This window comes from Chiloscyllium plagiosum, unplaced genomic scaffold (genome assembly GCF_037043375.1).
Source record: "Chiloscyllium plagiosum isolate Xiang-an unplaced genomic scaffold, Cpla_swu_hap1 HiC_scaffold_5, whole genome shotgun sequence".
Lineage (NCBI taxonomy): Eukaryota > Metazoa > Chordata > Chondrichthyes > Orectolobiformes > Hemiscylliidae > Chiloscyllium > Chiloscyllium plagiosum.
In genome coordinates, this window is record NW_028270143.1 from 95,988,072 (window position 1) to 96,559,427 (window position 571,356).

At 41.9% G+C, this 571,356-nt stretch overlaps 2 protein-coding genes and 1 pseudogene across 7 annotated transcripts; 1 reads left to right on the plus strand and 2 right to left on the minus strand.

The window, feature by feature from the left end:
* Positions 1-5,348: 5,348 nt before the first annotated feature.
* On the minus strand, positions 5,349-257,116 carry LOC122550081 (enhancer of polycomb homolog 1-like). 4 transcript variants are annotated; one of them, XR_015757257.1, is made up of 15 exons: positions 139,710-140,225; positions 82,073-82,232; positions 46,711-46,856; positions 46,228-46,434; positions 42,500-42,648; positions 41,396-41,555; positions 39,041-39,217; positions 37,893-37,982; positions 35,320-35,468; positions 33,839-34,194; positions 18,923-19,041; positions 17,951-18,086; positions 13,957-14,317; positions 9,385-9,537; positions 5,349-6,993 (listed from the first exon to the last, which is right to left on the minus strand). XR_015757257.1 is itself a non-coding variant. In XM_043690607.2 (15 exons), exons 2-15 carry the CDS (start codon positions 165,728-165,730, stop codon positions 6,921-6,923), a joined length of 2,322 nt encoding a protein of 773 aa, XP_043546542.2. In that variant the 5' UTR covers positions 165,731-165,826; positions 256,956-257,116; the 3' UTR covers positions 5,349-6,920. The 4 variants fall into 4 exon arrangements, 3 of the variants coding, with proteins under 3 accessions (XP_043546542.2, XP_087843646.1, XP_043546540.2); XM_043690607.2 differs by lacking the exons at positions 9,385-9,537; positions 139,710-140,225 and adding exons at positions 165,692-165,826; positions 256,956-257,116; XM_087987520.1 differs by lacking the exons at positions 9,385-9,537; positions 139,710-140,225 and adding exons at positions 165,692-165,826; positions 255,448-255,599.
* A 183,693-nt stretch (positions 257,117-440,809) lies between these two features.
* LOC122550082 (integrin beta-1-like) lies at positions 440,810-523,048 on the minus strand. 3 transcript variants are annotated; one of them, XM_043690610.2, is made up of 17 exons: positions 522,836-523,048; positions 478,130-478,199; positions 476,684-476,769; positions 475,387-475,603; positions 471,087-471,257; positions 470,757-470,995; positions 470,184-470,342; positions 469,938-470,033; positions 464,960-465,049; positions 464,710-464,850; positions 460,222-460,424; positions 459,220-459,458; positions 457,851-458,073; positions 453,685-453,911; positions 450,383-450,549; positions 446,594-446,675; positions 440,810-441,967 (listed from the first exon to the last, which is right to left on the minus strand). In XM_043690610.2, exons 2-16 carry the CDS (start codon positions 478,197-478,199, stop codon positions 446,598-446,600), a joined length of 2,406 nt encoding a protein of 801 aa, XP_043546545.1. In that variant the 5' UTR covers positions 522,836-523,048; the 3' UTR covers positions 440,810-441,967; positions 446,594-446,597. The 3 variants fall into 3 exon arrangements, with proteins under 3 accessions (XP_043546545.1, XP_043546544.1, XP_087843648.1); XM_043690609.2 differs by lacking the exon at positions 522,836-523,048 and adding an exon at positions 486,304-486,380; XM_087987522.1 differs by lacking the exons at positions 446,594-446,675; positions 522,836-523,048 and adding an exon at positions 486,304-486,374.
* A 9,424-nt stretch (positions 523,049-532,472) lies between these two features.
* On the plus strand, positions 532,473-533,396 carry LOC148149991 (uncharacterized; annotated as a pseudogene).
* The last annotated feature ends 37,960 nt before the right edge of the window (positions 533,397-571,356 follow it).

A 571,356-nucleotide genomic window follows, 5' to 3' on the forward strand; every position in this document is an offset into this window, starting at 1 on the left:
GATCTTTAACTTTGTACACCCCAGTCCAAAACAAACACCTCCAAATCATGATGGAACGGGTCACCGACAGCACAATCAAGTTGCACTTGTTCAGCATAAACTGAGCATCAATGAGCAAGTTAAAGTTCCATCAGAGCCATTCAGCTCCATACATTACTAGTTTAGACCTCAACATACACAAATGAGACAAAATTGAAGAATCACTGCTCATAACATCAAGGCAACATTTTACAGAATGTTGAGATCACAACCAGATTAGCCATGACCTTACTGAACAGCAGAGCAGGTCTGAAGTGCTGTAATGTAATACTGCACTAATGGCTTCTTCAGGCCACATTAACGAAACCAAAGTCAATGAGAATTGAGTGGAAGCCTCCACTGCTTGGAGTCATAGTTATGAGTGTTGGAAGTTAATCACATCAGTCCAAGACATCATTGTAGGAGCTCCTCAGGTGGTGCCTTAGGCCCAAGCGTCTTTTGCTGATTCAATTACCTTTTCTCCATAAAGTCAGAAATGGTGATACTTTGAGGATTGCACAATGCAGTGTCATTTATGAATTCTCAGATACTGAAGCAGTTCATTTCCCTATGCAGTTAGGACAATTCAGGATTAGACGACACCAGACCAGTGATCATTATCTCTAATAAGGAGAATCTAACCACTGTCCCTTTATATTCAATTATCAGTGAAACTCCTACCTTTGAGCAGAAACTGAACCGGATCAACCGTATACTGTGACTACAAGGAATCAGAGGTTCGGAGCTCTGTGGAGCGTAACTCACGACCTAACTCCCCAAAGCCTGCATATCATCTACAAGGTAGAAGTCAGCAACGTAGAATACTCTCCACGTGCCTGGCACCCCATTTTCCATTATATATTCACTCCCTTCACCATAATGGTTCACCACCACCTTCAAGTGCACACATGCACAATAAATGTGCAAATTTCAAAGTATAGCAACAGCTGTGAGAATGGGTGACTTTAGGAAATGGGGAGTTTCTTAAAATGTGTGGTGAACTATTGATCAATATTTCTAGCCTAATAAGTAGCACTGGATTTAATTCTGGGAAATAAGTGGGGCAAGCAGAACCATGTTCCTTCGGAAGATATTTCAGAAACAATAGTTCAGTTTAATTTAGAGCAATTGTACAAATGTTTTTGATTTGACAAAATCAAAATTGAAAAAAATTAATTGGAAGGTAGCCAATTTCTTCCTGAGACAGATCTGGCCTCGCTGATTTGGAACCCAGATCTAGTTGGTAAAACACTTGGAGCTTTGCAAAAAGGGTGACAGCTCACTTACATGTTCCCAAGAATGAAAAAGGCATCAAAACTGCAACTCCCTGAATGACTAAAGGTAGAAGTCAGAGTGAAAGAGAAAGAGAGCAACTCATGATTAACTGTCCAATTCAGTGGAGAATCATGCTGAACACAAAGAGTACAAATAGCAAAATGGAAGGGAACACAAAAAGAATGAAGGTTAAAAAGGGCCAGCACTGTTTTTAGTATTAAAAGCACCCAGACAACTGGAAGTTTCCAATTACTATGTTTGTTCACAGAAATGGGATAAATCTGGCAATATTAGCTCATCACTTGCTGTGAGAAACTTTGCGACTAATTTGAAACAAAATATGCCACTTGAGGAACTATGGGTCAATAAATAGAAACCACACCTGATTCTGAAGACCCTGTTTTTTGATGGAGTACTGAAATTACAAAAGGGAGTGATAAAGTGGCAGGTAACACACTTGTTAGCAAAACTGAAATCCTTGGGATAAATGAGACAGTAGCTACATGGACATTTAATTAGTCAAAAAGTGTTGCACTGGAAAAGCACAGCAGATCAGGCAGCATCTAAGGAGGAGAGTCGAAATTTTAGGTATAAGCCCTTCAACAGGAATGCCCGAAATGTCAACACTGCTGCTCCTTAGATGCTGCCTGACCTACTGTGCTTTTCCAGTGCCATTCTTTGACTTTGTTCTCCAGCATCTGCAGACCTCACTTTCTCCTAGATATGTAATTAGTTGAGACACAAAGCGGACAGCAGTGAAGTCATATTTTGATGGAGTAATTCACGTCTTCTTGGCCAAACTTTTCTCATTTACGTGACCTGACCATGGTAAAGTAGGTATAATTTCAGATACTGCAAATGATATCGCACTCATGTAATAATGATCAGAATATAGAACAGTACATCATAGGAACATGCCCTTCCGCCCATGTCTGTACCAACCATAATATTCTAAACCAAGACCATCTGCCTGCATATAGTCCTCCATTCTTTGCCTGTTCATGTGCCTAACTAAATGCCTCGTATACTTTGCTACGGTAGCTACTTCTACTACATTCCCCGGAATGTTCCACATATTTACTTACACCTTAAACTAGTAGGTGACGTTTCCACCCTGTGAGAAAGACTCTCTACCCTACCCATGTCTCTCATAATATTAAATACTTCTATCAGGTTGCCCCTCAGCCTCGGACACTCTAGCAAAAACAATCCAAGTAACATCCTGGTAAACCTGCGTTGCACCCTTTCCAAAGCCTCCACGTCCTTCCTATAGTGTGGCAACCAGAACTGTTCTTAATTTTCCGGATGTGGTCTAACTGAAATTTCATACACAATAGTACAGAATAACAAATGTTACAGAACAGTAACATGCTTCAGGCAGACTGTTGAAATGAGCAGACACATGGCTGATGAAATTTAACTGAGAACTACTTTACTATGGTAAAAGATTACAACTAAATAAAATTTTGAAGAGGATTAAAAAAAAAAAAGAGGTCCTTGGATGTGTATTTATAATAAGTCTGAAGATTAGATTAGATTCCCTACAGTTTGGAAACAGGCCCTTCAGCCTAAACAGTCCACACCGAGCCTCCGGAGTAACCCACCCAGACCCATTTCCCTCTGACTAATGCACCCAACACTCCGGGCAATTTAGTGGTTAATTCTGATCAAGGCCTTTTGAAAAAGGTGCAGAGCAAAGTGTTTATTCTCCAAGCAGAGGTTAAGGGGCGATTTGATAAAGATTTTCAACTCATGAAGGATCCTGATAGACTACCATAAGTAACTAGAACAAAGAACACTACAGCACAGGAACAGGCCCTTCGGCCCACCAATCCTCGATCTAAATCTGCCGTCTATTTTTAAGAATCTGTATCCCTTTGCTCCCTGCCCATTCAGGTCTCTGTCCAGATACATCTTAAATGACGCTATTGTTCCCACCCCTACCACCTCTGCTGGCTACACATTTCAGGCACCCACCACCCTCTGCTTAAAGATCTTTCCATGTATATCTACCCTAAACTTTCCCCCTCTCACTTTGAACTTGTGACTCCGAGTAATTGAATCCTCCACTCTGGGAGGAAGTTCCTTGCTATCCACCTTGTCTACACCGCTTATGGTTTTGTAGGCCTCAATTAGGTCCCCCCTCAACTGCCTTCTTTGTAATGAAAATAATCCTAATCTATTCAACCTCTCCTCATAACCAGCACCTTCCATACCAGGCAACATCCTGGTGAACCTTCTCTGCACTCTCTCCAAAGCATCCACATCATTTTGGTAATGTGGCAACCAAAACTGTACGCAGTATTCCAAATGTGGCCAAACTAAAGTCTTATACAATTATAAGATGACCTACTAACTCCTACACTCAATCCCCTGTCCTATGAAGGAAAGCAAGCTGTATGCCTTCTTGACCACTCTACTGACCCACGCTGCCACCTTCAGGGAACAATGGACCTGAGCACCCAGATCTTTCTATACACCACTTTTCCCCAGGGCTTTTCTTATTTAGTGTATAGTTCGCTCTTGAATTGCAACTTCCAAAATTTGTCCAGATTGAACTCCATCTGCTATTTCTCCGCCCAACTCTCCAGTCTATCTATATTCTGCTGTATTCTGACAGTCCCCTTCACTATTTGCTACTCCACCAATCTTAGTGTCATCGGCAAACTTGCTAATGAGGCAATTTACACCTTCCTCCAAATCATTTATGTATATCGCAAACAATAGAGTCCCATCCCGGATCCCTATGGGACACCACTGGTCAAAGGTCTCCATTTTGAGAAGCTCCCTTCCATTTACTACTGTTTCCTGTTGCCCAACCAGTTCTCTATCCATCTAGCTAGAACACCCTGGACCCGATGCAACTTCACCTTCTTAATCAGCGTACCATGGGGAACCTTACCAAAAGCCTTACTGAAGCCCATGCATATGCCATCTACATCCCTTCCATCAATCAACATTGTCACCTCTTCAAAGAATTCTATTAGGTTTGTAAAGTATGACCTTCCCTGTACAAAACTATGCTGCCTATCACTGATAAGCTCATTTTCTTCCAAATGGGTACATATCCACTAAAGGAAAGATCTATCATAGAGCCAAAGGATAAGAGGGAAAAAAATTTTAAACAATGAGCACGTGTTTTGATTAATTGCTTTCGAAAGGAATTGGATACATATTTGGAAACAAAACACTAAAGATGATGCAACTAATTGGACAGCTCCTTCAAAAAACTGATACGTACACTGATTGCATAAAAGGAGAACATCTGACATACAACAATTTAAAAAACTATTTGGAAGTTTACTTGTGAATTTGGATGAGGCTTTCTTTACTTATCGGAATTTCAATGCAGATTTTAAATGTTAAAAGATACATTTCTTGCTATACATCAACTTTGATACTGATTTAACGAGAACAAAAGGTTTCAGATTTCCAAAGAAGAAGAAAACAGGTGGCCATGAGAAGCAAACTCTATATATGTGGAGTTCATTGGCAGGGTTGAGTAGGTCTGACATTTCTTGAACTCAACAATGAAGAAAACACGGAAATGGATCATAGGCACAATCGATAATCAAGAAAAAGCTGCAACAGGCTGATGGCGAGTAACCGAGTGGGGTGAAGTCAACTGGAGTAAAGCCAGTTGAGCCAGTAGTGAGATACAAATGATTGCTAAGGAATTTTGGAAGTGGAGCATATTAATAAGGTGGCAATTTTAAAACTTCTATCAAAGGCTATGTACAAAAGAAACATGCTTGAGGGCAGAACATGTCTTGATAATGTTAAGTATAAATATTTGTAAATGCAGATTACTGGGTCAAGATGGGTGTAAGGTGGCACAAAATTCTTACAAGGCTGCTGACCCAAAGTGTTTGATCCTCTCAAAAAGAAAGCAATATCCTCTTTAAATGGGGAAGATTCACAAATGAGAAAGAATGGTGTGATTGTCACAACGGTCATTACTTTTATGTTTGACCAAGAGGCAATTATTTTCCACTGATCTAATTGTGCAATCCAATAAAGTAGTAAAATGAAAATAATCAGAACAAAGTAATTACTGAAATTCAAACAAGGATCAATTTACTTTCTTCAATATAAGCATTAGGTCTTGAAAAAGATGTGTTATAAACTTAAGTTATTTATGAAGTGGTCCAATAAGTTACCTCCTCAAAGCATTACCAGCCACATAATTACCCCCCAAGATTTTTTTTTAATATCTAACTTACCAGCATGGTAAAATGGTGAGAGCTCACATTTCATAATGCTTCAATTACAAAATACTGTAAATACACAAATTACTTTTCTTTCTAATGTAGCAAGAAAAATAACTCCAACACACGATACAAAATTTAAAAAAAAACACAGCTGTTGGTCAACATATAATGCCCTGGGTTTATTTTGTGAGAGTTCTGTCACAATTCCAGGTGGGATTAAAAACCTTGAGGATATATATGCCATTGGACTGGGCATTCAGACTCAGGTACTGACAAAGCACTAGTAGTAGTCTGTTAAGTACCAATCTCTTCACAGAAGAGAGGTCTATTATTTCCAAAGGAAGGCACCCGATATCGTGGTTCTGGCCTTATAGCCTTCACAAGAATCTGAAAGTAAAAGCTGGCTGTTTCAGAAACTGGAATGATGATACACGTACAGCAACTACTGCATTCATCTCCCTTATCTCCTTGTTGTTTCTTCTCTTTTTCATGTGAACAAGTGAAGAATGAAGTCTGTGTGTACAGGAGCACAAAAATCAACAAGAAAATTACAACTTTAACAGATACAAAAATAACAATGATGAATGAACAATGAAAAAAAGCTTGGGAAACTCTGATACAGCTCAGATTTGTTTTGAAGGAGGTCCAATTTGTTTAAACTCAATTGAGCAAAAAACTAAGCAGCATAGAAAATAATTAGTGCTAAAATAATTTTGCAGAAGCATCCTTGCTTCTGAAAAAGTGTGACTTCATTTCCAGCTTGTTACTTGCGGTAGAACAAATAAGTGGAAGATCCCTATGTCTCCATGAAGTAGTTCCATCCCCATTTACAAACTGATGCCTTAATTTTCAAATCTGTATGTATGTCACCATTTTTACATGATACACAGAAACTCAGGGACCCAGAGGGGAACCAAGTATGTTCACCATATACAAAATACCGAGGAGTCCACAGCTACCTAACACATTTACTACAGCACAGGAACCAATGAAGGTACAGTGTACAAAACTGTAAACACAGCACAATAAATAGATAAAACAGCAGGTTCCGCACCATGCACATGATGTGATGACACTTCATCTCTATAGATCTCTCACATCTCACTCTTACTGGTTGCAATTTTGTTTTTTTTTTCAAGTGCAAAGCATCACAAATGAACAGTTCAGTATTCAAGTAACATATATACAAGTGTATTACAAATATGCAGTACTGTACAGATAATTGCTGTATCATAATTTACAGATGTCAATTCCTATTAACAGTAACAAAAAAGCATGAGATGTGCATTGCCATCAAGTCCCCAGAGCTGCCATGGAAACGCAATGTGCTGCATTCCGCCATCCCTTGCATTCACAAACGCTATTGATGCATAGCACCTAAATGAGTTCCCAAGGCTGCAGCTATCTTTGTGGACACTACGTTACTTCCATTGCCACTGTATTGTCTGCTATACTGTTTAGTGCTGGCTTTTCTGTGTCGTGGTTTTCCCTGGAGAAATAAAAAGAAATAGGTTGTTAGCCACTGATTATTTTTCATATCTTTAACATTTAAAAATACATAACGGCAGCAATGTATTATTATGAGCTTTGTAGTAACCCCCATTTAAACTGGATTTTATGAAATAAAATTTGAGAAATCTAGCAACCTTTCAAAAAGAACTATGTCTGACTCTATGGTCCCTGCTCTGTGACTCGCATATCTGGTAGAATATTTTGATACAAACATTCCATTTTCATTCAAGCCCATCCACTGACTTCAACCTGGTCCGAAAGTTTGCTTCCTCTATGTAGGTGAACGGTAAGATACACAATTTATTCCTTTTACCCCTATTGTCAGTTTATGCAATAAACACATTTCTCCTATTAACTGTCTAATATTTTGTTATCAGTTAAGTCAAACATTAGTAAGGACCTCAGTAAACTGCCACACTGCACACATGTAACCAAGTCAAAGTCTTCAGTCAAATTACATTGTCACTAAAAAAAAAGACAACTAGACTTGGTGACCTCCAAAATGGAGTGCAACTTGAAGCAAAACCTCTTGTTTTTAATCAAGGTAGACAAATTAATATTTAAAGGAATTCAGTTTACTTAAGAATACAAATTGAGCGCTGACTTACAAGAGGTTACGTACTTTGTTTAATGAACATGACCCAATGATTTCTACAACCCTTATTTACAATGTCTGGCAAACAAGCTTCTTTCAGTGAACAGTTTTACCCAGATAGATCATAATTTACTTTCTCACTCTACTTGCTTCAATGAGAGAAGGTGCAGAAGTGGAAAAGACAGCAATATTTATACGCATTAGGAAGAAATACCCACTTCAATAGTTGAAATGATTTTTAACTGTTAACAGCAAAGTGTTTTGGAGTATTTGCCATTGCAATTCAATATTTTCAAGAGGGTCATCATAATGAACACTTCGAGTGACAGCAACTGTTCTACCCAAAATGGAGAAGGTCATAAGCATACTACTGCACAGGTGAAAGACTAATTTTCATTAACTATAGTAGAGTAACAGGCAAAATTTGGGCCTTGGATTTTTGAATGTTAACAGAACCTGGCAGTCTTACTGGAAGGGAACCATCCAAGTCATCCTTCCTTTTGGATTACTGCCAAGCATTTTCAAAATGTGATGGCAGAAACTACTAAGTTATGCAGTATACAAACTACACAATGTGAAGAGAAACAATAAATACCAAACAAGGTATTATGTGCATTAAAAGTGGTGCACATTGATTTGGAAGATTTGAGGAAACAATTTATGCCAAAACTTGTAAAATTAAATTTACTGGTTAATTCTTGACCAGTCTATGTTGCAATGACTTCTCAATAACTGTGCGGTGAAAAATAATTTCATTGCAATAAGAGTGAAACCTTAAAATTTAGCATTAAAATGAAGCATGACAATAGTCTTTATTTGACAACCACAAAAGTGCAAAATGAGATGAGACAGGTGAGGACTATAGCTGGGTTGTTGGACATGTTCTATTTTTACTCAGTGCAACTTCTTGACATCACCCCATTCTATTCACTCAACCATACACCAGTTTATGTACTGCCAAAGAAAACAAATCTAGGGCGACTATGGGAAAGCTCTAGAAAATTCCTCCTACCCATCCTCAAAAGATGACCAGATGAGTTCCAGAACACTCCACTGAATACAACGTCCCCTAGAATTGTTAAGCAATGATCAACTGATGTCCCTGTAAAGATTAACAATTATTGCCAAGCAAGTTTTCTGTACATTCTTCCTACTATTCCACTTAGGACAATTTCTATTCATGTGTGCATATTTATTACATCACATAGCTATACTGCACATCCATTCCATTCTTTACGAATGAGAGGGATCAAGAGAGAGATCCAGGGTCAGCAAACATTTAGTACATTCTGGAGAAAGTTCCACTACTTTTTTTGTTTAGCACTGAACAGATACGGAGTCAAAAAGAATGACTGGTCCATTAATAAACTTGTTGCTAATATGATTCTTAAGAAGAGTGTGTTTTGGTTAATACTTACATTACATTAAAGAATATATAAGACTAAAACAGCTTTAATATCAATATTCTACGAAGAGCTATGAAGACATACAATGGGAGTTCAAACTACATGGATAAAGGCCATTTCTTCGCTGTGTTACATACAATTTAAAAATACTAAAGATCAGCTGTCTGGACTTACTGAATGATGGTCTTCAAAATTCCACATCAGCCACAATAACTTAAGCAGGTTTTCATATCAAAATATATTCGTATATTCGAGGCTATTTTAGCCATTGATTTAAAAATGAAAATAAAGGGGTTTTCCCCCAAAAAGGGACATGATCCGACTGCTCACTTAAAAAAATATAAAAAAACAAAAGCACTTTACTTGCCTCCCAACCTCCTGCTCCTACCCTTAAAGTTTCCCGATGTGCTGTAGTAAAGTCTCCTTTTATGACTCCTATTTCACCATCTGGGTGGCAACATCACGTCTCTATGGCGCAATGAATTGCAGGGCCAATGACGTGTTTATGGAGAGACACTTCCTGCAGGTGTGATGTTTAAAGAGTGAGTCATCATCAGTACCCTTTTACATATATAAAAAAAAATCAAACCATCAAATTATGATTAACTTAAATTTTCAGAATATGTGGCAGGGCAGAGATGTTTTCCACTTTAACAGCAAGTTTTGTGACATCACACCATTGGGCTTGATAACTCCTTCAAGCCAGCTCCTCAAATATTCACTCACCTTTGTGAAAAAGGGTACTGATCAAGAGATATCATTTATATTTTGAAGCCTTTTTCTTTAATTGTGCTTCAACCGCCACACAAATGATCGAAACAATCTTAGGGAAGGTAGAGTCGAGAAAGAATCATTGGAGATACAGCTCATTAAGATTCAGCCATCATAAAAAAAAACTACAAAAATGCATCATCTTTTTATGATGTCTGCTACCTATAATGCTTTTGAAGGCTAAAAGGAGAGTTGACATAAGGCAAAACACAGAAGTAACCACTCCACAGCACCGCATATAGGTGCTAAATGCAAAAGAATACATTCATGTCAAAACAACTAAACATTCTTTTCTCCACCAGTCAATCACTACATTCAATTGAACTCTCTCAAATAGTAGAAAACAAAGACAGGGAGATTTTAGTTGGTTCAAAGCCTACCTGAAGTACAAAAATGCTGAAGCACTGCCCTCTGAATTCAACTTTTCTGACTTTGCTGGTGGCTTGAAAACATTTCTACCAAATGAAACATTCCACTGCCTATTTATGCACAGTTTATCCAATGGTTTTGTTATGGACAAAACAAATGGACTAGATTGGTGTAATTTTGACATTATCAACTTTCTTCATACATAGGAGCAGAAGCAAGCCAATTAACCCATCGAGTCACTCCAAAGGTGATCTGATACTCAACTCCATTTTCCAGCCTTTTCCCCTTAATGCTTGATTTCCTTACTGATTAAAAATCTGTCTATATCAATCCTGAATATACTTAATAACCACCCCCGAGGCCTTATGGGGAAGAATTCCTCAAAGTCATTACTCAGAAGAAATTCCTTATTTTTTTCTTAAAAGGACAATACTTTCTTAAATTATAACCCAGTCCTGGATGCTCTGCAAGGGAAAATAATCTATCTGCATCTTACCAACTCCCAAAGACTATATTTTTCAATAAGATCACCTCTCACTCTATTAAACTCCAAGAAGCACAGGGAGAAAGTGAGGACTGGAGATCAGAGTCGAGTGTGTGTTGCTGGGAAAGCACAATAGGTCAGGCAGCATCAGAGGAGCAGGAGAATCAACATTTCGGGGATAAGTCCTTCATCAGGAATGAGGCTTGTGGGCCAGGGCTGAGATAGAAATGGGAGGGCGGTGGGGTGGGGTGTGTAGCTGAGAAAGCGATAGGTGGATGAAAGTGAGGGAGAGGGTGGTAAGTCAGAGGGGGGAGTGATGGACAGGTCAGGAGGGTGGTGCCAAGTTGGATGCTTCAGACTGGGAAAATGAGGGGGGGGATATGAATGAGGCAGCTGTGTAGTTGTTGTGGTTCTGTTCGCCGAGCTGGGAATTTGTGTTGCAGACGTTTCGTCCCCTGTCTAGGTGACATCCTCAGTGTTTGGGAGCCTCCTGTGAAGCGCTTCTGTGATGTTTCCTCCGGCATTTATAGTGGTTTGAATCTTCTGGTGGTCAACCGGAAGCAGCAGATTCAAACCACTATAAATGCTGGAGGAAACATCACAGAAGCGCTTCACAGGAGGCTCTCAAGCACTGAGGATGTCACCGAGACAGGAGACAAAACGTCTGCAACACAAATTCCCAGCTCGGCGAACAGAACCACAACGAGCACCCGAGCTACAAATCTTCTCACAAACTTTGAGCTGTAGTTGCTGGGTCCCACGGTAGAATATTAGGCGTTCTTCCTCCAGGTGTCAGGTGGTAATGATTTGGCGGAGGGGCCAGCCCAGAACCTGCATGTCCTTGACGGAGTGGGAGGGGGATTTGAAGTGTTCAGCCACAGGATGGTAGGGTTGATGGGTTGTGGGTGTCCCAGAGACAGTCCCAAGCCTCCAAGTCAGCACCCCCCTCTGGACCTGTACATCACTCCCCTCTCTGACCTATCACCTTCATCCACCTCTCACTTTCTCATCTACCCAGCCCACCCCACTTCCATTTCTCTCTCAGCCCCAGCCCACAAGCCTCACTCCTGATGAAGAGCTTAAGCCTGAAACATCGATTCTCCTGCTTCTTGGATGCTGCCTGACCTGCTGTGCGTTCCCAACACACAAGGAGTACAGGCCCAAAACAGCCACCTCTCCCCACAAGACAGTTTATCCATAAGGATCAGGCAAGTGAACATTCTTTGGACTGCCTCTAATGCTAGTTTATCCTTCCTTAGATGTAAGGTCCAAAACTGATCAGTGTTCCAGCAAGACATCCCTATTTTTATACTTTATGTTGGCTTTTATTTCAATGAAGGTCAACATTAAATCTGTATTCCCTAATACCTGCTGAATTTGCCAACTTTGTGATCTATGCATAATGACTCCCAAATCCCTCTGTGCTGTAGCTTTCTGCAATATGCCTCCACCATTTCAATAATATTCAGCTCTTCTTCTTCCTGCCATATTCCATCTACCAGGTTTTGCCCATTTGCTTAACCTATCTGTATCCCTCCGCAGACTTTGCCTTCTTCACCACTAGCCTTTCCACCTATTTTTGCATCATCTGAATGTACTGAAGCCACATTTGCAATTTCCTCATCCAAGTCATTACCATAAATCAGTACTGACCCCAGTACTGATCCCTGTGCCACCGTACTAATTACAGGCTGCCACCCTGAAAATACCTCCCTTCGCCCAACTCTCTCGCTTCTGTTAGTTAGCTAACCCTCTATCCAAGCTAATAAATGACCCCAACACCATTGGCTTTAGTGGTCTCATGTATGGAACCTCAATAAACACCTTCAAAATTCAAATACATTACAGCCCCTGCCTCCCCTTTATCTTGCTGTTTATTAGCACCTCAAAAACATTCTAATAAATTTATCAGACATGATTTCTCCTTTGTAAAACCAAGCTGACTCTGCTTTATCATAATATATATTTCAAATGCTTTGCTATTATATCATTATGATGAACACCATTTTCACAATAACACGTCAAGCTAACTAGTCTGCAGTTTTTTTTTGGGTCTCCTTACCATTTCAAATAAAGGTATTATATTGGTAAAGCTGTTGAAAATTGCACAGGTAGACTGCACAACATTTATTTACACCATCTATAATATCTTCTCCAAGTCATCATGATACATACGTGATTGACCATCAAGGGTCAAAGGCAACTGCAGTCAACCCTGAATCTAACTTCATGCTCTCACATACATACTTCTAACCTGGAGAAGCGTTGCGGTATCACTGGACTATTAATCCAGAGACCAAAGTAGTGTTCTGAGGAGCCAGTTCAATTCCTGCTATGGCATAATGTGGAATTTGAATTCAACAAAAATCTGGAATTAAGAATCTGAAAATGATCATGCAGCCATTATTGATTGTTGGGAAAAACCCTTCTTGTTAACTAACATCTTTTAGGAGACGCAACAGCCACCCTTCCTTCATATGGCCTACATGCAATTCCAGAACCACAGCAATGTGATTGACCCTTAACAGCCCTCTAAGCAATTCAGGATGGACAATACATACTGGCATGGCCAGTGATGTTCCTATCCCATGAATGAATAAAAAACTTGGGGAGAATAAGACAATTAATAGCAATGTGTAGGTGAAATCTTGGCTACTTCCCTCCTTGCCCTTTTCTGATCCAAGGTCAACGGCAATACCACTTTAGTTGCCCCAAGTGACACCAGCATGCACACCAGTATAAAATTGAACTAAAAGTGAAGACCACACAAAAACACAAATTCAAAACAACTAGCCCAAATTACATGGAGATTAAAATTGAAAAATATAAATTATAAAAGGATTTGACCTGTCATGAATTTAGATATTACAAGGTGCTTTTCAATTGAATTTCTTGCCACTAATAGGTGATACCTTTTAGATGGTTGCTGTAGAAAATCTCAAAATTGGTCATGAAACTAGAAGAGTAAAGACTATATAACTGAAGACTTCTGGAAGTTCACAACTTCATTAAATCTCATTTGTTCTACTCTCTCCTTTCAGGATTGGGTAATAATCCATTCATTGGTCATAGAGACTGCATGAATGAAAAATGTCACCATCCAGACAAAGTACAGATTGAAATTTATCTTTACTACAGCACTCAAGGGAATAGGTTGTTATAGGTAATACTTTTCTTACTTGACAGAGCCCACGTTCAATCAAATCATGACTAATGTGATCTATTAACTATGATTTACTGGTAAATATCAGGGCTCAAATAAAGTAAATAAATCTACTGTAAAGTATATATAAGCTTTCAGATAATGAAGCTTACCTTGGTACTCCATCCATGGAGGTGGAACCTGGAACCTTGGGCACCTGACAATTTGCTCCTGTAGCCAGTTTTAAGGCAGATGTTGGAACAGTATTTAAAGTTCTAGGTATATGACGTGCATTCAGACTGGTGACAGAATTAACAGCAGCTACTGAACTAGGTACACCTAGACGAAGGCTGTTGCCAAGCAGAACCTGAGGACTTGAGTTTGCAGGATTTCCATGGTGACTCAGTGCACTGAGAGAAGTTGCTGTCTGTGTGTTGCTGCAGGGCGGCAGTAAGGCTGAACCTGCTGATGATTGACTGGTTTGTACAAGTGCTGTAGGCGTGGTACTAGTGAGGTGTAAGCCCTTGTACGATCCTGAAGAAAAAGAAAAATGACAACATCACTAGAACAGTGACCTGATTTGGGCTAGGACAAGGAAGTCTAATCATAAAGCAAAGTAGTTTAATATGATCTTCATTCATAATTGATTCAACTATAAGGCATCTTTTTCATAAAACCTTCGTCTTAGTGTTAGCTCCCTTACTTCAACCAACCTGTTCCAAACAGACTATTCTTTCCCACCAATATTTAAATGGAAACTTCAACTGAAACTTGCACAAAATTTCAACTACTTTAGTCAAACGCTTGTTTTTAAAAATCAGCATGAACTGTTCAGTATGAATAGCTAAAATCAATAGGAAAATTATTTCAAATATTACAGGAGTGTAAAATGGAATGTAGCATGAACATGACTGATAAACGTAACAATATGCTGATTCACATGAATTCCAGTCTTTGGAAATGTTGTCTTACTAGGACAGTAACCCATTCAAAGGCCCGCAGGAATAGGATGCTCATGTTTTACTTGACAAAATTTATGTACAATACTTACATTCTGCATGCTATACTGACAAAAAACCTATTGCTCTGTTAAGAACTGTAATCTAACTTCAAAATCATTTAAAAATTCAATTGACCAGCATAAATCAGATTTTTCCTACTACAAAAGGACATTACCTGCAATGTATATCCATGCGTACTTAGGTTTTACATTTTTTGCAGTAACATTGTTCAAAATAATGATAATACTATAGGAGGTGAATAGTATCTGGAACTCACGAGTAAGACAAGCAATGGTTTATCTCCTTAGCCAATAGCTTGAAGTATAATGGAAATAAACAATCTTGGATCAAGAAGTTTACAGTAGGCCAATTCAATTGCAAAACAGGTGTAAATGAATAAGGAACAAAACAGGGCAATCACCTAGCAGGCACAACAGCAAAATCAGCCCTGTCGCTCCCTAAGGTCTCCTTAAGGGTTATATAGCACAGAATCAGACTCTACAGTCCCATTCGTCCACACCGACCAGACATTCCAATCTGACCTAGTCCCATTTGCCAGCATTTAGCCCATATCTAAACCCATCGTATTCATGTATCCAACCAGATGCCTTTTAAATGTTGCAATTAGATCCACCTCCCCCATGTCCTGTGGCAACTTGCTCCATGCATCTAGAATACACTGAAAGTCACCCCTCTGAGGGCTGGTGAGAAAATTGGGAGAGATGTCTCTCACCCAATCAACAGTCTGAATAGTCATACTCTGTAATCCTGTGCAGACCATATCCGAGATAACATCACCACTGACCCGGTGTATGACCTTTTCCACTGGCAAGACCAACCCACAGGACCGTTGTTATCCATCACCAAAAGTAGCTTGGCAGCAGTACTACTGACCAAGATGGTCAAGTCCCAAGAGGCACAGCTGCTAGTCTGGGTCTAGGTCAGTTGGGTGAACAAGAGGGGAAACATACTTGACCCTGCCCTCACCAATTTGCCTGTCACAGATGCACTGGTTTATGACAGTACTGGCTGGAGTGATCAGTGCATAATTCACTTGGAAACAAAGTTCCATCTTCACATTAAAAATATCTCTTACTCCCCAGTCTTCAATCAATTTCATTCACTTCATGTAATATTAAGGAGTGGCTGAAGGTACTACAGACTGCAAAAGGACACAACAACACTCTGGAAATAGTACAGAAATCTCGTATTCTACAACTTGCTGCTCTCCTGGCCAAGCTGTTCTAGCACAATTACAAAATTACCTACCTGACAATGTGAAAATTTGCTCAGATATGTCCTACACAAAAATCAGGACATATCCAACCTGGCCAATTGCCATTTCATCAACCTACTCAATCAGTAAAAATGATGGGAGGGATGATCAACAGTGCTATCAAGCAGCATTTGCTTAGCAATAACCTGCTCACTGATATTCATTACATCCTTAGTTCAAATATAGGCAAAAGAGGTGAATTCAAGAGATGAGGGGAAAGTGACTGCTCTTGACATCAAGGTGCATTTGACTGACTGCAGCATCAAGAAGCCCTAGCGCAAGGTTTATCGCAAACTGCGGTTGATGTAGACCAGTCATCTCAGCTTCAAGACATTACCAATTAGGCCCAACTCTTTTTAATTGTTTCAATGACCTTCCTTCCACGATGCACGATATTGGGCACTATTCTTAGCAACTCACATACTGAAGCTAGACAGTGTCCAAAATGCAGCAAACGTAGGACAACATTCAGGTTTGTGTTGACAAGTGACAAGTTTGCACCAGACAAGATTTAATGACCATCTCCAACCAAACAGAATCTAACTATCACCTCTTGACTCTCAATAGCATCCTGGGTGTGAGCAGCAACTTAACTGGACTAGCTTTTATAAATATTGTGACTGCAAGTGGATAATATGAAGCTTGGAATCCTGTAGCAAATAACTCACTTCCTGACCCCCTAAAGTCTTCCGATGATCTCTACAGCACAAGTTGAGAAAATGTGGTGGAATGCCTGGGTGAGCGCAGATCAAATCACTCAAGAGGCTTCACACCATCAAGGAAAAAGCAGCCTGCTTGATTGATATCACAGCCACAAATATTCACCACCAACATAGTGTAAATCTATAAGTGGCAGTGCAACACCTCACTAAGGCTCCTTATAACTTTCTAAAAATGACCAGCACCATCTAAAAAGGTGGCAGATTGATGACAACACCATGCAAGGTCCCCTCCAAGCCACTCATCCTTGACTCGGAAATATATCACTTCCCCTTCAGTGTAACTGTGTTAGAATCCTGTAGCTCTCTCGATCAGAAATGTACACCAGCTCGAGAAGGTAGGTAACCACCATCTTTTCAATGGCAACAAATACTGGCCGAGCCAGTCAAACACACGACATACACTAAAAGAACAATTTAATTCAGAGACACAGAAAAGTTAAACAAAACTTTTGATACTTTAAAAAACTCCCTTACAATTAAAGCCTATGTGAATGAGACTAATTTTATTTTAATATTTGAAGTATTTTTTTGGGCCAGGTATTGAATGATAGCAATTAATGCTTTTGTCAGAGGATGCATTCATCAAAATGGACAATGCACAACTTTATGCTGGGTTTAGTTTGTCTTTTTGTACTGTTCAATTAATCAGTCAGATGGCAAGATGTAACTTTTGTGAATCTGACACCAGAGTGGTAGAAGTTGGGACAGGATCTGTAGATACTGTTATCTAACTCTGCTTCTGTCCTTGCCTGAAACTATTGTACCATGTGCGCATAATGAGCAGTGCTATCAGCCTCACCATTATTTTGATGCAAATAATTGTTGGCCCAACATATTCACTCATATTACCTAAAACTGCAAATATGAACAGAAAAATCACTAACAACATTACCAAGATTTTTCAAGAACAGATGTATGTAGCACAACAGAAAGGCTAAGATAAAAGTGAATGAAACAGAAAGGCTAAGATAAAAGTGAATGATTATTCTTTACAGTTTACATTTTCAACATTTTACTTCACAGGAACAGGCATAGGCTGTTCAGGCCCTTGAGCCTGCCCTGCCATTCAATATGATCATGGCTGATCAATCACTTTCACTTCAGTAAACACCTGTAATCCACATTCTAAATTTATTCCCCTAACCACATGAGACAATAATCTACTCACCTGAGGCTTGTAGGACACCATTGATTCCAAGCACTACTTCCTCCTTTGCCTTGAAAGCCATCAACTGTTCTGATGTCATCAAAGCTGAAGCAGCAAATTGTGCACTAACTGAATCCAATGTTTTTGAAACAGAACCCTGTCACAAAAATATATACACATATCATATCATAACCTTGGAAATTTTTGCAAACAACCTAAAATCAATTACCTCTATTTCATTCACAATATTATGATAGACACTGTAATATTTTAAATACACACACACTGCAGAATCCAACAACAGCAAGACTGATTGAAGCCTGTGAACTGCATGGAAGCACTGAATTGGACAAAACATCTTCCATGAAAGCACCAATGCCATACTGCTCTATTGAATTGACCCGTAGGGTTTATAACAAGCCAAAAAGTACTGATCATTTAACAGGCTTTGGATATACGCACTGGAAAATATATAGAAATATTTTACAAAATTATGAATAATTTATACAACTTGGATCAGCTTCATTAGACAGGATTTCAACCAAACCCTAAAAGCTTTAATTACAAACTTCTAAATTCGAACAATTGTACCACAATCTTTAAATACAATTGCAGTTAGGTTCAGTTGAGAAAACATAAGTTGCTCAAGCAAAGGTCAAACAAATTATTCATTTCTGATAGAGATGATGCTTTCAACCCTCAATCCAAGTGAGTTGTTGAACAAGCAAAACTGAACTGAAACATTATTCCCTACAGTTTTTTTTGCATCAGCCGCCATTCGATTATGGCATTATTTAAGCAATATTAAAAACCAATGGAAGCAAAATGACTAATTATATGCAAACATATGAAACTTACAAACAATTCTGATAATGATGCTCTGCATTATAAGTACTCTGACCTTGTAAAGGCTCTGGATATTTGTCAAATTTGATGTGGATTACACTATTACTTTTAAAGTTTGCTTCTGAACAGAGCTCTGCTCACTCTTACCTGTGAAGCATTGGAGCCTGAATTACTATGTGCTAGCTGCTGCTGAATCTGTGCAAGTTGTTGTTTCTGCATCAGTACTAGCTGCTGTTGATGTTGCTGGTATTGTTCTGCTGTAAATGCTGAACACAAATTAATTTATTAAGGCAAATTTGATGCAAAGGAGAGAATAATGAAAACAGATATTCAATTACAGTCTTAGATTCTACATACAACTTAAATATCAAACAAAAACAATCACTATGTTCACACCAGAAATCTTGATTCAACAAGAAATAATTTTCATATCAGTAGTCTTGATTCAACAAACCTCCCTACTTCCACTTCCCACAACCTTTCCAAGTGCATTGGTAATACCAGTTCCAAGCAAGAAAGATGCAAGTGATTTGACAGGTCAATTTTCTTCCCAAAGCAAGGCTAGCCACCTCAACAATTATTGAGTAGGATTCAGTTTACACAACATTTACTGCTCTACAACTGAAGATAAAAACAAGAGGAGGAGATACTGCATTAAAACTTTTGACAACAGAGCAAACTCCCATCTGCACTCTTATCATATGATAATCTATAAACATTTCATACCCGTTCATGTCTGCAGTGCTAGACATATTAAGACACAACCACCAAGGAAATAGCTGCAACGTTGAATTTTGTCTCACCATTTGTTAGGATGCTTGGAGCGGGAGTGGGGAGCAAACGGACAGAAGGGAAGGTACAGAAAGGAGCAGAAAAATTCCCTGTTCCCCTTTTGGATTTCTATCAAGTAAATCACCAGTCAAGGTGATGAGAAGAACAAAAACTGGAAAAAAAAGTGCATTTCCCTCAAAAAAAAAAGTCAGATTTGATTGGAATTCTCCATGTCAAGTAACAGTCCTTAGATTTTACAATTGGAAGCCTTACATTCAATAGTAGCATGGATTATTGCACTGAGGGACATTAGAACCAACTTTTAATCATCCACAAAAGCCCCGAAGCCCCTGGTACAAGCACATATGGGATCATTATCCACAGAAATTCTAAAAATAATATCTGTAGGTCAAGTTATTGGTTAATGTATATAATTAGTAGAAGCGCTATCAGCCACATAATAGGTGCTAAATTTCCATTATTTATTGCAGGATTGTCCATTTGTTTTGAGTAATTTCACAATGCTAACAGAATGAAACTGGAATTACAGTCCTAAAGAGGATATGACAGTTTTAAAAAATTCTTCCATTTTAGCCAAGATCATCATGGAACACAAGTGTTTAAGCAAGCAGCATATCATTTAATTTGCACTAAAGCACAGGATATAAAAGTTTTTAAAAATACAATTCCTGTTTTATTGTAATCACATACAATTACTTCAAATCTTTTTCACCAGAAATTGAAGATAATCATTTATAGGAAGCAGAATAATTTGAACGTGCCTATATCACTTAAAAGACTAGCCAGCTTTGGCTCCATACCAAATAAATATTTAACATTTTAACCACAGCTGCTGTTTACATTAACTATATACTTGGCTGTCAAGAGAAAATTTTTGAAGTGGAATATTTTCTGCATCACAACTTTTTAAACTCTACCATTTTACATGCAGCTTGTGCATATACATAGCAGTTCCTTTTAAAAAGCTAAGAAGTGCAGCCTAGGCACTCAGCATCGCCCACTTTTTAAAAAAAAGAGTAGGTAACCGTGCCGGAAAAGACTACAAACATCGCAGCAGCAATCTTGGACAATGACCTGATGAAACTGCCAAAACATGAGGTGATAGCCACCGTAGAACTTTTCCCCCCAAAAACCATTTTTTTGAAAATAGGAGTTTCACAACACTGACTTAATTATCAAACAGTCACACAGGGTCAAGACAAATTTGTGTGACAATTTCATCAATGTAATTGAATAATACTACATATCAATAAAAGCAATGCCTTCCCCCCATATAAATGTTCATTTGCAGTTAAATTTCCGAAGTAGTTTTTGAAAATTTATGCCTGGAAGGGCTTACTTTAATACTATAAAACATGAGTAGGGGTAGGCCATTCAAGTCAGAGTCCACTCCAACAATGAGATCATGGCTGATTTGATAACCATCAACTCCAGTTTCCTACTTTTTCCCTCACAACTCCATCATTAAAGGTCTATGGGACTTGTGAATATATTTAATGACCCAGTCTCAACTGCCCTCTGTGGCAAAGAATTCTTAAATGTGTGACCCCTTATTCTGAGATTATGCCCAGTTGTCCTTTTGTCTCCAAGAGGAAACAAATGCTCCACATCTAACCTGTCAAGTTCTCCAAACTTGTACCTTTCAATGAGGTCACCTCTCATTCTTCTATATTCCAATGAGGTAGTATAGTCTACTCAACCTGTCCTCCTAAGAGGGTCCCTCCACATCTAGTCCACTGGACTGGTAGCTTCTCTGGACTTTTTCTAATACCTAGATCTTTCATTAGATAAAGGGTCCAAAATGGTTCACAGTATTCCAGCTGTGCTCAGAACAGTACCATGTATAACTTTAGCAAAACTGCCCTATTTCTCACCATCACAGTAGGAAACAGATCCAATGTCGTAACAAAGTACTTACGAAATGTGAAAAAGGGCCCCTTTAACTTTCTGAGCACTTAAAAATACAATATTGGTTAGGTGCTAAAATAGGTAGAGTTAAATTCTGATGTCATTAGTGCGATGGAAGCTGCCTTCAGTTACAGGAAAACAAGTTCTGGTCAGATTTTAGATTGGCAGCCTCAGTACAAATCTCTCTAATATTTAAGTACCAATAGCAGAATTTAGTGAATAATTTGTGCTCAAAAAGGTTTTTGCCATGCTGTAAATCTTAAAGAAAATCTAAACTACCAGATTGTAAAGGTTTCCAAAATATTTTGGAACTGATTAAGTATTCTGACATTAAGGTGAAACAAGTGCACGTAGAGAGTAATGACTTTTCCAAATATTGTCTTAAAAATACTTCAGCACGACCAAATTAAAACATATAATATTGGTGAATAAACTTTATAATTCTAACTGCTTTTCAAATCTGAAGAAAGCAACAGTCAAAATCTGCACTCTTTAACAAGATCTTAGTCAGTCTAGAGCTTTTCAGAGGTAAAAATTAAGTAGAATGTTGAAGATACACTCTATTGTAAAATAAATACAATCTATTAGATTAGATTAGATTATCTAGTGTGAAAACAGGCCCTTTGGCTCAACAAGTCCACACTGACCCTCCGAAGAGTAACTCCCCAAACCCATTTCCCTCTGACTAACGCACCTAACCTATGGGCAATTTAGCATGGCCAATTCACCTGACCTGCACATCTTTGGACCGCGGGAAGAAACCGGAGCACCCGGGAGGAAACCCACGCAGACATGGGGAGAATGTGCAAACTCCACACAGACAGTTGCCAGAGGCTGAAATTGAAGCTGGGACCCTGGCGGTGTGTGCAGGGTACATGTGCATGGGAGTGAGGGGGTCACGATCCACTTAATATTTTAAAAAGTAACAGTCACCCAACTCTCGCACCATTCCAACTTATCCAGAGAACTGCTCATATCAAGCAAATGGTGCGAAGTATTACTCTGGCATTAATTACAAATACGATACTTAAAGCAGGCTAGATAATTTAGTCATTTAAGGAGCAATTCTTTTTGTTAATGTCCATTTACTTATCATTCCAATACAAAGCCACAATAATTGTGTACAGAGAAATACACCCTGTCTTCTTGGTAAGCTCAGTCCCAAGAACCCAAAACAGAAGACAAAGCCAGAAAGTCCCAGGATTGGAGCTGAGGGGATTAGATGATCTTGAGGGAATCCAGTGTCATATTTTTGCCCACATGAATCCGAATAGGCAAGAGTCATTGGTAAATCCTTTAGTGCTTGGAACTTGTATCTCAGCATTGATTTGTAGACACCAGTGTTGGACTGGGATGTACAAAGTTACAAATCACACAACACCAGGTTATAGTCCGGCAGGTTTATTTGGAAGCACTAGGTTTTGGAGTGCTGCTCCTTCATCAGGTGGTTGTGGCACTGTTGGATTATAACCTGATGTAGTGGGGTTTTTAGCTTTGTATCTCAGAATTGTTATCATTGGCCTGGCAATATCAGGTCTTCTACCGATAGTAGTTTCTTTAGTCTGTGTCTTGTAATATTCATCATGGGCCTAATGTTTAGTGGATGGAATAAATGGGTAATACTTTAACTCATTATTTGAGAAAAGATAGCATTTTTAAAAATACATATTTATTTCGACTTGGAGGAACTTCTGAGTAGAAGGCAATAGTAAACCAAACGTGAAACGGAGTCAAAAGCTGGCATGCTGTACTGATGCTACAAAAATTAACCTTTCCACTATTTATAAAAAGTAAAAAAGCTTTTGCTTTTAAGTAATATAATGCAGTCATAATCAATGTTAACAAGGAATGAATTTGCAAAAACAGGTTTAGTTAAAACAGCTCTACTTTGATTATTTTCTGTTCATTGGGCAGCAATTATTATTCACAGTTAATTTCAAGTACAAACCTGTAACCACAAACTGGAATACACAATTTTTATAGCAAGATTATATTTCCTACTGGTTGAAAAAACCATATTGAGCGAATTGATCTTGGGTGCATCGAATGATTCAGCAAAATTTCCATGTTTTCAGATTGTTTAAAAATGTGTGGACTTTGAAAACAGAACCATGGGGAGCATAGAGAGATTTTTAGAACAAACTGTCTGGAATTAACCAGGGAGAGAGCTATTTTACATCTGAAAATGAACCATGAAACATGAGGTAGGCCATTCAGTCTACCAAATCTGCTCCAATGAGATCATGGCTGAGCTGACAATCCTCAACTTCACTTCCCTGCTGCTTCTCAATAACACATGATTCCCCATCTAATTTAAAATTTTAATTATATCTTAATGCTCTTATTTACTCATGCATTTCTTATTTACTCATACTCTGAGCATTGTATTCCTTCCTATCTCACAACACGTGAATACATTTCATGTATTCCTAACCTGCACTATTGCCATGCTGATCCTTTACCAGTTCTCCTCCTCGCAAGCACATGACCTCCCAAAACCCTCACCCTAATCAATTAAATTTACTATCCATTACAATGCACGCTACACAAGGTTACTTAGATGCATTTAAGAAATTTCAATATCTCAACTGGAGGCAGTAAAACTTTCACTATCCTTACTAGTTTTGCAAGATCTGAAAATATCCTGTTTCCAAATCAAATATCCAATTGCAAATTGGTAACAGTTATGGTCCCAAAGTTAAACCTGAGCCATACCATTCAGCTCTCTCCTTCAGCAATGGATTCTGGATTAGTGGTGCTGGAAGAGCACAGCAGTTCAGGCAGCATCCAAGGAGCTTCAAAATCGACGTTTCGGGCAAAAGCCCTTCATCAGGAATAAAGGCAGTGAGCCTGAAGCATGGAGAGATAAGCTAGAGGAGGGTGGGGGTGGGGAGAAAGTAGCATAGAATACAATGGGTGAGTGGGGGAGCGGATGAAGGTGATAGGTCAGGGAGGAGAGGGTGGAGTGGATAGGTGGAAAAGGAGATAGGCAGGTAGGACAAGTCCGGACAAGTCATGGGGACAGTGCTGAGCTGGAAGCTTGGAACTAGGGTGAGGTGGGGGAAGGGGAAATGAGGAAACTGTTGAAGTCCACATTGATGCCCTGGAGTTGAAGTGTTCCGAGGCGGAAGATGAGGCATTCTTCCTCCAGGCGTCTGGGTGGTGAGGGAGTGGTGGTGAAGGAGGCCCAGGACCTCCACGTCCTTGGCAGAGTGGGAGGGGGAGTTGCAATGTTGGGCCATGGGGTGGTGTGGTTGATTGGTGCGGGTGTCCCAGAGATGTTCCCTAAAGCGCTCTGCTAGGAGGCGCCCAGTCTCCCCAATGTAGAGGAGACCGCATCGGGAGCAACGGATACAATAAATGATATTAGTGGATGTGCAAGTAAAACTTTGATGGATGTGGAAGGCTCCTTTAGGGCCTTGGATAGAGGTGAGGGGGAAGGTGTGGGCACAGGTTTTACAGTTCCTGCGGTGGCAGGGGAAAGTGCCAGGATGGGAGGGTGGGTTGTAGGGGGGTGTGGACCTGACCAGGTAGTCACGGAGGGAACGGTCTTTGCGGAAGGCGGAAATATATTCCTGGTGGTGGGGTCCGTTTGGAGGTGGCGGAAATGTCAGCGGATGATTTGGTTTATGCGAAGGTTGGTAGGGTGGAAGGTGAGCACCATGGGCATTCTGTCCTTGTTACGGTTGGAGAGGTGGGGTCTGAGGGCGGAGGTGCAGGATGTGGACGAGATGCATTGGAGGGCATCTTTAGCCACGTGGAAGGGAAATTGTGGTCTCTAAAGAAGGAGGCCATCTGGTGTGTTCTGTGGTGGAACTGGTCCTCCTGGGAGCACTCACCCATTGTACTCTATGATACTTTCTCCCCACCCCCACCCTCCTCTAGCTTATCTCTCCACGCTTCATGCTCACTGCCTTTACTCCTGATGAAGGGCTTTTGCCCGAAACGTCGATTTCGAAGCTCCTTGGATGCTGCCTGAACTGCTGTGCTCTTCCAGCACCACTAATCCAGAATCTGATTTCCAGCATCTGCAGTCATTGTTTTTACCTCTCTCCTCAGCAAGCTTTGCATTTATGCAGATTTTTCATGACTGTATTATTAGTTCTTCCACAGTTCAGTTGGATCATTTAAAACAAAAGGCTTGAGCTTCTGATTGCTCTGTACTGAATAAGTGCAGTAAACATCACCCCTGGATACAAAAGAAGCTGATATTCCAACATGTACAGAGGAAGTATCACATGATCAGAAATGCAGTATTCCAGATGAACATAGGATTGTCCGCCCTCTCACTGGTGGATTCCGAAGATTCCACTATACAAATTTGAAGACAACTACAGAGATTATTGGAAAACTGATCGCTGATTGAGATAAACATCACAAAAAACCCAGACTAAAAAAAGTCATACTGCAATTTGTGACCGTTTGCTGTGTAACAGCTGGTTGCTAAGCTTATATTACCTATTATCAAAGTGATTATATTCCAAGTACATGATAACTGAGAAAAACACTATAAAAACATGCTTCTCCTTTGTTTCTCAAAGTACTAACAATCAATGTTATTATTTACACAAAATTGAAAATGGGTTAATGAATCGATAGTTGCTCATACATTTAGTATTTTTCTGATTTTGGGCTTGACATTAAACAATCAACTATGGTCAAATATGGTAAAGGCCCATCAAAACTGGCCTCAAGTCTCCCAGCACACATTGTAATGAATATAATCTGTGCGGTAAGTATCACCTAGTCTAGTCAGATTCCCACTGAAATGTGCACACACACACATTCCTGGCAATAATTTAGCGCCATTTCCTTCCGAAGTTGTCAGCCCAAATTCTTCAATTTGCTGTTCATCCTGGAAATCTTGTCTACCTTTTTAGCTCAAGAATTTGGTGGGTGAGGGTGGGGTGGTTAACATCTTACTCAATGCAGTTTATTGTATGAAACTCAAACATACTGAAGCGAAGTCTGGGCGCCCTGGTATTTGCATCACATTCCTCGACGTGATGGTACAGAGAACAGCGAACGGAGAATTCACTACAAGGGTATACAGGAACACCACACACACAGACCAAGTCCTAAACTATGAAAGTAACCACCCCAACACACACAAACGAAGCTGCATCAGGACACTATTCAAAAGGGCCACAACACACTGCAGTACACCAGAACTGCAAAAAGGGGAGGAGGAACACCTATACAAGGTATTCGCCAAAAACGGATACCCGCGCAACTTCATCAACAGATGCCTAAGAGAAAGACCACGGAACGAGGACATACCACAACCAAAAGGACTAGCCACACTACCATACATCAGGAGCATCTCGGAACTGACAGCCAGACTACTGCGACCCCTAGGACTCATAACGGCACACAAACCAACAGCCACACTCAGACAATAACTCACCAGAACGAAGGACCCGATACCCAACATGAGCAAAACTAATGTAGTGTACAAAATAGCATGCAAGGACTGCACAAACACTATATAGGACAAACAGGAAGACAGCTAACTATCCGCATACATGAACATCAACTAGCCACGAAACGACACGACCAGCTATCCTTAGTAGCCACACACGCAGACAACAAGCAACATGAATTCGACTGGGACAACACTACGACCATAGGGCAAGCCAGACAGAGAACAGCCTGTGAATTCCTAGAGGCATGGCATTCATCCACAAACTCCATCAACAAACACATCGACCTGGACCCAATATACCGGCCACTACAGCGGACAGCTGAAACTGACAACCGGAAGCGGCAGGGACAGGCCACTATAAACACCGGGGGAAACATCAAAGAAGCGCTTCACAGGAGGCTCCCAAGCACTGATGACGTCGCCTAGCCAGGGGACGAAACGTTTGCAACAAAAACTTCCAGCTCGGCGAACAGAACCACAACATTTGCATCACAAATTTTAATATGCAGGTTGAGCAAGCAATTAGGATTAATGGAAATGGGATTATTGCAAAAGCAATAGAATGTAAAATTAGGTAGGCTTTACAGTTGTATAAGGCACAGGTGTGACAACATCTATACGAGGGCATAGCTTTGTTCCCTGCATTTGAAACAAAAACAGAATTGTATTAGCAGTTCAGAGAAGACTCACTGGAATCATTCCTGAGATGAAAGACTTACTTTTTGAAGACAACTCAACATGAATCCAAGTTAGGACTTTAGACATTAGATTGAAGAATGAGATGTGATTTCAAGATCTAGGATCCTAAGGAACTTGGTATAGTGGATACTGTTAAGATATTTCCGCTTGCAGAAAATGATGATAACTAGGGACGCCGTTTCAGTTGGTCTAGGATGAGATTTCGGAGGGTCATGGAATAATTTTCTTCCCTCAAAAAGTAATGGAGGCTGGATCACTGAATTTACTAATGACTCATGCTAGATACCAGATTTTTTTGACAGGCAAGGGAGTCCAGTGTGAAAGGGTGTAGGCAGAAAATGGAATTAAGATCACAACCAGATCCAGTCATGATCTTAATGGAAAGAGCAGGTTGAAAGTGCTAAATGGCACTCTTCTTCCCAACCAATAACACACCACTGCTACTTCCAGTCCTAGGTATTCACTTTGGTAACTTGTGTTAAAACGACAGGTAATTGTAATTCATAATGCAATTGGTGATTTAGGTACCAGTACCAGAATACAGTAGGCAGAAGCAGAGCAAACCTCCATGCACCATGCCCAAAAGTAAACCTTAAAACTAACCTTCAAAACATTCTATTGCATAAAAATAAATTTTGTATAATAATTATCCAAATGACATTGCCTACCTGTTCTAAACCAGGTCAAGTTTGAACCAACCAAGAACTGGACAGACACCATGCAGACCATCTACACCTAGAAAGAAAACGTCTCACTGCTTTGGGCTGGATTTGAACTAAGTCTCAAAGAAAAACCCACATTCTCAAACTGTGAACCCTAGTTCTAAATTGTCTCAAGAGAAAACACAAGCAAGCATTCAGTTGTGGGAGGAAATGACAGTGGCTCTGTCTGACCCAAAGTTTTCAATCCCCTCTTGTTGCAGGGAAGGTGCTAGAGGACTGAAGGACAGCTAATGTGATGCCATTTTTCAAAAAAGGGTTGGAGAGATAAACCAGGGAATTACAGACAGGTGAGTCTCAAAATCAGTAGTAGGGAAACTACTGGAGACAATTCTGAAGGAGAAAACGAATCTCTACTTGATGATATGGGATAGTCAGCATGGCTTCTTCAGAGCACACTCGTGCCTAACAAATTTGTTAGTATTTTTCCAAGGCGATGATCAGGTGCATAGGTGATGGTAATGCAGCTGATGTAGATTATATGGATTTCAGCCAAGTTTCTGACGAAGTCCCACACGGGAGACTGATCATGATGATAAGAGCACTGGCATCCAGGGATTCAAAATTGACTTAGTGAGAGGAGACAGAGGTAGACAGAAGGTTGTTTGTGAGGCCAATGTCCAGTTGCGTACCACAAGAATCAGCAGTGTTCCTTGTTCTTCCTGACATAATAGTGAAGCTGGTCTGGAGTTACTGGAAGATACAGATGGGTTGGTCAGATGTAATTTAACTCTGATAAGTGTGCAGCAATGCATTTTGAAACCAACAAGACAAGGCAGTACTCAATGAATGACAGGAAAATTTAACAAGGTGGTTAAGGAGGCATACACAACACTTGCCTTTGTCAGTCTTGGCAAAAGTTATAACGGCAGTGAGGTCATTAGATTAGATTACTTAGTGTGGAAACAGGCCCTTCGGCCCAACAAGTCCACACCGACCCACTGAAGCGCAACCCACCCAGACTCATTCCCCTACATTTACCCCCGCACCTAACACTACGGGCAATTTAGCATGGCCAATTCACCTGACCTGCACATTTTTGGACTGTGGGAGGAAACCGGAGCACCCGGAGGAAACCCACACGGACACGGGGAGAATGTGCAAACTCCACACAGTCAGTCGCCTGAGGCGGGAATTGAACCTGGGTCTCTGGCGCTGTGAGGCAACAGTGCTAACCACTGTGCCACCGTGCCCCCCACATGTTAGAGCAGTACAGAATATTTGGTTAGGCCATAGTTGGAGTGGTGTGTGCTGCACTGGTTGCCACATTATAAGGAAGGATGTGACTGTACTGGAGGTGTGCAGAGGAGATTCATCAGAATGTTGCCTGGGTTGGAATGTTTTAGTCATGGAGGGAGGCTGGATAGGTTTAGGTTGTTTTCTTTAGAACAGAGAAAGCGGAAAAGGGGGGGGGGGGGGTTGATTGAGGTCTAAGATTACAAGGAGCACAGGGTGGATAGGAAGCAGTTCCCCTGATCTGAAGGGCTAATAACAAAGGGACATAATTTTAAGGTGAAGGGCAAGAGGTTTAGAGGGGGGCTTGAGGAAAAAGACTTTCACAGAGGTGGCGTGAATCTGGAATACACTGACTAAGAAAATCTCAACTCTAGTACTTGAAACGAGAATGTTCAAGACTAAGTGCTGGAAAGAGAGATTAGTGTAGATAGGTCAGTGCAGATCCAAAATGGGCTGAAGGGCTTCTTTAGTGCTATGGTTCTATGACTATGAAACATCACCCACAAAATTCAAACATTCAGAATCTGTTATTTTTCCAATGTGATCAATGGCATTTTTAGTATCTCAATAATGCGTTGGCCTAGTGGTATTATGGCTTGACTGTTCATCCAGAAACCCAGAATAACGTTTGGGGACCTAGCTTCGAAGCCTGCCACGACAGATGGTGGAATCTGAACTTAAAAAAATTCTGGAAATTAAGATTCGACCGATGACCATGAAACCATTGCCAAATTGTTGGAAAAACCCATGTGGTTCACTAGTGTCCTTCAGGCAAGGAACTCTGCCAGCCTTACCTGGTCTGGCCTACATGTGACTCCAGAGCTACATCAATTGTGCTCAAACAGCCTAGCAAGCCACCCGATTGTATCAATCACTAGAAAGTCACAACGAAGAAATGAAACACGACAGACCACCTGGCATCAACCAGAAAAAGACAACAGCAAAAACACAAACCACCCTGTTGATCATGCAAAGACCTCAACAACATCTGGGGGCTACTGCCAAAATTAGGTGAGCTGTCTCACAGACTAGTCAAGCAATAGCCTAACATACGATTCTGTAAGAATGACTACCTTGCAGATAACCATCACCATCCCTGGATACGGCCTGTCCCACCGGCAGAACATACCCAGTAGAGGTGGCAGCACAATTGTACACAGTCAAAAGGGAGTTGCCCTGGGAGTCCTTGACATCAACTGTGGACCCCATGAAGTCTCATGGCTTCAGGTTAAACATGGGCAAACAAACCTTTCCTGGTTACAGCAGCATTACTGATTGAGCTGGTTGGGTCCTAAAGGACGTAACTGCAAGACTGCATCTGCGGCAGGTGGTGAAGGAATCAAAAGGAGAAAACATACTTTACCTCATCCATGCTAATCTGTCGGCTGCAGAGGCATCTGTCCATGACAGTATAGGTAAAAGTGACCACCGCACTGTCCTTGTGGAGATGAAGTCCTGCCTTCACATTGAGAATAACCTCCAACGTGTTTTGTAGCACTGTGTTAAATGGGACAGACTTTGAACCAATCTAGCAACTCCATGACGCGCTGTGGGCCAACAGCAGAAATGTACTCCAGTACAATCTAAAACATCATGGCCTGGCATATCCCCCACTTAACCATTACCATCAAGCCAGAGAATCAACCCTGGTTCAATGGAGTGCAGGAGGGCACGTCATGATCAGCATACCTAAAAATGAGGTATCAACCTGGTGAAGCTATCAAACAGGATGACTTGCATGCCAAAGGGCAAAAGCAGCAAATGATAGAGCTAAGTGACCCTGCAACCAATGGATAAGATCTAAGCTCTGCAGTCCTTCCAATCCAATCATGAATGATAGTGGACAAATAAACAACGCACTTGCGGATAATGCTCCGAAATATCCCCATCCTCAATGATGGAGGGGCCAAGCACATTAATGCAAACGATAAAGCTGGTGCATTCACAACAATCTTCAGTCAGAAGTGCCGAGTTGATGGTCCATCTCCAGTCAATACCAGTTTCCAGCCAATTCGATTCACTCCACGTGATATCAAGAAATTGCTGGAGGCACTGGATACTGTAAAAGCAATGGACCCTGATAACACTTCAGCAATAGTACTTAAGACATGTGCTCCAGAACTTGCCGGTCCCTCGCCAAGCTCTTCCAGTAGTTACAACACTGGCATCTATCCGACAAGGTAGAACACTGCCAGGATATGTTCCGAATATAAGCAGGACAAATCCAATCCAGCCAATTATTGCCCAGTCTACTCTCCATCATCAGTAAAGTGCTGGAAGGGTTCCTCAACAGTGCTATCAAGCAGCATCTGCTCAGCAACAACCTGCTCAGTTATGTCCAGCTTGGGTTTCGCCAGGGTCACTCAGCTCCTGATCTCATCACAGCCTTGTTTCAAATATGGTCAAAAGAGCCAAATTCCAGAGGGGAGGTGAGAGTGACAACCCTTGACATCAAAGCAGCATTTGACCTAGTATGGCATCAAGGTGCCCTAGCAAAACTGGAATCAATGGGTATCAGGGGCAAACTCTCCACTGGTTAGAGTCATACCTAGCACAAAGGAAGATGGTTGTGGTTGTGGAGCTTCAGTCATCTCAGCTCCAGAACATCTCTGCAGGAGTCCCTCAGGGTAGTGTCCTAGGCCCAATCTTCAGCTGCTTCATCAATGACCTTCTCTCTGTCATAAGGTCAGAAGTGAGGATGTTCGCTGATGTTTGTGCTGTTCAGCACCATTCATGACTCCTCAGATACTGAAACAGTCCATGCTCAAATGTAACAAGATCTGGACAATTTCCAAGCTTGGGCCGACAAATGCAGTAATATTTGGGCCACACAAATGCCAGACAATGACCATTACCAATAACAGCCACTCTAACCACTACCCCTTGATATTCAACTGTAGTACCATCACTGAATCTTCCATTGTCACCATCTTTGGTGTTACCATTGACCAGAAGCTCAACTGGACTCACCACACAAACAGTGGCTACAAGAGCAGGTCAGAGACTAGGGATATTCCAATGAGTAACTCACCACCTGACACCCCACAGTCTATCCATCATCTATAAGACACAAGTCAGAACCGTGATGGCGTACTCCCCACTTGCTTGGATGGGTGCAACTTAAGAAGGTTGACACCATCCAGGACAAAGCAAAGCAAACCACATGATTTACACCAGATCTACATTCAATCCCTCCACCACAGTAGCAGCAGTGTGTACTGTCTACAAGATGCATTGCAGAAATTCTTAGACAACATCTTCCAAACCCATGACCACTTTCACCTAGAAGGACAAAGGCAGCAGGTACTTGGGAACACCAGCAAGTTCCCCTCCAAGCCACTCACCACCCTGACTCGGAAATATACCGCTGTTCCTTCATAGTCATTGGGTCAAGATCCTAGAATTCCTTCCCTATTGGCATTGTGGGTCAACGCACAGCAAGTGGACTGCAGCAATTCAAGAAGGCAGCTCACCACCACTTTCTCAAGGGCAAATAGGGAACAGCTATTAATTCTGGCCAGCCAGCGATGCCCAAGTCCCACATATGAATAAAAAAAACTGCTCAACAGTGATTATTTTTAAGATTATCAGAAAAACTTTCAGTAAGCGTTTATACTAATGTCTCCAAGCCAAAGTTACATTGTCAAGTAATATTTGTTATCACCTTACATTTATCTCTACAAATATAAGGATTCACAGCATTTTAATTAAGTGGACCCATTCTTAGTAATAAAAATGTATGGGGGGGGGCGCACCGGAGAGAAAAGAGAGAGAAAAATTTCTGCATTCTAATGTGTAGTGCTTACAACTCTCAGCATGTACAGAAATCATAGCAGCTTTTAACTAGAATAAAGTCCCATCCTCCCCAAAGTTTCAGGACAAACTTTAAAGCCTACCAAAAAAATATTAATCAAAATTTCATGGTTCCTAAAAGCTAGAGAGAAATGCCGCCCTTCAGTATTAACCATTTAATTCCATTTATAATTTTGCAAAAGATCCTGTAGCCAAAAATAAAAAAGAATTTCTGCTTCAGAAAAAGCAAATATTTTCACATATACCTCTTTTTAAATGTGCTTTCACAAAGGGTTATGTTCAAGTTGCCACACAATGATAGTCAACTTATAAAGTTTATTAACACCTTCTGAAATACTCTAAGACTTTGAACAGAGCTACATTTAGAACAGTCAGTGGTTTTCTCAAAATAATGAAATATTACATTCCTGAATTGCAATGCAATCATACTTTTATTGGATAAATTACTGTTTGAATAATTACAGCACATACCACTATTCTGTGTTGAACCAATGCCACTGCTTTTGCTGGAGACAGAGGTACTACATGGCTGGGTCCCAGGTTGTGCTGATACGATTCGATTTACACCCCGATACAGCTTTCGGGAGAAGAGTTCATCACCATCATTGTCCTGAAGGGATGGTGACCGGGGTCTGAAATGCCGCCACCGGCATGCTTTTATGTTTGCTAGAATCTGCGTGAGGTCTCTAGAGGGGTGATCCGAGGTATTTATTTGTGAGGTATTGGCAAATTCGTTAAATGGAGAATGGGGTGGGGAAGAGAGTATCTCAGGATCCAACTGATGAAGAACAGCATCATTTTCCGTGTGCGCTCGGTCCAACAAAATCCTACGACCAAAAAATGAAAGAATTTTATGAATTCAGATATTAGTGAATCTGAATGCACTATGACACATTGTAAGGATTACCGAAAGTCAAATGTAAACCAAATGATGACAGTGATTCATTTAGAATGAGCAAAGTTGTTAAACTATATCTCAAATATGAAACGATTCTTAAAAGTGAGAGATCAACACGTTACTAATTTAACCAATTTACTTTCACTTCATTTGCTTAAATCTAATTGCTTTGCAAATTACATGCTCTGTCAAGTAATCTGAAAGTAAGACTAATATAGTTACAAGTAATATTATGTTAATAGGGCAGCACGGTGGCACAGTGGTTAGCACTGCTGCCTCACAGCGCCAGAGACCCGGGTTCAATTCCTGCCTCAGGCGACTGACTGTGTGGAGTTTGCACATTCTCCCCGTGTCTGCGTGGGTTTCCTCCGGGTGCTCCGGTTTCCTCCCACAGTCCAAAGATGTGCAGGTCAGGTGAATGGCCATGCTAAATTACCCGTAGTATTAGGTAAGGGGTAAATGTAGAGGAATGGATGGGTTGCGCTTCGGTGGGGCGGTGTGGACTTGTTGGGCTGAAGGGCCTGTTTCCACATTGTAATTAATCTAATCTAATCTAATCATTGTACTGGTTCTCTGCATTAGAGAGCACTAATGACATGATGTTCTCCACTACTCAAAATAGTCAAATCACACCATTAACTGCTGAACTTGTCAGACAGGTTACATTGTGATACTGTCTGCAACAAAACGTTGAACCTCAAAAGCCTGCATTATTCCCCTACAACCAATGATCAGTTTATAATCTTACTGCATTCTAATTTGACAGTTACAACTTGGCGGTCTAAGATTACAGGAAATCCTGTTGTTACCTTAATCATTTATCTATTACATAGTTAAGATTTCAGTAGGATTTTGAATGGTTGCCAATTTCACCATATAACCTTCAGAAAAGGAGCAACTTCCTTCAAAACCATGATTTAGATATCTGTAAATGGAAGGCTATTTCTATACAAGGATGTCACTGTTTTATGATTAAGGAAGTGAATATTAACCAACAACTGCAACAAAATGCCCTCATATAAGCAGCTTAAAATAATCAACTATCTTTACTGACCTTCCGCCTCGTCCAACACGCCTTCGTGCAAAACCAATACACCTCCTGGGTACTGTCAGTGTAGTGAGGCAGTATCTGTAGCGAATATCTCCTAATCCTCCTTCTTCCGGACTACACCACGGCCAGTTCCCTGTTTGGTCCAACCGAGGCTGAAAAAAGAAAAACAGTAAATCACCTGAACGAATCAAAATATCTGCAGCTTAGAAATACTTCCCTTTCCCATTAATGCAACATCTAATACGCCCGGCATTGAACCTAACACTATTATACAGGTCAACACCATGTTTAGTTAATATAGGGGCCTCCTTTATTTTAGAGAAGCAATTCATACAGATTATGAAGCAATATTAAAATTTCATTTGTTAGTCATACCATGAGTTTTTCTTAGTAATTTCCAAATACAACAGACATACGCTGAAACTGTGTGCTCAACTTACTGCCTGCTGGTTTGTTTTCACTTCACTGCAGAGTTTTGCAGTACCTATTGATTATATCATAGTAGAAGGTCAAGTTACAATTTTTACAGAGCTACCTCAAAAAAAAGGCATCTAATATGATGTCCTGAACAAAGAAATCCATTACTTCTTAAAAAAGTTATTGAATATCTTCATTTACAGAAGTTCTCCAATTAAGATGAGATTACAAGAAACATTCTGGTCCATTCTCTCAACCTTTGCTGCTGCTTTAAAAAATTCTAAGAAAATTGTGCATATTTAATTTTGGCCTACAACTCAGTTTATCCACAAGAATTTTTACATCACCAAAAGGAGATTATTCACTTAAGCAGCCTGAGAAGTATGCCCACTCTACCCCACAGCACTATAAATTTTAAAGCGGGCTCCTGTATCCTTTAACACTGAACCTGTACTTACTCAATTTATTCTTTGAAAGAGCAGTGCAATGACCCTGGCAATCCTCTTAATAGCCTACCTTTGATTTGTAGCTATTTTGAAATTTGTAACTGGTTACTTTGCTTTTGCCTTGTTATTAGTATGCTCCCTACTTGGTGGTTATAATTTATAGCTAGTTGATGAATGGAGACATCAGGTAAGCACAAAAAGCATCTGCATCAAATGCAACATTTATTTTTTTAAAAAAGATTTTGCATAGAATACAACTATGTAGAAATTGAGCAGCTCACAAGTATCTAAATGTTTGGAATCTTCACAAAGAGAGAAGATGATCATTCAATAGTTTAACAAGAGTGGAGCTCATGGGGTTGCTGCAAAGGTGCAATCTTTACAGGAAGATGCAGGATGCATTTAAGATCAATTAGCTGCTTGGCTCAGTGACATTGATCCTTTTCAGTCAGGTTGTGGGTTGAAGCGTTCAAACGTAATCGAAGATAACAGAGCTATAATATTTATGGTCCTTTGCACTGTAAACTAAACCGAGCTTACGGCTGCTTAGGTATGTGTCAAATATATGTTGGGGGAGGAGGGTGGTGTGGAACACAGACAGCATGCAAGAAACAGAGAGAGAGCAACAGAGCGCGAGCTTGCTGGTGGTAAGGAGGTGGTTGTTTTTAGTGTCCAGGCCAATACTTATTCTTCAATTAACAAGAGTAAAATAGACTAACTCTTCATTTAGTGAACTAGTACATTTTAGTAAACTCTAAATTGACAGACACATGCACCTAATTGGTTCAGAAACACTAGGATTCGTCATGCACTATTTAAATGAAAGTGTACTTTTCCGCATCATTCTTTAACCCTTTAGGTTAGACATTTAAAAACTTCCAACATCAACAAATCATATTGCGATGTCACACATTTTAAGATTTCCCTTTATCAATCAAAATCTATTAGCGTTTGACAATGCAAAATTTGGTAGATTTGAGGAGGATTACTATAGTGTCTGAATAAACCAAGTAAACTTTTACTGAACTACTAAAAAATGTTTTGTTTGCATTTGAAAGATTTAACGTACAACTTGGATTACTTAAATCCAAATCGATCTGCGTTAACCATTTTGCTCAGTTTATCTGTTCCCAAAAGACATGAGATCAATTGAGATCAGGTAGCTTACACTAAGTACAGTAATTAAGGGGCATATTACAGTCTGAATGTTAATAGTAACATATTAAGATTGTGCATCATTCATTTTTAGGTTGCAGTCAGATACAAAAGAGAAGAGTATTTGTGAAATTTGCAATTTTATGAATATCTACATCAGGACAAAATCTATTGCTCGATTGTAAAAAGTTAGTATCAGAATTATCATTTAATGTCAATTCAATCAAGCATATTATTGAATTGTTTGTGTATTCGGTTTGATAGACACATTTTTGGAGATTTTCTTGATGCATGCCCAATTGATTTAGTTCAACAACCCAGCCTCGAATTAAAAATAACAATTAATTTATACTAAAATAAACAGACGATAATATACTGAGATATTGAAAACGACTTTAAGACTACACAAGTCATAACACGTTAATAGAAAAGGTCAAGTAAAGTTAAACTACATGCTGTGAAAAACATAACCACAAATATGATCATTAAAACATTGATGACATGGAACCACATTTAAACAAAATGTATCCTTGACAGCATTTGATTTTAGGCACTTACAGAATAGTACTGACAACCTGCTTTCCTCCGGAAAGCAAAAGGACCATCTGGATCATTCTCTTCTTCTGCTTCTGAGGATGCAGAATGGACCTTCACGAAAACAAAAACAGGACTCTTAGATTGTAATTCAGCTTCAAAAAGGCATACATGAATGTGGCGAACTGTTCTTCTGTAAACTTGATTTACTTCTCCCAACCATGCAACTGCATAAATTTCATATGCTTTCTACTGTTTCCCAAAGTATCAGTTGGAGTAATAAGCCCAGGCTATAAAATTCCAGTTTTGGAAATAGATCATACAGGGACCGAGTGAACATAATCTACCAATTGAGTACTATGCACTGCCACTGACCAGCACTCTTTCCGACTTCCCTGTTTACAACAAGGCTCAATATTTCAAATGAATGGTGATAGATTTATCAATATTTTCAGATATTTTTGTCTTTCCTCTTTATGCACAGTACCACTGAAGCCTCTTCACATTCTTTATCTTGTACACTCTCTCTTCCCTGGTCTCTTATTTCTATTCCTATTTCAATTGACACTACTCATTAGCTTTAGTATTGCCAGCTAAATCAACTCTATTCTTGCATCAAATTTTTTTACCCGCTTCACACCCCCAGGGACCTGACTCTGCTAACCTATGTTGCATCATTTCTCTTTATCTTGCCCATATTCTTCTCATTGGTCCATTTTACTCCACTTCATCTTCCTGCTCAACCTTCAATGTCACTTTACCATCCCCTCTGCAGTCTGACACAGCTCTACAACCTCTCCCAGCCTCTAACCGTAACTTCTATGCTACCTCTTGTTCTAAGTCTTTTACTCTCATCTACTTTTCTGCTTTCCACATCACTAGCATTCAACATCATCCAGCCCAAGGTTTATGACCTATTCATCTTTCTACTCTAAACAGAAACCTTCCACTATTCTATACATCAGCACCTCTACGCTGCAGTTCTCCAATTGGAGTTACATCTCATCTGCCCGAACTACAAAATGAATATGGTTCTTATTTAAGAAACTTTCCCTGTACAAAATTTAAAGTAATTTATAAAACAAGGACACTCCAACATCATGTTAGATCATAAGCAACAGCTGTTACTGAAATTACCCTCTTAATTTCATTTCATCAATCCCGAGACATACCTGTGAGAACGGCTCCTCATCAGAGCTGGGAAAGTCATACTGGTTTATGTCCTTTGCATTAAAGGCTGGCAGTGCAGCAGGGCTTGTTTGCTGAGGTGCAGCAGCAGTTGGTTGTAAGACTTTGTGTTTTTTCTTCTCATACTTTCTCTTGGGTCGTATAATCTCCACATTCTCTTGCTACAATGCAATTGGCATACAAGAAACATTGATGTAACAAAAAGCAATGGCCAGGCTAAAGATTATTAATAGTAATTACAGTCACAAATACTGTACCAAAGACCTTGTTTTGCAATTATAATTCAAAATGTATATATACAAAAACAGGATTTCTTGAAAACTAGCAAATAATCTAAGAAATAGGAATGGTAGTAGGCCATTTGAGACCGCAATAATTCAAATGTGTTTTGAAACCTTGCATTTCTGACAGACAAGAAACCAAGCCTTGTTAACTTAAATCAATTACTTTTCATGGCCAAATTAGTCACGTCACAACTGAAAATTCTCAATGATCTCAGCTAGACCACATTAACAGATGGGACTAGAAAGTGATTATTTTAAACATTAATATTTAGCATTGTAACAGCTTCTTTAAGTGTATAAATGGGAAGAGAGCAGCTAAGGTGAATGCTGGTCCTTTGGAGAATGATTTTAGTGACTAGTGTCAATATTATCTGTTACTATTGGGGTGGTTCTAGTGAAAGCTGAAGGATAATAAAGTCTATAGAAAGGGAAGAATTTAAAAACATCACTCGGGCAAGAGTACTTGACAAATTACTGGAACTAAAGACAGACAAGTCCTCAGGTCCTCATGGCCTACAGCCTAGGGTCGGAGCAGAAATGGCAACCATGATAGCGGATCCATAGATGAGAATATCCCAAAGATCACTGGATGTGGGATGGATTCCAGGGGATTGGAAGAATATTAACATAACACCCTTACCCACAAAGGGAGGGGTGCAGTAAAGTAGCAAATTACAGACCAGTTAGGTTTAACGTGTTGTTGGGTACTTCAATAAGGAAGTAATAACATATTTGGAAAGTCAAAGTACAATCTAGCAGAGTTAGCATATTACCAAGGGTAAAATCATGTTTGATTAATTTGATAAGACTTTTTTTTGAAGATGTAACAAGCAATGTGGATAATAGGGACCACACAGATGTAGTATAATCTGGATATCCTGAAGACATTTGATAATGGTGCTGCACTGAAGGTTAATATACAAGGTAAGATCACAGGGAATTATGGATGATTAACTTGGATAGAGGATTGGCTAACCAACAGAAGGCAGAGAGTTGGGATAAATGGGTCTTCCTCTTGATTAGCAAGATTTTTACTAGTGGGGTGCCACAGGATTTGTCCTCAAGCCTCAACTATTTATGATCTATATGAATAACTTGGGTGTGGGGGTGGCAGCAGAAAGCACTACAGCCAATTTTTCAGATGGCATTAAATAGGTGGGAAAGTAAATTGTGGTGAAGAAATGAGAAATTTGAGTGGATATGGATAGGTTAGGTGAACGCACCAAATTTGGCAGAAGTTTAGTTTGACTAAGTGAGAGGTTATCCATTTTGGTCAGAAGAATAGAAAGAGACAAATTACCTAAGTGGAGAGAAACACGAGTGCTTTGGTGCAGTGGGATTTCACTACCCTCGTGCATGAATTGCAGAAAACAATATGCAAATACAGCAGGAAATAAAGGAAGACAAATGAAATTTTGGCATTTATACTTTATTCCTTTAGTAATAAAAATAGGGAAGTGTTGATGCTTTAGTGAGACCATACTGGGGAGTATTGCATACATTCCCTTACTGGAGAAGGGATATAGTTGTATTTGTAATTCAGGAGGTTCACTAGACTGATTAGAGATGAAGAGTTTGCCTTTTGAACAGATTGAGCAGTTTAAAGTGATTGCCTCAACTTTACAGGATAAGAGATCTAATTGAGGTTTACTAGATGCTAAAGAGGGTCAAGCATGTAGATGTTTTTCTTATGTGGGGCAATGTAGAATGAGAGGCCACTATTTTAAATCTGCTTCCCTGATTCTCAAACGGCCATGAATCTGTGGAATTCACTATCCAAGAGTGTGATAGATGCTGGGATATGAGTAAATTTGAGGAGATAGATTTTTAATTAACATTGGTTCGAAGGGTTATGAAGAGCAGCCAGGAATGCAGAGTTAAGGCCTAGACAAGATCAACCATGATGACATCGTGGCAGAGCAAGTTAGAGAGGCTGAATTGACTAGTCCTGTTCCAAGTTCTTGTGTAACTTTTAACTAAGGAGTACTGTTTGCCCTTTATAAACCATTTCAAACTGTTCAACTGACCGTTACGACAAAGTGACTAAGTTCTCACCTTATTAACTTTAAATTCTTTGAACTCCATAAACTCTTGATGTTTATACTGATTGCTATTAGATATTGGAATGATGGGCACAGTATAGGTAGGTTTTACATGCTGCCGTTGTGCCATAACCTCAGATAAAATCTCGCCACTGAAGTCACCCAGGCTGTGCCTATGAACGTAAAGCACAATATCAATCAAATTACTCTTACAGATTACAATAAATGCTTATTTTATGTAGTACTGGCAAGTAGACTCAATAAGGATTATGAGGAAAAAAGATAAAAAACAGCAAAGACAAAATAAGCAGCTCTTTTTGTTATACTCAGGTTACCAGTCTTCCAAACACTGGCATTTGGATACTCAAAAGTATCATAATTAGTTTACGATAATACTGAATTTTTATAACAACCAGAATTGTAACATTTTCCGGTCAGAGACAGCACAAGGGTATTTGGTCAGCAAAACACACCATCTATAGTTAGGGGAGGTAAACACTCGGTTCCATCTCTGATGAGCATTTTGGTCTGTGGTAGTGACAGTTTGCAGCCATGCAGTTAGAATTCCCATTATCCTGCTTAGAAGCCAGAAAACCAACCCATATTCTAAAAATTTCTGGAATAGCAGATTCAATCTATTTGGAGGCAGGGGAAAAGATCTGAGACAGAAAGGCAAGAGGCAAGAAGAAAAATATGGAAATGGAGATTAGATGCAAAAAAAAATTGAGCTGAAAGGCACATTCAGTTTACAGAAAATTTTAAAATTAATATTGCTTTTGAGCATCACCAGAACAGAAACCTTGGTTAATAGTGAAAAGAGAAATGTACAAAGGGTCTGAATGATCCAACAGAAGCAGTGCAACATTTTCAGCAGACTACCAACACAATAAACCTTCCGCACTAGGATCCTTCTTTTCTATAAGATGTACATAGTAATATAAATGCAGTGTCCCTAAGATGTATATGTCTGTGGTTGACTAAGTGCCGTATATTTAAGAGCCATCTCATCAATTTAGCAGGCGACATGCAAACTCTACAATTAGTTTGAAAAATCCTCGCACTATGCCATTACTAAAGAAAAGTAAGCTTTACTCTAGAACACTGTTTATACACTAACCTTTTCTCTACAATTTCCAACGTTAGATGGAGCAGCTCTCTTTTGCTTTTCTCCCTTCGCTTTATCATCTCCAAAATAGTTACTGCTCGACTCAGGTCCCTTCTTAACTTCAGCATTTTTTCATATGAAGCTTCATCATTTTTACGATTCTGTGGAAAAGACAAGACCATTTCATTCATTGTTACATTAAAGAAAAGGCGAACAAGTGTAAATTCTGGCAATGTCAATTTGCCAATATGAAATTGAGCATACATATATAATTAAATTCAGAATCATCTCTATAAAGAAACAAAAATCATGGACTAATATGATCAATCCATTCTTAAAATCATTAGTTGGGTCTTTATTAACTGACTAATTTATCAGCATAAAAACAATCTAAGCCAGTTTTGCATGCAATTACATATTCAAGTTGAGTGATTATGATTTTTTGCATTCAACGAGAATTAAAAATAAAGATGCGACAATCTTCAAATGAAGGAAGAAAAAAAACACATCTTTAAGTGTCAACATTGAATGCCTTTGTATTTCTTGGAATCAGACAAAGGCATCACAGAATGGGGCATGAAAAAGTGGTTCAAACTTGTGTATTTTTTTAAAAAGCTTTAGATTACTTACTTACAGTGCGGAAACAAGCCCTTCGGCCCAACAAGTCCACACCAACCCACCGAAGCGCAACCCATCCAGGCCCATTCCCCTACATTTACCCCTTCACCTAACACTAAGGGCAATTTAGCATGGCAATTCACTTAACCTGCCCATTTTTGGATTGTGGGAGGAAACTGGAGCACCCGGAGGAAACCCACGCAAACACGGGGAGAATGTGCAAACTCCACACAGAGAGTCGTCTGAGACGGGAATTGAACCTGGGTCTCTGGCGCGCTTCCTCCCTGTTACAACGCAAAAATACTTTATAGCACCCATGACCATTCTTTCAGGAAGACCCAAAACAGATAGCTCTCAGATAATTCCTTCAATCCAAAATGTTTTTGTCCATTGCATGCTATATATAACAGATTCCAGTTCTACAAGCATCCTGTGCATTTTGTTGTGGAGTTTTTTTTCATGGCATATGGCACTTAACAGCAAGGCAATACAGAATATGCTTTGAAAAATTCCCCATGATGAGGCTGGTACAATTGCAACATTTAAGAGGCATTTGGATGGGTATATGAATAGGAAAGGTTTGGAGGGATATGGGCTGGGTGCTGACAGGTGGGATTGGTTGGGTTGGGATGCCTGGTTGGCATGGACGGGTTGGACCGAAGGGTCTGTTTCCATGCTGTACATCTCTATGACTATTTACTGGCAATGCTAGCCAATTATTTAATAGAAATAAACACATTTGCTTTATCATCCAAATCAATTGCCTTCCCTTTAGAATTCAGTAAACAGAAAATAGCATTTGGCCCTTTGAGCCTGCTTTCCTACTCACTATGAACCTTGCGAATCATCGAACTCAGAACTCTGTCCCCGCTTTCTCCTCATAATCTTTAATCACTTTAAGCTAAGAACGATACCTAACTTCTTCTTGAAAAGATTTTGGTATCAACTGCTTTATGTAATAAAGAATCCCACAGGTTCACTACTCTCGCTGAAGAAATTTCTCCTTGCCTCAACGGACTATCCCATATCCTTAGACTGTGAATCCTGGTTCTGGACTTCCTGGTCACAAAGAACATCCCTTCTGCAGTTACTCTGCCCAGTCCTATTAGAATTTTATAGGTTTCTGAGAGATTCCCCCTGTCCTTCAAAACTCCATTGAATAAAGCGATCCAGATTTTCTTCATAGGTCAGTCCTGCCACCTCATGAATCAGCGTGGCAAACCTTCACTGCACTCCCTCCATAGCCAGAACGCCCATCTTCAGATAAGGAGACGAGAATTACACATAATACCCCAGGTGTGGTCGCACCAAGGCCCTATACAAATGCAGCAAGACATCAAACCCTCTAGTTATGAAGAGCAACATACTATTTACCTTCTATACTGCCTGTTGCACCTGCACACCTTCAGCACATCATTCAGGCCTCATTACACCTCCTCCTTTCCTAATTTATTGTCATTCATTACTGTTTCCTTGTTAATTCCAGAGCTTCTCTTTTAAAAACTGGCAAAATGCTAGAGGCCTCAAAATATATTGGCCTTGCAGTCATTCTCCCACACGTTGCAGCCCACTCTGCATATGTATGTAAACAGAAAACTCACACTGTACAGCACCAAAATGCAGATTATACTCCTTAACTTCCTGCATGTCCATTCCTATATTCAATGTGATCTTCAAGGCCACTTTCAACCTCAACTCCACTTGACTTTACATTTCCCTTGATATTTTTGGGAGTCCGAAATCTATTGAATTTACCTATTTATTTTTTGAAACTAAAAAATACTAGTTAATATTGACTTAATGGCATTTAAAGTTATGATCAAGAAAGTATTTGACAAAAGTGAAGCAGACATGCCACTCCAATGATTGCACATGTCGATCAATGCAAAGGTAAATCATTTTGCATAAACTGCATGCTATGTATTTAGGTGCTTCTGCCTCAAGAAAACCGTAAATATAGCCCAGATGAATCACAACCAGATTATAGAAGGTATTTCTAAAAGGAATACTGCAACATAACGGATTAAATAATTGAATTTCTGACACTAGTATACATAAGTTAGAGTCATAGAGGTATACAGCATAGGAAAAGACCCTTCAGTTTAACTCATCCATGATATCCTAAATTAATCTAGCCCCATTTGCCAGCATTAGGCCCATATCCCTCCAAACCTTACCTATTCATATCCCCACCCAGATGCCTTTTCAATGTTGTAACTGTACCAGCCTCCACCACTTCCTCTGGCAGCTCATTCCATACACACACTATCCTGTGTAAAACAGTTTGCCCCTTAGGTCCTTTGTCAATGTTTCCCTTCTCACCCTAAACCTCTAGTTTTGGAATCCCCCCACCCTGGGGAAAAGTCTTGTCTATTTAGCCTATCCATGCCCCTCATGATTTTATAAAACTTCTAGAAGGTCACACCTCAACCTGACTCTCCAGGGAAAATAGTCCCAGCCTATTCAGCCTCTCCCTATAGCTCAAACCCTGAAAACATCCTTGTAAATCATTTCTGAACCCTTTCAAGTTTCTCTACTAGAGCAGGGAGACCAGAATTGCATGCAATATTCCAAAAGTGACTTAACCAATAGGTTGTTCTAGAGCTATTACAATAATTAAAACTGCCTGTAAATAAAGTTTAAATTTACTCTGATGGATTTGAATGAAAATAACTGTGTGCAGCATGTCAGGAGTTTACTAGTTTAAACAAAGGATAAATGTAAACAAGATAACTAAAAAAAAAATGAACTTTGATTTTCTATAGCTCATTTAGTGCATTTTAAGCCAATATTTTAGATAACTGATAACCGATGCTCAAAAGTTCAAACAAAATAGTGGTATAATAAATCTTTGTAAGATAATGGTGCATTTCATTAATATGTTCAAATTTATAACTAAAACAAAAAGTTAATTTATGCAGCCAAGGAGAATCTTGAAATCAAAAAATTTGTATCATTTAATAAAAGCAACTTTGTAAATGCCCAAGACAGCTGAAACATCAACTCATCAAGGTATTTCCAACATCAACATCTCATATTAAAGATGATCTTTAACGAGAGAAGTATAATCAGGTTCCAAATAGACGACATTTCAACTGTCAATCAGACAGTAGCAAACAAACCTTTCTGGTCTGCATCTTTTCAGTTCTTCTCCTGAAGGCAACATAAGGATCGTTGGTACTGGAACCATCCCGTTTTTCCTGTTTAACAGTTGGAATAAGTGAACATCCTCGGCAGGTTTTCCTTTTCCGAATCCAATATTCATATACCTCCCAGATGAGGTCATCATCCTCCTTCAATAGTAACTTTGCCTCCTGGAGAGTTACCAGCTAACAAAACAAATCAAAATTCCAGGTAAAAATGCTGACTAAAATTAAATATCACACTCTGTATAACTTCATTCAAAAACTAATTCAACAGCCCAATTCCTCCATCTATTTTCCGAAAAAGCACCTTATGAAAAGGTGCTGACTGTTGCTATCCCGTCTTGCCGGACAAGATTATTCAGATATGCATTTGTCAAGATCAAAAGCAATCATATTAGATCTACATAAAGGTGTACATCACTAACTTAAGACATGTAATAATTTAATTATTTTTCCTACCTGCTGGCCACTGCCTTTTTCTAGACGATCAATCATCTCCTCAAATTGTAGAGGGGTAATGTCCATCTTCTTTCTTAGTTTATTCACAAACACTTCATCATCCGAGTCCATATCATAGTCTGGTTGCTCGGCATCCAAGCTAAAAGCTGGATAAAAGATTGCATTCAGCGTTCAATCAAGAAAATAATTAAGTTTGGGAATTCAAAGAGCCTCAAAGCTTTTATTTGAGGAATCATTTATGGGCAAATTTAAATTTGATGAATTGAAATTACTCAAGTAAAAATGTTTTGGTAGTTACTACTGTTTTTGTATCTTGTCTCGAGCAGAAAGACTTGGCAATCAATTTTTTTTGCTGAATCCTAAAACAATAAAATTAATAAAATTTTAATGCAAGAGGCCAGTGTTAAAAATTATTTTCCTATATTAGTAATTTCACAGTAGAAGCTTCTATTAGCTATTAAAGGCCCAATTTTCAGCAGAACACTGCATGCAGGCCCATAACTCCAATGATTGACAACTTAAATCTCAAATCTTACATCTCAGTACTTATTCTTTAATTTTTAAATCACTAGATAACTGCTCAACCTTCCATATATCAATTATTTTTACAACAGTTCCTATACCACTTACTGTTCCAAACTAGGTACGCCCTTTTCTTCTTACAATGCACTTGAAATATTTCACACGTTACTAGTTTTTGTTTTGCTTACTGAACTATTGGTTTGCCACTTCATTTCCCAGTCCAAAAACATTATGGCCATCACATGTGCTACAGTACACTGCCCAAATGGTGCCAGCAGATTCAACAGTAATTGTCAAAAAGGAATTAAATATCAAGAACTTTGCAGGCCTACAGACAAAGAAAACACAGGCAGGCAAAACCTGGATAGTTCTACCAAAGTTTGCTTAACAGGATAGAGACAACTCTTACTGACAATGGGGCTACATTTAAATGCTATGTTACGCATTAAGAAAGTACTTGCATACTATTCAAAGCTTCTGGCAGAAGTTAAGCTACAAAGTCATATTATAGAAGAGAAAGTATCCCATTGCCTGCAGCAGTTCTGAAAGCGCAACACAAAACTAATCCCAGTGAACTACGCCTCAAAGTCACACTGCTCAGAAATAGACCCTTCAGTCCAACACACCTAGAAGGCATGAATTCTAAAGGAGAGGCTGAATAGTTTTGAGACTTTTTCCCCCTGGAGTGAATGGGGTTGAAGAGTGAGCTTATGATTTTATAAACCTCTATGAAACAAAAGATAAGGGGAATAGCCAGGATAGGGGAGTCTGAAACCAGAAGGCATAGATTTAAGCCAAGAGAGGAAAGATTTAAAGGGACTTGATGGGCAATGTTTCCACACAGTGGTGTATATATGGCTCCTTAGAATATTTAGGTTCACCTGCTTCAAACAGTTATCCACCACCTATAACTGTGCAAGTTTCTCCTAGCCTTTTTAGGAGAATTTTAAGTTGATGCTCAGGTCATAAATTTCCAAATCAGACAAGAGTTTTCATTTTCAAAACCTTTGATAAATTTAAAATTGCATCTTTTTTGTTTCAGTAGAAATTACCCTATCATGTTTTGCTCCAATTCCAGTCACAGCCCACTTAGTAAATCCACACACTTTAGGTTTAACATCTTTTGTATCACGTCAGGATGGTAGTATAGTAGATTAACTGGATGGATTGTGCCCTCCTCTCATTTACCACTTCCCAATTATTTTCTATACAAGATGCAATGTAAATTGTAAATTTTAAAAGTATATATCTAATATATACACATTCAATATTTATTTAGAGTTTAAATTTCTAGTTTGACTTAGTAATTGTTGAGTTGTGTATGTCTGAAATTAATTAACAACTTGCAACTATTTCTGCAGTCATGGCGATTTCCTTTGCAACATTATTTTTGAGGCTTTGCTGTACCCTTTTTGGTTAAATTGATAGAATTTCATGAACAAAAACAGCAACAAGTTCCACCTAAAGTAAGTTAGAAGAGGGTTGTTTTTAGAAAGCTTTAGGGTAACACCTATTGCGTAGAGGGAGAGCAAGAGCAAAAGGGGTTCAAAACAAAAAGCCTTTTCTGAGTTTGGAGCAATCCTGTGAAGTCCTCAGTATAGGATGACTGTATAGAGCAGAACTCCTGAGAAGGGAAGAATACAAAGAACAAGGTTACCTTACAGCGAAGTCTTAGGGTTAGTTCCAGATGAGAAGGGTTAGGACAAATCCTTGCAGTGGCAAGCACAGTACATTGAAGCTCAGCTGTACGACAGCTCCAGGACGAAGCTGCAGATCCAGTCTAAACATTAACATTTCGGAAATTTAAGTCACGCATTTTCAAGACAGACACACTAGTAACAGTACTGCAGGAGTCATATTTTCAGTACTGTACCAGGGATAGGATTTGGGTATTTACTAAAAGATGTTTCTTTTCATTTTATACTTTTACTGAGAGATTAAAAATCTTAGCTGTATTATAACTGGCTGGTGTGATCATGGCATATTACAAAATAAAGCCCATTTTTGTTAAATCAAAATCTACAGCATTGTCTCTGAAACTAAACTATCTTTTTTTGAAAAAAAAAATCAAGTTAGGTTTCTACCTCTTCTGGAAAGATAAAAATTACCCCCAATACCCCACACAATGGTAACCTATCCAATGTTCCATACTAATTGGTTACACAAATGAACTCTATGCACCTTTTAAGATCCAAAATTGAATATTTTCACAGCTATATCCACTTGCGATCTGCCAATACTAAGCTGTATAAAGTGCCATTCTTTACTCTTCCTTTCAAAAAGCATTACCACAAACGAGCCAAATCAAATTGCAAAGGCTACTCTCTGCCTTCTTCAAAGTCTTTTACCACAGTCCTTCTTGGATATTTGTTAAGCCTGCGTCGTTAGCAAATTCAAGACTTTACACATACCTGAAAATCATCATTTTCAACCCCTCTCAAATCCAAACATTTCCTTTAACAGAGTTAAGTGAAAGCATTCCAAAAAAAACAATATGCATAATACATACCATGTTTCTGTAACCAAATGAGAACTGCCTTTAAACTGTCAAATAAAAAACTGCTCTCCCTATCCATAATTAGCAGAATTTGGGAGTTTGCTTGTAATTAACTTTAGAGTAACAAAGAAATATCTTGTTTTAACAGTAGACATTTTTCTTCTTTGCAGATAGCATACTACACAACTGCAGTGTCAGGTACATACGTTAAACAAATCAAACTGATTTATTGCATTACCGAACATCAGATTTTAAATTTGGTGTGTTTGTACTGAGGCTATCTAGAAAAAGTTATCAACTTCATAGTTTTACTTAAGCTTATAGAAGTAGTACAGCAGTACTAAATGAAACAAAATTAAAACATAATTTGAATTCTGAGCTGCCCAGGAGACAATACTTTCTGTTGATATTAATTCTGTAAGTTAGCAGCAAACATTGCTGACCTCCCAAATTCTAGGAATCTAACAAGCTAGTGCAAAAATACAGTAGAAATACTGAAACTAAAAATATTGTTCGTTTTGAAGAACAAAAAGGTTTTGTATCGATACAGTGAGATTTGACGAGGGGTTGGGGAAAATGAACTGATGTAATGAAGGAGGCAGTTGCATCACAGCCCACTCATGTTGACAACATTTATACCAGTTGTTCTCTTATAATGCACAATGTGATTTGATTCTAATGCAACTGGTGAATTAAAAAACAATTTTTTCAAAATGCAAACTCCCATTGGCTGTTACACAATTCCATCCCTGGCACTAGGTGCCATGTGTGCCGAGACTCATGTTGACATCACATGGTTAGCCAGCTCGTGTGCTTTGTGGTGAAGTGCTTCTTGAAAGGTACAGTGCTGTACAAAGTAATTTTCAGTCTTTTTTTTGTAAATCTCATTGTACTTCCATATGCATGGAAAATAAAGTTGCAAGAATGTTGACAGGAAGCATTCAGAACCTAGATTCCTATGAATGAAGAACACTTACCAGGTTTTAAGGTAGCAAAGGATCGTAAAACTGTATTGTTGGGGGCCAATGCTAGCGGAGACTTAAAATTTAAGCCTGTGGTGGTGCACCGAGAATATGTATAGGGTACAAGCAGGTAGGGAAAGAGTTAAGTTCTAAGTTTTGTGAAACAAGGGTTTCAGCTAAGCATGACTCAGATCAGATAAGAACTTACAGTTAACATTGGGGTGCTGGAGGCAAGGGTAATGGGTTCACAAGGTGGAAAAGCATTCATTATGTAAAGCCATTTAACAATATTAGAAGCATTCAGTATGCAAGGTCAGCTAACAAGGCAAAAGTATTCATTATGTGAAGCCAGTTAAGGTTAAAAACGTTGTTTAACAGCAGATGGCTTAATCTCTACTGTTGACACTCGCTGATTGTAACGATCACCCAATCAATATGTATGTTGCCTTATCTTGATGCTCCTCCCTTTAAAAAGACTCTATATAATACATTGAGAAACTGCCATTCCAGATTAGAACAAGAACTTATATCTCTGTTCACACAGGTGATTGTTCTCTCTCCCTCCAGAACCTGGAATAAAGATAGAGGTAAAACTACAATGTGACTGAGTGTTTTGATTCGACGGGAGGGGTGGGGGTGAAAGAGGAGACAGGAGGAAGACGTACCACTCTGCCATCCCTAAAATCTTGAAAAGGTTACTTTAAGTCCACATTTACTTGAGATCAAGCAAAGAGGTTGGATGATGGGGAAATTTTTTTTCCTGACCTTGTTGGTGACATTTGAGGATATTTTTAGATATCATTGCAGGAGAAAAGAATTGGATTTCAAGATTCTCCTCATTATGGACAATACACCAAGCCATCCTCCCACCAGTTTTCTGAAAACATCAAAATGCTATTTCTACCACTGATTCAACCCATGGACTAAAGTGCAATAGCAGTTTGTAAAGCTTATTATTTAAGGCAAATAGTCAGGAAGCTGATTGCAGCTGAGGGGATAATGAGTACAGTGTTCAATTTTGGAAGGACTTTAACATTAAGAATGCTATTGACATCATTGTGGAGACCTGGGGTGATGTCAGTAAGGACTGCTTGCATGCAGAAGCTTCTCCCAAACTTTCTTCTTGTTCAACTGTCAGAGAAGCTTCCAGTAATCAAAGAACATTGTATTGTTCCTGCAAAACAAGTTGGATTTGATGAAGTGGAGACTGAAGATGTCAAGGAACTAGTTGAGCCCCATTGTAAAGACTTCTCCACAACTGATCTACAACAACTTGTTGCTGCAGGGGAAATTAAAGCTAGGGATGAAGACATGAAATCCAGCACAAGAGCTTTTTACTTCTCTTTTGAATTCTATCCTGAGGTAAGTTGAGAAGCAGTTGCAGCTCTTAGAAGACAATGTCTACAATGCAGAACACAGCAGGATAACAGCTTGTGACATAAAAGCTATATCTGGCACCCTATGAACAGTTCCTTCATAAAAGAAGATGGCAAAGCAACAAAAAAACGAGACAACTTTTCAAAGCCAACCTCCAAGAAATAGTCTGAGGACAACAAACCACAGCCATCCACTAATGGACTAAATTTTTAAAAAAATCATAATCTTGCACCCAGAGCTGCATCTGAAAGTGATGACGACCCTCAGCCTTTATCTTAATACAGTACTGTATCTCAGCAAACACTTCAAGTTATCTTCCATGTTTTCAGGGTAGTGTGTCAAATTTATTGTATAATTTTATTAAAAGATATGATTTTAACATTTACTTAGACTGTGCTGTGTTAGGCTAACTATCTTTGTTTAGATTTTTACTGTTATTTTTGGTGGTGTGCCCCAACCCTACTTTTCTGATACGCCCAGTTATTTTTATTACACAATTTTATATAATGTGAGATCACACAGGAGTGCAACTATCGTGATAAAGAAGTTGCATACAGTCTGTTCTTCTAAGTGTATGGGCTTTGGCTAAAGCCAGTTGGTTCCTCGGTTACTCAAAAGACAGACTGTAGTTCCAAGTAAATTAAAATGATGAATGCAAATTGCTACTTTGCAAGTTTAGCATCAAACTGAGATATCATGTAATACAGAAATGATCAACAGAATTTACGATTTTTCTCTCCAAGTATTTAATTGCCACTAGAGGTATAGATAAGCTATGACCAAATACAAATAAGGAATATCCTCAAACTCAAATTTGTGAATGCACAGATTAGATATCTATATCATCCCAAATTGCTATCAATGTAGGGTGCATGTGTTGTGATTTGGGGCCCACTAGTGAAAATGTCATGAAAAACAATATGAGGAACTCCTGGATTCCTGTAAATCAAAATACCAGGAGGTTATAAGGTTATTGGGGTGACAGGCCTGTTTGTGGAATAAGGTGCAAGCAATGAGGTACAAATGGAGAGGAAGATTCAAGTAACAGCATTTTGAGAGGTTGAAAAATAACATCTGTGCAAAGATTCAAAACAATAATGGAGAGGTAAAGAAAGATAGGAAGTCTAATGACAGTACTTCGTGGGCAGGGTGAACAGGGGAGAAAAAAGCATTAAGTCTAGACAGTACGGGTTTCTCAAAGTGATTTATACTGTGGGAAACTGCATACATTAAGTACGCAGTCACTTCAGTTTAGAAGGTTGACAGGAGATGGGAAATGTATGTTTAATATGAATAAGCAACTCAAGGTGTTTCAGAACTAAGCATAAAACTTTAAAATTAGAATAAAAAGAAAGAAATACTTTTGCACATAATGGATACTTGAAATCTGGAACTCTACTCCCAGAATGTTCTGGGTCAACTGAAAATTTCAATCACCACAGAGTAGCTGTTAAACAAAATTACCACACTTGCAATGTGCATGGCCACAGTGGATTCCAATATTTCTGAATCTCAGAAAAGCCCTGTTTAATAGTAAGACTCCCTTATTTTGCTGCCTCCACGATGTCACTTGTCTTCCTAATTACTTCCTAACCTTAGTGATAACTTTTTCTTCCCTGTAAAAGTACATTCAGATAGTTGTGATCACTTCCTGAGTTCACAATATTTAAACTTTTTAAAAAAGTTACCAAAGGGAATAACCTCGTACTTTCTTATATTTCACGTTCTACTCCACACATTTACTTAACCAGTCTGTCACTTTCTGAAGCCTTTGCACCACCCTCCCTTATAAAGTATTATATTGTCAGCAAATTCAGACACATCCCTCTCTTCACTTAAATCATTAATAATGACCACAAATAGCAGAGGCCCCAACACTGATTTTCTGTTGCACTCCACCAGTCACAACTTGCCAATTTGAATATTGCCCATTTATCCACATTCCTTTACTCCTGCTAGTTAACCAATATTGTCCATCATTCCCAAATCATGAGCTATGTATTAACCTTGCATATTTCATCTACCAAATGCCTTTTGGAAATCCAATCTTACACCTTTATCTATACAATTAACCTCTGAGGATGTAAGTAAATTAAACACTAATAACTATATTTTCATAAAACCATGTCATAATTCATAATATGTTTAGGAAAATAAGTGCATTAAAAACATACTCAATAATGGTTTCCAGTACTTTCCGTAGAACTAATGTCAGGTTAACCACGCTGCAGTTTTGCGCTTCCTACTCAATCCCTTTCTTGATTAGTGGCATTATATTTGCCAACTTCCAAATCTGAATTTTGAAAGATCGTAATACATTCATTAACTCTGCAGTTACTTCTTTAGAATCCAAGGTAGGTCCTCAGATCCTAGGACTGTCGGAATTAGTCCCTCAAATTTCTACAAGATTAATTCGCTCCTGACATTAATTACCTTAAGCTTCTCACTCTTAAGACTGTATCTTATCTTTTCATTATGGTATGTATCCAGGACTTCAACTAAAGAAAAAATACTTGTCCCATATGTCTCAGTTCCTAGTTTCCCATTCGAATGTCTCCTGTTACGAGCAAAAGACCAAACTTTAACTACTCTTTTATATACTTCAAAAAGATCAGCGATATACAGCACGGAATCCAACTCGTCCATGCTGACCAGATATCCCAACCCAATCTAGTCCCACCTGCCAGCACCTGGCTCATATCCCTCCAAACCCTTCCTATTCATATATCCATCCAAATGCCTTTTCAATGTTGCAATTGTACCAGCCTCCAAAACTTCCTCTGGCAGCTCACTCCATACACGTACCACCCTCTGCTGGGTAAAGTTGCCCCTTAGATCCCTTTTATATCTTTCCCCTCTCACCCTAAACCTATGCCCTCTACTTCTGGACGCCCGCACCCCAGGTAAAAAAAACTTTGTCTACTTATCCTATCCATGCCCCCTCATGACGTTATACACCTCTATAAGGTCACCCCCTCAGTTTCTGACGCTACAGGGAAAACAGACCTAGCACATTCAACCACTCCCTTTAGCTCAAACCCTCCAACCCTAGCAGCATCCTTTTATATCTTTTCTGAACCCTTTCAAGTTTCACAACATCTTTTCAATAGGAAGGAGACCAGAATTGCACACAATATTCCAACAGTGGCCTAACCAAAGTCCTCTACAGCCATAGCATGACCTCCCAACTCCTGTACTCAATACTCTGACCAAAGGAGAGCATACCAAACACCTCCTTCATTATCCTATCTACCTGGACTCTACTTTCAAGGAGCTATGAACCTGCACTCCAAGGTCGCTTTGTTCAGCACACTCCCGAGGACCTTAGCATTAAGTGTATAAGTCCTGCTAAGATTTGCTTTTCTTACAAATGTTTCGACATCCCTGGCTGGTTTATTCTCATTCCCCTTGTTTTTATTATCTTTCACAGCATTGCTCGAGTTTGGCAACCTGCTTTCAAATGATGGTGATGAGGTAAGGAATATGATGGAAGTGAACGAGAAAGCAGGGATGAGAACCAACCTGCATTTATAGAGCACCTTCAATGCAATAAAACTTCTCATTTTAAGGTGCTTTGCAGAATTGTTATAAAGCAAAATGTGACAATGAACAGTATGAAGCTCTCAGGGCAAAATATCAAATGCTTGGTCAAAGCAGGTTTTAATGGAAGCAAGAGGGAGACAGGCAGGGAGACTGTGGTGGAACAGTTCAGATAAAGATAATACAGCAAATTTTGTTTTGATCAGTACTTTATGAACTGGCACTTAATAAACCAGTAAAACTTATCTATTTGAAATACCAGAAGTTCACTACATTATTGCTATATCCAAGTAGTCAGTTGAGGGTGAGAGTGAGAAGGCGCTCTGCTGGTAAGAGTTAATTAACTTTGCCTTAAATAAAAATGATATATACTAAATAAAGTATAGCAGTGGTATGAATACGCCCTGTATTATGTTTGTATTACTTAGTAGGTGTTTTTATACTGATTATGTGGGCCTCTTGATAAACTGGTACACTGCTGGTCACACAGGTGCCAGTTAATAAACATTTGTTCTCGACCATTGGAAGCAGTTTAGAGAACAGTCACTAGAATGATCCTTTGTATGGAGGGATTGTCTTATGAGAAAAAGCTAAACAGGTGGGAACTCTACACAGTGGACTTTTGAAAAATGAAATAACTTCATTGAAACTTACAGGATTCTTAAGGCACTTGACAGGGTAAATGCTGACAGGAGGTCTCCCCTCATGTAAGGGTCTAAGACCAAAGCTTCAGAATAAGGGGATGGCAATTTAAGACTGAGATGAGAAGAAATTTCTTCCATCAGGGGGTTTAGAGTTTATGAAACTCCTTACCACAGAGCACCGGGGCAGATTCTTAAATATTCACCAAGGTGGAGATAGATTCTTGACCAGTAAAAGAATCAATGGCTAGAGGGAAAAGGCAAGAAAGTGGATGTGAGGAATGTCAGATTGACCATGATCCTAATGAATGGTGGAGCTCACTTGAACAACCTACTCCTACTCTTTTTTTCTTATGGCTCATATTGGAAGACCAGCTGTCATGCTTCTTTAGTTTGAATAGCCTTCCTGCACTTGCTATCTTTTTGTTTAAGAATAGCTACCTATAGTAGGCATGAGAAGGATCAGCAACACACTGCCTTGAGTTAGACAGAGAATATGTTTGGAAAGCAGAGAAAAGTAGCGAATTTAACACTTAAATTTGACAGATCTTGTATGGGACCTCTCCATGATCCAAATGGAGCATATGAAAGGTGAGTTGTCGAATCAGATTAAATAGATTGGGAAAAGTCAGGAAGACGGATGTGCAGAATGTCAAAGGGGCTCAATGCCATGTTCTGGTTTCCATTTCTTATAGTCTTATTGCAACTATTCATATTGAAATGATCAAGGATATCAGCACTCCTTTGGTTCTAAGGGATTAGGGGCTGAAGGAAATAAGAGGGATAGAGAGGTGAAGTAATAAATTTAAAAGCAAAGACAAGAATTTAAACTTTAGCCTTTGCTCAATTGAGCAATCATAGAAGATTAGGGACTTGACAAAATAAGGACAAGTGTAGAATTCATTACCTTATGTTTTATGAAGAGTAGAACATAGAAAGCTGGGCAAGAACACAATGGAATAATTGAATCTAGAGGTAACAGACATAAAAGAGAATTCAGGGTAAAAAAGCAGAAGATCACTAACATTTGCCTAACTGGTCACCAGAAACATGGCCTCCAGTCCTTGATTTATTTTCCCATGAGATGTTAAAGGGTTAATGTGTTCTGCTGACCTGCAAGAAATTGGATGTCCTGGGGTAGGATGGTATGTTTCCCTGTCTTGCAGGTAGAATGTAAAAAAATTTACATATTGTCATCTCCCACTATTCAGTAAGATGACATCATCATCTACTCAATCAATAAGAACACTGGAATTAAAATTCTGACTACACCCTGTAGTTAAAAAAAAATATTTACACCAAACTTTGCAATTGAGGAATGATCCAAATTAATTGGTTTCTGGAAATGGTCAAGTCATCGTGTCTTGAGTGGAATGTGACTGTGGGAGAGTGGCAGGGGGCTGTCTTGTGGGCATTACTGACTGATGTAAAAATTTTGTATAAAAAGAACTTGTCTCTTGTTCAGAGCTCCTTTTGACATGCTTCACAAGCATTGCAAAGTGTTCAGTGATCCTCCATATTTGTATGAGCATCATAAATTTTGACTGTTCACTGAAGATGGCATATTTTAGTTGCATTAAGTGTGTAAAAATCTCAAGAAAAAGAACCTAACATTTGGTGGCAGCAGTGGGATTCCAATATATACAGAACTTCTAGGTGGACTGAGTAAGTGATCGGAGTATTGGTTGCATGAGACAGATGGGCCCACGAGGTAAGATTTACCTTTATCTCTTTCCTTAATCTATCACTCAGTCAACATCCTGTCCTTCACGAGTCTTTAGTGACGGAACCTGAGGTAACTTATGCACTTGCAAGCTGATGAGTTCGCTTTCAGAACTATAAATTCTCGGGAAGGGAGGTTATAGTCCTCAGAATCATAAGTTACTGGAAAGGGAGGTTAGAGTCCCCTTGGAATTCAGAGATTAGAGTCCTCTAATAATGAGGTTTGAGGCTCTGGAGCATAGTACATATGATAAAGGATAACTATTATACTGTGTCTGTCTCAATCACCCTGCTTTCGACTGGTTGTGAAGAGGGGAAATCCCCCACGCCAAGGTCAGGACCCTGAAGTGAATGTGGAAACTAAGGACTCTGGACTGGTATATAGAGACAACTTAGAAAGTGGAGACTTTAAAATGGGACAAGCATTCCTATTACAGGTTTTAAATGCAAAAGTCTTTTATTTGCATAAGTCTAGTCAGAACTCTTGATGAATTTTGTTAGTGTAGCTTAAAACAATAAGCTATTGATATCTGAAGATAGGAAATTCACATGGAAAAGACTGACGATCGTTATGGACTAGGCCAGACCACTCAAAACAGTCTTAAGCAGGCAGCGCAGACCATAACTTTGCAATTTGTTTCATAAAAGTATCCAGAGAAAATTACCCAGCGTAAGATAGGCAAGGTTGACAACTAGATTTTAAAATAGACAAAAATGTATTCACAGAAGTTACACAATGAAACACAGATTTAATTATACACATCAGTCCCAATAATAAACTCCTTTAAAAACCAACATAAATGGAACATATACTTACAGGTTGAAGTTAAAGGGCAGAAAAGAGAGGGTTTCCACATAGCTCCTTGCTGAACCTGCCAGTTCAAGACGGAACTAAAACTGCTCAGCTCAGCTGGAGAGCTGACCACTTCCCCCTCTTTATACAGGTCACGTCTAAAGCATGACCACTTTGGCCTGAAGTCTTAGCTATTTACATATAAACAAAAGGCCTCAAAATCCTTTTCACCTCTGTACCAAACACACTGATCAGAGCCCAGCCCAGTTTATTGCCCCTCAAAAAAAAATAAAAGGACAGAGTCTCCTTGAGCCAAGGAACAGCTTTTAGAAAAAGGGGACTAGCTTTGTGACAATTCTGACAATATGCCAATCAAAGTGCAGATTTGTTACTGAAATATTAAAACCTCTTTGTTGGTTTAAGTTTTAGCTGCCTGTCTGTGTTCACTGTGTATGGTGAAAATATGAAGATGATGTTTTTCACACCAGTCAAAACAGCAAGGATTGAAACTGTATGGCAAAGCCATGTTACAGACTTCCAGCATTTTTTAAAACCAAAGAATGATGACCTGACACAACAGCATTGTCTTTATTCAGGATAAAAGGAGTGAATTGGCAGAATATTTGTAATTACAGGGAACTGGTTTTATTTCACAGAGTGTGGGGTAAACCCCAAAATCAAGTAACTATTTTGCCTTATTTGAATTAGGATCTCAATTCAATGTGTTTTGTGGGCTATGTAATAGGACAGATTTTGTTTTTACATTAATATTACACAACATTAGGTCATTTTAAAAATGATCAAACATGTAACCTTAAAACAAATTGATCAAGGACCTTGAGCCCCTGATTTGTTTAAAATTCTACAATGCCAGCTTCAAAAAACTCAGTGGTCATGCTTTAGCCAGATGAGAGTATTGTATTAAAATTGCTGCTTTTTTTAAATGCAGTGTTCACAAAAAAAAAGTTGTCTTTGTTACGTTGGAGCAGCAGAGGATGCTGCGTTCACCTACCCTGCTGTTACACTTCACGCTCTGATGCGCTGGTATCCTCCATGTGAAACATCCCCACGATGATGGATGTCTCGTCAGTTGTGTTAAGTATTAACTGCCCTTACCCATAAATTCATTTCTCCATGGAGAGGTGTGCAAGGACAGGCTGGATTTTTTTTTTCAGGTTAGAATTTCTGAAGGAGATTTTGGATAACTGACTCGTTTCCACTCAACTTGGGAGCGGGTGGAGTGGTCACTAAGGACTGAATTTAAGAACTTTACTGGTGAAAGTTTTTTTTCCACATGGGAGAATCTTGGGGGTCCTACCTAGTGCATGGATGAGCAATTTTTGTTGTTATAATCATTATTTGTTGGAGTCAATAACTTGTTTAAATACTGACTGGGTATTATTCTAATGAATAAGCTGATAGCACCTTTTTCAGCTTCCATTTTTGTTATCACGAGATAAGGAGGGAATGAGATGTTAAAGGGTTAATGTGTTCTGCTGACCTGCAGGAAACTGGATGCCCTGGGGTAGAGTAGTATGTTTCTCGGTCTTGCAGGTAGAATGTAAAAAAAATCTACATGGTCATCTCCCACTATTCAAAGTCTGTTTACATTGTCATCTCCTACTATTCAGAAATGATTGCTGGGCCCCTTGCTGAGATGTTTGTATCATTGATAGTCACAGGTGATGTGCACCAGAAGACTGAAGGTTCGCTAATGTGGCACCACTATTTAAGAAAATTGGTAAGGACAAGCCAGGGAATTATAGACTGGTGCGTCTGATGTCAGGGGTAGGCAAGTTGTTGGAAGGAATCCTGAGGGACAAGATTTACATGTATTTGGAAAGGCAAGGACTGATTAGGGATAGACAACATGGCTTTTTGCGTGGGAAATCATGTCTCTCAAACTTGATTGAGTTTTTTGAAGGAGTAACAAAGAGGACTGATGAGGGCAGAGCAGTGGATGTGAGCTATATGGACTTCAATAAGGCATTCAACAAGGTTCCTCACAGGAGACTGGTTTGCAAGGTTAGATCTCATGGAATACAAGGAGAAATGGCACCACAGTGGCTCAGTGGTTAGCACTGTTGCCTCACTGTACCAGGGATCCGGGCTTGACCCCAGCCTCTGGCAACTGTGTGGAGTTTGCAAATGCTGCCCATGTCTGTGTGGATTTCCTTCAGGCGTTCCAAAGATGTGCAGGTCAGGTGAATTAGCCATGTTAAATTGCCCATAGTGTTAGGTGTATTAGTCAGGGGTAAATACAGGGTAGGGGAACGGGTCTGGGTGGGTTACTCTCAGAGGGTTGGTGTGGACTTGTTCGGCTGAATGGCCTGTTTCCATACTGTAGGGATTCGAATCTAAATTAGCCATTTGGATACAGAACTCGCTCGAAGGTAGAAGGGGTGGTGGTGGAGGCCTGTGACCCAGTGCAGTGCCACAAGGATTGGTGCTGGGTCCACTACTTTCCATCATTTATATAAATGATTTGGATGTGAACATAGGAGGTATAGCTACTAAGTTTGCAGATGACACCAAAACTGGAGGTGTAGTGAACACCAAAGGTTAGCTCACATTACAATGGGATCTTGATTTGAGGGCCAATGGGCTAAGTGGCAGATGGAGTTTAATTTAGATAAATGAGAAGTGTTGCACTTTTGGAAAGACACATCAGAGCAGGACATATACACTTAATAGTAAGGTCCTGGGGAGTGTTGCTGAACAGAGACACCTTAGAGTACAGGTTCATAACTCCTTGAAAATAAGAGTTGCAGGTAGATAGGATAGCGAAGAAGCCTGGTTTGCTTTCCTTTATTGGCCAAAGCATTGAGTATATGAGATGAGAGACCATGTTGCAGCTGTACAGGGTGTCGGTAAGGCTGCTTAGAGTCATACAGATGTACCCTTCGGTCCAACGCGTCCATGCCAACCAGCTATCCCAACCCAATCTAGGCCCAACTGCCAGCACCTGGCCCATATCTTGCCACAAACCCTTCCTATTCATTTACCCATTCAGATGCCTTTTAAATGTTGCAATTCTACTAGCCTCCCACCACTTTCTCTGGTAGCTCATTCCATACACGCACCATCCTCTGCGGGAAAAAGTTGCCCCTTTCACCCTAAACCTATGCCCTCTAGTTCTGGACTCCCCGACCCCAGGGAAAAGACTTATCCCTTTGTCTATTTATCCTATCCCTGCCCCTCATCATTTTATAAGCCTCTATAAGGTCACCCCTCAGCCTCCAACGCTCCAGGAAAAACAGCCCCAGCCTATTCAACCTCTCCCTATAGCTCAAATCCTCCAACCCTGACAACATCCTTGTAAATCTTTTCTGAACCCTTTCAAGTTTCACAACATCTTTCTGATAGGAAGGAGACCAGAATTGTACGCAATATTTCAACAGGGGCCTAACCAATGTCCTGTACAGCTGCAACATGATCTCCCAACTCCTTTACTCAATACTCTGACCAACAAAGGAAAGCATACCAAAAAAGTTTTCTTCACAATCCTATCTACCTGTGACTCCACTTTCAAGGAGTGATGAACCTGCCCTCCAAAATCTTTGTTCAGCAACATTCCCTAGGACCTTACCATTTGTTCTGCTAAGATTTGCTTTCCCAAAATACAGCACTTCATATTTATCTAAATTAAATTCCTTCCGCCACTTGGCCCATCTGATCAAGATCCAGTTGTAATCGGAGGTAATCTTTATCGCTGTCCGCTACACCTCCAATTTTGGTGTCATTAGTAAACTTACTAACTGTACCTCTTATGCTCACACCCACTTTTGTAATATTGCATGAAATTCTGGCCTCCTTCCAAATAGAACAATTTTGTTAAACTTGAAAGGGTTCAGAAAAGATTTACAAGGATGTTGCCAGGGTTGGAGGATTTGAGCTATAGGAAGAAGTTGAACAGGCTGGGGCTGTTTTCCCTGGAGCATCGGAAGCTGAGAGGTCATCTCAGGTTTATAAAATCATAAGGGGCATGGATAGGATAAATAGACAAAGTTTTTTACCTGGGGTCAGGGAATCCAGAACCAGAGGGCAAAGGTATACAGTAAGAGCGGAAGATATACAAAAAAGGATATTAAAAAAAGGGAACTACGGGGCAACTTTTTCACTGAGGGTGGTACGTGTATGGAATGAGCTGCCAGAGGAAGTGGAGGAGGCTAGAACAATTGCAATATTTAGCAGGCAGTTGGATGGATATATGAATAGGAAGGGTTGAGGGATATGGGTCAAGAGCCGGCAAATGGGACTAGATTAGGTTGGCATATCTGGCTGGCATGGATGAGTTGGACCAAAAGGTCTGTTTCCATGCTGTACATCTCTAATGACTCTAAGATAAAACATCATGCCAAAAAAAGTAGCAGCTTTCTGATACAAAGACACTGCATGATGGAACCGGTTAGGGAATAAATACTAGGAGCTCGAACTAAGTGCATAGGTAATTGGAATCCAATTGTCAGTAGGTATGGGGTCATAGTCTCAGGGACGTACAGCACGGAAATCAGTCCAACTGATCCATACTGATCAAATATCGTAAGTAAATCTACTCCCACTTGCCAGCATTTGGCCCATATCCCTCAAACCTTCCTATTCATATGCCTGTCTTAATGCTTTTAAAATGTTGTATTTGTACCAACCTCCACCACCTCCTCTAGCAGCTTATTCCATACATACCACTCTTTGCATGAAAAAATTTCCCCTTGGGTCCCTTTTAAATTTTTACCCTCTGACCTTAAACCTGGGCCTTCCAATTTTGGAAGAGACCCTTGCCCTGGGGAAGAGACCTTGTCTATTTACCCTACCCATGATCTTCATGATTTTATAAACTTTTATAAACTTCTACAATATTATCCCTCAGGGTCTGGAGCTCCAGGGAAAATAGCCCCAGCCTCTCCCTACAGCTCACACCTCCTGACGCTGGCAATATCCTTGTACAGGTACACAATCCTTTATCCAAAACGTTCAGTACCAAGTGGTTTTTGGAATTTGGAATTTTTAGAATTTCTGAATAAGTGATAGTTCAACGGTGAAATTTTTAAAAATACCTAACTGAACAGCAGACTCAGAGTCATGGGCCCTGAGACAGAATGGAGGCCTGCCAGTGCTGGGCAGCAAGCAACCCTCCACCACTACTCTCTGTTTTATCTTAGAGCCAGTTGTGTATCCAAATAGCTAGTTCTCCCAGTATTCCATGTAATCTAACTTCGCTAACCAGTCTATGAGGAACCTTGTTAAAGACTTAATGAAGTCCAAATAGATCATGTCCACTGCTCCGCCCTCATCAATCCTCTTTGTTTCTTATTCAAAAAACTTGTTAGTCAGACACTATTTCACATGCACAATGCCATGTTGACTATCCCTAATCAGTCCTTGCCTTTCCAAATACATGTACATCCTGTCCCTCAGAAGTCCCTCCAATAATTTGCCCACCATCAATGTCAGACTCACCAGTCTAAAATCCCCTAGCTTTGAGATATTGAAGAGTTAACTTGCTCTGTTGACCTGCAGGAAACTGGATATCTTGAGGCTAAGGTGGGATGGCTCTCACTTACAGCAAGATTGTAAGAAATTTACATTATCACCTATTATTCAGAGCCATTTACATGGCTATTTCCTTGTCAGAGCAATTTACATTGTTACCTCCTATATATATATTTTCATCCCCTTCTCAGAAATCAATAAGAACGTTACAGTTGGAATTTGACTACCCCTATAGTTATAAAAAATACAATTCACACCAGATCTGGCCATTAAGGGATGATTTGCATTACATTGATTCTGGAGATGAAGTTGTCACTGCATTGTGTCTTGAGTGGCATGTTACTGAGGGAGTGACTGGGGGTTGTCTTGTGAACATTACTGACTGATGTAAAGATTTTGCATAAAGGAAGGACTGCTTCCTTTGTTCAGAGCGCTTCCCTGGACATGCTTCGCAAGCTTGGCGAAGAGCGTCCAGTGTTTCTCCAAAGTTTATATTGTACTTGCTTAATAAAATTTGGTTGTTGTTTACAGAAGTTGGCAGTTGCATCCAGCATGTAAGGATCTCAGGAAAAAGAACTAAACAGCTTTTCCTTACTACTTTGGTTAAATAGCAGCACGTTAGCCAACCTCCAAGTCTTCCAGCACCTCACCTTGTGGCTATCGATGATACAAATATCTTAGCAAACGGCACTGCAATCACTTCCCTATGTCCGACAGAGCTCTTGGGCACACATTATGAAATACCAAGGATTTATCCACTTTTATGCGCTTTAAGACGTCCCGCACCACCACCTCTAATATGGACGGTTTTCAAGACGGCACAACTTATGTCCCCACATTCTATCTTCCATATCCTTCTCCACAGTATCTCACCTAACCCTGCAATTCCACAGATCAGTGGCATTGGATTATCTTTAAAGGGGCCTTATTCCACCCATAGTTACCCTTTTGTCCTTAATGTCCAAGTAGAATACATTTAGATTCTCCTTAACTCTATCTGCCAAAACAATGTCTCCTTTTTGCCCTCCTGCTTTCCTTAAGATTAGATTACTTACAGTGTGGAAACAGGCCCTTTGGCCCAACAAGTCCACACCGACCCTCCGAAGAGCAACCCACCCAGACCTATTCCCCTACATTTACCCCTTCACCTAACACTATGGGCAATTTAGCATGGCCAATTCACCTAACCTGCACATCATTGGACTGTGGGAAGAAACCGTAGCACTCGGAGGAAACCCACGCAGACACTGGGAGAATGTGCAAACTCCACACAGTCTGTTGCCCAAGGTGGGAATTGAACCTGGTCTCTGGCGCTGACAGGCAGCAGTGCTAAACCACTGTGCCACCGTGCCATCCAAGTATACTCCTACTGCCTTTATACTCTCTTAGGGATTCACTCCATCTCTGCTGTCTATACCTGAGATTTGCTTCTTTTTCCTTGGCAAAAACCTCTTTCTCTCGTCATCCAGCATTTCCAACACCAACCTGAATGTTCCAGGATACAAATGCTACAGGAAGGATAGAAAGGGAGGCAAAAAGAGGAGGGGGAGTGGCATTTTTGATAAGGGATAGCATTACAGCTGTACTAAGGGAGGATATTCCTGGAAATACATCGAGGGAAGTTATTTGGGTGGAACTGAGAAATAAGAAAGGGATGATCACCTTATTGGGATTGTATTATAGACCCCCTAACAGTCAGAGGGAAATTGAGAAACAAACTTGTAAGGAGATCTCAGCTATCTGTAAAAATAATATGGTGGTTATGGTAGGGGATTTTAACTTTCCAAACATCGACTGGGACTGCCATAGTGTCAAAGGTTTAGATGGAGAGGAATTTGTTAAGTGTGTACAAAACAATTTTCTGATTCAGTATGTGGATGTACCTACTAGAGAAGGTGCAAAACTTGACCTACTCTTAGGAAAGTACAGACAAGATAGATCGAGTGAATCCTTAGAAGAGTATAAAGAAAGTAGGAGTATACTTAAGAGGGAAATCAGGAGGGCAAAACGGGGACATGAGATAGCTTTGGCAAATAGAATTAAGGAGAATCCAAAGAGTTTTTACAAATATATTAAGGACAAAAGGGTAACTACGGAGAGAATAGGGCCCCTCAGAGATCAGCAAGGCGGCCTTTGTGTGGAGCCACAGAAAATGGGGCTTTTACTAAATGAATATTTTGCATCAGTATTTACTGTGGAAAAGGATATGGAAGATATAGGCTGTAGGGAAAAAGATGGTGACATCTTGCAAAATGTCCAGATTACAGAAGAGGAAGTGCTGGATGTCTTGAAATGGTTAAAGGTGGATAAATCCCCAGGATCTGATCAGGTATACCTGAGAACTCTGTGGGAAGCTAGAGAAATGATTGCTGGGCCTCTTGCTGAGATATTTGTATCAGCGATAGTCACAAGTGAAGTGCCAGAAGACTGGAGGTTGGCAAACGTGGTGCCACTGTTTAAGAAGGGTGGTAAGGACAAGCCAGGGAACTATAGACCAGTGAGCCTGACCTCGGTGGTGGGCAAGTTGTTGGAGGGAACCCTGAGGGACAGATTTGGAAAGGCAAAGACTGATTCCGGATAGTCAACATGGCTTTGTGCGTGGGAAATCATGTCTCACAATCTTGATTGAGTTTTTCGAAGAAGTAACGAAGAAGATTGATGAGGGCAGAACAGTAGATGTGATCTATATGGACTTCAGTAAGGCATTCAACAAGGTTCCCCATGGGAGACTGATTAGCAAGGTTAGATCTCATGGAATACAGGGAGAACTAGCCATTTGGATACAGAACTGGCTCAAAGGTAGAAGACAGAGGATGGTGGTAGAGGGTTGTTTTTCAGACTGGAGGCCTGTGAACAGTGGAGTGCCACAAGGATCGCTGCTGGGCCCTCTACTTTTTGTCATTTACATAAATGATTTGGATGCGAGCATAAAAAGTACAGTTAGTAAGTTTGCAGATGACACCAAAATTGAAGGTGTAGTGGACCTCAGATTACAACAGGATCTTGACCAGATGGGCCAATGGGCTGAGAAGTGGCAGATGGAGTTTAATTCAGATAAATGCGAGAAGCTGCATTTTGGGAAAGCAAATCTTAGCAGGACTTTTACACTTAATGCTAAGGCCCTAAGGGGTGTTGCTGAACAAAGGGACCTTGGAGTGCTCATAGCTCCTTGAAAGTGGAGTCACAGGTAGATAGGATAGTAAAGGCGGCATTTGGTATGCTTTCCTTTATTGGTCAGAATATTGAGTACAGGAGTTGGGAGGTCATGTTGCGGCTGTACAGGACACTGGTCAGGCCACTGTTGGAATATTGTGTACAATTCTGGTGTCCTTGCTATCGGAAAGATGTCGTGAAACTTGAAAGGGTTCAGAAAAGATTTACAAGGATGTTGCCAGGGTTGGAGGATCTGAGCTACAGGGAGAGGCTTTTCAGACTGGGGCTGTTTTCCCTGGAGCAGAGGCTGAGGGGTGACCTTATAGAGGTTTATAAAATTATGAGGGACGTGGATAGGATAAATAGACAAAGTCTTTTCCCTGGGGTTGGGGAGTCCAGAACTAGAGGGCATAGGTTTAGGGTGAGAAGGGAAAGATATAAAAGAGACTTAAGGGGCAACTTTTTCACGCAGAGGGTGGTACGTGTATGGAATGAGCTGCCAAAGGATGTGGTGGAGGCTGGTACAATTGCAACATTTAAGAGGCATTGGATGGGTATAGGAATAGGAAGGGTTTGGAGGGATATGGGCCAGGTGCTGGCAGGTGGGACTAGATTGGGTTGGGATATCTGGTCGGCATGGACGGCATAGACAGGTTGTACCGAAGGGTCTGTTTCCATGCTGTACATCTCTATGACTATGACTATCAGCCTTACCATTCACCCTAAAAGGAACATACTGCCTCTTCACATTATCTCATTTTTGAAGACTTCCCATTTTCCAGCCATCCTTTTACCTGCAGACATCCACTCAATCAACTTATGAAAAAGTTCTTACCTAATCCCCTCTAAACTGGAGGAAGGCCAACTTTGATATTTTAGATCCAGTCTATCTTTTTCCACCGCTGCTTTAAAAGTGATGAAATTATGGTCAATGGCCGCAAAGTGGACTCCCACTGATACCTCAGCCCTGCCCGAGTAGGTCAAGGCTTGCATTTTCTCTAGTAGGTACATCCACATACTGATTTAGAAAATTTTCTTGTACATACTTAAATTCCTCTTCATCCAAACCCTTAACACCATAGCAGTCCCAGTCTATGTTTGGAAAGTTAAAATCCCCAACCATAACAACACTATTAGCCTCAGCACAACATCACCCTCTTTAGTCTGCAGCATTCAGAGGTTACAGAAATGGCAATTACTGGTTATGAAAATATCTCATCAGTGCACCAGAGGGAGCTTTATCATGCGGTTGCTTATGTAGCACCTGGCCTGGGAGAGCTCAACACCACCTATAGTTGTCCGAAAGCTGCTCTATATATCTTATGATGCTGGTGAATGATCACAAAACACAAAATGAATTTGATCTTAATTACTCTGATAATTGTCAGCTTCAATAAAATGAATGTAAAGTTGCACAAGTTACATTTTTGACAAACATTAATTGCAATGCAAACGTTTTAAGAAATATCGATGAATTATGAAGCAATCCCATATACTTGACATGAAACTTCCAAGGTTCCAAAACCATACAGGGAGTTCATTTTTAATATCAAAGAATCAGAAGTTCAGCTTTTCAGAGCCGACTCCTAAAACTAGTGTTATTAAATCAATTATGAAAAATGGAATTACCAGCATTAATAGTTGGACATTATACAAATGGAAATATTTCTGAAGTAGATAGCCAAGTTACAATATCAATAGAAAACATAGAAAGCACCCAAGTGTTTTCCAAAGTGCCTTCTGCATTATGAAATATGAAGACAGTCCTTGGATGTGAAAAGTGGCAACATGTTGTGCTTAGTTCCCAACTTTCACCAACTTCACAAGTAGTAAACTCAACATTTGTACACTGTTATATTTACAACTCAATTGTAAAACACAGACAAGGCATAAAACGGTTGACTTAGTCAAATCGACAGAACTATTAGGACATCATGCTCTAGCTGTCCTTAGATTAATTACTGGTGAAACTGAATGCTATGTGGAACAAAATTGCCAATGTTTTAGAAACTTGAACTGGGCACAAATTTGCCATCAGCAAGATTTCAGTATTCACAAGACAGCTGACAGACCTGGAAAAATCATCATAGGGATGTGACAGGAATGTTTAAGGAGGACATTAAACATTAATAGTTATAAATTAGGAGGATACACTAGAGGGTTCTGGAACTAAATCTATTGTGCTTAAGAAATATGAAGTCAGAATTTGACTAGAGCATGGCATTAAAGAGCCCTTGTAAAACTAGAGTCACTGCGAAGTGAGAATATTTTCTGAGGATAGCCAGTGTTGAACATAACATGCAACTAATCAGATATGGAAGCAGTTTAAATCTAAATAGAGCATGACCTAAATAATATTCAGGCTTGGACTGACAAATGGAAAGTAACATTCATGCCATCGAAGTCCCAGGCAGTGACCATCTCCAATTACAGATCAACCAAAACCGAAAGGAACTGCAGATGCTGTTAATCAGAAACAAAAACAAAGTTGCTGGAAAAGCTCAGCAGAGTCACCAGACCCGAAACATGAACTTTTGACTTCTCTTCACAGATGCTGCCAGACCTGCTGTCTGCAAGCAGCAACTTTTGTTTTTGTTATAGATTAACCAACCATTGTGCCATAATGGTTAATTGCAATATCAATATCCTGGGTGCTACCACTGATCAGAAACTGAACGAGCAACATAAATATCTGGCATATCAGAGGCTGGGAATCCAGTATTAAGTAACTTACCCCTGAACTCCTTTCCATCACATCCCAAAGCAGGTCAGGAATGTGAATGGATACTTGCCACTTGCCAGGATGAATACAGCTCAACATTACCCAGGACAAAGCAGCCTGGAGGACTGGTATGATATCTACAAACATTCCACTTCCTTCAAAACCTACATACAGTACCAGCAGTGTCAACAAAATTCAATGCAGAAATTCACTAAGGATTCTTAGATGCACCTATCAAAACCAAAGTTATCATCTAGCAGGACAATGGAACAAATAGAACAAGACCTACACCACCTGATTTGGAAATATTTTGCTGTTCCTTCAGCATCGTTGAGTCAACATTCTGGATCTCCTTCCCTAACAGTGCTATGCTGTACTTATACCAAAACAGACTGCGGTGATTCAAGTGGGCAGCCCACCACCACCTTCAAGGACAATTAGGGATGAGCAATATGTGCTGTCCCAGCCAGAGAATCCCACATCCCAAATAATTAAAACAGAAAAAGACGGGGTGAGGAGTCACTTTTCTAGGGTTTCATCTTTATTACACAGCTCCAAACAATAAGGAGATATATAAAATTTGTGGAACACAAAGATACGCAAAAGAAGAACAGCAACATTTAGGGACTTCAAATTGCCTAATACAGACTGAGCAAGAAGAGCCCACATTAGGGACGGAAAGGAATTTCTCACGTGTACAAGGGAGCTTCCTTGATCAATATTCCTGGAGTCCAAAGATAGCACAGTATTAGATATGGTTCTAGGAAACTAATTAAGTACAATATAATGCAATTCACATAATTATGAAGCGATCAAAACATGTAAGCAAATATCAAGAATAAAGTGATTAGTTTGAGAAGACATTACGCCCAGCAAAAGCCCCAAAGGGAATTTTTTTATTCACCACTTCAGTTTAGGTTCTTTAGGTATGATCTAACCTTTGCAAAGTTGTGTTCTTCTCTCTCTGATCAGGTGAAATTTAAGTGTTTAATCACTATCTCTAATTTTAGACTTAAGTAAACATCCTGGTAACAGATTAATCTAATTGGCTTATAATATTTAATTACATAGTTTCTTGGTTTGTCTCCCTCACCTTTCTTAAATACTGGCATGGGTTAACACCACGTGAAACAATTTTCCAATTTAAACAAACTGTTCCCAAATAAAGAGAGAACTCTGGAAGATTATACTGAGTGTAAGTCTCTCCTCTTTTCTTTAAAATCTGTTACACCCAATCCCAAGCAGATTTCACAGTATTGAGGGCATAAGGAAGAGGTACTGCTGAAGCAATTTTGTACCAAGATGATCAAGACAGGTCAGTGTATTTACTAAGTGTATTCACTTTCTTTTACAAGGAGTTATTCTATATAAATAGTATGGCAAAAACTCTAAGAATAAAACTCATATTCCTTTTCCCAGGCAGTGAAGTGTAAGTACAGAGGAACCTCGATTATCTGAATATCGGATTATCCGAAGATCGGAGGTCCCAATAGAAACATTGTAGCAAAGAGCCATTTCAACACTGATTGCATGCGTGTGCGAAGATGTCAGACAGGGCAGGGTTCGGACAGGGGGAGAGGGCTTGCACACTGTGTGCTGCCACCTACTCTCCTAAACGGGGAGCAGACTGCCCCGGACCTCCCACTCACTGAGGACGAACGATCAGTCCTCAGCAAAGGACTCACATTCATCCCCCTCCGTCTACGCATCAATGAATTTAATACACGCCGTGACATCGAACACTTCTTCCGTCGCCTCCGCCTCCAAGCTTACTTTCACAATCAGGACTCCCGCCCACCTTCCGAGGACCCCTTCGCCCAACTCCAACACACTGCATCCACCTGGACATCCCGCGCCGGCGTATTACCTGCCCTCGACCTCTTCATTTCCAACTGCCGCCGGGACATTAACCGCCTCAACCTGTCTACCCCCCCTCCCCCACTCCAACCTCTCACCCTCACAATGCGCAGCCATCCAATCCCTCTGCTCTAATCCCAACCTCACCATCAAGCCAGCGGATAAAGGGGGCGCAGTGGTAGTCTGGCGCACTGACCTCTACACCGCTGAAGCCAAATGCCAACTCGAGGACACATCTTCCTACTGCCCACTCAACCATGACCCCACCCCCCCCATCACCAAACCATCATCTCCCAGACCATACAGAACCTCATCACCTCAGGAGATCTCCCACCCACAGCTTCCAACCTCATAGTCCGGGAACCCCGCACTGCCTGGTTCTACCTCCTTCCCAAGATCCACCACCCTGGCCGACCCATTGTCTCAGCATGCTCCTGCCCCACTGAACTTATCTCTACCTACCTCGACACTGTCCTATCCCCCCTAGTTCAGGAACTCCCCACATACGTTCGAGACACCACCCACGCCCTCCACCTCCTCCAAGACGTCCGTTTCCCTGGCCCCCAACGTCTCATCTTCACCATGGATATCCAATCCCTCTACACCTCCATCTGCCATGACCAGGGCCTCCAAGCCCTCCGTTTTTTCCTCTCCAGACGTCCCCAACAGGACCCTTCCGCAGACACACACATTCGTTTGGCCGAACTGGTCCTCACCCTTAATTTCTCCTTTGAATCCTCCCACTTCCTCCAGACCAAAGGGGTAGCCATGGGCACACATATGGGCCCCAGCTATGCCTGTCTCTTTGTTGGCTATGTAGAATAGTTGATCTTCCGTAATTACACCGGCACCACTCCCCACCTCTTCCTCCGCTACATTGATGACTGCATTGGCGCCACCTCGTGCTCCCGCGAGGAGGTTGAGCAATTCATCAACTTCACCAACACATTCCACCCTGACCTTAAATTTACCTCGACCATCTCTGACACCTCCCTCCCCTTCCTGGACCTCTCCATCGCCATTAGTGATGACCGACTTGACACTGACATTTTTTACAAACCCACCGACTCCCACAGCTACCTGGATTACACCTCTTCCCACCCTATCTCTTGCAAAAATGCCATCCCGTATTCCCAATTCCAGCGCCTCCGCCGTATCTGCTCCCAGGAGGACCAGTTCCACCATAGAACACACCAGATGGCCTCCTTCTTTAGAGACCGCAATTTCCCTTCCCACGTGGTTAAAGATGCCCTTCAACGCATCTCATCCACATCCCGCACCTCCGCCCTCAGACCCCACCCCTCCAACCGTAACAAGGACAGAACGCCCTTGGTGCTCACCTTCCACCCTACAAACCTCCGCATAAACCAAATCATCCGCCGACATTTCCGCCACCTCCAAAACGACCCCACCACCAGGGATATATTTCCCTCCCCACCCCTTTCCGCCTTCCACAAAGACCGTTCCCTCCGTGACTACCTGGTCAGGTCCACGCCCCCCTACAACCCACCCTCCCATCCTGGCACTTTCCCCTGCCACCGCAGGAACTGTAAAACCTGTGCCCACACCTCCTCCCTCACCTCTATCCAAGGCCCTAAAGGAGCCTTCCATATCCATCAAAACTTTACTTGCACATCCACTAATATTTATTGTATCCGTTGCTCCCAATGCGGTCTCCTCTACATCGGGGAGACTGGGCGCCTCCTAGCAGAGCGCTTTAGGGAACATCTCCGAGACACCCGCACCAATCAACCAAATCGCCCTGTGGCCCAACATTTCAACTCCCCCTCCCACTTTGCCAAGGACATGGAGGTCCTGGGCCTCCTTCACCACCGCTCCCTCACTGCCAGACGCCTGGAGGAAGAACGCCTCATTTTCCGCCTCGGAACACTTCAACCCCAGGGCATCAATGTGGTCTTCAACAGCTTCCTCATTTTCCCTTCCCCCACCTCATCCTAGTTTCAAACTTCCAGTCCCCTTGACCTGTCCAGACTTGTCCGACCTGCCCAGCTCCTTTTCCACCTATCCACTCCACCCTCTCCTCCCTGACCTATCACCTTCATCTCCTCCCCCACTCACCCATTGTACTCTATGTTACTCTCTCCCTACCCCACCCTCCCCTAGCTTATCTCTCCACGCTTCAGGCTCTCTGCCTTTATGCCTGATGAAGGGCTTTTGCCCAAAACGTCGATTTTGCTGAAGCTCCTCGAATGCTGCCTGAACTGCTGTGCTCTTCCAGCACCACTGATCCAGAAAGTGCCTCCTGTGTCAATCCCATTGAACTGATGGGGTGGGGGTGCGGGAGGCTTCAGCAACGCTGCAGGTCCCTTACACAAGTGTGTCTAGAACATAGAACATTGAACAATACAGCACAGAACAGGCCCTTCAGCCCATGATGTTGTGCCGACCACTGATCCTCATGTATGCACCCTCAAATTTCTGTGACCATATGCATGTTCAATAGTCTCTTAAATGTCCCCAATGACCTTGCTTCCACAACTGCTGCTGGCAACGCATTCCATGCTCTCACAACTCTCTGTGTAAAGAACCCGCTTCTGACATCCCCTCTATACTTTCCTCCAACCAGCTTAAAACTATGACCCTTTGTGTTAGTCATTTCTGCCCTGGGAAATAGTCTCTGGCTATCGACACTATCTATGCTTCTCATTATCTTGTATACCTCAATTAGGTCCCCTCTCCTCCTCCTTTTCTCCAATGAAAGAAGTCTGAGCTCAGTCAACCTCTCTTCATAAGATAAGCCCTCCAGTCCAGGCAGCATCCTGGTTAACCTTCTCTGAACCCTCTCCAAAGCATCCACATCTTTCCTATAATAGGGCGACCAAAACTGGAAGCAGTATTCCAAGTGCGGTCTAACCAAAGTTTTATAGAGCTGCAACAAGATCTCACGACTCAAACTCAATCCCCCTGTTAATGAAAGCCAAAACACCATATGCTTTCTTAACAACCTCTGCTCAAAAACAAACCCTGAGACAGAGAGAGGGAGCAAGGCAGGCAGAGCGAGGAAAAAGGGAATGTCCAAACACTCAGGGCCCCAGAGGAGAGGCAATGAATCAATTAACTGAATAATAAATTATCTGAATGAAATAGTGCCCACCCATCTCGTTCAGACAAACTAGATTTCGCAATATTGCTTGCAGTTAAAAGCAACTAATTAGTGTGCATGAAAGTCACACATTTAAAACAAGTCTATGAAACATTTTACTTCAAATTAATTGGACAATAACTTTCAAAACACTAATGAACTGAATGCATACGATTCAGATAATAAATCAACTAGAATGCTGGCACGTTTAGTCTGCATTCAGATACTGAAAAAAAACCTATGCAGCATGCATCAGAAATGTATTTATTGCTACTTCTTTGACCTAATCTAAAATTTAAAACCATAAAGCCTTTACTTCAATCTGACCCTTAGTTCCCACACTCTCGTCCTCATTTAGGGCCTGTTAATCCAGAGAGTCAGGTAGTGTTCTGGGGCACCCAGATTCAAGTCACACCACAGGTAATGGAATTTGAGTTCGATGAAAATCTGGCATTAGGAGTCCACAAATCTGTTGTTCAATGTCAGAAAAAAATGCTAGCCTAGCAAGTGACACCCTCATCCAGTGAACGATTTTAAAAATTAAATCATGTTAGTGCTAAGCACAACTGTTTTCAATTAATACAAAAAATAAGCCCACCATGCTTGGAGATCAGACAAATTAGGCATTTTGAATCAACATGTTCGCTATGTGTTTTGGACAGATGGGGATTGAACCCTGATCCAATGGAAAGGAGTTAGCACTGCATCATCAACAACCCAAAAGGTCAATGTCAGTAGTGGGACTTTGAATCCATACTCCTGGAAAAGGATGATTCACCAGGCTTCAACAAGGCAAGAGTTACATTTGTCAAAACTGGCACTCAGACAACTTGACAAGACGGCAGTTAAGGTTCTGCAAGATGTGAATCTAGATGATTGGATTCAGTCTAGAGTACACCATTAAACAATGTGTCCCCAACTCAAACAAAAGGTGCATGCTCGGCTGAAGAGGAGGAAAGGTGTGGGATGTGTTGGGCAGAGAAGTTAGGTTTAAGCAGAATCTTAGAACAAAAGGAAAAGTAGTAAATAGTTTAGGAAAGGAATTCTAGAGAAGAGGCCCTGGACATAAAACTATATGGCTGCAGTGCATACTATCTATAGGAATATGTTTTTCAGCAAAGCTCTATAGTCACTTCATCAATACTGCCCACACTCACCACTGAACAAAAGCTGAATGAGAAGACCATTTTTCTCTTCATGCTGACTGGGCAGCTACAGTCATTCTTTAATTATCAGGAAGCCAAAGTTCTGGAACTCCTTATCCATCAGTGTAATGTTGAAAGATTAAATTGTACTCTCTCTGAACATTAATGTAATGTAATGTTAAAGGGTTAACCTGTGCTGTCCTGGGTGGGGGCAACATTCATGCAGGAATGAGGATGACTCACTTAAATGTGGCCAGCCATTTACTACTACTCTCCTGCTATTATCAAGTTAAACTCTCATTCAGTCCCTTCCATTCAGAAATGTTTTCATGGCCATCCCCCAAAGCCAGGACATATCACACCTACATTGTCTTAGGGAACCAAGTCAGGAAATCATTTATACAATGATTCCTCAGGATTAGGGCATTTACATTTATCGCAGAGGATGACTTCACCCGAACATTGTACCTGGGGTAACATGTGGTTATTTGGGGGCAGGGGAGTAGCCCTGTAAGCATTGCCAACTGAACTATATAAAGGGGATGCATTTTCTTTGTTCGGGGCCTCTTTGACTTAAGTTGCATGCCTGTGAAGAGTGTCTTGGGGTCACCCAGCTTGTACAGGTTTTAATAAACTAACTGCTTGCAGAAGCTGTGTGTGCAAATTGCATCTCGTGTGTAAAACCTTGGGAAAAGAACTTAACATCAGTACTGTTAAGAGTACCATCACCACATACATTGCAACAGTTCAAAAAAGCAGCCCAAGACCTTCAAAGAAAACTAGGCAAGCAAAATAAAATTACAACTGTGCCAGCAATATTTATACTCCATAAGCTAAAGCAAAATTATTGAAAACACAATCAGGAAACAGGAAGCAATTCAACCTTGCATTCAGCAGCTAAAGAATTAGCTAAAGAACAAGGGCAAATTAGCTTACCCTAAAAAGTTAGAGAAGACTTTCATGGCAATGGAGTATGCAATGTGTTAAAAGTTCAGTTGAAAGGGTGAATAGATAGCGAGTGCAAAATGTCAAACAACCCAACACAAAGACTTGACGGTCAACAGAATTGTTAGAGTGTACAGATCTTGATGCTGAGGCTAAAAATGCCAATTTCACTATTTACTCCACAGTACTACTGCATTCGATGTTTAATATCCAAATCATTGACAAACTCATCAGATAAAGCCCAGAACATGAACAGGACAGAGCTAACAACTCTTCATTTGCAGTGAGAGAGTGAAAATAACACTGAGGAAGAAATGAGTGAGTGAAATCAGAGGAAAAGACAAAAGGATAGAAGGGGAAAAAAAAAGCAGAAAGACAAACTAAAAGAAAACCAGTAAAAGAGGAGAAAAGGAAAACAGCATAGAACATTTTGGGGGAGTTGCATGCAATTTCTTCTCTCGCACTGAAAAGATGTTAACCTCTGGAAATTATAATGAACATTTGCTAGAATTATCAGAAATAAGGATGGTCAGTTTGGGGAATGGGATCTGTTTTTAGTGGAAAGAGAAAGCTGTAATGGAATAAGTTTTCAAAATTATGAAGGCTTTAAAAAGGATATTTATTACAGAACTAGTTGCTTGGTTGAAGTGCCAAAAATGACCACAGAAACAAGAGTATGGGCACACAGTAGCCACGGTGATACTGAGCAAATCTTGCTGTAATGTTAGGTAGTGTAAAACATTTAAAAAAGCTCATGAATAACTTGCTATGAATAACAAACCTTTACTGGAACCATCAACTCGTAGTCGGATGTTGCCTGGTGTGGGGGATTTTAGCTACGAAAAAAGGTTGGACAGACTAGTTTACTTTTCACTGGAGTGGAAGAAATTGATGGGCGACCTGATACAAGCTGAGAAGACTGGGAATGGCATGGATAGTGTGAAAAGTAGGAGACTTTTTCCCAGGGTGGAGAGGGGGCAATTTCTAAGGGAAAAAGTGAGGACTGCAGATACTGGAGATCAGAGCTTAAAAATGTGTTGCTGAAAAAAGCGCAGCAGGTCAGGCAGCATCAAAGGAATAGGAGAATCAATGTTTCGGGCATAAGCCCTTCTTCAGGAATGAGGAGGGTGTGCCAAGCAGGCTAAGATAAAAGGTAGGGAGGAGGGACTTGGGGGAGGGATGTTGGGAATACGATAGGTGGAAGGAGGTGAAGGTGAGGGCGATAGGCCGGAGAGGGGGTGGGGCCGGAGAGGTCGGGAAGAAGATTGCAGGTCAAGAAGGCGGTGCAGAGTCGGAGGGTTGGGACTGAGAAAAGGTGGGGGGAGGGGAAATGAGAAAGCTGGAGAAATCTGCACTCATCCCTTGTGATTGGAGGGTTCCTAGGCAGAAGAAGATGAGGCGCTCTTCCTCCAGGCGTTGTGTTGCCATGGTCTGGCGATGGAGGCGGCCAAGGACCTGCATGTCCTTGGCGGAGTGGAAGGGGGAGTTAAAGTGTTCAGCCACGGGTCGGTTGGTGCAAGTGTCCCAGAGGTGTTCTCTGAAACGTTCCGCAAGTAGGCGACCTGTCTACCCAATGTATAGGAGGCCACATCGGGTGCAGCGGATGCAGTAAATGGTGTGTGTGTGGAGGTGCAGGTGAATTTCTGACAGATATGGAAGGATCCCTTGGGGCCTTGGAGGGAAGTGTCCACCTGGACACTGCGTGCTGGCCTCTTACCCACCCTCGATCTCTTCATAGCCAACTGCCGCCGCGACATTGACTGCCTCAACCTGTCCACCCTTCTCAGCCACTCCAACCTCTCACCCTCGCAATGTGCAGCCCTCCACTCCAACCCCAACCTCACCATCAAACCGGCAGACAAGGGAGGCATGGTGGTAGCTTGGCACACCGATCTTTATATTGCTGAGGCTAAACGCCAGCTCGCGGACACCTCCTCCTACTGCCCCCTTTACCATGACTCCACCTCCCACTACCAAACCATCATCTCCCAGACCATCCATAACCTCATCACCTCAGGGGATCTCCCATCCACCGCCTCCAACCTCAGTCCCACAACCCCGCACCACCAGTTTCTACCTCCTACCCAAAATCCACAAACCTGACTGCCCCGGCCGACCCATTTTCTCAGCCTGCTCCTGCCCCACCAAACTCATCTCTGCATACCTTGACCCGGTCCTGTCCCCCTTAGTCCAAGAACTCCCCACCTACGTTCGGGACACCACCCACGCCCTCCACCTCCTCCATGATTTTCGCTTCCCTGGCCCCCAACGCCTTATCTTCACCATGGACATCCAGTCCCTATACACCTCCATCCCCACCACGAAGGCCTCAAAGCCCTCCACTTCTTCCTTTCCCGCCGAACCAACCAGTACCCTTCCACTGACACTCTTCTTCAACTGACTGAACTGGTCCTCACCCTGAGCAACTTCTCTTTCCAATCCTCCCACTTCCTCCAAACCAAAGGAGTAGCCATGGACACCAGCATGCCTGCCTCTTTTTTGGATATGTGAAACAGTCCATCTTCCGCAGCTACACTGTTTCCTCTGCTACATCGATGACTGTATCGACGCTACCTCGTGCTCCCACGAGGAGGTTGAACAGTTCATCCACTTTACTAACACCTTCCACCCCGACCTGAAATTTACCTGAACCGTCTCAGACTCCTCTTTCTCCTTCCCCTTCCTAGATCTCTCCATTTCTATCTCGGACGACCAACTCAACATGGACATTTACCATTAACCGACTGACTCCCACAGCTACCTAGATTACACCACCTCCCACCCTGCCCCCTGTAAAAAAGCCAACCCATATTCCCAATTCCTTTGCCTTCGCTGCATCTGCTCCCAGGAGGACCAATTCCAATATCGAATAATCCAGATGGCCTCCTTCTTCAACGACCGCAATTTCCCCTCAGACGTGGTTGACGATGCTCTCCACCACATCTCCTCCACTTCCTGGTCCTCGCCCTTAAACCCCACCCCTCCAATAGCCACCAGGACAGAACCCCACTGGTCCTCACCTACCACCCCCACCTCCAGATACATCGTATCATCCTTCGTCATTTCCACCACCTTCAAACAGACACCACCACCAACGATATATTTCCCTCCCTACCCCTATCAGCGTTCCAGAAAGACCACTCCCTCCGTGACTCCCTCGTCAGATCCACACCCCCCACCAACCCAATCTCCACTCCCGGCACCTTCCCCTGCAACCGCAAGAAATGCAAAACGTGCACCCACACCACCCCCCCTCACTTCCCTCCAAGGCCCCAAGGGATCCTTCCATATCCGTCAGAAATTCACCTGCACCTCCATACACACCATTTACTGCATCCACTGCGGCCTCCTATACATTGGGGAGACAGGCCGCCTACTTACGGAAAGTTTCAGAGAACACCTCTGGGACACCTGCACCAACCAACCCAACCACCCCGTGGCTGAACACTAACTCCCCCTCCCACTCCGCCAAGGACATGCAGGTCCTTGGCCTCCTCCATCGCCAGACCATGGCAACACGACACCTGGAGGAGGAGCGCCTCATCTTCCGCCTAGGAACCCTCCAACCACAAGGGACGAATGCAGATTTCTCCAGCTTTCTCATTTCCCCTCCCCCGACCTTTTCTCAGTCCCAACCCTCAGGCTCAGCACCCCCTTCTTGACCTGCAATCGTCTTCCCGACCTCTCCGGCCCCACCCTTTCTCCGGCCTATTGCCCTCACCTTAACCTCCTTCCACCTATCGTATTCCCAACATCCTTCCCCCAAGTCCCCCCTCCCTACCTTTTATCTTAGCCTGCTTGGTACACCCTCATTCTTGAAGAATGGCTTATGCCCAAAACGTCGATTCTCCTGTTCCTTTGATGCTGCTTGACCTGCTGCGCTTTTCCAGCAACACATTGTTAAGCTCAATTTCTAAGGGACGCAGGTTCAAGGTATCGGGAGGAAAGAAGTTTAAAAGAGATGTGCGAAGCTCATTTTTCACACAAAGGGTGTCGACTACCTGGAACATGCTGCCAGAGGTGATGGTAGAAGCGGACAATAGTAGCATTCAAGAAACATCTGGACAAATAATATGAGAATAGAGGGAATGGATCCTGTAAGTGAAGAAAGTTTTAGTATGGAAGGGCAAAACGTGTTAGTTCAGGCTTAGAGGGTCAAAGGGTCCTGTGCTGCATTCTTCTGTTTTCTTAAATTTATTCATACTGACTACTTCTCGATATCCTGCTTATTTACTGCTGCAAACACATATGGACTTCAGACAAGAGTAGATTCACACTCAACTGCAATGATCGCCTTGATCAATGCATGAAGGGCACACGAAGCAGATTAATATGGTTCTGTACAGCAGCTTGTGCCCCTATCATCAGGAGGCAGAAGTTGTTAGAGAAGAGCCAAGTTTCACTTGATGGTTCCATTTAACCATTATGTCTCCTTCCTATCGGAAAGATGCTGTGAAACATGAAAGGGTTCAGAAAATATTTACAAGGATGTTGCCAGGGTTGGAGGATTTGAGCTACAGGGAGAGGATGAATAGGCTGGCGCTGTTTTCCTTGGAGAATTGGAGGCGGAGGGGTGACCTTATAGAGGTTTATAAAATCATGAGGGGCATGGATAGGGTAAATAGACAAAGTCTTTGCCCTGGGCTGAGGGAGCCCAGAACAGAGGACATACGCTTCAGTGAGAAGGGAAAGATATAAAAGAGCTGCAAGAGGAAGGGTTTAAGCAGGATATGGACCAAGTGTTGGCAAATGGGACTAGATTAGGTTGGGATATCTAGTCAGCATGGATGAGTTGGACTGAAGGGTCTGTTTCCAATCTGTACATTTCTATGACTCATCTGAACTTGGAAATACTGCATACCTTTGCTTAAAAATTTCAGTTTTAATACTCACGCTGTATGTGAATAAGCTGCTTTGGCATCTTGAACTCCCCACTGTAGACAGATTCATAGTAGGCAATATTGCTTTCTGCCTCTGGGACAGGAATAACCATGTTATCCCGCTTCTCTCCATAAACCTGTTGTGCTGAAATTGCCCGCTGGAGATGGTGCTCCTGAAAAAGGGTGAAGAAAAATTTATTAATGCATAGCAATACTTGTTAATGAGATATCAATTCTGGGACAACAGCACCTTTCAAACCAAAACTTGTATTGGCTCATAAAGTCAGGCTTTTATTGGCAATTATGCAATATATCCTATAACACCTCACATCTGCGGAATCTGTTTAACTATAAATCAGATCCGATACAGTAAATCAATAAAACAAATCTCCAAGCCACTATGGGGGTGGAGTTTATTAAATGGGGATCAGGGGAAAAAAAACCTGTCAAATTCTGGAACATTTCCTTAATCTCTCACTACATAAGTGAACAGGACTGCAATTTGTCTAGTGACAAGGAAAGTGCATCCAATATCAGTTAAATTCGATCCCCCACCGGCACTGCAAAAGAGTAAAATGATTTTCCAAATCTTTTTCAATGCAAGGAATTGGGTCCTTCAGAGATACAATATCATGAAAAACTTTACACTCTATCCAAGTGACAATATTCAGTTGGAAGCACCAGAATCCCCCAGTGATTGCATATGCAAATGAAATATTCCACATGGAGGAGGTGACCAAACAATAATCTTGAATGGGAATGATCAATATTCTCTGCCATAATAGATACTGTTAAATTCAACTGTTGAATCCTTCCAATTTCTAGACACCCAGAAGTAATATTAGATCAGACATATTTGAACATTTTTCAGCTGAGCCACTACCTGGCAAGCAAAAGGCTGACAATCTTGAAATGTAATTAAGCCAAATACTTTTGATATTTAACGTTCTCAAAAATTCAAAATATTACAGAAAGTTACAGAAATTACTTCAGATAATTACATACTTAGACAATACACTTATAACATATACTAAATGTTTAGCAAGCATTGGTTCTTAGACATCCTACGCAGTGTTGTTTGTTTGTAATGCAATTATTTTTGGAAGGTTTACATTTTCATGCAAAGTGGGAACTGAGTATTAATTGGATATTTAAGTACGATTTTCTTCTACAGAGTTAAACTCAGATTACTAAATTGGTGCATCACTACATGGAAAAGTTAATATGGTTTTAACTTGCCTTCACTTTGCTCAAACAACAAACTCAAGCACCTGGCAACAACATCTACAAAGGTGCACAGAACAAATTTAAAAGATGTACTGAGGGTCTTAATTCAAGAGAAATAAATATGCATCACTACAGCTGCCAGTCATTTTGCTTATGTCAACTTTAAACACTTCAAATCAGGACAGAAATAGTATTTAAAAAGTCATTTTGCAGAATATATTGGCAAAGCAGTGCACGATTTCTGTAACATGTCAAACTGAAACAAAGTTGGTTAATAACATTACAAAGTGGAACTTGGCCATTCGATTTATATTTACTCTCTTCTAGGTAAACACAAGGTGATGCAGGACTTTTTTCAACTTGGGGTTTGGGGAAGTCAGTCACCCACTTGCAATGCACAAGGTGGTTTCACAGTGTCCGCCATAAGTAAAATTCTGGCTACTGTACATTCCTGAGCCGCTCAGTGAATGGCAGCAATGTCTTTGCACCCTTATAGAAGGCGACAAGAGCTGTAAAAAAAAAAAAATCTGCACAATCTAACTCCGAAGAACTAAAAGGAGTCAGGAATACCATAACCTTTTTCAATGATTGCCTGATAGCCATTTAGCAGACTTAGTTAAATGAGAGATAGTGGTACAGTGGTACTGTGCTAGCACTATTAATCCAGGAGCAGAGGCCATTGCTTTGGAGTAAAGGTTTAAAATGCAATGGGTAGATTTTAAATTCAATGAATGTACTCTGGCATACAAAACTCATTTCAGTAATGGAGTACACAATGGCCATCAACTGCTGTGAAAATCCACCTGGTTCACTCGTACCTTTTAGGGAGTGAAATCGATCATCCTTACTTGGTCTTATCTATATTTGATTCCAGACCCACAATAATGTGGTTGCCTCTTAACTGTCTCCTAAAATGATGTCACAAATCATTCAGTTCTCAGTTGAAGCGCAACTAGGGATGGGCAACAAAATACTGGACTGCAAGCAATGCTATGAAAGAATTTTGAAAAGACCAATTTTATTCGATCTTTTCTGTTTCCAGGCAGCATTAATTATTCTGTCCTCCTCCAGACATCTTGTATTTCTTTATTGCTTCCTTTGATTAAGCATCAATTCTCATAATTCAACCTTTTCTGATTTTCACCCAATCAGACCATTTTTGCTCTTCCTGCACCCATCACCACCCCCACCTCTCTTCACATGCAATAAGACCATTATACAGGAGCAGAATTAGGCCACTTGGCCCATCATGTCTGCCCCACCAATTGATCAGGGCTGATATGGATCTTGACACCATTCTCCTGGCTTCTCCTTGTAACTTTTGATCCCCTTAAATCAAGAACTTATCCATCTGTCTTAAATACATTCAACAACTTAGCCTCCACAGCCTTCTGTGGCAACGTGCTCCAAAAGATTCACCACCCTCTGGCTGAAGAAATTCCTCATCTCCATTCTGAAAGGGTTTCACCCTCGGGTCCTAGTTTCTTCTAGAAGCGGAAACAGCTTCTCCATGTTGTTTCTAGCCAGGCCTCTCGTTATTCTCCAAGTTTCATTTCTCCACTCCCACCACCCCCATTCTTGTAAACTAAGAGTAGAGACCCAGAATCCTCTGCTCAAAAGACAGAACCCAGATCCCTAGGATCAGTCTTGTAAATCACCTCTGGACACCCCTCCAATGCCAGCACACTAACTTAAATAGGAGTCCCAAAACTGCTTTCAATATTCCAAATGTGGTCTGACCAGACCCTTATATAGCCTCAGCAGTACATCAGTGCTTCTGTATTCTCGCCCTCACAAAATGAATGCTAAGATTGCATTTGCCTTCCTAACTGCCAAGTGTACCTGCATATAAGCCTTAAGAAAATCCTGAAAGTCCCATTGTGATTTAGATTTCCGAAGCCAATTTAGAAAACAGTCCTCTCCTCAATTCTTCCTTCAAGAGTGCACAACCACATGCTCTCACATTGTATGCCATCTGCTGCCACTTTGCTTCTCTCCTAGTTAATATTAACCTTGAAGGTGTTGACAATGGAGCTGTTTACTCTCACCAGTCACTTTTGGTTCCATTGAATAATTTAACATATCAAGTTGGACAGCTATTGCAAATTGTGTTAAGAAACAGTTATTTATTTCACCTGGAAGAGTGACCAGTGTCCATGATTATTGGACTGATTAACATTTTTGTCCTGCAGCTCCATTTATTTTCTGGAAACACGTCCAATTCCTTCTGCAGCCTATCCACTTCCTCAACAAGACACCTATCTTGCTGTTACCTACAAACTCAGAAACAAGGCCCTGAGTTCCTGCTTCCTGATCGTTAATGCACAACTTGGAAATATTATGCACTTTTGAGGAGAATAGTGCAGAACCTCAGAAGGGCATAAGTAGGTTGATGCAATGACCAGACAATTGGCAGATGAAATGTAATGCAGTGAAGATCTGATTCATTTTGACAGGAAGGACACTAGACAGAATAAGATAAAGGATACAATTCCAAATGGCACATAGGAGCTGAGAGATACAAGTCATTGAACGTGGCAGGACCAGGTCAGAGAGCATTTATGAAATAATACAGCGCCCTAGCTTCACAACAAGGCCTACACCATCACCCATCTTTAGTATCCTCTGCAAACTTAGCAACAATGTAGTCAGTTCCTTTGACCAGATTATTAATATGTCACTTGGAAGAGTTGTGGTCCCAATACTGAACCCCACTAATTACTGGCAGTCATCCTGAAAGAGATCCCTTTATCCCCACTCTCTACCTTCAGCCTATCAGCCAATCCTCTATCCATGACATCACTTTGCCCCTAACACCATGGGCTCTGATTGACAAGGTGCTGAATAGGTGTCTCCTCAAAGGGCTTTCAGAATTAAAATAAATCTCACTCACTGGCTCTCCATTTTCTAACTTGCTCATTACTTCATAAGAATTCCAACAGATTTGTCAGGTCTAACCTCCCCTTGATGAAGCTGTGCTTAATCAAACTTATTTTGCTATGCACTTCAAGATATTTTGCAATCCCATCCTTAATAACAGACTCTAAAATCTTAGTGTGGTCAGGCTAGCTGACCTATAGTTTCCAGTCTTCTGCCACCCTTCTTTCCTAAACAAGGGTGTTAAGTTAGCTATTTTCAAGCGTCCTCACTCCACTGATTCTTGAATGATTACTAATGCCTCCACAATCTGTTATCTTTAGAACCTCAGGGTAGTCCATCTAGTCCAGGTGATATATGCAACTTCAGACATCTCAGCTCCTCAGTATCTTTACTTCAGTGATAGCCACTACAATCTTGCAATCTTCTTTCGTATTACTAACTAGCTTACTCCCAGTAATATTACGTTCAGCTGTTGTCATCCTCTGCAGGTTTTGAAAGGCATCCCAATCCTCTCACTTCACACTAAATGTCACCATATTATGCTGTCCCCCGACGTCCCTAATCAGCCACTGTTGCCTCATTCTCCTCTTAATATGTTTCATCCTTGGGATGATCTTCTGTGCTTCCCAAATTATTCCCGAAACTCCCGTTATGAAGGGACTATTTCTGTGGGCTACACGGTGGCACAGTGGTTAGCACTGCTGCCTCACAGCGCCAGAGACCCGGGTTCAATTCCCACCTCAGGCGATTGACTGTGTGGAGTTTGCACATTCTCCCCGTGTCTGCGTGGGTTTCCCCCGGGTGCTCCGGTTTCCTCCCACAGTCCAAAAATGTGCAGATTAAGTGAATTGGCTATGCTAAATTGCCTGTAGTGTTAGGTGAAGGGGTAAATGTAGGGGAATGGGTCTGGGTGGGTTGTGCTTCAGGAGGTCGGTGTGGGCTTGTTGGGCCGAAGGGCCTGTTTCCACACTAAGTAATCTAATCTAATCAAATCAAATCATGCCTTTATGACTCTAAGCTCCCATCCAATCAATGCTAGCTCTCATATCTTTGTAGTTATAGTCAATTTTAATAGCCCCTTAATCAAACTTGCCTCAAGCTTGCTAGCTGTCAGAGTCTTATAAATAAGCTGGTAGTGCCATCTAGGTGGTTATCATGGAAGGATAAAAAAGGAGAGAATGACATATTAAAGGGTTAATTTGCTGTACTGACCTGCAGGAAAGGGGATATTCTGAGGCTCGATGGGAGCCCTTGACTTACAAGTAGATTGTAAGGAATTTACATTCCCATCCCTTGCCATTCAGAGCTACTTACATTGCCTAGTTATTTAGAGTGAAAGAACTGCATCATCCCCCTATTCAAAATCAGTAAGAACATTGCAGCTGGAATTTTGACTACTCCCTATAGTTTTAAAAAAACGATTCACAACAAATTTGACCATTAAGGGATGATTTACATTGTTTCTGTTTCTGGAAATGATGCGTCACTGTATGGTGTCTTGAGTGGCATGTGATTGTGGGGTAATGGCTGGGGGTTGTCTTGTGGGCATAACTGACTGTGATGTAAAGATTTTGTATACAAGGGAGAACTGTTCCTTTGTTCAGAAAGACCTCTCGACACGCTTCACAAGCGTGGTGAAGAGTGTTAAGAGTTTTTCCACAGCTTGTACCATATTTACTTAATAAAGTTTGGTTGTTGTTCACAGAAGTTGGCATATTGCAGTTGCATCAAATCACTAAGAATTTCAGGAAAAAAAAACTTACTAACTTTTTAAAAACTTGCATAAAAAGATTTTGTATAAAAGGACTTTCCTTTGTTTAGAGAGATCCCTTGACATGGCTTCGCAAGCATTATGAAGTGTGTTAAAGCATTTCACCAGAAAACTCGTTAATGTACTGTGCTTAATAAAATTTTGGTTGTTCACAGAAATTGGCATCTGCAGTTGTGTCAAGTATGTAAGAATCTCAGGAAAAAACCCTAACAATTGCAATATTACCAAATCTGCATTTGCCTGTTCCCTAGTGAGCTCGACCATGACCTGCTTCAAAAAGCCTTTCAGAGACATTCCAGAAATTCCTTTTCCTGGGATCCCCTAACCTGATTTTCCCAGTCTACCTGCATATTGAAGTCCACCGTGATTAATGTACTAGTACCTTACTTCCATGCCTTTTCTATTTTGAGCCCATATCCTCATTACTACTCAGAGGCCTATACGCAATTCCCACGAGTCCATTTTACCTTTGCAGTTCCTCAACTCTATCCACATAGATTCTGCAACTGCAGACCCTATATTGCTTCTTGCTATTTTAATTTCTTATTAAGGTGGCAACCCCACTATTTTGAGCCATGATCCCCTTGCAGTCAAGTCTGTGCGATGCCCAAAACATGCCAATTTCAAATCTGTGCTAAGGCTCATTAATCTTGTTTTGTATACGGTCTGCATTTAAATATAACACCCTCATATCTGTCCTCGCATCTGCACTAAGTTAAGATTTGTGCCCCTTTCCCATTGTTTGCCCTATTACTTCCTCCCTCTGGAATCTTTAGTAACCTTTCCCAAGCCCTCCTCCCCTTTAACATTTTCACAATTTTCCATGCAATTGAACTCACACCCCGACTCTGTAGTTTAAAGTCCCATCTATAGCCCAAGGTGCAAGAATCATCAGGATTCAGATGGAGCCCATCCCAGTGGAACAGCTCACTTTTCCCAGTACTAATGCCAAATGTCCCATGAATTCAAACCAATTCTTCCACACCAATCTTTACCTCTAATCTTGTTGACTCTATACCAATTAGCTCGTAGCTCAGGTAGTAATCCTGAGCTTACCAGAGCAGATAGGGACATAGTTTGGGGACTGGATGGATTAAGGGGATAATAAAACCAAATACAGAGAAACAGAAGATGGGGGAATGAATAGGAATAATTCAAATTTGAAGTGCTCCAAAAAACTACTCTCACAGCAGCAATGGCCTCTTAGCAACAATGACCAGGGAAGATGCTCGAGGTCTACATTGTGCAAGGATGGTTATTGTGGCTGAAACTGGGGAAAACTAAAAGTAGAACAGATAGTACTTTCATACACTTTCCACTTGCATCCTTTGTACAAACTTAATAACTTTTGAGCAAAATTAAGTAAAATTGGATAATTATATACTGCTTCAACTCATGCAGAAACAGCAAAATAAATACATACCGAAATTTATTTTTCCATCTGTTGCAAAATAGTTCAGCAAATGCATGACTTGTTCAACACTTGAGACTACCTTCATTGGTAGAAAGGATGGTTCTTTTATTTGCCATCTTTGCAATTTACTTGGTAGAACCTAAGTCAGTGTTTGACTAAGCAATATGCTCTCATTAAGAGGGAAGCAAAGCTGCTCAGTTAAATGCCAGAAATTCAACTTTAGAATCATGAATGTCCGTTTGTTATTTCGCTCACTGGTCAAAGTAAATATATTTGAATTAATTAGCTAGAATTCCAACATTTCCCATTTGAATTAGCAATTTTAATCATAATAAATGGAGAACAAACTAAAGAACATCAGCATGATACATCGACCAACATTTATATGGCTCACTTTGTTGCATCCTCACGTGCGTCTTAACATTCTGGATTCATTCAATTTTCTTACATGTCAGCAGAACAGGAGATCCCAGTACAGATCCCCGCAGAACACCACTGGTCACCAAGCTCCAGGCGGAATACTTTCCATCTACTATCTTTCTCTATGGGCCAGCTAATTTTGTATCCAGAAACTTCCCTGTATCCCATGCCTCCTTACTTTCTGAATGCGCCTACCGTGGGGAACCTTATCAAACGCCTTGCTAAAATCCATATGCACCACATCCACTGCTGTACCTTCCATGTGCTTTGGCATATCCTCAAAGGATCAAGGATAACCCAAAGGCATTTTATGCGTATGTGAGAAACATGAGAATGACGAGAACGAGGGTAGGTCCAATCAAGGACAGTAGTGGGAGACTGTGTATTGAGTCGGAAGAGATGGGAGAGGTCTTGAATGGGTACTTTTCTTCAGTATTTACGAATGAGAGGAACTGTATTGTTGAAGAGCAGAGTGTGAAACGGACTGGTAAGCTAGAGGAGATACATGTTGGGAAGGAAGATGTGTTGGACATTTTGAACAACTTGAGGATAGACAAGTCCCCCGGGCCTGATGGGATATATCCTAGGATTATGTGGGAAGCAAGAGAGGAAATTGCAGTACCGTTGGCAATGATCTTTTCATCTTCACGGTCAGCGGGGGTGGTACCAGGGGACTGGAGAGTGGCGAATGTTGTGCTCCTGTTCAAAAAAGGGAATAGGGATGACCCCGGGAATTACAGGCCAGTTAGTCTTACTTCGGTGGTAGGTAAAGTAATGGAAAGGGTACTGAGGGATACGATTTATGAGTATCTGGAAAGGCACTGCTTGATTAGGGACAGCCAGCACGGATTTGTGAAGGGTAGGTCTTGCCTTACAAGTTTGATTGAATTCTTTAAGGAGGTGACCAAGCATGTGGATGAGGGTAGAGCAGTGGATGTAGTATACATGGATTTTAGTAAGGCACTTGATAAGGTTCCCCATGGTAGGCTTATGCGGAAAGTCAGGAGGCATGGGATAGAGGGAAATTTGGCCAATTGGATAGAGAACTGGCTAATCGGTCGAAGTCAGAGAGTGGTGGTAGATGGTAAATATTCAGCCTGGAGCCCAGTTACAAGTGGAGTTCCGCAGGGATCAGTTCTGGGTCCTCTGCTGTTCGTAATTTTTATTAATGACTTGGATGAGGGAGTCGAAGGGTGGGTCAGTAAATTTGCAGATGATACGAAGATTGGTGGAGTTGTGAATAGTGAGGAGGGCTCTTGTCGGCTGCAAAGGGACTTGGATATGATGCAGAGCTGGGCTGAGGAGTGGCAGATGGAGTTCAACCCTGCCAAGTGTGAGGTTGTCCATTTTGGAAAGACAAATAAGAATGCGGAATACAGGGTTAACAGTAGGGTTCTTAGTGAGGTGAAGGAACAGAGGGATCTTGGGGTCTATGTTCATAGGTCTTTGAAAATTGCCACTCAGGTGGATAGAGCTTGTAAGAAGGCCTATGGTGTATCAGCGTTCATTAGCAGAGGGATTGAATTCAAGAGTCGTGAAGTGATGTTGCAACTGTACAGGACTTTGGTTAGGCCACATTTGGAGTACTGTGCGCGGTTCTGGTCGCCTCACTTTAGGAAAGATGTGGAAGCTTTGGTGAGGGTGCAGAGAAGATTTACCAGGATGTTGCCTGGAATGGAGAATAGGTTGAGAGTGCTAGGCCTTTTCCCATTGGAACGGCGAAGGATGAGGGGTGACTTGATAGAGGTTTATAAGATGATCAGAGGAATAGATAGAGTAGACAGTCAGAAACTTTTTGCCCGGGTACAACAGAATGTTACAAGGGGACATAAATTTAAGGTGAAGGGTGGAAGGTATAGGGGAGATGTCAGGGGTGGGTTCTTTACCCAGAGAGTGGTGGGGGCATGGAATGCACTGCCTGTGGGAGTGGTAGAGTCAGAATCTTTGGTGACCTTTAAGCGGCAATTGGATAGGTACATGGATGGGTGCTTAAGCTAGGACAAATGTTCGGCACAACATCGTGGGCCGAAGGGCCTGTTCTGTGCTGTATTGTTCTACGTTCTATGTTCTAACTCAATAAGGCCTGAGAGACATGACCTGCCCCTCACAAAGCTATGCTGATTATCATAAATCTTGTCTCAATCCTCTCCAATAATTTGCCCACCACCGACATAAGAATGATTGGTCTGTAATTCCCAGGATTATCCCTATTCCCTTTCTCGAACAAGGGAATAACATTTGCCAACCTCCAATCTGGTACTATTCCAGTGGACGAAGACGCAAAGACAATTGCCAAACGCGCATCAATCTCTTAGCTTGTTTCCCATAGTAACCATGGGCATATCTCATCTGACCCAGGGGACATATCTATCCTCATGTTTTTCAAAATTTCCAATACACCCTCTTTCTTAACATCAAACTGTTTGAGCATATCAGCTCATTTCATGCTGTCCTCGCAAAAGGCAAGGTCCTGCTCACTAGTGAAAACTGAAGCAAAGTATTCATTAAGGACCTCCCCTACCACCTCCAACTCCAGGCTCAAGTTCCCTCCACTATCCCTGATCGGCCTGACCCTCACTCTGGCCATCCTCTTGCTCCTCACCCAAGTGTAGGATGCCATGGGGTTTTCCTTAAGCCTACTAGACAATGCTTTTTCATGCCCCCTTGTAGCACTACTGAATCCATTCTTCAGTTCCTTCCTGACTACCTCGTAACTCGCTTGAGATATTAAAGAGTTAATTTGCTTGGCTGACCTGCAAGAAATTGAATGCCCTGGGGGTAAGGTGGTATGTCTTTGTCTTATAGGTGGAATGTGGGGCCATTTCCTTGCCATTCAGAGAAGATATTTCATCCAAAAATCAATAAGAACATTACAGTTGAAATTTGACTACTCCTCTATAGTTACAAAAACAATTTGCAACAGATTTGACCATTAAGGGATGATTTGCATTACATTGTTTCTGGAAATGGGGTGGTCACTGCATTGCATCGAGTGGCATATGACTGAGGGGATGGATGAGGGTTGTCTTGTGGGCAGTACTGTGATGATGAGTGTTTCGTATAAAGGACAGATTGTTTCCTTTGTTCAGAGGGAGCTTTTGCCACGACCGCACAAGCCGTGCGAGGTGTGTGTTAAAAATCTTTCCTGAGACACCCCTAGACACGACTCGCAAGCATGGCAGAGTGTTCAGGGTTTCTCCAAAGCTTGTACTGTACTGTGCTTGATCAAACTTGATTGCTTGTTCAGAGTTTGGTGTGTTGCAGTTGCTTCGAATGTGTACAATTCTCAAGAGTAAAAGAACCTAACACTCTAGAGCCCTATCTGATTCTTGCTTCCTCAATCTTAAGTGAGCTTCCTTCTTGTTCAGACAGACCTCTCGACATGCTTTGCAAGCATGGCAAAGAATGTTAAGATTTTCTCCACAGCTTGTAATGTATTATGCTTAATAAAATTTGATTTCTAGTTCACAGAAGTTGCATGTTGCAGTCGCATCAAGTGTGTAAAGATCTCAGGAAAAATTAGCTTAATCCACATCTCTTCACCCTACCAGCCCTTCCTTGCCTCAGTGGGACAAACCTATCCAGCACTCGTAGCAAGTGCTCCCTAAACAACTTCCACATTTCGGTCATGCATTTTCCTGAGAATATCTGCTCCCAATTTATGCGCCACAGTTCCTGCTTAATAGCATTGTAATTCCACCTCCCCCAGTTTAATAGTTTCCCATACCATCTGCTAATAAGGATAATAAATCATGCAGATCTAACAAATATCAAAATACGAATGCAATAAAACAGTTACCATGAAGTAATTTATGCGCGATGCTAGTGTCCTATGCAGGATGAATTCAAACAGAAAACCCAAATGCAGTATTATACTATAAGGAGACTGAATCTTGAATAAGAGCATGATTCAAGAGGTTGATTGACATCATCTACAGATATATTATGGTATTAGCTTCCAAGTGTACGCTGAAGACACACCTCCATCAACAGAACTCGGATGGTGGTGTCCGAGGCATTGCCCACAGTTTAAGGAAGTGTTGCCAGTAGAGTTTAACAGGGTCTGTTTACTCTACCTATCTTCATAAATGACCTGGAATCAGTAGTGATAAGCACATTTGCACTTTTACTAGATTTCCAGATAATAAAGATGATGAACTCCAATGTTGAACAGGGTAATCTACAGGAGGACATTAACATTTTTGGTATCTGCACAGAGGCAACACATAGCATTTAATGCACAAAATATAAAGTGTTTCATGAAGATAAAAGAAGAGGACAATTATATACTTGAAAGAAAAGAAAATACAATTTATGGAACATGAAGACTTGGAAGCCCAACTGAAAATTAACTGAAGCTTTACCACAAGTCTTGGTGAGAGTGAGTAAATCAAATCAAATTTCAGGATATGTTAAAACATCAATATCTATCTAAAAGAAGAATACATTCTTACTGTGATACAGATCAATGCAAGTGCGGATTGCTGGTTGATGATAGGTATTGAAAGAACTCAAGAGTACAACTAGGATAAATGAGAGTTTGAACTATGTTGAACAGCTACTTAAATTGGACATATTCTCATTGAAAAAAGAATGAGAAGTAATGCAATTGCTATATTGAGGATACTAAAAAAGGACCAAATATCCATCAGGACAAGAACACAACACAGACAGTAAAGATGATAGTTAGACAGAATAATGCTGTGTGTCCTAGAAACGGCCACCTACACAGAGTGCTCCAAAGTAAGGCAACTACTAACTATCCACTTGCAGAATATAGGCAAAATAACAGTGTACAACATTTCACCTAAAATAAATCAGGGTAAAAATATATTACTCCGTACTAACAGAATTTAAATTTAATAAAATATAAACTAAACCTACTGCTCATCACAAGTTTCAGAAATGTTATGTAATTTCACAGCTAAATTCTCCCACTTTACAGTATTTGCAATAGTATTTTCTTATTCAATGAACAGCTTTCCTTTGAATCAAGTAAGGTCGAAACAGATCCACGCATACATTTACATTGTGGCATTAACAGAAATTTCAGCCCTGTTAAGCAGTAGAGGCTGCCAGAGCATGGAAGAATTATGGATACTCACAAACAAGCTAAAATATTTTAAAAACACTTCAAGACCCTTATCTAGATTCCTGCCAGAAAATAGCTCAGAACGTAACTTGCAGGTGGTTTAGAAAATGTTAATCTACATAAGTTTAAAAACCACATCCCACACATGCACAAAGTCCAAGTTATGATGCAAAAGATAACATACTTGCAAGTAAATCAAATGTTAAACACTCATCCGCCAAGTTAGATTTCCAATCCCATTTTACAGCCTAAAGTTATTTCAAATTGCGGGTAGAAATAGACCGGGCTCGGAAATTGATTTCCAAGCCCAAGATAACCTTCAGCCATATATAGTCACAAAGGCAAGCAAAGTCTGGACCATCACATTTAATGACTTTCAGCCATTTCATGACATTGCATGTAGTGAATCGAACTGAAGACAGGCATGAGAGATGCGGAGACCTCAGACGGTGGCCAAGAACCACCTTTAACTGGAAGTGCCAAATGTTTCAGCTTTATACTGTGATGATGAGATGGACTCTGCCATAATTGAGCAGAAAGTAGTTTATGGAGCCACCTCATCCCATGATTGAACTGTCCACTAAAGTAGTCAACTGCACATGTGGCAGGTTTACAGAGCTTTGATCAGTTTCAGTGGCTGGAGTACTGCTTTGCCTACTGCTGTAAATCTGTCTACTGTAGGCCAATTTTGCTATCTAGTTCAGGTAGTGCTACGTTGCAGCTCCATATGTTGGCACCACATTTTTTAGGCATACATGACATTTTTTCCTGAAGTTTTATTCCCCACCTTAATTCATATCCATAGTAATCCTAGTCAGTTTTATGTGCCAAGGATTACACTGCATTATGAAATAATGGTAGGGTCTGAACTTGTGGTTGCAATCATTCTGCTGGTGATAAAGTGAGACTTAAAATGTGGGTAGCAGCAGCTCTTATAGACCATGCAATCACAGCTGCAGTCATGCCACATTTTGGTGAAGCAATAATGTATTTGGTAGATCACATTGTAACTAAAGTATCTTTGAAGCATCAAGGCTTGAAGTATGAAGACAAATGTTATCAGACCATACCATCACACAGACATTCACCTGAGTGGTGAGAGTCTACACTAACTACAAGGCTGCAAGTGGTGTAATTAAAGTTTTAACTACAAAATAGATGTACATTACTATACTTGGACCTCATTTAATTACTTCTCCAAGTGCTTGTGGTGCAATTCTTCTGCCAAACATTTATCTTCTAGCCACATACAGAATACTTATGTATAGTTCTGACCTCATTTAAAAAAGGATGTAACTAATGTTAGAAGCAGTTCAGAGAAAGTTCACTCACACAACTGACAGTTGAAAAATGTGGTGCTGGAAAACTCAGCAGGCCAGGCAGCATCAGAGGAGCAGGAGAATCGACGTTTCGGGCATAAGCCCTTCTTCAGGAATGAGGCTGGTGTGCCAAGCGGGCCGAGATAAAAAGGTAGGGGGGAGGGGCGCTGGAAATACGATAGGTGGAAGGAGGTGAGGGTGATAGGCCAGAGTGGTTGGGAAGAAGATTGCAGGTCAAGAGGGCAGTGCTGAATCCGGGGGTTGGGACTGAGATAAGGTGGGGGGAGGGGAAGAGGAAGCTGGAGAAATCTACATTCATCCCGTGTGGTTGGAGGGTTACTAGTTGGAAGATGAGGCGCTCTTCCTCCAGGCGTCGTGTGGTCAGGGTCTGGCGATGGAGGCGGCCAAGGACCTGCATGTCCTTGGAGTGGGAGGGGAGTTAAAGTGTTCAGCCACAGGGCGATTGGGTTGGTTGGTGCGGGTGTCCCAGAGGTGTTCCCTGAAACGTTCCGCAAGTAGGCGGCCTGTCTCCTCAAATAGGAGACCACATCGGGTGCAGCGGATACAGTAAATGATGTGTGTGGAGGTGCAGGTGAATTTGCGACAGATATGGAAGGATCCATTGGGGCCTTGGAGGGAGTTTTTGGGGGGGGGGGGGGGGGGGGGGGGAGAAAGAGGTGTGGGCGCAAGTTTTGTACTTCTTGAGGTTGCAGGGGAAGGTGCCAGCAGTGGAGGTTGGGTTGGTGGGGGGTGTGGACCTGACGAGGGAGTTACGTAGGGCGTGGTCTCTCCAGAACGCTAATAGGGATGGGGAGGGAAATATATCCCTGGTGGTGGGGTCTGTTTGGAAATGGTAGAAATGACGGATGATACGATGTATCCGGAGGGTGGTGGGTGGAAGGTGGGGACCAGTGGGGTTCTGTCCTGGTGGCGATTGGAGGGGCGGGGTTCAAGGACGGAAGTGCGGGAAGGGGAGGTAATGCGGTGGAGAGCACTGTCGACCACGTCAGAGGGGAAATTGCGGTCTTTGAAGGAGGAGGCCATTTGGGTTGTTCGGTAGTGGAATCAGTCCTCCTGGGAGTAGATGCAGCGGAGGCGAAGGAATTGGTAATATGGGATGGCATTTTTACAGGGGGCAGGGTGGAGGTGGTGTAATCTATGTAGCTATGGGAGTCGGTCGGTTTGTAGTAAATGTCTGTGTTGAGTCGTATTCAGCCACAGGGCGGTTGGGTTGGTTGGTGCGGGTATTAGCCACTTTAACTCCCCCTCCCACTCCGCCAAGGACATGCTGGTCCTTGGCCGCCTCCATCGCAGACCCTGACCACACGACGCCTGGAGGAAGAGGGTCTCATCTTCCGCCTAGGAACCCTCCAACCACACGGGATGAATATAGATTTCTCCAGCTTCATTTCCCCTCCCCCCATCTTATCTCAGTCCCACCCCCTGGATTCAGCACCGCCCTCTTGACCTGCAATCTTCTTCCCGACCTCTCCGCCCCCACCCCCTCTCCGGCCTATCACCCTCACCTCCTTCCACCTATTGTATTCCCAGCACCCCTCCCCCTTACCTTTTATCTCAGCTCGCTTGGCACACCAGCCTCATTCCTGAAGAAGGGCTTATGCCCGAAACGTCGATTCTCCTGCTCCTCGGATGCTGCCTGGCCTGCTGGGTTTTCCAGCACCACATTTTTCAACTCTGGTCTCCAGCATCTGCAGTCCTCACATTCTCCTTTTTTCACACTACTGACACCCAAAATAAGAATTATCTTGAGAAAGATTGGACAGGCTGGGTGCATATCCATTAGAATTTACGTGATCTGAATTAAGACAAAACTGGGGTTTTTTATTGGTGCATTCTGAAGGATGTTTCTGTTTGTAGGAGCATTGAACGAGAAGATACATTTTTAAATACAAGGACAGTTTACTTGAATTCCCCCCCCCCCAGTTAAAGGTTGCACATTTAGAATCTCCCCCAACAGAAAGGCAGAGAGAGTCATTTGTATTTTTTTTTTAGGCAGATTTTTGATTAAGGGAGTCAAACATTCTTAGAGGCAAGGAAGAGTGTAGAGTTCAGGCCATTATCAAATTATGTGATTTTACTGAACAGCATGACAGACGAGAGGAGCTGAATAGTCTAGTCCTGCTACTCATTCTTATGCATGCATTCCTGATTCCAGACTTTAAACACATTCATTCAGAAACCCTGTCAGAAGCAATTATAATCAACTGCTTTGAGACAGAATTCTGTATGGTTAAAAGAAATATTCCTGACAACAGTATTAAGCTATTAGAGTAGATACAAGCGGTTGAAAATATTGGTTGCCAAAAATATCTTGCATTATATTATAGAGAAGATTCAACAATAACTGAAATGACCAAGCAGAAAATGCTCCACACGTTACACTGCAATTCTAAAGTAATTAGACAAGCATGAACATGTCTTTACAGCAGAATGCATTAGGCCATTATATTTTGGAGTGCCTTTAAGGCAAGTTGTTGCCAAAAAATGCAAGAAACAAGTGCACTAACTACCTGTACATCCAGGAAACTGCTGTGAAAACAGTTTTAAATGGACAGTTATAAAATTAAATTTAAATGGACAGAATTATTTGTTAAAGATATAAAGACAGTGAAGCTGTAACTTGAAATCAATAGGCCACAGTGCTCAAAGCTAGCAATCTTGCTAAATTAGTTAAGACTTTTGCAGAAAATATTGCATGTGATAGGTTTGAAGCTTCAGCATTTATAATTTACAGACATAAATCATGATTTAAGAACACAACTGGTGGTATTCAAAACTTGAATTTCATGAAATTTAACAGTTTCAACATGGACAATTTTTTTGTGGCAAGGACTAAGGATTTGGAATGCAATGCCTGACAGAGACGGATTCAATTGGGACTTTCAAAAATTGGAAATTCCTTTAAAAAAATTAGAAAAGAACCCCAAAGAGAGAAAAACTTAAAGATGGAAGGACAGAAGAATGGAATTAGCAGAGATGCTCTTACAGAGAGCTACCACAAGATAATGTCTTATATGGTGAAACTAATTTTATATGGGCTAAACAATGAATTACAGTGAAGTATTCACTCAGACAACAAATCTGGGAGGTTAAATATTCATTTCTCTGAACTTTTAGTAATATTTTACAAGGGACGAACAACAATTGGGATATACAGGCAGGATTATGGTAATGAAATAAACTTTAGTAAAATTGTAAAAAAAAAATTAACATTCCATAACAAAATTAAAATTTTTCATAAGATTTAAGCCCCTTTATCTGACTCTTCCCAAGGCAATTATAACTTCAGTTACATTTAGAATGAAGCCTGCCTCCTTATCCTTTGTTGCCTCTTGATTCAACTATTTTAATTTTTTGCAGAGGATCTTCCATATTCACTTCCACAGACTTGATATCATAAAACTTGCATCAATTCCATTCAACCATCAACATCACACGCTGACCTTTAATTCCCGCTCCTCCTCTCCTGCCCCCAAGTTAAGCAGTGTCTTAATGTAAAGAGCATCCACTGTTCAAATCTTGCCACAGCTTCTCCCTTCCATTTGCTGTCTACGCCAACTCCAGAAACCTCCATGCATGGTGGCATCAATCTCACTGGTCCACGCTAATGATCTAGACATAAGTATTTATTGGGGTGTTTGGTCAGATTTTATCTTGACATCAAGTGATGGCATGGTGACTCAGTGGTTAGCACTGCTGCCTCAGCACCAGAGACATAGGTTCAATTCCAGCCTCAGACGACTATTTGTGTGAAGTTTGCACATTCTCCCAGTGTATGTCGGTTTCCTCCCACTGTCCAGACATGTGCAGGTCAGGTGAACTGGTTATGCTAAATTGCCCATAGCGTTAGGTGCATTAGTCAGAGGGAAATGGGTCTGGGAGGGTTACGTTTTGGAGGGTCGGTGTACCATAGGTTATCTAATCTAATCAAGGACAGTCAGCCATTCTCATAGCTTGTCCATGCTCAGAACTGGCTGCAATAAGGTCAAGAATAGAGTACTTGTAACAGAATCTAAACTAAGGGTCAGCAAACAGATTACTCCTTGGCAAGTGCTGCTCAATAGCATTCAACTAACCTTTTCATCACTGCTGAAGATTGAGAATAGACTTATATGACAAATCTAACTTGGCCAGTTACTGAATACAACAAAGGGTGAAGATCACAGCAGGTCAGACAGCAGCCATAGACAGAAAGCAAGCTAGTGTTGAGTCTAGATAACTCTTCATGAGAACTGAAGAGGTGTGGGAGTGACAACATTTATGCTACTTTTTTGGGGGGTGGTGTAGAGAACTGGTGGAGAAAAGATGTGATAGTTGTGGCAATGTTCACACTAACTGCTCTTTGAGATGTCAAAGTATAACTCCCCTTATCTCCCCTGCTCTTCTTCGAATACCATTGAATTGTAATTGATTGCACAAGCAATGAGGCCTCATCAGGAGGACAGTGCTTTATCAGTACAGCAGTCCTTTTTTTAAAAACTCAAACCCTGGTGTAATGTTAAAAGATTAAATGGGACACTCTGGATATTCATGTAACATTAAAGGGTTAAACTGCACTGTCTTTGCATGGGGATGAAAGAATGCGGATGACCATCCATTGTAATTTACATTTAGTTTAACTTGATGATAGCAGGGGAATAATGTCTAAACTATCAGGTCAATCTCTTCCATTTAGAAATGCTTTCTGGTCAGATGTATGGCGCACCTGTAATGCCTTCGGGAAGCACCGAGTTAGAAAATCGTCTGCATAACGATTCCCCAGGACTAGAACATTAGCATTATCTCCAAGGATGATGATCTCATGCTGGGGTAATGTGACTGAGTAACTGGGGGTTGTCTTGAGTGGCATGTACTTGAGAGTGGCCAGAATATCTGTAAGCATTGCAACTGACTTGTATAAAAGGGGATGTGTTTTCTTTGTTGAGTGCCTCACTTTGATCTAACTTCGCATACCTAAAAGGGTCAAAGGGGGCCACCTAGCTTATACTGTACTGTTGCTTGTTCACAGAAGTTGGTGCATTGCAGTTGCATCAAGCGTGTAAGAATCTCAGGAGTAAAATAACAACACTGGAATAGGACTTAACCCAGAATGTTGTAACTGAGGTGACTGCATTATTAACCGAGACAAAGGAAAGACAGGTCGGTGGATTGGAGCAAATATCAATATACAGTGAGGAGATACACTACAGGTAGAAGAAAATAAAGAACTGCGAAACCTTTCAAGAGCAGAGTTCATAAATATTGAAAAAATGATAAAGCTGCAAGAATAAAAACTACATTTTCTTGTACCCTTGTATAATATCCAATTCATTGCAACACTAAAACTAAACAAAATCACTTAGGAGTTAGAACACAGTGATTTTTTTAGCCATATTACTTTAGGAAGGTAAAGGAGGTCTTTAGTTTAAAATAAAATGATCCAATAGAGTTAGGAAACAGGATTAAACTGGGAGGTCAGGATTTTTTTTGGAACATGTGGTACATCAGAAACTAGCAATGAACCCAAATATCTTATAAAAGGAAGAAAAAAGTAGTATTTGAATTAAGTAGTCAAAAAGAAATGGAAATGCAACCAAATTGTTAGCTTGAGATAGAGCAGCTGCTATGAAATTCTATATAATTCAAATCAAAAATTATCCTCACTGGCAGCTATTGCCATTTATGGCTAAATATTTAAATATACAGGTTTGAAGCCTACTTGGTGATCCGCAACCAGCAACTTTATTTGTCTACTCAGTCACTCTCAAAGTGAGCAAAGAATCAGCATCTTACATAATTCTAGATATCATTATGATCCCTGCAGAAATAACTAAGCTTGCAAGAAAGGTATTTCCAGTGACTGACTGAAAGTCACACAAGATTTCAAATTATGACTAATACTGTAATAAACAAAGAGCATCTAAGCACTACTCCAGAGCTAACATGCAAAAAATTGACCTCCGCAGTTGCACATTTATCCCACACTTTACAGGGCTTTTCATTCTCCAAGAATTAGTCCAAAGATATGCTTGCTTCCAACAGTTTGCTTCAGTTTCCAAATAGATAACTTCTAATGGTCTCAACGACTTTCATATTGATGGTTATATGGAGATGCCTTTTGCTACTCTAAAGCTAGGCAAATTTTTCAGCATTGTATAAACCCTCAAAAACTTAGTCTCTTATGACATAAAAGTGAAGAAAGAGCAGAAAAGGTCAGGCAGCATCATCGGAGGAGCAGGAAAGTAGACATCAGAGCCTAGTCAGAGACCTGCTAACCACAGTGTTTCTTTGTTTATCATTGGAAGTTTAGCCTCGAAACATGACCAACAAACATGTGAGCCTGCACAAAGGCATAACAAAATATTAAGCAAAAGGGGGTGATATTAAGTAGGATGAACAAATGCTAGAATTCTCACAAATCAGAGCATTAATTTATAATGTTAGCTGTTTCTCTTTTCAAACATCAACTATTTACAACATCTTCTGATTTTACTTTGTTCAAAGTTACAGTTTGAAGGGACATTCAAAATGAGGGGGGAGATGATGGAAGAATTTCAGAATGAAGTACTTAATTAGTTGAAAACAAGGCTACCAGTGATTAGCTAGAATTAAAACAAGAGTCATGAACGGAAGTTTAGTTTTGTGGGAGAGGGGTGGGGTGGGGGTTTTTACCCAGAGAGGGGAAAGCCACCAAGAAACTGGAAGGCACACAAATACTTTAATGACACATTCAGGAACTGGGAGCTACTCTAAGAACGAACCCAGGGTGATGGACACGTGGAAGAGTAGAGGTAACACTTATGATAAAGCCACAGAAAGAAAACAAACATTTAAATTAAATATTTCACAACATTCCCTATAACACTTGATATTGCATACTTCAGATAAAACTCAAATACAAGAAAGTGGAGATTTAATGCAGAAAATTCAAGCAATTGAATACTGATCATTTGTGTGGCTTATTTACCTATGCACTACTATAGGATGGTAAGGTAAGAAAAACTTTCACACTCTCAACCAGGCCATCAGGATGAAGGACAAAGCATTCCATACTAGAATGAATTGACTAGTAGATTAAACACTGGCAAATCACTACAAAAGTCAACCATCCAGACTTGGCAGGATAATGGTATTGTGGAGTCTACAGAAGTAGTACAAATCTAATAATTATCACACTTTTTAAAGCGAATGTATTTACAGGTATCTCTAAGAATGAAGGAATTTTCTTGTAATGAAAATAGAATTAAAAAACTCTCATTCAAAAAACATTTACAAACAGGATCAGTAAGGCAAGCCATTTTTGATTTACTAATTAGGAATATTTTAGAATCACTGCTCGTAAAATGCATATCATACATATACAACACGGAAACAGACCCTTTGGTTCAACTTGTCCATGCCAACCAAATATCCCAACCTAATCTAGTCCCACTTGCCAGCACCTGGCCCATGTCCCTCCAAACCCTTCCTATTCATATACTCATCCAGATGCCTTTTCAATGTCGCAATTGTACCAGCCTCCACCACTTCCTGGCAGCACATTCCATATACGTACCACCCTCTGCGTGAAAAAGTTGTCCCTTAGGTCTATTTTATGTCTTTCTAATTTTAGAGGGAAAGAGTAAAGCAAGAAACTATAATCACACTCCTGCATAACCATTACTTTTAAAAAGCTTTTATTTATACAGAATGCTTAACTTAAGGTTAAAGGGAGTTCAGATTATGACTGTCAAGCTGAGCTTAGGACAAAATGCTTGCATGACAGTGGATAGAAATCGATTGAGTGCAGTCTGGTCCCCACACTATAGGAAGGATAGGAAGGCTTTGGGGAGGCTACAAAACAGGTTTACCAGGATATTGCCTGGATTGGAATGTACTAGCTGCAAGGAGAGGATGGACAAACATGGATTATTTCCACTAGTGCGTCAGAGGCAGAGAAGGGATCTAATACAAATATATTACAAGATGATTAGGGGTTTAGATAGGGTCGACAGTGAGAATCTTTTTCCACGTATGGAGTCAGCTATTACAAGGGGGCATAGCTTTAAATTAAGGGGGGGTAGGTATAGGACAGATGTTAGGGGTAGGTTCTTTACTCAGCGAGTCGTGAGTTCATGGAATGCCCTGCCAGTAGCAGTGGTGGACTCTCCCTCATTATAGGCATTTAAGCGGGCATTGGATAGGCATATGGAGGATAGTGGGCTAGTGTAGGTTAGGTGGGCTTGGATCGGCGCAACATCGAGGGCCGAAGGGCCTGTACTGCGCTGTATTCTTCTATGTTCTATATATTATGAGGAGCATGGATAGGGTGGATAGTTGGGAGTCTCATTCCCAGGGTAGAAAATGTCAAATAATAGGGAGCATGGTTAAAAGGTGAGAGGGGGGCAAGTTTAAGATGAGATGGGGTGAGCGAAGCAAGTTTTTTTTTTAAGAACACGGGAGGTGGTCGAGGCCTGGAACGTACGAGAAGCAGATACGTTAGCAAAAGCTTAAAGAGGCATGCATGCAAATGGGATTAGTTTAGAATGGCATCATGGTCTGTTTGGTTCTTTCTCTTGAGATTCTTACACACTTGATGCAACACACCAACTTCTGTGAACAGCCAAAATTTATTAAGTACAAGCTGCAGAGGAATGGTTAACTCTTTGCAATTTTTGTGAAGTCACATCAAGGGATCCCTCTGAACAAAAGGAAACAGTCCTTCCTTTATACAATACAAGAATTTCACATCATAGTTAGTAATGCCTCCAAGATGAGCCCCAGCCATTTCCCCAGTCACATGCCACTCAAGACACTGTAGTGATCACATCATTTTCAGAAACAATATCACGTAAATCATCACTTAATGGCCAGATCTGTTGTGAATATTTTTTAAACTGCAGGGAATAGTCAAAATTTTAATTGCAATGTTCTTATTGATTTCGGAATAGGAGCTCAGTACTTAACTTTTTTCTTGCGTGTTTATACCCTATATACACACACACATACTCAGGGGATGATAATGTAATTCTTTTACACTGAATAACTAGGAAATGACTATGCAAATGACTCTGAATGGCAAAGGATGGGAACATAAATTCCTTACATTCTACCTGTAAGGCAGAGACATATCACTAAGACAGCGGCATACCACCTTGGCGTCGGGACATCTAATTTCCTGCAGGTTAGCAGAGCAAATTAACCATTTAATATCTCAGATCGACATGGGCATGGCAGGTCAAGGGCCTGTTCTTATTCTGTACTGATACATATTTTTAATATTCAACTATATTCTTCAGATAGCCTTCAAAATTGACATTTTCCTTAACATGTACAAAAAAAGCTTCAGCTACCAAAAAGCAGTGCCAATGTGAAACAAATTTCTAGAACCACAGGTGGCAGCTGCAACAGCTATAAACTAAAAAAAAATTACACTGCAACCCCCAACATCCATACAGCTAGCGAAAGTTACAAGATTATGTTCTGTATAGTATCATAGCAAGCTGGGCATCTCACTTTCTACATAGTTGTTAAATAAAGGTTCACCCAGAGTCTCTTAACTTAAAACAACCTATCTTTTGTTGAGTACTTCACAACTGCAAAAATCAAACAAAACATTTGTACATGACAGAACAACCTCAATTCTTCTTGCTACTTTGCAAATTACTGGACTCCCAACTTGAAGAATGATCTGGTAGTACAATAAACAAGGGTAAAGTTTATACAATTAATGTTAAGGCCTTGGACAGAGTTGTAGAACAGATTGGCCTATTGTTCAGGTACATAATTCTTTGAACTGTGTCATAGGGTGGCTAAAAAGGTGTTTGGCATACTTCTCTTCATTGCTCAGTTCTTTAAATATTGGAGTTGGGAACATATTGAGGGTGTACAAGACATCGGTGATGCTTCATCAGGAATAGAGTTTCCAATTCTGGCCGATTAGTCATAGGAAGGATATTAAGTTGGAGAGGGTTCAGAAGAGATCGACCAAGACATTAGGAGAAAGTGAGGACTGCAGATGCTGGAGATCAGAGCTGAAAAATGTGTTGCTGGAAAAGCACAGCAGGTCAGGTAGCATCCAAGGAGCAGGAGAATCGACGTTTCAGGCATAAGCCCTACTTCAGGATTATTCCTGAAGAAGGGCTTATGCCCGAAACATCGATTCTTCTGCTCCTTGGATGCTGCCTGACCTCTTGCGCTTTTCCAGCAACACATTTTTCAGATCTACCAAGACATTGTCAGGTATGGAAGATTTGACTAATGAAGGAAGGCTGGAACTTCTTTCACTGGAGCATAGACAGGCAACTTTACAGAAGTTTATAAAATAATGAGGGGTATAGATAGAGTTAATGGTTGTCTTTTCCCGAGCATGGGGGAATTTCCAGACTAGGGAATACATTTTCAATGTGAGAGGAGAAAGATTTAACAGACATGAGGTGCAAACAGTTTTTTTTAAAAAAAAATGTGGTTTGTGTGTGGAATGAACTGCCAGAAGTGGTGAACGTGGGTACAGTTACAAAATTTAAAAGATATTTGGATAAATACATGAATATGAAAGATTTAGAGGGATATGAGCCAGGAGCAGGCGACTGGGACTAGCTCAGTTTGGGATTATGTCTGGCACAGACTTGTTGGACCTAAGTATTTGTTTCCATGCTGTATGACAAGATTGTGGTTGTATTATTGATACAATGTAGATTTTGCTACCATGTATAGGAAGTCCATTTATGGTTAGATAATCCGGGTACATTAATCAATATAAATGATAATGTGTGACTTCACTGTTAGTGGAGAAAATTAAGGCTGCCAGCCTCAAATTTCACTTCACTATTCCTTGGCTCAGGGCACACTCCCTACCAATCAGTACCTCCCCTGTAACTGTAAAACATACAAAATCTGTTGGCACACCACCTCCCTCACCTCCATCAGGACCCCAAACGGTCCTTCCAGGTAAGAGAGAGGTTCACCTGCCTCTCCAACCTAGTTTACTATAGCTGATGCTCCTGATGTGGTCTTCTCTACATTTGAGAAACCAAACATAAACAAAAGAGCACATTTCGTTAAACATCTCAGCCGGGCATGTAAAGGGCAAGCCTGACCGTCCAGTCACTGCCCATTTCAATTTCCCTTCCCACTGTTTCTCCAAAGAATCCATCCTCAGACTCCTCCACTGCCACAGTGAATCAGACCATAAAATGGAATAATAACATCTCATCTTCCGCCTGGGCAGCCCTGGTCTGGAGGGCTCAACACAAGAGCTTTCCAATTTCAAATAACCTTCCCACCCATTCCCAGACCCCCTGTTCACCTCTGCCTCCTTCCTCCCATCCGTCCGACTGACCCCTCCCTACAGCTGCCACCCGATTCATTCCTCCTATCAACTTACCAGGTTGTACCCATCACCTATCACTACCTCACCACTTTGCCCCCTCCCCACCCTAACCAATCTCCCCCTTCTCTATCTGCAGCTCTCCCTACTCCCATCTCCATTCCCAAAGGAGGACTGCACCAGAAACGTCGACTTCTCCCGCCTCCCGTTGCCGTCTGGCTTGCTATACTCTTCCAGCCTTCTGCTTGTCCACTTTGGATTCCAACATCTGTAGTTGGTTTTGGCTCTAGTCTCAAATTTCATGTCCAGTTGATGCACCATAAATTTAAGTTGGACCTATTTTTGCTAAACTGTATTTATGCAGCTAACATATTATCCAGTTTCTGCAGTAGAGCTTGATACAAGTGTCTTTTTTAAAACCTGTTTCACTATATATTAAGGAAGCATTCTTTTAGATGAGAATATTGGTAAGAAACATTTCTGACAAACTGGAACAAAACTAAATTAATGAAAAAAAAAGTTGCCTTTTTGGTTATCCCTTCATGTTGCAGATAGATCTTGCAATCAGTTCTTTGTTTGGATACAACCTCTCTTTCTTCCCTATAAACATTATAAGTCTTACTGGCTATAGCATCACACAATCGTATTTAGTCTTTGTTCTAACAAGACTCACAATCGCCTTGAAACATTGTTTTTCTCTCCACTAATGCTGATCGACCAGACTCAGATTTTCAGCACCTGCATTTGAGCATGAATCAATCTTCCCTAGCCTCCCCCATATCAACTTAGTTCTCCATGAACCTTTTCGCACACTCCTCCTTTGGCTAAAAATCTCGTACACATTTCTTTCTTCTCAGTCTAATGAAAAGTGACCTGTGTTTGCCTTCAATTATGGTGCTGGACCTAGCTTCAACTGGTATTTTGGATTTTCATTCTAATAAAAGCTTAACAAAAATATTTCATAAATGGGCTGCCCAACTCAAATTATTCAATTTAAAATCAAAACTACAACCCAGGTGTGACTGAAAAAGGAAGAGGAATCAGCTGCTTATTTACAAATCAACATGTTAAAGCATTTGTTTCTCCCTGTTCCTCAAATGCAACAAGAATGGCGACTAAGTTAATGAAAAACTTCATATCAACACCTTTTCCACATTGCGAGTCAGATAATTCTAAGAGAATTGCACAATTGTGTTCGGGTTCAGACAGCATCAAGCATTGTCCAACGAAATAGCAGCTGATAAGTGATAAAGTACCTCAGATTTTATCTTTTTGCCTTTTTTGAGGAAATCTTTACTAAAGATCAAATTGCCCTCAGCTGTAATGAAGGAGAATGTTAACTTTGAGAAATAGCAAATATGATTGAAGTGCACCAGTGCCACTTGCATAATAAATGTAAAACAACAATGTAACAAGAGAATGTGGAGCCAATTCATGCCAACCGCAAACTCGCTAAATGTTTTATACTGGCACCAATTAAAAGATGGAACTGACTTTCCCTTTTATCACAGAATTCAAATCTCAGAAGTGACGTCAGCACTAGGACTGATAATGGACTCATCATCTAGACTCCCTGGGTAAATTAAAAATCTGTCGAACCTGCCTTGAATACATTCAATGATCCTTCTCGTTTGTTTGCTAAGCAAGAAAATTCCAAACTTTAACTCCGGAGCAGAAATCTTTGTTTTAAGTAGGATATTCTTAAACTATGCCCTGTGGTTGTGTAGATTTTGCCATGAGGAAACAAACCTATAACATCCATACTGTCAAACTTCAAAATCTTGTTTAAAAAAAACTACTTCCCATCAAATTGGTACAACCTCTGCAATTATTCCTCACAAGAGAGCTCTCAATGCCACGGATCAGCTGAGTGAAGCTTCTGTGAATTGCTTCTAAAACAGATATATCCTTTTTTTAAAAAATTAGAGACCAAACAGTACACAGTATTAGATGTATGATTTCACTGATGCGCATATAGCTGCAAGGCTTCCATGTTTAAATTCTACATACTTGCAAAAAAAGTGTCAACAATGCACTGTTTTTTAAATTCCTTACCTGTATACTGACTTTGAGATTCATTTAAAGGAACTCTCAGATCACTACATGCTACTTGATTTATTAAACGATATACAGTTCTTCTTTTATTCCTGTCAAAGTGGATGACTTTGTTTCTTTTCACCTAGCTGCCAATTTTGTTTTATTCACGCAATCTATTATGTGCCAAGATTTCTATATCTCTTGTACTTACAATGCTGGCATTTCATGGGTGAGTATACCATCACGCGGTTTACCTCAATTATGGTCAAGACCTTCTCACACCAGACTGCTGAATTAAATGTTTTCAAAACAGATACAAACTGAACTTTTGAAAACTTTACACTTTCCCTACAGGAAATGTTAAATGTTAAGTACTTACACATGCAAAAAATGATATTATTGGAAGTGTTTTTTGCCTGTATAAAAGCTAAAAAACCTCATCAAAAATAACATTTCAGGGTGATTTCTCCAACTAGTCAGGTCGGTTTAAGGTCAGATACAAACAGTATTTATGAGTCACATACTAGAATATTACTTGCTACCAATATTTAAGACTGACAACACATCAACTGATAACTAGAAAACAAAATCGACCCTGAACGGACCTAAATCCTACGCCCACTTTCCCAAATCTCAATAGCCAGTCTCAAACTACATGTACAAAAGCAAGATAGATTTAAAATTGCTACCTAATTTAATTTTGCTGATCTATATGTGCAAAATACCAGATTCTACAACTAGGTCAGATGTCCTAGCTCTATCATGTTTGGGAGAAGTTCTGAAAGTAAAGGCAAAGTAATGAGGGAAGGGTGCTTAGAAAGCTCTGCAAAATAAGGCAGTTTGAGTAGAGCTAAGAAATAAAAAAGGGAGATCACTTTGCTAGGATTACATTACAGGCATTCCAACAGTCAGAGGGAAATAAAGGATACATGCAAGTAAATCAGAGGTGAGAGGGGAAAAGGTTTATGGTATAAGGGGATTTTAAACTTTGCCAATATTAACTGAGATCACTTTGTGAACAATTAGATGGGTGGAAGTTTTGAAGTACGTCCAGGAGAGCTTTTTTGTGCCAGTATGCAGTCACACCTACAGAGATGGGACAGTGCTAGATCTAATCCTAAGAAATGAAGCCAATTAAAAAAAAACATTTTGGGACCATACCACTGAAGCTTCAAAGACCTATAGAAAGGTCTAATGATAATTTAGAAGCATCTAAAATAGGAAAAAAGCCAATTTCAATAACATTAGAGAGGATTTGGCAAACAGACTGAGGGCAGCTACTTGCAGGTAGGTCTTGTATTTGCAAAGTCAGAGGGCGTTTTAAAAGTGTTCGGGGCAGCCTGTTCCTTTAAAGAGTGATGGGCAAGGGCAGCAAGTCCAGAGAACCCTGAAGTCAAGGCATATCCAGAGAGTCTGATAAAGAAATAAAACGAAGCATATTAGGCACAGACCATTAAATTAGGAGTGCAAAGAGGGTCCATGAAATATCTTTGGCAGACAGGATGAAGGAAAAACCAGGGCAAAAGCGTGATCTATTAAAGCAAGTGTGTGAAGTCTTGAATGAATATTTCTCATGTGCATTCAGAGAAGACAGACATTGTAGACACGGTAAGTTTCTAGAGCATGTTAAAATTCATAAAGGGGAAATATTCGATGTTTTAGCATGCATAAAGGTGCATAAATCCCAAGGGCCTGATGAGATACATCCCAGGCTTCTTCAGGAGGCAAGAGAGAAGATACTGGGGATCTGGCATTGATATTTAATACTTCATTTGTGGCCAAGTGCCAGGTGACTGGAGGCTAGCTAACTCGGCTCTTTTGTTCAACAAGGACAACAGGGATGGGCCAGGTAATTAGAGACCAGCTAATTAGCAAGTAAATAGCTAGAATAATTTCCAAATGTACTGTAGAGACACTAACATGCAAAATATTCACATGTGTACACATCATATCTAAATCTCCATTTTAGTGGATATAGGAATTTCAAATGCAAAATGTTGACAAGATCAAGACTTCTGATCTTAATGCATAACTGCATTAAATGCAAATAAGAGCTGCAAGATTACAGATCACTAACTCTCCCCAAAGTTGAATTATTTCCTTTTCTTTCAGTCCAATTCATTTGAAAATGATTACAAGTCAGGTCTCTGACAGATATGCTGTGGCTGATCAACAAGTTCTCTCAAGTTTATTCAGGTAAGCAGTGGTCAGGCAGCAATTAAAAAGGAATCAGACTAAGCCTAGTGATCAACCATTATCTACAAAACCATGCCGACAAGCAAACAACCATCTCCAGAACACAGACTGGGAAGATCAAAACCTAATGTGTAATTAAATTCTTCTGCAATTTACGTAATCAAATTTGTAGATAGATGTACATCTGGGTGCTCTTGAGCCATGTTTAGTTTGCCTCTCACAGCACTGCTAAGAACCGCAACTCCTTCCTGAGACCACCTATCTTTTGTTTATTGCTTCCCCCACAGCTTCCAATTGATTAATTTGCTGTCATCTCCTGTTCTTTACCTTTAAGAGTTTATTTTGTTTATTTCCCCTATTGTTTTATTTTATTGTGTCTGGATATTGGCAGGGAAAGGAGGAAAGTAAGGTGACTGACATTATGTTTATTTAAATTGAAGGAACAGAAATAGCCAAGAATCCCAGGTTAAGAAGAAACAAAGATACTTGCAAACTCTCAATTACCATGTTCAGTTTAACCCAAAGCTGAACCTCCTTTCTTTCCTACCAATAAACGCTTACAGGCAGTCCTCTGGTTACGAACTTGCTGGTTCTGGATTATGTTTGCAAATTGCGTTTTATTGTCGTGCATTATATTACAAGTACATAACACGTTTGTATGTCAGGTCTTTAAAATTATGATCCCATACAGGAGTGTGCTTATAAGTTGGGGATCCCCTTATATTTTGGTATTTGACATTACAGCCAAAACCTTCCTCTGGCCCTCTTACCTGGCTCTACAATTCCCAAAATCATTCAAAAATAGTTAACCAAAACCAGTTCTACACTAACCAATACCAGTTCAGCGGCAAGGCAGAGTAAACTTAAAATTCTCAACAATAATTCAGCTATCTCACTCCAGTGTTGATGTTAACCTGTCCATGTGCTACATGCTTGTGCACATTTCCAACATGTGCACTACTTATGCAAATGATATCTTTACTCACCCCCACCCTTTTCAGCATCCCTCTCCACCTTCTATCAAGCTTCTAGCCATGACTGAAGCTTCCTGCAAAAGGTTCAACATCTGTTGACTTCTTTCCGTGAAGTGACTTTTAACATTTTTGTTCTGTATGAAAGCTAGAGAAACAACTTGAAAATTCAAAATCAACCACCTGTTGGTCAGACAACTGAAATCCTCAAGCATTATAAATAAATATTGCAGGTTATTGCTTTAGAGCAACAGCTTCAATAAATTTAGGGGCATTCATCACCCCATTTCAATACATATACCAACTGCCAATAAGCTTTACTCAATGTACCCATTCACAGTAATTGGTTTGATAATCATCACAGTCATATGCACTTTAGCACATTCAAATTTCTATCAGTGCATATTTCTATGGCATTCCCTTTTCCGATTCACAAGTTTTAAAATCTTAATGAAAGGTTGTAAAATTACATGCAATATCTGTACTATTATGAAATCAAGCATATGTACATAATTAATAACAGAAACAAGGTGAAAACTTTATTTACAAAGATTTACTGAGACTTGAGAGTTGAGTTGTAAGGAGAAAGACAATAATATATTTGACGTGGTTTTAATAAAATAATTTGACATGCCTTTGGTCCATCAAATCACAGAAAATAGCACAAATGCCATGTTTGTGCAGAAATCCCCAAGTAACTCTTAAGGTGATTATTTTTTATGTCAAAGGAACAAGTACCTAGTTCTTCTGTTTATCCACAGGAACACTAGAAAACATTCCAAGTTATACATCAGAGCACGAATGGCAAAAGTAGCTGCCAGTCTTCTAGAAAAGCAAGAACTGCAGATCCTGGAAACTGGAAATAAAGAGGAAATGCTAGAAATGCAAGCAGATCAAGCTGCATTCAGCAGTATATTTGGAAAGGTCACTGACCTGAAAATTCAACTGCTTCTCTCTTCACATACAATAATGGTAACGGAGCTCAGAGTCACAGCCATACAGCATCTGAACAGGCTGTTGAACCCACATCTATGCCAACCAATGAACACCAAACAATTAATCCCATGGTATCTGCACTTTGTTCTGGATGTTGAGGCTTCGAATGTTGTTTAAGTGGATGAGTGCAGTTCCATCCAGTCCAGCAAGCTGTCCAAAATGCATTGGAAGTTGTGGTGACAATGCCAGTACAAGCCTTGGACATTTTAGGGTGTTTTAATTGCTTGATGACACTAACTACTAATATTTTGTCTGTCCACTGATCAAACTTCCATGGCTTGCATGAGTGTTTTTAAATCAACTTGTATCTCTGGCTTTGGAACCTGCACTGCTGATATTAACACATCCCCAACCTCACTCAACTGAATACATTCCAGATCATAATTCAGAAACAAAGGCAAAAATATAGTTTATTTTGTTTAAAAATTTTTCAGGCAGTATCAAAGCACACTTTGCAAGTCAACTTCACAGTGGCATTTAAAAGGTGGTTTAGGGACACACTGCCTGCTGTTTCAGATTTTAAGAGTGTTCACTTCTAAATGGGAAAGACAAAGTGGGACACAGCTAGTAGACCAGTCATGTCAAGCAACAATAAACTTTACACGAAAATGCCATTAATGCAGTAAAACATAACGAGTTCCAAATTATCTTGTCATGATCACACTACTGTCTGTGGAAATCTATTTGGAGATCAAAAGTGCAGCTGTTGCTCCAGCAGAGTGAGGAATGCTGCACTATGGAATGTGCCATCTTGCAGATATGACAGTAAACAGAGGCTTTTCTTTCCTTTTAAATGGGCATAGAAGTCACATGGCATGTTTTTGGAGGAAAGGAGAATTCTCAAACAACAAGATTCACCAACTATCATCTTTTTACTGATGGAGAGACCTTACTGTACCCAAGCATGCTACCACGCACTGGGATGCCCATATGAAGTCTTACATTCTGGCAGCTCTAAACGATTACCAACTGTCCATTCTCAGAGAAGCTAAAGGACAAAAGGAGAGCATTGTGAATTACAGAAATTACGGTTTGGAAGCCATTCGATCATGGCAAGTCTGTGAAGGCAAGGCTGCTTTAGGGATTTCAAACATAAGAATAATTGCATGGTGCTTAATATTTTTTGCAAACTATTTCTATGCATTTTTCTATCCATGTTCTTTTTAATGAAGGCAATCACAAAATGAAATGAATATCACTGCCGAACATAAATTAAAGATTGAAAAACAAGAAAAAACCCAGTAAATCAGAAATATCTGCAAATTCAAAGTTACAGTCCTGAAACACAGTTACAAAGATTGACTCATGTTTTTTTTTCCTCTCCATTGATGCTGCCTGACCATTTTCAGCAATTTGGTATTTTGCTGGCTGGGTAGCATCTATTGTTTGCTTCCTGATAACTAGTTAGTATTTGGGGGATTTACTTGTTGGTAATGATACTGCTCACTGATAATTTGTTTGTTGTTCTTCCTAACATAAACACAGCATTAATTGAAATTGATTTGTTTAAAAATAGGCTTCTTTCTTCTCAGGTACACAGGTGAAAGCTTATTATCTTGACAGCATGCATTACAATAAATGAAAAGTCTTCAGATTTCTCCAAAAAAAAGGACTTCTACAATTGCTGTATCACTCTACAACAGAAGAAAGTTGTAGTTAAATGACATGTTTAAAAGTAGAAATAAAAAATGTCCAAAGACAAGACTGTTAGGAACAACTACAAAAGTTCCTCTCAAATACTCCTGCAACTCAAGGTATGCGACAAGTTTGAAAATGTCATGTCAGCAAGCGATTTACTAAAAATAAATATTTTAAATTAGTTTAAATATTAGTTAGGCTAAGCCTCTAAATCTAATGTATAGAAGGCATTCAAGTCCTCTCAAAGTAACTTTACCAATTATTTTCGTCCTCTCAACCAACGTTCAAGTCTACAAGGTGCTGCAAAGGCATCACTTGTACATAATTGCTTGAAATCGGAAAAGATATCAACATCTTGCTTCTGCCTGTTCCTTCTTTCCACAGAAGTGTTTCTTTTTAAAAATAAATAATTCATGTAATTGATATTTCTGGCATTGGGAGGAGGAAGCAAGGCTATACAAAATCATAGCTACAGGTTAGGCTCCATCTGGAAAACTGTGGCCATCTTCCTTCCGGCACATAAATACAATCATGGAAAAGTTGCAGAGGAAATTTGAAAGTGTGGTGCAGGGAACGAAGAACTTTAGTTTCTCCGGACTCTCTATATAATAAATCTGGCCTTCAGCAGAGATGGTTAAGGGGAGATTTCATACTGGTGCTCAAAATTATACAGGGTTGACAATATAGATAAAGAAGAAATCGTTTTTTTCATGAATGTAATTGGCAAAATAACCAGAGGCTTGAGTGAAACATTATGCAATGAGCGAGGATTTGGAATTACAGCCATTTTAAAAGTGTTTAAAGCAGCTTCAATATCTAAAGAAATCAGGATTTAACACTGGAGAGAGAACATTTTAGGGCAATGGAGAAACAGCAGGGAGTTGGATTAACTGGATAGCTCTTCCGACATGCTGCCGAGGAAATGGTTGCAACAGATCCCTTAACACAAATAGAATCCCTGCAGTGTAGAAGCAGTCCATCGAATCCACATCAACCCTACCAAGAGCATGCTGCCCACACCCACCCCTCTAAGCCTCCATTTTCCCCATGGTTAATCCATCTAGCTTGCATATCTCTGAACACGAAACAATATAGCATAGCCAATCTACCTAACCTGCACCTCTCTGGACTACAGGAGGAAACCAGAGCACCAGAGGAAACCCACGCATTCACAGGGAGAATGTCTGGAGTGTGCAGTTACCAGAGGCTGGAATCAAACTTAGATCCTTGCACTGTGAGGCAGCACTGAGCTAACCACTGAGCCCCATTATAATATTCTACAATGGCACTACTCTAGTACCTCAGATTAGGAACTTCTCTCCAGACTGTACAAAGAAATTGCTATGTGGCACCCAAATGAACATGACTGTCATGTATATACTGAATTATTGAACATAATTTTTATATTGAAGATTCACCTCCCACCATCTTTCCCCACTGCCCACCCCCAACCTTCTACCTGTAAATCACCCTAATTCGTAACTTACCATCTGCAATTAACCAGGATATGTACAACTAATGGGGAATATTACTTCACTGATTTTATTTCATTTAAGTCAACACAGTCCTTATACTTGCTATAGTAAAATGTGTATGGTTAAGTTTGTATTTTTCATCATTCTCAAAAAAGTTTCAGATCTTGACCACCTGTGGTTGGGGTTGCAGTGGCAAAAAGCAGAAGTTATAGTGATCACTTTAATGCTTTTAAAATTCAGCCACAGCAAATGGGTTCAACAGATCAAACAGTGCTCACACATCAAATACAAATATCACTGGTAATGCATGCAATAAGACCCAACACTATTCACATGCAAATTGAAAATCTACATTAAAAATTAGCTTCCAACTCTACCGATAAATTTGAAAAGCTGCCATACACAAATCTATTGGGGAAAATAGGTTAATGAGGAACATTAACACTCTTGCACATTGGATCTCGAATATTTGAATTATTACACCAACACTGGAATAAAAGCATTACTAAAGAAATTCACATTAACATGAAAATTTGCATTCTTGGTAATGTGAAATACAGACACTAAAGATACAATACTTGCTTTCACAAGGTAATTGGATAAGTACAAAACAATTCCAAGACTATGAAGATGAATAAATGGGGTTAACTATATTACTGCCCAAAAACAGCCGAGTTGTTGGCCCAAATTATCTTTTACTGTGGTGTACAATTCTTTAATTCTATAAAATGCCAACCTGGTGGAAAAATGAAACCAATGTTTTCAATGATTGAATGCGAAACTGCAGAGTAAATCTCACTGAATAATATACATGACGAACATCACAACATAATGTCGACTTCACACACTATTCAAACTCCAAGCTTCCCAATCTAGCATGACCGTGTCATTTAAATTTCAGAAGGGGAAATTGAGTGACATAATTTATACTTCATTAGGATCCCAAATAGCCATTGATTAAAAATCTATGGACGAAGCTCTTTTGGGCAACTGAATCCTTATCACAATCCTGTAATTGTGCAGTACAGTTATATCATGAAATGAGAGAAAAGTACAAAATTGTGACCTGACAAAGAACGACACACTTCCAAATTAGGATGTTCTCATACACTAGGTGGTGGTGGTAATAATATGCTTAACCACATTACAACAATGGTTGAAAGAATGCCTATGACTGAGTGCTAATCAACCAGAAAGATTCTGTAAAATCTTTAGACATTAGAAATGAACAGAAACATTTAGTATTGCTACTGTTGTTTAAACTGCAAAATATTACACAAGACATTTTCTGCCAATTAGGTCCTATTTCCAGAATTTATTTGTAATAAATAAAATCTATTTATTTCAGATATCTTGCATTTGAGCTATCAAAACATTCCAAAATTAGAAAGCAAGTCCTTCTGCTAAGGAATTATGACAGCAGCCCAAGTAGTACACATTTAAAGTCAAGGGCACAGTCCTAGTCAAAAATCCTTCACTGATAAACTTATGTCTTCAATCCTGATATTATTCTAGTGAACATACCTCGTGCACATTTCACACCTGTATATTTCCCCCTTAGTTTAAATACCCAAACCTGAATGCAATACATACTGCATCTGACCAAGGCTCCAGACAACTGAAGTGTTGCTGGTTTTTTGCAAATTTCAATTGCCTAGGGATGAAGACCAGTACTCCAATAGCCTATTATCTTTTGCACCTGTGTATCTGTTTTGTGTAATTTTTGAGAGGGGTGGTAGGGTTTATAATTTGGCTAAACGCATGGAGCATCTGTTTCTCCAAAGTGCAACATCTATCAGCACAAAAATATTTTAACTGTTTTATCTACATCAACACTGACAACCTCTCACTTGCTGATATTAGCCTGCACACTTGACCTGGACCGGGGTATCTTTTTGTGCATCCACTTGCAGATTGGACAGGGTTATTGAAATGTTCTATAACGTCACCCAACCTGTAGATGAAAGGATTCTGCATCCTTCCTCATCGTTCATGCTTTTTAAAAATTTTGTATTGTATTACATTCACATCAAAAGGAGAACCACAGACATTTCTGTTCACAAATGTTACAGGTAGGGGCTGTAGTTTTGCAAAGCATTAGGGCAAATCACATGTAGAGTCAGAATTTAGATTAGATTATATTCTGTAGTGTGAAAAAAGGCTATTTTTAGATTAGATTAGGTTCCTCGACCGTGTGGAAACAGGCCCTAAGGGCCAACAAGTGCACATTGACCCTCCGGAGAGTAACCCACTAGACCCATTTCCCTTTGACTAATGCATCTACCATTATGGGCAATGTAGCACGGTCAATTCACCTGACCTGCACATCTTTGGACTGTGGGAGGAAACCAGAGCACCCTGAAGTAAACCCACACAGACATGGGGAAAATGTGCAAACTCCAGAAAGTCACCAGAGGTTGGAATCGAACCTGGGTCTCTGGCACTGTGAGGCTGCAGTAGTAACGACTGAGCCACTGTGCCGCCCTCAGGAATCTACTGCTTGACTGGACATATTCATCTTTATTTAATGTATTAAAGTAAATTTACTGCTCCTTTAACTATGCAACACATTATATGCTCAATGCATAAAAACGTCGATCAGTATTCAATTTAATTCTATTTCTATCAAGCCCAAATGCATATCTAGAATCAACTTGAGAGTTTTCCTTTAAACAAATTATTACTTCATAATCTAACAAGTGAGCAAAGGAGTTCATTTTGAGGTAATTGTATTAAACTGTTTATTATTTGGACATAATATTTTTAACAATTCTTCTCACTTCTCAAATAGTAATTTGTGAATAAAGACAAGTCCTCCTGTCAGAATCTGATTTTGGAATGTGTTATTTCGGTTAAAAAGTTAAATTCAAACTAGTGCAATTTCAAATTAAATCCCCATGGGGCTAAATTGAAAAGACCAGCCTCCTCCCAAAAAGGGCTCAAGTTTCATTCTGTGCCTGTTGTTTGCAATGAAGACAGGACATCAATTTGTGCCACCTGCTCATCTGAATAATCCAAACTAACTGCAACTGTTCACTGGTTGTATGCTTCAACACAGAATACAAATTTTAACTTGTTAGCACTAGTTAAATTATTGACAAGAGATGCATTGCAACTGACACTGGTGCAAACAAGCAGTCATGCAGCAACTGGATCAGACACAGAAAACAGTATAAAATCTTATGAATTCCAAACAAGCAGAAAAAGTCCTGAAGGAGGTTCTGAATCAGAGATGGTCTGCACTTGCAGGGAACCGTGGGATTCCAAACAAATGCTTAAAAAAGTGGGAACTGAAAGTCACAGGTCAATGCCACGTATCAAGCCAGTGAACCTGGCAACAAGTTCAATGGCCTCAGTTACACCAGCATCAGATAGCAACCAATGTGCACATGCTTCATCTTCTCTCATATTAGGTCACTGCAAGTCTCATGTCAATATCTCAAAGCTTGCGTGGTAAGCTAGTCTACATCAACAGCCACATCAGCTATTCATATTGCACAATACTCAGCAATATATTTCCTCTCTTACACAAGTTGGATTACAAACAGAGGCAACACAGGTTACCCACAGAAGAACAAGTAAAACTACATAACGCACACCCAGTGAGAGAGAGGGCCAGCCATTATATGAACATCCACTATTGCGACCATGTGTACTAGCACACTGAAACCACTCATGTCCTCTTATGAATCCTACTCCTTATATCCCACTTTTTGTTTTCTGTTCCATAAGCTGCAAAGTGCAAGATAATACTTCCCTTTCATCTCCCTTCCTCCTCCATCACAAGATAAAAGCACAATTACAATTTTGAATTAAAACTTGCAGCAAAGATCAGGATTTTTCTCACAACTTACAAAACACAGATGCAACATCTGCACATGGAGAAAAACTAGGCAGGAGCAGATCAGGAGGCAACTTTGCACACAGCTTGAACAGAGAAATTGGATGAGAATTTTGAAATGGAAGCCAACAGAAAATAAAATTGATGTGGCATACAACTAAATGCTTGAAGTACTATAAGGCCTGCCAAAAGTTTTGCAGCAATCAACAGCAAGAAAGAATAGTATGATTCAGGACTTTGCATGAAGTCTGGAGACCATCTTTTGCAAATGGAAAGGTGGCTAACTCCATGTGTACACTTGTGAATGCAAATATTACAGCATCTGATGGCCTCTGTTGCAGGTTCCAGTGAAGCACAAGCTGCAAAGGATTTCAGTGCTGCAGTTTTTATGTAAGGTCAGTTTGTTACCATGAAAGCTCAGATAGCTGTGAAGTCAGATGTTCAAAGTGGCTTGCAGGGCACATCACAGAGGTTCAGCAATCTATCAAAGTACAGGAGTAGAAGTAGGCTATTCAGTCCTTTGAGCCTATTCTGCCATTCAATAATTATGGCTAATCATCCAACTCAGTAACCTGTTCCTATGTTCTCCACATACCCTTTGATCCATTCAGTCCCAAGTATTTACAATGGGATGAGAAGTGGCAGATGGAGTTTAATTTAGATAAATGTGAGGTGTTGCATTTTGGGAAAGCAAATCTTAGCAGGACTTATACACTTAATGGTAAAGTCCTGGGGAGTATTGCTGAACAAAGAGACCTTGGAGTGCAGGTTCGTAGCTCCTTGAAAGTGGAGTCGCAAGTAGATAGGATAGTGAAGGTGGCACTTTGTATGCTTTCCTTTGGTGGTCAGATTATTGAGTATAGGAGTTGGGAGGTCATGTTGAGGCTGTACAGGACATTGGTTAGGCCACTGTTGGAACACTCTGGTAATACTGGTCTCTTTCCTATCGGAACAATATTGTGGAACTTGAAAGGGTTCAGAAAAGATTTACAAGGATGTTGCCAGGGTTGGAAGATTTGAGCTATAGGGAGAGGCTGAACAGGCTGGGGCTGTTTTCCCTGGAGCGGAGGTGGCTGAGGGGTGACCTTATAGAGGTTTACAAAATTATGAGGGGCATGGATAGGATAAATAGACAACATCTTACCCCTGGGGTGGGGGAGTCCAGAACTAGAGAGCATAGGTTTAGAGTGAGAGGGGAAAGATATAAAAAGAGACCTAAGGAGCAACATTTTCATGCAGAGGGTGGTACGTGCTGCCAGAGGAAGTGGTGGAGGCTGGTACAATTACAACATTTAAAAGGCACTTGGATGGGTGGGTATATGAACAGGTGGGGATCGGAGGGATATGGGCCAGGTGCTGGTAGGTGGAACTAGATTGGGTTGGGATATCTGGTTGGCATGGATGAGTTGGACCGAAGAATCTGTTTCCATGCTGTACATCTCTATATCTGTCTCCTTCATGAAAACAATATTTTGGCCTCAACTATTTTGCAACAGAATTTTCCTGGCTCACCACCCTCATCTCTGTGCTAAAAGACCTACACCACTGTAGTTAGGCTATGACCCCTGGCTTTGAACATCCTTCCTGCATCTATGCTATCTATTCCTGTTAGAATTTTATAGTTTTCTAACAACATTTTCCTCCCGGGCACACCACATGCTTCTAAATTCTAGTGAATACAGTCCTAACTGATTTAATATCACACTACATGCCAATCCCAGTACCCCAGGAATCAGCATCTATGTTTCCACTTGCAGTAAGTTCAGGAAGTGGAATGAATAAAGACAGTGAGACATAGGAGCAGAAGTAAACCATTCAATAAGACCATGTGCAACCGGATGACCCTCAACTTCACTTTCCTGCCTTTTCTCTATAACTCTTGGTACCTTTACTGACCATATTGACCAGCATCCACCAACCACAAGAAATTTCTCCCACCTCTGTCTTAAATGTGTGACCCCTTATTCTGTGATTATGCCCTCTGGCCCTAGACATTTAACATCTATTGTAATCATCTTGGCCCCAGCACTAACCAGAGTGGCATTTCACTAGTTACAGGTTGTCATTTTGAAAATGTACCCTTCAGCAACATTTAAAGAAGCATTTGGATGGGTATATGAATAGAAAGGGTTTAGAGGGATATGGGCCGGGTGCTGGCAGGTGGGACTACATTGGGTGGGATATCTGGTCGGCACGGACAGGTTGGACCGAAGGGTCTGTTTCCATGCTGTACATCTCTATGACTCTATCCCAACTGTCTCTTATGTTACTTAGCCAATCCTCCATCTATGCTAATATATTATCTCAAAACACCATGGGCTCTTAGCTTTAGTAGTATTACGTTTGGTACCCTTATCAAATGCATTCTGAATATAAATTATTTCCCAGAGCAATATGGCAAAATGGTGCCATGGTCAGTGAGCAGGAAGATAACATATGGGAATGCTGATCACTGGAGAACTGGGAGCTTATTTTGTTGCTGCTCTCTGTAGAATTCATGAAGCACTTAGACAAAAAAAAACATGTCCTCCCGCCCCATGCTCCAATTACTAAATTGTTTGCCATGTGGCTGGTGACACCCTCCAAGTTACAATTCAATTAAAAAAAAAGCAATCAGCAGCTAACAGACAATAATTGACCATCTTAGAATAAAACTGCTGGGAGGAGTAGGGAATTTGTGTGGTGCAATGGCAGTGTCCCTACCTTTGAGCCAGGAGACCTGGATTCCAAGTCCCACTTGCTCCAGGAGATGTATAATATTTCTGATCACCCTGTTCAGAGGTATTTAAAACTGCTGAGAGGTAGGAAGAGAAAAGGGCAATCTTCCTGTTGTCAAACTCATTCAGCTGTAGGGGATAAAGAGGATTTAGCCCCAAAATAATACTGCTGGCATCAAATGAGAACTGTACATTACTGATGTTGCAATCTACCTGCTATGTATACTTCCACAACACATTCACTGAACTTACACCAATATGAGAAGTGAATTATGCAGCACACTAGTGTGCATGCACCATGAATGCCATTTTGGATCTCTAAGGGCACTTGCAGTACCCGAGAAATTGTCATTAATGAATCCAAATTATTGTTCTTACTCCACAACAGTACACTCATCAAAACTGACAAACACTTGCATAATTTCCATGCCTATCTATCATTAAGCACGTTCACATGGATTTGCCTTTAAGGTCAGTTTATCCAGCTCCATATTCTCACTTCCAATTAGGGTTTGCTTAATACAAAACTCCGGGGAGCATCATCTTTGTAGCCCTAAACAGACAATATTGGCAGAGATTTTGGTTCCTAGATTTATGCTGGATGTCTTATTATTCCTAGAAGGGCTTATGCCCGAAACGTCGATTCTCCTGTTCCTTGGATGCTGCCTGACCTGCTGCGCTTTTCCAGCAACACATTTTCAGTCTTATTATTCCACCATACTATACTCACTATATTGGGTGCAGAGTCCATTTATGTATTTGTCAGTTATTAAAGATCTTAGATTTCTGGATCAGACATACTACTATGTTCTCATTGTTAGTGTTTCAATCAAAATGTTAGCTGACTAATGACTAGCATCTGCCAATGTCTTCTACGGCAATCAACTACGGCATTCTGCATACTAAAAGCTGTACAACGTATTAAGTTTTATCAGAGTACAGTTTACATTGTCACTTTTCTTCAGGATAATTTAAATGAAATTATATAACATTGGGTAAAAACTTTTCAGCTTTACATTTCTATCAACTTAGCTAATTGCCTTTGCTGTACATTAACATCTCTGGATTCATCTCACTTACTCCAAACCAAGGTTACAATAAGTGTTTTTTTTCTTCTATTGTATCTGCAGTGCCAAAAGAATATATACCCTGCATGAGTAATATTAAATGTGGAATAACAGATTATTCAATTCTTTTTTATTGATATTTTATTCTTACATTAACAAATCACCCAGTCAGTAAATATACAACATGGCCCCTACAATATAACTGGTCATATAGAAGTAGATTAGATCCCCTACAGAATGGAAACAGGCCACTTGGCCCAACAAGTCCACACCGACCCTCTAAAGAGGAACCCACCCAGACCCATTCCTCTACCCTATATTTACCCCTGACTAATGCACTTAACATTATGGGCAATTTAGCATGACTAATTCACCGGATGTGCCCATCTTTTGTATTGTGGGAGGAATGACAGCTACAAGAATGACTGTCCTTGATTAGATTAGATTCCCTGCAGTGTGGAAACAGGGCCCTTCGGCCCAACAGGTCCACACCGACCCTCTGAAGAGCAACCCACCCAGACCCATTTCCCTCAATGACGCATTTAACGCTATGGACAGTTTAGCATGGCCAATTCACCTGACCCACACATCTTTGGACATTGGGAGACGCAGACACTGGGCGAATATGTAAACACCACATAGTCAGACAGTTACCCAAGGCTGGAATTGAACCTGGGTGCCTGGTGCTGTGAGGCAGCAGTGCTAACCACTGAGCCAACGTGCTGCCTCTAAGGCTGATATAACTGGTTTAGACACAAGATCAATTTTACTTGCTGGTTCTATTAAGAACTGAAAAGGGTGATATAACTGAAGACCAGCACTGGTGAGCTAACCTTATTCAGCGCTCTTTCAAAATACAAGTAAACACTACCAGTGCTTTTAAGCAGATACTATTTACAACATTCACAGAATCAGGACAAGAGACACTAAATAAACATGTAAAGAATGAAGAAAGCAAGGGATAAAAGTATTTTGCGCTTACTCTTCAAGCTTCCAATACAATGTAATACTAATTTATCGTAGGCTCATGGAAAGCAGAGGAGAGTTGTATTCCCACAATATTTTTCATGTCAACAGTTACACGGTAGCACAAAACATGAACAATGCTGAAAGGAGAAAAAATTGCTGCAGGAGACTTGTCTGGCATTCATCAGGAATCTAATTTCAAACGATAACAAAGCAAGCTGTAAGGAAAATATGGTTCTGATTGTTTCCAAGTAAAGTGATTTCATTCTCAATAGCATTGCCTCAGCCAATGCAGATCTACAGGTTCACCGACTTGCTGAGCAATTCAAGAAAGGTGCGATTCATAGCTCCTTGAAAGTGGAGTTGCAGGTACATAGAATAGTGAAGGTGGTGTTCGGTAAGCTTGCCTTTATTGGTCAGTGCATTGAGTGTAGAAGTTGGACGCCACATTACGGCTGTGCAGGATATTGGTTGGCCACTTCTGGAATACCACATGCAATTCTGGTCTACAGGCCATAGGAGGAACGTTGTGAAACTTGAAAGTTGCCCCCTCCCCCCCGGATCCTTTTTAAATCCTTCAGTCACCCCTCAGTCACTGTGCTCCAGAGAAAACAGCTCCAGTCTATTCAGTGTCTCCTTTATAGCTTCAATCATACAGCCGTAATGTGGCATCCAACTTCTACACTCAATGCACTGACCAATAAAGGCAAGCTTACCGAACTTACATTCTCATCCCCTACTCAGAGATCAGAGATCAATCAGAACATTCCAGTTGGAATTTGACAACTCCCTGTAGTTTTAAAAAAAAATTTGCAACAGATTTGAACATTAAGGGATGATTTACATTGTTTTTTGTTTCTGGAGGTGGTCAGGTCACTGCATTGTGTCTCGAGTAGCATGTGACTGTGGCAGGGATGGCTGGAGGTTGTCTCGTGGGCATTACTGTGATGTAAAGGCTTTGTATAAAGACAGGATTATTTCCTTTATTCAGGGAGAGCTTTGACCCGACACCACAATCCCTGCGAGTTATGTTAAAAGTTCCTCTGGAACGTTTGAACAGTACTTTGCTTAATAAAATTTGGTTTCATAGAAGTTGGTATGTTGCAGTTGCATCAAGTGTGTAAGGATCTCAAGAAAAAGAACTTACCAGAGGCTGGTACAATTACAATATTTAAAAGTCAACTGGATGGCTATATGAATAGGAAGGTTTTAGATGCTAGCAAATGGGACTACATTAAGTTAGGATTTCTGGTTGGCATGGACCAAAGGATCTGTTTCAGTGTTGTATATCTGTATGACTCTAAAAGGACCAAGACCCATATGATTTGATGACCCTTCAAAAGATATCATCCATCATTACCAGAGTTGATTCAACGATCAATGTTCCCTTCCATCCCAAATATCATGGTCAAATTCATCTGCTCATTTGTCACCATTCTTCACCGGCTTCAAAAAAAAAACATGCAAGACGTGACCCTCACCAGATCCATCACAGACAACACGTGCAAACTGAGATCAAGCAAGGTGGCATCATATCAATGTCTGTCTCCACCTTCATCTCCAGGAAGCTAACCTATAACTTAGTGGGCGACACGGTGGCTAGCACTGCTGCCTCACAGCTCCAGAGACCTGGATTCAATTCCTGCCTCTGGCGACTGTGTGGAGTTTGCACATTCTCCCCGTGTCTGCGTGGGTTTCCTCCGAGTGCTCCGGTTTCCTCCCATAATCCAAAAAAGTGTGTAGGTTAGGTGAATTGGCCACGCTAAATTGCCCGTAGTGTTAGGTAAAGGAGCAAATGTAGTGGAATGGGTCTGGGGGAGTTGCACTTTGGCGGGTCGGTGTGGGCTTGTTGGGCCGAAGGGCCTGTTTCCACACTAAGTAATCTAATCTAAACCTACAGGACGCGTAGGAAATTGTTCAATCTTCAACATTTTCAGGGCAAAACTACCTCAACTTCTGTTATTGAGCTGCAGTATGTAGACAATGGTGGCATTTTACAGAAACCGAGTGATGAGTCATTCCTGACACTTTGAGACACATCATAGAATGACCATTCCTGCTTACAACATTATCTTCAGAGTATCAAGATCCATAGTGAGCCCCTGGACAACCTCAGCAGTCTCCTCTTGATGCCACCTGCAGCAGTCTACAACTCTGGGATCAGACTGTTCCGCCACAGAACCCACCCCACCCAGAGTGAAAGCAAATCAGACCCTGTGGAACTGCCAAAGAATATTCTACATGGTCTAAACGAATGAGTTTCCAGTCAAAAGAACAATTGGAAAACAGACTCTAGAAAATAAATGGCTAAAAAGGTTCATACTATAAAAAGTAAACTGACCACCGATAGTAAGCCAGCTATTTAAATACATATATTGTTCAATCAAGTTTGAGGGCAAAATTATAAATTTCCAGTAAAATTAGAGAGAGTAGAAATGGGAGGAATGACCTTCACCATAGGACTGTGAATATATAAGCAGATTCCAAATAGTTAGTTGGCTGACCTGGACTCCAAATACACTTCATAAAGACATTGCTATTTACGAGCTGAAAGGAGGATAATGTAAATTTTAAATGGCACTGGTAAAATGCATATTTGGGGACATTAATGGAAGCAATCTGCATGCTCAGCAGAGGTTAAAAAGAAAGGGATTAGGGTTATGCACAATGCACTTCAAATTAGAAGCATAAAAGGCCACTTGAATGAAAAAATCTGTAGACATCTGACAGGATAGATGTGGAGAATGAGTCCTGTTGTTATGGGAGAACCTAGAACTAAGGGTTGCTGTTTAGACAGCGGCCATCCTTTTTTTAAAAAGATGGGGCGGATAGATTCTTGATGAGCAAGGGAATGAAACATTATCGGGATAGGCTGGGATGTGGAGTTGAGGCTGCAATCAGATCAGTCATGACTGATTTGAATAGCAGGGCAGGCTGCAGGGGCTGAATGGCCTACTCCTGCTTTTAATTTGGAAAATGTTTACACACTTGCTCTTATACAGCTATTCTGCTTTGGCAGACCGAGGAAGTGGCCAAGTGTGGATAGCATAAGCATAACTGGCTGAATGGCACAGATATTTGACAACTGTTAAGCTTAATAGCCTTATTTCAGAATGCTTTATGCTCAGTTCAATCACAAGTACTTGACTGTTTAGCTAAAGTTTAGATATCCAAAAGGAATAGTCACTTGAGAGGTAGGAAATCAGTCCAATCTTCATATTTTCCCGATACAGAATCAGCAGGATAGTTTCCCCGTGACATCCCCCCAAATGCTGTAGTTTGATGAGAAAAATGAAGTCTTCCTGCTCCTCTGCAAATGTTAGTGTTATGAAATATTTTATGTCTATTAGAAATGATAACCAACTTCTCAATTCAAATATCTCAAAAAACAGCAGTTCCTCAGCAATGAATTTCAATGTCAAAGTATAGATTATGCACTGAACTTCCTGGATTGAGTCTTTAAAATATTTTGTGCACAGGTCAAAGCACCCCAAACTCAATAAGACTTGGGCCACACTAAAACAAATGCACTTGTGATTGAATACATAATCTCATCCAATTCAACAATGTACAAAACAAGTCCCAAATGTCTTGAACAACAGTTGCAGTCAGCCTTTGAAAAGGTCAAGCCCCCAGCTATTGCAACTTCTTCAATGCCAGATACCTACCTGTATGTCCAATTCACAACGTCAAATTTAAAAGTTCATTTTCCACAAAATTTAATTTGGACAAAACCCAACTGTAACCATTTCCTGCGCACACACATTTCAGGTCACGTTCTTCATACAGATCTCAGTTATTCTAAAACAGTTACCCACCTCAATATGTAATCGTAGTGGTTTTTTTCCCCACTTCGATGTCAACAATGTTCCACGATTCAAGCTGAAGCCCACTTTCAATGTTGGAATGCCAATAGCTAACTATCGGCCCTAAAGTTTATCCGCAACTGCCATGCTCCAATTACTAGTGGACCTGGCTACAAATTAAATGGGTTAACAACTACTTTGCCCCTTCTATCTCACTGGCACAAAAACACTAAATCAAGACTTTGCTGCCTATAAGCTTAGAGTGCTATATTGCTAAATGTTGGAAATACTCTATTGCGTGCAATTCTGGCCTCTTTCCTATCAGAAAGATGTTGTGAAATTTGACAGGACTCAGAAAAGATTTACAAGCATGTTGCCGGGTTGGAGGATTTGTGCTATAGGGAGAGGTTGAAGAGGCTGGGCTGTTTTCCCTGGAGCGTCGGAGGCTGAGGGGTGACCTTAGAGGTTTATAAAATCATGAGGGGCATAGATAAGTTAAATAGACAAAGTCTTTTCCCTGGGGTCGGGGAGTCCAGAACTAGAGGGCATAGGTTTAGGGTGAGTGTGGAAAGATATAAAAGAGACCTAAGGGGCAAACTTTTCATTCAGAGGGTGGTACGTGTATGGAATGATCTGCCAGAGGAAGTGGTAGAGGTTAGTACAATTGCAACATTTAAGAGGCATTTGGATGGGTACATGAATAGGAAGGGTTGAGGGGGATATGGGCCAGGTGCTGGCAGGTGGGACTAGATTGGGTTGGGATATCTGGTTGGCATGCACGGGTTGGACCAAAGGGACTGATTCCATGCAATACATCTCTATGACTCTTAAGTGCAACATCATGCAGTTAAAGTTCCTAGTAGGATTTGTTTCAAAAAGACAATTGCAACAGACACCACAACTTAAGCTGCAAGTAGAACCTATTCTCATGTGCACCCATTCCATCATCTATTCCTTGTTGTCTCAACCCTAACACCAAAATGCAACATACTCATCGTTTTACATGCCCCAAAAGTTGTAACCCTATCAATTATCTCAGTTGGCTGTTATTTATCTATGATGTGCTCAATGTGTAAAGCAAAGTATAGAATCTTATAACATGCAAGTACTTTCTCAAACATATGCAAGATTCTGAATCCAAGAATTAACTGCAGTCCAGCATATCTCAATTCCTACATTAAACTCAGCAGTTGAAAGTGCTATGGGTGGGGACACTACAACGTACATTGTCTTTTGAAATTTAGTACATCTGGACACAAAAAAAATCAGTTACAGACTTTGCCAACCCTTATTTCATTATGGTGGTGAGAACTACTTCTGTTGTAAGGAGTTAAGAAAATAGAACGTCATCAGAATAGAAGTCAAGGACCACTGCAGAAAATAACAAACAGCAGTGACACTATTTTGCACATCATTAAGTTATCATTAGATAAATTTGATATAAAATCCAATCATACACAATGCATATACATAAAAATATCAAATTGAGCCAGACTTTGGTGGTGGGCAAGTTGTTGGAAGTGATTTTTAAGAATAGGATTTATATGCATTTGGAGAGGCAATGAATGATTAGGGACAGTCAATACGGTTTTGTGCAAGGAAAATCATGTCTCACAAACCTGAGTTTTTTTAAGGAAGTAACGATGATTGATGAGGGCACAGTAATAGACATTATTTACTTGTAATTTATTAAAGCTGAAAAGATTCCTCAAGGTTGACTAATTAGAAAAGTTGATCACATGGGTTTTAAGATGATACAAAATTGGCTTAATAGGAGAGTGTGATGTTGGAGGGCTGTTTTTCAGGACTTAGAGGCCAGTTATCAGGAGTGTTCCACAGGAATGGTGCTAGATCCATTTTTGTTTGTCATTTATATAAATAACTTAGATGAGAATATTAAGTTTGTGGATGACACCAAAATTGGTGGTACAGTGGACAGTGAAGGTAATTAAGATTTAAAAACATCTTGATCAGTTGGATCAATGGGCTGAGTGGCATATGGAGTTCAATCTGAATAAATGAGGGGTACTGCATTTTGGTAAAAACAAGTACAAGACTTATTCAATTAAAAGTAGGACCTTGGGTAGTGCTGTAGAAGAGAGAAACCTATGGTTTCAGTTAGATAGTTCTTTGAAGTTTGCATCACATGTAGGCAGGGTGGTTAAGGTGGCATTTAGCACTCTTGCTTCATTACTCAGTCATTTTGGAGTATAGGAGTTGAGGTTGTACATGTTGGTGTGTCCTCTTCTGGAGTTGTGTCCAGTTCTGGTTGCTCTGTCATAGGAAGGAAAATAAGCTGGAGAGGGTTCAAAAGAAATTTACCACAACATGGCTTGGAATGAAAAGTCGGAGTTATAGGGAGAGGCTGGATTTTTCTTTCACTGGAGCAGAGGAGGTTGAGGCCCTTAGAGGATTATAAAATCATGAGGGGTATAGATAACAAATGGTAAGTGTGTTTTCCCCTGGGGTGGGGGATTTCAGGACTAGAGACCTGTTTTAAGGTAAGAGAAAGATTTTAAAAAGACTTGAGTTTTTTTTTTAAAACAGTGATTCATTTATAGAACAAACTGCAAGAAGGGGTGATGCAGGTACATTTACAGCGTTTAAACATCTGGTTAAGTACATCAATAAGAAATGTTTAGAGGGCTACAGACCAAGTGCATGCAGTGGGACTAGTTTTGTATGGGAACACAGTCAGTATAGACTGAAAATCGGGTTCCCCATTGTAGGACTCTAACTGCACTTCAAACCTCTTAGAAAAGAAAGAAAATCTGTTAATTTCCAAGGGCCAACCTTGGCTTAGTATTAGCACTCTTATTTCTGATTTCAAAACACAAACTAGGATTCAGCAACAGTACTGAGGGAACAATGCACGACTTCTAAATGAGATACTAAAGTTCTCCTCTCATTCACAGTTGGACATGAGGGCTAGGAATTTCTTATTGTGTAGTGACAATATTTATTTAATAATAAATACAAATCAGCATTGATCAGCTGATCATTGATAATGGTATAAAAAAGTTCTCATTTGCATAGCACTCTTCCTCAACCTCTGGAAATCCCAAAGCACTGTAATGTTAATTATTTTGAGATACTGTCATCATTGTTGAGATGTGGGACCCTGCGATGCAATAAGATCATTAAATTACAGTAATTTTCTTTTTATTGCAAACAGTGACAACGCTTCAAGATCATTGAAATGTCTCATTATTGCAAAGGAGCTACAGAGATAAAAGTTCTCCATTTCTTCAGATTTCCTTAATCTTTATGGCACTTTGCAACTTCTTTTCCAGCCCCAACCCCATGCAAGTAACATTCCTAACCAGGTGCAACAAATATTAGTTCTATTGTTTGTTGACACTAATGGTCAGAAAATATGCTAAGTGACTAAGTACTTCATAATAAAACCAAATTTCAATTCCATTATAATTTGTTTCAGCTATTTGAGAGAAATATTGACTTTATGCAAATATACACTTACAAAATATGCACTTTACTCAAAATTTTGACTCTCTCCAAACTAAAAAGGTAGTGCCAAATTTTATTCACTAAAAATGTACTTTTCATTCATGTTTTATTCAGCATAACATTTTTAATTGAGCAGTATGTCATATAAAGCTTTATGCTTTGTTGAATACAACAATGGGGAAATAGGTTTTAGATGTGTATTTTGAGTCACCAAATCTTCGTGGTGCAAAAAGTGGGTTGCCCCCCACCATGCAAATTTAACTTTCTCCCTCATCACAGAAAGCTTAGGAATATATTTAGTTTGTAAATACATTAAGCATCACAGTAAAACCAAATACCTGAACAAAAGTTGAAAAGGGACAAATGTGAGACCAAGAAAGCCATACACTGAAAATGTTAACAAAGTTACATGCTCCATTACATTATTATGAAATTTGTAAGTGAAATGCACAGAAAAATTTTAGATTACTGGTTGACACTTACAATAGTACTTGGACAGTCATTTGTCTAGATAACAGGGAAACAGAGCTGATAAATTTAGTGCCATATTAGCCCAATACGCACATGTGAGTATATTTCTGTTTCTGGGTCGCAAATCTTCTTTAGTACCTATCTATCTATGCTATTATGTAAAATTAACTGGGCAAAATTCTATAAAGAAACAACATGTACCAAAGTCTGTTTGTTGCAATGAAAAACTAAGAAAGAAAGCACACAAGTCTTCACAAATCCCCAGTGCATAAGTGTGTTTTAAAATATAAACATCTGCTTCTCCACAGAACCCCCATTCTTTCTCCCAACTACACAAGGGCATGTCATACCTACTTGCAAAATGAACATATGCACCATCATTCCAACCTACCATATCATGAAGAACCATTTGGATTAAATGAAAAGTGATGTGGAGAGGAAACAAAACTGATGCACCAGATCAAATGTATTCTAATAGAGAATAAGTTCAGTAAAGTACTACACAGTTTCTTTCTAAGTTGGTCTCTCCTGTCAAGAAATAGTGTTATAATAACTGCTGAGCTGTTTAAAAATAAGCACTTGCATCACAACTAGGCTATAATTGCAATGGGCAACACTTACATAAAGTCCAGGTGAGATTTCTGTTACAAGTGCATTCAGTGTCATCCCATTATATAGTGTTGTCGAAACTTACTTTGACAAGTACTATGTTGTGATCCATCCCAGGAATTCTCAAACTCCAATATGTGCAAATGACAAACTGGGCTGACTGTGCATGTGCAACTAGAAAATATACAGTGTTCACTTTCTACTCCAAGTAGTAAATTTGTCACACTGTTTTCTTCAGTACTGCAATTAGCTGAAGATCACACATGCAAGTACATGCATAATAAACTTTATGTGGGTAAGCGAGTTCAAGGAGAATGGACAAGATGCATAGTGGAGACTTTATTGTATATTACCCTTCTCTCAAATTTTCCCAATCCCCCAAAAAATGCTTATTCCAAACCATTTTCAGCTCCAGTTGGTGTTTCTGTGCAGAAGAAATGGATCTCAGTCTGTTAAATAACTGACGTGTCAATACATCTAACAATGCACAATTCTGCTTTCATCGCTATACTCAACTGTGAAACAAGTATACTTATAATTGAGAACTTTGCAAATGTATATCATCCCTGTTAAGACTAATTCTAGATGTCCGACAACTGTATGGTTATTTAACATTCATCATGATGCATAACCAACTACAATCGCATTGATCATCTATTAGTGCACTAAGTTTTTAAAATTGTGCAAAGGTTATGAAATCAACTCCAAAATATAAACCCCTTAGTTTTATGCAATCGCATAAGGTTAAAAGTGGTGACTGGAAAAATTCAAATGGCAATTAGTTACAAAACATCTTCTCCCATGTGGCTTTAAATTCCCACCACAGTCGTTGCATATTTTCAGAATGTAACAGGCAAGTCCCTGGCACTTTACAATCTTTAAATTATAAATCACTAAGCTGTCTAAAGAGCTGAAATGTAGAAGGAGTCAGCAACCAGTCAGTCAATTTGCCAATGGTAGGTAAAAACACATGGGACACTATCCTCTGACAACACTCAAGAAACCTGACAGTAATCAGGGCAAAGCAACCTGCTTGATTGGTACCACATCCACAAACTGCCACTTCACCACTACTCAGAACAGAAATGTACATCACCTAAAAGATGCACTGCAGAAGTTCTCCAAGAATGGATAGTCAGCACCTTCGAAACCATGACCACTACCATCTGAAAGGATAAAGGGAGCAGATAATGGGAACACAACCACATGCAAGTTCCCCTCCAAGTCAAATCACCATCTTGACATGAAAATATATTGTCATTCTTTCATTATTGCTGTTGGATAGGGAATTCCAGGATTGTGACCCAGCATTTGAATCTAACAAGAACACATTGTCTACAGTAATTCAAGGTGGGCAGCTCATCACCTCCTTCAAAAGGCAACTAGGGATGGACCAGTCAGTTACACCCACATCCTACAAGTGAATTAAAAGAAAAATTAAAATCAAGAGACATGCAAGCTTTAAATGAAAAATCCAGAAGTAAAACAGTCATAGGTTTTGGTGCAAAATGAATTGATTGTACTAACTTTTTAATACACAAGTTGAATTTATACGTTCTTTGAGTTCAGTTATTTTTAATACTTCAGACACAAGTTAGCTGTCCCAATACATCCAGCTTTCTGAAGGGAAGTGGCCATAAAATTATTTGACAAGACTAAGGATTAGAAAGAATATTTCTAATTGTTAATCTAGTGAACCTTTAAATCTCCAACAAATTGCTAAAGACAAATTCAAAATGGACTATACAATTCAGAATCTAATTTGCAAGAGAAATCAGATAATTTCATAATGGTCAAGCATTACTAAAGTTCTCTCTACTTTAGACTGTTAATTCAAACAATTATTAAAAATCGGAGGGGGGGGGGGGGGGGGGGGGGGAGGAAGAGGAGCAAAGGAGGAGGAGAAGGATGAGGATGTTGCCCCTCCACAGGCCCTCCAACAACCAAATTTCTGAATTTTTGTTACTCGTCAAACGAAGTTTCAAAAACACTACATAATGGAATGACACTTCATACACTTGTTATAAAAACCTCACCTGGACCTTACTTAAGTGTTGCCCATTGCAATTATAGCCTAATTGTGATGCAACTGTCAGTTTTTAAACAGCACAGCAGTTATGACAGTGGAGTATTGTGCAACAGAAGAAACAAACTTAAAGAAGAATCGCGACATATTCACAAATCCCAAAAGCAGCATACTGGGACCATAACAATTTAAACCAGTTAGTTCAGCATACCAAAATGTTTATTTGGTTTATATCTATACCTTAAATGAGGTCATCTAATTATGGATTTGCCTGCAATTCAAAAAAATTTGACAAGCAACAGAAAAATTTTGGTATCAATTTTTAAAACAAGCCCCATTTCAGGCCACTGACATTGAAAACTGAACCAAGTTAAATTGCTATCGAGCACTGAAACAATATTAGAATAAGCAACAAGATTATTTGTACCTAGTTAGGCAAACATGAGGACCACATTTCTAAGTGTTAGTCCCAGCTCAAGTGGCAGCACATTAACTGTGACCCGTTCCATACATGCACAACCTTCTGAAAAAGTTGACCTTTTCTAGCTTTTGCCTCACCTCAAAACTATGCTCTCTAGTTTTTGACTCCCCTACCCTGGGGGGAAAAAAAAACACTTTGGCTATTCATCATATCCAGCATCTCTATGACTCTATAAACAGTACTCCAAAGTGTCACTGCAGAAGTGAGAGTGGAGAAGCTCAGGTGACACTCCAGTGCAGAAATAACTGCCCTCTCAGGTACAATAAATTACATGGTCTCTCAAGGATTCAGGATTCTAGAAAGCCAATTAAACTATTTGAGGATGTTGGCTGACATATAAACATTTGCCAACGCAGGAAGCGAGATCCTCCCATCCCATCCTCCATCAATGCCGAATAATTCTTTACATGTAGCCTAGAATTCATGTGCAAGTCTGATTTTAGGTTTAACATGAAAAATCTGGCACATCCACCTAAAACAGTGTTGCACCCTTAATACTGCAATGAAAGGTAATAAATCACAATAAATATTCTCATGTAGAACTTCACTAAAGCCTATCGACTTAGACAAAAAGTGGTGCAACTAATGCATGCCCAAGATCCAAAATAAAAACATTTTCCCTTGCTTATGAATAATTATTCTCAAAATCACTGAAACATTAAGGTCAGTATTGCCCCTTGTATGAGACTGTTGCTAGTGTTCCTCTACATTTGAAAACCTTTGTAATGCATTACTTTTCAAAGGCTGAAATGGAAAACACCAGTGCCACGTAGATTAATCATATTTTTCAGCATCTGATTTATGAAGCAAAGTACGTTAGAATTATTTGGAAAACTAAAATCCTAACCTGATAACTAAACTTAGTTTGCGATTGTATCGTAGGGCGTTTATTGTTAATGTTACTATAATATGATTATTTCTACTTTTCTGTACTCATAACTTTTTGTAAAACAGTAAAACTTTCAATATATGAAAAAAACCTAGTTTCCTCGAAAAGGAGAATGGGTCTAGGTGGGTTATTCTCCAGAGAGTCAGTGTGGATTTGTTGGGCCAAATGACCTGTTTCCACACTGTAGAGATTCTATGAATGAATGAAAAATAAACTAAGGAAGACATCACCATTACTATAAAATGAAATGAATAACTACTGAGAAAGAAAAGTGAAAAACTACGTGAAATGAAATAGCACTAGATATCCACAAATAATCCACAAACAGTACTCTAGTTGGAAGAGAAAGTCAGGACTGCAGATGCTGGAGAGCAGAGCTGAAAATGTGTTGCTGGAAAAGAGGAGGTCAGGCAGCACCCAAGGAGCAGGAGAATCAACGTTTCGGGCATGAGCCCTTCTTCAGGAATGAGGAAAGTGTGTCCAGCAGGCTAAGATAAAAGGTAGGGAGGAGGGACTTGGACCATAGTAACATGACGGTTGGAGGAAGAGCACCTCATCTTCCGCCTAGGAACCCTCCAACCACAAGGGATGAACTCAGAATTCTCCAGTTTCCTCATTTCCCCTCCCCCCACCTTGTCTCAGTCAAATCCCTCGAACTCAGCACCGCCGTCCTAACCTGCAATCTTCTTCCTTACCTCTCCCCCCTCACCCCGGCCTATCACCCTCACCTTGACCTCCTTCCACCTATCGCATTTCCAATGCCCCTCCCCCCTACCTTTTATCTTAGCCTTTCCTCATTCCTGAAGAAAGGCTCATGCCCGAAACGTCAATTCTCCTTCCCCTTGGATGCTGCCTGACCTGCGACGCTTTTCCAGCAACACATTTTCAGCTCAGTACTCTAGTTGGGCAGAGTTGAAATGATTTCCGTGGTGTTGTTTTGTCTGCAATCCATACTTTTGTTACACTGATGAACATCCAGACTGTCATCTTAAGTATAGCCTAAATGCTTTTTATTTCTTTGTCGTCAAGAAGTTCATTCAAACTGGGAACAGTGTAATTTTGTCTTGCCCATGTGTTGAAAATATTTTGAACCCCCAACAAGCTGCATACTGATGATAACAGCAACTTCAGAAATTCACACAAGTACACTCAATTGGTTATAACTGATTTGGCTTACGGTTCATTGCTACCAAATCAGCAAAGTTAGGTAACAGCAATTAAGGGATACATTGCTCCTCTCTTTAGATTAGGTTAGGTTAATGGCAAGTTCCAGCAACTTCACATTTTTGACATTAACAGAATCCTGTGGCATTACATATTCACATAATAAACCAGCCCTGACTTTAATCTAACATCTTGCCTGACAATTTCAGTATACCTAATAATAATCAAACCATAACTACAATACTGAATCTTGGTCAGAGACTATGATTTTCACTGACAGCCTCACCACTATAACCATTAGTGTAACATTTTGCTTTTAAAGGTCACTATTCAGGAGATTTTCCCAAAACATCAAAACACGGCGATATTCAACCTCTAGAATTCTTATAAGCAATACTATCAAGTGTAAATTAAGAAAAAAAAACTTAATTTTGCATGTCGTCCAAAAGACTACCATTCAAACTGACTGTAGATGTGACGGACACGGCACAAAACATACGACTACATACGGCTATAACTAATGGTTTCTGCACGGACTTAGTTATAGTAGTAATTTGCAATACAAGGAAGAGTTTCCCCGCTGGTCCACGCTAGGGCACTGCACAACAGGTCATAACTCGTGCACGTGCTGAGACTAAAAACAGTGATACTTCCACAATGGTCTCTGTTCAGTGACACGTAGTGAAGGACCATGTTGCAAATCAACTTATGCACTGAGCGTACAAAAGAAAAGAAAAGCGAAGAAAAACAATGCCCATATATTGCAGAGACCTGGAACTGAGTGAAGTACTGACTCGTCTACGGTACAACACCACCCCCCAAAACCAAAAAAAATTCAGGCTCTCTAGCGCCACTCTCCTACTGGAGTTAGCAGTTGCTAAGCTCGGGCCCAACCCAGAGAGATACACAACAAAATGGCTGCCTCGGCAGTCACGTGATCTTTTGTACACCGAGGGGATAAAAATAATATCTTTCATATACAAGGAACAATATACTTGTTTCCTCCACCCGCTCGGCGACCGGTGGAACAAAATCGACGTGACGGTACCATCGATTGTTTTTCGAATAATAAAAAGAAACAAGAAGGACGGCCTTCCTCCAGAGCGGAGGGATAAAGTGTGGGTGGTTCCGGGAGCCCCGTCTCTCCGTTTCCGCGGCCCGGCCCCATGTTTGGGAGGAAGCGAGCGAGAGCCGTGTAATGGCGGCCGCGCAACCTGCGCACACAGGCAACACCTCCCAGCAACCCAACACTATCCACCACCCCCCTTCCCCGCCCCGCCAAAACCGACCGCGGCCAACAAACACGTCCGAATAAAATTAATTTTTAAAACACTTTGTCCAAAAATGAACGGACATGTAAAAAAAAACACACTCGTCCAAACCCGCCCCGTGTACACCTACCGATTCCTCCTCCTTCTCCATCCCCGTGGGCATCTGGGGCACCGCTCGGTTGATGGAGGCATATTCATGCAGATCCGGCAAATCCTCGCACCGATACACGGGCAGGGGTTTCGATGCATCGAGCGCCCTTGCCCGAAACGACAGTTTGCTCATTATTCTCGGCTCTCCCTCGGTTTGTATGTGCGTGTTCGCGGCGGATTAGAAACCCAAACACCACCGCGGGAGAGAGAGAGAGGAAGGAGGGGGGGGGGGGGGGTTGTAGTTGGAAGGAAATATATAAATATATATATAATGCGTTTTTTTTAGTCGCTGATGAAATGTTGACGCCTACACCCGGTAAAACCTACACGGAGCCGCCCGGAACCTATCATGGATGAGAGACTGGAGCTCCTAGTTCCATTCCATGAAGAAAAAACGGGGGTTGGAAGCGGAAGAAAGGCGGTTTTTCCCCCGGTCCGTTTAGGTTCCTTTTGTCGACTTCAATACGCCATGGCCAACATGGCGGTCATTAAAGTCCAGCCATCCCACAATGCACAGCAACAGGGACGAGGCTCGGCCGAGCTGCGCGCGCAATCCCCACCCCCTCCCATCAACCGGCCGGCGGTCGGTTGGTACGGCAGGAGGATGTTGCTGCTGCTGCTGGCTGGATTTATATGAAGGATTATTATTTTCTCTCCCCGCCTGACTGCAAGTCAACCAGCCCACCCTTCGCCTTTGTATGAAATTCTGTATAAAACCCTCTCATCTCCGATTCTCCTCCTACCTTTGCCAAATCTTTTCGAATTCTCCTCACCCCCCCCCCACCCGTTTTTACCATCGGCTCCACGGAAAACGAAAACTCCGCTTTCGATCGGAGACTGTGTTTTTGGCTCGTTTTTATTTCTAAATGCGAGATCCTTATCACGACGACTGACCGTTTTCTTTTCACTTCTCACTTTTTTTCCCCCCCTCGTTCGCTTCCTAATTCAACTACGCCACAACATGGATACCCTCAGTCACAACAACTTTGGAAGAAGCTGTTGGAAACGGCGCCCTCTATAACAACAAAGTGCCAGCGCTTGGGTTTTTTTTTGTAAATGGTCTGTTGGGAAAAGGGGAAATGTCACATGTCTCATACAATAATAACTACAGTTCAAAACTCAATGGGCAGGTTGTAATCTGTCACAGGGTATTGCGCAACTCGGAGTAAACAATTGCAAGGCTTGTTTATTTGTACTGCCGAAAGACAGTAAGGTTACTTCTCAAATCAAAAAAAAGGGATGTTCTGTACAAGGCAAATCTGATAACCTGAATAACCAAATTAAATAAGTCAATGCCCACAAAAGTAGATTTTGGTTTTAGAATTCATCCTAGCACAAAAGTTTGACCATTTTAAAAATTATTCTGAAATATTTCACCATGCACAATTAGACAAATTGACATTTTAACAAAATCCAAAAACAATGCCGCTCAGTAATTTACTATTCTTTATTTAAGGCAAAGATAGGTAGATTCTTGTTAAGCAAAAGGGTTGCATTGCTGTCAGATAGATGGCAGATTTGGGATCACAATGAGATCGGTGATTTTATTGAATGGTGGGGCAGGTTGGAGGGGCTGAATGTCCTACTTCTAGTTTGTATGATTCCACACCAATATGCAATTTTATTTTTAAAAGTTCAAATAGTGTCATTTTGTAAAGTGTAGAATTTAGGGTACTAATCAACATTTTTGGTGTAACACCAATCAAACGTTTACGTACAAAATAATTAAAAGGCATGTCAAAAGTTATGATTTGCTGGTGAAAAATGGAAAAACTCAGTTCATATGGTATTTCTACATAAAAACATGCAGACAATTTAAACTACCTATAACTAATAAAAAATCCAAAGTCTGTTCTGGAAATCAGTAATGAACATCAGTAAGGTTTTATCAGATTGGACTGATACAGAAGTATTCTGAATATTTAATTTCAATTTGCTCCAATATTTCATATACAAGCTAATCTTATTTTGCAGTTTGTTATCTAGTAACTCTTTCACAATAGTTTGTACAACATTGGCAGCATAAACTCATTGCAAAAATAGCTCCAATGTGCTTAACATATAAATATAGAAAGCAGCATTTTACTGACATTGAATTGGTTGTAATACCTTAAGTGATTCATTGTTTAATGCACCATCAGTTTACATTCAGTCAGCAACAAATTGATGGAAGGGATCATCAACAACACTATCCAACAGCACTCACTTTCCAATAATCTACTCACTGATAAGAGCTTGTGTCCTGCCAGGAACTGAACTCTAGATTTAATAGTCTTTGCCAAACATGGATCAAGAGCTGAATTCCAGGTGAGGTGAAAATGACTGCCCTTGATATCAAGGCAAGATTTGACCAACATGACACCAGGGTCTCAGTAAAACTGAAGAAGTCAACAGGAATTAGGGAGAAAACTATCCAATAACTGGTTAAATTTTGCAGAAAGGAAGATAGTATGATTTCAACTCTATTCTGTCTGGAAACAGGCCCTTCGGCCCAACAAGTACACACAGACTATCCAAAGAACATCCCACCCAGACCCATTCCCCTCTCTCCACAATCCCTGCAACTCCCATGGCCAAGCTACACATCCCTGGACACAGTAGGCAATTTAGCATTGCCAATCCACCTAATCTGCACATTTTTGAACTGTGGGAGGAAACCGGAGCGCCTGGAGGATACCCATGCAGACACAGAATGTCTGCGCTTGCACAGTCATCGAACTGTGGAATTGAACTTGGGTCTCTGGTGCTGTGAGGCAGCATTGCTAACCACTGAGCCAACATGCTACCAATATGAATCAGGTCGGACTTCACTGAATTAAATTTCATCTGCCAGTTTCCTAGCCATTCCATCAAACTCTTTCTGTCTTTTTGAAGTTCTACAGTATTCTCCTCACTGTTCAGAATACTTCCAATTAACATTAATGATTAAGATGAAGGAACTAAGGGCACTGTGTTAACTGCAAACTTAACAATAATGATAGGTGGAGGAGAGGTAGTGTTGAGGAAGCGGGAAGCCTGCAGAAGGACTTTGACAGGTTTGCAGAGTGGGCAAAGAAGTGGTAGATAGAATACAATGTGAGAAAGTGTGAGGTTTTGCTCTTTATTAAGAGGCATACACTATTTCTCTTAAGATTAACATGCAAGTTCAGTTGGTAGCTAGGAAGCTAAATGCAATGATTGTATTCTCGCCCTCTTGAAATGAATGCTAAGAGCAGGAATAAACTGCTAAGGTTCAGGTTCGACAACATTTGGAATATGGAGAATAGTTGTGGGCCCGGTATCTAAGGAAGGATATGCTGGCCTTGGAGGGTGTCCATAGGAGGTTCACAAGAATGATGCTGGGAAAGAAGGGCTTGTCACGTGAGGAGCAGTTGAGGATTCTGGGTCTGTACTCTGAGGAGGGTAGTAGGATGTGTGGGGGGAAATCACAATGAAACTTAAAGAATATTGAGAGGTCCAGAAAGGGTGGTTGTGGAGAGGATGTTTCTATAATCATAGAATTCCCACAATTTAGAACGAAACCATTTGGCCCATTGAGTTCCCACCAATCCCCTGAAAAGCATCCCAACCAGACCCACACCCCTATTCTACTCGGGCTCTAGGGCACAGCGTCAGAGTGAAGAGGAAACCCTTTTGAACAGGGATGAGGAGGAATTTCTCAGCCAGAGGGTGGTACATCTGTGGAATTCATCACAACCTTATGCGACATTGGCCACGTCATTGAGTGTATTTATGATAGAGATAAATAGATTCCTGATGAAGAGCTTGAAACATCGATTCTCCTGCTCCTCGGATGCTGCCTGACAGTCTGTGCTTTGCCAGCACCATACCTTTTGACATAGATTCTAGATTAGTAAGCAGATCAAGGGAAGAAGGCAGGAGAATGGGGTTGAGAAACATATCAGCCATGTTTGAATGGCAGAGCTGACTCAAATGAACTAAATGGCCTAATTCTGCTCCTATCTTATGGTATAACACAGATTCCTCGAGAGTCCAGCCATAAATCTTGCTGCAGTCAGAAAAACATCCATTGAATATTAATATTTCCCATTGCTCAGCTATTTTCAGATCTATGTGTTACTATTCCTTTTACTCTAAGAGCGGGCGGCACAGTGGTTAGCACTACTGCTCACAGCACCAGAGACCCGGGTTCAATTCCCGCCTCAGGCAACTGTCTGCGTGGGTTTCCTCTGGGTACTCCGGTATCCTCCCACAGTCCAAAAATGTGCAGGTTAGGTGAATTGGCCATGCTAAATTGCCCGTAGTGTTAGGTGTAGGGGAATGGGTCTGGGTGGTTTGATCTTCAGAGGGTCGGTGTGGACTTGTTGGGCTGAAGGGCCTGTTTCCACACTAAGTAATCTAAGCTGAAACTTTGTTCATAAGTCTGGCATTGTGGCACTGTCTCAAATGTCTCTGGACATCCACTTGTGCCACATCAACAGCATTATCCTCACTGACCTGCTCAACTACCTTTTCAAAAAACAAAGTCTAACATTAGTTAAGCAAAGCTATCCCTTAACAAATCCATGCTGGCATTTCTTAATCCAAATTCCCCAAGAGATTTTTGTCTTGAATTATTGTTTCTAGAAGCTGTGCCACCAACATGATTAGACTAATAGGCATACAGTTTCTGAACTCACCTTTACGGTTTTTTTAAAAAAAACAAGTTGCAATTAGTTTGTCCTCTGGCATCACCTAGGTCTAAAATGGACTGGAAAATTATGGCCAATATCTCAAATTTCTACACTCACTTCCCTTGGTGTCTTTGGATGTCTTTTATTCAATCCGGAGGCCTGATCAACTGTAAATAAAGGCAGTAACTCCAACGGCTCCTCTTCATGTATTTGAATTATCTCCTTTCACCACAACCTGGACAGTATTTCTTCTTTTGCTAAAGATTGATGCAATGTTTCCATGAATAAATCTCTTTTTTGGTCTCTAATTGGCCCCACCCTTCCTGTACCACACTTTCACTATTAATATTTATATACCAATGGAAGATTGCAGGATTTATTTACATCAGTTGGCAGTCTCTTCACATATTCAAAAGCTCAAGGCAGTCTCTTAGACCCAACCATCTTCAAGTGAATCAATGGCTTTCCCACCATAAAGTAATAAGTGGAGAAATTCAACAATGATTGCGGTCTTCGGTCCCACACACCATTCCTCATAAACTCATCATTTTGGGCTGATTGGTGCTAAGTAACGAACAGTCATGTTTCACAAATACCAGGTTATGGACAAAGACAGAAAGAAGGGCGAGACAAACAAGTGTGAGAAAGAAAGAGTAAGAGAAAAGAGGAAAGAAAGAAGAGAAAGAAAAAAAGAGCAAGCACAAAAGAAGGAAAGACAGTAAGTAAGAGAAAAGCATCGCTGAACAAAAATCTAACTGGACCAGCCATATACTTTACATTAATACATGGGTATTCTCTTCTTTTATACACTCTTCATCCTCCACCCAGAACACTTTGAGTCAGGATGTTTCTGCTGTCAGCAAAGCAGACTTATTTTCTCCTTTTCACAACTATCATTTACATATATTTTACACTTCAATCTCACCTTTAACACCATTAGCACTCCCTTTCTCTTTTGCTCTGGCCATCCTCACCATCTGTCCTACTTACTCCTCCTTCTGCCCTCTGTCAACTGCATTTAAATTACTATCTCCCAGCTGATTGCAGTTTTGAATTGTCACAAACTCAAAATATTAATGTTCTTTCTTTCTACAGATGTTGCCTGACCTGAGTTTCTCCAACATTTTCTGAACATTATTTATAGATTCTAGTATCTGCAGTATTTTTCTTTTATTTTATATAAATACAAATGTAGGTCAGACACCAGCATTATGCAATGACTCACTGAAGATTTTCTATGACTTACAAGCCAGATGTTAAGAGAGTTATGCAAAGTGCACCAATTGTCTGGACAAACGAAGCTCAAAAACGCCGAGGCAACAGGACACCAATTAGGACAAAGCAACCTGCATGAGTGGCATTAAATTTATTTTCCCTTCTTAGACTGTACCTTGAGAACAAAGAGGACTTTTTCCCCACTATAGGGTTGTAGATCCATAGATGATTAAACAGGCCAATCCTGAATCCACCCAGCTGATGTAGGTAGCGGTGTGTGGAATGCTCAGGTTTAGAGTCATAGAGATGTACAGCATGGAAACAGACCCTTCGGTCCAACCCGTCCATGCTGACCAGATCTCTCAACCCAATCTAGTCCCACCTGCCAGCACCCGGCCCATATCCCTCCAAACCCTTCCTATTCATATACCCATCCAAATGCCTTTTAAATGTTGCAAGTGTACCAGCCTCCATCACTTCCTCTGGCAGCTCATTCCATACAAGTACCACCCTTTGAATGAAAAAGTTGCCTCTTAGGTCTCTTTTATATCTTTCCCGTCTCACCCTAAACCTATGCCCTCTAGTTCTGGACTCCCCCACCTCAGGGAAAAGACTTTGTCTATTTATCCTATCCATGCCCCACATGATTTTATAAACCTCTAAAAGGTCACCCCCTCAGCCTCCGATGCTCCAGGGAAAGCAGACCTAACCCATTCAACCTCTCTCTATAGTTCAAATCCTCCAACCCTGGCAAGATCCTTGTAAATCTTTTTTTTAGATTAGATTAGATTAGATTCCCTATAGTGTGGAAACAGGCCCTTCTGTCCAACAAGTCCACACTGACCCTCCGAAGAGCAACCCACCCAGACACATAGCGTTGTGGTAAATGTAAGGCAATGGGCAATTTAGCATGGCCAATTCACCTAACCTGCACATTTTTGCACTGTGGGAGGAAACCAGAGCACCCACGCAGACACGGGGAGAATGTGCAAACTCCACTCAGACAGTTGCCCGAGCCAGGAATTGAACCTGGGTCCCTGGCACTGTGAGACAGCAGTGCTAACCACTGTGCCACCATGTCACCCCGAACCCTTTTCTGAACCCTTTCAAGTTGCACAACATCTTTCCGATAGGAAAGAGACCAGAATTGCACGCAATATTCCAACAGTGGCCTAACCAGTGTCCTCTACAGCCGCAACATGACCTCCCAACCCCTGTAGTCAATACTCTGACCATTAAAGGAAAGCATACCAAATGCCTTCTTCACTGTACTATCTACCTGCAACTCCACTTTCAAGGAGCTATGAACCTGCACTCCAAGGTCTCTTTGTTCAGCAACACTCCCTAGGACCTTACCATTAAGTGAATAAGTCCTGCTAAGATTTGCTTTCCCAAAATGCAGCACCTCGCATTTATCTAAATTAAACTCCATCTGTTACTTCTCAGCCCACTGGCCCATCTGATCAAGATCCTGTTATAATCTTTTCCGCCGTCCACTACACCTCCAATTTTAGTGTCATCTGCAAACTTACTAACTGTACCTCTTATGCTCACATCCAAATAATTTATATAAATGACAAAAAAGTAATGGAACCCAGCACCGATCCTTGTGGCACTCCGCTGGTCACAGGCCTCCAGTCTGAAAAACAACCGTCCACCACCACCCTCTCTGTCTTCTACCTTTGAGCCAGTTCTGTATCCAAATGGAGTTCTCCCCGTCTTCCATGAAATCTACCTTGCTCACCAGTCTCCCATGGGGAACCTTGTCAAATGCCTTCCAGATGAGGAAGATGAAATCAGTTATTCATGTCAAATATATTACATTTCTCGAATATATTACAGTATTTCAGTTGAGGATTCCATCTGCACCAGTGAACTGGTTGGTTCTCAGCAATCGGATGGCCTTTCAACCGTGTCAGGCTAAGGTTGTGCTGAGGTGCTGATGGGTAGAATGCTGATGGCAACGAAATTAAATTCAGATTTGGACTTGGGAGGTCCTTAAAGTGCTCCATCCAATGAGTGCAGACTACCTCTGTCCTTAGAAAGGAGTGGGGTACCTTTTTGTGAAGGGCAGTGCTTATCACTGGCCAGTTGGGTGTTTTCCCCTAAAAAAAAGAAAAATAAATTGTTCTGGAGGGCTCTCTATGTGGGAGTCCTCCCCCTTTCAAAAAAAAAGAAAGATAGAAAGGAGTGGGATAGGTCATACTGCAGTGTGTGTTACCCAAGGTGCACTGCAGTTCCCAAACCAACAACCACAACCATGGAGAAGAATAACAGAAACCAGCTCCAAATCACACACCATCACAATTTGGAAATACATCAAAATTCTGCAACACCTTTCTACAACCAGTTGAAGAAAACTGCTCACTACAACCACCATCCTTGACGATCTTATCCCCGCAACACGACTGATTCATCAGAGGTTATCGCAAAACGATATATAGCAGTGAGGGAGTTGCTCTGTTATTGACTCTGGATTCCACACTGAATCAGGTCAAATAGCAGTAAATGATTACAACCTACCATCCCTCCTCACAGACAAACAGTTCTCATACATGTTAAAAGTTATTTGGACACACAAGGAGGGCACAGGGTACTCTAAATAGGAAACCAGTCTACCAAGAGTGGCTCGGTAGCACCATTACTGACCTAAAATAAAAGGTCTAATGATGACCATGAAACCAGTATAGATTATCAGAAAAAACTCATCACATTTGCTAATATGCTGTAGAAAAGGAAATCCACCATACTCACCTGATCTGGCCTATGAGAGAGTGGACAGCATCAAGTTCCTTGGAGTGATGATAACTGACAACCTGTCCTGGACTTCCTGCATGGGTGCAACAGTCAAGGTGACACAATAACACCTCTTCATGCTCAGGAAACTTAGCATGTCCATAAGGACCCTCACTAACTTCTACAGATGCATTATTGAAAGCATACTGTCTGGGTGCATATGTCAAGAGTGTGGTGCTGGAAAAGCACAGCAGGTCAGGCAGCATCCAAGGAGGAGAATCAACATTTCAGGCATAAGCCGGGTATAGCAACTGCTCTGCCCAGGGCCATAAGAAACTACAGAAGTTTGTGTGCAAAGCCCAGACCATTGCGGAAGGCAATCTACCATCCATGGACTCCATTTACACATCTTATTACTGCAGAAAGGCTGCCAACATTATCAAAGACCAACCATACCCCAGTAATGACCTCCTACAACCTCTTCCATCAGGCAGAAGATACAGAATCTTGAACACATGGACTAACAGGTTCAGGAACAGCTTCTTCCTGGCCATTAGACTGATGAATGGACTGTCTAAATGATACTGATCTCGCCTAGTGCATGCCCTGTGCAACATAACCTGTATGCCTCAGATTTTGTTTTTACAGCCTTTGATCTATACATCCCTGCTTAGAATGATCTAGCTGTACCGCTCGTAAACAAAGACTTTCACTGTACTTCAATACACATGACAATCAAATCAAATCAAATATAGGCAACTCCAGACCCAAAGCAATCTGGTTCACTCTTAACTACCCTCTGAAATGGCCTCCATTGTAACAATTGCTAGACAGTCTCCAAAAAAGGAGTGAGCTGGACACAGACCACCTGACATCAACCTAGGCACAGGAAACAAAAGAAAACACAACCCTGTCAATTTTCCTGCCAGTGTCAAATTCCTCCTTTCTAACAATTCAGGGCTCGTGCCAAAATAAGGAGGGCTGTTTCAGAGTAGTCAAGCATCAGAATTTACTTCATCTTTACCAACCCACCTGCCACAAATGCATCTTTCCATGACAGTATCAGCAAGAGTGACCTCCACACAGTCCTTGTGGAGGTAAAGTATTGCCTTCACATGGAGAATACCTTCTACCCAAAATATTGTTCTCCTACCTGCTGACGCTTGACAGCCATTTTAAGTCAGAGACCCCTATACTGAGAAGCGAATGCACTGCTTACAGATACCAACAATAGACCCGATAGACCCGACCCCACAACTAGAGAACCGAATCACAGCCCTACTCAAAAAACCTTCAGAAATCTGGAGACATTAAGACCAAATTCCAAAAAAATGAAACAAGATGGATCCAACACACCACGCTTCTACGAATTATCCAAACCAGGAGTCCCCCTCAGACCCATAGTCTCGCTACCTGGAACACTAACTTACAGATTATCCAAGGAGCTACACCAAAGACTAAAACACCTAGTAGAAGACTTTCGCCGCTCCATTCAATAATTCCTGAAGACCAAAATGATACCAATATAGAAGTGGATGAAATAATGGTCTTTGACGTAACAGCCCTATTCACATCCATCAACATCAACCCAGCCAAGAAAACACTGACTATATTATTAGAAGAACCAAAGACACATGCACCAAACACCACCAACTTCATCAGCAAGGATAATATCTATCATCAAGCTAGTGGATCCATGCCTTATCATCCACTTCGCCTTCAACAACAAAACCTACAGACAAACCAACAGAACACCCATGGAATCTCCGATATCAGGGTTCTTTGCAAAGGCAGTAATGCAGAGACTTGAACAAACAGCTCTGCCAACCATCCAACCCAAACTTTGGGTCTGCTATGTGGGTGACACCTTTGTCATCATTAAACAAAACAAATTAGAGGAAGCCTCAAGACTAATCAATAATACCCTTACTGGCATAAAATTCACTGAAAACATCAACAACGACCATTCCTAGATTTTGCAGTAGAGTGAACAGCCAATGGGCAACTTCAAACCAGTGTCTACAGGAAAACAACACATACGGATCAAACACTGAACTACAGAAGCAATCATCCCACACAGGAGCTTTATTAGAACATTTTTTCAATGAGCCACCACACAGCAGCACAGAGGAACTATGCAGAGCAGAGGAAAATCACCTATACAGTGTATTCAAAAAGAACGGGTACCCAATGAACACAGTCTGCCAATCTCTCAGCAACAAACCCAAACAAGCAGACAAAACACGTCCAGAAACCCCAGCCACTCCCCCTACATCTAAAACATCTCAGAAATGACTGCCAGACTACTGAGACCCCTTGGTATCTTAATAGCCGACAGATCCATCAACACTAAAACAGCAGCTAGTGAACTTGAAAGACCTTATACAGACAACAAGCAAAACTAATGTCATTTTCAAAAGACCTTGCAAGAACTGTAACAAACACTACATTGGACAAACAGGCAGAAAACTAGCCACCAAGATACATGAACATCAACTAGCCACAAAAAGACATGACCGACTCTCACAATATCTTTACATACAGATGAGGAAGGACACCACTTCAAGTGGGACAACATATCCATCCTAGGACAAGCTAAACAGAGACAAGCACGAGAATTCCTAGTGTTCTGGTTGGAGGGCCATCCTTCTATCAACAACCACTGACTTGGATCCCATTTACCACCCTCCAAGAAAAGAAAAACAGGAAATTACATCACCAAACCAAGGAAACCTGGACACAAATTAAGAAGCAGGCCATACTACCAGTGCGTCATTAGAGACTCACTGATAATGCTACCTAGTATGGTGACGAAACGAGTGAAAACGAACCTTCCAGCTCAGCAAACAAACTTACATCCAGAATACCCTCTATTGTGTTGTGTGGCACTATAACCATGCTAAATGGAACAGAATTTAAACAGATGTAGCAACTCAAGACTGGGCATCTATCAGGCTTTGTGGGCGGTCAAAAGCAGCAGAACCATCAACCATCAACTTCATGGCCTGACATATCTCCCACCCTACCAGTAACATCAAGCCAGGGGATCAACTCTGGTTCAATGCAGCATGCAGGAGGACACAACTAAAAATGTGGTGTCAACCTGAAGCAGCTGCCAGACAGGACTACTTGCACATTAAACAGCATAAAGTAACAAATGATAGACAGAACCAAGTGACTTCACAATCAACAGACCTGACCTAAGACCCACAGTTCTGCCACACAGCTATAAAAGGTGGATGACAATCAACTCAGTGGAGTAGGAGGCTCTAGACAAATCTCATCCTCAGTAATGGGGGAGCCCAATATATCAATGCAAAAGAGAAGGCTGCTTGTTTCCACATTGTAAGAATCCTAAGTCTAATTATCTTCAGCCAGAATTACTAAGCAGATGATCCACTTCAGCCTCCTCCAGAGGTCCTCAGCATCAGATATACCAGTCTTTGGCCAATTTGATTACCTCCACTCGCTATCAAGGAATGGTCTGAGTCACTGGATACTGCAACGACTATGGGCCCTGATGATATTCCAGCAATAGTACTGAAGATTTGTACACAAGAACTGGCTGCTCCTCTAGCCAAGCAGTTCCAGTACAGTTAGTTACAACACTGGCATCTACCCAAAATGTGGAAAATTGCCCAGTTAGTCCTGTATGCAACAAGTAGAACAAATCCAACCTATCAGACTACTCTCGATCATCAGTGAAGTGATGAAAGGTGTCACCTATAGTGCTATCAAGCAGCACCTGCTCAGTGACACCCAGTTTGGGTTCCACCAGGGCCACTCAGCTCCTGACGACCTGGTTCAAACATAGACAAAAGAACTGAATTCCAGGTGAGGGGAGAGTGACAGCCCTTGACAACAATTAACCACAGTGCTTGAAGAAGTCCTAACAAAACTGGAACTAATAGAAATCAGGGGGAAACTCTTTCCTGGTTAGATATAGGGAGATAGTTGTGCTAGTTGGAGGTCAGTCATCTCTGCAGGAATTCTTCAGTGTAGTGTCCTCAGGCCATCATTTTCAGCTACTTCAGGTGGTTTTTTCCATCATGAAAAGGTCAGAAGTGAGGTGTTTACTAATTATTGCACAATGTTCACCATCATTCATGACTCCTCAGACACTACTACAGTCTATGTTGAAATGTAGTAAGAATTGCACAATATCCAAGCTTGGGCTGAAAAATGGCAATTAGCATTCATGCCACACAATGGCAGGCAATGATCTGCTCCATCGAGAGAAGCTAACCATCATCCCCTGAAATTCAATGCCGCTATCACCAAATCCTCAACTATCAACATCCTGGGGCTTACTACTAACAAGAAACTTAACTGGTATAGCCATATGAATACAATGGCTATGAGTGCAGGTCAGAGGCTAGGAATACCACAGCAAGTAACTTACTTCCTGACACCCCAAAACATGTGAACCATCTACAAGAAACTCCCCACTTGTCTGGACGAGTGCAGCTCCAACAATACTCAAGCAGCTTGATACAAGCCAGAATAAAAGGAGTCAGCTTGAGTGGCACCATATCCATAAATATCCACTTCCTGCATCACCAATGCCCAGTTGAGACACTACAAGATTACAAACATTTTCCAAGGCTCCTTAAAAAGTACCTTCCAACCCAGAACCATGATCATGTAGAAGGACAATGACAGCAGATGTATGGTAACACCACCATCTGCAACTTCCCCTCCAAGCTACTCTCCACCCTCACTTGGAAATATATCACCGTTCCTTCAGTGTCATTGGATCAAAATCCTGGAATTCCTTCCCTAACAGTATTGAGGGGCTACCTACAGTACATGGACTGTAGGCATTCAAGAAGGCAGCTCCCCACCACCTGGAAGAAATCTTTCGCCATGTTACGTTAAACACTATCACCATTTAGTGTAGCATTAAACAGGGCAGATTTCAAATAGGTCGAGCAATTCAAGAAGGGACATCCAGGATGCATTGCGGCCATTCAACCACAATCAGCAATCTCATGGCCCGGCATATCACCCACTCTACTGTTAGTACCAAGCCAGGAGCTGAACTCCAGTTCAACGTAGTGTATAGGATGGCATACTGGGACCAGCACCAGGAATACCTAAACAAGTGGTACCAACCTTCTGCAGCCTAAACACATGACTACACAGTCATACAGCATGGAAACAGACCCTTCGGTCCAACCAGTCCACACCGACCATGTTCCCAAACTAAACTAGTCCCATCAGCCTGAGCCTGTCCCATATCCCTCCAAGCTTTCCTATCTGTGAACTTAACCAAATGTATTTTAAACGGTGTAATCGACCACTTTCTCTGGCAGTTCATTCCACCCACAAGCCACTCCGTAAAAAGGTTGCCCCTCCTGTCCCCTTTAAAGTCATTCTCTCTCACCTGAAAAAAGGACCCCAGTTTTGAACTCTCCCATGCAAGGGCAAGACCATTGATATTGACTTTATCCATGCCCACCATGATTTTATAAACCTCCATAAAGGTCTACTTGCATGCCACACAGCAAAAGGAGGTTGAATCTATGCAGCCAATCAGCATGCATGGAGCTTCCCAGAGGAAGAGAATCCTGGTTTCTACACATTACCAACTGTAGATTAAGTCACGAGCTGTTAACACCATAGTTCAAAATACAATGTTCAGTTTTATATTTTAAAAAATGATTTAATTTTACTAATTTAACCAAAAAACCCAACAAAAAGAACAAAAACACATTCATATCATCTACTCAGAACATACTCAGTAAAAGACAAGAAGGGATTGAGCTAAAGAGGGGAGCACAAGGCTTTAAACCAAGGCTGGTAGGCACGACTAGAATGGGTGGATGGTTTCTCTCCAGTGAATGCAGACTTAATAGGCTGAATGGCCTCGATCTACACCATAAAAGTTAAATTGTTGAAGTCGACCAAAGGTTATTTTTTCTGTGAAATATTCTAACTGGGATTAAGACGTATTCTTCTTATCTAAAAGATTTTGCAATCATAACTGAATTGACACTGATCTTGTTTATTTTGCAGCATACATGAAACAAAAACCAAAAATGTCATTTTTATTCCAGCAGTTCAGATTGTCTTTATAAATCTTTTAACCATCAATACAATATTTTGTGAACTACTCAAGCATTAAATGCAGCAGTAAAGTGAATGCTTATAAGGCTTTCAAAACCAGAAACTACATGCTCAGATTAGGGCAATTTACTAAGCTGTTTCTGAACAATGAACATTAAACTAAGCACATCTACCAACTTTGTTCAAAGAGTACAAAGGTAATTTTCAAGGTCAAGATCAGATCAGATTAAGAAGGTCAATTTCAATATGAGGATGATCCTCTGATCTTGTTCTTCCAGTAGGAAGCTACGTATTAAGGGAGTGTTAATTCCAAATAGGGCTACCACGTAATTATGTGACTTGTATTTTTCAACCACATTTTCTCAATGGCAGCAAGGAACTAGTAATTTTTTCAAAACTTTCCTTTTAAGGTACTAAAATATCCATATCCATTTATACTAATGTGTTATGCCAATTTCTCCATGAGATCATACAAAATAACATACAACATATTGGTATAAAAAAAGTGTCCTCCATGTACCAATGAGGCAAAAAGTAAAAGTTATTTTCATCCGTTACTTCTCTCCAACATCCTTTTAATGAGGAAGTGGTCTCACTGTAGTATCTTGCTTTGAAGATTTGCAAATCAACACTGAAAATGTTTTGGGGAAAATGGTCTTACATGGACATTTGTGGATCAGGGCAAATATCATTGGGTAAAATTCTCTATTAGAGCCATCTTCCTCATGTAAACATTTCTTGGGATGAAAGTGATTGAGAAACATTTATGCAACCTTGGTTTCATATTTTTTGATGCCCTACTGGTATTAGCATTAGATTAGTAATCCAGATAATGTTCTAGGGACCTGGGCTCGAATCCCACCACAGCACACGAAGAAACTTTAATTAGAACATAGAAACGTACAGCACAGAACAGGCCCTTTGACCCACGATGTTGTGCAGAGGTTTAATCCTAATGTAAAATATATTACCTTAACCTACGCACCCCTCAACTCACTGCTATCTATGTGCATGTCCAGCAGTCGCTTAAAAGTTCCCAATGTCTCTGCTTCCACCACCACCGCTGACAATGCCTTCCATGCATTCACAACTCTGCGTAAAGGATCTACCTCTGACGTCCCCTTTACACCTTCCTCCTAATATCTTCAAACTGTGACTCCCCGTACCAGTCAATCCTGCCCTGGGGAAAGTCTCTGGCTATTGACTCTAATCTCTTCCTCTCATTATCTTGTGTACCTCGATCAGGTCTCCTCTCTTCCTCCTCCTCTCCAGAGAGAAAAGTCCAAGCTTATTCAACCTTTCTTCATAAGGCAAGCCCTCCAGTCCAGGGAGTATTCTGGTAAACCTTCTTTGCACCCTCTCCAAAGCCTCTGTATCTTTCCTACAGTCGGGTGACCAGAACTGGACACAATATTCCAAGTGTGGTCTCACCAGGGACTTGTAGAGCTGCAGCAAAACCTCGCAGCTCTTAAATTCTATTCCCCTGTTAATGAAAGCCAAAACACCATATGCTTTCTTAACAACCCTATCCACTTGGGTGACAACTTTGAGGGATCTATGTACTTGCACACCCAGATCCACAATGCCAAGAATCCTGTCTTTAAAAAGCCCTCGATACTATCGACGACACCTCCAACCTTTGTGTCATCTGCAAGTTTACTAACCCACCCCTCAACCTCCTCATCCAAGTCATTTATAAAAACTACAAAGAGCAGAAGCCCAAGAACAGAGCCCTGCGGGACCCCACTCAACACTGACCTCCAGGCAGAATACTTTCCATCTACAACCACTCTCTGCCTTCTGTCAGCCAGCCAATTCTGAATCCAGTTAGCCAAATCTCCCTGTATCCCATACTTCCTGACTTTATGAATGAGCCTACCATGGGGAACCCTATGAAATGCCTTGGTGAAGTCCACATACACTACATCCACTGCTCGACCGTCGTCAACCTATCTTGTCACCTCCTCAAAGAACTCAATAAGATTTGTGAGGCATGACCAGCTCCTCACAAAGCCATGCTGACTGCCCTTAATCACACTTTGCTTTGCCAAATAGTCATAAATTCTATCCCTCAGAATTCTTTCCAAAACTTTGCTGATCACAGACGTAAAACTGACTGGTTTGTAATTGCCAAGGATTTCCCCATTACCCTTCTTGAAAAGAGGAACAACATTTGCCTCCTTCCAATCCTCTGGTACAACTCCTGTGGAGAGTGAGGAGGCAAATATCCTCGCCACAGGCTTAGCAACCTCCTTTCTCGTTTCTCGGAGCAGGTCTGGCCCTGGGGACTTATCCATATTAATGTTTTCCAAAATTTCTAGCAGATCAATCTTGATCTGGTCAAGACTGTATCCCAGCTCCTCTAAGTTTTCATTTACAACAAGTTCCCTTTCCTTGATGAAAACAGAAGCAAAAAACTCATTTAGGACTTCCCCCATCTGCTCAGACTCCACGCACAAGTTCCCTCCGCTATCCCTGATCGGCCCTACCTTCTCCCTGTTTGTTCTCTTATTCCTCATGTATGAGTAAAATGCCTTTGGGTTCTCCCTAATCCTTCTGGCCAAGCCTTTTTCGTGCCCCCTCCTTGCTTGCCTCAGTCCAATTCTGAGCTCCTTTCTAGCAAGCCTGTAATCCTCTAAAGCTGTGCTAGACCTTTGCTTCCTCCACCTTACGTAGGTGCCTTCTTCCTTTTGATGAGAAGTTTCTCTGTTCTCGTCATCCAAGGTTCCTTAATCTTACCACTGCTTACCTGTCTCAGAGGAACAAATTTGTGCATCAGTCGCAACAACTGCTGCTTAAATAGTCCCTACATGTCTGTTACGCCCTTTCTGTGGAACAATTGCTCCCAGCCTGTACTTCCCAACTCCTGTCTGATAGCGTCATAATTTCCTTTTCCCCAATTAAATATCTTCCATCGGTAACTGCTCCTTTCATTCTCCAAGGCTATACTAAATATGAGACAGTTGTAATCACTTTCACCAAAGTGCAAGATCTGACACCTGTCCTGGCTCGTTGCAGAGCACCAAATCCAAAATGGCCTCTTTCCTCGTCAGTCTGTCTACATACTGTGTAAGGAAACCCTCCTGAACACCTGACAAAAACGGCTCCATCCAAACCATCTGCATGAGGGAGGTTCCAGTGGATATTGGGAAAGTTGAAATCACCCATAAAAACAACCCTGCTACTTCTGCATTTTTCCAGAATCTGCCTACCTATGAGGTCTTCAACCGCTCTACTGCTATTAGGTGGTCTATAGAAAACTCCCAATACAGTGGCTGTTCCCAACTTCCACTCATACTGACTCAGTAGACAAACCTTCCTCAACAACCTTTGTTTCTGTAGCTGTGATGCACTCTCTGATTAGCAATGCTACACCCCCTCCTCTTTTTCCACCCTCCCTGTTCTTTTTAAACGTTCTAAACCCTGGAACGTCAAACAACCTGCCCCTGTGAAACCCACATCTCCGTCATGGCCACAACATTGTAGCCCGAAGTACTGATCCATGCTCTAAGTTCATCACTCTTATTTCGGACACTCCTTGCATTAAAGCAAACACACTTTAACCGATCCCTTTGTCTCATCACATGGGAAACCTTCCTGATAGATTTAATACATCCTGTCACTGCCCTGTCTGCAACTGACCCCCTCTCAGACATGTGGCTCTGATTCCCACCCCCTGCCAAAATAGTTTAAACCCTCCCAAATCACAAGAGCAAAACTCCCACCAGACATTTGTGCCCCTCCAGTTCAGGCGCAACCCATCTTTCGTGTACAGGTCCCATCTTCCCCAGAAGGTATCCCAATGGTCTAGGTATCTGAAGCCCTCCCTCCTGCACCAGCCTCGCAGCCACGTGTTAAGCTGCATTCGTTGACTGTTCCTCATCTCACTATCTCGTGGCACCAGTAGCAAACCTGAGAACACTACTCTACTCATCCTGCTCTTTGGCTTCCAACCTAATTCTCTGTAGTCACTTTTCAGATCCTCAACCCCTTCCTGGCTATATCATTGGTGCCAATATCTACCACGATTTCTGGCTGCTGACCCTCCCCCTTCAGAATCTTGTAAACCCGATCGGTGCTATCCCAGACCCTGGCACTGGGGAGGCAACATACCTTCCATGGAGTCCCGTTCCTGAACACAAAATCTTCTCTCAATCACTCTTACTATTGAGTCCCCTACCACTAGCGCCTTTCTATTTTCCCCCCTTCCCTTCTGAGCAACAGTGCCAGGCTCAGTGCCAAAGAATTCAATAATAAATCTGGAATGAAGTGTCTAACAACCATGAAACCAATGTTGATTGTTGTAAATAAAACCCATTTGGTTCACTAATGTCCTTTAAGGGAAACTGCTGTCCTTACTAGGTCTGGCCTTACATGTGACTACAGCTCCACCAGGGCAGCTATGGATAGGAAATAAATACTGTGACACTCATCCTGTGATGCCTGCATCCCATGAATAAAAATAAATGAATGTCCTGGTAAAATCAAGTTTTAGATTCAAATCTGTGAAAGCTAGTTGTGCGAGTAATATTAGGAACTGTAATTTTGATTACTGTTCCTCATAGCTTTTGTCTGTGTCACAATGACCCCAATGACTGCTGAAAGGGACATTAAAAATCAAGTAGTCACCAATAGAGAAGTTCATATAAAGCACCTAATGCAAAGTTTTATGTACAAGGGATATTCAATAAAATTAAATAAGATATCTAATTTGTACAGCTTCAACTTCCTGCCTGAACTTGTTCATGTCCAAATATTTATCTAAGCAGTAAAAGAAGGACTGGAAAACCTGCTGTTGTTTCTCCTTGTATGGCAGCAGGACACCAAAGGACAATAGGAATAACTTTCCTTCAAGTGTAGAGCCAAAACAGGTTGAATTATAGTCAATTTTGCTGTTAGGAGGCAAAAGTTAGATGGAGGTAGGGCCAAGGTGGCAACAGAAGTGGGCAGTGGCAAAAATGGCCAGTTCTATTTACTGGGACATCAACCCAATGAATTCAGGAAATGTCAGGCCTCAAGCCCTCACTGCTCTCCCTCACCTTCCACTTCCAACTACAAATGACCTACATGGGCTCCTGTTCCCCTTCCACCCCCTTTAACCTCTAAATTCATCCTCAAATTTTCCAAGTCTGTTTCAGTATTTTCCAAATTCCCTCAGATGTGACAGAGCATGGAGGAGCAAAAGAACCTACCATGTCTCCTCCACACCCATTCTCTCTATTTCGACTGTATAGTGAACCAGTAACCAAACTGATAAGTCTTCGAAATAAGCCTGAAACCGGCACATTAAACAAACATCCTTTCAAGATATACATTGAAAAGTGCATTGCAGCTTACAACCTCATGAAAAGTGTTGATCTTTCACAGATATTTATCGTATCAAAAACAGAATCTTTCACCCGCTTCAGGACTTCTTAACCTTGTGAAAACAAACACAAAAAAAACTCTTCAAAGAAACTGCATGTTATTACAAGGTTAGAGAAGTAACAAATAAACCATTTATTCCATTTCCAGCTGGAAAGGAACATTACAGAAGTACACCTTTTAGCACTGGAGCCTGTTCCACTACTCAATACAATCAGGGCTAATCAACTACAACCCACTACATTACAGGTTGTTATTTGCCAATCTTTAAACAAACTCAATGACTAAGATTCTACAGCCCTATGGGGTGGAGAATTAAAGATTCACAATCCTCTGAATACCTCTGTTGCAGGAATGAAAAATGTGCTGCTGGAAAAGCGCAGCAGGTCAGGCAGCATCCAAGGAGCAGGAGAATCGACATTTCGGGCATAAGCCCTTCTTCAGGGCTTAAGCCCGAAACGTCGATTCTCCTGGTCCTTGGATGCTGCCTGACCTGCTGCGCTTTTCCAGCAGCACATTTTTCAGCTTTGATCGCCAGCATCTGCACAGTCCTCACTTTCTCCTACCTCTGTTGCAGTCAGTCTATAACAATAATATATATTCTAAGATAAAGGGGTCAAAACTGTGCACAGTTCCCAGATGCAGTCTAACCAAGATTTTACATGCTACTGAAGAACTTATTGCTACTCCAGCACTCATGCAATACACTAAAACACTACTAACCCTCCTAATTGCCAGCATACCTGCAAGTCAGCCTCCAGTGACTTATGAACAAGGACTCTATGTATATTTAGATTTTCAAACCTCTTACCATCGAAGAAATGTTGCGCACATCTGCTCTTTCTATCAAAGTGGATAACCTCACATTTTTTCCACATGCCTTGTTCTTCCTCACTCATTAAATCTATTTGAATCCTCTTGAAGCCACTGTCTCTTGTTCATAGCACAGTGCCACCCAGATTCGTGTCACCTGCAAGTTGGAAAATATTACCTTTGGTCCCGATCATTGATATTATTGTCAACAGCTGGGGTCCCAAGTATTGATCCTTGCAGCAACCCACTCATCAAAGCTTGCCAAGGCAAGAGTGACCCATTTGTTCCTTATTTTTGCCTTTTAACAAATCTTTATTCCATACCAACCCATTACATCCTGTCCCATTTGCTTTTGCCAACCAAAGTCTTTTTGGGGGACTTTATCAAAGTCTTCTAAAAGTCCAAGTATACTCTGACCACAGAATCTGTGTTATCAATTCTGTTAATAACATCCTTAAAAACAAAACTTCTACAGATTCAAATAGGATTTTTCATTTTCAAATCCACGCCGACTATGGCCAATCAAATCATTACCATCCAAGTGTCTATTTACCATATTCTTTTATAATAGATTCTAGAAGTTTCCTTACTTTTGATGGAAGGCTAAGAGTTCTATCATTCCCCATTTCTCTTTCCCTCCCTTCTTAAAAGAGTGGGATGACACTTGCTACATTCCAATCTACAGGAACCATTCTACAATCTGTAGAATTCTGGATGATCATCAGTGAATCACTTTCTCCATTGCCAGATCTTTCAACTCACTGGGGTGTAGAATATCTGGTCTTAGCAATTTCTCTACTACAGTCACATTAATTTCTTCAACTCAACTTCTTATTAATACTATTTTACTTCAATTTCTCACTCTCCCTAGTTCCTTGGCTCAGTCATTCTGAGAGATTTCTAGTATCTTCCTGTGAAGACAGACACAAAGCAAAGCAAGCGTTTCTCTATTCCCCTTTATGAATTTCCTTGACTCTGCCTGTAACGCATCCACATTTGTCCGAGCCAAGCCTTTACTTTAATGTCGACAGAAATTTTTATGATCCATTTTTCATGATTTCTGCTATCTTACATTAATATTCTAATCTCTTAGAAAAAGAGAATCAAGAAACTGATGTGTTCTAAAATCGTCCAAATATTCAGGCCTATTTCTATTCTATAGCCCTTTTCTTTCAGTCTTATTCAATTTTAATTTACTTTGTTAGCCATGGTCAACTGACCTTTTGGGGTTTTTTGCACCATGGAAGAATGTATAGTTGCTGTAAACTTTCTATTTGATCTTAAAAGACCGTGCATTGCAGATGTATTGTCACACTCTTTCAATTGTCCAAACTCCATCCCTGCCAATTTGTGCCTCAATTTCATAATTTCCTTTGTTAAGATCAAACTCTGAAGTTTCAATAATATAAAATTCTATCATATTATGGCCACTCAAGCCTAAAAGGATTCTTACAACAAGATTAGCCCTTTATTGTTAAATAATAGATCTAAATAGTTTGTATGCTAGTCAGTTCCTCAGAATACTAGAAAACCATCCCAACACAATCTGGAAACAGATCCTCTGCCATTATTGCTCATTGGTGTCACTGAAACTATATGCAGGTTAAAGTCAGCCAAACGTACTGCAATACCCATGATACATGCTTCTTGAATCTCCTGATTAATACCATGTCCTACACCACTACAATCACCATTTATCAAATATTACTTGCTGAAATCTGAGACACCCAATAATGAAACAAAATGGCAAATGCGTTAACAGTAGCAATCCAAATAGATGACTTCATCATGAATGTTTAATGAAGTTTCAAGAATGGCTAATGCACATAGACCTCAATAAGTAATATCTATCCAGCTATAGAAGGGAGTGAAAGGTCCATTTGATTAATTTCTCTGACCCATTTATTTTGAGTTTTTTTCACTGTGTGTCTATTTCCACATGGTTGAAGGATCTGAAGTATACTAAAGCTTCTAATAATTTACATTAAAAATGGCTGGGAGTGATTGACAGCTTTACAAGAAAATAAGACGGCCAATATACTTCAATGTCGGATGACTTTTGTTTTAGTCGATGACTCCACAAGGCCATTGTCCAGGACTCTTGAGAAGCAACCTGACTCCAATGGCAAGGGCAGAAATTATGGACCCTGGAGCTGCTGTTCCTAGCCTGGGCTATTAACCCATCCAGCCCGAGCACAATGAGCTTTATCCCAACTCGATCCTGGTTACTGGGCCCTGATGCATCCCACTGTCCCAGGCCCTCCATGACTCCACTAAAAATTATAAGCCGTGTTTGAACCTTCCACCAAAACAAAAGAGCTGACATAGGTGGAGTGATGTGTGGGGGCTGGCTAGCTGTACCCTTATTCTATGCCAATGAAAACTGCCTGAAACTTAAAGGAGCCATTAGTTATTTGTCTCTCTCTCTACAGATGCTGACAGATCTGCTGACCTTTGAGTGTTTAATTTTTCGATTTCAGATTTTCAGCATCTCCAGCATTTTACTTTTATAACTCTAAAGGTTTGTGACCTGCTTCTGACCTCTGTCTTAGGGGATTTGACAGGGTTGCTTTCCCCTGGGGGAGATTATAGAAACAGAGTGGATAATCTTAGACCAAGGGGTCACACATTTAAAGCAAAGATGAGGAGGAATTTCTGGTCTCAGAGGGTAGTGATTTTACGAAGCTCTTTACTGCAGTAGGCTGTTGAGGCTAGATTTTTAAGTATATTCAAGTCAGAGATAGATAGTCTGTTTTAAAAAAAAATCAGTAATGGAATCAAAGGTTATATAGAAAAGGCAGGAAAGCAAAGTTGAGGATTATCAAATCAGCCATGATCTCATTTGAATGGCGAAGTAAACTCAACGGGCTGAATGGCTTTCTACTCTTAGGCCTTATAATGATCCCTTTCCCTTAACTATCAAAGTCTCCTATTCCTTGCATGCATAGAGTCATTAGTTGTATGTCCTAATGAGGCTGAGTATCCGAATTATGGTTGCATGGATTTTTACAAACATTCAAATTGAGAGTAGACCCTGGAGGATTGCTCCTCTATTCAATAAGGTAGACACTGGACTGAATGCTCCACATTGCCACCTATCCCCAATAACTTGGTACTCCCTTATTTATCAAGAATCTATGTCTTAGTCTTAAAATTCTTCAACAACTCCCCTTCCACCAACTTTTGAGGAAGTTCCAAACTTTCACAACCCTCTGTGTGTGAGGGGGTTTGAGCAGCCTAATGGCTTATTTCTGATGTTTATATCTGATTTTTCCAGTCTATACATACTGTAGATTAAAATCTCGCATGATTATTGACATGTCTTTCTGACAAGCTTCCATTATTTCTTCCTTAGTAACCACATGATTGGATGGAGTACAATTAGGGACCTATATGTCACTCCCATGAGTGACTCCTTGCCTTTATCATTTATTTTGAGTCATGCATTCAATAAAAGGTAGTACGTTTATTGAAAGGATGACTGAATTATAAAATGTTTTGTTTGACTGAGATTGCAGTACACTTACATTGCATGTAGAGGTCTCCAGTTCATTTGTAAAGAGGCACAGTGGTGGAACATTGCCAATAGCAGAGCAAGCATACAGCAATGTAGCACTGTAGACATTTGATTTCTTTACATTGGAAATTGATGATGTGAAGTAGTTATGATTTCTCATGTTAAGTGATGCAGTTTTATTAGGATACACATACTATTCTATGCATCAAAAAAATTCCACTTCAGACAAACCATCCTGTATTAATAATAGTGCACAACAGCTAGTAAGTAATTTGACATAATTAATCAATCAATCAATCAATCAAATCAAATCAATCTCCCTGATACTGCTTTTGTTTCTAAATAAAAAAAATTCCCTGTGCATAATAAACCAGCCAATTTGAGATAAAAGCAAGGTTGGAATATAAATCAGCTTACAACAATAAAAATCTCTCCTCACAAGACTTCACAATAATGCAAAATGTGACTTAGATACCATGGGAAAGAATTGTTTTGGTGAATAAACAATTAACATTTACTACAATTTAGATGTTGTTATCACATTTCACATATGGATGATTGAAATCAACAAGTATAAACTTAGCTCAACTCCAGCATCATCTCATTATTTTTCATTGAGAAACTAGTCAAGTCAACAAATTATTTTGATACTGAGACTCAATATAAAAACATACCCATGAAATATTAAAATCAACATGTACTGCCGGCTACAGTAATCAAAATGCTAGGAAAGCCCAAAAATACACTAGAATTCACAATCACGATTAAATATTGCACAGAATGTTTAAATGTTGAAGTCTAATCAATGGTCAGCATCACAAAACCAACTGTACACTTTTTGTTTAAATACTTTGTATTAGTCTGTACTTTCAGCGTATTACTTGTGACTATAAACTCTCTCTCTAGGCATAGTATGCAAGGTTTTCTATTTCAGATCAAATTCTATAATGTTTCACATTGATGGAAATACCAATGCTCAGAGTAGAATTTCTATTGAATCCTACAGTGTGGGAGCAGGGCCTTCGGCCCAACAAGTCCACATTAACCGTCCAAACAATATCCCACCCAACCGTTCCCCATTACTCTACATTTGCCCCGACTAATGCACCTAACCTAGACATCCCTGAACATTATGGGCAATTTTTCAGGCAAAGTAATGAAATGATTCACATTACACCATGTAATACAAATGTTTTAAATCCATACATGAAAACTGTATTTGCTTTTATGTTTAAAAACGCTGAAATCCTCCAACAAGGCTGACATTAGATCTTATGTTGCAATGATAACATTGACAATTAATAAATCCATTGTAGCCAACAATGCAACAATAAGCAATTATCCCAAAGCTTATAAAAGCACAATGTGAAACAATTCAAGCAACAACTAATGGAATATTGGTGGAAATAAAACTGCTCATGAGAATCTGCATATTTTAGAATTAAAGCATTCTGTAGTGGACTATCTTTCATCTTAAAAATCCTGTCACTTTAATATTAGCAAACTTGAGGTAGCTTCAATTTCACCACATTAGAGTACCCAGTGTTAACTTTGTGTAAAATCTTGCATGGCACACACTAAATTTAATGTACATAAAGACTTGGGAAGACTTACCAAGCATGTATCCTTTCGAGGGATCATCAAGGATTCCATTAAAATTAACCCATAATATCCAATCCATATTGAAAAAGCAAGTTGAAATTATTTCCCTCAAGACACCAACTTGTGTATTGTAATGAAAAGAAAAGCCTGTAAATATAAAAACTCATTTCAGCAACATTTCTTTTGCCAGTGTGCAATATAACTACAGCGAAGTTATTTTCAACGAAATTGAGGTTCAAATGAGTAAACAACAAAATTTGTTTGCATTTCTTAACTATTAAACTTAGATCATGTATAACTTAAATATTCAGGTGGACAAATATGTAACAATTTCAGGTCATATTCATTCATACGGATAATGCAACACAAACAAGAAGTTACTTTAATCAGCATTATATACCAACTGGAATATAATCCTTTATATCTCAAATGATTACTCAAGTACTAATGGTTCTCAAGTGCACACTTAAGTGAAAATAAACCATTTTCTACATTATATAGCATTTATATTGCAAGTCATTGTTAACAATAAAACAAAATTAACATTGCCTTCTTGTGACAGAATTCAAACATAATTTTTGTGACCTCAGAAGGCTGTGGAGGCCAAGACACACACTGTATTTAAGACAGAGATATATAGGCTCTTGATTAGTAAGCGGATCAAAGGTTATGGGGAGAAGGCAGAAAAATGGGATTGAGAAACATATCAGCCATAATCAAATAGCAGAGCAGATTCGATGGACCACATAGAGTCACAGAGTCAGAGATGTACAGCATGGAAACAGACCTTTCGGTCCAACCCGTCCATGCCGACCAGATATCCCAACCCAATCTAGTCCCACCTGCTAGCACCCGGCCCATATCCCTCCAAACCCTTCCTATTCATATATCCATCCAAATGCCTCTTAAATGTTGCAATTGTACCAGCCTCCACCACATCCTCTGGCAGCTCATTCCATACATGTACCACCCTCTGTGTGAAAAAGTTGCCCCTTAGGTCTGTTTCCCCTCTCACCCTAAACCTATGCCCTCTAGTTCTGGACTCCCTGACCCCAGGGAAAAGACTTGGTCTATTTATCCTATCCAAGCCCCTCAATTTTGTAAACCTCTATAAGGTCACCCCCTCAGCCTCCGATGCTCCAGGGAAAACAGCCCCGGCCTGTGGAGCCTCTCCCTGTAGCTCAGATCCTCCAACCCTGGCAACATCCTTGTAAATCTTTTCTGAACCTTTTCAAGTTTCACAACATCTTTCCGATAGGAAGGAGACCAGAATTGCACGCAATATTCCAACAGTCACCTAACCAATGTCATGTATAGCTGCAAAATGACCTCCCAACTCCTGTACTCAATACTCTGACCAATAAAGGAAAGCATACCAAACGCCTCCTTCACTATCCTATCTACCTGCGACTCCACTTTCAAGGAGCTATGAACCTGCACTCCAAGATCTCTTTGTTCAGCAACACTCCCTAGGACCTTATCATTAAGTGAATAAGTACTACTAAGATTTGCTTTCCCTGGCTTGTCTTTACCACCCTTCTTAAACAGTGGCACCACATTTGCCAACCTCCAGTCTTCCGGCACCTCACCTGTGACTATTGATGATACAAGTATCTCAGCAAGAGGCCCAGCAATCACTTCTCTAGCTTCCCACAGAGGTCTAGGGTACAGCTGATCAGGTCCTGGGGCTTTATCCACCTTTAACCGTTTCAAGACATCCAGCACTTCCTCCTCTGTAATATGGACATTTTGCAAAGATGTCACCATCTATTTCCCTACAGTCTATATCTTCCATATCCTTTTCCACAGTAAATACTGATGTAAAATTCTCATTTAGTATCTCCCCCATTTTCAGTGGCTCCACACAAAGGCCGTCTTGATGATCTTTGAGGGGCCCTATTCTCTCCCTAGTTACCCTTTTGTCCTTAATATATTTGTAAAGTCCCTTTGGATTCTCCTTAATTTTATTTGTCAAAGCTATCTCATGTCCCCATTTTGCCCTCATGATTTCCCTCTTAAATATATTCCTACTTCCTTTATACTCTAAAGGATTCACTCGATCTATCCTGTCTATACCTGACGTATGCTTCCTTCTTTTTCTTAACCAAACCCTCAATTTCTTTAGTCATCCAGCATTCCCTATACCTACCAGCCTTCCCTTTCACCCTGAAAGGAATATACTTTCTCTGGATTCTCGTTATCTCATTTCTGAAGATTTCCCACTTTCCAGCCGTCCCTTTACCTGCAAACATCTGCCACCAATCAGCTTTTGAACGTTCTTGCCTAATACTGTCAAAATTGGCCTTTCTCCAATTTAGAACTTCAACTTTTAGCTCTGGTCTATCCTTTTCCATCACTATTTTAAAACTAATAGAATTATGGTCATTGGCCCCAAAGTGCTCCCCCACTGACACCTCAGTACCTGTCCTCCCTTATTTCCTAAGAGTAGGTCAAGTTTTCCACCTTCTCTAGTAGGTACATCCACATACTGAATCAGAAAATTGTTTTGTACACACTTAACAAATTCCTCTCCATCTAAACCTTTAACACTTTGGCAGTCCCAGTCTATGTTTGGAAAGCTAAAATCCTCTACCGTAACTACCCTATTATTCTTGCAGATAGCAGAAATCTCCTTACAAGTTTGTTTCTACATTTCCCTCTGACTATTGGGGGGGGGGGGGTCTATATTACAATCCCAATAAGGAGATCCTCCCTTTCTTATTTCTCAGTTCCACCCAAATAACTTCCCTGGATATATATGGCCTAATTCAGCTCCTATATCTTACAGTAACAGAAAAAGGAATCGCTGGAGTAACTCAGCAAGTCTGTCAGTATCTGGGAGAAAAATCATTGTTAACGTTTCAAATCCAGTGATCCTTCTTCAGAAGTTCTGTACCTGCTTTACATTGGTATTAAGTGTGTTAATAGACTATTGAACTAGATTGGATTATGCAATATGAGAACGATGAGGCCAGCAACAATCACTTTTAAAGTGTGTTGCTGGAAAAGCACGTTCCTCATGAAGGGCTCCGGCCCGAAACATCGATTCTCCTGCTCCTCAGATGCTGCCTGACCTGCTGTGCTTGTTCAGCAACACACTCTCAACTCTTATCTCCAGCATCTGCATACCTCACTTTCTCCCAGCAGCAATCACTTGTTCAGTTAAATAAAGACATCTGGATGTTGCTGAGAATACCCTTGTTGCTTCTACTTAGTGTATTATTTCAGACCAGGTCAATAGACCGGACACTGAAATTACCATAATGGTGTGAACTTGAGTATTTATCCTCACAGCACCAGAGTTCGATTCCTGCCTCAGGCAACTCCCTGTGTGGAGTTTGCACATTCTCCCAGTGTCTCCCAGTTTCCTCCAGGTGCTCCGGTTTCCTCCCACAATCCAAAGATGTGCATGCCAGGTGAATTGGCCATGCTAAATTGCCCATAGTCTTAGGTGCATTACTCAGGGTAAATATAGGGTGGGGGAAATGGGTCTGGGTGGGTTGCTCTTCAGAGGGTCTGTATGGACTTGTTGGGCTGAAGGGCCTGTTTCCATACAGAAGGCTATCTATCTATACATCCACTAGTTCCACATTGGATGGCTGACAAACTTAAGGCTAACACATTCAGGAGTGAGTTTTTAAAAGCATAATGAGTAATAAGTTATGCTGAAGAATCTTTTTGGTCTTGACAAAATAAAACGTTAGAAGTGTGCAGTTTTATTCCGTCAAAATAATTCATGTCGCAGCATTTTTGTCTTATCTCTTTCTCTCCATCTTATTTGCATTCTCCAAATGTTATTTTGTTTCTGAGGCAGTATTTGAATGTAATTTATGCTTCCTTGTAGTTACGGTATTCAAATCATTCCTTTATTGTTATAAAATGCCCCAAGGCACTTCAAAGAAGCATTACCAACCAAAGTATGATACTGAGCCACATTGGAGATATTAATCAGATTCTGGATTAGTGGTGCTGGAAGAGCACAGCAGTTCAGGCAGCATCCAAGGAGCTTCGGAATCAACGTTTCGGGCAAAAGCCCTTCATCAGGAATAAAGGCAGTGAGCCTGAAGCGTGGAGAGATAAGCTAGAAGAGGGTGGGGGTGGGGAGAAAGTAGCATAGAGTACAATGGGTGAGTGAGGGAGGGGATGAAGGTGATAGGTCAGGGAGGAGAGGGTGGAGTGGATAGGTGGAAAAGGAGATAGGCAGGTAGGACAAGTCTGGACAAGTCATGGGGACAGTGCTGAGCTGGAAGTTTGGAACTAGGGTGAGGTGGGGGAAGGGGAAATGAGGAAACTGTTGAAGTCCACATTGATGCCCTGGGGTTGAAGTGTTCCGAGGCGGAAGTTGAGGCGTTCTTCCTCCAGGTGTCTGGTGGTGAGGGAGTGGCGGTGAAGGAGGCCCAGGACCTCCATGTCCTCGGCAGAGTGGGAGGGGGAGTTGAAACGTTGGGCCACGGGGCGGTGTGGTTGATTGGTGCGGGTGTCTCGGAGATGTTCCCTAAAGCGCTCTCCTCCCTGACCCATCACCTTCATCCCCTCCCCCACTCACCTATTGTACTCTGCTACTTTCTCCCCACCCCCACCCTCCTCTAGCTTATCTCTCCACGCTTCAGGCTCTCTGCCTTTATTCCTGATGAAGGGCTTTTGCCTGAAACGTCGATTTTGCTGCTCCTTGGATGCTGCCTGAACTGCTGTGCTCTTCCAGCACCACTAATCCAGAATCTGGTTTCCAGCATCTGCAGCCATTGTTTTTACCATATTAATCAGATGTTAACCAACTTTTAGGAACTTTCTTAAAAAGCAGCACCAACAGGGAAAGAGGAGGGTATTTCAGAGTTTGGTTAAGGACACCAAATGTACAATAAGTCAGAATTCAAGTACAGATACTTCGTAGGCTTATCAGACTGTTGACAATTCCAGAGACAGGGAAGGCAAGGCCATGAAGAGGATAAAAACATGACTGAGAATTTTACAATTAAGCTGTTGCATGGTCAGGCGTCAATGCAAGTCAACGAACACAGGTGACAGGAGAACAGGACTTGCTGCAAGGTAAGCCATGGGCAGTACAGGTTTGGATGACTTCAAGTTTACAAAGGGAGGAATGTAGGATACCAACCAGAACGTGTCAGAATTTTCAAGTCTACAGGAGTCAAAAGGCATGAATGAGGCTTTCAGTAGTAAATGAGCTGATAGCTGGGCAACAGTCTGGAATTGAAATCAAAAGCAAAAAGTAAATCAGTCTTCCCAATATGTAATATCTCAATCTGAGAAAGAGCATCACTCCTGCTGCCCCTGCCAACTGATGCCATAACTCTAACGTAGACCAAGCTGCACTGAAACTGACACTGTTGCTTATCACTGAAAAACTGGTTAGGAAAAAAAAGGTCTGTAAGCAATTGTGTAAAAGGTAAATGGCCATCAGTCATTTTTTTTGAACTGCTGGGGAAAACTCTGATTTAATATAAAATTATGACATTGTTTCGCTTCAATGAGGGATCTGCTTTACAACTTTGCCTGAAAATCAAATCAATTCTACAATGTTTGTGTTCTACAAGAATTTGTTTTTTTCTGACAACAGAGCCTCACAAAGAATAAACACTCAGCTACATTTAAGCTATGCTATATCCAGCAGCCAGGCGGAGCTAGACAACATTTCACAGCAAGACACAGCATTTATTCGTTTCCCAGCCTTTCGTGTTAGCAGAGCTATTCAGATGTTTATATAAATTTCCCTCTCCCAACGCCAACACTCCTTCCCACCAAACTACTGGAGGCTCCTCCGGGCATTGAGAGTTTTAATCTTCAGCTAACTGATACAGTAGTTAGCATGAGATCACCCACAAAAGCAAACCTTGGAATAAAAAAAAACTGTTTCCAAATTTTGTTTTTAGAAAACCTTGTAATTTACAAAAGTACAGTTTGTGAAATTTTCAATGCTTTGTCTGGTGCTAATCAACATTCCCGGTATCATATCCAACCTTGCTGCACACACTCCATTTTGTTTTGTGGTGCTTGTGCCTTCACTTCCTCTGTATTTGTTGCATTGTTGTTTTTTTATAACTTTGCAGCTTGGATTACTTCCACCAGCTTTTCTTTCAGACTCATGCTAACAGGCAAAGGACTTGAATCACATTCTCTGTTCTATACACAGCCATACGTGGCGACCTCAAAAGATAAAGCAAGTGCTGACCAATAATTTAGAAAAAAGCTGACAACACAAAACAAGACCTAAATATAGGCCCATGACACGCGAAAACTGATTTCAGCATGAGCTATTCTCGGTTACTCATTCTTTCCCTTGGTTTTTTTTTTCTTCGTTATGCTCCCCACTGTCCATTCTACCAAGATGTGGAGGAGCTGGCGTTGGACTGGGGTGGACAAAGTTAAAGATCACAAAACACCAGATTATAGTCCAACAGGTTTATTTGAAAGCACTAGCTTGCGGAGCGCTGCTCCTTCATCAGGTAGCTATGGAGCAGGACCATAAGACACAGAATGTATAACAAAAGATTACAGTGTGATGCAACTGAAATGATATATTGAACAATCTATCCCAGAAGCAGAGAAACTATGCTATGTTCTTCACAGCCTGCAACACATTATCTATGAGGATGAGCACCTCACCAAGATCTTCCCTACGCCTCCACTTCTCATCTTTAAACAACTGCCAAACCTGAAACAGATCATTGTTCACAGCAAACTGCCCAGTCTTCAGGACAACATCGACCACAACACCATACAACCCTGTCATGGCAACCATTGCAAAACATATCAGAGTGAAGACATGGATACCACCATTACACATGGGGACACCACCCAAATGTACACAGCAGTACTCATGTGACTTGGCCAACATTGTCTATCACATATGCTGCCCTGAGGCATGGTACATTGGCGAGACCAGGCAGACATTATGACAACGGAGGAATGGACACCGCGCAACAATCACCAGGCAGGGATGTTCTCTCCCAGTCGGGGAGCACTTTAGCGGTCCGAGGCACTCGGCCTCAGACCTTTGTGTGACCATCCTCCAAAGCGGGCCTCAGGACAAGCAACAATGCAAAGTGGCCAAGCAGAGGCTGATAGCCAAGTTTGGCACCCATGAGGATGGCCTCAACTGGGACCATGGGTTCTCGTCACGCTATGGTGACCCCATTGCACTATACACTCTCTCACACAGACAAACACGCACGCAGAGTGTCCATCATACACACGCTCTCTCTCATATACACACACAGGCTTATACTCCAAAACACACACACACACACACACACTTTACTAAGCATACGCACACATACAAATACCCACTCTCTCACACGCACTCCCACTCACATGCACACACACACACACACACATAGACAGTTGTGAGCAGGATGCTCTTCGGACGTTTGATGCAGGTTCAATGGGCTGAATGGCCTTCTTCCACACGCTAGGGATGCTATGATTCTATCAATGCAATTGCAACAACACTCAAGAAGCTGGACATAAATTGGGGTCAAATCAGCCCACTGGATTGCTTCCATGTCTATAAGCATCCACTCCCTCACCACCGTCACTCATTAAGCACTGCTGTAATATCTACAAGATGCACTGCAGAGATTTACTTTCCAAACCCATGACCACTTCCACTTTGAAGGACAACAGCAGCAGATACATGGGAACACCATCACCCGCAAGTTCCCCTCCAAGCCACCCACCAACCTAACTTTGAAATAGATCACTACTCCTTCACAGTCACTGGGTTAAAATCTTGGAATTCCCTCCCTGACCGTATTATGGGTTAACCTACAACATGTGGATTGTAGTATCTCAAGGCAGCTCAAGAATGTTGGCCCAGTGATGCCCAAGTCCCAGAACTGAATATTTCTTTTTAAAGAAGACCATTCGCATGCAGAGAATGCATCAGTAACATTGCAAATATGCTGATTGTGATTATTTAATGCTGGAAAGTTAACATTTCAACTCTATGAATCCTTGTTAATAACTCAATGGAAATAGCAGTCAGACCGCTTGTGCTCTGCTTATCCCTGCTGGCCAGACTTTGTTCCCCACGACTCACCCATTCCATTGGGTAAGTGAATCCTTATTGCCACTGCTACCACTGGGAGTGAACAATTCCCTTCCCCAGCATCTCATCAGAAAAACTAGCATCCTTCTAACAGCTGATGAAATGACGGTACATAGGTGGTTGTTTAAAACCTTCCTTACAGGCTAAGCTGTTGGTCATTTGACCCAATACCCTCTTTGTTGTTGCTCAGTGAGATTCAAATGTGAAAACAGATTTGAAGTAAAGATTAGACATGATGATAATGGCAGAACAGGCTTGGTGGGCCAAATGGTTGTTTACTTATGTCCTGTAGAATCTCTACAGTGTACAAACAGATCATTTGGCCCAACAAGTCCACACCAACCCTCTGAACAGTAACCCACCCAAACCCATTCCCCTTTCCTATTACTGTACATTTACCCCTGACTAATGCACTAACCAGACATCCCTGAACACTACAGGCAATTTAGCATGGCCAATTAACCTAACCTGCACATCTTTGGATTGTGGGAGTAAACCAGAGCACCTGGGAGGAAACCCACGCAATGCAGGCATTGGGAGAATGTGCAAATTCCACACAGTCGCCCAAGGCTGGAATTGAACCCGGTTCCTTGGTGCTGTGAGATAGCAGTGCTAACCACTGAGCCATGATTCATTTTCTTCACAATTAAATTTCTTTTTAACCACATCATCAGTCACAAAACTCTGCTTTCAAAATAATCTCATGCATCTTCTGCACATGCAGTAATTAAAATTGGAAGAAAATTTTATTGCTGCGTAGTTTAGAGACTCGAGTTCTAATTTTAGACATGGGATGAGGTGGGTGGTTTGTCACTACTGGATATCAAATCCAGGAAGATCAACAAAAAGCATACCGGAAAAATAAAACCTCAATGCAAGTATACTCACACGTTGGGTTCAATTTCTTTCACTGTGTGCCTTGCCTTATAGCATTTCAGATATTCTGTGTAATGCAAATAGTCCCAAGTGTAAAATGAAGCTGCAGTGAAGCAGCTCAGAAAATACACAATATTGTACAGATGTTTTTTTAGAACAAAAGAATCTGATTTCTAACAAAATGTTAATTTGCCTTTGTAATTATTTTCATACACCTAATTGATCCACACAGGAGATTATTACACACTGCAGCTGTCATGAGAAACATACTTCCATCAAATTAGAATTACAATCACAATCTGCTCTATTACATCAAGCTCTATCTTTCTTTTGCAGTGCACCAGGAACTCAGGAGATTTTAGCAAACGAAAGGAATAAAATCTATTATATGGGAAATAACAGGCATACTGTATTTTGTATTAAACAGGTGAATGTGTTGTGCAAATTATAATTCCACATTTGGGGCTTCAACAGGAGAGATTGAGACAATTCTTTAGCAGGACTCCCTTATTAGATTCCATAAATTATGCACTTAGAAGCAGAAAGAACCTAGATAGAGTAAGCATGCTTTAAAAAAAATAGCAGATGGAGATCAATCTGGGTATACGAGCGGCTCAAAAGGAGAGGAAGTGGGCTTCTAGTAGGAGGAAACTAAAGGAGAGAGTGAGCTCCATGAAACATGCGAATAAGTTACTTCAAAGCATTGTATATAATTATTTGTCTTTTGCATGCATTCTTTCATTCCACTAAAACTGGACTTTTCACTGCCAGCTGAGAAATAGCAAAGAGGCTGAACCTGTGATATTAAAGAGTTAACTTGCTCACCTGACCCGCATGAAAGAGGATGTCCCGAGGCTAAGGTGGGATGCCTCTGACTTGCAGGTAGATTGTAAGGAATTTACATTCCCATCCCTTGCCTTTTGTAATGTTAAACGATTAAATGGGACACTCTCGAGACATTAATGTAATACTAAAGGGTTAAAACTGCACTGTCTTTGGGTGGGGACGACAGCCATGAAAGAACGAGGATGACTATCCATTGTAATTTACACTTGGTTTAGACATTACTCCCCTGCTATCGTCAAGTTAAACTATCAATTCAATCTCTTCCATTTAGAAATGCTTTCTGGCCAGAGGTACGTCGCATCTGTAATGCCTTAGGAAAGCACTGAGCCAGGAAATCGTCTGTGCAACGATTCCCCAGGATTAGGGCATTAGCATGATCTCCAAGGATGATCTCATCCTGCCATTGTACCTGGGGTAACAGGTGATTGAGTAACTGGGGGTTGTCCTGAAATGTATGCAACTGTGGAGGAGTGGCCAGGATATCTGTAAGCATCGCAACTGACTTGTATAAAGGGGATGTGCTTTCTTTGTTGAGTGCCTCACTTTGACGTGACTTCACATGCCTGTGAAGAGGGTTAAAGGGGTCCGGGGAGTCACCTAGCTTGTACTGTACTCTGCGAAAGTGAGGACTGCAGATGCTGGAGATCAGAATCAAGAGTGTGGTGCTGAAAAAGCACAGCAGGTCAGGCAGCATCCGAGGTGTAGGAAAAATCGACTCTTGACCCAAAGAAAAGACCTTGTCTATTTACCCTATTCATGTCCCTCATGATTTTATAAACCTCTATAAAAGGTCATCCCATAGCCACCAACGCTCCAGGGAAAACAGCCCCAGCCTATTCAACTTTTCCCTATAGCTCAAATCTTCCAACTCTGGCACAATATCCTTGTAAATCTTTTCTGAACCCTTTCAAGTTTCACAAATCCTTCTGATAGGAAGACCAGAATTGCACGCAAAATTCCAAAAGTGGCCTAACCAATGTTCTGTACAGCCACAACACGACCTCCCAACTCCTGTACTCAATACAGTGACCGATAAAGGAAAGCATACCAACCGCCTTCTTCACTATCCTATCTATCTGTGACTCTACTTTCAAGGAGCTATGAACCTGCACTCCACGGTCTCTTTGTTCAACAACACTCCCTAGGACCTTACCATTAAGTGTATACGTCCTGCTAAGATTTGCTTTACCAAAATGCAACACCTCATATTTATCTAAACTAAACTCCATCTGCCACTCTTCAGCCCATTGGCCCAGCTGATCAAAATCCCACTGTAATCAGAGCCATCCTTCTTCTCTGTCCACTACACCTCCAATTCTGGTGTCATCTGCAAACTTCCAACCAAACCTCAAGCTCACATCCAAATCATTTATTTATATAAATGAAAAGTAGTGGACCAGCACCGATCCTTGTGACACTCCACTGGTCACAGGCCTCCAGTCTGAAAAACAACCCTCCACCAACACTCTGTCTTCTACCTTTGAGCCAGTTCTGTATCCAAATGGCTAGTTCTCCCTGTATTCCATGAGATCTAACCTTGCTAATCAGTCTCCCATGTGGAACCTTGTCGAATGCCTTATTGAAGTCCATATAGATCACATCTACTGCTCTGCCCTCATCAATCTTCTTTGTTGCTTCTTCAAAAATACTTTGAGACGTGATTTCCCATGCTATCTCTAATCAGTCTCTACCTCTAATCTTTCCTTGCCTTTCCAAAACACATGTACATGCTGTCCCTCAGGATTCCCTCCAACAACTTGCCCACCACAGATTTCAGACTCACTGGTCTATAGTTCCCTGGGTAGTCCTTACCACCTTTCTTGAACAGTGGCACCACATTAGCCAACCTCCAGTCTTCCAGAACCTCACTTGTGACTATCAATGCTACAAATATCTCAGCAAGGGGCCCAGCAATCACTTCCTTAACTTCCCAAAAAACAAAAAGAGATCTTGGGTACACCTGATCAGGTCCCGGGGATTTATCTACTTTTATGCATTTCAAGACATCCAGCGCTTCATCCTCTAATATGGTGGCATCTTGAAAAATGTCCATTTATTTCCCTACAGTCTATATCTTCCATGTCCTTTTCCGCAGTAAACACTGATGCAAAATACTTGTTTAGTGTCTCCCCCACCTTTCTCGGCTCCACACAAAGACCACCTTGCTGATCTTTGAGGGGCCATATTCTCTCTCCAGTTACCCTTTTGTCCTTAATGTATTTGTAAAAACCCTTAAGATTCTCCTTAACTCTATTTCGTGAATGTTTCAGGAGTATAGTAGCGGGCTGAATACACATCTTTGTGGGGCAGTGTTGATGATTTTGAAGGAAGAGTTATTGCCTATTCTTCCTGATTACAGTCCAAGGGTAAGCAAGTTGAGGGTCCAGTTACAGAGCAGGGAGCTTGGAGTTTAGATGGGAGATTGCTTAGAATTATGTTGTTGAAGGTGGAGCTGCAGTCAATAAACAGAAGCCTGACAATGGGTACTCTTGTTATCCACATGTTCTAGGGCGGAGTGTAACGCCAGAGCGAAGGCATCTGCTGTGGACCTTTGGCACAGGATCAAGGCAATTTGGGAGGCTGATTAGATTAGATTACATTACATTACAGTGTGGAAACAGGCCCTTCGGCCCAACAAGTCCACATCGATCCGCCGAAGCGCAACCCACCCATACCCCTACATTTACCCCTTACCTAACACTGCGGGCAATTTAGCATGGCCAATTCACCTGACCTGCACATCTTTGGACTGTGGGAGAAAACCGGAGCACCCGGAGGAAACCCACGCAGACACGGGGAGAATGTGCAAACTCCACAGTCAGTCGCCTGAGGTGGGAATTGAACCCAGGTCTCCGGCGCTGTGAGGCAGCAGTGCTAACCACTGTGCCACCCACATGACTAACCTCCCTAAGCTCTTCATAGTTATTGGAGGACAGAGGCACAGGGTTGTAGTAATTGAGGCATGCTGCATAATTTCCTTTGTCAGCAGGATGATGGTGATCTTCTTGAAGCATATGGGGACTTCAGATCGTAGTAAGACAAGGTTAAAAATGTTGGTAAATACTCCCGCCTGCTGGTCTGCACAGGATCGGAGTACACAGCCAGGGACTCCACCTAGGCCAGTCACTTTCTGTAGGTTCACTCTCGATAAGGCTGATCTAATGTCTGCAGCAGTCACCATGGGTGATTCAAGGCCGTTAGGATAGGGCGACAGCATTTCATTGCCCTTCTGTTCATTGGGTAGAGATTAACTGATGCCTGCAATTTTGTTTAACTTCACTTTGTAGCCTATTATGTAAGCCTTGCTGCAAACAACGGGTGTCCATGTGTCAAGGCTAATGCAGCCGTTTCCTGCATAATGCTGCTGGCTTAAACTAAAGAGGTTAGTTAAGATACTACATCATGACATTAGAGATGGGGAACAGATCTGACCTTACCTGTGCACATAAACTTACAAATCGCAGTTTTCAAAAGAATCCAATTAGGATTATAATACTGATAAGTAGATTTCCCTGTCAGAATGATAGAGGGAATTGAAATCTGGACATCCACGCTTCCACAGGAATTAAAAATAAATCCATAATCATGAGACCTGTGGCACCTAATTTCATGTCTTTACACAATCTGTCATACATCATAGAGAATATTTTAGCTTGTTTATTTCATCTCATACTTATAAACTCCTGTATTCACTTTTAATCACAGTAGGATCTAACAGAGGATAACTTCCCTCCATCAGCTATTTCAACAGATTTTACTGTAGAAAAATACAATGGCTACAGCACAGGAGGCCATTCAGCTCATCTTGTCGGTGTTAGCTCTGCGAGAGGGACTCAGTTAGTCCCACTCACCTGCTTTTACTCAGTCTTGCAAATAGATTCGGTTTTAAATTCAGAAAGTTAACTCATTTCCATTTGAAACACACAATTGAATCTATCACCACCACCACCACCACATTCTAAATTTTAACTGTGGTCAGTCACTTTAAACTGTGGCTCTCTGTTTCTCAACCCTTCTCCAATAGGAACACATTCTTCTCATCTACTCTATCTAGATTCTTCATCTCGGTCAAATCCAATATTCTATTGACTAAATTTTGAAAAGGTTATTGATTTTTAAAATATCTTTGCGGGATGCGAGTCACTAGTTAGACACGCATTTCCCGAGAAGGTGATGGGTGAACAGCACACAGAGGTCCTTGGGATGTTGGGACACCCCCAGAGAAATTTGGAAGGAAGGGAATTCCAGGATTCTGACCCAGCAACAGTGAAGGAAGCGAGATTGTTCCTAGTCAGGATGCTGTGTGGCTCAAAGAGGAACTTTTAGCTAGTCGGCCGAAGCTGCTTTCTGCAAGCGCTGGCCTTTCCTGTGACTTTGAAGAGAAACATTGATCCAGGCAATGGGAATTTAGCACAATTCTTGCTGGGAGAGCCAGCAAGTTTCCTTCAGGGAGCACAGGTTGTACTAAATGTCACTCAGGCACAAAGTGGCAGTAGCAGGCATTTCAAACATCAAACAGTACTAGTAGTGGAAATCCTGCCTCCCAACAAATACCACCTTTCCAGCTGATAGAGATTGTGTATTGGTAGTGGGTTGGTGGGGAGGGATGAGAAGTGAACTTCTTAAGTGGGTGACAAATCAAGAGGGCTGCTTCATCCTGGATGATATTGAGCTGGAGTACTGAGTTGTTGCTGGAGCTTCACTCATCCAGGTTTAAGTTAGGCCAACACACTCCTGCCTTGTGCCCTATAGATGGTGAACAGATGTTGGGGAGTCAAGAGAGGAGTTATTTGCGCAGGATTCCTAGCAGCTGAACAGCTTTTATAACCAATTATTGATATGATGGATCTAGTTCAGTTTCTAATAAATGGGAACCTCCAGGATGTTGATATCAAGGAATTGTTGGAGTTGGAGTTGATTATTCTTTGGCATTTGTGGCGTGAATGTTGCTTGCTTCTATCACCCCAAACCGGAACATTGTCTGGGTCTTGCTGCACATGAACACTGACTGTTTCAGTATCTGAGGAGCGCTAAACAGCACTGACCTTTGTGGAATCAGAAAACATCCCCTGTTCTGACCTTATGACACAAGAAAAGTCATTGACAAAGCAGTTAAAGATGGCTTGGCCAAGAAATTACATCAAGCAACTCCCACAACAATGTCCTGAGATCGATTTCCAACAACCACCAACATCTTTCTTTGATCCAAATGTGGTTCCAACCAGTAGGGATCTTTACCACATTTCTACTGACATTAATTTGTCAGAGTTCCTTGATGGATGTTATAGTAGTGCTACTCAACAGATTAGCCAAACATGGTTAGTAATATTTTTGATAAACAGTAAATTCTAGACTTGGTCATCAATTGTACAATCTCAGTAGACATTTGCATGTCTACTTTATCTTTTTGTAAATTTGAAGAAATCCAAGAGATAAAGAACATGCAATGAGAAAGAAAATCTCGAGAGAATCATGGCAAGCACAGCTCTTTTGAAGCCAGCAAGGCCAATTATAGATCAAGATCAAAACCTCCTTTGTAAATAAATGGTGTTTCTCTTAAAAGATGGCAATGCAATCGGTCAATGCTGGAAATAACATTTTGGATTCACCTGTGGCTGAGTTATTCAGAGTGCTCGCTTATACCTTCTAGGCTATTCTTCAATGCCCTGGAGTATATGAATGAAGCACAGTCGATGGAAGAGCTGCATGAAAAATCAACAAGATCTCTGATACTTGTGGTATTCCATCCCAGATCTTCAAATATGGTGGACCTTTGCTTATAAAGAAGTTCCGAAAATCCATCCTCCAACGCCCACAAAATCAGAGGTTTGTAACAGCACAAAGAAGACCATTCAGTCCTCCGTGCCTACACTGGCTCGCTGACTGAACCATTTACCTCATATCATTCTCCTACCTTCTCAACGCTCTGTAGTTCTCCACGTTCTTTCTTTTCAGATAATAATTGAAATTCTCTCAAATGTGGTTTCTGCTCAACTATTCTCTAAGGTAGTTCATTCCAGAAATTCACTATTTTGCTAAATTGAAACAAAGAACTGCAGACACTGGAGATGTGAAACAAAAATAGAAGTTGCTGGCGAAACTCAGCAGGTCTGGCAGTATATCTGTAGGGAAAAGCAAAGTTAATATTTTAGGTCCAGTGACTCTTCATGAGAATTCTGATCAACCATGATCTTTATGAATGGTCGAGCAGGTCATGGGGTCGATTAGCTTGCTCTGTTCCTAATTCATAGGTTTATATGTTTCGAAAGCACACACAATCTTCAGACTCAGATTGACCTCTTTCCTCACTGTCTCCCTGGAAGATGGGCCATTAGCAGGTCTTAACAAGAGGAACTTTTCTTAAAATGCAATTTATAACGGGACAGTAATAAGTGCAATTGTTGAGAAGGGTGGTGCCGGGAAAGCACAGCAGGACAGTTAATGTTTTGGGCTAAGCTCTTCAGATGAATGGCTTACACCCATAACGTCGACTCTCCTGCTCCTCGGATGCTGCCCGACCTGCTGTGCTTTTTAGTACCACCCTTCTTGACTCAGGCTCCACCAGCATCTGCAGCCCTCACTTTCTCCCGGTAATAGGTGAGAGCTACAGAGCCTTAGCCATGATGACTAATCAGCCAATGAGGAAATACTGATGGCACATTGTCTCCACTGACAGCTCAAAATAGACTCTTCCTTTCCTCACTCAAAGACTGTATGACAATATATTGGTTGGAATTGAGAGATTAGCCCTTTTAGAGTGACAGTCTTTTTAAAAAAAATTCATTCATGGCATGGGGAGGTTTATTGCACATCCCAAATTGTCCAGAGGGCAATTAAGAGTCAACAATGTTGCTGTGGGTCTGGAGTCACATGAAGGCAGAAACATGCAGTTTCCTTCCCTAAATGACATTAGTAAACCATTTGGGGTTTTCTGATAATTGACACCAGTTTCATGGTCATCATTAGTCTGTAAATTCCAGATTTTTAACTGAATCCAAAGTACACCATCTACCATGGCAGGATTCGAACCCGGGTCCCCAGACCATTACTACGGTCCCGATTAATAGTCAAGCAATAATACCGCTAGGCCATTGCCACCCCCAACCTTACACATCACAGATAACTCCCCCAAGATCCTAGTCGTGGTAGTAATGGCTAGGAGATGTGTTAGCAAGGCTAAGTGTTGCCAGCCTCAAATGTTGCACTCAGTGGAAGAAGATATTCAATTAAACAAAGAGGAAGAAATTTGAATGGGGGATGCAGTATAACAGATAAGGAAATAATAACAGCTTGACTCCGTTCACATGGTCTTCAGACACAAAAGTGATAAGTCAGTTTACAGCTCAAGAAAAGCATTGACTCATTCATAACCATGCCCAAAGAACTGATAGCGATTATAATGCAGAAATGCACTGTTAGATATTTCCATTCCCTTCTTTCCGAATTAAAGAACATTCAAATCGGAATGCATGAGGCAGCTGTCTGGGTATCATGCACAGAACTGCAAGATTTTCTTATGATCAATCACTGGATGCACATTATTGGTGTAGCATTCGAGTTTATAAATTTTGCTGTTCTGGTCTTGATGGCAACATTCTTGTCATTTCAAGATAAACCGCCAATGCAGCAAAGTCTTATATTTTGTCCATTTGGTTGTAAACAGAGGGCAAGATAACATACAGTTCTGCCCTGGTCTTTAAAAAGGGAATTGGTCAGCTACTTAATGAAAGTAGAGAAATATAGTTGATGACCCACATAATAAACTGATAGAAGCCAACGGCATAAAAATAGAGGGCGATAGAGGTTTGTGGATCAATCTCAAAGCAGGTCCTCCTTGTCCTATAGGCCCTGTTGTAGAAGATCTGCAAAACATGCCTGAAGTACACTGTTCATATTGGTTCAAGAGATGATTCCTACAGATTAATCTTCCAGGCCTGACGGTGGAAAGTGAACTTAATTACGCAGTGATAGTAGGGAGGAATTCCATTAAAGGTGTAAGCAGGAAGAACCATTCTCCACCTTCCCACCGCACTGCCAAACAAGACCGTAAGGTGGTCAACTAATGGTCACCCAAGGGTCTGGTCTGCCTAAACTGAGATTGTTCCAGCTCTAGACAGGACAAGGAGGAGAGCTTGGAAGAGAGACTGGTGCCTCAATCTTTGGAAGGGGAATTGTACTACTTTCCTTCCAGCCTCCGTAGCTTCCCTCTCCCCATGACCTTCACATCACAAGACCCTCTCCCAAACAGCACTTACCTTTTCCATGTGTGATCCTTAATTCTGGGAGTCTGAGTTGGAAGCCTTGTCCTGGTAACAGCCATGGCCTTCACCATGGCACTGGCAAGTTCTGGTCAAGGAAGTTCTGGCCATCAGAGTTCTCATGGTGGCTGTGTGTGCTCGCGTGTGCATGTGTGTGTGTGTATATAGGAAACGCAGACAGCAGTTGTCATCCTCTCTGCATAATCATAAAGCAGGCTTTTGTATCAGGTTAACATTGCAAACTTCACGTGATAGTACAATCTTTTTGTCAAAGCCTAACTTGAATATGATTTAGTATATTACATGATGTCAAATATTTCTAACATTTATAAACTATGACAGCTCGCAAGGCAAGTATTGTGAACTCTGAAGGGGATTGTATTTTGCAAGTTGCTAGAGTTTAATATAGCAAAATTTGCAGATGATATGACAATAAGTGGAAAAGCATGCAGAGGTGAAGAGATAAAAAGTTTACAGACAGGCAATGATAAGTTAGGAGAATGTGCCGGAATCTAGCAGATGGAGCTTAATGTGGATAAGTGCATTTTGTTGTCCATTACGACTGGAAAAAAAAGAGAACAAATTGTTATTTAAATAGGTAGCAGATTCAAAAAGTGTGTCATTGCAGAGGGATCTAGGTGTGCCTGTGCATGAATCATAGAAATTGGGTTGCAAAAGGACTGGATTATACAAGTAATGAAGTGTTGTTACAATTACATAAAGCACTGGGGGAGACCACACCTGGAATATTGCATCTCCTTACTTGAGGAAGGATGTGGGAGCACTGGAGGCAGTTCAGAGGAGGTTCACCAAATAGATTCCAGGGGATGAAAGGGCTATTGTATGAGGAGTGGTTGAATAGCTTGGCTTGTACTCTCTGAAGTTGAGAAGTATTGGGGGTGGGGGGGGGGGGGGGGGGGGGGGGGGGGGGGGGGGGAGGTGGGCGGGAGGAATCTGATTGAAGGTACATAAGATACTACGGGGGATGAATTATGTGGATGTTTGACAAATGTTCCCCCTTGTGGGACAGTCTCAAACAAGAGGGGTAGATATAGAGTGAGAGGAGGTGGGTTTAAAACTGAGATGAGGAGAAACTACTTCTCTCAGAGAGTTCTGAATTTGTGGAATTAGATTAGATTAGATTACTTACAGTGTGGAAACAGGCCCTTCGGCCCAACAAGTCCACATCAACCCGCCGAAGCGTAACCCACCCAGACCCATTCCCCTACATTTACCCCTTCATCTAACACTACGGGCAATTTAGCATGGCCAATTCACCTAACCTACACATTTTTGGACTGTGGGAGGAAACCGGAGCACCCGGAGGAAACCCACGCAGACACGGGGAGAATGTGCAAACTCCACACAGAGTCACCTGAGGCGGGAACTGAACCCGGGTCTCTGGCGCTGTGAGCAGCAGTGCTAACCACTGTGCCACCGTGCCGCCCAATTCTATGTCCCAACGTGTAATGGAGACAGAATCAACAGACTCAAGAAAGAAATAGTATGTTTCTGATGTAAAGCAGGATAAAGGGCTATGGGGAGCAGGGAGGAAAGTGGAGTTGAGCCCAGGATAAGATCAGCCATGATTATGTTAAATAGTGGGTTCAAAGGGCTCAATTGCTTACTCTGTGTCTTGTGTCCCTATGAAATACAAGCGGACATAGTCAGGTTTGATACAATGGATAAATGAAAAAAAAATTATTCTGGTCTTAACCTTCCCCAAGAACAACAACCCCAGCTGCCCCAATATGTTTGACCTCTCCTTCCTGGAACTATTTTAGGAAACATTTTCTGCATCCTCTCCAATACTGCCATATCCATCTGAAGGTGTGGTGCCAAGGATTGAACATATTGTTGAGATCCAAGCGGATATTAATACTGGACCAATCAGATCTCAGATCTAATAAGCCAGGTTTGACTCTAACTTTGTTTATTTTTAAAGTACTGTATGAGGTTAGTTTCTAAACACTTCCAGAAGAGTCTATCAGTGTACTTTGAACATCAACATTTGAATAAGAAAACCATGAACTACAGCAGACAAGAAAAAAGTTGGAAAGATTTCAGTACAAATACCAGAAAAAGGAGTCAAAATTAGACTTTCATTTAATGCCAGCAAAGTCTTTACAAACACCAAAACCTCTAGTTACACCAAAACCTCTGGCACAACCACAATTGGTTTTCCTTCCTGCATTCCTCTGTGCATTCACTAGTTGATATTTTTCTTCAGCTGGTATCTTTCTCCAAGATACCCAAAACAAACTCAACTTACTAATACTTAGACTTTGAAGAAAATGTGTAATTCCCAAAACTCAGTTTTCAGCAGCCTTCTTCTGGCATGTATAGATGTCCAACTCCTAGATGTTTCTGTCTCCCTCTGTGTTCCTGGACCCCCATCACAGGGCAATAGCACAGTTTCACTAAACTTCTAACCCCCATCTCTTTACTTACAGAGGTATAAACTCTAATTAAAATAGCAGGTAAACAAACAGGACTCCAGACTCCCATCTCCAAGCCCACAAAAACAACTCAAAATGAAACTAAAAGTCACACTTCTCCCTTTAAACAAAATATAAATTTAACCTGAGGTTATACAATATTTGTAACAATACTCAATTCAATAGAGTTATTCAAAATCATGGAGCACTTGGATGAAACAGGTAAGAGGAAACTGTTCCCACTTTCAGAAACATTAATTTTCATAATACGCAAAGTTAAGGAAAATGGAAAAATAATAAATCAAAATGTGTGATATTATCCAGATTGTTACTCCTGGCATGTGCCATCTCTACCAATTCACAGTAAGGACTACTTCAGATAGTTCACTGCCATTAATCCTCCTTTGTCTCTATCTAGGGGCCTTCTAATGATCAGTGATACACTACTGTGGAATCTTTACAGAAGAAGCACAGCTCGTTGTTAACAAGATGGCTTATTACATTATGTCAACAAGTATTAGTACATTACTAGTCAGGCATACTTAGTTGGACTTCCAATAACTCCAGATACATCTGCTCCCTTTAAAGACTAGTGGAGAATTCACTGACTCCACTCCCAGATGGTGTGTGACATCAAAAGAATTAGGTAGAGCCCAATGCAATGTGAACATTAAGTCCTTCAGAAACATTTTAAAAATGTGAAAAAAAAAGACTTCTTTCAAATTGCTTTTCAAATACTAACCGTGTACTGCAACACTAGTGATTGAATCTGCCTCCATCACAATCATGTTCAAAAGGGAATTAAAGAATTACCTGGACATAAAAGTTGTAGCTATAGGATACAGGGGCTGGGGAATAGGTCTAGCTGAGCTGTTTTTGGAGAGAAGCTGTTTGTACTTGACAGGCCAAATGGACTCTAACAAACATTCCATGATTAAACAGGTACGCCTTTGCTTCTGCCGTCTTGCCAAAAGGATGCCTGTATCAAATATTTGGAAAAGATTCATTGCCAAACAGAAACATGAAAGAGCATTCTATAATGTTTGCATTTAGCTGGGAGAAGCTGCTTGAGGCTAGAGAGATACATTTCTGGAAGAGCCACATTTTCTACTGCCCTATTGAAAGGTCATTAACAACTCATCCAGCAAGAGGACGCATGTCAGCAAACAAATTTAAAGCAACACTGGGGTCTCTGTGTCCACCTATATTAATACACACAGCACAGGACCACCATTCAAAATCTTAAATGTTTCAGCTGACTTTTCTGAATGCCAAAAGGGTCACTGAACAAAATGGCAATTTACAGCAGAGGTGGTGTCATGTGAGTTTACCAAAAGCAAATACAGGTCCAGGATTAGCAGCTTTTTGAGCAACACTATAAAACCCTGCATGAATTAACAATTTTTTAAAATGCAGCTAGTCTGCATTTAGTGACGTGTAAAAGATTTCTACAATATAGATTCTCTGAGTGCCTTATTCCTTTACAAGAGATTGTTAAATTTAAGATTATTTACTCTGCATGGAAATGTTCAAATTAGCTTGCTTATCCAAAACACTGAGAAAAGGTATTTTCAAAATATGGAAATTTTACAAAATAAAAGGAAGCTTTTCTTCAAAAATGGATCAGCGCATGCATTAACCAAGTAGAGGAAAAACTACTGAACAAACCGGGATATTAAGAAACTCACTGAACTTATGTCAATACTAAATTTTATAATTAGTATTGTTAACTGTTTTCTGAAGGATAAACTCCAAATTCCTTTAAGCTTAGAATGATGCTTTACTTATAAATCACAAGACAAAAATTCAAACAGAGAGGAAAATAAAGTCCCATTCCTTGTGTTTTGCAGCATTGTAATGAACCTGGCCAGGTGTAAGATTTGGAGGTAAGTGAGCACTTTGGTGATAGTGACCATAATTGGTGAGGTTTACTTTAGCGATGGAAAAGGATAGGTGTATACCACAGGTCAAGAGTTATAGCTGGGGGAAAAACAATTATGACGCGATTAGGCAAGATTTAGGATGCACAGGACAGGAAAGATAACTGCAGGGAATGGGCACAATTGAAGTGTGGAGCTTGTTCAAGGAACAGCTATTGCATGTCCTTTTTAAGTATGTACCTGTCAGGTAGGGAGTTAGTGGTCAAGTGAGGGAACTGTGGGTTACTAAAGGGGGTGGCATGGTGGCTCAGTGGTTAGCACTGTTGCCTCACAGCGCCAGGGATCAGAGTTCAATTCCCACCTCGGGCACTGTCTGTGTGGAGTTTGCACATTCTCCCGGTGTCTGCATGGGTTTCCTCCGGGTGCTCCGGTTTCCTCCCACAATCCAAAGATATGCAGGTCAGGTGAATTAGAGTGGTGCTGAAAAAGCACAACAGGTCAGGCAGCATCTGAGGAGCAGGAAAATCGACGTTTCGGGCAATAGTGATGAAAGGCTTTTGCCCGAAATGTCGATTTTCCTGCTCTTCGAATGCTGCCTGACCTGCTGTGCTTTTCCAGCACCACTCTAATCTAGACTTTGGTTTCCAGCATCTGCACTCCTTGTTTTTACCTAGGTCAGGTGAATTGGCCATGCTAAATTGCCCATCGTGTTAGGTGCATTAGTCAGGGGTCTGTATAGGGTAGGGGACTGGGTCTGGGTGGGTTACTCTTCAGAGGTCGGTGTGGACTTGTTGGGCCGAAGGGACTGTTTCCACACTGTACGGAATCTAATCTAACCTAAAGAAGTTGCATCTCATCAAGAGGAAGAAGGAGGCTTATATAAAGATGAGATGTGAAGGCTCATCTAGGGTGCAAAAGTGGTACAAGTTAGCCAAGGAGGACCTAAAAAGAGAGAGCTAAGAGCCAGGAGAGGACATGAGAAGTATTTGGCAGGTAGGATCAAGGAAAACCCTAAAGCTTTCTTATAGGTATATCAGGAATAAAAAAAAAATGATTAGAGTAAGATTAGAGCCAGTCAAGATAGTTATGGGAAGTTGTGTATGGAGTCCGAGGAGATCAGAGGAGAAGTGCTAAATGAATATTTTTCGTCAGTATTCACACAGGAAAAAGAATATGTTGTCAAAGAGTGTACTGAGATACAGGCTACAAGAATAGATGGGATTGAGGTTCGTAAGGAGGTAGTGTTGTCACCCGGGTCAGGTGGGATTTATCCTAGATTCTCTTGGAAGCTAGGGAGGAGATTGCAGAGCCTTCGACTTTGATCTTTATGCCATTATTGTCTACAGGAATTGCACCAGAACACTGAAGAGTAGCAAATGTTGTCCCCTTGTTCAAAGAGGGGAGTAGAGACAATCCAGGTAACTATAGACCAGCTAGCCTTACTTCGGTTGTGGGTAAAGTGTTGGAAAGGATTACAAGAGAGGCGATATAATCGCCTAGAAAGAATAATTTGATTCGGAATCATCAACATGGTTTTGTGATGGGTAGGTCATGCCTTGCAAACTTTATTGAGTTTTCTGAGAAGGTGATCAAACAGGTGGAGGAAGGTAAAGCGGTTGATGTAGTGTACATGGATTGCAGTAAAGCATTTGATAAGGTTGCCCACGGTAGGCCATTGCACAAAATATGGAGGCATGGGATTGAGGGTGACTTAGCAGTTTGGATCCGAAATTGGCTAGCTGAAAGAAGACAGAGGGTGGTGGTTGATGGGAAATGTTCATCCCAGAGTTCAGTTACTAGCGGTGGACCACAAGGATCGACTTTGGGGCTACTGCTGTTTGTCATTTTTATAAATGACCTGGATGAGGGCATAGAATAATGGATTAGTAAATTTGGAGATGATATTAAAGGCAGTGGAATTATGGACAGTGTGGAAGCATGTTACAGAGGGACATAGATAAGCTGCAGAGCTGAGTTGAAAAGTGGCAAATGAAGTTTAATGCAGAAAAGAGAGAGGTGATTCACTTTGGAAGGAGTAACAGGAGTACTGCGTACTGGGCTAATAGTAAGATTCTTAGTGGTGCGGATGAGCAGAGAGATCTTGGTGTCCATGTGCATGGATCCCTGAAAATTGCCATCCAGGTTAATAGGGTTATTAAGAAGGCATATGGTGCGTTAGCTTTTATTGGTAGAGGGATGGAGTTTCAGTACCATGAGGTCATGTTGCAGCTGTACAAAACTCTGGTGCGGCCGCACTTGGAATACTGCGTACAGTTTTGGCCACCGCATTATAGAAAGGACGCAGAAGCTTTGGAAAGGGTGCAACTAGGATGTTGCCAGGTATGGAGGGAAGGTCTTATGAGGAAAGGCTGAGGGACTCGAGGCTGTTTTTGTTAGAGAGAAGAAAAGATTAAGAGGTGATTTAATAGACACATACAAGATGATCAAAGCATTAGATAGGGTGGACAATGAAAGCCTTTTCCCTCAGTTGGTGATGGCTAGCACGAGGGGACATGGCTTTAATTTGAGGGGTGATGTATATATGGCAGATGTCAGAGGTAAGTTCTTTACTCAAAGAGTAATAAGTGTGGAACACACTGCCTGCAACAGTAGTAGACTTGCCAATTTTAAGATTATTTAAATGGTCATTGGATAATCATATGGATGATAATGGAATAGCGTAGATTAGATGGGCTTCAGTTGGTTTCACAGGTTGGCGAAACATCATGGGCCGAAGGGCCTGCACTACACTGTAATGTTCTATGCATTTTCACTTGAACATGAAGTCTCTAAAATTGCATAGCATCAGTAAATCTAGAGGAGATTGAAACAGTTTCACATCATAGCTCTTTCAATGGATTAACACATTGCAAAGATACTCCACTACTAAACAAGGGTAAGAAAAAAGCTTGAATTTACACCACATTCTTTTATGACATCAGGCCATCTCAAAGTGTTTGAGAACGAACAAAGTACTTTTAAAGCAATTACAGTTATAGCATGTCAGTACTTTAAAACTGAACTCCTCACACTGGGTTACCTCTTTCTTAAGGGTTCTAAACTACTTCCAGGAGCAAACGTTTCACAGACTCAGCTTCAGACAGAACATCTGCAAAGTACCTAAACTGAAATTAAAAGGCTTTTTTTTCTTCCAAGCTGTGACTTGTGTTGCTAAACAAAATCCCTAGATCATCATACTTTGACATGATAGGAATCTAGGGGAAAAACATTGCGGGGCCCCTAACAGAGATATTTGTATCATTGACAGCTACAAGCGAGGTGCCAAAGGACTGGACAGTAGTTAATGCTGTGCCATTATTTAAGAAAGGCTCAAAAGGAAAAAAAAACAGGGAACTACAGATTGGCGAGCCTGACATCAGTGGTTGGTAAGTTGTTGGAAGCGATTTGGAGAGATAGGATCGATGTGCATTTGGAAAGGTAAAAACCGAATGGGATAGCCAGCATAGCTTTGTGCATGGGAAATCATATCTCACTAACTTGATTGAGTTTTTTGAAGACACAATCGAGAAGATAGATGAAGGCAGAGGAATACATGAATATTAGCCATACCTTCAACAATAAGGTGGACTGGTCAGTAAGTTTAGATCACATGGGGTCCAGGGAGATGGAGCCAATTGGATGCAAAATTGGCTTGCAAGTAGGAGACAAAGTGGTGTACAGGGTTGTTATTCAGATAGGATGCCTGTGACCAGTGGTGTACCACAAAGATTGGTGCTGGGTCCACTGTTTGTCATTTATATAAACAATTTGGATGAAAATGTACATTAAATGTACATAGGATGTACAGTTAATAATTTTGCAGATGACACCAAAATTGGTGGTATAGTTGACAGTGAAGAAAGTTATCTAAGATTACAATGGGATATTGATCAACTGGGCCAGTAGGCCAAAGAATAGTGGATGGAGTTTAATTTGGATAAATGAGAGGTATTGCATTTTGTTAAGACCTACACAGAACTTACACAGTTAATGGTAGGGCCCAGAGAAGTGTTGAGTCACGTGCGTGCTGGTGGAAAAGCACAGCAGGTTAGGCAGCATCTGAGGAGCAGAAAAATCAATGTTTTGGGCAAAAGCCCTTCATCAGGATTCAACTTGCCCATGCCTACCAGATATCCCAACCCAATCTAGTCCCACCTGCCAGCACTTAGACCCATCCAGATGCCTTTTTAAATGTTGCAATTGTACCAACCTCCACGACTTCCTCTGGAAGCCCATTCCACATACGCATCACCCCCTGCGTAAAAACGTTGCCTCTTAGGTCTCTTTTATACCTTTCCACTCACACCCTAAACCTATGCCATCCAATTCTGGACTTCCCCACCCCAGGGAAAAGACCTTATTTATTTACCCTGTTCATGCCCCTCATGATTTTAGAAACCTCTATAAAGGTCACCCCTCAGCCTGCGATGATCCAGGGAAAACAGCCTTAGCCCATTCAACCTCTCCCTACAGCTTAAATCCTCTAACCCTGGTAACATCCTTGTAAATCTTTTCTGAACCTTATCAAGTTTCACAACACTGGCTGAGAAGCGGCAGATGGGGTTTAATTCAGATAAGTGCGAGGTGCTGCATTTTGGGAAAGCAAATCTTAGTAGGACTTATACACTTAATAGTAAGGTCCTAGGGAGTGTTGCTGAACAGAGACCTTGGAGTGCAGGTTCATTGCTCCTTGAAAGTGGAGTCGCAGGTAGTGACGACGACGTTTGGTATGCTTTCCTTTATTGGTCAGAGTATTGAGTACAGGAGTTGGGAGGTCATGTTGCGGCTGTACAGGACATTGGTTAGGCCAGTGTTGGAATATTGCATGCAATTCTGGTCTCCTTCCTATTGGAAAGATGTTGTGAAACTTGAAAGGGTTCAGAAAAGATTTACAAGGATGTTGCCAGGGTTGGAGGATTTGAGCTATAGGGAGAGGCTGAAGGCGGGGGCTGTTTTCCCTGGAACGTCAGAGGCGGAGGGGTGACCTTATAGAGATTTACAAAATTATGAGAGGCATGGATAAGGTAAATAGACAAAGTCTTTTCCCTGAGGTCGGGGTGCCCAGAACTAGAGGGCATAGGTTTAGGGTGAGAGGGGAAGATATAAAAGAGACCTAAGGGGCAACTTTTTCACACAGAGGGTGGTACGTGTATGGAATGAGCTGCCAGAGGATGTGGTGGAGGCTGGTACAATTGCAGCATTTAAGAGGCATTTGGATGGGTTTGGAAGGATATAGGCAGGTGCTGGCAGGTGGGACTAGATTGGGTTGGGATATCTGGTCGGCATGGACAGGTTGGACCGAAGGGTCTGTTTCCATGCTGTAGATCTCTTTGACATCATTCTGATAGGAAGGAGACCAGAATTGCACACAATATTGCAACAGTGGCCTAACCAATGTCCTGTACAGCTGCAACATGATCTCCCAACTCCTGTAGTCAACACTCTGACAGTTAAAAGAAAGCATACCAAACGCCGCCTTCATTGTCCTATTTACCTGTGGCTCCACTTTCAAGGAGCTATGAACCTGCACTCCAAGGTCCGTTTGTTCAGCAACACTCCCTAAGACCTTACCATTAAGGTCTATAAGCCCTGCTAAGATTTGCTTTCCCAAAATGCAGAACCTCACATTTATTTGAAATAAACTCCATCTGCCATTTCTCAGCCCATTGGCTCATCTGATCAAGATCCCATTGTAATCTGAGGTAACCCTCTTCGCTGTCCACTACACCTCCAATTTTGGTGTCTGTAAACTTACCAACCATACCTCTTAAGCTCACATACAAATCATTTATATAAATGACAAAAAGTAGTGGATCCAGCACCAATCCTTGTGGCACTGGTCACAGACATCCAATCTGAAAAACAACAGTCCACCACCACCCTCTGTATTCTACCTTTGAGCCAGTTCCGTATCCAAATGGCTAGTTCTCCCTGTATTCCGTGAGATCTAACCTTGCTAATCAGTCTCCCATGGGGAACCTTGTCGAACGCCTTACTGAGGTCCATATAGGTCACATCTACTGCTCTGCCCTCAATCTTCTTTGTTACTTCATCAAAAAACTCAATTAAGTTTGTGAGACATGATTTCCCATGCACAAAGCCATGTTGACTATCCCTAATCAGTCCTTGCGTTTCCAAATACATGTACATCCTTCCCTCAGGATTCCCTCCAACAACTTGCCCATCACAGACTTCAGGCTCACTGGCCTATAGGTCCCTGGCTTTTGCTTACCACCTTTCTTAAATAGTGACACCACGTTAGCCAACCTCACCTGTGACTATCGATGATACAGATATCTCAGTAAGAGGCCCAGTAATCACTTCCCTAGATTCCCACAGAGTTCTAGGGTACACCTGATCAGGTCCTGGGGATTTATCCACTTTTATACATTTCAAGACATCCAGCACTCCTTCCTCTGTCATATGGAGATTTTTCAAGATGTCACAATCTACTTCCCTACATTCCATATCTTCCAAGTCTTTTTCCACAGTAAACACTGATGCAAAATACTCGTTTAGTGTCTGCCCTCACCATCCCCCCCCCCCCACATCTCCTGCTGATCTTTGAGGGGCCCTATTCTCTCCCTAGTTACCCTTGTGTCCTTAATGTATTTGTAAAAATCCTTTGGATTCTCCTTAACTCTATTTGCCAAAGTTATCTCATGTCCACTTTTTGCCCTTCCGATTTCTCTCTTAAGTATACTCCTACTGCCTTTATTCTCTAAGGATTCACTCGATCTCTCCTGTCTATACGTGACACGCCTCCTTCTTTTTCTTAACCAAACCCTCAATTTCTTTCGTCATCCAGCATTCCCTATACCTACCAGCCTTTCCTTTCACCCTAAACAGGAATAAAGTTAAAAATCACACAACACCAGATTATAGTCCAACAGGTTTAATTAGAAGCACACTAGCTTTCAGAGCGACAGGTCATAGACAGAGAAGACAGGGGGCTAACACCTTCAACATATTGTCTAGCTATCACCATTGTTAACAGCTAACCCGAGAATGCAACTTTAAAAAAAGGGTTTTGTGATTTACACATGAAAGAAGTGAAACTATCACTGTATTCGAACAGATGAAAGGCTTAACAGACAATCAATTCTTCAATGCATAATTTCAGTTACATCACACTGCAAATTTTTGCTATAAATTCTGTTACGATCGAGCCCTCCACAATCACCTGATGAAGGAGCGTCGCTCCGAAAGCTAGTGTGCTTCCAATTAAATCTGTTGGACGATAACCTGGTGTTGTGTGATTTTTAACTTTGTACACCAGTCCAACACCGGCATCTCCGAATCATAAACAGGAATACACTTTCTCTGGACTCTCGTTATCTCATTTTTGAAGGCTTCCCATTTTCCAGCCATCTCATTACCTGCGAACATCTGCCCCCAATCAGCTTTTGAAAGTTTTTGCCTAATATCGTCAAAATTGGCCTCTCTCCAATTTAGAACTTCAACTTTAGCTCTGGTCTATCTTTTACCATCACGATTTTAACTTGGAGAAAGTGAGGACTGCAGATGCTGGAGATCAGAGCTGAAAAAGGTGTTGTTGGAAAAGCGCAGCAGGTCAGGCAGCATCCAAGGAGCAGGAGAATCGATGTTTCAGGCATAAGCCCTTCTTCAGGAATTCCTGAAGAAGAGCTTATGCCCGAAATGTCGATTCTCCTGCTCCTTGGATGTATCATGATTTTAAAACTAGTAGTTTTATGGTCAATGGCCTGTAAATGCTCCTCCACTGACATCTCAGTCACCTGCCCTGCCTTATTTCCCAAGAGCAGGTCAAGTTTTGTACTGATGCCTTTGCCCAAAACGTCGATTCTCCTGCTCCTCGGAGGCTACCTGACTTGATTTTCCAGTACCACACTCTACTTTGCTTGCCAGCATCTGCAGTCCGCATTTTTGCCTGAGGAATGTTGTCAAACAAAAGAGACCTAGGGGTGCATGTATACAGTTCCTTGAAAGTGGCATCACAGGTTATAAAAAGTTTCACTTGCTTTCCTGTTGTTCTCCACTGCTGACTCCAGTTGCTGGTTAACAGGTGAAGGTAAAGTCTCTCGGTATTTTATACTGGCAAATAGCAAGTCTTCCTATGGTCTAACTAAATCAAAGTGCTCACCAGCAGATATATAATCTTTATATTATCGTCATACACCGTTTGGTCTGTACATGTTCTCAAGTTATTTGATGATACACTATTTCATATACAGTATTACGGGACCTAAAAAACCTGCCTGAATCAATCATTCTGTATGCACTCTCTGGTTATGCACATGACTGCCGGTTCAAAGAGAACCCAGAAGCATGTTTCTACACAGCAGTTGTGAGAAACAGGACAAACCATTACCTGGAAGGAACTTAATCATAACCGGTAATACAAGGATTTCTGATCGGCCTACAGTTTCACTATCTGATACTGTAATGTTATGACCAGATGAACAAGGAACAAGAATAGTCCACTCAGATTCGAGCCTGCTTCACTACTCAAGATGATCATCGCTGATGCTATTCTAACTTCAACTCCACATTCCTGCATATTCCCGATAGATTGATAAGAGCTTGAAAAGTTATCTGTGCTTTAAAATATTAAAGATTCTGCATCCACTGCTTTTTAAGGAAAAAAAAGTTCCAAAGACACTCAGCCCTCAAAACAAATTCTTTATCTCTATCTTAAATAAACAAACAGTCTTATTTTTAAACTATGACCCTTAGTTCTTTATTTTCCTACAAGGGGTAAACTCTTGATATCCACCTGGTCAAGTCCCCTCAGGATCTTCTATATTTCAATTAGTTCTGACTTTTCTAAACTCCAAGCCTACCTGTCAGAAGTGCCATAAAATGTAGAAGCAAAACTAGCCAATTGGTCCATCAAGTCTGCTCCAAAGACAAATTGCTCATTCCAGAAATCAGTCCAGTAAACGTTATCTGAACTGCTTCCAATGCATTCACATCCGTATATATGGTGACTAATACTGTATACAGCATTACAGATGGGGCTACGCCAACACTTTATTACTGAAGCATAACCTCCTTATTTTTGTATTCAATTTCCCCTTGCAATAATCCATAACGTTCTATAGTTGGTTCTAACATAACGCGATAGTTCGGTTCTCGTGCAATCACACGTTATAAGAAAACTGTGGTTGCCACGCCTTTTAAACTAATGGGGCCGGAATCATATTATATCTAATACAGATAAGGAACGTTTGCGTTCTACAAATAATGGTCTCAATTCTTCAATTGTGTAAAGTCAATTCACATTGAAGAAATAAGTGTTATAACAAAGCCGACTGTATAATCTCTCCCGATTATTTGCTGTAACTGCAGACTAATCTTCTGAGATTCATGCACTAGTACACCCAGATTTCTCTGCATTCTCTCACCATTCAGAAATTTTTTTTTTATTTTTCTGTTCAAATGAAGAATCTCACACTTCCCCCACATTGTCCTCCATTTGCCAGATCTTTGTCCACCCAATTAACCTGTCTATTTATATCCCTTTCTAGTCTCCTCATGTCTTATTCACAACTTACTTTCCTACCTACAAAAACAGAAGTTGCTTGTAAAGCTCAGCAGGTCTGGCAGCATCTGTAAAGAGAAATCAGTTAACATTTTGGGTCCAGTGACCCTTCCTCAGAACTGACGGCAGCTCGGGAAATGTTGCTTTACGTGCATAAGACAGGTTGGGGGTAAGGGGGAAAACAGTAGATAGGGATACAGCCCAAGGAGACAAAAGAACAATTGAACAAAGGAGTCAAAACTATTTGGCCGGGAGGGTGACTAGCTGTTAAATGGAGACTGTTAGTGACTAACAATAGATAGTGTGCAATGGCAGACTATGTGATAACAAAGCCTGGTAGGTGCGGTAGGGGGAATAGGTCATGGGGGGAGTCCCTAAAATGACTGAACTCTATACGGAGTAAAGAGGGCTGCAGGGTCCCCAAGTGAAAAAGGAGTTGCTGTTCTTCCAGCTTGCACTGAGTTTCACTAGAGAATCACAGCAAATCTGAGAGAGATGTTGAGCAGGGAACAGGATGCTGTGTTAAAGTGGCAGGCAATGGGAAGCTCAGGGTCTCTTTTGCAGATAGAATGTAGGTGTTCTGTGTAGTGGTCATCCAGTCTACGCTTCATTTCCCCAATGTGGTTTATGTTCCAATGCGGCCAACTTTGACATGGGAGGCTCCAAAACATTCACCCTCTCCCTCAACCGAAGATTCCCCAGCACCTTTTTCAACAGGGCCATCAGCTGGATTCGACCCATCTCCCATACTTCCAACCCTCACCCAGTCTTCCCTCCTGCAACAGCGATAAGGTTCCCCTTGTCCTTACCTACTATTACACCAGCATCCACGTATGATCATCAGCCGCTATTTCTGCCACCTCCAGATACATATTTCCCCCCTTCTTCCGGGACTGTTCCCTCGGAGACATCCTAGTTCACTCTTCATTTACTCTCAACATGCCCCCACACCCTCCCCAATCCATGGCCCCACAGCAACTTCCCTTGCAACTGCCAAAGGTGCAACACCTGCGTATTTACCACCTCCCCCCTCAGTAGCCTAGGGCCCAAACGTTCCAGGTGAAGAAGCTGTTACCTGCACCTCATGCAATCTAGTCTATTGCAGTCACTGCTCACAATGTGGTCTTCTCTACATCGGGGAAACAAAGCATAGACCGGGTGTCCGCTTCACAGAATACCTATGTTCAACCCTGTGGCTCTCCGGACCCAATAACGGGGTTCAAGCATTCTAGGGCCCGATCTCCCCCATGTCCTAGCCCCCTACCACACACACACACACACACACACACACACACACACACTTATCGCAGTCTGCCATTAACTGACTGTTAACTACTAACACACCTCCATTAACAGCTATTCACTCTCTCAGCCAGATCGTTTTGACTCTGTTCAACTGTTCTTCTCTCTCTTTGGGGCTCTATCCCTATCATTTACTCCTTACCCCCTCCCCCACCGCATATAAACTGACATTTCCCAAGCTGCCATTGGTTCTGAGGAAGGGGCACTGGACCCGAAACGTTAACTTGGATTTCTCTTCACAGATGCTGCCAGACATGCTGAGCCGTTCCAACAACTTCTGCTTTTGTTTCTGATTGATAGCATCCGCAGTTCTTTAAGTCTGTACTTTATTACATATCTTTGTGTAATCAGCAAATTTAGCAATCCATGCAATGAATGGCTCCAGCCTCTGCTTGAGATTCACAATTTGCAGCATAAGTTTTATCTGCTTGCATCGAGGCCATAACTAAGTCAACACTTGCCCTCTTACACTTTGGTTGAATAGAATTAAAATGGACGCCAAAAACCAAATAGTGAGTTTGATTTTGTAAAAAGGGGAAATGGATAAAGAATTATTCTAAAATATCAAGCTGAAGAAAGTAACAAGCTGTTGTGAAAAAAATTGATTTGGGTACTAAGATTACTAGTCTGTGCTAAATCAGCTGATCTTAAAGTCAGGAAACAGTAGGAACAGCTCAAATCAGCAGGGAATTTTTAAAAGGTTTGCAAGTTTCTACTCTTCATCACCTTCTGAGTGACCCCTGCTGCATGCCTACTCATGTATGGGTTGGTGAAATGTGTGGGCTCAGCTCTCTCTGCTATTCACAATTGCACAGCTTGCCACAGACTGGGGGCACAAAATGAAGATCAGCCATTTGTCAAAGGTACTGGAGAGCTACAGTTCTACTCGACTCCTCTGCCCACCACCCAGCAGACCAGGCAAAATTCGAGACAGACATTCAGGAAAGAAGGGATGGGAAGGGAAGAAATGGAGTAGGGGACGAAGAAGTTAATAAGAAAAATTTTAAAAAGCCAAAAACTAGACTGAGCCAGAAACAATAATTAAATCTATTGTTGTGAAGTTTTATTATTTGAACTACTTTTAGTACAGAATGTGCAACACTGGAATGTCAATGCCAGTGTGCAAAATTAGAAGAATAACAAGTTCAGGGAGCGTAAAAGTCCCCAATGCTGCCAATCATTTAAAGACTACAGTCAACAAATTAGGGAAATTCCACAGAAATTAGGTGTTAAAAACATAAACTAGATATTGAGGTGGTCTGTAATTTAAAAACTATAAAACAGACAGGGGAAAGGGAATTATTTACAATATGTACATTTGTAATATGGAAAACTTTGGATCACCAAAATCTCAATACTTGATCCCTGCAGAGATCCTCTGGCCATCAGATTTCTCTGCCTATTTACGGATGACAGCTTTTTTAAAATGTGCTGACATTATTAAGATGACTGTTGGACATTGTTATTTTCTTCAAAGGATAACAGAATATTTCAGGACTTCAAATTGGGGTCTAATGATTTATCTGTGTTTACATGAGGTTGTCTTACACACAAAAAATAAATCTTCAAACTACTGGTTCAACAAAATAAAACGAGACATTTCGGAATAATTCACTTTCCATTTTAATCACTGAATAGAAGCTAACAGAAAGACTTCATCTCAATTTTATTCATTTACTAATTATCTCACCATGCTCTGGGGGAACTTCCAGCGAAAACACTCAAATTAATCACTTGACTACTGAGCGTGATGAACATATCCATGCAATTAATCATAGGTAATATATCAATAAACTCTGAGGTAATGAGCAATCAATTGTTATAATGGGCACATCTAATTTGCTTTGAAAACGTGGCCCGAGATTGTGGAGATCCAATTTAAATTGGGGTATTGTTTGTAATAAAGCTGCAGAAAATCAAAAGTAACAAAAACACACTAAAATGAAGACTATTTTTAGCAATTAAATTTATTTTAGACATATGACAGCACACAATTTGCAAAAATATACCAAATATAGTCCATTTAAGGACCCATACATCACTAACAGAGTCCATTCAGCTCCCTATAACTAATACAGGCTCTCAATCTTCAACTGGGACTACCGAATCAAATTTTGTGTGTCTCGTTAACTTTTTTACATTATTCCAAAAATACACGAAGCATTGGAGGTTACTGTCTTCATTCTCAACCTCAACCACATGGCAACTGGGTCAATTAACTTTCAGCCACAGTATTTCTTTTAATACTATTGCTTTCCAAACCCACCCCTCAAATTTATCTCCAGTACTTCCGTGGCATTATATCCACCTTACTCTTAAAAGAGATCAAACTTTTAAGAATCTTCATGGAATCATAAAGTAGAAGGCACCAATTTGGCAAGTCATGTCTGCAAGGTTCTCCGAATGAGCATCCTGTCATAGGGCAGGGGAGGAGAATGCCACTTCCTCCATAATAATGTATATTATCTCAATTTAAATGATCAAAATGTCCTCTCGAATGCCTTGACCACAATTCTAGGCATGACTCCAGACCCAAACTGTTCATTGCATGAAAAAAAAAAATGTTTGTTCTCACATCATATTTACTTATTTTGCAAATCACTTTAAACCCGTCCCCTCTAATTCACAATTCATTTATGTACATCTTGGCCTCCTCCAGCATCACACATACGAGTCTTCAGCCAATTTGATTCACTCCACATGATTTCAAAAAACATTTGAGGCACTGGATACTGCAAAGGTTACAGGCCCTGACAACATTTCCGCAATAGTACTGAAGATCTGTGCTCCAGAACTTGCCACTCCCCTGGCCAAGCTGTTCCAGTACAGTTACACTGGCAACTACCCAACAAAGTATAAAGTTACCCAGGTTTGTCCTGAATATAAAAAGCAGGACAAATCCAACCTGGCCAAATTACCATCCCATTAGTCTACTCTCGCTCATCAGTAAAGTGATGGAAGGTGTCATCAACAGTGCTATCAAACAGCACCTACTCAGTGACACCCAGTTCAGGTTCTGCCAGGGCCACTCAGCTCCTGACCTCATTACAGCTTTGGTTCAAACATGGGCAGAAGAACTGAATTCCAGAGGTGATGTGAGTGTGACAACTCTTGACATCAAGGCTGCATTCAACCAAGTGTGGCATGAAGGATCCCTTGGAAAACTGGAATCAATGGGTATTGGAGGAAAACTCTACAGTGGTGGCAGTCATACCTGGCACACAGGAAGATGATCGTGGTTGTTGGAGATCAGTCATCCCAGTTCCAGGACATCTCTGCAGCAATTCCTGAGGGTAGTGTTCGAAACCCAATCATCCTCAGCTACTTCAATGACCTTCCCACCATCATAAGGTCAAAAATGGGGATGATTGCTTAGGATTGTGCAACGTTCTGCATCATTAGTGACTCCTTGGATACTGAAGCTGTCCATCTTCAAATGTAACAAGATCTAGACAATATCAAGGCTTGGGCAGAGGAGTGGCAAGTAACATTCGCACCACACAAATGTCAGGCAATGACCATCACCAGAGATAATCTAACACCACCCCTTGACATTCAAATGGTGTTACCATCACTGAATCTCCCCACTCTGATCACATCATTGAACAGAAATTTAGCTGGACTCATCACAAACATGGTGGCTACAACAGCAAGTCAGAAGCTAGGAATACTTCAACAGGTAACTCACCTCCTGACTTCCCAAAGCCTGTCCACTATCTACAAGGCACAACTCAGGAGTGTGATGGAATACTCCCCACTTGCCTGGTTGGGTGCATCTCCAACGACACTCAAGAAGCTGGACACCATCCAGGACAAAGCAAGCTGCTTGACTAGTGCAACATCCACAAGCATCCATACCCTCCACCACAGACGCTCAACAATAGCAGTGTGTAGTATCGACAAGATCCACTGCAGAAATTCACCAAAGATCCTCAGACAGCACCTTCCGACCACATGACCACTTCCATCGAAACAGGACAATAGTAGCAGATCTAAGGAAACACCATCACCTGCAGGTTTCCCTCCAAATCATTCACCATCTTGACTTGGCAACATATTGCCGTTCCTTCAGTGACTGGGTCAAAACCTTGAAATTTCCCTCCTAATGGTACTGTGCGTCAAACCACTCAAGGTGGACTGCAAGGGTTCAAGGCAACTCCCCACCATCTCAAGGGCAACTAGGGACGGGTGATAAATGCTGGTTGGCCAACAATGCCCACATCCCACAAATGAAGTTATTTTCTAAAAATACAGGAAGAGTTTCAGACTTGTCTACTCTGTCCAGATCTCTCACTATTTTGTAAAACTTCAACTTAATCTCTTCTTAGTCTTCTCTTCTTCCAGAAAAACCATCCCATCTTCACTCTTTCACAGGTGATATCTTGCAAAATGTCCAGATTACAGAGGAGGAAGTGCTGGATGTCTTGAAATGGTTAAAAGTGGATAAATCCCCAGGACCTGATCAAGTTTACCCGAGAACTCTGTGGGAAGCTAGAGAAGTGATTGCTGGGCCTCTTGCTGAGATATTCACAGGCGAGGTGCCAGAAGACTGGAGGTTGGCAAAAGTGGTGCCACTGTTTAAGAAGGGCGGTAAAGACAAGCCAGGGAACTATAGACCGGTGAGCCTGACTTCAGTGGTGGGCAACTTGTTGGAGGGAATCCTGAGGGACAGGATGTACATGTATTTGGAAAGGCAAGGACTGATTTGGGATAGTCAATATGGCTTTGTGCGTGGGAAATCATGTCTCACAAACTTGATTGAGTTTTTGAAGAAGTAACAAAGAAGATTGATGAGGGCAGGGCAGAGCAGTACATGTGATCTATATGGACTTCAGTAAGGCATTCGGCAAGGTTCCCCATTAGCAAGGGACTGATTAGCAAGGTTATATCTCACAGAATACAGGGAGAACTAGCCATTTGGATACAGAACTGGCTCAAAAGGTAGAAGACAGAGGGCGGTTGCAGAGGGTTGTTTTCAGACTGGAGGCCTGTGACCAGTGGAGTGTCACAAGGATCGGTGATGGGCCCTCTACGTTTTATCATTTACATAAATGATTTGGATGCGAGCATAAGAGGTACAGTTGGTAAGTTTGCAGAAGACACCAAAATTGGAGGTGTAGTGGACAGCGAAGAGGGTTACCCCAGATTACAACAGGATCTTGACCAGATGGGCCAATGGGCTGAGAAGTGGCAGATGGAGTTTAATTCAGATAAATGCGAGGTGCTGCATTTTGGGAAAGCAAATCTTAGGAGGACTTATACACTTAATGGAAAGGTCCTAGGGAGTGTTGCTGAACAAAGAGACCTTGGAGTGCAGGTTCATAGCTCCTTGAAAGTGGAGTCGCAGGTAAATAGGATAGTGAAGAAGGCATTTGTTATGCTTTCCTTTATTGGTCAGAGTATTGAGTACAGGAGTTGGGAGATCATGTTGCGGCTGTACAGGACATTGTTTCGGCCACTGTTGGAATACTGCGTGCAATTCTAGTCTCCTTCCTATTGGAAAGATGGTTGTGAAACTTGAAAGGGTTCAGAAAAGATTTACAAGGATGTTGCCAGGGTTGGAGGATCTGAGCTACAGGGAGAAGCTGAACAGGCTGGGGCTGTTTTCCCTGGAGCATCAGAGGCTGAGGGGTGACCTTATAGGGGTTTACAAAATTATGAGGGACATGGATAGGGTAAATAGACAAAGTCTTTTCCCTGGGGCGGGAAGTCCAGAACTAGAGGGCATAGGTTTAGGGTGAGAGGGGAAGGATATAAAAGAGACCTAAGGGGCAACCTTTCCACGCAGAGGGTGGTACGTGTATGGAATGAGCTGCCAGAGGAAGTGGTGGAGGCTGGTCCAATTGCAACATTAAAGAGGCATTTGGATGGATATACGAATAGGAAGGGTTTGGAGGGATATGGGCCGGGTGCTGGCAGATGGGACTAGATTGGGTTGGGATATCTGGTCAGCATGGACAGGTTGGACCGAAGGGTCTATTTCCATGCTGTTCATCTCTATGACTCTAAGTAGAAAATGCTTGAATTTTAAATGTCTTTTCTTATTTTGACCGTCATTGTATTTTTTATAAGCTCCCAAGAGATACACAGTATGTCCCTTAAAAACTTAAGGAACTTCAGGAGACACTGACCCATCAAGCCTGCTTCACCAAATCAAAAAGAAAGGTCTTTGATGATTGGATTATAGCCTTAATAACATTTTCTCTCCTCAGTTTCCTTGGCCAACCAAAAACCTGTTGAGTTCACCCTGGGATATACTCAATGACCCTGCCTCCACTGCTCTAATGTCAAAATAAATTTTAAAGATTAGCATTCTTCTAACAGAAGAAATTCATCTTAATTACCATCTCTATACTCAGCCATCTTAATCCTGTTTACTTTTTACAATGCTTATATTTTTCAATTTTCTTTTACATAAATCATGCACTTACCACATACTTCAGCTCTAATCCATTTATAAATACTAAATCAGCCTTTTTCATATATATCAAAATATATTTTCACCTAAATTTATCCACCTTGTATTTAAAATCTCTCACCATTTGTCTGTGATTTGACTTATTTGTTTTCCAAGCAATGAATCTGTTCAAAATCCCCCACTCATCTGAGTGAAACAAGCTGGTTTCCAATCCAATATCTTTACCTTTGACTCTTCTCTCCATTTACTTCCAGGAAGATTTAAAATTAGGTTATGGTCAGTATCTCGAACCATACAGTCATTCAGCAGAATCCAGCCCATTTGTCTATGCCAACCAACAAACATTATGGGTGACACAGTGGTTAGCACTGCTGCCTCACAGCGCCAGAGACCCAGGTTCAATTCCTGCCTAAGGCAACTGTCTGTGTGGAGTTTGCACATTCTCCCCGCGTCTGCATGGGTTTCCTCCGGGTGCTCGGGTTTCCTCCTACTGCCCAAAAATGTGCAGGTTAAGTGAATTGGCCATGCCAAATTGCCCGTGGTGTTGGGTGAAAGGGGTAAATGTAGGGGAATTGCTCTTCGGAGGGTCGGTGTAGACTTGTTGGGCCGAAAGGCCAAAAAACTACACTAACCCCATTTACCCGAACTTGGTGCTTAGCCTACTAGGTCCTGGCATTTTAAGTGCTCATCCAGATGTTTCTTAAATTGTTGTGAGAATACTTTGAGTGTTCTTTAAACTTCAGGTTATGGGTCTTTATTTTGCTTGATGGGTCACAAGTGGATCCAGAACTTTCTAGCAAAATAGCAAGGATATTGTTCTAGAATTAAAAGGTCCACACAAATTATAAACATCTGCCATATCCCTGATCATCTTAGACTGTTCGTCCATATTGGAACTATTCCTTATCATAAACCATTCCAAACATCTTCAAACTGAGCAGCAACACATCCTTCTTACTTCACTTTGCTCTAGAGTTTGAGCACCATCAATGAGCACTGTGTTCCCTGGCCAATATCTGTCTCGGGCTTGTTGCAGTGCTTTAGCAAAGTTCAGAGCAAGCTGGAAGGCCAGCACCTCATATTCCACTTGGGAACCCTGCAGCTTCAGAACTCCATGTCGAGTTCAATAATTTTAGGGCTTGAGCACCTTCTCCCATGTCCTTACCAAAACCCCCCACACTAAGGCTCATCACATGGGGCTGCTCCTACAAACAACCTGTTGTCAGCAACTAATGGTCCTAATTAGCCGTTATTCATATTCCCAGGGTGAATTCTATGCATTCCTTTGTCTATCCAATCGTGTTTCTCCCTCTGAGCTCCACCTCCACCTCCTTCCTTCTGTCCTCACTCCTTTTCCTAGCCACAATCAGTTCTGAAGCAGGGTCACTGGATCAGAAATTTAACTTCTGCTTGCTCTCTGCAGATACTGACAGACCTGCTGTGTTCTCCAGCAATTTCTGTTTTTATGAAAACCTTTCTAATGGCTCCAGCCTTATTCTCAGGTAACATGGACATTCATCCCCACGTGCTTTCTCCCCCTCCCAATTTGTGTCCTTAAAACCTTGAGCGTATGAGAGATGCTATATAAATGCAAATTCCCAATATTCTTGGCTCAGGATGTCCAAATGTGTTTTGCAGCCAGAGTACGGCACGGTGGCTCAGCAGTTAGCACTGCTGCCTCACAGATCCAGAGTCCCAGGTTCAATTCTAGCCTCGGGCGACTGTGTGGGGTTTGCACATTCTCCCAGTGTGTGCGTGGGTTTTCTCCAGGTACTCTGGTTTCCTCCCACAGTCCACAGTCCAAAGATGTGCAGGTCAGGTGAATTGGCCATGCTAAATTGCCGGTAGTGTTTGGTAAATTAGTCAGAGGGAGATGGGTCTGGATGGGTTACTCTTTGGAGGGTCGGTGTGAACTAGTTGGGCCAAAGGGCCGGTTTCCACACTGTAGGGGATCTAATCAGTACTTATGAAGTACAGCTATTATTGTAATATAGGGAAATACAGTAGGCAGTTAATACATAGCTGTATTCCACAAACAGAAATAATTGATCAAAGATGAAGAAATCATGGCTTGAAATGTGAACCAAATTTCTCTCGTCAATACTGCTGCCTGACCTGCTAAGTGTGTCCAGCATTTTCTCTTGTTATAAATGACCAAAATATTCTATTTTGGATTGTTGTCTAGGATACCTTGAAAATTCTAGTATGGTTCACTGAAACACTGCGATAGGATTTTTTTTTCAAAATGCACTTTCCTGTTTAACTTCTCATTTGAGCAAAAGTAACTCGATAGTTCAGGCTACTGCTCATTTCTGCCTGGAGGTTACGCATCTGAAAATCTGTGGATTGACACTTGAACCCATGAACGGGTGGCATGGTGGCTCAGTGCACTGTTGCCTTACAGCGTCAGGGACCCAGGTTCAATTCCCGCTTTGTGTGAACTCCACACAGACAGTTGCCCAATCTCCCCATGTCTGCGTAGGTTTTCTCCTGGTGCTCCAGTTTCCTCCCACAATCCAAAGGTGTGCAGGTTAAGTGAATTGGCCATGCTAAATTGCATGTAGTGTCAGGTGCATTAGTCAGGGGTAAACATAGGGGAATGGGTCTGGGTGGGTTGCTCTTCGGAGGTCGGTGTGGACTTGTTGGGCCAAAGGGCCTGTTTCCACACTGTAGGGAATCTAATCTAATCTATAGCGGTAGCATTGAATGTTAGCTAAATATCCATTGTAACCCCATGTCTTTCCAATAATGCCTTAATTTCCTGAGCTTTGGGTAGGGAGTAGAGTAACTTCTTATTTGTCATTTCTACCATATACAACTGATACAGCAAAAGCAAGACAGTGTTCCTCCAGGACCGAGGGTGCTAGATGGACAGCACAAACTACACACTCATACATGGCATAAAGTGCATAAGGAGTGCAAAACACACCAGTTACAATGTAATAGAAGAATGATAAATTGTAGACACTGTTCTAGCAGCAATTCCAAGTCGTGCAAAGAATTTCAGATGGGAAGGAGTTCGATCATACTGTGTTAAAGAGCCTGATGGCTTGGGGGAAGAAACTGTTGCACAGTCTGGCCGTGAGAGACCGAATGCTCCAGTATCTTCTGCCAGATGCAGGAGGGAGAAGAGTTTGAATGAGGGGTGTATGGGGTGTTCCACAATGCTCCCAGCCTTTCCGATGCAGCATGTGGTGTAAACGTCTAATGGAGGGGCGAGAGACTCTGATGTTTAACCCTACTGCGAATCCTCTTGCAAGGATGCGTGCCTTGAAGAAGTTTTCCTCCTCTCTCTACAAGAATCTCAGGGAGTCTCTCTCCCACTGCAACTCCCAGGTCATTTTCTCAGCCCTGAAGATGCTACTCTATCCCCACCCCCATCTAGCTTATCTCTCCACGCTTCAGTCTCTCTGCCTTTATTCCTGATGAAGGGCTTTTGCCCGAAACGTCGATTTTGCCTGTCCTCGGATGCTGCCTGAATTGCTGTGCTCTTCCAGCACCACTGATCCAGAATCTGGTTTCCAGCATCTGCAGTCATTGTTTTTACCTCTCTGATCTTCTCAGCTGTCTTGTTATAGGGTCTTACGATCTGAGGTGGTGCAATTCCCAAACCAGGCAGTGATGCAGCAGCTCAGGGTACTCTCAATGAACCCTCTGTAGAATGTGTGAGGAAGGAGGGTGGGAGGTGGACTGTCCTCAGTATACACAAAGTAAAGACGCCGCTGGGCAATGGAGCAGATGTTGAGGAACCAGATGAGATTCTCCACCAGCTGTACACCAAGAAATTTGGTGCTGTTCACGATCTCCACGGGGGAGCCTGTGTCCAGCGAGAGTGGTCGCTCTGTGCCCTCCTGAAGTCAACCACCATCTCTTTTGTCTTGTCCATGTTCAGCGACAGGTTGTTGGCTCTGCACCAGTCAGTTAACCACTGTACCTACACTGCTTGCTAACTGGTCACTCGTGCTGACGAGACCCATTACTGTTGTATCATCAATGAACTTGCTGATGTGATTCAACCTGTGTATCGCTGCACAGTCCTGTGTCAGCAGGGGACTGAGCACACAGCTGTGGCCCCCCATCCACCCCACCACGCTCAATGTGATGGTGTTGGAGATGTTGTTCCCGATCCGGACTGACTGAGGTCTCCCAGTCAGGAGGCACAAGATCCAGTTACAAAAGGAAGCTATATAGGCCAGCAGACTCAGCTTTCTAATCAGGTGCTGAGAAATGATAGTGTTAAATACAGAACTGAAATCTATGAACAGCAGTCTGACAAACTCTTGATCATATAGGTTTCCAGTTCCTTGCTCTTTTCTTCAAAGGTCCTTTTCAATCCATCTCCTAACTGCTAGAAGTTCTCTTCAACGGAGCTTGCCATTTCAGGATATTTTATTTAAATTGGATCCTTGCCCCATGCCATTGCCATAATGCTTGTCCTTAACTGTTTCATGTCAATTGAGTTGAGGGGCATTAGAACTCACTGTCCCTTCTGACTTTTAGCTCAATATCAATTTACATAATAATTACATTCATATGAATTTCACTGCTTTGCTAATCCAAAGTCAGACAGAATTAAGTAGCTGGCCAACAATGTCTACTTGAATGAATGGATTTGAGACAAACATGACAATTTGTCTGAATTCTTCTAATCTTCCCAGATGTGTAAATTTTGAGAATCATAGAATCACAACAGTGTGGAAGCAGCCCATTTGGCCCAACTCTCTAAACAGCATTCCACCCAGACCCCTGAACACAATGGTCAATTTAGCAAGGCCAATCCACCCAGCCTGCACATCTTTGGTCTGTAGGAGGAAACGAGAGCACCCAGCAGAAACCATGCAGACATGGGGAGAATGTGCAGATTCCACACAGACAATTGCCCATGGCTGGAATTGAACCTGAGCAGTGAGACAGCAGTGCTAACCACTGAGCTACCATGCCACCCTGAGGGAAACATTTGGGTTTTCTGACTTCATGAGCTGACTTCTTGTGTTGCAGTATTTCATTTATTTTAGAAAGCTGGGAGGGTGACAATTTAAATTCACGGCACTGATCATATGTGCTATGTCTCTGATCTTTCCCTACAGTTCATAGCATCATAAACTGAATGAACTGAACTATGTCTATGAAGAGCCCGAAGCCAAGCCACCATGTATAGCCTGACAGCTATTTCGTTAAATCAAGGAATAAAGTGTGCAAAATGACAACTTTAAGCATCAGATCTAAAACTCTGTGCAAGACCTTCCCTTTACTTAGACGGCTCACATTTACATGGAGGATTACTCCACACAGCCAAGAAATAAAGCAGCGCTCAGAAAGCTAGTGCTTCCAAATAAACCTGTTGGACTATAACTTGGTGTTGTGATTTCTAACTGTTGTCCATCCCAGTCCAACACCGGCACCGTCACATCATAGTCCACCATGGACAGCAATGACTTTGTCAAGGAGGCTTTCAAACAAGCCACACTGAAGAGCTCTTACTCAAATGGGGTTTGCAATCTTAACTTTCATTACATAAAAAAAAATTCATATCTTTACTCCCAAATGCTTGTTGGTGGATTATTCAGTAGAAATTGTTAATAAAGAGGGGATATCACAGTTCAGCAAATTATAACAAAGCCCACATTTGTGACAAGAATAGCTGGTGCACAAATTAATTGTGGTGGAAATGAGTTTCTTGATTAGAATTTTTTTTCTCAAGCATGTACCATTTGAGCTTGTAGATGTCCTCACCCCCTTGTCTCTCGAAGGAGCAATAAGGTGAGTAGATCCTCTTTTGTTTTTGTGTGGATGGTTTTTAAAGAATGTAAAAACTAAATCAGCTGGACTGCATTGGTCATGTTGATGGATTCAATAAACTACAGCAAATAGTATTCATAGTCTCTCAGGTCCTCCAGTAGTTGCTGAAAGACATCTTCAGACAATGATTCAACTCATCTTGCCACTGTGGATGTACTTATGTGACACTGCCTTTATTATCGTTATTACTTCTTCCTTGTTCCTTAAGTGTTTGAACAAAGTCAGCGGCACGGTCATGGCCTGCCATGTCTATGCTGTCCATGATGCTATTCTAAACTAAACCTGCCTGGTCCATATCTCCCTATTCTCTGCCTGTTCACATGTCAGTCTAAATGCCTCAAACTTTGCTACCAACACTTCGCCTGGCAGCACGTTCCAGGCACCTAACACCTTCTATGTAGTCAGAGTCATACACCATGGAAAACAGGCCCTTTGGTCTAATTTGGCCATGCTGACCAGGTTTCCTAAACTGAACTAGTTCCATTTGCCTGCATTTGGGCCAAATCCATCTATAGGAGTGGCATGGTAGCTCAGTGGTTAGCACTGCTGCCTCACAGCATCAGGGTCCCAGGTTCAATTCCAGGCTTGGGCAACTGTATGTGTAGAGTTTGCACATTCTCCAAGTGTCTGCGTGGGTTTCCTCTGGGTGTTCCAGTTTCCTCCCACAGTCCAAAGATGTGCAGGTTAGGTGAATTGGCCTAGCTAAAATTGCCCAGTGTTAGGTGCATTAGTCAGAGGGAAATGGGACTGGGTGGGTTACTCTTTGGAAGGTCGGGGTGGACTTGTTGGGACAAAGGGCCTGTTTCCACACAGTGTAGGTAATCTAATCTAGACTTTTCCTATCCATGTACCTGTCCGAATATCTTTTAAATGTTGTAATTGTACTCACCTCTACCATCTCCTCTGGCAGCTCGTTCCATATTTGCACCACCCTGTGTGTGAAAGAGTTATTCCTCAGGCCCTTTTTAAATCTTTCCCCTCTCACCTTAAATCTATGCCCTCTAGTTTTGGACTCCCCTATTCTGGGGGAAAGGCCTTGACTATTCACTTTATCTATGCCCTCATGGTTTTATGAACCTCAAGATGATAACGTCTCAGCCTCCTATGCTCCACAGTGGAAAGTCCCAGCCTCTCCTTATAACTCAAACATTCCTGTCAAGTTAACACCCTTGTAAATCCTTTTTTTACATTTTTTCTAGTTTAACAACACCCTTCCCATTGTAGAGCTACTAGAATTGTACTCAGTTACTTTCCTTGCACATCTCCTTTAAACTTTCCCCCTCTCTCCTAAAACCTATTACCACTAGTATTTGACATTTCCACACTGGGAAAGAGACTCTGACTATCCACGTCTCCCTTAATATTATATATTTCTATCAGGTCATCCCTGTAGATCATGACATCACTCTGCTGCTGGTCACATTGCAAATCGGCCTCTGGAACATCCAGAATGTCACTGGCTGCTTTCAAGTGTGTAGGCATAGGGGGTCACTTCTATGTTCATGATATATTTCAACTGCCCCTGATCAGTTTGTTTGCTCAGATATTGAATGGGGGCACAACAGCACGCCTTGCAATTTTTCTTAACTAATAGGCCCGTGCAGGGTAAAGAAGCTGAAGAAAAGAAAACCTGCATATCTCCAACAGCAGAGAAGTGGACGAGCTGAGCTGAGCTGTCCCTGTAAAGAGTCCGCATGGACTGAATAGATTCCTACGTTTCTACTACTGTCACACACTGGCTTCACACATCAATTCCTAGTTAATTTCATATTCTTCTGTGGAGAGAAATCAGAGAAGATTCAAAGTTTGTGGGAAGATTTGTAGCTCGGGTGCTCGTTGTTGTGGTTCTGTTCGCCGAGCTGGGAATTTGTGTTGCAGACGTTTCGTCCCCTGTCTAGGTGACATCCTCAGTGCTTGGGAGCCTCCTGTGAAGCGCTTCTGTGATGTTTCCTTCAGCATTTATAGTGGTTTATCTCTGCCGCTTCTGGTTGTCAGTTCCAGCTGTCAGAGAAGGATCTGAGGAACAGTCACTGGAGCCAAAACGTTAGCTCTCAATTTCTCTCCACAGATACTGCCAGACTTGCTGAGATTTTTCAGCAAGTACGGTTTTTCTTTCAGATTTCCAGCATCCGCAGTTCTTCCAGTATTTTTCTTACTCATTTGCTTATATTGCCATCACAAACGAATTACTTTACCCTGCAATGTTGGTCCATCTGGATCAAATTTAAACACAATGCAAAGCACAGTGGTTAGTACTATTGCCTCACAGCACCATGGACTCAGGTTCAATTCCAGCCTTGGGTGACTTTGCACGTTCTCCCCATATCTGCTTGGGTTTCCTCGAGTGTCCTGGATTTCTCCCCCCACAGTCCAAAGATGTACAGGTTAGGCAGACTGACCAAGGGAAATGTTAGGTATATTGCCCATGATATCCAGGGATGGGCAGGCTGGGTAGACTGGCCATGGGAAATGCTGGGTTATGAGGATGGGGTAGGGAATTGGGTCAGGCAAGGATGTTCTTCAGAGAATTGGTATAGACTCGATGGGCTAGATGGTCTGCTTCCATATTGCAGGGATTCTATGATTCTAAGTTGGCAAAGTTTCTAAAGAGAGTACATTTTTATGTAACAAGTGTGGCTTCTGGAAGCAGAAAACATACGTGCATAATGAGGAAAAGCAGGTGGACAGCAACGTCAGTGGTCAAACACTCTGCAATCCATCAGTCAATTGGGATCCAAATATTGGAGATCACAGTTCAAGTTAATACGCAGATGTTGAAATATCCCTCTGGCCTTGTATGACCCAATAAGAACATAAGAAACACAAAAGCCATGTGGCCCTCAAGACTGCTCCGGAAAAGATTCAAGACTCTCAAAGGAAATTACTCCCTCTCTCAAATGGGAGAACTCCTTTTTTTGAAGAAGTGCTACCAAATTTCAGATTCTCCTCCACAATGAGAGGAAACATTCAAACTGTCAAGCCCACTCAGAATCTTATTTGTTAAGATAATATTCCCTGGAGTTCAGGGGGATGAAGTTGGAACTTCATTGAAACCTATAAAATTGTAACAGGATTATAGACAAGGTAGATGAAGAAAGATGTTCCTGATGTTGGGGGTGTTCAGAACCAGGGGCAACGGATATTGCGTAAACCATTTAAGACTGTGATAAGAATTTTTTCCCCCACCCAGACAGTGAGGAGCCTGTGGGATTTTCTGCCAAAGAAAGCAATCAACGCCAAAACATTGAATGATTTCAAGATGCAGGCTATAGCCTTTAGGAGCTGAAAATGTGTTGCTGGAAAAGTGCAGCAGGTCAGGCAGAATACAAGGAACAGGAGAATCGACGTTTCGGGCATAAGCCCTTCTTCAGGAAGGGCTTCTCTCCTTCTCTCCTGTTCCTTGGATGCTGCCTGACCTGCTGCGCTTTTCCAGCAACACATTTTCAGCTCTGATCTCCAGCATCTGCAGTCCTCACTTTCTCCTATAGCCTTTAGAAGAAGGATCAACAGATATGGGGCAGGGGGAAGCAGGAACAGGCAATTGAGTTGGAAGATGAGCCATCATGAAAGACAGAACAAGTTTAAATGGCTAAATGGCCTATTCCTGCTCCTATTTTCTATGCTTCTAAAATTATCTCTGATTCTTCTAAATTAGAATGAGTACAGGCATGACCTGCTCAACCTATCATAAAGGTAAATCCTTTATCCCAGAAATCAACTTAAATGAACCTTCTTTGAATGGCTTTCAATGCAACTTTGTCCTTCCTTATGCAAGGAGACCAAAACTGTACACATTACTCTTGGTACAGTCTGCACCAACATGCTATACAGATGGAGCAAGGCTTTGCTATCCTGATTCTTTACCTCTCTTGCAATAATGGTCAATATTTCATTTTGATTTGCCTATTTACTCTGCACCATCAAAAAAGAACCAACGAATTTATCAAGAGGTTACTATAGGGGAAACAGCAAAGGTAGGCCTGAAATTCAATACCTCAGCATGGAAGCTCTCCTTGGAACAGAGTACACTCCCCTTTTGATTTTGAACTAGAATGTTCTTGGGACTTTAATTTGTGTTTTATTTCTCCATTGGGACTCAAATGAACTGAAAGGTTTAATAATTTATTGAATTTTACCTTTCTTCAAGCTTACTTCCATATTACTGAGTAGTGTAAGAAGAATATTATTTTTCTAAGCTATTTACAGTAAATGCAATAATACATAAGATTTGTCAGCATAAATTTCTTGATAGTGGAAAAAAAGAAAAAAGTTTTGTAAGGATGTTGTGGGTTTAAATTCAAAGCTTCTCCTTGTTGGCTGTATTAAAAGTGAGGAAGATTTCATCACCTCTGGCCTTGGAATCTTCTCTGTATAACCATTACACTCCCAAAGATTGGTACAAGAGAAAAACAAGGGATTACATTTTTCATCTGTTAATAACAAATTGATAAAAGAAAAAATATCTCCTGAACCTTCAGGAAAATAATCTCACATCCAGATACTCAATTAACATGGCTGCTTGGTCACATAATTTCTAGATTACTATTAAGCACCACAGTAACAGAGCAGGAGACAAATGTCAATGCTTGGGGAGCTTTTCCCCCATTTTGATGCCATATTAAAGTACCATTATAGAAATAAAACAAAAATAATCATATTTCAATAGTGGAGACTTCCAGCAAAGGTATTCTTTATTTAGTCTGCCCTTGCACACTTCTTAGCACCAAATGTACCTTAAATTAGCATACGTTTTGTTGTCATATAAAAACAGATTTGAGGTGTTTAAAATATTTCTTTAAAATACTTGCATTCATTTTGCAAGAAAATAACTTGTGCATCGATTAAAAAAAAGACCTCATCTCAAAATGTTAAAGAAACAGATTCTGCTTTACTTAAACATTTAATTGAAAATTTCAATATTCACAAATACAATTTCTTAGGATATGATTCTCTGAGCTGAATTATAAAGCTGGAGAAAAATAAAAATCAGCAATTGAAAAAGGTCAAGGCTGATTTTGTTTCCCTCCACAAAGATCCCATTAGGTTCTGTCATTGGTGTATTAAAAGGACCTCGGAATGCCCGAGGGAACAGGAAAAATGCAATCAATCAATCACACAGCAAGGACAGAGGATGGCTCTTCACAAAACTGCAACGTTAGGGCTGCCTGTTACTGGGAGGACCCATCCTGGGTGTGTCAGTTCTGTTGAAACAAAAAAAAAGGAGCAGCTGCTTCACTGCAAGTCTCAGTTAGGGCAGGCAGAGTACACCAGCCATTACCACCCCAGAAACCTTGTCACCACGACCTGGAAAACACATCAGCAGCCTCGATTTCAGGCAGCCATCCTGCTACTATAGGTTCAGAACAGATACATTAGAATTTCAATCCACAACACATTTATAGCTAAAGCACAATGTTTGGGGAGCAAATAAACAAAACCTAAAAACTTTCCAAGCATAGCATATTTACAGATGGAAAGCAACAGCCTTAAAATAAGGAACAGGACAATTGTGAAAGTGAACAGGATCCTGTGAATATTTGTTGTCATCTGCAATAAGTTAATCTGGATACTGGAAACTGAAGGCCCTTGGATCTGCTATGGGTTTGGGGATGCCCGAAGAGAGCTCTGCACCAGGGCAGAAGTAGGTAAGCACTGGGGCAAGATATTTTTCACTCGCACTTTGGCAAGATGCCAAATAGAGTAGATGCCAGATGCAACGTGGAAAAGAAAGCACCTGTTATTACATCAATTTGGTACAATATTTAGTGGCTAGCTGAGAAGTGGTGATCTTGGATCAACTTACCTCATGGGCTTTTCAGTTGCAAGAGGTTTATGGCCAAACATAATGAAAATGGAACAGCAGCTGCCCCATGGATGAAGCAAAACCTCATTTGTGACTGAAAACAAGAAGGTTTGTTTGAAACCTTTGAACTCAGTCGAAGTGAAGTGTCAGACATCTTATATTGTGACATTGTTGGAGTAAAGGACTCAGGAAGGCCAAGAAGTCCATGTAAAGTACATTAACCAGCTGGTAACTACATATCTTTTTTTAAACAAAACAGCTGCGTAAGTGTTCCAAAATAAATTTTAGGAAAATTTCAAAAAAAGGTTGAACTTGCATTCACATAGGAATTAATATGCTCTTGTGTCATTTAAATTGTCATACAGAAAATACAATGCCCTATATATGAAGTATGGTCAATCTTTTAATTTGAACAAAAGCAGCTGCCAAATAGCACACAGCAGGCTCCATAAACAGCAACAGAAATTCTCTTTTTAAAAAGATACCAGTTAATCCATTTCACTGGTTTTATTAACGTTGTTTAAAAGATAATTATTGGCCCAGATTCCAAACAAAAAAGTTGCATGTTGTGAAAAATGTCAGTTAACAAAAGTCAGCACTTACTAAACAGAAAGAAAGACTTATAATAACATTGAAGTTTGCAGGACCACAGAACCTCCTGAGTACTTTACGCCTACTTCTGAAGTGTGGTCACTGTTATAACCAGAAAAATGGCAGCCAATTTGCACACAAAACAGCGATGCGACAATGACTGGATAATCTGATTTTTTTTTTTTTTACAATGCCTAAAGTTGAAATAAGATGATCAGTTAATGCGATAACACATTTGGAGTGGGAGGAAATTGGAGAATCTATTTTCCCCACACACAAGATGGTTAAAAACACAAACTGTTCAATGTGTCAATATCATACATTTAATATGAAGTCTATCGAATTATTCAAAATTTCTTATATAATTAGAACATAGAACATTACAGCGCAGTACAAGCCCTTCGGCCCTCGATGTTGCACTTACCTGTCATACCCATCTAACCTACACTATTCCATGTACATCCATATGTTTGTCCAATGACAACTTCAATGCACTTAAAAGTTGGTGAATCTACTACCGTTGCAGGCAAATCATTCCATACCCTAACTACTGAGTAAAGAAACCACCTCTGACATCTATCCTATATCTATCACCCTCAATTTAAAGCTATGCCCCCTCGTGTTTGCCGTCACCATACTTGGAAAAAGGCTCTCCCTGTCCACCCTATCTAACCCTCTGATTATCTTGTATGTCTCTATTAAGTCACCTCTGAACCTTCTTCTCTCTCACGAAAACAGCCTCAAGTCCCTCGGCCTTTACTCATAAGACTTTCCCTCCATACCAGGCAACATCCTAGTAAATCTCCTCTACACCCTTTCCAAAGCTTCCACATCCTTCTTATAATGCAGTGACCAGAACTGTACACAATACTCCAAGTGTGGCCACACCAGAGTTTTGTACAGCTGTAGCATAACCTCATGGTTCCGGAACTCAATCCCTCTATGAACAAAAGCTAAAACACTGTATGCCTTCTTAACAACCCTGTCAACCTGGGTGGCAACTTTCAAGGATCTGTGTACCTGGACACAGATCTCTCTGTTCATCTACACTACCAAGAATCTTACCATTAGCCCAGTACTTTGCAGTCCGGTTACTCCGACCAAAGTGAATCACCTCACACTTGTCTGCATTAAACTCCATTTGCCACCTCGCAGCCCAGCTCTGCAGCTTATCTATGTCTCTCTGTAACCTACAACATTCTTCGTAACTATCCACAACTCCACCGATCTTTGTGTCATCTGCAAATTTGCTAACCCACCCTTCTATGTCCTCATCCTGGTCGTTTATAAAAATGATGAACAGCAGTGGATCCAACACCGATCCTTGCGGTACACCACTAGTAACTGCACTCCAGAATGAACATTTCTCATCAACCACCAGCCTCTGTCTTCTGACCCAAACTGCTGCATCTCCCACAATCTCATTCCTCCGCATTTTGCACAATAGGCTACTGTGGGGAACCTTATCGAATGCCTTGCTGAAATCCATATACAACACATCAACCGGTTTACACTCATCTACCTGTTTGCTCACCTTCTCAAAGAACTCAATAAGGTTCGTGAAGCACGATCTACCCTTCACAAAACCATGCTGACTATCCCTAATCAAATTATGCTTTTCTAGATGATTATAAATCCTATCTCTTATAACCTTTTCCAACACTTTACCAACAACTGAAGTGAGTGAGGCTCACTGGTCTGGTCTATAATTACTAGGGTTGTCTCTACGCCCCTTCTTGAACAGGGGAATCACATTTGCTATCCTCCAGTCTTCTGGCACTATTCCTGTAGACAACGACAATTTAAAGATCAATGCCAAAGGCTCGGCAATCTCCTCCCTGACTTCCCAGAGTATCCTAGGATAAATCCCATCCGGCCCAGGGGACTTACCTATTTTCACACTCTGCAGGATTTCTAATACCTCTTTCTTGTGAACCTCAATCCCACCTAGTCTAGTAGCCTGTATCTCAGTATTCTCCTCAACAACATTGTCGTTTTCTAGAGTGAATACTGTCAAAAAATATTCATTTAGTGCTTCCCCAATCTTCTCTGACTCCACACACAACTTCCCACTACTATCCTTGATTGGCCCTAATCTTACTCATCATTCTTTTATTCCTTAAATACCTATAGAAAGCCTTAAGGTTTACCCTGATCCTATCCGCCAACAACTTCTCAGGTCTCCTCCTGGCTCTTCTGAGCGCTCTCTCTAAGTCTTTCCTAGCTACCTTGTAACCCTCATGCGCCCTAACTGAGCTTTCACATCTCATCATAACATAATAATACAGTTTCTTAGATTATCAAACTTGATTGTGTGATATAAAAGTGAAATTGTGTTTGATTAAATATAGAGTCCTTTGAAAATTTAAAAGCACAGTGGATGAAAGTGAATTAATAGATGGATTAAATTTGGGATTTCCAAAATGAGATCGATTAAGGTGCCAAATAAAAAACGCTACTGCACAGGAGGAGAGCTCATGGTGTTGTAGGTGACATGTTGGCATGGACAGGGGGTTTGCTAACTCACAGGATCATCAAGTCACTCTCAGGTTGCCAAACTAACAAAAAAAAAGGGTGTCACAGAAATCAATCTGGGATCTCTACAATTAACAATCTGCGGAAATGATTTGGAAGAAGAGGTTGAGTGTATTGTAGCTAAATTTGCTGATGCCACAAGATAGATAGGCTAGAAAATTGAGAGGATGGTGGAAAGAACCTGCAAAGGGAGAACCATAGATTAAATGAATCAGGATAGAAAAGCAGACCTTATGAAATTGGAATATAAAAGGTTATACATTTTGGGAGGAAGAAAAGCAGAATTTAAAATGGAGACCGCAGAAAGCTGCAGTACATTTTATTTTAAAAATTATGAGGGCATTATTAGCAATTGTTAACCATCCCTAAATTAATCAGTTCGAGGGCAAACATTAGGCCATTTTAAGCCAGTTAAGAGTCAACCAGTGGTCTGGAGTCACATGTAAGCCAGACAAGCTAAATATGGCAAATTTCCTTCCCTGAAGAACATTATAAAACCAGACAGATTTTAGGGACAATTGATGATAATTTCATTGTCAGCATTACTGCGAACAGTTTTTAACTCTTTTTTTTAAAAAAAAACCTACAACTCCTGCCTTTGTGGTTTGGTTCCAAGTGTTTCTTCATATCGGAGTTCGTTCTAACAAACATTAACAAACAGCGAAACTTACAGCTGATCTTCAAGAAACCAGCATGTCAGAGCTCACAGCATGGGAGCAGCTAAGTGGCTAGTTTTAAAAAGTGAAACCTTACTGTTTTGCTTTTGTTAATCTACAACACTGAGTAGAATGGGTTCATTTTTGATTGTAATACACGCGCACACACACAATAGGCTAAATTGGAGGTGTAGTGGACAGTGAAGAGGGTTACCTCAGATTACAACAGGATCTTGACCAAATGGGCCAATGGGCTGAGAAGTGGCAGATGGAGTTTAATTCTGATAAATGAGAGGTGCTGCATTTTGGGAAAGCAAATCTTAGCAGGACTTATACACTTAATGGTAAGGTCCTAGGGAGTGTTGCTGAATAAAGAGACCTTGGAGTGCAGGTTCATAGCTCCTTGAAAGTGGAGTCGCAGGTAGATAGGATAGTGAAGAAAGCGTTTGGTATCCTTATTGGTCACAGTATTGAGTACAGGAGTTGGGAGGTCATGTTGTGGCTGTATAGAACATTAGTTAGCCCACTGTTGGAATATTGCGTGCAACTCTGGTTTCCTTCCTATCGGAAAGATGTTGTGAAACTTGAAAGGGTTCAGAAAAGATTTACAAGGATGTTATGCCAGGGTTGGAGGGTTTGACCTATAGGGAGAGGCTGAACAGGCTGGGGCTGTTTTCCCTGAAGCGTCTGAGGCTGAGGGGTGACCTTATAGAGGTTTACAAAATTATGAGGGGCATGGATAGGGTAAATAGACAAAGTCTTTTCCCTGGGGTCAGGGAGTCCAGAACTAGAGGGCATAGGTTTAGGGTGAGAGGGGAAAGAAATAAAAGAGACCCAAGGGGCAACCTTTTCACGCAGAGGGTGGTACGTGTATAGAATGAGCTGCCAGAGGATGTGGTGGAGGCTGGTACAATTGCAACATTTAAGATGCATTTGGATGGGTATATGAAGAGGAAGGGTTTGGAGGGATATGGGCCGGGTGCTGGCAGGTGGGACTAGATTGGGTTGGGATATCTGGTCGGCATGGACGGGTTGGACCGATGGGTCTGTTTCCATGCTATACATCTCTATAACTCTATGTTTTTAGTTGCAATCCATCTCCTGATTAAACTTTAAAAATATTAAAACATATGTCCTGAGCAAGCTGGAGCAGTGTTTTTAAGAGCAGTAAAACTGTGCTATTTTCTGGGTCTGTAGATTAAGGTGCAAAGAAGGCCTTTAGTAGAGTGATGTGTTCTTCCTGTTGGATATGGGAGATTAGGGAAAGTTTCCATTTGGTTGTGAATCCTATCAGATCGCATGGATTGGTTGGAGTGGCAGTTAGAGGTAATGAGAAATTTACAGGAGCAGAGGGTGTGATGGATGGCAATTGCACGGAGGGAGATAAACCAAAGATAACCAGTCAGTTAGGTGGGTGACCTCCAGGAAAGGGAGGAGAGGGAGACTTGTAGTGTAGGAGTCCCCTGTGGCTATCCCATCTCAAACAAGTACGTTGCTTTGGAAAACGAAGGGGGAAGTGGACTCTCAGGGGAATGTTGCACTGGTACAGAGACTGGCTCTAATGTAACGAGGGATATGCCAGGTTCCAAGCAATTGATTGTGATAGAGGACTCTCCAGTCAGAGGCACAGAAGAGGCAATTCTACAATCTACAGCAAGACATCAGAATGGTGTGTTGCCTCCCTGGTACCAGGATCAAGGATCTCTTGGAGATGATGCAGAATATTCTCAAAGGGGAGAAGGACCAGCAGGAGGAACCAACGACATAGGAAGAGAAAAGAATGAGATTCTGAGGAGAGAATACAGGAAGTTAGGCAGGAATTTAAAAAGGAGGTCCTCAAATTGTAATATCTGATTACTCTGGATGCCACGGGCTAGTGAGGGTAGGAATAGAAGGACACAGCAGATGAATGTGTGGCTGAGAAGCTGGTTCTGGGGAGAAGGATTCACATTTTTGGATCATTGGAATCTCTTCTGGGGTAGAAGTGACCTGTATAAGAAGGACAGATTGTACCTGAATTGGAAGGTGACTAATATACTGGCAGGGAGATTTGTTGGAGCTGCTCGGGAGGGGGATTTAAACAAGTGGGAGGGGGGGGTAAGTCAAACAAACAGTCAGGGTAGGCAAGAACAAAGCAGAGAACGAAGTGGGACTGATTAATTCAACTGCATTTATCTCAATGCTAGAAGCCTTAACAGGTAAGATAGATGAACTCAGGTCATGGTTGGAAACATGAGACTGAGATATCATAGTAATTGCAGAGATGTGGTCAGGGATGAACAGGACTGGCAGCTTAATGTTCCAGGGTATAGATGCGATAGGTAGGATTGAAAGCAGGGAGCATGAGAGAAGGGTGTGTGGTGTTTTTGATTAGGGGTAACATTATGGCTGTAGATCGGGAGGATGTTCCTGGGAATACGTCCAGGGAAGTTATTTGGGTGGAACTGAGAAATAAGGACAATGATGATCACCTTATTGGGATGGTGTTATAGACCCCCAAATTATCAGCAGGAAATTGAGAAACAAATTTGTAAGGAAATCTTGGTTATCTGCAAGAATAACAGGGTGGTTATGGTTGGGGATTTTAACTTTCTAAACAGACTGGGACTGCCAGTATTAAAGGCTTGGATAGAGAGGAATTTGTTAAGTGTGCACAAAAAAATTTCTGATTCAGTATGTGGATGTATCTATTAGAGAAGGTGCAAAACTTGACCTACTCTTGGGAAATAAGGCAGGACAGGTGACTGAGGTGTCAGTGGGGGAGCACTTTGGGGACAACAACCATAATTCCATTAGTTATTAAAACAGTGATTGAAAAGGATAAACTAGATCTAAAAGTTAAAGTTCTAAATTGGTAAAAGGCAAATTTTGACAGTTTGTTCACAGGTAAAAAGGATGGTTGGAAAATGGAGAGCCTTCAGAAATGAGATAACGAGAGTCCAGAGACAGTACGTTCCTGTTAAGGTGAAGACTAGGTGTAGGGAATGCTGGATGACTGATGAAATTGAGATTTTGGTTAAGAATAAGGAGGAAGCATATATCAGCTATAGAAGCAGAGATTGAGTGATCCCCTAAAAAATGTGTAAAGACTGTAGGAGTATACTTAAAAGGGAAATCAGGAGGGCAAAAAGGAGACAAGAGATACCTTTGGCAAATTAGGTTAAAGAGAATCCAAAGAGATTCTACAAATATATTAAACACAATAAGATAACTAGTGACAGAACAGGGCCCCTTAAAGAGCAGCAAGGCTACCTATGTGTGGAACCAAAGAGATGGGCGAGATACTAAATGAGTATTTTGCGTTGGTATTTACTGTACAGAAGGATATGGAAGATAGAGAACATGTGAAAATAAATAGCAACATCTTGAAAAATGTCCATATTACATTCTACAAGGTTCCCCATGGGAGACAGGTTAGCAAGGTTAGATCTCATGAAATAGTGTGAGAACTGGCCATTTGGATACAGGACTGGCTCAAATATAGGAGAGAGAGGGTGGTGGTGGAGGGTTTTTGTTTGCAGACTCGAGGCCTGTGACCAGTGGTGTGGCACAAGGAACATTGCTGGGTCTACTACTTTTCGTCATTTATATAAATGATTTGGATGTGAGCTTAAGGGGTTTGGTTGGTAAGTTTGCAGATGACACCAAAATTGGACGTGTAGTGGACAGCATAGAAGGTTACCTCCGATTACAACAGGATCTTGACCAAATGGGCCAATGGGCTGAGAAGTGGCAGATGGAGTTTAATTTAGATAAATGCAAGGTGCTGCATTTTGGAAAAGCAAATCTTAGCAGGACTTATACACTTAATGGTAAGGTCCTAGGGAGTGTTGCTGAACAAAGATCTTGGAGTACAGGTTCATAGTTCCTTGAAAAGTGGAGTCGGAGGTAGATAGGATAGTGAAGGCGGCGTTTGGTATGCTTTCCTTTATTGCTCAGAATGTTGAGTACAGGAGTTGGGAGGTCAAGTTCTGACTGTACAGGACATTGGTTAACCATTTTTGGAATATTGCACGCAATTCTGGTCTCCTTCCTATTGGAAGGACTTTGTGAAACTTGAAAGGGTTCAGAAAAGATTTACAAGGATGTTATGCCAGGGTTGGAGGATTTGAGCTATAGGAAGAGGCTGAGTAGTCTAGGGCTGTTTTCCATGGAGCATCGGAGGCTGAGGGGTGACCTTATAGAAGTATATAAAATCATGAGGGGCATGGATAAGATAAATAGACAAAGTCTCTTCCCTGAGGTGGGGGAGTTCAGAATTAGAAGGCATAGGTTTAAGGAGAGAGGATAAAGATATAAAAGAGGCCTCAGGGGCAATTTTCTCACACAGAGGGTGGCGAGTGTATGGAATGGGCTGCTAGAGGAAGTAGTGGAGGCTGGTACAATTACAGCATTTAAAAGGCATCTGGATGGGTATATAAATAGGAAGGTTTTGGAGGGATATGGGTCGGGTGGTGGCAGGTGGGACTAGATCAGGTTGGGATATCTGGTCGGCATGGACGAGTTGGACCGAAGGGTCTCTTTCCATGCTGTACATGTCTATAACTCTGAGGTGAGGTGGTGGTGTTGGACGACCTAAGATGCTGAAAGGTGGATAAATCCTTGGGACCGGATCAAGTGGACCCTAGAGCTATGCGGGAAGCTAGGGAAGTGATTGCTGGGTCCTTTGCTAAGGTTTTGTATCATCGAAAGTCACAGGTGAGGTGTCAGAAGGCTGGCTAACATGGTTCCACTATTTAAAAAATGGTAGTAAGGACAAGCCAGGGAACTATAAGACCAGGAAACCTGACAATGGTGGTGGGCAAGTTGTTGGAGAGAATCCTGAGGGACAGGATTTACATGTATTTGGATAAGCAAGGACTGATTTGAGATGGTCAGCATTGCGTTCTGCATGGGAAATTGTGTCTCACAAACTTGATTGAGTTTTTTGAGTAAGTGGGCAGCACTGTTGCCTCACAGCGCCAGAGACTCGGGTTCAATTCCTGCCTCAGGCGACTGACTGTGTGGAGTTTGCACATTCTCCCAGTGTCTGCGTGGGTTTCCTCCAGGCCCTATGGTTTCCTCCCACAGTCCAATAATGTGCAGGGGAGGTTAACTGGCCAAGAGTAAGGAGTTTAGGTTGATAATAACAGCAAAATACTGCATATGATGGAGACCTGAAATAAAACAAAGAAACCCAATGGGCCTGGCAGTATCTGTAGAGAAAGAATCAAAGTGAAGGTTTAAAATCCAATTTGAATATTGAGTACTGAAGGGGGCTGGGTAAAGATGCTTTGATGCCGTTTAAAAAGGTGGGGGGGGGGGGTTAGGAATGAAGCTAAGGTGACATATGCTTTATTAACAATCATCATACCTGTCTTGCCACCTTCAACTACTCATGTAAATATATAGCTATGGCCTTCTGCAAATTGTGCCCTTTGTTTCATACTGCCCCTCCATGTTCTTTTTATCAAAGTCAATCACTTTAAATGGTCTCTGCAATGAGCGTCATCTGCCTTCTACCTGTCCATTCTACCAAATTGTGCTCTTTTGAAGTTCTACATGATGTTCCTCACACTTCCCACATTTCACATCATCCACAATAGCAATATGCCATTGCATTCCAGAAATGTTGTGCCCAGATGCCGGCCCTTGGCTTATTGTCTGATGTTTCAACTTGAGCTGCTTCTTTTGGCAGATGATTTTATCAGCAGTAATTGGTCAATGACCTCCACTTTCAGGGGCAAGGGCAGGGGGATAATCCCAAGGTCAACCTCAACTGGAACAGGAAGTGAACTCACGCTGTTAGCATTATTCTGAACCAAGCATTAACTACCTTAGCAAATCAACTCTCTAAATAAATATGGTGCGTGATCGAAATTTTACTCCGCTGCTTGTTATATTTATCCATATCTAAAATACAGTTAAAACTCTATTTGAGGTTGTGAGGAATGAAATAAATAAAGTCAGCACAAAGAGAGTTGATCCAAAATAAATCCTAAGATAATGTCAGATGTATTTCAGCCTAAGTTCTAAGAGACTTTTGCTGGTATAATCATCTTATGGTTTCCCAAACACACATCAGTTTCAGTTTCCATTTCATGGGTTCCACCTCCCCCAATCAAGAATATCTCAATGCTTGCTGATTCTTTCTGGTGAAAAAGCCTGAAATCATCCCCATCCGCCAGTTGCCTCCTCCACCTGGCCAAGTTCATCCTCATTTTGAACAACTTCTCCTTTGATTCCACCCTCTTTCATTAGGTCAAAGGTATGGCCATGGGTTCCCACATGGGCACAAGTTATGCCTGTCTTTTCTGTGGTATATGTTCCAGTCCTTCTCTAGGCCCCACCCACAACTCTATCCAGTGCATTAATAACACCAGTGGAGCTACTGCCCGCTCTCACTTGGAATTGGCAAAATTCATCAATGTTGCTACAAATTTCCATCTGTTTCACTTTCACCTGGTCCATCTCAGACTCCTCCCTTCCTTAATATCAGTTTCCATTTCCGGGGATAGACTGGCCACCAATGTCCAATACAAACCCATGACTCCCACAGTTACTTTGATTATATATCTTCACACTCTGCTTCCATCAAGAACTCCATCCCATTCTACCAGTTTCTCTGTCTGTCACATCTCTTCACATGATGTCAACTTCCACATGGGGACCTCAGAAATGTCCACCTTTTTTTGTCAACCATGGATTCCTCAGTAATGTAGTCAACAGAGCCTTATTTATGTCCAACCCACCTCCTGTACTTTGGCCTACCAGCCTCTGCATTCAAAAGGATGGTAAGCCACAGTTTTCATCAACTCCAATGGGATGTTACGACCAGTCACACATTCTTCTCTCCTTTGTCAGCCTTCCGCAGGGACCATTCTCTCTGGGACACACTCGTCCACACCTCTATTCCTAACACAACCTGCACCCCACAGAACCTTCCCATGCAATCGCAGAAGGTGGAACCCTTTTTAACCTTCCATTTACCTCCTCTCTCTTTGCTATTCAAGGTCCATAACATATCTTCCAGGTGAAGCAGCAACTTCCCTGTACTTCAATCAACCTAGTCTACTGTATTTACTGTTCAGTCTGAGCACCACTACATTGTGGAGATGAAATGTAGACTGAATGACTTCTTTGCAGAACACCTACGTTCTATCCATAAAAATAACCCCGAGTTTCCAGTTGCCTGTCTCTTCAACACACCACTGTGTTCCTTGGCAACATTTCTGTCACAAGCCTACTGCAGTGTTCCAGTGAGCCTCAATGCAAGCTTGATAAACAGCATCTCATTTCCCTCTTGGGGACCCTGCAGCCTCTGGGACTCAACATTAGAGTCTGATTCCATCCTTCCAAGTTTTTAACCCAAACTCACAATCTGTCCTGTTATGACATGGGTTGCTTTTTGCACAGCCAACCCATTTTCACCCACTCTCAGGTCTGTTATATCACATTATATGTTGGATTTCAGCACAGACTACCCATTTGCTGCATTCCTCAGCTCTGATCATTTATTCATCTCCTGTCTTGGCCTGCTACCCATGATCTCCTTTCTTTCTACCTTTTTCCAGATCTCTCTCTCTCTTTCTCTCTCTGGACTCCATTTTCACTTGTGTACTTACTTCTCCCCTCCCCCTCTTCCTCAACTTCATCTTTAACATGAATACCACTTTCGCCTAGGTGCTAACAGTTCTGGTGAAGTCACTGGACATTAACTCTGCTTTCTTTCCAAAAATGCTGCCAGACTTGCTGAGATTCCCCAGCAATTACTGTTTGTTTCAGGCTTACAGCATCCGCAGTTTTTTGTTTTATTATACAAATGCTCTTCCTGTCCTCTCAAAAAACAAAGGGGAATTATTCCCCTAATTCATGCCAGATGAAGCTGACACGCAAGAACAGACAAACTGATTTAACAAGTGTGCCTAGAACCAACAACTGAAGCCATCTCAATTAGACACATCCCAATCTCTCACAACAACATACCAGTGAAGAGAGAGGATATTCTACGGCCAATGAGGGAAAATTACAAGCCAACCCACCCAAAACTGCAACTTGTCCAAGGGGTCATATGGATGATCAATAAAATTGGAGTTGATGATAAAGTAGAGACCCTAAACTCTTTTTAAAATTCCTGGATCTGCAATTTAAGTACTAAAACCTGCAAGGCTAATGGACTGTGTGCCAGAAGTTGGGATGAGAAAGGACTTTTGCATGTCTTTGAGTCAGCATGGATAACATGGGCCAAATGGTCCCATTCTGTGTTGTTTCACTGCTATGGTCTATAAAAGACACAACTGGTTTATGGACCAACATCTGTCCCAGTTGATGACCTCTGCAAGTCCCTCTTGGAAGTGTACAAAATGCCAGCAAACACCATACCAAATCAAAATGTGTTTCAGAGGGTCACTAAGCCTACAAAAACCATACGCTGTTATTCCTACTCTGCTTTTAAAGGGTATGGAGTCTGTGCATGTCAAAAACATCACCCACCTATTCTAAATCACATTTTCCAGCACTTGGCCCATAGCCTTTTATGCCTGTCATCACAAGTGCACATCTATTGCAAATAAATATAGATGTCAGAAATTAAGTACACCACTTTCCTTCAAATGTTATCTATTCTTTTGACTACATGGTTCAACATTCTATTGCCTTCAACAATATCAAGTATCACATGAATGGCATATTGGTATCCACAGGACTTATAATCCAGAGGCCTAGGCCAATGGACATGGGTTCAAGTCCCACCCTGGCACCTGGTGGAATTTAAATTCATGTAATAAATCTGGAATTCAAAACCAGTCTATTTCTCATGAAACTGTTGATTATCGTAAAATTCATCTGGTTCACTTATATCCTTTAGGAAGGAAATCTGCCACGATTACCTGGTTTGGCTTACATGGGATTCTAGACCGCAGCAACGTGGGTGATTTTTAATTGCCATTTGAAATGGCCTAGCAATTAATTCAGTTCACAGGTTATTAAGGACAAGCAATAAAACATGCATTGCCAGTGACACACACATGCCCTAAAAAATAAAGAAAAAACCAAGAGTTTGAGGTGTTTGTCTATGCATTTATATCAATAGCACTTGGTTTCTTCCTGACATGTTGCACCTGCAAGTTTGCATAGATGAACTACTTCACTTCGAGAGGAGCTCTTCACTACTTTCAAAGTATTTAGTTGGGCGGCACGGTGGCTCAGCGGTTAGCGCTACTGTCTCACAGCGCCAGGGACTCGGGTTCAATTCCTGCCTTGAGCGACTGTCTGTGTGGAGTTTGCACATTCTCCCTGCATCTGCGTGGGTTTCTTCCAGGCGCTCCGGTTTCCTCCCACAGTCCAAAGATGTGCAGCTTAGGTGAATTGGCCCATGCTAAATCGCCCGTAGTGTTATATGCATTAGTCAGAGGGAAATGGGTCTGGGCGGATTACTCTTTGGGGGAATCGGTGTGAACTTGTTGGGCCGAAGGGCCAGTTTTCACACTGTAGGGAATCTAATCTAAAAAAAAACTGATATATAAACTCACCAAGTATCTGTTAGCATTTGCAGACTTTAAAAAAAAGGATAAATCTATATATGTTTATGAGTTGGAGGCCATCACTTGGTCTATAGTGTTTGTGCTGTTCTTTACTAGACCATTCTAACGAATTCCAAATGGTCTACTATTTAATAGGTTAGTGCTTTGAATAGAGTAATGCTCCTGTGCAGTATACACTGGTTAATCATGAGCAGCTTGACTTTTATGAGCGGATATAAAAGAAATCTAGATAAACAACATACTGAAAAAGTACATAATATCTAAATTTCAACATTACTAATCTCAAAATCCTGGGGCTGCTAAAATGCAATCTGAAACAACTGGGACCAAGCAATAATTAAACTGAATGACTACGTAAGAAAATACAACTTTAAGGAAAATGCAAATTTATACAAGAGAATAATAAGAAATTGTTCATAACAGAACTGTACACAACTTCAATTATAAAACCTTTACATCTGACTGTGTGGAGTTTGCACATTCTCCCCGTGTCTGCGTGGGTTTCCTCCGGGTGCTCCGGTTTCCTCCCACAGTCCAAAGATGTGCAGGTCAGGTGAATTGGCTATGCTAAATTGCCCGTAGTGTTAGGTAAAGGGGTAAATGTAGGGGAAAGGGTGGGTTACGCTTCGGTGGGTCGGTAAGGACTTGTTGGGCCGAAGGGCCTGTTTCCACACTGTAAGTAATCTAATCTAATCTAATCTAATCAAATCAAATCATTAAATTTATCCTGAGCATCAAAAGTGAATCAGTTCTTTATTTATTTAAGGAAAGCTGAGAGTCAAATCTGGATTATAGCTTCTAAACAAGCTGATTTGTGCTTTAGATACAGTGGGTTAAAAGCTGAACATATCCCAATTTCCCACTCATAAATGGTTATGTAATTATCCTACACCAGATTGATGTGAAATAAGAAGCATGCAATCTTCATACTGCTTGCTGATCTCCATGGTGAAGCACAACCCAACTCTAAAACATACTGCTGACTGGTTACACACCACAGAGGGGACCCACAATCGTACAAGACTAACACGAGTTAAAGCTAGTTTCTCAAGCCTCATTAAAGGAGTGCGCATTCTTACTGATGCATGGACAGAAAGTGTGTGTGGAAGTGTTTGTAAGAAGAAAGAGGTACAATGGGCACGCAGGCCAAAAACAAAAAGGGTTCCGAGATTGTCCAACATAGCCAAGGGATGTCAAATGACAGAAGCTGAATGAAGCAAGCTAATTTTCCTAAAGTGAACCAGGAAGGCCTCGCGACGTGCACTTTGATCTGACTGAGAATCAGTGCAATGGAAATTTAACATGTGGATTCTGGCCCAAGGACTCAGCTACATTGCTGGAAAAATGTTTATTAATCTCAGAGTCAGTGAATGCATCTTCAAATGCCTTCTGCTCAACCTCAGACACTGCTCAACATACCAGACTCCCATGGTCAAACAATCTCTACCAGTCAGTCAGTCAGTCAGTCTCATCTTTAACCTTCACATGCTCTATTTCACCCATATCTGGCAGCCACCATTTACTACCAATTATTCCGTCATGACAACCACTCCAGTTAAATGCACATCATCACAGTTACTTTTTGATGGCACACAGCAGAGGTAAACTGAAATCAAACAAAAACCAGAAAGGGCAGGCACACTTCCTGTTTTTAGCCCAATGTAGAGGAAAGTGCTGGGAATAGTTGAAGTGGCCTTCACTGAGGTGATGACGAGAGATACTGTGGAAGTGAGAGGATGCAAGGGTGTCCCTCCCGAGACATCTCAAGATAGGGTACAACTTGCAGGTGATAGGAGAGCAGAAGGTACCTGATCCTATCAGCCTCCCTCTTCTGCTATACCTCAGATACACAAAACCCCACCAGGTCAGCCACTACAACAGGCAAGAACAAGCTTTTATTGTTTATGTTAATAAAAAAGTTGATTGCTGCCACCCATGTTGAAGAGGTACAGTCTGAAGACAGAAACTCATCCAGGAGCTAGGAAGTGGCGCCCGGCAAGGTACTGCAGTCTCCTCTAAATGAAGGTCAGCAGTCTTCCAGTGCCATTTCTGCAGGAAAACTAAACCACACAAATGCACCACAATAAAAGAAACACAAGGTTAACTACTTAAGTACAGTATATATGTCCTTAAAAGTATTACATTAGATAAAGTTAGTATGAAACTGTTCAGGAATTTATCCAAGACGATAGTCTGTAATGAGTAGGTGAAAATGTATGCAATGTTATTTTTATGGCTTTATCCCAAGGAAACTGGAGCTGTTGGACCTGCAAAGCCTAGATTGGCAGGCCAGGCTTCAAATTAACATTTAATGCTGACTGGTGTATCGATCAGCTCTCGCTGCATCCTTCCGCCACATGGACTTGCACTATTGCCCTCCCTAATTTGATCACCCATGGAGGTTGTGCCAGAACTTGACCGGGTGATCCCTGCAGCATCTTCTTTGAATGCCACGTTCCTCTAGTGCCTAAACCAATATTGTTACAGAGCTAAAAACTTTGCAGCCCAGATACGAAGCCAGTCTTTCTCACAGCATGATTGCATATACACACAGTCTCCTGAGAGGTTCTGAATAAATGCTTCTAGCATAAAACCAATTTAACTGTCAACCAAACATTAGATCTACCATAGTTTTCATTGCTAGAGACCATTTCTAATCAGCTTTATACCCAGCTCCTAAAAAAGGTTCCATTGTTAAATAAATATAGTTTGTCCTAAGTTTGTCTTATGGTTTTTTTTTCTTCTATTTTGACCTAATCGTAACATATTAAATAAGATTTCTAGCATTCTCAACGCAGAAGCAAGCTCAGCTGTACAGGAACTTCGCAAGACAGATTATACTTCATTATTGTCAACACTTGGAAAATTAATACAATCTCATGCCTATGTTAGTTGACCAATAGCCTACAGTACTGCACTAACAACCTAGATAATTCAAAGTCAAATCTTACAATGGCAGCTTGAGAATTTGAATTCAAGTTTAAAACAAAATCTGGAAATATGGGCCTCAGTTAAATTTATTACAAAACTGATGGGAACGTTGTAAAAACAAAACAGTTCATTGCCTCTGACCTGGTTTGTCGGACGAGATACCCTTTTCAATATGGTCTCTTAGTTGCTCCCTGAAGCCTAGCAAGTCACTCAGTCAGGCCAAACTGCTGCGTGTAATAACAGACTATAATCAAGCAAGTGGCCCACCTCCACCTTTCAGGGTGGCGAAGGATGGTCACTACATGATGGCCTTGCGCAGAGACCTGGGCTTTTCCTTTATGTACAAAATGCTAAATAGTAAACATTTCAATTGCAATTGTTCATGTGTAAAGAAGTTAAGCGAGATAATTAATGAGTTGCCACAATCTCTGCAGAAAGCAATACCTTTGCAAATGCCCAATGACCAACTCAAAAGGAAACATATGACTTCAAAGTTTCAAAGACTTGCAGTTATACATGAAAAAGCAACATCTCACTTAAAAAGGCAACCAATAAGCACTAAACTACAGAAAACAAAAGTTCTTACCAATTTCTCAAGACAACCAACAGCCTCAAGCCACCAAACATACTTGCCAGCACATTTTTGACAGCAAGCGAAGTCTAAATTCCCAAAGGTATCACTTCTTCCCATTTCAGAGTTGTAATGTTCAGGAACTGTCAAGAACAGCCCTTGGCCATCAGAAAAATCCCATACCAGTATTCAGCAGCACCACTCACCTACAAGACAGATTATACTTCATTATTAGATCTATCATAGTTTTCCCTGGCCACATCAGGTCAAATCTTTCGGAGTTCTTAAATTCCTGCTTAGAGTCAGAGTCAGAGATGTACAGCATGGAAACAGACCCTTCGGTCCAACCCGTCCTTGCCGACCAGAAATCCCAACCCAATCTAGTCCCACCTGCCAGCACCCGGCCCATATCCCTCCAAACCCTTCCTATTCATATACCCATCCAAATGCCACTTGAATGTTGCAATTGTACCAGCCCCCACCACTTCCTCTGGCAGCTCATTCCATACACGTACCACCCTCTGCATGAAAATGTTGCCCCTTTAGGTCTCTTTTATATCTTTCCCCTCTCACCGTAAACCTATGCACTCTGGTTCTCCACTCCCCGACCCCAGGGAAAAGACTTTGCCTATTTATCCTATCCATGCCCCTCAGAATTTTGTAAACCTCTATAAAGGTCACCCCTCAGCCTCCGATGCTCCAGGGAAAACAACCCCAGCCTGTTCAGCCTCTCCCTGTAACTCAGATCCTCCAACCCTGGCAACATCCTTGTAAATATTTTCTGAACCCTTTCAGGTTTCACAACATCTTTCCGATAGGAAGGAGACCAGAATTGCACGCAATAATCCAACAGTGGCCTAACCAATGTCCTGTACAGCCGCAACATGACCTCCCAACTCCGGTACTCAATACTCTGACCAATAAAGGAAAGCATACCAAACACCTTCTGCACTATCCTATCTACCTGTTATTCCACTTTCAAGGAACTATGAACCTGCACTCCAAGGTCTCTTTGTTCAGCAAAACTCCCTCGGACCTTACCATTAAGTGTACAAGTCCTGCGAAGATTTGCTTTCCCAAAATGCAGCACCTCACATTTATCTGAATTAAACTCCATCTGCCACTTCTCAGCCCATTGGCCCATCTGGTCAAGATCCTGTTGTAATCTGAGGTAACCCTCTTCACTGTCCACTACACCTCCAATTTTGGTGTCATCTGCAAACTTACCAACTGTACCTCTTCTGCTTGCATCCAAATCATTTACGTAAATGACAAAAAGTAGAGGGCTCAGCACAGATCCTTGTGGCACTCCACTGGTCACAGACCTACAGTATGAAAAACAACCCTCCACCAACACCCTCTGTCTTCTACCTTTGAGCCAGTTCTGTATCCAAATGGCTAGTTCTCCCTGTATTTCATGAGATATAACCTTGCTAATCAGTCTCCCATGGGGAACCCTGTTGAACACCTTACTGAAGTCCATATAGATCACATCTACTACTCTGCCCTCATCAATCCTCTTTGTTACTTCTTCAAAAAACTCAATCAAGTTTGTGAGACATGATTTCCCGCGCACAAAGCCATGTTGACTATCCCGAATCAGTCCTTGCCTTTCCAAATACATGTACATCCTGTCCCTCAGGATTCCCTCCAACAAGTTGCCCACCACTAAGGTCAGGCTCACCGGTCTATAGTTCCCTGGCTTGTCTTTACTGCCCTTCTTAAACAGTGGCACCACTTTTGCCAACCTCCAGTCTTCCGGCACCTCACCTCTGACTATCGATGATACAAATATCTCAGCAAGAGGCCCAGCAATCACTTCTCTAGCTTCCCACAGAGTTCAGGTACACCTGATCAGGTCCTGGGGATTTATTCACCTTTAACCATTTCAAGGCATCCAACACTTCCTTCTCTGTAATCTGGACATTTTGCAAGATGTCACCATCTATTTCCCTATAGTCTATATCTTCCATATCCTTTTCCACAGTAAAAACTGATGCAAAATTTTCACTTCGTATCTCCCCCATTTTCTGTGGCTCCACACAAAGGCCGCCTTGCTGATCTTTGAGGGGCCCTATTCTCTCCCTAGTTACCCTTTTATCCTTAACATATTTGTAAAAACCCTTTGGATTCTCCTTAATTGTATTTGCCAACACTATCTCATGTCTCCGTTTTGCCCTCCTGATTTCCCTCTTAAGTATACTCCTACTTTCTTTATACTCTAAGGATTCACTTGATCTATCCTGTCTATACCTGACATATGCTTCCTTCTTTTTCTTAACTAAACCCTCAATTTCTTTAGTCATCCAGAAATCCCTATACCTATTAGCCTTCCCTTTCACCCTGACAGGAATATACTTTCTCTGGATTCTTGCTCTCACATTTCTGAAGGCTTCCCATTTTCCAGTCGTCCCTTTACCTGCAAACATCTGCCTCCAATTAGCTTGAAAGTTCTTGCCTATTACCGTCAAAATTGGCCTTTCTCCAATTTAGAACTTCAACTTTTAGATCTGGTCTATCCTTTTCCATCACTATTTTAAAACAAATAGAATTGTGGTCGCTGGCCCCAAAGTGCTCCCCCACTGACACCTCAGTCTCATGCCCTGCCTTATTTCCCAACAGTAGGTCAAGTTTTGCACCTTCTCTAGTAGGTACATCCACATACTGAATCAGAAAATTGTCTTGTACACACTTAACAAATTCATCTCCATCTAAACCTTTAACACTATGGCAGTCCCAGTCGATGTTTGGAAAGTTAAAATCCCCTACCATAACCACCCTATTATTCTTACAGATAGCTGAGATCTCCTTACAAGTTTGTTTCTCAATTTCCCTCTGATTATTGGGGGGTCTATAATACAATCTCAATAAGGTGATCATCCCTTTCTTATTTCTCAGTTCCATCCAAATAACTTCCCTGGACATATTTCCAGGAATATCCTCCCTCAGCACAGCTGGAATGCTATCCCTTATCAAAAAATGTCACCCCCCCCTCCTCTCTTTCTATCCTTCCTGTAGCATTTGTATCCTGGAACATTAAGCTGCCAGTCTTGCCCATCCCTGAGCCATGTTTCCGTAATTGCTATCCTAGTCCCATGTTCCGAATCATGCCCTAAGTTCATCTGCCTTCCCTGTTAGGCCCCTTGCAATGAAATAAATGCAGTTCAACTTATTAGTCCTACCTTGTCCCTGCCTGCCCTGACAGTTTGACTCACTTCTGTTCTCAGCTGTACCTGTCTCAGATCGATCTCTTTCCTCACTATCTCCTTGGGTCCCACCCCCCCACCTTACTAGTTTATATCCTCCTTTGCAGTTCTAGCAAATCTCCCTGCCAGTACATTAGTGCCCTTCCAATTTAGGTGCAATCCGTCCTTCTTGTACAGGTCACTTCTACCCAAAAGAGATTCCAATGATCCAAAAAATGTGAATCCTTCTCCCATACACCAGCTCCTGAACCATGCATTCATCTGCTCTAACCTCCTGTTCCTGCCCTCACTAGCTCGCAGCACTGGGAGTAATCCAGATATTTCTATCCTTGAGGACCTCCTTTTTAAATTTCTGCCTAACTCTCTGTAATCTCCCTTCAGAGTCTCAACCTTTTCCCTTCCAATGTCGTTGGTTCCAATGTGGACAATGACCTCCTGCTGGCCCCTCTCCCCCATGAGAACATTCTGCACCCTCTCTGAGATATTCTTCATCCTGGCACCAGGGAAACAACACACCAGTCTGCTTTTTCTCTGCTGGCCACAGAAACGTCTGTTTGTACCTCTGATTACAGAATCCCCTAACACAATTGATCTCTTGGAAGCCGACGTACCCCTCGTTGCATTAGAGCCAGTCTCAATACTAGAAACTTGGCTGTTTGTGCTACGTTCCCCTGAGAATCCACCACCCCCTACATTTTCCAAAACAGCATACCTGTTTGAAATGGGTATATCCACAAAAGACTCCTGCACAAGCTGCCTACCTCTTTTACCCTTCGTGGAGTTAACCCATCTATGTGATTGAATCGGAGACTTTCCCCCCTTCCTATATCTGCCATCCATCACATACTGTTGTTGTTGCAAATTCCTCATCGCTTCTATCTGTCTCTCCAACTGATCCACTCGATCTGATAAGATTCACATCCAACAGCATTTATGGCAGATATAATCCGCAGTAACCCTTAAACTCTCTTTAAACTCCCACATCTGACAAGTAGTACATATCACTGCAAAGGCCATTTTTGCTCCTTCACAATCTACAGACCCAGAAAATAACACTCTACAAACAGTGCCCCAGGTTAAATTAATAGCTATGGCTTATATTAAGTTTAATCAGGAGACTTATCTCCAAAAACATATAATCAAGAAAGAATCCACTATACTCACTACTGCAGTCTCTCTCTTGGACAAACTTAAAACTACAATTAACTTAACTGATTCTGTGCTGTGAACTTCGACCAACAGTTCCTCCAAGATTAGTTGTGAATTTCACGGTTTGTTCAGTTCCTCTAAGATTAGTTGTGAAGGGTAAATTTGAAAAGGCATTGGCTGCCTGACATACTGAATTTTTCAAATTAATGTACCTATGTTAGAAAATTTGAGTTTATTATAAAGACTGTAAGTAGTTGAGCATTTAGAAACATATCATGCAATCAAGCTGTGTTAGCATGGCTTCATGACGAGGGAATCATGCCTGACAAATTTATTAGAATTCTTTGAGATGGTAAGATAGATAGATAGATAGTGGGGAACCAGATGATGTAACATTTAAATTTCCAAAAGTCATTCAATAAGGTACTGTTCATGATAAGAGTCCATTGTATTGGGGGTAATACAATTAGAGGATTGGGAGACAAATAGAAGACAGAGCATTAGGACAAAGGGGGCACTTTCAGATTAGTAACCTGTAATGACTTGAAGTGCACAGGGATCACTGCAGAAGCCAATATTATTTAACATGTACAACAATCAGCTGGATGAGGAAAGTGAATGTACAATTGCCAAGTTTACAGATGATACAAAAACAGCTAGAAAGGCAAATGATGAGGGTGATAGTATCTACAGAAGGATATAGCAGATTAAATGAGTGGTCAAACTGTTAGGTTATGCAGTTTAGCAGGAAGAACAGAAGAGCACAATATTATTTAAAACAAGGAAGACTGCAGTACAGATGGATTTGGGGGTCCTTACATGTTAGCTTTTTGTGATTTGTGCAAGTTTAGCAGAAAGTAGGGCAGACAAAAGGAATGCTGGCCATTATCTCGAAGTACAAAGGTAGGAAAAAATTAAAGGCGGCACATGTTAGACCACAGCTGAGAAACAGTGAACAGTTTGATCCCCTTATAGAAAGGGAAATTGTCTTACATTGGAGATAGTCAAGTGGAGTCTCCAACTTGATCTTGGGTATGAAGGAATTGTTTTTAAAAGGAGATAGGACCTGCACTCATGTGGAGATTACAGAAAGGAGGTGACCTTATTGAAACATAGCAGATTCTTGACAGGATTGATGTGGAGTGGTTGTTTCCACTTGGGGAAGAGTCTAGGACCAGTGAGCATAACCTGAGTAAGGGGTCACCCATTTAAGACACAGTTGAAGAGGAATTTCTTCTCTTAAGAGGGTGGAGAATCTGAATTCTTTACTGCAGAAGGCTGTCGAAGTTGGGTTGTTAAGTACATTCAAGGCTGGGAGATAGATAGATTTTTAATCAGTAAGGGAATCAAACGTTATGGATAAGGCAAAGTGTAGTTGAGGATTATCAGATAAACCATGACCTCACTAAAAGGTGGAACAAACCCAATTAGCCAAATGACCTACTTCTGCTTATTAGTCTTATTTTACATGAATCTCTTTATCACTTATATTTTTCTTTAATTAGAGATAATTTAAAATTTAAACATCTTATAAAATTGGCCTTTATCAGTTTTCAGAGAAAATACCCATTAAAAGCATTTGAAGCAATATTTCAAAGCCATGGGCAACACTGACATAGCCATCCTTATTGCCTATTCTTAAATCCCCTGAAGGAGCTGGTAAGCTTGAACCCCTGGAGTCTATAGGGTGATAGACAGGGCATTCTAAAATTTGCCACAACAATATATTCATTGTATTTAAACAAAGGTAGTTTCCACAATGGTCTGTTAAAAGGATCACTGGTCTGAAACTCTTGCTATTTCCACAGATGCTGTCAGTCTTACTGAGTATTTTCACAATATTGCTGCCTTAATTCTTTTCAGTAATAACAGATTATGAAGCTGGGAGATGTGGACAGTTACCTTGGTGAATGACTGTACTGTAAATAGTACATACTGCAGCTACAGTGCCTAAAGTAGTCTAGCTGTATTGGGTGCAAATATAATGGACGGTTTGATTCTCAATCAAATCAAACAAAATTCTTCTCACATAAGTTTGTGGAAATCTCAAAATCTCCCCTCAAAGTTGTGGATGTTATGTCAATTAAAATTTTCACAACTGAAACTGATAGAGTCTTATTAGGGAAGGGAATCATGGTTTAGGGATCAAACGGAAACAAATGGGAGTTGAGTTAGCCATGAATTGATTAATAGTGAATGGGATTGGGGGAGTTACGTTATTTTGTTTCCTATGATCCAAGGCTCTGAAAAGCTTTCAATATTCAGGAGGTAGGAGTATACAGCTTCAATATGCTTGCAGCCACACTGATGGAATGGTTGGCCTAGTTGCGCTTTTGACTGATGATGATTTATACAATATTGGCTGTTAGGCACTTCGGTATAGTAGTGCCACTGAAGGTGAAGGGAATTCTGGGCTCTCTCTCATTTGTAATCATAAGTCCCTGACATTTACACGGATCCAGAATTACTCATCATCTTGTCAGCCCAAACCATGATTTTGTCCACATCCTGCAACAGTTTTGACTGGACTGCTTTGTTATTGGAGAAGTTGAACATGAAGGTGCACACTAAAACAAATAAACCAATATGCCTCACCACAGACCACTTGACAAAGGGGAGATCATTGATGAAGCACCGACAAAAGGAGCTCCTGGAGCGACCTCCTGGCATTGCAATAATTAGTCTCTGAAAATGATAAAGTCTTCCTGTTAGAAATGACCCAGCCACTGGTGGATCTTTCAAATGACTCCATTGGTTGAATTGTACTGGCATTCCTTGGTTGAACATTCTTAAAATACTAAGTTTGGTCTTATGGGCACATCTATATCAAGGATCCACACATGACTATTTTGGGCTGCCACCACTTTTGTTGGAAGGTACAAGGTACTTACAACCAACTTTTTTCCCCTTCCTTTTTATTTGTCTGGAGGAGCACCCATGGTTAAGCCTACTGGCAGGCGGGTAAATAACATTTTCGTCTCTGCTGATCCAAAGGGTGGGTGGAAGATGCATTTCTCCTGTGAATGTTAAAATCTAGCTCTGATGTTTAATGAAACTAATTTGATGAGGTGGCAATCGATCAGTTATTTAAAAAAGTGTGACTAATTGGATAATTTATTTACTATAAAAATAAGAACAGATGACATCGGAACAGTAATAGATCATTTATCCCCTCAAGTTGTGTGTGGGAAATGGTGTTCCACTAACCTGATTTTTGTTTGAAGACATGACAAAGAAGATTGATGAACACAGAGCAATACTGTCTATATGGATTTCAAGTCGTTCTACAAGGTTCCACGTGATAGACTGGTCACCAAGATTGGATCACTTGGAATCCAGGGGGAAGCTAACCAACTGGATACAAAATAGGCTTGAAGGTAGGAGACAGGGGGTGGTGATGGGAGGGTTGTTTTTCAGTCTAGAAGCCTGTGACCAGTCGTGTGCCACCAGGATCAGTGTTGGGTATGCTGCTTTTCATTAATAATTTGGATGTGAACATAGAAGATATGGTTCTTAAGTTAGCAGATGACACCAAAAATTGGAAGTGTAGTAGACAGTGAAAGTGGTTATCTCAGTGTACAAAGGAACTTGATCATGTAGGCCAATGGACCAAGGAGTGGCAGATAGACTTTAATTTAGATAAATGTGAGGGGTTACATTTTGGTAAAGCAAATCAGGGCAGGACTTACCATTAACTGCATAAGATCCTGGGAATGTTGTCAAACAGAGTGACCTAAATGTTCAGGTGCACTTTCAGTTCCTTGAAAGTGAAGTCACAGGTAGACAGGTTTGTGAAGACGATATTTGGCACACTTGCCTTCACTGGTCAGTACAGTGTGTATAGGATTGGGATGTTGTGGCTGTCCAGGACATTGGTGATGCCACTTTTAGAATGCAGTATTCAGTTCTCATCTTCCTGCTATTGGAAAGATGTTGTGAAACTTGAAAAAAAGTGTTCAGAAAGCATTGCTGGGATTGACGCTAAGGAGAGGCTGAATAAGCTGGGGCCTTTTGATCCCCAGAGCTTCTGGGACATGACCTTATAGAGGTTTATACAATCATGAGCAGAATGGATAGGATGAATAGCTAAGGTCTCTTCTCCCCCCCCTCCCAGGACAGGTGAGTCCAAAACTAGAAGACATATGTTAAGGTGAGAGGGAAAAGGTTTATAAAGGAGCTGAGGAGTAACTTTGTTTTTAAAAACACCAGAAGTAGTAGTGGAGATGGATACCATTACAAAATTTAAAAGGCATTTGGATGAGTACATGAATAGGAAAGGTTTTAAAGGGATGCTCAATGCTGGCAAATGGAATTAGATCAATTTAGGATAACTGGTCGGCATGGACTAGCTGGTCTGAAGGGTCTGTTTCCATACTGTAAAACTAAGTAATTCCACCATTAAATAAGGTCATGGCTGATCTATGACCAAACTCCACATATTTGTCTGTGCCCCTTATACCTTAAAACATTTGGTTAACTAAAATCTATCCTCTAATTTGAAAATTAACAACTGATCCGGCATAAATTCACATTTGCAAAAGTTTGGAACTTCTCTCTCCGATCAGAAGGATGTCGTAAAACTTGAAAGGGTATAGAAAGGATTTCCAAGGATGTTGCCAGGGTTGGAGGGTTTGAACTATAGGGAGAGGCTGAATAGGCAGGGGCTGTTTTCCCCTGGAGCATCAGAGGCTGAGTGGTGACCTTGTAGAGGTTTATAACATCACGATGGGCATGGATAGGGTAAATAGACAAGGTATTTTCCCTAGGGTGGGGAGTCCAGAAGTAGAAGGCATAGGTTTAGGGGAGAGGGAAAACATTTAAAGGGACTTAAGGGGCAATGTTTTCACACAAAGGGTAGTGCACGTTCGGAATGAGCTGCCAGAGGAAGTGGTGGAGACTGGTACAGCAACAACATTTATAAAGGCATTTGGATGGGTATATAAATAGAAAGGCTTGAGAGGGATATGGGTCAAGTGCTGGAAAATGGAACTAAATTAATTTAGGATATCTGGTCGGCATGGATGAATTGGACTGAAGGGTTTGTTTCTGTGCTGTACATCTCTATGACTGTATGATGTCATGTGAAGATATGTTTCATTTCCTGACTCCCGAAAAGCCCAACTGTTTTTAGATCATTTCCCCCAGTTCTAAACTCCCCAAACAGTGGAAATTGAGAGAAGCTATCATATCTGTTCTCCCTATTATCTCAGAACCTTCAATCACATCACTCACTATTTTAATTCCAGTGGATAGTTTGTGTAATCTTTGTAATTTAACCCTTGTAGTACAGATTACATTCTGGCAAACAAACCATTTCACTACCTCCAAAGCCATTATGTTTCTCTTTTAACATGTTGCCTACTCCAGGTGTGGTCTAACCAGAGTATTGTATAGCTGAAGCATGGCTTCTGCCCCCTTCTATTGAGTCAGTCCATCTTCTTGGCTATCTTATTAGTTCTAATCCCTGCCCTTTTCCAGTAACAATTAAATGAATTAACAATCAGAGTCAGAATCGTTCAGCACAGAAACAAATCCTTTGGCCCAACTTGTCCATACCAACCAGGTTTCCTATACTGAACCAGTGCCATTTGCCTGCATTCGGTCCATGTCCCTCCAAATCTCTCTCATTCATGTTCCTGTCCAAATATCTTTTAAATGTTCTGATTGCACCCACCTCTACCTCTTCTTCTGGCAACTTGTTCCATATAGTCACCACCCTCTATATGAAAATGTCGCCTCTAACGAGGTTACCATGGATGAGATCATAAAACAACTTCAAGAGTGACAATTCCTTACTATCTAAAACACACACACACTATGCTTACTGAAGCTTTCCAGAAGCCATCACAGCCAGTCTATTTACAGTAAACTATTTAAAAGGATTTCGTTAGTGTGCAAGGAAATTGAAAGATTTCAATACATGGTGGGGTCTTTTTCAAATCAAAATCAATTGAAGTCTTTAATTGATTGAATTAAGTCAATTAATTGAATCAAAATATAGAAATGAATTTAGTAGTTACATTGTCCCACCACCTCCATTTTCTCATGGATCATAAGTGCATGAGAAGACTTTCACAGAAAGCATTTTATTTAACAGATGCATCATGGAGACAGTGAATATTTTATATGTAAAACTAACAAACAAATGCATCAAAGTATCAAAAAAATGATCTAAAATCACAATTATTTTATTTAGGGCAGAATGGAATTCAAGCAATGGCATAATGTATTAATTCTGCAACTTTAAATTGGCTAAATAAGGATTTACACACTCAAATCTTCAAACAATGAATTCTCAATCACTGATGCATACTTCCTTATAGCTGCTTGAAGAGCCTGGGAGCAGGAAACATGTTTGCACCCAGTCAAGAAATGATTTATAGCACACAGGAGATGAGTGGGGGAAGAAAAACCTGAATTCTGTTTTATAAACAAGAGATAAGAAAATTGAACCAAAGGGAACAGGCAGCCATATCATTACTTATTATGTTGAAAAAAATAAAGTCTTCACAACAATTTGCAAAACACTCCATTTCTGTGCTATCTTAAAGGGAAACAGTTCATACACACAGTGAAATGTCTGAGTATTCAAAGCTCTCAGATCACCATTTTGAATGTAACATGTCACTGAATTTCATCTTCACCTTAAATTCATTTTAATTACTGTCTCTCGTCTTACACTCATCAAAAGAAAAAGCCAAAAGTTATGAAACAAATAGTTTTCAATTCCTTACGATCATATCCATTACAGATTTGCTGGCTCTTTTTACTGGGCAACAGTAATATTTCATAAATTTTTTGAGTCAAAGCATCTGGTGAAGAGAACTCACATTTCTGCACGGTGTACATGAAAGTCTAAGGTTATGGCTGAGAGCAGTCCATTTACTTCTATTCCAGTTAATATCTGTTCTGAACAACAAAGCCAAGAGGTAAAGTCCTTGGTGGTGGTGTAGCTACAGAAAAATGCAGCAATCAGATCATCTTTTACTCTCCAATAGACCTTTGTGACAATAACTTTAACGATGTCACAGGAGCTTCCTTATGACCTTCACAAAGCAACCTAACTACAAAATCAGTGATGTGAACAAAAAGAATTTTTTGAACAGTCCAGTGACTGTATATATTTCAAGCACAAACATTAAAATGGAGGAATGGTAGTCACAGCTGTTCCTATGTGAGCTTCCAATATTAATGTGGAGAAATCAGACAGAATTTGGATATCTCGCCTTACAACTTTATCTGTATATCTGTAGGCAAAACCCAGAAAAATACACCGCTGCACTCTCAGTCAGATAACAATTTTGTAAAATTCCTACAACACAAAAATGAAAAAAATTATGCTGGAAATAGTTAAGTCAATGATAACCCAGGAATGCAGGCTCAGTTGCACTGCTTCCAGGTAAAATGAATCTGATCAGAATCAAGCAGCTCCCAATTAATATCTCAATGATGTAGGTTGACACCAAGTGACAATCTCACATCCTTGCAAGCTTATTATTTTGACACTGAACGAAACAGAGCACTTCCCTGGTTCTATATTGATGGGTAACCCCACACTCGATGTCAAATATATATTGCCATTTTCCATACCAAAGTAGCTTTAAATTGGCATAACATTTGCTTCTGGCATGGTAGAAAAACTTTGGTTGCATGTTACACAGCTTTAGTGCAAATTTTCTTGCCAAGATCATTACTTATACTAACTTGGCAAAATTATCAACAGTTCTTAACCTTTTAAAAAGTAAGGAAGAGCAAAGGAAAAAATGTATCTGTTCGTTTTCCTTCTGATAATTGTTCCAGTCGAAAGAGTATCATTTCACATCAAAACAGTGATCTCCATTATGGAACAGATAATATAGACTTAATGATGCAAAAGGAATTTTTGATTGGAATCATTGGCACAGGCTTGGAGGGCCAAAGGACCTGTTCCTGGGCTGTAAATTTTCTTTGTTCTTTAATATCATTAAGTAACAAGGAAACAGAGCTTGGAAAATTGCTACAGGCTTCTTTCTCAAAAATGATCAGCCATCTCAAATGCAATAAGGAAAGCTACTGTCACTGACCAGCATGAACAATAGTTATACTTTCAACTCCAACATCTACTGTATCATCAGCAATAACACAGCAATTCCATCCAACTAACTAATTATAATCAAAGTTTCCCCCTTTTCTCTCTTCCCAATTTGACTAAAAAGCTTGCTCAATTTTTTAGTTCTGATGAAGGGTTAGACCACAAACATTCATCTGTACTTAACAGATGTTGACAGTCATACAGATATGGTGAATTTCAAGAATTTCTAATTAATGTCTACAGAAGCAGATAGCATGTAGACTTGAAGACTTACCAAGTTATAACTTTGATCAAACTAAATAATTAATTCTATTAATAGGGCAATGTTTGACTGGAAACTTTGTTTGTGAACACATTGTCCAGTCCAGTAGATATTGTACTCCCAATCAAAAGTCCAAAAAAACCCACATACCTTCTATCGTCAATTATTAGTAGTCATTTGAGCTATAAAATGTACATAAAAGAATAATGTAAGTAACTTTGGTTTTACACAAAGAATAAAATGTTAAACACAAAAACATTGAACACCAAAGAGTTTTGCAAATAGTATTCCCTCCAAACAATTCTCTTCTACAACCATTCTTAATTGCTACTTTGAAAAAGTGAGGACTGCAGATGCTGGAGTAATAAAGTTGAAAAATGTGGTGCTGGAAAAACACAGCAGGCCAGGCAGCATCCAAGGAGCAGGAGAATCGATGTTTCGGGCATAAGCCCTTCTTCAGGAATTCCAGCACCACATTAATAGCTACTTTGTACCACATATGACTATTCTGGTTCCAGGACACCTCCCATTTCCCACATCACCTTCCCATATAATTGCAGAAGGTGCAACACCTGCCCCTTCACCTACTCCCTGCTCACCATCCAATGGCCTAAACACTGTTTCCAGGTGAACAAAGTTAGAAATCACACAAGACTAAAGTTATAGCCTAACAGGTTTATTTGCAAGTACTAGTTTTCAGAGTTCCACTCCTTCATCAGGTAGCTTCCCAGATGAAGCAGCATTTCACCCATACCTCCTCCAATCTCGTGCATTGTATTTACTGCACCCAACGTGGCCTATTCTACACTGCAGAAACTAAACGCAGACTGGGTGACCACTTTGCAAAACCCCTCCAGTCAATGCACAAGCATGACCCCGACGTTCCCACAGCCGATCATTTTAACATAGCATCTTTCTCACACATCCATTTGTCTGTCCTTGAGGGTTACTCTGAAATGTTGACTTCTCCACCTCCTCATGATGCATGGCTTGCGGTGTTCTTCCAGCTTCCTGCCTGTCTACTTTGGATTCCAGCATCTACAAATTTTTTGTCCCTAACATGCTGCAATACTCCAGTGAATCACAGCGCAAACTGGAAGAGCAATATCTCATCTTCAAACTCGACTGTTTATAATCTTCTGACTCAATATGGAGTTCAGCACCTTCAAATTGTGAACCCATTCCTTCCCTTTCTTTTAGCTTTGCTTGTTACATTCTTTGTCATCTTCTCTCCCCTTCCCCCACCCCAGTGGGACTATGTTCTTTCCAGTCTGGCAGTTGGATACACCATTATTCTGACCTTTTCACATTCTAATCACTTAATCTGAACTATCAACATCCTCCACCCTACGCACCCCGACACTAGCACCACACACACACACACACACACACCTCTGATAGCACTTTAGACTCAAGACATTAACTTGCTTTCTCTCCATGGATGGTGCCTGACCCACTGTGATCTCCAGCATCTGTTGTTTTCAGTTCTGGTTCCACATAGCTCTCCAAACCTAAGGCCTCCATGCTGGGAGTATGATTCCACACACACCCAAGGTAGTACCTCTGGCATCTTAACCAAATGGTTATCCTTCATATGTGAATATACTCAACACATGTTAGCAGGTCACTGAATGAAAGAATATTGTAGCTGAGCTTGGACTTGTCCTTGCCTGACATCAACACTGTTGCACATTTCAGCAGGTGTCATAAAATATTAAGATAGATGAAATCTAAGTGCTCCCCCTCTCCATTACTTGGAATGTAAATGCCTTACAAAGACACAGGAAGTCTACCACAGTGATACCATGAGTGAGAGATTTCAGTTATGTGCAGAATTTGGAACTGCCAGGATTTTTTCCCTGAGAACTAAAGGAGGTTATGGTGATATTCAACAAAGTAATTCAAAATTGTAACAACTTTGGAGTAAATAAGGGGACACTTGCTATTGGAAGGTAGTTTGATATCCAAAGAATACAAACTTAAAATATTTGATAAATGAACCAGACAGGAGATATTTTTTTAAAATGCAGCAAGTAATGGCCTGCAAGGAACTGCATAAATAGGGTGTCCAAAGAACATTAAGGGATGACTTTCTACAATGAATTGGTTACAAAGGATATAGTGTTTTGAATGGTTCAGAAGGAATGTGCTGGTAATTAAGCCACACTACTCCACCAGTCTCACCATTAGGAAAAATGCTTTGATTTAAATACAAAATGGAAAACTGTTTCCCTTTCGTACTGCTGTCTTGAATAAGAGACTTTCACCAGGTTTCTTTAATGGGCTTAAAGATAATCAGTTTATTCTAAAATAAGACATTTATAAAAACAAATGCTAAAAACTTGGTTAACATCTAAAATATAATCTGGAATTAGAACTATTCCCCTTTTTAATCCCAACAGAAATAAAGACAACAAAGGCTCTGCAGAGATGTTATTTAAAAAGGACAAAGGGTAAACACTTTTACTGGTCAATGGTCTGGAAAAACAAAGAATCGAATTTGATGAATCCTCACAGTCCACCAGATTTCTTGTAAACAGAACAGAATTACTGAGTCATACATCAACCTTCGAAACAAGCTTCAACATTGATGGAAATCAAACTAGTTCCTATCTTTGGAAAGTTATCACAGTTTAGCTTCTCAGGGTTTCTAAAACTTTCAAAACACTGACACGTGGAAACGTCAACTTCCCAATTACTTAATTGAGGGAGGGTGTGAGAGTCACAGAGTCATTGACATGTACAGTACAGAAACAGACTCTTCGGTCCAACTTGTCCATGCTGACAGATATCCTAAATTAATCTAGTCCCATTTGCCAGCACTTGGCCGATATCCCTCTAAACCCTTCCTCTTCATATACTCATCCAGATGCCTTTTAAAATGTTGTAATTGTACCAGCCTCCACCACTTCCTCTGGCAGTTCATTCCATACACGCAACACCCTTGGCATGAAACAGTTGCCCCTCAGGTCCCTTTTAAATCCTTCCCCTCACATTAAGCCTATTGATTAGTCTGGATCACATTGGCATTATTAGGGAAGATGTGTTGGGTAGGCTAGAGGTTATTAAGGTGGAGAAATCCCCAGGACCGGATGGAATCTATCCCAGGTTGCTGAGGGAGGCGAGAATGGAAATAGCTGGGACCCTGACAGAGATCTTTGTGGCATCCTTAAATACAGATGAGGTGCTGGAGCACTGGAAGGTTGCTCATGTTGTCCCCCTGTACAAGATTAGTAGGGATATTCCGGGAAACTACAGACCACTGAGCTTGACGTCGGTGGTGGGAAAGTTGCTGGAGTGGGTACTGAGGGATAGGATCTATTTATATTTAGAAAAAAATGGGCTTATCAGTGATAGGCAACATGGTTTTGTGCAGGGGAGATTGTACCTTACCAACTTAATAGAGTTCTTCGAGGAAGTGACCAAGTTGATGGATGAAGGAAGGGCTGTTGATGTCATATACATGGACTTTATTAAGGCGTTTGATAAGGTTCCTCATGGTATACTAATGGAGAAAGTGAAGTCACATGATGTGTAGGGTGTTCTAGCTAGATGGATAAAGAACTGGTTGAGCAACAGGAGACAATAGACAATAGGTGCAGGAGTAGGCCATTCTGCCCTTCGAGCTTGCACCACCATTCAACATGATCATGGCTGATCATCCTTAATCAGTATCCTGTTCCGGCCTTCTCTCCATAACCCTAGATTCCACAATCCTTGAGAGCTCTATCCAATTCTTTCTTAAATGAATCCAGAAACTGGGCCTCCACTGCCCTCTGGGGCAGAGCATTCCACACAGCCACCACTCTCTGGGTGAAGAAGTTTCTCCTCATCTCTGTCCTAAATGGTCTACCCCGTAATTTTAAGCTGTGTCCTCTGGTTCAGCACTCACCCATCATCAGAAACATGTTTCCTGCCTCCAGAGTGTCCAATCCTTTAATAATCTTATATGTCTCAATCAGATCCCCTCTCAGTCTTCTAAACTCAAGGGTATACAAGCCCAGTTGCTCCAGTCTTTCAGGGTAAGGTCATCCCGCCATTCCAGGAATTGACCTCGTGAACCTACGCTGCACTTCTTCAATAGCCAGAATGTCTTTCCTCAAATTTGGAGACCAGAATTGCACACAGTACTCCAGGTGTGGTCTCACCAAGGCCCTGTACAGCTGCAGAAGAACCTCTTTGCTTCTATACTCAATTCCTCTTGTTATGAAGGCCAGCATGCTATTAGCCTTCTTCACTACCTGCTGTACCTGCATGCTTACCTTCATTAACTGGTGTACAAGAACACCCAGATCTCTCTGTACTGCCCCTTTACTTAAATGGATTCCATTTAGGTAGTAATCTGCCTTTCTGTTCTTGCCACCAAAGTGGATAACCATACATTTATCCACATTAAACTGCATCTGCCATGCATCTGCCCACTCACCTAACTTGTCCAGGTCACCTTGTAATCTCCTAGACAGAGTAGCAGTTGAAGAGGGTTTCTCGAAATGGAGAAAGATGACTAGTGGTGTTCCACAGGGGGTCAGTATTGGGGCCATTGTTGTTTATAATATACATAAATGATCTGGAAGAGGGCACTGTTGGTATGATCAGCAAGTTTGCAGATGACACGAAGATTGGTGGTGTAGCAGAAAGCATAGGGGACTGTCAGAGAATACGGGAGGATATAGATAGACTGAAGATTTGGGCGGAAAAGTGGCAGATGGTTTTCAAACCAGACAAATGTGAGGTGATGCATTTAGGCAAGTCTAATTCTAGAGCGAATTATACAATGAACAGAAGAGACTTGGGGAAAAAGATGGGCAGAAGACCTGGGAGTGCAGGTCCATTGTACCCTGAAGGTTGTTGCACAGGTGGATAGAGTGGTCAAGGCATATATTATGCTTGCCTTCATTGGACGGGGTGTTGAGTATAAGAGCTGGCAAGTCATGTTAAAATTGAACAGGATGTTGGTTCGGCCACATTTGGAATACTGTGTACAGTTCTGGTCGCCACATTACCAAAAGGATGTGGACGCTTTGGAGAGAGTGCAGAGAAGGTTTATGAGAATGTTGCCTGGTGTGGAATGTGCTAGCTTTGAAGAGAGGTTGAGTAGGTTAGGTTTATTTTCATTAGAAAAAAAAGGAGATCGAGGGGGGGATCTAATTGAGGTTTACAAAATCATGAAGGGTATCGACAGGGTGGATAGAGACCAGCTTTTTCCCAGGGTGAAGGATTCCATAACGAGAGGTGGCATGTTTAAGGGGGGGGTGGGGTCCACGTGGCAAGTACTTCACACAGAGGATGTTGGGCGTCTGGAACGCATTGCCAGCAGAGGTGGTAGAGGCAGGCACAGTAGATTCATTTAAGATGCGTCTGGACAGATGCATGAGTAGGTGGGGAGCAGAGGGATACAGATGCTAAGGAATTGACCAACATTTTTAGAGTGAGTATATTTGGATCGGCTTAGGCTTGGAGGCCCGAAGGGCCTGTTCCTGGGCTGTAAATTGTCTTTGTTCCTTGTTCTTTGTCTCTTCTATGCCCTCTCGTTCTCAAGTCCCCAAACCAGGGAAAAGGCCTTGTTTATTTACCTTATCCATGCCCCTCATGATTTTATAAACCTCTTATAAGGTCACCCTTCAGCCTCTGACTCTCCTGGGAAAACAGTCTCAGCCTATTCAGCCTCTCCCAATAGCTCAAACCCTCCAACCCCGGCAACATCCTTGTAAATCTTTTCTGAACCCTTTCAAGTTTCACAACATCCTTCCTGTAGGGAGTCCAGAATTGCACACAATATTCCAAAAGTGGCCTAATCAATGTCCTGTACAGCCGCAACATGATCTCCCAACTCCTATATTCAATGCTCTGACCAATAAAGGAAAGCATACCAAACGCTTTCTTCACTATCCTATCTACCTGCGCCTCTACTTTGAAGGAACTATAAACCTGCACTCCAAGATCTCTTTGTTCAGCAACACTCCCCAGGATCTTACCATTAAGTCAAAGAATCTTGCAGTTTTACTGCAAACTTCAGACGTGTATATCTATCTGGATAACTTTACAGTTTTAAAACAGAAACTAAGTCCAGAAAGGACGCTGGACAACCATCACAAAGGCCCCATTGCCTCTTCCAAAGCCAGGTTTTACAAAAATTAGGAGCAATAAAACTCTTCATCTCCCCAAAAGCTTTGCATGGCTGTTTATCCAAGTCACTTGACTTTCTATTTATCAGATGGTACACAACCCACATTAAACTGCTGACTTCTTTGTCTACCATGAGTTCCTTTCTATCTTGATACAAGCCCTGTTCATTCCAAAAAATGTCCAAACAGTTCAACATATCTTCAAGCTCTTTACATTATCCATACAGCAGAGGAGCTAAGTGGTCTCCTTGTGTGTTACGCTGGACAAAGTTAATTGAAGGTCATTGAGAACAACTATAGCAACAGAAATAAAAAGCTTCCATTTAACTGCTTCCTATCTTCGATGGTTCTGTTTATCTGAAAGACATGCAGATCTTATTTTAAGTAAGTTCCAAAATTTGAGAAAGTAAAAGCTAAAGGGCCAAAATACAGCGTAAACCCCCAAGATGAATTAGTTGTACCAATATGAAGTCTCAGAAATCTAAAAATGGGAGAAGTAGAAGAGTCAGCAAGATAAACCAGAAGGGTTCATTTGTTCCAAAGTCCTGGGAAAAGAATGAGTATGAATGTGATTGCATGGAGTTTAGATTTATAGTGAGGGCACAGAAAAGCAAAATAGCATGTTGGATGGTATTCTTGAAGCTTGAAACGACTTTAAAATTAAAGTGCAGAGGAGCACTCAATCATAATTAGACTTTCAAAGGAAAGAAAATGCATTTAAAATCCTGAAATTCAGCGTGCACTTCTTTTCCGTCTTAAGTACCAACTTCCAGTCTATTCTGTCAAGCCTTGTGACCTCAATCAGAGCAATTCTAAGGCAGTAAAGGGGAATCAAAATGGTGGATACCAGACTTAACATGCATTCTTTTTCTGCAATCCTTAAAAGCGAAGATATGGTGGCATTAAAAAAAATAAACATTTCTCCTTTTGAGAATCTGTCATCTAAAATTCTGAGTTATAAAACACCAGTTATAAAATCCAGAGCAAACATGTTGCTACTTCACACCAAAGTGACTCTACTTCCAATCTCAGAGGAACAGCAACTCCAGTAGTGTGGCATTTTCCACTTTCTACACTATCTATTTTTATGCCTGCGGGACCGATATTGCCAGTGTTTCATCCATAATTGGATAAAGTGCAAGAGTACAAGTTTTTGTGAACTAAATACCAGGTTAAGAATCCATATAACTGGTTGATAGAAGATTTTCAATTAATCAGTCTGGAATGGATTTCATTAACATACATACACAAATATACTTCACTGTTGGCACATAATTTTGAAGGATAAGTTGTTCGAGGTGTTTAAAGTATTCAAAATATTGAGAAGGTAAATATTAAGAAATAATTTCAAGAATAAAAAAACACATTCTTTAAATGAGAACTAGCTACTCAAACAAAATTAAGAATAATTTTTTTCATACAAAAATAAATAAATCTGCAACTCTCTCCACAAAAGACAGTGAATGGTAAGAAAATGGAGGCTTTCCATCCTGAGCCCGTTACATCATTGTTATGGAAGGCTAATAAGTGATATGGAGGTAGGATGCAGTAATGATTTCACTGCAATGATGGAGCTGGTTCAAGTATGTATGTTCTGTGCTTACGAATGTAAGCACTGGAAGGGAGAGTGTGCAAAATACAGCCCTTAAAATTATCATATTACACTAAGGTTGTAGTTTGTATTGAAAATATTCACCTTTCACTTTTAAAAGTAGAAGCAACAATTAATGCATACTAAATTTAATTCCAGAATTGGAGTCATCATGCAAACTGGACAGTGAATAAAGACACACCCTTACAATTGACTCAGACATAGCAGCTGTACAAATTGATCCAGAGTGTAAATCTGAATTCACTATTTCAATTGGTGTTCCTCACTTCACTGACTGCAATCACTATTTACATGGTGGGATCCATCACTAGCAGCGTATGTTCAACATTGGTTACCAAGAATGAAGCAGGTGGATTATTTTTATGATTGTGCCATGATAAAAGTGAGAGGGAAACCTTATTTGCCAAGGCAAGCCGAACAAACAGTAGTTTTCTTCTGAATGATTCCAAATCAAATCCGAATTTATCTTTGAACACAAATTAACAAACGCCAACATGTATAAACATCCACTGAGATGTATGATCACACAACACTTGAGCAACAGAGGGGCCCATGATTTGAGCCTCTACTGACATCATGAAATATTTCAGCTATTTCTTGATTTAATCTGAATTAGTTGATTTACATGATTTAGTCTATATGATGAAAATGAAGACTACTGTTCTCAGTAATATTTGAGGGAAAAAATCTATTTCTTCTGCACAGAAAGATCAGTATCCAGCATTTTCCAGGGATTCAAAAACTGCTCAGACATGGTGGGTTACCCTGACAGTGCTAGATAACTAACTCAAAACTACTGGAACTAGTCTCTCGCTGGATAGATGGTACAGAAATAATAAAAAGGTAACTGTGACTATAAATAATTACTGCTTTTTGCAAATGTGGAAATACAATGGCTACACACACATCCTGCACCATCCTATCCAAATGCCACTGTAGGATGGTTCCAGAGCACAGCGCTCTGGGTGATAATTTCATGTGTGCAAGGGATTTAACAATATGGGGTTTTATTTCGTGAAACACATCCACCTTTAACTCTGTCATCTAATATACTGCAAATTAAATCACCAGAGCTTTAACTCCAACTTAAGGCCTGGACTTTTAAAATCCAAGATGCATTACCTCATGTAATCATTTTAGGAATGTCTACCTACTCATCTTAAACAAAAAGCAAAAAATCAATCCCGCGGGCGTTTACTTTTTTTTAAAAAAAAGAGAAAAATCACTAACATGTGGCATATTTTTAAACTGCAATCTTTTATTTTATCTTGACCATTATTACCAACGTCACTCTTCAGAATACAAAAAAAACTTAAGAAAAAAATGGCACCTGATTTCTGCAGCAATACATCTCCCCGACTCAGTAACGTTACATGCACATTCCTTTTTTTAAAAAAAAACTCAGTAGAAAGGTTGGAGCAAGTTACATGGAACCGTTTGAAGATTTGCAAAGAGTAGAAGCAGGGGACATATTGGGAGATCCATCGGATTGTCAAAAAAAGAAAGTGTTTCTGCTTTGACACAATTTATCCAATCTCCGCCCCTAGTAAGGAGCAGGGCAATACATTTTAAACAGGGGCCCCACCGAGGATGAGCGGAAGATCATTTAGAGAGAGAAAAAAAATCAATAATCCCAAGGCAAAAATGGAAGGTTAGGAGCCTTTTTCCTCTTCTTTCTTTCTTTAGTCAGTAACCCCAATCCGATCCCTCATTCACACTCCAAAAACATAAAAAACAAGAATATGTTATATTGATTTTTAATGCCCGCCCCCTCTTTTTTTCCTCTCTCTCCACCCCACCACCTTTCGTTCAATTTGGTCAAATCGACATTAAATCCAAAGTCCCTCAGAAGCATTGAACAGCGCCACCAACAACAGTCAGTCAATGCAAACAATCCCAGCGTCGGTAAATCTTTCACCGTGTGCAAAAAAAAAGGAGAGAAAATAAATACAAAGCCGGAATGCATCCGAAAATGCACCCAACTTTTTTTTTAAAACAAACGTCTTCAACATCCAAATCAAAGCGGAGTGAAAATACCACGCCAAAAGAAAATAAATTTGTTGCGGGGCGGGGGTGGTGGGAGCGACAGCTCTCCAGACCTCGCACCAATGGCGCGGAACACGGAACATGAATTTGCGAGAGAGAGAAAAGCAGCGACCATTAGTCCAGCCATAACTTAATATAAAGCCAGCTAAAGATGTCACCCAGCACCTCTCTCAAAGCCAAGGGCAGCCAACAGTGCCTTAACACTTCAAACCTCCTCCCCAATCATCATTACTAAAGAGTTACATTAATCATCTTGGAATTCAACATAGAAAATTAATCAACGTTACATTGTTTCTTTTTGTCCCTTCTGGTTGCAAAAAGTATCTTACAATGTCGGAATTTGGCTTCGCAGACACAGATCTCTCATTTTGTCTCTTATCCCTATTTGGAAATGGGGGGGGGGTGAAGAAAAAAAAAGTCCCGACTCGGTCCAATAAAGTTATTTTGGAAACTATCGATGATATTACTCTTGTGCGGCTATACTGTGTGAAAAAGGTTTGAAACAAAAATAATGTTGGATGTTCTCTCCCCACACCATTCTCTTTAAAAATTGCTGGCAATTATCAGTATCTTTTAGCCACGGTTGACGCGACAGCATGGGCGGAATCCAGCCCAAAGCAAAAGGGAATAGACTCGTCATCTTTCCCCACGCTGCTAATTTACAGCACATAAGACAAAATAAAATCTAAATTAAGTTGCAGTGAAGCAAGATTTTAAATAGCTCGAATTCTTCAAATTTAACGAAGATGAGAATTTCATACATGCGTTCTTTTTCTTTAAATAAAAACTCACCAATCTAAATCTAGGGACGATGTTGACAAGCCCTGTCCGAAGCGATTATCAGAAGATCTGATGTTACTTGTGTTTTAGAAACAACAGAGCCAGTCTATTTTATAATATCAAACAGCCCAGGCGATCGCTGTTTGCAAACGTTCCGTTGCCCTTCCCACCTGACAGCAGAGCTTTCTGATCAGAGGAGGTGGTAGGGTAATGGGGGGGGGGTGGAGTTGGTGGTTGGAAATCAGCCGTGTGTTATCACCAAGATTTAAACACAACCACAGAAGACTTGGGGTTAACAACTTTGCAATGGCTAATAGGCTCAGTGTGATTGGATGGCGAGTGTCACCAATCACCTGTAGAGAGCTCATGGCTGCTGAGCTCACTTTCAATGGCAGAAGTTGAGGTTTTTGGAACAAATATCCGCCAATAATCCAGCTTTCATAGAGAGTGCTATCCTTTCCTTCGCACTGTATCTTCTTATAAAATCTCCTGCTGGTACGGTATTGCTTTTGTCTTAATCATTTCTTTAGCCACACCCTCCCCAGATCAGTCGATTTTTATGATGCAATAATATTCACAGGAATTTTTTTTAAAGTATTTTTGTTTAGAAATATCATGTAACGTTTCTTTTGTTGTGTTTTGCAAGAAGCACGTGTCGCTCTTTTAAGCTTTTTTAAATTTATCTTTACGGCAAAAAAAGGCTAACCGGCAGGGTGAACAGTTTGGATTGAACTACGTTACAAAGAGGGTGGCGACTGTGTGGAATGAATGTTCAGGCAATGAAGAGAGTATGAATTTTTTTGTGAGAGCATTATATAGACATTTGTGAGTAGTTGGCGATTGAAAAGTACCATCTTTGGGCTGCATTTTTTTTTCTCGTCATGTGCTTTACTGCCTTCTAGAATGCATATAAAATCTGCATTTCAAGATTATTTATTTTGGTTAAAGTCGATCAGGAGATGAGATATTAAGCTTGAAAACCAGGCTTTTGGAGACGATCTTTCAAGTTCTTGCAAATAGTTAATATATATTGTGTTCTGAAAGTGAGCCCAGATTGTTAAATAAAACGACATACTGATATTATATCAGTATAAATATAGGTTTCCCCTATTGTATAGGCCTCACCCAACTGAGACCTTTTCTTCATGAATAACATGTTAAAATGCCTGCAAACTGTGTGTTTTTAAAAAACAAATTGAAAGGTTTAATTTAATGGTAAAGTACTAGATGTATACAGTAAACAAATTGTTTCTTGCTGACAGTGTTAATAAATCAAAGTTCAACCCTGCTTATCCACCCAATTGTTAAAGATGAGGGGCATTGTGTCAAGTGTATTATTCGGGATTGCATTCAAAGGAACCCTGGACCTGGAAATACTGAGAAGATGACGAGAGTGTAGTGCTGGAAAAGCACAGCAAGTCAGGCAGCATCAAGGAGCAGGAAAGTCGACATTTTGGGCAAAAGCCCTTTATCAGAACTGAGAAGATGGTCTAGTTTACTGGTGTATATTCTCCTAATGTAAGCATGGAGATGGATGGGTGGTAGACTCCGACCACAGGAGCACTAGAGAGGGGCTGGAGTCCCTTTTCTTAAAAAAAAATCATTTATGCAAGATAGTGTCACTGTCTAACACATCATTTATTGCCCATCCCTAATTTCTCGGGAGTGGATGGTGGTAAACCGCTTTCTTGAAGCGTTGCTGTCCATCTGGAGTAGATACAGTCACGGTGCTCAAATAAAAACAAAAATTGCTTGAAAAGCTCAGCAGGTCTGGCAGCATCTGTGGAGAGAAATGAGCATTAACGTTTCAGGAGCAATGACACTTCCTAAGAACCGATGGTAGCTAGGAAAATGTCAGTTTTTATGCAGAATATAGGGTGGGTGGAGTAAGTAAGGAATAAATGATAGATGGGGCTAGGGCCCAAAGAGAGAAAATAGTTGGACAGAAAAAGGAGTGGATAACAATCTGGCAAGGAGGGTGAATAGCTGTTTATAGAGACTGTTAGTGGCTGACAATGAGTTGTGTGTAATAGTAGACTATATGATAACAAAGCCTGATGTGTAGGGGTGGGAGCTAGTAAATAGGAGAAAGGTCAAGCTCTAAAGTTATTGAACTCGATATTGAGTCCACAAGGCTGCAGGGAACCTGGAAGAACAACACCTGATTTTCCATTTGGGGGCCCTGCAGCCATCTGGATTCAAGATCGAGTTTAATAACTTTAGGGTATTAATTTTCCTATGTCCTAGCCCCCATCCCCACACACCAGGCCTTGTTATCACACAGGGTAAAAAAACAAGGACTGCAGGTACTGGAAACCAGAGTCTAGATTAGAGTGGTGCTGAAAAAGCACAGCAGGTCAGGCAGCATCCGAGGAGCCCTCCTGATGAAGGGCTTTTGCCCAAAACGTCGATTTTCCTGGTCCTCGGATGCTGCCTGATCTGCTGTGGTACTCTAATCTCCAGCATCTGCAGTACCCACTTTCGCCTGCTATTACACACAACCCATTATTAGCCACTAACAGTCTCCATAAACAACTATTCACCCTCCTAGCCAGATTGTTATCTCCTTTTTCTGTCTAACTATTCTCTCTCTTTGGGCTCTATCCCCACCTATCGTTTACTCTTTACCCTTCCCCCGCACCCTATCTTCTACATAAAAACTGACATTTTCCTAGCTGCCATCAGTTCTAAGGAAGGGTCACTGCACCCAAAATGTTAAGATTAGATTACTTACAGTGTGGAAACAGGCCCTTTGGCCCAACAAGTCCACACCGACCCTCCGAAGAGTATCTCACCCAGACCCATTCCCCTACATTTACCCCTTCACCTAACACAACGGGCAATTTAGCATAGCCAATTCACCTAACCTGCACATCTTGGACTGTGGGAGAAAACCGGAGCACCAGGAGGAAACCCACGCAGACACTGGGAGAATGTGCAAATTCCACACAGACAGTTGCCCGACATGGGAATTGAATCCAGGTCTCTGGCATTGAGGCAGCAGTGCTAACCACTGAGCCACTGTGCCGCCCCACATGCTGCCAGACCTGCTGAGCTTTTCTAACAAATTTTGTTTTTGTTTCTAATTTACAGTATCTACAGCTCTTTCAGTTTTTATGGTTACAGTGCTGTTCAGGAGTACCAAGATTTTGACCCAGCAAGGTGAATGAGCAGATAGTTTTTTTTTCAATGTTGGGATGGTATGCAGCTTATACAGAAGTTTGTAGATAATGGTGTTCTCAAGCTGTTGTCCTTCTGGGTGGTAGAGGTTATATGTTTTAGATTAGATTCCCTACAGTCCAGAAACAGGCCCTTCGGCCCAACAAGTCCACACCGGCCCTCCGAAGACTAACCCACCTTGACCCATTTCCCTCTGACTAATGCACCTAGCACTATGGGCCAATTCACCTAACCTGTACATCTTTGGACTGTGGGAGGAAACCAGAGCTCCCGGACGAAACCCATGCAGACACAGGGAGAATGTGCAAACTCCACGCAGCTAGTCACCCAAGGCTGAGAATCGAACCTGAGCCACTGTGCTGTCAGGCAGCAGTGCTATCCACTGAGCCACTGTGCTGCCCCATTTAGAAGATGCTATCAAAGAAATCATGATGAATTCTGCAATGTATTGGTGGACAGAAAGAATGTTGAAGGTGTTAGGTAGGATGCCAGTTAAGCAGGGTGTTTTGACCTGGATGCTGCTGTGCAGCTTGAGTGTTGTTGCAACCTCTCAGATACTGAAGCATTCTATATCAAAATACAATAAAATGGGGACAATATCCATTGGGTTGACAAGTAAGGCAAGCAGGAGGCTGGAAGAACACAGCAAGCCAGGCAGCATCGGGAGGTGAAGAAGTCAATGTTTCAGTTGTAATCCTTCTTCAGGACTGCAGATGGGTGCAAGGAGAGCTGCAGAAGGCAGGAGTAGGGTGCTGAGGTGGGTATAGGTGAACAGAGGTAGAGGGTATGACCTGGATGAATGATGAGAGGAATGATACTGGTTGGTGCTGAGAAGGAAGGGTCGATGAGAGGAATGGAAGGGAGGGGAAAGGGCTGGAAGGAGGGGGGGGTGACGGGAAGGGAGGTTATTTTTAATTGGAAAACTCAATGTTGAGTCCTCCAGACTGTAGGCTGCCCAGGTGGAAGATGAGATGTTCCTCCAATGTGCGGCCTGATTCATTGTGGCAATGGAGGAGGCCTAGGATGGTCATGTTGGAGAGGAAGTGGGAAGGGAAATTAAAATGGGCAGTGATGGGGAGGCCAGTTTGGCCTCTGCGGGTCAAGCTTAGTTGCTTTGTGAAATGTTCCCCTCGTTTACGTTTGGTCTCTCCGATGTAGAGAAGACCACATCAGGAGCACCAGGAGAGGCAGGTGAACCTTTGTCTCACCTGGAAGGACTGTTTGGGGCCATGAATGGAGGTGAAGGGGGTGGTATGCCAGCAGGTTTTGCATCTTTTCCGATTGCAAGGGAAGGTACCTAGGAGTCCAGGGGTTTGGTGGGGAGAATGGTGTGAACCAAGGATTGGCGAAGGGAATGGTCCTTTCAAAGGCAGAGAGGGGTGGGGAGAGGAAGATGTTCTTAGTGGGGGTATAGTTGGAGTTGGCAGAAGTGTTTAAGGTTGATGCATTGGATGCGGAGACTGTTGGGGTAGTTGGTCAGGACAAGGGGGACTCTATTTATTGCGTTTGTGGGTGGGGGTTTCGAGCAGTGAACTGGGGAATGGAGGAGGTGCAGGGGAGGGCTGTCTGGATGACAGAGGGAGGAGAAGCATGTTGTTCGAAATAGTGGACACCTGGGATACTTGGGAGTGGAATGTGTCCTCGTCCGAGCAGATGCAGCGGAGGCGGAGGAATTGGGAGAATGGGATGGAGTTCTTTCAGGATACTGGGTGGGAAGAAGCGTAGTCCAGGTAGTTATGGGAGTCTGTGGGTTTGTAGTAAATGTTCGTCTGCAGACTGTCACTGGAGGTGGAAACGGAGAGGTCAAGAAATGGGAGGGAGGTGTCCGAGACAGACCATGTGAATTTGAAGGTGGGGTGGAATTTGTGAGCGAAGTTGGTGAACTGCTTCAGTTCAGCCGAGGTGCAGGATGCTGCACCGACGTAGTCATTGATGTTACAGTGGAAGAGTTGTGGCACAGTGCCTGTGTAGGTACTGAAGAGGGACTGTATACCGTAGCCGACAAAGAGGCAGGTGTAGCTGTGGCCCATCCAAGTGCCCATGGCCATTTCCTGGATTTGGTGGAAATGGGAGGAGTTAAAGGAAAACTTATTAAGGGTGAGGACTAGCTCAGCGAGGCGGAGGAGGGTATTGGGTTGACAAGTGGCAGGTGACATTCATGCCACACAAATGCCAGGGAATGACTATCTCCAACAACAGACAATTTAACTATTGCTCCTTCACATTCAATCACATTACCATCGCTGAATCCCCAATATCAGCATTCTAAAGCTTAACCATTGACCAGAGGCTGAACTAGACTAGCCATGTAAGTGGAGTAGCTACAAGAGCAGGTCAGAGGCTAGGTATCTTGCTATGACTAACACACCTCCTGTTTACCCAAAGCATGTTCTCATTTACAAAGCGTAAGTCAATAGTGCAATGGTGCATTCCTCACTTGCCTGAAATGGGTACAGTTTCAACAACACTCAGGAAGCTTAAAGTCATCCAGAACAAATTGACCTCCTTGACTGGCACCACAAACATTCACTTTCTGCCCACTGTCGCTCAGTAGCAGCATCATGTACTAAGAAATGCACCAAGGCTTCTTGGACATCACCTTCCAAACCCATTACTGTTACCATCCTGAAGGTCAAGGGCAGCAGATACATGGGAACAGCACCACCAATGAGTTCACCTCCTAGTCTTTCACCATTCTGACTTGGAAATATATAGCCTTTCCATCAGTGTCACTCAGTCAAAATCCTGCAATTCCCTCTGTGTATGTGTATCTAATCAAATAGGCTGCTGTGGTTTAAGAAGGCAGCTCATATCACCTTCCCAAGCAAAGTAGGGAGGGGCAATAAATGCTGGCCCAACGAGTGCAATCACATGCCATGCATGAATTAGAAAAAAGCTCTGTTTCGAATAAATGTTAAGCAAGATGTCGATTAGTGGCGATTTAGTTAGAGACAAAAAAAACTGCAGATGCTGGAATCTGAGATGGACAAGCAGGAGACTGGAAGAACATAACAAGCCAGGCAGCATCAGGATGTGGAGGAGTCAATACTTTGGGTGTAATCCTTCTTCAGAACTGAGGTGGGTGTAAGGGGAGCTGCAGATAAAGGGGGAGTAGGGAAGCGTTTTGGGTAGGGAGAGGGGCAGAATGGTGACGTAGTGATAGGTGAACGCAGGTAAAGGATACGGCCTGGTTGGCAGATGGGAGGAATGAATCCAGTTGGTAGCTGGACAGAAGGGTCAGTCAGAGACATGGAAGGGAGGATGAGGGGCTGAAAAGGAAGTCGGGGAGATGGGAAGGGAGGTTATTTGAAATTGGAGAACTCAATGTAGGCTGCCCAGGTAGAAGATGAGGTGTTGTTCCTCCAATTTGCGGTCTGATTCACTGTGGCAATTGAGGAGGTCTTCTCCACATCAGTGAGACCAAATGTAAACTAAGGGCATGTTTTGCTGAGCATTTCAGACAGGCCTGCAGGGGCCAACCTGACCTTCCAGTCACAGCCTATTTCAGTTCCCCCTCCCGTTCCCTCTCCGACATGGCTAACTTCGGCCTCCTCCATTACCACAGGAAATCAGACTGTAAATTGGAGGAACAACATCTCATCTTCCTCCTGGGCAGCCTACAGCCTGGAGAACTCAACATTGAGTTCTCTAATTTAAATAACCTCCGTTCCCAAGTCCTTCCTTCCATTCATCTGACCAACCCTTCCTTCCAGCTACCAAATGGATTCATATCTACCATCGACCATGCAGGCTGTACCCTCTACCTGTGTTCACCTATCATTACCTCACAACATCGCCCCCTTCTCACCCAGAACCTTCCCCCACACCCACAACCTTTATATGCAACTCCTCCTACACCCGCACCTAGTCCTGAAGAAGAGTTACACCCGAAATGTCGACTTCTCCACCTCCTTATGCTGCCTGGCTTGCTGTGTTCTTCCAGCCTCCTGCTTGTCTACGATAGTGGGGATTTTGCAACTGTAGTACCTTTAAATGTCAAGGGAAGTTTGTTACATTGTTTCTTGTTAGAGATAGTTATTACCTGGAATTTGTGTGCTGTGAATATAACTTTGCATATATCAGCCCACGCCTGAACGTTGTCCAGATCTTGCTGCATATGGACATGAAATGTTTTAGTGTTGAAAGAATCACAAATAGTACTGAGGATTGTGTAGTTGTCAGTGAACGTCCCTACTTCTGACCTTATGATGGAGAGAAGTCATTGATGGAGCAGCTGATGATGCTTGAGCCTAGCAAAATAAAAAAAAACACTGAAGATATTAATCCTGAAATAAAAACAAAATTTGCTGGAGAAATTCAGCATCTGTGGAGAGAAAGTGAAGTCAACACTTCGGGTTCGGTGATAGAGTGGGAGAGGGGGGAAGAGTGTGGAAGAAGTAAACAATTTGTAGATGGAGCCCAAAGAGATAGAACAGTATTTAGGCAGACAAAGGAATGGCTAATGGTGAGCCAAAGAGAAAGGAAAGCTGCTAATGGGGACCATTAGTGGGTGAAATTTGGTTGGCTGTGACAAAAGCACTGATGACAAGGCCTGCGGTCTTAGGCTGTGTAAAGGGTATGGAAGGAGGTGCTCGGGCCCTAAAATTATTGATCTTGATAGTAAGTCCCAAAGGCTGCGAGCTTCCCAATCTGAAAATGAGATGCTGTTCTTCCAGCTTGTACTGAGCTTCACAGAAGCTGTTCCAAATGCCTGCAACAATCCCCATAAACACCCTTGGCAAAAGAAGGTAAAATCAAACACAAAGCTTTACAGGAGAGAGAGATGGCAGAGAGATTCAGCATGAAACACCTTCTTCCATGTTGCTGTTTCTTGGACCAGCAGTCTCAAAACTGACTAGCAGCTCTGAGCCCAAACCTGAGCTGGGAGAACTGGCCACTCCCTTTAATTGTACAAGTGTTTTTTTTAAAACTTAAAAGCTTCCTCACGTAGATCAACCCCAGACATTTTGGACCCTGGGTCTTTACAACTTCCTGAAAAAAAACAAGAACAACCTAACCTTGTTAATGGAGCAGCATCATCACAACAGAGGGAGAGGGAAGCAGCATCGATGATATCATTGATGTATTGGAGAAAGAGTTGTATTTGGGGACTGGATTAGATCTGGAACAAGAAATACTCCACATGCAAAGTGACAGGCATGACTGGAGCTCATGGCCACACCTTTGATCTGGAAAAAAATGAGAGGAGTTAAACTAACGTTGTTCAAGTTGAGGATGACCTTGGCCAGGCAGAGGGGTTTGGTGGTAGATAGGGGAGGTTCAGGCCTTTCTTCCAGGAAGAAGCAGAAAGCGCAGAGATCTTCCTGATGGGGGATGGACATGTAAAGGGATTGCATGTCTGTAGTAAAGAGGAGGCGGCTGGGCCAAGGAAACTAACTGAGACATTTGTGTGGAGATATTCCAGGAATGAAATGATTAACATCCAACAACGCAAGGATCTTTGTGCTAGGTTTGAGTCCAATTAATGGAGAGGTTTTGCCCGATTCCCATTGATGTTGCCAGACCTGCTGAGTTTCTCCACCAATCTCCATTTCATATTTACAGAATCCACTGTATTTTGTTTGTAGTTTCAGTTTTAATAGGATGCCTTGATGCCGTACTTGGTCCAATGCTGTCTTGAGGAGAGCAGTCACTCTCACCTCACTGTTGCATTCAGCTCTTTTGTTCATGTTTGGATCTTGATTTTTATGAGGTCAGGAGCTGAATAGCCCTGGCAGATCCCAAACTCAGCATTAGTGGACATATTGCTGCTGAGTAAAATGTGCTTATAGAATCCCTACAGTGTGGGAGCAGGCCATTCAGCCCATTGAGTCCACACCAACCCTCTGAAGAGCATCCCACCCAGACCCACTCCCATGTAACCCTGCATTTCCCACCTAATCTACCTAACCTTAACATTCCTGGACATTATGGGCAATTTAGCACGGCCAATCCACCTAATTGCACATCTGTGGACTATGGGAGGAAACCAGAGCACTTGGAGGAAACCCATGCAGACATTGGGGAGAATGTGCAAACAGTCACCCAAGGCTGGAATTGAACCTGGGTCCCTGGTGCTGTGAGACAGCAGTGCTAACCACTGAGCCACTATGTTGCCCACTTTTAGCAGTGTTGATGACCCCTTCTTTCACTTTGTATTTGATTGAGAGTAGACCAATGAATCTATAATTTATTGGATTGGATTTATTCTGAGGGCCTCTGGGCAATGTTCCATATCAGTGATGTTCTAGCATAACTGGAACAGCTTGGCTAGAGGGTGCTGCTAGTTCTTGAACAGACATCTCCAGTAATATTAGAAGAATGTTGTTAGGCATGTAGCATTCTCAGTATCCGATGCGTTCAGTCTCTACTTGGTATTGAATGGAATAAATTAAACTAATTGACGACTGATGCTGGGGCCTTCTGGAAGAGATCAAGTTGGATCATCCAGTTGTTTCTTCTAGCTGAGGGTGGTTGCAAACTCTTCAGCTCAGACTTTAGTATGGATGTTCTGGGCTGGACAATCATCCAGAATGCTTTCAACAATATTGGTAGGTGAGCTCCTTCGACAAATCAGGCATCTCCTCGGATCATAAAGGAGGGATCCTGTACTTTGGGAGTATTAAGCGAGATGGTGTCAAGTTTTAGAAATATTGATAGCAATGCTCTGATCAAATAGTGTAAGCGAAGAGGAAGATCTAGAGGTTGAGGCATTAGGAGAAAACTCCCAGATTCTGAAAATGGGAATGATTGTTTGGGTTGGGGAGTGTGGGTTCTTGAACTTTGACAGGACTGGAAAAGAGACTTCAGAGCAATGGAACAGTTAGACTTTGGTAGTTTTGTAGAGAATGGAGCCTAAAAAATACCTGTAGCTACTTTTATGACACAAGGGCTCAAATGTGCTTTCCATCAGCCCCCTCCCTTGGTTCTACTTGCATTCCCTTTTATGATGTAAAATATCCCTCCCTCATGACCCCACCCCCTGGTCTCTCCTGTGCTATGCTTCCATCTGGTATTCTCATTTCAAAATGAAATAAGAACTAGTATTTATTAATTTTCAAAATCTCTGAATGTCTTAAATTGCTTTCGAGCCAAAAATGTTCTTTTCAGGAGTGGCCTTATTATTGCTCTCAGAAATGTCTCTTTGGGGATCAAGATCTTGGGAAATCCTAGCATGGATATGTCCCTCCCTTATTGTCAGCTGCCACAATTGAAACAGACACAGGATTCCCTGGGCAAGGTTAAATTGAATGGAAGTGAAGGTTGGAAGCTAGATTCTATGTACGGGAGTCAACGCCTCCAGGTCCGAGTCTAATTCTTGGTCACTTTGCAAACTCCAATAAAATATACTTTTGTATTCCTAACACAGGAAGTAGGGCACCATCATTAATTATGGGCATCATGATCTGTGTTCACTTGCACAGTTACATCCATGATGTCACACCATGAGTGTAAATCCACTTGCTGTTATTTGAAACCATCCAAGTACCAATCATTGTAGTAATTGAAAGCTCATTCAAATCAAACATGCAACAGTTTTCCACATCTACTGTGATTAAAGTGTTTATTTTGAACTACCTGAAATTAAAATATATTGTGAATCCAAATTTCGGTTAAACTGCATGTATATTTTAAGAATGTTCTGTACAATTAGGTTGCAAATACATGGAGGGAGATTTTTGTCATAACTGATTTTGGCAGCAAGATGGATCAGAAGCCCTTTCTCCCTGAACTATTCCTCCCAAAGGTACCTGTGGCTGTGATGGCCTTATTCACAGTCATTTATCATTTGCCATGCATGTGAGCTGAAAGCAATGCTCTTATTTTGTGCATGTGCACCCTGTACTCTGCCTAGTGCTGGCCACAGATGCAGCCTTAAATATAAGGCAGGAGTAGAGCAGAACAGGTGCAAAATCTTTGAACCCCAATCATTTCCTCTTTACAATTGCAACCTTCAACATTTTATGTTTTTAAAACTTTAGAAGAAGTAACTGCTGCTAACAAGAGTAAACAGATGCTTGTATGTTAGCATAAAGGTAAAAGTCACTATAGTCCCACTCTTTCATTAAAGAGAGATTGCTATTGGTAGTTTAGTCGCAGAGTCACTGTCCCTCAGGTAAAGGGCAAGGTTGAGAAGGCATGAACTTCAGCTGTAACCCTCATCCAGCATCTGAATTGAGTCACAATGTTGGAATCACCCTGTAGTGTATACCAACTGTCCAACCAACTGAGCTAACCAGCCCCTATATTAGCAAAAAGGTGTATTTGAACTGAGTTAAAGCTTACTCTGAGGTGATTAGTGGTGACCAGCTGAAGCCAAACCTTCCAAATACTGGAACCAACTTTCTATAGTACCATCTGATTCGTTCCAACAAACTCCAATTCTGCCCACAACTCAGCTGATTGATTACAGTGACAATTTCTGATCCTGCAATCGTTATGAAGGTGTTTCCATTTTTGATTTTTATGAGGACTCAAATCTAAAGGACTGTGAAAATTGGTTAACTTGAGGTCTTGAAAATATACATGGAGTTTTTTTTCACAGAAGGAACACCTTTTTTAAAATAAAAGTCACTTACTGGAAGTGATATGGCTTAAGCTAACAGCTTGACATTGTTCACTGGAAATCAGTCTCTTCAGCTAACTGCTAGTGTTACTGGAAGTCACATGTCTGAGTTTATGGCTTCCAGAATGTGTCTATGTGGATCTAGTTTGGAGTTGAGTTGGGGTGTGAAGAGACAAAACCCCATTTACTATCTCTCTGAGAAACCCGCTTAAGAATCTCATGTGACAACTGAAAAAGCAAAACAGTTTTTCTTCCTGAAAGGCTTTTACGAGACTTCCCCTTGACTTCCTGCACAACCTACAGCTGAAAAGATCCCAAAGCATGTGCCTCATGGCAACTGTCTATGACTAATAACACCTGCTTTTGTATACCATCTGGAAGATTAAACGTGTATCCTTTTATTCCATAAGAATTAACAAGTATGTCGGCAAAATCGTTTCTTCTCAAAGTTAATCTCTGGAAAGTTTCTTTTATTTTTCATTTTTCTGATGTGTGTGCACATGTATTGGGTTACTTAGAAGGGTAAATATTCTAAACTGTGTTAAAAAAACCTTACATCTTTATTGAATAATCCTTATGTTTACAAATAAATATATCGTAAACATTCCTGTTCGATGGATTTTTTAAAAATCTGAATCTTATATAGATAGAGTATGCCATTGACTGTATCAGCTTCTGGGTATTGTGACTAATGAAGCAATGGGCTGAAACATGTGTTGCTGGAAAAGTGCAGCAGGTCAGGCAGCATCCAAGGAGCAGGAGAATTGACGTTTTGGGCACAAGCCCTTCTTCAAGAATTCTCCTGCTCCTTGGATGCTGCCTGACCTGCTGCACTTTTCCAGCAACACATTTTTCAGCTCTGATCTCCAGCATCTACAGTCCTCACTTTCTCCTAATGAAGCAATGGGACTAGATAAAGACAGTGAACTCCTCCAACCTTGCTTGAATCATGATTTTTCTTGTGAATTACTAGGAAATTGGCATATTAATTGAAACACTAATTGTCAGTTTAAAATTGTGGCAATTGGGAAACCCAGTGGGTTATCACCTTGTTCATCACACTGCCATTTGCATTGTGCAATAACCAGCAACATTTTCTGATGTAACATTGCCTTGAATTTGCAACCAGAGTTTCATGACAAGAACTTTAATCCTTGCTGTTTGGCATCATTCCATCTGTGACAGGGTATTGGGAATGCACACTCAGAGCTTTGCTGAAGTTAGGTGAAATAATCTGCGCACTTCATTTGATGGCCTCACAAGCTAACTATGATTCTGCCAAAAGTGTCACCTGTGCAGTCGTTCCTTGCTGGTTTTAGCTACTGGCTTGTTTGCAGTTGACATCTGTTTGTAGTTTCTGAAACTATGTCACTATGGGGCAAATTCCTGCCCACAGCTCATAGAACCATAGAATCCCTGCAGTGTGGAGGAAGGCCATTTGGCCCTTCGAGTCCATACCTACCCTCTGAAGAGCATCTCACAAAGACCCACCCTCTTACCCTAGCCCCGTAAGCCTGCATTTACCATAACTAATTCACCTAGTCTGCACATCCATGGACACTATAGGCAATTCCCCATGGGCAATCCACCTAACCTGAACATTTTTGGACTATAGGAGAAAACCAGAGTACCCAGAGGGAAACCATGCAGACATGGGTTACCCAAAGCTGGAATTGAACCCAGGTCTCTGGTGTCGTGAAGCAGCAGTCTTAATCACTGAATCACTGTGCTGCCATTATGTTATCAATTCAAAGCTGGAATTCCCCCTTTTCATAATATACGTTGAAGCCTTTAGCAGGCTGACAAGTTTTCAGGTCCTGATGCACTAAGCTAGAGTCTTAAAAGAGGTGGCTCATGAGCTTTGGATGTTAATTATACTAGGAAAGGTTCTATCAGACTGGAAAGGAGCAAATAAAACCCTTCTATTCAAGAAAGTAGGGAGGCAGAAATAAAACTATACGCCAGTTGGCTTGATGTCTGTAATGGGAAGGTGTTAGAATTGATCTTTAGGCAGGTTTCATCTTTGCACTTGGAAAAGCTCAAGTATAATCAGGAAGAGTCAGTATATATTTAACTTAAAATTGGAGTTGTTTGAAGGAGTAAGATGCGCTGTGGATAAAGTGCAGCAATTGATGTCCTGTACTTGAACTTCCGAAAGACATTGACCAGGTACCAACAAAAAAATTGTGTAACATAGAAACACATGTTGTAGGGAGTGTCATACTTGAATGGATCGTGGACTGGCTACTTACCAGAAAACAGAGATATGTATATATCGGCCTTTTCTTGATTGGATGTGGTGTGTACAGGCATCTGTACACTTTACAGTTTATATCAATGCCTTAAATGAGGGAAGCAAAGACATGGTGGCTAAATTTGCAGGTGACACAACGATAGGTGGGGGAGTATGCTGTGAAGGGGACATAAGGAGGTTGCAGACCTGTATAGATAGGTTGAGCGAGTGGGCAAAAATCATGCAGGCAGAGTATAATGTGGGGAAGGGTGAGATCCCTTACTTTGGTAAGAAGAATAAAAAAAACAACGTATTTCTAAGAGACAAAAACTGCAGATGCTGGAATCCAAGAGAGGCAACATCCAAAACATCGACTTCTCCACTTCCTGATGCTGCCTGGCTTGCTGTGTTTTTCCAGCCTCCAGCTTGTCTACAGCATATTTTTAAGATTTGGAGATGCCGGTGTTGGACTGGGGTGCACAAAGTTAAAAATCACACAACACCAGGTTATAATCCAACAGGTTTAATTGGAAGCACACTAGCTTTCGGAGCGACGCTCCTTCATCAGGTGATTGTGGAGGGCTCGATCGTAACACAGAATCTATAGCAAAAATTTACAGTGTGACATAACTGAAATTCTACATTGAAGAATTGATTGTCTGTTAAGCCTTTCATCTGTTAGAATATGGTGATAGTTTCACTTCTTTCATGTGTAAATCACAAAACACGTGTGTGTGTGTATATAGTGTAATGGTGATCACCTGTAATGTGACATGAACCCAAGGTCCTGATTGAGGCCCTCCCTATGGGTACCGAACTTAGCTATCTTCCTCTGCTGCCTGTCCCGAAGTCCACCTTGGAGGATGGTCACCCGAAGGTCTGAGGCTGAATGTCTGGACCAATGAAGTGTTCCCCAACTGGGAGGGAACCCTCCTGTCTGTTGATTGTTGTGCGGTGCCCATTCATCCGTTGTCGTAGCCTTTGCTCGGTTTCCCCAATGTACCATGTGTCCGGGCATCCTTGCCTGCAACGTATAAGATAGACAACGTTGGCTGAGTCACATGAGTACCTGCCATGTACAAGGTGGGAGGTGTTCCCATGCGTAATAGTGGTATCTATGTCCACAATCTGACACGTCTTGCAGAGTCCACCATGACAGGGTTGTATGGAGTTGTCCTGAGAGCCGGGCAGTTTGCTACGAACAATGATCTGTTTGAGGTTTGGCGGTTGTTTAAAGGCAAGTAATGGAGGTGTGGGGAAGGTCTTGGTGAGGTGCTCATCCTCATTCATAATGTGTTGCAGGTCACGAAGAACATGGCGTAATTTTTCAGCCCCTGGGAAGTACTGAACAACGAAGGGTACCCTGTCAGTTGCAGCCCATGTCTGTCTCCTGAGGAGGTCATTACAGTTCCTTGCTGTGGCACGTCGGAACTGGCGGTCGATGAGTTGAGCATCGTACCCCGTTCTTGTGAGGGCTCATGCCCGAAACGTCGATTCTCCTGCTCTTTGGATGCTGCCTGACCTGCTGCGCTTTTCCAGCAACACATTTTCAGCTCTGATCTCCAGCATCTGCAATCCTAACTTTCTCCTGTCTTATAACTTTGGCCTTTTTAGCACTGGTTAGCACTGCTGTCTTACAGTGCTGGGGACCCGGGTTCAATTCTAGCCTCGGGCAACAGTCTGTGTGGACTTTGTACGTTCTCCCTTGTCTGTGTGGGTTTCTTCTGAGTGTTCTGATTTCCACCCACAATCCAAAGATGTGCAGGTTAGGCGAATTGGCCATGCTAAATTTCCCATAGTGTCCAGGGATGTGTAGGTTAGGTGCATTAGTCAGGGGTAAATGGAGCATAATAGGGTAGGGTAGGGGAATAGGTCTGAGTGGTTTACTCTTCAGAGGGTTGCTATGGACTGGTTGGGCCGAAGGGCCTGTTTCCACACTGTAGGGATTCTATGACTCTATGATCAACAACCTTGTCAATATGACTCATGCCATTTTCTCACTATGCAAAAACTGATGCCAAAATAGGGCCATGTACAAGGTGGGAGGTGTCCCCATGCGTAATAGTGGTATCTATGTCCACAATCTGACACGTCTTGCAGCGTCCACCGTGACAGGGTTGTATGGAGTTGTCCTGAGAGCCGGGCAGTTTGCTACGAACAATGATCTGTTTGAGGTTTGGCGATTGTTTAAAGGCAAGTAGTGGAGGTGTGGGGAAGGTCTTGGTGAGGTTCTCATCCTCATTCATAATGTGTTGCAGGTCACGAAGAACATGGCGTAATCTTTCAGCCCCTGGGAAGTACTGAACAACGAAGGGTACTCGGTCAGTTGCAGCAAAGCAATCCTGAGCAGATCATTGTTTGCTGCATGTTATACATGCTTACAAATGGGACCGATGCTACAATCCTTGGAACTGAAAGTGACCAGTCTACTTCAAAGTTCCCTGGAAGGCAAGATAGCTCAAAAACATTGGAAGAATAGGTAAAGCTAGCTGTTTCATGATTTCCACTAACAAGATGCTGCTGCCAAGCCAAAAAAAGATGTTCTGCCTACCATCTAATGGACTAATCTGATCATTAAATTTCAGTGCTGGTGGAGTACCAAACAGACCTTGTGTTCCAATGACTGGTGCACGTGCTCAACAGCAAATTCTTTTGGCTGTTCACAATGAGCAGAGTATTGACCATACACAGCCACCCTGTGCTTGTAAAACCTAAAACATAATGTCTAACACAAGACATAATTCCACGATTGGACAACATTTGTTGAACAATCCTGAGTGTATTAGAAATAAGGAGAAAGTGAGGACTGCAGATGCTGGAGATCAGAGACAAAAAGTGTGGTGCTGGAAAAGCACAGCTGGTCAGAGAGCATGCAAGGAGCAAAAGAGTCGATGTCTCGAGCATATGCTTCCTGATGAAGAGCTTGTGCACGAAATGTCGACTCTCCTGCTCCTTGGATGCTGCCTGACTGGCTGTGCTTTTCCAGCACATACCTTTTGACTCTGTATTAGGAGTAACAATAATAACCAATTTAAGATTATCTGTTGGGCTCGCAATTTATGCTTGATAGATGCTGCATTTATTCAAATGCAGCAAACTGTCCACTGCAGGAAAAAGAATCATGTCTGGATGTTGCATCGTTTTAGTATTAAACACAAGTTTCCTTTGAGCTTTGGCATTTTTTGCATCTATTCTATTTAGTCCAAGATAGATAACATGTCTTTTTTCAGTCATGCTCAAGTTGTGTACTGGGGAGGAAATTTTCAATCCTAATAAAAATGGCTAGAAAGTGTATATATTGTTTTACACAGCTGAAGAAATTGTAAAGCAGAGATTTTGAACACTATCCACTGACTAACATCATTTATTTATTTATTTGTGTCCGATTTAAAAATTGGACAGAATTGTGTGTCTTGGGTCGACACCCCGATATTGGAGTCAAATAGTTTGAGGGATGGTCTGTGTTGGAAGCATCCTCTGACACTGATCGTTCCTGAATTAGCCAGATGGAGATCTGAGGGTACATTTGAGAGGAGGGGGATGTTGAGGTGGGAGGATGGGGAGAGTGGAAGTAAGAGAGAGAGGGGGAGAGAGAGAAAGAGAGAGAGAGAGAGCACTTCCATTTTGAGGCACGCTTTCAGCACTTTTAAAAGATTTGACCGGATAAATGGCCACAGTTAATAGGCCGTTATTGTGGAAGCAGCTCCCTGATTGTCACTGAGAGGGAAAGAAAGGGATCCTGGAATATTGTTCCTCCCTCCCTCTGACCCCAGTCTGTTGCTTTGGGGGGTGCTTCCAGGCAGTCATGAGATTCCCATGCCATGATGGGTGGGAGAGATATGGGCTAGGAGGAAATGTCTGCCTCTGCTTAATGGTCTTGACCGGCCTCTTAATTAACTCAACCAAATTATATGTATATATACACACATAAAGTGTGTGTGTGTGTGTGAGAAATAGAGAGGAGAGGGAGAGTTATCTGGTGTGAGTAGTTTTAAGAGTGAAACTACATGTCTGGCCACCTCTTTTCCCATATCAATATTGGGTCAAATTTCCCACCATTTTTCACTTTTCCCTCTAAACTAGGAATGGGATAGGTTTTTAACCAGTTATTCACCACTGGAATCAGAAAGCATTTTCACAACTTCAACGCTCAGCGGATATGATAAAAATTTAGAGCCCGTCTCTGTATTTTAGTGAAGATAGTACATTTGTTCTTACAGATCAATCATTAATGAATATTATGCACATAGCAAGATATATTACTCATTTCATCCTGTCATACATTTTTGTTAATGTTTTTTGAAAAGTTGTTTCTTTACATAAGATGAAACTTCATGGTGAATATGTTTCTTAATTTACTACAAAATAGAAGGCATGTTTTACATCAATGCACTTTTAGGCATTTTACCTGACAGTTTCTGTACAGTCCCTGGATTAGTGGTGCTGGAAGAGCACAGCAGTTCAGGCAGCATCCAAGGAGCTTCGAAATCGACGTTTCAGGCAAAAGCCCTTCATCAGGAATAAAGGCAGTGTGGAGAGATAAGCTAGAGGAGGGTGGGGGTGGGGAGAAAGTAGCATAGAGTACAATGGGTGAGTGGGGGAGGGGATGAAGGTGATAGGTCAGGGAGGAGAGGGTGGAGTGGATAGGTGGAAAAGGAAATAGGCAGGTAGGACAAATCCGGACAAGTCATGGGGACAGTGTTGAGCTGGAAGTTTGGAACTAGGGTGAGGTGGGGGAAGGGGAAATGAGGAAACTGTTGAAGTCCACATTGATGCCCTGGGGTTGAAGTGTTCCGAGGCAGAAGATGAGGCGTTCTTCCTCCAGGCGTCTGGTGGTGAGGGAGCGGCGGTGAAGGAGGCCCAGGACCTCCATGTCCTCGGCAGAGTGGGAGGGGGAGTTGAAATGTTGGGCCACGGGGTGGTGTGGTTGATTGGTGCGGGTGTCCCGGAGATGTTTCTTAAAACTCTCTGCTAGGAGGCGCCCAGTCTCCCCAATGTAGAGGAGACCGCATCGGGAGCAACGGATACAATAAATGATATTAGTGGATGTGCAAGTAAAACTTTGATGGATGTGGAAGGCTCCTTTAGGGCCTTGGATAGAGGTGAGGGAGGAGGTGTGGACGCAGGGGAAAGTGCCAGGATGGGAGGGTGGGTTGTAGGGGGGCGTGGACCTGACCAGGTAGTCACGGAGGGAACGGTCTTTGCGGAAGGCGGAAAGGGGTGGGGAGGGAAATATATTCGTGGTGGTGGGGTCTGTCTGGAGGTGGCAGAAATGTCGGCAGATGATTTGGTTTATGCGAAGGCTGGTAGGGTGGAAGGTGAGCACCCGGGGCGTTCTGTCCTTGTTACGGTTGGAGGGGTGGGGTCTGAGGGCGGAGGTGCGGGATGTGGACGAGATGCGTTGGAGGGCATCTTTAACCACGTGGGAAGGGAAATTGCGGTCTCTAAAGAAGGAGGCCATCTGGTGTGTTCTGTGGTGGATCTGGTCCGCCTTGGAGCAGATACGGCGGAGGAATTGGGAATACGGGATGGCAATTTTGCAAGAGGTAGGGTGGGAAGAGGTGTAATCCAGGTAGCTGAGGGAGTCGGTGGGTTTGTAAAAAATGTCAGTGTCAAGTCTGTCATCATTAATGGAGATGGAGAGGTCCAGGAAGGAGAGGGAGGTGTCAGAGATGGTCCAGGTAAATTTAAGGTCAGAGTGGAATGTGTTGGTGAAGTTGATGAATTGCTCAACCTCCTCACGGGAGCACGAGGTGGCGCCAATGCAGTCATCAGTGTAGCGGCGAAAGAGGTGGGGAGTGGTGCTGGTGTAATTACTGGAGATCAACTGCACTTCGTAGCCAACAAAGAGACAGGCATAGCTGGGGCCCATACGTGTGCCCATGGCTACCCCTTTGGTCTGGAGGAAGTGGGAGGATTCAAAGGAGAAATTGTTAAGGGTGAGGACCAGTTCAGCCAAATGAATGTGTGTGTCGGTGGAAGGGTACTGTTGGGGACGTCTGGAGAGGAAAAAACGGAGGGCTTGGAGGCCCTGGTCATGGCAGATGGAGGTGTAGAGGGATTTGATATCCATGGTGAAGATAAGGCGTTGGGGGCCGGGGAAACGGAAGTCTTGGAGGTGGAGGGCGTGGGTGGTGTCTCAAACGTATGTGGGGAGTTCCTGGACTAGGGGGGATAGGATAGTCTCGAGATCGGTAGAGATGATTTCAGTGGGGCAGGAACATGCTGAATCAATGGGTCGGCCAGGGTGGTCAGCATGCTCCTGCCCCAGTGAACTCATCTCTACCTACCTCAACACTATCTTATCCCACTTCCTCCAGACCAAAGGGGTAGCCATGGGCACACGTATGGGCCCCAGCTATGCCTGTCTCTTTGTTGGCTACGTAGAGCAGTTGATCTTCCGTAATTACACCGGCACCACTCCCCACCTCTTTCTCCGCTACATTGATGACTACATTGGCGCCACCTCGTGCTCCCGCGAGGAGGTTGAGCAATTCATCAACTTCACCAATACATTCCACTCTGACCTTAAATTTACCTGGACCATCTCTGACACCTCCCTCCCCTTCCTGGACCTCTCCATCGCCATTAATGATGACGGACTTGACACTGACATTTTTTACAAACCCACCGACTCCCACAGCTACCTGGATTACATCTCTTCCCACCCTACCTCTTGCAAAAATGCCATCTCGTATTCCCAATTCCTCCGCCTCCGCCGTATCTGCTCCAAGGAGGACCAGTTCCACCACAGAACACACCAGATGGCCTCTTTCTTTAGAGACCGCAATTTCCCTTCCCACGTGGTTAAAGATGCCCTCCAACGCACCTCGTCCACATCCTGCACCTCCACCCTCAGACCCCACCCCTCCAACCGTAACAAGGACAGAACGCCCCGGGTGCTCACCTTCCACCCTACCAGCCTTCGTATAAACCAAATCATCCGCCGACATTTCCGCCACCTCCAAACAGACCCCACCACCACGAATATATTTCCCTCCCCACCCCTTTCCACCTTCCGCAAAGACCGTTCCCTCCGTGACTACCTGGTCAGGTCCACGCCCCCCTACAACCCACCCTCCCATCCTGGCACTTTCCCCTGTCACCGCAGGAACTGTAAAACCTGCGCCCACACCTCCTCCCTCACCTTTATCCAAGGCCCTAAAGGAACCTTCCACATCCATCAAAGTTTTACTTGCACATCCACTAATATCATTTATTGTATCTGTTGCTCCCGATACGGTCTCCTCTACATTGGGGAGACTGGGCGCCTCCTAGCAGAGCGTTTTAAGAAACATCTCCGGGACACCCGCACCAATCAACCACACCGCCCCGTGGCCCAACATTTCAACTCCTCCTCCCACTCTGCCGAGGACATGGAGGTCCTGGGCCTCCTTCACCGCCGCTCCTCACCACCAGACGCCTGGAGGAAGAACGCCTCATCTTCTGCCTCGGAACACTTCAACCCCAGGGCATCAATGTGGACTTCAACAGTTTCCTCATTTCCCCTTCCCCCACCTCACCCTAGTTCCAAACTTCCAGCTCAGCACTGTCCCCATGACTTGTCCGGACTTGTCCTACCTGCCTATCTCCTTTTCCACCTATCCACTCCACCCTCTCCTCCCTGACCTATCACCTTCATCCCCTCCCCCACTCACCCATTGTACTCTATGCTACTTTCTCTCCACCCCCACCCTCCTCTAACTTATCTCTCCACACTCCAGGCTCACTGCCTTTATTCCTGATGAAAGGCTTTTGCCCAAAACGTCGATTTCGAAGCTACTTGGATGCTGCCTGAACTGCTGTGCTCTTCCAGCACCACTAATCCAGAATCTGGTTTCCAGCATCTGCAGTCATTGTTTTTACCTCTGTATAGTCCCTACTGAAAACCATTAGTTTGTTATGCACAATACAAAGGACACTTACAAACTAATGATCCTAGGACATCCATTCATCATCCTTTCATATGCAGAATGTCTGAAGACTGGTCTACATGATCAACATTGTTATTTAGGTTCAAGCAACTTGTTCATCCAAATTAAAATGGTCTGCGCAAAGAAACAAGATAAAACCTTTTGGTTAATAAGGGAGAAAGGGCTGTGTGAAGCAGACTTAAAACACTTCTTTCAAAAATGATGCCTGTTTTTTAGTTTTTTCAATAAGTTGTATATTAGGCCAAAAAACAGTTGCAGGAGGATACTGTTGGAGTAGGGACTGATGTTTCATGAGCATGCCCCTAATGATTGCTGTGACCAAAAAAGGAGAGTATGTATTGCAGTGCCAATAGGTAACACATGTTCCATAATCTAATACACTTTCCAGCAACCTAAATTCTGTAGGCACCACAATTTAGGAAAAGTGTCAAAGCCTTGGAGAGAATGCAGAGAAGTTTACCAGAATTATATCAGGGTTAAGGAACTTCAATTATGTGAAGAGACCAGAGACTCTGGAATTGTTCTCCCTTGAGCAAAGATTTAATAAAGGCATTCAATTTTACGAGGGTTTTTGAAAGAAGAAATAAGGAGAAATGGATTCCACTGGCAGGTCAGCTTGTAACCAGAGGATGTCAATTGGCAAATGAACCAGAAGAGAGATGTGGTGAATTATTTATATGCAGCTAGTTGCTACACTCTACTCTCTCTTAAAGGGTGCTGGAAGTCGAAATTTTCAAAAGGGACAAGATATGTTTTTGACAATGAAACATTTGCAGGGCTGTGGGAAAAGGGTAGAGGAATGGGACTTCCTCGAAACACTTTCAGAGAACTGCCACTATCATGGTGGGTTGAATGGCCTCCTTCTCTGTAAAATTCAACAATTGTATTGATGTGCAACAAAACAGCTCTTGAAATTTTGGATTAAGTGTCAACATTTCTTACATTGGCATGAATACAATTTTATATGAGATTGAGAACGCAATGAGTTTTTGAAAATATACATACACCGCTGTGGTACTAGCCCTTCCAAGCCAAATTGAAATGACTATTGCAATGTTGTCACTGAAAATATGATAGTGTGCAAATCATTTTTTTGGGCTGACTTCTGATTTACAGTATCTCAAGATATTCATGAATGAGGAGGGACATGCAATTGTTCTAATTCATCCATACACTCTCCTATTTCTTTAATTATTTCTAAAGTTCTCCATTTGGGTGTCTGATACTAGTCAAAATTGTTTTAATTTATAAGTATAACCTGTTGTAATATTTTCAAGTAATATATGTATTGACCCCTCATATCTTGAACTATTTTACATACTTCCATTAGTTTGCCTCCCAATATACCTCATTTTCAGTCTGAAGAACGAGAATTCTCCAGTTTGTCCTCTTAACTCTCACTTTGGAGATCAATTTTGTTGCTGCTATCCAAACATTGAATGGCTCCATCGTTGTGAGACATCAGATTACTGTGTTTTTCATGACCTGACATAACCCCTCTAACACGTCCTTACTGTTTATCATGTTTTCCCATACTTTAACCAGTTTCTTGTCTGTCTTGAAAGTTTGCCATGCTGAATCTCCACAGCTTTGAGGTGGACTAACAGCCTTTCCTGTGGGACTGTGTGAAATGTGTTTGTGGAAATCTCGACACATGTCATAAAGCTTTCCCCTGTCCCCTTGGGATGTTGCTTCCTCAAAAAGGTCAGGAAGGTTGAAATAATTTTCTTCTGAATTCGTATTGGCTATTTTTAAAATTTAAGTAGGTCATTATTATACAGGTATTCCTGTTAATCAATTCCATTATCTTAGAGAGAATGAAAGCGAGACTAATGGGGTTATAATTGCCGTTGTCTGTTTCTATCTCCCTTTATGAATACACGGACCTCCTGTGTCAAGTGACTGCTATAATAGTTACCAGTGGCTCAGCATTTTCCTCTCAGACTGAGCACATAGCAGTAATTACTATCCATCTATTTGTAGTGTTGAGCACTTTATCTTTTCCGGGATTTCCACCTAATTTGTACCAAAATTATTGATTTTACTTCAGCAATAGCTTTTTGCTATGTACTTAAACTGTGCTATTTTACTTCAAAATGAAACTGGTTTATTTCAAACCAAGTCCATGTTTGAAAAGCTCGACTGAATCAGCTGAACCCTAAACCAATGTTCAGTAGGCACAGTAAATTGAATATAAATTGAATTGAGTGTGTTATATAATTTGCAATTATTTTGAATATAATTATCTTATCAGATGGTTCTGCCTTTCCTGAACATTTAATGTCTTGATGAATAGGGTCTTATAGATACCCTGACTAAATGGGATTCTTCAGATATGAGCGGAGGCACTGATCTTACCAGAATGCATGAATTCAGAGATAGGGAAACTTAATAACCAACGGTCGCCTACAACTGTACTTCCCTCAATTTGTGTTTTTAATTTTAATTTTAAATTTAAAATCATTCACGTAAGTTGTGAATAACAGTGGTCCCAGCACTGATGCTTGTGACTCACCACTTCCTACTGTCCGTCGCTCTGAGCAACTATCCTCTACTCCTTTTGCAATGGTTTTGTCTTGAAGCCAGCTACTCATTCTACATCCTGCTATTCATCAGCTGATCCCATATTCTCTAATTTTAGTTATTGAAGAATTTAGCCATAATGGGGCACCTTAATGAAGGGCTTTTAAAAATCCATATAAACTACATCTACCACATTACCATTGTCTGTTAGCTCCTCAAAACATTGTGTAGTTGGCCAAATAAGATATTCCCTTTTGAAATCCAGGCTGACTATTCATTCCTTTTTGTTCCAGATGTTATTCTATTCTTTCCTTTAAATAGGATTCCATTGATTTACTCACCTGATATTAAGTTGACTTTTTTTTTACTTCCTTGAGCATGTCCTATTCCCTCCCCTTCTTAAATCTAGGAATTACATTATTGACCAGACCGCTGACATTACATCTTTTCCTAATTAATTATTACATGCGTGAATTAATGCCTCAGCTATCTCTTTCCCAGATTCTTTAAAAATGCAAAGTTGCACTGCATTTGGACCAAGAGTTTTATCATCTCCGAGTTTGATTTGTTTATTCAATGCACCCCCTTTATTAATTTTAAATGCCCTCATCTCATTACTGTTCCCACTATCTACTGTCATGTCCCTGGTAAATACTGAAGCAAAATACTTAATATTTCTGAAATTGTTACCCATTGTATCAGACTATTTGTTCCTCAGTGGCTTCATGCTTACCCAACCTCCCTTTTGATGTACCTGTAAAATATTTAACTGTTTTGTTTTCTATTCCTTAATAATTTAATTTCATAGTTCCTCTTTCCCTTCTGAAATTTTATTTTGCACTTGTCCTTACCTTTTTGCATTCCCTATTATCATGCATCCTCTGATAGATATTACATATTTAATATACATTGCCCCATTCTTTATCACAAATTGTTCCCTTTTGATATTAATTATCCATGGCGACTCATTTGTGTTTAATTTGCTCCTCCCCTTTTACATAGAACATAGAACAGTACAGCACAGTACAGGCCCTTTGGTCGTCAATGTTGTGCCGACCTTTTATCCTATCTAAGATCAAACTAACCTACATACCCTACATTTTCCTATCATCCATGTGCCTTTAGTAAATATATTTTTCTTCACTCTTCTGGACACTATTTTAAACCATTCATATTGTTGTTCTGCACTTTTTTGCCTATATTATTGCCCATTTTATTTTCCCAAAATCATGGACTCATAAACATTTACAGCACTGACAGAGACCATTGAGCCTATCATGTCCACAGTGATCACAAAGATCTGACTATTTGAAACCCATTTTCCAATTCTTGGCCCATAGCCTAAAGGTTACGACAGTGCAAGTGAATAGCTAAATCCTGCCTAAATATTATGAAAGTTTCTGACTCAACCACTTCTTCTTGGGCAGTAAATTCCAGACTCCCACCATCCTCTGAGCGAAAAAAAACTTCTTCTCAACCTTCCTCTAAGTCTTCTATCTCTTACCGGAAATCTATGCCCCCTTGTTATTGACCCATTTACAAATGAAAAAAAATGCCTTCATTTCCAACCTATCAACGCCTCTTACAATCTTCTATGATTCTTTCAGGTCATCTCTTAACCGTCACTACTCTAAGGTAAACAATCCCAGCCTTTCCAATCCTTCCTCGCAGAGAAGATTTCAATCCAGGCAACATACTGGTAAATCTCTTCAGCGTCCTCTCTAGTGCTAACACATCCATCCTATATCAATGTGTTCCTATAATTCACTTTTATAATCAATTTTCTCCTGTTTTACTGACTCTTTAATCAGCTGCGGTTGGTTCTTGAATGTTTCCCAAAACTCTGGCCTACTATTATTTTTTGTTGCTATGCAGGCTTTATTTTTTGATTGGGTACTCTCCTTGACTGTCTTTGTTAACAATGGGTGGTTAATCCTTCTCATCGAATCCTTTTTTTTTGATTGGATAAATTTTTGTTGAGTATTCTGAAATCTTTGTTTAAATGTCTATCATTGCTCATTTAATGATCTTCCCCTTAGTTTATTTTCCCAGGCTTCCTTTAGACATCTCTTTCTTCATTACTATATAGTTGCCCTTATTTTAAATTGTGGACACTAGTTTGGGACCTAAGTTTCTCTCCCTCAAACTAAATTTGAAATTCTACTTTGCTATGTTTGCTATACCCTAGAGTATCCTTAGCCATGAGATCTTTTATTAACCAAGTACCTCAGTAGACATATTAGATCTAAAATAACCTATTCCCAGTAGTGTTCTAAGAAATAGTCCCTGATGACTTGTACAACTTTGTCTTTCATGTTACCCTTGATCATCTGATTTGTCCACTCAACATGTAGATTGAAGTCACCGTTGATAATTGTAATGTCTTTCTTACAAATGTCCACTATTTCACAATTTATACTTTACCCTATCATGAGGCAATTCTTCAATGGCTTACAGACAACTCCAACCCTTAACTTTTTCCCTTGCTATTCCTTATTTCCACTCAAACTGATTCGACATTGTGATTTATTATACCTATATCACACCTTCCTTTATTAACAATGCTACCCATCTCCTTTGCTTTTTTGCCTATTTCTCTGAGCATTGACTTTCCTTGCATACTGAGTTCCCAGTCCTAGAAACCTTGTGAACATGTCTCTGTTATAGATATCAAATCATATTACATTTACATGAGTGTTTTGTGTGAAAGTGAACAATTCTTTGCACTCCATATTGAAGGAAGATTTTTATGGAATAATCGTTTTTTATTTTTGTAATTTAAGTTGTTAAATTTCTACAGGCACTGCCTTTGTCAAAGACATAGTAATTGATTTTGGTTTATATGTGACCTCTAGAGAGCTGAATAGGATACTCCCTGCACAGTTGCACAAGTGTGCCAAGGCAACTTTGCAGGCAGGATTAAGAGGAAAGAATGTTTTCCTGGTCTGCCTTAGACAAATCTATCTTCATTCCTGTATAGTTGCACTTATTTAAATTGAGGACATTGGTTTGGGACCTGAATTGCTCTCCCTCAAACTGAATTTGAAATTCTACTATGTTATGATCACTACTCCCTAGAGTATCCTTAATGGGACATGAGGGCATTGATTCAGCAGCTGATTTGCCTGATATGAGGTGAAATCAAGAACAACAATCTACCAAGGCTGCTGGAACCTAGCTGCTTTCTTTATTTGGCAGACAACTCAGCCTTCTGTAAGTGCTGGTGCTGACAGTGAGTGTGGGGTCAGGACACAGAAATGATCCTGACTTCATGATTATTTTTTAAAGGAGATAAAGCCCTGCCCTGCATTTACAATCTTTCCTACCAGTGATAAATCTGAGTTAAAGATGAGTTAGTGTTAGTGGAGTTTGGAGTTTGGTCTGGAGTTTGCTTTAAGGGTGACTGTCGGGTTATTGATCCTATTCTCAGAGATCCTAATTCTCCTGTAGAGGATAATGTGTGGAGGATACATTCAATTTTGATAATTTGCTGCTCACAAAATGTCTGGACAACTCTTAGCAGAATAAGCACTGAGCATCACTGTTTTGCTGCTGATGGCAAAATCTGACCTTTGTCTCACTCTGTTAGAAAGGAAGTGTCTACATCTTCTGTGTGGCAGTCACTGTCTTAATGTGTTCTGGTCCTATTTTCCCCACCCCCCTCTGCATTTCTGGTCAGATTCTCTACTCCTGGCCTCTTCAGAAATGCAGAGGAAATCTTTAATTAGTAACGCTGGACTGTTAAGAGAAGATAAGCACGACCCCATTTTTAGAGCACTCACTGGGGCAAAGTAAGTTTAAAGCCAATGTGAATGTCAGTGAATGGGTGAAAGAATAAAGGCTAAGGGTGTGTGCATGAATGGGATGAAACTGAACTTCCACTTCAAGCCAAGGCGCAAAAGCAGACTTAGAGATGACTCATCAAAGGAATTTCAAGGCAGCAATCTTGCAGAGATAGCAATCTAAGAACCTTACAAACTAAACTCGAACCCCTTGATCTTACAGTTGATTCCATTATGGAAAAATTCTGGGAACACGTCAAAGCCGCAGCACTGGATACTTCCAACAAGATCAGCGTCCCCACCAAGAAGAAGAATACAGTCTGGTTTGACAAAAATGACAAAGAAATCCATGTCCTGTTAGCAATAAAAAGATCAGTCCTTCTCAGGCTCTCCTGGCTCAACAAGCCAGATAAGGGGAAAAGACAATCTATTGTCCAGCATATAGCAATCTACAATACAAATTGGGGAGCATCCAATATAACTGTTAGATTATACTTGTAGAAAACAACTCAACAAGGCAACATAATAAGTTCCTATGAAGCACCAAAATCTGTCAGTGGACCAACTTATCAAACTGTAAAAGCCCCTGAGGAGTGCTGGGTTGATATTCAGAGAACTTTTAAACATGTGTCAGCTAGAAGTGCACACAATACTGCTATCAATGGCAATAACCAATGAGCTGTCAAGGAAGAGCAGGATGTGGTTTCAAATCCGGAGAAAACTGTGACCACCTTCAACCAGATGAAGAGCAACAAAACTTCCAGAGTCAATGGAATTCCATCTGAAGACTTGAAGCATGGTTGCTGTACACTCCACACAGCTCCATGAGATTTTCATGGACTCTGCTAGGAACAGGGCAGGATGTCATAGGATCTTCTTGATGTCATTATCATCACTTGGTCTAAAATCAAAGGAGAAAATACAATCATAACTTGACAGTGATTTACATTTAGCTCCTCAAATATTGTCAGGTCAATTCCATAATTTTTTTAACTGTATTAGCCTGCATTGTGTAGAATTGTAAAATAGTGACACTGAGGTACTGACAGTGATGCTATTAAAATGCTTTAATTTAGAGTAGCTAGAGGCATTTAAATTTACAGTGGATTGGTTGGTGTTACCTGGGTTACCATTGCAACTCATTGTGTCTATGTAACTATGTCAGTCAGTGGCTGCATTCAACACCAAATTGTTTCTTAGAAACAAAAACTGAGCAGAAATGGCTTTTGTGAAAGATAGACTCAGACTCAGAATTCAAGTGTGCTTTTTCCTCATTTCCACATTTGTCAGGCTATCATATAAAATATGAGGAGACAGACTTTGAACAACTTGTTTTGAACAGCTATTTCTCCTTGACATTAAATACTGAGAATACTACATTAGCAGAGGTGGCACAGAAGTTGATTGAAGTGTGTCAGACCTTGAACGATATTGGCAGGGTGAATGTGGAGAGGATGTTTCTTCTTGTGGATGAGTCTCGAGCTGGGGGCCGCTGTTGAAAACTCATGGACCATCCTTTTAGAACCAAGATGAGGAGAATTGTTTTCTCCCAGACAGCTGTACGATGTTGAAATTTGCCGTCTTAGAAAGTGGTGAAGCCGGTGTTATTGAATATTTTCAGGTGGAGTTCAATACTTGTTAGGCAGGGGATTCTATCTACCTCTGTCGAACAAGGATCTGTTATCAATAGATGGGAATGTGGAATTTGAAACAGAGACAGATCATCTTATCAAGTGAAATATGTCTGAGGGGCTGAATGGCCTATTACTGTTCCCATTTCATGAGCTGTTATGACTGCTGGAATGATTAGGTTTAAATCAGAGTTTACTTCTAAAATGGCAGCTAATCAATGTACAGCTTTGGAATGTACCATGAAGAAGTGGTGCTTCCTGCATTTGTGACGTTTATGAAATACTAAAGTTTGTAAACAGGTGAAGAGGACAATAATTTGCAGTTCTGCTATATTGCGTGTTTCTTCAACATGAATTGGCTATAAAGCGATTGAAGAATTTCGACCATTATTTGTCGAATGCAAACTTTCCTTACCTGCATTGGATTCCAGTCCCATTGGTTTAAATGATGTTGCTATTACGCAATTTTCTAATAGCGCAGATCACGCGGGAACGGAACTATCATGTTCTATCAGAACAAACTATATAATAGCCTTGTAAATACGTTTGTAGTTGACCAAGGAAAGACCAACTTGGTTTCGTAAAATCATTGCACAATTCCAGATGGGAATACTATATAATTCTAGATGGGGAATACTACATAATCCCAAATGGGGAATACCATTTGGATCATCTGAACTCCTCCTTCCAGAATAACTCTGTTGGTTGAATTTTCCCAGTTCTTGGCAAAGTGTCATTTTTGGGATTCAAGATTTTTGAGTTTCACGGAGGATTTTTCACCACGGCCCTTGGCCACCGATTTCACACAATCATCCGTTGCTCACCTCATTAATCACGTGTCTGAACTGCATGATATTTTTCTCATTCACTCGTGCAGTAGCAGAAGTGGAATTGCCCATCACTGCCAGCACCTTTTCAGTGTTCACTTCAGTGAATTGAGACTCCATACATTCCCATCCTACCCTTTAATTTGACACTTGATATCCTTATGTTCCCCCCCACCCACCCCCACCCACCCCCACAGCCCCTGACCTACAATTATGCCATGCTAACTGTCATGAACCACTGTCCCAACCCATTGAAGTGGTGGTCACTTGAATAAAGCCCCTCCTGCAGTACCCCATGCTCCCTTTTTTCTACATCAAATCCCACTCCTATATGGAGTTACCTCCCCTTCATTACCCGTCCATGTCTCAGCAACTGGCTCTAATCCCACAATTCAATTCCCAACTTCCCCCAATACAGCATGGAAGGTTCCCCTTGACGTTAACCGCCCAATCCTCAGGGCCAGACCATGACCGACCCCCGAGACTGACTTGTGAGAACAGCCCTGACTGACAATAGCCCAACCTCCTGACTGATATGACTACTGCTCCCTGATTGACGTACTGGTAATCCTCAGATTGGTTGGCCTTGACCTGCAGGACTGACAGGCCCTGTCATGGCAGTGGGAGTGGAGACTCAGCATTAGGAAGGAAGGGCTGCTGAAAATAACCCCTCCAAATCCTTATCACATCCTCTCCTCTGATAACCTCCCCATGACACCTATCTTGCCCTCAATCACCTTCGTTTTAGGTCCCACAATGAACCTGGGTTTTTGGTTGGTGTAACATCACCAACAACCAGTACCCACCTGGCAATGGTGATGACATGTTGCTGTTGGCTTCTGATTGACTGGTAGCCTGGGCCTGGTGTCAGGCTGGTCCCTTTATTTCTAAAAGCTGATCTTTTTCTCAAGGATAATGTGTCCTTGGTAAGGGAAGTTAGACAACTGTCTAAAGATGAGCAGAGGTTGATTAAGGAAGAAGTGCCAGATTTGCTAAAAAATATACACACAAGGGTAAAGTTTAATCATATAGGCCAGGAGTAGCAGATAAGGGGGTTACAATATTAAGGCACACAGGATCCTCTCAGCCTGTAAAGCTGAAGGATGAGGAGATAAGTATTGCTGAGGGACTATTGTCAGAAAAGATACTGGTAACAGGAATTCATGGTGAGATAAAAAGTGCTAAATTATGTAAATTGAGGTTAGAGAGTCCAGAGAAGAGAGGAAAATTTGTGGTAGGAGTACCAGACAAACTCTCAGCTCCACGAGTACAATTTGTCTTTGTGAATGACAAAGCTGATTCACCAGAAGGCATGCTGCCTACTCTAGTTGAAAAGCCAGTGGAGACACAAGCAACTGAAGGAATGAAGGATGTTTATCCAGCAATTTTCCCAGATCACAGAGGCACAAGTTGAACCAGGAGAGATCAAGAAGCACAGATAAGGAAACTGACGTAGCTTCATTGGGACCTTTTTTGATCAGATAAATGGGACAGAGCAGGAGCATTTAGATAAATATGCAAGTATCTTTAGCTCTACTAAGCTTATCAAATTACAGCAGAAAGATGAAAACTTAAAACAGTTATATCAAAGGCATTTACAGAGAAGGAGAGTGAATGTATCCCTGTGTGTTATTGCTTAACAAATGATGTCTTAATGAGGAAATGGAGACCATCACACAGTCAAGCAGATGAGAAATGGGCAGAGATTCATCAAATTGTTTTGCCAGTAGAGTATAGAAAGGAGGTGCTGCGACTGGCACATGAGCTACCATTTGGAGGTCATTTAGGGGTGAGGAAAACACAGGCTAAAACACAAAGACATTTTTACTGGTCTAGACTACACAAAGATGTAGTTGATTTTTGCCAGACATGTCATACATGTCAACTAATTGGAAAACCACAGGCAGTTATAAAACCTGCACCTTTAATACCTATTCCAGCATTTGAGGAACCTTTCACAAGAGTCTTGATTGATTATGGAGGTCAGGATTCGAGTGGTGCTGGAAAAGCAGAGCAGGTCAGGCAGCATCCGAAGAGCAGGAAAATTGACGTTTCAGGCAAAAGCCCTTCGTCAGGAATTCCTGACAAAGAGCTTTTGCCTGAAACTTCGATTTTCCTGCTCAGATGCTGCCTGACCTGCTGTGCTTTTCCAGCACCATTCAAATCTTGACTCCAGTCTCCAGCATCTGCAGTCCTCACTTTTGCCTGATTGCATAGGCCCCCTACCTCAAACAAAAAGTGGGAATTTATTAACGATATTGAATGTGTCAACTAGAGTTCCAGAGGCAATCCCATTAAGCAACATCACAACTAAAAGGATTGTAAATGAATTAATGTTTTTTTACTAGATATGGATTAACAATAGAGATCCAGTCAGAGCAGGGATCAAACTTTACACCCAAATTATTCAAGGAGTTTATGGATAACTTGGGAATAAAGCAATTCAAATCTGCGTAACATCCAGAATCACAGGGAGCGCTAGAGAGATAGCATCAAACATTAAAGACCATGTTGAAGGCGTATGGTCAGGATTATCCAGATGATTGGGATAAGGCAGTTCTGTTTGTACTTTTTGCGATCAGAAATGCACCGAATGAATCAGCCAAAAACAGTCCATTTGAATTAATTTTTGGGCATGAAGTAAGAGGAGCATTAAAATTGATTAAGGAGAAATTAATAAGTCAGAATTCAGAGATCACCCATTTTGATTATGTGTCAAATTTTAGAGAATGATTAAATAGAGCTGGAGAGTTGGCTAGACATCATTTAAAAGTATCACAGCATGCAATGAAACAGGAAGTGGATAAGAAATCACAAATTCGCAATTTTGCAATTGGTGATAAGGTATTGGTGTTACTTCCAGTGACAGGTGAGCCTTTAAAGGCAATGTTTAGTGGACCTCATCAAATCGAGAGGAAGTTGAGTGAGGTGAACTAATTGATAAAGGACTACAGACACGAAGAAATCTCAGAGTATGTCATAGAGTCACAGAGATGTACAGCATGGAAACAGACCCTTCGGTCCAACCCGTCCATGCTGACCAGATGTCCCAACCCTATCTAGTCCCACCTGCCAGCACCTGGCCCATATCCCTCCAAACCTTTCCTATTCATATACCCATCCAAAAGCCTCTTAAATGTTGCAATTGTACCAGCCTCCACCACTTCCTCTGGCAGCTCATTCCATACACGTACCACCCTTTGTGTGAAAAAGTTGCCCCTTAGGTCTCTTTTATATCTTTCCCCTCTCACCCTAAACCTATACCCTCTAGTTCTGGACTCTCCGATCCCAGGGAAAAGACTTTGTCTATTTATACTATCCTTGCCCCTCATAATTTTGTAAACCTCTATAAGGTCACCCCTTAGCCTCCCCGCTCCAGGGCAAACAGCCCCAGCCTGTTCAGCCTCTCTCTATAGCTCAAATCCTCCAATCCTGGCAACATCCTTGTAAATCTTTTCTGAACCCTTTCAAGTTTCACAACATCTTTCCGATAGGAAGGAGACCAGAATTGCACGCAATATTCCAACAGTGGCCTAACCAATGTCCTGTACAGCCGCAACATGACCTCCCAACTCCTGTACTCAATACTCTAACCAATAAAGGAAAGCATACCAAATGCCTTCTTCACTATCCTATCTACCTGTGATTCCACTTTCAAGGGGCTATGAACCTGCACTCCAAGGTCTCTTTGTTCAGCAAAACTCCCTAGGACCTTACCATTAAGTGTATAAGTCCTGCTAAGATTTGCTTTCCCAAAATGCAGCACCTCGCATTTATCTGAATTAAATCCATCTGCCACTTCTCAGCTCATTAGATAATCTGGTCCAGATCCTGTTGTAATCTGAGGTAACCCTCCACTACACCTCCAATTTTGGTGTCATCTGTAAACTTACTAACTGTACCTCCTATGCTCACATCCAAATCATTTATGTAAATGCCAAAAAATAGAGGGCCCAGCACCGATCCTTGTGGCACTCCACTGGTCACAGGCCTCCAGTCTGAAAAACAACCCTCCACCACCACCCTCTGTCTTCTACCTTTGAGCCAGTTCTGTACCAAATGGCTAGTTCTTCCTGTATTCCATGAGATCTAACCTTGCTAATCAGTCTCCCATGGGACCTTGTCGAGCGCCTCACTGAAGTCCAAATAGATCACATTTACTGCTCTGCCCTCATCCTCTTTGTTACTTCTTCAAAAAACTCAATCAAGTTTGTGAAGCATGATTTCCCACGCATAAAGCCATGTTGACTAACCCTAATCAGTCCTTGCCTTTCCAAATACATGTACATCCTGTCCCTCAGGATTCCGTCCAACAACTTGCCTACCACCAACGTCAGGCTCACTGGTCTATAGTTCGCTGGGTTGTCCTTACCACCCTTCTTAAACAGTGGCACCACATTAGCCAACCTCCAGTCTTCCGGCACCTCACCTGTGACTATTGATGATACAAATATCTCAGCAAGAGGCCCAGCAATCACTTCTCTTGCTTCCCACAGGGTTCTAGGGTACACCTGATCAGGTCCTGGGGATTTATCCACCTTTATGCGTTTCAAGATATCTAGCACTTTCTCCTCTGTAATATGAACATTTTGCAAGGTGTCACCATTTATTTCCCTACAGTCTATATCTTCCATATCCTTTTTCCACAGTAAATACTGATGCAAAATTCTCGTTTAGTATCTCCCCCATTTTCTGCGGCTCCACACAAAGGCCACCTTGCTGATCTTTGAGGGGCCCTATTCTCTTCCTATTTACCCTTGTGTCCTTAATGTATTTGTAAAAATCCTTCGGATTCTCTTTAATTCTATTTGCCAAAGCAATCTCATGTCCCCTTTTTGCCCTCCTGATTTCCCTCTTAAGAATGCTCCTACTGCCTTTATACTCTTCTAAGTATTCACTCGTTCGTCCTTCTTTTTCTTAACCAAATCCTCAAATTCTTTAGTTATCCAGCAATCCCTAAACCTACCAGCCTTTCCTTTCACCCTAAGAGGAATATACTGTCTCTGGATTCTAGTTATCTCATTTCTGAAGGCTTCCCATTTTCCAGCCATCCTTTACCTGCGAACATCAGCCCCAATCAGCTTTCGAAAGTTCTTGCCTAATACCGTCAAAATTGGCCTTACTCCAATTTAGAATTTCAACTTTTAGACCTGGTCTATCCTTTTCCATCGCTATTTTAAATTTAATAGAATTATGGTCGCTGGCCCCAAAGTGGTCCCCCACTGACACCTCAGTCACCTGTCCTGCCTTATTTCCCAAGAGGAGGTCAAGTTTTGCACCTTCTCTAGTAGGTACATCCACATACTGAATCAGAAAATTGTCTTGTACACACTTAACAAGTTCCTCTGTATCTAAACCCTTAACACTATGGCAGTCCCAGTCTATGTTTGGAAAGTTAAAATCCCCTACCATAACCACCCTATTATTCTTACAGATAGCTGAGATCTCCTTATAAGTTTGTTTCTCAATTTCCCTCTGACTATTAGGGGGTCTATAATACAGTCTCAATAAGGTTATCATCCCTTTCTTATTTCTCAGTTCCACCCAAATAACCTCCCTGGATCTATTTCCAGGAATATCCTCCCTCAGCACAGCTGTAATGCTATCCCTTATCAAAAATGCCACTCCCCCTCCTCTCTTGCCTCCCTTTCTATCCTTCCTGTAGCATTTGTATCCTGGAACATTAAGCCTACAGTCCTGCCATCCCTGAGCCATGTTTCTGTAATTACTATGATATCCCAGATCCATGTTCCTAACCAGGCCCTGAATTCACCTGCCTTCCCTATTAGACCTCTTGCATTGAAATAAATGCAGTTTAATTTATTAGTCCTACCTTGTCCCTGCCTGCCCTGACTGTTTGAGTCGCTTCTGTTCTCAACTGTACCAGTCTCAGATTGACCTCTTTCCTCACTATCTCCCTGTATCCACCACCCCCACCGTAATAGTTTACATCCTCCCGAGAAGCTCTAACAAATCTCTCTGCCAGTATAATAGTGCCCTTCCAATTTAAGTGCAATCCATCCTTCTTGTACAGGTCACTTCTACCCCAAAAGAGATTCCAATGATCCAAAAATGTCAATCCTTCTTCCATACACCAGCTCTCAGCCATGCATTCATCGTTCTATCCTCCTAATCCTACCCTCACTAGCTTGTAACACTGGGAGTAATCCAGATATTACTACTCTCGAGGACCTCCTTTTTAAATTCCTGCCTAACTCTCTGTAATCTCCCGTCAGAATCTCAACCTTTGCCCTTCCTATGTCGTTGGTTCCTATGTGGACAATGACCTCCTGCTGGCCCCTCTCCCCCATGAGTACATTCTGCACCCTCTCTGAGACATCCTTGATCCTGGCACCAGGGAAGCAACACACCAGTCTTATTTTTCGCTGCTGGCCACAGAAACGTCTGTTTGTACCTCGGACTACAGAATCCCCAAATACAATTGATCTCTTGGAACCCGGTGTACCCCTCGTTGCATTAGAGCCAGGCTCAATACCAGAAACTTGGTTGTTCGTGCTACGTTCCCCTGAGAATCCATCACTCCTTACATTTTCCAAAACAGCATACCTGTTTGAAATGGGTATAGCCACAGAAGGCTCCTGCACTAGGTGCCTGCCTCTCTTACCTTTACTGGAGTTGACCTGTCTTTGTTACTGTATCTGAGACTTTCCCCTCTTCCAATAACTGCCATCCATCATCTACTGTTGCTGTTGCAAATTCCTCATTGCTTCTAACTGTCTCTCCAACTGATCCATTCGATCTGATAAGATTCACAACCAACAGCATTTATGACAGATATAATCCGCAGTAACCCTTAAACTCTCTTTAAACTCCCACATCTGACAAGAAGCACATATCACTCTACTAAAGGCTATTTTTGCTCCTTCACAATCTACAGACCAGAAAATAACACTGTCTTATTTCTCTAACCTGCCCAGGTTAAATTAATTGTTATGGCTTATATTTTAAGCTTAATGAAGAGACATATCTCCAAAAATATATAATCAAGAAAGAACCTACTCTACTCACTACTACAGACTTTCTGTAGGCCACAACAATTTACTTATCTGATTCTGTGCTGTGAACTTCACTCAGTTTCCTCCAAGATCAGTTGTGAATTTCACTGTTTGTTAATTTTCCCAGACGCACTCCAATGTCCAGCTTTATGAATTAGAACAGCAAAGGCAATGTCAGTTTTTCTCTCTCTCTCTCTCCTGCACTCTCTTCACCATGTGCTTCATTTATCTGTCCATCTCCCTTTTAAAACTGCTGTTGTTTTGACTTTTTTTTCCAAAGTTCCAAAACAGTGCAACAGCATATTAAACAGTAATTGCTGCTCCTGGAATTCAAGGAAATCACCTCCAGCTCCTAAATTATCTCAAAAAAGGAGCAGCTCTTACAGCCAGAAATTTTTCTGTCCTCCATCTTGGATTACTGAGATCTGCTCAAAAGGTATTTTGATAGGGAAGGAAAGCAAGAAGTGAAGGTGTTAACGATTACAGCACAGAAGGAAGAACCAAGTTCAGAGGATTCTGAATTGGACATTCCTCAAATCAAATTGGACAATGAGGAAGTTGTCAAAAATTGGGATAAATTATTGAGTTACCTTCCGCAAGAAAATTGAAATGGACTGAAAGAGTTATTACTATCACATGGGGAGATATGCAGAAATAAACTGGGAAGTACCAACCTAATTGTGCATGATGTAGATATAGGAGATGCTGTTCTGATTAAGCAGCATCCTTATAGGCATAACCCTCTAAAGTTGGCACAGGTTCAGAAGGAGGTAGAGTGCATGCTCCAAGATGGCATAATCGAAGTTAGTTACAGTAACTGGAACTCACCTATAGTCATGGTACCAAAGCCACATGGTACCCAACAGTTATGTGTGGATTATCGGAAAGTTAACGCTGTTACAAAGACTGATGCATATCCAATTCCAAAGCTGGAAGACTGTGTTGAAAAAGTTGGACAAGCAATTTACATTCCTAAGTTGGACTTGCTCAGAAGCTACTGGTAAGTACTTCTGTCAGAGAAAGCAAAGGCAATTTCAGCTTTCGTAATGCCAAATGGACTATATCAGTTCAAAGGCATGCCATTTGGTACGTAAAATGGTCCAGCCACATTTTAGAGACTGACTAATTAGGTTATTGCCCGGTTACCCAATTGTGTTGTTTACATTGATGACCTGATAGTTTTTAATCAGTCATGGAAGGAACATTTACAGCATTTATTGGACTTGTTCAATCAACTTTGGAAGACAGGCTTGGTAGTAAACCTTGATAAAAGTGAATTTGCCAAAGCCCAAGTCTCCTTCCTGGGCTACGTTATTGAGCGTGGACAAATGGCCCCACGGGATGCGAAAATGAAAGTGATTGGGGAATTTCCCACACCGTTAATGAAAAAAGCAATACTACAGTTCTTGGAATTGAGTGGACTTTACCAAAGGTTTGTGCTGAACTTTAGCAGTGTGGCTGCTTCATCCAGTGAATTGTTAAAAAAGGCCAAGAGGTTCAATGGACAGGGACTGTCAAAAGACATTTGACAGCTTAAAAACTGTGTTAACCACTGCCCCAGTGTTAGCCACCCCGGATTACATGAAGCCTTGCAAGGTGGCTATCGATGCCAGTGATGTGGGTGTCAGTGCGGTGTTCCTGCAGGAGGATGACGAGCGAATCGAAAGACCCATCGGATGTTTTTCCAGGAAGTTAACTGTTCAACAACAAAAATATTTAACGATAGAGAAAGAAACTTTAAGCTTGGTGTTGGCATTACAACATTTCAGTGTTTATACAACCAGCAATGCATCTGAGACAATCGTATACACTGATCATAACCCATTGACATTTGTGGAAAAATTTCAGGACAAAAATGCCAGTCTGTTTAGATGGAGTTTGTTGTTGCAGCCGTTCAATTTGACAATTGTGTGTATGACAGGCCGCGAGAACGCGATTGCAGATGCGTTATTGAGACTCGAATGAGAAATGGAGGTGTTCGGTGGCAGGTGTGTCACAGCCTAAATTCACATGTAAATTGTGCATGTTTGCATGTATATAGTTAGTATATTGTATGTGTCTGTTTTAGACTACTAACCAGTTTGTTTTTGAAGGATTTTATAAATGAAACCATCTTTTGGTATTGATGGTTCATTCTTTAAGGGGGAGGTGTCACAAAGCTGGTCCCTTTTTTCTAAAAGTTGTTCCTTTTCTCAAAGATACTGTATTCTTGGTTTTTTTCAGAGGGGTAGTAAACACTCCCAGTTCTGATTAGACTGGTTTGGTACAGAGATTAAAGGGTATTGAGAGGTTTTTTGTTTTTATGGCCTGAAGATAAGACTTCAGGCCAAAGTGGTCATGTTTTAGAAGTGACCTGTATAATGAAAGGGTCAGCTCTCTAGCTGGGCAGTTCAGTCCAGAACTAGTTACAAATTCAACTGTGTGGAAACAAGTTGCGAAACACTCTCTCTCCTGCTGTCCTTCTAACTTCAATCTGTAAGCATTTGCTCCATTTTTACTGCTCTTTAAAGGGGGCTTGCTTATTGGGACTGTTGTGTATATTCAGAACAGCATAATTAAGTCTAGTTTGGATAGACTGAATTTGTAGGGGTTCTTTATTCTGTTCTTTGTGTTTCATTGTATAATTTTGTGAATAAGTTTCTGTTTTAAAAACTAGTAGTCAACCTAGCTAACTTGCTCCAGGTAATTTTCACTGTACGGTTACTGAAACAAATTGCGAAGTTATGGTCAAGGTTGCCTGCTCAAGAATGTTTTCAGTGGTCTGGCCTCATCCATAATACGGGGATAGTGGAGTCCACCATATCCCAATAAATGGGTTTGGGGCTCTGGGGGCCTGCTGTGCTCAGATTCAGTGTTAGGGCACCAGTTCAGGAGCCTAAACCTGAATTAACACAGGGCCTCTGATGATTATTGGGAATGGAATTACTCTCAGGCTGGATAAAATACATCTCAAGGTAAAATATTACGAGTCGCTTTCCATTTTTCTCACACACTGACTGAACATTCTGCACATCTCAAACCTAATTACAAATTTATCATTTAGTTTGTGGGCAAACAGTCTAGCTAAAGTAAATGATCACCCTGCAGTAATCCTCTACTGGTCTTGCTAATTCCTGTGCAAATAAGAACCACAAACCTTTGCAAAAGCAATTTGGGAAAATGCTTTGACCCACTGCGAAAAGTTATATTCTGATGTGCATTTGGTGTCATAGAATCATACAGCATGGAAACAAACCCTTCAGCCCAACTCAGCCATGCCAACCAGGTATTTTTAAGTTGAATTAGTCCCATTTGCTTGCATTTGGCTTATATCCCTTTAAACCTTTCCTATCCGTGTACCTGTCCAAATGTCGTTTAAATGTTGTAATTGTACCTGCCTCTACCATTTCATCTGGCAGCTCATTCCATACATGCACCACCCTCTGTGTGAAAACATTGCTCCTCAGGTCCCTTCTAAAACTCTCCCCTCTCACCTTAAACCTATGCCCTCTAGTTTTGGACTCCCCTACCCCAGGAAAAAGACCTTGGCTATTCACCTTATCGACGCCACTCATGATTTTTATAAATCTTTATATGGTCACCTCACAGACCCCAGCCTATGCAACCTCTCCTTATAATCAAACATTCCATTCTTGGTAACTTTTTGGTAAATCTTCTTTGCACTCTTTCCAGTTCAGGAACATCCTTCCTCTAGCAGAACTACCAGAATTGTATGCAGTATTCCAAATGTTGCCTCACTAATGTCCTGTACAGATGCAACATGATGTCCCAACTCCTGTACTGGATGTTCTGACCAATTATGGCAAGGGTGCCATACATCTTCTTCACACCCTGTTTTCCTATGGTGTGTGCAACACCACTTTCAAGGAACTATGTACCTGTGTCCCCTCGGCCTCCCTGTTCGACATCACTCCCCCGGGCCCAACCATTAACTGTTTAAGTCCTGGCTTGGTTTGCCTTACCAAAATACAACATTTATCTAAATTAAACTCCATCTGCTATTCCTCAGCCCAGTGGCCCAGTTGATCAAGATCCCATTGTACTCTTAGGTAACCTGATGAAAGATTCTGCCTGAAACCATAATACTATTAAATTTAAAATAAAAATCACACAACACCAGGTTACAGTCCAACAGGTTTAATTGGAAGCAGACTAGCTTTTGGAGCATCGCTCCTTCATCTGGTAGTTGTCCTGATGAAGAACCGACGCTCCGAAAGCTAGTCTGCTTCCAATTAAACCTCTTGGACTATAACCTGGTGTTGTGTGATTTTTAATTTTGTACACCCCAGTCCAACACCGGCACCTCCAAATTTAAAATAGTGATGGAAAAGGGTAGACCAGATCTAAAAGTTGAAGTTCTAAATTGGAGGAAGGGTAATTTTGACGGTATCAGGCAAAAAATCTCAAAAGCTGATTGGGGCAGATGTTTGCAGGTAAAAGGACAGCTGAAAAATGGGAAACCTTCAGAAATGAGATAACATGAGTCCAGAGCTGAAAATGTGTTGCTGGAAAAGCGCAGCAGGTCAGGCAGCATCCAAGGAACAGGAGAATCGACGTTTCGGGCATAAGCCCTTCTCCAGGTTTCCTGAAGAAGGGCTTATGCCCGAAACGTCGATTCTCCTGTTTCTTGGATGCTGCCTGACCTGCTGCGCTTTTCCAGCAACACATTTTCAGCTCTGATCTCCAGCATCTGCAGCCCTCACGTTCTCCTCCTAACATGAGTCCAGAGACAGTATATTCCTGTTAGGGTGAAAGGAAAGGCTGATAGGAAGAGGGAATGCTGATTGACTGGAGAAATTGAAGGTTTGGTGAGGATAAAAAAGGAAGCGTATGTCAGGTATAGACAGGATAGATCGAGTGAATCCTTAGAAGAGTATAAAGGCAGTTGGAGTACACTTAAGAGGGAAATCAGGTGGGCAAAAAAGGGGACATGAGATAGCTTTGCCAGATAGAGTTAAGGAGAATCCAAAGGGTTTTTACAAATACATTAAGGACACAAGAGTAACTAGGGAGAGGTACTCCCTAGTCCACATGCTCAATGTGTTGAAACACATCAGAAGAAGAGGCATTATTCCTGAGGTACTCATACTGTTATGGCACAGATAAACCCCTCTGCTAATGTAAACCCAACACACAGAGAGGCTACCTTGTGCTGTAATCTGTAAAATTTCGAGAGCAAAAAACTATCCTAGATGTCACTATTTAAAGTAAAAATTAATAGTTTTATTTTTTAAATCCAACAGAGAACATTAAAACAACATTTATTTCCTCATGTTGCAGCTGTACAGGACATTAGTGAGGCCACATTTGGAATACTGCATACAATTCTGGTAGTTCTGCTAGAGGAAGGATGTTCCTGAACTGGAAAGAGTGCAAAGAAGATTTACCAAAAAGTTACCAAGACTGGAATGTTTGATTATAAGGAGAGGTTGCATATGCTTGGGTCTGTGAGATGACCATATAAAAATTTATAAAAATCATGAGTGGCATCGATAAGGTGAATAGCCAAGGTCTATTTCCCGGGGTAGGGGAGTCCAAAACTAGAGGCTTAAGGTGAGAGGGGAGAGTTTTAGAAGGGACCTGAGGACAACGTTTTCACACAGAGGGTGGTGCATGTATGGAATGAGCTGCCAGATGAAATGGTAGAGGCAGGTACAATTACAACATTTAAACGACATTTGGACAGGTACACAGATAGGAAAGGTTTAAAGGGATATAGGCCAAATGCAAGCAAAAGGGACTAATTCAGCTTAAAAATACCTGGTTGGCATGGCTGAGTTGGGCTGAAGGGTTTGTTTCCATGCTGTATGATTCTATGACACCAAATGCACACCAGTATATAACTTTTCGCAGTGGGTCAAAGCATTTTCCCAAATTGCTTTTGCAAAGGTTTGTGGTTCTTATTTGCACAGGAATTAGCAAGGCCAGAAGAGGATTACCACAGGGTGATCTTTTACTTTAGCTAGACTGTTTGCCCACAAACTAAACTATAAATTTGTAATTAGGTTTGAGATGTGCAGAATGTTCAGTCAGTGTGTGAGAAAAATGGAAAGTGACTCGTAATATTTTACCTTGAGATGTATTTTATCCAGCCTGACAGTAATTCCGTTCCCAATAATCATCAGAGGCCCCTGTGTTAATTCATGATTTGGAGATGCTGGTGTTGTACTGGGGGGTACAAAGTTAAAAATCACACAACACCAGGTTATAGTCCAACACGTTTAATTGGAAGCTTTTGGAGCGACGCTCCTTCATCAGGTGATCACCTGATGGAGTGTTAATTCAGGTTTAGGCTCCTGAACTGGTGCCCTAACACTGAATCTGAGCACAGCAGGCCCCCAGAGCCCCAAACCCATTTATTGGGATATGGTGGACTCCACTATCCCCGTGTTAAGGACGAGGCCAGACCACTGAAAACATTCTTGAGCAGGCAACCTTGACCATAACTTCACAATTTGTTTCAGTAACCGTACAGTGAAAATTACCTGGAGTAAGTTAGCTAGATTGACTACTAGTTTTTAAAACAGAAACCTATTCACAAAATTATACAATGAAACACAAAGAACAGAATAAAGAACCCCTACAAATTCAGTCTATCCAAACTAGACTTAATTATGCTGTTCTGAATATACACAACAGTCCCAATAAGCAAGCCCCCTTTAAAGAGCAGTAAAAATGGAGCAAATGCTTACAGATTGAAGTTAGAAGGACAGAAGGAGAGAGAATGTTTTGCAACTTGTTTCCACACAGTTGAATTTGTTACTAGTTCTGGACTGAACTGCCCAGCTAGAGAGCTGACCCTTTCATTATACAGGTCACCTCTAAAACATGGCCACTTTGGCCTGAAGTCTTATCTTCAGGCCATAAAAACAAAACCTATTTTTACCTCCCACTCTACAATACTGGTCCAATAAAAAAAATTAACCTTTCCAGAAAAATAATCACATTTCAAAACCAGCCAGCTTTATCGATTCTCTGTTGTAGATTTTCTTCTGTTGATTTTCCTCTGTCTTCTGCTGCACAACTTTTCTTACGGACAGGTACCTTTCAGAGAGCTATTCGGCTAGCAATCAGTTGGCAGTTCTCCCCATAACTGTTCAAAATGTCCATTTTGTACCCCAAAACATCAGATCATTTCATTGATTTGATGTTATCCCAAACAGTAAAATTCAAATTTGATTGGATTTTGGTATCTGGGGCTTATCTTAAACTGGTTGACTGAATTTGAATTTCTTTTTGTTCCATGGCTATGCAACTCCAGCTATTTGTTTCTACCAAATATTACATGTTTATATTGTTCAGCACACTCTATGCTTTAAGACAGTCCTTGCTAGCTTCCTCTCCCTCTTAAAAGTACACTACACACCTACACCTTCATAATAATACACAAGTGGAGACAGGCAGGGCTGGAAGCCTGGATACAAGCACTCTGACACCCAGGCACTGTAGTAGAACTGACTTTTGACCGTCAACCATTCTGCTGGGCTGTTCCAGCAACTGTGCCAGGACTAACCCTTGTACCACCTGAAAACAAGTGACACTGGTACTATCTGCCAAAACTCTCACCCACAAGCTGGTATAAGAACATTATAACCAATTATAAGTCTCCAGTTTCAGGCAGAATACATCAAAGCAATGTCAATTACTGAATGTATGGGTCTGGAGCAACCTCTGCTACAATCTATAACCTGGTCCAATCAGCCATACTGTGTCTTTGAAGGAAAATTTGACACTGACGGAAGCTATTTATTTCTGTAGAAATCTCGGAGATAAATTACTAAGATTAAAATACAATGATTTTCCGATTGGCTTTGCTTTAAATGATTGTTAATCTATTTAGTTAGCACAGCGCTGAAAAAATATAATTCAGAAAATCTGGGATCGGGAGTGAATGTTGAGGAATCCGAGTGCACCCTCCCCAAGATTCCCCCCCCCCCCTCTCACTCTCATCCCCACTCCCACCACCCACACAAACAAACAAACAAACACACACTGTATCCCACTATGCCATCAGTTTGGTGGACCTCTCCTGTGTGTGATGGTGATCCACAAATACGAGCATGTCAGCCTGTTGCTTGGCTGGGCTGTGAGACAGCTCTGTAAATTTTGGAACAAGCTTTTACGGGGCAATTGTATTTGGCATTGCTGTTAACAGAGTCTAAGCTGATGTTGTGTAGATTTGTCCAGTTTACTTCCCTTGTTTAGCCTTTGCAGCAGTTTACAGCTGAGTGGCTTGCTCGGTCATTTCAGCGGGCAGGTTAGAGTTAACCACATTGTTGAAAAGCTGAAGTCACTTCTTGACTAAACCAGATAAGGAGGGAAGATAAGTGAACCAGATGGCTTTTTAGTGACAATTGATCATTATTCCATGATTGCCACTAAGCTAACTTTTTAATTTCAGATTTTTCACTGAAATAAAGCTCACCAGTCGACACAAACCCATGTCCCCATAATATTAGGAGAAAGTGAGGACTGCAGATGCTGGAGATCAGAGCTGAAAATGTGTTGCTGGAAAAGCGCAGCAGGTGAGGCAGCATCCAAGGAGCAGGAGAATCGACGTTTCGGGCATGAGTCCTTCTTCATTCCTGAATGCTGCCTGACCTGCTGCGCTTTTCCAGCAACACATTTTCAGCTCCCCGTAACATTAGTCTGTCTTTCTGGATTACCAGTCCATGATAATATCACTATTCTACATGTGAGTCGGCAGCATTATCTCATTGGTTTGGAAAGTAATGTACACTTTATTCATAGATCATGGCAATAGTCCAGCCTCATTGAAACCAGGCCGAGAGACATCATGCACCATTAAATCCATAGCTGGCTTAATTACTTTTTAATTCCTGATTAATTTTAAATGTACAGTATAAACAGGTCTTACTATAGTCATAAGATACTTATGTCCCATTTATCGAATTCACTCCATACCTCACTAACAGTCTTATCAATCCAATGGATATAGATGGTATCTCACCAGTTTTGCAGAATGTATCTATTGTGGAACTTAATAATAAATAAACTGCTGAGTCACATTTGTTATGGTGGCTTTATTTTGCACACACACAATCCCTTTGTTCTGAGTTATTAACCCTTTTCATGTTCCTATGCTTTCAGTTCAGGAGATGGTATAATGAAGACTATGATAAGGACTTTTAATAGATTATGGGAGTGACCAGATGATGGGAGCAGAGATCGCAGAGAGTGTGGGGTAAAATCGATTTTGTTCTGACAGTAAGGAGCAACTATCAGGGGTCAAAGGCAAAGGAGGCAGCATTAATTTATCAAGTGAAATTTAACTGGAATGTGTAATTTAGACCTTTATGTATTTATATGGATTAATAAAGTGGCAATACAAGTAAATGTATTCAGCGTTGTACAAACTTATTGCTAATTAAGGGCAACTTATGTGCGAATCTCAGAATATTCCACAGCAAGTTGTTTTGTTTTCGTCAGTGACTGCTTCGGTTTTGTCATAAATGATTTATACATTTTATAACCTTGGTCTTCCTCTCTCTGGTTACATTCAGTTGCTTTCCTAAACTTAATTATATATTTATGGGTTATAAAACAAGGCCTTTTGCTTTTTCCAAAATCAGACTGACCATTCAGAAATATAAACATATATCTCAGACAAAGCTATGCAAAACAACACTGTCAAATCTTTTAACCAAATGGCCAAAAATGGGGAAATATCATCCATGGCGAAGCGAAAATGTTTAAGATAATATAAAGACAAAAACTACAGCATACCATGTTGCAAATACAAATGACAGATTAAATAACTCCGCGGAGGCAGTATTCATCATCAAGTCGCCCTTTATTTACATGTGCGTAGTCCTCTGACACTCCTCAGAGCCAGCTCTCAAGAATGAACAGAACCTTTGACACTCCTGTTTTTTTTTTCTCAAATTAGGCAAATGGCCGGGTGTTTTTTTTTTTGTTTTTTTTTCTCTCTTCTTTACGAACCCCCACACTACCACCTAAGTGCGGTAGTGCTTATTTTATCCCCAGCACCCATGGTGTGTGTGTGCAGGTGTGAGACACCGTGAAAGACAGACACTCCTGTTTATTTTTTTTATTTTTTTTTATTTCTTTTTTTTTACTCCATTCCCTGCGGCGCCCACCTCTAACGTCCCATTTATTTATTTATTGAGAAGGTTTCACTCCTGTTTATTATTTTTTTTTCTCTTTTTTTATTAACCCCCATACTACCACCTAAGTGCGGTAGTGCTTATTTTATCCCCAGCACCCATGGTGTGTGTGTGCAGGTGTGAGACACAGTGGAAGACACAAAGTGCACCAATCTTTATTCAATTTCCACCACCAGGAAGATAGGAAAACACCCGGTGGCCAGTGACAAACACTGCCCTTCACATCAAGGGACAGTGCTGTGTGATCAAAACAGTGAAGGGGAGGGTAGGGACTAAATCAAAATAGAATTGGAGGGAGAAATGATGCACTCCACTCCCTGCGGCGCCCACCTCTCCCTGAACAACTCCAGGGTGTTGGTCGACACCGCATGCTCCTTCTCCAAGGACACCCGGGCTCTAACATACACTCCTGTTTATTTTATTTTTTTTTTTCTGGAGGGAGAAATGATGCACTCCATTCCCTGCGGCGCCCACCTCTAATGTCCCATTTAATTTTTTTTTTTGCTTTTTGACAGTCCTGTTTATTTTTTTTATTTTTTTTTCCTCACTTTTTTTTCCTTTAACCCCCACACTACCACCTAAATGCGGTAGTGCTTATTTTATTCCCAGCACCCATGGTGTGTGTGTGTGTGCAGGTGTGAGACACAGTGAAAGACACAAAGTGCACGAATCTTTATTCGATTTCCACCACCAGGAAGACAGGAAAACACCCGGGTGGCCAGTGACAAACACTGCCCTTCACAGCAAGGGTCAGTGCTGTGTGATCAAAACAGTGAAGGGGAGGGTAGAGACTAAATCAAAATAGAACTGGAGGGAGAAATAATGAACTCCACTCCCTGCGGCGCCCACCTCTCCCTGAACAACTCCAGGGTGTTGGTCGACACCGCGTGCTCCTTCTCCAAGGACACCCGGGCTCTAACATACACTCCTGTTTATTTATTTATTTTTTTTCTTTTTTTTTTCTATCTCCTATTTATTTTTATTTTTTTTCTTTTCTTTTTTTCTTTCAGGACAACCCATGAGCCTCCCAGCTCACAGCAAGGCCTGTGTTTCCATTTTATATTTTAACCCCCACACTACCACCTAAGTGGTAGTGCTTATTTTTTTCCCCAGCACCCATGGTGTGTGTGTGCAGGTGTGAGACACAGTGAAAGACACAAAGTGCACAAATCTTTATTCGATTTCCACCACCAGGAAGACAGGAAAACACCCGGGTGTTCCCTGAACAACTCTAGGGTGTTGGTCGACACCGCGTGCTCCTTCTCCAAGGACACCCGGGCTCTAACATACACTCCTGTTTATTTTTTTTTTTCTTTTATTTTTCTTTTATTTTTTTCCTTTTAACCCCCACACTACCACCTAAGTGCGGTAGTGCTTATTTTATCCCCAGCACCCATGGTGTGTGTGTGCAGGTGTGAGACACAGTGAAAGACACAAGGTGCACGAATCTTTATTCAATTTCCACCATCAGGAAGATAGGAAAACACCCGGGTGGCCAGTGACAAGCACTGCCCTTCACATCAAAGGGCAGTGCTGTGTGATCAAAACAGTGAAGAGGGGCAGGCAGTCGGGCCTAATGACCCCCTCCAAGGCCCACTGCCTGGACCTGTTTATATTTTTGCAGGTGTGAGACACAGTGAAAGACACAAAGTGCACCAATCTTTATTCAATTTCCACCACCAGGAAGATAGGAAAACACCCGGGTGGCCAGTGACAAGCACTGCCCTTCACATCAGAGGGCAGTGCTGTGTGATCAAAACAGTGAAGGGGAGGGTAGGGACTAAATCAAAATAGAATTGGAGGGAGAAATGATGCACTCCACTCCCTGCGGCGCCCACCTCTCCCTGAACAACTCCAGGGTGTTGGTGGACACCGCGTGCTCCTTCTCCAAGGACACCCGGGCTCTAACATACACTCCTGTTTATTTTTATTTTTTTTTTCATCTTTTTTTTCTTTTTTTTTCTTTTTTCTTTTTTTTTTTTTACGTAATCTCCTGTTTATTTTTTTTTCCCCCTTTCTTTTTTTTTTAACCCCCACACTACCACCTAAGTGCGGTAGTGCTTATTTTATCCCCAGCACCCATGGTGTGTGTGTGCAGGTGTGAGACACAGTGAAAGACACAAAGTGCACCAATCTTAATTCAATTTCCACCACCAGGAAGATAGGAAAACACCCGGGTGGCCAGTGACAAACACTGCCCTTCACATCAAAGGGCAGTGCTGTGTGATCAAAACAGTGAAGGGGAGGGTAAGGACTAAATCAAAATAGAGTTGGAGGGAGAAATGATGCACTCCACTCCCTGCGGCGCCCACCTCTCCCTGAACAACTCCAGGGTGTTGGTCGACACCGCGTGCTCCTTCTCCAAGGACACCCGGGCTCAATCCCCGGGTTATTTTTTTTTTTCTTTTATTTTTCCTAAGTGCGGTAGTGCTTATTTTATCCCCAGCACCCATGGTGTGTGTGTGTCTGCAGATGTGAGACACAGTGGAAGACACAAAGGCCTCCCAGTTGTTTTTTTTTTGAACCCCCACACTACCACCTAAGTGCTTAATCCCCGGGTTATATCAATTAGCCAGGATACGCTGATTGGCCCAGGTTAACAAACCCAATCGAGAATCTCAACTTGAGGTCCACCTGGTTCCAATCACTACACAGTGAACAGTTTTAAAAGTCACCTCACCACAGCACCTACATCAATGACAGAAGTCATACACAATAGTAAATTAATCATACTTCAGTTAATGGCTCCAGGGCTTGGAGAAATTCGATTAAGGAACAATGGAATACCCTGAAGATGCAGCCAGGATGACACCGCCATTCTGAGATGAGACTGCCATGCTGGGCCGCTGGAATACTTGGATGGAAGCGTCCGTCAAAGAAAACTATCATACCAGGCTGAGACCACCACTCCTGGTCAAAACCGTCTGCTGGGTCACTGAAATACCTGGAAACCAAAGATGAAGAAAACTTTCACATGAGGACAAGATCTTCATGCTGGGATAAGACCTCCAGACTGGGACACCACTATGATAGGCCGAGACCACCACTTCTCCTCCTTCAGGCACCTGGGCCTAGCTTCAAACATGGACCCACAGTCTAGCCTGTGAATCCGGGTTATGGGAGTCATCCTGGGACCTACACTTCACTTGCTGGGAAACCCCAAGCTGGGATGGAGCTGTGTCCGGGTCATCCTGACATTGCTGCTGCTGCCGGAGGCTTCCTCGTTCACCCATCACTCTCCAGGCATAAAAGAAAAGAAAACAAAGGAAAAAGGAAAAAAAAGAAAAAGAGCAAAAGTGAAAAGAGAAGGAAAGCTGATGGAAGCAGACGAGCCCTGGGCTCAGCTCCCCAACCCTGCCGCCATGTTGATTCTCAAAACCCTAAGATGTAGGCCATCAGGCCCTGGGCACTTGTTTGCCTCAGTCTTAATACTATCTTTTCCGTACTGATGAGGATTGTTCTAAGTTCTTCTCTTAGTGATCTCTCTCCATTATCTGTTACTTTTGGGATGGTACAGGTGTCCTCCATCATGAAATCTGAAGGTTTAGTGACTCCACCATTTTTCTGTGTTCCCCATGATTAACTCCCCAGTCTCATCCTTCAAGAGACCAAAATTCACTTTACTTTCTCTCTCTTCCCTTTTATATTCTTATAGAAACTTTTGTTATCTGTTTTTATATTTTGCTCCAGTTTTCTTGCATAATTTACCTTTTCTCTTTTTATGACTTTTGTTAGTAACCCTTGGATGATCTTCAAAAGTTCTTCCAGCCAATCCTCCAGCCTACTGTAGTGATTGTACTGAGGTCTTAAAAAGAAGAGTCACCTCTTAAAAAGGGGTCAACCTCAGAAATGCTCATATAACCAAGCCATAGCTTTTGCTGAAAAAACAGCTATCATCCTCCAAAGTGTTGGCACACTAAGATCCCAAGGCGAGATCTGGTATTGACATGCGATGCCTCCCCGTACAGCATTGGGGTAGTATTAGCTCATAGCTGGCTCAATTGAGAGGAATGCCCAATAGCATTTGCATCTAGGACTTTGGCTGGAGAAGGGAGGTTTGGTGGTCATATTTGAAGTCAGCAAGTTTTATTAATACCTTTACGGAAGTAAATTTGTAATAATGACAGAACACAAACCCCTGCTAGATCTACTTAAAGAGGCTAGACTGTATCACCTATAGTGTCAGGCTGAATTCAGTGGTAGGCTCTAATAGTAAGTGCTTATAATTACAAGTTGGAACACTGTCCTAGAGGCTAAGTAGCAAATGCAGATGCATTGAGCTGCCTCTCACTGGCAAATACACTACCACTGGTGGTACCACCACTGGAAGGGTCTGTCATGATTTTAAATTTTCTGAACACACTTTCAGTCAATATCAGACAATATCAGGCCTTAGATACAGAAAGATCTGGTCCTGGCAAAACTGAAACAGCTGATGGTGATAGGGGAAAACAAAGGGCCGTCACAACCAGAACTTAAACCCTTTTGGACCTGGAAGACGAGATCACAGCAGAGAATGACATACTATTGTGCAGAGCAAGAGTGATTGTTCTGAGCAAAGGTCACCACTGGCTGAACTCCACCAGGGTCATCCAGGAGTTTCCAAATGAAGGGGTTAGTGAGAAGTTATATCTGGTGGCCAGGATTGGATGCAGACATAGGTGCTTCGTTGGGGCAGTGCTCAGAGTGCTAACAAGGACAAAAATTACCACCAACAGCTCTACCACATTCATGGGAATGGCCAGCAAAACCCTGGACTTGGTTACAACTTTGCAGGTCTTTTCATGGGCTCTACGTTCTTAGTCATTGTCGGTTCCCAAATTAAAGTATCTGGATGTGCATGGAGTTCATTTGTGAAACATAGGGATGACAATAGAAATGTTGCGAGCTTTGTTTGTAATACATGGACTCCTGTCAAATGGTATTCATCATATAAGGACAGCTCCACGCCATCTATCATCCACTGTTTTGGCAGAAAGAACAGTCCAAACTTTGAAGGCAGGCTTAAAGAAACAGCCTACGGCTTCATTACATACCAAGGTGTCCCGGTTCCTACTTGATCATCAGACCATGTCTCATGCAGTTAAAGGGATAGTTCCAGGAGAGTAGCTAATGGGGAGAAGACTCCACGCCAAGTTAAATCTGATCTTCCCAGACCTGGGGCAGAGGGGTGGGGGGTGGAGGAGAATCAGCATCAGGAATGCCAATGCCACACACAAGATTCTACAAAGCGAGAGAAACAGTTTACTTCAGGGGACCACATTTGGTGTAGAAACCATGGGAATGGCCCTGCATGGTCGTCACAAGGTCAGGTCCAATGACATATAAAGTTCAGGTATATGCAATGGTCCTGAATAAGCACGTGGACCATATGAAAGCTGCAAACTCAGAAATGATGCAGGAACAAAACCTGCCTAGGTCCTAGACTGCCTTTCATCTGTTCTGGAACCCGTGGGTTCTCTGTCTCTATCAAGCATTGAAGATACCTCAGAATCTGAGATGGACATGGTGGATCTCACCACCACAATGCCTCAGCCGCCTGAAGGAGACAATGAATTTCTTTCAAGATGCTCCAGGTGCAAGGGGAAATTACACGCCACCTGTATCAGAGCCAGAATTGGAGGAACCAAACTCAGTACGAATACACCCCAGGAGAGATTACAAGAAAAAGGACATGCCTATGTCCTCAGACTTAGAGGGGGAGGGATGTAGGAATTGGAATGAGATCAACTAGGTGGACTCATATAATATGAACTCCCTGTTTGGGGCTGTTAACCTGATCCAATCAGAGAGCCTTGGCTGACACATATAAACAGGAGTGTATGTTAGAGCCCGGGTGTCCTTGGAGAAGGAGCACGCGGTGTCGACCAACACCCTGGAGTTGTTCAGGGAGAGGTGGGCGCCGCAGGGAGTGGAGTGCATCATTTCTCCCTCCAACTCTATTTTGATTTAGTCCTTACCCTCCCCTTCACTGTTTTGATCACACAGCACTGCCCTTTGATGTGAAGGGCAGTGTTTGTCACTGGCCACCCGGGTGTTTTCCTATCTTCCTGGTGGTGGAAATTGAATAAAGATTGGTGCACTTTGTGTCTTCCACTGTGTCTCACACCTGCACACACACACCATGGGTGCTGGGGATAAAATAAGCACTACCGCACTTAGGAAAAAGAAAAAAATATATAAAAAAAAAGGAGGGAAAAAAAAATAACCCGGGGATTAAAGATTCGTGCACTTTGTGTCTTTCACTGTGTCTCACACCTGCACACACACACACAAAGAAGAAAAAAAAAGAAAAAAGGAGTGTTCCAACTCTATTTTTATAAAAAAAAGAAAGAAAAAAAAGAAAAAAAAATAACCCGGGGATTAAAGATTCGTGCACTTTGTGTCTTTCACTGTGTCTCACACCTACACACACACCATGGGTGCTGGGGAAAAAATAAGCACTACCACACTTAGGTGGTAGTGTGGGGGTTAAAGGGGAAAAAGAAAAAAAAGGGAAAAAAAAAATAACCCGGGGATAGGGCCCGGGTATCCTTGGAGAAGGAGCACGTGGTGTCGACCAACATCCTGGAGTTGTTCAGGGAGAGGTGGGCGCCGCAGGGAGTGGAATGCATCATTTCTCCCTCCAACTCTATTTTGATTTAGTCCCTACCCTCCCCTTCACTGTTTTGATCACACAGCACTGCCCTTTGATGTGAAGGGCAGTGTTTGTCACTGGCCACCCGGGTGTTTTCCTATCTTCCTGATGGTGGAAATTGAATAAAGATTAGTGCACTTTGTGTCTTTCACTGTGTCTCACACCTGCACACACACACCATGGGTGCTGGGGATAAAATAAGCACTTAGGTGGTAAAAGAAAATTAACCCGGGGATTAAAGATTCGTGCTGGGGATAAAATAAGCACTTAGGTGGTAAAAAAAAATTAACCCGGGGATTAAAGATTCGTGCACTTTGTGTCTTTCACTGTGTCTCACACCTGCACACACACACAAAGAAGAAAAAAAAAGAAAAAAGGAGTGTTCCAACTCTATTTTTTAAAAAAAAAGAAAGAAAAAAAAGAAAAAAAAATAACCCGGGGATTAAAGATTCGTGCACTTCGTGTCTTTCACTGTGTCTCACACCTACACACACACCATGGGTGCTGGGGAAAAAATAAGCACTACCGCACTTAGGTGGTAGTGTGGGGGTTAAAGGGGAAAAAGAAAAAAAAGGGAAAAAAAAAAATAACCCGGGGATAGGGCCCAGGTATCCTTGGAGAAGGAGCACGTGGTGTCGACCAACATCCTGGAGTTGTTCAGGGAGAGGTGGGCGCCGCAGGGAGTGGAATGCATCATTTCTCCCTCCAACTCTATTTTGATTTAGTCCCTACCCTCCCCTTCACTGTTTTGATCACACAGCACTGCCCTTTGATGTGAAGGGCAGTGTTTGTCACTGGCCACCCGGGTGTTTTCCTATCTTCCTGATGGTGGAAATTGAATAAAGATTAGTGCACTTTGTGTCTTTCACTGTGTCTCACACCTGCACACACACACCATGGGTGCTGGGGATAAAATAAGCACTACCGCACTTAGGTGGTAAAAAAAAATTAACCCGGGGATTAAAGATTCGTGCACTTTGTGTCTTTCACTGTGTCTCACACCTGCACACACACACAAAGAAGAAAAAAAAAGAAAAAAGGAGTGTTCCAACTCTATTTTTTAAAAAAAAAGAAAGAAAAAAAAGAAAAAAAAATAACCCGGGGATTAAAGATTCGTGCACTTCGTGTCTTTCACTGTGTCTCACACCTACACACACACCATGGGTGCTGGGGAAAAAATAAGCACTACCGCACTTAGGTGGTAGTGTGGGGGTTAAAGGGGAAAAAGAAAAAAAAGGGGAAAAAAATAACCCGGGGATAGGGCCCAGGTATCCTTGGAGAAGGAACATGCGGTGTCGACCAACATCCTGGAGTTGTTCAGGGAGAGGTGGGCGCCGCAGGGAGTGGAGTGCAACATTTCTCCCTCCAACTCTATTTTGATTTAGTCCCTACCCTCCCCTTCACTGTTTTGATCACACAGCACTGCCCTTTGACGTGAAGGGCAGTGTTTGTCACTGGCCACCCGGGTGTTTTCCTATCTTCCTGGTGGTGGAAATTGAATAAAGATTCGTGCACTTTGTGTCTTTCACTGTGTCTCACACCTGCGCACAAACATACCATGGGTGCTGGGGAAAAAAAAATATAATATGCACTACCGCACTTAGGTGGTAGTGTGGGGGATAAAAAAAGAAAAAAAGAGAAGAAAAAAAAAGATAAATAGAGTGGCTTTGGGCACCAAGACAAAAAAAATAACCCGGGGATAGGGCCCGGGTGTCCTTGGAGATAGAGCACGCGGTGTCGACCAACACCCTGGAGTTGTTCAGGGAGAGGTGGGCGCCGCAGGGAGTGGAGTGCATTATTTCTCCCTCCAACTCTATTTTGATTTAATCCCTACCCTCCCCTTCACTGTTTTGATCACACAGCACTGTCCCTTGATGTGAAGGGCAGTGTTTGTCACTGGCCACCCGGGTGTTTTCCTATCTTCCTGGTGGTGCAATTTGAATAAAGATTCGTGCACTTTGTGTCTTTCACTGTGTCTCACACCTGCACACACACACCATGGGTGCTGGGGAAAAAAATAAGCACTACCACACTTAGGTGGTAGTGTGGGGGTTAAATTAAAAAAAAACAAAAAGAAATAAACAGGAGCGGGCCACCCAGGTGTTTTCCTATCTTCCTGGTGGTGGAATTTGAATAAAGATTCGTGTACTTTGTGTCTTTCACTGTGTCTAAAAAAAAATAAACAGGAATGTGAGCACTGCCCTTTTTTGTGAAGGGCACTAAAACAAAAACCCGGGGATAGGTCCCAGGTGGCCTTGGAGAAGGAGCACGCGGTGTCCACCAACACCCTGGAGTTGTTCAGGGAGAGGTGGGCGCCGCAGGGAGTGGAGTGCATTATTTCTCCCTCCAACTCTATTTTGATTTAGTCCCTACCCTCCCCTTCACTGTTTGATCACAAAAAAAAATAATCAGGAGTGCCCAATCATGCAGCATTGCCCTCTGAGAAGGGCACTGCTTGTTACTGGCCACTCGGGTGTTTTCCTATCTTCCTGGTGGTGGAAATTGAATAAAGATTCGTGCACTTTGTGTCTCTCACTGTGTCTCACACCTACACACACACACACCATGGGTGCTGGGGGAAAATAAGCACTACCGCAGTTAGGTGGTAGTGTGGGTGGTTAATATAAAAAATAAATTAAAAAAAACAAACAAGAGTGTATGATCACACAGCATAATAAAAAAGAAATAACCCGGGGATAACCAGGGGCATTTCGAATCTCCTAAGTCCAGGTGACTGACTCTGAGCCAGCCACAAGTAACTAAATGGTGACTTGGTGATGGGATACTGGCCTCTCTGTAGTTACTTCAGTGGTAACAGGAGAAAGCAGTACGTGCCTGAAGAATATTCATCTTAGAGTTGGGGTAAGTCTTTCTGGCATCATGCCTTTATTTGGGAAGCTTGACTTGCTCAATTCTGCTGTTGAAGGCTGGGACATAGTATGTGGAAAGAATATGATATTGGGCAAGTGACATTGGGGCAGATGAAAAGCAATGAATAATCCTTCTGAATGTGTGTGGACCCACAACATTTTTGGTTATAAGGGGCTTAACTTTCCCAGAGGCACCAGACACAAACTTTCCAAGAATTGACAAGAGTTATGACCTCAAACCACCTAATACAAGATATATAAGATAATGAGAGGCATAGATAGAGTCGATAGCCAGAGACTATTTCCCAGGGCAGAAATGGCTAACACGAGGGGTCATAGTTTAAGCTGGTTGGAGGAAAGTATAGAGGGGATGTCAGAGGTGGGTTCTTTACACAAAGAGTTGTGAGAGCATGGAATGTGTTGCCAGCAGCAGTTGTGGAAGCAAGGTCACTGGGGACATTTAAGAGACTGCTGGACATGCATATGGTCACAGAAATTTGAGGGTGCATATATGAGGATCAATGGTCGGCACAAAATCATGGACTGAAGGGCCTGTTCTGTGCTGTACTGTTCTATGTTCTATGTTCTATATTCTAATTCTGAGATGCTACTGGTTTAATTTCTCTGTTGAGAACTGGGGAATCCATATTGGGATTTTTTGAGGTTAAGATGACTGGCATGTGATTTGGGGCTAACCCTGAATGAGATGCTGAGAGACTGTTTGATGTATGGGATTAATGATGTAACCATGCAGAAGTGCCTACTAGCTGAAGCCCAACTGGACTGCAAACAGACTCTGTAGCTGGCTTTGTTATTATCAAATGTGGCAAGTGAAGCCTGGGACCAACAGGCCATTCCAAGGCAAATGGACTTCCTTACCTGTCTGATTGGGCTTAGGGAACATCCCTTGTGTGCAGGCAATCCGAGCCTCACACAGGGCATATCCTGAGCAGGGGAAGCCCACAGCAGAACCCCACAACAAAGCTGAGCCACGGCCAAGTGGGGAAACAGTTCTTCAGGATCTGGGCTGGCAAGCCATTGTAGTTGTTACCGGTATGCAGACTCGAGGCCTCAAAGGCCTAAAATGCCTGATTTGAGTAAGAAAACCCGTAGGCTGATACCCAGGAGAGTGCACACCCTGAAAAGTCCTCGTACATCTGGGTTGGAACAATTAAATTGCTTAGTGACATCCAAATTGGAACTGATTAAAATTACCGTTTGGTTAAACGGTCACTCAGTTCCCATGGAGGTCAATACTTGATAGTTGTGTCTGTGGTTGCAGAATCTGTCTTGAAGAAAGCTTCCTCGAGACTCCAACCTTTAATTTTGTGCAAGACTTCAGCCAGATTGAGAACATACCGTGGGAACCATTGCAGATTAAGGGTACAATTTCGGTTCCAGTTTCCTCTGAGAAGCAGTTGGTGCAGTTACCGCTGATGGTAATAGAAGATTCAGGCCCAAGCCTATTGGGGTGAAACTGGTTGAAAAAGATTCACCCAGATTGGCTCAACATTTTTCGATTAGAAAATGTAGAAAGTACAATAACCAAAGTTGCCAATAAAACTAAAACAGGTAGGACAGTAAATTGCAATGAAGAATGGAATACAGGGAGAATTAGCTCAAAGGTGGAAGACAGAGGATAGTGGTGGAGAGTTGTTTTTCAGACTGGAGGCCTGTGACCAGTGGAGTGCCACAAGGATTGGTGCTGGGTCCACTACTTTTCATCATTTTATATAAATGATTTGGATGTGAGCATCAGAGATATAGTTAGTAAGTTTGCGGATGACACCAAATTTGGAGGTTACCTCAGATTACAACGGGACCTTGATCAGATGGGCCAATGGTCTGAGAAGGGCAGATGTAGTTTAATTTAGAATTTTGGGAATACAGGACTTGCACACCTCAATGTTAAGGTCCTAGGGAGTGTTGCTGAGCAAAGAAACCTTTGAGTGTAGGTTCATAGCTTCCTGAAAGTGGAGTCACAGGTAGATAGGATAATGAAGAATCTGGATCAATGGTGCTGGAAGAGCACAGCAGTTCAGGCAGCATCTGAGGAGCTTCAGCAAAATTGACGCTTCGGGCAAAAGCCCTTCATCAGGAAGAAGGCAATAGACAATAGACAATAGGTGCAGGAGTAGGCCATTCAGCCCTTCGAGCCTGCACCACCATTCAATATGATCATGGCTGATCATTCCTAATCAGTATCCTCTTCCTGCCTTATGTCAATAACCCTTGATTCCACTATCTTTGAGAGCTCTATCCAACTCTTTTTCTTAAATGAATCCAGAGACTGGGCCTCCACTGCCCTCTGGGGCAGAGCATTCCACACAGCCACCACTCTCTGGGTGAAGAAGTTTCTCCTCATCTCTGTCCTAAATGGTCTACCCTGTATTCTTAAGCTGTGTCCTCTGGTTTGACACTCACCCATCAGCGGAACCATGTTTCCTGCTGCCAGAGTGTCCAATCCTTTCATAATCTTATATGTCTCAATCAGATCCCCTCTCAGTCTTCTAAACTCAAGGGTATACAAGCCCAGTCGCTCCAGTCTTTCAGTGTAAGGTCATCCCGCCATTCCAGGAATTGACCTTGTGAACCTACGCTGCACTCCCTCAATAGCCAGAATGTCTTTCCTCAAATTTGGAGACCAGAACTGCACACAGTACTCCAGGTGTGGTCTCACCAAGGCCCTGTACAGCTGCAGAAGAACCTCTTTGCTTCTATACTCAATTCCTCTTGTTATGAAGGCCAGCATGCTATTAGCCTTCTTCACTACCTGCTGTACCTGCATGCTTGCCTTCATTGACTGGTGTACAAGAACACCCAGATCTCTGTACTGCCCCTTTACCTAAATTGATTCCAGTGAGGTAGTAATCTGCCTTCCTGTTCTTGCCACCAAAGTGGATAACCATACATTTATCCACATTAAACTGCATCTGCCATGCATCTGCCCACTCACCTAACTTGTCCAGGTCACCCTGTAATCTCCTAACATCTTCATCACATTTCACCCTGCCACCCAGCTTTGTATCATCAGCAAATTTGCTAATGTTATTGCTGATACCATCTTCTATATCATTAACATATATTGTAAAAAGCTGCGGTCCCAGCACGGATCCCTGCGGTACCCCACTGGTCACTGCCTGCCATTCTGAAATGGAGCCGTTTATCACTTTCCTATCAGCCAACCAATTTTCAATCCAATCTAGTACTTTGCCCCCAATACCATGCACCCTAATTTTACTCACTAACCACCTGTGTGGGACTTTATCAAAAGCTTTCTGAAAGTCCAGGTACACTACATCTACTGGATCTCCCTCGTCCATCTTCAGAGTTACATCCTCAAAAAATTCAAGAAGATTAGTCAAGCATGATTTCCCCTTCATAAATCCATGCTGACTCTGTCCTATCCTGTTACTACTATCCAGATGTGCCGTAATTTCATCCTTTATAATAGACTCCAGCATCTTTCCCACCACTGAGGTCAGATTAACTGGTCTATAATTTCCTGCTTTCTCTCTCCCATCTTTCTTAAAAATATAAGTATAACATTAGCCACCCTCCAATCCTCAGGAACCAACCCCGAATCTACCGAACTCTGGAAAACAATCACCAACGCATCCATGATTTCCTGAGCCACCTCCTTCGGTATCCTGGGATGTAGACCATCAGGCTCCGGAGACTTATCAACCTTCAGACCTAACAGTCTCTCCAACACCAAATCCTGGCAAATATAAATTCCCTTAAGTTCAGGTCCTTCAGCCACTGTTACCTCAGGGAGATTGCTTGTGTCTTTCCCAGTGAACACAAATCTGAAGTACCCATTTAATTCTTCTGCCATTTCTTTGTTCCCCGTAATATATTCCCCTGTTTCTGTCTTCAAGGGCCCAATTTTAGTCCTAACCATTTTTTTGCCTTGCACATACTTAAAAAAGCTTTTACTATCCTCCTTAATATTCTTGGCCAGTTTACCTTCGTACCTCATTTTTCCTCTGCGTATTTCCTTCTTAGTAATCCTCTGTTGCTCTTTAAAAGCTTACCAGTCCTCAGTTTTCCCACTTATCTTTGCTAAGTTATACTTTTTCTCTTTTAACTTTATATGTTTCTTAACTTCCCTCGTCAGCCACAGCCGCCCATGCCTCCTCCTGGGATCTTTCTTCCTTTTAGGAATGAACTGATCCTGCAACTTCTGCATTATACACAGAAATATCCGCCATTGTTCCTCCACAGTCATGCCTGCTAAGGTATTGCACCATTGAACTTTGGCCAGCTCCTCCCTCATAGCTCCATAGTTCCCTTTATTCAACAGAAGTACTGTCACTTCCGACTGTACCCTCTCCCTCTCAAATTGCAGATTGAAGATTAATGTATTATGGTAACTACTTCCCAATGGCTCCTTCACTTCGAGGTCTCTGACCAATTCTGGTTCGTTACACAATACCAGATCCAGAATTGCCTTCTCCCTGGTCGGCTCCAGCACCAGCTGCTCTGAGAATCCATCTCTGAGGCACTCCACAAAGTCTCTTTTTTGAGGTCCAATATCATCCTGATTCTCCCAGTCTACCTGCATGTTAAAAGGCGTTTGATATGCTTTCCTTTATTGGTCAGAACATTGAATACAGGAGATGGGAGATCATGTTGCGGCTGTACAGGACATTGGTTAGGCCACTGTTGGAATATTGCATGCAATTCTGGTCTCCTTCCTATCGGAAAGATGTTGTGAAACTTGAAAGGGTTCAGAAAAAATTTACAAGGACATTGCCAGGATTGGAAGATTTGAGCTATAAGGAGAGGTTGAATAGGCTGGGGCTGTTTTCCCTGGAGCGTCGGAGGCTGAGGGGTGACCTTATAGAGGTTTATAAAATCATGAGGGGCATGGATAGGATAAATAGACAAAGTCTTTTCCCTGGTGTGGGGGAATCCAGAACTAGAGGGTATGGGTTTAGGATGAGAGGGGAAACAGACAAAAGAGACCCAAGGGGCAGCTTTTTCACGCAGAGGGTGGTACATGTATAGAATGAGCTGCCAGAGAAAGTGGTGGAGGCTGGTACAATTGCAACATTTAAAAGGCATCTGGATGGGTATATGAATAGGAAGGGTTTGGAGGGATATGGGCTGGGTACTAGCATGTGGGACTAGATTGAGTTGGGATATCTAGTCGGCATGGACGGGTTGGACTGAAGAGAGTATTTCCGTACTGTACAGAAGTTTACAGAAGGATATGGATAAGTTAAGTGAATGAACCAAAATTTGGCAGATGATGTGTACTGTGGATAGTTGAGGTTATTTATTGTGGTTGGAGGAATAGAAAGGTAATTTATTACTATAAAATAGAGACAAACTTCAGAGTGCTTTGGTGCAGAGGCATTGGGGGCCCTTGAGCATATATTGCAGAAAACTAATCTGCAGGTACCGCAGATGATAATGAAGGCAAACAGAATGTTGCCATTTACTGTGAAAGGAGTCGGGTATAGCAGTAAGAAAGTGTTGCTGCATCCATACAAGGCATTAGTGAGACTATACTTGGAGAATTGCCTATAATTCTGGTCCAACTAGGCAAAAGTGAGGACTGCAGATGCTGGAAACAAGAGTTTAGATCAGAGTGGTGCTGGAAAAGCACAGCAGGTCAGGCAGCATCTCAGGATGTAACTAGAGAAAGAGTTAGTCCATTAAAGGATAAGGAAGGAAGGTTTTGTGTCGAACCTGAGAAAATGGATGAGATTCTCAGTGATTACTTTGCATCAGTGTTCACTGAGGAACGGGAGGTGATGAATGTTGAGATTAGAGATAAAAGTTTGTTTACTCTGGATCACGGTGACATGAGGGGGGAAGATGTGTTGGGTAGGCGAAAGGATATTAAGGTGGACAAATCCCCAGGACTGGATGGGATCTATCCCAGGTTGCTGAGGGAGTCAAAAGAAGAAATAGCTGGGGCCCTGACAGATATCTTTGTAGCATCCTTAAATACAGATGAGGTGCCGGAGGACTGGAGGGTTGCTCATGTTGTCCCCCTGTGCAAGAAGGGTAGTAGGGATATTCCGGGTAACTACAGCCTGACGTCAGTGGTGGGAAAGTTGCTGGAGAAGGTACTGAGGGATAAAATCTATTTATATCTGGAAACAAATGGGCTTATCAGTGATAGGCAACATGGTTTTGTGCAGGGTAGATTGTGCCTTACCAACTTAATAGAGTTCTTTTGAGAAAGTGACCAAGTTGATAGATGAAGGAAGGGCTGTAGATGTCATATACATGGACTTTAGTTGGGCATTTGGTAAGATTCCCCATGGTAAACTAATGGAGAAAGTGAAGTCGCATGGTGTGCAGAGTGTTCTAGCTAGGTGAATAAAGAACTGGTTGAGCAACAGGAGACAGAGAGTAGTAGTTGAAGGGAGTTTCTCGAAATGGAGAAAGGTGACCAGTGGTGTTCCACAGGGATTGGTGCTGGGGCCACTGTTGTTTGTAATATACATAAATGACCTAGAAGAGGGCACTGTTGGTATGATCAGCAAGTTTGCAGATGACATAAACATTGGTGGAGTAGCAGAAAACATAGGGGACTGTCAGAAAATATAGGAAAATATAAATAGACTGGAGAGTTGGGCGGAGAAGTGGCAGATGGAGTTCAATCTAGGCAAATGTGAGGTGATGCACTTTGGGAAGTCTAATTCTAGAGCCAACTATATTGTAAATGGAAGAGCCTTGGGAAAAGTTGATGGGCAGAGAGATCTGGGAGTTCAGGTCCATTGTACCCTGAAGATGGCTGGACAGGTGGATAGAGTGGTCAAGAAGGCATATAGTATGCTTGCCTTTGTCGGACAGGGTATTGTATAAGAGCTGGCAGGTCATGTTACAATTGTACAAGACATTGGTTCGGCCACATTTAGAATACTGTGTACAGGTCTGGTCGCCACATTACCAAAAGGATGTGGACACTTTGGAGAGAATGCAGATAAGGTTTATGAGGATGTTGCCTGGTATGGAAGGTGCTAGCTATGAAGAGAGGTTGAGTAGGTTAGGATTGTTTTCACTAGAAAAAAGGAGATTGAGGGGAGACCTGATTGAGGTCTACAAAATCATGAAGGGTATAGACAGGGTAGATAGAGATAAGTTTTTTCCCAGAGTGAAGGATTCAATAACGAGAGGTCATGCGTTCAAAGTGCAGGGAGAAACGTTTAAGGGGGATAAACCCGGCAAGTAATTTACACAGAGGGTGGTAGGTGCCTGGAACGCCAGCAGAGGTTGTAGATGAAGGCGCAGTAGATTCATTTAAGGTGCGTTTGGATAGATGCTTGAGGTAGGTAGGTAGCAGAGGGATCCAGATGCTTAGGAATTGGACGATAGGTTTAGACAGTAGATTTGGATTGGCTCAGGCTTGGAGGGCCGAAGGGCCTGTTCCTGGGCTGTAAATTTTCTTTGTTCTTTGTATATAAGATGCTAAAAGGATGGACAAAGTAGACAGAGATTGTTTCCAGAGGCTGAGATGAGAGCAGCCATGATCATATTAATAATGGGGTAGGCTAGAGGGGCTGAATTGCCTATTCCTGCTCTTAGTTCTGATATTCTCACATTGCAAAAGTGCAGAAATTGTCCAACTCTGCCACTGAAGGCATTGAACACTCTCTCTGCTGGATAATCCTATTGCTTGTCATCTTTCCTTGCACCAAATGCCAGCATTTCCAAATGGCAGTTACTACTGCATCCTCATTTCTTACAGCTTTGTTGTTGGACAAAGAAGCATCTTTGGGCCTGGCTTACTGACAAGCCCACAACAAGACTTGGGCTTGTGTAGAATCACTCCTCAGTCTTGTACTTTGCATCTGGCCTGCTTCATATGTCTGCTTGACTATATGAAGGGCAGCCCTTGTTCTGACTGCAATAAATCAGGGAATAAAGCATGGAGTGTTCAACTGAGAACTCCCTCTCAAAGCTACATCTTCACGTGAATTAGTGACACTGTACAAATCTCTGATGGAATGTCACTGAGACAAATGGCTTCCAGGATCATTGACTAGGCTGAACACAGTCAAAAACAAGATTGTCAGACTGAAATAGTTAAAAATTACACAACTCCAGGTTACAGTCCAACAGGTTTATTTGGAAGTACTAGGGCTCAGAGCACTGATCCTTCCGCAGGTAGCTGTGCAGCAAGAGTTTGCCCACCCCAGTCCAACAGGGACACCTCCACATCAGGATTGAAATAAACAAAGGGTTACTCCTAGGATTGACAGACAATCTGTTTAAGTTTCACCAACACTTCACGTGATAAAAATCTCTGGCAACGGAGGCCACTGAAAATAGAAAGGTATGGATCAGGAACTGGTACTACTTCAAATGGACACCTTGAGCAATTCTGTGCCTGTAAGACTGTGGTGTACTCCTCCCATCTAAGTGTTTGTATCAGACCTTTGACGGCATCAAAGGGCCTCAGATGGGGCATGGGCTGCTGAGTTGGCATAGACTCACTGCCAGTTGAGAGAACACTTCAGGTAAGTCTTCAACTACTTCACCTCACTTCAGACAAGCCATCAAGGGACTATTTTTGGGAAATCTCTGAGGCTCCTCTTGCTTACAGTTCAATCTTACCTCATAGTTGCTCAATCTTTTTCCTTTTTCCGTCAGCCTCCACTGAGAGCAAACACTGTCTCTCTTAATTTGATGTCTCCACCATTGTTACCTTTTATATTCTGGTTCTAACGTGGGTTCTTGATACAAGCTCAGGCCTGGCTTCTAGGTCACCGTTAAACTATGTTCATTGTTGCAATGTACACAATGGGAAGGCTGGAGAGCAGCATACTCAAAGGTGTACAGGTTCCAGTCTCTGAGCAGAACATTAGCAGATGAGAACTGAGATCACAGTGAAATCGCAGCTTATCTCAAAACCTTACCTGCATATTCATTTAAACCCTATCTGTACACCGTCCTCCATTGAAAGTCCTTCCCAAGTGGTTGATATATTTTATGAGCTTTTGCTAATTCTGCGTCAGTCTGTTTGGTTTGTTTGTTGATGAATGCACAATTCAGATTGCTTATTTCTTTGCTCCTGATTTTGGAGAGATTATTGTCCAAACACGTGAGCATGACCCAAAGAGAAGCATCCCTCAGGATTTACAGACATTACATTACCTTTATTGATTGAACAACCAGTGTTTAGGCACCAAGATTTAATAAAGAAACATTGTACAAAGTGTGTGACAACTTAAAGAGCCTCTAAAGAGCAAGGTTTTCACAGAATTCATCAAGCAGGTACTAAGGAAGGTATCGCTATCTTTCTTCTGCAGCTCTGATACTCTCCAGAAATTAGCCAGGGCAAGGCTGGGTATCAGTCAGCAAATAATGCAAAAAATAATTTCCCAAGTATTATTGCTTTGCTCAAGAGAATAAAATAACACATCTCTTTCCTGACATTTCAATAGCAGCAAATTTCTGTTTTTAATCCCCCCATCTCACCCCTATACATGGAAGCTATATTCATTGCCTGCCGTTTAGAGCTGTGATCAATGTCATTCTATAAATGAGAGCCTGGACATGAGGCTAATTAATGCTTTTTCTTGCTTGGAACTGGGCTCTGAGATAGATAATGGAGACCTATACCGTCACATTGTACCGAATCTGTCTGCACTGAATCATCCAGCTGGCCTTGTGTGCTAGCTTCAGTATTGTACTACTTTGTATGCTGCTAAGGGAATGAATACAGTACCTAAATAAGTATAACACTGGAGATACAATTCCTACCCAGTCACAGAGCCTTGCTTCTGTACTCGTGATCGTAGTATTTTGGTGCCTTTACTTGATGATGGATAGTGGGCTGATGGATTGCGATTACCTGAATCTAATGATACCAGTCATTACAATAATCTTCAGTTAGTTTAACTACCTGCAGGGGCTGGAAAATAATATTCCACAATAATATTTTCTAGATTGACTTAAGCTTTTTCTCTTTGTTTTGTCTGTCTGAGAGAGATGAATTAAAGTTACAATACGTAAGTTCCCCATGGGAGACTGATTAGTAAGGTTAGATCTCACGGAATACAGGGAGAACTAGCCGTTTGGATACAGAACTGGCTCAAAGGTAGAAGACAGAGGGTGGTGGTGGAGGGTTGTTTTTCAGACTGGAGGCCTATGACCAGTGGAGTGTCACAAGGATCGGTGCTGGGCCCTCTACGTTTTGTCATTTACATAAATGATTTGGATGCAAGCATAAGAGGTACAGTTAGTAAGTTTGCAGATGACACCAAAATTGGAGGTGTAGTGGACAGTGAAGAAGGTTACCTCAGATTGCATCAGGATCTTGACCAGATGGGTCAATGGGCTGAGAAGTTGCAGATGGAGTTTAATTCAGATAAATTGAGGTGCTCCATTTTGGGAAAGCAAATCTTAGCAGGACTTATATACTTAATGGTAAGGTCCTAGGGAGTGTTGCTGAACAAAGAGACCTTGGAGTGCAGGTTCATAGCTCCTTGAAAGTGGAGTCACAGGTAGGATAGTGAAGAAAGCATTTGGTATGCTTTCTTTTATTGGTCAGAGTATTGAGTACAGGATTTGGGAGGTCATGTTGCGGCTGTACAGGACATTGGTTAGGCTGCTGTTGGAATATTGCGTACAATTCTGGTCTCCTTCCTATCGGAAAGATGTTGTGAAACTTGAAAGGGTTCAGAAAAGATTTACAAGGATATTGCCAGGGTTGGAGGATTTGAGCTATGGGGAGCTGCTGAACAGGCTGGGGCTGTTTTCCCTGGAGCACCGGAGGCTGAGGGGTGACCTTATAGAAGTTTACAAAATTGAGGGGCATGGATAGAGTAAATAGGCAAAGTCTTTTCCCTGGTGTGGGGGAGTTTAGAACTAGAGAGCATAAGCTTAGGGTGAGAGGGGAAAGATATAAAAGAGAACTAAGGGGCAACTTTTTCACGCAGAGGGTGGTACGTGTATGGAATGAGCTGCCAGAGGAAGTGATGGAGGCTGGTACAATTGCAACATTTTAAGAGGCATTTGGATGGGTACATGAATAGGAAGGGTTTGGAGGGATACGGGCCAGGTGCTGGTAAGGGGGGACTAGATTGGATTGGGATATCTGATCGGCATGGACGGGTTGGATTGAAGGGTCTGTTTCCATGCTGTACATCTCTATGACTCTATGGTTGGGCCAGGAACAGGATATGTCTTTCAGCTCCTTGTGGAGAATGCAGGTGAATTGATTGTCCGTTACAAGTCCCTTGTTGAAAAGCACAGCCGGTCAGGCAGTATCCGAGGAGCAGGAGAATTGACGTTTCCAACATAAGCCCTTCATCAGGAATGAGGCTTGTGGCCCAAGGGGGCTGAGAGATAAATGGGAGGGGCAATGGTGCTAAGGGGAAGATAGCTGGAAATCTGCTAAGTGGATGAAGGTGATAAGGCAGAGAGGAGGGTGAAGAAGACAGGTGGGAAGGAAGATGGACAGTTCAAGAGGGTGGTGCCGAGTTGGAAGGTTGGTTCTGGGATAAGGTGGGGTTGGGTGGGGTGGGGGGAAATGAGGAAAGTGATGAAATTCACATTAATCTGGTGTGGTTGGAGGGTCCCCAAGCAGAAGATGAGACGTTCTTCCTCCAGGCTTCAGGTGGTTAGGGTTTGGCGTTGGAGGAGGCCCAGGACTTGCATGTCCTTGGTGGAGTGGTGAGTTGTCCTATCTGGCTATCTTCCTTCCCACCTATTCGGATGCTGCCTGACCTACTGTGCTTTTCCAGCTCTACACTCTTTGACTCTGATCTGGGGCTGTTTTCCCTGGAGCACCGGAGGCTGAGGGGTGACCTTATAGAAGTTTACAAAATTGAGGGGCATGGATAGAGTAAATAGGCAAAGTCTTTTCCCTGGTGTGGGGGAGTTTAGAACTAGAGAGCATAAGCTTAGGGTGAGAGGGGAAAGATATAAAAGAGAACTAAGGGGCAACTTTTTCACGCAGAGGGTGGTACGTGTATGGAATGAGCTGCCAGAGGAAGTGATGGAGGCTGGTACAATTGCAACATTTTAAGAGGCATTTGGATGGGTACATGAATAGGAAGGGTTTGGAGGGATATGGGCCAGGTGCTGGCAGGTGGGACTAGATTGGATTGGGATATCTGATCGGCATGGACGGGTTGGATTGAAGGGTCTGTTTCCATGCTGTACATCTCTATGACTCTATGGTTGGGCCAGGAACAGGATATGTCTTTCAGCTCCTTGTGGAGAATGCAGGTGAATTGATTGTCCGTTACAAGTCCCTTGTTGAAAAGCACAGCCGGTCAGGCAGTATCCGAGGAGCAGGAGAATTGACGTTTCCAACATAAGCCCTTCATCAGGAATGAGGCTTGTGGCCCAAGGGGGCTGAGAGATAAATGGGAGGGGCAATGGTGCTAAGGGGAAGATAGCTGGAAATCTGATAAGTGGATGAAGGTGATAAGGCAGAGAGGAGGGTGAAGAAGACAGGTGGGAAGGAAGATGGACAGTTCAAGAGGGTGGTGCCGAGTTGGAAGGTTGGTTCTGGGATAAGGTGGGGTTGGGTGGGGTGGGGGGAAATGAGGAAAGTGATGAAATTCACATTAATCTTGTGGTGTTGGAGGGTCCCCAAGCAGAAGATGAGACGTTCTTCCTCCAGGCTTCAGGTGGTTAGGGTTTGGCGTTGGAGGAGGCCCAGGACTTGCATGTCCTTGGTGGAGTGGTGAGTTGTCCTATCTGGCTATCTTCCTTCCCACCTATTCGGATGCTGCCTGACCTACTGTGCTTTTCCAGCTCTACACTCTTTGACTCTGATCTCCAGCATCTGCAGTCCTCACTTTCTCCTCCTTTAAAAGTCCCTCTCCAGTGCTTCAATTCTAGAGATGGGAATGTAGGCTCAGTGTGGCCTTTTGGATGAATGAAAACACTCCTTTGGAAATATTTGAAGTTGAGCTGTGTCTTTGGCTGATATGCAGGACAACATATTCCTCTCCACCAGAAGTACATTCATTCATTGCCAGACCTGGATGGTGGCAAATTGGCTTCCCTTTATTTCCCCAAGAAACTCAAAACATCCTATACCCCCTACCCCTACATTATCCATGCCCCATTCAGGATTGCCTATGCTACATCAGATGCTGTATGCCATCCTATGTGCCTCTACCAGCCCTGTGACATGTTCATACTCACTATGCCACCCACTTTCCCTTCTACCCTCAGATCCCTCACATCATTCATATCAACTAATACTGCTGTACCCAACCCTGATCACCTCCCACACTCCATACTAATCCATGCCCCAGAACACATTCCTGGTCCTTTCTAAGACCATAAGACATAGGAGCGGAAGTAAGGCCATTCGGCCCATCGAGACCACTCCGCCATTCAATCATGGCTGATGAGCATTTCAACTCCACTTACCCGCATTCTCCCCGTAGCCCTTAATTCCTTGTGACATCAAGAATTTATCAATTTCTGCCTTGAAGACATTTCGCGTCCCAGCCTCCACTGCACTCTGTGGCAATGAATTCCACAGGCCCACCACTCTCTGGCTGAAGAAATGTCTCCGCATTTCTATTCTGAATTTACCCCCTCTAATTCTAAGGCTGTGTCCACGGGTCCTAGTCTCCTTGCCTAACGGAAACAATTTCCTAGCGTCCACCCTCTCCAAGCCATGTATTATCTTGTAAGTTTCTATTAGATCTCCCCTTAATCTTCTGAACTCCAATGAATACAATCCCAGGATCCTCAGCCGTTCCTCATATGTTAGACCTACCATTCCAGGGATTATCCGTGTGAATCTCCGCTGGACACGATCCAGTGCCAGTATGTCCTTCCTGAGGTGTGGGGACCAAAACTGGACACAGTACTCCAAATGGGGCCTAACCAGAGCTTTATAAAGTCTCAGTAGCACAACATTGCTTTTATATTCCAAGCCTCTTGAGATAATTGACAACATTGCATTCGCTTTCTTAATCGCGGACTCAACCTGCATGTTTACCTTTAGAGAATCCTCAACTAGCACTCCCAGATCCCTCTGTACTTTGGCTTTTCTACTTGCATGTCAACTTAATACCAATTTATATCAATCCATGCCACCTGATGTCCTCTAACCATCACACTTCCACCACATACTCCCAGCCATCCACATCCCTATACCGCCCCCAGATATCCATCATACCTTCATGCCAACCTACATCCCTGTACCCATCTCTCATACCTCCAATGCTAACAGATGCTACCCTACCTAGTCAGCCTCTTGACCAATTATAACCTTTACGCAATAGTGCCCACAGGCCGCCGTCTTCCAACTATGTTTCTCTGCACACTTTTTGCCAGCCTCTACTCCCATTCATCCCACCAATGCCAAACCATTTCCCCATTCATCCTCATGACCCTTTACTATCTTTTTACCAACTTAGTAACCCCTGTTCTGTCACCCACTATCTTTTTGCCTTCCTCTTCATGCCAACTCACTGAATGTCTAGTATGGGCAAAACTCAGGAGCAGTATAGATGTGAAATAAAATGGTGGGCAGAATCTTAACATGGTTTCAGTGATGTGGGCTATTGTAGAGTGTGGCAGAATCAGGTGAAAAGTGCAGTGAGCCCATCTCAATGTCAGGAACAACTCATGCCATCTTTTATGCTTTCAAAAGCAGACCGGCGAGATTCCTGTGAGGCAGCGCTAGATGCTAATTGTTTGTTAAACACCTTGGTAACAGCACAACTTGCCTCATTTAATATTCAACATCGCAATGTACCAACTGCTCCCAATGAGCTTGACACTGGGAAAATTCAACAAGGAAATTAAGGTGTGCATCTGGTGGATTCAATTCACCATCTGGTTCATTCACTCTCCATATTGGAGCCTCTATGAACCCTTGTGGCACATTGCTGATCCACTTACAGGGCACATCTGCGCTTCAGTGCTGCACCTCAGACTGGACCAGCTTGCATCATTGTAAAGACATTGTGTACTCAGCGACAAGCATCTAGCTCATGGACTGGACCATGCTGCATCTTCTGCTTGTTCACTTGCCATCATTCTGAGCCTACTATGATTCTCACAGTATCCCTGCATTGCCAGAAAACCAGGCTCATGCTACTGCTGTATAGCTGTAGCCATTTAGCATAGACTCAAAGCCGGAAGCTAGTGTTGGTTGTCAATGTCAAAGGATTTAGCTTTTGTTTTGTAGGGTGCTGGTTCAGTAAGTCAAGGGCAGCTCCCCATACCAGATTGAGAGCTTGGAAATGGTTCGTCAGCCGCTTGAGATGGTGAGAGTAGGATTCTCTCTACATAAGGGGTGATGAGCCAAATATTGGTCAGCCCATGACCTGTCTTGACTCTTTCTGCCACATTGTTGGGCTGTTTTTTCTCCTGGAAAGGGGGAGAGGTGGGATTAAGGGATCGAAAGTACATGTTACTTTTGGTGCAGTGATGGAATTGAGTGAATGAGCAGACAGTGGTCATGGGAAGCTTGGGTGGGTGTCAGTGAGAGGGAAGATATTACAGACAATAGTGAGAGTGGTAAAGCATGAGCCTTGGTGGGAGGTGGCTATAACAGCAGAAAGTGTGAGCATGAGTTAGCAATGAGGACATGGTGGCACTTATGTTGGCAGAGTGGAGAAGGTCTTTGCCTGTTTTCCTACTGTACTGGGGATTCTTCCAGATAGCCAGACTGGCATGAACTGGTATCATGGCCTTCTGTGCTGGGCCTAGGGGTAGAGGGCATCCTAATTGTGCACGACCCCATCTAGCAGGATCTCCAGGTCCTCTCCCACAAGGCAGGGATATCAAATTTCCCTTGGCTGCCAAGTCTTGGCAAAGTATCAGGAATTGTGTAGGACAGCTCTGGGCTGATAGTGTTTGTCTAGGTGCACAATAAGGCTTTAAAGGTGGCATTGCTCCAGGGATGACAGTCAATTCCAGGCTGAGTGGCAAGTTATCTGCATCATGGAATGAGGATCAGGGAAGGTTCCATATGTACTTGTGTAAAAGTCGAATTTTTAAAGGTTCCGTTTATAGGGTTGCCTAATACATGGGTACTAGTTTTGAGAGGCTGAAATTCATACTGCAGTTCCAAATACTGTATTAGCAGAAGTCAATTTGATTGCTCAACTAATCCTGGGTAAAGAAGAAAAATACTATGAATTTCATTCAAGGTAATTACTGAATAAAAGCAAGAAATACAAGAATGAATTACTGGTAGTAAGTTTTATTTATACATACCAGTATGAAAATTTAATATGTCAAAGATTCACTAAAATCCTGCAAAATCACACTGTTCAACATCGTCATGGCCTGGTATGATGGCACACTTAAAATGAAACATTTATTAAATTCTGAATGCATAAGCATCATGAACTTTCCTGCCAAATTTTCTGTTTCCCTCCCATTTACTCTAGCATGTTATGAACCTTACCAACATTATCTTTATTTCTTTGACAAATTTGATATAGGTAGCTAATATATCATTCTTTTATTCAGATATAATGGCACAATTAAAATTAACTTTTTAATGATATTAATTTTTGGATGTATAGTGAACAAAGTGCAATCAGTACCAATACACATAGACATAGTGCCAGTCTGATGAATGATTAATCAAAATGTGGTGTAGTAAACCAAGTAGATTTAAGTAGAATTGTGAATGAATAGAGACACCAATAAAGTAAACAAAGAGCAATGAGTAGAGTTACCTGTGTGAGTGAATAAATGCGATTTAATTTAAATGGGTTAATGGGAACATGCAGTTTCCTTTTGTAAAAAGAGGTTTATAATGCGATATAGTAGAGTCAACTTTTACACAAAGTATATAGAAAATACAAGGTTTTTTGGCCAAAAATGAGGGGTTGACTTTTACATGAGATTGACTTTTACATGAGTATATGCGGTAATTAAGTTAGGGAGTTTGGTAAGGTACAGTCAGGAAACTTGCTAAGCCTCAAGGTGAAAATCTCCAAAAACTCAACACAGCTAGTACTTTACCAAAGAAGCATAAGATTCAGCCTATAGGCTATTTGCAGCACAGAAGGAGACCATTCAGTCCATCGTGTTTATATTAGCCATAAAAAATTATTGAATCCAATCCAATTTTTCAGCTTTTACTTTGTGGCTTTGTACAGTACTGCACCTCAGGCACATTTTAAAAAAAATAAAATTACGGTTTGTTCCACCCTCTGGGTAAAACATTACTCCTCAACTCCCCTCTAATCCTTCTCTCAATTAATTTAAATCTATACATTGATTATTGGTCTCTTTGCTTATGGATCCTTTTTATCTACTTTTTCTAAGTCCTTGACGATTTTATCTGTATAATAAACTCTCCTCACGTCTCTCTTTCCCCCTCCCCACCCCTACTCCTCTCTGTTCCAAAGTAAATGAGCCCAAACTGTCTCAGCATGAGCACATTACTTTTATAATCTGGGCATTTAAAATAATCTGCATTCTCTCTATATTATTAACCTGTCCTGCTGCCATCAGGCATCTATCAATGTGTATGCTATGGTCCCTCAGTTTCCCCAAACTTCTGAGAATCCTACCAGTCATTCTGTTTGTCCTCCTAATAGTTAGAGTCGTACAGCATGGAAACAATGTGTCCAATGTGTCTGCGGCAACCATACATCTCAAGCTGACCTAGACCCATTTGCCTGTATTTGGACCATATTCCTCTCATCCCTTTCTATTCATATACCATCCAGATACCTCTTAAATGTTGTAATGTACTCTTCACCACTTCCTCTGGCAGACTGTTCCATACACACACTCTGTGTGAAAGCATTACTTCTCAGGTCCCTTTAAAATTTTTCCCCATTCATGTTAAACCTATGCCCTCTAGTTTTGGACTCCCCTACCCTGGGAAAAACACCATGGCTATTAATTTTATCCATGTCCCTCATGGTTTTGTAAACCTCTAAAGTCATCCCTCAGCATCTAATGCTCCAGGGAAAAAGCCCCAGCCTAGTTAGCCTCTTCCAATAACTCAAACCCGGCAACATCCTTGTAAATCTTTTCTGCACTCTCCCAAGTTTAACAGCATCCTTCCTATAGAAGGGTGACCAGAATTGTATGTAGTATTCCAAAAGTGGCCTCACCAATGTTTTGTACAGCTGCAACATGACCTCCTGGCTCCTATACTCATTGTTCTAATCATTGAAGGCAAGTGTGCCAAACGCTTTCTTCACCACCCTGTCCACCGGTGACCCCATTTCCAAGGAAATATGCACCTTCACTGCTAGGTTTCTTTGTTTGACAACAGTCCCCAGAGCCCCTTCTCCAGGTTGTCTCCTATTTATTTCATTTCTGTTCATCTGACCAGTCCATTTATAGCATCCTACAGTCTACAACTTCCCTCCTCGCCATCAACTATGTGGCTAATCTCTGTAATGCCAGCCAATTCCTTAATCATTTATCTCACTGGAATTGGAAATCATTGATACATACCACAAAAAGAACAAGGTACCCAGTATCAAGCCCATCAAACCCACAATGGCAAATACTTTTGCCACAAACACTGTTAATCCAACTGTTTAATTTCTGTCACTGTGCCGAGTTTGGATGCAACTTGTCACTTGGATTCCATGAGCCTTTACTTTTGTGACCAGGCTGCTAGAGGGAACCTTCTCAAAACCTTGTTACCATGCATGTAGATGACATCACACACTATCTTATCAACCCTCCTCGCTCTTTTCTTGAGTACCTCAATCGCATTAATCAGACATGACCTTCCTTCCACAGAACTGTGTTGCCTGGCTTTAATGAGTGCCCTCTAATGACAGTTGGTACTCAACTGAACTCTGTAGATGTGGGTGCAAAGTTCACACCTTCTGAAGAAGCAGTTCACAAAGTTTACTAGACAAACAGAATGTGTGGGATATCTCATGAGGAAATTTTGGACAGGTCAGACTTGGATCTGCTGGAGTTGAGAAGGAAAAGAGCTGACATGACTGAAATGTACAGGATCCTAAGGAAACTTGTCACGTTAAAAGTGGAGAGAATGGTTCCCCTTGTAGGAAAACCTAGAACCATGGGGTCACTGTTGAGAAATAAGCATTGTATACAGTTTTGACCTCCATATCTAAGGAAGGATATACTTTCCGTAGAGGAGTGCAATGGAGACTCATCAGATTATGAAGAAAATTGAGGCAACTGTATTCCCTTGAGTTTCGAAGAATGTGAGGTGATCTCATTAAAACTTCCCAAATTCTTATAGGGACACAAAGGTGGATTTGTAGAAGATGTTTCCCTTGGCTTGTTACACTCAAATCAGGGATGTAGTCTCAGGAAAAAGGATAGGCCATTTATGACTGAAATATAGAAGCTTCTTTGGAATGCTTTAATTGAACAATGGAAGTTTAATCAGTAAACATGTTCAAGACAGAAATCAATACACTTCTGGAGAATAATAGTCAAAGTGTGTCATTGGAAAAGCACAGCAGGTCAGGCAGCATCTGAGGAGCAGGAGAGTCGACGCTTTGGGCATAAACTCTTCATCGTTCCTTACACCCAAAATATCAATTTTCCTGCTCCTCGGGTGCTGCCTGACCTGCTATGCTTTTTCCAGTGCCACTCTTTTCATCTTCGACTCTTTGGCATCTGCAGTCCTCATGTTCTCCTCCTAGTTCCTGGAGAAGAATGATATTAAGAGACAGCTGATCAGCTGTATTCTAAATGAATAGATGGGTTGAATGGTCTCTGTGTGCTTCTGTTTCTAATTTTGGGTGGAACTGGAAGAGGGAATCATTTCTGCTTTGGGCCGACGGCCATGGTTTACGTGAAAATCTAAAACACAGTATGTGAAACATATCATGCAATATTGTATTGTCATTTGGGATATTTGGATTTTAAAATAGACCTAAAATAGATGTGTGCTTTCAGTTTTGTGAAGGGAAATGGTTATTTTTTTTAAGAGGTCAGTAAAATCATTTGAAACAGTGACCTTAAGACATTAATTTCCAAAAAGACAAGTGATTAAGAAAGCAAGTCCTGTAGGGAAGGATCTGCCATCCTTAGCTGGTCTGGCCTTCATGTGACTCCAGACCCATAGCAAGGTATTTGACTCTTAACTACCCCCTGAGCAATTAGGCATGGGTCATAAATGCTGTCCTGGCCAGTGATGCTCATGAATGAATTTTAAAAAGTGATTAAGTGCTTGTGCTGTTAACTGCTAAGATGTTTACAAAGTTAAACTTTTACGACATACAGAGAAAACTGACGAGGGACATTTTAATAGTTTGAGTTCAATTCCAAAGCTGCTTTCTGTTGCTAAGAATCAGGTATGTAAGTTCAGGAGAATAATATCACCCTCAGAAGAGCAGGTTAGTCTTGTGAAGCGTCCAAATTGAGAGAGTTTAGGTAAAAGTTTTCATGGTGTTAAAACTGAAATGAGGTTGAAGTGATCGGAGGCTGAGGGTGACCTTATAGAGGTTTATAAAATCATGAGGGGCATGGGAAGGGTAAATAGACAAGGTCTTTTCCCAGGGATGTGGGAGTCCAGAACTAGAGGGCATAGGTTTAGAGTGAGAGGTAAAAAATTTAAAAGGGACCTAAGGGGCAACTTTTTCAAGCAGAGGGTGGTGCATGTATGGAATGAGCTGCCAGAGGAAGTGTTGGAGGCTAGTACAATTACAACATTTAAAAAGCATCTGGATGGGTATATGAATAGGAAGGGTTTGGAGAGATATGGGCCAAGTGCTGGCACATGGGACCAGATTAGTTTAGGCTATCTGGTTGGCATAGATGAGTTGGACTGAAGGGTCTGTTTCCTTGCTGGATATCTCTATGACTCTATGACTTTATGATCAGAACTGGAAAGGAGTCTCTAGGCCATTGATACAGGAAAGAGTCTGTTAAGTAAGAAATTAAGCACTCTTAAGTAATTACACAGTGACATTGAGTATCTGTAAAGGATATATGCTGTTTTGCTCTTCATGTGCTAAACTTTCTAGTATGTACATAGAGCTTTATTTGTTTTTCCCTTTTTGTAATAAACTTTTGTCCTTTTGTTAAAGAACATTGGCAGTCTCTCTGGAATATGTTCACTTGCTAACCAGCATGGTAACCAATTGCAAAAATTAAACTTACTCTAGTATCTTACATCCAATCAGATTATCAGCTGGCATCATAACAATGTGCAACATGCAGCAAGGGTTGGATTTCTGATGGATATCAGTTCAGGAGCTCCAACAGACTATTTGGGCAAACAGGGCAGCTCTCTATCAAGGCCCCAACCTTCATGTAAGTGGTTTAAAAAGGCAGCTCACCACCACCTTCCAAAGGTGAAAGTGAGGACTGCAGATGATGGAGATTAGAGTCAAGAGTGTGGTGCTGGAAGAGCACAGCAGGTCAGGCAGCATCCAAGGAGCAGAAAAATCGATATTTCAGGCAATAGCCCTTCATCAGGAATCTGTTCCAAAGGACAACTCAAGATGAACAATAAATGCTGGCTAGCTAGTGACTTTCGTGTCCCACAAGTAAATAACAAAAAAGATAGACGAGTATTGAGAGTTTACTGGGAAACGAGAACAAACCTGCACGATTCTTCAGCAGTGCTCAAATGCCAGTTGGGTATTTACAGACTGAAATCTTTGCTGACTCACGTATGTTGGCTGTTCCCAGGGAGCTCCAATGGTCAATGAGGCCACACTCTAGGGCAATGAGCAATGGCTGCAAAGCCTAAATATTGGCTGCCTGACTGTCATCCTATTGTGGTTAATCAGGTGAGCTTATTGGGACAATGTTAGGAGGTATTTGTCACTTGTTGAATGTATCTGTGTATGGCAGTCACACTGGAACACTGGAAAAGCTAAGATTGAAATGGTGAAGTCAGAGGGTCACAGCAGATCCATGTGCTACAGCATCCGGCGAATATCAATGATCACATCCAGGGATAGTCTCTAACATCAGCTCTCGAACATCTAGAAGTGGTTTGTCTATACCCTGAAGGTGCACTGCTGTGCCAGGGACCATCTTCTTTGTCTTCCCTGGATGGCTGTCTCCAGATCCCCCTCCCCCTCTAATGCTGCCTCTTGCTGGTTTTATGGATTTAGTTAATAACCAACAAGAGACTTCAATTGTCACATCCTCTCCTGCTCCAGAATAGAAGGGTATGTGATACATGTAGGTTTCCACCAAGTGAAAGGCCCATACGTTTCCTGGAGCTGATCCATAGTAAAGTTTCCCACTTCTCTCATTGGCCACATGTAAAACTCCACTCCCCCCTCGCCCCCAATACTGGCCTCATCCCACTGGCTCTGTACTCCCCACTCACCCCAACACTGGTGTCCTCCCACTGACTCTGTACTCCTCACTCACCCCAAAACTGGCCTCATCCCACTAGCTCTGTACTCCCCATTCGCCCCAACACTGGCCTCATCCCACTGGCTCTGTACTCCCCACTCGCCCCAACACTGGTGTCCTCCCACTGGCTCTGTACTCCCCACTCGCACCCAATACTGGCCTCATCCCACTGGCTCTGTACTCCCCACTCGCCCCAACACTGGCCTCATCCCACTGGCTCTGTACTTCCCACTCGCCCCCAACACTGGCCTCATCCCACTGGCTCTGTACTCCCCACACGCCCCAATACTGGCCTCATCCCACTGGCTCTGTACTCCCCACTCGCCCCAACACTGGTGTCCTCCCACTGGCTCTGTACTCCCCATTCGCCCCCAACACTGGCCTCCTCCCAGTGGCTCTGTACTCCCCACTCGCCCCCAACACTGGTGTCCTCCCACCGGCTCTGTACTCCCCACTCGCCCCAACACTGGTGTCCTCCAACTGGCTCTGTACTCCCCATTCACCCCCAACACTGGCCTCCTCCCAGTGGATCTGTACTCCCCACTTGCCCCCAACACTGGTGTCCTCCCACCGGCTCTGTACTCCCCACTTGCCCCCAACACTGGTGTCCTCCCACCGGCTCTGTACTCCCCACTCGCCCCAACACTGGTGTCCTTCCATACATGATAGACTTGTTTTTTTTATTCAATCAAAAGATGTGGACATTGCTGGCTGGACACATCCCAAACTGCCTTTAAGAAGAGGGTGGCAAGCTGCTTTTTTTGAACTTCTGCAGTTCATTTGATGTAGTCTGCTTGCAAGCAATTAGGGGGGGAGGTTTAGGATTTTGACCCAGCGATGCTGGTTCCAAGTCTGAATGGTAAGCGATTTGGAAGGGAACGTGTAGATGGGATTAAAGGCTTATTGGCGACAGGGTTACAAGGTAGGTTAAAGGACAGAAAACAGAAATTAGTGGTGAGTGGTTGTTTTTCAAATATGAAGGAGGTACAGGGTAACGTTCTCTGAAAGCTGGTGATATAATGAATATTCTTTCAGACCTGTTATTTGCCTGGACTAGGGTGTGCTGGGCATAATTTCTGAGTTTATTTACTATGTTTCCAAGTTTTTCATTATCTATAATGAGGACAAAGATTGGTAAAATGAATAGATAAATGTAATTTAAGCAGTAGTGGTGTCATGTACTTTGGTAGGAAGAACAAAAGAAGAATCAAATTAGCAAGAGTAGCCTGGAGGCAGATTTCATTGAATGTATCAGAGATTGTTTCTTAGAGCAGTTTGTTGTGGAACCACCCAGGGAGCAGGCTACTCTGGATTTGGTATTGTGTAATGAGGAGAGATTAATTGATGACATCATAGTTAAGCATCCTCGGGGGTGGAATAATCATAGTACGATAGAATTCAAAATTTCATTTGGGGATGAGAAAGTGGAGTCCCACGGTAATGTTCTGGAATTAAACAAAGTAAATTATGTAGCATGAGGCCAGATTTGGCCTGAGTAGATTGGGCAGGAAGGCTAAAAGCTATGACAGTAGCTGAACAGTGGCAGATTTTTAAGGAGCTATTCAATTCCTTACAATTAAAGTGGGTGGCACAGTGGTTAGCACTGCTGCCTCACATCGCCAGAGACCCGGGTTCAATTCTCGCCTCAGGTGACTCTCTGTGTGGAGTTTGCACATTCTTCCCGTGTCTGCGTGGGTTTCCTCCGGGTGCTCCAGTTTCTGGTGCAGGTCAGGTGAACTGGCCATGCTAAATTGCCCGTAGAGTTAGGTGAAGGGGTAAATGTAGGGGAATGGGTCTGGGTGGGTTGCAGGTCGGTGTGGACTTGTTGGGCCGAAGGGCCTGTTTCCACACTGTAAGTAATCTAATCTCCCAGTGAGGAAGGAAGATGGTAAAGGGGTAAAAATCATCCATGGCTAAACAAGAAGGTCAAGGAAAATATAAAGTCAAAAACTAAGGTATACCATATTGAAAAGGTCAGTGGCAGGCTGGAAGATTGGAAACTTTCAAACATAAACAAAGGGATATGATAAAATTAATAAAAAGAGCTAAGGTAAATTATGAAAGAAAACTAGTACCAAATATCTAAAAGGATAGCAAAAGCTTCCATAAGTATGTACTACATATGTCTCTGCGTACAAAAGTACCTATTTGAAAATGGCAGGGTGGATGATATATTTTCAGATATCTATTATACAAAGTTTACAGAGAGGCTACTGGAGGTGTTGAAAGATTGGCAACCTCAGGTCAGCTCTCTGGGTAAGTGAATATCTATCTACATGTGTATTTCTGTCAGGGAACACAAATGGATATGGCCAACCTTTTAGGCAATATAATTTTAGTTTTTGTTTCTTAAAACAGTATTTACTGAAAAAATAAATCACAGTGAAAGACATTTTATTCATACGTGAGGAATAAGAGAATGAACAGGGAGAAGGTAGGGCCGATCAGGGATAGCGGAGGGAACTTGTACGTGGAGTCTGAGCAGATGGGGGAAGCCCTAAATGAGATTTTTGCTTCAGTTTTCACCAAGGAAAGGGAATTTGTTGTAAATGAAAACTTAGAGGAGCTGGGATACAGTCTTGACCAGATCAAGATTGATGAAGTTGATGTGCTAAAAATTTTGGAAAACATTAAGATGGACAAGCCCCCAGGGCCAGACCAGATTTATCCTAGGCTGCTCCAGGAAGCGAGAAAGGAGGTTGCTAAGCCGCTGGTGAGGATATTTGCCTCCTCACTCTGCACAGGAGTCATACCGGAGGATTGGAAGGAGGCAAATGTTCCTCTTTTCAAGAAGGTTACTGGGGAAGTCCCTGGCAATTACAGACCAGTCAGTCTTATGTCTGTGGTCAGCAAAATTTTGGAAAGAATTCTGAGGGTTAGGATTTATGACTATTTGGCAACTCATAGTGTGATTAAAGGCAGTCAGCATGGCTTTGTGAGGGGCAGGTCATGCCTCACAAATCTTATTGAGTTCTTTGAGGAGGTGTCGAGACAGGTCAATGACGGTTGAGCAGTGGATGTGGTGTATATGGACTTCAGCAAGGCATTTGATAAGGTTCCCCATGGTCGGCTCATTCATAAAGTCAGGACGTATGGGATACAGGGAGATTTGGCTACCTGGATTCAGTATTGGTTGGCTGACAGAAGACAGTGATTGTGGATGGAAAGTATTCTGCCTGGAGGTCCATGTTGAGTGGGGTCCCAAAGGGGTCTGTTCTTGGGCCTCTGCTCTTTGTAGTTTTTATAAATGACTTGGATGAGGACGTTGAGGGGTGGATGAGTAAATTTGCAGATGACACAAAGGTTGGAGGTATCATCGATAATATAGAGGGCTACTGCAGGCTGCAGCGTGACATAGACAGGATGCAGAGCTGGGCTGAGAAATGGCAGATGGAGTTAAACCTGGATAAATGCGAAGTGATGCATTTTGGAAGGTAGAATTCGAATGCTGAACATAGGATTAAAGACAGGATTCTTGGCAGTGTGGAGGAACAGAGGGATCTGGGTGTGCAAGTACATAGATCCCTCAAAATTGCCACCCAAGTGGATAGGATTGTTAAGAAAGCATATGGTGTTTTGGCTTTCATTAACAAGGGTATCTAGTTTAAGAGCCGTGAGGTTTTGCTGCAGCTCTACAAGTCCCTGGTGAGACCACACTTGGAATATTCTGTCCAGTTCTATTATAGGAAAGTTACAGAGGCTTTGGAGAGGGTGCAAAGAAGGTTTACCAGGATGCTGCTTGGACTGGAGGGCTTGCCTAATGAAGAGAGGTTGAATAAACTCTGACTTTTCTCTTTGGAGAGAAGGAGGGAGAGAGGAGATCTGATCGAGATGTACAAAACAATGAGTGGAATAGATAGAGTCAATAGCCAGTGACTTTTCCCCAGGGCAAGATCGACTGGTATGAGAATCATAGTTTGAAGATATTAGGAGGAAGGTATAAAGGAGACGTCAGAGGTAGGTTCTTTACGCAGAGAATTGTGAATGCATGGAGTGCGTTGCCAGCTGTGGTGGTGGAAGCAGAGTCATTGGGGACATTTAAGCAACTGCTGGACATGCACATGGAGAGCAGTGAGTTGAGGGGTGCATAGGTTAAGTTACTATATTTTACATTAGGATTAAACCTCAGCACAACATTGTGGGCCAAAGGGCCTGTTCTGTGCTGTAAGTTTCTATGTTCTATGACAGACATGTTCAAGTGGCACTTTGGCAGGTTTTCATGTGCTATCACCCGAGTAGAGTATAATCTACATTTCAGCACAACATGTTTGGATTGGGGTAAGATTGAGATCTTATCTCTTGAATGTGCTAACTGCATTTTGAATGTGCATATAGACTTAAGAAAGAAGTGCGCTTTTAAAAAGGGTGGTAAGGACAAGCCAGGGAACTATAGCCCAGTGAGCCTGACCTCAGTGGTGGGCAAGTTGTTGGAGGGAATCCTGAGGGACAGGATGTACATGTATTTGGAAAGGCAAGGACTAATTAGGGATAGTCAACATGGCTTTTTGTGTGGTAAATCATGTCTTCAAAAAAACTCAATCAAGTTTGTGAGAAGTAACAAAGAGGATTGATGAGGGCAGAGCGGTAAATGTGATATATATGGACTTCAGTAAGGCATACGACAAGGTTCCCCATGGGAGACTGATTAGCAAGGTTAGATCTCATGGAATACAGGAAGAACTAGCCATTTGGATACAGAACTGGCTCAAAGGTAAAAGACAGAGGGTGGTGGTGGAGGGTTGTTTTTCAGATTGGAGGCCTGTGACCAGTGGAGTACCACAAGGTGCTGGGTCCTCTACATTTTGTCATTTGCATAAATGATTTGGATGTGAGCATAAGAGGTACAGTTAGTAAGTTTGCAGATGACACCAAAATTGGAGGAGTATGGACAACGAAGAGGGTTACCTCAGATTACAACAGGATCTGGACCAGATGGGCCAATGGGCTGAGAAGTGGCAGATGGACTTTAATTCAGATAAATGTGAGGTACTGCATTTTGGGAAAGCAAATCTTAGCAGGACTTAAACACTTAATGGTAAGGTCCGAGAGAGTGTTGCTGAACAAAGAGACTTTGGAGTGCAGTTTCAAAGCTCCTTGAGTCGCAGGTGGATAGGATAGTGAAGAAGGCGTTTGGTATGCTTTCCTTTATTGGTCAGAGTATTGAGTACAAAAGTTGGGAGGTCATGTTGTGGCTGTACAGGATATTGGTTAGGCCACTGTTGGAATATTGTTTGCAATTCTGGTCTCCTTCCTATCGGAAAGATGTTGTGAAACTTGAAAGAGTTCAGAAAAGATTTACAAGGATGTTGCCAGGGTTGGAGGATTTGAGCTATGGGGAGAGGAGAAATAGGATGGGGCTGTTTTCCCTGGAACGTCGGAGGCTGAGGGGTGACCTTATTGAGGTTTACAAAAGTATGAGGGGCATGGATAGGATAAATAGGCAAAGTCTTTTCCCTGGGGTGGGAGAGTCCAGAACTAGACGGCATAGGTTTTGGGTGAGAGGGGAAAGATATAAAAGGGACCTAAGGGGCAACCTTTTCACACAGAGGGTGGTACGTGTATGGAATGAGCTGCCAGAGGGAGTGGTGGAGGCTGGTCCAATTGCAACATTAAAGAGGCATTTTGATGGGTATATGAATAGGAAGGGTTTGGAGGGATATGGGCCGGGTGCTGGCAGGTGGGACTATATTAGATTGGGATATCTGGTCGGCATGGACGGGTTGGACTGAAGAGTCTGTTTCCATGCTGTACATCTCTGTAACTCTGTGACTCTGTGACACTCACCCCAACACCTGTGTCCTCCCACTGGCTGTGTACTCCCCACTTGCCCCAACACTGGTGTCCCACTGGCTCTGTACTCCCCACTCGCCCCCAACACTGGAGTCCTTCCACTGGCTCTGTACTCCCCACTCGCCCCAACACTGGTGTCCTTCCACTGGCTCTGTACTCCCCACTCGCCCCAACACTGGCCTCATCCCACTGGCTCTGTACTTCCCACTCGCCCCAACACTGGCCTCATCCCACTGGCTCTGTACTCCCCACTTGCCCCAACACTGGCCTCATCCCACTGGCTCTGTACTCCACACTCGCCCCAACACTGGTGTCCTCCCACTGGCTCTGTACTCCCCACACGTCCCAACACTGGTGTCCTCCCACTGGCTCTGTACTTCCCACTCGCCCCCAACACTGGCCTCATCCCACTGGCTCTGTACTCCCCACTCGCCCCCAACACTGGTGTCCTTCCACTGGCTCTGTACTCCCCACTCGCCCCAACACTGGTGTCCTTCCACTGGCTCTGTACTCCCCACTCGCCCCAACACTGGCCTCATCCCACTGGCTCTGTACTCCCCACTCGCCCCAACACTGGCCTCATCCCACTGGCTCTGTACTCCCTACTTGCCCCAACACTGGTGTCCTCCCACTGGCTCTGTACTCCCCACTCGCCCCAACACTGGTGTCCTCCCACTGGCTCTGTACTCCCCACACGTCCCAACACTGGTGTCCTCCCACTGGCTCTGTACTTCCCACTCGCCCCCAACACTGGCCTCATCCCACTGGCTCTGTACTCCCCATTCGCCCCCAACACTGGTGTCCTCCCACTGGCTCTGTACTTCCCACTCACCCCAACACTGGTGTTCTCCCACTGGCTCTGCACTCCCCACTTGCCCCCAACACTGGCCTCATCCCACTGGCTCTGTACTCCCCACACGCCCCAACACTGGTGTCCTCCCACTGGCTCTGTACTTCCCACTCGCCCCAACACTGGTGTCCTCCCACTGGCTCTGTACTCCCCACTCACCCCCAACACTGGCCTCATCCCACTGGCTCTGTACTCCCCACTTGCCCCCAACACTGGCCTCATCCCACTTGGTCTGTACTCCCCACACGCCCCAACACTGGTGTCCTCCCACTGGCTCTGTACTCCCCACTTGCCCCAACACTGGTGTCCTTCCACTGGCTCTGAACTCCCCACTCGCGCCAACACTGGTGTCCTCCCACTGGCTCTGAACTTCCCACTCGCCCCAACACTGGTGTCCTCCCACTGGCTCTGAACTTTCCACTCGCCCCCAACACTGGCCTCATCCCACTGGCTCTGTACTCCCCACTTGCCCCCAACACTGGCCTCATCCCACTTGGTCTGTACTCCCCACACGCCCCAACACTGGTGTCCTCCCACTGGCTCTGTACTTCCCACTCGCCCCAACACTGGTGTCCTTCCACTGGCTCTGAACTCCCCACTCGCGCCAACACTGGTGTCCTCCCACTGGCTCTGAACTTCCCACTCGCCCCAACACTGGTGTCCTCCCACTGGCTCTGAACTTTCCACTCGCCCCAACACTGGTGTCCTCCCACTGGCTCTGAACTTCCCACTCGCCCCAACACTGGTGTCCTCCCACTGGCTCTGTACTCCCCACTCGCCCCAACACTGGGGTCCTCCCACTGGCTCTGTAATTCCCACTTGCCACCAACATGGCCTCCTACCACTGGCTCTGTAGTCTCCACTCATCCCAACATTGGCTTTCTCTCACTGTATCTGTACTCCCCACTCACCCCCAACACTGGCTTTCTCTCACTGGATTTGTACTCCTGGGCCTCTGCAAGATTTGGAGATGGCTATTATGAGCCAGCCCCCAGTTTAGTTTCTCATTCTGAACCCAGTAGTTTGGATGGTTCCACTCCAGTGCAATTAACTCCACCACCAGCCCCACACCTCTCCTCCCCATACCATCCACCACCTACTCCATGTTTTCTTTTCCCTGAATCTTCATTAGATTCTACCCAGCATACTGACAATGGACCACATCCAAATCTTCCCCTTTTTCTCACATATTACCTTATGGTCTCTAATCTATCTGACTCTTTCTTTCGTGCTCCTCTTGATCTTTATGTACTTACGAGACATCTTTGGGTTGTCCTTGATTTTACTTGCCAATGATTTTCATGCCCACTATTGACTTTCCTGCCTTCCTTTCTTTTAAATTTTAAAATTTGTTTTCAACTACACAATGCTCCTAATTTGATGGGCACTGGCTTGGAGGACCGAAGGGCCTTTTCCTGTGCTGTATTGTGCCTAGATTTTTGTTCTTGGTATGTGCCAAATGCATCGTTTCGGGGTGATCCAGATTATACCAATCTGGATTGTGCCATTAGACTGGGATTGTGCCATTAGACTGGGATTGTGCCATTAGACTGGGATTGTGCCATTAGACTGGGGTTATACTAGTTCCATGATATGGAAATGTAGAAGGGGACTCCTGCTCATGAAAAGGTGATTCTGGAGCAGGATGTTTGATGTGTATCAGGCTGAGCTTCTGGATTGCTTCTGAACAAGCCATCTTGCAAACCTAGGGAAGAAGGTTCTACAGTGGGGTGGGATTGGGGTAAGAGGGAGGGAATATTGGCAGAGATCAGTGATAGTGGTTTGAGTTTGAAGAGATCTGCTGAATGAAGCACAATGACTGTAAGTGACTGAAAAAGTTGCAATATACTTAGGCCATTCCTGAGCTGGCAATTTAAAAAGCAGAAACTAAAGATTGCCAGGAATGGTCTGACCTTTAAACATCTAAAACGCAACTTAGAAGCAGCAGCATTGGGAGTTTCTGGGAGCGGTTTGCCCCTGGGCTGCCCTTGTCACTGTAGCAGAGTTGTTCACATACAAAATGGGAGTATAGGATTAGCAACAAATCGCAGAGTATGTGGGTATTTCTCTAAACCCAGGGAACCTGTCTCTAACAACCCTCTAGGTATAAACATCTCTCCATTTCTCTGTGACTTTGGTTCAGTGGCAACGTTCATGACTGAGAGGCTGTTTCTTTCAGTTTGCTCCTGATTCCAGGGCATGTTATGAGACTATAGTGCAATAAGACTGTGATATTAACCAGCTGGCTATTTAAGAGACCCAGACTCTGGAGAGATTTCTCTGTTTTGCTTTGAACAATGTCCCAGTCACCAATTATCTCTCAACTAATGCAACTCAAATTTGGCATAACTGATCACTTAGCCAACTTACTGTGTACAAGCTGGCTGCTATGATTGTTCATTCATATAACAACAAAGATAATGGGTAAAGTTACCATAGTCTTACCACAGGGCTGCTTTCTTATTAGAGAAATGAAACAATAACTGCATATTGACAATACAATAGTTTATTGCCTCTGAACCCACAAAAATCACAACGTTGATTATTTCCTCTTATACACTGTCTTGTCCTCTAAGATGAACATTTGACAAGTGAATAATATTCAGCATTCATTGCTTATGCAATTAGGAAAGCAAATCTTAGCGGGACTTATACACTTAATGGTAAAGTCCCAGGGAGTGTTGCTGAACAAAGAGACCTTGGAGTGCAGGTTCATAGCTCCTTGAAAGTGGAGTCGCTGGTAGATAGGATAGTGAAGAAGGCATTTGGTATGCTTTCCTTTATTGGTCAGAGTATTGAGTACAGGAGTTGGGAGGTCATGTTGTGGCTGTACAGGACATTGGTTAGGCCGCTGTTGGAATATTGCATGCAATTCTGGTCTCCTTCCTATCGGAAAGATGTTGTAAAACTTGAAAGGGTTCAGAAAAGATTTACAAGGATGTTCCCAGGCTTGGAGGATTTGAGCTATAGGGAGATGCTGAACAGGCTGGGGCTGTTTTCCAAGGAGTGTTGGAGGCTGAGGGGTGACCTTATAGAGGTTTACAGAATTATGAGGGGCATGGATAGGATAAATAGGCAAAGTCTTTTCCCTGGGGTTGGGGAGTCCAGAACTAGAGGGCATAGGTTTAGGGTGAGAGGGGAAAGATATAAAAGAGACCTAAGGGGCAACATTTTCACACAGAGGGTGGTACGTGTATGGAATGAGCTGCCAGAGGAAGTGGTGGAGGCTGGTACAATTGCAACATTTAAGAGGCATTTGGATGGGTATATGAATAAGGAGGGTTTGGAGGGATATGAGCCGGGTGCTGGCAAGTGGGACTAGATTGGATTGGGATATCTGGTCGGCATGGATGGGTTGGACCGAAGGGTCTGTTTCCATGCTGTACATCTCTATGACTCTATGACCCTAACAAAAATTATTGCATGCATCAATTTCTCACAAACCTTAATGCCCCTCCCCACCTGCAGGAATCTATCACAGGCCTCACTTTTACAGATCTTTGCAATGTAGGTTTTAATTCTGATTAACTCAACAATGGTTGGGAACTCAAGTATTTATTTATCAAAATATTGTGCTATGATTTGGCGGTTCATGAATTGGCTTAATGGTAACATTTCATGGTCTGTGCTGCTCCTTAGTGGACATGAAGCTGCATTACAATATTCTGGTCCAGTCCCTTCCCCTGTAGAGGGCAATGTTTTCACTTCCAAATGCCTTCCGATTGCCCTGCCTGAGTCTCTGGAATTGTTGTTTAAATCATGTGTATCACACCTAAAATCTAAATAGGTTCAGTTACTGATCTGTTCATCATTTAATTAAAACATTGCTTCAGAAATCGTATAAGTATTTTCTTATCATTTCAGAAATGTTTCAGTATGAGGATTGGGGACTGAACGCACTGCTGTAATCTTGAAAGTTGAACAGAGTATTAGCCACAACTTGGATATTCCAGACTTTACAGGTTCTTTCTGCACTGTTAGCACAAATTCTCCTAACAAAATAAAGTGCAGTTCTTCAGAACCTCTGTTCCATTCTGTAGAACAGTTATATTATGCTCAAACCTCTAAATCTGTTTCTCTCTCCACAGATGCTGCCAGACATATCTCCAGAATTCTGTTTTTGTCCCAGTTGGATCAATCTCCTCACAGGGCAGTTCTGCCATCTCCAGTATCAGCTGAATGAGCTGGCAGAGGGAGTGGTGCTGTGTTGTGTGTGGGTGCTGTCTCCTGCCTGACCTGCTGTGCTTTTCCAGCACCACTCTCAACTCTGGTCTCCAGCATCTGCAGTCTTCACTTTCTCCTAATTGTGTCAAAAAGTATGGCACTGGAAAAGCACAGCAGCATCAGTGGAGCAGGAGATACGATGTTTCAGATGTAAGCTCTTCATCAGGAATGTGGGGTGGAGCAGCTGAGTGATAAATAGGAGGGTGGGATGGGGCTGGGGAGCAAGGTAGCTGGGAAGGCGATAGGTAGAAGGAAAGTGGGGGGGGGGGGGTGACGGGAATAGGTCGGAGGGGAGGGGGAAGCAGATAGATGGGAAGAAAGCTGGAAAGGTAGGACAGTTCAAATGGGCTGTGGTGAGTTGGAGCGTTGGATCTAGGATGAGATGGGGGGGGGAAGGGGAGATGAGGAAACTGGTGGAATTGAAGTTGATGACATATTGTTGGAGAATCCCATGGCGGAAGATGTGTTCTTTCTCCAGGTGTTGGGTGGCTTGGATTTGGCAGTGGAGGAGGCCCAGGACTTGCATGTCCTTGCCAGAGTGGGAGGGGGAGTTGAACTGTTTGGCCACAGGGCGCTGAGGTTGTTTGGTTCATGTGTCCTGGAGATGTTCCCTAAAACATTCTGTGAGTTGGTGTCCTCTCCCGCTGCTGTAGAGACCACATTGAGAGCAATGGACATAGCAGATGCTTGTATATTGCTTGAGTAACTTGTATACTTTATTAGCTGGTGACACCCAGATCCCTTTGTACATCCACAGTTCTTAGTATATCACTATTTAAATCATACTTGTCAGGAATGGAGTCCAGGATCAGAAGGCAGACACCCCAACCTGAGGGTATCACTGGGATCAATTTGCCACATGCATTGGGAACATTGTGCTTGTCTGGATAAGGGGGCTTGTCTAGTAATGAAGATGATCTGAAGGGTCACTGGACTCGAAATGTTAACTGTTTTCTCTCCACAAATGCTATTAGACTTGGTGTATTTCTCCAATTAATTCTACTTCTGTTCTCAAAGAGCATTGGTGTGGCTCATTTTCACTTAGAGAGATCAGGGAATTAATTTTTTTTGCTTTGAGGAAAGCTTCATAGAGTGGGAAAGGTTTTGTTTTTTGGATCTCAGAGGCCCTGGTTGACATTAAATGTACAAAACAATTTCACTTGAAGCAAATGGCTCGTTTAGAATTATTAGAAAATAGATTACCTTAGTGGAAGGGTTTTAGTTTGAAAATTCCAGACTAGTAGTGTTTGATTAGAACCCTGAATGTGAGAAACTCTAAACTCAGTATCTGTCTAATCAAGAAAAAGGCTGTCAAACTCCCAGGACTGGAATTGTTTTTAAAAAAGCTATATTAAACTTATATGTTGCTGAAAGGCATTTTTTCTGGTCTTTGAGTACTGTAGTGGGATGGTTTGGGATGGATGGATGGATTAAATTTTTAATGTGTTTCAAAGTCTTTCAAAATGTGCTTTAAGTAAATAGCTGGTTAATTTGATTCTACATTCTTTCATGCAATAAACATCTGTTAATTTTAAAACCTGGATTCACAGTATTCTGCGCTGGTGTTTTAGTGAAAGACCATCTCATTAAATAAAAAGATTTCAGTTTGGGATCTGACTTGTCTTGATCCCAACTGATGTTATTACTGGACATGTTCCCTCCCCTATCTCCATAGATCTGTTAACATTGCTTCACTTAAGTGCTGATCCAATGACCTTTTGAAAACATTAATTGTATCTGTTTCCATGGCAACATCCCCACATTGAACACCTGAAGAAGGCAGAGTGGTAGGGTGCAGAATGTACTCTGGGGAGAGGATTTTTAAAAAAATATATTTTTATTGGAAAAACAGATTTTTTTAATATTACAAGTAGAAAAGTACAGTTCCAAACAGAAAAAAAAACACAACCCTCATGTACAAATGTATAAACATATGTAGAAAAGTATAGAATAAAAAAAACCCAAACTGGCTATTTAACTAAATAAACAATAAACAACAACAAACTAATAAATAGCAATAACTTAGCCCAGTCAAACAAAACACTCATACGTTCACAGTTCCTCCTCTCTGGATATTGGACTCGTAAAACACAATCGTTACGGCTGTATAAAAGCCCTTGATAGTGTGGCAGATAAATCTGTGTCCAGGTATTCCAAAAAGGGCTGCCATGTCTTATAAAAATTCTCAGTTTTGTGGTGTACCATATTTGTGAGAGAATCCAAGGGAATATGCTCCATAACAATCTTCCGCCAACCCGAAAGGCCTGGGGTTTTTTCGGATATCCAACCTAACAAGATATTCTTCCTTGCACAGAATGTGAGAATATTGAAAAGTTTTTTTTGGGTGGAGGATTTTAATGCCCATCACCAAGAGTAGCTCAGCAGCAACAGATCGAGCTGATTGGGTCCTAAAGGCCATAGCTACCAGACTGGGTCTGCGGCAGGTGGTGAGGGAACCAACATCAGGGAAAAACATACTTTGAAAAGGATGAATTAATCTGCAGGCTGAAGAATCAGCTGTCCATGACAGTATTGGTAAGAGAGACGATTGCATGGTCTTTGTGGAGACAAAGTCCCGCCATCATGTTGGGTGGTACTATCACTGTGCTAAATGGGACAGACTTCAAACAGATCTAGCAACCCAATACTGGGTATCCATGAGGTGCTGTGGACCATTGACAACAGCAGAACTGTATTCCAGTACAATCTGTAATCTCATGGCCCAGTATATCCCCCTCTCAACCACTACCATTAAACCAGGGGATCAACTCTGGTTGAATGAAGAGTAAAGGAGGCATCACTGAAAATGAGATGCAAACCTAGAGAAACCACCACACAGGACTATTAGCATGGCAAACAGCATAAGCAACAAGTGATAAACAGCGCTAAGCGATCCCACAATGAACGAATCGTATCTAAGCTCTGCAGTCCTCCATAAATAGGTCCAGACAGCGGGCCATGGAGGGGACATTACAGCCGACTGCCTGTCCCTCTTCCGCAGTTACGTTAGAACCCGAGTGTCTCTGGAAGAGGAGCACGTGATGTTCACCGACACACTGGAGTTGTTCAGGGAGAGGTGGGCGCCGCATGGAATGGAGTGTTTTATTTCCCCCTCCAACTCTATTTTGATTTAATCCCTGCCCTCCCCTTCACTGCTTGATCACGCAGCATTGCCCTTTGATGTGAAGGGCACTGCTTGTCACTGGCCACTTGGGTGTTTCTTTTCTTCCTGGTGGTGGAAACTGAATAAAGATTTGTGCACCTTGTGTCTCTCACTGTGTCTCACACCTGCACATACACAACATGGGTGTGGGGGGGAAATAAGCACTACTGCAGTTAGGCGGTAGTGTGGGGGTAAACAAAAGCTCTGCAGTCCTGCCACATCCAGTTGTAATTGGTGTTGGATGATTAAACAACTCCCTGGAGGAAGAGATTCCACTAATATTCCCATTCTCAGTGATGGAATAGCCCAGCACATCAGTACAAAAGGTAAGGCTGAAGCATTCGCAGCTATTTTCAGCTAGAAATATGAAGTAGATGACCCACCACAGGCACTTCCAGTGGTCCCCAGCATCAGACACCAGTCTTCAGCCAATTCCACATGATATCAAAAAATGATTGGAGGCACTGGATCCTACAAAGGACAACATTCCAGCAATAGTACTGAAGACTTGTGCTCCAGAATGTGCTGCTCCCCTAGCCAAGCTATTTCAGTACAGTTACAACACTGACATTGACCCGACAGTGTGGAAAGTTGCCCAGATATGCCCTGTACGTAAAAAGCTGGACAAATCCTTCCTGGCCAATTACCGCCCCATTAGTCTACTTTCACTGATCAGTATAATGATAGAAGGTGATATCAAGCAGCACCTGCTCAGCAATAATCTACTCAGTGACGCTTACTTTGGGTTCCTGCCAGGGCCACTCAGCTCCTGACCTCATTGGTTTAAACATGGACAAAGGAACTGAATTTCAGAGGTGAGGTGAGAGTGACCACCCTAGACATCAAGGCTGCATTCAACTCAATGTGGTATCAAGGAGCCCAAACAAAACTGGAATCAATGTGGATCAGGAGGAAAACTGTCTGCTGGTTGGAGTCTTACCTGACACACAGAAAGATGTTCACTGATGATTGCACAATGTTCAGTATCATTTGTGACTCCTCAGATACTAAAGCAGTCCATGTTCAGATGCACAATAGTTAGGTTTGGGCTGACAAGTGGCAAGTAATATTTACTCCACACAAATGCCAGGCACTGACCATCATCGATAAGACAATCTGACCTCCTCTCTTTTACATTCATTGGTGTTACTATCACTCAATCCTTCACTATCAACATCCCGGGGTTGCCCTTGACCAGAAATTCAACTGAACTTGTCAGATAAATACCACAGGTACAAAAACAGGTCAGAGGCTAGGAATATTGTAGCGAGTAACTCACCTCCTGACTCCCCAAAGCCATCTACAATGCACAAGTCACGAATGTGATCAAATACTCCTCATTTGTCTGGATGGATTCAGCTCCAACAGCACTCAAGATGTTTGACACTATCCAGGATAAAGCAACCTGCTTGATTGACAGTATGTTCTTAAAGTTTCCACTCCCTCCACCATTAATGCTCAGTCCAAGATGCACGGCAGAAATTCACCAAAATCCTTAGTAAGCACCTTTCAAACCCATGACTACTTCCATCTAGAATGCCAAGGACAGTAAATACTGTCCTGAAGACTTTGCATATGCAAATCCCCCTCCAAGCCATTCACCATCCTCAATTGAAAATATATCACCACTCCTTCACTGTTGCTGGGTCAATATCCTGGAATTCCCTCCCTAAGGGCATTGTGGGTCAACCCAAAGCACATGGACTGAGTGGTTCATGAAGGCAGCTCACTGCCACCTTCTCAAGAACCGTAAATGTTGGCCAGCCAGCAATGTCTACAAGTGAATAGGAAAAAGAACTTCCAAGTCGTTACCACTCACTCTGTTCAAAAATGTTCTTCCTCATATTTTCCCCCTCCATCTCTTGCTACAATTTTGATTTGTTTAACTCAGGAACAGGATCCATCAACTCTCTCCCTGTGGTGGTCTGGTTATTATTTGTCTGCTCCAGACTATCACATCCCAAGTCTTCCATGACCTTTAACCTCAACTTACACTAACGTGAGTTTTGGATCCCAAACATTAGCTCTATCCATGGTAATAAATCTTCACCCACACACCTACTTCCAGGTGACAGGATAAAGGCAGCTCCTTATTCGGATGCAAGTTTTATGTCTTTGAAGGTGGTAGAAGAAATCAAGCAGTGTCTTTCTCACTCCAGCTATGAAAGGACCTTGGTGTTCTGGGCCTATTGTATAGGGGAACCTCAATTACCAGAAGGACATGGGTGGGGAGTATTTCATTTGGTTAATCAAATTCCAGATAATCAAATGCTGGATAGCATTATTTAGCCAAACATCAGGATCTTGCAATCTTGCCGGATAATCCAATATTTGGATAATTGAATGCCGGATAATTGAGGTTCCCCTGTAGATGATAAATGAGAATGCCTACTTCAGTCAGCAACACTGACTTAACCAATGAGCTGCCTGTATCTGTTTAGAGATGCTAATGCAAACATCTATGGGCTCAATTTCGAGTGTTGCATAGTATTTACTCCATAGTCACAGGATGTAAAGCACTCACCATATAGAAGTATGCTCTTCCATAAATGTGATCAGATTATAATCATCTTTATTACTGTACGGTATCTAAACAAGAGCCTTGCACTCCTTAGAGAACTCTTTCAGGAAATATATCATCCAGTGTCTGACTCAATACATGATAAACTTGCTCAGCAAACCATGGGCTGAATAGCCAAGAAAGATATATATACAAACAATGACAATAGGAGCCCGAGCTGGCCATTTGGCCCTTCAAGCCATTCATTATAATCATGGCTGATCATCCAATTCAGGACTCTGTGTAAAACAGAACTATTGCACTCTAGAGAGGTTCATTGTGAACAGCTGAACAATGCCTGGCCTTAGGCTCATTTTTATTTCTTGCTCATTATCTGTATTCTACAACTGAATTTTGACAACTGCTAATGAGTTTTCAGTGCATTGCTTTTGTCCGTCTGAAACACAGTCTTATTTTACTGGTGGGTAGTTTGGGATTCAAGGGTGAGGATGGGGGTGCTAAATTAGGGCTAGGATAGGATTAAGATGCTAAATTCGCAAAGGGGTATTCAAGCAACAAGAGTTTTGGCCCAAGATTTTTAAAGTTGCATTTACCTGCTGTCTATGTCAGAGCACAGCTCACCTTTAACAGGTCCTGGCATCAGTGCTGCCCAAAGTGCTGTTTCTGAAACTGAGCGAGAAGCCAATGAAAAACAGAGGAATGTGGTGTATGCCACTAACTGGATGCTCCTGACAAGCCAATAAGATGTTCTACCTATCACACAAATCAGTAACATGGTATATGAGTTTCAGTGCCAGTGTGAAGCCAAGTACATAGGCTGTATTCCCCAAAGACTGATGACTCATATCAACAACATGTCTCTTTGGTTATTTGCAACAGACAAGGGACTGAACTTACTCAACCAGCTACACATCAAAACACATTGTCCACCATTAGATGTTGTCATGTCTCACTGTAGCACACTGGAAATCAAGCCCTACTATTCCTAGAAGCATAAAAGTTAAAGATACTTAAAATATAAAAGTATTAAAGATAAAAGTTCAAGTTAAAGATATACACAATTCCCAATGTACTTGATTTTCAGACCCAAGTTGACAGAAAGCACAGAATAGGTTTCTGTGCTTAACATGCATGATTATCTGTTACAAATACATAGATTCTAGCTTCAGATAAGAAATATGAACCATCAGTCAGCATGTACCTCTACTCGTTAAAACCCTAACCACTTTATAAACGCCTGTCTACACAGACTTATAGGCAGGTACAGGCAGAGAGATAATGTGAATGTTATGGACAGAGGAAGGACTGGGAAGGTAGTTCAGTGCTCCATGTCCACATGGATTGCTGAGATGATTTTTGTGCTCATCAGAAGGCTGCTCCTTGATTTTCCTTTTCCAAGTATTTTCACCTGTTTCCAGGAGGCACCGGGTGACTGGATCCCACTTATAAAGGCCTTTCACTTCTAAATTTAAAAAGTCACAGCTTAGACCAACTGGAAAACAGAAATAGGCTGGAGATATTCTTCACTGCAGAGAAAAGAGACCATTCCTGTCACCTCCAGATAACTGATGGTTTCTGCTAAGACATTTACATAGCAAAGCTGTTCAGCTCACAGGGAGCCAATGAAATAGTTATTGGCAGGCAGAAGGCCTTTGTCATGAATAACAAGGGGATGTTACAGTCTAATGATATTACCATTGGACTGTTAATCCAGAGACACAGATAATGTTCTGCAAACCCAGATTTGAATCCTACCGTTGTAGATAGTCAAATTTGAATCCGATAATAAAAAAGAAATCCAGAATTAAGAGTCTAAAGATGACCATGAAACTGTTGTTGGTTGTTGGGAAAAAAACCCTTCTGTTTCGCTCATGCTCTTTTGGGGCCAATAATTGGCGGCCTAGCCAGTGACGTCCCATCCTGTTAATGAATAAAAAATAACTCATCACTGGTCACTAGGCCACAGACCAATCTGGTACTTGTTGCTGGCCAAAGCTCTATTTGTATATGCCCTTTGGCTCCAGCTCATCTGCAAGTTAAGCCTCCACTCTTAGTTGAACAAGCAGCTGTGTACATAGCACTTACCATGAGTGTCTCGTTACTTGTGCAGCAATCCTTCAACAATTTTTAATTTCCAAAATGGTTCTTTCCCATTGAAGTGCCCAATCAAGAATATAGAAAAATGAAAATGATACTGTCTTTATGATATGATTCAGCATTTGCTAAATAATCCTGAATGTGCTTCAAATGATACTGATAACCAAATAAAAATAGTCAGTTAGGCTTGCAGTATGGCACTCTTGCACATATTTGTGATTGATTCAAATGAACAAAATAGGCAACATCCATTCTCAGGGCAAAATCTCTAATAATTAGAATCAAACTGCCTGGTTTGAATTTAACCAAAACTTGCTGGTAACTGTCTGTCACCACTAACTGGTATATTCTCAATCAGAATCCACTTTCTATTCAATCAGCACTGTCTTCTAAGACCGCGCAAAATGCTACTCCCCCTTACACTTATATTCTTATAAATTGTCCTGATGAGTGCAAGACAAGAGGCTTTATGTCTTTTCTCAGCAATGATTTAGCATTAATAAATTATACTTCTCAGTACAGAGTTGTGGCTCTGAGAAGTTATTTAATCTGATTGGCTATGGAGTTATACAAAGGTTTTTGCTGTTTGCTGAGATCCCAGATGTCCTGTTTCCCTTGCCGAACCACTGTCAGCCCAAACTGCCAGCAACTTGCCACAGTAACAACTGCAAGTCAAAGACAATTCTACCTCATGGCAGACACTGTTAACTGACCTGCTGCAACAAATTATGGCCAAACAAGTTTTATAGCTCAAGGCAATTTGGCCTCTGCATAAAAAAAAATTGAAATCTCGGCAACCCATCCCAGATCCCAAACACAAACCGATTGTTGGAAGAGGTGACCTTTCAGAATGAAATATTCATCTCTGTTGCAGAGATCTGTTTGAACAACCCCTCCAAAAAATAAACACAGCAGTTAGGAAGAACTTTTATTGTTCCTTGCCAGTTGAATGATTCATACTGAGTTCAGAGTGGTTTGAGTCTTTTTTCTGCAAAAGTATTTCTTGGAACTGTCATAAAAATTGACCGTGATATAATAGTGGGTTGGAAATGATTCCAGGCTTTTTGGAAAATATTTCTGAAGATATTTTTATACCACTTCATTCCAAAGATTGCGATCTTGAATAACTAACCATTGCAATAAATGTTGCAAAATAGAACGCATTTCAGAAACGTTGGTAAGTGACACATGTGAACTAGAAAAAAGTCTTGAAAACAAGTCCACTGTTTTAATTTAAATTATATTCCAATGGAAACACTAAAGTGTATTCTGATTAGTGTTGCTGTGGAGCAGTTGACATCTAAGTTTCTGTTCTTGACACCCCAGCCAGGGTGATTTTAATAAGGCTTTGTGGGGCATGTAGGGAATAGTTGTCCTCCAAGGTTTAGTTCCATTGGAACAGGTGCAATGTGTGGACATATTTTGTCCATTTGTGAAGGACAGGGTACAGTGTAGGGCAGTGTGGGGTTCAGCAGAAACCCACAGGGCAGCAAAGCGTAAAAGGGGCGAATTAATTGAATCAGGGAAATTTCATTATATCAAAATCAAAGTTTCCAGTTGCAACAATAGTGATAAAAAAGGAACTAAAGAGAGCTGGTAGGTGTGACTGGTTAATATAGTAAAAGCCCTTGAGCAGGAGGTAATCAACAGAGTGTTAACATTTGGTCTAAACCACTTAACTGGACAGACAATTCTCAAGTACCTATCTGAATGGGTCAGTTTAAAATACTTTTCAATGAAATGATAACAGCATCCTGTAAATGTAAAACCCTATGAATGTATTGATACCGGTATCCTGAAAATGTTGATCATATTAATGAGCTGCCTGTTGTGGTATGGTATGAGAAAGCCACTTACACTCAATGCTGTAGCTTCAGCTCAGAAACCTGTAACAGCAAGTTCTCTGAATAAAGACAAGTGAAGGCCATTTTACCGTCTCTGTCTCTCATTTTGGTTTGCGGTCTCCAAAAGGAACCTCAATATGTGGTACAAATTAGGAGTGTGTGATATGAATGATGTGATGGCAGAATGGGAGGCCATGTGTCCCAATGACTAGTAGATCATATCAAACAGCATCTCCCATCAACATTTGCAAAGGGCAGTGCATAGATCTGTTCTTGCAAACCTCAGTACATAATGTGTCCAACATGTAACATGTTTCTGCAATTGGGTAACACTTTCTAAACAATCACAATTGTGATATCAATTACATTAATGACCATGTTAAGATTATCGGTTGGGCTTGCCATGTGTCTCACTGCCATTAAATCATCACCATTCCTGAATGGTCATATCATGGAGCAGTCGCTCATAGAAGTAAGACGTTGTGGAGGAAAGAAAATTCCCACCATGGCTTCAGTTCCAGACGAGGAACAATGAGGAAGAAAACACCGATTATTATAGTTAAGGGTCAAAACCAGCCAAGCTCAGAAGGAACTGGTTAAACACACAGCAGAAGGCGATATGATCATCGAGCATCACCAAAGGTATTTAGTGCTGACCTTCTGATTCAAGAACTTTCTGGTCTTCATTGACAGACCCAGCTTTCTATCTCAACTCTGATTTTTTTTTTGCTGTACCTGATATTGATTTAGACTCTGACTCTCTATGACTTTAAAATGCCATTTACAGAGGGAGCATCCAGGGTCTCTAAAAACATCTTTGTAATCTGTAGGAACCTATTCAACTATGAATGATTTTAATGTAATGCAATGTGAAAGACATCGAATGATAAGTTCCCAGTCTAGGTTTTTGACTTGTTTTAATTCAGATGACATTTTGTTGACCTGGACTTAAAGCTTGCCTTATTTCCAACATATTGAACTTATTTAGGTTGTTCTCTTGTGGTGAACCTCATTCCATCGGGAGCCTCGACTTTAACTTTAGCAATTCAAATGAAAGCAACGTACTGCAGATGCTGGATACCTAAAATAAGAATAGAAAGTGCGAAAGACACCCAGCAGGTCTGGGAACATCAGTGGAGAGTGAAACTTAGTTAAGTTTCAAAACCGATGTGACTTCTTCAGAATGGAAAGGAGTTAGAAACAACATTCTCCTTGAGCTGCACAATCTCTTAGACATTCCAAGCACAATCATCGGTTGCTGGCCTGGGTCATAGCATTGACTGTAATGCATGGAAGAGAAATGGCTCGAGGAATGCTGGTTGGGAAAAGATGGTTTTTATGTTGTTGATGAGGGGTAAGAGAAGCAACTGGAACAGATGTGAGGGTGCCTAGAACAAAAGACAAATGGGATTGCTGATGGTGAAAGAGGGATAGAGACATAAAGTGGGTGTACAGTCAATGAAGGTGTGAAAAAGAGAAAATGGGTCAGTCCCACAGAGGGCAAAGTCAAGAAGGCACACATAAGATACAGATAAGATGTGGGACAAGGGACAGAGGAATAAGAAAAATGGAGTTGTGGAATTTTTAGTGAGTCCTTATAGGCTATAGAGTGTCTCAGAGGAAAATAATGTGTAGTCCTTCTGAATGCATTGAGTATGGTGCTGGAAAAACGTGGCAGCATCCCAGGAGCAGAAGAATCGACGTTTCAGTCATAAGCTCTTCATCAGGAATGAGGCTTGTCGGCCGGGGGCTGAGACATAAAAGGAGGGGGTGCTGGGGGTAAGATAGCTGAGAATGCAATAGGTAGATGAAGGTGGGAGACAAGGTGATAAGTCAGAAAGGAGGGTGGAGCGGCTAGATGGGAAAGACAATGGACAGGTCAAGAGGGCGGTGCTGATTTGGAGGATTGGGACTGGGATAAGGTGGGGGGAGGGAAAATTAGGAAACTAGTGAAGTCCACATTGATGCCCTGGGGTTGGAGGGTTCCAAAGTGGAAGATGAGGTGTTCTTCCTCCAGGAGTCTGGTGGTTAGGGTTTGGTGATGGAGGAGGCCCAGGACCTGCCTGCCCTTAGATTTAGATTTAGATTTAGATTACTTACAGTGTGGAAACAGGCCCTTCGGCCCAACAAGTCCACACCGCCCCGCCGAAGCGCAACCCACCCATACCCCTACATTTACCCTTTACCTAACACTACGGACAATTTAGCATGGCCAATTCATCTGACCTGCACATCTTTGGACTGTGGGAGGAAACCGGAGCACCCGGAGGAAACCCACACAGACACCGGGAAAATGTGCAAACTCCACACAGTCAGTCGCCTGAGGCGGGAATTGAACCCGGGTCTCTGGCGCTGTGAGGCAGCAGTGCTAACCACTGTGCCACCGTGCCGCCCTTGGTGGAGTGGGAGGGGGAGTTGAAGTGTTCAGTCACAGGGCGGTGGTGTTGATTGGTGCAGGTGTCCCAGAGATGTTCTCTGAAATGATCTGCAAGAAGCCCTCCCCGATGTGGAGGAGACCACACCCAGTGCAATGTATACAGTAGATGACCTTTGTGGAAGTACAGGTAAATTTCTGTCAGATGTAGAAAGATCACCCAAAAGGATCCTTCCACATCCAACAGACATTTACCTGTACCTCCACCAATGTCATCTATTGTATCTGTTGCACCCGATGTGGTCTCCTCCACATCAGGGAGACAGGATGCCTCCTTGTGGATTGTTTCAGAGAACATCTCTGGGAAATCCCCACCAACCAACCCCACCGCCCTGTGGCTGAACAGTTCAACTCCCCCTCTCACTTTGCCAAGGGCGTACAGGTCCTGGGCCTCCTCCATCGCCAAACCCTGACCACCCAACGCCTGGAGGAACTACGCTGTATCCTCCGCCTTGGGGCCCTGCAAACACATGAGATCGATGTGGATTTCACCAGTTTCCTCATTTCCCCTCCCCCCACCTTATCCCAGTCCTAATCCTCCAACTGAGCACCATCCTCTTGACTCATCTATCAGCTTTCCCATTGATCTTCTCCACCCTCCTCTCTGACCTTCTCCCCCACCTTCATCTACCTATTGCATTCCCAACTACTTTCCCCCACCCTAGCCCCCTCCCAGCCCACAAGCCTCATTCTTGATGAAGGGCTTATCCCAAAACGCTGATTCTCCTGCTCCTCGGATGCTGCCTGTCCTGCTGTGCTTTTCCAGCATCACACTCTCGACTCTGATCTCCAGCATCTGCAGTTTTCACTTTCTCCTGGAACACCACAGACACAGGATGAAAATGCTAGCATGGGAGCAAAGTGGTTTGTTGAAATGGCCAGTGACTGGAAGGTCAAGGTCATGCCTATGGACAAAGCAGAGGGGTTCCCCAAAGCAATTCACCCAGTCTACGTTTGGTCTTACCATTGTTGAGGAGACCACACAGTGAACAGAGACTACAGTTGACTAGATTGAAAGAATTATAAGGAAAACATTGCTTCACCTGGAATGTGTGTTTGGGATCTTGGACAGTGGCAAGGTGAATGGTTAAGTGTCACCATGGCAAGTTGCTTTGGAGAAGCGAGGAAGTCTTTTGAGTGATTGAGGAGTGGACCAGGATGTCACAGTTAACCATCCTTGTGGAATGCTGAATGGTATCCCGCTTGAGGCAACAGAAATAGTGGAGAAAGATCATATGCATGCAGAGACTGGGGGAATGGACAGTGAGCACAAAAGGAACCTTATTATTGCTCTGGGAGGGAAGGGAAGGGGTGAACATGTGAGGTGGGTGAGGCATAGTTTAGAGCACACAGTATGGCACAGCAGGTCAGGCAGCATCTGAGGAGCAGGAGATTCAATGTTTCGGACAAAAACCCATCATCAGAAATGCGAGTCCTCACTTTCGCATAGTTTAAAGTGCGTCAACAATGGTGGGTCTAAGGGGATGGGTGCAAATGTTTCATGGTGTGGTGTTTTTTATAAAGTGGTACATTACTTGTCACCTTTTTCCAAAGGAGGAAGCAGCGAACCTCAGGCTATCCTGACGGGGATAGAGGATTTGCGTATTCATGGTAACAAGGAGGCAGCTAGGACCAGAAAATTGGGAATTGTAAAACTGCGGTAAAGTGTCAGAAGAATTATGAATGTAAATGTGAAGAGTCTGAACCGGGGGTGGGGAAATAGAGTAGGAAGAATTAAGTCAACACGAGCTGAAAGAGCAGCATCCCTGGTGCCATCTTTGAAAGGGTGATGTGCCCCTTGGTGAATACCGACAGTTCTAAGCTGTCTTGCTTAGTCAAGGATTTTTCCTGCAAAGGGAAGGGTGTCACTATGATTCTCTGACAGGTACCTGGAGGTTCTGATCCTGGTAATAAAGGAGAAGAATGTCCTCTTCCTGGAGGACAGGCAGAGGGGGCTGGACCACCAGACCCTGGCAGTCTGGTCAGAGGTTACCAGTCAGTTAATGTTATCTCTACAGTCTGGAAGAATGGCCATCAGTGCCATATACCTTCCCTGCTGTGCCAGGTAAGTACCACATGCTTCTCCCAATCTCACTTTTTCCCACAAAGGATGATGTGTATATGAAATGAGCTGCCAGAGGAAGTGGTAGATGCAGGTTCAGTTATAACATTTAAAGGACATTTGGATATGTACATGGATAGGAAAAGTTTAGAGGGGCATGGGCCAAATGCAAGCAAGTGGGACTGGTTCAGTGTAGGAAACCTGGTCAGCATGGATGGGTTGGGCCAAAGGGCCCATTTCTGCACTGTATGATTCTGTATAAAGCTAATATACAGGTTCAGAAGAATGCGAGATGAGTTTGCTGTAAACCTTGTCCAGTGCCCTATGCTCGAAGGGAGAAAAAAAGAGTATCGGTGTTGAAAACATCGGACAAGGAGAACATTAGCAGAAAGGTTGAACACACTTATTGGGTTAGTCCAGTAGTAGTGGTACCAAAGGTAACTGGGGGACTGTAAGCTTATGTGGGCTTGATAAAGCAATTGTAGAGTAGATAGAGAATGTAATCCACATGATAATTTGCCCAGCATCAGGGATCTGTTCACTATGTTGTCAGGAGACCAGACTTTTTCAAACTCAGATCCAACAACAGCTCAACTGTAACTTAAATGAGATGATGAGCCAAGGTCTATTAATACCCACAGGGGCCTATTTCAGTTTTTATGGGCTGCCATTTGGTGCTTCTTCAAGCTGTGGAATTTTTCAAGCAGTAATGAACAAAATTTGCAAGGAGTTTGTGGAATAGTGTATTATTTGGATGGCATTCTTAGTTCAGCTTCAAGTGAGAAGGCCCATGATGACAGATGGAAGAAAATGTTCCAACTTTTGGAAGATTAGGGAAATAAGGCATGTGCAGTCAAATGTGAAATGTTTTTCAAGAGAATTTGGCTCATAGATTAGAAACAGAGATGTTACAACATCCTAGCATAGTTTTCAAGCAACCAAAAATACACCTCACCCTCAGAATACTTCTGAGCTCAGATCGTTTTTTGGGACTGCTGAACTTTTACAGCAAATTCATAAAAGATGAAACATTTTGAGAGAATGGTACTTTTTACAGCAATCTTGTTGAAGGGCTTTTGTCCGAAACATCGATTTTCCTGCTCCTTGGGTGCTGCCTGACCTGCTGTGCTTTTCCAGCACCACTCTGATCCAGACTCGGGTTTCCAGCATCCGCAGTCCTTGTTTTTACCTAATTTTTGCAGCAAGTTCAAATTCTGTATGAACAAGTGACTATTAAATTAGAAGAATGAGGAGGAATTCTATTAATTCTAACAGAACAAGAGCAAATAGATGCAGGAAGGATGTTCCCAATGGTGGGGTGTCCAGAAAAACCAGCAGTCACAGTCTAAGGATATGGGGTAGACCATTTAGGATGGAGATGAGGAGAAATTTCTTCACCCAGAGAGTGGTGAGCCTGTGGAATTCATTACCACAGAAAGTGGTTGAGGCAAAGACATTGAATGTTTTCAAGAAGGAGTTAGATATAGTTCTTAGGGCTAAAGGGATCAAAGGGCATGGGATGCAAGTGGGAAGAGAGTACTGGGTTGGATGATTAGCCATGATCATATTGAATGGCAGGGCAGGCTTGAAGGGCTGAATGGCCTACTGTCTATGTTTATATCTTTGCTGCCTTCACTCTTAACTTATTCTGTCTTGCTCTTCTGACAATGTGACTAGTGACTTGCAGTTATGGACCAGGCCCAACCGCTCATAATATTTTTATGCAGATAGCCCAGACCGTAACTTTGCTATTGTTTTAGATGTCTTTGCCTGAAGCTGATCTGACTGCCAAGTTTCAAACAAACGGAATTCATTTACAAAATTATGGAATTAAACAGAAAGAAAAGAAAATAGAATACCAGATAATTTATCCTATCCAACCCGACTGACTGTCCCGACTTAATGATGCTGTTCCGAAAATACCCGCAACAGCCCCAATAACACATACCTTAACACAAAAAGTCAAACTGAAACAAACCAGGCTTACAGGTTACAAAGTCAGAAGGGCAGAAGGAGGGAGAGAATCAGCAGCCTGCCTTTACACACACTGCTGTTGAACTGAATCAAAAACTCTAACCTAAATGAAGGCTAGCTTGTATTGTATTGGATTTTCTTGTATTGTCCTGATTTCAGTCATTAGTGAGTGGTGGGTGGTGAGGGAGTAATTTTTGACTTGAGGTGATCTTGTAAAATAGCAAATTAGAAGCCTGTTTTTACATCTTTCCTGATTTCTCCTGAAGTCAGTGGCAGTGAAATTGGAGTGGGATATAAATGGATGACTGTTTTATACCATTTCCTGCTGTGATTATGTAAGCAACAGAGGTAATGAAAAATAGGAAAAGCAACTTTCACCATTTCAGTCTGTTTCTAGTTGTTAAATGTTGCTTTGAATTTCCACTTCAAATGAACATAGATCCATCAGTCTAATCTGAGTCTGTATTATTCTCCCGCATTGCTGAATGCGCAAATCTGAATTTAAAGCCACCATCTCTATGACAACCTTAGTAATTATGAAGTAAGCCCTGGCTTCTGAGAGAAATCTGCTGCAGAATAATTTCAGAGAAGTGAACAATATCCTACTCCTAAACGAATACAAGTGAAAGAAGCTTTTGCTTAGAAGGAAAAAAAATCCCTCATGGTGACAAATATTTTGATAGAGTTTATCTCGGCAGTGACTTTGTACCGACCTGAAAAATGTTTGAAGTTCTGCTTTGCAGCTGTGAGAGTCTATTGAAGATTTTTTTGAAAGCAGCAAATAAATAATCAACAAAGTTATTCTGAAACTTCACAAATCACAGTTTAAGGAACTTAGTCAGCAATGTTGCATTCTATGAAGTAATAAATTAACAAATAGTCAGGAAACCTTTTCTCACTGGTTTTAAGGTAAGATTTAAGGTAAATGGCAAAATACTGAAGGGGAGGTGAAGGAAGTTTGGGCTAGATTTTCCCAGTCCCTGAAGGACGTGGACAATAACAGTTTTTATGAGATGCATGGATGAGTTGGTGGGTCTGGTTCCATGCTGTACATCTCTATGACTCTATGTGCCTTTAAGAAGGATTGTTCTGTCATGTTTCTTTTGAAACCAAGTGTTGCAAACTTAGAGCTGAGCTGACTGCTCTGAGCCTGGCTAGCTTTGTTTTTTTAAAAGTTGGAACAATAGAAGCAGCATGAAGAGGTGGGGTCAAGCTCCCACAGAACCAGGATTTTAGTTTAGCGTTCAGTAGCTGCTGGGGGTCTTGAAATTGGATTTGGAAGCTATGATTCCTATCTCTGTTACAGCTAAAAACAAGGGGCTCTCTTTCTGTTGCTAGAAGTGCATGTGAGGCAATCTATTTTACTGAATTTGCCTTTGCCAAGGGTGTGTTTATGGGCTGTTACTATATTGGCACAGTTGCTGTTTAGGAGTTAAATAATCTATTATTCCGTCAAATTTTCCAATAGAGTTAAGTTATTCCAATTCTTCTTTCATTTGTTCATATTTTAACTATAATGTAAGAATAAAATGTGTTTTGCTTCAAGCCTGGTAGATTGACCAATCAAATTGCATCTGGAATACAATGCCACACACTTGTGTTTAAAAATTAGAAAAAAATTAGATCTAGGCTATCTTCTTAATATATCTTGAGGGGGTTTGGTCTGGTCCGTAATACAGTCAGTTGGGAAAATCTGATGAAAAGTGAAATGGTTGATGTCAAAACAAACAAGTCCAATTTTCCACCAAAGATTTTAACAGCAAGGTAGGACTTGTGAGTGGCAAGAGGCCTATTTGATCTCATCTCATTTATAAGCAGATTGTGGCAGAGAATAACTACATGGGGCCAATTCCCAACATGAAGATCTGAACTAGCCTCTTGATCCTCCAGGCTTTTATCTTGGCCAGCATTCCCCTAGTATCCCAGGACATGCTCCATACATACACAACAAGACTGCATTGCCTTAACTTGCCTTTTACGAGAGACAGAAACAACCAGGCAGCTTGTCAAGGTTAGGAGTGTCAACAGTGATGGGTCAAAGGGATGGATATACTGCTATATGGCACCATATTACATCAATATCAAAGGTGCCAGCCACCTGCATGGCAAACACACTGCAGGTACTTCAGCCAAATGGCCATGTCTTAAACTAAAGGGAGCTGTCCTCAGATATGACAAGTGCAATATTAAAAAAAACCAAAAGAATTGCATACGCTGTAAATCAGAAACAAAAGCAGAAATTGCTGGAAAAGCTCAGCAGGTCTGGCAGCAACTGCAGCGAGAAATCAGAGTTAATGTTTCGGGTCTGGTGACCCTTCTTTAGAACTATTCAACCTGAAAGGTTAACTCTGATCTCTCTGCACAGATGCTGCCCAACCTGCTGTGCTTTTCCAGCAATTTCTCTTTTCGCATGTGGAACTTTTGTCAGTCAGAGGATCTGACAATAGACAGTCAAGAAGTGCGTCTGATCTCAGTCAAGGGGCAGAGACACATTCAGTTGGCTGCTTGGGGTAGCTAGGGTCAGGGGTTCCACATTATTACAATCTAGGCTACCGTCACTCTTGCAGGTCCAATGAAACCAGTTCAGGGTGTTTTGCAGCAAGTCAGTCAGGGAGCTGCACTGATTACATTAGATTACCTACAGTGTGGAAACAGGTCCTTCGGTCCAACAAGTCCACACCGACTTTCTGAAGAGTAACCCACCCAGACCCATAGAGTCATAGAGATGTACAGCATGGAAACAGACCCTTCAATCCAACCCGTCCATGCCGACCAGATATCCCAACCTAATCTAGTCCCACCTGTCAGCACCCAGCCCATATCCCTCCAAACACTTCCTATTCATATACCCATCCTAATGCCTCTTAAATATTGCAATTGTACCAGCCTCCATCACTTCCTCTGGCAGTTCATTCCATACATGTATCACCCTCTGTGTGAAAAAGTTGCCGCGGAGCTCTTTTTTATATCTTTCCCCTCTCACCCTAAATCTATCCCCTCTAGTTCTGGACCGACCGACCCTAAGGAAAAGACTTTGCCTATTTACCCTATCCATGCCCTTCATAATTTTGTAAACCTCTATAAGGTCACCCCTCAGCCTCCGATGCTCCAGGGAAGACAGCCCCAGCCTGATTAATGCACCAAACACTATGGGCAATTTAGCATGGCCAATTCACCTGACCTGCACATCTTTGGATTGTGGGAGGAAACTGGAGCATCCAGAGGAAACCCATGCAGACACAGGGAGAATGTGCAAACTCTACACAGACAGTTACCCAAGGCTGGAATCAAACCTGGGTCCCTGGCGCTGTGAGGCCACAGTGCTAACCACTGAGCCACCGTTCTGCCCATATTTGGGGTTTGGAGGGGGTGGGGAATGGGGTCGGTGGGGTTGGTGGTGAGGGGCATCAGTTAGCATGGGTTAATCTACATTCCAGGCTGAGCCTGTGACTCATTCTGTAAAGCACATTTTGTGCTGACTTCCATATTTATCTGAATTGCAAATATACAATATAAGTTTAAAAATGGCTGCCATGACACTCAGGATCAGAGAGTTAGTGGTTTTGTTTATGTGAGTAATGTGAGGGGTAATTTTGTTAATTAGACGTTATCGAAATATAGGTTTTAGACATTTGTAACTGTAGCACCTTGCATGTGAAATGCATACAGTGAGCAACTGTGCAGGATATAAAACGTGGCCACAAACAATCTTGACCATGTCGTTGGTCATGACAAGTTAATGATGATCATCTCTGTGAAGCTGAAGTAATCACAAATAACCTTAAAATGGCATCTGCAAGCCATAATTCACAAAGATAATACAAACTTGCAGAAGCTGCACAAGGATAGGCAGCTGACTTTCTCACATTGAACTGTAAATATTTACCACCATGTGCAATGTTGCCTGTTTTGTATGACTGATGAGGCAATATTTCAATGTTTCAGTAGTTCTGCTGCATTTAATCCTGCTTGTGCTGAATACGTTAGAAAAAGGATCACTAAGTGAAAGGACAATGTAGAGGCATTCCACAGCCATCCTTGTCAGAATCCTCCTTGTCCCATTGTATTGAGCACTATGTTAAAACATCATTGCATTTGCTGTAAATCCTGACTCCTTGTATTACAAAGGAGTTACAATGACTAATTCCCGCAAAAGTTCTTTGGAACCATGACTGGTGGATCCCACCATGGCAGGAATTATTGTAACTGTGACCACAATGATATGAAGGTGCAGAGAAATGGAGATGTCCCAGTAAGCCCAGGACTAGCAGTAACCTCCAACAGCTGCTGAAATAGCTCCGTATGAAGAGATCACACTAAAGGATCCCTCAGGATGTGGAGGAGGGTCAGAGGTCCAGAATGCTTTGCTTTATTAGTCAGTGTATTGAGTACAGGAGTTGAGAGGTCATGTTGCAGCTGTATAGGACATTGGTTATACCACTGTTGGAATATTGCGTACAATTCTGGTCTCCTTCCTATCAGAAGGATGTTGTGAAACTTGAAAGGGTTCAGAAAAGATTTACAAGGATGTTGCCAGCGTTGGAGGATTTGAGCTATAGGGAGAGGCTAAACAGGCTGGGGCTGTTTTCCGTGGAGCGTCGGAGGCTGAGGGGTGACCTTAAAGAGGTTTATAAAATCATGAGGGCCATGGATAGGATTAATAGACAAAGTCTTTTCCCTGGAGTGGGGGAGTCCAGAACTAGAGGGCATAGGTTTAGGGTAAGAGGGGAAAGATATAAAAGAGACCCAAGGGGCAATCTTTTCACACAGAGGGTGGTACGTGTATGGAATGAGCTGCCAGAGGAGGTGGTGGAGGCTGGTACAATTGCAACATTTAAGAGGCATCTGGATGGATATATGAATATGAAGAGTTTGGAGGGATATGGGCTGGCAGGTGGGACTAGGTTGGGTTGGGATATCTGGTCGGCATGGACTGGTTGGACCGAAGGGTCTGTTTCCATGCTGTACATCTCTATGACTTTATGACTCTATGACTCTATGACCGCAACAAATTATGGATGTCTCAGGACATTGCCACTATACTAACCGATGGAGGGGGACCTGTGACCCACCTGAAGAGGTGGGTAGCCCATCCTATCCTGGGATGACAACTGCTCTGTTCTTTTATGCAATTGAATGCTTCTGAGGATCCACTGGAGTCCTGTGTAGGATCTCGCAACATTTGACCTACAGATGTATTGACACTGTTATCGATGCAGTTTATTCTGGATCACATCACTTCACCTCATTTCCCCGGGATGAGGGTAGTGCTGCAGCCCAGGCAGTAGACCAATGAGTCTAGATTAGAGTGGTGCTGGAAAAGCACAGCAGGTCAGGGCAGCATCTGAGGAGCAGGAAAATTGAAGTGTCAGGCAAAAGCCCTTCCTGAAACATCGATTTTCCTGCTCTTCAGATGCTGCCTGGCCTTCTGTGCTTTTCCAGCATCACTCTAATCTAGACTCTGATCTCCAGCATCTGCAGTCCTCACTTTCGCCTAGTAGGCCAATGAGCCTGGCCTTCCCAGCTTCAGGCCACGATAGACTCTACACACATTGTGTTGGGAGCACCATACCATAATGCAGCTAACTTCATCAACAGAAAAGGATTCCATTCCATGAAAGTACAATTCCTCTGTATTTTTGCTACCACATCTTAGAGGGCTGCGCCAGGTTCCCATGACACCTATCTCCTTGAAAACTCTTGTTTCAAGGGCTTATGAGAATATTTACTGGGAAACAACAGTTACTCTCTGGAGCCATGACTGAGGGCAGGAATAGATACAATACATCCCGTTCTTCAACCAAGGCCATCATGGAGCAGATGATCAGCCCGTCCTGAAGATTAGATTCTGATGCCTTGTTTGGTCTGGGCTGCCTTGCATTGCAGTCCATCTGATTGTGCTGCATATTCCTAGCATGGTGTGCCATGTATAAGAGCTGGAAATGCAGGATCAGCAACAAGCCACCACTGGATTTATTTGGTAACAAAAAGTGTGGCGCTGGAAAAGCACAGCAAGTCAGGCAGCTTAAAACTGAGCAGTTTACAAACCTTCAATTGGGAAATGCTTTAGTTTCTAGTGAATTTCCTCTGGTTTAACTCAGGGCTCATCATTCAGCCTTTTGATGAATTGTCACATTGTATTTTGTCAAAATCTTTAACTGTGTACTTTTGCCTCACTGTAACTGGTCACTTAACAACCAGCTGATTCATTTACTCAACTTGTCTGTTTTTAATAAAGAAATGCTGATGGTAGCTAGCAGAATGCAGCAAAAGCAATATGACGATGTTATAAATATGTGGTCTAATTGCACTCACCTGGAAAAAAAAGGGGAACATACCAATATGCAGGGCTGGGAAAGAACATTGGGATCGAACTATTGGATGGATTACAGGGCTTTTATTACTGGTAACTTTTTCATGAAATTCCTGACCTCAGTTGGATGACGATATTAATACTGATCACACAATACTGCTTTCATTTTGTTTGTAAAAGTCTGTTTGTTGGTGCTCATTGGGATTTACAAACCTGCCGCTCCCCAGAATCACATTTTTACTGAAATGGCCAATTCTAAATTTGAGTCAGTTTTGTGCGGCAACATTTTCTCCTAAGTTAAAAACAGTTGGAAATGTTCTCTTCTAGTTCTGGTGCAGTCTGCATTATCTATTGGATGCACCAGTTATCGAGGATACTTCAGCAGCAATTCCTGAATCTGTGACTTCCATTGGCGAAATGTGCAATTGTAGGAGATACATGGAAGTACTTCCACCTCCAAGTCATTTACTCTCTTGTATTGGACAGACTTTGCCATTCTTTTGTCATCACTGGGTCAAATTCTTGTGACTCACAGTGTAACAGCACTGCACCATCACCAACAGCCAGTCAATAAGAAACCCATCCAGTGATAGCTGCTGGGCTTTCCGTGGTGTGGGTCTATCTTTACCAGGGCTAATATAGAGGCAGGGTCAGTTTGAGATACTTAAGGGTCTCCGATAGGACCAAAGGAAAATGGGTTGCCATCCACATCCCTAGACAGGTCAAGACAGATGGTGGGCAGGCATTTTTCCAGACCCCTTGCCTACAAACACAACGATCGGGGACCATAACATTCTACCCCTGAACTTGGAGGCTTCCAAGCCTCACAGAAGCATGTCCACTATTAGATGTGATTCTGATATTGGAATTAATTTATTAAACAGTCCAGTCTTTGCAAAATGTTACCTCAGAAACCCATAAGGATCATGTTGGTGTGATGCATTTTTGCATACTAGATGCTACATGTATTAACACACAGGACTGTGCTTCATGTAGGCAAAAAGAATTTGCATATACATCGCACCTTAGTAGAGTAGAGAATAGAGTAGATGTTATTTGTCATTTCTACCATTTACAACAGATGCAGTAAAAAACAAGACAGGACCAAGGTGCTACATGGACAACACAAACTACACAATCATACACAGGGCTGCATAAAGTGAATAAGAAGTGCAAAACACGTAAATTACAGTCTAATAAAAGAATGATAATTAATAGACATTGTCGTAGCAGCAATTCGAAGTCGTGCAAAGAATTTCAGATGGGAAAGAGCAGTGTGAAGGAGCCTGATGGCTTGGGGGAAGAAACTGTTGCACAGTCTGGCCGTGAGAGACCGAATGCTCCGGTATCTTCTGCCAGATGTCCAGAGGGGGAAGAGTTTGAGTGAGGGGTATGTGGAGCCTGCCACAATGCTCTTAGCCTTTTGGATGCAGTGTGTGGTGTAAATGTCTGTAATGGAGGGAAGAGAGACCCTGATGATCTCCTCAGCTGTCCTCACTATCCGTTGTAGGGCCTTACAATCCAAGGCGGTGCAATTCCTGAACCAGGCAGCAGCTCAGGGTACTCTCAATGAACCCTCTGAGGAATGGAGTGAGGATGAGGGAGGTGGTGGGAGGTGAGCTTTCCTCAGTCTATGCAGAAACTAGTGACGCTGCTGGGCAATGGAGTTGGTGTTGAGGATCCAGGTGAGATTGTCCGCCAGGTGTACGGCAAGAAATTTGGTGCTCTTCAAGATCTCTACAGGGGAGTCGTCGATGTCCAGTGGAGAGTGGTCACTCTGTGCCCTCCTGAGGTCAACCACCATCTCTTTTGTCTTGCCCACGTTCAGAGACAGGTTGTTGGCTCCGCACCAGTCCGTTAGCTGCTGCACTTCATCTCTGTATGCTGACTCGTCATTCGTGCTGATGAGACCCATTACATTCGTAGCATCAGCGAACTTGCTGATGTGATTCGACCTGTGCAACACTGCACAGTTGTGTGTCAGCAGGGTACTGAGCACACAGTCCGGGGGTTGCCCTGTGCTCAGTGTGATGGTGTTAGAGATGCTATTCCCGGTCCGGACTGACTGAGGGAGGGAGCTATTTAGGCTGAGCAGACTCAGCTTTCCAAACAGGTGCTGAGGAATGATAGTGTTAAATGCAGAATGAAGTCTATCAACAGTAATCTGATGTAGGTGTCCTTCTTCTCCAGGTGGGTGAGGGCCAGATGGAGTGTGGTGGAAATGGCATCATCAGTTGAGCGGTTTGGTCAATACGTGAACTGCAGAGTGTCCAGTGAGGGGGGCAGCAGAGTCTTAATATGCCTCATCACGAGCCTCTCGAAACAGTTCATGATGATGGCTGTAAGCGCAACAGTGTGGTAGTCATTCAGACAGGACGCTGAAAACTTCTTCAGCACGGAGATGATGGTAGCTGTTCTGTGGTTGGTGATGGCCTGCATGTCCTTCCACATGCCTTAGATATCGCCACTGCCCCAAAAGTGGCTGTGTATTCTCTGTGCATGTGCACACTTTGCCTGTTTGATGGCCCCGGTCAGGTTGGCCCTCGCTGTTGTTAGGGCCACCTTACCATCTGCTCTGAAAGCAGAACCACAGGTCCTCAGCAGCGGACACACCTTTGTGATCCTCCACGGCTTCTGGAGAAGTGATGGTCGTGGACACAGTGACGTCGTCAATACACTTTCTAAAGTAGCAAATCATCAATGCCGTGTACTCCTCTAAGTTGATGGAATCAGTAACCCCATGCAGTTCACAGAGTGCCTTCTTAGCTTTAGCACTGGGAGGAATAACACCCTGACTATAAGGACTGTAGTCAATTCCCATGGCAAATAAAATGGTCTGCATCTAACAGTCACAAACTCCACCAGTGATGAGCAGTAACTGGAGACTAACACAGAGTCCTTGCACCATTTTGTGTTGATGTAGACACACAGACCCCCACCCTGAGCCTTACCGCACAGAGCTACATTTCTGTTGGCATGGCCTAGCTGGATGGCAGTATCTGGAATTCTGTCACTGAGCCATGTTTCCGTGAAAACAAGGACACAGCGGTCTCTGAACTCACGCTGACACCTGCCGCAATTGGATGCAGTCCAGTTTATTGTCCAGGGGGCGGACATTGGAGAGTGGAATGGAAGGTAGAGCTGGCCGGCTAGGGTTTGTTTTTAGCCTGGCACAAACTGCTGCATGCTTACCCCGCTTCTGCCTCCTCGCACACTGATTCCGATGACTCAACACCCAGCTACCAGCATCAGGCAAGGCCGAGGACTGGAGGCCTGGTCTCTGCAGCAAGCCAAGGTTATGTAACTTCTTCAGCAGCTGTCTTTTATCAGGGTCATGGAGTCTGCTGCATTCCCTGGGTCAGACATGACTGATCGGAGTTGAGCTGCCTGCTTTGGGGGCTATGTTTGACTGTGAACTGTTCTTGCTGCTTCTTCATTGCTACTAATTGCCTGACCAATCAGCAGCCTCTCCTCATGCTGTGTCAATTCCTTGTGTCCCAATGGTGATTAGTGCAAGATATGAGTCTTTGACCTCTTGTCTTCTTCAAGTGATGTTCAAGTTGTGTACTACCAAGAAATTATTCATGTCTTCATGTAGGAGTTTATAACCTGTAAACACGGCAATGTAAATGATATGCTTTTCTAGTTAAAAATGTAATTTCACTTGGACAGCAATGCAGCCATTATGCTAGAGCAAGTGAGGGCCCAATAGATGACACAGATGTGGTCATTTAATCAAACAACAATTCTATTATTGCTGGCTATTGCTGCTGACATTTCTTTTTGAGTGTCTAATGCAACAGTGAACACGGTTTTCTTTGTCTAGATGAATTCTCACCAACCCTCCATATTCATGCCAGTTAAGGGCATTGAAGTAGAGGAAGTGCTGACAGAATAACGTCTGCAGTTCTGAAACAGTTTAGTAATATGGAAGCAATTTATCATCGCTGGGAAAGTTGATGACAGTTAAAGAAGACCAATTACTGGATTTTACTGGGAATGAAGCCTAACTATGACACTATCTGTTGCAGTGTAGTCCAGATATTATGATGATCTCTTTCATTTTTGTTATTTTCTTTGCCTGGCCTTGGCTCTCTGCATATGTCGTTTCCACCCTCTTTCCATTCCTTTACCACACGCAAGTCTTGACAAAGTGGAAGTGGGGGAGGGGGTTTATTCTCAGTGTTCTCTGAATATTAACAGTGTAACGCCATCTATTGAGTAGCAGTGCTTCACATATAAGAATGTGTCCACATTATGTGATTAATTAACAATGCTGTGATTTCCTAACAGCAACAGTATCTGCTGGTAGTTAAAAGAAAGATAAGCAAATTGCCCACTGGGCAGCACTGGGTGGGCGGCACGGTGGCACAGTGGTTAGCACTGCTGCCTCACAGCGCCAGAGACTCGGGTTCAATTCCCGCCTCTGGTGACTGTCTGTGTGGAGTTTGCACATTCTCCCTGTGTCTGCGTGGGTTTCCTCCGGGTGCTCCGGTTTCCTCCCACAGTCCAAAAATGTGCAGGTCAGGTGAATTGGCCAAGTTAAATTGCCCATAGTGTTAGGTGAAGGGGTAAATGTAAGGGAATGGGTCTGGGTGGGTGTTGGGTCGGTGTGGACTTGTTGGGCTGATGGGGAATTGAAGGCATAGTTAAAGTAACCCCAACAGATGTGAAGATTATGAAGTTCTCCCTGGTGTGAGTACTGTAATGGATTGCTTTTAGAATTAATGGCATATGTATTCAACATACTTAAATGTACAAAATATGTAATTTTTGGTTTATTCTATATTTTCTTAAATTTTTGTGTAATTGACTTGTTTTATTGTTAAAACCAGATCTGTTACATGGAGTGTTTGTCTTTTAGTGAAAGACCATCTCTTTAAAACCAAAAAAGCATAATATGATCTATCAAGCCAAATTTCATTCTAGGATCTGACTTGTCTAGTAATAAAATCAGTTGGGAACATAATTTTTTTATATGATTTGGTGGCTAACCTTGTGTACAATGTATCCTTGCAGCAGCATTGCAATGAGAGGTGGTCTAGGACACCAATCTGCAGCATTACAGTATGGAGGTGAACTGTAAGTTGATCAAAGATGTGCCATGATGGTATGGATGGTGTGTTGAATGCCAGCATCCATAGATGTGGTGTGCATGCTGTTGCTGCCATGGAGGGTGCCTTGAGGTGTTAGTGCTAAGTTCAAGGTGAAAGTCTGGAAAATGGAGCAACAAGCTGAAGTCTCCAGGTACCTATTCTAACTTTAATGTCGGGAATTGACAGCGCATGGTTTCTCCCTTGCAGAGTAGGAACCTGTGCATTAATGAGATGAGATTTGGTCATAGTTAGGTTGGTAAAGAGCAATAATAATCTTTTTAGGTATCTCACCACTCACTAATGAGTATGTCATCTCAGCATCTGAAACCACTTTGGAAAATATGGCTTGTTGCTCCTGATGTTGGGAAAGGCGTCACCTGACCTCTCTCACCATTCTGCCAGGCTTCTTGCCCACATTTACCAGGGCCTTATAAGATTCTGCTCAGTGTGCATAATTCAGGATAAATGTGTTCAAATAAATAAACCTTTTTTTAAAGTTTAAATTCAAAAAAGCTTCAATGGTTGTTAAATAAAAGACCTAGAGGACACGAACAGCATTATGTTAAACAAAATATTTATTCCTACTCTACTGTAAAATTCCAGGGTTCAAATTTCAATGCCACTTATCATGCCATTTAAAAGCAACATAAAGCATAGTACACTGAGTGTAAGATCACTTTCACATAGCAAGTTGTGTAAATAGTAAGCAGTGATGTTTATGATTGGAACTTGATTTAGAATCCAATACAGACTGAGGATTCTATTTTAAAGAACTGCAGCCAACCTAAATAATTTCTGCATTATCTACAACTCAATACTATTCCCAATTCAGTACGAATTGGGATTGAGAATGAAAGAGAAGGGAGGTGTTGTGCTTCAATAAGTGATTGCCCTGCCTCTGAGCCAGAGCTCTGGGTTCATGTCCCACTCTCGGACTTGTTGCCTGTGAAAGGAATACACATAATATGGTCAAGCTGGTTGATGAATCATCTCTAATCATTCAAAGTTTGTGAGAAGATTTGTAGCTCGGGTGCTCGTTGCTGTGGTTCTGTTTGCCGAGCTGGAAGTTTTTGTTGCAAACGTTTCGTCCCCTGTCTAGGTGACATCCTCAGTGCTTGGGAGCCTCCTGTGAAGCGCTTCTGTGGTGTTTCCTCCGGCATTTATAGTGGCCTGTCCTTGCCGCTTCCGGTTGTCAGTTTCAGCTGTCCGCTGTAGTGGCCGGTATATTGGGTCCAGGTCTATGTGTTTGTTGATGGAGTTTGTGGATGAGTGCCAAGCTTCTAGGAATTCCTTGGCTGTTCTTTGTTTTGCTTGCCCTATAATGGTAGTGTTGTCCCAGTCAAATTTATGTTGCTTGTCGTCTGCATGTGTGGCTACTAGGGATAGCTGGTTGTGTCATTTCGTGGCTAGTTGATGTTCGTGGATGCGGATTGTTAGCTGTCTTCCTGTTTGTCCTATATAGTGTTTTGTGCAGTCCTTGCATGGGATTTTGTACACTATATTAGTTTTGCTCATGCTGGGTATCGGGTCCTTAGTTTTGGTGAGTTGTCTGAGGGTGGCTGTTGGTTTGTGTGCTGTTATAAGTCCTAGTGGTCGCAGTAGTCTGGCTGTCATTTCAGAGATGGTCTTGACGTATGGTAGTGTGGCTAGTCCTTTGGGTTGTGGCATGTCCTCGTTCTGTTGTCTCTCCCTTAGGCATCTGTTGATGAAATTGCGAGAATATCCGTTTTTTGCGAATACCTTGTATAGGTGTTCCTCTTCCTCTTTTTGCAGTTCTGGTGTGCTGCAGTGTGTTGTGGCCCTTCTGAACAGTGTCTTGATGCAACTTCGTTTGTGTGTATTGGGGTGGTTGCTTTCATAGTTCAGGACTTGGTCTGTGTGTGTGGCTTTCCTGTGTACCTTTGTGGTGAATTCTCCGTGGAGAATACCCAGCATGAGCAAAACTAACGTAGTGTACAGCAAGGACTGCACAAAACACTATATAGGACAAACAGGAAGACAGCTAACAATCCGCATCCACGAACATCAACTAGCCACGAAATGACACAACCAGCTATCCCTAGTAGCCACACACGCAGACGACAAGCAACATAAATTTGACTGGGACAACACTACCATTATAGGGCAAGCAAAACAAAGAACAGCCAAGGAATTCCTAGAAGCTTGGCACTCATCCACAAACTCCATCAACAAACACATAGACCTGGACCCAATATACCGGCCACTACAGCGGACAGCTGAAACTGACAACCGGAAGCGGCAAGGACAGGCCACTATAAATGCCGGAGGAAACACCACAGAAGCGCTTCACAGGAGGCTCCCAAGCACTGAGGATGTCACCTAGACAGGGGATGAAACGTTTGCAACAAAAACTTCCAGCTCGGCGAACAGAACCACAGCATCTCTAATCATTCTAATATATGCGAGGCCCAGGCATGCAGAAATGGTGGGAGAGATTCGCAGTCCGCCATCATTGAGAACACACCTTACCATGTGTCATCATATGTCAGAAATCCCTTGTGTAACGACATGAGGAGAGGTACACCCATTCAGGACTTTTACATGAGAGAACAAGAAAGAATATTTTTAGAATTTATTTGTTCATGGGATGTTAGTGCGATTGGATATACCAGCATTTATTCCCCATCTCCAAGTGTCTGTCCTTTTCTGTCATAAAATTTGAAGTGGGAATGCTTGCCCATATTTGTGTATTCATGACTCCTCAGATATTGAAAGTCCAAACACAGCAAGAAATTTACCTCAGATTACAACGGGATCTTGATCAGATGGGCCAATGGGCTGAGGAGTGGCAGATGGAGTTTAATTTAGATAAACATGAGATGCTAAATTTTGGAAAGGCAAATCAGGGCAAGACTTACACACTTAATGGTAAAGTCTTGGTGAGTGTTGCTGAACACAGAGACAATGGAGTGCAAGTTCATAGTTCTTTGAAAGTAGAGTTACAAGTAGACAGGATAGTGAAAGTGTTTGGTATGCTTGTCTTTAATGGTCAGTGCATTGAGTGGAGGAGTTCGGAAGTCATGTTGAGGTTGTACAGAACATTGATTAGGCCACTTTCGGAATACTGCGTTCAATTCTGGTCTCCCTGCTATAGGAAGGATGTTGTGAAACTTGAAAGGATTCAGAGAAGATTTACAAGGATGTTGCCAGGATTGGAGAGTTTGAGCTATAGGGGGGAGGCTGAATAGGCTGAGGCTATTTTCCCTGGTGCATCAGATGCTGAGGGGTGATCTTATAGAAGTTTATAAAGTCATGAGGGGCATAGATAGGGGTAAGTAGCCAAGGTCTTTTTCACAGAGTAGTGGAGTCCAAAACTAGAGCGCATAGATTTAAGGTGTGAATGGAAAGATTTAAAAGGAATCTAAGGGGCAGCTTTCTCACGTATGCATGGTGCATATACGGAATGAGCTGTCAGAGGAAGTGGTGGAGGCTGGTAAAGGCATTTGGATGGGTACATGAATTGGAAGGTTTTACAGGGATATCGGGTGGCACGGTGGCTCAGTGGTTAGGACTGCTGCCTCACAGCACCAGGGTCCCAGGTTCGTTTCCAGCCTCCCTGTGTCTGCGAGAGTTTCCTCCGGATGCTCCGGTTTCCTCCCACAGTGGAGGTTAGGTGAATTGGCCATGCTAAATTGCCCATTGTGTTAGGTGCATTAGTCAGAAGAAAATGGGTCTGGGTGGGTTACTCTTCTGTGGGTCGGTCTGCACTGGTTAGGCAGAAGGGCCTGTTTCCACACCGTAAGGAATCTAATCTAATCTAATTTAAAAATGCAGGCAAATGGGACTAAATTAATTTAGGATATCTGGTCAACATGGACAAATTGGACCAAAGGCCTGTTTCCATGCTGGACAGCTCTATGACTCAATAACCACTTCCATCTACAAAGCCGAAGTTCAGCTGATACATGGGAATACCACCACCTCCAAGTTCCCCTCCAAGCCACCAGCCATCAGCCATCCTGACTTGGAAATATATCATGGTTCATTCAGTGCTGCTGGGTTAAAACCTGTGCATTGTGGATCAACTACAGCACATGGACTGCAGTGGTTCAAGAAGGCAGCTCACCAACAATGTAGAACATCAGCAGTAGTGGATTGGTTGTACTAACACTTCTGGGATATGGATCCTGTGCAAGACATTTATGGCTGTGATACACTAAACGTTCACATTCACAGGTTTCATCATGGCTTGCCATGACTGTGAGTACATACTTTTGAAATCCACAGAGCACTGCGAATATTGACACTTGCCCTGTGTCTATGTTAATCTTAGCCAATAACAAATAAGCACCAATTTCAGAGGTTAGTTAATTTGAGTTTTGCAAATAGTTCAGGCAGTCTGATGACATCAATATTTTGCTTGAGATTGACAGGATGAAATAAATGTTCATCACTGTTTTTTCCTGTCATGTAAATGGTCAGATTCCAGATTGTTGATTATTCCATGTGTACACGTGTGGCAGGATTTCAGATGATCTTTTGTGTACCTGGAAGCTACACCTTGCTTGTTTTTCTGCATTGGGATTACCTGAATTTAGAAACCATAGCTCTGAATACCATTTAAACATTTTAAATTCTATTTAGAGGTCTATGTGTCTTGGTTTAGACTAAGTCATTTTGTGAATGATCTGAGAATATGCACTTGACTGTCTCTCAATCATTATTAATCCAGTACATGACTGTTGATGGGGATTTGTCTGCTTACCAGAAAACTCTCTTTTCAACATTGTAATGAACAAAAACATCTCAGATTGTCTCATGCACTCCAGTGTCTTTTAAAACTGCCGACCACAAGCTTCTGCTGACTATTGAAGAACAAAAGGCCCTGTCAGCTTTCCAATGCTTTTCTTCGCTTTGGGTTAATGGTAATGCTGTAATAATCAATTGCTTATCATGGATTGACTAACTCTGAGGATTAGTGTATTTGACCCAGTAAAACACTTTACAGGTTATGCAGCAGACACAGGCATCCAACTGATTTCAATGTGTGCAAATTGCACAGCCTTAGCAAACATGTGAACAAACAACCGCACAACCTTATTTGTATACAGCGTCACGAGTCCTTAAAGGTGAACCCACTTAAAGGCAGAGTACATGAACAGCATTATAACATTTCAGTTTTGGTACCATCCCAGTAAATCTCTCTTGCATTGTCTTCAATGACCCCAAACTTGATTTGTTAAGGAGCAGACCACAACTCTGCACAGTCCCCTTAGCATGGTCCAAGTTGTTTGTTGTATGAGTTGTCCATCTCTGGCTTAAAGGTATTCAAGTCAGAAAGTCGGAGTGAGGAAAGGTTAAATGGCTGCTCTCATTCTTTCAGTCATTTTTGAATACAGAATGCAAATTATTTCTTGTCCGACCCTGGAACCACGTTTTCCTTCTCTGATGATTAGTGAAGTCCCATTCTTTTTAAAAATGCAATAAATCAGTCTGCTTTTGTGCCACTAGTTGACAGTCACTTCCTTGAGTTGACAAGTGTGAAAAGACAACTTGCTAAATTGCATTAAAATTTAATTATTAGCTTATCGTGATGTCTAGGTCTTACTTCCTGACTCTGCAAAATTGTGTCCATGAGCTGCTTTCATGATTTCCAAACATTCAGATCAGGTCCATCCCTCTCCCCCTCCCATACTCCCACTTCCCCTCTTGTATCAATGAAAGGTGGTTAAATTATTTTAAATACTGTTTTTCAGTCACATAAAATGTGGAAATATTGTTGCAGTTATTTATACCCTTTACACTGCCTCATTCCATAAATAATGTGAATTTAACTGGAAATAGTACTCCACATGTGGCCACAATAATTGTTTATTTAGAGCCAATGTCATGTCCTCAGTTTTGCATATATATCTCCCATTCCCCTTGATACCTTTAAAAATATTAAAAACTTATTAATCTTTTTGAATTCCCTTCACAGCCTTCTGTGGTAGAGACGTCCACAGGATCACTACCTTTGATTGAAGAAATATTTATTCATCTCAAGCTTAAATGATCTATCCTGTATCTTGACACTGTGTCTCCTAGTTCTAGATTCCCCAACCATTGGAAACATTCTCCCTACATCTAACCTTTGAACCCTATTAGAATTTTATGTGTTACAATCAGACGTCCCCTTCTAAACTCTAGTGAATACAGATCCAGATGAGTCAATCTCTCCTCAAAGGACAGTATCAGCCTAATGAACTTCCACTACACACCCTCTGTGACAAATACATCTATGACCATTACTGCATTATACCCAAGTTACTGCAGGTCTACAACTATTCACAATCCACACAAGAGATTTGGGTGTGTGAACCAATTGTAAAATTTCCAAATTTGACATTGACGCCAAACTTTCCCCAGATAGGAATTTGTGAAGAGAGTGCAAGGAGGCTCCAAGATGAAGGCTAATTGAATGGGTGAGAATCTGCAGATGGAAGCTAACGGAAATAAGAGTGAAGTTATTCACTTTGGCGGAGTGGCAGAATATTTCTTCAACGGTGATGGTTGGGAAATGCAGATATTGAGGTCCTTGTCCATGTGTCGCTAAACTCTAACAGGCAGGTGCAGCAAGCAATTAGGAAGGCAAGCTGTCTGTTGGCTTCAGATTAAGGGAATTTGCATACTGAGGTAATGGTGTTTAATAGAGTCATAGAGAATGTGAAATAATTCTACAGTTCTATCAAGCCTTGGTGAGACTTCACCCAGAATTCTGTGCAGAGTTTTGGTCTCCTCATCTAAGTAAAGGTATACTTGCCATGGAGAAAGCGCAGCGGATGTTCACCAAATGGATCTCTGAGATGGCAGGATTGTCTTGTGAGATGAAATTGAGGAAACTGCATCTGCGTTCTATAGAGTTTCAAAGAATGAAAGGTGGCCTCATTTGAAACTGAAAACATTCTCACAGGGTGTGACACGGTGATTGCAAATAAGATATTTCCCCTGGCTGGTGACCTTAGAATGAGGAGGCGTAATCTCAGAATAAAGAGCAGGTCATTTAGGAAATCTCTCACTCATTGTGTGGGTAACCTTTGGAATTCTTTACCCTAGAGAGTTGTGGAAACTCAATCATTGAGCATGTTCAAGACAGAAATCAATTGATTTCCAATGACTTGAAACATGGTGGCTCAATGGTTAGCACTGCTGCGTTGCAGTACCAGAACCTGGTTCCATTCTATTCTTGGGTGACTGTTTGTGTGAAGTTTGCATGTTCTCCCTGTGTCTGCATGGGTTTCCATTGGGTGCTCCAGATTCCTCCCACAGTTCAAAGATGTGCAGGCTACCTAGGTGTGTTAGCCATGGGAAATGCAAAGTTACAAGTATTGAGTCTGGGTTAGATGCTCTCTGGAGGGTCGGTGCAGACTTTATGGGCCCTGTGGCCTCTTTCTGCATTGTAGCGATTCTATGAGGTGAGGTGATGTGGAGACAGTGGGAAATTACATTGAAATGGTGGCTGAGCTCTGGCTCTGCATTTGGTGAACCCAAGTGTGGCTGTTGCAGCTTCAGGATGCTATCTTCATGAATTCTAGCAGGAAAGGCTAGTATGTCACCCATGATCGTCAAATTCTGCTGGTGCTCAAAATATGTTTTCCTGGCCAATTGCTGGGCCTTTGGTCTTACAACCTATGACACAATACCGATAGATGATGAGACAGTCCTGGTCATCTGCTTGTGTTGGACCTGGCTGAACTGATTGGGGACTGCTGATAACTGTGCCTGTAAGGCCTCTCTGCTCTGGAGCACTGACAATATTCATCTCTCATGGTTGTGTTGTAGTTTTATATCTTAATATCTGAATGGATTCTGCTGACTTACTGTGCCAAGATTGATCTTCTTGTCTTATTATTGATCTGTGCAGCCTCTGGACTTCTGCTTTACTCAATCATCAGAATGCCTTTATCCAGAGTCAGGTCTTCTTTGAACTGTAATATATCTGACAAAGATTTGTCTGTAATTCCAAAATCAATTCTGGCTCTTTTGAATTGTGATGGTAAATCGCCCTAAGCACATTTGTCCACTGATCTAACAATCTCATTAATGAAATCATCCATGGATTCCTTTGATGCTGAACTTTTTCACTAAATCTTGCTCTTTCCATACCTTTATTGGCTTTAAGTTGACATAATTGTCAAAGGCTTTCAGGACTTCCTAAACTAATTTGTTTCTTCTATTAGATCTTGGCATACTATAATTTCTAATCATTTCTAAAAATATATTTCCTTGTTCAGCTTCTGATTTAGTTATAGATTTGGAAACCATTCCCTGTCTTAAGAACAGCTTTCTCCAAATCTATGTTCAATTTGACCCATCTCTGAAGTTAAATCTTCTTGGCAATATTATTTCTGATGGCATATCTTCCTAATGTGATTCCTTATTGTCCTTGCTTAAAACTCTTTCAGTTTGCTGTATTAACAGTTCTGCTGCTCTGCATTCCTGTACTGGAGGGTGCTCCTGCTTTTTCTGGAAAAATGGAAGATTGCCACTGAAATAACTGCACAGAGACCAGTATCTTGTCACCAAGTCACCCTTTATTCACATGTGCACAATATACTGTCTGTGGCCAGCCAGCTCAGAGTCAGTCCCTGAACTGAGGAGATTCTGAATCCCTTGTTTGTTTTATTTTCTTCTTTTTGTCCCCTACACTACTGCCATACAGCAATAGTGCTTCTATTCCCCAGGACCCATATTTGTATGTGTGTGTGTGTGTGTGTAGGTGCAAGACACAGTGAAAACATCAAGTGTAAATAACTTTATTAATATTCCACCACCAGAAAATAAAGCATCCATGTGGCAAAGAAACTAGTGACAAGCAAAGCTTGGAGCAAATCCCCTGTTTATATAAATTTTTTTCAGCAATAGTACTTATCTTTCCCCAGCATCCATGTCGTGTACGTGCAGGTGTAGGATACAGTGAGGAAACATCGAGTGCAGAAATCTTTATTCATATTCCAACACCAGGAAGAAAAGTCACCCGAGTGGCCAGTGACAAGCAGTGCCCTGTTCCTTAAGGGCAAAGCCTGCATGAACAAGAAAGTGAAGGGGAGGGCAGGGGTTAAATCAAAATAGAGTCAGAGGGGTAAACAAAGCACTCCACACCCTGTGGTGCCCACCACTCCCTAAAACCCTTGAGGTTGTTGGCAAACACTGCATGCTCTTTCTCCAGGGACACACAGGCCAAACGTAACCGCGGAAGAGGGGCAGGCAATCGGCTATAACAAATCCCCTGTTTATATATATATATATATATATATACGTGTTTATTTCTTTTAAAAAATATATATAAAACACCCCACACTACCGCCAAACAGTGGCAGTGCTGATTTTCCCCCAGCGCCCATGTTGTGTGTGTGCAGGTGTAGGACACAGTGAAGAAACAATGAATGCAGAAAACTTTAATCATATCCCACCACCAGGAAGAAAAGAAACACCTGAGTGGCCAGGGACAAACAGTGCCCCTCTCATCGAGGGGCAATGCCTATGTAATCGAAAAAGTGAAGGGGGTGGTAGGGATTAAATCAGAGTGGGAAATAAAACACTTCACATTCCGCAGTACCCATCTCTCCCTGAAAACCTCGAGGTTGTTGGTAGATACTGCGTGCTCCTTCTCCAGAGATACCCAGGCACTGAAGAGGGGCAGGAAATCGATCGTAATGAATCCCCTGTTTATCGTTTTTTTTCTTTTTTTATCTTTTTTCTCCCTAATGTTTTTTCTTTTCTCCATGTTGTGTGTGTACAGGTGTGAGACACGGTGAAAGGCAACAGGTGCACAAATCTTTATTCAGTTTCCACCACCAGGAAGATAGGAAAACACCCGAAGGCCAGTGACAAGCAATGCCCTTCACATCAAAGGGCAATGCTGTGTGATCAAACAGTGAAGGGGAGGGCAGGGATTAAATCACAATAGAGTTGGAGGGGGAAATAAAACACTCCACTCCCTGCAGTGCCCACCTCTCCCTGAACAGCTCGAGGGAGTTGGTATTCATCGCGTGTCCTTCTCCAGGGACACCTGAGCACGGGCGTAACCATGGAAGAGGGGCAGGAAATCAGCCATAACGAATCCTCTTTTCATATTGGTCAGCCAGGAGTCCCTGATTGGCCCAGGTTAACATCCCCAATTAAGGATCTCATAGTTAATAAGATCCACCTCGTTCCAATCACTACAATCACCTTCTCAACTAAATGCAGAATTCTCACTATTCATAGCTGAAATAGAGGTTTCAAGCAAAAAATGGTTGATTCCACACCTTTTTTGTGTAACTCTAATGGGCAAATTCCATTAGATGGCCTTAATAAACACTTCCTGTTCCCTTTATGGCTTTACTTAGTGAATCCACCTTTAGCAGCTTAGTAACTGATGTCTGCTTTAATCAAAGATTTACAAAATGATTCCGAATATATACAGCTTTACAAGATGAATTCTGCTTGTTTAACATGTCTGGGTCTTTAATAATAGTCTCCTTCTCATCCACAATCGTTTCCAGAATTATTCCTGTTCTGTGCAGTTTTACTAAATGCTTCCTGCCTTTAATACAGTTTCTACAATTTTAACAAAGTCTCCTAACTATTTTCATGTGACCAGTTCTCCTTAGGCTTTTCATCTGCCCCTGACCCCTGACATTTTTCTTTGCCACTGCCCCAAGTCTGAGATCTCAGAGTAAATCACTTTGTTGCCTTTGATTCCCCTTACTGTAGCCATGTCTCATGGTGCCTGCTGACTATGGCAGTGATACGTGATCTGAGTTTTCCTTACTTTTCACTTTCCCAGCTTATAGTACTGGGCTGTTTTTAAAGTTTTCCCTTGTCCAATGGGGATTTTAACTTTATTCATGAAGCTGAAAATGTGTTGCTGGAAAAGCGCAGCAGGTCAGGCAGCATCCAAGGAACAAGAGAATCGACGTTTCGGGCATAAGCCCTTCTTCAGGAATGAGGAAAGTGTGTCCAGCAGGCTAAGGTAAAAGGTAGGGAGGAGGGACTTGGGGGAGGGGCGTCGGAAATGCGATAGGTGGAAGGAGGTCAAGGTGAGGGTGATAGGCCGGAGTGGGGTGGGGGCGGAGAGGTCAGGAAGATGATTGCAGGTTAGGAAGGCGGTGCTGAGTTCGAGGGATTTGACTGAGACAAGGTGGGGGGAGGGGAAATGAGGAAACTGGAGAAATCTGAGTTCATCCCTTGTGGTTGGAGGGTTCCCAGGCAGAAGATGAGGCGCTCTTCCTCCAACCGTCGTGTTGCCATGGTCTGGCGATGGAGGAGTCCAAGGACCTGCATGTCCTTGGTGGAGTGGGAGGGGGAGTTAAAGTGTTGGGCTACGGGGTGGTTGGGTTGATTGGTCCGGGTGTCCCAGAGGTGTTCTCTGAAACGTTCCGCAAGTAGGCAAGCCTCTGATGTCCATTTGCTCTCTGGCTGAAGACTGAGTCAGGACTGCTACTAAATATTATCAGTATCTGTTGCAGTTTGTACCTGCTTTTGAGAAATGTAAGTCTCCTTTTTCAGGAAGTACCTAACCCTGCTACTGCAGCATGTCTCTTACCAACTTCAGAAACACTTTTTTAAACCATGAACATAGAAATAAGAACAATACAACGCAGAACAGGCCCTTCAGCCCTCGATGTTGCACTGACCTGTGAACTAACCTCAGCCCATCCCCTTACACTTACCCTATCATCATCATGATCGGAGAATCTTCCTCATGGAATCTTGCCATCTTGAATCTTCTTCCATAAAGTTGTTAAATGTTCAGCTCTTCCCTACTGCTGACTGTCTATATGAACATGCAACTTACAACTGACTCTGAAAATGCTCAGAAACCTCCAGACATCCACCATTGCTGCCATGTTGCATGTACAGCCAAGCTGAGTCTGCACCATCACCATATGATGGGTTTGCAGCTATCGTCATCTTTAAATGTAGGGATCTACATGGCCTGTTTGCTACAGTGTGGCAGAGGAAAACAGCTTTCTTGTCTAATTAGAAGAGATTCTTGAATTAAACAAGAAGTAGTAGTTTATTGCATGTTCGCAATTAATTTCAGGGTACAGTGATATGAGAAACATAGAACATAGAAAAGTACAGCACAGAACAGGCCTTCCAGCCCATGATGTTATGCTGAGGATTATTCCTAATCTAAAATAAAATAGCCTAACCTACACTTCCCTCAATTCACTGCTATCCATGTGCATGTCCAGCAGTCGCTTAAATGAACCAATTCAATCCTGCCCTGGGGAAAAGTCTCTGGCTATTGACGCTATCCATGTCTCTCATTACTTTGTACACCTCAATCAGGTCTCCTCTCTTCCTCCTTCTCTCCAGAGAGAAAAGTCTGAGCTCAGTCAAGCTCTCTTCGTAAGCCAAGCCCTCTAGTTCAGGCAGCATCCTGGTAAACCTTCTTTGCACCCTCTCCAAAGCTTCTGTATCTTTCCTATAATAGGGCAACCAGAACTGGACACAATATTCCAAGTGTGGTCGCACCAGGGACTTGTAGAGCTGCAGCAAAACCTCGCAGCTCTTAAACTCAATCCCCCTGTTAATGAAAGCCAAAACATCATATGCTTTCTTAACAACCCTATCCACTTGGGTGGCAACTTTGAGGGATCTATGCACTTGAACACCAAGATCCCTCTGTTCCTCAACACTGCCAAGAATCCTGTCTTTAATCCTATATTCAGCATTCAAGTTCGACCTTCCAAAATGCATCTTTTCGCATTTATCCAGGTTAAACTCCATCTGCCATTTCTCAGCCCAGCTCTGCATCCTGCCTTTGTTGCGCTACAGTCCGCAATAGCCCTCGATACTATCAATGGCACCTCCAACCTTTGTGTCATCGGCAAATTTACTGACCCACCCCTCAACCTCCTCATCCAAGTCATTTATTAAAACTACAAAGAGCAGAGGACCAAGAACAGACCCATGTAGGACACCACTCACCACTGACCTCCAGGCAGAATGCTTTCCATCTACAACCACTCTCTGCCTTCTGTCAGCCAACCAATTCTGAATCCAGACAGCCAAATCTTCCTGGATCCCATACTCAGAGGAACAAATCTGTGCATCCTTTGCAACAACTGCCCCTTAAACAATCCCCACATGTCTGTTATGCCCTTTCTGTGGAACAATTGCTCCCAATCCGTACTTCCCAACTCCTGTCTGATAGCGTCATAATTTCCTTTTCCCAATTTAATATCTTCCCTCGGTAACTGCTCCTTTCCCTCTCTAAGGCTATGGTAAATGTGAGCCAGTTGTGGTCACAGGCACCAAAGTGTTCTCCCACCGTGAGATCTGACACCTGTCCTGGCTCATTGCCAAGCACCAAATCCAAAATGGCCTCTCCCCTCATCGGTCTGTCTACATACAGAGTAAGGAAACCCTCCTGAACACACCTGACAAAAACGGCTCCATTCAAACCATCTGCACTAAGGAGGTTCCAGGCAATATTGGGAAAGTTGAAGTCACCCATAACAACAACCCAGCTACATCTGCATTTTTCCAAAATCTGCTGGTCTATCAGTTCTTCAATCTCCCTGTTGCTATTAGGGGGTCTGTAGAAAACCCCCAATGAGGTGGCTGCTCCCTTGCTGTCCCTAACTCCCACCCATACTGACTCAGTAGGCAAACCTTCCTCAACAACCTTTGTTTCTGTAGCTGTGATGCACTCTCTGATTAGCAATGCTACACCCCCTCCTCTTTTTCCACCCTCCCTGTTCTTTTTAAACATTCTAAGCCCTGGAACATCTAGCAACCATTCCTGACCCTGGGAAACCCATATCTCCGTTATGGCCACAACATCATAGTCCCAAATACTGATCCATGCTCCAAGTTCATCACTCTTATTTCTGACACTCCTTGCATTAAAGCAGACACATTTTAACTGTCCCTTTGTTTCTTCACGTGGAAAACCTTTCCGATAGATTCAATACATCTTGTCACTGCGTCGTCTATAACTACCCCTGTCTCAGACATGTGGCTCTGGTTCCCACCCCCTTGCCAAACTAGTTTAAACCCTCCCGAACCACACGAACAAATCTCCCACCCAGGACATTTGTGCCCAGTTCAGGTGCAACCAGTCCTTCGTGTACAGGTCCCACCTTACCCAGAAGGCATCCCAATGGTCTAAGTATCTGAAGTCCTCCCTCCTGCACCAGCCACATAGCCACATGTTAAGCTGCATTCGCTGACTGTTTCTCACCTCATTATCTCGTGGCACTGGTAGCAAACCTGCCATTACTACTCTAGTCGTCCTGCTCTTCAGCTTCCAACCTAGCTCTGTGTAGTCACTTTTCAGATCCTCAATCCCTTTCCTGGCTATATCATTGGTGCCAATATGTACCATGATTTCTGGCTGCTCACCCTCCCCCTTCAGAATCTTGTAAACCCGATCGGCGACATCCTGGACCTTGGCACTGGGGAGGCAACATACCTTCCAGGAGTCCCGTTCATGACCACAAAATCTTGTTAGAAACATTGTTACGGAGAAAATCAGGAGGATCTGGATGTTAGGTCTTACTCATCTGAGATGCTAAACTGCTCTGCCCACAAATCCATATGATATCATCATTATAGTGGAACTTCTCAGTCCTGACCCTTACAGACCATAGAAGGCATGGATGATTACTTAGGACAGACCTTGAAATTCATGTACATATTGATGATAAATGAATGTCTCCAATTACATGTCTATAATTGCTTGCACTTTCCAGCACCTTTAATGTTGTAAAGTTGACGTCCCCAGTTAAGCAGCAAAAGGATCAGGTTATCTGCTATCCACAACCAAGTATCAGTCTGTATCTGGATGGCTTAATAATTCTGTACGGATTAAAGACCTAGCATTATTCAACTAAGTCACAATTTCAGGATATTACTTCATGTATCTCAACTTAGAATCAATTGATATGATTTTATCAAACTTACAAAACAGTTCTGATATAATTATTTGAGTGAAAAGCTGATCTTATGGCCAATTTCAGAGTTATATTGACAGGACCTCGTTCCAGGAAGCTAGTGTTTAATTTTCTGGAAAACCATCAGATGGACTGACATCATGAAGCTGAGCTCACTGTATCAGAGATGTTGCTCATTCCAGCACTTTTAAAAATGCTTACTCATCAAAATTCATATTCTTTCATCAGACAATCAAATGTTTTAGATGTTTGCTATAACAATGTACTGTTAAACAATGAATATGCTGCAGTATGAAGCTAGAGAATATATTATTTGACATCTACATTACAATAAAGCACTTTAGTTTTAAGCTCTGTAAAGAAGCCAGATTTCCATCAGCAGGTCCACACAGACGTAACTTATTTGGTGGAAGATATACATCCCTTCCTTATTTCAGTGAAAATTAATTGTACTATGATATAAATGTCAGACAATAATCTGCCCTGATCCTCTGTGCTGCTGTTGAAACTATCACCATGATTATGGAAATCTAAACAACAAATTTCAAATGAAAAATATATGCTCTGATCATGACAACTAATCATATTCTCCCAACGGTTGGGCTTAATATATTGACTGATTAGGTACTTAAAAGCATTACATTATCTGCAGATTGAGGCTCTGGATAGAAATGTACAGGAAGTTGAAAATGCAGGAGGAGAAGGGTTTATTGTTCATAAGGGCAATGTAGTTGGGAATCTACTCTCTCAGCCTGCAAGGAAATTGTGTTGAGGTCTGTCTTCCAATATAAATATCGAGACTCTGACAATGTGTTCATAATAAAGAAATACTTACTTTAATTTAGCATCTTTCACATCAATCAAACAGCACAAAATAGTTTACATTGAACATTTGTGTAACATTTAGTCATTTTTGTACTCAGGGAAGTTAATTTGCACACAGCAAACTCCCACTGACAGGAATGCAATAATGTTTGTGATGTTGATTGAGGGTTAAATCTTGCTCAGGACACCAGGTATAATTCATTTGCCTCACTTCAAATAGATCATGTCCACTGTGAGGACAAATAGGGCCCCATTCTTAGTCTTTTCTGAATGACTCACCTCTAACAGGATAGCATTCCCTCAGTTCGGCACTAGTGTGTTAGTCTTGACTTATGTGCTCAAATCCTGAAGTGTGACTTGAATTCGTAACAGTCTGACTGGAGCGAGAGTGCCTCTAACAAAACCACTAGTGAGCAAGGGGTACATTTATTTATGACCAAGAAATTCCAGCCAGGAGATTGACTGAAACTTGAGGCTGCTTACTTAGAATTGTTCTCTGACATCAGCTTGGTTTAAAGATGGACAATCAGCACATTAAGATGTCAAAAAGCCTCAGTTCACACTTCACTATTTTAAGTTCCGCCTGCCACATGAATGCCCATTCTAATCACTTATCTGATTCCCACTGCAGATTTGTTACTGTTTGTTACCTCGCTTTGGTATTGCTGTCAAATTTTAAAATGTGTTTGTTTTTAATTAGAATTAGAATCTCTACAGTGTGGAAACAGGCTATTTGACCCAACAAGTCCAGACCAACCCTCCAAAAAGTATCCCACCCAGACCCATTCCCCTACACCGATTACTCTACATTTCCAAGATTTGTAGCTCGGGTGCTCGTTGTTGTGGTTCTGTTCGCCGAGCTGGGAATTTGTGTTGCAGACGTTTCGTCCCCTGTCTAGGTGACATCCTCAGTGCTTGGGAGCCTCCTGTGAAGCATTTCTGTGTTGTTTCCTCCGGCACTTATAGTGGTTTGTCTCTGCCGCTTCCGGTTGTCAGTTCCAGCTGTCCACTGCAGTGGCCAGTATATTGGGCCCAGGTCAATGTGTTTGTTGATAGAAGCTGTGGATGAGTGCCATGCCTCTAGGAATTCCCTGGCTGTTCTCTGTTTGGCTTGTCCTATAATAGTAGTGTTGTCCCAGTCGAACTCATGTTGCTTGTCATTTGTGTGTGTGGCTACTAAGGATAGCTGGTCGTGTCGTTCCATGGTTAGTTGGTGTTCATGGATACGGATTGTTAGCTGTCTTCCTGTTTGTCCTATGTAGTGTTTTGTGCAGTCCTTGCATGGGATTTTGTACACTGCGTTGGTTTTGCTCATGCTGGGTATCGGGTCCTTTGTCCTGGTGAGTTGTTGTCTGAGAGTGGCTGTTGGTTTTGTGCTGTTATGAGTCCCAGTGGTCGTAGTAGTCTGGCTGTCAGTTCAGAAATGTCCTTGATGTATGGTAACGTGGCTAGTCCTTTGGGTTGTGGCATATCCTCATTCTGTTGTCTTTCCCTTAGGCATCTGTTGATGAAATTGCGGGGGTATCCGTTTTTGGCGAATACATTGTAGAGGTGTTCTTCTTCCTCTTTTTGCAGTTCAGGTGTGCTGCAGTGTGTTGTGGCCCTTTTGAACAGGGTCTTGATGCAACTTCTTCTGTGTGTGTTGGGGTGATGTTGATGTGAAAGATGCTAATCAAAACACTACACAGGACAAACAGGAAGACAGCTAACGATCCGCATCCATGAACACCAACAAACCACAAAACGACACGACCAGCTATCCTTAGTAGCCACACACACAGATGACAAACAACATGAGTTCGACTGGGACAACACTACTATTATAGGACAAGCCAAACAGAGAACAGCCAGGGAATTCCTAGAGGCATGGCACTCATCCACAGATTCTATCAACAAACACATTGACCTGGACCCAATATACCGGCCACTGCAGCAGACAGCTGGAACTGACAACCGAAAACGGCAGAGACAAACCACTATAAATGCTGGAGGAAACAACACAGAAATTCTTCACAGGAGGCTCCCAAGCACTGAGGATGTCACCTAGACAGGGGACGAAACGTCTGCAACACAAATTCCCAGCTCGGTGAACAGAACCACAACACTCTACATTTCCCCTATCTAATATACCTAGCCTATACATCCCTAAACACTACAGATAATTTAGCATGGCCAATTAACCTGACCTGCACATTATTGGACTGTGGGAGGAACCTGGAGCACCCGGAGGAAAGCTACACAGACATGTGAAGAATATGCAAACTCCACACAGACGCCTGAGATCGGAATGGAACCCAGATTCCTGGTGCTGTGAGGTAGCAGTGCTAACCATTGAGCCACCATGCCACCCCCTAGATATGGCTTTCTAAAGGTCAAAGTTTGATCCTCCTATTTAAAATAAAAGAAGCAACAAAAGGTGTATCTGTAATGAGGCAAGTTTAGGAAAATAACACACAAAGTCTTACTTGACTTCATGGAGAGAATTCTACCATGAAGCTCAATAGAACCGACGCAGCTAATTTCTGGTAAATTTTGGCAGCGTATGGCACCATCATTATAGATACAAAATCTATCAAACAATCATGAAAATAAGGCAAGCACATTCATTGAAAGAGATTTAGTTTATAATGAGCATTTCGAAATAAAACAAATTAATTGTCACAATTTTATCATGAAGATGTATAAATTGGCTAAACAAAAACAGACATCTAGCAATGAATGAAATAGAATGGTAAAAGGGTGAAAAACTAAAACAACATGGCATAAGCTAACTTTAATTTGGCTTGTAAAACTCAATATGCATTTACAGTTTTGCTCAAACTTGGTCATTAATCTTAAACTTTCCTTAAAAATGAAAACCAGCTATGTATAAGATTAATCTGCACAATTACCGGTCACAAAACAAACCCAAGTATTAGAGGTCAGAATTCCTTTGAGCACTGTTTAATAAATTGGTCGCAAACGTCCAGTGAAATTCCTCAGCTCATTTATTTTAAGTAAGCTAACAGCTTGGATATGTAGTCAAAACACATGAAAATGGTAGGAGATTTTAGAAAGTGTTTTTGTTCCCCAAAGAATTGAAATGCTATTAACAGATGCACATTAAACTGTACACATTAAATTAACATACGGGCGTGATGGCAGTATAATGGCACTTTCACTGGAGTAGTAATCCTGAGGCCCAGGTTAACTCCTTGTTGCCAATGGATCAAATCTCACAACGGCAGCTGGTAGAATTTTAAATTCCATTAAAGAAATATGGAATGTAAAGCTAATCTCATAATAGTAACCATGAAATTATCATTGATTAACTTCATCTTGCTCGCTAATGCTCTTTGGGGTCTTTGCCTGGTGTAGCTTATAGGAGAAAGTGAGGAGTGCAGATGCTGGAGATCAGAGCTGAAAAATGTGTTGCTGGAAAAACACAGCAGGTCATGCAGCATCCAAGGAGCAGGAGATTCGACGTTTTGGGCATAAGCCTGAAGAAGGGCTTATGCCCGAAACGTCGATTCTCCTACTCCTTGGATGCTGCCTGACTTGCTGTGCTTTTCCAGCAACACATTTTTCAGCTCTGGTGTAGCTTATATGTGACTTCAGTCCCATAGCAATGTTAACGATTCTTAACTCCCCTCTAACTGAAGGGCATCAAAATCTGGTTTCACTAGATTCAAACAACTCTGACAAATTCCTCCCCAATTTTCTTGAGGAACCAGCCAAGTTCCAGGAGATTGTGGTAACCCTCATACAACGTTCTGTTTGGAGGTTGTACTCATGACAGCCAATTTACAATAGAGCACAAAAGCATTGACAGAATCAGTTTTCTTTGATGCTATGAACAAGTTACAGTTGTGTAAGCTTGTGGAAACTGCAGGCCTTCTTTTGTGTTTGTGCCCATCACTGCATATCCCGATGTGTATTTGAAGTGTCAATGGGAGGGGACATTATTTACATGCAAATGGTAGGTGCCCCAGTATATTATAGGTAACTCTCAGGTATCTAGCTGACATGATGCTGTTGGAAGCTCTAATGTCTGACAGCTATCTGGAGTAGTGGAGTTGATTCCCAACCCTCCTGATACACAAATGCTAACCCCCCACCTCCGCAAGAGCCCATTTAATGCTCAATGAATGGTCCATTGGTAAAACCATTAAAAAGAACAGAGCCACATTTGGATGTCAAGATTCCTGCCCTAGCCTGAGGGACTGACCTCGTATCTTCTGGAGGTGTTGTGCCTCATCATATTGATAAATGAGTCTATTATGAGAAGTGAAAGTGGAGCCTCCTATCACGACCACAACCATCATCTGTCCTTTCTTTAACCACATCACTGTGGCTTGTTATGGTAGGAATCTGGTAGATAACTAGTGAAATTTGACCTCTAACTTCTAACAGTCCTCTTCTCATCTTAACAATGAGGATGCCAACATTGTGTTGTGTGGCAGTATCACCTAAATGGGTTAGGTTCACAAGAGTTTAAGCCATTTAAACCTGGCAACCATAAGGTACAGTAGAACCTTAGTCTGAGCAGAATTGCATGCCTGGTCAGGCAGCATTCGAGGAGCAGGAGAATCAACTCTTCATCAGGCTTCCCGATGAAGGGTTTATGCCCGAAATGTCGATTCTCCTGCTCCTTGGATGCTGCCTGACCTGCTGTGCTTTTCCAGCACTATATTCTCATCTCTGATCTCCAGCATCTGCAGTCCTCACCTTCTCCTTCCAGAATTGCATGCCTGCCCCAATCTGTAAACTCAACACCTGGCATATCCCTTACTGAACCTTCCTATCTGACCATGTGACCAATCCTGCTGGTTCAAATAAGGAGAGGACAGAAAGCAGCAGCAGCATTAGTCATACCCACACATGACCAGGCGTAAGTGGATACTGCAGGAGATCAGAGTCAAGACAAGAGTGGTGCTGGGAAAGCACAGCATGTCTGGCAGCATCTGAGAAGCAGGAAAGTCGACGTTTCGGGCAGGAGCCCTTCATCAGGATTTTTCTGAATACCCACACATGACCAGCCAACCTGGTGAATTGCACCATCAGGCTACATACACACTAAACTATGGAAGCAACATTCTACTGACAGAATCACACAATCCCACAACAAATGAAGCCAATGGAAGCTCTGGAGTCATGCTACACTCAGTCATTAATATTGCTGAACAATTAAACAATGATGGGAGGATGAAATTCATTGTATATTCTTAATGATGGTGGACAATAGCACACAACACAATATGGCTGTGCACTTTATCATACAGAGTTTAGTGTTGTAGCTGTAATGGAATGGCCTGGCAAGGGGCCTAACTGCAGCACAAGCCTTCACTCCTCGGGCTGGAATGTCATTGTAGCTCGAGCACTCATTTCAGAATTAATCAAATGGAATGACACCAGCATCACTGATGCACATACCTCAGGCTGGATGGCAAATCTACTTGCTGTAAATACATCAGACTAGTCATAGGGTCACAGACTGATTCAACCTGTAGCAATAAGAGCGGGCTTATGCCCGAAACGTCGATTCTCCTGTTCCCTGGATGCTGCCTGACCTGCTGCGCTTTTCCAGCAACACATTTCCAGCTCGGATCTCCAGCATCTGCAGACGTCACTTTCTCCTGCAATAAGAGCAATGCTGGGACTATGAATTCCTGACTCCCTAATGCCTTTCCAACATCTAAAAGTCAGGAGTGTGATGTAATACTCCCCATTGCTTGGTGGTGCAGCCCCTATAACACTCAATAAGCTTGATACCATCTAAGACAAAGCAGTCCACATCCAACACATTAAATATTCCACCCCTCACAACCAGCACAACAGTGCATACCATCAACACAATGCACATTGGTAACTCACCACAACGCCTTCCAAACCTGTAACTTCTACCAGCTAGAATAACAAAGCAGCAAGCACAAGAAAATGCCACTATTTGCAAGTTCACCTCCAAACCACTCACCATCTGACTTAGAAATATATGGAGAGATGCTGACATAGTGGAAATGTCATTGAACTAGCTATAAAGAGGCCTGGGCTAATGCCTTAATGAGTTCAAATCCCATCACAGCGGCTGGTGAATGTCCAAATTCACTTAATTAAAAAAACCTGGATTTGAGACTATCATCAATCATTGAAAAAATTGTTATAATGTCCCGTAAGGAAGGATGTCTATGATTGGTAGCTACATCTGATGCCAGCCCCATAGCAATGAGGTCAACTCTTAACTGCTCCCAAGGGCAATTAGGGATGAGTAACAAATACTGACCTTGCCAATGACTCCTATGTCACATGAATGAAAGTATTTAAACAAAAACTATTGACTGTGCTTCCAATGTCAATCCAGAAGGTGGAGCCTTTCATATCTTACTGTACATGAGCTTTTACATTGAAAGAAACCTATCCAGAGTTTCCAGCAGTGTTGTTCTCCTAAACTGGCAATACATTTCAAATATTATTTACACTTTCACCATTTTTGGTTTGCTTTGTACAATCAGGAAGACCCAGAGCTGAAAGGATGTATTCGACCCTGGGGATGCAGGAAGAAAGCTTCTGGAGGAATCTTTTCAAAACTCTCTGCCCCCATTACATTCACTAGAAAAGTTTGCATTGCAGGAAGAGTGATTTCTACAACAGGAAGCATTAGTGTGTGGGTGGGGTGGGAGTTTGTTCCACTGAATATTTTTGATAGACTGTGTTAGCATTCACAGGGTGGTAAAGAGGGCGAATGGGATGCTTGCCTTCATTAGCTGGGTCATGGAATGTAGAAGGGGATAGACAGTGGAGCTGGAAAAAGCACAGCAGGTCGAGCAGCATCAGAGGAGGAGGGGAGTCAATGTTTTAAGTCGATACCTTTAATCAGGAATAGAATAGAGGAGCAAGGAAGTCTAGTAACAACTTTATAAAACATTGGTTAGACCACAGATTGAGTACCGTGTATAGTTCTGATCACCACATTATTGGAAGGATGTGATTACACTGGAGAGGGCGCAGAGGAAATTCACCAGGATGTTGCCTGGGACAAAAAGTCTCCTTCGGAGAGACAGGATTGGCTGGGTTTGTTTTCCCTGAGCAGAGGAGGATGAGGGGGATATGATTGCAGTATACAAAATTATAAGAGGTATGGACAAGGCAGATCATGAGAATCTCTTCCCAATGACAGACGTGTCTAAGTAGCTGAGAGGACATCTGAAAAAAACATTTCACCCAGATGGTGGTAGAAATATGGGACGTGCTGCCTGAGATGGTGGTGGGGAAAGGTCCCCGCACAACATTCAAGAAGCATCTGAGCTCTTAAAATGCCAAGGCTTGCTGGCTATAGATCTTATGCAGGGACATGGGATTGGTGGAGGTTGGTCTTTGTTGGTTGGCTGTTTCTATGTTGTATGACTATGACATTTTGTTCCAGATCTTCCAGCTGACAATGTCTCATTCCTGCTGTCTGTAAAGATGTCCATGGCTTGTCCATATTGCATTAATTTGGCTGGAATTGCAATCGCAGAAGGGATGGATCAGCAGATATAGCCCCACAGAAGACAAATGAGTAATGAAGATAGAATTATACTATACAGCCATGACAACTGGGGAGGTTCTCTGATGTCAGAGGACAAACAAGCTGGCACAGAATCTCTACAATGTGGAAAGAGGCCATTCAGTTCACCCAGTCTGCACCATCCCTCCAAGGAGCATCTTACCCACACTGACTGTATCTCCATAACCCTGCATTTCCCCTGGTTAATCCGCCTAGCCAGTACATCCCTGGACATTATAGGCAATTTGGCTTGGCCAATCCACCGAGCACATCTTTGGAATGTGGGAGGAAACTGGAGCACCCGGAGACATAGGGAGAATGTGAAAACTCTGCACAGACAGTGACCTGAGGATGGAATCAAACTCAGGTCCCTGGTGCTGTGAGGGAACAGTACTAACCACTCCGCCACCCTACAAGATGAGTGTAGGGAGAACAGGCCCCCACCTGACAACATTAGCAGTCACATTTAAATTTATTTTTAGAGGTCTCGAGCCTTTCAGTACTGAGTAAGGATTAATGAATGAGTGGGTGTGTGGGGGTTAAAGAGTGTGAGTGGGTGTGCAAGGGGTTGGTGTGTGAAGGGGTGAATGTGTGGGTATGTGAGAGGTTGGTGTGTGAAGGGTGAGTGTGTGGGTGTGTGGGGGTTAAAGGGTGTGAGTGGGTGTTCAAGGGGTTGGTGTGTGAGGGGTGAGTGAGTTGGTGTGTAAGGGGTAAGTGTGTGGGTTTGTGGACATTAACAGGTGTGGGTGGGTGTGCAAAGGGTTGGTATGTGAAGGGTGAGTGTCTGAGTGTTGAGGGTTGGTGTGTGAAGGGTGAGTGAGTGTGCGTGTGAGGGGTGAGTGTCTGGGTGTGTGAGGGGTTGGTGTGTGAAGGGTGAGTGTATGGGTATGTGGAGGTTAATGTGTGTGAGTCGGTGCGCAAGGGGTTGGTGTGTGAGGAGTGAGTGAGTGGGTGTGTGAGGGGTGAGTGTCTGGGTGTGTGGAAGTTTATGTGTGTGAGTGGGTGTGTGAGTGTGAGTGAGTGAGGGGTGAGTGAGTGTGAATGTAGGGAGTGGTTGCTGGGATGTGAGTGGGTAGTTGAGTTGGTGGGAGACTGATACAAAAGTGCATACCATCTGAGTTAGGTCAGGGCAGGGGGTTTAATTTACACTAGGGAGTGGCTGTCAGATTGGGTGGGTGGATGGGATGGATGTTAGTTAGGTCGGGTGGGGTGATGACTGTAAGATTGTGGTGCTCAGCTCAATTACATCGACTAATTGAGTGATAACAGTTATCAACTAGCATAAAACAATCAACTGATATAACATTTCCAGGGTACGTATACAGGTAAATCGAAGTGTGCCTGACTTAAATCTGTGACCCTGAGGAGTGGTATTTGTGGAGGGTCCAGGGCAGTGGAAATCACCCCATCAGAGGTTACCGATCGCGGCCAATGCATGTCCGTCTGTCTGTCTGTCTACAGAGAGCTCCAAGTGCCACAGCAACTGAAGCTCAGGTTTCACTGCACTGGATATCAGGAGATTCACAGGACCAGGCCATTCAGCCCATTGAAACTACTGTACCATTCAGTTAGATTATGTCTGATCATCTACCTGTTTTGGTCAGAGTCAAGGCTGAAGCATTCAGAGCAATCTTCAGCCAGTAGTGCTGAATGGATGATCTATTTTGGCCTCCTCCAGTGGTCCCCAGCAACACAGATACCAGTCTTCACCGAATTTGATTCACTCCACGTGATATCAAGAAAAGGTTGGAGGCACTAGATACTGCAAAGGCTATGGCCTCCGACAACATTTCAGCAATAGGACTGAAAACTTGTCCTTTGGAACTTGCCGCTGTCCGAGCCAAGCTCTTCCAGTACAGTTACAACATGGGTATCTATCCAACAATGTGCAAAATTGTTCATGTGTGTCCTATATTTAAGAAAATAGAATAAATCGAACCCAGCTGATTACCTTCCAATCAGTCTACTCTTGATCATCAGTAAATTGTGGAAGATGTCATCAACAGTGCTGTCAAGTAGCATCTGCTTAGCAATAACCTGCTGACACCCAATTTGTTTCCACTAGGACCATTAGCTCCTGACCTAATTGTAGCCATCATCAAACATGGTCAAAAGAGATGAGGTGAGAGTAGCAGTTCTTGACATCAAGGCTACACTTAACTGAGCGTGGCATCAAGGAGCCCTAGCAAAACTGGAATCAAACTCTCTGCTGGTTAAAAACAAAAATCACACAACACCAGGTTATAGTACAACAGGTTTATTTGGAAGCATTAGCTTTCAGAGCGCTGATGAAGGAGCAGCCCTCCCAAATCTATTGCTTCCAAATAAACCTGTTGTACTACAGCCTGGTGTTGTGTGATTTTTAACTTTGTATACCCCAGTCCAACACTGGCACCTCCAAATCCTGGTTAAAGTCATACCTGACACATAGGAAGATAGTTGTGGTTATTGGAGGTGAATCATCTCATCTCCAAGACATCTCTGCAGGAGTTCATCAGGGTAGTGTTCTCAGCCCAAACATCTTCAGTTGCTTCAGCAATGGCCTTCCATCCATCATTAGGTCAGAAGTTGGATATTCACCCATGTTTACACAATGTTCAGCATCATTCGCAACTCCTCAGATACTGAGGCAGTCCATGTTCAAATGCAACAAGATCCGGACAATATCCAGCCTTGGACTGACAATTGGCAAGCAACATTCAAGTCACACAAATGCCAGGCAATGACCAGTTCCAATAACAGACAATCTAACCAAAGATCCTTGACATTCAGTGATGTTATCATGACTGATCCTCCACTATCAATGTCCTTGGGGTTACCATTGACCAGAAACTCAACTGAATTCACCACATAAACACAGTGGATACAAAAGCAGGTCAGAAACTAGGAATACTGTGGTGAGAAACTCACCTCCTGACTCCCCAAAGCCTGTCCACCATCTACAAGGCACAAGTCACAAGTCAGGAGTATGATGGAATACTCCCCACTTTCCTGGATGAGTGCAGCCCAACAACACTTGAGAAGCTTGACACCATCCAGGACAAAGCAGGCTGCTTGAATGGTATTGCATGTCCAAGTATCCACTCCCTCCACCACCCACACTCAGTAGCAGCAGTGTGTACTGACTACAAGATGTACCGCAGAAATTCAGCAAACATCCTCATCCAGGACCTTCCAAACCCACAATCGCTTGAGAAAGACAAAGGCAGCAGGTCTATGGGAACACCAATATATTTAAGTTCCCCTCCAAGCCACTCACCATCCTGACTTGGAAAAATCTCACTGTTACTTCACTGTCATTGAGTCAAAATCCTGGAATTCCCTTCCGAATGGCATTGTGGACTGCAGTGATTAAAGAATGCAGCACACCACCACCTTCTTTAGGTGCATGGTGACTCAGTGGTTAGGGACCCACACAGTGCCAGGGACCCAGGTTCAATTCCCACCTCAGGCAGCTGACTGTGTGGAGTTTGCATATTCTGTCCATGTCTGTGCGGGTTTCCTTCCACAATCCAAAGATGTGCAGGTCAGGTGAATTAGCCATGTGAAATTGCCCATAGTGTTAGGTGAGTCCTGATGAAGAGCTTTTGCCCGAAACTTTGACCTTCCTGCTCCTCGGATGCTGCCTGACCTGCTGTGCTTTTCCAGCACCACTCTAATCTGGACTCTGATTTGCAGCATCTACAGTCCTCACTTTTACCAGTGTTAGGTGTATTAGTCAGGGGTAAATCTAGGGTAGGGGAATGGGTCTGGATGGGTTAATCTTTGGAGGGTTGGTATGGACTTGTTGGGCCAAAGGGCCTGTTTCCATAATGTAGGGAATCAATTTTAATCTTCTCAAGGGCAACTAGGGATAGGCATTAAAGGCTAGCCCAGCCAGTGATGCCCAGGTCCCATGAGTGAATTTTAAAAAGAGTCTCATAGTCTTGTGATGCTCACAAGCTAATATTGTTAAAAGACTTGTTCTGTTCACTCTTTACAGGGAAGCAAATTACTTTTCTGAGGGATGTTATGGAGGAGCCAGTGTTGGACTGGGGTGGACAAAGTTAAAAATCACACACACCGGTTATAGTCCAATATCTTTATTTGGAAGCACTAGCTTTTGGAGCGCTGCTCCTTCACAGCTAGCTGACAAAGGAGCAACACTCCGAAAGCTAGTGCTTCGAACTAAACCTATTGGACTATAACCTGGTGTTGTGTGATTTTTAACTTTTTCTGAGGGAGTCATATTCAGCTGGAATGATGACTTCTCCCTGAAAACTGTCCAGTGATTCTTTTGCTGCTTTTTAAACACAACCTGTTGATCTATCATAAGAGCTGGGACTCTGGCTAGTACTTTGATTTTAAGTTTGCAGAATCACCCTGATTACATTGAATGAAAAGCAACATCGCTGAAATTTTTAACCAGATACAGAGAAACCTTGATTATCCGAAGGACAAGGACAGGAGAATTTAGTTCGGATAATCGAATGCTGGACATCATAGTTTAGCCAAGCATCGGGACTTGCAATTATTTTACCGGATAATCCAGTATTCGGATAAGCGAATGCCGGATAATTGAGGTTCCTCGGTATTTATGGTCGGAATCCACAAACAATATGATTTAACAATATGATTGTCATATTTCACTTGGAATGAATTCTGTACTTAGTTGCTTCCTCTGGACATGACAATTGCAAATTAAAATATAACAAAAGGAAATTTGTTTTCCAGATTATTATTTTAACAATTGTATTTTGTGTCGAAAATTTGCAAATTTCTTTGGATTCCTAATGACAGTATAAATGGAGGGCATTTAATGTTGGACTGAGCATTTCTCCAGGAGTGTGCCATCTTAGTGTGTCACTTATGAAAGTTAGTAACAAGCAGGTATATTCCCTGTAATTTTACCTGCCCCACCAGGGACCCAAACATTTTCGACTACTGCTACACCACTGTGAATGATGCCTACCGCTCCATACCCCGCCCTCATTTCGGGAACTCTGACCACAATGCCGTGTTTCTTCTCCCAGCTTACAGGCAAAAGCTCAAACAGGAGACCCCCTCGCTGATACAGGTCCAGTGCTGGTCGGAGGAGGCAGAGGATCAACTCCGGTGCTGTCTGGAATTGGTTGATTGGGATGTGTTCAAACAGTCCGCAGGTACCTTGGACGAGTATGTCACCACTGTCACAGACTTTATCAGCATGAACCCATCTCAGGCAACTGTCTGTGTGGAGTTTGCACATTCTCCCCGTGTCTGTGTGGGTTTCCTCCGGGTGCTCCGGTTTCCTCCCACTGTCCAAAAATGTGCCGTTTAGGTGAATTGGCCGTGCTAAATTGCCCGTAGTGTTAGGTGAAGAGGTAAATGTAGGGGAATGGTTCTGGGTGGGTTGCTCTTCAGAGGGTCGGTGTGGACTTGTTGGATCGAAGGGCCTGTTTCCACACTGTAAGTAATCTAATCTAAAGAAAAGTGTGTGGGGGACTGCATACCGAGAAAGTTAATCCGGGTGTTCCCTAACAGGAAACCCTGGATGAATCAGGATGTACAGAACCTGCTAAAAACCAGGTGTGAGGCCTTCAGATCAGGAGACCCACTCAAATATAAGGAATCCACGTATGACCTTCACAGAGCCATTCAGACAGCCAAGGACCAATACCGATCCAAACTAGAGACCCAGACAGAGACCGAGCGACATTGGCAAGGACTGAATGACATCACAGGTTTGAAAAAGAGATAGTGCAAGATAGCAGAGGATGACACGTCCCTAATAGATTGTCTCGATGCCTTCTATGCTGACTTTGAGCAGAAGTTTGGTGGAGAAGTAACACCTATTCTGACAAGTCCTGATAAAGGTCATCAGAGGTCAGGTCAGTTTTCCTTCGTGTGAATCCAAGGAAAGGGATGGGACCAGACGGAGTACCAGGCCGTGCACTCAGAACATGCACAGATCAAATGGCAGAGGTCTTCTCGGACATCTTCAACCTCTCCCTGCAGCAGGCCACTGTCCCTGCCTGTTTAAGAGGGCCAACATCATCCCTGTGCCTAAGAAGGCTCATGCAGCATGTCTCAATGACTACCGCCCAGTGGCCCTAACTTCAGTGGTCATAAAGTGCTTTGAAAGGCCGGTCATGGCATTAATCAACTCCAGCCTCCCCACTACTCTTGACCCACTCCAAATTTGCCTATTGGACCAACAGATCCACATCAGATGCCATATCACTTGCCCTTCACATCTCTCTAGAACATCTTGACACCAAGAACAGCTATCTAAGAATCCTACTCATTGACTACAAGTCAGCCGTCAACACTATTATTCCCTTGAGACTGATTACTAAACTTAATGATCTCAGACTAAGCCCCACTGTCTGCAATGGGATACTCAGTTTCCTGACCCACTGGCCACAGTCAGTGAAGATTGGGGACAATATTTCATCCTCACTAACATTCAACACTGGAGCCCCCCAGGGGTGCATACTCAGCCACTGTATAGCCATGACTGCCTCGCCAACTACCAGACTAATGCCATTTACAAGTTCGTTGATGACACCACCATAGTCAGTCGAATTTCAGATGGCGATGAAGCAGACTACAGACAGGAGGGGGAAGACTAGGAAAAATGGTGCACTGAGAACAACCTAGTTCTCAATGCCAGCAAAACCAAAGATCTCATTATTGACTTTCAGTGGGATATTACTCATGCCCCCTACACATTAACAGCACAGAGGTGAAACAAGTGGAGAGTGTTAAGCTCCTGGGAGTAGTCATCCACAACCATCTTTCTTGGACTCTTCATGTGGACACACTGGTTACAAAGGCCCCACAATGTCTCTTCTTCCTCAGGCAGCTGAGGAAATTTGGCATGACGGCGAATACCCTTGCCAACTTTTATAGGTGTGCCATCGAGAGCACTCTGTCTGGATGTATCACTACCTGGTATGGCAACTGTACCATTCAAGATCGGAGACGGTTACAGAGAGTGGTGAACTCGGCCCGGACAATCACAAAGGCCAACCTCTCATCTATAGAATCTAGGCCCTCTGTCAAGGAAAGGCCGTCAGCATTCTCAAAGATCTATCTCACCCTGGCAATGTTTTTCTACAACCGCTACCATTGGGGAGAAGGTACAGAAGCCTGAACACATGCACCAGCCGGTTTCAAAACAGTTTCTACCCGACTGTTACTAGAATACTGATTGGACTCACATTCTAAACATTCACCTGTACCTGTGTTTTTGTTTTTGCCACTGTTTACCTCTTATTTACTTATCTACGCTACTTAACTATGTGATCTGCCTGTACTGCTTGCAAGACAAAGCTTTTCACTGTGCCTCGGTATATGTGACAATAAATTCAATTCAATTCAATTTATATTACAAGGAATTATCATGAAACTTTTGTAAATGTATAGCACAAACGGGTAAATGTGTCTGGTAGATGCCAGTTTAGCTTTCTTGCTAATCTTCACTGAAAGGGACACCTCACTCAGTCAGTTATTTCTGGGTCTGATTTTAAAGTTAATTCAAATTTGCAAGTTGCAAGAATATTATTTTCTTGGAACAAAATGGGGATGATTTTTATATGATGACCTCACAAACATGAGAGCCTCTCTTGGAATATGGTATGTCTCTCTCCCACAGATATGCTGAGCACAAAATCTGCAGCATTCAATGGTCTGTGTGTGGAATGAACGTTCAGAGGAAGTGGTGGATTTCAGTGCAGTTACAATGTTTAAAAGACATTTGGATAAGTACGTGAATAAGAAATTTGTGGAAGGATATGGGCCAGGGCAGGCAGGTGGGACTAGTTTAGTTTGGGATTATGGTTGGCATGGACTATCTAGATTGAAGAGTCTGTTTCCGTGCGTATGACTCTAATACTTTATTCTGAGGGCAGCTGTGTTATTATCACCTATCTGTTTAACCAACACCATCAAAATCAGAGCTTGCTATCCACCAGCATATAAAGACTGTGTTAAATAAAAATTTAACAAATCACTAATCTGAAATTTGTTCCCGTGTCCAAAGGACATTTTGAAAACTTTTTAGGAAAGAAAAGGTTTTAGGAAAATCCTGTGATTACATGGATATCCTTGTTGACACTAGCATTTTTATTTCAAATTTCTTTAATTGAACAAATTTAAATTACTCAGATGCTGTGGTGGGATCTGAACTCACATCTCTGGCTCACAAATTTTATAATATGCTATCATTTCGATACGTTGCTCCATAGGGTGTAGAATTTTAAAGATCGATGTGGAATTCCTATGTATAAGACCTTAACGATTCTGCTAGACTGCAGGATATCATCACATCCGGATACAATTTGCTTGTGGGCTATTTCCCAGTTACGGTCTAAATCATTGACACTGCTCCTTGGCTATAATGAAGTGCTTACAAATGTTATGTTGGAAATGCCCTTCACTCAGTATAATTTGTGTATGCTTCCAAATTAAGAAATTCAAATTGGTTTGAATGATTTGCATTTATATCATAACTTTTGTGACCTTAGGATGTCCTAAAGTACTTTTGCAGCTTTTGAATTGGAGTCAGTATTGTGAGGCTGTACAAATGGGGTCATGGTTAGCTCAGTTGGCTAAATGGCTGTTTAGTGATGGCAACTGCATCGGTTCCATTCCTGCCCGAGGTGAGATTATGATGAAGAACTTGTCTTCTCAGCCTTTCTCCTGATCTGAGGTGGGGTAACCCTCAGGTTAAGCCACTTTGATGAGTTGTCTCTGTCTCTAATTTGATAGCAAGAGGAAGTGAGGACTGGCGATCAGAGTCAAAGAGTGTGGTGCTGGGAAAGTGCATCAAAGGAGCAGGAGAAGTGACGTTTTCAGGAATGATGAAGTGCTTATGCCTGAAACATCGACTCTCCTGCTCCTTGGATGCTGACTGACCAGCTGTGCTTTTCCAGCGCCACACTCTTCAACTCTAATTTGAGTGCAGCCTTATGGCCTGGTAGGACTAAGGCATTGTATAAACAGAGGAAGAAAAGCTAGAATATAATATAAAGTTATAATATCTAAGGTAGACAAAACTATTTCTGTTCCAAAATTATGTACATATCACTTAGTGCTTGGAATTGAATCAATTCTCTGTGACAGGCTTGTTAACCTGAGACCCAAACCAGACAGATTCATAGTGTTCAATGTTGATGTGGATATAACCTAAAAGGTTAACCTATCACTGGGAGATAGGATTCTTCTAAACTCCAGATAAGGAGTGCAAAACTATCTGGTGATTTTTGTACTGGAAAAATGCATGACTTTCGTTGGTTAAACTCCAGCATTAACCGTGTATATAATTGTGTATCAAGGCTGTGTACAAATAGAGATTAAGCAGGCAACAAGTAGGTAACTGGTCTGTGGACTAGTGACCAGTTAGTGATGACAATAGTGATCCTGATGGCCTGCCAACAACTATATGCTTTTTTCCTTAGGCAGCTGAACAGCCTGTGACCGAATAAGATAGTGAGAGGTCTTCAGGTCTTCACGAGATCAGGAGCTCTCTCTGTCCTCTGCACTAAAAGCCATTTAAAGGCTAAAGGAAACCAGTGTATTTTTCCTTCAGAGACTCCTTTTAAGTGTGAACCAGCCACCCTGTGCCTCTTGCAAACTGGTGAAAGCATCCAAAGAAGGAAGACCGAGAAGACAGAGTGCTCTGATCAGCACAGGAATCACCTCAGCAGATTTGTGAACTGGAATCACTGAACTGCTTTTCTGGTCTTTCCCTCCACACAAATCAACCATGCTTCCTTCCCTGTCTGTCTGTGTGAGTGTGTAAAGGAGAGTTTAAAAGGGCTTAGGGTTTTACTAAATGGAGTTATGTGCTCACACCTCATAGTTGTCTACTTGTAACTAGAAACTATTTACTTACAACAAATATTAACTGTTGGGTATAGAAACCTGGCAACTTGTGTCTATAAGAATGGCAGATTGGGGAATCCTGTGTATTTCTATACATTTTTAAAATTGTTGTGATGACTCCAGGACTAGTATGCTTGGTTTTTGGCACACGACTCCAGTGAGGTGAACAACAGAAAGAAAACATCAGTGGGAGAAAAGTAGTTATTTCTGGAGGATTACCACTTAAAATAAGAATATACATAGTCTTTTGAATTTCTGTCGCCAAAACTGTACTTTGGCTGTTGTTAAAAATGTTCTGTCAGAAAGTGCAAATTGTAATGTGCCTGACTGTGAGTTCATGTCATTGTAGGCAGTAACCCTGCTCACTCCTTCCATCCAGCAACACCATTTTCTGAGCAACTGTGGACTGGGTTACTGCCAAGAACAAGAATCTCTGGTAGGAAGTTTTAGTGAAATTACAATTTAGCTCAACAAACATAAATCAACTAATTGCAGATCACTTCCAATCCTCCTGGTGTAAGTCTGCACGAATGGTGACCTCAGCCAGGTCCATGTTTTGGGAAATATGAACTTTATGTATTATTCATTATAACTTTTTATTTAGAAAATGAAGCTCACTGATTTGACAGTGCCAAAGTCTAATAGGTGCCGTTGATATAGGCCTTCAATCTATTATTATGTTCTTGAAAATAGTAAAGACTGCCAAAATGCAAGAGCAACATGACAGCCAGAATGAGAGGTCTCATTGCAAGGTGCCTGCTTGTAAAGATATGGGACAAATGCCACAAAAAAAACTTACTTGGAATGAGGAAGCTATCATTCTCAAGGCTGGAGGTGAGACTAAAATGGGGGACAATGTTGAAGGCACAGAATTTCCACTGAATAATGACTATTCATCTCTAAAAGCACAGGAACTGACTGACAGTATATCATTATTATAATTAATCAAGGACGCACTGGACCACTCCTGAGAGGATTCATGTAATCAATCTGCATAATTGGGTTATGAATATCTTTTATTGTCAGGTTAACTCAATACAAAATACAGTGAAAAGTATGTACCATCAACGGGGCTACACTGCCAAGGAAGTGGCTTTGCCCATTCAAGGCTCTTGTTTTAACACTTGCCTGAAAAAGATTATTTCAAGGCTTCAATACATTGAAATGTAGTTAATGGTCTACAGACTACTTCCTATTTGATGGCACAATGCCATGCACTGCACCGACAAAGTTGAAATGTACAGGTTCGATAAACAGATTGGTTCTCTGGTCAAATTACTTATGACAATGATTCTCATAAAACAATCCTTAGGGATGTTAGAATTTTCAGTGTTCAAAAGGCATTCCAAAGCTTTTCTGCTATGACTGTTGGAATTATTGGCAGTAGTATTCCCTCCTTTATAAGTCTGATTGTCCACCTAGGAGTCACTGTGTCGCTTGTCATGGGTTCTGTGGGTCAATGTGTGGCTGATGATCCTGATCCTACAGCTGTATTTCCAACCATATGTTTGGCATCTGTTTTAGGGAAGTGGAATTGGTCCTTAGTCTTGAGATCATTGACATTCCTTTTGCCAGTTTCTTTTCTGTACTTCCTCTTGCCAACTGATGTCCTTGAAGAATTATGTCCCTTCCGTGAAGGAGCTTCCTTCAAGTTAGTTTCTTCAGAACAATGATCTCCTATGTGTCAATATTTATGTTGTGTTTCTTGAGGGAAGTCTTCAGGCAGTCTTTGAAACACATCCTTTGTTCTCTTCTCACTCAAGTGCCTTCCTTGAGGAAGAAGATTAGCTTTGGCAGTCAGAACTCAGGCATCCTAAGCATGTGGCTGGCCCAGTAGAGTTGATTTCAGTAGAATTGATGTTGTTCAGCGTGTCCTTCCAGCTAATTTGAAGAATCTATCTCAAACAGCATTGATTGTACTTCTCAAAGACCTTCACATGATATAGAGTCATAGATTCATAGAGATGTACAGCATGGAAACAGACCCTTCGGTCCAACCCGTCCATGCCAACCAGAGTTTCAGAGAAATAAAGAAGAGTTGGAAGGATGACTGCCTTATACACAAGGATCTTGGTATCAGCACAGATCTCATGATCACTGAAGACTCTCATCTTTAAGTATCTGCAGGTGCTGCTTGTAGATTGGATGTGATATTTAATCTCTGCATCAGGATCAGCCTTAGATAGAGTCATAGAGATGTACAGCATGGAAACAGATCCTTTGGTCCAACCAGTCCATGCTGACCAGATATCCCAACCCAATCTAGTCTCATCTGCCAGCACCCGGCCCATATCCCTCTAAACCCTTCATATTCTATACTTATCGTTTAAATGTTTTAATTGTATCAGCCTCCACCACTTCCTCTGGTAGCTCATTCCATACACGTACCATCCTCAGTGTGAAAAAGTTGCCCCTTAGGTCTCTTTTATATCTTTCCCCTCTCACCATAAACCCATGCCCTCTAGTTCTGGACTCCCCGACCCCAGGGAAAAGACTTTGTCTATTTATCCAAATGTTTTCTCTGTCTCTCAAAGGGTTCCATCCTTACTCTTCACTGCTTGAGGCCAATGTTGTTGGGTTTGTATATTACCTTGGTGACACTGAAGGAGCCTCAGCTGCTGTACTTGTCAGAGTGAGTTGCAACTCCTTAACTTTCTTAGTCCCCCATTGACTGAACTGGAGTATGGACACATTTTGTCAAAACATTTAGTCTTGTGCTCATCAGGACAATTTGCAAGAATACCAGTTGAAGAAAAAAAAGCATTTATATTGTTTGAGAGAAGAGCGCTGAATGATTAGAAGGTGGACTCTGATTGGTGAAGGCATCATGAAGAATGTACTGGAAAATGATGATTGGCTGCTAACTGCTGAACCTGCTTCGACAAAATGTGTTTCTTCAGCAGTTATGTTAATGTAAGTTTTCTTTTATTATTCATTCACTCCTGTGATGTGGATGTCACTGGTGGGCCAATATTTATTGCCCGTCCCTAGTTGTCCTTGAGAAGGTGGTGCTGAGCTGCATTCTTGAACCGTTACTCTCCACCTGCTGTGGGTTGACCTACAATTCCCTTAGGGGGTGAATTCCAGGATTTTGACCCAGCAACAGTGAAGGAACAGTGATATATTTCCAAGTCAGGATGGTGAGTGGCCTGGAGGGGAACTTGCAGGTGGAGGTGACTTTAATCTTCAGTTGATCATATGGTTCAGATTCGGAGAAGAGGATAATTGTATCCTGACAATTTACATTTGCTTCTGTCAGCTTTCACAGAGATTAGTAGATTTATGGTTTTCTTGCTTTGTTTTAAATCTTCCAACTTGCACTTTTAGGCAACTATTCTTTGCTACCTTCTTCTATTCCTATTGATAAAGAAATAGAACTGGAGCAAATATTTGCATATTTGTCTACTCACTCACAGACTCATGGATAACAAGCATTCAACTCTGAACCCAACAGCCTGTGAATATTTATATGAATCACCATCTGACTATAAGTAATTAATACAATTAATATTCAATTTCATCCCCTTACTATTTTTGACTAAACCATTCTGTTTAATACCTTAGTGTCCTGGAGAGCTACAGCATAGAATAAAGGTCTCTGGTCCCATTACATCTGCACTGGTCAAAAATAACCAACTAACTTGCTGAAATAACAACTGTAGATCATCCAATCTTATTTCAATATTTCTTCGAATTATGGTTAAACCGTGAAAGGAAACAGTGATGCCATTGCGTAATTCAGAGACCCTGGCTAATAATCTGGGGACAGAAGTTCAAATCTAACCAAAGAATTGGACTTCAACTAAAAAATCAGGAGTTGAAATTTAATCTCAAGAATGATAATCAGTGTTTGTTAAAGCTGATCTGACTCACTATGTTCCTTAGGGAAAGAAATCTGCTGTCTTTACCCAGCCTTCAAGATCCACAGCACTATTTTAACTACTCTCCGAAATGGCTGAGCAAAGTGCTCAGTTTGTGGGCAATTAAGAATGGTCATTGATAGAAGTATGTTTGCTTTGAACATGTTAAGATGAAAATACAATCACATTTCTCAGCATTTGTATTAATATATTTGGAACTATTTTCTCCAGATTCCCAGTGTCAATTACTTTGTATCTTCTACCATACATTGCATGAAGGTTGTGGGAAGATATTTGGCTGCATTTACGATCTTATATTTAGCAATGTTAATTTTTAAAAAATATAACAGAATGAACTGAAAATTGGAAAGCTTTTGAATGATGTCAATGGGAGGTAGAGTGACTAAAGTTTACTTCAACAATAATTGTTGGGCCTACAGAGAAATGGATTTGGACAAATCAGCAAGTAGCAATTTGGATAACTCAAATGAGTGCCACTCCTTGACAATTGGCTCAAACAGTGCTTTTGTCTGTGAATGTTAGTTTTGGCCCTGAATTAAATGCTAGCTGGATAATGGAGTATTGCAGTAAAACCACAAAAAATGTCTACCATTTTGTAACTAAAATGACTTAATCAGTGGTCTCTAGTCAGAAAATATGTAGAGTTTTGAAAGGCCGTGCAGATGTTCAGCTGACTTGAAAGAATTGTTCTTAAGATGGCTGAACATTTGCATCACTGTACCTTAATAATTCCAAAACCACGAAAATTGAGTCAAACTACCTGTAGAAACCCAAAGATATTGGGAGGAAGGTGAATGAGCTACATCTCCTGACCCCTCTCCAGGACAACCAGATGATCCAGTCAGTAGATGTAACTGCTTCAGACAGTAGGCTCTGTCTAATGATCTCGCCCTGCCATAATCGAATCAAATTGAAACCATGTAGCAGGAACCTACTACACATGACACATTTTGATCACTGGTCAGATAGAGAGCGAGGACTTTGTGACAAGCCAACTAATCCCCTTTTGTGGCAAAGGATTGGCTTTTCTCTAGGTCACAAAAAAACCAAAGCCGATCAGGCAGGATTCTTGAGTGGGACATTCTTTTTCTCTCTCTCCACCAACAGGTCATCGTTTCAGACTCCATATGAATCGATTAAAACAATTTTGAATTATCTTGATGCTGAATCCAGAAGGACCACTGAGTTCAGCACCAAGTCATCCATCTCACATGGAGACAGGGTGGTTAAGAAGGCGTTTAGCATGCTTGCCTTCCATGTTCAGAATTTTAAGTTTAGGAATTGGGATGCCATGTTGAGGCCTCTTGTGGAGTCTTGCATACAGTTCTGGTCCCCCTGTTACAGGAGAGATATTATTAAACTGGAGAGGGTTCAGAAAAGATTTGCTGGGATGTTGTCAGGAATGGAGGGTTTGAGTTATAAAAATAGACTGTAAAGGCTGGAACGTTTTTCACTGGAGCGTAGGAGGTTGAGTTGTGACCATATTGAAGTTTATAAAATCATGAGGGGCATAGATAAGGTGAATAGCAAAGGTCTTTTCCCTAGGGTAGAGGAGTTCAAAACTAGGGGGTACATTTTTAAGGTGATAGGAAAACGTTTTAAAAAGGGCATGAGGGGTAACCTTTTTTTACACAGAGAGTAGTTTGTATGTGGTGAATGAACTGCTAGAAGAAGTAGTGGATGCAGTGGAGTTACAAATTTAAAAGACATTTGGATGATTACATGAATAGGAAAGGTTTGGAGGGATATGGGCCAAATGCAGGCAAAAGGGACTACTTTAATTTGGGAACATGATTGGTGTGGACTAGTTTGACTGAAGGGTCTGTTTCCTTCCTATGACACTATTACTATGTCTTCAATCTGCAAGAGTCATATACCTTTAACTTTTATTGGACTCTTATAAAGGCTGGTTAATCTATTTTCCACTCTATAAGCTATATATCAATGTTTGTTTATATGCATTAATTTTGAATGCACATGTGCCTGAAGTTACGGCTGTTTTTATTATTACGATTTGTCCAGGTTTGATGTATTAATTACTATTATATATTAAGAATTTACAAGAAGGCCTGCATGTGTGTGTTTTTGACTATCATAGCATCATAATTAAACAGTCACTGATTTGACAAGCACTGTATTTCGCATATTTTAAAAAAGCCTGCTGCTGTCAAACATGAAACTGGAAAAATGGAAAGTAATGCCTTCCCCTTCTCTTCTGATTGTCACATTCAGCATTCCATTTAGCAATATTACAACACCAGAAAATCATTCTGTCTTCTCGTTTGATGAGTTGAAGAGCTTACAATTATAGATAATGTGATAGGTAGTGTTAATGGTACAAACACTCAAATTTGAAAGTATGTACGTAACGAAACGTAGTAAAGAAGTGTCTGAGTTTTCAGTTGAGAATGAGAGACTAAATGCCTCTGTAATGCTGAGAGTTAGATACAAGGATATATGTTTGCGTTATCCTACAATGTGGAACAACATAGAGAAAGATTAGACCAAGAAAGAAGAAGAGAATGATTCAACATTAGCAATCTCTTATCATGGAGATTTTAAAAGTGATAGGTTTGGAATGCAGGAGGAATACCAAGCAAATGAGCAGCTCGGTAGAGTAATCTCAAAACCCATTGATATCAGAAAAAATAAAAGAGCTTTGTTACTAAATCATCACCCTTTAAGGACTGCTGCTTAAGCGAGGTGCATCTGGATAAAACATCATGGTTAATGTCTGGCTGCTTCTGTATGATCAAGAGCAAATGTCATCCTTTTGATAGTTTAGGAAAAGCCATTTGGAGTTCAGGTGCATTGAGATAATGAAGGTAGTTCTATTAGCCAGAATAATATCTTTAAAACTTGTAAACAATTTTTGATAGATCCACCTTTTAATCTTAGTTAGATCTTAACAAACTACTTCAAAAGCTGCAGAAATTATTAGAACCCATGTGGACTTTTAAGCATTGCTGGAAAGTTTTTGACACACTTTTAAAGATACAAGTAAGAAAAAGTGCTTTTAATTTGTATCATTATCCAGTTATTCTTGCTGGGAGACCTCTACTTGTGGTGCAGGATTGGTAGTGGCTCTGATCTCTTTTTTTGGCCTACTAGTTTGCCAACATTGTCTCCCCTTCGTGGTTATCCTGTACAGGAAGACCATCATTACAGATTATCGGGAGATTGTTGCTGATGCCCACGACCTCTGGAGGCTGACTGATTGGAAAGGCATTTGAAGAGTTGAGGAGATGCGGAAAGCTCAGCTGGTCATGGAGAAGGCCCAGGGAAGTAGAGGCCAATAAAGACTGCATTTTCTCAGCCCACTACAGTAAATATGACAGATAGTATCAGAGAGCCATAGAGATGGACAGCACGGAAACAGACCCTTTGGTTCAACTTGTCCATGCTGACCAGATATCCCAACCTAATCTAGTCCCACTTGCCAGCACCCAGCCCATATCCCTCCAAACCCTTCCTATTCATATACCCATCCAGATGCCTTTTAAGTGTTGCAATTGTACCAGCCTCCATCACTTCCTCTGGCAGCTCATTCCATATATGTACCACCCTCTGTGTGAAATTGTTGCCCCTTAGGTCTCTTTTATATCTTTCCCCTCTCACCCTAAACCTATGTCCTCTAGTTCTGGACTCCCTCACCCCAGGGAAAAGACTTTGTCTGTTTATCCTATCCATGCCCTTTATGATTTCATAAACCTCAGTCTCTGACGCTCCAGGGAAATCAGCCAAAACTTATTCAATCTCTCGTTATAGCTCAAATCCTCCAACCTTGGCAACATCCTTGTAAATCTTTTCTGAACCCTTTCAAGTTTCACAACATCTTTCCGATAGGAAGGAGACCAGAATTGCACGCAATATTTCAAAAGGGGCCAAACCACCATCCTGTACAGCCTCAACATGTCCTCCCAACTCCTGTACTCAATACTCTGACCAATAAAGGAAAGCATTCCAGCAGCCTTCTTCACTATCCTATCTACCTGTGACTCTACTTTCAAGGAGCTATGAACCTGTACTCCACAGTCACTTTGTTAGGAAATACTCCCTAGGATTTTACCATTATGTGTATAAGTCTTACTAAGAGTTGCTTTCCCAAAATGCAACGCCTCACATTTCTCTAAATTAAACTCCATCTGCCACTCCTCAGTCCAACTGATCAAGATCCCCATTGTAATTCAAGGTAATCTTTGCTCTCCACTACACATCCAACTTTGGTGTTATTTGCAAACTTACTAACGATGTTCACATCCAATCACTTGTATAAATGATGAAAGGTATTGGACCCAGCACCAATCCTTGCGGCACTCCACTGGTCACAGGTCTCCAGTCTGAAAAACAACCCTCCACCACCACCCTCTGTCTTCTACCTTTGAGCCAGTTCTTGTATCCAAATGGCTCGTTCTCCTGGTATTCCATGAGATCTAACCTTGCTAATCAGTCTCACATGGGGAACCTTGTCGAACACCTTACTGAAGACCATATAGATCACATCTACCGCTCTGCCCTCATCAATCTTCTTTGTTACTTCTTCAAAAATCTCAAGTTCATGAGACATGATTGCCCACGCACAAAGCCATGTTGACTATCCCTAATCAGTCCTTGCCTTTCCAAATACATGTAAATCCTGTCACTCAGGATCCCCTCCAACAACTTGTCCATCACTGACGTCAGGCTCACTGGTCTATAGTTTCCTGGCTTGTCCTTACCACCTTTCTTAAACAGTGGCACCACGTTAGCAACTTCCAGTCTTCCAGCACCTCACCTGTGGCTATCGATGATACAAATATCTCAGCAAAACACCCAGTAATCACTTCCCTCGCTTCCCACAGAGTTCTAGGGTATACCTGAACAGGTCCTGGGGATCTATTTACCTGTATGCGTTTCAAGATATCCAGCATTTTTCAAGATGTCACCATCTATTTCCCCACATTCTATATCTTCCATGTCTTTCTCCATAGTATACACTGATGAAAAATATTTGTTTATTATCTCCTCCATCTCCTGCGCTGCACACAAAGGCCCTATTCTCTCCCTATTTACCCTTTTGTCCTTAATGTATTTGTAAAAATCCTTTGGATTCTCCTTAACCCTATTTACCAAAGCTATCTCGTGTCCCCTTTTTTCCCTCCTGATTTCCCTCTTAAGTATACTCCTACTGCCTTTATTTTCTTCTAAGGATTCACTCGATCTATCCTGTCTATACCTGACTTATGCTTCCTCCTTTTTCTTAACCAAACCCTCAATTCTTCTATTCATCCAGCATTCCCTATATCTACCAACCTTTCCTTTCACCCTGACAGGAATATACTATCTCTGGACTCTTGTTATATCATTTCTGTAGGCCTCCAATTTTTCAGCTGTTGCTTTACCAGTGAACATCTGCCCCCAATCAGCTTTTGAAAGTTCTTGGCTGATACTGCCAAAATTAGCCTTCCTCCAATTTAGAACTTCAACTTTTGGACCTGGTCTAGCCTTTTCCATCATTATTTAAAAACAAATAGAATTATGATTGCTGGCCCCAAAGTGCTCCCCCACTGACACCTCAGTCACCTGCCCTGCCTTATTTCCCAAGAGTAGGTCAAGTTTTGCACCTTCTCTAGTAGGTACATCCACATACTGAATCAGAAAATTTTGTTGCACATACTTAACCAATTCCTCACCACCTAAACCCTTAACACTATGGCAGTCCCAGTCTAAGTTTGGAAAGTTAAAATCCCCGATCATAACCATCCTATTATTCTTACAGATAACTGAGATCTCCTTACAAGTTTGTTTCTCAATTTCCCTCTGACTATTAGGGGGTCTAAAATACAATCTCCATAAGATGGTCATCCCTTTTTTATTTCTCAGTTCCACCCAAATAACTTCCCTGGATATATTCCCAGGGACATCCTCCGTAAGTACAGCTGTAATGCTATCCCTTTTCAAAAACGCCACCCCACCCCAACTCCCTCTCTATCCTTCGTCTAGCAATTGTATCCTGGAACATTAAGCTTCCTGTCCTGCCCATCCTTGAGCCATGTTTCTGTAATTGTTAAGATATCCCAGTTCCATGTCCCTAACCATGCCCTGAGTTCATCTGCCTTCCTTGTCCAGCCTCTTGCATTGAAGTAAATGCAGTTTAATTTATTAGTCTTGCCCTGTTCTCTGCTTTGTCACTGCCTGCCCTGATTATTTGACTCACTTCTTTTCCCAACTGTAACCAGTTTCAGATTGATCTCTTTCCTCAGTATCTCCCTGGGTCCCTTAAATTTACTAGTTTAAAACCTCTCAAGCAGCTCTAGCAAATCTCCCTGCCAGTATATTAGTCCCCTTCCAATTCAGGTGCAATCCCTGCTTCTTGTTCAGGTCACTTCTACCCCAGAAGAGTTTCCAATGATTCAAAATGTGAATCCTTCACCCATACACCAGGTCCTCAGCCACACATTGATCTGCTCTATTCTCCTATTCCTACCCTCACTAGCTCGTAGTACCGGGAGTAATCCAGATATTACTATCCTTGAGGACTTTCTTTTTAAATTCTCCCTAACTCTCTATATTCTCCCTTCAGAATCTCATCCTTTTCCCTACGTATGTTGTTGGTTCCAATGTTGACAATGACCTCCTACTGGCCCCTCTCCCCCGTGGGAACGTTCTGCATCCTCTCTGAGACATCCTTGATCCTGGCACCAGGGAAGCAACACAGAAATGTCTGTCTGTGCCTCAGATTAGAGAGTCCCCTGACACACCCGATCACTTGGAACCCAAAGTACCCCTCATTACACTAGAGCCTATCTTCATACCAGAAACTTGACTGTTCATGCTACATTCCCCTGAGAATCCATCACCCCCTACATTTTCCAAAACAGCATACTTATTTGAAATGGGGATAGCCACAGAATACTCCTGCACTACTTGTCTACCTCTCCTATCTTTCCTAGCATTAACCCATCTATATGACTCTATCTGTGGCTTTTCTCCCTTCCTATAACTGCCATCCATCACACCCCCTTGGCTCTTGTAAATTCCTCGTTGCCTCTAACTGTCACTCCAACTGATCAATTCAATCTGATAGGATTCGCAACCAATGATATTTATTGCAGATATAACATGTAAACTCTCCCTAAACTCCCATATCCAACAAGAAGGGCATATCACTCTACTAAAGGCCATTTTGCTTCTTCCAATCTACAGATCCAGAAAATAGCACTGTCTTATTCCTCTACAAACACTGCTCCAGGCTAAGTTAATACTTGTGACTTAAGAAACATGTCTCAATAAAATATATAATCAAGAAAGAACCCACTCTAATCACTGTTGTAGATTTACAGCAAGGCTATACTTAAAACTATTCACTGATCTGTTTTTGTGCTGTGATATTACCATGTGGCTTCTGAGCCACATGAGGTGATGGTCATCACTAGGGCTGACCATCAAGGTGTGAACCATTGACCTCACAAGACAAAAGTTTGCCAAAAAACATGGTACTGTAGGAGGATTAGGGAAGAGGGTGGAAATGCTGAAATACCGGCTGACAAATGTTGACACAATGGGAGATGTGTCAGGTTTATACTCCATGATTGTCACAGGGCACAACTATATAAAAAAGAAAAACATTAGTGGATTGAATCATGGGATAGTCTTAAGCTCCTATAAATAACACATATTTACTTATTCTTGGAATCTGACAGGCACAGGGCAGACAGCTATTGCCCATCCTTAATTGCCCATGGTTTGATACATTGGAGCGGAATGATCCCAGGTAATGGTGATACTGGATAAATTAGATCCCAATGTGAAACCTGGCTTGAATGATGATAAGTTTTAGGTTTGCTATCTTGTTTGCTGAAGTGGTCAGTCACTGAACATATTCACAAAAGACTGTCAGTGTACATCTAACAAAAGAACAATTACATTTTGTTGCACATTAAGGATTAAAGAAAAGGCCAGCGTTTTCCAGCCCCTGAACAATGTCGGCAAAGCAAAGCACTTGGGAAAATGAGGCAACTTTGAAAAACATTTTGAGAGTGAAATCAAATCCTACATTTGAACAGCAAGGTGAGATCCTTAGTGGTGATTGGATACATTAGTATGCCATTAGAACCTAATCTCACCTCATTGTTATGCATTTTCCTAGTCTCTCATGTGCTGGATAGAAACTAGACAGCAACAATTACATACATGACAGTCAAGGCAGTGTCTGGCAGCTCCAGTTTGTTGTTAGCTCCTGGAGGCCTCCATCTTGGCAGTCACCAACATCTCAGGTTACATTCCATGGGCAGTACCCACACACAACTCCTGTCCATGAAGGTAGACATCAAACATGTAGTAGCCTCACCCTGTCATCATGGCACATCTCCCCCACCTTGTGTACAGTTCTTCACCTCCAGAATACCAGAAGAAATAGGAACAGGAGTAGGCCATTCCACCCCTCAAGCCTGAAATGCTATTCAATAGGATCACGGCTGATCCAACATTCCTCATCCCCACTTTCCTGCCAATAACCCTTGATTCCCCTCCTGATCAAGAATCTATTTCCCTCAACCTTAAATACACACACATACACACACTCAACCTTAAATACCACAGCTCCACATGGTAAGGAGTTCCAAAAGTTCATAAATCTCTGAGAGAAGAAATCCCTCATCTCAGTCTTAAATTGGTGTCCCTTTATTCTGAGACTATGCCCTCTGGACTCTCCTGGGAGGGGAAACATCCTCTCAGCATTTACCTGATCAAACCCTTTAAGAATTCTTGTTTCATAGAATCCCTATTGTGGTTATTCAGCCTATTGAGTCTCCCAACCTATTCCTGTAAACCCACTTTTACTACAGTTAATCCACCTGGCCTGCACCTGTGGGGCACTTCAGTATGGCCAATCCACCTAACCTACACATCTTTGGAATGCGTGAGGTGTTATGAAGCTGTACAGGTGTACTGTACCTTTAAGAGATAGTGGAAGCTGGCATGGAATTAGAGAGGCACAGAGTGTGCTGAAAGATTTTAAAATGTAACATTTGGTTGACACAAATAGCTGGTGCTGTGTTGCCATGGGACAAAAACAAATTCAAATTCGGCCACTCAGTTTAAGTTATGCCCCAGATACTAAAACCTAATCAAACTTGAATTTTACTGTTTGGGATGACATCAAACCAATGAAATGGTCCAATGTTTTGGGATATAAAACCAGACATTTTTAACAGTTAGGGGGAGAACTGCCAAGCACCAACAAGTCTAGACAGCTTGCTAAATAACTGTCTGAAAGGTACCTGTCCATAAGAAAAGTTGTGCAGCAGAAGATTGAAGAAGAAATGACCCAGGAAAACCCAGAGGAAAATCTACAAAGGAGAATCTACAAAGCTAACTGGGTTTGAAACGTGATTAAGCTTTTAGTAAATCTTAATCTGCACTTTTTTTTTAATCAGACCAAAATTGTAGAGTGGGAAGTAAAAGATGAGTTTAAGAGAAAGGAGTTATGACTAGTGGTTCTAATGTACTCTGTTGGACTTAAGGAATAAAATTGTTAATTTTACTTTAAATAGTGAAATCTGGGATAGTTCTTTACCTCTTGAAATTTAACAGATCATGGCACAAAGTGAGCTTCTCTGTGTGTCAGGTTTACATTAGCAGAAGGGTTTGCCCCATGTTGTAACAGAGGAAACTGGAGCACCCAAAGGAAACTCATGCAGACAAGGAGAGAATGTGCAAACTCCACACAGACAGTGGCTGAGGGTGGAATCGAGTCTGTGTCCCTGGTGCTTTGAGGCAGCAATGCTAACAAGTGGCCACCATGCAGCTCCTTCAGTGATATTGCCTCTCATTCTTCTAAACTCTAGAGGGTAGAGCTCCAACCTGTTTAGCCTTTGCTCATAAAATAATTCCTCCTCAGCAGGGACCATTCTAGTGAATGCTGTACTTTAGAGTATCCTTACACCTTTCATGGTGCTGCTGTTAAGGCACTTTGCACACAGGGACAGGCACCCACCCCACAGACTATATCCTGCTGAGGATCTGAAACCTGAATACAGGCTGAGGTAACGAGTTGTTGTCAGGGGCAACCACTTAGCAGATGTTCTTAATAACTTAGGTGGCAACAAGATGGCAAATAACAAGACAAAATGGCTTCTAGCCTGTAAACTGACAATTCTGCTAAAGCTACATAAAATGGCTTTTAAGTTACTAACCGCTAATTCTGCTATAGCTGCATAAGTGACTAACCACTGTCTGCTTCAATAGAGATTAGCAGACAACGCTCTCTTTAAAGCATAGAAATAACTCGACTAGGTAAGTCGAGACATTACGAGACATCCTAACTGACCTTTAGCTGCAGGTGCAATGGTTCAGTTAGTGAAAAAAGGGTGATCTGAGTGTTGGAAAATAAAGTTGGTTCCTAGGAAATATTATTGGACCAAGTAACTGTCAAATAAAGCAATATCGTGTGTTGATTGCTAATTGTCTGAATGTACTATGTGATCATGGCCTGAACCCTTCTTTAAGAAAAGTATAAAAATGTCTCTGTTTTAAGCCATGTGTGCGGCACCTTCGAGAAATACGGATGTATACAACCTCTGTGTTTCCGGATGCTCTGTACCTGGCCGTACATGAAATAAAGAGTGAAGTCTTAACAGCCAGGCTGATTGCAAGTGTTTATTGACCAATGGTGGATCTGAAAGACCCTGCGCCCTGGGGGGTCCGGATCTTCACTGTTACATCTCAGGAATCCTCACTTGCTCTGTTGATGCTCACTCAGTCTACTTGGATGCACAGGGCATCTCTGCCTCTTTGTGTTTTGGCATTTCATTCAGAAGGGTCAAGTACTCCTGTCAACTAAAAATCCTATCCCAAGAACTCTTGACCACTTAGGATCATGGAGTCAAACAGCTTGGGAACAGGCCCCTTGGCCTAACTCATACATGCCATTTTCCTGCATTTGGCCCACATCCCTCTAGCTCTTTCCTATCCATGTACCCTGTCCAAATGCCTTCTAATGTTATCATTATCGTCTCTACCGCTGTAAATGTTGTAATTATCACTCTCTGCGGCCGCTGATGCCACCTTCGCAACCGCCAGCCAGGTAACAGCCACCAAAACTGCCGGACACCAACCACCACCACAAGATCCGCCACCACCGGGGCCAACGCACGGTCTAACCGAGAATACACTTCCACCCCTCCTGTTGCTGCTGCTGCAGCCACTTCCGCCCTCCTCTGACATCAGCCACACCACACATCCCGCAACTTCTGCCCCTTCGCAATCACTACCGTAGCCACTTTCACCCCCTACGACATCACCCTCTCCACGTGTTCATCACTTCCGCCCCCCCACGTCATCACTGACATCACGCGTTCCGCAACTTCCGCGTACTGACCTCTACACCGCTGAAGCCAGGCGCCAACTCGCAGACACCTCCTCTTACTGCCTCCTCGACCATGACCTCACCCCCCCATCACCAAACCATTATCTCCCAGACTATACACAACCTCATCACCTCAGGGGATCTCCCACCCACAGCTTCCAACCTCAGTTCGGGAGCTCCTCACTGCCTGATTCTACCTCCTTCCCAAGAGACACAAGCCTAACTACCCTGGCCGACCCATCGTCTCAGCCTGCTCCTGCTCCACTGAACTCATCTCCACCTACCTTGGTACTGTCCTGTCCCCCCGGTCCAGGAACTCCCCACATATGTTCGAGACACCACCCACACTCTCCACCTCCTCCTAGACTTTCATTTCCCCTGCCCCCAATGCCTCATCTTCACCATGGATAGCCAATCCCTCTACACCTCCATCCGCCATGACCAGGGCCTCCAAGCCCTCCATTTCTTCCTCTCCTGACGTCCCCAACAGTACCCTTCCACCGACACTCTCATTCGTTTGGCCGAACTGGTCCTCACCCTTAACAATTTCTCCTTCGAATCCTCCCACTTCCTCCAGACCAAAGATGTAGCCATGGGCACTTGTATGGGCCCCAGCTATGCCTGTCTCTTTGTTGGCTATGTAGATAAGTCCATCTTCCATAATTACGCCGGCACCACTCCCGCCTCTTCCTCCGCTACATTGCTGACTGCATCAGCGCCACCTCGTGCTCTCACGAGGAGGTTGAGCAGTTCATCAACTTCACCAACACATTCCACCCCGACCTTAAATTCACATGGACCATCTCTGACATCTCCCTCCCGTCCTGGACCTCTTCATCTCCATCAATGATGACCTACTCAATACCCACATTTTTTTTACAAACTGACCAACTCCCATAGCTACCTGGATTACACCTCTTCCCACCCTACCTCCTGCAAAAATGCCATCCCGTATTTCCAATTCCTCTGCCTCTGCCGTATCTGCTCTCAGGAGGACCAGTTCCATCACAGAACACACCAGATGGCCTCCTTCTTTAAAGACCATAATTTCCCCTCCCAAGTGGTTGAAAATTTCCTCAAACGCATCTCGTCCACGTCCCAAACCTCTGCTCAAACCCCACTCCTCCAACAGCAACAAGGACAGAACCTCCTGGTCCTCACCTTCCTCCCCACCAGCCTCTGCATAAACTGCATCATCCACCAACATTTCCGCCACCTACAAATGGATCCCACCATCAGGGATATATTTCCCTCCCTAACCCTATCTGCTTTCCGCAAAGATTGTTCCCTCTGTGACTACCTGGTCAGGTCCACACCCTCCAACAACCCACCCTCCCGTCCTGGCACCTTCCCAGCCGCTGCAAGAATTGTAAAACCTCTGCCAACACCTCCCCCTTCACCTCCATCCAAGGTCCCAAAGGAGCCATGCATATCCATCAAAGTCTCACCTGCACTCCCGTAAATGTCATTTATTGTATCCGTTGCTCCTGATACAGTTTCCTTTACATTGGGGAGACTGGATGCCTCCTCGCAGAGCACTTTAGGGAACATCTCCGGGACACCCGCACCAATCAACCCCACCACCCTGTGGCCCAACATTTCAACCTCCCCTCCCACTCTGCTGAGGAGATGCAGGTCCTGGGCCTCCTCCGCCGCTGCTCCCTCACCACCCTACACCTGGAGGAAGAACGCCTCATCTTCCGTCCCAGAACCCTTCACCATTTTCCTCATTTCCCCTTCCCCACCTTACCCCAGTTCCACACTTCCAGCTCAGCACCATCCTCATGACCTTTCCTACCTGCCTATCTTCCTTCCCACCTATCCACTCCACCCTCTTTTCTGACCTATCACCTTTATCCCTTCCTCCATCCACCTATTGCACTCTCAATTACCTTCTCCCCAGCCCCACCCCCTTCCATTTATCTCTCCACTCCCGAGGCTTTCAGCCTCATTCCTGATGAAGGGCTCCTGCCCGAAATATCAATTTTCCTGCTCCTCGGATTCTGCCTGACCTGCTGTGCTTTTCCAGCACCAGTCTCATCTTGACTCTAATCTCTAGCATCTGCAGTCCTCACTTTCGCCTTTCTCTGGCTGTAGCCAACCCATCTATGGAAGCAGGCAGGCAGACACTGACTGGCTGAGGCAGCTCTGCCGGACTCCTCCAAACCTCAAGCCAGTTTGCTCAGTGTCTCCACCCAACCTGCCAGCTGCCCCTGTTTCTGCCTGGTCATTTAGACGATATTACAAATGGCAAACACCATGGGGTCCTCCCCTACCTGGTACTGAGCAGGTTCCTGGTCTTGAGCTGTCCTCTGCATTGTCAGCAAACTGGCTGCAGAGACATGGCAGTGCTGGGGTCACTGGAATGCTGCCAACTGCACTCTAACTCCCATACCCACTGAGGTATCTGTGTCTCAGCTAGTAGAAGGTGCAGAATGTAGCCGTGCTAATGTTTCATCTGAACAATCTGTGACTTCTATCTCAGAGATGCAGGAAGAAACATTTGAGTGATTGGTCGCTTCAGAGTAAAGACTATAAATGTCACTGGTGTTCTTTTTGTTATTCATTCACAGGGTGAGGGCATCACTGACTAGGCCAACAGAAAAGCCCATCCCAGAGGGCAGTTAAGAGTCAACCACATTGCTGTGGGTCTGGAGTCACATTAAAGCCAGACCAGTTAAGGATGGCAGTTCCTTTCCCTAAAGGGCATTAGTGAACCAAATAGGTATTCCTGACAATCAACAATGGATTTATGGTCATTACTAAACTCTTTATTCCAGATTCTTTATTGAATGCAAATTCCAACATTTGCCATGGTGGGATTCAAACCCATACAGCATAGAAATGTGAGATCATGGACCATGGATTCATAGGAATTGATAGAAGAGTTGGAGTTGAGGTGATTTTTTTCTTACCCACAGGGCAGTTTGGAATTTGCTGTCTGAAGGGATGGTGAAGATAGAAATAACATACATCAAGTAAGTAATTTGAGGTTACTTGTTAAAGCAAGGAGCGCTAACCCATGCGCACAGTTAAATATTCAGCTTATGATTCATACCAAACTCAGTCTACTTCTGGAAATTGTAGTCTAGAGAAGAAAAAATGTTGGACTGCAGCCCAAAGAGCAATAGCTGGTAGACAATGTGAGCAGGGTTGGATGTCAGTGCCAAATTAGGTCGTACAACAGACTAGACTGAGAAAAAACAGGGTGCACACCAGCTGAGTAATATACACCAGGGTTAGAACTATGATGATTGATGAGGTGAGGCAGAACACAAGCAGTCGAGAGAGCAAAACAGGAAAGAGGGAATGCTTGGTAGAGTGGTATTTTCCCAAATCACCATTCCTGGTAGCATGTGGTGTTCGCCACTTCTATCAGTATGTTGCACTGTGTTTGAAGTAGTTTCCTGTCACTAGTCCTCCTTTGTCTTTGCTTTATTTTGGGCCTATCTACTGATTCATTGTTAAGGATACACCACTGTACAATATCTACAGAACAAGCACTTCTCATGATAGCAATCAGTACAACTGGTGCGGCTACATCTGCACCCTTCGAAAGCTAGTGGAACCTTTGTTTCTCCCCACAGACTGTGTGTGACATCAGTAGAATAGATATACCAATGTCAAATGATCATTAACCCCTGCAACAACAATAATTCATGCAAAATGTAGCTCAGTGGTTGTGTTACTAGAATAATAATGTAATATTCAGACTAGTAACCCAGATAATGCAAGTTTCAAACCTAGAAATAAAAAGCTCCTTCGCTTTTCTATAGAAAGTAACCTGATTTCTTGCTCCATGCAAGCAGGGGCTGGTGTAGGGTTATTGTAGCTGGATTACTCTGGGTTACTGGAAACCAGATAAATTTAATTCAAGGACCCAGGTTCAACTCCTAGAATTCAGGAATAAAAATGTCTAAAAACTGTAATTAAAAACCTATTTGGTTCACTAATTAGTCTGGCCTATTTGTGACTCCAGACCCCCAGCAATGCGGTTGACTCTTAACTGCCCTCTTAAATATGCAGTATTTATGCAGTCTTTTGGATAGTGATCCTTGTTCTTGAGTTACCTTTAAGGAATGTTTCATTGTCTGGATAAATTTCTCGGCCAAACCAATTATGGCTGGGTGATGAGGAGCTGATCTGAAATTTTTGTGATGGAAACTGTGGACCATTCTCACCAAGTTTTTCCAGATAACCACACTTCACAAAAGCTCTCCCCAGTCGTTCCGTGGTTTTCTCTGAAGTTATCAATTTCGTGTCATTTAGTATGTGTGTCAACCACAATGAAAATCATTCACCCTTCAAAAGGTCTGACATAGTCAACTTGGATACCTTGCCATGTGTTTCTGGCTGTTCCCACGTGTGTAACAGAGGTAGGTTGTACATTTTTGTGTAAGGTGCACATTTTCCTGCTTTGTCCTCAATACTGGATTCGAGTCCTGGCCACCAAAAATAGATGTTTCCTGTCTCCTTCAGTCAGACAGTATCACAGTGAGCTTTGTGTAGATGATTAAACACACTTTCCATCTCAGTTCTGGAACAATGAACCTCATTTCCCATCACACAGACAGTTCTATCTGCCCTGAGACAGAGTCAGAGTCATACATGGAAACAGACCCTTCAGTTCAACTAGCCACAGAGTCATACACGGAAACACATGCTTCAGTCCAACTAGCCACAGAGTCATACACGGAAACAGACCCTTCAGTCCAACTAGTCGCAGAGTCATACACGGAAACAGACCCTTCAGTCCAACTAGTTACAGAGTCATACACGGAAACAGACCCTTCAGTCCAATTAGTCACAGAGTCATACACGGAAACAGACCCTTCAGTCCAACTAGTTACAGAGTCATACACGGAAACAGACCCTTCAGTCCAACTAGTTACAGAGTCATACACGGAAACAGACCCTTCAGTCCAACTAGTTACAGAGTCATACACGGAAACAGACCCTTCAGTCCAATTAGTCACAGAGTCATACACGGAAACACTTGCTTCAGTCCAATTAGTCACAGAGTCATACACGGAAACAGACCCTTCAGTCCAACTAGTTACAGAGTCATACACGGAAACAGACCCTTCAGTCCAATTAGTCACAGAGTCATACACGGAAACAGACCCTTCAGTCCAATTAGTCACAGAGTCATACACGGAAACAGACCCTTCAGTCCAATTAGTCACAGAGTCATACACGGAAACAGACCCTTCAGTCCAATTAGTCACAGAGTCATACACGGAAACACTTGCTTCAGTCCAATTAGTCACAGAGTCATACACGGAAACAGACCCTTCAGTCCAACTAGTTACAGAGTCATACACGGAAACAGACCCTTCAGTCCAATTAGTCACAGAGTCATACATGGAAACAGACCCTTCAGTCCAACTAGTTACAGAGTCATACACGGAAACAGACCCTTCAGTCCAATTAGTCACAGAGTCATACACGGAAACAGACCCTTCAGTCCAACTAGTTACAGAGTCATACACGGAAACAGACCCTTCAGTCCAATTAGTCACAGAGTCATACACGGAAACAGACCCTTCAGTCCAATTAGTCACAGAGTCATACACGGAAACACTTGCTTCAGTCCAACTAGTTACAGAGTCATACACGGAAACAGACCCTTCAGTCCAACTAGTCGCAGAGTCATACACGGAAACAGACCCTTCAGTCCAACTAGTTACAGAGTCATACACGGAAACAGACCCTTCAGTCCAACTAGTCCATACCGAACATGTTCCCAAACTAAAGGAATCTCACCTCCCTGCATTTCGCTCATATCCCTCCAAATCTTTCCTATTGGTAAACTTATCCAAATATCTTTTAAATATGTAGCTTCAGATCTTGTTCCTATGATCTTGCCACAAAATATCCCCATGTCCATCACTATTTTTAGCGGTGGATCATTTCTAATGTACTTCTGAACTTGTCCAGCCATTACCGCAGTGTTCTCCACTTCTTCCAAGTAAAATGTGTTGACATTCCGACTGTTTGTAATCAACTCATTTGGCAAAGGTAATCCAGAAAGCCCATCAGTGTCCGTGCAATTTGGATTGCTGACACTTGATTTTATAAGTGTGAGCTAATAATAACAATGCACATCCTCCACCTCCCATGCCCCCTTTTAGACAGCACTTTCCAAACTCAGGCCAACTTCCATCTTGAAGGACAGAAAGATCTAGAAGATCCGTCTAAGAATCTTTAGTGAATTTCTGCAGTGCATCTAGCAGATAGTACACACTGCTGCTATTGAGGTGGTGGAGGAAGTGGTTGCTTGTGGATATGGTGTGGATATCCACCACACTCCTGACTTGTGCCTTGTAAGTGGTGGTTAGTCATTGAGTTCCCATTGAATGTCAAGGGGCAGTAGTTAGATTGTCCCCGATTGTTGATTGTCATTGCGTGACATTTGGGTAGCATGAATGTTACTTGCTACTTGTCAGCCCATGCCTAGATATGCCCAGATCTGCTTGCATTTGAACATGGACTGCTTCAGTATCTGAGGAGTCGCGAATGGTGCTGAATACTTGGTGAATTAACACTTCTGACCTTATATGGAGAGGTCATTGATGAAGATAGGTAGGTCATTATCAATCCTGGGGCCTCAGCAAAGCTCACTGATAAAGTCAGCTGTGAGAAAGACTCAAAGTGGCTGCAAAGGAATAAACATAGGCGACATGAATGGGCAAGAGGGCAGTTAGAGAATGATGTGGGTACATATGAGGTTATTCATCGTGGTAGAAATAAAAAAAACTACCTAAGCTTTTGAGACTTTGAACAAAATTATTTCACATTCAGGAAAATTTTGGTATCATTGTATAGAACCACAAAAGAAACATCTAGGCACAGGAAGCAATTAGTAAGGGTAATGGGACATCAGGTTAGCAGAAGGTCAGAGTACAAAGAGTAATGTCTTGCTTTGTACAGTGCTTTGGTTACACCACACCTTGCGGAGTTTTGCACAGTGTACCTGCCTTTGAAAAGATGTAATAAAGCTTCTGTAGATTGATCCCTGAGATCAGAGGGTTGTCCGACGAGGAGAGATCAAGCAACATCGGCACACTTTCTGGAATTTCAAGGAATGAGTGGTGATATTGAAAGACGAAGGATTCTGAGGGTGTGATGAGGAGAATGATAAGCAGATCTCACTGGCTGGAGAGTCTATATCTAAATGCCTTTTAAATGTTGCAATTGTACCAGCCTCCACCACTTCCTCTGGCAGCTCATTCCGTACACGCACCCCCTCTGCGTGAAAATGTTGCCCCTTAGGTCTCTTTTACATCTTTCCCTTTCACCCTAAACCAATGCCCTCTAGTTCGGGACTCCCTGACCCCAGGGAAAAGACTTTGTCTATTTACCCTATCCATGCCCCTCATAATTTTGTAAACCTCTATAAGGTCACCCCTCAGCCTCTGATGCTCCAGGGAAAAGAGCCCCAGCCTGGTCAGCCTCTCCCTTTTGCTCAAATCCTCCAACTCTGGCAACATCCTTGTAAATCTTTTCTGAACCCTTTCAAGTTTCACAACACTTTTCCAAAAGGAAGGAGACCAGAATTGCATGCAATATTCCAACAGTGGCCTAACCAATGTCCTGTACAGCTGCAACATGACCTCCCAACTCCTGTTTCTCTGTTTTATATCAGAGGTGGAATACTTGACTAAGCAGGTGTGGGTTGGATGCTGGTTTTGTTTTGGTAACACACGAAGACCAACCCAACCACCCCGTGGCTGAGCACTTTTAACTCCCCCTCCCACTCTGTCAAGGACATGCAGGTCCTTGGCCTCCTCCATCGCCAGACCATAGCAACACGAAGCCTGGAGGAAAAGCGCCTCATCTTCCACCTAGGAACCCTCCAACCACAAGGGATGAATGCAGATTTCTCCAGCTTCATTTCCCCTCCCCCCACCTTATCTCAGTCCCAACCCTTGGACTCATCACCGCCTTCTGGACCTGCAATCTTCTTCCCGACCTCTCCGCCCCCACGCCCTCTCCGGCCCATCACCCTCATCTTAACCTCCTTCCACCTATCGCATTCCCAACGCCCTTCCCCCAAGTCCCTCCGCCCTACCTTTTATCTTAGCCTGCTTGGCACACCTTCCTCATTCCTGAAGAAGGGCTTATGCCTGAAACGTCGATTCTCCTGCTCCTTGGATGCTGCCTGACCTGCTGCGCTTTTCCAGCAACACATTGTTCAGCTCTGATCTCCAGCAGCTGCAGTCCTCACTTTCTCCCAACACTTGAAGACTAGTCAAATTTCCTGTAAGCAGAGTTTTTTGGTACACTATGGGTTGATACTCACACCAGGGGGCAGTTAATCATTGATGAAGTGAAAGGCCTCTGTAAAACATGGGACTATCATAAAGCCTTGCGTGATATTGGTCTGGATTTTGAAGATATCTATTTCAGATCTCCCTCTCAAGAGAACTGCCATCATACCATATCAGTCGTAGGTTCTTAATAATGGACTCTAAAATCTCACCAGTGACCGAGGACAGGCTAACCAGCCTATAAATTTCCTGTCTTCTGCATCCCTCCCATCATAAATAGGAGTGGTATATTAGCCATTTTCCAATCCACTCCCTCACAAGCGATTCCTGAAAGACAACTAGTGCCGCCATAATCTCCCAAGCTCCTTTTAGAACCCTGCGGTGCAGTCTATCTGGTGCAGGTAATTTATTCCCCCTTCAGACCTTTCAGCTTCCCAGCACCTTCTCCTTAGTGATGGCCACTACACTCACCTTGGCCCCCTTGACTCTCTTGAAGTTCTAATATGCTATTGGTGCCTACCACCGTGAAGACTAATGCAAAGGATTTATTTAAATCCTTTGCTGTTTCCTTGTTCCCCATTACTACTTCACGAACTGCATTTTCCAGTGGCCCAAAGTCCGCTCTTGCTTTGCTCTTACCTCATACATTTTTTTTTAAACAAACTCAGTCTTTGATATTATCAGCTAGCTTACTCTCATATTTCATCTACTGCGAGGACAGAACTCTTCGCAGACTCCTTCATGATGAGGCTGACTGCAAGGGCACCCTCCCCAAACTACTTCTTGGACATCCATATTTTCAGAGCACAAAGCTCATAATTTACATGAACCAAATTGTTGATTAAGGGTGATTACTATCACCATATTGGCAGTCAACAATGAGTAGCAATTTTCCAACAGCTTATTGAGAAGTAGCCGTTCAGTGGTCCATTGGTTAATTAGGCAGAGGAAAAATACAACCCTAGGGGCTCTTGTGGCATGGTGGTAATGCCCACACCTCTGGAACAGGAGGCCTGGGTTCAAATCCCACCTGCTCCAGATGTGTGTCATAGCATCTCCGAACAGGTTGCTTTGGAAAAGAATCCGCAGCCGTATCGTTCAGGAAATAGTTAAGGTCATCTCAGATTACAACAGGATCTTGTAATGGGCTGAGGAGTGGCAGATGAAGTTTAATTTAGATAAATGGGAGGTGCTGCATTTTGGGAAAGCAAATCTTAGCAGGACTTATACACTTAATGGTAAGGTCCTGGGAAGTGTTGTGAACAAAGAGACCTTGGAGTGCAGGTTCATAGCTCCTTGAAAGTGGAATCGCAGGTAGATAGGATAGTGAAGAAGGTGTTTGGTATGCTTTCCTTTATTGGTCAGAGCATTGAGTACAGAAGTTGGGAGGTCATGTTGCACTGTACAGGACATTGGTTAGGCCACTTTTGGAATTCTGTTTCGAAACTTGAAAGGGCCCAGAAAAGATTTACAAGGATGTTGCCAGGGTTGGAGCTACAGGGAGGCGCTGAATAGGCTGGGGGTGTTTTCCCTGGAGCGTCAGAGACTGAGGGCTGATCTCAGGTTTATAAAATCATGAAGGGACATGGAGAGGATAAATAGGCAAAGTATTTTCTCTGGGATAGGGGAGTCCAGAACTGGAGGACATAGGTTTAGGCTGAGAGAGGAAAGATATAAATGAGACCGAAGGGGCAACTTTTTCATAGAGAGTGGTACGTGTATGGAGTGAGTGCCAGAGGGAAGTGGAGGAGGCTGGGACAATTGCAACATTTAAAAAGGCAATTGGATGGGTATATGAATAAGAAGGGTTTAGAGGGATATGGGCCAAGTGATGGCAAATGGGACTAGATTAGGTTGGGATATCTGGTTGGCGTGGACAAGTTGGGCTGAAGGGTCCGTTTCCGTGCTGTATATCTCTAATGACCCAATTTGGTTTTAACAAAAAAAAGCGCTCAGTTGTGTGTCAGAGCGCTTCTGGATATAAAGAAAGAAAATACAATCTGTAACAGCTAAGAGTGGCTCTAATGGCACGCTGTTACATGGAGAGTACAGGCAGCACACTGCCATGTTGTATGGTCTTTGTTCTTCCCTCGGACCAATGTAGGGAAACTCCTGGCCTTCCCCAAGAAGATAGCAGTTCATGCTCCTGGGTCCACTAGTTCCCATCTCTTCCCACCTATCCCTGTTCATATCCCTAACTTTCAGAGCTGGCCACCTATGCTGTTCAACTGCTCTCAGCCAATGACCATAGGCCTTTACTCATGTTCCACAGTGACTGTTGTCCCCTTGCCCACCTCCAATAGAAATTTAGTTTTCATTTCTTCTAAGAACGAAACCTTATTTTGGAAAACAATACACTCACAGTTAAGTAAGATGTAGTCTAATAAATCTTTTGTTTCCAATGGTAGAAGTTAAATGAGGTTTTATGTTATGTTAGAAATTCTAAATATAGAATACCAAAAGTGCAGAGTTATTAAGGGGACTCTAGTTTCTAACCAGATGCTTTGGTCTGGGTGTTGAATGGGATTAGAATTCCTGTTATTAATCTCAACATTTTGATTGGAGGTCTGGCCCAGATAACTGTGGATTATGTTCAAGCGGAATTTAATATTTTGGACTTTCAAAGGAGTTAAAGGATAGGAGGATGGGTTGGGAAACTGGAATCGTGGAGGAGGATCAGCCATCATCCTATAATAGGCTTGATGGCCCAAATGGCCGACATCTACTCCTCTTTCTTATCTTATCTTAAGTGAATTGATAGGTTGGCTTTGAGTTGGTGATTTGCAATTCATACCACAATTTACATGATTTTTTTCCGCATTTACTTTTAATAAATTATTAACTGGAGACAGCAGTCAGTTGAACTAAACAAGCATGATCACTGCATTGCAGTGAGAGAAACATAGGTTAGATTCGCACTGAATTATGAAATTTCCAAATTTTAAAATTTGATAGTGTCTGTGGCAACTCCTGCAGTCTTATTGAGTAATCTCACAAATGATAAAACATGAAGATCTTATGTGGTTTAAGCAATTCTCATTATACACATTGTTTACTGCGACTAGCCAGCCTTCTGTTGGATTGGGTGGAACTGTGACTTCCTTAACTCAATTTACAACCCAAAACATAGAGAGTGGTTATGTGCAAAGTACAAGTTTAGGGTTCACACCTTTGAAAGCTGGGTGTACCTTTTACACTGACTTGGCTAAATCAAAATAGCAGGTAAGATAGTCACGAACAAAATTTAACAGATTAAAATGGCTCTAAAGCAAACAGTTTCTAAGAAAGAAAGGAGAGCAGAATTGTTTTTTTTAAAAAAGCTGTGAAACTTGTAAAGGCTGGCAGCCAAGATAATTGGGTGTGGTGACAAAACGATTGCAGAAAACCAGCAACTGCAGGAAGCAAATAGCATATCAGCTTACTTTCCTTATTTATTGACGTGGTGAGGGCACCACTGGCAAAGGCAACATTTTTCTTCATCCCCAAATGCTCTTGTAATAAATGGTTTACTTGGCCACATTGAGAGTGAACAACATTGTTGTCTGGAGTTACATATAGCCAATTCAGATAAGGCTCCCTAAATGGCATTATTGAACAAAGTGTTTTCTTCACTGTAACCAATGACCGTTTCATGGCCACGATTACTAAGACTAGTTTTATACTTCAGATTTATTATATTAAAATGCCACTAGCTGCTTTGGTGGTCAGGGCCTTAGTCAGGGTTTCTGGATTATTAATCTTGCAACATTACAACTATCCACTGCCTCCCCCACTTTACTACAAGGAGATTGGAATAATCTTATTAAAATTGTACAGGGTTTTTGTGCTTTGTAAGGGCTCACCATGTGTGGCTTTTACCTCTATATTTAAGATGCACGTGCACTGGAGATGGTACAGGGAAAGTTCACTGAATTGGTCCCTGAGATGAGGGTTCTGTCTTATGGTGAGGGGTTTTGTACATTGGGCCCATGATCTCTAGAATTTAGAAGAATGGGAGGCGACCTCATTGAAGTACACTGGCTTTTAAGGGGGGGTTGATGGGATGCTGAGAGGTCGATTCGTCATGTATGTTACAGCTTTCTTACCTCAAGTTGTCCAGATGAGAACTGGAAAATTATATTGCAAGCAATGCAACATCAGGATAAATTCGAAAGCAACTGGAGTCTCAGTACATGGCAAGGAAGTGCAATTACAAAGTGTAAACCAAAGAACTGCTGATGCTAAAGATGATTGTGAAGGAGGGTCACTGGACTCAAAACATTGACTCTGTTTTCTCTTCACAGATGCTGCCAGACCTGAGAGTTTCTCCAGCAACTTCAGTTTTGATTGCAAAATATAAGCCTGGAAATATCCAAATTTAATTGTGTATTTTTATCATATTCTGGTCAATTTTCCCCAAAAAGCTCCTTTTCAGCAATCCTGTTAATTAACCCTTTCCCATTCCATAATACCAAATCTAACAGTGCAAATGCCACTTAACTCCTTAGTGTATTGTTCCAGATATATATCCTGTTCACATTCGTGGCATTCATTCTCCACAACATTAGTAAAGATTACATTTACCCAGTCCACGTGTAAATTGAGTGACCCATTATTACCGAGTATTTCTGAAAGACAACTTCCTTTTTATGTTCACTTGTGAGAAGTGAGAGTTGCTGGCTGGGTCAGCATTTATTGCTGCCCGTCTCAGCAATATATAGCCAATGTTGTCAAATCACAGAATCAATCTAATCTCTGGTCTCCGATGCATAAATTGGACAACTTGACAGGAAGTTCAGTACCACAAATCCTTACAAACTAAATATCTGCAGGAATTTGTGTGCGCTTCTTTTCTAATCTGTTATGTTTTGACACAGTACGGAGAGAAAAAAAACAATAACTAGGGCTTTTAAAAACATTTTTTTTATCTCCAATAGAATGAATCACTCAAAATATCCCCATATTTAAATGGATAGGACTGCCTGAACACAAAGCAAGTGTGAATTCTCCAAATTAAATCATACTATGATTTCACTAAGCATTTGCCAACATTTCAGACCTACATTTAAAACGAGTGCACATTTAATTCAATGAATAATAAAACTGACTACACAGCAATACTAGCGATTACAGTTGCTTGCAACTTATACATTATAGCATTAATGATCATTCAGTAGTCCAAAACTTAAGTATTGCTGAAAGAAGATAGTTTGTTAAAGAAAGCTCTTCGTTTTTACACACGGCACCTAAGTAAAAGACAGCAGTATTTATGTTGAGTGTCTTGATTGAGTGACAAGTGGAGCTGTTTCACACTGCTGCAGTAGTAACACATGTTCTAGTGTACTAGTGGGCTGCTGTAGTCAAGCCAAAACACCATTTTGCCCGTCACACAAATGAACAATGTTGTATGCGAATTTCAGTGTCAGTTTGGTGCTCAGCAAGTAGGTCCTACATCCCAAACGTTGCGGAGCACAACTCCTCAGATGTTCACATCAAGCAAGGTACTGACTGTATCCAACCAGCCTGTGCTTACAAGACTCAACAATAAGGTACAGTAGAGCTGATTCTATGATCGGACAATATTTGTTATATGCAGATAAAAGGCTCTTTCAGCAATACACAGTAATAATGAATCACTTTAATTTATACACCTTATCTGTACACTAATGCTGTGCAGAATGAATTACTTGAGGGTGTATGAAATTTCTGGAGTAGTACTTTGAAGAATCAATGATTGACAATGTTAAATCCAAAGTAGTACAATGTAATGAGGAAGGGTTAATTAACAGCTGGCGGAGCTGTTGGGAAATAGTTACCACAATACAATAGACCTTCATTAAGTTTGACTGTGATAGTTCACTCTGAAATGGTGATATTAAAGTTGAACAATGGAAAGCATGGCATTCCAACCAGAACTCTATCAACAAACACATTGAGTTGGACCCCATCTACCACCGCCTGAGAAAAATAACAGGAAATGATGTCACCACAGGAAGTGACATCGACCCAAAGAAACCCAGATATATTAGAAAGCAGGAATTAATCAAGTGCTTCTCCCAGTGGCCCACTGAAGATGTTACCTATTAGGGTGACAAAACGCCTGGAAATGAACCTTCCAGGTCAGTGAGCAAACCTACATCCATAACTCTACTATTTAACGGAGGAAGGGAGAGGGAAAACAGATTATAGACCTGTTAACTTGATACTGAAGCAGTGAAAATACTAGAATCTGTAATAAAAATGTGATAATTGTGTACATAGAAAAAAATAATAAAATAGGATTTATGGAAAAGAAATTATGTTGGTCAAGACTGCAGTTGCTTTATTAAAGTTTTTTAGTGAATGTAGTGTATTTGGATTTTCAGAAAGCTTTTGACAAGGTCCCATGTAGCAGCTTAAGAAACAAATTGGAGCATGAGAGATTGGGGATAATATTAGTGTGGATTGAAAATTCGTTAACAGACAGAAGGAACAAATGGATCATTCTTAGGAAGGCCTTTATTTCAAAGGGAACTAAAAGTTTACAAAGGTGGTAATCAGACTACAGCTAGAATAATATGAAATTTTGGTCCCCTGAACTAAGGAAAGATAGACAGGAATTTTATCACATTTATCTAATTTGCTTTCAATTTCCACCTTGCTGTCATATTTACCTGGTCCATCTCTGACTTCTCCCATCCTTTCCTTGACAGCTATTTCCATTTCTGGAGATGGGCTGCCCACCAACATAGACTACAAACCCATTGACTCCGCCAATTACCTTAACTATACATCCTTACACTGTGCTTCCTGTAAGGATTCCACCCCATTCTCCCAATTTCTCTGTCGTCATTGCATTTGCTCTGGTAATTCCACCTTTGGCAGGCTGTCTTTTTCCTCAACTAATGATGGCCAACAGATCCCTCAAGGAGTGTCTGGCCCATTTCCTGCAGTGCAGCTCTCACTCCTTCCCTCCTACAACAGTGATAGGGTCTGCTTGGTCCTCAATTACCACTGCACCAGCATCCATATCCGAAGAATTGTAAGTTACCATTTCTATCACCTCTAATGGGATGCCATGACTAGACACACATTCCCCTGCCCTCCCTTCCCTTGCCTGCATTCCGCAGTGACCATACCCCAAGCAGTGTTGCCACTGTATGTTTTAGGAAAAACCAAGACAGTGCCTTCAACAAAACTTAGAAAAACAGCTTTAAATTTTGGGTACCCCTAGATATTTATCATTTTTACATGGTTACATGACTCATTCATAATATTACAAAGTTATCCAAGTTGGTTTTCAGAAATGTCACATGAACCATGATACCATGCTTTTACATTTTGTGAAAAACTTACATGAATGTAACATGACGATGACTGAATGAACTAACTTACTTTTCAAACCAAAATGGTGATGACTGTCAGGTATGTGCATGCACTGGACCTGGGCCCAAATCCAAAGACAAAAACCATTCTCTGCAGCTTCAGCTTGATTACCACAAGACAGGAACAAATTTAGTTAACTGCGATAATGCAGAAAAATGATGAAATTTAACGTTTAAGTGTATAACAAGGAAAACAGAAGTTGCTGAAAAAGCTCAGCAGGTCTGGAATCTGTGGACAGAAATCAGAGTTAATGTTTCGGGTCAATTGACCCTTCCTCACAACTGATGGTAGCCGGGAAAATGGCAGCTTACATGCAGAAAGTAGGTAGAGGGTAGGATAGGACCCTGTGATAACAAGCCCTGTTGTCCTGTAAGAGCCATCAACACATCAGAAATAGGAGGACGACATTCAGTAGCTCAAATCTGCCCCACTATCCAACAAGATCATGGTTAATCTGCATAAGGCCTCAGCGATCCTTCTGGTAAGATGGCGGCACAGGAAGACTCTCCTGCTGGAGCCCTGCGTGTCCATTTTCTTTTTTTCTCCGCCCCCGCCACCACAAAGACTGGAGGCAAATCCTGAAGCAGCAGCAGGCATAGGCAGCGAGCCTCGGGCTAAGACTGGTATGGGGCAGGCAGTCCTGGCACTTCCTTTGGAGCAGCTACACGCCGGTACAGTGCAGACTGTAGGCTTGGAGCTCAGTGGGGACGGCTGCTGGATTGGGGTCTGGGGCTGACGGTCAGACCACATGCAGGGGCCCTGCGCTGAGCTGCTACACTGTAATGTCTATTTGAATTTTTTTTGTACCTGAAAGTAATGTCAATCATTCAATGTCTTATTTCTAACTTATTTTTTTAAACTCTGAAGTAATATAAGTACTTTTTACTCCTTTTTTTGTACCTCGTTACTTGTACTTAAAATGGCGCTATAAAAGGCAGACATCGTAAAAGCTTTTCACTGTACTTCTACGATGGCGTACACGTGACAATAAAAGAATATTCTAAAAGGATATCCTATTCTGGTGTGAGGGGGTTGTGGTAAAGACATGGGAGAGTTCAAGTCCTAATGTTGTTGAACTTGATATTGAGTCCAAATAGCTCCAGGGTTCCCAAGTGGAAAATGAGGTGTTGTCCCTCCAGCTTGTACTGAGCTTCGCTGGAGCACTGCAGCTAGCCTGAAACAGACATGTTGGCCAGGGAACAGGGTAGTATGTTGAAGTGGCAGGCAACTGGAAGCTCAGGGTCTTTTTTGCGGGTAGAAGGTAGCTGTTCTGCGAAGTGGTCATCCAGTCTACACTTTGTTTCTCCAATGCTAAGGAGAACACATTGTGAACAACAAATGCAGCAGACTAGATTGCATGAAGTGCAGATAAAGCACTGCTTCACTCGGAAGGTGTGTTTGGGCCCTTAGCTAGTGAGGAGAATGGAAGTAAACGGACATGTGTTACATCTTCTGCAGTTGCAGGGAAAGGTACAGTGAGGCTGTGGGGTGCGGTGTGGGGAGTGACGGAAGAGTGGACCAGGGTGTCCTGGAGGGAACAATTCCTACGGAAGGCTGACAAGAGAGGGGAAGGGAATGTGTGTCTGGTGGTGGCATCCTGCTGGAGGTGGCAGAAATGATGGCTAATGATCCTCTGGATGTGGATGCTGGTTGATCGTAGGTGAGTACAAGGGGAGACTGTATCGCTGTTGTGGGAGGAAAGAGAGGGGGTTGAGGCTGAGGTGTGGGAGATGGGTCAGACTCAGCTGAGGGTTTGGTCAACAATGGTGCCAGGGAATCCTTGGTTGAGGAAGAAAATGGACATTTCAGAGGCTCCCTCGTCAAAGTTGGCATCAATGGAACAGATGAGACAGACGGAGTAATTGAGAGAATAGAGTCTTTACAGGAAGCAGGGTGTGAGGATACATAGATTTGCTCCAAATTAAACTAATAAATAAATAATTCAGTAAAATTAGATTAAAAGACTAGTATCGATATTTTTATAAAGTCATTTATTTAATAAATAACTCAAGTAAAGTGTATGGAAATAGTGAAAACATTGTTAAAATAAAAAGGCACTTTAAAACAAGAATGTGATCTCAGTGAAGTCGGTCACGACATGGGGGAGAATTAATACAAACAGCCGTCTTTAGATAAATCCAAGTTACTATTTGCTCGCACCTTATTAGTACTAATAGCCAAAAATTTTGCAAAACTTAAGGATGACTTGCTTCAAAATGGAAGAGATGGCTGTGTATGCTGATAAAAAAAGTGGAAACTATTGGTTGTTAAGTACTTACATTAGGAAGTCTGCAAAATTACAAAGGCCTGCATCTAACTTAAAAAAAAAACTAAACTTAATCTGTCATGATTCAGCAAAGCCATTTACAATTTTAAATAATGTTCATATTTGGCAGCGTAGTGTATACATTATGCCAAAAATATTTCACCACATGTTTACCATAACGTAATGCTTCAAAAACAAACAGCATGGACTGCTACTGAAGTGCCCTATTCGAAAGGGTGCTCAACACACAGTGAAGAGAATGTGAATGTGAGTTTTAAGTCACAATAGATAATTGCACAGTCTGTATTGATTACAAAAAAAAGGATCTATTTTGGACTTCTACAGAAATCTCACAGGCAGCGTAAATGACTGTAGAAAATAATCCAAAGCATTCCCTTTGGCACAATAAAGGAGGGTGATTCTTTTGTGGTTTTCAAATGTTTTCGCTAATTTCAAATACTGTTGAGACAATTAACAAAGTTTGGAAAGCCAAATTCCTGGGTTGAAAAAACATTAAAATCTAAAACAAAGCTGTGTTGTATCGATACAAACATATTCCAATCCAAAGCCTGCCTTCCCATCCTCTTCAAATGAAAACTTTTTCAAAAAGCAACCAATCTTTCTTTACACATACTGTACACATTTCAAACTCTGCATAGAAAAACTTACATTGGTTAGTAAATCACTGCAATGTGATCTAAAGCTATTCTTGTGACTACAAAAGAAAATTCCATACCCCATTATCCATAGTTTCAATAAAACAAAAAGGAATTTCCACAAAAAGAAATGCACAAAGTTCATCATTTTCCCTCATATTTTGGGTTGACAATAGTCGTCACAGCACTCTTGTAGATTGGATTTTCACCCTGGCAAGGAAGAAAAGTGTGAAATTAATTTTAGATTTTGAAATAGAACAGAACTTAAACATGAAACGTGCTCCACTTACAAGGTGATCTTTAAAGTTCTTAGACTTTGATAAATGCTACATTATGTTATTAATTTGCAAATGAACCCTAAATGACATAATATTTTCACTATCTTGCAGTTAATCACTGGGGCAGGTTCATAAATTTACACACAAACACAATTATCTTATTGGCACTAAATTCTTTCTGATTTTGCAAATCCAAGACTTGGAAGTTTAAGTTAATGGAACGAAAATAGTTCAGGCAAGCACTAATGTTTATCCCTTTCTCATAACTCCCTGTATATTGTCTTGGAGCCTTTAAGTACGCTATCTCAGAATCCATCAAATCAAAATGGAAGCAAGTCATCCTGAATCCCTAAAATAGTTTAAGATGGGAGACAGATCCTTCTACATCTCCCCTTGTTTCATTTGGGTTCTGGTCAGACCTTCATCTGTCATCTAGCTCTCTGCATTAATACTATATCTAAGGTTCATTGTGAAAGGAACACAGTTATTTTTACCATTTAGAAAGATGAAACACCCAGAATCTAAAGAATGCCAATATAAAATCAACTTATGATTAGTACTTTAATAGCTTATCCCACAGATGTGTAAAAGATTTGATTGAGAAAGGCTCAAGTACAAATATAAGGATGGTCAGTGGCATAGTGGTAATGTCACTAGACATCAGAGTTGCTGTGGAAATAGGTTTGAATCTCACCATGGCAGATAGTGAAATTTGAATAAAAAAAAATGGAATTTCAAGTTAATCAAATGGTAACCATGTAACCCATGGTCATAAAAACTCATCTGATAATGAAAGTCCTTTCAGGAAGGAATTCTGACATCTTAACCTGCCTTGCCTACCTGTGACACCAGGCCTACAATGACACTGGTAACCTCTAACATCCTTTTGAAACAGTTTAGCAAACCACTCAGTTCAAGGACATTTGGAGATGGATAACAACTTCTGACTGGCCAGTGACACCTATATCCCATTAAAGAATTTTAAGGAGGTGGAAAATCAGCCAAAGGGGAAAGCAGGCAGGAGAACAGGCAGAAAGTGGAGATAAGCCCAGATCAGTCTCGATTGTATTGAATGGCAAAACAGGCTCAAATGAACCAAAAGGTTTACTCCCACTTTGATTTCTTGTGGTCTTGCAAGGTTATAGGGAAAGAGCAGCTCTTGGAAAATAAGAATACGCTGAATGGCTTCCTCCTGTAACAGGTGACTCTACATTGCCTCAACTATAATTCGATTCTATGGAGGTGGGTTTAAAATTCAATGTTTTCATTTGCGGTATCATGTAGTAAGTTGCTTCTAGGTCTTCTCCATGAAAACTATTCTTTTCTACACTGATGCCCAAACACTAAAATCTGAAATTCAATTAGTTTTGAAGCAAATTAAGAAAGCTTGGTGATAAGAAATCATGACTGCATTTTTGATTAGATTCCCTACAGTATGGAAACAGGCCCTTCAGCCCAACAAGTCCACATCGACCCTCCGAAGACTAACCCACCCAGACCCATCCCCTACCGTATATTTACCCCTGACTAAACACACCTAACACTGAGCAATTTAGCTTGGCCAATTCACCTGGCCTGCACATCTTTGAATTGTGGGAGGAAGCCGGAGGAAACCCATGCAGACGTGGGAGAATGCTCAAACTCTAACAGTCACCCAATGTGGGAATTGAACCCGGGTCGCTGCTGCTGAGAGGCAGCAGTGCTAACCACTGAGCCACCGTGTCTTTTAAACATTTTACAGCTCAGAAATCAAATAAGATCACAAATTAATATAAATTGGGAACAGACACTCAATTATTTGAATGTCATATATGCTCATTTATAGCAGACTGATTGACTGATATAGCTTTGACTGCTTTTTTTGGAATAATAGTATAAGAATATAGTGATACTCTGGGGACATCAGAGACAGCATTTCCACTTACATAGGTGATGCCTGCAGCAGCACCAATTTAACTGGAATGAATATTCTGTTTCAGAATTACTCAACAGAGAATAAAATTCTTTTGTTGGTGAACCCACCAAGGCAGCTTTTATAGTGTGGCTTCAAGCAGCAAGGTTTACTAGACTAATAAATATAAAATTTTGGCAACTTGGCTATTATATCCCAGCCATAAACACTGAATATTGTTCACATCAGGTAAGTTAAATTCCACATAGACTTCTACAAATATAAAAATTCAATTCTTAAGTAACATTTCAAACCACATATACAAACATACACAAGAACTATCAACCGAAACTAAATTAGATGCACACTTTGATTATTGCATACAACTGAATTCAATTTACTCCACAACATTAAGTTAGCTTCTATGTAAATTCCTACACTTTTAAAGCACAGTTGAGCCAGGAATAAAAAGCAGGATCTCCATACGCCAGTCTCAAAGCATCAAGTAGTATAATGGTTAGTATATGCTATCAGTATTAAGTTTTTTTCAATTAGCTTTCATCGTTAAAGCACTATCAATATAAAGAATTATTTCATAGAGCTATGAGGAAAGGAGTGAGTGCCAAGGCAGAGGAGATATTGAGAGGTATGACCTAAAGCACAGGTAGAGAAATAGCTTTTAAGAGAAGTCAAAGGGAAAGGGACAATAAGCAAATGTATGAAAGGAATGCTAGAGCCTCAGCCCAAGTTGGTGGATGCACATCTAGTTGTTGAAAGTGAAGGACTAAGAATGGAGGCACAGAGTCAGAATAATAGTGTTCAAGGTTGGGAAGCGATGGACCATGAAAGGAGCAAGGAAATTTCGAAAGGGAGAACCTTAGAGATTAGAATCCAACATAGAGAGCACAGGAGTAATGACAAGGAGGGTATTGTTCAGGATTGGAGATGATCAGTAACTAGGCTTCATAAATATTTCAATTGCTTCAAGATGTTTTGTGATGCTCAGAGGTCATGAAAGGTACCAAGCGAATAAAAATCATTCTTTAATAGTTTTGAATGAATTAGAAGTTGGAGATGATGTAAGGCTTCTCAGGAGAGCATTGGAACAGTCAAATGTCGGAGCATATGTGAAGATTTCAGAGAACCTCGAGTAAGGTCGAAGGTTGAAGTCGATAATCTTTGCAATGGGAGACCAGTTCAACTGAGCTTGACAGAGGAAACATATTGGAGGAGGATTAAATAATTAACCTATTCTGAAGACTACATCGGCAAGGTAGATGAAAATAGCAGTTATTTGCACCCTCCATGACCTACATCAGCAAAAAGAAAATAATTGAAATGGAAGGCAGCATCATCACCTCCAAGTTGTGAAACATGAAGACTTCAATAAATGGACCCAGCACCAACAAACTAACATCTTCATCGCAAAATGCCCCAGTACCATTGTGTCAGCACCATCACTATGGGCATAACAGCAATCTAAGGAGGTCCATGGTTTTCTTAAGTCAACTAGGTATAAGTAATATGTGAAGACTTTCTAGCACCACCGAATTATTAATATTTAAAGATTAGGAGCACTTATGAAAGTTTGCAACGCTTCTCAAGCTGTTTGTCAATACCAAGCTCCGTACTATTTTAAAATCTGTTGAATAAGCTGCCCTTTAAATAGAGGATTAAGGGGGTGGATTTCGACAGTGGTGGAATGGAGGAGGTCTGAATGAAGCATAAATAGGACCATGTGCTAGTAGGGCTGAATGGCCTGGTTCTATAATGTACATCCTACATATGCAATTCAAAACATTTGGATGCACTTTGAATTAACTTTAAAATTCCCACTCATTTTTCAGTTTTGGACAGTCCAAATTCCTTTTATCTGTGAGAGCCTGCTCCCATGTTCACCAATACTGAATTCAGCTTGATACTTGGAACAAAACAACCTAATTGGGGGGGGGGGGGGGAGGGGGGGAGAAAATGAATTGAACAGAGACACATCCAGAATGACCTAGACTCTGACCTCTTTAGTACAGTTTCAAAGAAATGTTCCTATTCACTGCAGCAATAAATGGGTAATGTTCAATTAATTATATTTTAATTTTGATGTTACATGTTCCAGACTATTCCAGATTCACAGCCAGGTCTTCCAGGTGTTTATTTGCTGAGAATCTTATTATTGGAGATATCCTATTAGATTGGCCATTCCTACAATTTTCGTTTCTGGTAAATATCTTTCAAGTAAAGAATGGCTAACACTTAAAAATGGCTGAAGCTAGGAATTTTTGTTTAAAAGCTATGCAAGTGTTCACAGTTAGTAAAAGGACACACTCCATGCTCTTTGGCACAGAAGGACTTCTCAGGAAATCTCAGCAAAATGTAAATGCAATAAGCAGGTTTTTCTGTTCCGATATAGATTAACACTCAGCTGAAATTTGCTTAAATTAATGTATTTGATTCTGGGTGCATGCAGGGTACAATTTAATTTTTGTTAAATGCTTCTAATTGCACAGTACAGACTCAAAATATTAAGTACAGTAAATTGCAATATTTTTCCTTGCAAAGGTTTAGAGTCATTTAATGTGAGGTCTTCAGCTACTATAATATATTAAAATGACACAAGCAGAAAAGCAAAGAAGAGAAAAAAAACATGCAGGAAGATAAGATAATACAAACAGATTTAGAGAGAAGCAACTTTACGCCCATAATTTGGATTCTTGAATTTGTTTATAGGACTCTTGTAAATAGGATTTTCTTGCTACAGAGAGAAGAAATATAAACATGAAGGATCAACAAAAAAAAATCAAAGAACAATTAGTATAGATCTGAACACATCCTTGAGCTGGTCTCAATTACTGAAATTTTAATCTGAGGAGACAGAGGTATTAATGTTAGACAATGATTTCAGCATTTTGTTTATACTATTTGAGCAAGTTATATTGCATTACATATAAACACTTACTTGCTGTATGTGATGGTCACCTCTTGATGACAATTGTGAATTATGTGCTTTAAAATAAGACTTAAAATATTCAAGGACTTAATTCTACAGATCTCAGTAAACATTGTTGTACATTTCCATGACTCAGTGTTAAAATAGCCACTATAATTTAGGCAAATACCTCATTCTTATATTTATTTCCCAAAGTCGGCTAAAATATTTGATCATGGAGAGTAAATTCAGCTTAAAAAAGGTCAATAATACCAATTATCTTAAAACATTTGGACTATGTTGGGAACATAAAGGGCTAAGTCAGTCTTTGTGCTTCCAAACAGGTTGCGATCTTGCAACTTCTTACTGATTGCAGCCATTTGCATAACAGGGAACAAACAAAAGGCAGAGTTCACTTGAAAAACACCAATTGCAGATTTGTATGAATTATTTGATTGCCGTTGTGTTTTGGATAATCTATTCCATTACTACATTTACTGGGATGTCTAACAATTTCAAGTTATTCACAAAGACTGAAATTTGATAGCTAAATTTTATTTCCAATTTTGTTGTGTATTTGGCATGGAGGGTTACTTGTGTGAAGGAGTTGCCAACCTAATGCCAATAATCTCGTATGCATATTGTACTGCACAAAATAGTGTTACATTCTAAAAATAATTTTCATTCTGGAGACAATGCTTTGGGACACTACTGAGAAGTCACAAGGGAACTTAGGTCTTTCTTCAATGATAGCCAAGTTTTGGTGCAGATTAAACTGCATAAATATATCCAGCAAGTGTTGCCCATGGGTCAGAATTTTAAATGTAGCCCACGAAGACCATTCTTCTGGTCGGGTGCAAGATTCAAAACAAATACTAAAGGTAGATCAGTACAGAAAGGAATGAAGACTAGATCCTTATGATAGTTTGGAATTCAAAATAGAAGCAGATACATGTGGGTCAGTCGTGTTTTGTTTTGAAAAGGTCAAATAGTCAAGAGATGATGCTTGAAATATTGACTCTCCTGCTCTTTGGATGCTGCCTGACTGGCTATATGCTTTTCCAGCACCACATTTTTCAACTTGATCTCCAGCATCTGCAGTCCTCACTTTATTCTAGAACAGTGGCCTAACTATATCAATTCCAAGAAACCATGTGATTGCTGTTGTGTGCCTGGAAAACCCCTGTAGTACTTATGGATAACATGTTTACATTATTGGATTTAAGACAGAGTAAACACATTAATGCAATTAATTTAGATCGACTTCAAAATGGAACAAAGTTTTTGTTCAGAAGATCCCAGAATTCAGCTCAGAAAGCTCAATGGTTTATACTAACAGGGTCCTCATGTCAGTTCAGGGACTTCTAGTCTGTGAAGTTTCCTTGCTAGGAGAGTCTGGATAGAAATCTTCAAGTTATTAGAACTGTGAAAGTTTACGCCATTAGAACTATAGGAAGTCAAGCCAACATTTTCAAAAGGAATAGTAAACCTGTCTTAACAGTTCAAGAAAAATAGCCAAGAGTAATATTTGAGTTTAAGTCTGTTTAAAAATGGCAGAATTGAGTATAGCTTTGATTATATCATTTGTGTAATTAGTTATGTTCTGTTAAAAGATCAGCAACCTCATATGAATATGTTTCAATCACTAATCACTTTGGCAAGCAACTACAAAATTAAACATGATCTATCAAGCCACGTTTGATTCTGGGACCTAACTTATCCAGTATCATCATTAGCTGGGATCAATACAGCTACTTCACGAAGAAATTCAGCCTTACAATTAGTTATCATAACCTATATTAAACAGATATATGGTGAGCAAATCTATTAAAATTGATCTAAAAGAATACAACATGCTGCAGAAACTCAGAAGGGCCTGCTTCCCTTGTCACAGATAATGTTTTGAGTTTGATAGAACTCTTTTGAATTCATCTTCAATTTTGAGGAAGAGTTATATTGGACTGGAAATATTAACTCATTTTCCCTCTCTGCAAATGAAGTTGGAGCTGCTGGGATTTTCTCATTTCAGATTGCCAGCATTTGCAGTATTTTACTTTTATTTGAGAAGCTGTCTTAAGGTAGGAATTAGCACCCTGCTGAGCAGATAAACTAATTACTTAACTAATGACAAAGCATCCAGAGACCTGGAGTGATTACAGATGGCGGAAGGGACACTATCTGAAGGCCAAGAATGCAAACACACAACATACTTGGGAAAAAACATTCAAAAGATGCTGGAAATCAGAAGTAAAAAAGGAAATTGCAGTAGGTTTTGCAGATCCGTGGAGAGAAAGAATTAATGTTTCAGGTCTAGTCACCCTTCTTTAACACTGCTTTCACAATATATTCAGGCCTTGGTACTATGATTGGGTCTCAGAAAGGTAAGCAGCTATGCAGATGATCTATAATCAACGGTATCATCATTCAAGGCGAGTGCTGCGTTGTCATGCTATCGTCTGGTAGCAATGCACATATGCACGGTACATGAGAAGTAGTGTGCATCATACTGCTTGCGTCTGCTTTCCCCATCTGGCAGGGTGGACCTATCACTCAGATCAAAGATTCTTCTACCTTTCTCCAATAACTCCAATAAGCCAATGATTCAAAGGGCAGACTCCTGGTTAGAAGGCAGAACCACATCAATGATCTAGGATGGAAGACCGTATGGCTTTAACTCTAACATCCCAGTAGTGCTCCTTTCACACTTAGGGAAAGGACGGGATAGGAAAGAGGCATTTCCTAATCTCTACGCTGGCTAGATGCTTTGAATTTAAATACATTTAAATTAGATTAGAGAAACAGGCCCTTCGGCCCAACTAATCCACACTGACCCTCCAAAGAGCAACCCACCCAGACCCATTTCCCTCTGACTAATGCACCAAACACTACGGACAATTTAGCAAAGCCAATTCACCTAACCTGCACATTTTTGTGAGAGGAAACTGGAGCACCCGGAGGAAACCCACGCAGACACGGGGAGAATGTGCAAACTCCACACAGACAGTTGCCTGAGGCGGGAATTGAACCCGGGTCTCTGGCGCTGTGAGGCAACAGTGCTAACCACTGTACCACCGTGCCACCCAATGTAGAAAGAAATGCAAATATGATGTTGCAAACAACAGTATGTGATTCTTGTCATTGCCTTGTTTCAGGGCTCAGAATGGTTAACAGTTTCAGCAGGTCAGAACCAAACTAACCAAAGGGAACAAAGTTCACATATGAGATGTCTCTTGGATAGACTGATGGGTTCAGCAATGATTATTTTGTGACTGCTCATTCATGTAGTGTTCCCTTTAGAAAAACATTCAAACTTCTGAATGTCGACAGTCCTTAATCAGATCTGCTATTAATTGACATACTACATTACGAGTTTGCCATTATTCACAGGATCTAGAAATCCAGTAGAGTCTAAAATTATATATTACAAAAGGTATCCATGTCCCCAGAAAGGACTCTATGCTATGCAGTTTGTTTTGTTTTTCATTCAGCCTGTGACCAAAGAGAGAAAATTTTCCAAATCTGAATATACTTACTGTATCCCATTTGGCATTCATTTTCTCTTTTTCAAATTTTGCAAACTCCCTTCTGTCATGAATAATCATCAGTAATTTCCATATCAGCAACAGGGCAAGACCTATCAAGACAATACCAGCAACCACACCAGCTACAATTGGAATGATGTCAGGTGCTTGTGGACACTCTAGAAGAAAATATATGAAAAAAAAGTAGTAAGAACTTGTTTTTGAATACAGAATTATTTTGAATAGCCAAATGGAAGCCACTATTTATATTCTAAGACTTTGGGATCACCTGTGTCACAGATTGCAGGAAATATACCTATTTTTCAGAATCAGACCAGAGCCCTCCCATCAGTGTGTGGCTGGTATTAACTGAATTAAACTAAACTGCAGCATATAGAACATTTCATAACACATGGAGGTCAGTGTACAGTGAATGAAACCCTGCCAGCTATTAGGTTCTGTCTATTTTAACCCTAATTGTTACTTTGCCCAATTCCTGAAATAGTTCACATCCTGGGAGGATGCAATCAAGCTGATAACATTGGTAATGCGATCTTAAGAGTAAACTAAATTGATTCAACACCACTAATGTTGATCCCTTTGCTTTTCTGGATTTATATGAATGATTTGGAGATGGGTGTTAAGGGCAAAAATCTCTAATTTTGCAAATGATACTAAGCTAGGGAGAATCATGAATTGAGAGTATAATTGTGAATGAAGATGACTTCAGAGAGACATTGAAAACTTGGCCAAATGGGCAAATACTTGGCAGATGAATTTTAATGCAGAGAAATGTGACATAATACATTTTGTAGAAAAATCATGGAGACATAGTACAGACTCAACGGCACAGCTTTGAGGGGAGTACTGGAGCAGAGGGACCTCGGAGTTCACATGCATGATTCTCTGAAGATGGCCAGGCAAGTTGAAACAGTTAAGACAGCTTATAGGATCCTTGGATTTATAAATAAAAGCAAGGAAGTGATGCTACACCTTTACAAATCATTGGCTAGATCACGGTTGGAATATTGTGTTCAGTTCTGGGCACCTTATTTAAGGAAAAATATTAATGCCCTGGAGAGAGTGTAAAGGAGATTTACAAGAATGATACCATATTGTCCTTGGAGCAGAGAAGATTAAGAGGTGGCCTTACTGAGATGTTCAATTTTGACAGGGTAAAGAAGAGTATTCTTTTTCCACTAGTTGATATGTCAGTGGTTAGGGGTCACAATTTCAATTTTGTCAGAGAGAGATTTAGGAATGAAAGGAGGAGAAACTTATTTACTCAAAGTTGTTAGGATTTGGAATGTGCTGCCTGGGAGTGTGATGGAGGCAGATTCCATAGAGATTTCGAAAGAGAGCCAGATATATATTTGACAGTGATGAATTTAGAAAGCTAAAGAGATAGGGCTAGAGAGTAGAATCAGCTGGGTAGCTCTTTCGGGAGCTGGTACAGACACAGTGGGTTTAATGGCCTTCTGCTGTGCTGTAAGGCTCTGTAATTCTATATAGAGAATATCTTAAATACAGGACAAGTACAATACAGAAAACTGCACTGTATTGAAGAAAACCTCTTTTACTAAAGTGAAAATAAATCAATAAAATGTATGGAATTTAGTTACATGTGCATTTCATTCCAAACTTAGACTTACATTCCTTTCATATTTCCTTCCAATATGGTCCTTCCAGAAAACATTATCCCTTCATTATGAGTTACAACAGCAGTTCCGATCTTGACAAAATGGTTATGTTTATTTGTTCATTGGTTATGGGCATTGTTATCTAATCAACATTTATTGTGCATCCCTAACTGCCTGAAGAATTTGGTGATGAGCTTAATCCTTTGTAAATCTACAATCATACAGGGATACCTACAGCCATGTTCAGCCAGCAAAATGTCAAAGGATGGTGTATGGCCTTGAGGGTGGTGCATGCGCTGCTTTGCCCTTCGAGGTGGTGGAGGTCACAGGTCTGGAAGGTTCTTTGGAAAGAAGAGCCTCAGCAAGTTATTGTAGTGCACTTTATGAATGGTATACACTGTTGCCAATGTGCATCAGTGCCAGAGAGTGAATGCCGATGGCATGTCAATCAAGTGAGCTGTTTTGTCCTGGATAATGTCAGGTTTCTTGAATGTTATTTGAGCTGAACTCATTCAGACAAGTGGGAAGTATTCTATTATATGCCTGACCTGAGTGTTGTAGACGTGAACAGATTTTGAGGAGACATGAGGTGAGATACTCCCCACAGAATTACCAGCTTTTGTACCCTCTCAATTCTTATAAAGTTGAACCAGTTAATGGTAACCATCCAATTTGCATCCCTGGCTGAAGATGGATGCAAACTAACACCAGTCTTGTCTTTTACATTAGTGTGAGCATCTCCAGCTCCTGTTAGGTGATTATTTGTCCACTACTATTCACAGCTGAATGTGACAGGACTGATTTTAGATCAGAGTTTAGATCTGATCTGCTGATTGTGGGATTGTTTAGCCACGTCTATTGCATGATGCTCCCGCTGTTTGGCATACTGGTGTGTTATGGCTTCATCTGGTTGACACCTCATTTTTAAAGCATGTCTGGTGCTGCTGCTGCTGACGTATCCTCCTGCAATCTTCATTGAACCAGGGGTGATAGCCTGGCTTGAGGTCAATGGTAGAATGGGGGATATGCTGGATCATCATGTTACAGATGGTGTTTGAACATAATTGCCATTTTGACTCGCTTGATCAGTTTGAAGTCTGTCCCATTTAGCACAGTGACACCAACCTATTTGCGTTCTGATGCAAAGAATCTCACCAAAATGACTTTTGAACTTATAGATATTGACTTACTTGTAATTCTAACTATATTTTTAGTTACAGGTAGTTCTCTCATAACGCTAATGTTCAGTCCGAGTGTGATCTCGCTTCATAAGAAAATTGTGCAATACCAGCACCATTTAAATAATGGGGTTGGAATCTTGTTATAACCAATATAGGTAAGGAAAGTTCATGTTCTACAAATATCAGGCTAAAGTCCACCATTGTGTTATAGCCAATTTGTGTTGTAGAAACACCTGTACAATGATTCTTACAACCCAAATTATTCTCCCTTCTTTTTGTGTTGTGATTAGTCTTATGAAGGGATTCTGACTTTCTTTTCTAATTCTGATAAAAGCAGAACACTTGCTTTAATTCCACTAGTTGTCTGACCCGAGTGCGTTCCTTACTTGTATTTAAAATTGGTAGCCCTACACTTGAATCTTAAACTGAACAGTTCAGTATGCATTTAGGGCAAATCTGATTTATCACACTGGTTAGAACACACCATTCTCACCTGGGTTTTCAGTAACATAAACTTCTGGAACATTCTGATCATTAACAGAATAGGAAAAGTAGAACCAACAATCATCTTCATCCTTCTCCTTACAATGAAGGATTGGTGAATCTTGGCTTGGTGGCGGCAAATCACCTTGCTCTTTCACCAGTATTACATCAAACTCACATTCGTCACAATTTTCTTTCTTGCGTCCTTTATTAAAGGCTTTACATTGAACACAATCCCTATAAAACACAAGCATTGAAAAAGTTAGGGTCCAAGTCTTCCAACCATCACACTTTGAAGATTAAATCACAGACTGGATAATCTGAGTCAAGTGATTTATACAAGATTCATAAGATAATTGCGCTTATTACTTTCCATTGTGATGTTTGATAGGAATGCTAACTTCATAAATATTAAGCAGCTTTCATTCCAAGCTCATTAATTTCAATAGAAAAAGGATATATGGACACAAATGAGATAAAATGCAGTTGGAAATTACTTGTTTGCTTGGCATGAGTTTAGATTAGATTACTTACAGTGTGGAAACTGGCCCTTCGGCCCAACAAGTTCACACCGACCCTCTGAAGAGCAACCCACCCAGACCCATTCCCCTACATTTATCCCTTCACCTAACAGTACAGACAATTTAGCATGGCCAATTCACCTAACATGCACATTGTTTTGAACTGTGGGAGGAAACCGGAGCACCTGGAGGAAACCCATGCAGACATGTGCAAACTTCACACAGACAATTGCCTGAGGCAGTAATTGAACCCGGGTCTCTGGCGCTGTGAGGAAGCAGTGCTAACCACTGTGCCACTCCCATTTAAAGAAGGAATTTTGTGGGCCATGACCTGGAGTGATTAAACAACTGAAAATCTCAATTTGGGAGCCATTAAAAGAAATTAGATTTTTCCACTAAAAACTACAGCTTATATGGCTTTAAAATAATAAAAATTCTTAAGGTGCTTTATACAATTACTTTAAAGCAAATGTAACCTAAAGCTTGGCAAAGGAAGCCAGTTTTAAGGAACATTAAATGAAAAAAGTAAAGCAGAGAGATGTAATAGGTTAGGGCTTAGGGGCTGACACCAGAAGGCACACCACCAATGAGTTTTCTATTTAGTCATATACCCATCCCTAATTGTCCTTGAACCAAATGGCATACGAGGCCATTTCAGAGGGCAGTTAAGGGTCATGCACATTTCTGTGGGTCTGCAATTGTATATAGACCAGACAAGTATGGCAGATTTTCTTTCTTTAAAAGACATAAATGAATCACAGAGGTATTTACAACAAATCAACAACAGGTGCATGGTCACTTCTGAACTAGCTTTTTAATTTCCAATTTTTACTGAACTCAAATCTGACCATTTGCCATTGTGGAATTCAAAACTATGTGCATAAATCATTAGTCTAGAGCTCCGGAAAACTAGCGACTCTGCCACTACGTCGCACTAAATTGCAAACACTGAAGAAACAGATGAAAACAGATATCTCAGAGGTTGTAGGACTAAAGGATATTACAGCAAGATAGAGAGGGATAAGCACGTGTAGGAATTTAAAAATAGGCCATGTTCAAATGCAGCAAAACTTGGGCAATATCCAGACCTGGGCTAAAAAACTGACAAGTAACATTTATGGATTAGTGGTGCTGGAAGAGCACAGCAATTCAGGCAGCATCCGAGGACAGGCACTGCCTGTCCTCGGATGCTGCCTGAATTGCTGTGCTCTTCCAGCACCACTAATCCAGAAGTAACATTTATGCCATACATGGTTAGCATTGACCAGAAACTGTAGTGGACTAGCCATATAAATACAGTGGAGAAAGTGAGGTCTGCAGATGCTGGAGATCAGAGCTGAAAATGTGTTGCTGGAAAAGTGCAGCAGGTCAGGCAGCATCCAGGGAACAGGAGAATCGACGTTTCGGGCATAAGCCCTTCTTCAGGAATGAGGAAAGTTTGTCCAGCAGGCTAAGATAAAAGGTAGGGAGGAGAGACTTGGGGGAAGGGCGTCGGAAATGCGATAGGTGGAAAGAGGTCAAGGTGAGGGTGATAGGTCAGACTGGGGTGGGGGCGGAGAGGTCAGGAAGAAGATTGCAGGTTAGGAAGGCGGTGCTGAGTTCGATGGATTTGACTGAGACAAGGTGGGGGGAGGGGAAATGAGGAAACTGGTGAAATCCGAGTTCATCCCTTGTGGTTGGAGGGTTCCTAGGCGGAAGATGAGGCGCTCTTCCTCCAACCGTCGTGTTGTTGTGGTCTGGCGATGGAGGAGTCCAAAGACCTGCATATCCTTGGTGGAGTGGGAGGGGGAGTTGAAGTGTTGAGCCACAAGGTGGTTGGGTTGGTTGGTCCGGGTGTCCCAGAGGTGTTCTCTGAAACTCTCCGCAAGTAGGCGGCCTGTCTCCCCAATATAGAGGAGGCCACATCGGGTGCAGAGGATGCAATAAATGATGTGTGTGAGAGGTGCAGGTGAATCTGTGGCGGATATGGAAGTTTCCTTTGGGGCCTTGGAGGGAGGTGAGGGGGGAGGTGTGGGCGCAAGTCTTGCACCTCCTGCGGTTGCAGGGGAAGGTGCAGGGAGTGGAGGTTGGGTTGGTGGGGGGTGTGGATCTGACAAGGGAGTCACAGAGGGAGTGGTCTTTACGGAATGCTGCTAGGGGAGGGGAGGGAAATATATCCTTGGTGGTGGGGTCCGTTTGGAGGTGGCGGAAATGACGGCGGATGATGCGCTGTACATGGAGATTGGTGGGTGGTAGGTGAGGACCAGTGGGGGTTCTGTCCTGGTGGCGGTTGGAGGGGCGGGGCTCAAGGGCGGAGGAGCGGGAATTGGAAAAGATGCGGTGGAGGGCATCGTCGACCACATCGGGGGGGAAATTGCGGTCTTTGAAGGAGGCGGCCATCTGGGTTGTACGTTTTTGGAACTGGTCCTCCTGGGAGCAGATGTGGCAGAGACGAAGGAATTGGGAGAATGGGATGGCGTTTTTACAGGGGGCAGGGTGGGAGGAGGTGTAGTCCAGGTAGCTGTGGGAGTCGGTCGGTTTGTAGTAGATGTCGCCTGAGATAGAAATAGAAAGGTCGAGGAAGGGGAGGAGGAATCTGAGACTGTCCAGGTGAATTGGAGGTCGGGGTGGAAGGTGTTGGTGAAGTGGATGAACTGTTCAACCTCCTCGTGGGAGCACGAGGCGGCGCCGATACAGTCAACGATGTAGCGGAGGTAAAGGTGGGGGGTGGGGCCAGTGTAGTTGCGGAAGATGGACTGTTCCACATATCCATATAAATACAGTGCCTATAAAAGCACATCAGGTAGCAGGTATCCCTGTGGCATAACTCACCTGACTCCCCAAATGCCTGTTCATCTGCAAGTGCTGGAATGCTCCCCAAATGCCTAAATCAGTACCACTCCAATAACCCTTAAGAAGCTTGATGTCATTCAGGACAAAGCAGGCCTCGAGTGCACCCCATCCACAATCACTTGTTCCACCACCACCAACATTCAACAGCAACAGTCCTACCACCTATGACATGCAGTCAACATTCACCAGAACTATACCTTTCATGAAACCAGATTTATTTTCTAAATATCCTGCTAACCACTTAATTTCTAGCATTTTCATAATCTTTTATTGCAAGTTAACTAGCCTATAGATTTTTTTTAAAAACTTTGTCTTTCTTTCTTGAACAGTAATGTTACATATTCTTAGCCTTTCCAGAATCTGAGGAGTTTTGGAATATCACAACCAATGCTTTACCGTCTCAGAAGCTATTCCTTAAGAGTCCCTTGGTTGTGGGACTTCAGATCCAGGGACTTGTTAGCTTCTAGCCCTATTAGTTTTTCTAATACATTTTCTTTTGTGATTTCCCTCCCTCCCTTTTCTACTCGTCTTGGAATTTTTTTTGACATCCACATGAGGTCAGATGCAAAACACATTTCAAGTTTCTGCCATTTCCTTGTTTCTAATCATAAATTCCCAGACACATCCTCTAAGGTACCAACACTCATCAACCACTCTTCCTTTTTATGCACTCAAAGCTATTACTGTATTTTTAGATTTTTTTACTCGCTTTCTGTAGATTGTCTTTTCCCATTTAAATTTTAATATTAAAATCCTTTAAGGGGCTCAAATATCATTTACAAACTGACAAAGTAACTGCGTTATATCTTGCGATTACATTTACCTGTGTTCTGTACATACTCCAGGGCAGGTTGGACACATTTCACATGCAGCTCCTTGGAATTTAGAATCAGTGCATTTGCAGCGGCCACACTCACATGTGCCTCTCCCATTACACATCTGTCCATTCTCCGAAATGCATGTTGAATTATCCAGGGAGCAATCACAAGCATTGCCAGAATAGTTGGGGTTGCATTCACAGACCCGGCACTTACAGACACCATTTCCTACAAAATGTTGACAATTTAGAAATGTTTACGTTCATCTCTAAACTTTTGCCTTAGACCATCTCCTCTGCACTTAGCCCTGTTGAAGTAGATATTAAAACAGGACAATACTTGTTTCCATTGGTTAATTTAACATTTTGTAGCAGTTGCCTGCTGGTTTGTTGAAAAAAATGGACAGTAAAAGCAGATATTGTGAATTCTCCATGTGAGAAGTTATACTTATAAATTTAGATCTGATTTTTTTTGTTTGAAATGCAAAATATTTAACGTTGCATAAAGAATTGGATAAAAGATTGTACATGGAAATATGGCTGGTTCCCAAGTGTGAATTCCAGTGAAAGGCAGGACTTGGGCTCACTTCATTCAGTAGCATTTGAAATGGATTTCATCAAAGTTTTGGCTTATTTGTTCATGGGATATGGGAGTTGCTGACCAGCATTTACGTTGAAAAGGTGGCGGTGAGTTGAGTTCTTGAACTCCTGCAGAGGGTTGACCCATGGCACTGTTAGAGTGAGTGTTCCTGGATTCAGACAAAACATTAAGCCGTGAAAGGCTGCGCATGCTGTTTCTGTAGGGAGCATACTCACTGCTCATGCAATTAGTGTCTGCGACCCTCTATCAGCCATGCTGCAATATTATATAATTACTTTCATGAAACCTAAGCATATAAATAGAAATCGGGTCACGAACATTAGTGCTTCACTGGAGGCTCACTGATTGTGTTACCTAGTATGGTGACAAAATGTCTGAAAATGAACCTTCCAGCTTAGCAAGCAACTTACATCCAGAACCTCATCCTGAACTACAGATCTTCTCAAAACTCTATGACATGATTTTATAATGGTTAATCTTTAAGATTTATTATTTAGCTGCAAGGGACTTTAGATGCAGTGAGCAAAGCCTTTAAGGGTGAAGGCAGCAAAGGGCAGAGCACGCACATCAGTGGCACCAAGTTCCAGTTCAATGTGGGTGTACAATGATGGCATTGGCAGCATGGATATCCTCTTCCACTGTGTTTGCTGGAGATACAGTAGTTTCTATTAATCAGTTAAGTTTCTAATTAATAAAGTATGCAGAGACTATTCCGCAAATCAAGAAAAAAGTATTGAAAACTCTTGAAATAAATTTATTCTTCTGTATACTTGCCTCCACAAATCAATCCATTGGATCGATCACAATTAAAGTTATCACATTCACAATATTTGCCTGAGATGATTTCATTAGGATTTTCCCTCTTTTTGCAGAGGCATTCCCCACAGACACAATCTCCATTGTCACTACAGATTTGAGATGCATTATCCTTTCTGCAGGAAGCATCCATATCCTCAGTATTCACTTGATCAGTGCTGCACTCACAAAATCGACCAATCCGTCCTTTGTTACATCTGAAAATGAACCAGCAAAAATTTCTAAATTAGTGATTGAAAAAATACAGTAGCCATTGATTATCATTTTAAATGACAAGTAATGTTGGTGATGTACTTTTTCTTTACCATACCTGATCATATAGAGGATTGCCCTCTGTTTTTATGTATTCTATCTACAAGCACAGGTCACAAATAGCTAGCTTTTACAATTTAGGGGGATGGAATTAATAGCATACTAGAGAGACAGAGAGTGAGAGACAGAGAGTGAGAGACAGAGAGTGAGAGACAGAGAGTGAGAGACAGAGAGTGAGAGACAGAGAGTGAGAGACAGAGAGTGAGAGACAGAGAGTGAGAGACAGAGAGTGAGAGACAGAGAGTGAGAGACAGAGAGTGAGAGACAGAGAGCTCAAGATTTCTGGTGTAATTTCATCCAAAATATTAACTAACTTCTTTCTCCTCCACGCATTCATTAGCTTGGACATTGCCATTACTTTTTGCCACCTCAAACTAACTGTGTTCAATTCTGCAGCAAGAATCCTCACTTTCAACAAAAGACTTACCAAAAAAATCTGGCACAAACATTTTTTGCAATCAATTCCTTACTTTATTAACAGCAAATTTTGCTGAAAATCAAAAAACATCTAAAATACAACATTGCAGGATTTCAATACCAAATGTGACAATAGAAACAGTAAAAGGAGTCCATTTTACTGATTTTTAAAAATAATGCATGGTGATAACTTGAACAAATAAACAATCCCTGAACAAACTGATTACCTACCTGCAAGCTCCACATTCAAATGTTCCATTACCCTGGTGACAATCTGGGCTATTAGGAATTCCCTTCTTATGGCAATCACATTCACAAACAAACTCCAGATCAATTTCTACTTTCTCATTAAATCCCAGAGGTTTGATTTGAATAGTTGCCTTTTCACCATTATTTGGGCATTTTTTTGCTGTGATACTTATGTTGAAGCTCACCTAAAAAAGAAAAGGGAGTTTGATACATATGTAAACAAAACTAATTTTTATTCGCTGATACACTAATTTGGGGGTTATTGGGCATTGCTTCCCATGCACCAACTTTGGAAGCAATGAGCTCTTGATTTCTTGTCTGCTGCCATGGTGACATGAGGTCACAGGACTTGGAGGGGGGCCATGTGGTATCAGTCAAGAAAGAGGGGAATAAGGGGGAATGACCATTCATTACAGCATGATTCATCCATTTTCTAGTATGGTTTTGTACAGTTTGAAGAGCTGAGATGGTTAAAAGTGTATGATTCCAAAGACAAAATTAATAGCTTGTACTGAATTAAAACAAAACTGTATTTCTTTACTAGTTTGAAAGTTTGCTCAGTATTTCCATCATGCAATTCTGCTGCACACTTGTTTAATTGAAAATGTATCCAAATGCACACCAAACTATTGATTTGCTTAATGAATTGGAAGAGAAGCAATTACAGGGTATATCACTACAAATACAGGCCGTTCAGCTATAATGCATGTTTTGTTAACACCAATTCACTGTAATGTGATCGACGAAATGGGAACACTTTCTGAATTGCGAACTTTTAAAATTTGCACTGGCTGTAATTTGATTACATTGCCAACACTAAGTACTGTTTCTAAAGCACAATTTTTCTATAACGCAGGGTTTCTCAGGAATGTAACCGTCACTTTATAGAACTACCCATAGTCTGCATATGTTGGCTTGAAATTTAAAGGATTTTATATTTTTCCAATCAGTGTGTTTTATGCAATTTATAAATTTCTACATGCTGTACAGTGATAAGTTTAGTTGGAGGGAATGAACACCTATTATAGCAGTTAACATATTATAGCAGTTCGATGCAGAGAAGAGTTAGATGCAGAACAAGGCTCTCTTAACTAAACAATACTTCAGGAATGCATACACCAATTGGTGAGAAACTAATCAAATTCACTGAAAGCAGGTCATTGACAACCAACAAGGAATACCTTATAACCAGAGAGTAAGATTTACATCTCAATGTTCTGGACTAAATTTGCAACTAAATATGCTTAAGGGAAGGTAGATAATTTCAACAAATTGAGGCAAAAATCAGACTTGGACAGGTTGTACTCAAAGTTTGGAAGGCAGCAACATAACGGAATGGTGAGCAGCCTTTAAAGAGAGAAGAGTTAGTGTACAGACCAGGTAGTTCCTCTAGTGGAAAAGGGATGGGGGTGGTGATGGTGAACCAAGGTTAAAGCTCTCTGGGTATCAAAGGGATTATATGGCATTATAAGGACGAATTAGGCTGAATATAAAAAGTACAGAGAAGTAAAAAAGGAAATAAGGATACAGACAGACAATACAAAAACTGAATGCTTGTGTATCAAAAGAAAATTCCAAGCTTGTCTTAAGGAATATTAATTGTAAAAGGGTTGTGTCTGATGTGCCATGTGACCAATTAGGAACCAAAATGGAGATTTATTGGAGGAGAAAGCAAGCGTTGCTGAGGAATGAAACACTTATTTTGTATAAAAGTGTTTATTAAAATACAATTCTGAATGATAAACAAGAGGACGGCACAGTGGTTCAGTGTTTAGCACTGCTTCCTCACAGCGCCAGGGACCCAGGTTCGATTCCCACCTTGGGCTGTGTGCGTTTCCTCCAGGTGCTCCATGTTCCTCCCACAATCCAAAGATGTGCAGGTCAGGAGAATTGGCCATGCTAAATTGCCCATAGTGTTAGGTGCATTAGTCAGGGGTAAATATAGGGTAGGGGAATAGGTATGGGTGGGTTACTCTTCAGATGGTCAGTGTGGACTTGTTGGGCTGAAGGGCCTGTTTCCATACTGTAGGGAATCTAATCTAAAAGAAAAGTTGTCAGGATGCTGAATGAGATTTTTTTTTAAAGAAAGCACAAAGACGACTGCAGTACTTAAGAGTAGATCAGTCACTCAGTTTGAATGGGACACACCCTAGACTATCAACAGAAGTTGTAAAAAAGCACTGGCTACAACCTTCAAAATTTTCCTTAGATACAGGATAGTGTCACAACATTAAGGATTGCATATAATGGACCGAAGTTCAAAAAAATGGGAAAGGATAATCCTGGTAATTACAAGCTGGTTTAACAGTGATGGGAAATCTTTAGTAACAATAATCAGCATAAAATGAATAATAGTTACTTGAACAAGGAACGAACTGTAATACATTAAATGGCAAATTGGGCTTGACCAACTTGATTACATTTTTTGACAAGGTAATAAGTGGAGATTGAGGGAAGTGCAGTTGACTTTGATTAAAAGGGTTGAGAGTGTATTGCTGGAAAAGTACAGCAGGACAGGCAGCATTAGAGGAGCAAGAAAATCGACGTTTCGGGCCAGAACCCTTCATCAGGAATGAGGCTAGGAACCTCGGGAGTGGAAAGATAAATGGGAGGGTGGTGGGCCTGGGGAGAAGGCAGCTGAGAGTTCAATAGGTGTATGGAGGAAGGGGTAAAGGTGAGAGGTCAGAGAGGAGGGTGGAGCGGATAGGTTGGAAGATGGGAAGGAAAATTGACGACTGGGACAACTCACGAGGACGGGGCTGAGTTGGAAGGTTGGAACTGGGGTAACGTGGGGGGAGGGGAAATGAGGAAACTGGTGAAGTCCATATTGATGCCCTCTCTTCAACCCTCAGGGCATCAATGTGGACTTCACCAGTTTCCTCATTTCCCTTCCCCCACACCTTACCCCAGTTTCTACTTTCCAACTTAGCCCTGTCCTCATGACCTGTCCTGTCAATCTTCCTTCCCACCTATCCGTTCCATCCTCCTCTCCAACCTATCACCTTTACTCCCCAAGTCCATCCCCCCATTGTGCTCTCAGCTACCTTCTCCCCTCCCATTTATCTCTTCAAATCAGAGGGTCCCAGCCTCATTCCTGATGAAGGGCTCCAGCCCGAAACATTGATTTTCCTTCTCTTCGGATGCTGCCTGACCTTCTGTGCTTTTCCAGCAACACACTCTCAACTCTGATCTCCAGCATCTGCAGACCTCAATGTCTCCTAATTATGTAAATGGACTTTCAAAAGGTGTTTGATAAGGTATCACATATTAGGCTTCAATTTTTGTGACAGCTGAGATGCCAGTAGCAGGAAGACACAAAACAGCCAAGGTGAATCACTGACTCACAGGCTTGCAGAGAGAGACACAATAGAGTTACCCAAGGCTTTATTAGCAGAATTATTCTGTTTGTAATCATTAATAGTGTATGGCACTGTGTTACAAAACCAAAGAAACCCTTAATAACAATCACACTGTAACAGCAGTTCAGCAAAAATATATAGTTGCACATCATACTGTCCCAAAAGAGCACAAAGTGATAGGAACATAGGAAAGATAAAACAAGAATAGCCTATTCAGTCCTGCCATTAAATACGATCATGACTGATCGATCACACGAATGCCTTTTACTGACCTCATCCCCATAGTTCTGTATGCCATTATAATCAGAAATGTTTCAATCAATCTCTAACTTAAACATTCTCAAAGGCTAAGCTTCCACAGTCCTCTGTGGTAGAGAATTCCAAAGTTTCACAATCCACTGAATAAAAAACATTTTCCTCATTTGGTACCTAAGTGGCATCCACCTTATTTTGAAACTGTGCCCTCTGATTCTAGGCTTCCTAATCAGGGCAACCATCTTTCCTGTCTAGCCCCAAATATTTTGTCAGTTTAAATGAGAACACCGGTCATTCTTTGAAACTCTAAAGAGTACAGCAGGATCTCTCTTCATAGGACAGTCCTGCTGTGCCAGCAGTAAGCTTGGAATGCCCAATGAAACATGAAACTACACAGATGGAAAGAAAAAGGGGCAAATGCAAGACCTTTCCTAGATTAAATTGGAGGGCAGAGGAAGAAAAACACCAACTTGGGATAGCGTTATAAATTTCCACAATACCTGCCTGGATACTCACAAAAATGTCTTCTGAGTAGCACATCTGGACAGATACCAACTTTTCAAAATTACCAAAACAGACCTAACAGGACCTAGGTATATAGTGGGTGCGTATACTTACACGTTATGTAGGAGGAAGACCCAGGTTTTATGATCAAACAATGTTTTGGAATGGAAGATGGAGGGGTTGAGAGAACAGGATAGCTTCCAAATTTGAAAACAACTTCAGTTTAAACCACAATATGCAAAAAACTGATAATGACTTATCTTCCTCGTTGCAGCAAGTGCATATTTCATCATGGTATCCACCAAACAAATATTACGGAAATTATTAAAAGAAAAAGAATGAACTATCTTACCTCATCACCAATTTGAATGCCTAAACACTTCCTGCCTTCTTCCCCTGTATGAACAGTATTATTTTTACAAAAGGCTGTATAATGTATTGACACTCCTTCTGGCAATTTGCTGTTCTCAAGGATTACCTCAGATGACAAAGCCTATGAAAAGAATTATGAGAGTTGTGTTGATAAAAATATATTCGTAAAACTGGAGTGGTAAAATTAAATAAATTTTGATGCAAGGGCCAATTTAATAGTCAGCACTTACATGATAAGCATCAAGGATCAGCTTGATTACATTACTAGAGTTTGATGATAGAACCCCCACTTCCGATTTTGGAATGAGATCATGGAGCGCCTATTAATAGAACAAAAATGTTATGAAATGATAATACTGTCAAGTCACAAAGGTTTTCACTTAAAATAAAGCATGAATCAGAGATCACTTCTGTTTTTCGCATCTGTTTAGATAAATGGGAATCACAGAAAATGAAGGAGTAGGCTATTTGGACCTTCGAGTTTGCTCTGCCATTCAATATGATCGTGGTTCATTATCTGACTCAGTACCCATTGCCCAGCTTTCTCCCCATACATTTTGATCCTTTTAATCTGAAGATGGTATCAACATCAATGTTTTGGCCTCAACAGTTGCCTGTGGCAAAGAATTCCAAATGCTCACCACTCGGTGAAAATATTTCTACCCATTTGTCCTAAAAGACTTAATCTTTATCCTTAGACTGTGAACCTTGGTTCTGTACTTCCGAGTCATTGAGAACATCCTTCTTGCATCTTCCTTTTTTTTAAAAGTAGTTTATATGTTACGAGACCCCCGTGCTATTGTCTTCCCTGTACACCAGTCCCATCATCCCAGGAATCAGTCTTGTAAACATTTCAATTCTTTCCATAGTTTTTATGAAAGGATGTACTAGCTAAGAACTGCAGATGCTGTAAACCAGAAACAAAACAGAAGTTGCTGGAGAAGCTCAGCAGTTCTGACATCTGGGAAGAGAAATCAGTTAATGCTTCAGGTTCGAAGATCCTTCCTCAGAACTGATGGTAGCTAGGAAAATGATGCTTTATATACAGAAGATAGGGTCGAGTAGGGGAAAACAGTAACAATAGATGGGGTTAGAGCTCAAAGAGAGAGGAGGAGCGTTGGACAGACAAAGGAGTGTGGCTAGGAGGGTGACAGCTGTTAATGGAGACCGTTAATGGTTAATGATAGTAATGTGTAATGGAAGACTATGTGATAAGTCCACACCCCCCACCAACCCATCTTCCATACCCAGCACCTTCCCTTGCAACTGCACGAGGTGTAAAATTTGTGCCCACACTTTTCCCATTCACCTCTGTCCAAGAGTCTAAAGGATCATTTCAAATCCGGAGGTGATTTTCCTGCACATGCACCCACCTCATCTACTGTGGACATTGCTCTTAATGTGGTCTCCTCTACACTGGGGAGACAGGACGCCAATTCACGAAGTGATCCAGGCAATATCGCTGGGACGCGTGCACCAACCAATCCCACTACCCTGTGGCCAACCACTTCAACTCCCCCTCCCACTCCCCCAATGACATCAAAGTCCTGGGCCTCCTCCACTGCCAAATCAAATCCACCCGTCAACTGGAGGAAGAACGCCACACCTTCCACCTTGGGACCCTCCAACCACATGGCATCAACATCAATTTCACCAGTTTTCAAATGTTCCCTCACCGCCACTTTATCCCAGATCCACCCTCCCAACTCAGCACCACCCTCTTGACCTGTCCTACCTGTCCATCTTCCTTCCCACATATCCAATCCACCCTCCCCTCCAGCCTATCACCAACACCTCCCCGCATCCACCTATCGCCTCTTTCCCCCCCCCCCCCCCCCCAACCTCCCCCAACCCCCAGATCTCTCATTCCCCCTTCACATCCCTGACAAACGGCTTAGGCCCGAAACATTGACTCTCCTGCTCCTTGGATGCTGCCTGGCTGGCTGTGCTTTTCTAACACCACACTCTCGACTCTAATTCTCCAGCATCTGCAGTCCTCACTTTCATCTATGTGATAACGAGGTCTGCTGTGTGGCATTGGGACAGTTATTGAGAGAGAAATTGAATGAGACATTGAATACAGAGGGCTGCAGGTCCCCAAGCAGAAAATGAGATGTTGCTCTTGTTTGTGTTGAGCTTTGCTGGAGCACTACAGCAAGCCTGAGACAGCAATGTTGGCCAAGGAATAGGACAGATGTGTTAAAGTGGCAGGGGTGGCCATGGGTACCCTCATGGGCCCAGTTATGCCTGTCTCTTCATGGGATCTTTGGAACATTCCTTGTTCAGGTCCTATTCTGGCCTGCACTCAGCACTTTCTCAGACATAGCCATGATATCATTGGTGCTGTTTCCCCCTCTCATCCAGAACTGAGAAAGTACACTTCCAATTAACACCACGCTCTCGCTTTCACATGGTGCATCTCTGACTCCTCTGTTCCCCGACATCTGTTTCCATTTATGGACAGGACCCTCATATCCACTATAAACCCACCGACTCCCACAGCTACATGGACTATACATCCACGCATCCTGGGTTCCTGTAAAGACTCCATTCCATTCTCCCAGTTCCATCTCCATCGCATGTTACGACGAGGCCAGTTTTGACTAGGGTGCCTCAGAGATGTCCAATTTCTTCTTCAACTGAATTTCCCAGCACCGTTGCCAACAGAGCTCTCAACTGGGTCTGACCCATCTCCCACACTTCTACCCTCAACCCCCTTTCTTCCCTCCCACATCAGTGACAGGGTTCCCCCTTGTCCTTACCTACCATCCCACCAGCATCACACACCAGACCTTATCATACAGTATGCCGTTACACACTACCTATTATTAGCCACTAACAGTCTCCTTTAATAGCTATTCATTCTCCTAGCCAAATAGTTATTCCCTCCATTGCCTGTCCAACTGTTCTTCTCTCTCTTTGGGCTCTATCCCCACCTCTCATTTTCTGTTTACCCTCTTCCCCTACCCTACCTTCTGCATATAAACCATAATTTTCCTAGTTACCATCAGTTTTGAGGAAGGGTCATTGGACCCAAAACGTTAACTCTGATTTCTCTTCACAGATGTTGTCAGAACTGCTGAGCTTTCCCAACGTTTGCTAGAACATTCATCCTCACAGAAAGAAGGCCAAAGTGCATAAGGGGTGTGGTTGTTCCAATGCATTGCAGGCAGACCCCTGCTTCTATAGCTGAATTCTCTCGCTATGAAGGCCAATATAATATTTGCTTATTTCACTGCCTGCTGCACCTGCAATGCTTTCTTTCACAAACTGCTACACGAGAACACCCCCTTCCCCAATCTATTGTTATTCAGATATTAACCTACCTGCCTGGTTCTGTTACCAAAGTGGATAACCTCACATTTATCCACATTATACTGCATCTGCCATGCATTTGTTCATTTACTTAACTCATCAAAATCGCATGAGGCTTCTATGTATCCTTCTCACAGTATATCCTTCCACCCAACTTTGTGTCATTTGCAAATTTGGGAGACATGACACGTAGTTTCTTCATCCGAATCATTAATAATATATTGTGAATAGCTGGGGTCCAAGCAGAGATCCCTGTGGTGACTCACTAATCACTGCCTGCCACCTGGAAAAAGACCCGCTTATTGCTTTGTCTCCTGTCTGCCAACCAGTTTTCAATCCATTTCAGTCCACAATCTCCAATCCTATTTGCTTTAAATTTTGCCTACAAATCTATCTGTTTCCTGAAAACCATTGTTAATGTTATAATACATTCGACAGTTATCTTTATCACAGCAGTTGAATCCTGGGACACCTAATAAAGAAGTTATGCACTGTCAATGAATAAGAACTTTGGAAAAGGGTACAGTGCAGATGAACGAGAACCAAGTGAGGAGGACAAATGAACACATTTGATTTCTTTGATCTTGAGCTTACAAGTCTGACGGATTTTTTTTATTCTTTCGTGGTTTATGGGCATCGCTGACAGGGTTAGAGTTTGCTTTCCATCCCTTATTGCCCTAAATTGAGAGGCTTACTCGAAAGGCAGTTAAGATTCAACCACATTGTTGAAGACCTGGAATCAGAGATAGGCCAGACTAGGTAAGGATGGCTGGTTTCTTCCTTAAAGGAAGAGGTACTTTCAATCTTATCCTTAAATGACAGATTCTAAAATCGAGGTCAAACTAACTGGCCTATAGGTTCCTATCTTCTGCCTCCTTCCTAGCTTAAACAAGGATGTTTCATTAACTATTTTCTAGTTCTGAGACATTCCCTGATTCATGACTCTGAAAGATCATTACCAGTGCCTCCACCATTTAGCTTTCTCGTTCAGAATCCTGGGGTGTAGCCCATCTGGCCCAGATGATTTCTGCACCTTCAGATCTTTCAGCTTCCCCAGCACCTTCTCCTTTGTGATGGTCACTACACCCACCACTGCCCCTTGAAGTTCTGGCGTACTGCTGGTGTCTTCCATTGTGAGGTGCAAAGTATCTATTTAGTTCCTCTGTCATTTCTTTGTTCTCCATTACTACTTTACCAGCCTCATTTTCCAGTGGTCTAATGTCCACTTTTGCCTTACTTTTACCTTTTTTTAAAGCTATCTAAAAAGTCTTGCAATCTTCTGAGTAGCTAGCTACTCTCATGTTTCATTTTCTCTCCCCTTTTACTTTTGCAGTTATCCTCTGCTGGGTTTTCAAGGCTTCTCAATCCTTTGACTTCTCACTAACCTTCACCATACTTCTATGTTGTCCCTGACTTCCCTCGGCAGCCCTGGTTACCTCGTCCTCCCCTTAGTATATTTCTTCTTCTGTGGGATGAATTTCTGCTGTGCTCCCAAGTTGGCACTGCAAAGTCCTGCCATTACTGCTCCATCCTCTTCCCTGCTAGGCTCCCATCCAATCAACTTTGGCCAGCTCCTTCCTCACATCTTTGTAGTTACCTTCACATCTTGACGTGGTCTGGCTTACATGTAACTCCAAACCTACAGAAAAGTTATTGAAAGCCTCTGGAAGACCCTTAAAATGCACTCAGTTCAATGTAATTGGAGACGGACTGGCTTTGCTGGTAACGTCCATATCTCATGAAAGAATAGCTTGAAAGCTTAGGCAAATGGAGTTGAATTACAGAGCAGGATAAACTGAATGGCAGAATGTGCTTGAGGGGCAGATTAGTCTTCTGCTGTTGCTCCATTTTTATAGCTATAACTTTGATGAAATTTCAGCATTTTGTACTTACCTTGTACACACCCTTGAATTCTTCTGTGACTGCAAAAATAGGTTGAATATTATTGTCACCAAGTTTTTGCACCAAATGAGCAATAGATGGATAATCCTGTTGACAAAATTTCAGAATTACTGCTAAATTTGAACTTTATAGACAATTATATAATAATGTGTGTAAGATACAAGGAGAGGCTACATAACTATTTTTCAGCAAATAACACTCAGGTGTTACACTGCCGAGGTTAGATGGTAAACTTACAAAATGGTCACTCATGGTGTAGAGACCTTGTGTATCAAGATGGCAATTCCCATCATTTGGTAAAACAATACCACCTAGTTTACCATCTCCAGCAAAGTGAAATCCTGCGTCTGTAGAGAACACCAACAAACGAGTGACATTGCGCCAGCCAATTCTTTCCTGTGAAAGACAGAATAATTAAGTTGTGTTCCAAATTGCTTCCTAACTGTGCTGGCTAACTTATTATGATTTTCACAATAGATTTATTTGGAAAAATGGGAAGTAGGTGGAATCAAATGGCCCAGATGAAAACAGCAACACCATGCAGAAAAAGCAGAAGTGAAAAATCCTGAAGTTTCTAGTATAGAAAAGAGAGCATCAGGAGAAGATGGACTAAAATATATAAAAGATAAAAATGAAGAGCAGATGATATGCAAATCCTAGTTACCATTATGAAAGCACAACTAGAAAAAATAAAATACAGTAAATGAAAATAAATTCAGAACAGTTTAGTACAAATTTCAGAACAAGCTAAGGAACAGAAAACATTAGGATTATTCAAAATAATATTTGGGGACAATTATTTTCACTTACTCCACAGACAGCCACCTGCATTATGGCATCAAAACCTCCTTCTGGAGAGTCCAGGTTCCCAGAAATAGTCTGGTTGCTTACAAGTTCGTTGAACTTTGATCCATCATTGGTCAATGACAGGACATTTTTGTAGCTGAATGGACTAGTACATACTTCACCACTTGAGCAAGGATTCTTCCTTTTGGCTGGGGTTGTGCTGATGTAAGGCATTACAGTCTTATCCACAAATGAACCAAATCCTAAATAAGAACAAGTTTTTCACAAGATGAAGTACTGTCTGTTAAATACACAATCTCAAAAAAGGCAGTGAAAATAAATGATTATTTTTACCAATTCGAAAATCAGACGTTATCTTTTGCATTTCAGTCTGCAATTCTGTTCCTAACTTCTTTACGTTTTCTAAATCATCCTTCATAGAAAAGGAGAGGTCCATAAGATAGTAGAGATCAATGGGATAGTCTTCTGCTCTCTTAAAGTACAATGGAAAGGTTTGTGGCTCTCCTGGGGGGAAATCAAAGTGTGGGTTAGAAACTGGTATTTGAAATGCAAATTCACAAGCTTAATATTGTTGAAGAAAATCGGTGCTGATAGCATCAACCACTGTATCGTGAGAACTGCAAACAAGTGAATACCACAAATATGGTCTTCTCTTTTTTGTGAAAATGGATGACAAGAATAAATTTAGTCATACATGTTAGCAACACGTCAAGGATATTTGCAACCTTGTATTTACTAATTAAGTAACCTTAGTCAATGGTTCTGAAATACAGGTCAGAGAGAAAGCACCAAGACCAAATGATTATCCGAAAGCCGTCACAGTTTAATCACAACACCCATTAGGAAAACAGTGAGGAGCACAGTAAAATGGGGGGTATATGAAGAAGGTTTAGATGGTGAACAGTGATGAGAAACCCTCAAAACCTGACACACAAAGTGGCTACTCACAAATGTAACAAACTCCAATAATAGTCGCTTTAGCCTGGACATGAAACAGACATTTTATTATTCAGTTCCTCGAATAGTTTAGTAAGGACAACATAAAATTTGTTTCATGTGACATAGCCAGCCCTAACCTAAAAGCTAAAGTTAAAAGCTCAGTGATGCTTTGAAGTGGTATAAGGAAGTATCATCTTTTGAGAAGTGGAGTGAAAATTGAATCAAGGTCTCTATTTGAAGAAAATTAGGTGCGTTTGTCACATATCTTTCCTTAACCTTTATCAAGAGACCATTTATTTCTTTCCTACTTATGGGATCTTGCAGTATACAAATTGATTGATGCATTTAATTATAAAATAACATTAATGTTAATTACCTAGCTGTAGGGTTTTGGCATGAAGACCATATAAAGCAATAATAAATTTTCATTTCAAAGAAAGGTGGCAGATAAACACTTATGCTAAATCAAGGAACATTACATTAACAAAGAGTAATGAATGCAGTGCAATAACCCCACTATCCTATTCCAAATAAATAAACCCCATTTGCCAAATTCATAATTAACAAAAAGAAAATTTTGAACTTTAAGAAATCGAAGGCTCCTTTCACATTTGGATTCAAATCGATTGAACAGCTGAATACCTAAATACACAGAAATTAGTAGGCTTGGTTTGGCTGTGCAGAATATCCTCCAAACTGTCTTTTATATCAACAGTGGACAGCAAGATTATTCCAACAATCTGAAGGTACATGATAGTCTGATATTCATATCCAAGAAAATTGGTCATAAATAAAGAGCAGTTGTAAATGGTAGCTTTTCAACTCTCAGCAAGATTCTTAGTCACTGCTTGGACTGCAGCTTGTTTTGATGTAGTTTAGAGACCTATACCTGGGTGTACAGGAACAACTTCAGAATTTGCAGACAACATTTTTAGATTAGATTAGATTAGATTACAGTGTGGAAACAGGCCCTTCGACCCAACAAGTCCACATCGACCCGCCGAAGCGAAACCCACCCATACCCCTACATTTACCCCTTATCTAACACTACGGGCAATTTATTATGGCCAATTCACCTGACCCTGCACATCTTTGGACTGTGGGAGGAAACCGGAGCACCCGGAGGAAACCCACGCAGACACGGGGAGAACGTGCAAACTCCACACAGTCAGTCGCCTGAGGCGGGAATTGAACCCAGGTCTCTGGCGCTGTGAGGCAGCAGTGCTAACCACTGTGCCACCGTGCCGCCCATCCTGGAAACAGGATTGCATTAACTGCAAAGGGATATAAACTGGGACAAAGGACAAGAAGCTGGCTGAACTTTTCTGCATTAAAGTGAGAGCAGATTCATTTTGATAGGAAGAGGTGGGAGAGGCCATAAAATAAATACAATTCCAAAAAGAGGGTGCAGCAGCAGATGGACCTTAGGGATGTGTGCCCACCATTACTGAAGGCAGTACAGCAGGCTGAGCAAGCAGTTCATAAAGCAAATAGTATCTTGGCCATTATAAATAAAGGCATAGAGTACAAAAGAAAGATAGATACGTTAAAATACTGCCTCAACCTCAACTCAGGAAGCGTCCACTCTGTCCACCAACTTGAAGGTGGATGTGAAGGCTTTAGAGAGGGTGCAGAAAAGATTCAAGGGATTCAGGGATGAGGAACTTCAATTATTTGAAGCTATAGTTTTTCTAAGATTGATAGGGGGATGTAAATCATGAGGAGAAAACAGTTCTGGCCACCAGAAGGATCAAGAACCAGAGATCACTGTTTAAGAGTGATCGTCAACAGAACCAATGACATGAGAGAAACATCTTTATGAATAGAATGATTAGGGTTTGGAATACATTCCCTTAGCATGTGGTGGATGCAGGTTAATTCAAGACCTCACAAAAAAGTATCAGATTATCTGAAATTAAACCAATTTTTTGAGGTTCAGGGTAAAAGATAATAAAACCATAAGTTATGAAGAGAAGAATTAGGCCATTCAGCCCATCAAATCTGCTCTACCATTCGATCATGGCTGGTATGCTTCTCAAACCCATTCACCTACCATAATCTTGATCCCTTACTAACCAAGAACCTATCTATCTGTCTCAAACACATTCAATGACTTGGCCTCCACAGCTGTCTGCATCAATGAGTTCCACAGATTTACCACTCTGGCTGAAGAAATTCCTCATCTCAGTTCAAAAGAGTCATTCCTTCACCCTGAGGTTGTCACCCTTGGATCCTAATCTCTCCTACAGGCAGAAACATCTTCTCCGCATCCGTATTCTCCAGGCCCCTCCGTATTCTGTAAGTTTCAATCAGATTCTCCCTCATCTTTCTAAACTCCATTACATACAGATGTCATCAACCATTCCAAATATGACAAGTCCTTCATCTCCAGGATCATTCTTGTAAACCTCCTCTGAACCCCTCTAATGCCAACACATCCTTCCTTAAATACAACGCCCAAACTGCTCAAGGCACTCACCATTCTGACTTACAAATATATCACTGTTCCCTCACTGTTGCTGGGTCAAAATCCTGGAATTCCTTCTCTAAGGGCACTGTGGGTCCACCTACAGCACATGAACTGCAGCAGTTCAAGGAGGCAGCTCACTTCCTTTTCAAGGGCAATGAAGGATGCCAATAAATACTGCCAGCAGCAACACCCACATCCCACGAATGCATTACAAAGGCTTGAGCGTTATTGGACCTGCATTCCTCCAGTAAAGGGGGTGTATTCCACCACAGCCCTGATTTGTGCCATGTAGATGGTAGACAGGCTTTGGAGAATCAGCTGAATTACTCACTGAAGGATTCCTAGGGTCTGATCTGCTCTTTTGGCCACAGAGTTTATAGGACTAGTCCAATTCAGTTCCTGATCAATGTTAACCCCTAAGATGTTAACAATGGTGGTAATGCGATTGTATGTCAAAGAGTGATCGTTAGGTTTCTCTTGTTGCAGATGGTCACTGCCTAGCACTTGCTAAAAAGTAGAACTGGACCACCTCATTGACTAGTCATTCATCAGAATATACAAAAGTTTGAAAACACGTACCAACAGATTCAAGAACAGCTTCTTTCTCCTTTTATCAGTCTTATGAGCAGACCCCTCATATTAGAGTTGATCTTTCTCTGCACCTGCTCTATGTTACAATACTATATATTCTGCATTGTGTTCTATTACTCTGATGAACTTATGTAAGGCATGATTGGTCCAGATAGCATGCAAAACAATACTTTTCATTCTATCTTGGTGCATGTGATAATAATAAATAAATCAAAATCAAATCACTAAACCGGCCTGCTCTCCCAATTTAATATGTCAAGCTATTTTGAATATTGAAGTCCTGATCAAAATGAGGACAGTTTTTAGATGATGTAACTTGTGGCAATTGAGATGTCTATCAGTTAGCTGCATATTTATTTCACAAACATGCTGTTAAGAGTAGGCAGCTTACATGTCCAGAATCCCTTGACTGGGCGCATACACAATGCAGTGCTGCTGTGTGTCCTAATGGTAATGGAATTTTTCAGGACATAAAATTAGCTCTGAGCACCCGATAAACTTCCAACTAACCACTTTGATCTGCCATGATTGTTATTAGGCATATATTTGAAAGGTTCAGTGACTATTTATAGCAGTGCATACCAAATTAAAATCAGTTTATATCAAGTAACAAAACCCAAACTACAGAAATACCTGATCGTAATTTCAGAGTTAGCTTCTGCGGTCTGATCTGTGTAATGTCTTTCAGCTCTACCTTTTCGCCACTTGTACGTCCAGTAAGTTCTTTATTAGCATCTACACGTTGTGAACCTTTTGGATTTTCAATATCTTCAATTTCACACCCTCTCTTTTTTAGTGATTCTATGTCATCGCACCGTGCAGAATTTGGTTCTCCCTGCTGCAAGAATTTCTACAGAAAAAAAGATATTTTTAAGATTTCTGACATCATTATTATTTCTTTACATTTGATGTATTTTTATAATCACATTGCAGTGTGAGGTAAGGAGCTGGGAGATGCATATTTGAGACAGAAAGAGCAGATATCCCTTCATTTGGGAGAGGTAGATTTTCAAGACTGCCTGATTTAAATAGGAGTGATTACATACTCATAATTCTGTTCTATTGGGATGCCAAGCAATTTAGCACCTCATTATTCTCCCCCACCACATATCATTTAGCCTCTAAACATTTGGAAAACCTGCTCCAGAGGTGAGTAATAACATTTCTGAACAGATTGATTTTAAAAGTTATGAAGTCCAGTCATTATTGCAATTTAAGAAATGCAGTCAGATATCTGAAATAAAGATACAGACTTGTCCTGTTCCACGTGCTCTCCCTAGTTTTAAATCCTCATCTTGCTGCCTTTTTTGTCCTTCCAATTCATGGAACAACTCTATACATTGCTCTCTATTTTCCTAATCATAGTTCTTCAGATCTTTCACTGGAATTTCAAGATGCACTTTTCCTTTTTATCCACCATCATGTGCTTGTGCTTTTAATTCCCAGTTGTATGCAACACCCAGTTCCAATCCTGTTACTTTTATTAAATTCCTTTCTATACTTTTCTTTAAAAAAAAATCAACATTATACATTCTTCTTTAATAACTGGCAACGACTGGATAAGAATAATTAAAAAGATCATGGTTAGTGATGCTGTTTCTTAAAAAAGTTTTTCAGTTTCATGTATTAAAGAATGAAAACATGTAAAATATTTGAATGTTAGTTTAAAAAAACATCTTATGTTGGTTAAATGCTTTGGTAAAATGTTAAAGCCAAAATGCCAGAAGTGCGTAACTCTTAATCATTAATGTTGCCAAAAGGTTTTTAGGCTGAATTCACTTCCGCCTGTGAACTTCTAACTTTGAAACCATTCACGCATGTTTATAGTTTATACATATTGCATTACTGCAAAGTTATCTAAACTTTCTAAGAATACTTAAGATAAAGCAACAACTAGTACTATGTCCTACTTCTATATTTGAAAACTTACATTTTTGGTGCACCATCCACAATTTCTACCAGCTTGTATACAGTCCCCACATGATTTGGCATTGGCTTTCAAACACTCACTAAGATCTGCATTTAAAAAGGTAAATTAAATTATTGCAAACATGTCTAGTCATTTACAATAAAAGGTACTAAGTAGTATGTCACATCTCAGATACCACGTCAGAAATAACGTCAACTAAACCAACATATAGATTAAGATACCTGAACCATGAGGAGAGATCAAAATCCTGGAATATGTATTCAAAACAGAAAATGTGTCAAATATTAATGGAATAAATAAATTTACCCCAGAATTATTTACAATTTCACCATTTAGCAGTTGTGTCATCAGCAAAATTTATGCTATAAACAGGAAACATCAGCTCAGTGTCTAGTATATTTTAACAGAAGAACATAAGAAATATGAGGAGTAGGCAACTGGTTCGTCAAGCCAGCTCTGCCATTCAATAAGATGATCTTTTCATGGATTCAACTCCATTTACCTAACTGCTAACCATAAACTTTAATTCCTTTACTGTTCAAAAATCTATCTTTGCCTTAAAAGCATTCTATGACGTAGCCTCAACTGCTTCACTGGGCAGGACATTCCACCACTTGTGAGAAGGAGTTCCTCCTCAACTCAGTCCTACATCTGCTCCTCCTTATTTTGAGGCTAAGCCCTGTAGTCCTAGTTTCACCCACTATTGGAAACAACCTCCTTGCTTCTCTTATCTATTCCCTTCATAATTTTATATGTTTCCATAATATCCTTCCTCTTTTTGTATTCAAGATAAGTTAAATGTTAATTAATTCCATAACAGTAAACCTTTTTAATTTCATTTAATAGTTTAATGTTGCCAAGGAACTGAATAGAGTATTGTTATAGATTTATGCACTTGGACAGACAGCTCTATGAAGGACAAAGTCAGAATTTAGGGAAAAAAGATTTTGTGCAACGGTATAGAAGTGCAAGTGTCCTGTTGCTATGATAGAGATAAAGAGTTTTAAAGTTCAGTCGAGAATCAAATAAAATTTCAAGGCTGAATAATTTGCTTCAGTGAGGAGCAATAGCCAAAGGTGAAGAAAAAATGGTAAGTACAGAGTGTGTGGCAAGGTTAAAGACCTTGGTAACGTTGTAGCTTATCCATCATTGAGTATCAAAGTAGTTTGATGACACAGCCCCAATAGCACGGTTGAGAGAAGTTAAAGATAGAACTGGCCAGAATACCTGTGAAAGACAACCCATTTCTCCAGATAATGTTGCAAAAGGCAGCATTGTGATGAGGGAGTGGCCATGGGTAGCTCTTTTGGCTCACTTGAAGTATTGATGATCTTGTGGAATCACTTGGGCTATCGGGAACACAATGATATTTAAAGGGAATACAGTATTCAGGTTTGAATATCTACCTAAGTGCATAGTGATATACTGGTTTAGTCAATATGTTACCTGATTGGGCAAGTCCATCCCACATGCAGCAGCAAATCAGTCCAATATAAATGATATACTTCAAAGTCATCTGAAAGGAATAGTAAACAAACACAATGAAAAATACAGAATTACAAAGCTACATATCCAAACTCCTGCTCATCTTCATCTCCAGTTGCCATCAACACTGAAACAGAGTCTAAGTAAACACCTTACAAAGGCATTTCTCTATAGCTGTTACAGCATTTCGATCTCAGAAGGAAATCAACTGAACAAAGAAAAATGATGCCTCTCTATGAAACTTAAACTCTCCTCCATTCCTAGATCCCAGACTTGTATTTTCACAATCCTCTAGATCAATTTTCTCTTATCCCAGAATCACCTTCAATACTCCTATTTTCTTAATTTCTAGGACCCCACTTTGCAATGTTCCTGGAACCTCCAAACACAGTGTATCCAATTCTGCAAATCCACTCTTCCACCACTCTCATAATATTAGATTATACAATTTAATTGCAGCAATTTTGGATCTTAGTGCCTGCTTTAAATGGTCCATGCATCAGAGCGAATGCAAACCCCTCACTCTATCTGTATGATACAGAAGATCTGTTAATATTTGTTGTCACACATCCTACTTAGCTTCACGTATCCTCTAGGGTGCAACGTAGGAGCAATAAACCGGACACCTCTGGATACCCAAGGGTATCGAGGTCTGGACAAAAAGGAAAAAAAAGTGAGACATATAACAGGTACAAATGGAGCAAATCCCAAAATGAATAGGAGAACAAGTGGGGAATAAAAAATGCTGGCAGGCAAGTTTAGGGAGAATCCCAAGATATTCTACAAGTATATCAAGAGGAAGAGAACAAAACGATAAAGAACAGAGACCATTAGGCACCCAGAGGGTAATCTGCATAATACAGAGGGCATTGGCAGAGTGTTAAATGAGCATTTCACACCTGCTTTTACTCAGGAGAAGGTGGATGCAAGTACAGAATTAAAGAAAATGGACTGTGATGTTCTTCAGCAGATTGATATAAGCAGCACAAAGGTATTGAAGGTTTTGACAGATTTTAAAAAGTGGACGCATCCCCAGTCTGGACATATGCAAGGCCATTGTGGGATATGAGGGAGGAAATTACAGACTGCTAATGTGGGTCCACTTTATAAAAATGCAGTAGATAACTCAGGGGAAGATAAGGATCTTCAGGTGCTTGTCCACAAATCCCTGAAGGTGGCAGAATACGTTAATTGGGTCGTTAGGGCATACAGGACACTCAGAAAATAGAACAATACAGTGCAGCTTAGCACATGAGCAGGCCCTTTGGCTCACTATGTCTTCCCACCAATTGCTTTTATCGATCATGGCATAGATTGAAAGAACAGGGAGGTTATGTTGGGACTGCACAGAACTTTGGTTAGTTAACAGCTGGAGAACTGTGTGCAGTTCTCGTCACCACACAATGAGGAGGATGCAATTGCACTGGAGAGATTGGCAGGTGCAAAGGTGAGTCTCCAAGATGTTGCCTGCATGAAAGCAATTCAGCCATGAAGAGAGGCTGGATAAGCTCAGGTTATTTTCTTTGAGGCAGAGAAGGTCAACAGAGAACATGGTAAAGGTGTGTAAAATTATGGGGAGCGTGGGCAGGGTAAATAGAAAGCAGCTGCTCCCTTTAGCTGAAGAGTCAATGACAGTGGGGTACAATTTCCAAGTGAAAGGCAGGTGGTTTAGGAAAGATTTGAGGAAAACTACTTTCACCCAGAGGGTAGCGAGCCTCCGGAATGCAATATCTTGGAGGGTATTTGAGGCATGTAACTGCACAACCTTTAAGAAGGATGAACACTTGAAATATCATAATATTCAAGGTTATGGCACTAGTGTGGGAAAGTAGGATTCGTGTAGGTAGTAGCGTATTTTTGGCACGACAGACTTGAGGGACCAAAAGGACTCTTTTGTACTATACTATTCTATAAAATAGGGCACTTGCACGTGAACATTAAAATATAAATAATTGTATAGCACGAAGTGAAATTCAAAAATCACAATTCAACCTATAGCCCATTGTACATGGATTATATGTGGAATTGCAAAGTGCACAATGAAGCTCTCTTTGTTCTATTTCAGCGATGTTACTCAGATCACTCCTTAGAGTCATAGAGATGTACAGCATGGAAACAGACCCTTCAGTCCAACCCGTCCATGCTGACCAGATATCCCAACCCAATCTAGTCCCACCCGCCAGCGCCCGGCCCATATCCCTCCAAACCCTTCCTATTCATATACCCATCCAAATGCCTCGTAAATGTTGCAATTGTACCAGCCTCCACCACATCCTCTGGCAGCTCATTCCATACACGTACTACCCTCTGCGTGAAAAAGTTGCCCCTTCGGTACTTCCACGTCGGTCTTTTTTAAAGAAAGCATGCACCAATCATTTTTTGGCCTCAGCAGGTTACCCCCAAATAATCTCATATTGTGCTTATAGCCACAGAAACTGGATTATTACTCCGGAATCTGGTACATTTCCAAAGATCGATTTTGGATTAAACCTTGCTTTGACTGATATTCATATGAATAACTGTCGATTTTTCATTAAGACCTCACTTACTTTCTAGGATTCCCTGTCAATAACGCAAAATCTTCAATCATTTTCATGTAAACGTCAGGCAGAAGCTCTTGACATTGGAGAATGAATCGATTACGCTTTCACATATGTTTAGTTAGCATTGTTCAGATTTTCACGTGAAACTAATACACAAGGCAAGTTTTAAAAACAATTTCTCTTTAAATATTGAATCATAAGAATCCCTACAGTCTAGATAGAAGCCTTCGGGCCCACTGAGTCTGCACTAACCCTGCAAACCGCTTCCCACCTGAAGTGGGAGTTGACATGGGGCATGCTGACACGGGGCACACAGACACAAGATGGCCGCTGAGCCATTACGTGGAAAAGTACAGAGAAGCATACACAGACACTGCCTGAGGCCAACAGGATACCAGCACAACAGACACAGAACATGATAGTTAGTCTAAGGCCGATGGGGGAGAGAATACACATCAGTAACATATACTGACCTTCAACAGAAATGCTAACTACCCGAGACTGCTTGTATACAAGTTTTAATACATGTGTAAGATTTGCAGTAATGGAAAACGATCTTCTTTCTAAGGAAGAACAATCACGACCAACTACTGCAGCGATGGATTTCTGCATAGCTGCTGAAACTGACAATGACTCTGTAATGTTTTCTATACAATGCTGCACAAAGACTCGATATCTGAACCATTATACCATGAAATATATAAAATATCGTGACGTGCTCAGAGGGAGAGAGAAGGCTCGCAGCTGACAGCCATGCTGCTGGATGTCTCTTTTCCCCCGGAACTCTGGTTTCTTTGTACAATAAACTCTGTCGTTGAATTCTAATTCGGACTCCACACAACCAAACGCACTCCCCCACCCTAAGCCCATAACCCCACATTTACCATGCCTAATTCACCCAGCCTACACATTCCTGGACACTATGTGACAATTTAGCATGGTTAATTCACCCAACTTATACATCTTTTGACTGTGGGAGGAAACCGAAGCACCTTGAGGAAACTCATGCAGACACGGGGAGAATGTGCAAATTCCACAGACAGTTGCCTGTGGCTGGAATCAAACCTGTTTCTTTAGTGCTGTGAGGCAGCAGAGCTAGCCATTAAGCCACCACACAGCATTTACCCACATTCTAAATTTGCAACTACTGCCACTTAACTGCCACTTAACTACCACGTCTAGGTGGTTCCTGTTTGTCTAACGAGGATGCATCTGATTAGAACTAGCTACAAAAATCACTTACAGCAATGATTAACATTTTTGCTTCCACAGCTTCCAAAGTGACATTATAAAAATTATGCAGACCCTGCCTCCCCCAAGAATACTTTTCCTCTTTAAAACTTTGCCACACTTAAATATATAGACTAAATATATAGACTTATCTTTTTTCTTAATATGACTAGACAATCCAGTGTCAAATCTCCGGGCAGTAATTGAAAGAGGTTGAAACTGAAAGGTAGGATCAGAGGATGAGGCTGCCTCCTGCAAACAGGGCTGTCAAGGTCTTAATAAAACCCTTCCTTAGTATGCAGCATTGGAGCCCCTGGTGTCATATAACTAAGAAATACTCTTCTTTTCAGATACTTGGCACTGTTTCTTAGGAGGTGATTGTCCTTTGCACTGTTCTGCGACTTGCAGACAAATTGATTTGCAAATGGACTCAAGACAGAACCCATTTGCAACCTGGGGATAGTCTGTAATGCCTTCAATGAATAACTGCAAATTCAATGTAATTTTATTCTTTTCCATTACTTTCACATCAGAAATAAACAATGCCAGCTCTGACCAGAAACGAGTCCTGTATCAGCATTGCTGATACTCTGATCGATCTCACCTGAAACATCACCTCTCCTGCTCGACCTGCTTTTTCCAGCTCCACATTTTAATGACCCAACGGAATGAACAAGTGCAAAGAGGAAGCACTTCTCTGTTCACTCCATAGCTACAGAAAGCTATTTTGATTCATTTGCCTTTGTTTCTTAAATAAATTGAGGAAATCTGCTTTTCATTGCTGCTAATGAAAACTTCAAATAGGTCAATCCAGGTGTACACCACTCTGCACCAGATCACTTTGCCCAGTCATAGAGTCATAGAGATATACAGCATGGAAACAGACCCTTTGGTTCTATCCTGCGAATAAACCCACCAGTAACCTCCACATACTGATGAATGATGTAAAACCAAACGACTGAGTAAACTGAACGACGGACTGGCCACATTTCGCTCAGAAAAGTGAGTTAGGCAAAGAACACTGGTCAGGAGAATGGTAGACTGAGATAATGGAAGAAGCAATAGTTTGTTTTAGTTACTTTTGAAGGACTCTTTAGAAACATTTCACAAACCAACAACCCATTTGACCACTAGTTGAGAAATCCTGATTTATAGAACCGAGTATAGCATCAGGTATTATCAGACAAGTATCAAAGCAATTTTAACAATTTACAATGAATATGGTAACAGAATACCCATTTTAACAGCAAAGTGGTCAATTTTACTTGCAATACTTAATTCAAGATATTGAATTAACAAATAAAATTGAAGACAAGAACATTTGATAAGTGAATTACAGGTAGAATGCTCTTTACTGACATTTCAATAATTGAGGCGGCTTTGCAGACATCAAGTGTGCAGAGATCTCCTGAAGTAGTTAAAAAAAGTGAAACCAATGCAATATCTCTAATTAATTGACTGAATAAAGTGTATAACATAAATAAGCAGCTACCATAAAGCAACAAAAAAAAAACATTCACACAGTTCCTAAATTGCCAAGGGACGAGGTGGTAATGGAGATATAGTTGGATTACCCGAAAGTTCCACCAGCTACTTTTAAGCATCTCGAAGGGGAGTGGATGGCAGAGAGAGGCAAGAAAAAGTTTGCAGTTGTATAACACCTTCTGGAATATGTCATTCAATAACATTGAAATGTAATTACTTGTTTAGCAGAGATCCAGAGCAATCAGTCAATGTGTGCATAACTAAGTCCGACAAACAATGTAATAGAAACCAGTTAAACCATTTTAAAGGAAATAATATAAATTATTAGTCAGGAAAAAAGCGAGAATTGCTCTAAGGTGTCAGTTTAATGCCTCAACCAAAAGATGACAGCTCTGAAGCCGAGCACTCCCTCACTCACTGAAATAGCAAAATGGGTTGTGCACCTGTCTCGGAGTTGGAACTTGAATGGCTGCCTCTGACTCAGAAGCAGAATGCCAACATTGAGGCAAGACTGACATCGGGGATTTTCAGCATGGAATCCAGAAAACGTCAACCAGCAAAATGCTCAATTGTAATAAGACAAAAAGTGTATACAAGATGTCATAAACAGGATTGAAAGACTGGGAAACTATAAGATGGATATTAGACATAGACAATGTGAGCCTATGGAGATATTTATGAGAAAAATAATTTTAATTTGGACATATTTGGGGGAAATAGGTAAGAGGAAGAAAACCTTGGTTTTTCACATTAATTGCATAAAATTTAATAACTCAGTGAATGTTCAGGATGCAAACTATCCTTTTATTTTCAAGTGTTTTTGTTGGAAAGAACAGTGGTAAATCACATGCATTTTGAGATTTAGTTTTATTCTTTTTAAAACTCAACTTCTTCAGGAACTAAGAAGGTGCTGGAGACATCACACTCATTCACCAGCATTCAGCGAGTAAAGTAGAGTGGGTCTTTTAACTGCTGCAGCCCTGGTTTTGACAGGAAACTCCAGAAGATGGTTCCAGTGACAATAAAGAAAAGACAATCTATGCTGGAGGCAAGATATTATAACTTGAATGTGTGAGCGTTACTATGAATTTTCTGCTCTCACCTTAGTAGTGAAATTCACAGATGAGGAGCATTTTAATAAATTTGGTGAGTTGTTACAGTTCAGTGGCAGGGTGCAATCAAGCAGACTAAATATTTGTGTTTAGTTACAAGTTTTAAATGATAATTCTGTAAATGGGTTTCTTTTGAATTTTATGAAGCACTGAATTGCAGAATGCTCTTCTCAAAAACTGTTTCAATACTCTTTCAGACTTCACTTCCATTTAATTAGAAAAACAAACTGGTATGATCAGCTAAAAAGCAAACAATATTCGTTACATGCTGAACTCTAACTTCTCATGCTCTTCAGCAATGAAAATACGTTTTCATGAAGCTCTTTACTTAATTTTGTTCTCATAAAGACTACATAAATTAATTCCATGTGGAGTCAAAGGTAAGCGGTTAAGGCAGCCATTTTATGCCCAGTATTCCATACTTACATGTAGTTCTTCTATAATATGATGATTGTGTTCTTGTGCAACCCCGCATCATAGAAAAATCTACCACAGTTCTGGTTTTAGACTTGCAGACAGTGGCCAGACTTTGGAGAGTCAGTTACTCACTGCAATATTCTTTGACTCTGACCTGCTCTTATAGTCTGTTTTTATTTGGCAAATCCAGTTGCATTCTCAGTTATTGGTCACCCCCAGGATGTTGATAGTGGGGGATTCAGTAATTGCAATACCATTGAGTGTCAAGTGGTGAAGGTTAGATACTTACTTATCGGAGACTGTCATTGCCTGGTATTTGAGTGCCATGAATATTACTTCCCACTTGTCAGCTTAAGCTTGAATATTGTCTCAATGCAGCTAAATCTGAATGTGGACTACTTCAGTATTTGAGCCTTCATGAATGGTGCTGAACATTGTTCAAACATCCCCACTTCTGACCTTATGATGAAGGGAAGGGCACTGATAAGCAGAAGAAGATGGTTGGGCCTCGACACTAGTCTGAATGTCTGCTGCAGAGATATCCTGAAGCAGAGATGACTGCCCTCCAACAACCACAACCATTTATGTGCCAGGTATGACATTAACCAAAGGAAAGTTTCCCCCTCCCAATTTCTACTGGCTCCAGTTTTGCTAGAGTTCCTTGATGCCACACACTGTCCAAGGATGGAGCTCAGAAGCATACTTTTACAAGTCAAAAAAAGACAAGATGCCACAGTCCAAGAGGTGATGAGATCAAAAGTTGAAAATATTCTTCTTGCACAATGACAAAATAGCATTAAAGGGGAAGTGAGAAGCCAGGAACAAAAGACTATTAAAAGCCTTGAGCAGACTAAGGTAAAAATCACACAACACCAGGTTTATTTGGAAGCCCTAGCTTTTGAAACGTAGACAGCATTTACTTCATGCAATTGTGGTACCACAGGTGGATGCGAACCACTGTAAACTCGTGACTGTTAATGCTGTTGACGATATGAAAACAGAAAATCATGGAATTTGCAGATATAGCTTAGACACATAGGCAGTTAAATAAAATTCAACAGAAACTTAAGATTTCAATAATAGCCACAAAAAGTTTAGTAGGTACACAATTAATTGAGCTAGGAGTCTGGTGCTGGAAAAGCACAGCACCACACTCTTGGCTCTAATCTCCAGCATCTGCAGTACTTACTTTTGCAAAATTAATTGAATTCAATTAACAGGAAAAGATTCAAACAAAGATGGCCTCCCATGCAAGCATAAGACCATAAGACATAGGAAGTCAGGCCATTCGGCCCAGAGTCCACTCCGTCATTCAATCATGGCTGATGGGCATTTCAACTCCACTTACCCGCATTCTCCCTGGAGCCCTTAATTTCTTGTGACATCAAGAATTTATCAATTTCTGCCTTGAATAAATTTAGCGTCCCAGCCTCCATTGCACTCTGCCTTTAGAGAAAACGACAGTACTTTAGATACTCAGCTGCTTGCTGCTAGAGAGATTTATTCATGACAGATTCTTTTCTGACTAATACTTATTCCTTTGACAACATCAACAAATCAGAATATCTAGTCATTTGGTTCCTTATACTTTGAGAGATCTTGCCTTGCTTTCCATGATTCGATGGCTGACAGTAACTTCATTTCAAAAGGTAATTAATCAGTTGTAAAGAACTTAGACATGCAGAGATTGCAAGAGGTTCTATATAGAGTCATAGAGACATACAGCACAGAAACAGATCCTGCAGTCCAACTCATCCATACCAACCAGATATCCTAAACTAATCTAGTCCCATTCACCAGCATTTGGCCCATATCCCTCTAAACCCTTCTTATTCATATACTCAGAGCTGAAAATGTATTGCTGGAAAAGCGCAGGTCAGGCAGCATCCAAGGAACAGGAGAATCGACGTTTCGGGCATAAGCCCTTCTTCAGGAATGAGGAAAGTGTGTCCAGCAGGCTAAGATAAAAGGTAGGGAGGAGGGACTTGGGGGAGGGGCGTTGGAGATGCGATAGGTGGAAGGAGGTCAAGGTGAGGGTGATAGGCCGGAGTGGGGTGGGGGCGGAGTGGGGGCAGCTCATTCCATACACGCACCACACTGTGTGAAAAGGTTGCCCGTTAAGTCCCTTTTATATCTTTCCCCTCTCACTCTAAACCTATGCCCTCTAGTTCTGGACGCCCACACCTCAGGGAAAAGACCTTATCAATTTATCCTATCCGTTCCCCTCATGATTTTATAAACCTCTCTAAGGTCACCCCTCAGCCTCGGATGCTCCATGGAAAACAGCCCCAGCCTATTTAGCCTCTGCCTATAACTCAAACTCTGGCAACATCCTTGTAAATTGTTTTTTGAACCCTTTCAAGTTTCACAACATTCTTCTGATAGTAGGGACATCAGAATGTACACAATATTCCAAAAGTGGCCTAACCAATGTCCTACACCCGAGTCTTTCAATATGAAGAGAACAGCACTATATTTAACTTCTGCTTTTAAAGAAAGTAAAGATAGAGAGCAACATCTCTAAAGGATTGGATACTCTGGAGGCAGGAAACATGTTTCCGCTGATGGGGAAGTGCCGAACCAGAGGACACAGCTTAAAAATATAGGGTAGACCATTTAGGACAGAGATGAGGAGAAACTTCTTCACCCAGAGAGTGGTGGCTGTGTGGAATGCTCTGCCCCAGAGGGCAGTGGAGGCCCAGTCTCTGGATTCATTTAAGAAAGAATTGGATAGAGCTCTCAAGGATAGTGGAATCAAGGGTTATGGAGATAAGGCAGGAACAGGATACTGATGAAGGATGATCAGCCATGATCATATTGAATGGTGGTGCAGGCTCGAAGGGCCTACTCCTATACCTATTGTCTATTATCTTGGAGAAATGCTGGAACTTGTGGTCCCTTGAAAACAGAAACATTCTAGTAATTCCTGTGCAGCATGAAATCTCATGTAATTCTTGTTACAGCAGTTATTACTTTCCCCAGACAATTTTCAACAAAATGACAAAAGGAGAGTGACAATAAATACTGCTAAGGTTACAATGTTCGTAATCTAGCTTCAAATAAATATTAGCACCCATATGTACCCTTTATTAAAGTAGTATTTAGGAAAATAAATGTTTTGTTCCCAAAAAGAATGAAAACTAAACTTCAGATGAAGGTAGAGCAAAGAGTCAAACATTTTATCAAAAACTGTGTACAGTCATCCAGTACTCATTGATACAGTGTAGATTGCCAGCTCCAAAAACACAGTGATCATCAACAAATGCTCTGAGTCAGACCTTATAGTGGACAACCTTGTAAAGGAAGATGGATCAAAAGATATTAAGATAACTCAAGGAAGAGCTCCAAACACTTCAGCTACAGTAGATGCTGCCTTCACAATGTTAAATCACCACACTCCATGCTAACTGCCTTTTCATCCCCTGGTATCAGTGAACTGAGGTCACCATGAAGACCCAACCTTCTCAACATTGACCTTTGCCTGAGGCATGGTGATCTCAAGTTAAACCACCAACACTCATCTCTCTATGGGCCTCTGGGTCAATGACAACTTACCTATACTTCAACCATCCTAAACGGTCATCCTTTTCTAATTAAAAATGTAAATATTGAAACTATTGCCTCTTAAGCTTAATAAACTACTTCAAAATTTATCAGTTATGCAACTGCTGTCATAAACACCCAAAATCTAAAAGAACTGAGTTAGCTTGGCCAATAACTGATGGAAAGTAATCTTTAGCACAAAACTAACTGGTTATGTTTTCTATTTTTTAGCTTTGGATCGAAAAATCTATTGGGCCCAATTTATTGTGAACACTTATCATTTATCTACCTACCTTCTGGCCAATAACAACTTGAAAATATACAATAACTTCAATTCAATTATTTTATTGCAATGAGGGGTATGCCAGGTTTCATGCGATTGATTGTGATAGAGGACTCTATAGTCAGAGACACAGACAGGCTTTTCTGCAGTCAACAACAAGAAATCATAAGTGTGTTGCCTCTCTGGTGCCACGATCAAGGATGCAGAATATTCTCAAAGGGGAGTGGCCCCAGAAGGAGGTTATTGTACACGTTGGAACTAATGACAAAGGAAGGAAAGAGGATGAGATTCTGAAGAGAGAATATAGGAAGTTAGGCAGGAATTTAACAAGGAGGCCCTCGAGGGTTAGTAGTATCTGGGTTATCCCCGGTGCTATGAGCTCGTCAGGGTAGGAATAGGAGGGTAGAGCAGATGGAGGTGTGGCTGAGGAGCTGGTGCAGGGGAGAATAGTTCACATTTTTGGATCATTGGAATCTCTTCTGGGATAGAATTGACCTGTACAAGAAGCACAAATTGCACCAGAATTGGAAGGGAAATAATATACTGGCAGGGACATTTGGTAGAGCTGCTCGGGAGGATTTAAACTGGTAAGGTTTATTGGGGGTGGGGGTGGGACCCAGAGAGATAGTGAGGAAAGAGATCAGTCGGAGACTGACAGCTGGGAAACAGAGCAAATCAAACAGTTAGGACAGGCAGGAACAAAGCAAAGAACAAGGTAAATTAAACTTCATTTATTTCAATGCAAGAGGCCTAATAGGAAGGCAGATGAACTCAGGCCATGGTTAGGAACATGGGACTGGGATATCATAGCAATTACAGAAACATGGCTCAGGGATGGACAGGACTGGCAGCTTAATGTTCCAGGATACAAATGCCACAGGAAGGATAGAAAGGGGAGAGAGAGGAGGGGAAGTGGCATTTTTGATAAGGATAATTTATTGCCGTACTTAAGAAGGATATTTCTGGGAATACATCCAGGGAGGTTATTTGGGTGGAACTAAGAAATAAGAATCCTCCCACTTCCTCCAGACCAAAGGGGTAGCACCATGGGCACCCATATGGGCCCCAGCTATGCCTGTCTCTTTATTGGCTACGTAGAACAGTCCATCTTCTGTAGTTGCACTGGCATCACTCCCCACCTTTTGGAAAATAGCATTAAGAAGAATCCAAATTAGCATTAAGGACAAGTCACGAACTTGGTTGAGTTTTTTTTTAAGTAACGAAGAGGATTGATGAGAGCAGAGCAGTGGACGTGATCTATATGGACTTCAGTAATGCTCTCAATAAGATTCCTCATGGTAGATTGGTTAACAAGGTTATATCACGTGGAATTCAGGGAGAACTAGCCATTTGGATACAGAACTGCCTTGAAGGTAGAAGACAGAGGGTGGTGGTGGAGAGGGTTGCTTTTCAGGAGCCCTCTGACCAGCGGCATGACATGGGGATTAGCGCTGAGTCCACTGCTTTTTGCCTTTTTTCTACATGGTTCGGATGAGAACATATACTTAGTAAGTTTGCAGATGACACCAAAACTAGAGGTGTAGTGCACAGCTGTACAGGACATTGGTTAGGTCACATTTGGAAGATTGTGTGCAATTCTGGTTCCCACCACTCCCCCATCCCTCCCCAAAGGAAGGATGTTGTGAAAGGGTTCAGAAAAGACCTACAAGGATGTTGCCAGGGTTGGATGGTTTGAGCTATGGGGAGAAGCTGAATAGACTAGGGCTGTTTTCCGTGGAGAATCAGAGGCTGAGGGGTGACCTAGAGGTTTATAAAATCATGAGGGGCATGGATAAATAGGACAAACAAATAGGACAAACAAATACGACAAAGTATTTTCCTTGGGTTGGGGGACTCCAGAACTAGAGGCCATAGGTTTAGGTGGAAGTGGAAGGATTTAAATTGTCCCCAAGGGGCAACGTTTTCATGCAGAGGGTGCGTGTATGGAATGAGCTGCCCAGAGGAAGTGGTGGAAGCTGGTACAATTACATCATTTAAAAGGCATCTGGATGGGTACATGAAGTGAGTCATAGAGATGTACAGCACAGAAACAGACGCTTCAGTCCAACCCAATCTAGTGCCACCTGCCAGCACCCGGCCCATATCCCTCCAAACCCTTCCCAATCACATACCCATCTAAATGCCTTTTAAATGTCATGATATGGAGATGCCGGTGTTGGACTGGGGTGTACAAAGTTAAAAATCACACAACACCAGGTTATAGTCCAACAGGTTTAATTGGAAGCACTAGCTTTCGGAGCACTGTTCCTTCATCAGGTAGTTCAGACAACCACCGGATGAAGGAGCAGCGCTCCGAAAGCTAGTGCTTCCAATTAAACCTGTTGGACTATAACCTGGTGTTGTGAGATTTTTAACTTTTAAATGTTGCAATTATACTAGCCTCCACCACTTCCTCTGGCAGATCATTCCACACACGTACCACCCTCTGCGTGAAAATGTTGCCCCTTGGGTCTCTCTTATATCTTTCCCATCTCACCCTAAACCTATACCTTCTAGTTCTGGACTCCCCAATCCCAGGGAAAAGACTTTGTCTATTTACCCTACCCATGCCACTCATGATTTTGTAAACCTTTAGCCCTCAGCCTCTGATGCTCCAGGGAAAATAGCCCCAGCATATTCAGCCTCTCCCTATAGCTCAAATCCTCGAACCCCTGCAACATTCTTGTAAATCTTTTCTGAACACTTTCAAGTTTCACAACATCTTTCTGCTAGGAAGAAGACCAGAATTGCATGCAATATTCCAACAGCGGCCTAAACAATGTCCTGTATAGCCGCAACATGACCTCCCAACTCCTGTACTGATAAAGGAAAGCATACCAAACGTCTTCTTCACTATCCTATCTACCTGCGACTCCACTTTCAAGATTTGAATCTGTACTCCAATGTCTCTTTGTTCAACAACACTCGCTAGGACCTTACCATTAAGTGTATAAATCCTGCTAAGAGTTGCTTTCCCAAAATGCAGCACCTCGCATTTATCTGAATTAAACTCCATCTGCCACTTCTCAGCCCATTGGCCCATCTGGTCCAGATCCTGTTGTAATCGGAGGTAACCAAAGCTTTAGGGTGATATGGGCCAACGCTGGCAAATGGGACTAGATTAATTTAGGATATCTAGTCAGGGTGGACTGAGGGGTCTGTTTCCTTACTATACATCTGACTCCCTCAAAGTTTTTGCCCAGTACAGGTTCCTGGCTAAAACTACAGAACTCTTTCAATTAGTGTTTGAAGCTATTCCAGAATCATAATTAAAAAAGACAGAATTTTTCAAAAATTCTATGTGTGTGTATTTTGCTTCTCCCAATCTATATTCAAGTTATAAAATAAACTAAGTAGGATTTTTACGAAAAGGTTTCTATGTCCACACACACAAGATTGCCCGCCTGACATCAAGGTACTGATGAGTCACAATTTCCTTCAATTGTACATTGGTCAGATTAGTTTCAGCACTCACCAAAGCCACATCCTTATCTACGGAAAATCCCACCTAGGCCAAATTAAATGGTGAACTCAACATCCTGTCACTATATTTGCTCAGTTTCCCTTTTCACCTGCAGTTGGTTTAAATTTGACCATTTACCACCCTAATCGTTACAAACTAAAAATTGTTCAAAGTTGGGTAGATTTCCTTTAATCAGCTATCTTGTTTATGGATTTCTTGTCTTCACAGCCTCAGTTCATCCATGAGAAGCATTTATCTCAAAACTTTAGGAATAACCCTCACCCTACTGATGCACAGAGAACAGGAAATGTAGAGCATTTCTGTTACTCCAGCAATCAGGTTTTGTAAACAGCATCCTACTTGGACTCCTATTTTGCACTGAAATGTGTTCTTCAGTTGATTAATAGGAATGCTAAACATCTTCCAAATTAGTGATGCCCATTATAAGCACCTATTAAGGTTGCTTCCCCTCTGCAAATGCAACCCACAAGGATTTTTGTTTAAGAAAAAAATCATTCATCGTCCGTGGGCACCACAGACAAGGCCACTAATTATTGTGAATCCCTAGTTGCTCTTGAAGTGATGACGATGAGTTGTCTTCTTTAACCACTGAGGTCCATGTGGTGTAGATACACCCATAATGCTTTTAGACAGAGCCCTAGGATTTTAACCCTGGTACTGAAGGAACAGCAATGTATTCCCAGGTCTGGATAGTGAGTGGTTTGCAGGGATGTTGCATGTGGAAAAAACACAAAATACTGTTGAAACTTTGCAGGCCTGACGTCTCTTTTCCTGAAGTCAATTCAGGCTTAAAATGTTAATTCTGTTTCTCTATCCCCAAAGATTGCCAGATCTGCTGAGTTTCTGCGACATTTTCTGTGTTTGTTTCAGATTTCCAGCACCCACAATACTTGGCTTTTTAACTTGCACTTTCCTATATATCTGCAACACTTGTGAGTTTGGGTGGAGCCTTAGTGACTAAGAATATGAAAGTATGGACATGCCTTGGGGCATCAGGAGGCAATCCAGGCTTCTTAAACCTCTAAACCTGTTCTTGTAACCACAATATTTATAATATCCTGTTGTTCATGACACACACATTCAATTGCTCATTGACTACATAGTCAATCATTTGGATAAAACAGAAGCATCTTTGATTACTGAATTTCGCAATCCAAGCCTCTTTTGTTTTGGTAAGGTGAAATTAGTGTTTCCTATACTGATTTGCAATATTGTTGAATTGTGCATCAACTGACGATCAGATCATATGCACTGATTTGATAATTATTTGCTGACATTCTTAGCAAATCTGAGGTTTAGTAGATTCATTTTAAATATGGCCTGTTGACTTGCTCGCAGAAGTCTCTAGAAATTCTGACTCAAGAAGCCAACAATTCCCAACTTATCTTTTTATAGAAAATCCCATTTTTCCCTACAGTACAAGGTAGGTTGGTTTTATTTCTGAATGCCAATCTAGTTTCGTCACGGAAATATCAGACTGGAAATTGGAGACCAAATTCCCACTCCAGTAACATTTTCCAGTCAGGGATGGTGTAATTAGCCTTTTCCTCTGGAATGCCACATGACAATTAAAATGACTGGAATTATAACCATCCATTTTAAAATGCAGACCCTCAGGCTATGTAAAACTTTAACTAACAGATGAGTAGTAAAACCACTTTCCCACCATATTCCACCTTCTTGCATTTTCTTCCAGGTAAAAAGACAATACAAAAAAAATGTATATAAACAGATCAAAAGACAAAGCTTGGATGAATTTTATTAACTTCCTTCCCTAAAAGATTAAAATACTCTGGCGAAAAATTAAACAAAGTTAAGGAATGCTTTATTAAATTTTCCATCCCAACATTATGTGGGCGGCACGGTGGCACAGTGCTTAGCACTGCTGCCTCTCAGCGCCGGAGGCCCGGGTTCAATTCCCGCCTCAGGCGACTGACTGTGTGGAGTTTGCACGTTCTCCCCGTGTCTGCGTGGGTTTCCTCCGGGTGCTCCGGTTTCCTCCCACAGTCCAAAGATGTGCAGGTCAGGTGAATTGGCTATACTAAATTGCCCGTAGTGTTAGGTAAGGGGTAAATGTAGGGGTATGGGTGGGTTGTGCTTCGGCGGGTCGGTGTGGACTTGTTGGGCCGAAGGGCCTGTTTCCACACTCTAATGTAATGTAATCTAAATGTAATGTAATCTAAATTATGTAATGTAATCTAAATTATGTACATAATCAAACAAATCACATCCTGCTTAGATCAAAAGAGAAATAGACAAAAAAAAACTGAACTGGACAACTTAAAATAACATGTCAAATGCTTGAGAACAATCTGATACAACTCATTTTATATATTTTCCAGTGACATTATAATTCTAACTCTTGGTGGGGGCCATCTGATTTGGTTAATGCTGTCTGCAGTTAACACCTTGCTGATACTACAGAAATACGCAAAATTATCATGAGCACATTCGGAGGGGTGACGCAGTTTTTTTTCCTTCCCACTCTTCAACTGCTCATGGTCACAGCAAAGTTTAACTATAAAAAGGGGAAATGATGCGTACCGATGGATGATGGGGCCTGTAGTGCAACGTAATGTTCTGTATTGCCAATGACATACTTTGCAACATTAGCTCAGTATCAGCAATTAGTCAGCCTTGTACCTTTATTAATAAAGATCTAGATTATGGTAAGCAAAGTCTACTCAGGCAAAAGATTAATAAAAGGTTAGCAGTGTATATACACAACTAGTCTTCTTGAGAAAAAAGCAAGCATGCAAGCTCTAGGTTACTAAAAACAAAAATAAACACTTAAATGCTGTCACCAACTAAAAGCTAAATTTAGAATAAAATTCAAAGGTTGACCAAAAGTTGGTCTGTAGTTAAAGCCACAATGTTCACAAGGTATTAGGCAATGTCATTTTTTTCTTCATCAGGCAGAGCTAGCTAACTTTTTTTTATCTGGTCACAACGAGTAGCAGTTCTTCCAATGAGTTTTCAACTTTTAAACTTTGAAGAGAGGGATTTCAGCTGAAGAGAGAAAGGGCAAAAACAGTTTCTCCTAGTAAACCTCGCTGTCAGGTGTCCAAATTCAATAGCTTTACTGCTTACCACAAATTGGATCACGGGACTTCACAAAGTAATTAAACTCTAACTCTGGTTTCTGTTGCATTAGCAAGAGTTTTGGCTTTCTGAATTTTTTTAAATATAAAGTTAAAAGTATAAAAATGCCCAGTCAATTATATAATATTTCAGATGATATCCTCAAAACATGAACTCAGAGCTACACTATTTTACAAGGTGCACATTTGCATTAAAACTTCAGTCTTTTAAACTGTTACTGAGCATTTACAAGACACAAATAGCTGAACTAAATGACTTGTTTCACGTTAATGGATCCTAACTTCAGGGGCAAAAAAATTCACAAACTTTCTTCCAGCAATGAGGAATTTTGGTTAAGTAGATAATGGAAAATCTGGAACTGAAGGTTCAAAGTAGCGAATGGGAGATAAAAGGAGAGGTGCTTTAACTAAGAGCTAAACTAGACTAGTCACGTTAAGCACAGTGGTTACACGAACAAGTCAAAGTTTAGGAATCATCCAGAAATAATTCATCTAACTCCACAAGGCCTGCCCACCATCTACAAAGCACAAGTCAGGAGGGAAACAGAATACTGTTCACTTGCCTGGATGAGCACTGCTCCAACAAGAAGCTTGACGCTAACCAGGCAAAGCAGCCAGCTGGACTGACATCACAGCCACAAACAGTCACTCCCTCCTGGACGTGGAGAGATGTTTGTTCAGCGGTAACACGTGGGATGTTAATTGTGCATGTCGGGGGGGGCGGTGTTGCTGTTGGCAGCGTTCAGTGTTGGTAATGCCATGAATGTCAAAAGAACAATGATTAAAATTCTCTCTTACTGGAAATTGTCAATACCTAGCATTGGTGGGGCACGAATGCCAATAGTCACTTTTTAGCCAAAGCCGAGATATTGCCCAAAACTTGTATATTTGGATACATGTGGCTTAAACGTCTGAGTCATGAGTAGTGTTGAACGTTGTGAACATCCCCACTCCTGACCTGATGGAGGAGGCAGGGTCATTGATGAAGCAGTTGAAGATCGTTGGACCAACTATACTTTTCAGCCAAGTGGTCCAGAGGCATTTATAACATTGAACAGACTGATTAAAAGTAAATACCCTGAGGAAATCCTGCAGAGACGACCAGGACATGATGTTCAGAAACCTCAACCATGTTCCTTTGTGCCACGTATGACGCTAACCAAACCGCTTTCCCCTGATGAGCACTGACTGTAGTTTTGCTACAGCTTCTTGATACCACACTTGATCAAATACATACATGACATCATTTGGAGGGTGGGGGGAAGGGAGGTGCCCAGCAGCTGTGACGCTAGGGACTCTGGAGGTGGAGGATTATCCACTATTACTCACAGTTGGAGATTGCTGGGAATGCCTCAGCCTGTTCCTTTGCATTAACGTGAACTTCATCATTGAGGATGGGTATATTTGTGAGCGAGTCATAATTTTCCACCACCACTTACAACTTGATATTGTGGGACTGCAGAGCTTAGCTTTGATCCGGTGGTTGTCGAAACGCTTAGCTTTATCCCTAGCTGCTTATAGTATGTGGCAAGCAAATCTCTTGTGGATTCGCCAAGTGACACCTTATTTTTAGGTATGCCTGATGCTGCTCCTTCATTGAACCAGGGTTGACCCTCTGGCTTGATAGAAATGGCAGAATGGGGATATGTCAAACTCTGACATTATGGATGGTGTTGGTATAGGATTCTGCTGATAGTTGACAGGGCGTGATGGGTGCTTAGTCATGAATTGCTAGATCTGTTCTAAGTCCCATTAAGCACTGTGGCAGTGCCACACGACAAGATGCAAGGTGAGACTTCTCCATAGTGTGACTGTCACTTGTATTGACACTGTCATCGACGGATGCACTGATGGCAGTCAGATTGGTGAGAATGAGATCCCCATGATTTTCCCCATTGTTGGTTCTCTAACCACCTGCTGCAGACTCAGTCCAGCAGCTATGTCCTTTAGGACTTAACCAGCTTGATCATAATGCTGCTGCCAAAACACTCCTGGACATTGAAATCTCCCATTCTTGCATCCTTGGTGCTTCCAAGTGCTATTCAACATGGAGGAATACTGATGTATCAGCTGAAGAAGGATGGCATGTGATCCTTACCCATAACTGACCTGCTGCCATTGGATTTTAATGTTCAGGATGCATAGGGCAACTCTTTCCAGATTCTATACCAATATGCCACCATTTCTGCTGAGCCTATCCTACAAGGATACATCTCGTGATGGTGATAGCGCTGTCTGGGGCATTACCTGTAAGGTACAATTTCCTGAGTAGGACCATGTCAGGTTGATGGTTGACTAGTTGGAGAGGCAGCAGACCTAGTTTTGGCATTAGTCTCCAAATATTAGGGAGGAGGACTGCTTTTCATGTCGTCATTTCTGTGGTCTAGGTCAATGGCAGGTGATCTGTCAGTCTTTATTTATTAAGAGTTAGCCACATTGAAGTTGTTACATGGTGGCCAACAAGGCAAGAGCGGCAGTTTTTCACCTGAAGGAAGAATCAGATGTGTACTTCCAACAGTTGACAATGGTTTCACAGTCATCTTTAAACTCTTAATTCACTACTACAAAAATATTGCATTCGATATCCACAATTCACTATGGCAGGATTCCAACCCAGCTCCCCAGAACGTTAACTGGATCTAGTGATCATATCACGGAGTTATGACCTCCCCTAATTAGGGGTTAGATAGTGTTCTCTGCAGCCATGGGTGCATGTCCCAAAGGCTGTGTTGTCTGCATGATGCTAGGATAAGGAAGTCTCCTTGGGGCTGAAGTAAAACCTAAGCATTGATCATTTTGGTGCTGTCAACATTGACAAAATCAGGAATGAGGCGCTGAAATTTTTTTAAAAATTCATTTGTGGGATGATGGCATTGCTGGCTGGGCCAACTTCTGTTGGCCATTCCTAGTTACGCTTGGCAAGTTGGTGGGGAGTGACCTTCTTAAACTGCTGCAGACCATTTACTGAAGGAAATGCCATTACAGAGTTGGTGCAATTGCAGTCGTGACATTCCCATGTATCTGCTGCCCATGAAATCTCTGTGCGAGTGGTCATGATTTGGAAGATACTGACTCAGGAACTTTGGTGAGTTTTTGCAATCCATCTACACACTGCTGCTAATGTTTTGGTGGTGGAGGGAGTGGATGCTTGGGAATGTGATGCCACTCAAACTTACTACATTGTTCTGGATGGGATCAAGTTTGAGTGTTGTTGGATCTGCACCTTTCCAGGCCAGTGGGGACTATTCCATCGCACTTCTGCAGGTGGAAGACAAGCTTTAGGGAGTGAGGAGAGTTACTGCTGCAAAATTTCAAAGTCTCTGACATACTCTTGTCGCCATCGTACTTATAGGTCTAGTCCAGTTCACTCAGGATCTCCATGCCTCAGCCTCACCGTGGGCGGCACGGTGGCACAGTGGTTAGCACTGCTGCCTCAGCGCCTGAGACCCGGGTTCAATTCCTGCCTCAGGCGACTGACTGTGTGGAGTTTGCACGTTCTCCCCGTGTCTGCGTGGGTTTCCTCCTGGTGCTCCAGTTTCCTCCCACAGTCCAAAGATGTGCAGGTCAGGTGAATTGGCCATGCTAAATTGCCCATAGTGTTAGGTAAGGAGTAAATGTAGGGGTATGGGTGGGTTGCGCTTCGGCGGGTCGGTGTGGACTTGTTGGGCCGAAGGGCCTGTTTCCACACTGTAATGTAATCTAATCATCAATTTGAACAGTTAGAAGCTAAAATAAAAAGAACCACCTCTAAGATAACAGTCCCTGGATTACTAACTGAATCACAGGCAAATGGTAAATAAAGTCAAGGAGTTAAATGCTTAAATGTGGTTCAAAGATTGATGTGGGTGAAACAGGTTTCAGTTCTTGGAGTAATGACATTAATAGTAGAACAGAAAGGTATAATGGTGGGCTTTATTTGAACAGTGCTAGGATCAGTGTTCTGGTGAATTGAATAACTAGACTGTTCGGAGGCCTTCAACCTAATTAGAGAAGGGGTAAAGGGAAGAAAGGAAGCATTGGCTTACAATGCAGAAGGATATGGCAGCATTGCAGGGTAGTTGTTGGAATGATACCAGAGTGGGTCCAGAAGGGGCAGCCTACAAACACAGAAAAACACCAGTATATAGGGTCAACGAGACGAACAAAAAAGGAAAAAAAGCAAAATGAAGGCTTGTGTACAGTTTTTGGAACAAAACATTAATGGTGCAAGAAGAGGTTAATGGGTATGATTTTAAAGCTAAATGAGAGACATGGGTACAAGGAGATCAAAGCGGGCAACCACACATTCAGTGATATCAAAAGGATACCTTTTTAAAGGACAAGTTGGAAGCAAAGGATGATGGCATGGCTTTGTTAAAATGGGATGGTATAACTTTGATAAAAATAAATGATTAAATTAGATTATCTACAGTGAGGAAACAGGCCATTTGGCCCAATAAGTCCATGCCGGCCCTGTAAAGAGTAACCCAACCAGCCCTATTCCCCTACTCGATATTTATGCCTGATTCTTGCAGCTAACACTATGGGCAATTTGGTGTGGCCAATTTACCTGACCTGCATGTCTTTGGATTGTGGGAGGAAACCCATGCAGACACGGAGAATATGCACACAGACAGTCGCCCGAGGCGGGAATCAAACTCGGGTCCCTGGTGCTGTGAGGTAGCTGTGGTGACCACTGAGCGACCATGCTGCCCCTGATCTTGGATTAGAAGATGTAAAATCCAGACCTGTGGAGGTAAGAAATAATAAGGGAAAGATAAAAATGGCGGGAATAGTCTATGGGACCCCGAATAAATAAAATTTCAAAAATGTTTTAAATTAAACATTGCAGAGTAATAATTTTATCTCCAAATCTAAAGAACAGCTACGTAAAAAGCATGTATCCAATCACAGAGATGACTACTTCAGCAGTCAGCACAACTTCCTTTATAAACATATGTGGAGTTCTTTAAGAGCAAAAGAGAAAAGGTAACGAAAAAACAATTTACATTCAGGCCTAGGACATTCGTGTGTAAAGTCAAACATTTCTGTTCTGCACAAAGGCTAGTGGAAATATGGAATTTCACCCACCAAAAGTGAAGGCTGGGTCAAACTGATCAATCACAGCCAAGATTCCTAGACTAAGATAGGATATCAAAGGAATTTGGATCAACAGCAAGTAAAATGGCATTGAATCAGGATCCAACTAAATAGCAGAACAGACTTGAATGGTTGATTGTGTGTTTCAGGATGTCAGAAAGTCCTACACTACTCATGAAGTACAATCACCATTGCAATGGAGGAATCCAGGAAACTGCAAGATCCCAATGATAAAAATATGTTAACCTTTTCACAGATACTGACTGACAAATAAATGTTGGCCAAGCTATTGATAACTCTATTTTTCCTTGTTTTAAAAAAAGTATATTTAATGTGTACCTGCATCTGTATCTGTTTAAAATAGGATTAACCATGCAGTGGTCTCTTGGCAATGTCAGTTTAGAATATACACTTGTGTCTCTGGAGCTCAGCATGAACCCATAACACTCCAAATTTAGTCACAAATCCTGTCACTGAGCCAAGGGTGACCATTTGTCAAGTAACTTGTTAAAAACCGTTATTCTCTCTGGTTAAAAATTGGGAAACTATGATCAGCAATGGGAGTGAGGGGAGATGGTGTAGTGATGTAGTTGCTGGACTAGTAATCCAGAGACACAAAAATGCTCTGGAACCAGGGTTCAAATCGCAGCACAGAAGCTGATAGAATTTGAATACAGAAAATCTGGGAGTTAGAAATCTTATAATTACCACATAACAATTATCAAGCATTACAAAAATCTAGTTTGCTAACAACCTAATCTGGCCTAGCCTCCATGGGACTCTAGTTTGTCAGAAATGTGGTTGACTCTTGCATGGCTCAGTAAGTTGCTCAATTGAAATATATTTAAAAAGGTCCCAGAAAGGAATTGAAACAGAATGAACTGCCGGGCACTAACAGCAGCAAATACAGACCTTTTGACGCTGCCAATCCCCCCTAATTAAAATCTGGGGATGGGGCAGGAGTTTGGTGCAAAAATTGTAAGAGCCTGAGAGTATGACTATGATCATCACCATCCCTGATACATAGCTGACAGCACAGTTGTATGCAGTCAGGAGGCAGTTAAGAGTCCTCAAAATTGATTCTGGACCCCATGATGTTTCATGGCATCAGGTCAAACACGGGCAAGTAAACTTGTTGCTTATGTACCACCCCGTCCACATGAATTCAAAATTTTAACAAGGATTTTGGATTTCCTGTAATTGCCTAATTATAACCAGGTATATCATTTATACACAAAGACCAAGTAGCAAGGGACCAGAAATCACATTATGGCAGGTGGCGAATTCTGAATTCAATAAAAAGAAAAGTCTTGAATAAAAACTTGGCCTAGAGGGGACCAAACATCCACTGGCAATTGTTGAAAAAACCCATTTGGTTCACAAATGACCTTTGGGAAAGAAATCCGCCAGCCTTATGCATTTCTTACCTACATGCAATCACACTGCACAGTGTCTCGAGTGACTCTTAACTGCCATTTGCGCATTGGTTGTACGTTTGCTCGCTGAGATAGAAGGTTGTTTTCAGATGCTTTGTCACCATACTAAGTATCATCATCAGTGAGCCTCCGGTGAAGTGCTGGTGTTATGTCTTGCTTTCTATTTACGTGTCTTGGTTTCTTAAGGTGGGTGATATCATTCCTAGTTCTTTTTCCTCAGAGGATGGTAGATGGGGTCCAAATTGATATGTTTATTCATGGAGTCCTGGTTAGATAGCCAGGCCCCCTAGAATTCCTGTGCGTGTCTCTGTTTAGCTTGTCCTACGATGAATGTGCTGTCCCAATCAAAGTTGTGTTGTTTTTTGTCTATGTGTAAGGATACTAGTGATAGTGGGTCACGTGTTTTGATGGCTAGTTGGCGTTCACGTATCCTGGTGGCTAGTTTTCTGCCTGTTTGCCCGATGCAGTGTTTACTACAGTCCTAGCATGGTATGTTGTAAATGACATGCGTTTTGCTAGTTGCTTGTATAGTGTTCTTTACGTTCATTAGCCCCGGTTTAAGTGTGTTCGTAGATTTGTGGGCTATCATGATGCCAAGGGGTCTGCGTAGCCTGGAAGTCATTTCAGAGAGGTCTTTGATGCAAGGTAATGTGGCTAGAGTTTCTGGGCTTGTTGGGTCTGCTTGTTTGGGTTTCTTGTTGAGAAATCGGCAGACTGCATTTATTGGATACCCGTTCTTCCTGAATACGCTGTATAGGTATCCTTCTTCTGCTGTTTGTAGTTTGATTGCTGCAGTGTGTTGTGGCTTGTTGGAATAATGACCTGATGCAGCTCTGTTTGTGGGTGTTGGGATAATTGCTTCTGTAGATAAATATTTGGTCTGTATGTGTTACATGGGCTACATCCCATGGAATGAATAAAAAAGACATTAACATTTAATGTAAAAAGTGCTTAGGTGCTAAAAGGTCAGTATAAAATCATATGGCAAAGTAGTACTGCGAAAGCTTTCAATCATTTTTATTCGAGTCAAGATATCACGGTTTTGAAAATTAATTCTGAATAATAAAGTCCAGCTTTTCTAAAGTGATAAAATATTAAAACCTTATGTCTTTAGATGTAGCAAACATAAAAAGCTAAAAATTTCAGAACTCAAGACGATAGGCCTGTCTACAACATATTTATTACAAGTAGTCACACTTTCACGTGTTGCTAAGTGCAAGAAATCTAGATTATCCATTTAAAAATGTTGAAAAAAATTAATCTTATGTTGAAAAACGTTTCGACAAAACTTTGTAGATGCTGAATTAGTGTCATGCTTTTTGCCTGGAGTATCCTTAAATCAGACAGAAAACATCACCAACCCTCAAAAACAAATTAGAAATGTAATCAAATGCTCAAATTACTAAAGTAGTAATGAAGCCAGTACTAAAGTTTGTCAGAGTTCCTTCAGAAGAAGAAATAGATTAGTGGAGAAACATCTTGCATCAGCCCAACCTTAGCACTACTTTGGTGCAATGCACGAGTTCTAACCTGTCATGGATGGTCTGAATTCTTTGGAAACTGCTCTATTATTGTAATGGCACCTGGATGCACACCCAAGCTTTTTATTAAAAAAATACTCAATGCTCAGCAACTTGGCAGCGGCTGCGAAAAGCAGTTAATGACAAAAGGCTTCGTGGCGCCAAAAATCAAACAAAATAGTAATGGGACAAGTAAAAATTGTATCTAAATTGCTAATGTTCAAAGGCCAAGGTAACAGGAGTGAAACAAAAGAAAACAAACCAAAGAAAAAACAAAATGAGGCTAGAGGTTACTTTCAAAAATTGCTAAATAACATTGAGGCCAGAAGGCGGTAAAAATGCTGTTTCTTGAAAACAAGGACTACAGTGGTTCAAGGAGGCAGCTCATGACTACCATATCGAGCACAAGTGGGGATGAGCCTAGCCAGTGACACCCACTTCTGTGAAAGAATTCAAACAACATTATGGTTTAGAACTGAGCGGAAATTATGAAGAACAAGTGTGGATGCAATAGATTGGACGAACAAAGGCCTCATCAAACAGAAGGTGGAATTGTAGAACAAAGCAAAGGGAAACAGATCGAAGTGCTAGTAGGAAGATTGCATTGGTCTGAATAGATATGGAGAAGGCGGAACTGAGATAACAGGAGTGTCCTTACAAGAAGCAGCATGAGAAAGTGTCAAGACTTCAAAAGTTTATATGAAGATTTGTAGCTCGGGTGCTCGTTGTTGTGGTTCTGTTCGCTGAGCTGGGAATTTGTGTTGCAGACGTTTCGTCCCCTGTCTAGGTGACATTCTCAGTGCTTGGGAGCCTCCTGTGAAGCGCTTCTGTGATCTTTCCTCCGGCATTTGTAGTGGCTTGAATCTGCCGCTTCCGGTTGTCAGTTCCAGCTGTCCGCTGCAGTGGTTGGTATATTGGGTCCAGGTCGATGTGCTTATTGATTGAATCCTGACAGTGCAGAAAGAGGTCATTTGGCCGATCGACTCTGCATCTCCGAATAGCATCCCACCCTTTCCTATCCCAGTAACCTGGGTCCCTGGCGCTGTGAGGCAGCAGTGCTAACCACTGAGCCACTGTGCTATAATTTGCTGTTATGTGGTACAGTTGATGCATTTTGAAATTGTCTAGAAGAATGTGAAAAATATTAGTTGCCCAAATTATCTAATTCATTCAATTCTTTAAAAAAAACTATGTACATACAGTCATGCCTCTGTATCCACAAAGGTGCTGTTCCTGAAAACCCCTGCTAATGATAAATTTATGAGTACAGAGCTTAAACACTTATGGTTAAGAATAGGGTTAGGTTCCTGGACACCAAGATTATAATTTTTCACCTATTATTTTTGGATTAAAATAATAAGTGTTACTGACCTTAAGTTAATACTGAAATAGAATATTTATAGAATATGGTACACTCATTGATGCTGAACCCACAGCCTACAGCACTAACTGACCATTGCGCATAGGCACACTACAATGACCATTTCACTTGGGAGCCATCACAGTAACGCAAGGGCAGAAGGGGGAGGGTGAGAGTTAGGTGTGCACAACAAACTTTAATGAGTTAATGCAAGAGAAGGGGGAGGGAGGGAGAGGGAGATGGAGATGCTGAGATACTCAAGTGCAGGCTAGGGGAGGGTACTCCCACTTAATGTTTGCTTTGGAGCATCTCTGGTGATGGGTTGTACAGCTGCTTACCGCTTAAAATTATTTTTGCTGTGGAAGTGGTCGCGAATATGCAACTTTAGCTGGTGGATGTTGGTTAATTGGTTACTTATGTTTTGGTGCAGGTAGGCAGATTCACAAAAGGTAATTTCGCGGATTAAGAGGAATGGCTGTATTTTCCGCCTCTGACCTGCAAACTGGCACATTTCTAGTTTAGAGAGCTAATTTGGAAAGGTTTGTAGCTCAGGTTGAGGTTTAGGGTGTAGGTTTGCTCGCTGAGCTGTAGGTTTGATATCCAGCCGTTTCATTACCTGGCTAGGTAAAATCATCAGTGGCGACCTCCAAGTGAAGGTTTCTGAGGGGTTGATAGATGGTATCTAGATTAATGTGTTTGTTTATGGCATTGTGGTTGGAGTGCCAGGCCTCTAGGAATTCTCTGGCATGTCTTTGCGTAGCCTGTCCCAGGATAGATGCGTTGTCCCAGTCGAAATGATTTTTTTCTCAGTGTGTAGGGCTATGAGGGAGAGAGGGTCGTGTCTTTTTGTGGCTAGCTGGTGTTTGTGTATCCTGGTGGCTAACTTTCTTCCTGTTTGTCCTGCGTAGTGTTTGTGGCAGTCCTTGCATGGAATTTTGTAGACAACGTTGGTTTTGTCCATGGGTTGTACTGGGTCTTTTAAGTTTGTTAGTTTTTGTTTGAGAGTGTTGGTGGGTTTGTGTGCTACTGGGATTCTGAAGGGTCTTAGTAGTCTGGCTGTCATTTCTGAAACTACTTTTGATGAATGGTAAGGTGGTTAGGGTTTCTGGCTGTGTTTGGTCTGCTTCTCGTGGTTTGTTCTTGAGGAATCTGCGGACTGTATTTTTTGAGTATCCGTTCTTCTTGAATACGTTGTATAGGTGGTTCTCTGTTTTTCCAAGTTCATCTGTGCTGCAGTGTGAGGTGGCTCGTTGGAATAGTGTTCTGATACAGCTTCGTTTGTGTGTGTTGGGATGGTTGCTGGTATAGTTAAGTATTTGGTCAGTGTTTGTCGGTTTTCTGTATATGCAGGGTTGTAGTTCTCCGTTGTCCTTTCTTTCAACTGTGATGTCCAGGAATGCGAGTTTGTTGTCAGTTTCCTCCTCCTTGGTGAACTTTATGCCTGTGAGGGTGTTGTTGATGATGTTAAATGTCTTGTCTATCTTGTTTCGTTTTGTGATGACAAAGGTGTCATCTACGTAGTGGACCCAGATTTTTGGTTTGATGGTTGGTAGGGCTGTTTGTTCTAGTCTTTGCATTACCACTTCTGCTATGAATCCTGATAGCGGGGATCCCAAGGGTGTGCCATTGGTTTGTTTGTTTGTTTGCGAACAGGAAATGACATCACCACAAACCCCAGGAACCCCATCCAGGACAAACCTATAAATAGAAAGCAGGAGACAACAGCTTCGCTTCACTTGGAGGTTGCCACTGATGATGTTACCTAGCCAGGTAATGAAACGTCTGGATATCAAACCTACAGCTCAGCGAGCAAACCTACACCCTAAGTTAATTTTGATTTGTTTTTATTTGCAGAAAGCAATTGCAGCAAACTCACGTAAAGCATAAGTGATACTGGAGCGAAGCTGCAAAGCACAGGCTATCAATCTTGCAAAGCATTAGCACAGAAACATTTTGTTAAGTGTGCTGTCTCTACAAATGCTGCCAGATTCAGTATTTCTAGGTTTTTCTGTTTCTTTAAGAGTCCCAACATTTTCAGCATTTTGGCTTTGTATAGCACTGAAGTCTGATTCCACTGCCATGCTAATCTCGTCCATTCCCAACACAAAAAACAAAATTTACTTAATTTTTCACACAAAACTAATTCACACAAAACTAACTGAATGCTGTAAAAGAAAGATAAAGATGCATTCCTGCCTGATGAAGCATGGTATCTATGGAACATTGTACCACCTGTGTTATTAATCTGGCTTGAAAAACACAATAGTCCTTGTAGCTCAAAAAAAAGTTTGTCCTACGTACACTGCAGTCGACCAGACTCTGGATTCTAAATAAAACTACCAATTTTACAAAGAGTTTTGAGATTGCCAGGAGTAGTACTTTCTATATGGTGAAATGCAGAGAGCTTCCAAATATGTATTCTAACCAAAGATGCTACTAGCAAACAACATTTTTAAGACTACCTGAATCCAGTGTATGAGAAACTCAATGCTTCCCCTGCTGTTCAAGTTCAAAAAAATTTGATCACAATTAAACAAAGTTCCCTGCAAAATACAGAGTATGTTAAACTGACTGACTTGCAGTTTCTTGCTTTGGTCTCCTCCTTTCTTGAAAAGGGGAGTTAGATTATTTTCTTTGGATTCACTACCATGGCAGTCATTTCGCGAAGATTTAGGATGAAGACCATCAGGATCTGGGGACTTGTCAGCTTTTAGCTCAAATAACTTTCCTGATGTGTACCTTTTCCTGATGATTGTAATTGTTTCAAGTTTTGCCCTGCCTTAGACTTATAATTATTTGTGGGATAATATTTAAGCCATCCAAATTATCTAGTCTAATTAATCCATTTGTTAGCTTTCATGACGATGGAAATAATTAATCAATCCAATTTTAATTGGACATTATCAGATCTAGAATACCTTGGCTCTTGGTTGGCTCCATACATGCTGCTTTAAGAAAACCCTCCAAAAACATTCCATAAACTCATCTCCATGATTACTTTTGTCAATCTGATTCATCCGAACTGTATGCAGATTAAAACCACCCATGATTACCACTGCACCTCTCTCAGAAGTCCCCCACTACTATATCCTGCATATCTGGGCGTACAGTGAGGTTAATGTAAGGGAACCTGTAAACTACTCCCACACATGAACTCTTAATTTTCCTACATCGGTTGCACATCTTGCTCTTTCAAACAATCTTCATCTTTCCTTATTGTATTAACAATTTCCTTATTTGAGCGACCACACCTTTTTTCCTAGTTTCCAACTTTCTGAAATATTGAATATTTCAGTTCCCAGGCTTGGTCACCCTGCAAATATGCCTCTAATGGGAATAAGTATTCATTTGTGTTAAGAATTCATCCATTTCCTTATGACTACTGCATCCTTTTATCTCTTTATTGAAAAAGTTTTTTTTAAACAATATTATAAAAATTCAGAATGTAGTATAACAATCTTGTATCGCAAAAACATTAACAGTAAACTACCTACTACCCTACAAACCAAACCTATCACAAAGGTACAGAACAATAAGCTATAATTTGATACATAATTGAATTTAGCAAATTAGTTTAAATTATCTTAACTTATACTAAACAAACCTAATTTAGCCTAGATTAAGTCAAACTAGATAAAATCAACTTAATTTAAGTTACACCACCTTGCACACCTCCAACAAAGCTCCCATCCATGGGAGCATCAACCACCTTACCTGCATTTATTCAAGTCTCCTCCCTCCAAGGCCCCCAGACTGCCAGACCCGACCCTCATGGCTAAATAAAGGCCCTGGTTAATATGGTCGACAAGGCCATGTCTATGTAATTTAAAAAGGGCCGCCACACCTTATAGAATAGTTCCGTTTTCGGGTGCAACACATTCATAAGAAAATCCAGAAGAAACATGCTCCATTATTAATCTACGCCATCCCATCTGATCTGGGGTTTTTTTTTTCGGAGGTCCAGCTCATTAAAATGCTCTTCCTTGCACAATATGTGAGAATGTTGAATAATCACTTTCCTTGTTCATCTAATGAAGAATCCCAAAAGGAGGGATACCAGATCCGCCCTTGGGGGGGGGGGGACTTGAATAAATGTGGGTAAGATGGTTGATGCTCCCGTGGATGGGAACTTTGTTGGAGGTGCACTAGGTGGTGTAACTTAATTTAAGTTTGGTTTGAGTTGAGTGAATTTAAGTTGATTTTATCTAGGTCAACTTAATCAAGGCTAAATTAGGTTAGTTTAGTATAAGTTAAGCTAATTTAAACTAATTTGCTAAGTTCAATTATGTATCAAATTATAACTAGAAACTAACTTCAATTCCCAGGATCTCCTCCACCTCATTCACTATGGCATCCCAGTACCTACGAATCTCATGGCACAACCGCAGACAATGCGTGAGGGTGCCAGTGCTCATTTTATATTTAGGGCACCCTGGAGATGCTCCTTTCTTGAATTTACTAATTATTCCAAGGCCATATGGGCTCTGTGGAGAATCTTCAATTTCATTGCATATCGAGACGTTTTTCACATTCTCCCATAAGTCCTCCCACGTTTTAGACAAAATTTCTACCCCTAGTTCCTGACTCCAGACTCTGGAGAATCTTTCCATATCTTCCAAGGTGCCCCCTTCTGTAAATTATATAGAGCACCGACAAAGAGTTTCTGCACACTGAGGGACTCTTCTCTTCATGTCGGACTTGTAGAGCTGAGTTAAAAGCATGGTTCTTCTCCGTATATAATCCCTGACCTGAAAATAACAGAAGAGGTCCCAACTGGGTGGCTCATACTTGTGACTTTACTGGTCATAAGACATCAGGACCTCTCCCTCAAATAGGTCTCCCAGACAGGAGACTCCCCTGACCGCCCATACTTTAAAGCCAGAATCTATTGACCCCTGCCTGAATCCTGGGGCTCCAACTAAGGGGGCAAACTGAGGTCTTATGGTGGTTGCCCTCGCCCTGCCGCATCATCCTCCACACTTTAACCCTGTTGATGACAAATCAGTCTTCGACAATGCTCAATAACAGGTTTCATCCTATCCATAAACAGCAAATTAAGGAGAGGACTCTTTGCCTGGGAAGCCTCGATGTCAAGCCATATTGACCTCAGATCTTTCCACACCCAGTCACTCCCACATGACAGTGAATTTAAGGCGTTGCGCCGGAGGACAATAGTTGTTCAGGGTACCGTATTCCTCCCCATGTACTAAGGCCTTCAGGATGATCAACCACCCATATTCATCCTTAATTTGGGCTATTATCTGAAATGGGAGGTTCTTCTGTACTAGTACGGCCACTCCTCTACTTTTAGAATTGAAAGAGGAAAAGAATATCCTATCAAACCCTTGCTACTGTAATTTCAAACGTTTCTTGTCACTCAAGTGTGTTTCTTGTAGCAAGGCGATGTCAACCCTCTCCTGAGGTTTGACAGCACCTTTTTTCTTTTGATTGGGGAAAGACTCCCCTTTATGTTTCAGGTGCACCATCTTAACCGTCCAAAGTGGCCCACGGCCCGAGGTGAAGAAGCTTACTCATGGTGTGCCGAACAAAGAAAAAAAACATGATTCAAAAAGTCTAAAACAACCATTACAAATACTACAAAAACTTTCTAAAACAAAAGCTCACCACTACTCCTAAATTAACAAAGAACAAATTAATGGAGATTCCCCCTCACCCATAAGGGGCAGTCACCCTAATCCTTACTACCATCATGATTTCATCCAGCTAAGGACGTGCCCAAAACCCAAGCAGTACAGGAGTCAGCGAGTCGTGAGTTCGTGGAATGCCCTGCCAGTAGCAGTGGTGGACTGTCCCTCATTATGGGCATTTAAGCGGGCATTGGATAGGCATATGGAGGATAGTGGGCTAGTGTAGGTTAGGTGGGCTTGGATTGGCGCAACATCGGGGGCCGAAGGGCCTGTACTGCGCTGTATTCTTCTATGTTCTATGAGACAAAGAAAACCTATTATTTACACATATGAACATCAAAAAGTGGATGCCCAACCCATCCACCCCATACGTCAACCTCATTTGTCTCTTATTAAAAGAGATAACCACCCCACACCAAGAAAAACACAAGTGAATAACAGAAATTAGTAAAAGAAAAAGGGAAATTTTACATCCAACCAATACCAAGCATATAAAACCAACAACCAAGAGAGCAAAGGATATACCATTGTCTATAATTTTTTTCTGATCCAGACCATTTCAAAGTGTTTGGGAAGTCCCTTGCTTTCTCTGCTGAGTCAAAATTGTAAACAGACCGTCCATGGTTAAAAATGCAGTATTGCTGAGTACCTCACAGGGTACTGGATATTCAGGGGTCTCAACCTTTTCCTGACTTCATCAAAAGATTTTCTCTTCTTGATTATAGCCCCAGAGAAATCTTGGAAAAGCATAACTTTCAACCCCTTGTAGACCAGGGCCTGAGACTCTTTCCATCCTTTTGGAGATTTCCATCATCATTTGTTTCTCCTTGTAACACTGGAGTCGCATTAGGATTGGGCAGGGGTGCTGATCCAACCCGCACCTGCGCATCACTATCCAGGGGTCCTGCTCCACACACACCTGGCCCAACTCTACTTCCAGTCCTAGAAACTGCAGGATTCACTGCTCCAGGAAGCTGACCAGGCTCTCACCTTCTCCACGTTCTGGGAGCCCGACTAACCATAAGTTCTTCCTTCGACCTCAACCGCCAACCTTGTCCAGCAGAGCCCCAACCTGGCCTTCCAGTGTTTGGATCCTCTACACAGAATTCTCCGTTGTGGGCTCAGATATTGTGATCCTTTGTTTGACCGCAGTGACGTGTCGATCCAGCACTTGGATCTCCTACTTACACTTCTGCCGCGTGGCAGAGATCGATTCCAGCGCGAACTCTTTTTCTTGGAGTTTTAAATTCTGTTGTTCCAGTGGGTTCATGGGCACCACCACAGGAGTCAGGGTCGTGGTCACGGCCACGGGTGTGCCCGACACTGTAGGGGAGTACCCTGCTTGCTGCTATCCTTGTACTCCCTATTTGTGGGGCAAAACCCAAAAAAGGTCCACTACATCCGACTTGGTCAACAAATCAGGATGGAAGACTACACTGAAGTAAAATGGAGATGCTCTTCTCCAGTCAGCACAGAAAAATTAAACAAAATGATGGACAACTTATTCATTAAGCAGCAATTACAAGTAACAACTTGTATGATTTATAAAAGCAACATTAGGACTCAGGTTGAAACACAATTTGTTGAAGTTTTAAACATTTATTTGAAATGCATTATTTTATAGATTCATTTTCCTCCTGTAGCATGCATCTCTCAAAATGAATGCACTTATAAAGGATCTTTACCATGAATTTTGGCCAGAAAGATGCAGGAAAAGAAAGCAACTGCACAACAACTAACGCTGCTTTCTATTCATCATTGGTTATTCATGGCAAATGGCAATCGTAGAAACAAAGACTACTGCAGCTGAAGAAAAAGCCCTCCACTACAACTTGGTGACTAAAGATGGATAACCAACGCGATCTTACAGATATTACTCCTATTTCTAGATTTAAAGGGAAACAAAAAGAGGAAAATTAGCAAACGGTCTGTTTGAGAATGGTGGCTTCTGAACTTTTTGAAGGGGAGAGGAATTAAAACAAACGGTTAAGATATTTATATAAAGAATTCCAGAGAGTGTGGTATAAGCTGATTGCTCTCCCCAGGTGGAGCAGATGAGAGACAAATGTACAGACCAACGTCAGGAGATTGAAGACATGGACTGAGATGGAAACTTTGTGTCCTGCCAAAATAGTTAAGAGACTATCAGGGATGGGAAAACAAAACTTAGAACAGGAAAAATGTGGTGGCAGACTTATTAAGCAGGTGTCATTTTTTTTCAACGTGGAAGACTAATAGATAGTGATAGAACTCTAAAGCCTTGACCAACTACGATGAAGTCCGTTGAAAATAGGCTAAAGCCTTGAAAATAACTCAGATTTTGACAGATCAGTGTAATACTAAAGAGCAAAGGTGCCATCTTTGTGTTGTCCAATTAAACCAAGGCTCAATTGTTTGTTCAGTCAAATGTGAATAGGTTTTCTAAGATATAGCCAAAAGAATCAAGGGAATTGAACCAGCCAACATCTGTCTCTTAATCAACACTAGCAAGAAGAGACCAACTGTTAATAATCTCATTGATGCTCATGACCTGTCCATTACTTTTGCCTGCAAAATACAAAATTAAAAATACCTCGCTGGCTAAGACTTAGAGTTATGCAGCATGGAAACTGACCCTTTGTTCGAACTAGTCCTAGAGTCATAGTCCACACCAACCGTGTTCCCAAACTAAACTAGTCCCACTTATCAGCGTTTGGCCCATATCCCTCCAAACCTTTCCTATTCATGTACTCCTACAAATGTCTAAAATGTTGTAACTGTACTTGCATCTACTACTTCCTCTGGCAGTTAATTTCACTCGTGAACCACCTGTATAAAAAAAGGTTGCCTCATGTCCTTTTTAAATTTATCTCCTCTCACCTTGAAAATATGCCCCCTAGTTTTAAACTCCCCCCATCCTAGGGGGAAGACCCTTGTTTGTCTCCTTATTTATGCCCCTCAACCTAGGTTCCAGTGAAAAAAGTCCCAGCCTATCTTTATAACTTAAACCTTCCATTCCTAGTAATATCCTGCTAGATCTTTTCTGAACCCTCTCCAATTTGAAAATATCCTTCCTATAGCAGGATGATAAGAACTGTACACAGTACTCCAGAAAAGCCTCACTGTCTTGTACAACTTCAACATGATATCCCAATACCTATACTCAAAATATCTGAGCAATGAAGGCAAGTGTGCTAAACACTTTCTTAATCACCCTGTTTACATGTGATGCATTATGTACCTAAACCCTTAAGTGCCTCTATCCTATATCATCCAGGGCACTACCATGAATTGCATTAGTCACACCTTTATTTGTTTTACCAAAATGGAATACCTCACATTTATCCAAATTAAACTCCATCTGCCACTCCGCAGTCCATTGACCCAACTGATCAAGATCTCTTTGTAATAGAGTCATAGGGATGTACAGAGTTGAAAATGTGTTGCTGGAAAAGCGCAGCAGGTCAGGCAGCATCCAAGGAACAGGAGAATCGACATTTCGGGCATAAGCTCAGCTCTGATCTCCAGCATCTGCAGCCCTCACTTTCTCCTCATAGGGTCTGTTTCCATGCTGTACATCCCTTCGATCCAACCCGTCCATGCCTACCAGATATCTCAACCCAATCTAGTGCCACATGCCAGCACCCGACCCATTTCCCTCCAAACCTTCCCTATTCATATACCCAACCAAATGCCTCTTAAATGTTGCAATTATACCAGCCTCCACCACTTCCTCTGGCAGCTCATTCCATACACGTACCACCCTCTGCGTGAAAAAGTTGCCCCTCAGGTCTCTTTTATATCTTTCCCCTCTCACCCTAAACCTATGCCCTTTAGTTCTGGACTCCCCAACCCCAGGGAAAAGACTTTGCTTATTTACCCTATCCATGCCCCTTATGATTTTGTAAACCTCTATAAGGTCTCACCTCAGCCTCCGACGCTCCAGGGAAAACAGCCCCAGCCTGTTCAGCCTCTCCCTATAGCTCAAATCCTCCAACCCTGGCAACATCCTTGCAAATCTTTTCTGAACCCTTTCAAGTCTCACAACATCTATCTGATAGGAAGGAGACCAGAATTGCTTGCAATATTCCAACAGTTGCCTAACCAATGTCCTATACAGCCACAACATGACCTCCCAACTCCTGTACTCAATACTCTGACCAATAAAGGAAAGCATACCAAACGCCTTCTTCATTATCCTATCTACCTGTGACTCCACTTTCAAGGAGCTATGAACCTACACTCCAAGGTCTCTTTGTTCAGCAACACTCCCTAGGACCTTACCATTAAGTGTATAAGTCCTGCTCAGATTTGCATTCCCAAAATACAGCACCTCACATTGAATTAAACTCCATCTGCCACTTCTCAGCCCATTGGCCCATCTGGTCAAGATCCTGTTGTAATCTGAGGTAACCCTCTTCACTGCCCACTACACCTCCAATTTTGGTGTCATCTGTAAACTTACTAACTGTACCTCTTATGCACGCATCCAAATCATTTCTGTAAATGACAAAAAATAGAGGACCCAGCACCGATCCTTGTGGCACTCCACTGGTCACAGGCCTACAGTCTGAAAAACAACCCTCCATCACCACCCTCTGCCTTCTACCTTTGAGCCAGTTCTGTATCCAAATGGCTAGTTCACCCTGTATTCCGTGAGATCTAACCTTGCTAATAAGTCTCCCATGGGGAATCTTGTCAAACGCCTTACTGAAGTCCATATACATCACATCCACCGCTCTGCCCTCATCAATCCTCTTTGTTACTTCTGCATAAAACTCAATCAAGTTTGAGAGACATGATTTCCCACGCATAAAGCCATGTTCACTATCCTTAATCAGTCCTTGCCTTTCCAAATACATGTACATCCTGCCCCTCAGGATTCTCACCAACAACTTGCCGACGTTGGGCTCACTGGTCTATAGCTCCCTGGCTTGTCCTTACCACCCTTCTTAAACAGTGGCACCACGTTAGCAAACCTCCAGTCTTCTGGCACCTCACCCGTGACTATTGACGATACAAATATCTCAGCAAGAGGCCCAGCAATCACTTCTCTAGCTTCCCACAGAGTTCTAGGGTACACCTGATCAGGTCCTGGGGATTTATCCACCTTTAAGCATTTCAAGACATCCAGCACTTCCTCCTCCGTAATATGGACATTTTGCAAGGTGTCATCATCTATTTCCCTACAGTCTATATCTTTCATATCCTTTTCCACAGCAAATACTGAATCAAAATACTCATTTAGTATCTCCCCCATTTTCTGCAGCTCCATACAAAGGCAATTTTGCTGATCTTAAGTAACATTCTTCATCGTCCATTATACCACCAATTTTGGTGTTAGACACAAACTTACTAACCAAATCTGCTAAATTCTCATCCAAATCATGAATATAAAATGACAAATAAATGTAGACCCAATACTGATCTGTAGCGCACTGCTGGTCACAGGCCTCCAGTCCCAAAACAACCCTCACCACCATGGCCTCTGACCATCAAGCCAATTTTGTATCCAATTGGCAAGTGCTCCCTGAATGCCATGTTATCTAACTTTCAGATGCACAAATGATGTGAAAGGCATGTGCTAGGAAGTGAATAAAAACACTGCAATATGAGGTAGATGCCAGTGGGGAAATGTAGTGATTCATCAAATCACAGTAAGATATTCAAATTTATGTTAGTTAAGGATAAACGTTTGCCAGGATACAAGAGAAACCTCTTGTTCATCTTCAAATTATGTTACAGAATTTTTTCGCCATTACAAAAAGGATCAGGCCGTTTCTTGTCTCAGTGCAAAGTCTGCACATCAAACATTAGCTGGGCCCCCAACAAATCTAAGCAATGCTCTACTGGCCCACCTATCAGCAGGTTAACCAATAACCCAGTCAAACAATATTGCTTGACTTTACAGAAGAAATAAATATAAAGCAACTTTTGTGACAATATACATGACATTTGCTTTGTCCATCAATCCTACATTGGAATTTGCTCTGTTTACATGGATTAAACCTGAGCTTTTCTTTAGTCATTATAAAAATATCTTCTAAAACATTTACTTGGTAATATTAAAGCATAAAGTATTTCAAGATATAAATGCAAAAATAAACATCCAAAAAACTGACTGATGTGCAAGATTACAAATGGCTGTTGCAAGATACCTGAAGCAGAGATAATTTTCTGTTCAATGTAAAAAGATGAGAGTTTAGTTCTCTATATTCTTAACATACACCAAATTGTGTATGCCAGTTCTCAGCCCAAGCTGGAAAATAAATTGTTCGGGTCTTGCTGCACATGGACACAAGCTACTTCAGTATAAATCATGAATGATGTTGAACATAACGGCATCATCAGCAAACATTCCTATGTCTGACCTCATGATGGAAGGACGGAAACTAATGCAGCAGCTGAGGATGGTTGAGCCCAGGAAAAACCCTAATAACTTCACAGAATTATATACACCTAGACTGAGATGACTGACAAACAACCAAAACAACCCTTCTTTGTACCAGATATGACTTTACATAGTTGAATACTTCACTTCTGATTTCCATGAACTCCAAATTGTGTATGCCAGTTCTCAGCCCAAGCTGGAAAATAAATTGTTCGGGTCTTGCTGCACATGGACACAAGCTACTTCAGTATAAATCATGAATGCTCCTTGTTACCACACAATGCGTGCTTAATATTAAGGGCAGAGGTAAAAACAATGACTGCAGATGCTGGAAACCAGATTCTGGATTAGTAGTGCTGGAAGTGTACAGCAGTTCAGGCAGCATCCAAAGAGCAGCGAAATCGACATTTCGGGCAAAAGCCCTTCATCAGTCAGTATGGCCTCACCTCTAGAGTTCAGCTCTTTTATCTATGCTTGTATCAAACTGGAGATATTTGAGGAGTTTGCTCCTCCTGTTAGCTGTTTAACTGTCCACCATTCATGCTTGGATGTGATGAGATTTCAGAGATTAGATTTAATTCATTTATTGTGGAATTGCTTAGCACTGTCTACTACGCTAGCATTTACCATATGACACATTCAGACTAGAGGCTACAGTTCTTGCTTTCCCTTTCTTGAATAGGGCAACATATTAGCATTTTCAATCCACTGGAACCCTTCTCCAATCCACTGAGTTCTGAAATATTTTAACACATAAAAAGGTGGATAAATCCTCAGGACCCACCTGATTAGGTGAACCCTGAAACTCTGCAGGAAGCTCAGAAAGTGATTTGCTGGGCCCCTTATTGATATATTTGTAAATTTGATAGACACATGTGAGGTGCTGGAAGACTGAGGTTAGCTAATGTGGTGCCAGTATTTAAGAAAGGTGGTAAGGAAAAGCCAGAGAACTGTCGACCAGTAAGCCTGACATCAGTAGTGGGCAAGTTGTTGGAAAAAGTCGTGACGGACAGGATTTACATGTATTTGGAAAGGCAAGGACTGATTGGGGCTAGTCAACGTGGCTTTGTGCATGGGAAATCACGTCTCACTAACTTGAGATTTTTGAAGGAATAACAAAGAGGATTGATGAGGGCAGAGAGGTGGACATGATCTGTAGTGGACAGTGAAGAAGGTTACCGCAGAATGGGATTTTGACCAGATGGGACAATGGACCAAGGAGCGGCATATGGAGTTTAATTTAGATAAACGAGAGGTGCTGCATTTTGGAAAGGCAAATCAGGACAGGACGTATACACTTAATGGTAAAAGCCCTAGGGAGTGCTGCTGAACAAAGAGACCTTGGAGTGCAGGCTCAGTTCTTTGAAAGTGGAGTCGCAAGTAGATAAGATAGTGAAGGCGGCGTTTGCTATGCTTTTCTTTATTGGTCAGAGCATTGAGTATAGGAGTTGGGAGGTCATGCTGCAGCTATACAGGATGTTGGTTAAGCCACTTTTGGAACACAGGTAGAAAACCCTTTATCCAAAATCCCAAAATCCGAAAAACTCCAAGTCTGAAGGTTTTTTCCTCATTAATAAGGATGTCTGGCGTGCAAACAGTTGACCCCAAGTTGACACCCATTCGATGCATGTCACTCAGATGCGATGTTGGGGGCTTGGCCCAGCACTGGCAGGCCTCGATTCTCTCTCAAGGCCCGCTTTACTCACTAAGTCTGCTTCTCCGGTAAGATATTTTAGAATTTCACGGTCACTTATTCTGAAATTTGAAAAATTCTGAATTCCAAAAAAACAGCTGGTCCCGAGCATTTCAGATAAAGGATTGTGCACCTGTATTGTGTGCAATTCTGATCTCCCTCTTCTCGGAAGGATGTTGTGAAACTTAAAAGGGTTCAGAAAAGATTTACAAGGATGTTGTTGGAGTTGGAGGGTTAAAGCTCTAGGCAGAGGCTGAGTAGGCGGAGGGGTGATCTTATAGAGGCTTATAAAATCATGAGGGGCATGAATAGGATAAATAGACAAGGTCTTCTCCCTGGGTTGGAGGGTGTCCAGAACTAGAAGGCATAGGTTTAAGATGACAGGTGAAAGATTTAAAATGGGCCTAAAGAGCAGCTTTTTCATGCACAAGGTGGTATGTACATGGAATGCCAGAGGAAGTGGAGGAGGCTGGTACAATTACAACATTTAAAAGGCATATGAATAAGAAGGGGTCAGAGGGATATGGACCAAGTGCTGGCAAATGGGGACTAGATTAGTTTAGGCTATCTGGTCGGCATGGATGAATTGGACCAAAAGGTCTGTTTCCATGCTGTATGTTTCTATGACTCTGACCAATGCCTCCCACTTAAAACCTTTGATGCAGGTCATTGAGTCTTGGAAACTGGTCTGCCTTCAGTCCCATAAATTGCTGGTCTCTTGTGAAAGAGACTTAAAATATCTCTCTTTCCATTTGTACCATGCTTATCTGGTACCTTTAGAATGTTTGTGTCTTCCTTTGCTAAGAGTGATGCAAAATATTAATTTAATTTATCTGTAATTTACTGTTCCCCGTTATCAATTCTCCAGGTGCATCCTCTAAAGGGTCCCAACGCTTACTTTCAAAACTAAATTGGTTCTTCCTTTTTAATGGTTCCCACACTGCCTGCAGCATATCTAGTCTACTAGCTATGTCCTTTCAAAATCAGCTAGTTCAGTTAGTCATGGCACTAATGAGCTACGCTTGGTAATGGATATTGAAGCTTCCGACTTGGTATATTCTGGACACTCAATGTTCACATGAAGTACTAAGTAATCAGCTGAGGGGTCAGTAGGTGGCAATCAGCAGGAGATTTCCTTGTTTGAGATTTTGGAAAAGATCTGTAGCTCAGGTTGTGGATCAGGTTATACGTTTACTCGCTGATCTGGTGGGTTTGTTCTCAGATGTTTCGTCACCATGCTAGGTAACATCATCAGTGAGGCTCCAGTGGAGCATTGATGTTTTGTCCTGCTTGCTATTTGTGTCTTGGTTTGTCGTGGTAGGTAATATCATTTTCAGTTCTGGTTCTGAGAGGTTGGCAAATGGAGTCCAAAACTGTGTTTGTTAATGGAGTTCCAGTCTGAATACCAGGCTTCTACGAATTCCCACGCATTTCTATGTTTAGCCTGGTCCAAAGATGTATGTATTGTCCCAGATGAACTACTGTCCCGCTTCATGTGTGCACGGATATCAACGATAGTTGGTCATTTTGGTCAACACCCACAGAAGGAGCTGCATCAGCCCATCATTTAAACAGGCCAAAAGAAAAGCTGAGGAAAAACACCTAGACAACATAATCAGGAACAATGGTTGCCCAATAAGCGTAGTCTGCCAATTCCTGCACAACAAACCTTAACAGAAAGATACAACACACCCAGAGACTCTAGCCACGCTACCAGACAACAAAGACATTTCAGAGATGATAACCAGACTACTCTGGCCCCTAGGCATCATGGTAGCCCACAAACCTACCACCACACAAACAGCTCATGATGAATTTAAAGGACCACGCACCCACAGCCTTAGAGTCTTAGATATGTACAGCACAGAAATAGACCCTTTGGTCCAATTCGTCCATGCCGGCCAGATATCCCAACCCAATCTAGTCCCACCTGCCAGCACCCAGCCCATATCCCTTCAAACCCTTCCTATTCATATACCATTCAAATGCCTCTTAAATGTTGCAGTTCTACGAGCCTCCACCACTTCTTCTGGCAGCTCATTCCATACACGTACCACCCTCTGCAAGAAAACGTTGCCCTTTAGGTCTCTTTTATATCTTTCCCCTCTCACCCTAAACCTATGCCCTCTAGTTCAAAGAGGATTGATGAGGGCAGAGCGATTGATGTGATCGATATAGACTTCAGTAAGGCATTTGTCAAGGTTCCTCATGGTTGACTGGTTAGCAAGGCTAGATCACATGGAATACAGGGAAAACTAGCCATTTGGATACAGAACTGGCTCAAAGGTAGAAGACAGAGTGAAGGTGGCGGAGGGTTGCTGTTCAGACTGGAGGCCTGTGACCAGTGATGTGCCACTAAGCTTACACTACAGACATACACAGAACAAGTGGTACTACTGAAGGGCTACTGGTAAAAGTGCAGCTAAGGGACCACTGTGCTGAACTGCCTCTGTATGTAGTGAAAGGTGACTAACCTGCATTATTCAAACACTCTTAGTTACAGAAATTAAAGTTAAATTGAGGCGTAGTTAATAGCTGGCAGAATCAAAAGCGGAAAGAATGTCATATACAAAATACTTTGCAAGGACTACAACAAACATTACATCGGACAGATGGGCAGGGAACTAGCTGCCAGGACACGTGAGCAACAACTAGCCAGCAAAAGACATGCCCAACTATCACTCATATCCATACACACTGATGAAGAGGAACACCAGTTTGACTGGAACAATACACCCATCCTGGAACAGGATGAACAAAGACACACATGGGAATTCCTCGAGGCCTGGCATTAAAATTGGAATCCCACTAACAAACATATAGGTTGGGACCCCATTTACCAAACTCTCAGAAACAGAACTGGAAATGATATCACCTACCACAACAAACCAAGACACATAAATAGCAAACAGGACAGAACACCAACGCTTCACCAGAGGCTCACTGATGATGTTGCCGAGCCTGGTGACAAAACATCTGAGAACAAACCCACCAACTCAGTAGGTCCACACCCACCAAAGCAATGGGTCTGCTTTGCCAGTGGGATAAGACATATCCAGTAGTGGATATTGGTGTCTGGCACCTTGTCTGTAAGGCACAATTCCATAAGGAATTCTACCTGTTACAGAATCAATAGTACTGTTCTTATTGTTATTTCAGACAAGATCAATTAATTGAAGAGGCAATGCAGTAATTGTTTTTTTTCCCCACAGCTTCAGTCTAGCAACCATCACTCGTCAATGCACAGTGCTGTAAGCAATAGAAATAGTACCTGAAGAATCAAACAATGTTTTCAAAAGCGTATGTTTTCTTGGCTTAAATTCTAAGACAAACCACGTTTGTGGGCAGCAGTAAAACTGAATCCTTAAGTTTACTGATTCATTTTGGAAGATAGATTCACACTTCTCTAAACTCAAGTAAATATTGAAAATTGAACTAAGATTAATCTTCCTTAACGGACATTAATACAGAAACAAAACCTTGCTGAACCTTATTTCCTTATTTGTCCATTTGAGATAAGTAGTATAAATAGATCGCAGTCCATCATTTGCACAGCACAAAGCCTAAAAACGCCTGTTATATCACTTTTTACATATCTACAACACAGTATTTCACAATCTTAAAGAACCAAATGTCCCTAAAACTGTCCAAAGTGTGACCTTTTCTCCAACTAGTTAAAGCTGAGATGATTAATAAAAGGCAGTCAGACGGCCGTCATCTTTTTCAGACAAAAGACGAGGCAAAACAATATACACGCCCTAAGGCCACTAAAAAAGAGATTGGTATGCAGCATGCTTCAGAACAAACTCCAGTTGTTTAAATGCCACTAAGAACATTCAAGGTTATGTATCTGAAGATTCAGATAGAGAACACAAATCAAAGCTAAAAGAAAATCACTTCTACATGGCACTAAGTTTTTGTGTGTGTGTGTGTGTGGGGAGAGGGGAGGAGAGTGTGTGTAAAGGCTCAATCTGGCCGACAAGAAATGCCCAAATTCTGAAAACCTAAAAACGTCCACGAAAACAGTTGCCTCCCGAGTTCCAGCAGTAAACTGGACTCGACAACACTCGGAGATTTATCACCCCTGCCCCGTCCCTCCGTGTCTGTGCATGTGTGTGTGTGTGTGTGGGAGAAAAAGATATATATTTAAAATAGCTGCATGTTCCCCACCCAAAAATAGGACATGTATCACATTCCTGCCCTTTTTGCGGCTGGAGATAGAACAGAAAAATAATCTTGTGAGGCTATCTCTGCCTTCCCTCGCTCAGGCTCAGGGGGCAGACACAAGACGGTGAAGAGAAGCCAGACTCCCACCGGCTTTTCCATTTAAGTTTATCCCCCACCCCCGGTCCGTGCCGCTTACCTTTAACACAAAAGTCTCTCAGACTAAGGATATTTACAGCCGTTAAGATTTATTGTGGCCCCGGCGGCGGTTGTTCTTCCCAGACGCTTCCTCCTTTTAACGTTTCAAAACAGCACTTTATCTTCGCTTTTTTTCCCCTCAACCTCCACCTCTAACCCAGGCTCCGTTTCTCTTCTCCGGGACGTCGCTCCGTCCAGCGGTGGCGGCGGCTCCCTTCTCTCTCTCTCTCACACACTTACTCACTCCGCCCGTGGGCTCCTCCTTCCAGCTCAGCCGAGCCGCTGCCGAATGGTCCCGAGCTCGGGACGAGCCGCTGCCGAATGGTCCAGAGCTCGGGTAGAGCCGCTGCCGAATGGTCCCGAGCTCGGGACGAGCCGCTGCCGAATGGTCCCGAGCTCGGGACGAGCCGCTGCCGAATGGTCCCGAGCTCGGACGAGCCGCTGCCGAATAGTCCCGAGCTCGGACGAGGGGCGCTGCCGCCCCGCCCCGGAAACCCATACCAAACCGAACACGTCACTGCGTGGGCGGGGCGCTGTGTGAAGGATGATGTCATCGGCATGGTGTTCTGCAGTGGAAGGGTGACTTCAGACAGAACAATCCGCTTCACTCGTCTGCACTTTGGGACCGGCAACGCTACAACTTTTCCCTCAACTATTCAATTTCAGGCCTATGAAATATCGTTCTGCTCAACCCTACAAGGAAGAGAACAAAGTCTCTGAATGACTACAAAAATAACATTTCGCTTGTTTCATTTAATTTGAAGACTTTTAGTTTTAAAATTCATCCTGGGGGCTTTTGCCACAGCTAGCAAGACCAACCTTAGTTACCTGTTGCTTGAGAAGGTGAGCTATCTTCTTAAATTGAGGCATAGCTGACTGCAGAGAGATTAGATGCCAGCGCATGGCTGCGAGTGTGGAGCAGAGGATTCTGAAGGAGAACAGTTGCAGGTGGTTTTGAATTTGTAGTCTGTACTGGTTGTCCTGTACGGGTCCAAACTGTGCTGGTTTGAATGTAGTCCAGAGACCATGTGGGATCAGTTGGTTGCAGAGGCAAGCACTGAGGAAGCAGATGTGGCTGTGGTCGCGGGACTGTTTCAGGACATGGTTGAAGAGCTTCAGGGCAGAGGAGATGACCTGGGGGTTGCAGTGAGAGAAAGACTCACTGAGATTCTTGTAGAGAGAGGAGGAGAACATCTTCAAGGTAGGCATCCTTGCAAGAGGATTTGCAGTAAGGTTAAAATCAACTAGGCAAAAGTGAGGACAGCAGATGTTAGAGATCAGAGTAGTGCTGGAAAAGTACAGCATCCGAGGAGCAGGAAACATCCGAGGAGCAGGAAAATCGACGTTTCGGACAAAAGCCCTTCATCAGGTTTCCTATCTTAAGTTGCTGATATGGACTAGGCCAGACTACTCAAAACATTCTTGAGCAGGCAGCCCAGATCATAACTTTGCTATTTGTTCTGGTAAGTGTACACTGAAAATTACCCGCATTAAGTTAGCTAGGTTCACTACCAGGTTTAAAACAGACAAAAAATTTATTCACAAAATTATATAATGAAACATGAAGAACAGAATAAAGAACCCCTCCAGAACTCAGTCTATCTAAACTAGACTTAAGTATACTATTCCAAATATACACAACAGTCCCAATAAGCAAACCCCTTTAAGCACCAGTACAAATGGAACACATGCTTGTAGGTTGAAGTTAGAAGAGAGATGTTGTCTGAGAGTGGCTGTTGGTTTGTGTGCTGTTATGAGTCCTAGTGGTCGTAGTAGTCTGGCTGTCAGTTCAGAAATGTTCTTGATGTATGGTAACGTGGCTAGTCCTTTGGGTTGTGGCATGTCCTCATTCCGTTGTCTTTCCCTTAGGCATCTGTTGATGAAATTGTGCAGGTATCCGTTTTTGGCGAATACATTGTAGAGGTGTTCTTCTTCCTCTTTTTGCAGTTCTGGAGTGCTGCAGTGTGTTGTGGCCCTTTTGAACAGTGTCTAGATGCAACTTCTTTTGTGTGTGTTTGGGAGGTTGCTTTCGTAGTTCAGGACTTGGTCTGTGTGTGTGGTTTTCCTGTATACATTTGTGGTGAATTCTGCATTCGGTGTTCTCTCAGACAACAACTCACCAGGGCAATGGACCTGATACCCAGCATGAGCAAAACCAAGGTAGTGTACAAAATCCCATGCAAGGACTGCACAGAACACTACATAGGACAAACAGGAAGACAGCTAACGATACGTATCCATGAACACCAACTAGCCATGAAACGACACGACCAGCTATCCTTAGTAGCCACACATGCAGATGACAAGCAACATGAGTTCGACTGTGACAACACTACTATTATAGGACAAGCCAAACAGAGAACAGCCAGGGAATTCCTAGAGGCATGGCACTCATCCACAGATTCTATCAACAAACACATCGGCCTGGACCCAGTGTACCAGCCACTACAGCGGACAGCTGGAACTGACAACCGGAAGCGGCAGAGACAAACCACTATAAATGCCGGAGGAAACATCACAGAAGCGCTTCACAGGAGGCTCCCAAGCACTGAGGATGTCACCTAGACAGGGGACGAAACGTTTGCAACACAAATTCCCGGCTCGGCGTACAGAACCACAACATCTATAATATATGCAAGAAGGATGTTCAAATGCCAGGGGAGTCACAAAGGTGTAGGCCACTGAGGACTGAGAAGAGGTTTTTAAAGTCATAAAGGGCTTAGACAGGATAAATAGACAAGGTATTTTCCCTGGGATGGGGAGTCCAGTCTAGGACATTAGGGTGAGAGGGGAAAGATTTTAAAATGACCTAAGGAGCAACTTTTTCATGCAAAGGGTGGTGTACGTATGGAATGAGCTGCCTGAGGAAATAGTGGAGGCTGGTGCACTTACAACATTTAAAAAGCATCTGGATGGGTACGAAAATAGGAAGGGTTTAGAGGGATATGGGCCAAGTGCTGGAAATGGGACTAGATTAATTTAGGCTATCTGGTCAGCATAGGTAAAAACAATGACTGCAGATGCTGGAAACCAGATTCTGGATTAGTGGTGCTGGAAGAGCACAGCAGTTCAGGCAGCATCCAAGGAGCTTCGAAATCGACGTTTCGGGCAAAAGCCCTTCATCAGGAATAAACCGAGTTGGATCGAAGGGTCTGTTTCCATGCTGTACATTTCTATGACTTTATGTGCAGAAATATTTTCGCCCAGACAGTGGTGAGCCTATGGAATTCACTGCCACAGAAAGTGGTTGAACCTAAGACCTTGAATGTTTTAAGGAGTTAGATATAGTTCTTAGGCTAATAGAATCAAAGGCTGTGGGAGAAAGCAGGAACAGAGTACTGAGTTGGATGATCAACTATGATCATATTGAATGGTGGAGCACTGTCAAAGGGCCAAATGGCCTAATTCAGCTTCTATTTTCTATGTTTCAGATGCCCACAGCCTTTTAGTGAAAATATTTTCCCTCAAATCCCTTTTAAATCTACAGCTCCTTACATTAAGCCTGTGCTGCTAGTTATTGACCCTGTTATTAAGGAGAAATGCTTTTCCCTATCTACTGTGTTTATGCCCCTCAGAACATTGTATATCTCAATCAGATCCCCCATCAGTCTTCTCTGCTCTAAAGGAAATGCCTATCTAGTCTCTCTTCATAGCTGAATCGCTCCAGCCTAGAGAACAAACTAGTGAATCTCTTTGCACTCTCTCTAGTTCAATTACAAGGTTCCTATACAACCACAACTGCACATTAGCAGTGGTCTAATTAAAGTCAAATGTAACTCCATCGTTACATCCTTGCTCGAGTATTCAATGCATTAATGGATAAAAACATGTATCCCATATGCCTTTGTAACCACCCAATGTACCTGCCTTCAAAGATCTATGGACATGCACAGCAAGGTCCCTCTGATCCTCTGTACCTTTAGGATCCTACCATTCAACGTGTATTCCTATGCCTTGTTCATGTACAACCTCACACTTTGCAGGATTAAATTTCATTTGTCACTGTTCAGCCCTAATACTATTGAACAAGCATAGCTATATGAAAATTAGAAATTGGAAAAGGTTGACTGAGAGTCAAGAGTCAGCTAATAAACCGTTTGTTCACTTTTTAATTGATGTGGGAAGGCAAAGTACCACATGGATGAGTATTGTAGATAATTGAAGCCACAAATATCGATTAGGGCAATTGGAAACATGAGGTCATGCAGGAATATGTCAAACCAGTATTGATAATACTATTTATGTCATTAGTGCTTACTAATTGGTGGGCGGCACGGTGGCAGGTGGGCGGCACGGTGGCACAGTGGTTAGCACTGCTGCCTCACAGCGCCTGAGACCCGGGTTCATTTCCCGCCTCAGGCAACTGACTGTGTGGAGTTTGCACGTTCTCCCCGTGTCTGCGTGGGTTTCCTCCGGGTGCTCCAGTTTCCTCCCACAGTCCAAAGATGTGCAGGGTCAGGTGAATTGGCCATGCTAAATTGCCCGTAGTGTTAGGTAAGGGGTAAATGTAGGGGTATGGGTGGGTTTCGCTTCGGCGGGTCGGTGTGGACTTGTTGGGCCGAAGGGCCTGTTTCCACACTGTAATGTAATGTAATCTAATCTAATCATAATTGAAATAAACCTAAGCTATGGAAGCCATACAATTCTTTCTTTTGTCCATTGTCAGATATTTGGCAATTAACCTGCCAGAAACCTTCAGTCTGCGTAAAATGATGGACATCGAGAAAATGAAATCTTTTGGATTTGAGGTAGCTTCGGTACAATATACATTCGCTGCTTGAAAGAGAAATCTGAGAGACAGGTTCTGCCACAGACACTGCATGATGAAAAGGTTATCACGTATGCTTGTGGCATTTCTTGCCAATGAGTTTACACTATTCTTCTCTGCCATCAGTTAAATCAGAATAAAAGTTTTACCAGAATCATGTCATGCTGGCTAATATCTTTGAAGTGGAACATTGGGTGTCTCTTCAGTTTTCAGCTTTCTCACAAGACAGAAAATGTTTGGGTATGTGAATGCCTTCCTTCCTGTGAATTGCCCAAGCCAGTGAAAATGCCTTTCTTTGATAAGTATCAGCATCTAGAAGTGAAGTGTGGTTTTCATGAGGATTATGGATACGAGATTCTTCATATGCCAGCCAGAAGAGACATGTAAGGAACAGATGGCAATGACAGCTAAAATGACAAAGCAAAAACAATACCAACAACACTGAAGATCACCTGTGTAGGACAAAGCTAATTGATAGTAGCCAGATGGCTTAGGAGGAATAAGATACAGATTGATTTTTTTTTCTCTGGTAATATGGTATGAGTAAGTCAGGCTATACGACTGTGCAGTACCATTGATGGATGATCAATCAGCTGGGCCTATTAATGGATCATACAGAGCTAAACTTGTGACACTTGGATTTATCTCACTCACAGTCACAGATGACCAATTGCACATTAATTAGAGCACTTGCTGCATTCAATATGTGACTCATGCAGTGTTTTAAAGAATTACAAGAATGAAATACTCCGGTACTGCTGTTACTTTCTCAAAGATTTTGGCTGTGCGGCTGTACGGGACATTGGTTAAGCCTCCCTTAGTCTCCTTCCTAGTGGAAGTTTGTTGTGAAACTTGAAAGGGTTCAGGAAAGTTAAAAATCACACAACACCAGGTTATAGTCCAACAGGTTTAATTGTAAGCGCACTAGTTTTCGGAGCACTGCTCCTTCGTCAGGTGATTGTGATACCTTCAACATATTGTCTAGCTAACACCAATTGTTACAGCTAACCTGAGAATGCAACTTTTAAAAAAAGGTTTTGTGATTTACACATGAAAGAAGTGAAACTATCATGGTATTCAAACAGATGAAAGACTCAACAGACAATCAAGGTATTTTTCAATGTATAATTTCAGTTACATCACACTGTAAATTGTTGCTCTAAATTCTGTGCCTTACAATTGTGTCCTCCACAATCACCTGATAAAGGAGTAGTGCTCCGAAAGCTAGTGTGCTTCCAATTAAACCTGGTGGACTATAACCTGGTGTTGTGTGATTTTTAACTTTGTACACCTCAGTCCAACACCGGCATCTCCAAATCATGGGTTCAGGAAAGATTGACAGGGATGTTGCCAGGGTTGGAGGGTTTGAGCTACAGGGAAAGAGGCTGAATAGACTGGGGCATAGGTTTAGGGTGAGAGGGGAAATATTTAAAAGGGACCTAAGGGGCAACGTTCTCACCCAAAGGGTGGTGCATGTATGGAATGAGCTGCCAGAGGAATTGGTGGAGGCTGGTACAATTGCAACATTTAAAAAGAATCTGGATGGATCTATGAATAGGAAGGGTTTAGAGGGATATGAGCCAAGTACTGGCAAATGGGACTAGATTAATTTAAGTATCTGGTCAGCATGGACAAGTTGGACCAAAGGGTCTGTTTCTATGCTGTACATCTCTGTGAAGCTATGACTCCATGTACCATTTTTATTTATGCAGACACCAATGATTTATGTTTATTACATGAAATAATCTGTATATGAGTGAAAAATAGCACAAATCAGTATTTGAGTCCTTCTTCCTTAGTGTTTTTTCTACTGACATGTCTGAGTGTATCAGTTTATATTTCAAACAATCCAAATCCCTCAATTGTCCAACAAACAGTCTGCAGAGTGTTGTATTCTGCAGGATCCTAAGTGTCATCAACAGTTAAAATTAGACTTCAAATGAAAAGTAAAGTGCTCTGAATCATGGTGATCTATTGCTCTTGGCAAGCTTCCTTAGGTACCTTCCTTCAACTTTTACACCGTCCACTCCACATCTGTGTTGAGCTGATCTTAGGTATGCAGTAGTTTGAATGCTAATATATTCTTCATGCTTCACACTTGATCCTACCAGGTTAGGAATGGAGAATTGAACCAGCAAGACCAAACTTCTTTTGATTGCTAACATTGTGATCACAACTGGAAGTGCCACGTGCAAGGACAATACATTAGAATGAAGTGAAAGACCAACTTCAGTAGGGCGAGAATGGAGTTAGCCTACATAAACTGGCTTTAATAAATGTCATTGCTAAAACTCTCTTGAGAATTGAAGAAAGAGAACTTTAATTTACTCAATGCCTTATATATTCTAACAATGTCCCAAAAATGAAGACCCATGGGTGTTTAATTCCTGTCATATTGTGGGGAGAAACTACAGCCAAGTTAAGCATAACAATGTCTCCAAAACTGAATTCAAATAATTGACAATATAATTTATTTCATTGATGTTGGTTGAGGGATAAATGTTGACCAAGACACTGGGGAGAACTACTGTACTGGTTCATCATCAAGTGGTATCATCAGCAGTTATATTCATATGGGAAGGTATATGCTGTTTCATTTTCACAATTAATTCTGTGACACTATGTGCACTTGTCAGCATTAGTGTGTAAATTTGCATCATGTGTTCAAGTCTCTGGGAGGTTCTTGAACTCTTTGGGCTTAGCCTCAGAAATAAAAGTTTCAGCACTGTCACACAGATACATTGAGGCTCACATATGAAGAATAGGTACATGAACCAGATACATAAGAAATAGAAATATAGAAATAGTGAAGGTAGGAGCAAGGGTAGACCATTCAACCCCTTGAGACTGCTCCAACATTCACAATGATCATGGCTGATCATCAAGTTCAATAACTTCCTCTCATACCCCTTGATCCATTTAAGCTATATTGACTTCCTTCTCGAAAGCTCATTTTGTTTTGGCCTTAACCACTTTCTGTTGTAATTAATTCCACAGGCTCATCACTTTCTGGGTGAATAAATTTCTCCTCATCTCAGTCCTAAAAGGTTTACCCTTTATCCATAACATATGATCCCTGGTTCTGGACTTCCCCACCATTGGAAACATCCTTTCTGCATCTAACCTGTCTAGTCCTGTTAGAATCTTATAAGTTTCTATAAGATCCCCCATCATTTTTCTAAACTCCAGTGAATACATTCCTAATCAACTCAATCTCTCCTATATGTCAAGTCTGCCATCCCAGGACTCATGGCAAACCTTTGATGCACTCCTTCTATAGCAAGAACTTCCCTCCTGAGATAAGAAGAGCAAAACTGCTCACAATATTCTAGGTGTGGCCAAGAAATTAGACCATATCAAAAATCAGTGCTTTCCAGGAAGGAATTGTGATTTTTAAACACTGAAATTAAATGCTTGAACAACCTTGATCCATATTCAAGATATCGCTAAAGTTAAGGAGAATGTCAGATAAATAAACTATACTGAACATAAATTGTGCCTCATAGCAGAAAAACAATGCTAACTAAGGCCATGAACTCACTGGCCTAGATTTACCAGAAAATAACCTAAAATTGGAGGAAGGATGGGCTGCTTTCACACCTGGTTCGGCAGCATTTCCTGTATTCATGTACTTACTTGCTTCATTTTGATTCAGATGAAATTGCATTGGAATTTGATTCTTTTTACCATTTGCCTTCTATGGTAGCCTCTTCTGGTGCTTAATCCTTCTGCCATTGGAACAGCTTCACTCAATCTACTCTGTCCAGATTAAGATTTTGAAAACATCTGTCAAATTTCTACTCAGATTTCTTTTGAGAGAGCAACCAATAATAGTGTAAAGAGCAGAGAGGGCCAACAATTTTGACACTGTCATGTGTTCACAATAAGTTTTGACATCAGTATGTTTCCAGTTCATTGGGAAGGGGGTTTTTTGGGATCTAATTATGGGAAAAAATAGAATCATAGAATCCCTAAGATGCAGAAAGAAGCCAAGCAGCCCCTCACATCCTCCAAAGAGCCTCCCACCAAGATCCAGCATCCCCCCTCCCTCCACCGCCCTATCTCCCTAACCTAGCATTTCCTATGGTTAACCCCTTTAACCTACACATCCCTGACACTACCGGGCAATTTATAATAGCCAACCCACTCAAGCTGAACATCGTTAGACTGTGGGAGGAAACCAGAGCACCCGACAGAAGCACATGCAGTCATTGGGAAAGCATGCAAACTCCACACAGACAGTCACCCAAGGTTGGAATCGAATCTGGGTTCCTGATGCTGTGAGGAACCGAGCCACTATGCCGCCCTACTCTGCCCCAAATAAAGTGGCTTGAGTCGATCCGATGTCAGTGGGAAACATTTAGGGGATAAGGGTCGTTGTATAATAAGCTTCTGTTTGATTATGGAAAAGGACAAGGAGTAATACGAGTACAAAAACTTAATATTTTTTTCTGTTTTTCAGCGGCAGCAGCAACTTGAAGGGTGGGAGTTTGCACCAGGAGCCTGCCGGGAGCAGTGAATCACTGATTTGAGCCTTTAAAAACTTACCATGAACGCGGGAGTCCTCCATTTCTGTTTTTCAGCGGCAGCGCAGCAGCAACTCGAAGGGTGGGAGCTTGCACCAGGGGCCTGCCGGGAGTGGTGAGTCACTGATTTGTGCTTTTAAATTTGAAGTCAGAGAGCAGAGGGTTTCTCGGAAAGGAGGGACTTCTTATTTTTATTTCCGTCCTGCTATATAAGTCAGTGTCTTCTTAACCCGAGACCCTACCTTTGTGAGGCCTCTCACCCAACCATCTCCTCTAACCTTAAAGACCAGGGACATATCAGGTAAGCATCTCTTTCTTACTTTGTGACTAGGGGACTAGGAGGGATGGCAGTGCAGGGAGAGCAATGTTCCTCCTGCATGATGTTTGAGGTCAGGGACGCTATTAGTGTCCCATCCAAGTACATCTGCAGGAAGTGCACCCAACTCTTGCTCCTCCAAGACCGTGTTAGGGAACTGGAGCTGGAGCTGGATGAACCTCGGATCGTTTGGGAGGCAGAGGCTGTGATAGATAGGAGTTACAGGGAAATAGTTACTCCTAGGCAACAAGAAAGCAGAATGACTGTTCAAAGGGGGAAAAAACAGTCAGTGGAGGGATCCCCTGTGGTCGTTCCCATGAAAAACATGTATACCGTTTTGGATACTGTTGAGGGGGATGACTTAACAGGGGCAAGCAGTGGGGCCCATGTCTCTGGCACAGAGCCTGTCCCTATTGGACAGAAGGGAAGGAGGGTAAGGAGGAGAGTGTTAGTCATTGGGGACTCAATAGTTAGAGGCTCAGTTAGAAGATTTGTAGGGAATGAACGAGACTCGCGGTTGGTGTGTTGCCTCCCAAGTGTCAGGGTCTGTGATGTCTTGGATCGTGTCTTTGGGGTCCTGAAGGGAGAGAATGACCAGCCTCAAGTCATTGTCCATGTAGGTACCAACGACATAAGTAGAAGGAGGGATAGAGATGTAAGGCAGGATTTCAGGAAGCTAGGGTGGAAGCTGAGAGCTAGAACAAACAGAGTTGTTATCTATGGTTTGTTACCCATGCCACGTGATAGCAAGGCAAGGAATAGGGAGAGATATCAGCTAAACACGTGGCTGCAAGGATGGTGCAGGAGGGAGGGTTTCAGGTTTTTGGATAATTGGGGCTCATTCTGGGGAAGGTGGGACTTGTACAAACAAGGCGGTCTTCACTTGAACTAGAGGGGTACTAATGTCCTGGGTGGGAAATTTGCTGGTGCTATTTGGGTGGGTTTAAATTAGCTCAGCAGAGGGATGGGAACCAGAGGTGTAGCTACAGTGCACAGGAGGATGAGAGTAGGAAGGCCAGGGATAGGATTTCAGGGTCACAAGAATGTGGTGGCAGACAGGTCACCACAGAGAGGAGAGGTCACACTTCTTGGAGTTTTTTATAGGCCTCCGCAGAGTTCCAGGGAGGTGGAAGAGAGGATTAGAAATATTATTCTGGGTAGGAGTGAAAGGAACAGGGTGGTCATTATGGGGAACTTTAACTTCCCCAACATTGATTGGGAATGTTATAGCTCTAGTATGTCGGATGGATCAGTTTTTGTCCAATGTGTACAGGAGGGTTTCCTGACACAGTACATTGAAGGGCCAACAAGAGAGGAGGCCACACTGGATCTGGTGCTTGGTAATGAACCAGGCCAGGTGTTTGATTTAGTTGTAGGTGAGCACTTTGGAGAGAGTGACCATAATTAATTTATGTTTATTTAGCAATGGAAAGGGATCAGTACGTGCCACAGGTCAAGAGTTATCAATGGGGCAAGAACAATTATAATGCCATTAAGCAATAATTAGGATGCATAGAATGGGGTAGCAAAATGCAGGGGATGCAGACAAGCGAAATGTGGAGCTGGTTTAAGGAACAGATACTACGTGTCCTTGGTAGGTATGTCTCTGTCAGGAAGAGAACTGTGGTTTACTACAGAAATTACATCTCTTGTTAAGAAGAAGAAAGAGGCTTATGTGTTGATGAGGCAAGATGGTACAGATGAGGCGGTGGAGAGTTACAGATCAGCTTGGAAGGATTTAAAGAGAGAGTTAAGAAGAGCAAAGAGAGGACACGAGCAGTCTTTAGTAAATAGAATAAAGGAGAACCCGAAAGCTTTCTATAGGTATATGAGGAATAAAAGGATGATTAGGGTAGGAATAGGGCCAGTCAAAGACAGAAGTGGGAAGTTGAGTGTGGACCCTGTAGAGATCGGAGAGGTGCTAAATGAACATTTCTCATCGGTGTTCACTCAGGAAAAGGAGGGTATTGTAGAGGAGAAGAATGAGGTACGAGACATTAGACTAGAAATGATTGAGCTTAGTTACACACAGGTGTTATCAATTCTAGAAGGAGTGAAAGTAGACAAGTCCCCTGGGCCGGATGGGATTTATCCAGAGGACTCTCTGGGAAGCTAGGGAGGAGATAGCAGAGCCTTTGGCTTTGATATTTGAGTCGTCATTGTCTACGGGTTTAGTACCTGAGGGACTAGAGGATTGCAAATGTTGTGCCCTTATTCAAGAAGGGCAGCAGAGATGACCCAGATAATTATAGACCAGTGGGCCTTACTTCTGTTGTAGGAAAGGTTTTGGAAAGGATTATGAGAGATAAGATTTATAATCATCTAGCAAGCTAAATTTGATTTCAGATAGTCAACGTGGTTTCGTCAAGGGCAGGTCGTGTCTCACAAACCTCATTAGGTTTTTTGAGAAGGTGACCAAGCATGTAGATGAGGGTAGGGTAGTTAACATGGTATACTTGGACTTCAGTAAAGTCTTTTATAAGGTTCCACATGGTAGGCTGATGGAGAAAATGCAGAGGCATGGAATTGAGGGTGATTTAGCAGTTTGGATTAGAAACTGGCTTTCTGGAAGAAGGCAGCGAGTGATGGTTGATGGAAAATATTCAGTCTGGAGTCCAGTTACTAGTGGTGTGCCACAAGGATCTGTTTTGGGACCACTGCTGTTTGTTATTTTCATAAATGACTTAGACGCAGGCATAGGTGGATGGATTAGTAAATTTGCAGATGACACTAAAGTCGGTGGAGTAGTAGACAGTTTGGAAGAATATTACAGGTTGCAGGGTACTTGGATAAACTGCAGAATTGGGCTGAGAGGTGGCAAATGGAGTACAATGCAGCTAAATGTGAGGTGATGCACTTTGGGAAGAATAACAGGATGGCAGAGTACTTGGTCAATGGAAAGGCTCTTGGTGGTGTGGATGTGCAGAGGGATCTTGGACTCCATGTGCAATATCCTGAAAGTTGCCACCCAGGTGGTAGTGCTATTAAGAAGGCATCCGGTGTGTTAGGTTTCATTGGTAGAGGGATTGAGTTCCAGAACTGCAATATCATGCTGCAACTATACAAAACGCTGGTGCAGCCACACTTGGAATATTGTGTACAGTTCTGGTCACTCCATTACAGGAAGGATGTGGAAGCATTGGAAAAGGTGCAGAGGCGATTTACCAGGACGTTGCCTGGTTTCGAGGGTAGGTCTTATGAGGGAAGGCTGAGAGACTTGGGTCTGTTCTCATTGAAAAGAAGAAGGCTATGGGGGGGATTTGATAGAGACACACAAGATGATCAGAGGATTAGATAGAGTAGACAGAGAAAGACTTTTTCCTAGGATGGTGATGTCAGCTTGTATGAGAGGGCACAACTACAAATTGAGGGTTGATAGATTTAAGACAGATGTCAGAGGCAGGTTCTTTATGCAGAGAGTCGTAAGGGTGTGGAATGCCCTACCTGCTAATGTAGTCAACTCAGCCACATTATGGAGATTTAAACAATCCTTAGATAAGCACATGGATGATTTTGGGATAGTGTAGGGGGACGAGCTGAGAATAGTTCACAGGTTGGCGCAACATTGAGGGCTGAAGGGCCTGTTCTGTGCAGTATTGTTCTATGTTCTATGTTAATTGGAGGTAGGCCAACTTTAGTGGAATGAGAAAGGACCTGGCCCATTTAAATTGGAATGAAAGATTATGAGGCACATCTGTAACTGAACATTGGGCAACCTTCAAGCAGGAAATAATTTGGTTACTGAAATAACTCCACAGAGGCTGATATTCTGTCACCAAGTTACCCTTTATTTACAGTGCATAGTATTTGACACTGATCCAGCTTCCTCAGAGCCAGCCCTGAGAGTGAGCAGAACCTCTGATAAGCCTCATTCCTGAGGAAGGGCTTATGCCTGACACATCAATTCTCCTGTTCCTTGGATGCTGCCTGACCTGCTGTGCTTTTCCAGCATGACACTCTCAATCCAGAACCTCTGGCACTCCTGTCGGCCAGGGCTCCCTGGCTGGACCAGGTTAACAGTGCCAATCAGGGAACTCATATTTTATGAGGTTCATCTGGCTGACCTCATTACAATCACTAACTCTACAATCAAGAAACATTCTCACTAGGGGGAAAGGTGGGCAAAAAGAAAATGATGTAAGAGGTAGAGAATAGAATGGAATGGGAAAAGAGCATAATGATGGATGTCAGATGAATCACACAATTTAGAACTAGGCTGAATATGACAGGTTGAAGGAGGAAAGAGAAACAGCTAACATTAAAAAAGGGAATTCAAAGGTCCTCTATAGGTATATAAGTATTAAACACATGACAAGAAGTAGAATGGGGCTGAGCAGTGACCAACAAAGGAGATTTACACATTGAGATAGGGGCATGGATGAAAGACTACTAAGTGAATACTTTGCATCAATCTTTATCAAGGGTGAAGATGCTGCTAAAGTCATAACAAAAGAGAATGCAGTTGATATACTGGATGTGCTAAAAATCGCTAATGATGAGGAATTAGATAGGCCGACTGTACTTAAAGCTGATAGGTTGAATTTTCAGTTTGGGGTTGGGAGTCTGACCCCTGAATCATCTCTGGATCCAGATCCCACTTTAAATCAGAATGAATCAAAAACAGAAATCGCTGAAAAAGCCCAGCAGGTCTGGCAGCACCTGTGGAGAGAAAGCAGAATTAGCATTTCAGCTCCAGTGGTCCTTCCTCAGAACTCAGAAATCAGGATGAATAGTATGAATTTCAAATGTAAGGAACTGATTTGGTTGAGAGGCATGTTTGGAGCCCAATTAGTGACATTCAGTGCAGCCTGGAATGTAAACTTAATAAGCAAGAAGCCTTTGAAAAGGTAAATGACTGATGAGATGGAGCAACAGGGTGCTTAGAGGACTGATGCAGGCATAGTAACCATTCATGGGCAGTAATAACTTTCTCCAATTACCCCCCTCCCTCTGCCCCAACCCCCAAGGCTTTAACCAGACTGTGGCAGACAGGCAAGGGATCTGGTTCCCAGCATCTGGAAGATGAAACACCACTTCAGGTACAACAGAGCTTGGATAGAGGTGGTGATAGAGGTCAACAGCTTTGAAGAGACTAGAGGGATGTGGGACTCCTGCAAAAAAAGACTCAACAATCCGATAAGGTCTTCAGAAACGAGAGGCAAGTGATACCCCAGATGACAAGTTCCTAACCCTTTATTACATTTGTGAGCACACAAGCTGAACAGACTGAAATGCCCACAATTCTCTCTCACATTATCAGATCAAGTAGCCAGTTCTGCCACTGAGGCATGAAGCACACTTCTCTAGCAGATGCATTTGAGAAGAAAGAATCACTGAGAAAAGAAGATGTCATGGACGGATTGGACCGAAGGGTCTGTTTCCATGCTGTACATCTCTATGACTCTAAGATGTGAATAATATTAGACTAGGTGAGGAAAACCAAGCTACTCATAAACCATTCTTTCTTCATCCTGTCAGGGAAGATAGTGCACATCCTGATGGAAAAATCTCAGAAGTGTGTATCAAACTTCACAGACTGACTCCAACAAAGAACGCATGGTAATGTGACAGCATTGTGTTCAGTTTGTTATGAATTTATGCAATCAGAAATATTTAAAACATCATTGACGGATACATGACTGCATCTTAGACTTCTTAGAAACAACATTTGCAAAGTAAAGGATGCTATAATTACAAAGGACTGAAGTCACTCAGACTAAAATACTTTCAGAGGGAGATTACATGACCCAGTTTGTACATGTTATTGGATTTGAAAACAGACTGTCATAAAGATCTCTTACCTGAAGCTTTATCCTTTTCTTTCTGTATCTGAAACCTGTCTCATCAAAGTTTGTGAGTTATAATCTCATGGAAGAGCACATCACCATAAGTCAATAGTTCCTGAAGTCTTCATTGTGACAAAGAATTCTTAACGGAGGATCCAGAATCTCCCCCCAGCTTCCCCAGATAAAAAAAAATTCAGCATCCATACCTGATTCAGAAAGAAATCTGAATGCCAACAGCTTGTGAGCAAAGTGACTTTGGTTACAGAACTAGCTTGGTTATTGGAGACAGAGGATAACGGTTGAAGGATTCTTTTTGAAATGCGCGGTTGTGAGTAGTGGTGTTCCACAGGGATCAGTGCTGGGACATCTGCTGTACATGGTCTACATGAATGATTTGGAGGAAATCGTGGTTGGTCTGATTAGTAAGTTTGTGCTTGATACAAAGGTTGGTGGAGGTGTGGATAGTGAGGAGGATTGTTAGAGGACACAGCAGGATATAGATCAGTTGGAGGCATGGGCAAAAAAAAATGTAGATGGAGTTTAATCTGGACAAATGTGAGGTGATGCATTTTGAAAGGTCAAGTACAGATGGAAATTATACACTGAATGATAGAAGTCGAGAGTGTGGTGCTGGAAATGCACAGCAGGTCAGGCAGCATCCGAGCAACAGGAGAGTCGATGTTTTGGGCATAGGCCCTTCAACAGGAATTCATTCATTCCTCATGAAGGGCTTTTGCCTGAAACGTTGATTCTCCTGCTGCTCGGATGCTGCCTGACCTGCTATGCTTTTCCAGCACTACTCTCTTCACTCTGACTCTCCAGCATCTGCTGTCCTCACTTTCTCCGAGTGAATGATAGAACCCAGATCCACAGATCACTGAAGGTGACAGCACAGGTAGATATGGTAGTTAAAAAGGCCTATGGCATTCTTGCCCTTATTGGAAGGGGCATTGAGTATAAAGATAGGCTAGTTATGCTGTAGCTTTATAGAACTTTAGTTAGGTGGCACTTGGAATACTTGTGTACAGTTCTGGTCACCATACAACCAGAGGGGTGTGGGTGCTTGCAGAGGGTACAGGAAAGGTTTATCAGGATGTTGCCTGATATTGGGAATTTTAACTATGAAGAGAAGTTGGTTAGACTGTTTGTTTTCACTGAAACACAGGAGGTTGAGAGGTGACCTGATAGAAGTTTATAAGGTTATGAATAGCATGGTTAGAGTGGAAAGTATGAAGCTTTTTCCCAGGATGGAGGGGTGCATTACTAGGCACTGAAGAAGGGCTTATGCCCGAAACGTCGATTCTCCTGCTCCTTAGATGCTGCCTGACTTGCTGCGCTTTTCCAGCAAAACATTTTTCAGCTCTGATCTCCAGCATCTGCAGTCCTCACTTTCTCCTGCATTACTAGGCGACAATTTCAAGGTGTGGGGGATGGGGGGGACATTTAAAAGAGATGTGCAAGGAAAGTTTTTCACACAAAGGGTGGTGAGTGCCTGGAACGTGCTGCCAGAGGAGGTGGTAGAAGCAAACACAATAGCAGCATTCAAGAAGCACCTGGACAAATGCACGAATGGGAAGGGAGTAGAGGGATACGGATCCTGTAAGTGAAGATGGTTTTAGTATAGAAGGGCAAAATGTGTCGCTGCAGGCTTGGAGGGCCAAAGGGCCTGTTCCTGTGCTGTCTTGTTCTTTGTTCTTTGAGTTTTTGATTAAAAAAAAAACTCAGTCCCAGGAATCCTGAAACTTCCCTCTTTGTCAATGGAATGGGAAACTCCCCAAAAACCTTTATTTTCACATTCCATGGGACCATTTGTCCATGCCCAGTGATATGGCCTAGGAACATGATTTTGGCTGTTGTGAACTCACGCTTAGCCAGGTTTATCACCAAGCCTGCCTTCTGAAGTTATTCGAACAATTCTGACAGATGCCTCAAATACTTCTTCCACGTGTGATTAAAAATCACCAGATCATCTATGTACACCATACAATTGGGTAACCCCAAAATGAATTTATTCGTTAGTCTTTGAAATGTAGCTGGTGCATTTTTCAGACCAAACAACATAACTTTAAACCAGTAAAGTCCTTTCGCTATCACAAAAGCCAAAATTTCTTTTGTTATCTCGGATAAAGGTACTTGCCAATATCCTCCAAGTAAGTCCAGCTTAGAAATATATGTTGCTTGTTCCACCTTCTCAATACAGTCTTCCAGCCATGGAATAGGTTATGAATCAGATTTTGTAACTGCAGTTATGGGGGAGGGTCACCAGATCTGAAATATTAACTCTGATTTCTCTTCCCAGCTCTGCTGCCAGACCTGTTAAACCTTTCCAGCAACTTCTGTTTTTGTTTCTGATTTACAGCATCCACAATTCTTTCAGTTTTCATAACTGCATTGATCAACACACAAACATTTGGTTCCATCTGGTTTTGGCATCATCACTATGGGTGAGCTCCATTCACTGCAACTGACTTAGATTACATTGGCATTGAGCATGCTTTTAATCTCTTATTGAATCTGTGCAAATTTTCAAGAGTTGTATCTATAAGGATGTTGCTTAATTGGAACAGCATTTCCTATATCTGCATCATGTGTAATCACGTTAGTACTTCCCAGCTTATTCCCACATATCTTTCCATGTAATTGTAATAACTCTTTCAGGTCATTTTGATTTTCCTCTAGATTGTAACTCAATAATTTATCCCAATTTTTGACAAAGTCCTTAATATTCAATTTCATGAGGAATATTAAATTCAAATTTATTTGGATTTGGTTTTTACTCCAAGTTGTAACATGTCCCATGTTCTTCTTTCTTACCTATCAAAATACCATTTATGCATATTCATGCATTTGAGTTTTCTTTCTATCTGGTGTTCTTATCAAATAATTTACCTCACTCAATTTCCTTTTGATTTGATAAGGCCCACTAAGCCTTGCCTTTAAAGGTTCACCTACCCGTTTGTAATACTAACACTTCTATCTCCTCCTGCGAATCTATGATTTCTTGATTTCTTGTCTGCTTCCTGCTTCAGAACAGCTATTTTAAAATGCTATCCAGCCAACTCACCCGCTCTATTTAATCTTTCCCTAAAATTTGATACATAGTCTAGATATGTGGTCTCTGAATTCTGACTTATCCATTTTAATTAATTTCAGTGAAAACACCTGAGGGTGTTTACTTATTTTCCCCCTCATGGGTTTCCTTTTTACCCTATGGTAAACTATCTTTAGTATTTTCAATGAGATCTCCTTTTCCTTTATTACCTGAGTATTTCTCTTTTCCCCAATTCCTTTACCTCACAAATTGAAATTGAATTCAGAAGCCAAACTTTGATTTATGAACCAGCTCAAAATCACCTGGTGCCAGTCTTGCAGTCTTAGCTCACCACTCTTCCACAAGTTCTCACTATTTCAAGAATTAAATTTTTGAACTCCGCCAAAATAACAGTCTCTCTAAGAGCATCATACATCCGATCTATTTTCAATGTGCTTATCCGCTTACCAAAGTTACTTTGTTTGATCTTTTCAAATTCTATGTATGTTCGATCAGGTTCCCCCCTTAGATTCCTAAAATGTTGTTTGTAGGTTTCTGGCACTAATCCATATGCACTTAAGATGGCTTTTTTCACCTCTTTACACTCTCCAGTTTCCTCAGCTGATGGTGGTGCAAATACTTCATTAGGTCTACGTACCAATTTTGTTTGATTCAACAATATCCATATGGTCACCAGCTATTTCATTTATTTAGCCACTTTGTCGAATGAAATGAAAAATGTTTCTACATCCTTCTCATCAAATTTTGATAATGCTTGGACCTATTCAAACAGATTCCCACCAGACTTTGACTATGATGGTTTGCTCTTCTTTACTGCTCTTCCCTTCTACCTTTGCTCTTTCATTGACTTTCCTCTTTCATTGTCAACTTATTAGTTCAAAAAATCTCTCTTTCTACCTTTATTCTCTCTGTTTCTCTATCAGTCTCCCTTTCTTCTGCTAGGACCATCATTTCATTTTCTTTTAGTTCTTCCAGGGCTATTCTTTCCTTTTCTTTTTCCTCTGCATTTAATCATAATTCAAACTATTACATTTCCTTTTCTCTTTATTTTTTTCTTGCCATTGCCTCTAACTCAACCTGCTTCGTTTGCAATTGAACTTTAGCAATTTTCAAGATTCTGATTGCACTCCTGGCAATTGTCATAGTTATCTCCCCTTTGCTCATAGACACAGGCAACTCTAACTTCAGCTTGCTTGCCAGTTCTGAAAGTTGTGTCTGGCTCATTTTCTGCCAAACACCTGAAGTGATTCTTCCGCCCCCCAGGAAACTCATGATGACTGAAAGAGCCATTATTACACAGGGCACACCCTGGTTTGAGGAAAAAAGATTTTAAATTTTTTACAAAATTACAAAATCACTACAAAATAGTGTAACAATGTTATAATATAATGACAATAACAGAAAGCAAACTACTACTAAACTCCACCAACCAGTGAGGAGAGAGAGAACAAAAACCTACAAAAACTACAATTCAATAAATAACTAAGAAAGAAAAACAAGTTATACCAAGGTAACTTAAATTATAGCACCATCGAGTGATAGAGATGTACAGCACGGAAACAGACCCTTCGGTCCAACCCGTCCTTGCCGGCCAGATATCCCAACCCAATCTAGTCCCACCTGCCAGCACCCTGCCCATATCCCTCCAAACCATTCCTATTCATATACCCATCCAAATGCCTTATATTCAGTTAAATTACTACTCAGTGCAATCCCACCAAAGTTTCCCACCACTGGGAGCATTAGTAAGCAAACCTGTATTTTTTCAAGATTCCTCCCCCCCCCCCCCCCCCCCCCCCCCCCGGGGCCCCCAGACCGCCAGACATAGCCCTCATGACTACACAAGGGCCCTGATCAATATAGCCAACAAGTCTGCATCTATATAATTTAGAAAAGGTCGCCATGTTCTATAAAGCAGTTCCATTTTCTGGTGCACCATACTCATAAGGAAGTCCAGAGGGATGTGCTCCAAAACTAATCTACGCCACCCCGAGAGTCCCAGGGGATTCTCCGACATCCAGCTCATTAGAATGTTCTTCCTTGCACAGAATGAAAGTATATTAAACAATTTCTTCCCATGCACTTCCAAAGAGGGGAGATTTGGAAGACCCAAGAGGAGGGACACCTGATCCAACTTAACCTCAGTTCCCAAAATCCTTCCAAAACACTTGCTATAGCATCCCAATACCTACGAAGCTTGTGGCATGACCACAAGCAATGAGTAAGAGTGCCAACATCTGTTTTACATTTGGGGCACATTGGGGATGCTCCGGTCTTAAATTTCACAAGCTGCTCCGGTGCCAGATGAGCCCTGTGGAATACCTTCAGTTGCATAGCATGCATCGTGTTACAGATGGAAATCTTCCTTACATTTTCCCAAATATCCTCCCATACCTCTGACGAGATTTCCACCTCCAATTCCCAAGTCCAGGTTCTGCATAGCCACTCAATGTCCTTTGAAACATTACTTCTAACAAGTGAAAAAGGGGACTGACCAAGAGAGTGCCCATAAACCAGAGCACTCTCCTCTCTATATCTGACTTATAGGGACTAACCATCAATGTAGTCTTTTTTTATATAAAGTCTCTAACCTGAAAATAATGAAAGAGGTCCTTCCTAGATAGCTCATATTTCTGACTCAGCTACTCAAAAGATATCATGACATCCGTGTCAAATAAATTTCCCAGACAGGAATCTCCTCAAGACTTCCAGAACTTAAAGCCAGAGTCTATTGACCCCGGCTGGAATCCTAACATTCCCACTATGGGAGTGAAAGGGGAAGTTGCCCTCACTATGCTGCATCATTCTCCATGCTTCAACTGTGTTAAGGACAATCAGATTTCAGCAATGGTCCATAACAGTCCTCATCTTGTCCATAAACAACAAATTGATGAGGGGGCTTTCTGCCTGGGAGACCTCGATGTCCAGCCAGATTGATCACGGGTCCTGGCAGGCCCAGTCAGCCACATAGGATAATAAGGTACTCAATTGATATTTCTTAAAGTCCGGGAAGTCCAAACAGCCCATCCCCTGCGGAAGTTGCAATTAGTCCATCTTAATAAGAGGCAACCTATAATGCCAGATGAAAGAACCAAGCCAACTGTGAAGCCTCCGTAGTGTTTGCTTAGGCAGCATCAAAGGGAGAATTCACATGGGATATAATAAACGAGGAAGAACATTCATTATGACCAAAGCTTTTCTACCCAACCAGGATATCGGAAGATCCTCCCAGCGCCACAGGTCCTGCCTTATTTTCTGTAGCAACTGCACAAATTAGCTTTATATAATCGATCAAAGGCCGGGGTAACAAAAATGCCTAAATACTGGAAACCTCCCTGTGACCACCTGAAAGGGAAACGCGTTCCATCCCCAAAATTGGAGATTCGAGTAAAGCCCCCCACAGGCATGGCCTTCTTCTTCATAGCATTCATTTTATACCCCGAAATCAAACCAAATAGATTAATCACTTATATTAAATGGGGCACGGATGTCATCGGGTCAGTTAAAAAGAGAAGAACGTCATCCGCATAGAGGATGATCTTATGCCTGCCTGCCTCTACCTCCAGAGCAGTTATATTGTAGTCCCTCCAGATGGCCTCCGCCAGTGGCTCAATCACCAATGTAAATAATAGCGGCAATAGAGGGCACCCTTGTCGGCTGCCTATACCGATACTAAAATTATCCGACCTTATACTATTAGTGCGAACCGCTGCTTTCTGGTTGCTATATAACACTGCCACCCACTTGGCAAAAACCCTCCAAGACCAAACCACTCCAGTGCATAAAAGAGGTACGGCCATTCCACCCGGTCAAACACTTTCTCTGCATCCAGGGAGACTACCAAGCCCAGAATTGACCCTTGCTGGCCTACCTGGACTATATTTAATACTCTTCTAATATTATTGGTAGACCTACAACCCTTGATTAAACCTGTCTGGTCCTCCTTTACAATGAAAGGCAAAACCCTCTGAAACATTAACAACAAATTTTCGACAGAATTTTAAAATCCACATTCAGTAACGATATGTGCCTGTACGAAGTGTAATCCTCTGGGGCTTTTCCTTTCTTGAGAATAAGCGAAATATTTGCTTCTCTCAGAGAGGATGGGAGGTTGTCCTGACTGTATGACTGGTTGTACATATCCAACAGTGGCCTGGCCAGCATGTCTATAAACACCTTGTAAAACTCACTTTGAAGTCCATCTGGGCTGGGTGCTTTACCACTCTGGAGCTGCCTCACCACCTCCTGTATTTCCTGGATTGTCAGGGGGACATTCAGAAAGGACGCCTGCTCTGAAGTTACACCCGGAAGGTTCAGGGTCTTAAAAAGGATTCCATCTTCATCAGTCTGTTCTCACAGCCCTTTGAACAGTACAGCTCAGAGTAAAACTTTCTACATGCTGCATTAATCTTTTTGGCATTGAAAGTAAGAGTACAAGCACTCTCTCTGATGGATGTGATAGATGGGGGGGGGCATTCTTCTTTCTGGCCAGGTACACTAGATATCTACCCAGTTTATCACCGTACTCAAATAACCTCTGTTTCACAAAAGAGATTTCCCTCTTTACTGTCTGGGTGAATGCAGCATTCAAAGTAGCCCTGAGGGCTGTAATTCGCTGTAATTTGGTTATAGATGGTCTGAAAAAGTATGCTCCCTTGGCTGCCTTCAGCCGGGCCTTGAGCAAATGCTGCTGCTCTCCCCTCTGCTGCTTCCGGATCGCAGAGTAAGAAATAGTCAAACCCCGTGCATAGGCTCTGGCAGTCTCCCAGAGCACTGACGGATTATTGGTCGTACCCAAATTAATGTCCCAAAAGATTTTAAATTCCGGTGAAAAATATCTACAAACTTGCTATCCTTCAAGAGGAAAGGGTCCATGTGTCAGTGCCGCGAGCCTGTCCTGTTACCACCGGCCTTGACCTCCATGTACACTGCCGTATGATAGGAAATGGCTATATTCCCTATTCTGCAAGATAGCACCGATGGGACAAAAAACATGTCAATTCTGGTATAGCACTTCTGTGGATTAGAGAAAAAGGTGAAATCCCTACTTTCGGGGTGAAGACATCTCCACACGTCCACCAACCCCAGCTCCCTCTTCAGGTCCACCAACTGCCTGGATTGCAGGGACCTACCCACAAGACCCTGAGGCATCCTGTCCACTTTTGGGTCAATAAATCAGTTAAAGTCTCCCCCTGTAATTGTACGAAGCGGTCCAAGGACCATCAATCTGGAAAGCGCATCCATTAAGAATTTAAGGAAGTGTGCCGGAGGATGGGGGCAATATACATTCAAAATTTCATATTCCTCTCCATGTATTTTAATAAGAATTATAAATCACACATATTCATCCTTAATTTGGTCTAATGTTTGAAATGGGAGATTCTTCCAGATGAGAATAGCAACTCCTCTACTTTTCGAATTCAAGGATGAGAAAATCACCTGTCCGAATCCTCCCTGTTGCAAATTCAAATGCTCCTTGTTGGTTAAATGTGTTTCTTGCAGCAAGGCTACATCGACCCTCTCTTTTCTAAGACTTGACAGTATCTTTTTTCTCTTAATCGGTGGATGATGCCCCTTAACATTCCAGGTGCATCATTTAAACGAATGGCTAGCCATAACGATCCAAAACAGTCTTTGACCCCTCAGAAGGAAGAACCCCACTCATAGTGCACCGAGTGAAAATAATAAACTGTTCATATAAATGTAAAAATATAACTTCCAAAACTACCAAAACAAACTCCTAACAGCTGCTTCTACCATAGACCAACATATAACACAAATGAAAGGAGACTTTCCCCCTTGCCCAGAGGGGGCACTCATACTACCCACTCACCCTCTCAATGACTCCTTCTAGCTGAAGCCATGCCCCCACCCCAGACAACACAAAGTAAGAAAGAATACACACATCTTATAACAAGAAAGTTAAAACTGGGCACTCGGCCTGTCCCTTCCATATTGTAACTCTAGGCACTCCTGGTATAACAGAAATATATAACCTCCCTCTGCCTCCCCCAACTGCATACCTCTCTGCCATCCCATACGAAAAAGAACAAAAGGAAATGATAAGGAGAAAAAGGAACAAAGGACGACGGGAGGGGAGAGAGAAGAAGGAAAATATAAACAATTATGACCCCCACATATATTAAAAAAAACACCCCGCAACAACCAGGTAAACCAGGCAAATTACAGAGAAAAACAAGATCAACATTATTGTCCATATTATTCAGGCCAGCCAGTCTACTTTAAAGTATTCAGGAAGTCCTTTGCCTTTTCTGGTGAGTCAAAGTTGAACACGGACCTTCTGTGGCTGAAACATAATATTGCTGGACATCTTACGGAATACTGAATATTCAAGTCCTTCAGCCACCTTTTTACTTCATCAAAGGCCTTCCTCCTACAAATCACGACTGGAGAAAAGTCTTGGAAAAGCATAATTCGTGATCCTTTGTATATCAGAGCCTGAGGATCCTTCCCAAGTTCTCCAGAGGCTTCCAGCATCACTTATTTATCTCTATAATGCTGGAGTCACACTAGGACCAGGCGGGGCCACTGGTCCAATCTTGCCCTGCGCACTGTGATCCAGTGGGCCCACTCGACCCACACCCAGCCTACCTCGACTTCTAGCTTCAAAACCTGCAGGAGCCATTGCTCCAAGAAACTGACGAGTTGGTCTTCCTCCTCCCGTTCCAGCAGCCCCACTAGGCGGATGTTCTTCCGATGGCCACGGTTTTCGAGGTCATCAACATGTTCTTCCAAAGCCCGTACCCGCCTTTCCAAGGCTTGAACCAGACCGCCGAAGATTCCACTGTGGTTTTGGAAGCCACGGTCCGCTGCTTCACCTGCACGATACGTTGCCCAAGACGTTGGATCTCCTGGTCATGCTTCTGCAGCATGACGAAGATCGGTTCAAGCCTGTCCTGGGTCTCCTCCATCAATGAATCATGAACTCTGAGACTAGGCCCTGCTCCATAAGTCTTGGTCAGAGTGGTGCTGGAAAAGCACAGCAGGTCAGGCAGCATTCGAGTAGCAGGAAAATCAACATTTCGGGCAAAAGACCTTCATCAGGAATAGAGGCAGAAAGCCTCCAGGGTAGAATGATAAGTGGGAGTGGGGGTGGGGGTGTGGGGTGCTGGGGAGAAGGTAGAAAAGAGTACAATAGGTGAATGGGGGGGTGGGGATGGAGGTGATAGGTCAGAGGGGAGGGTGGGGGAAGGTAGCAAAGAGTACAATAGGTGAATGGGGGTGGGGATGGAGGTGATAGGTCAGAGAGGAGGGTGGGGGAAGGTAGCAAAGAGTACAATAGGTGAATGGGGGGTGGGGATAGAGGTGATAGGTCAGGGGGAGGGTGGAATGGATAGGTGGGAAGGGAGATTGGCCAGTAGGACAGGTCATGGGGACAGTGCTGAGCTGGAAGGTTGGAGCTGGGTGAGGTGGGGGGAGGGGAAATGAGGAAACTGGTGAAGTCCACATTGTGCTCTAGGGTTGAAGTGTTCCGAGGCGGAAGATGAGGCGTTTTCCCTCCAGGCATCGGGTGGTGAGGGAGAGGCGGTGGAGGAGGCCCAGGATTTGCATGTCCTCGGCAGAGTGGGAGGGGGAGTTGAAATGTTGGGCCACAGGGCGGTGGGGTTGATTGGTGCGGGTGTCCCGGAGATGTTCCCTAAAGCGGTCTGCGAGGAGGCGTCCAGTCTCCCTAATGTAGAGGAGACCGCATCGGGAGCAATGGGTACAATAAATGATATTGGTGGATGTGCAGGTGAAACTTTGATGGATGTGGAAGGCTTCTTTGGGGCCTTGGATGGTGGTGAGGGAGGAGGTGTGGGCGCAGGTTTTGCAATTCTTGCGGTGGCAGGAGAGGGTGCCAGGACGGGAGGGTGGGTTGTTGGGGGGCGTGGACCTGACCAGGTAGTCACGGAGGGAACGATCTTTGCAGAAAGCAGAAAGGGGTGGGGAGGGAAATTATTTCTGTCCCTGGGGCGATCACGGAGAATGACACTGCGGCCACAGATGAGTCTGTTATTGCAGGGGGGGGGGGGGGGGGGGTCCCTGCTTGTTGCAATCCTCATGGTCCCTTCCCTTTAGCATTTTCCTAACTATTTTAAACTAGCACTAAACAATTCTAGGGGTCAAAAATAGCTACTTCTGCCTCACTGGGTAATAAAGGGAGGGTGAGTGCACCACTTTGTCTGGGTTCTCGTGCACAACTCAGCAGGGCAGACCTACTGGGTTGTATCCATCTTGAATCCCCCAGGCACTTCCTGTTTAAACCACCCAAATGCAACATCCGAACAAAAAAACACCATCACCACTCACTGCCTTTGAGTCTAATAATCCCAAACCCAACCTTGGATTAGATATTTAGATCATGACAAAGGCTCTCAATTTCTTATGGACCAGCCCAAACTAGATGCTAACTTTTATCTTATTTTTAGGCAAGTGTAAGGTGCTGTGTTCCAGATGTAATTTGACTGGTCTCATTACTTGACTTTAAGCAAAATACTTTATTCATACCCTATTGTTAAAATACAAACAAAGGAAGGAATAATTGGGATAACTTTAACTCAATTGGAAAACTTAACAGAATAACAGATTATTTAACTACTAAACAGCATGATTCCAATCCAGTTATATCCCATAAACATACCCTTGGCAAAGGCAAAGTTGACATCAAAGTCAGTAAAAAGATTGTCTCACCTGTGATTCTGACAGTAGAGAGAGAACCTGAGCTTTTAGCTGTAGCAGAGAGAGAGGGAGAGAGAGCTTCCACAGCCAACTTCAAAACCCCAACAACTACTGAAAGCTAAACTAAAACACTGATTCTGCGGGAGCCTGACTCCACCCATTCATGCTTTTGTTTAGATTAAATTACTTACAGTGTGGAAACAGGCCCTTTGGCCCAACAAGTCCACACCGACCTGCTGAGGCGCACCCATCCAGACCCATTCCCCTACATTTACCCCTGCACCTAACACTACGGGCAATTTAGCATGGCTAATTCACCTAACCTGCACATTTTTGGACTGTGGGAGGAAACTGGAGCACCCGGAGGAAACCCACGCAGACACGGGGAGAATGTGCAAACCCGGGTCTCCAGCACTGTGAGGCAGCAGTGCTAACCACTATGCCACCGTGCCGCCCATGCTTGTTGTACTGTTCCAACTTTAAAAAAACCCAAGGCCTCACTATCTGTTTACTTTATTGGCTTGGAAGAGACAGCTTGCCATCTATCGAAGGGCAGAATGGCCTACTCCTGCACATATTGTCTATTGTCTATTATCGCTTAAAATGTCTCTCCAAAAAAAGACAGGACAAACTACGCCTCTTAAAGCCATAGTGTTGATGTCTATTTTCCACAAATCTGGAGGACACTAGTTTCTCCTCAAAAGTCGATGCTTTATTATTGTACAGTCGGCGAGAGTTTCTCAATGTATTCAGAAGTAGCCATTCGTCTACTTGTGGTGATACTTCTTCACGAATCTCTGCCCTTCACACAAAGACAATATTTTTAATAGAGATTAAACAGAAGGTTTATCAATCACACAGTCAATTGTCTTTACGTAGTTTAGAACATAGAACATAGAAGAATACAGCGCAGTACAGGCCCTTTGGCCCTCGATGTTGCGCCGATCCAAGCCCACCTAACCTATACTAACCCACTATCCTCCATATACCTATCCAATGCCCGCTTAAATGCCCATAAAGAGGGAGAGTCCACCACTGCTACTGGCAGGGCATTCCATGAACTTACGACTCGCTGAGTGAAGAACCTACCCCTAACTTCAGTCCTATATCTACCCCCCCTTAATTTAAAGCTATGCCCCCTTGTAATACCCGACTCCATACGCGGGAAAAGGTTCACACTGTCAACCCTATCTAACCCCCTAATCATCTTGTACACCTCAATCAAGTCACCCCTAAACCTTCTTTTCTCTAATGAAAACAGCCCCAAGTGTCTCAGTCTTTCCTCATACGATCTTCCTTCCATACCAGGCAACATCCTGGTAAACCTCCTCTGCACCCGTTCCAGTGCCTCCACATCCTTCCTATAGTATGGCGACCAAAACTGCACACAATATTCCAGATGCGGCCGCACCAGAGTCTTATACAACTGCATCATGACCTCAGGACTCCGGAACTCAATTCCCCTACCAATAAAAGCCAGTACGCCATATGCCTTCCTCACCGCACTATTTACCTGGGTGGCAACTTTCAGAGATCTGTGTACATGGACACCAAGATCCCTCTGCTCATCCACACTACCAAGTATCCGACCATTAGCCCAGTACCCCATCTTTTTGTTATTCTTCCCAAAGTGAATCACCTCACACTTAGCTACATTGAATTCCATTTGCCACCTTTCTGCCCAGCTCTGCAGCTTCTCTATATCCTGCTGTAACCTGCCACATCCTTCCTCACTGTCAACAACTCCTCCGACTTTCGTATCATCCGCAAACTTGCTCACCCAACCTTCTAACCCCTCTTCCAGGTCATTTATAAAAATGACAAACAGCAATGGTCCCAAAACAGATCCTTGCGGAACACCGCTAGTGACGGCACTCCATGAAGAAACTTTGCCATCAACTACTACCCTCTGTCTTCTTCCATCCAGCCAATTCCTAATCCAAACCTCCAACTCACCCTCAATGCCATATCTCCGTATTTTCTGCAGTAGCCTACCATGGGGAACCTTATCAAACGCCTTACTAAAATCCATATATACCACATCTACCGCTTTCCCCTCATCAACCTCCTTCGTCACCTTTTCAAAGAATTCAATAAGGTTTGTGAGGCACGACCTGCCCTTCACAAAACCATGCTGACTATCCTTGATCACATTATTCCTATCCAGATGTGCATAAATCCTATCCCTTACAATTCTCTCTAAGACTTTGCCCACAACAGAAGTGAGACTCACCGGCCTATAGTTACTAGGGTTATCCCTACTCCCCTTTTTGAACAAGGGAACCACATTTGCTATCCTCCAGTCTTCTGGCGCTACTCCTGTAGACAAAGAGGACATAAAAATCAAGGCCAATGGCTCTGCAATCTCCTCCCTTGCTTCCCAGAGAATCCTAGGATAAATGCCATCAGGCCCAGGGGACTTATCTATTTTCACCTTTTCCAGGATTTCCAACACCTCTTCTCTACATACCTCAAAGCCATCCATTCTACTTATTTGTGACTCAGTATTCACATCGACGACAATGCCCTGTTCCTGAGTAAATACTGAAGAAAAGTATTCATTCAGTGTCTCCCCAATCTCTTCCGCCTCCACACGCAACTTCCCACTACTATCCTTGACTGGACCTATTCCTACCCTAGTCATTCTTTTATTCCTAACATACCTATAGAAAGCCTTAGGGTTTTCCCTAATCCTACCGACTAAGGACCTTTCATGTCCCCTCCTTGCTGCTCTTAGCTCTCTCTTCAGGTCCTTCCTGGCTACCCTATAACTCTCAATCGCCCCAATTGAACCTTCACGTCTCATCTTGAGATAGGCCGCCCTCTTCCATTTAACAAGGGATTCCAATTCCTTATTAAACCACGGCTCCCTCGCACGACCCTTTCCTCCCTGCCTGACAGGTACATAATTATCAAGGACACTCAATAGTTGCTCCTTGAACAAGCTCCACATATCATTTACACTCTTGCCTTGGAGTCTACTTTTCCAAGCCACACATCCTAAGTCATGCCTCACCGCATCATAATTTCCCTGACCCCAGCTATAACTCTTGCCCTGTTGTACACACTTATCCCTCTCCATCACGAGAGTAAAAATCACCGAATTATGGTCACTATCCCCAAAGTGCTCACCTACCTCTAATTCTAACACCTGGCCTGGTTCGTTACCCAGAACCAAATCCAGTATGGCCTCACCTCTTGTTGGCCTGTCTACATATTGTGTCAGGAAACTCTCCTGCACACATTGAACAAACACTGACCCATCTAACGAACTTGAGCTATAGCTTTCCCAATCAATATCAGGAAAGTTAAAGTCCCCCATAACAACCACCCTATTACTGTCACTCATCTCCTGAATCACCTTCCCTATCCTTTCTTCAATGATTCTAGGACTATTAGGAGGCCTGTAAAAGACTCCTAACAGGGTGACCTCACCTTTCCTATTCCTAACCTCAGCCCAAACTACCTCAGATGGCAAGTCCTCATCCATCGTCCTTTCCACCACTGTAATACTATCTTTGACAAGCAATGCCACACCTCCCCCTCTTTTACCCCCACTTCTGACCCTACTAAAACATTTAAATCCTGGAACCTGCAACAGCCAATCCTGTCCCTGTTCTAGCCATGTCTCCGTAATAGCCACAACATCGAAGTCCCAGGTACCAACCCACGCTGCAAGTTCACCTACCTTATTTCGTATACTTCTTGCATTGAAGTATACACACTTCAAGCCACTTTCCTGTTTACAGGCACCCTTCTTTGAAATTGATGCCATGTTCCTAACCTCCCTACACTCCAGGCCCTGCACCCTGAAGCTACAATCTGGGTTCCCATGCCCCTGCAGAGTTAGTTTAAACCCCCCCCAAGAGCACTAGCAAACCTCCCCCCAAGGATACTGGTGCCCCTCAGGTTCAGGTGTAGACCATCCTGTTTATAGAGGTCCCACCGTCCCCAGGAAGAAACCCAGTTATCCAAAAACCGGAATCCCTCCCTCCTGCACCATCCCTGTAGCCACGCATTTAAGTGTTCTCTTTCCCTATTCCTCGAATCTCTATCACGTGGCACGGGTAACAAACCAGAGACAATAACTCTGAGCTTCCAACCTAGCTCCCTGAAAGCCTGTCTAACATCCTCGGCACTCCTCCTACCTATGTCGTTGGTGCCAATATGGACCATGACTTCGGGCTGCTCCCCCTCCCCCTCCAGGACCCGGAAAACACGATCAGAGACATCACGTACCCTTGCACCTGGGAGGCAACATACCAAACGTGAGTCTGTCTCGTTCCCACAAAACCGCCTATCTGTGCCCTGAACTATCGAGTCCCCAATTACTACTGCTCTGCTCTTCTTCACCCTTCCCTTCTGAGTAACGGGGACAGGCTCCGTGCCAGAGACCTGAGCCCCGTTACTTACCCCTGGTAAGTCATCCCCCCCACAAGTATCCAAAACGGTATACTTGTTCTTGAGGGGAACGGCCGCAGGGGGTCCCTGCACTGGTTGCTTCCTCCCAGTCCCCCTCACTGTCACCCATCTATCTGCCATCTTTGGAGTTACTACCTCCCTATAACTCTGATCTATGACCCCCTCTGCCTCCCGAATGATCCTAAGTTCATCCAACTCCAGCTCCAGTTCCCTAACACGGTCTTGGAGGAGCTGGAGATGGGTGCACTTCCTGCAAGTGTAATCGGCAGGGACGTCGATGGCATCCCTCACCTCATACATGTTGCAGGAGGAACATTGCACTGCCTTCACTGCCATCCCTCTAAAGCTAACTTTTATTAAAAAAAAAACTGGGTCTAAAGAATACAACAAGCAAAATTCAGCACTTACCTACTTACCACAACAGATGTTATTATTAGGTTAGAGGAGGAGGGCGGGTGGGAGGCACTACCCGTGTAGTGCCTCGGGTTCCTCTCCTTCGCGCTTTTAAAGGGGGAAAAAAACCTACCCAGGTAAGCTTACACTAACTGCTTCCGGGTCTCGGCTGCCCCTCTGGTCGTCGTCACTTCCCCCTGGTGCTCCCGCTCTTTCTATGAAGAGAGAGTGAAAGAGAAAAAAAAACACCGCTGCCCGCTACCGGTAAGTACTTTTAAAACCAAACGGTCTTACCTTCGCTGCTGCTCGCACTGGAAATGACCGACGGCTTCGAAGGGTGAGTATAAATACTCACCGCTTTCCTTCCCGGCTGCCCCTCTGGTCGTCGTCACTTCCCCCTGGTGCTCCCGCTCTTTCTGTGAAGAGAGAGTGAAAGAGAAAAAAAAACACCGCTGCCCGCTACCGGTAAGTACTTTTAAAACCAAACGGTCTTACCTTCGCTGCTGCTCGCACTTTAAAATAGGTAAATATGAATTTACAAAGCCCAATGAATGTCGATGTCCTGTGATGACGTCTGAATGGATTACAGGGACTGATTAGCATATTCTTCATGGTTATGTGTTGATGGGAAGAGATTGAAACAGAAGGACGTTTGCCTGTTCTAAATGGGGGATTCACATACCATGCTAATATGGAGGGGAAGTAAGACAATGGGAGCAGGAGGCAGTTTAACAGGTTGTGGCCAAGGCTATCAGTTTTGTCTGGGAAGGACAAATACCTCTGTCTGAGGTTACAGAGGAATTCACATGTGTGTCTCCACTGGACTACTTCTCTGGGATACAGTCACCACCCCCCAGCCACTGAGATGTATATTGTAGGAGGGCAGGCTTTCAATTAATACTGCAATGAGTCTCTTTGGCAGTGAAATGTTTAACCCTTGAGAACCAAATGTGTCTTGAAAGAGAAATAAAACATGGAACTGATCCTTTTATGGCTTTCTAACTTCCTCAGTAGTATTGTAACAATATGCAAGCATTTTCTATTCAAAATCCTGGATGCCTGGCATGTTGATCTATTCAAGATACATGTAAGTACAACTGATGACCCCCCCCCCCCATCCTGAACGAGTCCAACAATGTTGACAGAACCCAATAGTCTTTGCACTGGTGCTGGCTTATCTGTCTCTAAATGAATATGGTCCTCCTTAGGTGAAGATGAGGATTTCAGATGCAGATTGTCCTTCAGGCAAGGGTGCAGTCAGGCAATATTACAAAAATAGCTGGTTTTTGTGTTGATGAGATAAGTGCTCAGAAGTTCATCTCAGAGTCAAATATGACACCAAAATCATGAACAGTTTAGCTTAGCCTCAGACATTTACTAACGAGAGGGATCCAGTCAGTAGTTAAGGAGTGGACTTTGTGGCAAATACTGAAGATAATGGGTGTTACCTTCTCAATACTTAATGAGAAAAAATATTTGCTCATCCACTACTTGTAATGGACAGAACCAGATCCCCTCAAAATATTTTGATTAGGTAGCCTCTATCCTAACTTTTCTTATTTTAAAGGCAAATGTAAAGTGATGTGTTCCAATACAATTCAGCTGGTCAAACTACTTGACATTATTATTCAAATGCTCTAGTAAAAATATAATAAAAGAAGGAAGAACTTAGAATAATTTAACTCTATTGGAAATTTTAGAATAATGGATATGGTACCTATTACTAATTAACTGTTTCAATATAGTAACATCCTATAAACACACCCCTTGGCAAAAAGGCAAAGTTAGAAACAGAATGTCTCACATGCAATCAGCTTTCGAGAGAGAGAAAAAAAACATTTGAACTCAGAAAGAGTAACAGCCAAGAGACATTTACTGCAGCCTCCAACTCTGTTGAGATTCCAATAGTAACTGCTAAAAATAACACTCGAAATCCTGGTCTGTGAAAGTTGGCCACACTCATCCAGGCTGCTTCTATTGTTCCAATTTTTAAAAAATACTCAATACCTCATAAGCTGCTTACCCCACAGACTCTTGAATCTCTCTCTTAAAAGAAATCAGGACAAAATACACCTCTTAAAGCCACAGAATTGTTACCCACTGAATAGCAGACAAGCCAACTAATCATTTAGAGACAATAGAGGGGCCTGGAGAGGTAATGGTGGGATAGAATTGAGTTTTTTATTCATTTATAGGTTGTCAACTTCTCTGGCTCGGCCAGCATTTATTGTCCATTCTTAATTGCCAAAAAGGCAGTCAGGATTCAACCATATTGCTGTGAGTATGGAATCACAAGGAGGCTAGACCAGTCAAGATACCCTAAGGTAAAGAACCAGATTTTTATATTTACCAGTGGCTACATTGTCACTGTTAGGCAAGCTTTTTAACTGTAGATTTTATTGAATTCACATTTCATCAACTGATATGGTGGGATTTCTACCTGGGTTCCCAGAATGTTAGCCTGTGCTGCTGGATTACTCGTCCAGTAACTTTATCACTACGCCACTACCTCCCATATCTTCCAATTTGGTTCAGAATACCTATTTCTGACCCAGATCCCAGAAAATGTTTGCTGTCATGACTTAGCTGAGAGTGTGTTGTTAATCAAGTCCCCCCCATCCCACCTTTCTGTCTTCTGTTAGTAAGCCAATCCTTTGTCCCTGCCATTACACTACACTAACAAAATAGACACTTACCATATTCCTTAGCCTATGTCTGCTGACATCATTCTGAGAAGAATGGTTAATATTTATCCTTCAACTAACAACATTTAAACATAAAAATTCTCGTAATTTATTTGAAAACGATTTAATGGACAATCAACTAAGTTTTTATGGGGCGCATTGAGGAATATGAATATAAGGCCACACCTGATTGGCCATGCATGTATTAATGAGTAGATCTGTGCCGAATGGTCTCCAGTTCCCCATTCCTGATAGACACTCACTTCTAAGTCCTATGTTTAAGGGAGTTAGCTGTGTGTAAGCTGGCTGCTGTTTCTCTCCAGTCCAATGGCAGTTGTATTTCAAAAAGTATTTTGGTATTTCATTAAGTGCTTTGGACATGTGATTGTGATTGGTAGATTAGAACTGAACCTCAATGACAAAGGCAATTGTTGTTTGTAGTAAGTTACAATATTATTTTGTTCTCTAGCTCAGCAATTTGATATAAAATCAGACATTTAATATAGAGATTGTAGTCTACATTTGTTACTGTGCAGAAGTAAGCTTTCCATGTGCTATTTCAATTGGTTTCAGAGAGCTGTGAATACACAGTAATTGCTTAACTGATCATTTTGTATGCAGTTGAACAGAAGCCAAGTGAGTGTTAGTGAAATCAGAAAAAAGCTACTCATTATTAAAAAAAATCTTTAATTTCAGAATGGCACTTGAAGATGATTACCTCCTTTGCTGTGGAACCAGTTTTGTGCTTGTGAAGGAGTCAAACATTGTCTACTTGTCTAAGTACCTTGAAGTGTGTTTATAGAATTTTTAGTACGTTTTAAAATTTGATATGTTAGTTAGTATAGTAGATTGTTCATTAAGTGGGATTTACCAATCATCACCACTTAACTCAATGTACAAGTGGAATTCAATTATTAAATATATTACCAAGAACAGCTAAGAGGTTAAGATAGCAATAGCGGAATTGAGTTTTCTTTTTATTTTGAAGAAAGGAACTAAGAAAGAATTACCATGGCAATAGAACGTTTTCTAGTTGAAAGCCGATATGTTTTTGTTGAAGGTGTTTAAGACCAGCTCTAATTCCTTCAACTAATTTGCAGCCTCATCTTGTCTCACTCCAGGCCGAAATAAAGAAGCATTCTGAAATATCTGCAGATTCCAATATGTGAGGAAGGAAGTATTTCTTGAATGCTACTATTGTTGAGAGATTTGGATTGAATATTAATTCGTATGGACCTTTGCTGTGAGCTGAACATGAATGTCAACATGAAGCAGAATAACAATCACCGAGATGAAGCAGTTCCAGTTAACCCCTCTGAAAACTAAATGCCTTTTGGAATGTCCTGTCTGTAAATTGCTAAAAGTGAATTTTCATTCTAGTCTTTAATTGCACCTTTATTATTGGATGTGCATTATAAATTATTTATAAGATTATCCGAGTGATTTTAGAAAAAAAATACATCCTGATATCTACTAGTTTCCTTTTTTTTTCTTCATGACATAGAAATCCACCTGTTTAGCCTGCAGAATGGGTATGAGGAGTTACACTGGGGGAGAGTTTGGTTGCAGCGAACAAATTTAGTTGGAGTTATCGTAACTATGAGAAAAGGACAAAGACAGATAGGGGTTAAAGTTCTACACTGGAACAGAGCCAATTTTACTAAACTGAGCAGTAATTTATATAAGTGGATTGGAAACAGTTACTTGAAGGTAAATGTGTTTCAGAGTATTGGGAAGCATTTAAAGGCAAGTTCAAAAGGTTCAAAATAAATAGGTTCCCACAAAACAGTAAGGTGGGCTGGCTAAATCTAGAGCCCTCTGCATGATAAGGAGCATTTAGAATAAGATAAGGCAGAAAAGGAAAGCTTAGTCCAACACTCCAAATTCAATACTACAGAGAGATGATGTAGGAAACAAAGTGAATGTGAGATATCAAAAAGGAAGTATATTGTGGCTAAAGAGTGGGAGTGTGAAGTATTAGATAATAAACATAAGGAAAGGGAAAGTGGATAAATCAACAAGGCTGGATGAAATGTAACCCAGTCTGACTATGGAAGTTAGGGAGTAATTTGCAGAAGGTCAGCCCATCATTTTAACCCTCACAGGATACAGGTGTGATGTTGTGGTGATGGTATTCAAACCTGGCTCACCAGGACATTAGCTGGGTCTCCGTTTTAATAGTCGGGTAATAATACCACCAGGCTATTGCCTCACCTTATATACCAACATGAAATTGAGAGGTGAGTAAAGAATTGCCAACCAAGACGTGAGAAATGTGCAACTGCTGGGTGTGCATAAAATAAACTTACAAGTGATTCCTTTTGGAAGTTAAGTTAAAAGATCCAGATTCCCAACTACCAGGATCCCTTCCACTCAGTGTTATTGTGATCTTGCAAGGGTTAATATTTTTTTGTGGAAAAAGTTATAACATTCTGAAAATTCACTGTCGAATTGAATATCACAGACACCCCTTTCATATTCCTTTTCTTTTGGGAAGGGAGCACACATTCTATTTTCTCATTTTTCTCTAGCTCCAGACAATATACTTGTCAGAGTTGAAAAGCTGCATGGGTGACCTAATATAAGACCTCTGACAAATCCCTTCTGAGCTATTGATCAGCAAAATTTTGTAATTCATCTCCTGTAATTCATCTCCTCCTCCCAACAAAATAAAACTGGTAAGTTAGCAAAGTTATAAAGATTGCACCCACAGTTGTGTTGCATAGTACCTTGGTATTCTGATTCATGTTGCCATGCTGGCTGAGGTTTGTCATTTTAAGCTTCCTACTATTTACTTTCTCTGAGTACAAATGAGCTTTAATGATTTAATAGTTGATTTCCACTTGCATTTGCCGTGAGCTGTCTGGATCCGGAACACTGTTGAGTTGTTTAGCTGATAGTCTGATTTATGCTTTTAACACCACTGCTTCAGTGTTTGCTGAGGAATTCTTGGTCTAAAAAGGTCCAAAAGTTAAGTAGAGGTTAATTATTATTTCCAGGCTTTTGAAACTTGGCAGCTGAACAGTAAATACATGGGAACACAACCACCCACAAGCTCCCCTCCAGGTGACACCGGTCCAGACTTGGAACAAAATTGTCATTCCTTTTCTGTCATGAAGCCTATGTCTTTTAACTGTCTTCTTAACAACAAGGTGGCTGTACTTACTGATGTTCACCATCACCTTCTCCAGGGCAGTTAGGCTGGGTTAACAAACACTGTTCTTGCCAGGACACCCACATTCCACAAATGAATGATAAAAACATCTCTTTGGTCTCTTTAAACCTGTCAATATATTGCAAGTTCAGAAAAGTCAGAAGGGTTAAGCAGGGCTTCTTTCTGCTTTGAACACAAGATTTTAAAAATAAGTTTGATTTTATACAAACTGCAATGACTAGACTGTGATGGTGTAACCCATGGCATTGCTCACAGTGAGTCACAGAAGTTTGATGAAAATCTGGGCACTGACTTATCAACAATGAGCCTGATTCTGAAACATCTTGAGGTGTAGTTGTACTTTTGAGGGACCACCTCTGGAATGTCCTAAGAGGAAGCCTCAGGGCGTCGTGTAATTAGTTCCTCCTCTGGCTGGATAAGGAGCATTCCCCACTCTCCATGTGAGGAGGTGGCCCCTGGAATAAGATCAAAGTCTCTTATCCCATTGTCTTGCTGTTGGTGCTAAGGGCAAATGGAGTGCAGGTCTGTGCACTTAGCCAGCAGACTCTGTGCCTGGCTCTCCATGGCAATCACCAATGAGTCCTTGGCAGCAATCAGACCCTCGCAAGTCTGAAGCTGCAGGGTCCGCAGGCATTGCTGCATTCCTACAGCTGTTGCACTATGATGGCCCATTGCCACCTACCAATCTGCCTGTGTTTACTTGGGCATTTGTAGAGAGTCACTGATTGCCTATGCCATTTGATGATCTTCCAACTAGGGCTGAGTAGGTCCCTGGTCTCCGACAGTCCTCCAAGTGCCAGTGATCTGGGGTCTTCCTTCCTTGGTCAGCTACAGAGACATGGCAGTAAAATGTGCATCAGCATCTGCTCTTGACTCGATTCTCGCTAAATATATCCACTGAGCTGGGTGAAGGTCACAGAAGGCACCTTTGCCAGTGCTTCCTTTAACACATTATGTTCTCATCCTCAGAGATGATGGAGGGGATGTCTCCAGCCAATGTGGATATGTCACTGGTACCTGTCAGACTCAAAATAGAGAAAGTGTTGTGACTGAGGGTTAAAAGTTGTGGCAGATAAAAAAGGCATCGGCAGTTGGGTTAATGTGGGAGTTACAGTCCAATGAGCATTGATTCTCACTTGGGGACATGGATATCTCTGCATCTCCACAGGACCTGCCTTGCTCCTCAATAGTGAGGACCAAGATTGTCTCCTCATAATAATGGCTGAGGAGCTAAATGTTGGATGACCACCACTCGTTCTGGTCTTCTCGGCATTATTGTTTCGATTGTTTATGTTATTTTTATTGGTTATATTTCTGTATTCGTTATATTCAGCCTAATGTTTTTTTCCTTGGAAGAAGAGAAAGGGAGGAACTGAGTGAGATGGCATTGTTTGGCACATCTGTTAGTGGCTGGTACAGGTGGCAAAAAGGTGCTAACACATCCTGAGTGATTGAGTACGCACAGCAGAAGCCATGCAGAGTTAGTAATTAGTAGGGCCTGGTCAGGGGCGGAGAGGGGTGTGAGAGTGGGAGATCATGAGCTCAGGGGGTGTGTGCAGTAGCTGAGATAAAGTGACTATGAGATGGCAGAGAGAGGATGGTGGCACTTCCTTTGGCAGGCCAGAAAGGGTCATTCTTCCTGCATTGCTGTGCATTCCTCCACCGCACTGACCTGTGTAAGAACCTCAACAAACCTGGCAGGGCTGACTGGCATCGTCTATTCTGGCAAACCACATGGATCTCGTGTTGGCAAAGAGAGGCACCAATTTCCCCTTGTCTGCCATCATGTTCACCAAACTGTGTGAGTCATGCAGGGCAGTTTCAGAATGCCAATGCTTGTCTGGAAGCGCAATGGCATTTTTAATATGGTGCTGTGCCAGGGATAGTGATCTCTTCAAGGATTTCAGCCAGTGGTAAGCTCTTCAGGCTATGGTAAATGGGGGAATCAGGGTCGAAGCAGGACAAGAGGGGCACCATAGGAGATGGGTAGCAAATTAATGAAGTGACTTTGGGATAATAGTGCGAGAAAATATAATAGGCCTCACAAAGAGAAACCATCCAGAAAACTCAATGACGTAGTCTAAATATGGTAAGATCCAACCCAATGAGTTTATATTTCTTCGTCAAAATAAGAATGTTTATAAACAAAACTTAGAGCAAATGGGGCGGGAAACAACCGGTCCTGATTAGCACAAACAGTATCCAGTCAACATAAACCCAATAGCCTGGATATACATTTCAGCGAGGCTTTGCTCAGAAACACTCTGTAATTTAGACATGTTCTTGATAAACAATCTTTGTTCGCATTCTACTACTGACAAAATAAACTACATAAGCTACTAGTCTCAGATGTTATACTCAGTAAGGCAAGGTTAACACTAGAGACGTTAGTAAGATAAGACAAATATGTGTTTGTAAATCTATAAAACCAGTGACCAATGCTCCAGTTTCTGAAGAAAAAGGAAAATCATCTCTCCTTGTAGATACCCAAAAGCAGCACAAAAAGTTACAATTTTAGATAACATGCTTCAGTAGGGAGAATAATTTATTACTTTTGAGTTCCTATTAAATTGTAGGGAAAGCCCAGGTTTATAGATTAACAAGACTTCTGAGACTATTTATTTGGAAGCTTATAGAAGTATAGTATGTTTTAATGAGATATAGGTTATGCTCAGTACTACTACTTATACGAATGTAGAAGCATTCCATTCTCTGAATGAACTTGACAATGCTAATTTCTTAAAGGAATTCCTGTAACTTTATCAACTAATGGTTGATCTAGAAACTCTTATCTCAAGATGGCCCTTGACTGCCTGTGGCATTGGTGCTGTCCTACCTGATTTCCATGGAGTTACCTTATAGCCTTGTGGACATAAATGACAAAAGGTTTTTTGAGGTCTAGATGTGAATATAGGAGGTATAGTTAGTGAGTTTGCAGATGACAGCAAAATTGATGGTGCAGTGAGCAGTGAAGAAGGTTACCTCTGTTATGAAATTGAAGGCATGTACTGTACCTTTAAGAGAGAGTGAAAGTCAGCAAGCACCTGTCATGTGACTGACTAGCAGTCACAGAGTGTGCTGGAAAATTGAAAGATGTAACATTTAGCTGTAACCTAGGTATATCAGTTGTTTTCACAGCAGTTCAAATTTAACTAATCAGTTTAACCCAAGATACTAAAACCTAATCGAATTTGAATTTTACTGTTTTGACAACATTGAACCAATGAGACGATCCAATGTTTGAGGTATAAGAAAAGTAAGCATTTTGGAGAGTTAGCCAGAAAGAGTACCAACTGCCATTGAAAGATTGCTACTTACCACACTCTCTGTCAAAGATACCTTTCTCATATGAAATATCTTTGCAGCAGAAGACCGAAGCCGACCCAGAGAGATCTACAACCAGAGGAAGACACTGGATACTTCAGCTGCTGTCTGGTTTTGAAAATTAAGTTGCTGTAAGTTTGATAGGGGCTTTTATTGGATCATGATGTTGTTATAGAGTGGGAGGTAGATAACAAGCCTTTAAGAGAAAGGAGGCCGAGAATTGTAAATAGTTGTTGTTTAATGTTCACTTTTAGAGTTAAAGAATAAATTGATTTTTTTTGTTAAATGATAGAATTAGGGTAGTTCACTGTCACTCATACTTTAACAGATTACAAGGTGAGGTGAGCTTTTCTGTGTGTTTGGTTTAATTAGCAGGAGGGTTTACCGCCATGTTGTAACACTTCAGAGTACAATGGGATCTTGACCAGATGGGCTAATGGACTGAGGAGTGGCAGATGGAGTTTAATTTAGATAAATGTGAGATGCTGCATATTTGAAAGGCAAATCAGGGCAGGATTTATACACTTGGTGGTAAGGTCCTGGAGAGTGTTGCTGAACAAAGAGACTTTGGAATGCAGGTTCATAAATCCTTGAAAGTGGAGTCACAGATAGATAGGATAGGGAAGGAGGTTTTTGATGTGCTTGCCTTTATTGAGTAGAGGAGTTGGGAGGTCATGCTGTGGCTGTACAGAGTATTGGGTAAGCCACTTTTGGAATACTCCATTCAATTCTCCTTCCTATAGAAAAGTGGTTGTGAAACTTGAAAGGGTTCAGCAAAGATATACAAGGATGATGCCTGGATTGGAACATTCGAGCTATAGGGACAGGCTGAATGGGTTGGGGCTGTTTTCCCTTGAACATCGGAGGATGAGGGGATCCCTTATAGAGATTTATAAAATCATAAGGGGCATGGATAGGATAAATAGCCAAGATCTTTTCCCCAGGTTAGAGGGGTCCAAAACTAGAGGGCATAGGTTTAAGGTGAGAGGGGAAAGATATAAAAGGAACCAGAGGGGCAACCTTTTACACAGAGGGTGCTGAGTGTATGAGGCTGGTACAATCACAACATTTAAAAGGCATCAGGGAGGGACATGGAGAGATAAGAGGGTTCAGAGAGTTTCTTGATGAAGGGTTTTTGCCTGAAACGTCGATTCTCCTGCTCCTCAGATGCTGCCTGACCTGCTGTTCTTTTCCAGCACCAACTCTCGACTCTGATCTCCAGCGTCTCCAGTCCTCACTTTCGCCTCAGAAGGATATGGGCCAAGTGCTGGCAAATGGGACTAGATCAGTTTAGGATACCTGGTCAGCATGGATAGGTTGGACTGAAGGGTCTGCTTCTGTGCTCTACATCTCAATGACTCAGTCTCCAGCTGCATTAACCAAAGTGAGGTGCAGACTGGTCCCTTTGCTCTTCCTTTTTTTTCTTCTACCTGTTGCCCAGTTCATAAACATTTTGTGTGACACACTGTGCAATCCCTGAAATTCATCTCTGAGTTGATTGCAGATGAGTTGACACGTATGTGGAAAGATTTGTCACAGTAGAAAGAAGGACTTCTTTTGCATTTAATGCATTTAAAGATATGAATGAAGGAACACTCCTTGGGAAAGTCTGGGGTCGGGGGTGGGGGGGGGGGGGGGGGGTGGGTGTCATTTGCTTGAAAAATTATGGAAAAAGATAAGAGGGAGGGTTCAGGAGAGGCTATTAACTTTCCAGAACAAATAATAGAACAGAGTATAGAAGGTGTCAGGAATCTAGCTTCAGGCAGAGCAGATAAGGGGATAAATATAAAAGAAAGGGGGCAGTCAATGCAGGATTGAGAGTCTTAAATGCAGACAGTATACAAAACAAGGTAAATGAGTTTGTAACGCAGATTGAAATTGGTAGTTACGATGTTGTGGCTATCATGGTGAGGTAGCTGCATGGCGATCAGGGCTGGTCGATAAATATCTCACAGATAGATGTACTATTGAAGGAATATCAGGTGGACAGAGGGGCGGGGTTACTTCATTGGTAGGAAGTTATACTTAAATCAAAAGCGAAAATAGTAATATAGATTCAGAATGCATTGAATCTGTGTGGGTAGAGTTGAGGGACCGCAAAGGAAAAAAGACCCTGATAGGAGTTATGTAGAAGTCTCTGAGCAATAGTCAGGATGTGGGGAAGAAAACAAATCAGAAGTTAGAACAAACATGTAGGAAAGGCACCTTTGGAATAATCATGGGGGACTTCAATATGCAGGTGAACGGGAAAATCAAGTTGGTAGCAGATCTCAAGAAAAGAAATTCATAAAATGTCTATGTTTTGGAGAGGCTTGCTGTAGAGCCTACTAGGGAACAGGTAATTCTGGATTTAGTGATGTGGCAGGCTTGATGAAGGTGAAGTAATCCCTTTGGGGACAGTGACCATAATATGATAGATTTAACCCTACAGTTTCAGAGGGAGAAACTGGAATCGGATGTAACGGTGTTACAATTGAGTACAGGTAACTACAAAGAGGACAAGGAAGGAGCTGGCCCTTGATTGGAAAGGGAGCCTAATGGGGAAGAGGGTGGAGCAGCAGTAACAGGAGATCCTGGGGATAATTCAGGAGGCACAGCAGAAATTCATCCCAAGGAAGAAGAACCACACTCAGGGAAGAATGAGGCAACCATAGCTGACAAGGCTAGTAAGGGGAGCATAGAAACAAAAGAAAACACATTTAATGTGGTGAAGATTAGTGGAAGCTAGAGGATGGGAAAGCCTTCAGTAAGCAGCAGACAGTAACCAAAAAAGCAAAGAGAAATCTTCTAGCTAGTTATATAAAAGAAGATTACAAAACTTTTTTAGATATCTAAAAGGTAAGAGAGAGGCAAGAGTGGACATTGGACCACTGGAAAATGTGGCTGGGAAGTAGTAATAGGGGTCAAAGAAATGGTGGAAGAACGTGGAAATGCATGATAAAATAGGACTGAGTCGGCCTAGCTTTGTTAAGGGGAGGTCATGCTGATAAAGGGGAGCCTGATAAATCTATTAGGATTCTTTGAGGAAGTAATAAGCAGGTTAGACAAAGAAAGCCAGTGGATGTGATCTATTTGGATAGTACATTGCTTTAATGTTTCACCTCAGATGAATTTGGTGGTGTCCCTAGGTAATCTGGGATCTACAGGGTTCATGTGTACTTTGTGTCTCCAGCTCAGGTACAGGGGCACCTCCTTGGCCTGAGCTGATGGAAATATTTGGGTCCCTGGAAAAGGGGAGATGGTGTGGTAAGGCAGATGTAGGATTGTCCTAAGATGACAACCGTGCTTGTCTGTCTGCCAGCCTACATCCCTGTCAGTACTCAATGGCATCATCCTTAACCCCTAGGTAAAAACAATGACTGCAGATGCTGGAAACCAGATTCTGGATTAGTGGTGCTGGAAGAGCACAGCAGTTCAGGCAGCATCCGAGGAGCAGTAAAATCGACGTTTCAGGCAAAAGCCCTTCATCAGGAATACAGTCAGAGAGCCTGAAGGTAGGAGAGATAAGTTAACTTTAGGCTCTCTGCCTGTATTCCTGATGAAGGGCTTTTGCCCGAAATGTCGATTTTATTGCTCCTTGGATGCTGCCTGAACTGCTGTGCTCTTCCAGCACCACTAATCCAGAATCATCCTTAACCCCTGATGAGTTGGCCAACATGGGAAGGCGTTAAGGTCCCTCAGTCCCTCATCACAAAGGGCTTTTACCCGAAACGTCAATTTTCCTGTTCCTCGGATGCTGCCTGACCTGCTGTGCTTTTCCAGCACTACTCAAATCTTGACCATAACTTTCTTTAAGGATGGGAATAATTGAAGAGAAGTGTTTAGTATAACCTCTATATTTGAAAATCAGATATCAAGTCTGGAGTTAATCAAATTAAGACAATAAGCCAAGGCTTATGATGTTATAGAATGTTATCATGTTAAACAAAAAGAGTTTTGGGTGAGGAATTGGGGACATCTTCACAGACCTACAGTTTGTTTGTTCATCTGACAGTGGTGCTTCTCAGATAGTATAAGGGGATATTGCTGTGTTGTGGAAAATGTGCCAGTCATTTTTTATCGCTCCGAGAAAAAGTGCAATCTATGCTGTTCAGTTACACACGGTCACATCATAGCGTCATAGAAACAGAACCTTCGGCCCAACTCATCCATGCCAACCAGATATCCTAACCTAATCTAGTCCCATTTACCAGCATGTGCCCCAAATCCCTCCAAATCCTTCCCATTGATATACCCATCCAGATGCCTTTTAAATGTTGTAATTGTATCAGCCTCCACCACTTCCTCTGACAGCTCGTTCCATACACGCACCACCCTCTGAGTGAAAAAGTTGCCCCTTAGGTCCCTTTTAAATCTTTCCCTCCTCACCCTAAGCTATGCTCTCTAGTTCTGAACTCCTCCACCCCAGGGAAAGCACCTTGTATATTTACCCTATCCAGGCCCCTCATAATTTTGTAAACCTCTATAAGGTCACCCCTCCGCCTCCGCGCTCCAGGGAAAACAGCCCCAGTCTGTTCAGCCTCGCCCTACAGCTCAAACCCTCCAACCCTGGCAACATCCTTGTAAATTTTTTCTGAACCCTTTCAAGTTTCACAACATCCTTCCGATAGGAAGGAGACCAGAATTTCACGCAATATTCCTAAAGTGGCCTAACCAATGCCGCAACATGACATACCAACTCCTGTACTCAATGCTCTGACTAATTAAGGAAAGCATACCAAATGCCTTCTTCACACCTACCTGCGACTCTTCTTTCAAGGGGCTATGAACCTGCACTCCAAGTTCTCCTTGTTCAGCAACACTCCCCAGGACCTTACCATTAAGTGTATAAGTCCTGCTCTGATTTGCTTTTCCAAAATGCAGCACCTCACATTTATCTAAGTTAAACTCACTTTTGAAGGAGCTGGTTTTGATACTTTTGTGAGACATGCCGGCACCAGATGTCTTTGCTTTAATAAAAACTGTCTAAATTACAGATTGTCATAAAACTGAGAGAAAGGGGCAATTACACCAAGACCTCTGGAAAGCCTGCAAATGAAGACAGGTCTCTCTCACTTTCTCTCTGCTAGGAATAAACTAGCACTAAACGACTCTTCAATGAATCCCTACAGAAACCATTTGGCCCAATGAGTCCACACTGATCCTCTGAAGAGTAACCCACCCAGACCCATTCCCCTATTACTCTACATTTACCCCTGACTAATGCACCTAACCTACACATCCCTGAACACTACAGGCAATTTAGCATGGCCAATTCACCTAACCTGCACATCCCTGGGCACTATGGGTAATTTAGCATGGCCAATTCACCTAACCTGCACATCCCTGGGCACTATGGGTAATTTAGCATGGCCAATTCACCTAACCTGCACATCCCTGGGCACTATGGGTAATTTAGCATGGCCAATTCACCTAACCTGCACATCTTTGGGTTGTGGAGGAAACCTGAGCACCCTGAGGAAACCCGCACAGACATGGGGAGAATGACTCTTAACAGAAGAACTTCAAACTCAGGCAAAGACCATGGTCGAATTGACTAACTGCGGAACTGAGGATTGATGGAGTTTAACACAATGTGAAATCATTGCTAAAAGAAGAATGAGAAATACACCTCATTCAATCATTATGGTTTAGACTCTTGATCTACAGAATTAGTTCCTTTTCTGCTCATGATATTTATCTGGAACTGTTTGTCTTGGCTGACCTATTTATGAATCGATGTATATATTTAGATTTAACGGAGATATGGTTTAATTTGCAGAATCATCATAATAGTCATTAATAATCTACTTATCATTTTTAAAGGATAAGTTTGTTTATCGTAAATGTTTTGTTTCTTGATTATTGATGAAACTTGGTGTTGATTCCCTTTATGTTAGATAGCAGACTAACCATCTTTGTAATTCAATTGGCCATTTATACATTTGTGACAACTTATGTTATGCTTGATTTCCAGTGCACTCTTCCCAACAGTGTCATGATACAAACACTCCACAAGCGTCTTCTCAGGACGTTCCAGAGGAGGTCTGACCTTTCATCTCACCCAGTGCCCATGATTCCAGAGCCAAGCTGGGTGGATGTGCATCTCGGCAAGAACTCTCAGCATGACTGGGCACTCTAGGACCAAAGGCACCAAGGGTCAACTGCCCAAGTCTTTCAAGTCAACATGGCTAACCTCAGAACAAAAAACCTCTTTTCCAGTTGCGGATATCAGGGGATGCACCTAGATGTAGTGGTGGTAGAAGAAGAAGAAAACACACTCCGCGCATTGAAATGACTATAATTACCTTTGTCAAAATATTTTCATTTGTACTGGTACAATACAAGATCCACAGGAGTATTATTTTCACTATAAAGATTGATGAGGACAGACCAATAGATTTTATTTCCTTGGACTCAGTAAAGCCTTTGACAAGGTTCCAGAGCATAGGCTATTTGGTGAAGTTAGATCACACAGGATTCAGGGTAAGCTTGCAAATGGGATACTTTATTGGTTTAATGGATACTTTATTGGTTTAATAACTAATAACCAATGGTTTATTGGTTTTACTTGAATTGGTTTAAAGTTTAATACTTTATTGGTTTAATGGCAAAGACAGAGAGGGGTGGTGGAGGGTTGCTTTTTGGTCTTGGGGCCTATCACCAGCAGTGTTCCACAGGGATCGGTACTGGGTCCTGTATTGGTTGTCATTTATATAAATGATTTGGAGAAGAATACAGAAGACATGGTTAGTAAGTTTGCAGACAACACCAAAATTGGTGGCATAGTAGACAATGAAGAAGGTTTTCTAAGATTACAAAGGGGTCTTGTCAAATGGGTCAATGGGTGAAAAATGGCAAATGGAGTTCAACTTGAATAAATGCGAGTTATTGCCTTTTGGTCCAAAAAACAGAGACAGGACTTTTACAATTCATGGTAGGACATTGGGTAGTGTTCTAGAAAAGAGAGACCTAGGGGTTCAGGTACATAATTCTTTAAAGTTTGTGTTATGTATCGGGACGGCACAGTGGCTCAGTGGTGAACACTGCTGCCTCACAGTGCCAGGGACCTGCGTTCGATTCCAGTCTTGGGAGACTATCTGTGTGAAATTTGCACATTCTCCCAGTGTCTGTATTGGTTTCCTGTGGGTGCTTTGGTTTCCTCCCACAATCCAAAGATGTGCAGGTTTGGTGAATTGGCCAAGCTAAATTGCCCACAGTGTTCTAGGATGTGTAGATTAGGTGCATTAGTCGGAGGTAAATGTGGGATACTCTTCAGAGAGCCAGTGTGGACTTGCTGGACCAAAAGACCTGTTTCCTCACTGTAGGGATTCTATAGACAGGATGGTTAAAAAGGTTGGATCAAAAGGACTGTTTCCATACTGTATGGCTCTACATGACCTGACTAACTCACACAT

Bases quoted from the DNA above. Each gene is read 5' to 3' on its own strand.
- LOC122550082 (XM_043690609.2), bottom strand. The intron at 470,034-470,183 runs GTAAGTTTACCA...TTTTGTCAACAG, and splicing joins ACACCATGAGTGACCATTTT to GATTATCCATCTATTGCTCA. The intron at 464,851-464,959 runs GTAAGTGCTGAC...TTCTTTTCATAG, and splicing joins TGATCCTTGATGCTTATCAT to GCTTTGTCATCTGAGGTAAT.
- LOC122550081 (XM_043690605.2), bottom strand. From the start codon at position 139,862: ATGAGCAAACTGTCGTTTCGGGCAAGGGCGCTCGATGCATCGAAACCC. The intron at 82,233-139,709 runs GTAGGTGTACAC...ACCCTTTTTCAG, and splicing joins TGGAGAAGGAGGAGGAATCG to GAGCACCATCTCCAGCGGGC. The intron at 35,469-37,892 runs GTAAGTGCCTAA...TTCTTTTTTCAG, and splicing joins CAGGTTGTCAGTACTATTCT to CCTCGGTTGGACCAAACAGG.